Source organism: Dama dama, chromosome 3, assembly GCF_033118175.1.
Source record: "Dama dama isolate Ldn47 chromosome 3, ASM3311817v1, whole genome shotgun sequence".
NCBI lineage: Eukaryota > Metazoa > Chordata > Mammalia > Artiodactyla > Cervidae > Dama > Dama dama.
Genome location: NC_083683.1, coordinates 57522827 through 57932720, shown reverse-complemented (window position 1 = coordinate 57932720; position 409894 = coordinate 57522827). Strand labels below are relative to the sequence as shown.

The following is a 409894-nucleotide window of genomic DNA, read 5'->3' as shown; positions in this document are numbered from 1 at the left end:
CCCAGGACAACCATAGCCAGCTGTGACCGGACCCAGCCCACTCACCAGCAGGCCAACACAAGCTTCAGGATGCCTGTTCTTCACCCATCAGCAGCTTGACACCAGCCACAGGACCCACAGGCCCTCAGCTAGACCCTTTCTGCCAGTGGGCCAGCACAAGCCCCAGAACCTGGTGTCACCACCTGGACCCTGACTCATCTCACCTGTGAGCCAGCACTAGCCCCGGAGGCCCCCTGTGATTCTGCAGCCACTTTCTCAGGACCTCCGCCTCCGACCAGAATCTTACAACTTCTGTGCAAGGCAGGGCCTGGCAACCAATTGGATGGGAGGGCCAGCCACAGCTGTCAGACCGCCCATAATATTCAGCCTGTGAATACTATCACAGGACCAATGCAGCCCTCAGGGGGAACACAGAGCAGACAGCTCTGGCCACAAGAGGGGAGTGTGCTTCTTGGACATGTAGGGTGTCTCACACGCGGGCCACTTGTCCAAGTTCAGGAAACTGAACCAAACATCACAGACATAAAGTGCAGCAATTTAGGCAACATGAGGAGACAGAGGAATGTGTTCCAAATGAAGAAATCAGTTCTTCTTCTTCTTAGAAGTGATGTGAAGACAGGGAATCTACCTGAGGATGATGATCATAAAGCTGACTGAAGAACTAAGGAGAAGAATGGATTAACTGAGTAAGAAGACAGAAGTTTTAAACAGTTAGAAAATATTCAAAACCCACCAGAGGTGAAGAATATAACTAAAATAAATCCAGTAGAGGACATCAACAGATTGAAGCAGAGGAATGGATCAGTGAACAGTTGGTTTTAGAAAGCAGTTCTCATAAGACAAGAAGTATTATGCCAAAATATAATGGGTTTAGTATATTTTAATGGTTACTACAAGTGAAAACCAAGACAAGCATAGACACAGCCCAGCAAATCTCAGCCCCACACTCTCCTCTGTGAAGTCAGGAGGCAACCGGTCTGACAGCAGACATGTGAGGATGCTGCCCAACCGGATGCATGGAAGCTGCCCCTCCATCCTTGAATCCCATTCTTGTCTACCCTCCAATGCTTGTCAGGACAGTAGAAGATCCAGACAAGAGGGATTCATTCTTGCCTTGGACTTGGACGTGGGGGTGAGGTCAGGCTCACCTCCCACTCTGGGGGTGACAGCCAGGAGCAGGGTGGGGTCACCAACAGGAAGTCGATGAGAGGAAATAGCAGGTGTGGGGGTGTCTGTTGGGCTCCTGTAACAACAGAACCATGAGCTGAGTCCTCAGAGTCTGGAGGACAGATGTCCAGGATCAACGCGCCACAGACTTGATGTCTGGTGAGACCCCTTCCCAGTTCACACATGGTGCCATCTCCCGTGTCCACAAGTGGCCGAAGGGCTGGGGGCACTCTGATCCTGTTCATGGGGGCCTCCACCCTCATGACCTCATCACTCCTCTCCTCTCCCCAAGGCCAACACCATCACCCTGGGCATTTGGGTTCAACCTGAGTTTTGGGGAGAAACACCCTCAGACTGTAACAGAAAGACCCCACTAAACCGACGTACAGGATTCATGCTGAGGGCAGTCAGGGGATCAGACCTCATTAATGGGGGAAGGTGGACGAGCAGTGTGGTCAGTGTTGAGGCTGGGGAGCTCTGGCTAATTTGACTCAACAGGAATCTTGCTAAAATTGGACAATAAAGAGACAGACCCCGAAGCCTGAGGAGTCAGGACCTCACTGGGAGCCGCTCAGAGGAGCCCGACTAGAGTCTGGTCCACGAGAGACGGTGACCCCCCTGTGCCCCAGCCCACTTGTCACTGTCACACTGGCTCAGACTGTCCGTTCTCCACAGCGCAGGGGGCTCCACAGTGTGCCTGAACCCCTAGTCCTGCTCGCAGAACTCCACAGGCTCCCCCTGAGGCGACTGACAGGCAAACATGGGGGAGACCTTGGGTTCACGTCTATCACCAGCACTTGATCACACAATGTGAGTCGTGTGACCTTGCTGGTGTCCAGCGCGTATAAACTTGCTGACACTACATTTCAGTCTGTTACGTGTGTAGACTTCTGTCTGAACAGTGTACACACAGTAGTACCTCACTGCTCAAAACTGCTAACCGGCACCCGAGCTTTCCAGGTCAGAACAATAAGATCACTGATCACAAATCAAACAATGAAAGTCTGAAATACCCCAAGATGTAACTAAAATATGACAAAGTGAGCAAATGCTGTTGGGAAACTGGCCCCATATTTGCTCAATGCAGGCTTGCCACAAACCTTCATTTAGTAAGAAACAGCATGTGTAGAGCACAGAGCAGATGGTGTCTATGTCCATGGGAAGCCCCCTGTGTGGGCAGCAGCTGCCCGGGAGAGACATTTGCTCACTGACCCAGGGTCCCCCGAGGAGCATCCACTCTCACTGCAGGACAACCCTTCACCCCTGAGCCCCTCAAATGCTGTGGGCATTTCCCACAGTGGTCAGAGGACTTGGCCCTTGTCCTTCCAGTTCAGATCCCACCATCTCTGTACAGCTGGGTCTGGAACAGCACTACTGAGGCCTGTCCACACCCCCTGGATCCTGGACACAGAATTCTTGCTGCCTCGGGCTTCCCTGACCTTCCACCCCCACTCAGGAAGTGATCCAGTCAGGAGGGAAGACAGACCTGCCTCCAAGTTCTGAACAACTGGAAGACTAGCCACTTCTGATAATGAGCTACATGGTCTTCAGGACCGATTGGCAAGGCCTGGTGTCTGAGGATGCTGAACCCAGCTGCACCGGGTTGCCCATCAGAGGCTTTCTGGGGATGGAGCATGCAGGTTCCCTCCTAGACAACATATCACAAGTGAAGTACTGTCACTGTTAGTAGACTAGGTGTATTCTTCCTGGTGCACAGCCAGCCAAGACGCTGAGATGCCAAGGGCATCAGCAAAGAGGGCTTATTCATGAGGCAGCCAAGCGAGGAGATTGGAGAACAAATCTCAGGTCTGCCTCCCAGAAGGCACGGGGCTGGGGTATTGATGGGACAGTGATGGGACAGGGCCCCATGGGCACCGTGATTAAAAAGGTGCCTAACCATCCTTGTGTACAGGCATGAGTAGGCTCCAGGCCTCTGCATGTTCACAAGGTCACCAGCACACATGCAGATCCTGGTGAGGCGCTGGTGGTCCTATGCCATCTTAACCAGCTCAGCCCAAACTCCACAGAGCCACCTCCAAGTTCCTACAGGACAACTCAGGTAAACAGCTTATTGATTAGACTCCAAACTGCTTGGAGGACATGCAAGCCTTCACAACCTTGATTAGGGATGGCAGGTAGAATGGGTTCAGTCTCACCCCCTCATCTTGTGCCACAGTCTGGGGGAGAGGGGTGAGGACAGCTCTGGCTACTTTCTGCTGTAAGGGGAGTAGACCCAACAAGGGCTTGAAGAGTCAAACTGCTCAGCACTCTCCTGAGTGTATTTTCTTACTTCTGGTTTCATGTTAAAATTGACCCCAACAAACAAATACTTCCTGTGCATCAGCTGTCAAGGAAGCCACAGACCCAAAGCTGGTAACTGAAACTGCAAAGACATGCCCTCAAGGGGCACACAGGATGCCAGCCATGGCTAGTGTTCAGGATGTTTAGGGGTTTAATCCAGGGAAAGGAGGAAACAGGTGATCAGACCAACTGATAGGTTACATCTGAAGTCAGTGAGGTTAGCTGTGGTCAGAAAGTTGACCAGCACAACCAAGTGGTCACCACAGTCTGGTCTAGAAACGGGTTTTAGAAGACAGAACCATTGCCAGAGAGATTAACCTCTTCTACCAAAGTAGCAGAAATCCTCATCATTCCCTATTTCTACCAAAGCAGGACCAAGTCTGGGAGGTTAGAAACAAAGGACTCCCAAAATAACACATCCTTCTCATAACCTAGCAAGTCATTATGTTGCCATCCAAAGGGTCTGACTTGAACAAAGCACCACTGCAGCAAACCCACTGGCTTCAGTTTCTTTCTCTCAGCCTTTTTTTTTTCCCCCTCTTGTAGCTTCTGAAAAGCAGCTGGAGATCTGTCAGAGCTGCTCTGCCCTAGGAGCAGCCAATGTCAGGGGCGGGGCTGGAACCAGCAAGGTCTGAGCGACCTTGGTCAAGATTCTCCTTCTGCAGCGTGGTTTCTTTTTCCCATTCCAGTTCTCCTGAGGGCCCAGCAGGGATGCAGCCAGTTTTCTGGATGGTCCATCTTCCAAGATTCCAGCCTAGAGGTTCCCTGTCTACTCCTTTAAAAGCATCACTAGCAGGGTTTTCTGTGAATCCAAAGTTGGGGGTCCAGATGTGGTAGAGCCCGGTCACTCCCAGGACCCCCACAGTATCTCCTGGTGGCAACTGCAATCCTGGTTAGAACTCCACCTCCCCGGTCAGTGGGCAGCTCTCTGTCCTTGAGTTCAAAACCCCAAATATTTAATAAGGACTGAGAATCTGCCTTCTTCCTAGACACCTTACAGCCTCATTCAGCCATGAAGTCTGAAGTCAAACCTGTACCCTGGTCTCAGGTGTCCTCTGTATCACTGGTGATCACAGCATTGTCCGCGTCCTGGAGCAGGGCCTCCCTGTTTAGTTCAAGGTCTCCTGAGTCTGGCCAGGACTTCTTCAAGTATCGTGAATGTGTAAGTCCCCAAGGAAGCACTGTCCAGCAGTAATGTAGTCTAACTGCTTTATCTCCATCTTCCCACTCAAAAGCAGACTTGGGATTCAAAACTCGAGAGCGTGCAGAAAAGGCCTCCTTCAAGTCCAAAACAGTCACCCTACAGGAGACCCTGGACAAAGTCGTGAGCAGAGAACTGGTTAGGGACAGTAAAATATTCCTATAACCTCTTGAGTGTTCTTCAGTCAAGTACAGACACTCAGCTGTGGACCAGCCAATCACAAAGTGACCAGCAGGAGCATATGGGTCATACCGAAGGAGGGCTGTTAGGAGTCCACCCCCAGCTTTGCTTCCTCCTTTTCATGGACACTGCATAAAATCTGGATGCCTGCCCCCTGCAGAGCCTGACCAGTACAGCTGTGGTCGTTTCCCGTCTTCCCAGTACTCCCATTCACCCATCCCCCAGACTCACCGTCTGGGGTTTCTCTCCCAGAACTGCTGCGGTAGAGCCTGCAACTCGCAGGACTTCTCTGGTGGTGCTTTAACATCCACTCAGCATCCAGGTGCAGAGGCTACCCTGGCACTTAGTTCAGTCAGCCTCATCTCAGAGGGGAAGTGAGGCCATCAGGCATAGAGAGAAAGCCATCAAGTCCTCTTCCCCGACTGGAGAAAAGCTTTTCCCTGGGGTCCTCTGACAGCCCTTGCTACTAACAGTCTCAAAAGAAAGTTTAGAAAGCCGGGTATTTAAAATCAAGTTCCCCGACTCCCAAGTAGTGATTTCCCTCTGCTAAGTCACCCAGGGCTCGATGTGGGAAACAGTGATGACTAGGCAGCATCACCCTTGGTCACTGTCATTGTCAGTTACCTGGGGCACTGGATATGCTGCCTGCTTGCTTTCTTTAAGAGTCTCAGTGTTGGACACAATTCCAGGGTCCCTCCTGCTTGCAGTATACACATTAGTGTGGTCCCACTATTGGGTGCCCCATTCGAGTTGGGGTTTGAGGCTTCTTACCTTTTGCCAAGTCCCTCGTTGGGGCCTCGATTTGGTCTACTCTTCCCTGGGTTCAGGCAGCCACCAGCACAATGGCCTGTTTTATCCACCATGGTTTCCTTTTCTCCTGAAACTGGTCCCTGCAATTACAAACTTAGGGCCATTCCAACAAGTCGGGACATCGACATCCTTAAAAATCCTCCCATCTTTCACAGCTTCTTCTGTTTGTCGGAGTTGTTCTGACCAATGAGAATCATAGAGACCATTTAAAATTCTCTGGGTCCTCATTGTATCTGTACTGCCAGTAGGCTTTACAGACCCTGCCCAGAAGTTCTGAAGGGTCCTCATTTGGTTTCTGTTTTACTGTCTGTACTTCATTAAGGCTTTTTTGTTTTGCCCCTCTTCACATTCCTGCAAGAATGCAATCTCTATAATGTTCACATTTCAGGCTGTCCCCAGTATTCATATCCCAACTGGGATCTGCTGTTAACACAGCTATGCTTGCTGCAGCCTAAGCTGGGTCACCAGGCATTTCTGTAAGAAGCCCATCTGCCCCTTTTGAGCTTCATCCTGCACTATTCTACATTCTTCTGAAGTGAGAAAGGTGTTTAATACACTTTGAACAACTGCCCAGGTCAGGTTGCAGGTTGCAAGAGGAAAAAAAGATTGAAAAAAATGTTTTCTATCCCCTTGGGGTCATCTCTGTAAGCTGACATACTGTTCTTCCAAATAAATCCAAAGTTGCAGAAGTGTGGACTCAGATCCATCCCATCCACCTCACATTCACACCCCCAAAAGGAACCTGCTTTAACAGATGTTGCTCCACCTGAGTTTGGGTAGCTTTCTGGCCCAGCTGGGTGCCCAGGTGGGTTTGACTGACAGCAAGTCATTCTCTTTTTCATTAGGACCAAGCAAAATAGGTTTCTTTCCTTTCCTGTGGGACTTTACATCTTGGCACAGGTTTATTCTGATATAACATAGGAGACTGTAAAAAAGCATTTCACTTTCCCGTTTACAACATAAATCTGGTTGAAAAGTTGCACTGTAACTTAAGAATCCATTTCCAGGCTGTTGGAGTCTAAAGGATGGGGTGTGTGTGTGTGTGTGTGTATGTGTGTGTGTTGGAGTCTAAAGGATGACTCTGTGTGTGTGTGTGTGTGTGTGTGTGTGTGTGTTGGAATCTAAAGGATGGTGTGTGTGTGTGTGTTGGAGTCTAAAGGATGGTGTGTGTGTGTGTGTGTGTGTGTGTGTGTGTGTGTGTGTGTGTATAAGGGAATCACAAGGGGGAACCTTGCAAAGCTTTGTTTCCAGTGGTCACAGCAATGAAATGTAAGGGTCCTTGCAGTAGTCACCAAGAAGCTCAGTCCCCAATATCAAATCTTGTTTTTCTTACAGAAGCTTTACTTATTATAACACAAAACAGGAAACAATGCAGATGCCATTCATCAGGTAAATAAACTGTCATACATCCATACAATGATACACTACTTGGCAATGAAAACGAAAAGACTAATGAAGCCCTCAATCTGTATGAATCTCCAAAGAATTATGCTTAGTGAAAAAAGCCAAAGGTTACATACCTTATGATTGCCTTTAAACAGCATCTGTGAAATGCGGAAATTACAGAAATGGAGATAAGGATGAATGAGGTAGCATGAGGAACAGGAGGAAAGCAAGTGTAGCAGTTAAAAGGCAAGCAAGAAACAAGGTATTTGTGGGCACTGAAATGTTCTCTCTGTGACTGTATGGTAGCGCTAGTGGTAAAGAACCTGCCTGCCAATGCAGGAGACATAAAAGACACAGGTTCGATCCCTGTGTCAGGAAGATCTGCAGAAGTGCATGGCAACCCACTCCAGTATTCTTGCCTGGAGATCCCCACGGACAGAGGAGCCTGGCAGACCGCAGTCCATGGGGTCACAAAGAGTCGGACCTGACTGAAGCAATAGCATGTGACTGTGTCAGGGTCAATATGCTAGTTACTATGTTTAACTACAGATTTTCACAGGTGTTATTATGAGGGAAATTGGGTAAAGGGCATACAGGATCTCTGTATTATTTCAGCTGTTCAGTTTCAACAGTTATCCACAAATACAAAGAAAAAATCTCCACATCAGCCCTTTCATCCACACACTTACACACATCCATACTCTAGACAACCTCACCCAAATTAAAGTATATTTTCTTAATTTGTATAATTTTCTTAGACTTGATGGCTTAAAGTGTTTGGTGCCACCAAGATTCATGGTCTTCGAAGGAGAAGGTTTAACACTGGGACCAAAGTCTGGTCTCAGTCACTCAGAGCTTTGTGCCGATTTTTATTTAAAGTGAAAGCGACAGAAAAAGCTTATGACATAGACATCAGAAGTGGGTAGGAGAGTATCCACCCTCACTAGTTAAGCAGGGCATTATATACTTCTCAACTGGCTGCTGAGAATATATAAAAAGAATACCTCAAGGCTGTAAGAGTTCCACCAGACCCTTTCCCAAGATACACATCCTGAGATAACTTTGGCACAACATTAGCCAGGGAGAACAGGTTCTGAGCAACGTCTCTGGGCAAGATATACTGTTGTGTAATCATGGGTACAAGTCCTGAGAAAGATATTCCTAGGCAAGATTTGTTACAATTATAATTATTAATATAGAGCCTAAGAAAAGCATTTCCATGAGTAAGATATTGAGCTGTGTGATCACTAGCTCCTAAAGAAAGGCCAGTTCTCCGGCAAGATCCATAGGTACACAAGGCTTAAGGAAAGCATAAGCCAGAATGTTCATCTCCGCCTTATAGGGCCTTGGACTGCCTGACTAAGCTTTAACTCCTTCAGAGTTGAGGGGCATATTCAGTTTATTACCATTTTGGATAACTGTTTCTTGCACAGAACCAGTATCTGGGGCCATTTTTTTTTTTATCACCAATAACCCAAGCAGCCAATACTCAACAGTTAAGACAATCAGACATAGTTGTGAACACAGGAGACCAAACACCAGTGCTTTGGGCCTCCAGCCCCGGTGCCTCAGCAGCGGTGTGCTGGCTCAGTCGTGTCCGGCTCTTCGCGACCCCATGGACTATAGCCCGCCAGGCTCTTCTGTCCATGGGGATTCTCCAGGCAAGGATACTGGAGTGAGTTGCCGTTTCCTTCTCCAGGGGATCTTCCCGACCCAGGGATCGAACCTGGGTCTCTTGCCTCTCCTTCACTGGCAGACAGTTTCTTTACCCTTGAGCCACCCCGGAAGCCCCTCAGCCGCCGGACTTTTCCCAGTTGTCTACAACCCCCTCCAGGCGGCCTCCAGCTCCGCCTCTGTCAGGACCATCCGACCAATTGGCACAGGAACATCTCTTTAACTAGGCTACACACCCAGAAGATGTCTTCCTACCCGAACCCCAAAACTGCTTTTCTGCCACAAAACGAAAACGAGCACAGGAGGTCATGGTACCGGGTAGGGATCTGGGAGGCGGCCCTGGAGCAGAGAGACCCAAGGCTCAGGCTAGGCCTCTCGGTCCCCGTGAGGGGCCAAGTCCTCGGCCGAGGTCCCCTGTACCCTCTCCTTCTCAGCCCGCTTCCAAATTCATCACCAAGTTAGGTTTGTTCGTGAAGCAACAAAACAAACAGGCGAAGCACAGAAAGGGGCTATTCACAGCTATTCACGAAAAAGGAGGACAAGCTTCCAAAACACCTCAGCGAAGCCCAACGACTGACCGGAAACAGATGGCTGATAGCTGACAATCGCTGTGTGGACGTGGGAACGCAGGGCACGGGGGGCGTGGATGTGAGAACCCAGGGCGTGTGGGGGGGAGTGGCCCAGGGGACGCAGGGCGTCGGGGGCGTGGCCCGGGGGACGCAGGGCGTCGGGGGCGTGGCCCGGGGGACGCAGGGCGTCGGGGGCGTGGATGCAGAAACGCTGGGCACGGGGATGTGGACATGGAAACGCAGCATGTGGGGGCATAGACACAGGGACGGCAGGGCGTGAGGGGGCATGTATGTGGGAAGGCAGGGCTCTCAGGTACAAAAGTGGCCTTAAAACTCATACAAGCAAAGTTTAAAAGGTTTTTTAGAGTGTCACATAAGTAAGCATCCTGACTCAAAGTAGTTTAGAGGAAGAAGAAACCGCCAGGCTGTGGGGGCTACAAAGCAGATAAGACTTAAGTCTGGAGTTAGATGGGAGCCCTGAGGGCACAGGTCTGGCCTGTACGGATGTGCAGATTGTTGACTATACAAGGAACTTGTGGCAGCTGAAATCCAAGAGCTCCACTCACCAAGCCCTGTACTTCCACTTTGTGGACTGCAAGAAGGACAGTGATGAACCTTGTATAGGGGAGAGACTCCGTAAGTGTGGATTTAGGGAGAAGGACTGTACGTTGTAGAAACTGAGGCTTCATGGAGGGAGAAGGGAGCAGACTGGAGAAGTGGACTGGAGGCCAGTTTCAGCAGAAATGAAACAGGAATCTGCTTCGCTTTGCTGCAGTGTCTGGCAAAACGGAATCTCTCAGCAAGTCGTGGGTGAAAATAATAGTGCTACAAGCAATAAATAGTGATACAAGTAATAAATAGTAGTACAAATAAAGGAAAGAAATGTTTCAGAGAGTTTAGAAAGTGGTACCATTTCCCCATCTCAAATTAGTGTGTTTATTTTATTCATCTTCTTCAACACAGTGGTCTTGTCCCAAGTTTCATTTGGGAAGGAAACAAGAAGACAACAATACAGTGAGCACACACTGAATCATAGCTTTTCCACAAATGCTTTCAAATCTTGGCTGGAGTTGACCCACTAGGGGCCAGGAGCTAGAAATGGCGGGGCTCTTTGTTTTTGAGAATAGATTCTTTGTTGTCTGATTATTGAATAGTTCAGTCAGATTAAATATGGGGATAATTAAGTGAAATCCAAAAAGGTAAAAAATGATAAACACTAATTAAAGTCTGATTTTGGATGTAGGAGGAAAACTGAATCTATTGCTACTGAGCTTGCCAGAGGACTGGCACCTTGTGGGGAAGAATCTGATAGACTGAGTGTCCCTAACCTGAGAGTGGCTCCTGACACAGAACTTCACATCCCAAGCCTTAGATGAAGTTAATATCTATGACAGTATTGCTCTGATTGTTGCCTTCTACCCAGGAAAGCTCACAAAACCTAACAAAGCTATAACATCATGCATTTAGAACTATAATGTGAAACACACTGTTTCTATACACACAAGTAAACCAAAGTGAAAATAATTGAAAATAGTAGAACTGTCACGCGAGTGTATTCTCCTCGGTTCTGTCTCATCACAACAAAGATTTGGAGTGATGGACATTAAAGCCCTGGGTGTGTCACAGCTCTCGGGTCTTGGACAGACCGTGTTACAGCTCTTAGACAGATCAGTGTTACAGGTCCATGTTACAGCTCTATTTTATTTAGATAACAACAGGTAAATCCATCCTCAAGGCCTGAGGGCATGCTGATCCAAAGATGCGAACAGAAGAGCTTCCCAGAGCGTGGGGGAGAGAGAGAGCTTTGGCTCCTCTTTTTATATGTTTTCCTCTCCCTGGGCCTGTCCTGTGTAAATTGGGCCAGCCAGGAGTGCTGTTTGTTTTACCTGAGGTCCTCACTCTGGTTCTCGGAGCTTCCTTTGTTCTATTTTCGAGGGCTTTTCCCTTCCAGGTCTTTTAGCCCCCGCCATTTTGAACTCCTTTTCCCTATTTTAACTACCTATCAGAACTAAACATGAAATTATTTAAATTTTATATTAAATTTCGCTGCCCCCACAAGTAAGTTTGATTAAAGAAGACAGAAGGAAAGCCTTGAGAGTCTGAAAGAACCCAAAGGAATGATAGACTTGAACATTCACAGTATTTTTTGATCACGTCAAAACTTACCTCAAATTCTGCTTCTTTACTTTGATATCCAACTCCCTCAGGGGGAAAAACACTCTCTTGAGGGAAAATACTACTTTGAGTCAGGTTGCTTACTTATGTGACACTCTAAAAAACATTTTAAACTTTGCTTGTATGAGATTTAAGGCCACTTTTGTACCATGGATGTGCCTTCCCACATCCATGCCCCCGCACACCCAGCCGTCCCCGTGTCTATGCCCCCACGTGCTGTGTTCCCATGTCCACATCCCCATCATCTTATGGGGCAACTGAAGGCCATGGGTTACCCAGATTGAACATTCTTTCAATATGCTTCCAGAGGAGATTGGTGTTTGAGTTGGTGGACTTGGTGAACCTCCGTCACCCCTTGTGGGTGGGGAAGGTCCAATCAATTGAGGGCTTGACTATAACAAGATGGAAGACGGAGGATTCCCGCCTCTGATGAGCTGGGTCATCTCACGTCATCTTTTGTTCTCAGACTGGGATTTACATCATCGGCTCCTATAGTTCCCTGGCTCTCCAGAATCAGATGGCACATCATGGTGCTTCTAAGTCTTCATACCTGTGTGAGTCAATTCCTCATAATCAGTCTATCCTGGCTTCTCTCTCCAAATATGCATATAATATCCCACTGGTCAAAGGCAGAATTGCAGTGGAAATTCTCATCTTTCATCCTCATCCACATAAGGCTTACAGAAGATGGTGATGTGTCTGAAGAATACTGATATAAACCAGACAGGACTGGAGGCCTCAGTCAGAGTTCTTTCTGCCCAAGAAACCCACCCCACCCTCTTTGGCATGCTTTTCCTAGGGCCCTGAGCGTAGGGGCTCAATATGGCCAATGTGGAACTGGGGCGCTCCACTCTGTGCTTCTAGTTATGGCACTGCTACTGTATTGATCCCATTGGTCCGAAATAACATGATTTCTGAGTGAAAAGTAAAAATGATGACAAAGGCAGCCTCTGGAACTTCCTTAAGTTTTTAAAAATGAACGTGTGAGCCATCTATTAGAAATAGTGGTTCAATATGTTTTCTTGCTCCTAAAAAAAAAAAAAAAAGCAGAATCCAAATTATATTATGACTTAGTGGGCATCTGGGGCTTCCCAGCTGGTGATAGTGGTAAAGAAACTTGCCTGCCAATGCCAGAGACTTAAGAAACACATGTTCAATCCCTGGGTCAGGAAGCTTCCCTGGAGTAAGGGATGGCTACCCACTCCAGTATTCTTGCCTGGACAACTCCATGGACGGAGGAGCCTGGCGGCTTACAGCCCGTAGGGCTGCAGAGTCGGGCATGACTGGAGCAATTTAGCACTAGCATTAGTGAGCATATACTCTTCCCGGACAGCGCAGTGTGGTTTCTGGGTAGTTCTCCCTTTCAAATGTCTTATCTATGATGTAGACACTATTAATCACATTTTCTAGAGGGTGAGGTGGAAGCTCAGAGACTTGTGTAATTAACGCAGGATTTTACTAGTGTTACAAGCCAAAATGCTCTGCTGTGTGCTCAGTAGTGGGATCCAGGAATCTTCACGACTCAGGGATTGAAACCATATTTCTTGTCTCCTGTTTGGGCAAATGGGTTCTTTACCACTTGCGCCACCTGGGAAATCCCAAAATAATACCTTACCTACTGTTATTTCCCCCCATCATTGTATTCTTTATATGGTAGCTATGATTTACATGAGCTACAATTTGCAGAGATTTATGAGATCTCATGACTTACTAAAAGCTTAGATATGAACCAGGTATTACAATATTGATATAAACTTACTAGTTAACAAAGAGTTGAAATACCTTCAAGTTGCTTGTTGAGATGGTTAGGACTTACTGTCAGGTTTGGCTGAGGGAACATTCTCAGCAGTTTTGATTTAAAACTGCCATTTTTTTCTTGGTTTCCCAGATCTTGCCTGCTTAATTTGGCTTAGTCTCAGCTCCTAGAGGCTTGTATTCATATTCTGGCTTACATACTTGCAAGACAAAGACAGTTTAGTTTTTCAAAGAACACTTCTGTCACCTAAAGTTATTAAAATCAGTGGCAAGATTTTTAATAAAAGTGAAATTTAATTTATGAAATTCTGTTTCATAACTTAAGAGTTTTAATTTATCATGTCTTCAAAGGTTTGTATAAGACTTTTCTGAGTTTATAAATTAAACCAAAGCAAAAACAATATTTTTTTTATTAACCCTTGCATGTTAATTCCCAGTTTACTTATTCTGTGTGACTCAGGGAACTATTGGTATCCTCAGCACCTTTAGTTAATATTTCCTTAGTGGCAATCTATATGCCTTGTCTTTCCCAAAATATAATTAATTAAGAGCTGTCATCACCTTATATAAAGCCTATTTAAATATACCAATTTATACACTTCTATCTAAATTCCACCAAATTCTTTACCTTTAGCTTTAGTTTTCATAAGGATCCAATCAACAAGCTTTGATTGGAAATAGGAGATAGGAGAGAGTTTAGAAGGCTGTGTTGATGTTCCCTGTCTATTTTACCTACTTTTATGTAGAAGGATATCCTATCCCCAGAGTCAGGTAAAGAACCGGAAGTCAGGCCCTTTGGCCTCACTGTCGCAAAATAATTGGCCAGATATCTCAGTGTAAAGTTTTCTAGTCCCTTAAATAGATGAAACTGGGGTAAATAAAACAAATTTGTTTAGCTTTTAATGTTAGAGGCCAGTGAGTGAGTGAAGTGAAGTCGCTTAGTCGTGTCTGACTCTTTGCGACCCCATGGACACCAGGCTCCTCCATCCATGGGATTTTCTAGGTAAGAGTACTGGAGTGGGTTGCCATTTCCTTCTCCAGGGAATCTTCCCAACCCAGGGATCGAACCCAGGTCTCCCGCATTTTAGACAGATGCTTTACTGTCTGAGCCAGCAGGAAAGTCCAGGCCAATAGGGGGTCCCTAACGGCTCATTGTCTTTCCTGGTGGCTCAGAGGGTAAAGCTTTTGCCTACAATGCGGGAGACCTAGGTTCGGTCCCTGGGTCAGGAAGATCCCCTGGAGAAGGAAATGGCAACCCACTCCAGTATTCTTGCCTGGAGAATCCCATGAATGGAGAAGCCTGGTAGTCTGCAGTCCATGGGGTCGCAAAGAGTCGGACACGACTGAGCGACTTCACTTCACTTCACTTCATGGCTCATTCACTTTGTCGCTGCTGTGCAATCAGTCATGACTGACTCTTGGCAACCCCATGGACTACAGCACACTAGGCTTCCCTTTCCTTCACTATCTCCCAGAGTTTGCTCAAACTCATATCTATTGAATGGGTGATGCCATCCAACCATCTCATCCTCTGTCGTCCCCTTCTCCTCCTGCCTTCAATCTTTACCAGCATCAGGATCTTTTCTAATGAGTCAGTCCTTTGCATCAGGTGACCACAGTATTGGAGCTTCAACTTCAGCATCAGTCCTTCCAATGAATATTCAGGACTGATTTCCTTTAGGAACAGCTGGCTTGATCTCCTTGCAGTTCAAGGGACTCTCAAGAGTCTTCAACACTACAGTTCAAAAGCATCAGTTCTTCAGCACCCAGCTTTCTTTATGGCCCAACTCTCACATCCATACGTGACTACTGGAAAGACCATAGCTTTGACTAGACAGACCTTTGTTGGCAAAGTAATGTCTCTGCTTTTTAACATGGTGTTGAGGTTTGTCATAGCTTTTCTTCCAAGGAGCAAGCGTCTGTTAGTATCATGGCTGCAGTCACCATCTGCGGTGATTTTGGAGCCCAAGAAAAAAAAGTCTCATCCAATCAGCAAATGACCCGCAAGATCCCTGTCCCCCTCCTGTACCCTGGGTATAAAAGTGGACTAAGGGCCCTATTCAACGTCAGTTCTCCCTTGAGCAGGCCTGTTGTTCTAATAGCGTCTCCCACTCTAATAAACTTTATTCATCTTTCATTCTGTCTCATGTCTGGAAATTCTTTTCCAACCCATGCCTGGCCACGACAGAAACAATTGAGGAACCCTGGCCAGGGTTACTCTCTGCTGTGTTCTAAAGGCCCACAGCCCACTGCAGGGGATGTCCTGGCATGCTGCAGTCCGTGGGGTCCCAAAGGGTGACTGAGTGACTAACTGAGCTGAGGGAAGCCGTGGTGGTTAAATTGTGGTTACAGGAAATGTCCACAAGTCGGCAGCAATTCTTCACAACCAGCTTTGGTTACTGGGGCAACCAGAGCCTTAGGGAAAGCCAGCTTCCTAGTTGCAAAATAGAGTGGAATGTGCCTGGGCTTGTGTCTTACTATTTCTTCCCCCTAAAGTTTCACACCTTATTTGCAGGCTTATTCCAACCGGGGCCACAGCACCCAACTGAGGGTGCTCAGGTGCCTAGGAGGATGCACTGGCAGGAAGGAGGCTTGAGCTGGGAACTCAGGATAGGTGACTTTCCCCCAAGGTCCTTAAGGCCAGAGGGTCGGGGCGCCATCAGGTACTCTGGTCCCAGAGAGGTAATCAAACAGTACAGGTTTCAGAGGGAGCTCAACTAAGTGCACCTAGCCTGACATGTTGACATCCCCCAAGTGCAGACATGTGACCCAAGCCTGCCCAGTCTCCAGGAATGGGAGAGCAGCCCGTCAGGGAGGTTGGAGATAATAGAGTAGGGACCGCTCTTCTGTCCTTAACATTATGCCGATGCTATGTTGGAATACAGTTGATCTGCAATATAGTGCTCAGTGTACAGCCACCCAATTCAGGTATCATTTATCCATGGGATAGCCTTTTTCTGGACTTTTTGCCATAGAAGGTTGAATAGAGTGCTAAACATCAAGTCCTTGTGAATTATTTATCTCAGATACACTTTTCTGTGTATACAATGGAGAGAGGAACAAAACAATTGTAGATTATCTCTTAGAGATACAGATTTCTGTGTATAGGTAGCGATACAGATTTTTGTGTATATGTAGAAGGAAGGAAGAAAGGAAGAGGATAATTCTTATGGGCTATCTATTACAGATACAGGTTTCTATGTTTATGTTAGGCTGGAGATCCTAATTCATTCTAGGCCCTTCATTTTTTGGAGGGGGGGAACCATTTGTTTGAGTTTGAATTTTTGGAATCTCTTTTTGGATGGTAAATTTGTTGCCTTGTATGTCTATTTTTACTTTGCCTGGAAGGTACCTCACATACTATAGTCTTCATCTGCCTGCCTGACTATGCTTAGTGTAGTCATCCCTACAAGGTCCATCCCTGTGGCTACCAGTGTCATAATTCCCTAATTTCAGTGGCAGCTTTTCATGAGTGAGAAATAGCTCACTGTATACATGTACCATATCTTGTTTGAGCTTTAATCTCTCGGTGGAGATTTTGCTTGATGTGTGTCTTGGCTATTGGATATAGTGTTGTAGTAGTGTTCCTTGGGGTTCATGTGCCTTTTCGTTGATGGTTTTATATAGGCCCCACTGTGGGAATGCAAATCCTAGGCTTTTCTCCCCTTGATGGTTTTTTTTCTTTCTTTCAGGCATTCAGAGACTGTCTATTACACTGGCTGTTGCCACAGACGGCTTAGGGGTTCTTTTCCTCCAGGCCCTCTCTCACCTATTTTGTTTGTAGACTTGTGAGTATGTCCGTTGTGACTGGTGGGTTTTGATATCTCATTGTCATTTTGTTGACATTCCTACAGCAATTAGGGACGCTGAGCATCTTGTCCTGTGCTGAATGTTCGAGTTTTTCTTTTTTCCTTAAAGGGTTTGAAGAAAACTTACCTTTGGCAATTGGCTTCCTGAAAGTCAGTTGTATCTGGAATATATTTCTGCAGTTCCCATCCCAGGACATTGCCTGAGAGTAATTTCATTAACACAATTCTAGGCATTGTGAGTTAGAGGTGGCAGTGAGCCCTGGTCTTCATGTTGTAGTTACAGAGAATGGCCACAAGAGGGAAGTATTTTTATGCCCACCTCTTTGCTGGGGCAACCAGTTCATTTCATTTCAGTCGCTGAGTACTGTCCGACTCTGCAACCTCACCATCTGCAGGACGCCAGGCCCTCTGTCCATCACCAACTCCCGAGGTTTACTCAAACTCATGCCCATTGAGTCGGTGATGCCATCCAACCATCTCATCCTCTGTCGTCCTCTTCTCCTCCTGCCTTCAATCTTTCCTAGCATCAGGGTCTTTTCCAATGAGCCTGTTCTTCGCATCAGGTGGCCAAAGTATTGGAGTTTCAGCTTCAGCATCAGTCCTTCCAATGAATATTCAAGATTGATCTCCTTTAGGATGGACTGGTTGGATCTCCTTGCAGTCCAAAGGACTCTCAAGAGTCTTCTCCAACACCACAATTCAAAAGCATCAACTCTTTGGCATTCAGCTTTCTTTATGGTCCAACTCTCACATCCATACATGACTGCTGGAAAGATCATAGCTTTGACTAGATGAACGTTTGTTGGCAAAGTAATGTCTCTGCTTTTTAATATGCTGTCTAGGTTGGTCATAACTTTTCTTCCAAGGAGCAAGAGTCTTTTAATTTCATGGCTTTGCGATTTTGGAGCCCTCCAAATAAAGTCTGTCACTCAGGTTGCCCTAAGGCAACCAGAACCTTAGGGAAAGTATGCTTCCCATCGCTGTGAAATAGAGTGGAACATGCCTGAGCAAACACTTAACGGCTTCAGTCTCACAAGTTTTTCCCCCTAAAGTGTCACAGAGACACCCTATCCAGACTAATCCCTTCCAGATCCACTGCACCCTGATGAGTGTGCTTAGGTGCTAGGAGGCTGCACTCTCAGGTAAGAGGCTTGAGCTGGGAACCCCAGCACCAGTAGAGGTCGAAGCTAGAGAATCTTGCCTTCAAATTCCTCCAGGCTTTGATGCCACATGGGACTCCAGCTGCAACCAGAACATAGCAGACAGTGGACCTTTAAAAAGGGTCAATGAAAGGCACTGTGCCAGGCTGTGTCAACCCCACCCCATTCCAGCAGTACTGGGAACCTGCTCAGCTTCCAGGCATGGGATAGAGTCCAAAGTCAGAAATTTCAGCAATAATAAAGTAGGCACTGCTTTTCTTTCCTTTTCTTTAACATCATGCAGTATAGTTGAAACACAATGTAGTGATTGTTGTCTGAGTACAGCCACCTAATTGGGGTGTCACGTATCTAGGGGGTATCTTTACTCTTTTCTTTTTTTTTTTTTTTTGCCATAGATTTTCGATTAGAGTGCTGAGCATCTGCTTTCTGTGTAAACTAGGAAGTTCAGTTCAGTTCAGTCCCTCAGTCATGTCCGACTCTTTGTAACCCCATGGACTGTAGCATTCCAGGCTTCCCTGTCCACCACCAAATCCCAGAGCATGCTCAAATTCATGTCGATCACCAACTGATACTATCTGACCATCTCATCCTCTGTCTTCCCCACCTCCTCCTGCCTTCAATCTTTCTCAGCATCAGTCTTTCCCAATAAGTTGGTTTTTCTCATCAGGTGGCCAAACTATTGGATCCTCAGTATATGAGGAAGGAAGGAGATAAACATTGTGGATTATCTGTGTATATATGGCAAGCAGTCAGGCAGGAAGAAATAAAGGAAGCAGATAATCCTTTGTTGTTGCTGTTAGTCACTCAGTTGCATCTGACCCTTTGTGACCCCACGGACTGCAGCATGCCAGCTTTCCCTGTCCTTCCCTGTACCAGAAACACCGATTCTTTTCTAACAAAATATTAAAAAGAAAAAAAAAAAAAAAAACGAATTTGTTGTCTTGGAAGAATAGAACAAGTTTCTTTGCAAACAATAGGCCAAACAACAATAAGATGGTTGAGTGCACTTATCTTTTCCTTCAAGAACTCCAAAATTGCAATGCGCTACTCAACAGCCATCAACAGGAGAATGTTGGATCCCACCAAAAAAAGATACTCCACATCCAAGGGCAAAGGAGAAGCCCCAACAAGATGGTAGGAGGGGTGAAATCGCATTTAGAATCAAAACTCCATACCTGTCAGAGATACTCATCTGAGGGCTATGTGTTCATGCTCATCAAGTAGTTAAATTCCTCCATTTGCTGGGGGTTTTAGCATCTGTGAAGCAACTCAAGGAGTGTGCATCATGTACTGTTACCTCCATGCTTCAGAGAGGAGCTACAGCAGAGGATACAGGACGGGGTCTGTCCTAGGAAGACCCCATGGGCTCCTGCTTGGTTACACCCGGAGTCTAAACTCAGCAACCGGGGAATGTGGGGCTGCCTCCTGGGCGTGGGGAACAACAGGATCACAGTCCTCCAAGGGGCCTGTTAGCCCCCAAGGTGAGATGGGGAGGCAGTGGATGGACAGATGCTTCTGGCCTGGGGAAGGGATCCAGGATGGAAATGTCACTGGAATCATCACTGGGAGGAAGACGAAAGGCCAGGGGGTGCGGGTGGGTGGGTGGGCAGGTGAGTCACAGCCAACCCCATGCAGGTGATGATGGTCCCGTTGGAAGCAACTCGGAGCCGGAAAGACTGGCCTTCAGGAGCACAGCTTCATCCTCTTGTTCTTTTGTGAAACACTGTCAGAGTTTGAGACGCCATCAGGAGACTTCTGAGCCCAGTGCTGCTGTGGCTTCATCCAAGGGGCTCAGGCCCTGCCCACGTCCCTACTGGGGATGCAGCCCATCAGGGTAGCGGGGTCCACAGACTTCAGGGAACCCCTGCCCTCAGGACTGGTCTCCCTTCTTCCAACCAGCTGCTGCTCAGAGGCCCACATTCTCCCATCCTGATTCCACCCCCAGAGCCTGAGGAGTCGTCCAGTGTATAGATGGACCACTCAGACTTCATGTTCCCGTTGCTTGATGTTTTGGTGGACTCCATGTCTTGGCTATTGTAAATAGTGCTTCCTTGAAAATGGGTGCATGTGTTATTTCAAATTGTGGTGTTCTCCAAGTCTGAACCCAGAAGTGGGGTTGCCAGATGCCATGGCTCCCCTGTGTTTACTTTTTCAGGAACCTCCATGCTGTTTTCCACCGTGGCTACACCCTTGTGCATCCTCACTCAGAGTGTAGGAGGATTCCATTTTCCCCACATCCTCTGCAGCATTTATTCTTTGGAGGTCTTTCTGATGATGGCCATTCTGACCGGTGGGAGGGGATTCCCCAGTGTAGATTTGATTTACATTGATTTAATAATGAGTGGGTCTTTCCTGGTGTGGCTGAGCAGTAAAGAATCTCCCTGCAATGCAGGAGATGTGAGCAATATAGATTGGATTCCTGAGTTGAGAAGATCCTCTGGAGAAGGAAATTGCAACCCACTCCAGTATTCTTTCCTGGAAAATTCCATGAACAGAGGAGGCTGGCAGGCTATAGACCATGAGGTTGCAGAGTTGGACACCATTGAGCAACTGAGCACAGTAATGAGTGGGGGGGGGGGGGTGTCTTTTGCTTGATTCATGTGTAGATAGACATATATCTGTTCTTTTTCAGGTTCTGTTCCCATATAAGTTATTATGGAGTGTTGAGGAGGGTTCCTTGTTTTAGGCAGTGGGTCCTTGTGGATGACTTTGTAAAGAGTAGTGTGTGTGTGTGTTAACCTGAACCAGCTCATTTCTCCCTGCCCTCCTTTTTTCCTCCTTGGGAACCATAAGTCTGTGAGGCCATTTCTTTTTTGTAAAGAAGTTCATCTGTCTCCATTTTTAGATTCCACCTAGAAGTGATACCATATGATTCTTGTCTTGCTCTGTCTCCCCTACTTCACTTAGAATGATCACCTCTGCTTTACTCCCTGTCGTTGGAAATGTCATTATCTGATCCTTTTTAATGGCTGAGTAGGGCTTCTCTGGTGGCTCAGAGGTTAAAGCATCTGCCTCCAATGTGGGAGACCCGAGTTCGATCCCTGGGTTCGATCCCTGGGTCCAGAAGATCCCCTGGAAAAGGAAATGGCAACCCACTCCAGTATTCTTGCCTGGAGAAACCCATGGACGGAGGAGCCTGGTAGGCTAGAGTCCATGGGGTTGCAAAGAGTCAGACACAACTGAGTGACTTCACTTTCACTTTCAATACTGTATTATGGCTAGCTACCCCGTCTTCCTTATCCGTTCATCTGTGTTCTGGACTTAAATGGCTTCTGCGTCTTGTTTATGGTCCCAGTGTAGCTGTGATCACAGGGGTGCAGGCGTCTTAAAATTCTGGTTTTCTCTGTATCTACACCCAAGTGTGGGATTGCCAGATCCTATGGCACTTCTATGTTTGGTTTTTTAAAAGAAATTTCATACTCTTCGCCTGGTGGATGTACCAATTTACATTCCCACCAAGAGTGCAGGGGACATCCCTTCTCTCCGCATCCTCTGCAACATGTATTGTTGGAGATTCTCTGAGATGGCCATTATGACTGGTGTGAGGTGACAGCTCATTGTACTTTTGATTCACCTTCCTCTAATAATTAGTGAGGTTAAGCATCTTTTTAAGTGCTAAATGGCCATGTGTATGCCTTCTTCATGATAGGTCCATTGAGATCTTTGGCCCATTTCCTAGTGGGTATTTTTGTTTTATTTTTGATATTGAGCTGTTTGTGACTTTTGGAGATGAATTCTTTGCGGGGATCTTTGTTTTGAAATACTTTTTTTTTCCTTTTCTGTGTGTTTTTTTCTTTCATTTAGGGTTTCCTTTGCTGTAAAAATGCTGCTAAGGTTAATTATGTCCCTTTGGCTTTTTTTTTTTTTTTCTTTTTCATGCTTTCTCTTTATGGTTTATTATAAGGTATTGAATAGAGTTCCCTGTGCTATGTAGTAGTATGTTTATGTCAATTCTAAACTCTTAATTTATTCCTCCCTCCCCCCTTTCCCTTTTGGTAACCACAAAGTTTGTTCTCCATGTCTGTGAGCCTATTTCTGTAAAAGTTCATTTGTATCATCTCTTAAAGACTCCACACATAAGCAGTTCCATATGATACTTGTATTTCTTTATCTGATTCATTTTACTTAGTATAAAAATCTCTAGGCCCATCCATGTTGCTGCAAATACTTCATCCTTTTTATGGCTGAGTAATATTCTACTATATATATATGTATCCACAGTACCCATTCATTACACGTTACATTCTGTTGATGGAATGTAGGTTGCTTCCATGTCTTGCCTATTGTGAATAGTACTGGTATGAACATTGGGATCCATGTATCTTTTCAAATGAATGTTTTCATCTTTTCCAGATGTGTGCCCAGGAATGGGACCTCAGGACCCTATGGTAGTTCCACGTTTAGTTTTTTAAGGCACCTCCATCCCGTTCTCCACCATGGTTGCACCAGCTCACCTTCCCACCATCAGTGTGTGAGGGCTGTCTTTTCTCCGCGCCGCTCCAGCAGTTATTATCTGTAGCCTTTTTGATGATGAAGTTGTGTTCTTTCTGAAGTGCCCTGGCCTCCCGGAAATATGCAGTAGGTAAAAAAGGCTGGTGCAGGAAAGCATGTAGCACATGCCACTCCTTGTGATAAAATGTATAAAGCTGCTGTGGACTGAAAGTATGTGCCAGTATGTCTCCCTGAAACATGTGTGTTTATTGGCACCCCAACCCCCCAGTGCAGCTGCATCTGCAGGCGACCCCAGAGCACACAGTCAAGGTTAAATGAGGTCAAAAGGGTGTGGCCCTGATAAAATTTGATGGCATTTTGAGTGCAGCACTTTCACAGCATCATATTTTAGGATTTGAAATAGCTCAGCTGGAATTTCATCACCTCCACTAACTTTGTTCATAGTGATGCTTCTTCCTAAGACCAACTTGACTTTACCCCTTATGATGTCTGGCTCTAGGTGAGTGATCACACCATTGTGGTTATCTGGGTCATTAAGATCTTTTTTGTTTTGTTCTTCTGTGTATTCTTGCCACCTCTTTTTAATGCCTTCTGCTTCTGTTAGCTCCATACCATTTCTGTCCTTTATTGTGCCCATCTTTGCATGAAATGTTCACTTGATATCTCTAATTTTCTTGAAGAGATCTCCAGTCTTTCCCATTCTATTGTTTTCTTCTATTTCTTTGCATTGATCACTTAGGAAGGCTTTCTTTTCTCTCCTTGTTATTCTTTGGAATTTTGCATTCAGATAAGTGTATCTTTCCCTTTCTTCTTTGACTTTCTCTTCTCTTCTTTTCTTAGCTATTTGTAAGGCCTCCTCAGGCAATTGCAAACATTTTGCCTTTTTGCACTTCTTTTCTTTGGAACTCTGCATTCAAACAGGTATATCTTTCTTTTTCTCCTTTGCCTTTCACTTGTCTTCTTTTCATAGTTGTTTGTAAGGCCTCCTCAGACAACATTTTTACATTTCTTTTTCTTGGGGATGGTCTTGATCACCACCTACTGTACAATGTCATGAATCTCTGTCCATGGTTGTTTATACACTCTGTCTGTCAGATCTAATCCCTTGAAGGTATTTGTCATTTCCAGTGTTTAATCATAAGTGGTTTGATTTAGGTCATGTCTGAATGGCCTAGTGGTTTTCCCACTAGATATCAACTATTTTATTTATCTTCTCAAAGAAGCAGCTTTTAGTTTTGTTGATCTTTGCTCTTTTGTTTCTTTTTCACTTATTTCTACACTGATTTTTATGATTTCTTTCCTTCTACTAACTTTGAGGTTTTTCTGTTCTTCCTTCTCTGGTTGCTTTAGGTGTAAAGTTGGGTTGGTCATTTAATGTTTCTTGAGGTAGGCTTGTATTGCTATAAAGCTCTCTCTTAGTATTGCTTTTACTGAATCCCATGGGTTTTGGGTTACTGTGTTTTCATTTTCACTTGTTTCTATGCATATTTTTATTTCCTTTTTGATTTCTTCTGTGATCTGTTGGTTATTCAGCAGCATGTTGTTTAGTCTCCAAATGTATGTGTTTTTTTTTACAGTTTCTCCCCTGTAGTTGATATCTAATCTTACTGCACTGTGATCAGAAAAGATGCTTGAAAAGATTTCAAATTTTTTTTTTTTTTAATTTACTAGGGCTAGATTTGTGGCCCAGGATGGATCTATCCTGGAGAATGTTCTGTGTGCATTTGAGAAAAAGGAGAAATCCATTGTTTTTGGCTGAAATCCCCTGTAGATATAAATTAGGTCTAACTGGTCCACTGTACTAATTAAAGCTTGTGTTTCTTTGCTAATTTTCTGTTCGGTTGATCTATCCATTGGTGTGAGTGTGGTATTAAAGTCCCCCACTATTATTGTGTTAGTTAATTTCCCCTTTCATACTTGTTAGCATTTGCGTTACATTGGGCTTCCCTTGTGGCTCAGCTGGTAAAGAACCTGCCTGCAATGAGGGAGACCTGGGTTCAGTCCTTGGGTTGGGAAGATCCTCTGGAGAAGGAAAAGGCTGCCTACTCCAGTACTCTGGCCTAGAGAATTACATTGACTGTATAGTCCATGGGGTCACAGAGAGTCAGGCATGACTAAGCCACTTTCATTTCACTGCATATTGGGGTGCTCCTATGTTGGGCGCATATATATTGTTAATTGTTACATGTTCTTCTTTGATTCCTTGATTATTATGTGGTGTCCTACTTTGTCTCTTATCATGGTCATTTCAAAGTCTATTTTATCTTATATGAATATTGCTACTTCCGCTTTCTTTTTGTCTCTATTTGCATGAAACATCCTTTTTCAGCCCCTCCCTTTCAGTCTGTATATGTCCCTAGGTTTGAGGTGGGTCGCTTGTAGAGAGCATATATAGGGGTCTTTTTTTGTATCCATTTGGTCAGAATTTGTCTTTTGGTTAGAGCATTTAACCCATTTATACTTAAGGTAATTATTGATTAGTATGAACCCATTACCACTTACTTTGTTGCTTTGGATTCATTTTTATAACCCTTTTCTGTGTTTCCTGTCTAAAGAAGATCCTTTAGCATTTGTTGAAGAGCTGGTTTGATAGTGCTGAATTCTCTCAGCTTTTGCTTGTCTGTAAAGCTTTTGATTTTTCCTCCATATCTGAATGAGATCCTTGCTAGTTACAGTAATCTTGGTTTTAGGTTTTCCTCTTTCATCACTTCATGTATATCTTGCTATTCCCTTCTGGCTTGAAGAATTTCTGTTGAAAGATCAGCTGTTATCCTTATGGGGATCCCCTTGTGCATTGTTTGTTACTTTTCCCTTGTTGCTTTTAATAATTGCTGTTTGTGTTTAACTTTTGTTACTTTGATTAATATGTGTCTTGGGGTGTTTCACCTTGGGTGTATCCTGTTTGGGATTCTTTTGGTTTATTGGACTTGGGTGGCTATTTCCTTCCCCATTTTCGGGAAGTTTTTGATTATTATCTCCTCCAGTATTTTCTTATGCCCTTTCTTTTTGTCTTCTTTTTCTTCTGGGACACCTATGTTTCAAATGGTGGGGCATTTAAAATTGTCCCAGAGTTCTGTGAGATTGTCTTCATTTCTTTTATTCTTTTTTCTTCTCTGCTTTATTTCCACCATTCTATCTCCCACCTCACTTATCCTCTCTTTTGCCTCAGTTATTCTACTGTTGGTTCCCTCCAGAGTGTTTTTAATCTCAGTTATTTCACTGTTCATTGTTGACTGAGTCTTCTTTACTTCTTCTAGGTCCTTGCATCTTCTCAATCTTTGTCTCTAGTCTATTTATCTATAACTCCATTTCATTTTCAGGACTTTGGGTCATCTTTACTATCATAATTCTGAATTATTTTTCAGGTGGACTCCCTATCCCCTCCTCTTTGGTTTGGTGGGTTTGAACTGTGAACTTCCAGATGTTCAAGCTGGCTTTAGAAAAGGCAGAGGAACCAGAGATCAAACTGTCAACATTTGCTGGATCATCAAAAAAGCAAGAGAGTTCCAGAAAAACATCTATTTCTGCTTTATTGACTATGCCAAAGCCTTTGACTGAGCGGATCACAATGAACTGTGGAAAATTCTGAAAGAGATGGGCATACCAGACTACCTGACCTGCCTCTTGAGAAACCTGTATGCAGGTCAGGAAAGCAACAGTTAGAACTGGACATGGAACAACAGACTGGTTCCAAAGAGGAAAAGGAGTACGTCAAGGCTGTATACTGTCACGCTGTTTATTTAACTTATATGCAGAGTACATCATGAGAAATGCTGGGCTGGAAGAAGCACAAGCTGGAATCAAGATTGCCAGGAGAAATATCAATAACCTCAGATATGCAGATGACACCACCCTTATGGCAGAAAGTGAAGAGGAACTAAAGAGCCTCTTGATAAAAGTGAAGGAGGAGAGTAAAAAGTTGGCTTAAAGGTCAACATTCAGAAAACTAAGATCATGGCATCCAGTCCCATCACTTCATGCCAAATAGATGAGGAAACAGTGGACACAGTGGCTGACTTTATTTTTCTAGGTTCTAAAATCACTGCAGATGGCGATAACAGTCATGAAATTAAAAGATGCTTACTCCTTGGAAGGAAAGTTATGACCAACCTAGACAGCATATTAAAAAGCAGAGACATTACTTTGTCAACAAAGGTCCATCTAGTCAAGCCTATTGTTTTTCCAGTAGCCATGTATGGATGTGAGAGTTGGACTATAAAGCTGAGCACTGAAGAATTGATGCTTTTGAACTGTTTTGTTGGAGAAGATTCTTGAGATTCCTTAGGACTGCAAGAAGATCCAACCAGTCCATCCTAAAGGAAATCAGTCCTGGGTGTTCATTGGAAGGACTGATGTTGAAGCTGAAACTCCAGTATTTTGGCCACCTGATGTGAAGAGCTGACTCATTTGAAAAGACCCTGATGTTGGGAAAGATTGAAGGCAGGAGAAGGGGATGACATAGGATGAGATGGTTGGATGGCATCACTGACTCAAGGGACATGAGTTTGGGTAAACTCCAGGAGTTGGTGATGGACAGGGAGGCCTAGTGTGCTGCAGTTCATGGGATTGCATAGAGTTGGACATGACTGAGCAACCAAATTGAACTGAACTATCATGTTCCTTCAACTGTTGGATATTTCTCTGCTTTTTCATTTTGATTAGATTGCTGTGTTTGGAGTGTACTTTCTGCAGGCTAGAAGGCTGTGGTTCCTCTTAATAGTGGAGTCTTCCTCTTGTGGGTGGGGTTGGACCAGTGGCTTCTCAAGGTTTCCTGGTTGGGGGAACTTGTGCCTGTGTTCTTGTGGGTGGAGCTGGATCTCTTCTCCTTGGAGTGCAGTGAAGTGTCCAGTAGTGACTTTGGTTGTATATGGGTTTGGTATGGCTTTGGGCAGCCTGTCTTTTAATGTTCAGGGTTGTGTGCCTGTTTTACTGGAGAATTAGTATAGTGTGTCTTTCACTGGAACTTGCTGTCTCTTGGGAGTAGCTTGGTTTCAGTGAGGTATGGAGACTTTTGGGTGGGCTCTTGTCTATTAATGCTCCCTAGAGACAGGAGTTCTCTGATGTTCTAAAGTTTTGGAGTTGAGCCTCTTGCCTCTGGGCTTTGGTCCTCCTCTTACAGTAGCCTCGAGACTTCTCCATCCATACAGCACTGAAGATAAAACCCCTGGATTAATGGTGAAAGAACTCTTCACAGCCAGGATCACCCAGAGGGATTCATAGAGAAGAGAAGAGGGAGGGGGGAGACAGAGGTGACCAAGAAGAGAAAACGGAGTGTCAAAAGGGAAGAGAACAATCAAGTCAGTAATCAAATCCCTATGTGAAAATGGATGCTGAAGATTAGATTCTTAAAGGTACAAAATTGATAACAAATATCAAAAAGCAAAGATTAGAAACCAAGAATAGAGGTTAGACTCTCAAAAATACAATATAAAAATACAAAACAAAATTGGTCACAAAGATTAATAAAAATATATGGAATTTAAAAAAAGTTTATTTTTTAAGAAAGGTAATCAGTTCCATTCAGTCACTCAGTTGTGTCCGACTCTTTGCAACCTCATGGATTGCAGCACGCTAGGCTTCCCTGCCCACCACCAACTCCTGGAGCTTACTCAAACTCAGGTCCATCAAGTCAGTGATGCCATCCAACCATCTCATCCTCTGTTGTCCCCTTCTGCTCCCGCCTTCAATATTTCCCAGCATCAGGGTCTTTTCAAATGAGTCAGTTCTTCACATCAGGTGGCCAAAGGATTGGAGTTTCAGCTTCAGCATCAGTCCTTTTAATGAATATTCAGGACTGATTTCCTATAGGATAGACTGGTTGGATCTCCTTGCAATAGTAGGCTACAAACATGAAAGTTAAAGGAGGGATAAAGCATTAAAATTTTTTAAAAATTAAAAAGTGACAATAGTAGAAATATATCTGGGAATTTCTCTGGAGCTGTTGTGGGAAGTGTGGGGTGGGTACAATGGCAGATAGTCCCTTGTCTGGCTTGTACTTGTTCTAAAGTTCTATAGTTGCCCCTTAAATGCATAGTCTCAGCATTAACTGCAGGGTTTTAATCTGTTGCACCTGTCACTTCCAGGGCGGTTCGCCCTTCTTTGTTTATTTTGGATTCCTCTGTTTGCAAGTATCTTCAGTATCTAATTTCTGCCCTGACAAGAGAGGGCTAAAGTGGCCACTTATTTAGGCTCACTTGTTCAGTTGTGCTGTGGAGATGGACTCTGCAAACAAATACCGCTGGTATGTGTGGGGAGTGGTCACACTGGATGGACCACAGTGGGTTTGCCACAGCCCAAGCTGGTGTGTACTTCCCAGGTCCAAGCTGCTCAGGTGGGCTGTGAAGTCTTATGCACCTCCCAATTCCTGGCTGCTCAGTTTTCAGGGTGTGCCATGGGGGCACAGCCCCAGGTGTCCCATCTGTCCCCTCTGAGGAGCTGATCTAAGGCTGTGATATTCTTGGCAGATGTGAACCTTCCAGGATCCCAGGAAGACGTGCTTAGTAACTGGCAGCCTGCTCAGTTTGGTGGAAAATGCAGTCTCTGGGGCTGAGATCGGAGCAGCCCCTTGCCTCTGGCTCTGGCTGCTGCACCTCTGCCTCTCGGGAGAGAGGGCCCTGAATGGTAGCTGGCTTGCTCTCCTTTGGAATTTGCTAGCACACAAGTCTTTGTTCTGTGAGCATGCCAGGGGTCACCATGTGGTGTTAGAGCCTTTTGCCAGAAAGGTCCTTTTTCTTTTTTTGTCTCTCTGGTGATCCTATGGTTTGGGTTGTTATGTCACATTAGTCCCATCAGATTGTCTTTAGGGCATTCGAGCCTGATCCTTACCCTAAAGACCAATGATGCAGCCCGCGCCTCTCTGCCCAGCCCCCACTCACTGATGGTGGATGCGAGTGTCTGAGCTGCTTCTCCACTGGTAGTTGCAGTTAGGCACATACTCTGTGCTTTTTTATTTTATTTTTCCAGTTATGTAGCCCTCTGAGATTTCAAATCTCCCCACTGACATGCCTGTGAGAGGGTTTCCTATTGCATGGAAACTTCTCCTTTATGACTCCCTCCCCAGGATAAGCCCTCTATCCCTAAATCCTTTGTCTCTGTTTTCATCTTTTATATTTTGTCCTACATCCTTTCAAGGCAACTGGGCTGCCTTTCTGGGTGCCTGGTGTCCTCTGACAGTGTTCAGAAGTTGTTTTATGGAAGTTGCTCTGAATTCAAATGATTTTTTGATGAACTTGTAAGGGAGAAAGTGTCTCCCTGTCCTATTCCTTCGCCATTATGGGATTGCCCTCCATCAGGGTCTTTTCTAATCAATCAGCCCTATGCATCAGGTGACTAAAGTATTGGAGCTTCAGCTTCAGTATCATTCCTTCCAATGACATTCAGGATTGATTGCCTTTTGGATTGACTGATTTCTTGCAGTCCAAGAGACTCTCTAGAGTTTTCCCTAACACCACAGATCAAAAGCATCTATTCTTTCGTACTAAGTCTTCTTTATTGTCCAACTCTCACATCCTTACATAACTACTGGGAAAACCATAGATTTGATTATATGGACTTTTGTTGGCAAAGTAATGTGTCTGCTTTTTAATACACTGTCTAGGTTGGTCATAGTTTTTCTTTCAAGGAGCAAGCGTCTTTTAATTTCATGACGGCAGTCACCATCTACAGTGATTTTGGAGCACAAGAAAATAGTCACTGTTTCCACTGTTTCCCCATCTATTTGCCATGAAGTGATGGGACTGGATGCCATGATCTTCATTTTTTGAATGTTGAGTTTTAAGCCAGCTTTTTCACTCTCCTCTTTCACCTTCATCAAGAGGCTCTTTAGTTCCTCTTTGCTTTCTGCCATAAGGGTGGTGTCATCTGCATATCTGAGGTTATTGATATTTCTCCCAGCAATCTTGATTCCAGCTGTGCTTTATCCAGCCCAGCATTTCACATGATGTACTCCACATATAAGTTAAATAAGTAGGGTGACAATATACAGCCTTGATGTACTCCTTTCTCAATTTGGAACTAGTCCATTTTCCCATGTCTGGTTCTAACTGTTGCTTCTTGATCTGCATACAGGTTTCTCAGGAGTCAGGTAAAGTGGTCTGGTATTCCTATCTCTTTAAGAATTTTCCACAGTTTGCTGTGATCCACACAGTCAAGGTTTTTGCATAGTTAATGAAGCAGAAGGAGATGTTTTTCTTGAATTCTCTTGCTTTTTCTATGGTCCAATGGATGTTGACAATTTGATCTCTGGTTCCTCTGCCTTTCCTATATCCAGCTTGAACATCTGGAACATCTTGAGTATTGTTATTTCACATACTGTTGAAGTCTAGCTTGGAGAATTTTGAGCATTACTTTGCTAGCATGTGAAATGAATGCAATTGTGCAATAGTTTGAACATTCTTTGGCATTGCCTTTCTTTGGGATTGGAATGAAAACTGACCTTTCCAGTCCTATAGCCACTGCTGAGTTTTCCATATTTGCTGGTATACTGAGTGCAGCACTTTCACAGTATCATCTTTTAGGATTTGAAATAGCTCAACTGGAATTCCATCACCTCCACTAGCTTTGTTTGTAGTGACACTAAGGCCCAATTGACTTTGCACTCCAAGATGCCTGGTTCTAGGTGAGTGATCACACCATAGTGGTTATTCAGGTCATTAAGATATTTTTGTGTAATTCTTCAGTGTATTCTTGCCACATTTTCTTAATGTCTTCTGCTTCTGTTAGGTCCATACTGTTTCTACTTTTTATTTTGCCCATCTTTGCATGAAATGTTTCCTTGGTATCTCTAATTTTCTTGAAGAGATCTCTAGGCTTCCTCATTCTATTTTTACAGAGTTTTAGATAAATCACCTAACTCTTTCAGTCCTGGTTTCTTCACTTATGCAACAAAGACACAAGTCTAGGTATTTTCTAATCTTACGTTTGTTACTAATATCACATACATTTCTGACTATTATTCTCAACCATGCAAAGGATAAAGCTTGTAACTGAGGCTGTTTCTTAACCCTGTGCCCCCTCAAGATTTGGGCACACTAATATTTAGACAAAGAAGCACACATCTTTCATTTTTCTCTGATCAATTAAAAAAAAAACTGATGTTTTACAAGAGGGGAAGAATACTGATTTTATTTATTTTTATTTTTGAACTGAAGAATGAAGGCAAATAATAATAAAATTGCAGTGTAATAAACTATGCTGGCATAAACATTTAGGACCAGTAAAGGAAATCATCAGATTCTATGTCATTTATACATAAAATTTAGAGAGCAAACAGTTATCCTTTCAAAGATTTTAATTTATACTCCAAAATGAACAATTAAAGATTGCATAATTATATAACATTGATATTGTTATATGTGTGAATATATATATATATTTGTCTTTTTTGTAAAATAATTTCATGCTTATAAAAGTCACCCTTAGTCAACTTGGGACAAAGAGAACAACACATAGTAGATATAAACCAAGTAATAAATAGGATATAAGTAAGGAAAATATTATAAAACAGGTATACTATTGACACAAAAGAAAAAAAAACATACTTTTCTATTACGTAAAGGAAATTCACAATCATTTCCAGGAATTCTTTAAGAATTTAAGGCCATTTGTTCTAGAGAAGTGCTTTAATTTAGACACAACTGTCATTTTGTCACAAAACTGTAATCCTCATAAAAATTGTACATGCAAAACTCTTTACATAAAATTTTAAATTGTGGACTATCAGATCAGAACATAGGAGCAGGTTTTTTTCACAAATGTGTTGAATATTAAGTCACACAGTTGTATATATTTAATTGGGAATTTCACAGAAAACTTCTCGCCTGTACATGCTGTGTGGTAACTTGGAAAGGAATCCAAATCAAAAGAGTCAGTATCCCTTTGAATTAAAATAATATCTAAGCAAGGTATAATGAAAAAAAGTGTTTAAAACATCTGCTGCACAGTTAAATATTCTGAATTTTAGTCTTTCTACATAGTTTTGTAATATAAAGATGTTATTTTTTACACAAAGTATATTCTGTGCATTTACAGTATACAATGCTTGACTTTTTATTATTTCTACTTATCATTATAAAACATAAACAAACTGCAGTTTAAATTTAGAACCCAAACTTGATAAAAAAAAAAGTGCATGTTCTTTCAGGGTACACATCTGCTAAGTGTAAATTCCCATACTTGACAAATAGCATAGAGAAACTTTACTAAAAAGACGCAGCTTCATAAGACAACTCACTGAGGAATGTGAACTTATTTTTACTTTCCCTTCTTTGCAATTGCATTTGATCAGACAGTCATTCAAAGAGATATTGCTCTTGTGATTATAGCTATTGCAATTTAGAAGACAAAGGATTCAATATTCAAAACTTGTATTCTTAAGAATAGTTATAAAAGTATTGTAATTTAAAAAGTAGTAACATGTAAACATTGATTCAGAGAGACTGCTTTCCTATACACATAGCAGTCTAAGACAACATCTGAGTTAAAAACATAGGTTGTGCTTTTCCCCAACAATTCACTGGAAATTAGCTGTTTCTGTCCAAAAACTTTTAAAGATTCATACAAGACATCATATTTTGCATCAAGCATATAAACAACTTTTCTGTTGCTCATGCAACAAATGTATTTACAGTTTTGGTTTAGGAAGATAATAAATTTTGGATACAAAACAGCATACTAACCAATTCTGCTGAAACCAAACTGAGATGAATATTTTATTCCCTGGTTCATTATAGAGCACCAGGAGAAAAGCATGGACTCAGCAGTTCTAACCAAAGTGTAGTTACGTTAGCATTTCAGAGCAGAGTTATATTTGAGTCTGTAACACATGTGTAGATGGGGTGTATGGGGGAGGCGCAGGTGATGGCTTGATTCCTCTGGCCCTCATGTAGGAGAGGAACTGCTCCGGGATCTCCGCTAGGACATCTTTAGCTAATCTAGCCATGCTCAGAATGTGATTTCCACTTCTGTCAATATAATCTCTGAATGGCACAAACTAAAACAGAGTTGAAAGTAAGTTATTTAGCAGAGCTTACCATGCTATTTAAAGAAATAAAAAAAATAGACACAAAACCAACATATATAAACATTTGGTTGTAGGAGAATCAGAGAAACTGGAGTAATGGCAAGAAGCATAATAATTACTATGATTTTAAAGAGATTTGGTTCATTATCAATAGTTCTAACAGTGACCACACCTTTCTTATAATTTTTCTAAAATGAGATGGAATTGTTATTTATGTTTTTTCCCCACAATAACTCTTGTCTCCTGGTCCTGCTGCCCCCATCATGCTGCTACATGCATTATACAGTTCCGCGTTCTACACCTAACCTGACTCCCTTTGAATGGAGCACTATCTTCTTCAGGGTTCAGCTTCTCACATGAAGTTAATGCATGCTTAACTCAGCTTTCAGTGTAGAAATATCACTCAATTCAGGGTTAAAAAATAGTGTACATTGCTAAAGATTCCTGAATACATGTTAAATATTTTAAATTATATTACCAGACCATCAAATCACATGGACAATGAATAAAAAATTTATACAGTTCACATTAGTATGAACCTGAAATATGCTTGATTTTTATATGTTATTTGGAAAGGCAAACAATAAACAATTGGAAATCTTCAACATAGATTTTGGTATACTTCTTATTGATGTATACCAAATATCAAATATCGACATTATTTTTACAATACATAAAAATGATTGCTCTATCTTTATATAAACAATCATGTGAGAATCTGTATCACTGAATCCTCTGACAATAGACTGCTTGATTCTGTTCTCTGTTATAAAGGTTACTTAATAAAACAATGTGCTGTTTGAGAGCAGTAATTCAATTTGCCCTTAGAGACATGATGATTCTTGAAAGCAACTTGAGAACTGGTAACGTGATAGTTTGGGCATGCAGTAATTTTAGGTTTTGGAGAAAAGGCACAGTGAAGACATTTCAGGAGGTTGAACAACTTTTAAATATAATGTTTTGAAGTTTAAATTAAATCTTTTTTTTTCCCCAAGAGAATCATGGAGTGAGCACACTTTCATCTCATACATAACTACTTTAAGTTTATTTTGAGAAATTTACTTTTGATTTAAGCAGTTACTCAAGATGTGCTTTCAGAAAACAACTGTTATTAGGAAGCACACTTTAAACCAGCCAGATACTTGTGATAGACAAAACAAGTTAAAATGTTAAATTAAATAGCAAATGTAATACAATTTATATGGTGAAAGCAGTATCTTTTAAGGAAGATCAGAAAAGTACTTCTTTCTTTTTAATATAAGGCATACTACAGACAGAAGCATACTTATGTGATCATAATTTTACCCTGTTACGATACCAAGAGGAAAACAGCACAACTTTAAAAAATGTGATAGAAGGTGACAAATCTTTCTCTTATCTTAAAGGTAGCTAAGTAAAGATAAGAAAAACACTGACAGAGTGAATATAATCTTCAGTGGAGAAAAGAAATAGGCATATATGAATGTTTGTGAAGTTATTATATAACTTGGACAAGATGACATTTTTAACAAAAAAGCAAAGAGGTGCAAACAAAGTTAGATTTATTTTCTCTCTGACACTATAAGGTGAACACAGTGAAGGACTGATGAGAAAAAATATCTAATTTCTGCTATAGTTTATTGCATTCTTATTTTAAAAGGCATATTATTTTAAAAATAAACATTTAGTAATGGTTTGGTTGCCTGTGTGCATGCTAAGTCACTTCAGTTGTGTCTGACCCTTTGCAATCCTATGGACTGTAGCCCACCAGGCTTCTCTGCCCATGGGATTCTCCAGGCAAGAATACTGGAGTGGATTTCTATGACCTCTTCTAGGGCATCTTCTTGACTTAGGGATCTAACCCGTGTCTCTTATATCTCCTACACTGGCAGGCAGGTTCTTTACCACTAGCACCACCTGGGAAGCATATATATATATATATATATATTTTATAGGAGATCAGTTTTTGAACAATCTATAGCTAATCCCTGTATTTCAGGGAAATGGCAACACTCTGGCAAATAGTTGATACTTCTCTAGGGAAGAGGGAGACCTTACCTGCTGTATCTTTCCTTTACCTCAACTTTGCTCTTATATTTAGTTTTATTTTGGTTTTGACTTTTTTCCTAGACCATGGAAGCTAAATTTAGTTATCTGTTTATTCTCTCAACTCATAAACTCTGGAATTAGACTTCCCAGGTTCAGAGGCTGGTCCTGCTGCTTATTAGCTGCGTTATCTTGGACAAGTTATTTTCTAGTGTAACTCAGTTTCCTCTTCTATAAAATGAAGATAATAATAATAATACATTCTTCATTTGGTTATTATATTAAAAAACCAACAAATAAGTGCTTAAAACAGATTTAAACTCATAACATGTATGATAGTCATTATTATTGCTCTTCATTAATTTATACATTTATATATGCAATACAAATATTGGACTATTTTCTTACTAGTCTTTTGTTTACACTCACATCAAACTTTACAAGAAATATATTTTTATCAAGTTTTTATCTCTTTCAAATTTAGGTACTAGTACCGTAATCTAAAAAATGTAATTCCTGACCTATTTGTTATTTTAAAACATCTGTTTTTTCCACTTTTCCAGCAAATGCTGTAAGATGTGTTAAATTTTTATTGAAGTAAATATAAATTTATTTTTAACAATGTTATGACACTCTGGAATGTCAAAACTAAGATTCAAAATCATTGTTCTCACAATACATACAGTTCTACTTATCCTTAAAACATGTTAATAAATAATGGGTAAGAAAGAAATCTTAGTTTTCAACCAAGCAGGGAGGTACATATCTCATTTAATTTATGTTTACTAAATGTGGGCACAGATTCCGATATGTCCCTTGAGTATGGACCTTGCCCCTGAGTTAAGAGTACCTGAGTTAACAGTACCTGTGATATTATCAACAGGAGTATGCCTCATCCCATGTGTGTGTTGGGAGCGGAGAAAAAGATGTCTGAGAATGTTCTACTCACTAAGCTAAATTATCTCATCTTTTCCAAAGGAACATTCAACTCTTCAGTAAGTCAAGAAGCACTTCCCGAAGTGAGACATGAAAATGACAAGTGACTCTCTTTCCTTTACCTCTTACCAGTGTTGAACCTCACACTATTCATGACAAAATTATACTCTTTTCTTCTCGGGCTATTGTTCATATCCTTCTACAGTAATAATTTTCCACTCAACTTATCAGACCCTTCTGTTCATTGTCCCCTTTAATCACTTATTTCTGATCACTGTACCGAGGGACCGCCTGTTCAAAATAACACCCACACATCTATGAATGTATGTTGGTCACTGACTAAGACCATAAATCAACTTGGACCCTTAAACTGTTCAGGTTAGAGGAACAAATCAATTTTTACTTTGAACTAATTTATCACATTCATATGAAGAATACCAATAAATGCATTCTGTTCAGTGGGAAGATATCATATCCTTGACACTCTGCATCTTTATTTTATACTTATGTCCAGTATAAGGAAAATGTTCTACAGAGTTGCTCTAACAGTTAGCTTTGCCTATTTGTGAAAAAAGTTTGAATCAGTATGGGCAAATGAGCTTTTAGTTGCAGTTCTGTTCAATTTATTTGTTCCTACTTTGCAGAGCTCCATTAGTGCTTTTCATGTCTAAGCCTTCAAGGTTATTATTCACCTTTTAATGGAAGATATGATTTAAATATATTTTTTAAGGCAATGATAGGCTGGATAGCAGCTGAATGAAGCCAGGATAAATGATACTGCATTATATTCAATGGCTAATCCATAGCATAACCAAGTAAACAAATAAATGGAAAACCTTTACATATATTGATTTAGAAAATAACTCACTTAAGTTTTACAACAACAATAGAATCTCATCCTGCATGCTGTTTATACTATAGCCATACGAGAGTGAATCTTGAGACAATGAATATAATCACACATAAGACTGACTACAATGTCATATGTCAAGGTACAGCTGCTAGGAAACAATGATATAAAAATGCCTTCCCACTGGACTATGCTAATATACTGTCAATAATAACTGATACTGATATTAATTTTTTGAGCAACTGGCAGTTGGGAGGCTTTCTGCTGAGTGATTTAGCACAGTATCTATTTAGTTTTTATAAGCTTATTATGAACTTACAAAGAAGAAAATAAAAACTTTAAGTTTAATTAACTTACCCCAAGATCAGATAGTCGTATGTACCAGAGATATTAATTAAATTCAAATTGATCTCTTATACGTTAACTACTACAGTGATATGAAAAGCGGAATAGATCTTCCTAATCTTAATTATAATTTGGCCTTTTAGGAGAGTGGATGCATTATAACAGAAAAGATTTTGGAATCAGAACTGTTGGTTTTTTGGAGCTACAGACTTGTGATCTAAATAACTTCTCACAAGTTTGTTAACATTCCATCTTGGGCTTCAGTGTCCTTATTTATAAACATTAAAAGGCAAAGTGGCCAGTACTTTGAAGAAGATATAAAGTAATATGTTAATAAAGTGAAAGAATGGGGAAATTTATTCAAGTGTTCAGGGGGAGAGCTTTGTAAAAGGCTGTGTACACTGGGAAATTTCAAAATGCAGGGTTTTAATCAGCCCAATGAGGGGGAAGAGTATTCCAGGTAAAACAACAAGAGAAAATAAGAGCAGAACTACAGAAATGGGTGATGCAAAGACAATTAATTGTCATATTTGCCTGGGCAAAGTGGGCATGTGTGTTGGCTTGTGTTTGTGTATAGCTAAAAAGGAAGATTAGAGTCAGGCCATGTATTCTCTTAAATGCTATTTTAGGTTTTAGAATCAAAGATATACAAAATACTTGTTAATATTTTAGAATAAGAAATTTCAAGATTACACTGTGACTCTACTTCTTACTGGGCTTTCCAGGTGACTCAGATGGTAACAAATTTGCCTACAATGCAGAGAACTGTGTTTAATCTCTGGGTTGGGAAGATCTGCTGATGAAGGGAATGGCTACCCACTCCAGTATCCCTGCATGGGCAGAGGAGCCTGGGGGGCTGGAGTCAATGGTGTCGCAGAGTTGGGCACAACTGAGCGACTAACACTTTCATTTCACTACTTCTTACTAGCTATGTGAATATGGACAAGAGAGATAAAACTTCATTTTTTCTTTTATAAAATATGGTAATCAAAGTACTTGTCTCATAAAGTCAAGGTGAAGTAACGTTATAGCTTTTAGCCGGCCTAGCATATGAAGGACTTAATAAATGATTAAGTATTATTATTATATGAAGAAGATGGATGCCACTTAAGATTTGACATAAAGGAAAAGGTCAGTTTTTGTTCTGATCGCAAAGAAGGGCAATGCAACGCAAAAAAATGTTCCAACTACCACACAATTGCATTCATTTCACATAGTAGGAAGGTAATGCTCAAGATCCTTCAAGCTAGGCTTCAAACTGTATGTGAACTGAGAATTCCAGATGTACAAGCTGAATTTAAAAAAGACAGAGGCAACCCACTCCAGTATCCTTGCCTGGAGAATTCCATGGACAGAGGAGCCTGGTGGGCTACAGTCCATGGGGTCGCAAAAAAAAAAAAATAAATAAATAAATAAAAAAGACAGAGGAACCAGAGATTGAATTGCCAACATCTGCTGGATCATAGAAAGAGTAAGGGAATTCCAGAAAAACATCTATTTCTGCTTCATTAACTTGCTAAAGCCTCTGACTGTGTGAATCACAAAAAAACTGGAAAATTCTTAAATTTGGGAATACTAGACCACCTTATCTGCCTCCTGAGAAACCTGTATGCAGGTCAAGAAGCAACAGTTAGAACTGGACATGGAACAACAGACTGGTTCCAAATTGGGAAAGGAATACATCAAGGTTGTATAATGTCACCCTGCTTATTTAACTTACATGCAGAGTACATCATACAGAATGCCAGGTTGGATAAATCACAAGCTGGAATCAAGGTTGATGTGAGAAATATCAATAACCTCAGATATACACATGACACCACCCTTATGGCCGAAAATGAAGAGGAATGAAAAGAGCCTCTTGATGAAGGTGAAAGAGAGTTAAAAAGCTGGCTTAAAACTCAACATTCAGAAAACTAAGATCATGGCATCTGGTCCCATCATTTCATGGCAAATAGATGGGGAAAAAGTGGAGACAATGACTGATTTTATTTTCTTGGGCTCCAATATCACTGTGGATGGTGACTATAACCATGAAATTTAAAGACGCTTGGTCCTTGGAAGAAAAGTTACGACAAACCAAGGCTGTATATTAAAAAAGCAGAAACATGCTTTGCCAACAAAGTTCTATATAGTCAAAGCTATGGTTTTTCCAGTAGTCATGCATGGATGTGAGAGTTGGACCATAAGGAAGGCTGAGCACCGAAGAACTGATCCTTTCAAACAGTCGTGATAGAGAAGACTCTTGAAAGTATCTTGGCTAACAAGGAGATCAAGTCAGTCAATCCTGAAGGAAATCCACCCTGAATATTCATTGGAAGGACTTATGCTGAAGCTCCAATGCATTGGCCACCTGAATCAAAGAGCCAATCATTGGAAAAGACCCTGATGCTGGGAAAGATAGGAGGCAGAAGGAGAAGGCGATGACAGAGGATGAGATGTTGGATGGCATCATCCATTTAACTGACATGAGTTTGAGCAGTCTCTGGGAGAGAGTGAAGAACAGGGAAGCCTGGTGTACTGCAGTCCATGGGGTTGCAAAAAGTCTGATATGACTGAGTGACTAAACAGTGACAACAGTGGAGAAGTTGGATGCCACTTAATATTTGACATAATAATAAAAATCCCACTTACCACTCCCGACTTTCTGTGGAACTCAGCTACCTTCTACTATTTACAGTTAGGCTTTTGTTTGTCCACTTAAGAAATTTGGGATATCATTTGGAGTGTGTTAACTTGATTAGCAATGTGTAAGAAATCAAAAGTAGCAAAAAGTTAAGATAGCCTAAATAGATCTTATTTTCCAACATTATTTTAACCACCAGTGTTTACAGCATTGATTATGATGACTTAGATATTTTCTGATGGTAGGAAGATTGACAGTATTATTCTTGGTGTGTCTTAGCAACCTCAATATTATAAATATTCAAGAATATTTCTATTCTTAAAAATAACTCATTTAAAAATGTTTTAGTGAATGGTAGAACCAGGAAACCTGTAATTGTGCAATGTTATGAGATTTTAATGAAGATGAGAGAAAAATGCTAATTCTTCTTGAATACAATGTGATATGTAAATGATTACCCTGCAAACTATTTTTAAAAGACAATCAGCATTTAGGAACTTTTCCATGAGATTAGAAAAGGATTCATCAAATATCTTTAAATAAATATGGACATGTAAGTCAAGATGCCATTGTCATTCAGGAGGCTACTAATTCTCTGGGAAGATCCTGTTCAGTATCTGTAACATCTCGTGACTTTTTCAGTTCAGCTTTATATGGTAGAATAGCTTGAGTCAATTCCTTGAGTCTTTAGCTATATATCATCAGGTGTCTTCAAAAGCTTTAGTGACCTCAGTGTCACTTTATGATGATAGATTAGTCTCAAGATTCTGACTTTTAATCAGAATATATATATATATATGTATTTAAAGTCCTTAAAATGTGTTATGTTGCTGTTGTAATGCATTTATGCATTTTATATATATATATATATATATATATGGAGATGGAGTCTGTAGTTAATGAAAGAAAGGCTCAAGGGAAATTTATTGACTTGTTCAAGATCAGAATGACAACATTATAATTTCATAGACCTGAGTCCTATCTCAATATTCTGTCCAATGTAGCAAATCCAATTAGAGATGAAAGACTTTCATGATCAAGGGAACTTTTGTTTCATAAATAAAATAACTAAAAAACTTGGTTGTCACTAACGTAACATATTAGTCATCTTAAAGGAAACCTTAGTGATAACGAGCAGTCTTAACCACCCTCTAACGTGTGTGCGTGCTCCGTTGTGTCTGACGCTTTGCAACCCCATGGACTGTAGCCTGCAGGCTCTTCTGTCCATGGAATTTTCCAGGCAAGAATACTGGAGTGGGTTGCCATTTCCTCCCCCAGGGTATCGTCCCCACCCAGGGATCGAACCTACATCTCTTGTGTCTCCTGTGTTGGCAGGCAGATGCTTTACCACTAATGCCAGCTTGGAAGCAGCTACCTTCTAAGGGAGAGAGTAGTGCCAATTTCCTTTAAGCATCATTTAGAGTATACTACGAAAGATGAAGTTGCCTCTTTTAACTTTGTAAAGATGCATTAAAACAGCAAAATAACACGTTTATACTTCAAATTTATACTTCCTTGCAGTAATTTGATTTTAAGGAAATTGTGAACCAAATATTATGGAGAGACTTTTAGAAAAAAGTGCAATTACCTGGATCTATAATTATGCTAACCAGATTAAGGTGAATAAAGCGTATAATTATAAAAACAAAACACTGTTTTGTTCTTAAATAGATTCTTAAATAGATGACCACATCACCATGTTCCCTTTGTCAGATGTTTTTAAACAAATTATTCATGTGTGTGTGCTTTTTACTCTACCAAGAACATTAGGTTAAAAGTTTAAATCATATTTAATTGTCTCCTTAAAAAATTGTTATACAGATGTCTTCGATCTTAAAACAATTTTGCTGACTGATAAAGAACAATGCATTTGTATTTGTCAAGATTCATCTTTTTTTATTATATTTATGAATTATTTTATATTATTTTCCCTCTCTAATTTTAAAAATTATTTTTGTTGCATTTTATTGAGTGTTATTTAAGTAATGTATTTTACATACATTAATGATCAAATCCTTACAACAATGCCAGAACACTGAAATTTAGAAAGCTTGTCCAAGTTATCACAGAGGACAATCCAGGATTTGAACCAAATGCTGTTAGATTCCAAATAGATTCTCTTAGTGACTATACTATGGGTGAATATATGTTATTATTTAGGAGATAATATTGAATTCCACTATTTGCACTTTCAAAACTTTTAAATCATGTGCTCAAATTCCAATGGGGACTTCCATTTCCTATTTAAAAGGTGTACTTCACAGTCATTTTTGTTTCTGACATCCTAAAAGATATAAACACTCTAAAGTATGCAAAAATTTAATTGATTTAACTCCGTTGCTTCAATCATAAACTTACTGTATTGGTTAAAATTTGGTTAAACTGATTCTTTTCTTTCTATTCTCTCCCAGAATAGTAGACTTTAAGTATTTTTCTTAATTCTAACAGAATTATGATCATATGTGTGTATATATATATATAAACATATAATCTACTATTATGCTATATTTTATTATGTTATACAAATTATTGTTATTATATATTGCTATACTAACACATGCCCTTTATAGAATTTTTATATTTACATATAATTCTAAGATCTATTTTTCTACTTTTCTAGCAATAATCTATGAGAAAAATAAAAAAATTTACATTTTTGGTTTGTTTCTACTAAGTTTAGTTATGCTGAATATGTATCAGCTATCTTAAAATATTTTTAATCTTTATTGAGGACTAAATAATAAATAAATAAGCATCATTAAAAGTCTGTTGTGTTTCTGAATTTTAATTTTACTAAAGACCTCAATGGTATTTTCTGTTAATAATAACATAAGAAAAGATACTTATTAACAATTCTGTTTTATATGTGGTGAACATGAAGTACAGGGGTAAGTAATTGGGTGCTTATTTTAGGCCCTGTTACTTAACATGCATCTCATAATCATCTGCCTAAATTAAACAGAACCTGAGACTTGATTTAAATTTAAGCTGTTCTTTTACAAATCAGAACTGACATGAACTTTTAACAGTGAACAAAATAAATAATTTTCATCAAATTTCTTACCTGCACAATGTCTCTTTCAGCATATTTTCCTCTGGAGGAAACTCTTATATCATCTCCATCCAATTCAACCATTGCTTGAAAATAAAATAGGATAATTTATCCAATGCATTTTAGCCATATACTCTAACAATGTAGACAATAAGGAAATCAAGATGTATGAAGTAACAATATGTCCTGTGTAAAGGCAGAAAGCTTGCTGATCCTTTCATCTCCGCAGTGATTTCTTCCACAAAACTTAACTGAATGCCAATTTTACAAATGAAGAAAGTAAACGAAGACCTCATGTGATGCTTTGAAAAGTGAGGAGAGCCTATACAGTGTAGAAGTCTTTAGGTACATCTCCCATCCTAAAAATTCTCAAATCTGAGCTACATGCTTACATGATGGATTCATTCAGTTCTTTTTCTAACTTAAGAAACTTGGTACTAATCATTATAGAATTCCCAATAACAATTTGAACTTTATTCTCTTTGAAATTACAACAAACTATGCAATCATATTGTCTGTAATCTTTTTGTGAATAGATTTTAAAACAAAAAGGTGTCTTTTAGTGACTGGATAAATCATGATATTTCTGAGGTATGATTTTTTTCATTGGTTAAAAATAATTTTGACATTACATAGGTCAGCTGTTATTTGGGAATTCTATAATATAACAGAATTGTGGTATATAGTAGTGTTATGCTGCAATTGAGAACATTTTCCAGAGTTTAATGTTTTTTGGTGAGAATTCTGTAAATAACTGATTACATGAGGAATGCTAATTTGTACTTAAAGTATAATTCTCTTACTAATAACTCATTTTGTACACACATGATATTCACCGACTCCAGAGAGCCATTTGCAATCGTCTGCTTTTTGCCCTCTAAAAACACTAGAATACAGTCTTTACCTTTTCACTGTTTTCTTCAGTGCTTGGATAATGCATTTCAGTTAACGGTATTTTACTGTTTTTCCTATTTTTTTTTAATTGAGGTATAACTGAAAAATGACATTATATTATTTTTAGCAGTAAAATGTAATGACTCACTATTTGTGTATACTGTGAAATGATCACCATAATGAGTCTAATTGACCATACATGATTACAAATTCTTTTTCTTTTGATAAAATCTTTAAGGTCTATTCTCTTGGCAGCCTTCATATATGCAACATGATATTAACTATACTCACCACACTGTACATTACATCTCCATGACTTACTTATTTTATAACTAGAAGTTTGTGCCTTTTGACGTCCTTCACCCATTTCACATACCTCCAACCCTGGCAAGCCTCTAGCAACCATCAAACTGTTCTTTATATCCTTAAGTATTTTTTTTTTTTTAAATAACATGTTTTTTAAGTTTTACTTTTCTACATATTTTCAGGAATAAATATCTGGGGTGAAACATTGCAAGTACACATAATTGATAGTGAACCATCATCCAGTAATCTGCTTAGATATATATGTCAATATTTAGTAAATTATATAAATTTCCAATAACAAGGCAACTAAATTATTCAAAATACAAAAGAAGTATTTTTTTCTCTCCTATTTATTAGGGATCTAAATAGGAAAATTCAATATACTTAAATATTTTCAATAATTAATTTTTTTCTTCTAGGTTTGTTTTCAAAATTTTCATATTACTTTGAGATGTAAATGAACATTTATGGTGACATGTCAGTGATCAGAGAATTTTTTCCTATATTGTCTAATATGCTAATAACTCATAATGATTACCCTATACTCACTCAAAAATAGAAAACAAAAATTAGATGATGTTCTGGGCCTCACCTTCCACGGTCCTCTACAATCTCCATTGGTCTTTGTGAGTGTTTCATTTCAGTTAAAGAAAATGGCAGTTATTCAGGCAATAATGTATTAGAATGAGATGCTATAAAAATATCACCCACTTTTCAGTATGTCCTTTGTGTTAAAAGGCTGCAGGTAGCAGAATTGGAAACTACACATTTGAGAGCAAAAAGAAAAGAAATGGCATGTAAGTGGTGAAAGGGAAATGTTCACCCTTCAATTTTTCAGATCATCTGGTCCTCAAGAAGCCTGAAATTGTAAGCCCCAGTTCCCCACCTGATCCCCTCTCTGGAAAAAAGATGTATAAGAAGCAGATCTGTATTTATTTCTAGCCTTGTGAGACAAAATGATATTAGAACCCCTTATATTTTCCCTTCTTTCCTAAACTTGGATCAAGGCAATTAAATGGATACTATATTGACTTGTTGCATTTTAAGGATAAAGAAATTCTTCTTGGAAAAATTATACATAAAGTTTTAAATTATTCTCATTGAAATTCAGAAATAAGACATTTAAGTACTCATTAATCTAACAGTTAATTTATATTTCCTCTACTTTCAAAGAATGGATGGCAATATGTTGTATTTCTTGCCTATGTAAACCTCTTGGTTGAAATACATGTAGATGTTGGATTTATGTAGCTAACTGAGAAAACATGCAAGTTTTACTTCAGTCTTTTCCTACTAATTTATATGCATACTATATAAACTTATGGTAGATTTGGAAGTGCCTAGAAAAAGGCTCCTCTGATAAGATAGTACCAACTTGAATGTAACTCAGAAATTTTCTTCCATCAGGGTGAAAACAAAAATCAGGTGTTTCAGGACCCTAATTCCCTGTTTATAGGCGTGCCAGAGGAAAATTTCACTTTAATTCCAGGACAGAATTCTATGGGAAGGCAACTTCCCTATGTCTATAATCTTCGCTCATTCTTCCTCATGAGAAGAGTGATTCATAGGATAACTAAGATTGGGAGATGGAACTGACCTTGAATCTCTTTTTAGAGTACTCTATCCTCAGGTTGAAGGCAATTTCTCCCTGTGGTATGATAAATAGGCAAGGCTCTGCTCCTGTCCAGAGGAGGCCTTGAGATAAAGGTGAGGTCATTTAATTTTGGGGCAGAAAAGAAACAAGAAGTCTGAGTTTGTGCACAGGGTAACTCAGATTCTCCAATTCTGAACTACTATTAATTAAACTTACATTTTGATTTCTATTTGAGTGACTCTTGCGTATTTTTTTTAAGTTAGTTCAAGAAGTCAGGGGGGAAATAATGAATTTTCATACCTCAAAACTCTGATAAATAATTCATTGGGAACAAAAGAATTGAAGAAAATAAATAAGTGTGGCTATTGTATGAGGGTAGTACCCAAATAGCTGCACCTGCTGCTTTGAATAGAAATATATGACCAGAAATGTTCTCCAGGAAATGTCAGTTGCTCTGTATTCACACATTATGTGTGGGAGGTTGAGGAACAAGTGACTGGGGTCTTACACCTAACAATGGCCTTCCATAAGACTCTGGGGGACCTGGGATGTACCCGACGAAAAGTGCATACTTGAGAGGCAAAAGCAAATTAGTAACTGAAAAGGAAATCATGAATTACTTTAACCCAGCAACTGGTAAAGTTTGTGAATTGTGGCCTATCACTGCTCAGTGCAGATGATCAAGTACACAAAGTATTAACAAGAAAGATGTGTCTTAGTTTTTCTGACTCCAGAGAGGTAGCTCAGATTCATGCCTGATGGACAATGAAAGCAGATGTAAATATTCAAAGACAGAGAAAATATTAGCAGCAGCAACAGCAGGCAGGGCTAAACTGATATTGCTTTAGAAACTGGAAGATTTCAATGATGCAAACTGTGACCAGCAAAATATGGAATCAAAGGAAAGAATCTCCAAGATCAGCAATATAACTGCTGTGTTGTTTTACCTGAGACTGACAGATCTTTACTGTCTGTATTGAGGAGGCACTGGTGGTTAAGCAAGAATCATCTTAGTGATGATCATATTATGATTAGACACCTATGTGCCTCAATTAACCTGTAACATACCAAAAGTTGTTTCAAATATTTTAAAATTATTCTAATTTCTAAAGTTCCAAGCTAAATACTCTCATTGTCAATGTAAAATCACATGAATCAGGTGAATATTATGTGGTTATGCAGTTGCAATCTAGCATAGAGTTCTCTTAAAGGAATCCATCAGGTGACAAGAAGCAGACTCAGTTTAGAGTTTACCCAGATTACTAGTTACATGAACACCCATCACTAATTGGCATTTGAAGATGGCTTGAGCCAACAGAAACAGAAAATACCCAATAAATGAATTTAGCATAATTATATAGTCTTATTAAGTTTCAGATGGTCAGATCCACTTTCATTTTACTTTGCTCTCTCACAGGACAGAACATAAATAGTTATAAAGATAATGTCTATCAACTAGCCAGGTCTGAAAATCCATTATTATGCTTCACAACATAGTGGTTTATTAATTTAATGCTCACCCTTAAAAGTTTTTAGGGAACCCACAGTCTGTTTTGCCTTAGGAACAAAAACTCAATTTATCACTCAATATTAAGAAATACTTTGAGGAACAATTCATCTTTAATAAAACAGAAAGCTACATGTTGAATTAACCTATACTAGAGAGATAATGAACTACTCAGAAGACATTCTTTTAATTTGCTCACTTCAATAGACTCCATTATGTGATATCTATGTATGTACATGGACATAGTATACAAATCCACATGCACACTCATATTCCTATATGCAAAAAAAAAGGAGTGATAGATATGTAAGTACATGATGACTTACAGTTAATAAATTCCCAATGAATGCTATTGAAATTTTATTACTCACCATCAAATTCTGCTGGTCCAACACCTACTATAATTATTGACATTGGAAGTTTTGAAGCCTTCAAAGAGAATACACAATTTGTACACAATTAAGAAACTGAATTAGGAAAACAACTAAGAATTAGGAAGAAAATAATATCCTAAGTATTGACACTTTTTCACAGAAGTTCACTAAAATTCTTTTGGACATATTTAATATTAACACAGAATAATATACTTGACTCCACTCTTATCCTTTCTGAACTCTGTACATACGCTAATTCACTTGGATTTTCTTCAGGAGTGACCAGTCTTGGATAATATTTTTTTTAAAAAAGTACTGAGCATTTGCTTACACTTGCTATTCTCAGACAAAATCTTCCTAAGCTGACTGTGGGTATCTTTAGTCTCTTTTTTCATTTTCTCTCTCTATTTGAAGATCTTTTTGTTACTGAAAGGTGAAAAAAGATACCGTATTTGTGAAAAAGTAGCACGTGCATGCATGCTAAGTCGCTTCAATTGTATTTGACTCTGTGCAACCCTATGGACGGTAGCCTGCCTCCTCCTCTGTCCGTGGGATCCTGCAGGCAAGAATACTGGAGTGGGTTGCCAGCGCCCTCCTCCAGGGGATCTTCCCAACTTAGGGATCGAACCCATGCCACTCTTGCATTGGCATTCAGGTTCTTTACCAATAGGGTCACTTGGGAAGAAAAAGTAGTACTCTTATCTCATTTATAGTTATGGTTAGGAAAAGCAATTTTTATAGTAAATGTGTGACTACAAATGATAATTATAGAAAGTTATTATCAGTATGATTAAATAATTTTATGGTAAGACTATGAGATCCACCAACAGAAAGGTGGAACAATATAGCAACCACATTATCAGGTCATTGAAATATGAATAACTGTTTTTCAGTACATGACCGATTATTTTTTAAGTTTGTTTTTTTTTTAATTTTAATATTGGCCACCATAACACGTGTGAAGTGATATCTAACTGGGGTTTGGATTTGCATTTTCCAAATATTAGTGATGTTGAGGATGTTTTAGCTTGTTGATCATTTGTGTATCTTCTTTGGAGAAACACCTTTCAAGTTTTTTTTTTACCTTTTTATTTTGTATAGAAGTGAAAGCGAAAGTGTTAGTTGCTCAGTCTTGTCTTACTCTTTGCGACCCCATGGACTGTAGACCGCCAGGCTCTTCTGTCCATGGGATTCTCCAGGCAAAAATACTGGAGTGGATTGCCATTGTCTTCTCCAGGGGATCTTCCTGACCCAGGGATCAAACCAAGATCTCTTGCATTGTCGGTAGATTCTTTACCATCTGAGCCACCAGGGAAGCCCAATATAGCCAATTAACAATGGGCTAGTTTCAGCTGAACAGTGAAGGGACTCAGCCATACATACACATATATCCATTCTTTCCCAGACTTCCCTTCGATCCAGGCTCCCACAGACTATGCAAGAGAGTGTGCCACATAATGTGCAAGCTTTTACCTCTCTTTCATTTTGTGTTTGGTTTTGCTGAGTATATGTCTATAAATATTCGATTTTTTTCCCACATGTAACTAGTTTTTCTCACACAAACAGCTAATTATATGCTATTAATAATTATGTCATTAATATGCCATTAACAATTATGAAATATGATAACTAATCTTTCACACAGCCATTTTTACTAATGTCTACTTTGTGTCAAATACTGCTCAACCTGAATATAGAAAGGTAAGTAAAACCAGATATAATTTTATAGATTGCAATCTAGTAAATATTGATTTTATAGACTATAGTCTAATAAAGAAGACAATCAATTAATCATAAATGTAGCATATAATTAGAAACTAGTCCCCATCCAGTTCTATAAACATAGAAATTAGCACAGTTTTCCTGTAACTGAAATGCAAATATTAAGAAATATTCTGTATAAATTGTAAGACTATATACATCAAACTAACAAACACACTCATGCACATGAAGTTGATGTTATTTATTTTTATTTTAAATTTTTTGAAATAATTTTGTTAAAACACAATTATTCACACTTCTTAGCTTCGTCCTCATGGATGAATGGTGCAAATGTGTGTGAGTTGTCTAGATAATGCACTGGCTGCAAAGGCATGGGCATTTTATTTCACTGTTAAGTCAACTAAGAAGACTTCAGTTAGTTAACCTAAGTAGCACCATGCTTTCATTTAGCCAGCCCAAGACAGAATGACTCCTACTTACGTTAACTATGGACTCCTTAGTTTGAGCCATATCTGAGATAACACCATCTGTCACAATCAGGAGCACAAAATACTGGGAGCCATCCTTTACGGAAGCAGCATATCTGAAAGGCAAATAAAAGGTAAACAATACCCAAAATAAAACAGTTTCTCTCACATGATAGCTGCTAAATATAATTAGGAATAGTCAACACATCTGTTAATCTCAAGAAAATATTTAAACATTTCTTAGGAGCCTATATTGTGCAAATTCTCAAATATACAATTTTTTTCTCTGAAACAGCACAGTAGAATAACAGCATGCTGCTAGAATAACAGCAGACAAGATATTAGACTAGAATAACAGCATACTGCATGCTGGCACATAGAAATGCTGGGAAGCCTTAGAAATTCATTCACTAATAAAAGGTGAGCTGGAAGGTATGTTACCACAGAGGGATGGCTACGGCTTTTAGAAATAGACATCTTGTCTAAGCAACACATAATGTGTATTATCTTCTGCATAAATTACATAAGCTATCTGAACTTTATTTTCTTATTTTTAAAATCAAGATAATACAACTTTCTATTGTTAATAAGGAAATTTCATGTATGGTAGTAAATATTTATACTATTATACACTGGTAGATTTTTACATATGTTAAATTCTATAAATGATTATTATTCTTGTTTTGGAACTAGATAGCAGTGATGATTGCATAACATTGTGAAAATGCTGAATGTCATTGAACTGTAAACTTTAAAATGGTTGGCTTTATGTCATGTGAGTTTCATCTTAGTTAAAAAAAATGCAACGGAAGACAAAGACTATATACTTTTTGACAAAGATTTAGTTCTAGGTCTTTAATACATGTTAAATTGGTAAAAAATGAGAAGGAAAATATAAAAAACAAAGACAAAAATTAGGCATGTAATGAGAACATATTTTAGTACTTATCTTCTGTACTCTGCTGCAGAATTTTCACCAAATAATAGTAGAAATATAGAGGAGAATTTCATTACCATATTTTCTCTCCATTTTTCCATTGTGTTCTACCATTCTGAGTATCTTGATGATATTCTCAACAGAATATGTTTTGTGACTTTCAGTACATAACTAGTATAATGGTCATATCTAGTAATGAGGAAGCATTATGGTGCTCATAGAGGACAGTTTATAAAAAATTATCAAGTAAATCACAGAAAAATTATCTCAAGAAAATATCTATTGATTATCAATGAAAATCAGTACCTGATGGATCCTATAATAATAAAGTCTGAATACATTGTGGACAAACCAATGGCCTAATAGATCAGGGCAAAATTTATTTCTTGTAAAGCAGAATTAATAACTATATGAACAAGAAATATTACAACTTTGCCACAGACAAGAGAAACTAATAATTACACATCTGTTAATAAAATATATGGTAATTTTATAGACTTATGAAGAGAATACAGTCTAAGTGACAGCTTCATACACTATGGAACCAGTTCTACAACATATAATCAAAAATGCTCCCACAATGTTGAACAACTGATCTTGGCACTAAGACATTTGTATTAATGTGATAGTAACATAAGCAATGGAAAATCCAAAGTATGAACCTACTCTCCCATTTTACATTAAAATTTTTTTTTCTTAAGCAGTAGGATAATGTCCCTCAGGAGTTAATTAAAAAAAAAATTTAAGTACTCATTATTTTTAAAAAGCATTTTTTACTGACTATTCCTCAAAAACATAAGGTTTGTATTTCATGTGATTAACAGGAGGAAGCTCTATACAGTAGCAAAAACAAGAACGGGAGCTGACTATGGCTCAGATCATGAACTCCTTACTGCAAAACTCAGGCATTTAAATTGAAGAAAGTAGGGAAAGCCACTAGGCCATTCAGGAATGACCTAACTCAAATCCCTTATGATTATACGGTAGAGGTGACAAATAGATACAAAGGATTAGCTCTGGTAGAGAGAATGCTGAGAAACTATGGACGGAGGTTCATAACATTGTAGAGGAGGTGGTGACCAAAAGCACTGAAAAGAAAAAGAAATGCAAGAAGGCAAAGTGGTTGTCTGAGGAGGCCTTCTTTATAAATAGCTGAGAGAAGAAGAGAAGCAAAAGGCAAATGAGAAAGGGAAAGATACCCACCTGAATGCAGAGTTCCAGAGAATAGCAAGGAGAGATAAGAAAGCCTTCTTACATGAACAGTGCAGAGAAATAGAAGAAAACAACACAATGGGAAAGACTAGAGATCTCTTCAAGGAAATTGGTGATATCAAGGGGATATTTCATGCAAGGGTGGGCATGATAAAGGACAGAAACAGTAATCACCTAACAGAAGCAGAAGAGATTAAGAAGATTTGGAAAGAATACACAGAACTACACAAGAAAGGTCTTAATGACCTTTAAGATCATCATGGTTATCTGGTGATATCTGGTGATATCAGATATCATGGTTATCACCAGAAAACGATGATGGTGTGGTCACTCACCTAGAGTCAGACATCCTGAAGTGTGAAGTCAAGTGGGCCTTAGGAAGCATTACTGCAAATAAAGCTAGTGGAGATGATGGAATTCCAGCTGAACTATTTCAAATCCTAAAAGGTGATGCTGTTAAAGTGCTGCACTCAATATGTCAGTAAATTGGAAAACTCAGCAGTGGCCAAAGGATTGGAAAAGGTCAGTTTTCATTCCAATTCCAAAGAAGGGCAATGACAAAAAATGTTCAAACTACCATACTACTGTGTTCATTTCACATACTAGCAAGGTAATGCTCAAAATCTTTCAGGCAGGCTTCAATAGTATGTGAACCAAGAACTTCCAGGTATACAAGTTTGACTTAGAAAAGGCAGAGGAAACAGAGATCAAATTGTCAACTCCCACTGGATCATAAAGAAACCAAGAGAATTTCAGAAAAACATCTGCATCTGCTTCGTTGACTGTGCTAAAGCCTTTGACTGTGTGGATCACAAAAAATTGTGGAAAATTCTTAAAGAGATGAGAATACCAGACCACTTTACCTGTGTCCTGAGAAACCTGTGTGCAGGTCAAGAAGCAACAGTCAGAACCAAACATGGAACAATGGACTGATTTAAAATTAGAAAAGAAAAAAAAACAAACAACAACAACAAAATTAGAAAAGAAGTACAATAAACCTGTATATTGTCATCCTGCTTATTTAACTTATATGCAGTGTACATCATGAAAAATTCAGGGCTAGATGAAGTATAAGCTGGAATCAAGATTGCAGGGAGAAATATCAACAACCTCAGATGTGCAGATGATACCACTCTAATGCAGAAGGTGAAAAGGAATTAAAGAGACTCTTGATGAGGGTGAAAGTTGAAAGTGAAAAGGCTGGCTTAAAAATCAACATTCAAAAAGGAAAGATCACAACATTTGATCCCATTACTTCATTGTAAATAGAAGGGGAAAAAGTGGAAACAATGACATATTTTCTTTTCTTGGGCTCTAAAATTACCGTGGGCAGTGACTGCAGTCATGAAATTAAAAGATACTACTTGGAAGAAAAGCTATCACAAACCTAGACAACATATTGAAAAGCAGAGACATCATTGCCAACAATGGTCCGTATAGTTAAAGGTGTGGGTTTTCCAGTAATCATGTACAGATATGAGAGTTGGGCCATAAAGAAGGCCAAGTGCTGAAAATTGATAGTTTTGAATTGTGGTGCTGGATAAGACTCTTGAGAGTCCCTTGGACTGCAAGGAAATCAAACCAGTCAATCCTAAAGGAAATCAACTCAGAACATTTATTAGAAGGACTGATGCTGAAGCTGAAGTTCCAATTCTTTGGCCACTCGATGCTAAGAGCTGACTCACTGAAAAACACCCTGATGCTGGCAGGAGGAGGAGGGTCAAAGGATGAGATGGTTGGATAGCATCACTGACTAAAAGGGCGAGTCTGAGCAAACTCTGGGAGATAGTGAAGGATAGGGAAGCCTGGCGCCCTGCAGTCTATGGGGGTCTCAAAGAGTGGGACATGAGTTAGTGACTGAACAAAACTAACAAGTATAAATGGTAGTGAGAAAAGCTTCTATGAGTTCAACAGTATGGCTTTTATGATTTTCATACCAAATTATGCTTTAAAATGGCAAGATGGATTCCGACTCTTTGCAACCCCATGGACTGTAGCCCACGAGGCTCCTCCATCCATGGGATTCTCCAGGCAAGAATGCTGGAGTGGGTTGCTATTTCCTTCTCCAGGGGATCTTCCTGACCCAGGGATCGAACCCAGGTTTCCCGCATTGCGGACAGACGCTTTAACCTCTCAGCTATCAAGGAAGCCCAATAGAAAATTGAGTATTATGTAATATAAATATCACTTTAGGTGGCTTAATTGATCTCTTTTCGGTGGGGGGGGGATTGTTTACCTTTTGATAATTAATATTCACTGGAGTGTAGTTGATTTACAAGGTTGCGTTAGTTTCTTTCTGCTGTATAGCAAGATGTATACATGTATACATATATATTATACATATATTCACTATTTTGTAGATTATTTCCCCATGTAAGACACTGAAGAGCATGGAGTAGCGTTCCCTGTGCTATACAGTAGGTTATTATTAGTTATCTACCTTATATATAGTAGGATGTAGGTATTAATCCGGATATCCCAATTTATCCCTCCCTCACCTTTCCCCTTGACAAACATAAATGTGTTTTCTACATCTGTGACTATTTCTATTTTTTTTTAAATAAGTCCATTTGTACCATTTTTTATTTCTAGATTCCACATATAAGCAATTTCATACAATATCTATCTTTCTCTGTCTGACTTACTTCACTCTGTGTGTCCATCTCTAGGTCCATCCATGTTGCTGCAAATGGCCTTATTTCATTCTTTTTTGTGACTAATATCCCATTATACATACGTGCCAAGTCTTCCTTATCCATTTCTCCATCAATTGATATTTTGGTTCCTACCACGTCCTGGCTACAATGAACACTGGGATGCATTTATTTTTTTGAACTGTAGTTCAAAATTTTCTTGGATTTTATGCTCCTGAGTGTGATTGCTGGATCACATTGGTGATGGACAGGGAAGCCTGGCATGCTGCAGTCCATGGGGTCACAGAGTCGGATATGACTGAGTGACAGAACTGATAACTGACTATTTTCAGGTTTTTTGAGGAACCTCTATACTGTTCTGCATAGTAGCTATACCAATTTACATTCCTACCAACAGGGTAGGAGGGTTCCCTTTTCTCCACACTCTCTTTAGCATTTATTGTTTGTAGATTTTTTTGTTTTTGATGATGACATTCTGACTGATGTGAGGTGATACCTCATTGTAGTTTGACTTGCATTTATCTAATAATTACAGATGTTGAACATCTTTTCATGTGCTTTTTGGTCATCTGTAGGACTTCTTTGGAGAAATGTCTATTTAGATCTTTTGCTCAATTTTTAATTTTTTTTTTAATCAAGCTGCATGAGTTGTTTATATATTTTGGAGATTAATCCTCGGTCAGTTTTTTCTTTTGCAAATATTTAATCCATTCTGTGGGGTTGTCTTTTCATTTTGTTTAAGATTTCCTTCACTGTGCAAAAACTTTTAAGTTTAACTAGGTCCTATTTGTTTATTTTGGTTTTTATTTTCATTATTCTGGGAGGTGGATCAAAAAATCTTTCTGCAACATGTCAAAGAGTGTTCTGCCTATGTTTTCCTCTAAGGGTTTTATAATATCCAGTCTTATATTTAGGTCTTTAATCCATTTTGAATTTCTTTTCTCATATAGTGGTAGAGAATGTTCTAATTTCATTGTTTTGCATGTAGCTGTCCAGTTTTCCATTGAATAGCACCACTTATTGAAGAGACTGTCTTCTCCATTGTATTTTCTTGCCTCCTTTGTCATAGATTAGTTGACCATAGGTGCATGGGTTTATCTATGGACTTTCTATTCTGTTTCACTGATCTATATTTCTGTTTTTGTGCTAGTACCATATGTCTTGATTATTGTAGCTTTCTAGTTTAATCTGAAGTTAAGAAGCCTGATTCCTTCAGCTCCATCTTTTGCAATATTGCTTTGTCTTTTAGGGATACTTTGTGTTCCCAAACAATCGTAAATGCTTTTCTTCTAATCCTGTGAAAAAATGCAATTGGTAATTAGGCAGGAATTGAATCTATAGATTACTCTGGGGTAATATAGTCATTTTGACAACACTGATTCTTCCAATCCAAGTACGTAGTATAGCTCTCCATCTGTTTGTATCACTTTTTAATTTCTTTCATCAGTATTTTATAGTTTTCTGAGCACAGGTCTTTCAGTAGGTTTATTCCGAGGTATTTTATTCTTTTTGATGTGATGATAAATAGGATTGTTTCCTTAATTTCTCTTTCTGATCTTTCATTGCTGCTGCTGCTGTTACGTCTCTTCAGTCGTGTCCGACCCTGTGTGATCCCATAGATGGCAGCCCACCAGGCTCCTCCATCCCTGGGATTCTCCAGGCAAGAATACTGGAGTGGGTTGCCATTGCCTTCTCCATCTTTTATTGCTAGCATATAGAAATACAAGGCATTTCCATGAATAAATTCTGTATCCTGCAACTGTACCAAATTCATTGATGAGCTTTGATAGCTTTTTGATAGTATCTTTAGAATTTTCTGTGTATAGTATCATGTCATCTGCAAACAGTGACAGTTTTAATTCTTATTTTCCAATTTGGATTTCTTTTATTTCTTTTTCTTATATGATTGTCTTGGCTAGGACTTCCAAAACTATGTTTAATAAAAGTGGCAAGATGGACATCCTTGTCTTATTCCTGATCTTAGAGGAAATGCTTTCCATTTGTCACTGTTGAGAATGATGTTTGTTGTGGGTTTGTCATACATGGCCTTTATTATGTTGAGATATGTTCCCTATGGTTTTCCCAGTGATCAAGTACAGTTGTGACAGAAGGAGCATAAGGAAGGTGGAGTGCCAAAGAACTGATGCCTTTGAACTGTGGTGCTGGAGAAGACTCCTGAGAGCCCCTTGGACAGCAAGGAGATCAAACCAGTCAGTCTTAAGGGAAATCATCCCTGAATACTTGTTGGAAGGACTGATGCTGAAGCTGAAATGCCAGTATTTTGGTCATCTGATGCAAACTCACTGGAAACTCAGCTGGCTCACTGGAAAAGTTCCTGATGTGGGGAAAGATAAGAGCAGAAGGAGGAGAGGGTGTCAGAGGATGAGACGGCTGGATGGCACTGATGAAATGGACATGAACTTGGGCAAACTTTGGGAGATGGTGAGAGACAGAGAGGCCTAGTGTGGTACAGCGCATGGGGTTGCAGAGTCAGACATGACTGGGTGACTAAACAGCAGTGAAAACTTGTTCCCTGTATGCTCACTTTCTGGAGAGTTTTTAAAAAAAAAACTAGTGTTGAATTTTGTTAATTTTTTTCGGAGTATCTACTGAGATGATCATATGGATTTGATTCTTCATTTTGTTCATGTGGTGTATCACACTGATTTGTGCATATTGAAGAATTCTTGCATCTCTGGAGAAATTCCACTTGATCATGGTGAATGATCCTTTTAATGTGTTGTTGGATTTGGTTTGCTAGTATTTTGTTGAATATTTCCGCATCTATGTTCATCAGTGATACTGTCCTATAATTTTCTTTTTTGTAATATTTTGGTCTGGTTTTGGTATTAGGGAGATGGTGACTATACAACTTAGGAGTGTTCCTTCCTCTGCAATTTTTTGGGAAAAGATTGAGAAGGATAGGTGTTAATGCTTCTCCAAATATGTAATATTAATAGAATTTGACTGTGAAGCCATCTGTTCCTAGACTTGTGTTTGTTGCAAGTTTTCTAAGCACAGTTTCATTTTCAGTATTTGTGACTGGTAAGTTTATATTTTCTGTTTCTGCTTGGTTTAATCTTGGAAGGTTGTAACTTTGTCCATTTCTTATATGTTGTCCATTTTATTGGCATATAGTTACTTGTAGCAGTTTCTTATGATTTCTTTGTATTTCTGTGGTATTGGTTATAGTCCTTTTTCAGTTCTAAGTGTTTTGATTTGAGTTCTCTTCCTCTTTCCTTGATTAGTCTGGCTGAAGTTTGTCAAATTTTATCTTTTCAAAGAACCAGTTTTTAGTTTCACTGATCTTTGCTGTTGTTTCTTCTGCCTCTATTTTGGTTCTTTATTATTTCTTTCCTTCTTCTAACTTTAGGTTTTGGTTTTCCTTCTTTTTTAGTTGTTTTATGTGTAAGGTTAAAACTGGACAGCTACAGGTAAAAGAATGAAATTAGAATACTTCTTACCACCATACACAAAGATAAACTCAAAATGGACTAAAAACCTAAATGTAAGACTGGAAGCTATAAAACTTTTAGGGGAAAACAGTGGCAGAACAATTGACATAAATCAAAGCAAGATCCTTTATGATCTACCTCCTAGAGTAATGGAAATAAAAACAAAAATAAACAAGTGGGACCTAATTAAATTTAAAAGCTTTTGAACAGCAAAGGAAACTGCAAACAAGGTGAAAAGACAATACCCAGAATGGGAGAAAACAGTAGCAAAGGAAACAACTGACAAATAATTAATTTCCAAAATATACAAGCAGCTCATATGACTCAAATACCAGAAAAGCAAAGAACCCAATCAAAAAGTATGAATAAAACCCAAAGAGACATTTCTCCAAAGAAGGCATGCAAATGGCTAACAGACACATGAAAAGATGTTCAACATCGCTCATTATTAGAGAAATGCAAATCAAAACTACAATGAGATGCCACTTCACTCCAGTTAGAATGGCCATCATCAAAAAGTCTACAGACGATAAATGCTGGAAAGGGTGTGGAGAAAAGGGAACTCTCTTGCATTGCTGGTGGGAATGTAAACTGATACAGCCACTATGGAAGATGGTATGGAGATTCCTTAAAAAACTAGGAATAAAATCACCCTATGACCCAGCAAACCCTACACATATACCCTCAGGAAACCAAAATTGAAAAAGATACATGTACCCCAATGTTTATTGCAGCACTATTTACAATAGCTAGAACATGGAAGCAACCTAGATGTCCATCAACAGATGAATGGATAAAGAGGCTGTGGTACGTATATAAAAGTGTTAGTTGCTCAGTTGTGCCCAACTCTTTGTGACCCCATGGGCTGTAGCCCAGCAGACTCCTCTGTCCATGGGATTTTCCAGGCAAGGATACTGGAGTGCTTTGCCATTTCCTTCTCCAGGGGATCTTCCCAATCCAGGGATCGAATCTGGGTCTTGTGCACTTCAGGCAGATTATTTATCAACTGGGCTACCAGGGAAGTCCAGTACATATATATAATGGAATACTACTCTTCCATAAAAAGGAACACATTTGAGTCAGTTCTAATGAGGTGGATGCATCTAGAGCTTATTATACAGAGTGAAGTAAGTCAGAAAGAGACATATAACTATCATATATGAATACACATATACGGAATCTAGAAAAATGGTACTGATGAATTTATTTGCAGGGCAGCAATGGAAAATCAGACATTGAGAACAGACTTATGGACTTGGGTGGAGGGGTGGAGGGAGAGGTTGAGATGTATGGAGACAGTAACATGGAAACTTACAAACCATATGTAAAATAGATAGCCAATGGGAATTTGCTGCATGACTCAGGGAATGAAATCAGGGGCTCTGTAACAATCTAGAAAGATGGGATGGGGAGGGAGATGGGAGGAAGATTCAGGAGGGAGGGGACATGGGGGGCACCTATGGCTGATTCTTGTCGATGTTTGAAAGAAAACAACAAAATTCTGTAAAGCAATTATGCTTCAATTAAAAAATAAATAAAATTTAAAAATCTAGCATTCTATTCATGCCAAGTCAAACAAGTGGAATCAAAATGTCACAATCATTTTAGTTAGGCAAAAATTCATGTTTTCTAAAATCTATGTATTATGCATATTTATATATATGTATACAAAAGCTTTTCTACTACACTTGATAAAGGCTTGAGAAAGAACCTAAAAAAAAAGAGATGGAGAAATTGGAGAACATAAAGTAAATGAAATGGGAGCACTGAATATGAAAGAGAAAAACTGAAACAAACTAGATTAAAGTAAATGACCATCATATAGTCCAGTTGTTTTTAAGCGTAGTTGCTCATTAGGAACATATCTGGACCTCTAGAAAAAAAAAGTAATATCTGAGCATTTGCATTTTTCAAAAAATTTCAAGATAATTCTGATATGCATCTGGATTTTTTAAAGTGATTACATGTTTTTCTATTAAATCCTAGTTTTGGCAATATAGAGTTACATTATTTTTCTGTTGACCAATCATGATACAATGGTATTAAGTCAGTAATAGCTGCATAATCACAATAGTAAAAGATGTTTCTCAGTTTTCACAATCAATAGCCAGACAAAAAAGAAAAGCTAATTACAACTGCAAACCATAATGGGAACATGATTAACTTAACAATATAAAATAATTACATACAATTTGAGGGGGTTAAGCAGAGTGATGTGGTAAGCTGAAGTGCATACATGCATATGTTTTCATCCACCCAGCCAGTCCATGTCTTTTTGTTGGTGCATTTAATACATTTACATTTAAGGTAACTATCGACGTGTATTAATATGTCATGCAAAATGCCAGGCTAAATAAAACACAAGCTGGAATCAAGATTGCCAGGAGAAATACCATAACCTCACATATGCAGATAACACCACCCTTGTGGCAGAAAGTGAAGAGGAACTAAAGAGCCTCTTGATAAAGGTGAAAGAGGAGGGTGAAAAAGCTGGCATAAAACTCAACATTCAGAAAACAAAGATCATCCAGTCCCATCACTTCATGGCAAATAGATGGGGAAACAATGGAAACAGTGAGAGACTTTACTTTTTTGGGTTCCAAAATCACTGCAGATGGTGATTTGCAGCCATGAAATTAAAAGCTTATTCCTTGGAAGAAAAGCTATAATCAAGTGAGTGAAAGTTGCTCAGTCATGTCTGACTCTTTGCAACCCCATGGACTATATATAGTCCATTGAATTCTCCAGGCCAGGATCCTGGAGTGGGTAGCGTTCCCTTCTCCAGGGGATCTTACCAACCTACATACTTTATATCTTCTCATTGGTGAACTTAATCCACTTATATTTTGATTTTTTTTTATTCAACATAAAATATATGTAAGAGAAGGGAAGAACATAGTCATACTATCAAGACAGTTAAAGACAGAGCCCAAAGCAGGTATAAAATTTGAAATAGCATCGTTTGTTGTTTTATCTTAAAAATTCATAGAAATTTTGCAGTCTACTTTACAACAAAGATGTATCTGTATTAATGCAATATGTCTTAACTTGGAGGAAAATCAATGTTGCATAAAAAATAGGAAGTTGATTGTGTGGCTCTCACTACTGCTATGTACACTAATTTGAAAAAAAGCTACATTTTACCTAAGAACTATTAATCCATTTTAGTCTTGTCACCATCAGCAGCATAAATTAGTCCTTTAATACATTTATTTCTATGGTATTTGCTCTGTACATTGACATATTTTTGCACTTTTCAGGGAAATCTAAATTTCAAACAAAATAATATTTTGTACTAAGATTTCTTTTAACTTAGCCTTTTAAAAAGTGTTATATGCTTATTTATGATAAAATAATTAAACTACTGAAATGTAGTAAATAGAAAATAGAGGCTGATCAACATCATAATTGTTCTTCAAGGAGGTAACATTGATATATAGACCTACAGAATCAAATTATATTTTAAAGATGTTAAAGAAAGTTGCTTCTCCTATCTTTTTTTCAAATTAGGGAATCTATAATTTATATTTTAATATCACTATGACAAATTTTAGGGAGGGGTCAACTTTGCCAGGGTTTCAGAATTCAAACACATTTTTGTGGAGTCTCTGTCAGGTCAAGTTCTGGGATTATTTTTTACAAAAGTTCATAAACGGTTAGTTCAGATTTTTTGAATATTCTTTCAGCTCAGTATTAAATAATTTGTACGAATAGAGAGGGCAACAAGAAAAGAAAAACTGACTCAGAAATGTTTTAAATAAATTTTGATCTACACTATGAATTAATTCTTAAAATGGCATACATTTAAATATTTCAATACAAAGTAACACAGCAATTTTTATGTTTCTCAGTTGTTACCCAAACTACCTTTGGTAGTGTACTGAAGAGACCAACAGTATTCACAATAATAGGTCACTTTGTTGCACTTTCTGTTGTAAGTTTTTACCTCTGTAGCAGAGATAAAATGCATGCAAGATACAACACAGTGAATTCGAATCAGACTATTTTGTTTGAAATTTTAGCTCCACCACAAATAGGGCTTCCCTGATAGTTGGTTAAGAATCCACCTGCAATGTGGGAGACCTAGGTTCAATCCCTGGGTTGGGAAGATTCTCTGGAGAAGGGAACGGCTACCCACTCTATCTGGAGAAGGAAACGGCAACCCACCCCAGTATTCTTGCCTGGGGAATCCCATGGACAGAGAAGCCTGGTGGGCTGCAATCCATGGGGCTGCAAAGAGTTGGACACAACCGAGTGATTTTCACTGATGGTATGGTCACTGTAAGTATCCCTCTTGTCATCAGTAAAATATCAATAATGATGATATTGTCACCTCCTAAGTGTAATAATCCACATTATAGCATTGAATATATTACCTTAAAGGAATTATGAATTCAATAATGATTGTTTTGATTTTATTACTTTATTATTGATCATATGGATGAAAGAGATAAAACAATACACTCTTTAGAGTGATTTGAAAATGTTATGAAAATTCCCAAACAAATATTATTTCTTGAAAAGTGAAAACTAATTTTAGCTGTTTATCTGGATCCTGGAAATAACGCTCGAAAAAAGAAAAGAAAAAATACAATAATCTAGCTAACAGTTAGGCTTTCCCAGTGGCTTAGTGGGTAAAGAATCTGCCTGCAATGTAGAGACAAGGGTTCAGTCCCTGGGTTGGAAAGATCCCCTGAAGGAGGAAAATGGCAACCCACTCCAGTATTCTTGAGCCTGAAAAATTCCATGGACAGAGGAGCCTGGTGGGCTACAGTCCAAACAGTTGCAAAGAACTGGACACAGCTGAGTGACTAAAGCATGCACAGCTAATAGAAATTTATATATATCTTTCTTAAGAATTGAAGTGTAACAGCCTCAAGACAAGTGACTGGTTAGGCATCAGAAACATGAATAATTACTGGGAAACAATGAATATCATTATCAGGTGAATAAAACAGTGAAACATTCTTTTCTTCAGTGTGGAAAAGATCTACATGTAACAATGGAATAGGATCAAATTAGTCAGTGCTGTGATAAAAGTATGCATGGAATGACATCACAGACCAGAAGTAGTGATTTGGAGAATGTGGAGGGAATTGAGATAGGATGGATGGTGGTAGCCGGACACTGGAAGTTCTTGAATACCAAACTAGAGTGCTGAAACTTAAATTTGTGACAAGGCATGAATGGCTGTTGAGCAGGACTTTTACATCATTTGAAATGCTGTTCTCTGGATAGCTCTATGAAATGAGAACTGGGAAGACAGGAAATTAGAGTGAAGGGTTGGAAAACCTCAGAACAGCCTATAAAGACTTCAAATTTTGTAAAGTTGATGCCTTGGGTCTTGACTATTTCAAAATATCAGTAATCTCAATATTATTTCAAAAGTCTTATCAAATAGATACTAGTTAAATGAGCATGTGCTTTAAATGATTATTCTTAAAAAGAATAACAATAAGCATTCTTAATATTTATAGAAAACTACAACAAATAACTAAGCTTTTACCAATATCAAAAACATAGGTTTTAAGAGGAAAATTCAAGGAAATAGAAAAAATATGGGTATATATTTACTTTTGACTTTACAAAAATAATTTTTATAGACAAATATCCAGAGTTCTAGATACCTGTTGAGTACATGTTGAAGCATCTTTGGACTGTATGTAAGAGTGACAAAATTTAAAGCACAAGGAGCTTTAAATAAACAAAGGCCATATACATGGGCATAATGGCACCATCTTCTAATTTAGAAACAGACAGTTGTCTTGAACTATTTGTTCTAAAGTGATTTATTCTTGAAAGTAGTTTGTCTTTTAGTTGACAAATTTTCTAAATGATAATTTGCTAGGACAGAAATTGTCTGTCTTAATAAAAGATTAAAAATAAAATTAAACACAACTCTCAAAAGATAAGAAAAACAGGAGAAAGGTATTTCTTAGATAGATTGATAGTAAGAGATAGATAGCTTCCTTGGTGGCTCAGATGGTAAAGTGTTTGCCTGCAATGCAGGAGACCTGGGTTTGATCCCTGGGTTGGGAAGATCCCCTGGAGAAGGAAATGGTAACCCACTGCAGTATGCTTGCCTGGAAAATTCCATGGACGGAGGAGCCTGGTAGGTGACAGTCCATGGGGTTGCAAAGAGTCAGACACGACTGAGCCACTTCACTTCACTTCAAGAGATACATACATGCAATTTCAAATTGCATTGTAAGGAAAAGATGATTCCCCGGAAGTCATATCTTTTTATATTTCTTATTTTATTATTAATAAAAATAATAATAAAGAATTATTAGATCCCAGATTATTTTCAAAGATTCTTAAAGTATTAAGTGGCAACTACCTCTATAGTTGGAGAATTTTTTAAATGCTGGACAAAATATGAAAAAATGGCAATATTACATCATCGGCCTGTAGTTTTAGGTGGTATATAAAAATGCACCTAGGAATTTTATATCTAAAGTTTAAGTTTTACAGTAAAGATATACCAGCACAAAATCTATGAAATTAATTGGTAAACACTGATAATAAGTTATTACAAATGCAATTTATAATAAATAGCATGAGTTCACACAAAAGAGGTTATATCATTTTTCTTATCTTTTCATAAAAGAATGATGGGTATGGTAGTGTATAAGAGAGTGAGAATCAACTATAATTTATCTTGAATTAATATAATTTTTCATTCTGCTTTATTTGATAGCTATCAAAGACTTAGGAAAAGAAAGTATAGATAATATAACTTATCTATGCTAACACAATGAGCTAGGAAGTATTTTTCAAATTACAAGTAAATACTCAGTGAATTTTGAAATCAGTTTCGCAGGTCAAGATCTGCATTACAAAAGTAATAGAAAAGAATAGGAAATCATAGTAATAAAAAAAGAGAAAATATGAGCTAAGACTAAGTATTATTTCATATTGTTTTATTTTAATTATGTATGCCCAGAGTTGAGATATAAAGTTCATTGTTGTTGTTCAGTTGCTAAGTCATGTCGGACTTTTTGTGACTCCATGGACTGTAAGCCTGCCTCGCTCCTCTGTCGATGGGATTTCCCAGGCAAGAATACTGTAGTGGGTTGCTATTTCCTTCCCCAGGGGATCTTCCTGACCCAGGGATTAAGCCCACAATGCAGGCAGATTCTTTACCACTGAACGACCAGGAAAGCTCATAAAATTGATAAGAATACAAATTGTAGCTGAAAATGCTTGAAAAACCTGATCTAAACGGTCACACTCAGAAAAAATGTCAATGTATCACTGTAAACCTGAGATGGAATTCCACAGGAGCGTCCACTGGGTTCAACCCTGGGTGCAGGGATATTGTATTACCTTGTCTATGTCTCAGGTAATGAAAAGTAGAACATATTTAAGTTGCTGATCATGTCTAATGCACTCGTGTGTGCTCCATCCCGTCTAACTCTGCAAACCTATGGACTGTACCCCACCAAGACTCCTCTATCCAAGGGATTCTCAGGCAAGAATACTGGAGTGGGTTGCCATTTCCTCCTCTAGGGGATTATACTGATGCAGGTGTTGAAACTGCATCTCCTGCATTGGCAGGCAGAGTCTTTTACCACTGAACCACTAGGGAAGCCTGATCATATCTAACAGGGAGCTGGTAAAGTATCAGAACCTTCAAATAGAGAACTTCAGTAATTCAAATGCAGTACTTTTTTTAGTTTTGGTTACATATTGGGAAAGCCATGAGAGCTGTTCCTTTTTGATCACCTAAAAATTAGGCAGGGTTTCAGAGGATTTAAAATTGTGTCAGTAAAAATTTTTTAGGGATTTAAAAGTAGTGTCTACTTTACTAATGCATTAGTAAAAATGCTAAGCAAATGTATATAAAATTTTGTATTAAAAATTTTTCAGAACATGTATTTGGAATCATAAGCAATTATATTCTAATCTCAATATCATATACTATATATTAATATCAGGGAGGTTAAAATAGTGTGTCCTATATATCACTGAAAGGCTTTAGTTGTCTTCATAGCATATGTGCTGCTGAAGCGAGCACTTTAGTTGTCTTCATAGAATTCAATCTCTTATTACTTCTAAGTTGCTATGGAATATAATCTTAGATATGAGTGATTTCACAATTGAGATTGTGATCGATATTGCTCTCATGGATGCTTATTAAAATAAATTTTTTTTCCTTGGTTGAACAAATATAGGTCCTAACATAAGCCAGTGTATAGTTTTCATTTGATATTTTGATATAAAGTTCTTATCATGATACCAAGGAGTATCATGATAGCTCAGTGGAGATTCTTTTTACTGTATATCTTTTCCTTCACTTTCTTGGAGGAAAACAACTTTCATTTGTGGAGCCATGCCAACAATAAAATTATGATTTCATTCTGGTCCAGCACACTAAAATAAACAAATTATTTACTCCCACTCACCTTGCTACATGATTAATTACAGGAGCAAAATTGGTTGGCCCATACAGTTGCACAGATTTCAGACTCCTATAATAAGCTTCCATGACACCATCAATGCCGGCACAGTAGGGGTTTTGGGGGTTCCCATTCTGCAGAAAGTTACAGCAAAAACAGCAAAGAATGAATAATGTCTATAAAAATAAACTAAAAAAGAGAACAATACATGTTGATATCCATAAAGGTTTTGTTAAAGAAAACTCAGTTATATATTTATAATAGCAAATAATAATAATAAATTGAGTAATCAACAATAGATTATAATATATCAATATTAAATAGATTGTGATATGCAGTAATGTGCAATCATTAAAAATGGATACTTTTCAACTAACGGGCAGAAGAAAATTCTAAATAATCTTGAGAAGTTGAATATCACAACATTTTATGATTAATACTGTCTTATACACAGATCTATGAACATATAGAGATGAACATATAAAAATCTGAAAAGAAGGAAACAAAATATTAATAGAGTGACTACCTCTGAGTTGTTAAATAATTGTCAATTTTTATTTCATTGTTTAGATTATTCTATATTTTCCAAGGTTTCTGAAGTGATGTGTATCAAAATTAGGAAAAATACTATCAATTCAAATAGTTTTACTTTATGGGAGTTCAGTTCAGTTCAGTCGCTCAGTCGTGTCTGACTCTTTGCGACCCCATGAACCGCAGCACGCCAGGCCTCCCTGTCCATCACCAACTCCCGGAGTCCACCCAAACCCATGTCCATCGAGTCAGTGATGCCATCCAACCATCTCATCCTCTGTTGTCCCCTTCTCCTCCCGCCTTCAATCTTTCCTAGCATCAGGGTTTTTTCCAGTGAGTCAGCTCTTTGCATTATGGAAGTAAAAACGTAAAATATCTGCCACTTTCACATTTTCAGGTCAAAATTGGTAACCCCAAATAAAGAAGGGATCAAAGGGAATGTAATTTGGTGTGAGTAGCATCAAGACAAGGTAAAGTGAGAGGAATTAGAGAAACTTGTTCATATTGTTCAATGGAATTGGAGCTTGCCACAGGAGTTCTTGGGCTTCCTAGGTGGTCAGAGGTAAAGAATCCTTCTGCAATGCAGGAGATGTAAGAGACGCAGGTTGATCTCTGGATCCGGAAGATCCCCTGGAGGAGGGCATGGCAACCCGCTCCAGTATTCTTGCCTGAAGAATCCCATAGACAGAGGATCCTGGCGGGCTACAGCCCATGGGGTTGCAAAGAGTGGGACATGGCTGACGTGACAGCAAAGCACAGGAGTTCTTATTGGGCAGATAGAATCTAGAAGGGCAACTGGAGGCTTAGTCCAGCGTTCTCGTACTCTGAATGCTCTGTTATTAAGGTTTAATTCTCTGAGTCCAGATTCCACAAATAACACAAATAAGGCTCTGTTATCTACTGCTATTTAGCAAACCATTCCAAAAGGCAGTGGCTTAAAACAGCAGGCATTTATTATCCCATATATTTTTTAGCCAGGTGATTTTTACTCTGGATCTCTCAAGAGCTTACAGTCAAGAAGCTAACCTTGGCTGCAGTCATTTGAAAGCATGACCAGAGTTGGATAATCTGCCTCTAAGAAGGCTCACCTGTATGGTTTGCTGGCAATGAGCTAAAGGAACTTTGCATAGGGCTGCTTGAGTATTCCAACAACATGGTGGCTAACTTCTCCAAAATGAGAGCAAGGAGGAAGCTCCAATAAGCCCCAAAACTAATCTTATAAGTTGCAGAGCATTACTTTTAGTTTCATCTACTTTTTAGAAATGAGTCACTAAGTGTAGCCTACATTCAACAGAGGAGGAATTAGGCTCCACCTCTGGAAGGGGGGTAATATAAAAAAAAAAATTGTAGTTATGATTTTAAAACACTAGAGACAGTAACCATGCTTAAGCATGTAAGTGAAAGTCACTCAGCCATGTCTGACTCTTTGCGACCCTATGGAATATACAGTCCATGGAATTCTCTAGGCCAGAATACTGATGTGGATAACCTTTCCCTTCTCTAGGGGATCTTTTCAACCCAGGTATTGAACCCAGGTCTCCCACATTGCAGGAGGATTCTTTACCAACTGAGCTATCAGGGAAGCCCAACTAAACATAATCACTATGCTTAAACATAATGAGCATGTATATTTTTTATCTGAATAATCAAAGTGTGAAAGTGTTAGCTGCTCAGTCATGTCTGACTCTTTGCGACCCCATGGACTGTAGCTTCTGTCCATGAAATTCTCCAGGCAAGAATGCTGGAGTGGGTTGCCATTTCCTTCTCAAGAGCATCTTTCCAAGCCTGTGGGGCTGAATACAGGTTTTCTGCATTGCAGGCAAATTTTTACCATCTGAGCCACCAGGAAACCACCACTATGTAACGATATTACAAAATCCTAAGCATTTGAAAGACTGAGGATCTTAGTGAACTAAGCCAAATGTTACCAGTGACTTCAACATTGTCACCTGTGAAAGAATAATTTATATCCATCTTGTTCTTTAAATTTTGTCTTCTCCTTCAAAATTTATTAATTAACCCTCATGTAACTTTTAAAACATAAAAGTAATAAAATAACTATTTATATTATAAAGTTGACTATACAAATTGAAATTAAAACATGAAAGTATAATATTTAGCACAAAATAGTAATTGGTTGGTTTTGATGTTAATCTGAGCTGACCTTTAATTAACCTTCCTTTAAATATAAGTTTAGGTTGTTCTTTTGCTTGATAAGGTATAAAGCTAGTTAAAATTAAAAGTCATTACTGATTTTGGGCGTATAAAATGTATTATATATCTGCCTTAAGGGAACAATTACAAACCAGGATAGTTCTGATAGTTCTGATCAGCATTTGAACATTTTGACTGGGATGGGATTTATATTCCTATAAAACTATGTATTTCCTTTATTCCTCTGGAAATAACAAGGTACCATTTTCCCCATCATTTTATTTATGTTGATAGAATGATTTCCTAAATCTTTAAAAAAATTTATTTCTTAAAATAGTCACACGGGGAATTGTTTTTTGCTTGTTAAGACAAATAAAAATAAGCTTATGTGAGTCTCTAACACAAAAGTAAAATGCAGATTGTTTTTGAAAACAAATACACTTAATTTTGTTGTTTACTAAGGAAGAGGGCAGAAGATTTTCTTTTAAAGTCTGTGGCCATGTGCTTATTAGAAATATTTCCTCCTAATATCTCCTTTACACTACTGTATCTCAAGTTTAGTTCAGTTCAGTCACTCAGTCCTGCCTGACTCTCTGCGACCCCATGGACTGCAGCTTGCCAGGCTTTCCTGTTCATCATCAACTCCAGGAGCTTACTCAAACTCATGTCCATTGAGTCGGTGATGCCATCCAACCATCTCATCCTCTGTTGTACCCTTCTCTTTCAGCCCCCAATCCCTCCCAGCATCAGGGTCTTTTCCAATGAATCAGTTCTTTGCATCAGGTGGCCAAAGGATTGGAGTTTCAGCATCAGCATCAGTCCTTCCAATGAATATTCAGAACTGATTTCCTTGAGAATTGACTGCTTGGATCTCCTTGCAGTCCAAGGGACTCTCAAGAGTCTTCTTAACACCACAGTTCAAAAGCATCAATTCTTCAGCACTCAGCTTTCTTTATAGTCCAACTCACACATCCATACATGACTACTGGAAAAACCATAGCTTTGACTAGATGGACCTTTGCTGGCAAAGTAATGTCTCTGCTTTTCAATATGCTGTCTAGGTTGGTCAAAGCTTTCCTTCCAAGGAGTAAGTGTCTTTTAATTGCAGTCACCATCTGCAGTGATTATGGAGCCCAAAAACATAAAGTCTCAATGATCACTGTTTTTATTGGTTCCCCATCTATTTGCCATGAAGTGATGGAACCAGATGCCATGATCTTAGTTTCTGAATGTTGAGCTTAAAACCAACTTTTTCACTCTCCTCTTTCACTTTCATGAAGAGGCTCTTTAGTTCTTTGCTTTCTGCCTTAAGGGTGGTGTTATCTGCATATCTGAGGTTATTGATATTTCTCCCAGCAATCTCGATTCTAACTTGTGCTTCTTCTAGCCCAGCATTTCTCATGATGTACTCTGCATATAAGTTAAATAAGCAGGGTGACAATATATAGTATTCATGTACTCCTTTCCTGATTTGGAACCAGTCTGTTGTTCCACATCCAGTTCTAACTGTTTCTTCCTAACCTGCATACAGGTTTCTCAGGAGACAGGTCAGGTGGTCTGGTATTCCCATCTCTTTAAGAATTTTCCAGTTTGTTGTGACCCACACAGTCAAAGACTTTGGCATAGTCAATAAAGCAGAAGTAGATGTTTTTTCTGGAACTCTCTTGCTTTTTTGATGATCCACGGATGTTGGCAATTTGATCTCTGGTTCCTCTGCCTTTTCTAAATCCAGCTTGAACATCTGGATGTTCCTGCTTCACATACTGTTGAAAATTTCAGTGTCTTCAGGTACAGTTTAATGAGTAATTGTGTCTTCAGATACAGTGTAATGAGTCATTACAATCAAGTATCATTGTGAGCCATGACATTCCACAATCAAAACTGCTAAAGTGGTAATATGGGGATATTTTCCCTGTCTTTTTCCACAATACCTATTCCTACACATATTTCAAATAAAAAGCTGGGGTTTATCTTAGATCCTTTTGATTAAAACTCAACTTCAACATTTGTGCCAGCCTCAAACTCACCAATTAGGGATTTAAAATTTTTGTTAAAGAGCTCTTGTAGGGAAAGAGCAATTGGCCATTTTGACAATGGCCAGGTTCTCTTGCCCCCAGGACCTCTTGCTTTTGCTTCATGTTTCATAAACAATGACTTTCCATGGTTATGTAACATCTGAGATCATTTATAGCACTGTGCCTGTGTGTCATGATGTACTCATTTGGTCATGGGCCACTTTTTTTTTTCCCCCTGTAAAACTATATCAGTTCAGTTCAGTTCAGTCACTCAGTCGTGTCTGACTCTTTGCGACTCCATGAATCGCAGCATGCCAGGCCTCCCTGTCCATCACCAACTCCCAGAGTTTACTGAAACTCATGCCCATCAAGTTGGTGATGCCATCCAGCCATCTCATCCTCTGTCGTCCCCTTTTCCTCCTGCCCCCAATCCGTCCCATCATCAGGGTCTTTTCCAACGAGTCAACTCTTCACATGAGGTGGCCAAAGTATTGGAGTTTCAGCTTCAGCATCAGTCCTTCCAATGAACACCCAGGACTGATCTCCTTTAGGATGGACTGGTTGGATCTCCTTGCAGTCTGAGGGACTCTCAAGAGTCTTCTCCAATACCACAGTTCAAAAGCATCAATTTTTTGGCGCTCAGTTTTCTTCACAGTCCAACTCTCACATCCATACATGACCACTGGAAAAACCATAGCCTTGACTAGATGGACCTTTGTTGGCAAAGTAATGTCTCTGCTTTTTAATATGCTGTCTAGGTTGGTCATAACTTTCCTTCAAGGAGTAAGCGTCTTTTAATTTCGTGGTTGCAGTCACCATCCGCAGTGATTTTGGAGCCCCCAAAAATAAAGTCTGACACTGTTTCCACTGTCTCCCCATCTATTTCCCATGAAGTGATGGGACCAGATGCCATGATCTTAGTTTTCTGAATGTTAAGCTTTAAGCCAACTTTTTCACTCTCCTCTTTCACTTTCATCAAGAGGCTTTTCAGTTCCTCTTCACTTTCTGCCATAAGGGTGGTGTCATCTGCATATCTGAGGTTATTGATATTTCTCCCAGCAATCTTGATTCCAGCTTGTGCTTCATACAGCCCAGCATTTCTCATGATGTACTCTGCATATAAGTTAAATAAGCAGGGTGACAATATATAGCTTTGATGTACTCCTTTTCCTATTTGGAACCAGTCTTTTGTTCCATGTCCAGTTCTAACTGTTGCTTCCTGACCTGCATATGGGTTTCTCAAGAGGCAGGTCAGGTGGTCTGGTATTCCCATCTCTTTCAGAATTTTGTACAGTTTGTTGTGACCCACACAAAGTCAAAGGCTTTGGCATAGTCAATAAAGCAGAAATAGATGTTTTTCTGGAACTCTCTTGCTTTTTCGATGATCCAGCAGATGTTGGCAATTTGATCTCTGGTTCCTTGGCCTTTTCTAAAACCAGCTTGAACATCTGGAAGTTCTCAGTTCACGTATTGCTGAAGCCTGGCTTGGAGAATTGTGAGCATTACTTTACTAGCGTGTGAGATGAGTGCACTTGTGTGGTAGTTTGAGCTATATAAGCTTCACCTGAAAAGCCCCTGCAGCTGTGTTAGGGCTGTGTCTGCTGGGTCAGTCATCAGGGAATACAGCATGGCTGCACTATGGCTGCCGTACCAGCATCAGAGAATACACACGTCTGCAGTTCCTACGGCTCCTTGAATCTTCTTCCAGCTTCCTCAGTTGCACCTTACCTACCCCGGGTTCAGTGAGCCGTGTGAATAGTGAGACACCTCCCTTGCTATCTGAAGATTATTTGAATTCAGTGCGATAAATATATTAATGATTGTTAATATATATATATCACAAATTTTTACCATGGAAATATGAGGGTTTGTTAACATTAGGTAGTACACTAATTGCCAGATTGACATGGACTGAAGTTTTTCTATTTGCCATTTTCAGCATCTACAGTTATATATTGCAGTTATTTAGGAAGAAGTTAACACAAAAATTAAATGGAGTATTATCTCTCTGAAGACCTACTTAACCTTTGTCTTATTCAAGAAAGAAGTGCTTTGAAAAAAGTTAAAGTCATATAATTATTAAGTAAAATTAAAGATGAGGCATTATCACCATCACTTTCACCAATTTTAGAAACTATTTTTTCATAGAGTGCGACCTTCTATAAATATTTGAGTTTGGTTCAAAGAATCATTTAAGATGCAAATAATAAAAAGTCTCTCCTTTGCATAGGTTTGGTTGTAAGGAATGAATATAGAGGCAGGAAAAGCAGAAAAGGAGAGAATTAGAGAACAAATGGAAAAAATCATACACAAAGGTGAGTAAAAACTTGTGGAAGGAAAATTAATTAAGGAAAATTAATATCATTTAGTTTAGCATAATTATTTTTTTTATTATTCCTTTCTTAAGCTTTAAAATAGTTAGGACCTTTTTCCTGAGGCACACAAGACATAGGATCACATGAGTGATTTTCATGGTCTTATAAGTTTCTGGGAAAATTTAATTCTCTAGGACACAACAAAATCCCAACAGATATTCATTTTTTATATGACATTGGGGGTGGTAGCATATGGGCTATATTACAGAAGAAAATTAAAACCTGCAATAACCTTTCCCAAAATGGGGATGATGGAACAGAAAAATCAAGAATACATATGGGAAAAAAAATTAAAATACAACTCTTAAAATATATTAAAGAAGATAAAGTCTAATCATATAGAAGCTTCTGGAAGTCTGTGTGCACGTGTGTGTGTGTACATAATGGGGTTCATAAAGGACAAATCTAAGAGGTGGTATTATTATAGATGCTTTTATAAAATGTGGTTTAGTGGTGGTTAAGAACAAAGATTCTATAATAAGACTGACCTGGGTTCAAGTCCTGTCTTCTGTAAACCTGATTAAATTCTGTGACTCTGGGCTAGATTATACAACTCCTGGGGGCACTCTTTTCACTGTATTTAATATGAGTGGCTCTTGATAGTAGTATGATGTGTCACTCATCTCATGACATACCTATCAGACAAGAATTTTATGAAGATTGTACAAGAAATGAGCATAAAGTACCTGGTTTGATACTCAGTAATTAGTAAATAATTGAATTATTTGTGTATTCTTCTTGTAGAACCAAAAAAAAAAAATTCCCACATGTTATTTTTGTAACAAGAACAAAAACAACAAAAAATACCTACAAAGATATTGGGCACAGAAGACTTTAATTTCACAAAATATAGGGTAAAGCAGGGAGGCATTTCTATTAGGAAAATTTTAATTTTTTCTAAAATGATGTCTAACCATTCCCACATAGTTTTTCCCATTATTTTTATCAAAAAATGCAAGTGAGAATAAGGCTGATTGGGCCTAAAGCACTATCTGTGTGAAGTTTATTTTAAAGGTAGAATACAGTACATTGCTTATTTGTAATCATACAAGAGGAGTGGATTTATGTAAATTAAACATTAAATAGATAAATATTTGAGTCACATCTACTCCATTATATTGAAACCATAATTAATTATACCTATAATTATTGCTTTACATTTGAAAAATAATAATTCTACCAATAACTTATCCTTTATATTTGAAAAGAAATGACATTTTGGAAGATGGAAGAATAAGGATAGCTACTCATTCTTTGATACCCTTCCCCTTGAGAGGTGAAGGTTACTTCCACTACCTTGAAACTGGGCTGAACTTAGTGACTTGCTTGACAAAAAAGGATGTAGGAGAAATAACTTTCTGAGACTTATAAGTCCTTGAAGTTTCTTCCCCAGCCTTTTAGAATATTGCTGTGTAAGAAATATGACTTCCTTGAGACCACTGCACTGTGATGGAAGCCCACAAAACCACATGGACAAACTGTATGTAGAAAGAAGGAAAGATGCCTAGAGAATCCAGGTAGTTCAGCCATCCTAGCTGTAAGCACTAGTCATCAGCAAATGAGACATCTTAGTGGATGTACTAGCTCCAGGAGATATGACATGAAGAAAACTGAGGAATCCAACCAACAGTCAGAATGGAACAGATATATGGCTCCAGTAGAACAATTCCAGCCATCTGTAGCCAATCAAGGCATCCCAGGTATGACCCCAGCTATCTTGAACAAACGTACCATTCTCCTTGTATCATGCTCAAATTCTTGACCCACAAATCATGAATATAATGGAAGGTGTTATGCAGCAACAGAAAACCAGAATAGGTTTTAAATCATGTGCACTTTAGGTAGATTTGTTACTAATCTGTCTTTTTTCCCATTAATATCATATCTCTAAATCAATCATTCACTAAAACTGAGCTGATTGTATAGTCATAAGAAGTTGCTATATGAGTAATTAAAGCATAAGCAGGGAACCTATGAAAAGATCCAAAATATTATTTTTTTAAAAAATATCAATTATTTCCATGTATTCTTACCAAAGCAAACTCATGAGATATCCTTCCATCTGGAGGCAGTTTTGCACCAAAACCTAAAGCGGGGAACATTTTATCACTGTCATAATCTTGAACGATTTCTCCCACTGCCTTCAGTGCCATACCATAGGCATTCAGTTGATAAGGATTCATGTAGTGGAGAGAAGTGGGCTGGGCAGGGTTGCCTATGACAGAAAAAAAAATTAAAACATGAGAGATCAAGCTAGAGGTATAATTTTTAGACATTTTTCTAGATATGTATTTCAGATTGAAATATCAATAATATGTTTTTCTGCCTATATTCATAATGTGTTAAATATTGGGTTTTGGCCAAAAAGTTCATTCAGGTTTTTACATAACATTTTATGGAAAAATCCCAGCAGACCTTTGGCCAACCCAATAGTTTCTTTGGACACACAATGACATAGAGATATTTATTAAATTAGATCAGACATGTAGAAAATTTCCCAAAGATATTCAGAGTTTGTTCAAAAATTATTTCTCATTGTCAGTGCCATAGGCTATTCTTGAGTTTTAGCCCCAGAAGCATAAAAATAATTTTGTTGATCATATATTACTGTAATCTTTATTTAAAACAAACAAACTATGTGCCTTTAGCTTGACTCCTTATGCCTATAATCAAAGGACCCAACTGATATTAATAGGCTTTGACAATTATGAGCCTCCTTAAAGTTGTATCACAAACATAGATTGAATATGTGAGACCTATCCCAATTTAATCACTTGAAAAGAGAAGAACATGGTGATTTTCAAATTTATGCTGAAAATTTGAATCTGAAAAATTATTCAGTTTCTAACTAGACAGTAAGTTAGGAGTAAAAAGGCCCAAAGTCAAGTCTTTCCATCTGTAGGACAACTAACTATAAAATTCCTGTTAGAAATCCTACTACAGTGTTTACTGAGAAGGCAAACTAAGATTATATGTGTGAAAGTGATTAAAAATGATAAAGCACCATAGAAATGTAAGAGAAGGAAATGGCAACCCATTCCAGGATTCTTGCCTGGAAAATTCCATGGACAGAGAAGCCTGGTGGGCTATAGCACATGGGGTCTCAAAGAGTCAGACAGGACTTCGTGACTAAACAAATAGAAATGTAAACTTTAACTACTGCTGTTATTATTGTCTGAGTCACCCACAAATGTAGATGTCCCACTTGAATAAAGATGAACTTGACAAAGAAAGCAATATATGCACCATGGCTCAAACACACAGATTCAGATTCAGTTGCCCTAATTACCAGCACAAAGGCAGCCTGAAGGTCCCTTTAGTTTCTTAAGTGAAAATGGAAATTAAATAGGACTTGTAGCAGTTCATAAAGCTCACTTCTACATTAAAACATTGCCCAAAGAAGGAAACCCGCAAAGCATAGTTCTTTTTTGTTAAGGAAAAAGTAATAATAAGCACTTGGGTTCCAGAGAGAATCAAAGTAAAGATCTCCCTTTAGTTTATAATGCATATAACAATACCCAGAGCATTTTTGGTTTAAAGATAATACATCGTGTAAATGCATATATATTTACAAGGATTATCAGCATTCAAGGGCCACATGATAAAATTTTTTTTTAAAAAGGGTGTTATGATCAAGATGGGCCCTAATGTTTCCTTCAGCTTGACTAACTTTAGAACGGTTTCTCCTGATTATAGGCCCTTGACCTCTTATTTCTTAGAGCAGTTACTTTAGAAAACTTGAAATTGTGAATTCTTTCTGTGTTCCTTTGAAGTAGAAATCTTCTACAATTCAGGAATGTCTTTCTCAGGGACCTGGGAGTCATTCCTTTGAAATGTAATAATCAAGAAAAATATCACCTCTGTTGCTCAGCCTCTATGGGACGGTAGGAACCTAACTTCAATAGCTGCCAATTAATAAACACTGAAGGCTTCCCCATGGCTTTGTGGTAAGGAATCTGCCTGCAACACAAGAAACCAGGAGACGGGTTTGATCCCTGGATCCTTGGGTCAGAAAAATCCCCTGGAGGAGAATATGGCAACCGATTCCAGAATTCTTGCCTGAAAAATCCCATGGACAGAGAACCTGGCAGACTACAGTCCAAACGGTCGCAAAGAGCTGGTTGTGACTGAGCATGCAGTAAACACAAATGGCCTAATCACACAGACCAATTTCACCTCCAGTATCTCTCGATACCTTTCCACTAGCTCTCAACAACACTTATAAACTCTTTCATCTTTTGTTTTGTAGGAGAAGAGTTCATTTCTTTCTTCCATTGCTGTAACTTTGGTCTCTATTGCAAAAATCCTCAACAGTCTTCCTTGTCTGTTTAACTTACCTGGTGCAAATTTTGACAGCTCTTTCTATTTTTTTTTTGTTGTTGTTGTTATTGTTGAACTCCATCATTTAATAGATGAGTAAATGAACTTGAGCACTAAAATTGATTTAGGGCTTTATTCAGTGATTTTCTTTTATTTTTTTTCTTTTATTTTTTTTCCATTTATTTTTATTAGTTGGAGGCTAATTACTTTACAATATTGTAGTGGTTTTTGCCATACATTGATATGAATCAGCCATGGATTTACATGTATTCCCCATCCCGATCCCCCCTCCAACCTCCCTCTCTGACAGCTCTTTCTAAAGCAGAGATTTTTGTTTCTTGTTCAAAGACCTACTGGAACCACAGATAAATAATGCCTCTACTTGCCTAAGGGATTATTTAACCCAACTCTCAAATATAAGAGTTGTTACCCAACAGTTGCAATACACAACTAATTCTATTTCTCTAAGAGAACCACAACTTAAAAGCATTACTAGTACCCCAGCATATCTAAACACTTTGGCCTATCATGCCTGGCAGAGTCCAACTGTACCCATTCAAAGATGTTCCCTATCTCTTTCTAGCATCTTCACCCAGACCAATCTCTTCACTATATCACTAATACTATCTTTCTTTCCATCTCTACCACTCAGTTTGCCACCCAATCCTGATTCACTTTCTCCTCCTACAGTTTTTGTCTCACATGCATGAGATGACCTTCCTTATTTATTCCAGCCTTTATTGTCTTTCCTCTTACACTCTTATGCTTTTGCGTTCTGCACCACAGAATTTGGCAACTTCTTAAAACTGGGACCATAGTTGTACCACCTCCATATCAGCAGCAATGCACATGGAAATGCAGACTTGTAGTAAGTTAATAACATTGAGTTATCAGCTAATAACAATAATAAGAATAGCATAGAACATGACATACATGCTATTATAACATGTATGAACTTACTTCATGTTTTACTTAGTCCCTTTCAACAAGTCTACTACACTTGTTTTTCATATCAAATAACTTTCAGATTAAGTAACTTGCCTGAATTACACTGTAATAATTGGTCAAACTAGAAGAATCTAGGTATATTTCATAGCTCTTACTGTTAGTTATAACTCTTTGTTTAAACTTTTGTAATAGTTTAAACCATGAATATTATGAAACATATATGATTTTGTTTTAGAGGTCACTATGCCTTCATAAAAAAATAACACTTGAATAAGCTCTTTTAACTGGAGAAGGAAATAGCAACCCACTCCAGTATTCTTGCCTGGAGAATCCCATGGACAGGGGAGCCTAGCAGGCTACTGTCCGTGGGGTGACAAGAGTTGGACATGACTTAGTGACTAAACAACCACCAAGCTCTTTTAAAAATTTATTTAGATATAATTTACATAGCTTATAATTAATCCATTTAGAATGCACAATTCAATGATTTTAAGTATATTTACAAATATGCACAAGCATCAACAGTCAATTTTAGAGCATGTTCATCACCTCAAAAAAATGTACCTATTTACTATTGTTCCCTTATTATTCTATCCAGCCCAGAATTAAACAATGACTAATCTACTTTCTGTCTCTTTAATTTACCTATTCTGGACATTTTCTATGAACAGAATCACATAACATGTGGTCTTTTGCAGCTAGGTTTCACTTAGTACAGTGATTTCAAGGTTCATCTGCGTTGTAACATGTTTTAGTGCGCCATATTTCTTTCCTGTTTATTGCTGAATAGTATGAATGGAATAGTATAAATTCCATTGTATAAATATACCACATTTTCAAACTCATTTATCAGTTTATGGACATCTGGGTTGTTTCCACATTTTGGCTATTATGCTGCTATAAACCTAGATAGCATATTTAAAAGCAGAGATATTACTTTGCCAACAAAGGTCCATCTGGTCAAGGCTATGGTTTTTCAAGTAGTCATGTATGGATGTGAGAGTTGGACTGTGAAGAAAGCTGAGCGCCGAAGAAGTGATGCTTTTGAACTGTGGTGTTGGAGAAGACTCTTGAGAGTCCCTCAGACTGCAAGGAGATCCAACCAGTCCATCCTAAAGGAGATCAGTCCTGGGTGCTCATTGGAGGGACTGATGCTGAAGCTGAAACTCCAATACTTTGGCCACCTCATGCGAAGAGGTGACTCACTGGAAAAGACCCTAATGCTGGGAGGGATTGGGGGCGGGAGGAGAAGGGGATGACAGAGGATGAGATGGCTGGATGGCATCACTGACTCAATGGACATGGGCTTGGGTGGACTCTGGAAGTTGGTGATGGACAGGGAGGCCTGGCGTGCTGTGATTCATGGGGTCGCAAAGAGTCGGACATGACTGAGTGACTGAACTGACTGACTGAAACATTCATGTGTGAATTTTTGTGTGGACTTATGTTTCATCTCACTTGTATATATATAGAAGAGTGGAATTGCTAGTTCATATGGTAACTACGTGTAACAACTTGGAGAACTGCCACAGAGTTTTCCAAAGTGTCTGCACTATTTTACATTCTCATCAGCAGTATGTGAGGGTGGGTTCCGATTGCTTCACATATTTGCCAACACTTGCTGTTTTCTGACTTTTGGATTATAGTCATCCTAGTGGGTATGAAATATTAGGTTGGCCAGAAAGTTTCTTCAGTTTTTCTAAGTAAAAATAAAATACAAAGAATAACATGGAAACTTACATTACCATATGTAAAATAGATAGCCAATGGGAATTTGCTGTCTGGCTCAGGAAACTCAAACAGGGGCTCTGTATCAACCTAGAGGGTTGGGATGGGGAGGGAGATGGGAGGGAGGTTCAGAAGGGAGGGGCTATATGTATACATATGCCTGATTCATGTTGAGGTTTCACAGAAAACAGCAAAATTCTGTAAAGCAATTATCCTTCAACTAAAAAATAAATAAATCACAAAAAATAAAATAAAATACACATCTTTCATTTTCACCAGGAACTTTATTGAGAAACATATTCCTTGTTTTGTTCCACGACCTTATGTCATTTTCCAGACAACTTCATAATTTCATCTTCTCCCAATTTTTTTTTTTTTTTATCATTTAAGCAAAGAGCTGTTTCAGGTGCCTTTTACAGTCTTCCAGGAAATTGACATTTCTTCCATGAAGGTAATTTTATAAAGACTGAAATAAATGGATAATGGGAAGTGAAATGTCTGGTGAATATGGGGGATGAATCAGCACTTCCCAGCCAAACTGTAACAGTTTTGGTCTGGTCATCAAAGAGACAGGTGGTCTTGCAGTATCCTGATTGAAGTTGTGTTTTCTGTTGACTAATTCTGGATGCTTTTCATTAAGTGCTGCTATCAGTTGCTCTAATTGCGAGCGATACTTTTGCAATTAACCCAGCGAGTTAATTAATTTGGCTTTCCAGAAGATGTTCATAATAGCGGGCTCCCTATGGTATACCCCACCATATACACATTACTTTCTTTGGATTAAGGCCAGCCTTTGATGTGGTTGATGGTGCTTCACTTAACTTTTCCCATGATTTCTTCCATTTCACATTATTCTAGCATGTCCACTTTTCATCACCTGTCACAATTTGGTCTAAAAGTGGAATGCTTTCATGATATTTAAGTAGAGAATCACATGCAGAAATATGATCAAGAAGGTTTTGTTTTTGCATAACTTATATGGAACTCAAAGATCAAAGTGATGAACATAACCAAACCGGTACAAATGATTTTCAAAGCTTGGTTTGGAAATGTTGAGTATGTTGGCTATCTTCGATGTGGTATAACATTGATTGTTCTCAATTAAAGTTTTTATCTCATTGTCATCAATTTCAACTAGTCTACCAGACTGTGGAGTATCGTCCAGTAAGAAATCTCCAGCATGAAACTTTGCAAACCACTTTTGACATGTTTGTTCAATCACAGCACATTTTTTATAAATTGTACAAATCTGTCTTATTTTTGTGTTTCAGTTGCATTTTTACCTTTCTTGAAACATTAATAATAAAGCAGGATATGCTGAAAATATTGCTTTTTTCTTCCATCTTCAGTTCAAATGGCACACAAAAATCCACCAATCTTGATTTCTTAAAAATGCACACTGATATGACAGCTGCTACAATTCAATCTAACAAAATTGTTTCAAATGAAGTTAAAGACAACTAAACTCTATTAGAGCCATCTAACAGGAAAAACAAAACAAAAAAAAAAGAATGAACATTTTGGCCAACCCAATTGTATCTCATTATGCTTTTGATTTGCATTTCCTGATACATAAGCTGCCAAGTACCATTTCATGGGCTTACTGGTCATTTATATAGCTCTTTTGAATACCTGGAATATCATTTTTAATTGCATTATTTGTCTTTTTTTATTTATCAGAGTTCTTTATATTTTCTAGACACAAATCCTCTATGAGATATCTGATTTGCTAACATTTTATTTCATTCTGGGGTTTGTCTTTTGACTTTGCTAATTATGCTTCATGGAGCATAAAATAGTTTTAGCTTTGATGGAGCTCAATTTATTTATTTTTTTCTCTGTTGCTCGTGTGTTTGGTGTCATGTCTAAGAATCAATTGTCAAATCCAAGATCATGACAATATATCTCTGTTTTCTTTTAATAGCTTTAAATTTTTAAACTTTACATTTAGATTCTTGATCTATTTTCTATTAGTGTTGTATATGATGCTAGGGTCCAACCTCTTTTTTTTTTTTTGCATATGGGCATTCAGTTGTGCCAGTACCATTTGCTGAAGACAATATTCTTCCTCCCATTGAATTGTCTTGGTACTCTTCTCAAAATCAGTTAACTTAATATGCATGGGTTTATTTTTGGAATCTCAATTCTATTTCATTGATCTATGTATCTATTAATATTTTTATGCCAGCTCCACACTGTCTTGAAATTACTATTGTAAGTTTTGAAAGTGAGGAGTATGAATCTTCCTGCTTTATTCTTTTTTATTCCTTCCAAATCTGCTTTGGTTCTTCTGAATCTCTTTAAATTCCATATGAATTTCTGGGTCAGTTATCCACTTCTTTTAAAAATTTGAAGAATCTTTCAGATTCTGATAGAGATTACAGTGAATCTGATAATCTCTGTGGAAAATATTGCCATCTTAACAATGTTGAATTTCCTAATCAATGAAGATGGCATGTTTTTCAGCTTATTTTCATGCTTAATTTCTTTCAAAGTTTTTCAGCATATAATTTCAGGGTATAAATTTTGCATTCACTATCCTGGTAACTCAGACGGTAAAGAATCTTCTGTTAAATTTATTTCTAAGTACTGTATTCCTTTTGATATTATTAAAAAATGGAATTGTTTTCTTAATTTCATTTTCAGATTGTTCATTAGAAGTATATAGAAAAAGAACTGATTTTTTAATATTGATCATTCATCCTTCAATCTTGCTAAACTCATTTATTCTAATTGATTTTTAGTGGATTCCTTAGGATTTTGTATGTGTTACATACAAGATTATGTCATCTGCAAATAAAAGTAATTTTACTTCTTCCTTTCTGATCCGGATATCTTTTATTTTTTTTCTTGCCTAATTGCCCTGGCCTCCAGTACAATGTAAAATAGAAGAAGAGAGAGCTCACATCCTTGTTCTTTTCCTCATCTTAAGGTGAAAGCATCCAGATTTCACTCTTAAGAATGATGTTTGCTATAGATTTTTCATATTTTCCCTTCATAAGGTTAACAAGTCACTTTCTATCTCAGTTTATATGTTTTTATTTGGCACAGCACTTAAGAATCCATCTGCCAATGCAGTAGATGCAAGAGGCATGGGTTCAATCTCCAGGTCGGGAAGATCCCCTGGAGCAGGAAATGGCAACCAGTTTCAGTATTCTTGCCTGAAAAATTCCATGGACAGAGGAGCCTTGCGGGTTATTGTCCATGGGGTTGCAAAGAGTCAGACATGACTGAGCAACTGAGCACACACACACACATACATGCACACATACACACACATTATAAAAGTATGTCAAACTTTGAGGTGGCCATGTGCGCTTTACATTATCTTTGATTGGTATGGTGTGTTACATTATTTGACTTTTGAATATTAAGCCAACCTTGCATTACTGAGATAAATTTTAATTGGTCATGATATATAATTATTTTTGCATACTGCTGGATTCAGTTTACTAGTATACTGCTGAGAATGGTTATATCCATAAAAGGTATTGTTTTCTGATTTTTCTTATGTTTTTATCTGGTTTTGGTACCAAGGTAATGCCTCTTGGATTGAATTAGGAATATTCCTTCCTCTTCTATTTTTTAGAAGAATTTGTGAAGAATTTGTATTGATTCCTCTTTAAATAGAGTTCATCAGTGAAGCTATCTAAACCTGGGCCCACAAAAACTTTGTGGATAGTTTTTAAATTACCAATTCAATCTCGATTATAGGTTTTTCAGATTGTCTATTTTCTTAGGACAGTTTCAGTAGCTTGTATTGCTCCATTGAATACAATCTTGTTCTTCTAGCTGTTGTGCTAATGTTCACTGGTAAACAAAAGCTAGCATTTTAATCCAGTTGGACTTTAGGTATATATGTTTCATATTTTACTGAATAAAACACATGTGTAAAAATCATCAACTTGAAGCCACAATGTTGAAGAATAAATTTACCATGTAGTCAAAGGCTATATTAGAGTTTGGTTTTCACACCTCTGCTAATAAGACAGAGAATTTATTAGTAAAAGATTTTCTAGATCTGAATATCCTTCTTTGTACATGAGGGTGATGGTGGTAGTAGTCATTAAGTCATGTCCAACTCTTGAGACCCCATGGACTGTAGCCTGCCAAGTTCCTCTGTCCATTGGGTTTCCCAGGCAAGAACACTGAAGTGGGTTGCCATTTCCTTCCCCAGGGGATCTTCCCAACCGAGGGATAGAACCTGGGTCTCCTTCATTGCAGGTGGTCTCTTGCACTGGGGGCAGATTCTTTACTGAATGAATCACCAGAGAAGCCCTAAGAGAATGATGGCTGTAGTAATTGACCTCTAAGATGTTTTCTTACTTAAAAATTCAATTATTTTGTGAAACGTGAGTGAATGTGAGAGAAATGTGAAGAAAAGGGCATTTAATGTGAGAGTTACAGCATAATAACCGATTTGAAAAAAACGAGATAAATATATAAACTGATGGCAACTTTTGGTAAAAGTTAAATAATGATATTCTCTTTTTATGATACATAATAACTGTTGAAATAAAGTCACTTTGAAATAAGATTGAAAGTTCACTCACTGTCTTTCCTTTCTTACAATGTTTGATATACAAATTATCCATGTTGTTGTTCAGTCACCCAGTCGTGTCCAACTCTTTGTGACCCCACGGACTGCAGCAGGCCAGGCATCCCCGTCCCTCACCTTCTCCCAGAGTTTGCCCAAGTTCATGTTCATTTCATCAGTGATGCTGTCCAGCCATCTCATTCTCTGACACTCTCTTCTCTTTCTGCCATCAATCTTCCCAGCATCAGAGACTTTTCCAACAAGTCCTCTGTTCCCATCAGATGACCAAAATACTGGAGCTTCAGCATCAGCATCAGTGAATATTTAGAGTTGATCTCCCTTTAGATTGACTGGTTTGATCTCCTTGCTGTCTAAGGGACTTTCAGGAGTCTTCTCTAGCACCATATTTTGAAGGCATCAATTCTTTGGCATTCTTCCTTCTTTGTGGTCCAGCTCTCACAACTGTATGTGACCACTGGGAAGACCATAGCCTTGACTATATGAACCTTTGTTGGCAGAGTAATGTCTCTGCTTTTCAACACACTGTGTAGGCTTGTTATTGCTTTCTTGCTGAGAAAAAATCATCTCATTTTGTGGCTGTAGTCAACCATTTGCAGTGATTTTGGCACCCAAGAAGAGGAAATCTGTTACTACTTCCACCTTTTGTCCTTCTATTTGCCATGGAGTAATGGGGGCGGATGCCATGATCTTAGTTTTTAAGCTATTTAGTCTTAAGTCAGTTCTTTCACTCTCCTCCTTCACCCTCATCAAGCAGCTCTTTAGTTCCTCTTCACTTTCTACCATTACAGTGGTGTCATCCATATGTCTGAGGTTGTTGATGTTTCTCCCACCTATCTTGATTCCAGCTTGTAACTCATCCAGCCCACATTTCTCATGATATGCTCAGCATATAGGTTAAATAAACAGGGTGACAGCAGACAGCCCTGTTATACATCTTTCTTGATCTTGAACCCATCAGTTTTTCCATATGGGGTTCTAACTCTTGCTTCTTGACCCACATACAGGTTTCTCAGGAGACAGGTAAGATGGTCTGGTATTCCCATCTCTCTAAGAACTTTCCAATATGTCATTATCTATAAAGTCAAAGGCTTTAGCATAGTCAATGAAACAGAGATAGATGTTTTCCTGAAACTCCCTTGCTTTCTCTATAATCCAGTGAATATTGGCAATTTTATCTCTAGTTTCTCTTTCTTTTCTACACTCAGCATGGGATTTAGTTGATGATCCCTCTGAATCAATTAAATATAAATGTGCTAGCATGAGTAATTATTAAAAACAGTTGAATAAAAGAAAAGCAAGGTTCATGTACTTGAATTACATTTATATAAATTAATGTACAAAAAAGTACTATAAAAATGAGGATTATAGTTAGACATGCTTCAGAATTACAGCTATGTATGGAGAAAAAGGGAAGGATACACAATGAGTTTAACTAAATTTAAAGTTTTCCTTTTAAAAATGTGTAAAACAAAAGAGACAGTATTTCAAAGTTAATAAATTTGAATGGGACTATTATGCACTTTTGTTGTATTTCTTTTTTTTTTCTTTATGTTGTATTTCTTATAGTCTTAACCTATTTATAACATTAAAAAAAGAAAAATTATCTGAATTTTTTATGAAGCACTTCAGAAGTATGTATATGTGGAAAGAAAACATCTAAACCTCATGAAAATATTTATTTTTAATGTAATAGATGATAATTCTTATTATAAGATAGTCATAATACTCACCATTTGATGCAGTAAAATCAATAGCCACTGTGAAATTGATTTGTGTGCTAAAATATAAATAAATAAGAGTCATTAATAATTGAATAACCTCATAAAAAGGAGTTTGATTTCTATTTTGGCTATATTTTTAATATCATTAATTTTCTTAAATAGTATAATTACAACTATGTTACAGCACACACTGAATAGTATGCTAGGCAGTTTTATAAGCTAAGAGCTTGGCAAAATACTTTTACAATCATGCAACTATAACATACAAAATAAAGCATCAGGAATAAATATAGATCCTGTTTGAGAGCACAATAATTAAGTGAGGAGCTCATAATGAAGTCAAACTAAACAATAATTTGCCAGTATCCAATGTCAACATTTATTATTAATTTACTTTCAAGACTATTCTTTAGTCAATGTGAAATTATTATACCCTTAAAAGTATGGCATTGCTAAAATCATGTCTAATAATATTTTTCCTTAAACTAATTCTTTCCAACAGTCCTGAAAAACAGGATTTTCTTTTGCTTTTTTCATAACTCAGTGTTTCAAATACTGATCTATCCCTCAGTGCTCACAGTTTTCTTGTGTTTATGTGTGTATTTATAGATTATATAAATATCTACATAGATGAGATTGGTTATATATACTTAAAATTTTCAGTACATGGTAATTACCCAAAACTACTTTGCTGGATTAGAACCAAGGAACTGGCATTCACAGTAAAAATTCACCTTTTTGGATATACCTCTGACTCTTCCTATATGTAATTCCACTTCTTTCTGACCAAAGAAGGCATAAAGCACAAATAAATGACAATAATATGGGAAAACCTGCCATCAAATATAATTTACAAAATAACTTTTAATTTAAAAAGTAAATAATTTGAAAATATGAGTATGTAGTCTATGTTTGTGTGCTTTAACAGCAAGATACTTTTGATACACTGTACAATTTATTTAACAGATCAAAGTTGGAGCTGTTGTTTAAACGGTGGTGGTGATGATAATGATGATGGTGATGATGACGGGTGTGACAATATAGAGTTCCTTGTAGTTTTGTTAGTATAAAGTATAGTATACTATTTCCTTCTTTCTATAACAATTCAGCCTGAAAAATCCTTAGTATTGTTCAGTTGTTGAAAAAAGTTCACTTCTTCTCCCTAGGGAATAAATAAGTTTGTGCTTTACATTAACGAAAACTAATATGGATCCTCTTTATAGCTAGATGGTAATTTTTTTCTCAGAGTAGAAATTAGGTTTATAGGCTAAGAATATAGGCTAATTTGGAGCATAACAGTTTAAGACACATAAAACATTTAAAAAAGAATCAGTGAAACATTTGGGAGAATATTTTTAGATAATAAATCCCTTTGAGGAATTGGAAAGAACAGTCACCATCAGCACGTTGCCTTGTCATTCTGCTGCTACAGAGAAAGTAACTATAATATAGAGTATAGTATGGTGTATTAGAAAGGGTTTATTAGATTTCAAGTCTGAATGAACTGGGTTTGAATTTCAACAACCCAGTTGCTGACATTAGCCAAGTTTAAAAACTCTCAGAGGGCAGGTGCTTGGCAAGTAACAATAAAGCAAGGACTGACAGAAAAACTACATGAAATATTATCTGTCTGTCTGTCTCTTCTTTTTACAGATGAGGAAATTAATCATTATAACACTTAACTTTCCACATAAGTTATAAATGCAAGCTCTGGAATTCAAATTCACATGTAACCTCCAAGACCATATTCATAAACTTCAAAGAAAAGACAGGCTACTAACTAAAGAACTATACTGTACATAAGGATAAAAAAAAGAGAGGAAAGTATTTACTGAAAAGTTTAGCTATGTAAACAAACTAAATTATAAAACCAAGTAGATTAGGTACAACAAAAAATGGAAAAAAAGGAGAGAAAATTTAAAAAGAAATGAAAAGAAAGGAAGGAAAGAAAGAAGGAGGGGAGAGGAGGAGGGAGGAAGGGAGAGAGAGGGAGGAAGGAAGGTAAAAGAAAGGAAGAGAAAAAGGGGGGAGAAGGGGAGCCAGGCTGTACCAAGAGTACTTATGAAACTTTGAAGGGTGGGGCATTCCAAGACAATATAAAAGATAAGTGCATTTAGCACTAAATGATAACTAAGACCATTTGATAATAATGGTGCCACAGAGGAAGTCAACAAGTAAAAAGAATCATTTGGTGTTTAGTTGATTTCAAGATCCAATTACTTCCTTGCCTCATTCTGTGTATCAGGAAGAATCTCACTCCTTTATTGTTTTGAATCAGCAGTATTCTAATCAGAAAGGAAAATATGATGGCTCATAAATCATTTCATAGTTGTGATGATCCTTTAACTTATTATCACACCATTTGGATTTTTCCATCCAAAAATCTACAATTATTTATTCAGCATCTTCTGATTGTCAAGGACTGTGCTAAGTGAAAAAGAGAAAATGGGAGCAAAGCAACTACCCTCGAACTCATAGAGTTCCACTTCAACTTTCTACAATTAAAAACAACAACAAAACAGCACAGCAGTTTATCATCTTGACAAAGGCAGACGCATACCAACTAGCTGTTGAAATCTAGAACCCATAAATAAAGTTGAGATGCCCACACACCTCTAGTATATTCATTCTTGCCATGCCAGTACCAAGACTATGCTTCTGCCTTGATTTACTGATAGGCACTGTAGTTCACTCTTGGGTTCTGGGACCTGCCCTGAACTCAGGTTCACTTCCTCAGGAACTATTATCCGGCCTAACCCTTCTTGTGCCTAGCTCACCATGGCCTAAACTTTGAACTTTTCTGTCTTACCTTTTCCCTCTTCCTTAAAAGCAGGTTGACAACCTGAATGACAACTACCTGAATAACAAATATAGTGCTGTCTGGTTGGGACGATTCCCTGGAGAAGGGAAAGGCTACCCACTCCAGTATTCTTTTTTTTTTTTCCTGCTTTTATTTATTTATTTCATTTATTTTATTAGTTGGAGGCTAATTACTTTACAATATTGTAGTGGTTTTTGCCATACATTGACATGAATCAGCCCTGGATTTACATGTGTTTCCCATCCTGAACCCCCCTCCCACCTCCCTCCCCATCCCATCCCTCATTCCACGGACAGTCCATGGGGTCGCAAAGAGTCAGACACGAATGTGTGACTTTCACTTTCAAAATTCCTGCTTCCTGGGCCCACTAAAATACTGACAGGATTATTTGCCCTTGACAAGTTAGATCTGCTAGAATAAGATCATGCTTTGAGAGACAAAATGCAACTTAAAATATAAATACTTTCACCTACTTGAAATACGATCTTAGAAAAGCTGTTTAACCTCCCTACACCTCCTTTGTAATAAGATCTTTGTAACAAAAAATCTTTGTAACAAAATCTTTCTTGGATTGTTGCTGTAAGGACAAGAAAAGTACCTGTTCTTTATAGCAGGCACTTAAGAATTGTTATGGTTATTATCACCTTATTGAAGTTAGCTTTTTAGAATCCAAGTTTAGCATATTTCTTTGAAAACTGAAGTGTGTGCAGTTTATCAAATTTCTGGATCTACCAGAATTTCAGGTTTTTTCTAGAACCTGATCCTCCCATGTCAGATTTCCTTTTCTTCACACTGATCCTCCCATGTCAGATTTCCTTTTCTTCACACTGGCTTCTAAGGTCCTGATCTACTCAACCCAAAACAGAACTATAAATGATCTAATTTTGTTAGAAGATGTCATCTGGGTACTTCTTTAAACAAAATTGACCTCCAGGAAGTAATTATAAGCTTTTATTATGACTTTATTTTCCTTCTTAAAATTTTGGATTTCTGTGGGATCAATGAAATGTCAAAAGTAAGAATAAAAAGAAACTGGAGACAAGTGATATGATTCCTGAACTGCTTATGCTAATATTTTTGTCCTTATTAAATTTACCTTTCATAAATTAACAAACTTTTGTACACTCTCCAGACTTTGAAGCTTGATTTCAGTGTTATTTTTAACAAAAATAAAGTGTTCCAAAATACAACTTTGCAAGCAGATAAACTCATAATCCTGTAGTTCAAGAACTCTTTATCAAAGAAGATATGTAAGATGGCCAACCTTTTCTCAAATCGAGTTTAGAAAAGAGATTTGGGGAAAAGAGTGGAAGTCAGGCTTAAAGTGGCTTTCTAATTAATCTGTATTAATCAGGGTCTACTGTATGTTCTGCTCTATAAAAATATTTTTAGATTGCCAGTCTCTTTATGGAAAAAAGACTTCCCTGGTGGCTCAGATGGTAAAGAATCTGACTGCAATGCAGAAGAACTTGGTTGAATCCCTGGGTTGGTAAGATCCCCTGGAGAAAGGAATGGCAACTTGCTCCAGTATTTTTGCCCGGAGAAACCCATGGATAGAGGAGCCTGGCTGAGCACAGTCCACAGGGTCACAGAGAGTTGGACACAACTAAGTGACATTTAAGGAGAAAAGTGATACAAATGAAAAACTAAAATGACGCTCAGAGAAACTAGCAACCCCTGTATATAAGCGATTGTGAGGTTCATTTGGGACCAAGTAGATGACATTTTGGGCTTTAATCACAGGAAGTAAATGACAGTCTGTAGGCCTGCAAGATTCAAATACACTGAATTTTCTGATAAAAATGTAGACTAGGGTTTCAAATTGACATGATGGTTGCTTAGGAGTACTCAGTTCATGAGAACTTGAGATCTGTTTTCCCCATTCATCTGCCCGTCAAAGAAATGTGAAAACCTTAGTCATGTTAGTGGTAGAGTGGAGTTTCATGAAGACCTGAGAGACACAGATGACAGAAAGGCAGATAAAACAAAGTTGAAATTTATGATGCTGTCTTCAGCTACTTATATTGTGAGCTATTATTGTCTGTAGAGGTCAATAAACCCACTTCACAAATAAAAATTATTATTACAAAAATGGTGATGTTACCTTAAAGGAGTATTTAGATTTCAGAACTGTCTCTGATTTTAAATGAATTTGACATTGTTCTTACCAATGATAATTGGGATATTCAGTGTCATACATTAAGTATTACTAAGTAAACATCTTTGGTTGCCAATTATACCAGACTTTTGGAATTAAAATTATTTTTAATAAGAAATAAAATAATCACAGGGAAAAACATAGAGTATGATTAAAAATAATAACCACAAGGTCAACAACCCAGAAGAAGAAATTATTTTTCTTCCTTTATTTTTTTTTTTACTCTACAGTAAGGTCTCCTTTGTGGATATTATTCTATTTAGAAAATAAAACTCTTTACTAACACAAGTCATGAATTCCATCTAATTGTATCTTATGCTCCAGGGAAAGCATGATGCTGCTTAGGAAAAAAAAAAAGGAAACAAACAAAAAGCTAAAGGAAAAAAGGGCTAAAAATTAAGTTTTTATTTCACATAATGTTTCCATAAAAATTGGACTTTGACTAATTGAGAATGCATTTGTCTCATCTGCTCACTATATACTTCCAACCATCTACCTGTCTACTGCAGGTAAACAAAAGGTGTTAGGAACTGAAATAATGAATGAAAAGTAACATGCTAACAACATGATTTCACAATCAATCTATATCTATATCTATACATATATAGATATATATATCTATAGGTACATATCTATATCAATAATTACTAAAGTAATGGAAACCTAGAGTATCCAATATTAAGAATTAGACCTGTAAAGGAGTTCCTTTGAAGGGGAAGATATTAAAGGATTATGAAAACAATTTTGTTTAATATTTAAATGTGTTCCTTCTTAATTACGCATAATTTCTACCTGGATTCATGCAAAAAAAGTATTCTCACAATTTTCTATTCAATTATTTTTTGTGAGATGAAAAACAGAGATTACATTTTAAAGTGCAATTCGAGAATTTCCTTCTGAGAGTTTTATCACAATCTGTTAGTCCTACATGTTCCACACCAGTCACCTGTTTTGCCCTCTTTGTCTATTCTTATGCTCCTACATGTTGTCCAGGGTAAGGAAAATAGTTTATACTAAATTCATGTAGAGAACAAAAGGAAAACAGGAAAACCTAAACTAATGTTATTTTGAATAAGCCACAGCTAGTCAGAGTACCAATTTAATTGTAGTTACTCATATTTTATATGATGATTTTTCACCTTTTTTGAAGACCTCTAGTTTTATTTGTCAAGATTTAGCACAAGCAAAACATAACAATAGTTTCTCCTGAACTAGAGTAGGGTGAGTAATTTTCTGAATTGATGCCAAGCAGATTAGCATAATGATGCTTACCTAAGTTAGCAACAAAAAAATCCACAAATACCAGTAGCAAATGCTGATATCTTGATATTTTAAGTTAAAAGTAAGTAGTTACTATAATCTTTTATAAAAACAAAACTGAATTCAACACTTGATTCCAATCACTTCTGAAAAGTCATACTTATTCAGAAATATAGTTCAAAAGAACTAACCTTGATAACTCCACAAATCTGCCAATAGCTTCGATCTCTAAAATAATCCTTTGGATCGCTTCATCGATTGCAACCCAAAATGAAGTTAATTTTATTGCTCTTCTTCAATGTAATCACAGGGCAAAAGGCAAGGCCAGATTAAGAAGAGTCTCTTTAGATGTGTGTGGAAGAGAAGTGGTGTCAAACACTAAGATGTGAGTTTCGGGGAAGTTTAGCTGAGTGTTAGCTGCAGGGAAGTATGTAGCTCCTAGCTAAATTTGGTCTTAAATCCTTAGCTGAAAACCCTCAATCTCTTTTGGTTGGACTAGGGGAGATGGAGCAGAGGAAAAGCAAAAACAAAAGGTTTTGAAACCTGTGTTTCCAAAGATACATCTGGTTAAACATGGACTTTTACAAAGAACATCACAATGGGTAAAAAAGAGGTTCCACAGATTAAAAACTGACAGTGACTTATAATATTTATCTATTAAATTAGCAAAGTTTAAAAGTAGTAAAGCTATTCAGTAAGGGTAAGTTACAAGCTGGAATCAAGATTGTTGGAAGAAATCACAACAACCTCAGATATGCAAATGATTCCACTTTAATGGCAAAAAGTGAAGAGGAACCAAAGAACCTCTTGATGAGAGTGAAGGAGGAGAGTGAAAAAAGCCGCCTTAAGATTCAATATTAAAAATAAGATCATGGCCTCTGATCCGATCACTTCATGGTAAACAGAAGGAGAAAAGGTAGAAGCAGGGACAGATTTCCTCCTCTTGGGCTTTAAAATCACTGCATATGGTGACTGCAGTCATGAAATTAAGAAGATGATTGCTTCTTGGCAGGAAGGCTATGACAAACCTAGACATTGTATTTAAAAGCAAGAGACATCACCTTGTCAATAAACGTCTGCATAGTCAAAGCTATGGCTTTTCCAATAGTCACACACTAATGTGAGTGTTGGTCTATAAAGAAGGCTGAGTGCTGAAGAACTGATGCTCTCAAATTGTGATGCCGGAAGATGCTTGAGAGTCTCTTGGACTGCAAGGAGACCAAACCAGTCAATACTAAAGGAAATCAACTCTGAACGTTCATTGGAAGGACTATTGTTGAAGTTGGATCTCCAATACTTTGGCCACCTGATGCTAAGAGATGAAAAATACCTGATGTTGGGAAAGATTGAAGGCAAAAGTAGCAGGGGGTGGCAGAAGATGTGATGGTTGGATGACATAATCAATTCAATGAATGTGAATTTGTGCAAACTCCAGGTAATAATGGAAGACAAAAGATCCTGCCATGCTAAAGTCCAGAGGGTTGCAAGGAGTCAAACATAGTGTAACTATTGAAAAACAACAATCTAGCAGAAGGAGAATATGAATACCCAATAAAATTGATTTATTCATAACAGATTCTGAAAATATCTTTAAGGATAGATTCACATGAAAATATTACTAAATTTGTACTGCTGAAAATACATATTGGGTATTTCTTTCTCTCTCACACACACACTCACTTAAAAGACTCACAAAGCAAAGCCAAGAAAACAAACTTGAAAGGAATTTTAATTTTAAAAATTCAAATTATCATTTCAACATGCAAATTATAGCCAGATCTATAAAGTGCTTTTTTTTTTTAAAGTTTACAAAGAGCATGCTAAGAGAGTTCATCTTTTCTATCTTTTTACCTACAGCTACCAAGGAGTTTATTTACATAGGAATATATTTTTTTATGACAAATTCAACTTTCTATTTTCCCATCTTCAAAAGACAAAAATATTCAGATATTGGGATACTAAGGAGAGTTGGCAAGGATTTTTCCTTCTTAGTATGTTTTCCTTTGACTTTATTGAAACAATCACCCCGTTGTCTCAGTCTATGTCCAAGTGGCAGGTTTCAAGATGCCCATATATAGCAAAGATTGCCTAGTATATTGGGCTAGTATAGCTTTTGTTTTGTTTTCTTAACAAACAGCAATAGGGGTTAAGCTCTCTGTTTTGGGAGAAACTGTGTTTGTTCTTTTGGCCCCACTTCTTTGGCTTGATAGCACTCTAGTAATAAATCAGTATTGGCAAAAACAAACAAAAAAGAACAACAAAACCCTCTTAATCATCATTTGGAAGATGTTTACAGAAGTGATGTCTCTGACCGCTGTTGTCATGGTTTCTAAACACATTCAAACTTGGCTCTCAGCATTGCTTAAGCAATGAAACAATTTCAGAAAATGACTTACCCTCCCTTAATATAGTCAAGGAATGAAACTTCTGTTTCTACCAAGAAAGACAGCAAGGTGACCTGAAGAAAGAAAACAAAAGAAAACAAAAACAAGAGAATTATATACCAGTACTAATTGCAACCCCAACTGGACTTTTTTCTAAGTGTTAGAGAGAAAATTATATTTCCTAGCATTTTGTAAATCAATAAAGGTATTCTATTTAAACTTTGCTAGGACTGATTGTTCTTACATTTAAAATTATCAGAAGAAAAGGGGCTAAAAATTAGGTAACTCCTTTCTATGACCAATTTACTTACTTTGAAGAACATGCAAATTATCTATAAGGACACAGGGTTACTTCACTTTTTCAGGTCTGCTTGACTTTCTCGTGTGATTTCACTAAATGAAGAATTCATAATAAAACTTCTTCTTCCCTCAGACACAATTCAACCCCTTTACAACTTGCAGGAAGCTGGGTTGCTCTGTCCTATGAGGTGTTCTCTATTACAATCATTCCCATAGAAAGTTATTTTTTTATTATATACCTTCATATTAAAACCCTAATGAAAGAGTTCAGTTTTTAGTTGCTTCATTTTTTAAATTCATCTATTTGAATCCTTAATAAATAACATGAAATTTGACTTACTGTTCCTGAATTAGTATATTTCTTCTTTTTTCCTTTCTTTTTGGGATTTATCACCTTAAAGAGCAGATAAAACAATTACAATGTTAGAATTTATACTGAAATATTTTAAAAATGTGTAGTCCAACCTTGTATCTTCACATCTTATGGATTTATTTACTTACTAATGTCTTTAGTACAACTCCTTGATAGTCTATCAGCCAAAACATCTCTGCAAAATTACTAGTGATTATCTTCCTTAAAAAAATCTTTTTTTTCAGTAATATTCTCAATTACCTTATGCATTGATTACCATACCCATTTACATCTTCCTGCTGTGAGGTCTCAAATATTAGTGATTGATTTGTAGAAAAACTATAGATTTCTCAAATAAACAAAATATACTTAAGACATAACAGTTTTAATTTGATTATATACACTAATGACAAATCATTCAAATATTTGACTCTTTAAGGTCTCTGTGCATGCGTACTAAGTTACTTCAATTGTGTCTGACTCTTTTTGACCCTATGGAGCATAACACTCCAGACTCCTTTGTCCACGGAATTCTCCAGGCAAGAATACTAGAGTGGGTTGCCATGCCTTCCTCCAGGGGATCTTCCCAACCCAGGGATCGAACTCACATCTCTTATGCCTCCTGCACTGGCAGGCGGGTTCTTTACCACTAGCATCACCTGGTGGTCATGGTGATGTTGGTAGTATAGTCATTAAATCATGTCTAACTCTTGCGACTCCATGGACAGAGGCTCCTGCCAGGCTCCTCTGTCCATGCAATTCTCCAGGCAAGAATACTGGAGTGGGTTACCATTTCCTCCTCCAGGGGATGTTCCTGACCCAGGGATCGAAACCAGGTCTCCTGCATTGCAGGCAGATTCTTTACCAACTGAGCTAGGAGGGAAGCCCCTCGTAGCATCACCTGGGAAGGCATGTAAGGGCTCTACTTATTGCTTAATAATGATAGTAATTTCCATCAGACACATAATAATGTGTAAAAGTTTGGAGTCCTGGTGGGAGTGCTGGTGGGAGTCACACGGATTCACAAACCTAGAAATAGGCTGACCGACTGAGGTCTCAACTGCGCACTCTGAAAAGGAACCTTGGCCCAGGACCACCCTACTGAACAAAGTACTGGAGCCAGTCTCATCCACCCAGCAGCAAACCTAACCCACACTCACCTGAGCCCCTAGTAACAAGCATACCATCAGTAGATCCTACTGTATACCTAGCAATTGCTTCAATGCCAGCTCTAAACCACCACAACTGCAGTTTTGAAGGTAGCCCCATAAGCCTGGAGAACCACCAGAAGGTCTTTACCTGACAAAACAAGTCTATAAACCAGCAGGCAGCATTTATTTATTTACTTATTTATTTTCATTTTAGGAATTTTATTTAGTTCTCAGTTGGGTCTTAAATGATATGATCTATGGGCTTTTCCATTGTCCCATTTAATTCTGCCTGGCTGAGAATCATACCCTACAAGGTAGGCAAGATAAGAAGCCATCCATAGGGACCTATTCCTCTTTGTCTTATCTTCTTATTGGTAGTTATAGACTCTTAACAAGAATATAAGAGAAAAGGAATCTGTGCGATTTATGAGTTTTTTTTTCTACACAGCCTTTAAAAGAATAAATGTAGAAAAAGATTTTAACCATGATTGGAGTCAAAAACAACAACCCAAACACCTGATTAAATGCCAGCTTGTAGAGTTGCTAATTGTTTGAATGTGTTCCTAATGCTCCTGCTGCTTGAGCTGTTTCTGATTTTTTTCTAACATTTTGTTTTGCTTTATATTTAAAATTTTTTCTTTTTAGTTTTTATATTTTTTATTGAAGTATAGTTGATTTACAATGTAGTGCCATTCTCTGTTGGACAGCAAAGTGACTCAGTTTTATACATATACAAATACAATCTTTTAAAATATTCTTCTCCATTACGGTTTATCCCAGGACATTGGATATAGTTCCCTGTGCCAAACAGTAGGACCTTGTTGTGTATCTACTCGAAATGTATAGTTTGCATTTACCAACCCTAAATCCTAGTCACCCTTCCTCTTGGCAACCACAAGTTTGATCTCTATGTTTGTGAGTCTGTTTCTATTTTGTAGATAGGTTCATTTGTGCCATATTTTAGATTCCACATATAAGTGGTATCACACGGTATTTGTCTTTCTCTTTCTGACTTACTTCACTTGGTATAATAATCTCTAGTTGCATCCATGATGCTGCAAATGGCATTATTTTTTTATGACTGAGTAGTATTCCATTGTATATTTGTAGCACCTATTTTTTATCTATTCATCTGTCATAGACATTTAGGTTGCTTCCATATTTTGACTACTGCGAACAGTGCTGTTATGAACATAGGTGTCTGTATACCTTTTGAATTACAGTTTTGTCTGGGTATATGCCCAGGAATAGGATTGCTGGATCATATGGTGATTTTATATTTAATTTTCTAAGGAACCTCCATACTGTTTTCCATAGTGACTGCACCAACTTACATTGCCACCAATGCTGTAGGAGGATTCCCTTTTCTCCATACCCTATCTAGCATGTGTCATTTGTGGACTTTTTAATGATGACCATTCTGACTGGTGTGAAATGCTACTTCATTACAGTTTTAACTTGCATTTGCCTACTAATTAGCGATGTTGAGCATCTTTTCATGTGCCTACTGGCCAGATGTCTTTAAAGAAATGTATATTAAGGGCTTCTGCCCATTTTCTGAAGGGGTTGTTGTGGTATTTTTTGTTGTTGAGTTGTATGACCTGTTTGTATATTTTGGAGATTAAGCCCTTGTCAGTTGCATCATTTGCAAATATTTTCTCCCCTTCTGTAGGTTGCCTTTTCATTTTTTTTTTTAATGGTTTCCTTTACTATGCAAAAGCTTGTTAAGTTTGATTAGGTGCAACTTATTTTCGATTTTATTTCTATTGCTTTGGGAGACTGACCTAAGAAAACATTTGTTTGATTTATGTTAGAGAATGTTTCGCCTATACTCTCTTCTAGGAGTTTTATGGGGCCCTGTCTTATGTTGAAGTCTTTAGGTCATTTTGTTTCATTTTGTGCATGGTGTGAGGGTGTGTGCTAACTTCATTGGTTTACATGCACCTGTCCTGCTTTCCCTGCACCACTTGATGAAGAGACTCTCCTTTTCTCATTTTATATTCTTGTCTCCTTTATCAAAGATTTATTGATCATAGGTGTGTGGATTTATTTCTGGACTCCCTATTCTGTTCCATTGATCTGTATGTCTACTTTTGAACAAATATCACAATTTTGATAAGTGGAGCTTTGTAGTACTGTCTGAAGTCTGGGAGGGTTACACTTCTGCTTTGTTTTTGTTCCTCAGAACTGCTCTATGCTCTGAAGCCCGCCAGGCTCCCGTGTCCATGGGATTCTCCAGGCAAGAATACTGGAGGGGGTTGCCATCCCCTTATCTAAGGGATCTTCCTAACCCAGGGATCAAACCCAGGTCCCCCTCATTGCAGGCAGATTCTTTACCGTCAGAGCCATCATCTCTGTTACAGCATGTGTTCAGATTTCCTTCCTTTTGGGTTTCTCAGGTGGCACAGTGGCAAAGATTCTGCCTGCTCATGCAGGAGACACAAGAGACATGGGTTTAATCCCTGGGTCGGGAAGATAACCTGGAATAAGAAATGGCAACCCACTCTAGTTTATTGACAGAAAATCTCATGGATAGAGGAGCTTGGTGGGCTACAGTCCATGGGGGTCATAAAGAATTGGATAGTACTAAGCGATTGAATACACATAATACACATAGATATTTTTGATTCCATATTTATTTTTGGGTTATCTAGTCTAGTTTTATGAAAATGTAATGGGCAGTTTGATAGGGATCACATTAAATCTGCAGACTGCTTTGGGTAGTTTTAACATTTTAACAATATTAATTCTTCTAATTCAAGAGCATGGGATATCTTTCCATTTCTTTGAATCTTCTTTAATTTCCTCAATTAATGTTTTATAGTTCTCAGCATATAAGTCTTTCACCTCATTGGTCAGGTTTTTGTAGGTATTTTATTTTTATGCAATTTTGAAAGTTATCTATATCTGTATCTATATATATCTATATAACATTACCTTTCTGTTACTACATTGTTAGTGCAAAGAAATGCAATTGATTTCTAGAAGTTAATCTCATTTTTTTTTAAAGCAGCAATTTCAAGTAGCATTTCATCAGTAAAATATTTTCCTATGGTCTAATTAGTGTTAACATACAAAGCAACTGATTCTCACTGAGTCTGTTGAGATGGACATACACATATTAAGCCAGAAGTTGCAGATAAAACTTATTTCTGCATTGGGTAAACCCATGTCTCACAGAGACATAGCGGTGAAGAGTAGGTATTTTTTTTTTTTTTTAAAGGGCTCCACTCCCCTCTAAGTTATATGAAGATGGCAGGAGAATCCTATGTTAGTTATCTCCAACACCTTAAAAACTGCTATTCAATGTGTAATTTAAAATTACAGTTATAAATGGAATTTGAAGCTAGGTAACATATGCAAAACTATCAAAGCCCTCCTTGAAACGTTGGTTTGAAAAATGGCTGAATGAGATCAGTCAGGTCATGTCCAGCTCAAAAGCCTCTGCTTCTAAGGTTGTTTTTTTCTGTCTGCAATTCAATTGGCGGGGGTTGGAGGAGGAAGGAATAGCACCTTGAAGGTTTGGACTCTTGCTATCCTTATATCAAAAGCTCTAGAAGCATGTGGACGCTTTTAGAATGCTGCAAGCAAATAAGAAAAAGCCACTTAAGTGGAGCAGAAACAGTTGGACTGTTGAACTTGTACAAGACAGCGATGGGTCCAAAAGCACGGCAGATTGACATTGGCAGCTTTTTCCATCTGCTTCCAAGATAAGGTTTTTTTTTTTCTTTTAAATTAATTAATTAATCTTAATTGGAGGATAGTTGTTTTATAATATTGTGATGGTTTTGTGCCATACATCAACATGAATTGGCCACAGGTATACATGTGTCCCCCCATCCTGAACACCCCTCCCATCTCCCTCCCTATGCTATCCCTCTGGATTGTCCCAAAGCAACAGCTTTGGTTACCCTGGTTCATGTATCTAACTTGCACTGGTCATCTATTTTACATATGGTAATAAACATGTCTCAGTGCTGTTCTCTTAAATTACCCCACCCTTGCCTTCTCCCATAGAGTCCAAAAAATCTGTTCTGTACATCTGTGTCTCCTTTGCTGCCGCATGGTAGGATCGTCTGTACTATCTTTCTAAATTCCATATATATATATATATATATACACATATATATGTGTGTGTGTGTGTGTTAATATACAGTATAGGTCTTCCTGTTTCTGACTTCACTCTGTATAATAGGTTCCAGGTTCAACCACCTCATTAGAATTGACTCAAATGCATTTCATTTTAGTGACAGTCACTCAGTTGTGTCAGACTCTGCGACCCCATAGACTATACAGTCCATGGAATTCTCCAGGCCAGAATACTGGAGTGGGTAGCCTTTCTCTTCTCCAGTGGACCTTCTTGACCCAGGAATCAAACAGGGTCTCCTGCATTGCAGGCAGATTCTTTACCAACTGAGCTATAAGAGAAGCCCATTCCTTTTAATAGCTGAGTAATATTCCATTATGTATATGTACCTCAACTTCCTTATCCATTCACCTGCTGCTGGACATCTAGGTTGCTTCCATTTCCTAGCTAATAGTGCTTCAATCAACAATGGGGTACATGCATCTCTTTCAGTTCTGGTTTCCTTGGGGTGTATGTCCAGCAGTGGGAGAGATGGGTAGTATGACAGTTCTATTACCAGTTTTTTAAGGGATCGCCACACTGTTCTCTATAGTGGCTGTACCAGTTTGCATTCCCACTAATAGTGTGAGAGGGTTCCCTTTTCTCCATACCCTCTCCAGCATTTATTGTTTGTAGACTTTTTGATGATGGCCATTCTGACCAGTATGAGCTGGTACCTCATTGTGGTTTTGATTTGCATTTCTCTAATAATGAATGACATTGAGCATCTTATCTAGTGTTTATTAACCATCTGTATGTCCTCTTTGGAGAAAGGTCTGTTTAGGTCTTTTGCCCACTTTTTGACTGTTCATTTTTCTGGTATTGAGCTGCATGAGTTGCGTGTATATTTTGGAGATTAATTCTTTGTCAGTTGCTTCATTTGCTATTATTTTCTTCCATTCTGATGGTTGTCTTTTTACCTTGCTTACAGTTTCCTTTGTTGTGCAAAACCACGGGAACAAAATAAAGTTCAGAGATAAATCCATGTACCTATGGACACCTTATCTTTGACAAAGGAGGCAAAAATTTGCAATGGAGAAAAGACAGTCTCTTCAACAAGTGGTGCTGAGAAAAACTGATCAACTATGTGTAAAAGACTGAAACTAGAACACTTTATAACACCATACACAAAAATAAACTCAAAAATGGATTAAAGACCCAAATGTAAGACCAGAAACTATAAAACTTGTAGAGGAAAATATAGGCAGAACACTCTCCAAATAAATCACAGCGAGATCCTCTATGACCCACCTCCAAGAGTAATGCAAATAAAAACAAAAATAAACAGAAGTGACCTAATTAAACTTAAAAGCTTTTGCACAATGATGGAAACTATAAGCAAGGTGAAAAGACAGCTCTCAGACTGAGAGAAAATAATAGCACCAAAACAACTGGATGTTAATCTTATATTGTGCTACTTTGCTGAATTCATGTTTTAGATCTAGCAATTTTTGTATGGAGTCCTTGTGTGCCATATTCTCAGTCATTCAGTTGTGTCTGACTCTTTGCAACCCACTGGCCTATAGCATTCCAGGCTCCTCTGTCCATGGAATTTTCCAGGCAAGTAGAGTGGACTAGGTTGCGGTTTCCTACTCCAGAAGATCTTCCTGATACAGGGATCAAACCTACGTCTTCTCTGTTGGCAGGTAGATTATTGACCACAGGGCCAGCTGGGAAGTCTTTTATATACATTATCATGTCATCTGCACACAGTGACAATTTTAACTCTTCCTTCCCACTTGGTCATGGTATAGGAACTTTTTCTATGTGTTGTTGGATTCGATTTGCTAATATTTTGTTGAAAATTTTTGAATCTATGTTCATAAAAGATACTGACCTGTAATTTGCTTTATTGGTGGTATCTTATCTGGTACAGGGTGATTGTGGCTTCACAGAATGTCTTGGGAGTGTTCACTCCTCTCTTTTGGAAGAGTTTGAAGAGAAACAGTTTTTCTTTGTATGTGTGATCATATTTGCCTGTGAAACCATCTGGTCCTGGACTTTTGTTTACAGGGTGCTTTTTAAAGGTAGTTTTCTTTTTTAAAAAATTACAGATTCTATTTCACTTCAAGTGATGGGTCTGTTCAATTATCTATTTCTGCTTGATTCAATTTTGGTGGGCTATAACTTTCTAGAAAGTTGTTCATTTCTTCTAGGTTGTCAAATTTGTTGGCATATATTGTTCATAGTATTCTTTTTATTTTTTTTTTTTTTGGTTTTCTGCAGTATCAGATTTCTGATACTCCCCTTTTTTAATTTCTTATTTTATTTGTATTCTTTTACTTTTCTTTTTGGTGAGCCTGGCCAGAGGCATTCAATTTTCTTTATACTTTCAAAGTACTAGATCTTGGTTTTACTGAATTTTTGTTTTGTTTTTTAGTCTGCTTTATTTATTTCCTCCCTGATCTTTAATATTCCCTTCCTTCTCCTGACTTTAGGTTTTGCTAGTTCTTTTTTTTCTAATTCTTTTAGGTGATAGGTTAGGTTGCTTGAAATTTTTCTTGATTTTTGATAAAGACCTGTATTGCTATGAGCTTCTCTTCAAGAACTGCTTTTGCAGTGCCTCATAGATTTTGTTGACTGTGTTTTGTCATTTGTTGCAAGGTATTTTTAAATTTCCTTTTGATTTCCTCTTTGATCCATTCATTTTTTTAGTAGCTTGTCCTTTAGTCTCCATGTAATCATGTTTTTTTTTTTTTAAGTCTTTTCCTGTGGTTGATTTCTAGTTTTATGCTGTTGTGGTCAGAGAATGTGCTTGAAATAACTTTTATACTCTTAAATTTGTTGAGGTTTGTTGTGCCCAGTATGTGGTCCATCCTAGAGAATGTTTGATGTGCACTTGACAATAATGTGTATTATGATATTTTTTATGTAATGTCTTGAAAATACCAATTAAGTCTAACTACTCCATTGCATCATTCAGGATCTCTGTTGCTTACTGATTTTCTGTCCAGAAGATCTTTCCATTGATGTGAGCGGGGTGTTAAAGTCTCCTACTATTACTACAATCCTGTTGATTTCTCCATTTATGCTTGTTAGTATTTATTTTATGTATTTGGGTGCTTCTATATTAGATGCATATATGCTGATGACTGTAAAATCCTCTTTGTGTATTGACTCTTTTTTCATTAAGTATCTTCTATTTATACCTTCTTCTATATACATTTTTACCTTCTTTATATAGTCTTTGCTTTACAGTCTATTGTATCTGCTATGAGTATTGTAATTCCCACTTTCTTTTCATTTCCATTTGTATAAAATATTTTTCCAGCCCCTCACTTTTTACTTTTAATTGGAGGATAACTGCTTTATAATGCTGTGTTGGTTTCTGCTGTACAAAAACACAAATCAGCCGTGAGTATATATATTCACTCCCTCTTGAGCCTCCCTCTCACCCCCTCATCTGATCCCTCTAGATTGTCACAGAGTTACAGAGCAGCTTCCCATTACTTGTTCTACACATGGTGGTGTGTACATGTCAATGGTACTATCTCAATTCATCTCACCCTCTCCTTCCCCCTCTGTGTCCACAAGATTGTCTTCTACATCTTTGTCTCTAGAAATGCCCGGCAAATAGGTTCATCAGCACCATTTTTCTAGATTCCATATAGTTGCATTAGCATATAATATCTGTTTTCTCTTTCTGACTTATTTCATTGTATATCAGACTCGAAGTTCATCAACCTCATTTCAACTGACTCAAATTCATTTATTTTTATGGCTGAGTAATATTCCATTGTATATATGTGTCACAACTTCTTTATCAATTCACCTGTCAATGGATATCTAGATTGCTTCCATATCCTGGTGATTGTAACAGTGAAAAATGAACATTGGAGCACATAGGTCTTTTTGAATTATGGTTTTCTCAGGATATATGCCCAGAAATGGGATTGCTGGGTCATACAGTAGTTTTATTCCTAGTTTCTGAAGGAATTTCCATGCTGTTTTCTATAGTGGTTGTATCAGTGTACATTATCACCAACAGTGAAAGAGGACTCCATTTTCTCCACACTTTCTTCAGCATTTATAGTTTGTAGATTTTTTAAATGATGGCCATTCTGACCAGTGTGAAGTGACAACTCATTGTAGTTTTGACTTGCATTTATCTAATAGTGAGCAATACTGAGCATCTTTTCATATGTTTGGTGGCCATCTGTATGTCTTCTTTGCAGAAATGTCTGTTTAGGTCTTCTGTGCATTTTCTGATTGTTTTTTTTTCCTGAAATTGAGTTGCATAAGCTGCAACAAAAAGAATAAAATAACTAGGGATAAACCTACTTAAAGAGAGAAAAAGATCTGTTGCAGAAAACTGTAAGATGCTGATGAAAGAAATCAAAGATGACACAGATAGATGAAGAGATATAGCCTGTTCTAGGATCACAAGAATCAATACTGTGAAAATAACTATACTACCCAAAGCAATCTACAGATTCAATGCAAGCCTCATCAAATTACCAACAGCATTCTTCACAGAACTAGAACAAAAATTATATAGTTTGTGCAGAAATACAAAAGACCCTGAACTGACAAAGAATTCTTGAGAAAGAAAAATGAAGCTGGATCAATCAAACTTTCTGATTTCATACTATACTACAAAGCTATCGTCAAGAGTGTATGTACTGGCACAAAAACAGAAATATAGACAAAAGGAAAAACATGGAAAGCCCAAAGATAAACCTGTGCATCAATTGGCATCTTTGACAAAGGAGGTGAGAATATACATTAGAGAAAAGATAGCCTCTTCAATAAGTGGTGCTGGGTATACTGGACAGCTACATGTATAAGAATAAGATACAGCATAAAAAGAAACTCAAAATGGAATAAGTAAGGTCAGAAACTATGAAACTTTTAGAGGAAAATATAAATAGAACACGCTATGACATAAATCACAGCAAAATCTTTCTTGACCTACTTCCGAGAGTAATGGAAATGAAAACAAAAGTAAACAAATGGATCATAATTAAATTTAAAAGCTTTTGCACAGCAAAGGAAATTATGCAGAAGGTGGAAAGACAACCCTCAGAATGGGAGAAAATAACTGCAAAGGAAGCAACTGATAAATGATTAATCTCCAAAATATACAAGCATTCCATCCCCTGACCTTCAATCTATGTGTGTCTTTTTCCCTTAAGCGGGTCTTTTATAGACAGCATATTGTAATCTCATTGTAATCTCATTGTGCCTAACTCTTTTGTGACCTCATGCACTATAGCTTACCAGGTTCCTCTGCCCATGGGATTGCCCAGGCAAGAATTCTCAAGTGGGTTGCCATTTTCTTCTCCAGAGGATCTTCCTGACCCAAGGATTGGAACTGTCCCTCCTTCCTTGCAAGGAGATTCTTTACTGCTGAGCCACCAGGGAAGTCCATAATGGGATATTACTCAAACTTAAAAAGGAATGAAAGAGTGTCTTTTGCAGAGACATGGATGCAGCTAGAGGTTGTCATACAGAGTGTGTAGTAAGCCAAAAGAGAAAAACAAATATCGCATGATATGGCTTATATGTGGAATCTCAAAAAAAAATGGTAGAGATGAACTTATTTGCAAAGCAAAAATAGAGTTACAGATGTAGAGATCAAAGATATGGTTACCAAGGGAGGAAAAGGGGATGGATGAATTGGGAAACTGGGGCTGAAATATCTACACTACTATGTATAAAATAGACTAATGAGAATTTCCTGTTTAGCACAGGGATCTCTACTCATTGTTCTATTGTGATTTAAATCAGAAGGAAATCTAAAAGAGTGGAGAAATGTATTTGTATGATTGATTTACTTTGTTTTATAGCAAGAAACTAACATTTGAAAGGAACTATGGTTGGATGGCATAACTGACTCGATGGACATGAGTTTGAGTAAGCTCTGGGAGTTGGTGTGATGAACAAGGAAGACTGCCACAGTCCATGGGGTCACAAAGAGTCAGACACGACTGAGAGACTGAACTGATACATCAATAAATATTAATAAAAACAAAACATTTTATTGAGACTGTGAATAAGAAGGGAGTCTACTCAGTGGTAAAGAATCTGCCTGCAATGCAGGAGATATGGTTTCTATCCTTGGGTTGGGAAGATCTCCTGGAGAAAGACATGGCAACCAACTCAAAAATTTTGTCTGGGAAACCACATGGACAGAGGCATGTGGCAGGCTACAGTCCATGGGGTGGCAAAGAGTTCATCATGACTTAGTAACTAAACAACAACAATAATATTACTTTGCCCATTTATTGATAAGCAAATATTTATTGACATATTAAACCTTGTTTTCTGATTGTTTGTTTTTTCCTTGTTTCTTTCTTTTTGTGGGTTGATGACTTATTTTATGCTTGTGTTCTCTTGATTTTTTGTGAATCTATTGTATGTTTTTGATTTGTGGTTTCCCTATTTTTCAAGTATGTTAACACCTTCCTATATCTGACAGCAATATAGGCTCAAACACACTGTAAAAAAAAAGAATCTGCATTTTCTTACTCCTTCCTTATATTTTATGATTTTGATGTCATTTTTCACCCCTTCATCTTTATCCTTTTGCTGTTCCTTGTGTTTATCATTGATTTCAAAAATATATATTTTTCCCCCTCTATCTCTGATCTGTGTACTGGTTAATTTAAGTGATTTAGTTTCAAATTATGATTTTCTTCTTCCTATATCTTCTTGCTTCTTTTCCACTTAGAGGAGATGTTTCAATATTTATTGTAGGATAGATTTAGTGTTGCCATATTTTTTTTAGCTTTTACTTGTCTGAGAAATTCTTTGTTTCTCTGCCTTTTCTAAATGACAAACTTTTGGATAGAGTATTCTAGGTTGCAGATTTTCCCTTTCAAGACTTTTAAATATATTCTGCCACTCCCTTCTGGTCTGCGGTGTTTCTGTAGAGAAATCAGCTGATAGCCTTCTGGGAATTTCCTTGTAATGAACTCCTTGTTCTTCTCTTGTTGCCCTTAGAATCTTCTCTTTAATGTTTGCCATTTTAACATGTCTTGGTGTAGGTCTGTTTGGGTTCGTCTTGTTTAGAACCCTCTGTGCTTCCTGTATCTGAATATATGTTTCCATGATTACACTTGTAAAGTTTTCAGCCACAATTTTTTCAAATACATTTTCAGTCCTCCTTTCTCTTTCTTCTCCTTCTAGAACCCTGATTATGTGTAGAGTGGCACACTTTATATTTTCCCATAGGTCTCTTATATTGCTTTCAATTTTTTTTACCCCAATTTGGCTTTCTGTCTGCTATTCTGATTGGTTACTGACCATTATTCTATCTTTCATATCACTTATTCTTTCTTCTGCATTATTCATTTTGCTTTCAGCTCAGTTTTCATTTCAGCAAATAAATTTTCTGACTTTTCTTGGCTCCTCCTTATAGTTTCTAGTCCTTTTTTACTGTAATCTGCATTTCTGTCCATATCCTTTCTTAATTTCTTCAGTATTTTCATTACCTCCATTTGGAACTAAGTGTCTATTAGATTCAAATGGTCTGTTTCACTGTTTGTTCCTTTGGGGGAATTCTCTTGGTCTATTAACTGAGAGTGGTTCCTCTACTTTGTCATTTTGCTTATATTTCTCTTGTGAGTTTAGCAGAAACAATCATCTACTGTAGTCTTAAAGGGCTATTTATATGCAGATGATTCTCTATGTAGCTTGAATGGTTTAATATTTTTTTGGTATGAAGGCTATTTTGGTTTGGAGGCTTGCTATGTCTTTGCTTAGCATGTGCTGGCCATTATCCCCTTGATAAGGGGTGTGCAGGTAGACAGCTCAAGCAGGCTCCCAGAAAAACAGAAGCAGTGGTTGGCTCCTGGTCACAGAGCCTCACCAGCAGTCTGATACTTCCTCTGGAATCTGAGATGATAGCAGTGGCTTGTACCTACCCCTGGAGCTTATTTTGGCGGTGCCTTGCCACCTCAGAGTGAGTGCAGAGAAAGAAGCTCCTGTGCTGGGCCCACCCCTCTCCTCCCACCCCCGCCCAACAATATTGCCCTCCCTCCCTGCTGGGCCCAGGCCTCCTCTCACACCACACCCTAGCCCCCTCAGGCTATCTCCATGCAGCCAACCCCAGTCCTCTTCCTTGGGTCTGACCTCCAAAGCTCAAGCCCCTCACTACCTCAGTGATGAGTACCTCAAGCTTGGGAGTGCTGGGCAGCACGGACTGTGCAAGTCTCTCTGCTTTGGCCTCAGTGAACCAGTTACTATGCTCTCCTCTGAGGCTCCAAAGCTCTCTCTGTCCCTGTGGACCTGCCTGCCAGTGAACGGACTTCCCTTCATGCAGAAAAATTTTTCTTTCACAGCTCCCTCCCAAGGACACAGGTCCCATCCTTATTCCTTTCTCCCCCTCTTTTTTTTTTTTAAACTTTTTTCTTTTGCCCTGCCCAGAGATTTTCTTGCCTTTTTGGAAGTCAGAGGTCTTCTGCTCATGTTAAATAGATGTTCTAGGAGAACTCTTCCATTTGCAGGTTATTTTTTATGTATTTACAGGAGAAAATGAGCTCCATATCCTACTCTCCCACCATCTTGATCCAGTGTCAAATAGGAGGGCTTTTAAAAGCTCAGGCATATTACTGGGGATCTAGAAGGCCACGTGCTTCTGTAGAACTGTGTGAATGGCCAAGGAAGACCTTGAGGAAACCATAATTCATCATCTATGGCTGACTCTGAGTCTCTGTTTAAGCATCAAGTGAAAGCCAAGGCAGAATACTACACTTGGAACATATAAGAAGTGCACCAACATACACAAATCTTGGTCAAATTACGTGCTGACCACTAGTTAACAAGGCACAGACTGCGGTGACCCACACAGAAAAGAAAAGGAACCTCTACAGAATTATTTTAAGAAAGTCACTAAGCCCATAAACAGCAACAATAGCAAACCCTGGATAAAGCAGAGGATCTGAATTCCAGTGTAACTATATTATATTTTTTAAAATTTCCAGCATTCAACAACAACCAAAATTATAAGATATGCAAAGAAACAAGAAAGTATGCTCCATACATAGAAAAAAGCAATCAATAGACTATATCCTTGGTAACTTATAGATAAGGAATTTATTTAATAAATTTTTCAAATCAGTCACTATTAATATATTTACAAAATAAAGAAGAAATAAAGTGTGAAATAAACTATGAAATAACGTTTCACCATATAGAAAAATCAGTAAGATCAAAACTATTAAAAAGAACCAAATAGAAATTCTCAACTTTAAAAGTATAGTAACAAATGAAAAATTTGCTAGAGAGGCTTAATAGAACATTTGAGTTGGCAAAAGAAACAGTGAGTAATCTTGAAGTCAATTGAGATTTTTCTAGTGCAAGAAACAAAAATAAAAAATAAGAACAAATCATATGAGACGTGTGGGATATGATCAAACATAAAATCATATGTAGATAGGTAGATACATAGATAGATAGAAAGTACTGGGAGTACCAGAAGGAAAAGGGAGAAAGGGGCAAAAGAATATTTGAGAGAATAATGATTGAAAATTTCTCTAGTTGCCTCACCAAAACTGAATCTCCTTACATGTGTGCAAAAAATGAAGTTTCCAATGTATATAGGACCAAGATCTATATATATGTTATATATAACATACAAAGTTCTTTCAGATATTCTTCAGACTAATCTCTTCTATTGATAACATAAGGAATAAGAACACATTGTTATCTGAAATTATGGCACAAATATTCATGCAGGGTATTTAATAAGGAACAATTGTTACTAAGCTTCTTTATCATTAGATGTGACACCAATCTCATTAAGCAAACTTTGTTGGATCAACGAGATCCAAAGAGAACACATTTTAAAGATAAGGAAATTCAATGTAATTGATCTCTGGAGCATTATTACTGAACACAGGCAGTACCTGTGTTCTAAGTACAAAAGGACTAATATGCTTGTGTTGTTCCTCTTCAACCTTAAGGATATGCAGAAAGAACAGATATCTATATAAGTACAACCTGTCATACTAATTTCACTATCTATTTTAAGCCTTAATATGGGTTTCTGAAAGATGCAGATAGAAAAATTGCTCCATTACTCCAACTTTGTCTTTGCCTGGGAAGGTTTCTTGGGATAAATTTGCTGCACTCCCCTCTAGATATCTCATTGTCTGCTAGCTATATATAGCACCTATCAAGGTAATATAAACATATTTTATGTGTTTGTTTCTCCTATTAGACAATGAAGTTTTCATTTATCTCTCCATCCTTTTGGTCTAATATAGAGTGCAGAATATAGAAGCCATGTGATAAATATCTTATTCATAAACTAATAAATGAATGAATGTGTGAAATACAACTGCTTTAGCCTAGCAAGGCAACAGGAGGAGATTTCTCCACTTAAAGGAGGTCAATTTTAGTTTAGTGTCAGGTTGGAGGAAAATAGTTATCATTATTGACTAAGTACTGAGATATTCTCCTTTACTATTGATGTATATTAAATTTAAATTATTACAGAAAATGTAACAGATGACAAACTTCAAGGATTAATAGTGCTAGAACATATCTTATGCTCAACAAATATGTGGTGCTTAACTGGCAAGGTAGGTTTAAGTCAGAAATAACTAATGTGTTTGCTTTGATAACTTGGATTTCTTTAATGACTGAATCATACTTTTTCATTTCCTTCAGTCTTCATCTAAACAACAGTTAAGATGTTCAAACACACTAAGCAAAAAAACCAACTTATTACGTAACACCATGCTGACACAAGTAAAATGCATATTTTTCTCTTTTTATTAAAAAAGGGTTGAGGAGAGTGAGAACAAGATGGAGGAGGAGTAGGTGGATGTGGAGTACATCTCTCTCCATGGATGCATCAGGAATACACCTTCAGACACAGAAGTGCATGCAGAATACCAGCTGAGAGGGGACAGGAGTACCTGACAGTGGAAAAGAATATACAGAACCATGCAAAATCCAGTAGAATGAAGAGACTAGGGGAAAAAAAGGAGTGTTAATAGAACTGGACCTGTCCTCGGTGGGTGGGAGTACTGAAGCAGGGGTCCGATCCTCACATCAAGGCAATTGTCTGAGTCAGAGGAGAAACATTCAAGGCTGAGAGTGAAACAGCTGATCTGTGGCAGCCTAAGTGGGAGGAGACTCAGACAGTCCTTGCCGCAGCCATACGTACCCCGGACAGGGATGCTGGTCCCCTGGAAGGCGCAGGGGCTGGGAGCTGGAGTTTAGGGATTGTGGCTCAATCCCAAGGAAAGGGCGGCTGTTGACTGTGGAGAGACTGTGAGGGGATGTGAGGGAGGAGATTGTCATGGGAAATGCCAGTGGAGGAATGCCAACAGCCATGGAAGCAAGGCGATACTGCTGAGTCATGTGTAGGGGGTGGAGCCATCACCATGGCCTCTCTCTCCCCACACACCAGCATCAGTAGCTGAATCATAGAGGGGCTGGCCCATCAAACACCTGATGCACTGAACTACAGCGTAGGACCCCACCCGGGATGCTCCTTTAAGTGATCGATATGCAAACTACAGCGTAGGACCCCACCCAGGGTGCCCTTTAAGTGCCTCTCGTGCTGATCTACAGGGTAGGACACCGGGGGGAGAGGGGGCGGGTCCCTCTATGTACCTGATGCACCAAACAACAGAGAAGGACCCCAGGCAAGGGAGCCCTCTAAGTGCCTGAATGGGCAGAGCTATGGAGAAAGACTGGCCAAAGAGGCCTTCTAATCGCCAACTACAAGAGGCTCATAAAAAAAGACTCTGATAGGGCCATGACTCCAGCGGCAGAGGCAGCCCATGTCCCTGCACACTTGGCACCACCAGGGTCCCCGCAAGCCAAGCAGCTGCAAAAAAAAGTCTTGTGTCTATGCACACAGGGTTGCTTCGGTCATGTCCGACGCTTTGCAACCCTGTAGACTGTGTCCTGCCAGCCTTCTCCATCAGGGAGGCAGTTCTCCAGGCAAGAATCCTGGAATTGTATTTGCCAATACTGGTTGCCATACCCCTCTAGAGCACTATATTTCCCACTGCCCTAGCCACCAACTCCCCTGAGTACCTGGTGCTGCCAGGACCCCTGAAACCCAAGCAGCTGCACCACCTCCACACCTGGCCCTCACAGGGGCAAACCGAAGCGCTCCAGGGCAGCCTCAGGAGCAAATCCCAGTAGATGACCTACATGTAGAAGTGGAAATAAAACCACAAATGAAAGCCAGGGGCAGTGTGGCTAAGGAAGAAGGCCCAAAACCTTCCCACCAGATGTACAAACTGCAGATTAAATCCACACGATCAACCAGGAATCAATAGCAGAATATCTGAAGCAGAAGAACAAATCAGTGAGCTGGAAGATAAAACAGTGGCAATAACTTCTGAAGAGCAGAATAAAGTAAAAAGAATGAAAAGAACTGAGGACAGTCTCAGAGACCTATGGGACAATATCAAATGCACCAACATTCAAATTATAGGGTTGCAAAAGAAGAAGAGGAAAAGAAAGGGTATGAGAAAATTTTTGAAGAAATTATAGTTGAAAATTTCCTCAACATGGAAAAGGAAATAATCAATCAAGCCCAAGAGGCACAAATAGTCCCATATAGGATAAACCTAAGAAGAAACATGCCAAGACACACAGTAATAAAAAAAAAACCAAAGACTAAACACAAAGAAAGAATATTAAAAGCAGGAAGGGAGAAACAACAAGTGACATACAAGGGAAACCCTATACGCTTAACAGCTGATCTTTCAGCAGAAACTCTGCAGGCCAGAAGTGAATGGCAGGATATATTTAAAGTACTGAAAGGAAAAAATCTACAGCCAAGGTTACTGTACCTGGCAAGGATCTTATTCAAAACTGATGGAGAACTAAAAAGCTTTTCAGATAAGCAAAAGTTAAGTGAATTCAGTGCCACCAAACCAGCTTTACAAGAAATGTTAAAGAGACTTATACAGTCAAGAAATACAAGAGAAGGAAAAAGATCTACAAAATCAACCCCAAACAATTAAGAAAATGGCAATAGGAACATACATATCAATCATTACTTTAAATGTAAATGGATTAAATGTTTCAACCAAAAGACACAGACTGGCTGAATGGATACAAAAACAAGACCCACATATATGCTGTCTACAAGAAACTCACTTCAGACCTAAGATGCTCAACATTGCTCATTATTAGAGAAATACGAATCAAAAGTACAATGAGATATCACCTCCCCCTGGTCAGAATGGCCATCATCAAAAAGAATTGAAACAACAAATGCTGGAGAGGGTGTGGAGAAAAGGTAATGCTCTTAGGGGAATGTAAATTGATATAACCACTGAGGAAGATAGTATGGAGATTCCTTAAAAAGCTAGGAATAAAGCCACCATTCAGTTCAGTTCAGTTTAGTCGCTCAGTCGTGTCCGACTCTTTGCGACCCCATGAATCACAGCATGCCAGGCCTCCCTGTCCATCACCAACACCTGGAGTTTACTCAAACTCAAACTCAAAACCACCATAGCACCCAGCAATCCCACTCCTAAGCATATACTCTAAGGAAACCAAAATTGAAGAAGACACATGTATCCCATTGTTCATTGCAGCACTATTTACAATAGCTAGAACATGGAAGCAACCTAGATATCCATCGACAGACGAATGGATAAAGAAGTTGTGATACACATACACAATGGAATATTACTCAGCCATAAAAAGGAACCCATTTGAGTCAGTTCTAATGAGGTGGATGAGCCTAGAACCTATTACATAGAGTGAAGTAAGTCAGAAATAGAAAGATAAATATTGTGTTCTAACGCATATATATGGAGTCTAGAAAAATCATACTGAAGAATTTATTTACAGGGCAACAATGGAGAAAGAGACATAGAGAATAGACTTATGGACATGGGGAGAGGGGAGGAGAGGGTGAGATATATGGAAAGAGTTACATGGTAACTTATATTACCACATGTAAAATAGTCAACCAAGGGGGAATTTGCTGTCTAGCTCAGGAAACTCAAACAGGGGCTCTGTATCAACCTAGAGGGGTGGGATGGGGAGGGAGAGGGGAGGGAGGTTCAAAAGGGAGGGGATACATGTATACCTATGGCTGCTTCATGTTGAGGTTTGACAGAAAACAACAAAGTTCTGTAAAGCAATTATCTTTCAATAAAAAATTAATTAAAAATAAGGATTGAGCAGAATGTTAGTAGGAAGGCAAAACATAAAGGCTGAAGCTCAAGGAAAAATAAACTTATATCCATATTGGATGTTTTTTAAATAAAATGTTTCATAGGCAAGAATTTTAAATCAACAAAATAGATTCAAATGACCATATGATTTGAACAGAAATATTATTTAATCTCAAAAACCAATCTTCTCAATAAGTTTAAAAATTCTTATATATATTGGTAACATTTGACAATTATCTTTTGTAAAAATCTATATTTTAAAAGCATAAATGTACTTATTCCAGAAAAACATAGAGTAAAATTCCTCTTACCTCATATACATTGAACTGTGATTGCCCTCTAGAAAGTTCCCTATAGCTTGTCGTAAATTCTCCAATGAAATCATGACTATAATTTAGGAGAAAAATACATATAGTATTAGCTTTCAGACATTTGTTAATTACATATTAAAACTTTAAATATATTTTCTTATCATGAAAAAATCCTTTATATTACTATGAAAATAATAATATAATTTAAAACACACTGACACTTTGTTATGTATACTCCCAATTACATTTTGTTAGTATTCAAAAATATTTCATTTATCCCACCAACGTTAATATTTCAAATAGGTTTACTAGTGTCAATAACTCATATTTCAAAAGCATTTCATCTATGCTATCCTAATGATTAACTATTAACTAGGATGAAATTTTAAGACAGACAAAATTTATTACTCTACATATCAGAATCACAAATATACAAAATCTTCAAACCTTCCAATGACCAGTATGTAATAGATCACTATTTTTAAAAGGGAATCCCACGTTGACATGGAATGTTAGGTAGTTAGAATAGGAAAAATGAGTCCAGAATGGTGGTGGCTAAAAGACAAGGAAGGGAAAAGCCCGTGAAAATAGAACAAAGGAAGGTCCGAGGACCAGAGTGAGGAGCTCAGGTAAAACAAACAGGACTCCTGGCTAGCCCAATTTACATAGGGCAGGCTAGGGGAAGAAGAAAAAACATATAAAAAGAGAAGCCGAAATTAGGCTGGGCGCCTCTTTCATCTTTTGGGTTGACTTGTCCTCACACCTTGAGGATGTATTTTCTTTTACTTTCTAAATAAAACTGAGCTGTAACACTGGTCCATCACTTCAAGTTTTTGTCGTGACGAGACAGAACCGAGGAAATTACACACTATCCTGACAAAAATTAGTCACTAAGCTTTATACTAATAATTCTAAAGTACATTGATAATACCAAACATGGTTATTCTGAACTTTACCATAAAGCAATCGTCACTACCTTCTCAGAAAGTAAACTTCTACAAGTGCCTTCTCAATTTAGACATGGAAGGGTAAAGATTGAGAAAGCATATGTTTGTTTTCACTATAAAATACTTAACAATGTAATTATTGAGCTTGATTTATGCAACTGTAAAACAAGTATTATGCATTCAGCAGATTAGAGAGGATTTGTAAGGTTGCAAAGAGTCAGACACAACTGAGCAACTAACACACACACACTAATTTTATGGTCAAAACTAGGTTGAACACACACAGAACACATACTGAGACATAAACATAAAATGCTGGTATTTGGTGCAATGCTGAAATGTAATACATTAGAGGAGGAAGATCAAAGATTGTAGGAGCTGGATTAGTATAACAAAAAAGGGTATTGCTGTTGTTTTTTGTATGATAGAATTTAAGCTCGGCCCATTTGCTTGCAAATATGAGGTGTTACCATAAAAACAGATATTTCCCCCAAACTCCAGGCAGATTTATGCTTAACTCTGAGTCACTAAAATCCATAGATCTGATAACCAGTAACATGCAATAAGCAAATTGTAGCTAGCCAACCACAATTGATTTCTAAAGTTGGGATTTCAAAGAAAAAAACTAGTGGTCATTAAGTAGTGTTTTTGCAATAAATTTTTAAAAATTAAGATGTAAGATACAACTCATTTAGATATCCAGTTTCCCAGTTCTGCCATATTTTAAAGATCTTGTACATTTATGACAATAATCTATATAGGGCATTTCTCTTTATCCCAGTATCACCTTGACCTCTTCTACAGTTAAGTTTTAAAAGCAGATATACACACATGAAATTAGTAAATGAAAAGAGGATTGAAGGCCGTAATTAAAATATATTTGTATTTGTGAATCCAAAACCCCCAGCATTCGCTCTTTCAATTTATATGGGGGAAATTACAAAACTGTAATTTCATGCTACGTATTTCTTATAAATAAAATAAATCTCTTTGACTTTCAGAAGTGCAAGCTTATAACCATGATATCTTTATAGAAATCTCTGAGACTCTGCTTAGAATCTATTCTGTTCATTGCTATGTCTGTTTTGATATCTTAAATAATGGTCACCAAGAAAAGGTTCTATTAAAGCACTTCAAACACAATACTTTTATATTGGTTAAGTGTGGACAAGCTTCATATACCAGAGCTCACCACACTAGTCATAAACACAAGGGAGTGAGTGGTGATAGCAATATAATAGCCAGGCGTAGACATAAGGTGATTTGTCTCAAAAATACATCTCAAGAATCTAGGTGCATAAGTGAATAATTCTCAGGTCAGTTTTGTTACATATCTCTTGAAATGAATGAGAATATTTAGTTTCCTTTGTGAACTTCTATAATTCAAATACTTTATATTAAATCATAAATAAGTACTTTAAAGAAAGTATTGAAGGTGCTCTTCACTGATTTATTCTTATTTTTTCCCCTATCGTCAACTATTACTAGATTTTATTAAGATTAAAAGTATTTTAATATTTTATCTGTTAACAGTTGTCAATACAAAAATATTGAAACAATTCTCACTACACAGAGGAATATGATGAAAAGTACTCTGATAATAAGTTACAACCAACAATTTCCTTGAGATTCGATAATACTGCTATGATATCTCTTGTTAGTTTGGTTCTAACTAAAATAATTATTCTGGGTTATAAGTCTCAAAGCTCTCTGCATTTACAAAATAAAGTTTCCTCCACGGTGGTTGATCTGATTTGTGTCCATTTACATTTCTAGCTTTTTTTTTCAAATTTTTTTATAATTGAAATATATTATTTAAAATCTGAAAAAATAAACAGATATTGAGAACAAATTGATTGATATTAAAGGTAGTAAGTCAGCTCTCAAAATGCCTAGAGTAAACTGATTGAATTTTTGAATAAAATTTGAATATTATAAGTATTTCTATACTCTATTAATAGTGGAAAGGAGTATTGTGCATATTTATATTTACATCTGAAACCTGTAAGACAGTCCCTACAAAGTGCCCATCTTTCCCATTTTTGACATCTTCTTTCACTTACCTTTTACACTACTGCTTAACTATGATCTCCTCTAAGATATCTCTCCTCCTTTATGTGCCTTCTCTTTGTTTTTAAAAACAATTCTATCATCACACTTCCTATATTGTATAATAGCTGTTGTTCATATATCTCCCCTTTTAGTTTTTATGACATACTCAAAGTTAAGAAAGCTGAGTGACTTTCCCTGGTGGTCTTGTAGCTAAGAATTTCTGTTCCCAGTGTAGGAGGCCCTGGCTCGATCCCTGGGTGGGGAACTAGATCACACATGCCACAAAGATTCCAGTGTCACAACTAAAGATCTCACATGTTGCAACTAAAAAAAAGATCCAAGATGCCACAATGAAGATCAAAGATCCCAACACAGCCAAATAAATAAAAAGAAAAAGAAAGATGTTAATTTCATCTCCATATTCTCAGCATCTACTTCAGTGTCTGGTAACCAAAGGGCATTATTGAATGTTGCAAATATATTCAAGTCAATGTCACAATCATGCTGTAATCTTACCTTACCAGTAATATTAACAATTTTGCTTCACATGAATTACCTTTAGTACAAAAGAATGGGACAAGTGTTGAGCATATTAGCCACTCCTACTCTACTCCTTTGAAACAATTCTCTCTGAGGGTAATGCTGATAACTGTTATTTTCCCATAAAAATGCACCCACATTATCACACAAAAGATATAAAGAAAGAGACAGAATATTGCCTTTTCTAGGCATTTCCAATGGTTTTCCTGAAGGTCATCCTGCTTTAGGCACAATGGATGATGACTATTTTCCTTGCAATCATTAAATTAATATTGCATATATGTACAAACAGCAAATACATACTGAATCTATCTTATTCTTTTCTCTATCATCATGTTGTCTTGAGTAAGTCACTTTGGGATCTTCATGTATTCATTTAAAAATTGGAGGCAATGCCTATTTACTGTTCTGAAAATAAACCTAGATGATTCATTTGAATTTTTTCTGTGAAAGGCATATAATTCCTATACAGTCATTATTAAAATACATTTTTTTCTGATTTTTAAGTAATATGACTCCAGATACCTATGTCTTAAAGAAGCTTTAGTCAAAATAATATCCGAAGATGTAACAGGCTTATGAATTGATATTTGGAAGCCAGTGTTATAAGATCTCTATTTATATCTTCAGTTATTGAGGTACACATTTTTAAGAGTGCTCTTTTTTAAAAATTTCCTCAGGAAATATTTATTAAGCATCTACTATGTATCTACCATGTAGTAGATGTTGAGATGTGTTAGATGACAAGATGAAGCATAAGACAGATCCAGACTGACAACATGTTTGCTATCTAAATGGGGGATAAGGTTCCTTCTTTTTTCTTTAATAAGGTTCCTTGTTAATTAAGCAAAAGTGCACCACAATTTCTCAATAGCTACATTTAAGAATAATTTATATTATTTTTACTGTAGGAGAAGACCAGCAGTGTTTTTTCTTCCAGAGGTGACTGAAGTCAAGACATTAATTCCATAATTGTAGGTAAAATGCATCATGAGAATTTTGATTTCCCAAGATCATCACAAAAGTCCAGCTAACAATGTACCAGCTGTCCTTGATTTTGCTTTTATTTCTTTACTTTTCTTCCAGAAAAAACTTTTGACTTTAACATAACTTTTCAGCATTTAGGAATGTTTTTACTCATGCCATAACACTACCCTTGCTTTATTCTTAAAATTTCAATAAAATCAAGTCTTTTTTATCCTTGTAATTTCCTTAAGTCCTGACAGAAAAGTTAGTTTCCTTTAGAAAGTCCAGAAATATGCTTTTAAATATGATTCAACTATGAGTTGGTCTAAATTTAAATTTATAGAACTATCATGGTTCTTATACTGCCCCAGTAAACAGAGATTGTAAGCACATTCTGAAAAACTAATTTTTTTTCCCCCTGTTTTGCTTTTACTGGTAGAAATTATCATATATAACATATAAATGAATGTGTTTAATGTAGAAGTTATCATTTATCTCTATTTTTACTGAAATTTTAAGTAATTTCAAAAAGTTTACATTTTCTTTGCCCCTCTGTAGATTACAACTACATTTCTGAGCCTCCAAGAAAGAAAGTGATATAATTACTCTCAAATGTTAACAATTTACAGGAGAAATAGGCTAATTTTATCAGTCTGATTCACACCTGTTCCTTGATCCATTTCTAATACAGACAGAATTTTTAAAAGATATAAATACTATATATATATATACACATACATTTAAGACATAAGCCAAAAAAAGTGTTTAGTCAGTAGAAAACTATGAATTATTGATGCAGTTTTTAATAAATATGTTTATATAATTCAGATAATTCAAATCTGATAGTAGTAATCCAAATTGTCTAGAATATTTATCTCAAATAAAACCAAGCAATTTACAAAATTTACTTTTATTTTGTGCTGTATAGGTCAGGCATTGTCAGCAAAAAACAATGTACATGTTATAAATTAAAAAAATTATCATCCCAGTTTGATGAAATCTCACACTTCAAACTGACAGAGTTTACTGTAATCCTTAACACAGATCTCATATGGCAGCTCAGAACTTGCACATTTGAAAGAGTTTCAGCTTCAGAAAGTCATGTACTTATTTTTATATATATATTATTTTCTTGCACAACATACAGAGAAACAAACTAGCTATTTTAGGAGACTTTAATAATTCTTTATATGTTTGGAGCAGTGTCATTTTATGATAATGGTTTTAACAGTGTAAATATCTTCAAAATATTCAAATATGGAAATGACATATCTCATAAAAATTCTTTGGCTAGATGCTTGAATAAGTTAATATATATTTAACCATATAAGGCTCCAGAAGACTATGAAGCAAAATATCAGAATATTTGGGTTTTCAAGAAATACAGATCTAAGATATTGAGCCGCATAAAAAGTACCAAGTGTACTTATGCTCACATCTATTATCCATTTATAGAAGCCCTTCTTCTTTAGCAATAAGCACAGTAGGAACCTTGTCCTTGGAACCTATCCTAAAAATCTGTGAATTTCTTAGTGGAAAGCAAAGAACTATCCATGGAACTAAAAAAGAATAGTGTTTGCCTTGGACTGCAAGGAGATCCAACCAGTCCATCCTAAAGGAGATCAGTCCTGGATGTTCATTGGAAGGACTGATGCTGAAGTTGAAACTCCAATCCTTTGGCCACCTCATGCGAAGAGTTGACTCATTGGAAAAGACCCTGATGCTGGGAGGGATTGGGGGCAGGAGGAGAAGGGTAAAACAGAGGAGGAAATGGCTGGATGGCATCATTGACTCGATGGACATGAGTTTGAGTAAACTCCGGGAGTTGGTGATGGACAGGGAGGCCTGGTGTGCTGCGATTCATGGGATCGCAAAGAGTGGGACACGACTGAGTGACTGAACTGAACTGAAAACAAACAAAAAAAAAAAATCTTAAAATTTGTATGGATACACAAAAGATTTTGGATAGCAAAAGCAATCTTGAAAAGCGGCATTGAAGGAATCAGGTTCCATGACTTCACTCTATATATTTTAAGGCTACAGTCATGAAAACACTATGGCACAAAATGGCACAAAAACAGAATATATAGATTAATGAAACAGGATACAAAGCCCAGAAATAAACTCAGTCACCTATGGTGAATTATTCTATGAGAAAGAAGGCAAAGCTATACAATAGAGGAAAGTCTCTTCAACCAGTGATGTTGGGAAAACCATATGTGAAAGTGAAGTTGCTCAGTCGTGTCCGACTCTTCACGACCCCATGGACTGTAGCCTACCAGGCTCCTCCGTTCATGGGATTTTCCAGGCAAGGGTACTTGGAGTGGGTTGCCATTTCCTTCTCCAGGGGATCTTCCCGACCCAGGAATCAAACCCAGCCTCCCTCATTGTGGGCAGGCACTTTACCCTCTAAGCCACCAGGGAAAACTATATAGCTACATGTAAAAAAGAAGAAACTAGAACACACCATAACATCATACACAAAAACACACTCAAAATGGATTAAGGATCTAAATGTATAAAATTGGATATTGTGAAACTGTTAAGAGGAAAACATACATAGAACACTCTTTGATATAAATCATAGCAATACCTTTTTGGATCCATCCCCTACAGTAATGAGACTAGAAACAAAAATAAGCAAATAATTAAACTCAGAAGTTTTTCCACTGCTAAGGAAACCATAGAGAAAATGAAAAGACAGCCCTTAGTATGGGAGAAAATATTTGCAAATGAAGCAAATGACAAAGGATCAGTCTCCAAAATTTACAAATACAGTTCATGCAGGTCAATATAAAACAACACCAAAAAGAACAACAACAATAACAAAAAATGGACAGAAGAATTAAATAGACATTTATCCAAAGAAGACTTATCAATAGCTAAGAGGCATATAAGAATATCACTAATTATTAGAGAAATGAAAATCTACAATGAGATATTACCTCACACTGGTCAGAATGGCCATCATCAAAAAATCTACAAACAATAAATGGCAGAGTGGGTATGAAGAAAAGGGAACCATCTTACACTGTTGCTGGGGATATAAATTGGTACAGCTACAATGGAGAACAATATATAGGTTCCTCAAAAAATAGAAATAAAGCTACCATATGATTTAGCAATTCCACTGCTGGGCATATATCCAGCAAAAAACATGGTTTTAAAGGAACATGCACACCAATGTTCATTGAAGTGCTGTTTAAAATAGACAAGACATGGAAACAATCTAAATGTTCATAGACAGATGAATGGATAAAGAAGATGTGGTAGATAAATACAATAAAATATTACTCAGCCATTAAAAAGGATGAAATAATGCCATCTGCAGCAACAGGTATGAACCTTGGGATTATCATACTAAGCAAACTAGGTCAGACAAAAAGACAAATATCACATGATATCTCTTATATGTGGAATCTGAAAAAAAAGATACAAATAAACTTATTTACTATACTTTTTTTTTTTCAGCCAAATCATGTTACATGTGGAATCCTAATCCCCCAATCAGAGATCTAGTCTGTACTTGCTGCATTGGAAGGCAGATTCTTAATCACTGTACTGTCACGGATGGCCCTACAAATGAACTTATTTAAAAAACAGAAACACAGACTTAGAGAAAGAACATATGGTTACCAGAAGAGAAGGGTGTCAGGAAGAGAAAGAAAGATTGGGAGTTTGGGATTGACGAGTACATACTGCTATATTTAAAACAGGTAATAGGGAACTCTGTGGGATATTCTGTAATAAAATGGGAAAAGAATTTGAAAAAGAATAGATACATGTATTTGTATAATGAAATCACTTTACTATACAACTGAAACTAACACAACATTGTTAATCAACACTATACCAATACAAAATAATTTTTTTAATGAGAAAAAGTTAAAGATAAGGAGAGAATCTTAGAAACAGCAACAGGAAAGCTACTAGTTGCATAAAAGGGAATTCCGTAAAAATATCAATTAACTCTTCAGCAGAAACTTGGCAGACCAGAAGGGAGTGGAATGATATATATAAAGTGATAAAAGGAAGAAAATTACAATCAAATATATTCTGTCTGGCAAGGCTCAGTTCAGATTTCAAGGAGAGAATTTTACAGGCAATTGAAGCTGAAAGTTCATCACATCAAAAGTGATTTTACAAAAAAAAATGTTAAATGGAAAATAAAAGACCACAACTAGAAATATGAAAATTATGAAAGGAAAATTTCATTGGTAACAGCATATATATACACTAAAGGTAGTTAGATCAAGTGCTACCTAAACTCGTTAGGAAGATTAAAAGACAAAAGTAGTGAAATCAACTAAACCCAAAACAAGCACTGAAGAGACAGATACGAAACAAAATGATATAAAGTATAACGTCAAGATCTTAAACAAGGCGGGGGGAGGAGTAAAATGAATGTATATGGTTGTCAGAATGCATTTGAACTTAAAACTATCATTTAAAAATAACAATTTACATATGAATATATACATAGTCACATACCAAAAAATTATCATTACAAACACACAAAAATCCAAATATAACACAACATAGCCATCAAATCACAAGATGGCAAAATAAAAGAAACAAAAAAGAACAACAAAACTAAATAGAGAACAATGAACAAAATGACAGTAAGTATATACCTACAAATGATTTTACTTTTTCTTTCTTCCATTTTTTCTTTCCTTTCTCTCTCTCTCTTTCTCATCCTTCCCTCCTTTCGCTTGCTTGCTTTCTTTGATTCTGTTTAAACTGGTATTTGAGTGTTTTATAATATTTTGTTAGTTCCTGCTGTACAATGAGGTGAATCAGCTATATGTACACACGTATCTCTGGCTCTTAGTCCTTCCTCCTCCCTTGCCCCATCCCACCCATCTAGGTCAACACAGAACCCCGAGCTGAGCTTCCTGTGCTTTGTCGCAGGTTCCAACTAGCTACCCATTTTATTAATACAAATGGTACTGTATATATGAAAATCCTAATCTCCCAATTTGTCCTACCTTCCCATTCACTTCTGTATCCACATTTCCATTCTCCACATCTGTATCTCTATTCCTGCCCTAGAAATATGTTCATCTGTATCATTTTTCTAGATTCCACATACATGTGTTAATATACAATATTTGTTCCTCTCTCTCTATGACTTACCTAACTCTACCTGATAAACTTTAGGTTTATTCCACATCTCTACAAAGGACCCTATTTCATTCCTTTTAGTGGCTGACTAATATTTCACTGTATACATGTACCACATCTTTAGGGCTTCTTAGGTAGCTCAGTGGTAAAGAATCTGTCTGACAATGCAGGGGATACAGATGTGGCTTGATTCCCTGGTCAGGAAAATCTCCTGGTGGAGTAAATGGCAACTCCAGTATTCTTCCCTGAAAATCCCATGGACAGATGAGCCTGGTGGCTTACATTCTATAAGTTTCGTAAAGAATTGGACACGACTGAGTGAGCACACACAAACATTTTATTCCAGTCATCTGTCATTGTACATTTGGGTTGTTTCCATGTCCTGGGTAATGTAAATTGTGCTTCAATGAACACTGGGGTGCATGTGACCTTTTGAATTATATTTTTCTCAGGTGTATGTCCAGTAGAGGGATTTCCAGGTCATATGGTAGTTTTAGTTTTTTAAGGGAACTCCATATTGTTCTCCACAGTGGCTATATCAATTTATAATCCCTCCAACAGTACAAGAAGGTACTCTTTACTCCACATTCTCTCCAGCATTTACTGTTTGTAGATTTTATGATGATGGTCTTTCTCACCAGTGTAAGGGGATACTTCATTGTAGACTTTATTTGCATTTCTCTAATAATTAGTGAGCCCGAGTATGTTTTCATGTACCTCTTTGGCATCTGTATGTCTTCTTTGGAGAGACATTTAGTTCTTCTTTCCAGTTTTAGATTGGATTGCTTGGTTTTTTGATATTGAGTTCCATGAGCTATTTGTGTATTTTGAAGTTTAATCTTTTGTCTGTTGCTTCATTTGCAAGTATCTTCTCCTATCCTGGGGGTTGTCTTTTCATCTTGTTTATGGTTTCCTTTCCTGTACAAACCTTTTAAGTTTAATTATGTTACATTTGTTTATTTGTGTTTTTAATTTCATTACTCTAAAAGGTAAGTCTAAAGATATCTTGATGTGGTTTAGGTCAACGAGTGTTTTTCTTATGTTTTCCTCTAAGGGTTTTACTGTGTCTGGTCTTACATTTAGCTAATTAATCCATTTTGAATTTATGCTTGTGTATGGTCTTAGGTAAAGTTCTAATATCATTCTTTCACATGTGGCTGTCCAACTTTTCCAACACCACATGCTGAAGAGACTGTCTTTTCTCCATTGTATATTCTTGCCTCCTTTGTCAAAGATAAGGTGTCCATAGGTGCATTCATTTATCTCTGGGCTTTCTATCCTTGTACCATTAACCTATATTTCTGTTTTTGTGCCAATACTATGCTGTCTTGATTATTGTTGCTTTGCAGTGTAGGTTGAAGTCAAGGAGCATGGTTTCTTCAGTTCTGTTTTTCTTTCTCAAGATTGCTTTGGCTTTTTGGGGTCTTTTGTGTTTCCAAACAAATCAATTTTTTTTTTTTTTTTTTTTTTTGCTGTTCTAGCTCTGGGAAGAATGCCACTGGTAATTTGATAGGGATTGCATTGAATCTGCTTTGAGCAGTATATTCATTTTCACAATATTTATTCTTCCAATTGAAGACTGTGGTATATTTATTCATCTGTTTTCATCATTGTGTGATACCTTTTTACCCACTTTCTGGAGAGTTTGTTTTGTAAATGGAAGTTGAAGTATGGCAGAAGTTTTTCTGCACCTATTGAGAAAGGGATATGGCTTTTATTCAATTTTTTAATGTGGTGTGTCACACTTATTGCTTGGCGGATATTGAGAAATCCATGGGATATATTCTATTAATCATGCTTTATGGTCATTTTCTTGTATTGCTCGATTTGGCTGCTAATATTTTGTTGAGGATGTGTATATTTATTTTAATCCCTGATATAGGCCCTCAATTTTCTCTTTTTCAGTGTTATCTTCTCTGAATTTGGTATCAGGGTGAAACTGACCTTACAGAAGAGTTGAGAAGCATTCCATTCACTGAAATTTTGTGAAAAGTTTGAGAAGGATAGGTGTTAACTTTTCTCAAAATTTTTGCTAGAATTCAGCTGTGAAGTAATCTGGTCCTAGACTTAGTTTGTTGGGAGTGTTTTGATTACTGATCCAGTTTCATACTGGTCGGGATCAATGGTCTGTTTATATTTTCCACTTTTTTTCCTGGTTCGATATTGGGAGAAAGCAGATTCTAAGAAGTTGTCTATTTCTTCTAGGTTGTCCATTTTGTTGGCATATAGTTGTTCATATTAAATGCATTATATGGTGAACTCACAGCTAACATCATATTACACAATGAAAAGATGAAATCATTCCCTCTTTGATCAGAAACAAAAGGATTCCCACTGTCACCACATTTATTCAACATAGTTTTGTAAGTCCTGGCCACAGCAATCAGACAAGAACATGAATAACATGAATCCTAATTGCAAATGATAAAGTACATGTTTCACTGTTTGCAGATAATATATTATGCATAAAAAGTTGTAAATATACCATCAGAAAACTATTAGAGTGCAGCAACGAATTTGGTAACATTGCAGGATATAAAGTTAATATAAAGAAATTTGTTGCTTTTCTATACAATAACAACAAACTATCGAAAAGAGAAATTAAAGAAACTACCTCATTTCCAATGGCATGAGAAAGAATAAACTACAAAGGAATAAATCTACTTAAGGAGGCAAAAGACTCCTACTTGGAAATCTATAAGACACTGAAGAAACTAACTTAAGATGACACCAGCAGATGGAAAAGATTTACTGCATTCAGGATTTGGAAGAATTAATATTGTTTAAATGACAATAATGCCAAAGGCAATCTAAAGATTTAAAGTGAATCCAAAGGTATTTTTCACAAAGTAGAACAAGTAATTTTAAAATTTGTATGGAGACACAAAAGACTGCAAATCTTGTGAAATCTTGTGAAAGAAGAGTAGAGTTGGAGGAATAACATTCAACTTTTTTTTCTCCCCCCAATTATTTTTATTAGTTGGAGGCTAATTACTTTACAATATTGTAGTGGTTTTTGCTATACATTTACATGAATCAGCCATGGATTTACATGTGTTCCCCATCCTGAACCCCGCTCCCACTTCCCTCTCCATTCCATCCCTCTGGGTCATCCCAGTGCATCAGCCCTGAGCACTTGTCTCATGCATCCAACCTGGACTGGCAATCTTTTCACCCTTGATGATATACATGTTTTGATGCTGTTCTCTCAGATCATCCCACCCTCGCCTTCTCCCATAGAGTCCCAAAGTCTGTTCTATACATCTGTGTCTCTTTCTCTGTCTTGCATATAGGGTTATCATTACCATCTTTCTAAATTCCATATATATGCATTAGTATACTGTATTGGTCTTTATCTTTCTGGCTTACTTCACTCTGTATAATGGGCTCCAGTTTTATCCATCTCATTAGAACTGGTTCAAATGTATTCTTTTTAATGGCTGAGTAATATTCCATTGTGTATATGTACCACAGCTTTTTTATCCATTCGTCTGCTGATGGGCATCTAGGTTGCTTCCATGTCCTGGCTATTATAAACAGTGCTGCGATGAACATTGGGGTGCACGTGTCTCTTTCAGATCTGGTTTCCTTGGTGTGTATGCCCAGGAGTGGGATTGCTGGGTCATATGCCAGTTCTATTTCCAGTTTATTAAGGAATCTCCACACTGTTCTCCATAGTGGCTGTACTAGTTTGCATTCTCACCAACAGGACATAAATGAAAGACTGAAAAACCTTAAATCTTCTAGAAGAAAACATGGACAGAACACCCGTTAACAAAAATCATAGCAATATTTTCTGGATTTGTCTCTGAAAGGAAAGGAAATAAAAGCAAAAATAAACAAATGGGACTTAGACTTAAAAAATTTTGCAAAGAAAACCATTGACAAAATGAAAAGACAAAATATTAGAGAAAGTATTTTCTAACATAAGGGCTTAATATCCAAAATATATAAAGAGCTCATATAAATCAACATCAAAAAGACTCAACCAATTAAAAAATGGACCAAAAAACTATACAGACATTTTTTTCTGAAGAATATAGACAGATTGCCAACAAGTACATGAAAAGATGCTCAATATCATTATTCATTAGAGAAATACAAATTAAAACCAGAGTTAGATACCACTTCACATTGTCCAAATGGGTATCATGAAAAAGAGCACAAATAACAAATGTTGGTGGTTCGATGTTGAGAAAAAGGAATCCTCTTGTACTATTGGTGAGAATGTAAGTTGGTGCACACCATGTGAAAAATAGTATGGTGCTCTCAAAAAAGGAAAAATAGAACTATTATATGATTCAGCAATTCCACTCATGCATATATAATGAAAAACAAAATCACTAATGTGAAAAGATGCATGAGCTCCAATGTTCATAGCAGTATTATTTACAATTGCCAAGATATGGAAGCAAGCTGAGTGTCTTTCAATAGATGAATGGATAAAAAATGTAACATCTATCTATAATGCAATACTGCACAGCCCCCAAAAACAATGAAATGTTGCCATTGTGACAACATAGATGGACTCAGAGTGCATTATGCTAAGTGAAATAAATCAGACAAAGAAAGACAAATAATGTATGATATCACTTATGTGTAGAATCTTAAAAAATAAGTAGGGAATTCAACAAAAAGGAAACAGACTCACAGATCCAGAGATCAAACTAGTGGTTATCAGTGGGGGAGGTCAGCACAGAGGCAGTGAATTATGAGGTAGAAACAATGACATATAAAATCAATAAGCTAAAAGGATATAGTCTACAACACTGTAAGTATAGTCAGTATTTTATAACTGTAAATAGAGTATAACCTTTAAAAATCATGAATTACTCTGTTGTACATCTGTAACTTATATAATATTGTACAACTATACCTCAAAAAAGATGCAAACTGATAACTAACTTCAATTAAAAAGATATAGAGTGGATCAATGAATTAAATTACAAGACTCATATGTTATGTGGCCTGCAAGAGACTCATTTGAGATTTAAAGAGACAGTCTGAAAGTTGATAGGATGGAAAGCAGTATTTTATGTGAAGAAAAACAAGACACACAAAAAAGGCTAGGGTATCAATACATATATCAAACAAAAGATATACAAAAAAATAAAACAAAATTATAAAATGAGACAAAGAAGCATAATACATAATTTTAGGGGCTGATCCAATAAGAAGATATAACAATTGTAAATACATATTCTCCCAGTTGACAAGTTCCTAAGATAAAGCAAATATTTACAAAAATTAGCCTCCAATTAAAATAAATAAATTAATTTAAAAAATCATCAAGTTGTGCACCTTAAACATACACAATGTTGTATGTCAATTATATCTAAATAAAGTTGGGAAAAAAAATAATGGGAGCAGTTGAGAGTAACATAATAATAAAGGAATTTACATTCCACTTATATCAACAGACAGATGCAGAAAAACTATGAGAATACCCTGAACTTTAGAGCAGATGGACTAATAGATACAAATTGAACACTACATCTAGATGCAGTAGGATATATGCTCTTTTCAAGAGCTCATGGAATGTTCTCCATGAGAAGAACTTCTTCTCATGAGAACTTCTCCATGAGAAGTGTAGATCACATGCTAGACCACAAAACAAATCTCAGTAAATTTAAGACAATAATAATAATAATATCAAGTATCTTTTCTAGTCACAAAAGAATGAGGTTAGAAATCAACCATGAAAGAAAGAAAGGAAGGAAGACAGAAAGAAGGGAGGAAGCTAGGAAGAGGGAGAAAGGGAACAAGAGAGAGAAGGAGGAAGGAAGGCAGGCAGGCAGGGAGGGAGGAAGGCAGGAAGGAAAGAAGATGAAAAAATGCAAACATGTGGCACCTAAAAAATGTGCCAGAAACACTATGAACCATTATGGCAGTGGTACCAATTGGAGGCTTCCCTGTCCTCCCCCATCTCTTGGAGCTTGTTCAAACTCAAGTCCACTGAGTTGGTGATGCCATCCAACCATCTCATCTTCTGTTGTTCCCTTCTCCTCCTGCCTTCAATCTTTCACAGCATCAGGATATTTTCCAATGAGCTGGCTCTTTGCATCAGGTGGCCAAAGTATTGGAACTTTAGCTTCACATCAGTTCTTCCAATGAATATTCAGGGTTGATTTCCTTTAGCATTTACTGGTTCAGTTGCCTTACTGTCCAATGGACTCACATGACTCTTTTCCAGCACCACAGTTTGAAAGCATCAATTTTTTAATGCTCAATTCAGTTCAGTTGCTCAGTTGTGTCCAACTTTGCAACTCCATGGACTGCAGCATGCCAGGCCTCCCTGTCCATCACCAATGCCCAGAGCTTGCTCAAACTCATGTCCATTGAGTTGGTGATGCCATCTAACCATCTCATCCTCTGTTGTACCCTTCTCCTCCAGCCTTGAATCTTCCCCAGCATCAGGGACTTTTCAAATGAATCAGCTCTTCGATTCAGGTGGCCAAAGCATTGGAGTTTCAGCTTCAGCATTAGTGCTTCCAGTGACTATTCAGGACTGATTTCCTTTAGGACTGACTGTTTGGATCTCTTTGCAGTCCAGGGGATTCTCAAGAGTCTTCAACACCACAGTTCAAAAGCATAAATTCTTCAGCACTCAGCTTTATTTATAGTCCAACTCTCACATCCATACATAACTACTGGAAAAGCCATAGCCTTGACTAGATGGACCTTTGTTGGCAAAATAATGTCTCTGCTTTTTAATATGTTGTCTAGGTTGGCCATAGCTTTTCTTCTAGGGAGCAAGTGTTTTTTAATTTCATGGCTGCAAATCCATCTGCAGTGATTTTGGAGCCCAAGAAAATAAAGTTTCTCACTGTTTCCATTGTTTTGCAATCTATTTGCCATGAAGTGATGGGATTGGATGCCATGATCTTTGTTTTTTGAATGCTGAGTTTTAAGCCAGCTTTTTCACTCTCCTCTTTCACTTTCATCAAGAGGCTCTTTAGTTCTTTGCTTTCTGCCGTAAAGTTGGTGTCATCTGCATATCTGAGGTTATTGATATTTCTCCTGGCAATCTTGATTCCAGCTTCTGATTCATCTAGCCTGGCATTTCTCATGACTTACTCTTCATATAAGTTAAATAAGCAGGGTGACAACATACAGTCTTGATGTACTCCTTTCCTGATTTGGAACCAGTCTTTATTAGAATCATATTTCCCAAAATCTATCTTGCATATACCTTTTAGTTAAGCACCAATGTGAAATGTTTATATAATTTTCTTTAAAATCTTATTGAAAATTAAAAAAACCTTTTTTCCCTTGAAATACACATCTGAGAGAATATAAAATCAAAGTGAGTGAAAGAATATGAAAATATGAAAAATTAAAATATTGTTGTATAAAGACTGGAGTGTTTTGTTAAATCAATCACACAGTAAGCTGTTTGGCACACAATAATAATTTATTCTAAAATTAATAGAATTAATTGGGTCATAAATAAGTAAAAACAATTAGCATTTTTAAAAGTTTCAAATAAGTGATAGGTAATGGAATAAGAAAAGATACTGATCCTATCATTAAATATGTGTTTAGGGCACTAAAGATTAATTGCAGGCAAATGGAGGGCTACTGCTAGAAAAAGACTAATCAGAATATGTGAGAAGATTAAAATAAATCAGAAAAATATAAAGGTATACGTAAAAGGCTCCTTGTAAATGAGTCATAATGACTCAGGAAACTTATTGATTATAATGACTCAGAAAACTTAAAATTCTTGAGTGAAGCACTGAACCAGGAATCACTATTATTTCATACCATGATGACCTATAATTATGAATACAAAACATCAAATACATTTGACAAATATTACTTTCAAAAGTGACATACAAGAGAATGATAGCATTTGGATAGCATTTTACAGATTTATTTATTTATAAGTATTATCACTTTTTAAAATGACTACATTTGATAAAATGTACAGTAATAAAAATGAAATTTTTGCTCTCTGTTCAAAGGACACTACAAGCCAGGATTTTATGACTGGAAGTTCACAAATTCAACTGTTTCATCAAATCATTTTCTGGGAGACAGCAAATTACTCAGTGGGCCTTTTACAATCAGTCCTACATTTTAACCACATGGTTTTAAGGCAGAGCTGTTCCACTAATGCACCCTGAATTTTAAATTAAGCTACTAACTCAGCTGAAGCAACTGGAAGAATTTGAATCATTTTAAGGATACTACCACTGATTGCTCTGCAACCTAGACAAGTCAGTTTCTCAGCATTTCAGCTTTTCAATTGTTAAAATGAGGCTTAAATATTCTTCCCTCACATGACTTGAAGATATGGTAGGAACTATGGGAATGATTTTAGAAAAGTGATATAACTTGTTGAAATTAAGTACATAAGTACACTTAAAATAATCTTTCATACCAAGGTGATGCAATGTCTCTGCATTCACAGGTCATTGTTAATGTGTTTACACTTTAAAAACCAGTATACATGACTATAATTCTTTTATTTTAAGGAGCTCAGGATGCCCATTTTAATGTCAGATGGCTGCTTGCTCAACAGCATTATCACATTTTTGTATGCTTCATAGATGCACAAGATATTTGCTACAGAATTAATTTCAAGTATATGTATTCAGACAAATACAGCATCAGATTTCTAAATTAAAGATCACACAAATTTCTGAAGTTCTTAATCAGTGAATATTATTGTTGCTGTTAATCAGTCACCAAGTAGTGTCTGACTCTTTGCAATCTCATGGACTACAGCATGTCAGGCTTCCCAAAAGTCTGTTCTGTATTTCTGTGTCTCTTTTTCTGTTCTGCATATAGGGTTATCGTTATCACCTTTCTAAATTCCATATACATGTGTCAGTATGCTGTAATGTTCTTTATCTTTCTGGCTTACTTCACTCTGTATAAGGGGCTCCAGCTTCATCCATCTCATTAGGACTGGTTCAAATGAATTCTTTTTAATGGCTGAGTAATATTCCATGGTGTATATGTACCACAGCTTCCTTATCCATTCATCTGCTGATGGGCATCTAGGTTGCTTCCATGTCCTGGCTATTATAAACAGTGCTGCGATGAACATTGGGGTGCACGTGTCTCTTTCAGATCTGGTTTCCTAGTGTGTATGCCCAGAAGTGGGATTGCTGGGTCATATGGCAGTTCTATTTCCAGTTTTTTAAGAAATCTCCACACTGTTCTCCATAGCGGCTGTACTAGTTTGCATTCCCACCAAGAGGGTGGTGGGTTCCCTTTTCTCCACACCCTCTCCAGCATTTATTGCTTGTAGCCTTTTGGATAGCAGCCATCCTGACTGGCATGTAATGGTACCTCATTGTGGTTTTTATTTGCATTTCTCTAATAATGAGTGATGTTGAGCATCTTTTCATGTGTTTGTTAGCCATCTGTATGTCTTCTTTGGAGAAATGTCTGTTTAGTTCTTTGGCCCATTTTTTGATTGGGTCATTTATTTGTCTGGAATTGAGCTGCAGGAGTTGCTTGTATATTTTTGAGATTAATCCTTTGTCTGTACAAAGACAGAAATATAGATCAATGGAACAGAATAGAAAGCCCAGAGATAAATCCACGAACCTATGGACACCTTATCTTTGACAAAGGAGGCAAGGATATACAATGGAAAAAAGACAACCTCTTTAACAAGTGGTGCTGGGAAAACTGGTCAACCACTTGTAAAAGAATGAAACTAGAACACTTTCTAACACCATACACAAAAATAAACTCAAAATGGATTAAAGATCTAAATGTAAGACCAGAAACTATAAAACTCCTAGAGAACATAGGCAAAACACTCTCCGACATAAATCACAGCAAGATCCTCTATGACCCACCTCCCAGAATATTGGAAATAAAAGCAAAACTAAACAAATGGGACCTAATGAAACTTAAAAGCTTTTGCACTACAAAGGAAACTATAAGTAAGGTGAAAAGACAGCCCTCAGATTGGGAGAAAATAATAGCAAATGAAGCAACAGACAAAGGATTAATCTCCAGGTTCTCTTGACTTTCTACTTCTGCATTCCAATCCTCTATGATGAAAAGGACATTTTTTTTTTTAAGTTCTAGAAGGTCTCGTAGGTCTTCATAGAACTGTCTGACTTCCGCTTCTTCGGTGTTAGTGATTGGGGCACAGACTTGGATTACTCTGATGTTGAATGGTTTGCATTGGAAATGAACCAAGATCATTCTGTAGTTTTTGAGGCTGCACCCAAGTACCACATTTTGGATTCTTTTGTTGACTCCATTTCTTCTAAAAGATTCTTACAGTAGTTGATAAAATGGTCAAATTAATTAAATTTTCCCATCCCCTTCCATTTTAGTTCACTGATTCCTAAGATGTTGATGTTCACTCTTCCCATCTCCTGCTTGACCACGTCCAATTTACCTTGATTCATGGACCTAACCTTCCAGGTTCCTACACAATATTAGAGCCTATAGGCTTTATGGTAGGTCTAAAAGCAATCTTCAAAGAGACTTATGGCAACACGCACCTCCCAGGACTGCAGCTGTCAGTCCCCTTGTCCCTGATGCAGGACACTGCTGATACATGCCCCTGCAGGAGACCTCCAAACACTCACAGGAAGGAGAAGAAGAGTCCATGTCCTTCTACTCTGTCATCTCCAGAAGAAGCAAGAACTACAATCCCATAGCCTCCAGAATGAAAACCACAATCACAGGAAAGTAACCAAAATGATCTCATGGATCACTGCCTTGTGCAAATCAATGAAACTATGAGCCACGCCCTGCAGGATCACTCAAGATGGATGGGTCATAGTGTAGAGTTTTGACAAAATGTGGTCCACTGGTGAAGGGAACTGGAAATCACTCCAGTATTCTTTCCTCAAGAACCCCATGAACACTATGAAAAGGCAAAAGTTATGACAGTGGAAGATGAGCTCCCCTGGTTGGTAGGTGTCCAATATGCTACTGGGGAAGAGCAGGATAGTACCTCCAGAAAGAATGAAGAGGCTGGGCCAAAGAGGAAGTGATGTTCAGGTGTGGTTTTGTCTCATGGTGAAAGTAAAGTCTGATGCTATATAGAACAATCAGCAAATATTATTAACACTTCAGTTATATAATTTACCTTAGCAAATATAACAATATAAGCATGGAACACTATCACACATTTTTCACTTCAATTTTTGACTGAAACACTCTCTGGATTGAGACATCAAATTGCTTTATTCGCTTCCTATGGTTAAACTTATTGATAAAATAATACATATGTCTGACCAGTTTTTCTCCACTTTATAAGGGGAAAACGCTCAACTTGTATCAAATGCAGAAAAATTAAACTGATTTAAGAATAAGACAATTGATGTAAAGTTAGTTATATCACTGTATGTGGACTTTATAAAACCAGAAGCCTCAAATAAATATAGCAAGGAGAACAACAGGGGCAGCTCTCCCACCCTGCAACAATAGAAGAGCCCCAATAGTATAAGAGCTTCCGAGGTGAGGTGGCTCAGTGATAAGGAATCTGCCTGCCAATGCAGGAGTTGTAGGAGATGCGGGTTGGATCTCTTGGTCAGGAAGGTCCCCTGGAGGAGGAACGAGCAACCCACTCCAGTATTCTTGCCAGGAGAATCTCATGGAGAGAGGAACCTGGTGGACGACAGCCCATGGGGTAGCACAGTTGGACTTGAATGAAGCAACTGAGCATGCACACAAATGCAAAGCAGAAGAAACTTCCTCTTCCTTCTTGGCAAGGACTCAGACAATCAAAAGCCACAGACTCTTTGTTATGGCCCTCCTAACTCCCTTTTCTCTATGAATCAGCACCTTCACCTGCCTGCAGGGACTTGCACATGACTTGTCCTGGTCACAGCCTCTGAATTGAGAATCTCTACTAATCATAGATAAAGCCTTCTTTGGTCAAGGAATATTTGGCAGCTTATTTGTTTCAGGTCAATAATTTTATTACACTCTACAGAGTGCTATCCAATATGACAACTGACAACCAGATGTTGTTATAGGGCACTTGAATTGTAGCCAGTGTCAATTGAGATGTACCGTAAGCATGAAATACATATCAGATTTCAAAGACTTAGTATAAAATTTAAATTTTTCTCTGTAATGATTAATGATTGCATAATTAAAAACATTTTGCATATATAAAATTAAATATATTATTACATCAGTTTCACTGGTTGAGTTTTACTTATTAATGCTGCCACTAGAAAATTAATATGTACATCAGTTTCACTGGTTTAGTTTTACTTCTGTGCAAGGGAGTTATTTCCTGCCATATCAATAAACAAGGATATCACAGCCATCAGGGATTTCCACCCTCCAAATGTGAATTTCTAAGCCCAGGAAGAACAATACCTGCTATCTGGTAGCCATCAGCCAACTCCCATGGTGAGTACTGGGCCCAGATTGCTGAGATGCATATGAAAGGAATGATTTCAGTAAGCCTAGACTCTTGCGTCTTCCCAAACATAGAAAAGTGCTAAGTTCCTTGAGATGTCTGGTTTTCCTTAATTAACAATAATCTCTTGATGTTCAAACTATCTGCCCCTTGTCATAAGCATAAACTTACTCCTCTTCCTCCACCTCCTTGAAGCAGTTATCTCAGGGTTACTTGAGATGATGTTTCTCAGGCTTGAAGTCCTAAAAATTCCCACCAAGTAAAACATAACTCCCAACTTCTAAACTGTAACTATTTTTTTTACACTGACACTTGTTAATGCTGCCACTAGAAAATCTGAAATACATATGTGACTAACATTGTATTTCCAGCGATCAAAACTAAATCGAGCTGTCAAAAAGGAAAAAAAAAAAAAATGATAGAATCCACCAAGCAAATACTCTTCCTTAAAAACAGGAATCAAAAGCACTCAGATATATACTTAGATATACAATTTAAATAATGATACACATATAGTATTTATGACAAATATTAAAAATGACAGGAATACCTAGCAAGATGGGGGAGGAGCACGGAGATGTGGAATGCATCTCTCTCCACTGATGCATCAGGAATACATCTACAGATCCAACATGGAACACTGGCTGAAGACAGATAGGAGTCACTGACCAGAAAGAATTATATGGACCCACACATAACCAGGTAAAATGAAAGAAAGAAGGGAGAAGGAGGAGGAGAGCAAGAGGGCATGGACCTGCAGCTAGGGGTGGAGGAGCTAAAAGCAGGGGAGAAATTCCCACATTCCAAGAAATCAGTTGCAACATAAGGGAAGCATTTGAGGCTGTCTGCGGTGAAGCAGGTGATCTGTAATGGCCTGAATGGAGAGAACTACACGGATAATCTGTGCCTCAGCGGTAGGTAGCCCAGAACAGGGCGAGTGTCCTACCAGTGAGCAGGGTGGCTGGGAGCTGGCCCATGGGGATCAGAGAGCAATCCAGGGTCAGGGACTGCAGTTGACCGTGAGGAGATGGCCTGAGGGAAAGTGGGGTGGAATCCACAGCAAGAAATGCCTTCGGAGGAAAACCGGGTGACCACGGAGGCAGGATACTACCGCTGAGTCACGTGAAGGGGTGGAGCCGCCAGCATAGCCTCTCTCCCTGCGAATGTCAGCACTGGCAGCCAGCCGAGCGATAGAGAGGGACTCCAGTGAAGGCTGCTGTCTGAACACCCGATGCACCAAGCAATAAGGAACGATCAGCCAGGGAGGCCCTGTGAACGCCAGCAGCTAGAGGCTAGAAAAGACTCCTAATAAAACCCTATCTGTGCCTGTGGCCACCAGCTTTCCTACAGAACTGGCACTGCAAGGGACTCTATGATCCAACAAGCCACATCGCCTCCATGCCCCATCCTCACTGGGGCAGTCCAAAGTACTCAAGGCAGGCCCAGGAGCAGACTCCTGTGAATGGCACACAAGCATAGGTAGGGATAAAATCGCAATTGAGCTCCGGGGGTAGAGAGACTAAGGAAGAGGATGGGAAACTTTTCCAACAGCTACACAAGCTTCAGAATAAATCCACATGCTCAACGAGGCAGACTCGGTGTCTATGGAATATATAAAAGGACAGTGAGTGTTCCCACAGAAGAAAATGCTCTAGCTCTGGAAGCTGTGGGCATGGAGGCAAGCACGCATGGCAGTAGGGCCAAATTCCAGTGTGAGCTGTCCCCACCGCTGGTCCAGAGAGCAGCCCTGCCCACCACTGGAGAACCTCCCAGGGAGGCAGAGGTGGGCCGTGGTTCACAGCAGGGGCAAGAATGCTGACAGCCGAGAATCTATTTTTATGTTTTTTACCTTTAGTTTTAGTATTTCGTTTCTTTTCATATTTCATTGTTGTGGTTGTTATTATTTCTATTTAGGCACATGAGATTTTTTTTTTTTTTTTCATACTTTTAGTTTCTTTCATATATTTCTACTTCCACTTTTCCTTTCTGCTGTTTTGTGTTTTGTTGTTGTTTTGTTTTCTTTTTGGTTCTGCTTTCTTCTTGTTTTTCTTGAATACATATGGATTTTTATTTACATACTTCTATTTAACTTTGCTTTTATATACATATTTTAACATTTTTGTTTGTTTGTTTTTTTGCCTTATTCTATAGTTGGCACTCTGGTTTTATTTTCTGTTTTGTGTTTTAGATAGTTTTGTTTTTAATTAGTTGGTTTTATTTTCAGTTTCATTGTTTCTAGGGTCACGTTCCTGTGCTGTTTTCTTTGCTATATTTGGGTTCTTTTTGAGTATATGTATGTATGTGTGTGAGTGTGTGTGTATGTGTTTGTGTGTGTAAGTTCTGTTGTTTTTGTTTCTATTTGTTATAATTGCTTTTACCATTTGTCTTGCTTTCATTTCCTGTTTTTTTTTTTCTGGGGGGGTTGCTGTTTAAACCTCTTTATCTGTATACAGAAAGTTATAAGACACTGATAAAAGAAATCAAACAGAACATAAACAGATGGAGAGACAGTCCATGTTGCTTAGTTGGAAAAATCAATATTGTGAAAATGACTATACAACCAAATGAAATCTCCAGATTCATTGTGATTCCTATCAAATTACTATTGGCATTTTTCACAGAACTAGAACAAAAAAAATCTCACAATTCATATGGAAACACAGAAGACCCTGAATAGCCAAAGCAATCCAGACTATAATACAAAGCTACACTCATCAACATAGTATGGCACTGTTACAAAACGAGAAATAGTGGCTAATGGGACAAGATAGAATACCCAGAGAAAACCCCATGCAACTATGGGTACCCTTTTTAACAAAGGAGCAAGAATATAAAATGGGGCAAAGATAGTCTCCTCAATAAGTGCTGCTGGGTGAACAGCTATGTGTAAAAGAATAAATTAGAACACTTCCTAATGCCATACACAAAGATAAACTCAAAATGGATTAATGGCCTAAATGCAAGACCAGAAACTATACAACTCTTAGGGGAAGACATAGGATAAACATTCTGTGACATAAATGACAGCAAGATCCTCTATGATCCACCTCCTAAAGTAATGGAAATAAAAACAAAAATAAACAAATAGGAACTAATTAAACTTAAAAGCTTTTGCACAGCAAAGGAAATGATAAACAAGATGAAAAGACAACTCTCATAGTCTGAGAAAATAATAGGAAATGAAAAATTGACCAAGGATTAATCTCCAAACATACAAGCAGCTCATACAACTCAATACCAGAAAAACAAACAGCCTAATCAAAATTGGGAAAAAGACCTAAACAGACATTTCTCTGAATACACACAGACGGTTAATAAACACATGAAAAGATGCTCAACATTGCTCATTATTAGAGACATGCAAATCCAAACTACAAGGAGATATCCCCTGACACTGGTCAGAATGGCCATCATCAAAAAATTCACAAACACTAAATGCTAGAGAGGATGTGGAGAAAAGGGAACCCTCTTGCACTGTTGGTGGGAATGCAAGTTGATACAGGCACTATGAAAGACAGTATGGAGGTATGGAGTATTCCTTTAAAAATTAGGACTAAAACCACCATGTGACCCAGCAAACCACTCCTAGGTATATACCCTGAGGAAACCAAAATTGAAAAAGACACATGCAACCCAATGTTCATTGTATCCCATATAATTTTATGGAATGTGGAAGCTATGATTTTATGAAATGTACTATTTCTTAAGTAACAGGAATCGAAAGTCAAACTTACTCCTTGAGCCATGGTTTGCAGAATTAGTGTATTAGTAAGCATGAAAATAACATCAAACTCATACATCTCCATCAGAACTCTTGTGTGGCCAGGTGCACTGTAAATAAGAAGTATTATTTTGAAAGGAACTTTCTTTTTTTTTCTCTCTGAGCAATAGGTCACAACAGTGGGCTTAAGTGTGCTGTCACTTCAGTCAGGTCTGACTCTGTGTGACCCTACGAACTGTAGCCTGCCAGGCTCCTCTGTCCACGGGATTCTCCAGGCAAGAATACTGGGGGTTGCCATGGACTTCAGGGGATCTTCCCAACCCAGGGATCGAACCTGGATCTCTTATGTCTCCTGCATTGTCAGGCAGGTTCGTTACCACTAGCACCACCTGGGAAGCCTGTGGGCTTAAATACTCTGCATTCAAAAAGGAACGCATTTGAGTCAGTTCTAATGAGGTGGATGAACCTCGAGCCTATCATACAGAGTGAAAAAGCCAGAAAGACAAAACAAATATTGTATATTAATGAATATATATGGAATCTAGGAAGACAGTACTGATGAACCTGTATGCAGAGCAGTAATGGAGGCCCAAAGATAGAGAACGGATTTATGGACACAGGGCTGGGGTGTGGAAGGAGAGGATGGGATGTAAGGAGAGAGTAACATGGAAACATACACATTACTATATGTAAAGTAGATAGCCAACGGGAATTTGCTATATGACTCGGGGAACTGAAACCAGGGCTTTGTAACAGAGAGGTGGGATGGAGAGGGAGACGGGAGGAAGATTCAAGGGACATAGGTTTAGCTATGGCCGATTCAGATTGATATTTGGCAGAAACCAACACAATATTGTAAAGCAATTATCCTTCAGTTAAAAATAAATAAATTAAAAAAAAAACCCACCTCAATATCAGTCTTACTTAAAACATTAGAAATAGTGAGAAAATATCTAAAGATAAAAAAGTAGTGTGTTCCTCTCTTTTACTTATTAACATGTTGTGCTATGCAGAGGGAAACCATAATTTCAGAACTCTGCTTATCTATTTTTATTGGCAATTAGCAGACATAATTCTAGAGTTTTGTTTTATTGTTTGTTTGTGAGGTATGTGCTCCTTTTTTGTGGAAGGGGAGCTCAGATGTGTTCCCATGGATGATGTGGGGCAGAAAGGTTATAGAAATCTTCAGAGAGATTATGAGATGCAGAAGTTTGAGAATCACAACTCTACAGCTATAAAACTAGATGTTCATAAATTGTACATAATGAGAAATCAAGTCCAAGTTGAAAATCTCTACTGTATTACTAGCAATTTTAGTAGTTTCTAAAATTACTATATTTTTTATTACTATTAAAAATAGAGGAAGACCTCTATTTTATTTTGCAGATGGAATACACTCATTCTTAAAATCTTTAGTGAACATTTTAGTAACAGAAAAACAAGACAAAAATATGCAATTCAAAATTTAAACTGTGAAAATGTGGTCATGTCAGTATATTTGCTTCTTAAAGCATATTAACTTGTAAAAGCAAAAACAAAAAACAATGTCTTACCTTCCATCTCGATTCCAGTCATACACCTCTACTTTAACTGTTCTGTCCATGGTGAAAACATACACACAGGGTAAAGTTACTTAACATATGATTGAAAGTTAAAAAATTAGTTATAGATTTTCTTAGATAAAATATTGTATACTTTCAAGCTTTACAAAATAAAGTTGATTTTCTAATTTTAATACTAGTCTTCAAGTTTTACTTTAAAATAGGTTTTTAAAATCACATAGATTTTTAAATTCTTTAAACAGAGAAGGAAATTATACAAGAAAACCATTTATAGTTTGACACAACTCTTCAATGAGGAGCATAGAGCTACTTTTCCACTCTTCAAAACCATTGTCTTTGTATTTTGACATTTAGTTTGTATTTCTCAAATTCAGCATAGATCAGAATCACATGGAAGGCTTGTAAAAATGTGAATTACTCGACCTCATGCCCAAGTGTTTCTGGTTCAGTAGTTCCAGGGTGGGCCCAAGAACTTGAATTTTTACAAGTTTCATCAGGTGATGCTGATGCTGCTAACTATATTATGCAATATAGTTAGAATTGTATTATACAAATCACGGTCTTAGAAAGAATGAGCCCAATTAAATAAAGTTGTGACATTATTAAATGAATAAGGTGACAGGCAAGTAGCATAACACATTTTAAGTACATCTAATGTCACATTGGTAATGGATAGTTTTTCCTATGGTTTTAGTTAATAGAATAAATTCTCATTTTTCTAGTATACAAGTAGTAAGATAAAATATGTTTTGGGGTGAGAAGGGGTTTTTATATAGTAATCTTACAATCCATCATCATAAGAAAAAGAAAAAACTTTGATATTAATAAATCTTCAGATATATTTTGGGAAGATCTTTAGGGCCACATCACCTACTTATTTGTAAAACACCAGAATCTCCCTGTTCTAGATCTATAGAACTTTTATAATTCAGTGACCATGAGAAAGATAATGTCAAATAGGATTCTCAGGAGTAAACAGGGTTGATAACATACAAAATCATAATTTTACATCTTCTGTATATTTACTTATTCCTTTCTAGAAAAATAATACCAAATGAAAACCTTGAAGCTATAAAAATTATGGGATACTTTTGAATATGTTAAAATAAACAAATATTCAATATATTTTTAGCACTTTGCACATTTTTGTTTTCGAAAATTCAGTTAAATCAAATTTTAATTAGTCAAATTATTCCTCTTGCCCATATCATTGTGGGTAAAAAATGCTACTTAAAAAATTCTTAATAAGTCAACTATGCTTTTGTAAATACACATTTATGTTGGCAAAGAAGCCATCTTAATTTTAAAAATTCAACTTAGATTATTGGATACGAAATCTACAGTGAGTATTTAAAACTCTCAGACAAGTTGACACTTATTTTACCTGTCATAATCGCCATTACATAAAGCTCTTACTGAGATCTTGAATGCTTGCCATACAGGATTTAGAGTGTTTTTGACAACTTCTGTTTTATGACAGATTGTAAAACTGTAAAAAAAAAAAAAAAAAAAAGTTTTCCAGTTATTTTCATGATTTAGTTCTAATATATGCCTTAGTAATCATTTCTTTCTTTATATTTTGTGCAGAATATAGGTTGCCTGTCCCTCTGTTACCATTATATCAGTCAATAAAAAGAGATTTGCTGTTTCAGAACTTTAAAGATTAGCTCATTGTATATGGCAACTCACTCCAGTGTTCTTGCCTGGAGAATACCAGGGACAGAAGAGCCTGGTGAGCTGCCATCTATGGGGTCACACAGAGTCAGACACGACTGAAGTGACTTAGCAGCAGCAGCAGCATCATAACATAAAGCAATGAAGGACTTCCCTGGTGGCTCAGTGGTTAAGAATCCGTCTTGCAATGAAGGGGACACCTGTTCTATCCCTGGTCGGGGAAGATCCCACATGGCCATGCGCCAACTAAGCCCAGGCATCACAGCTACTGGCCTGCACTCCGGAGCCTGTGAACTATTAACTGCTGGGCCCTGAGCAGCAACTACCGAAGCCCGCACACCCTAGAGCCCAGGCTCCACAAGAGAAGCCACCTCAATGAGAAGCCTGTACACCACACCTGGAGAATAGCCCCTGGTCTCCGCAACTAGAAAACGCCCACAATGCAGCAACAAAGACCCCGCACAGCCAAAAATAAATGAATATAAAAAAATTTTTTTAATGTAATTTTGTAACGAGTTTACTAAAAATGACTGAACATTCAATACATCCTAAAACTGCCTTGTAAATAATCTCTATAAAAATTGTGACATATTGTTACAGTGAAAAGTATCTATTGGTCACTAAACATGAAGGTTATCAGTAATTTTGAGAAGTTTTGTTGGAATGCTGGGCACAAAAAATCTGGTTAGAATGAGTCTAAGAAAGAGAAGAGAAACAGGCAGAATGTGTAAACATTTTTGAGCAGTTTAGCTATAATAAGAAAAAAGAGAACTTGAGGATAACTTAAAGGGGAAAGATTAGTCAAGTGAAAGGTGTGTTTTTAGTCACTTTTTAATTTTTTTTTCAAGATGAAATTAAGAACATCAAAGGTGTATGCTAAAGGAAAAATATATTAGAGAAAAGACTATTTGTGATGTATGAGAGAAAGGGGAAGAAGGCTAGAGTAATGTCCTGAAGTAGATGGAAGTGGGTGGGATAGAGGGCATCAATATGGAGTAGTAGGCCTTGGAAGCACTTGGATAGTCATTTTGCAGAGCATTTGGGAAGGCCAAACACAGGGGTAGATATTGTGATGGGATCTTAAGGAATTTCTCCATTTGCTTCCCTTGTCTTATTAAATAGGAGACAATATAAACAGTAAATAAGAAAGAGGCGGAAAGTGCCTAAGTATCTGGGAGAGGGGAACATTGATGGATTAAGAAAAAGGAATGATTTCTGAGGAGGGTCAAAGGCTTATTTAAGATTAACATAATGGATTTATAGTAGAGATCATTCAACATGTGGTTCTTTTATTATCTAAGCTGTTGATTACTCCTAGAGGGAAGAAAGATAGCAATTAAAGAATATATAATAAGGGGTAGAATCCATGAAACCTTAAACTAGTTTTCTGATTCAAATTCCAGTATTGTTTCCACTGAGCCATTTAATCTCTGGACATCAATCGGGTCCTGGTAATATTTTTCCCTAATGCAAATTTATGCAACAGTTCATGAACTATAAAATGTTTTAAATGATCTTGGTTAGAACAATACCTAAATTCCACTTTCACTAAACCCTTATCATGTAGTGTTCTAAATGCAGGGGTCCCTCTTATAGTCATGAACGTGAGAGTATTATATAAGTACACCATGGTGAACATATTGCAACTAAACCCTATAAGAAAATAATTCCATTTTGAAATGGCAGAGTCCATTTTCCTCTTCACAGTCAAGAAAGGGTCTCTCTTCATTAAGAGATCAAAAAGAAACTTAATATGAATGGATCATGTATTCATTTTAAGATTTATGGCATTTAGCACTACACTCTTCCTGGTAGTAGCCTCACCTATTTAAAGAAACTCATGTTACTAAATTGACAGAGCTCAAGAGAATATGTGTTTGTATAATGTGGTCAAATGCTCTCAAAGTTGAATCACCCAAAGCAATATAGGAATCACCCAGGGCAAAAAACATTAAAAGAAAAACATAAATGATAGAGAAAACTCTAAAAGATCAATCAAAATTACTTTGAAACTTCTCTTAATAAACTACTCACCTTCTTCATGAGCTACTTATAAACTAGGGAGTCATCTGTCATTCTCATTTGTAAAGCACTTAACGACAGAAAGTGAAGAAGAACCAAAGAACCTCTTGATGAAAGTGAAAGAGGAGAGTGAAAAAATTGGCTTAAAGCTCAATATTTAGAAAACTAAGATCATGCCATCTGGTCCAGTCACTTCATAGCAAATAGATGGGGAAACAGTGGAAACAGTGGCTGACTATTTTTTTGGGGCTCCAGAATGATTGTAGATGGTGATTGCAGCCATGAAATTAAAAAATGCTTACTCCCTGGAAGGAAAGTTATGACCAACCTAGACAGCATATTAAAAAGCAAAGACATTACTTTGTCAACAAAGGTCCGTCTAGTCAAGACTATGGTTTTTCCAGTAGTCATGTATGGATGTGAGAGTCGGACTATAAAGAAAGCTGAGCGCTGAAGAATTGATGCTTTTGAACTGTGGTGTTGGAGAAGACTCTTGAGAGTCCCTTGGACTGCAAGGAGATCCAACCAGTCCATCCTAAAGGAGATCAGTCCTGGGTGTTCAGCAGGAGGAGAAGGGGAAGACAGAAGACGAGATGGTTGGATGGCATCACCGACTCAATGGACATGGGTTTGGGTGGACTCCGGGAGTTGGTGATGGACAGGGAGGCCTGGAGTGCTGCGGTTCATGGGGTTGCAAGGAGTCGGACATGACTGAGCAACTGAACTGAACTAAACTGATATGCTATATAGACAGCAAAAACTCACTAATAATTCTAGCACTAGTGTCACTAGTGAAAACTCTGACAGGAGTCTGCTGCAGTGCTAATATTCAGCTATATATGCTATATACATATAAGTATCTGTATATATTTATTACAAATAGTGTTATAAGAAAAATATTTTTATTGAATAACCTGTATTAAAATACATTGAGTTGTTTTTAAATGATTTTAGATTTTTAGATTAGTTGCACTCAATATTCATATTTTATTTAATAAATAAGTTAATGACATTTTTACAAGCATAATAAAATTTTGTAATATTCTTTTACCATTGGCATTATATGTGTGGTGGACTGAAACTCTATAATTGTGCAAATAATCTTTGTAAGTAAAGAAGGAAGAATAAAAGAGAAAATTCAGGAAGTAGGTTGTTCAGACAGGAGTAACATGAACTTTGTTATTCAAGAAATTTTGAATGATTTTTTAGTTTTTTATTTTTAACTCTGAAAAAAAACTGAAAAATATGATTATTTTCTTCACTGTCCAATATTTTTCAAATGGGTAAAATTAGTGTTCAGATGTAAATGCTACTCTAACATTTTTACCACTGAAATACAAAAGAGGTATGCAAAATCTAACAGTATGATACCATAACAAAAATAATCAATAGTTGCCCAGTGACTGCATCAACAAAAATTCTACACTATGTAAAGCATCATTTTATATTTCTGTATATTCACTTTAAATAGCAAACTTTCTATTTTTATGTACTATTTTATACTTATTATATAACATTAACATGTATAATTTCATTTACAAGTATAGAAGGTTACCTTTTTTTTAAAACAGCCAATTCCTCTCATTTTAATCTCCCAATGACATTTTCTTTTTAGCTACTACTTTATTATGCATAGTTATAGAAAACAGGAAACATTATACCATAAGATAATAAAATAATAATAACAGCTAACATAATTCTTATGTTAAGTAAGCTCTAAATGATTTTTGGGTAGTAATACATTTAATACTCTCAACAGCCCTGGGACGTAACTATGATTATTAACCCATTTTACACATGAGGAAAGGGAGCCCCACATGAGATTTAAAACGTGCCTATGGTCCCATAGCTATTAAGCAGCAGGATCACAGTTTACACCTAGGCAGTAGGACCTTTTTTAGCTCATAATTTTAACAATTAAACTTTCTCATTAATATTGAAAATACAGTAAGAATCACAGAAACTAATAAAAATGTATTTCATGGTAAAGTCATATGTATTAAATTATACTCTGTAAAACAGAATACTACTCAGTCATGAAAAGAGAAATAAAACTTTGCCTTTTGTAACAACATAGATAGACTTGGAGGGTATTATGCTAAGTGAAGTAAGTCAGACAGAAAAAGACAAATACTATATGATGTCACTTATATGGGGAATTTAAAAAATACAACAAACTAGTGAACATAACAAAAAGAAGCACAGATACAGATACAAAATATCTCACAGATACAGAGAACAAACTAGTGGTTATCAGTGAGGAGATAGGAGATAGGACATAGGAGGAGAAATACTGGAAGGGATTAACAGGTACAAATTATTTCATGTACAATAAGCTACAAGGATATGTTGTACAATGCAGGGAATACAGCCAATATTTTATAATAATCATAAATGAAGTGTAACCTTTAGAAATTGTGAATCATTATATTGTACACCTGTAACATAATGTTACATATCAATAATACTGCAATAAAAAATTAAAATAAAATATACTCTATAATATATTTTCAAATCACATAGAAACCAGTCTAATCATATCTGGCAAAATATTCAAATTACTAGAATATAATGAAAAATTTTCTTGAATGCCATATATTATTGAAAAAACCATGTAGTATAAAAAGCCACCAATAAAAATCCATGTTCCTCTCCAAGAAATCTGATTAAGAGTTCAGTTCTATTAACAAAATACATTAGTTTCAGCATTTCGGATTTCTACAAAATAATAAAGCTTCCATACTATTAATGCAATAGAAGAGGAAATACTTCTATGAAGCTGAAAATCATTCATTATAAATATCAAACAAAACATATAATATGCTTATAAAGTTATACATTCTTATTGAAATGAAGTAGTGCTATCAATTTTGTGAATACCAAAATACTGTACTGTTTATCAATTTAATAAGCTTCTCTAGAAAAAATGATAATTTAAATAGCATACTTATCATAGACTTAAAATGCATAAAAGATAAATCTACCTGCCATCTTCATTACTTCGATAAAATACAAGAAAAGGATCTGATTTTCCAAAGAAGTCCTTCTTGTCCAATTTATTTGCACAAAATTGCATTAGAACAGCATCCTACAAACAAAATTAATATAAAAGCTCAAAACCTGGGTTATAAGTAACTCGAAACTGCAGATCACAAGCAAGACCTGACAAGAAAACAATTTTTCCATTTTCATACAAATGGCCAAATGTGGGAAAATTCCAGACAACATCAAATTAAGTTTTAAGGGACTCTGAGACTAAAAAATTGACTCTTTGAAGTTCTTGTTCTAGTCACAGAATTATTATTTATTAAAACTCTTTAACCTTTCCTGCCCTGGAAAATTGATAGTAAGCTAGATAACTGTGTAGCCAATATTATAAGATCTCTATTCACATCTTCAGTTATTCAGGTACACATTTTTAGGAGTTTTTTTTTTTTAAATTTCCTCAGAAAATATTTGTTAAGCATCTACTAGGTATCTACCATGTATTAGATATTGAGATGTATCAGATGATTACATGAAGCATAAGACAGATCCAGACTGACAACATAGTTTGCTATCTAAATGGGGGATAAGGTTCCTTCTTAATTAAACAAAAGTGCACCACAATTTCTCAATAGCTACATTTAAAAATAATTTGTGTTATATTGGGCTTGAAGTGAAGAACTGTCATTTTCACTCCCAATTTAAATCACTTATTTGTATGCTAATTAGTATATCAAACCAATTATTTTTTATCAATTTATATACTCAAGCACTCATACTCCTCATAACTAACTTAAACAAAATGAGGTGTCATAAATCAAGGAAGTTAAACATCATTCAATGATGATCAGCTCAGTTCAGTTCAGTTCAGTTGCTCAGTTGTGTCCGACTCTTTGCGACCCCATGAATCGCAGCATGCCAGGCCTCCCTGTCCATCACCAACTCCCGGAGTTTAATGATGATAAACATATTTAAAAGGTACAAATTATATAGTAATTTAAAAATTAAAATTGGTTTCTGGATTTATTTTTCTTTAACAGAAAGCAGATGTTAATTTTTGAAGATAGAAGAGTCAAAGTAATTCATATTAAATTAAGAGGTCACATTTTTAATTACTGCTTGGTGAAAATGTTGACAAAGATTAAAAAGACACTCTCTCATTCACTGCTTCAATTTGCAGAGTTCAGCAAAAATTACTAAGCATCCACCTAATTCTTCTCTTTTTTCAATAATTCCAGAAATCCATTCAAGAGGTGATGCTATCTCTTTTTCATTAATTCATTCATATACTTACTCAGCAAACACTTCTCAAGGAATACTTAGGCTAGAATCTGGGAATGCAGAGATGGTTTCAGAGAAGTTTATAACTCCAGATCTCTGGATTTCAAAATCATTGGGGGGGGGGATTATTTTACTCTGTTATTTAACATATAGAAGTCATAACTTTACCAGTTGGACACCCATAATAGAGCAGGAAATATATGCCTAAGCTGGCATAGTAACAATAAATATTTTAAAGAAAACTGAAAGAACAGAGAAACTAAAAATATGGATATCACCATCACTCAAACTTTGCAACCATGATCAATTTGAGGTTAAAAAATCAAAAATTTCTTTTAAGGAAGTAGTGACAGAGTCACCCTGAAAATAAAACAATAAAATCAAGGCAAATTGAAAAGGAAGGACTGGTTTTACTTTTCTGTTTCTTTTCTTTCCATTTCATCTTCACATGTATTAAAATGCCCTTAGGAGAAAGTGGTTTTCCAAAAACATGGGACAAAGACATTAGTCTTGCCACAGAAATAAGTGACTCCACTAAGACATTCTTCCAAAGCACCTAAAACAAAACATAAATTACCAAAAAAAAAAAAAAAATTCTGATGCACTTAAAATACACAGTAGAATTCTGAACTGTGTATATTTCAAATGGATGGTGAATTACACTTTAAAGAGTAAAGTGAATTTTCATATGATTACTGTTAATGTGTGCATGTGTGTGTTAAGTCACTTCAGTCATGTCCAACTCTTTGCAACCCCATAGACCGTAGACCACGAGGCTCCTCTGTCCATGGGATTCTCCAGGCAAGAATATTGGAGTGGGTTGTCATTTCCTTCTCCAGGTGATCTTCCCAACCAAGGAATCCAACCCACGTCTCTTATATCTCTTGCATTGGCAGGCAGTTTCCTTACCATTAGCACCACCTGGGAAGCCCGATCATTGGTAAATGTAATACCAAGTTGTAGTTTTTCAAATTATATTTCATAAGCCTTGGAAAATGAATAACTCAAAATAGAATATTACTTTAAATGCACCAAATTATATAAACTTGTGGAAAATATTTTTGTAATTACTGAGGATAATAACAGGAGAGATTCCATCTATATCAAACACAAAAGAAATTTAATTTCTGGGGAAAATCCAAGCATTCACTTACTTTTAGAAATACAAGGACATCATTACATTTTTAAAACTCTTATGCTTAAAGCACGCTGAGAGAATTTTAAGACTTTCTTTAATACTCCACACTAATGTAACAAACTTCCTAATGAAGAAATGCACTTAAATGTTTCACATTTCTAACAAGTTCTAAGAAAATCAAACCAAACTTGTTCTGTAATTTTTCCAGATTCAATGAGTGATTTGTTATCCACACAAAGTGCTCAGGGAAGTTGTCCTTGACTATTCCCTTTCCTGACCTCTTACCTAGTTCATCTCCAAGTTGCAAGATGCTATCTCTAAAACATTTCTCAGATCTTCAATCACCTGAATATGCACAGTGGCATTTGTTCTCTTCTCCCTCTTCTGCCCTTGGACCTAGCCAATCGATTCTCCATTCAGCAGGGAGGGTAATAGACTTAAAACATCAAATAAATAACTTTGTTCATAACTTAAAATTATTCAAGCCTTTCCTTTTGGATAAACACAGAATCTTTAATATAGTCTACAGAAGCTCAACACCAAAAAAACTCTGAGCAACCTTTTCCATATTCATCTGACAAAGTTTTATTTCAGTCATTCCCCAACTCCCATCCCCTTGCTGACACACCAGATACACATTTCCCTCTTGGGCCCCATATAAACTGTGCATCCTGCTGGAAATCTTAATCATTACTTGGGGCTAAGCTAAAAAGGAATTTTCTCAAAGAGTCCTGGTTACCTCCACCCAATATAAATTAGATTCTCCATGGAAGAATCAATATTTGCCTATAGAATCATCTGATTAATGTATATTGTTTTCAAAAAATACATGTGCATTGAATAAAAGGACAGAGGTTGCTTGTTGTTATTTTTCTCACAATTCTATTCCAAGCTTCCTTACCAAGGAATAGCACATTATACATTTTGTGAATATTGTTAAATCAATCAAAATGAAAAATATTATTTGTGGACAATTTGAAGCTATTTAAAAATACTGAGTGAGGAAACATTTCCAATATGACTTCAAAATTAATTTCTATCCTAGAATTTGATAAGATATATCACAAAAGTTGCATTTGAAATAAACTATGGAATACTAACTTGAGATAATTAGGATTACCACATTACAAATAAACATTTGTATAAATTTATAAATTATCCATTTCTCTAATATGCCCCCCCTTTTTAATACAGTAGGACATTTTGGCTATCCATTTCTAATATAGTAGCGTGTACATGTTGATCTCCAACTCTCTAACTATTGCTTCCTCCATCCTTCTTCCCTTAGCAACCATAAGTTGGTTCTCTAAGTCTGTGAGTCCGCTTCTGTGTTGTAAAGTTCATTAGTATCATTTTCTTTTTAGATTCCACAACTAAGGGGTGTAATCCAATATTTCTCCTTCACTGTCTGACTGACTTCACTCAGTATGTCACTCTTTAGATCCATCCATGTTGCTGTAAATGGCATTATTTCATTTTTATTAATGGTAGAGTGATATTTCATTATTTATATGTACCGAATCTTTTCTATCCATTTCTCCATTGATGGCCATTTAGGTTGCTTCCTTGTCTTGGCTATTATAAACATTTTGAGATGAACATTGGAGTGTATGTACCTTTTCAGATCATGTTTTTCTGTGGACATATGCCCAGGAATGGAATTGCAGGGTTATATGGTAGCTCTATATTTAGTTTTTTAAGGAATCTGCATACTGTTATCCATAATGGCTGTAGCAATTTACATTTCCACCAACTGTGTAGGAGGGTTCCCTTCTTGAAACACCCTCTCTAGCACTTACTGTTGGTGGATTTTTTTAAAGATAACCATTTTGATTCTAGGTTTGAGTTACACCTCTCCAATAATTAGCAAGGCTGAACATCTGTTCATTTGCCTGTTGGCTATCTAGGTCTCCTGTGCGTTTTTTTACTTGGGTTCTTTGTTTAGATGATGTCAAGCCTCATGTGCTATTTGTAAATCTTAGAGACTAATCTCTTGTGGGTCATTTCATTTGCAAATATTTTTTCCCAATCTGTGGGTTATATTTTCATTTTGTTTACTGTCTTCTTTGCTGTGTAAAAGCATTTGAGTGTAAGTAGGTCCCATCTGTTTATCTTTGTTTTTTTCCCCATTACTCTGGGAGACAGACAAAGATATTGCTGCAATTTATGTCAGTGAATGTTCTGCCTATGTTTTCCTCTAGGAGTTTTATAGTGTTTGGTCTCACATTTAGGTCTTTGACCCATTTTGAGCTTATTTTTGTGTATGGAATGATCTAATTTCATTTTTTTACATGTAGGTGTCCAGTTTTCCCAGCACCATTTGTTGAAGAGATTGTCTTTCCAATATGGCATAGTCTTGCCTCCTTTATTATACATTAATTGGGCACAGGTGTGTGGGTTTGGCTCTGAGTTTTCCATCCTCATCCATTGATCTATATGTCTATTTCTGTCCCAGTACCATACTGTTTTGATGATACAGCTTTGTAGCATAGTCTGAAGTTGGGGCATCTGATTCCTCCAGCTCTTTTCCTCTCTCAAGAAAGAAATACAGTCCCTTTTTAATTCTGCAAAGAACCACCTGGGGGAGATACATACACATGTCGAAGATATTGTGGACTCTGTTCCAGATCACCACAATAAAGTGACTATCACAATAAAGCAAGTCACATCAATTTTTTGGTTTCCCAGTGCACATAAAAGTTATTGCTCACACTACTTTGTCTACTAAATGTTCAGTAGCATATGTCTAAGGAAACAATGTACATACCTTGAGTTAAAAATACTTAATTGCTAAAAATGCTAACTATCATCTGATTCTTCAGCAAGTCACAATCTTTTTGCTGGTGGAGGGCCTTGACTTGATGTTGACAGATGCTGACTGATCAGGGTGATGGTTGTTGAAGTTTGGGGTGACTGTGGCGATTTCTTAGAATAAGACAACAGTGAAATTTGCCCCATCAATTGACTCTTCCTTTCAGGATTGATTTCTCCATAGCCTGCATTGCTATTTGCTGGCATTTTCCCCATAGTTGGAACTTCTTTCAAAACCAAAGTCAATCCACACAAATCATGCTGCTGCTTTGTCAACTAAGTACATATAATATTCTACAAACTTTGTTGTCCTTTCAATAAACTTCACAGCATCTTTACCAACAGATTCCATCTGAAGAACCCATTTCATTGATCATCCATAAGATGCAACTTGTCATCCATTCAAGTCTTATCATGAGATTACAGCAATTTAGTCATATCTTCAGGCTCTACTTTCTATTCTAATTCTCTTGCCATTTTCACAATATCATCAGTTACTTCCTCCACTGAAGTTTAAATCCCTCAAAGTGATCCTCTTGTGAGGGTTGGAATCAACTTCTTCCAAACTCCTGTTAATGTTGATATCTAGGCCTCTCCCCATGAATTATGAATGTTCTAATGGCATCTAGAATGGTGAATCCTTTTCAGAAGATTTTCAATTGACTTTGCCCATATTAGAGGAATCACTATGACTTTATGAAATGTATTATTTCATATAACTTTACGGAATGTGGATGCTATGACTTTACGAAATGTATTTTTTCTTAAGTAATAGGAATTGAAAGTCAAACTTACTCCTTGAGCCATGGTTTGCAGAATTAGTGTGTTAGTAAGCATGAAAATAACATCAAACTCATATATCTCCATCAGAACTCTTGTGTGGCCAGGTGCAATGTAAATAAGCAGTATTATTTTGAAAGGAACCTTTTTTTTTTTCTGCAATAGGTCACAACAGTGGGCTTAAATGTGCAGTGCTAAGTCACTTCAGTCATGTCCAACTCTGTGTGACCCAATGAACTGTAGCCTGCCAGGCTCCTCTGTCCACAGGATTCTCCAGGCAAGAATACTGGAGTGGGTTGCCATGGACTTCTCCGGGGATCTTCCCAACCCAGGGATCGAACCTGGATCTCTTATGTCTCCCACATTGTCAGGCGGGTTCTTTATCACTAGCACCACCTGGGAAGCTCATGGGCTTAAATACCCAGCTATAAATAGGAATGCATTTGAGTTAGTTCTAATGAGGTGGATGAAACTGGAGCCTATTATACAGAGTGAAGAAAGTCAGAAAGAAAAAGACAAATACTGTGTATTAGCACATATATATGGAATTTAGAAGTTTGGTAGTGATGACCCAACATGCAGGGCAGCAAAAGAGACACAGATGTAAAGAACAGACTTTTTGACTCTGTGGGAAAAGGGGAGGGTAGGATGATTTGAGAGAATAGCATTGAAACATTTATATTACCATATGTAAAATAGATGACCAGTGCAAGTTTGATGCGTGAAGCAGGGCACCCAGAACCAATGATCTGAGACAACCCAGAGGGATAGGGGTGGGGAGGGAGGTTGGTGAAGGATTCAGGATGGGGAGACAAATGTATACCCATGGCTGAAACTGGTATGTTTGGCAGAAACTGTCATAATATTGTAAAGTTAATTATCCTCCAATTAAAATTAATTAATTAATTTAAAAAATTCAGTAAACCACGTTGTAAACAGATATGCTGTCAGTCAGGCCTTATTGTTTCATTAATAGAGCATAAGCAGAGCAAATTGAGCATATTTCTTAAGGGCCCAAGAATTGTCTAAATGACGTGCCGCATGTATGCTCAGTCGCTAAGTCATGTCTGACTCTTTACGACCCCACAGACTATAGTCCACCAGGCTCCTCTGTCCATAGGATTTTCCAGGCAAGAATACTGAAGAGGGTTGCCACTTCCTCCTCCATGGGATCTTCCTGATCCAGAGATCAAACCTGCATCTTCTGTCTCCTTCACCGGCAGACAGATTCTTTACCACTGAGTCACACGAGAAGCACCTTTCTAAATGGAAGTCACCCTATAGTAACCATCTGCAAGACAAGAGAGTCAGTCTGTCCTCTGAAGCTTGGAAACCAGGCACCTATTTCTCTTCTCTAGCTATGAAAGTCCTAAATTGCAGCTTCTTCCAATGTAAGGTTGTTTCATCTACACTGAAAATCTTTTATTTAGTGTAGCAACCATCATTCGGAGAAGGCAATGGCACCCCACGCCAGTACTCTAGCCTGGAAAATCCCACAGATGGAGGAGCCTGGTAGGCTGCAGTCCATGGGATCACGAAAAGTCGAACATGACTGAGCGACTTCACTTTCACTTTTCACTTTCATGCATTGGAGAAGGAAATGGCAACCCACTCCAGTGTTCTCGCCTGGAGAATCCCAGGGACAGGGGAGCCTGCTGGGCTGCTGTCTATGGGGTTACACAGAGTTGGACATGACTGAAGTGACTTAGCAGCAGCAGCATCAGCAACCATCATTAATTATCCTAGCTAGAACATCTGGATATTTTGTTGAGCTTCACCTGTACTTTTATCTTATGGACGGAATTTCTTTCCTTAAACCCCAAGAACCAACCTCTGCTAGCTTCAAACTTTTCTTCTGCAGCTTTCTCACCTCTCTTAGCCTTCACAGAATTTAAAGGCACTAGGACCTTCCTCTGGATTAGACTTTGGCTTTTAAGGAAATGTTGTGGCTGGCTTGATCTTCTATCCAGACCACTACCACTTTCCCCATATCAGCAGTAAGAATGTTCTGCTTTCTTACCACACATATATTCACTGGAGTAGCACATGAAATCGCCTTCAAGAACTTTTCCTGGGGTCATTTGGCCCAAAAAGACTAGCTTTCAGCCTATCTCAGCTTGGCTTTGGACAGCCATTCCTCAGTAAGCTAAATCATTTCTAGCTTTTGATTTAAAATGAGAGATGTGTGAATCTCCCTTTCACTTCAACACTTAGCAGCCATTATAGGGATATTTACTGTCCTAATTAGTATATTGTTGTATCTGAAAGAATAAGGATGCCTGGCAAGAGGGAGAGAGATGGGGGAATGGCCAGTTCATGAAGTAGGCAGCACACACACTTTTGTTAATTCCTCGGTGCCCAAAAAGAATTACAATAGTAACATCAAAGACCGCTGATCACAGATCACTATAACAAATGTAATAATAATGAGAAATTTTGATATTTTGGAAAAACCAGTAAAATGTGACACAGAGACTAGAGTGAGCAATACTACTGGAAAAATGGTGCCAAAGACTTTTTCCCCACAGGTCTATGACAAGCCTTCAATTTGCAAAAAATACAATATATGCACTACGCAATAAAGTGAAGCACAATAAATTGAAGTGCACCTGTATGAAGACTTTTAGCAGTTTACAAATGTAGAAATTAAAGCTCCAAAACTTTTCATTCAGCCAAATAGTGAAAGAGACATACTGAAATTTAGGTGTCCTGGTTCCACATTGTATGCTCAAGCTAACAACTGGCAATGTGTTTTCAAGAAACTACTTGTCAATTTGATAATTTCTAATATGAAACAAAATTATTTCATGACAAATTCTAAGTGATAATGCCTGATATTTTTAAAGTACCATAAAAATACACACTTAAAACTTGGATGAATTTAGAAACGGTCATGCTGAGTGAACTAAGTCAGACAGAGATGGTGAAACATTCTATGACATCCCTTATATGTGGAATCTAAAAGGAAATGATACAAATGAACCTATCTGCAAAATAGAAACAGACTCACAGACTTAACTTATGGTTGCTAGGGGAATGGGTGGGGGGAAGGGACACTTAGGAATTTTGGGATCAATAGGTACCCACTGCTATATTTAAAATAGAAAATCAACAAGGTCCAACTATGTAGCACAGGGAACTCTGCTCAATGTTATGTGGCAGCATGAATGCCAGGGGAGTCTGGAGGGGAATGGCGACATTTACACACGAGGCTGAGTCCCTTTGCTGTCCACTAAATCGGCTGTACTTCAATATAAAATCGGCTGTTAATCGGCTATACTTCAATATAAAATAAAAAGTTAAAAAAATAAATAAAACACATTCTCACTTCTGAAGTTAACTATCATCACTGCTTTGAACACACTTGTTTCGTCTACTAGCACAGTCATATTATTTCAGTGATGCTAATTATCAACGTCTTTAGCTAAGAATCAGAATGTAGGATGCATACATGAAGTTAGGTCAAGATTCCTAAAAATTTAAAAATTCTAGATCTATAATTTCTAAGTATGGGAAATACATAAAGAATAATCAGTATTATTAATAAATATATTAAAAGGAAATTTCAGAAGTTTTAAAAGCTTTATTTTTATAAACAGTGATGAAAATGCCTCTAGATCACTAAATAACATATTCCATTTCATTTGCATGGAAGCTTTATAATTTTCTGTTCCTCCAAATTAAACTACAGAATTGAAAGCAAAATATGTTTAAGAGGCAGAGTGGCAATACTCTCAATCTATGCCCTTGATATGTTACATCTATTTCAAAACAGAACTTAAAATAGTTTGTTCATTAGCACAGTTATACAAAATAATATCAAGATTTTGTCAAAGTAGCATTTTAATGTCACAATAAAGAATATGTATCCTCCATCAAATAAACATAGACTACATATACAAATTCAGAGACAAGAAGTATGAAAGCTGATTAGGTCCACAAATCACAACTAAAACTAGTCATTTTCTAAGATTAATAAATATATGCTCTATGTCATTACACTCAGTTGGAGTGGTAGCTGGTTGTTTCTATAAATGTGGGTTTCCCAAGCTAAGAAAATATGGCACCATATGTAAATACTGAATTAATTTAGTCAGAAATACAGAAAAGTTTGTTACACAAAATGGTTACAGACAAGTGACTAGAAATATTTCTTCAGGATCACATATAAAATCTTCAAATTTTTACAAAAATTTAACTAATACAATTGACAATTCCTCATATTAATGCCACCCCAAAATGATATTAGGTTTTATCTTAACAATTTCTATTCATTAAAAAGACTGTTAAAACTGGACTATAGAATGTAGCCTCCCTAGCTAAAGTACTACCTAAAATAATATTTTTATGAATCATAGAATTATATAATTTAGTTTTAATTATTTTTGCTAAAATTACTCAAGAAAAATCATTTAAATATAGTTTGAGAAATACCAATTCAAAGAAGTTTTGGAACTACTGTCTAATCCAAAGAAATATTTACTTACTCTGCAACAGCTTAATTCCTCTGCTGTAAGTATGATTGTACCACACTTCTTCCCTGGAATTCCTCTAAAACAACAAAAAGCATATTTAAACACAATGATATTTCTACTAATATTATATAACAAATAAATTAATTTTAAATATACATGCTATTTTTATATAACCAAAAAAAGCATACTACTAATAACTGTGCTCTAATAAAATATATCCCCAGTTTCAAACTTGAGTTTATCCTGCTGCTGCTGCTGCTAAGTCACTTCAGTCGTGTCCAACTCTGTGCGACCCCATAGACGGCAGCCCACCAGGCTTCCCCGTCCCTGGGATTCTCCAGGCAAGAACACTGGAGTGGGTTGCCATTTCCTTCTCCAATGCATGAAAGTGAAAAGTGAAAGTGAAATCGCTCAGTCGTGTCTGACTCTTCGAGACCCCATGGACTGCAGCCTACCAGGCTCCTCCGTCCATGGGATTTTCCAGGCAAGAGTACTGGAGTGGGGTGCCATTGCCTTCTCCAGGAGTTTATCCTACTTACTAATAAATCCACACTTACTAATAGATCCACACTTACTAATAAATCTTTTCAACATGTCAGTACTTTGCCCAAGAATCTCCAATAGCTTCACACTGTTTATAATAGATAATTAATACAATATAATGCAATATCTATAATATGAGAAATATTGTCCCATGACTTCTAAGATATCTATTATGTAATTACAATGTATTCCTAATTTGGTTTTCAATATTTCTTTCTTCTTTCAATACGGTTATTTATTTGGGCTTATTTTTTCTTTGTGCAGGAATTCTACACCTTAGTATACTGCAGTGTTAAAACTCTTCCCTGTTGTTGTTGTTCAGTCACCTAGTCATGTCTGACTCTTTGCGACTCCATGGACTGTAACACTCCAGGCCTCCCTGTCCCCCACCATCTCCCGAAGTTTGCCCAAGTTCGTGTCTATTGCTTCAGTGATGCCATCCAGCCACCTCATCCTCTGACACCCTCTTCTTCTGCCCTCAATCTTTCCCAGCATCAAGGACTTTTCCAGTGAGTCAGCTGTTTTAGTCAGATGACCAAAATATTGGAGCTTCAGCCCCTGCGTCAGTCCTTCCTACTAGTATTCAGGGTTTATTTCCCTTAAGACTGACTGGTTTGATCTTGTTGTCCAGGGACTCTGAAGTATCTTCTCCAGCACCACAGTTTGAAGGCATTAATTCTTCTGTGCTTCACTTTCTTTACTGTCCAGCTCTCACAACCATACATGACCCCTGGGAAGATTATAGCTTTGACTATACAGACCTTTGTTGGCAGAGTAATGCCGCTGCTTTTCAACACACTGTCTAGGTTTGTCATCGCTTTCCTGCCAAGAAGCAGATATCTTCTGATTTCATGGCTGTAGTCACCATCTGCAGTGATTTCAGAGCCCAAGAAGAGGAAATCTGTCACTACTTCCACATTTTCCCCCTTTATTTGCCATGAAGTAATGGGGCTGGATGCTTATGAACTTAGTGTTTTTAATATTCAGTTTTAAACTGACTGTTTCACCCTCATCAAGAGGCTCTTTAGTTCCTCTTCGCTTTCTGCCATTAGAGTGGTATCATCTGCATATCTGAGGATGTTGTTTCTCCTGCCTATCTTGATTCCAGCTTGTAACTCATTCAGCCTGGCATTTCTCATGATGTGCTCAGCATGTAGATTAAACGAACAGGGTGACAGCAGACAGCCCTGTCATACTCCTTTCTCAATCTTGAACCAGCTGTTCCATACCGGGATTCTAACTGTTGCTAAGATATGACACCAAAAGATGAGTCCCCAGGTCTTAAGGTGTCTAATATGCTACTGGAGAAGAGCAGAAGAGAATTACAAATAGCCCCAGAAAGAACGAAGTGGCTGGGCCAAAGCAGAAACAACTCCCAGTTGTGGACGTGTCTGGAGATGAAAGTAAAATCTGAAGCTACAAAGAACAGTATAGCATAGGGACCTGGAATGTTAGGTCCATGAATCAAAGTAAATTGAATGTGGTCATGCAGAAGATGGTAAGAATAAACTCCCTATTTTGCCTCAAATTCCATACATCTCCAGATGAAGTTTTACTTGTTCCAGGAAACTTTATCCCAGTCAACCTCACACAAAACTTGGCCTTCTCTGCATTTCTATTGCACTTAAAACCAGTTCCGTAAGTTTAGCATTTAATTTTTCCTAAATTATTACAATCCCATATTTTTAACCCTCTTTCCTCAAGTTGATTATAAACTCTATAAGAGCAAAATTCATCCTATAAATTCCTTGTAAACCAACAGATTTAAATATCTGTTAACAACAGATAAACAATAACATTGTTTTAGGAAAATATATAATACATAAGCAAAATTACGCAAAGCAACACTTCCACACAATTTTATCTCTACATGTCTATGGCATATAATATTTATGCTCAAAAACTTCTTGCTGACACCAAAAGCAAAGTGCACTAGGAGAATGCAAGGTATGTTCATAGTTCCCTGCTTTACTTGAGGGAATCTTGCAAAGACTAATCCTAATGATCTAAAGGTATACTTCATGCTTCTTTTTTCCTATCGCAAATCATAGTCCAGACTCTTCTGCTTTTCTAGAGAACTACAGGTTATTGAATTAGAATAAAATGAGTGTTTTTGTCTTAAAAAATATGAATCATCTCCAATAATCTAATGCCAGTTTGTATGTGACATTTTCTCCAGATCTTTATGACTAAAAGATAAGTTACTTTATCCTTGCACTTTTTTTCTTAGAATAATAAAAACATCATTTTTAGTATCCTTCCGACATCAGTAATCAGTTAATTTTTGTAATACCACTGAATTTTTTTTTAAAATAAATTCCTTTCTCTGTGAATCACAAGATTTATACTTTCAATATTATGGCAAACTAAAGCATCTTGACTGAACATCTACCTGAAAATAATTTAAAATGCTGAATAAAAATTGCAAATAGTATTTGTAAATGCTCTGAAAACCTATCAAAATAAGTAAGGACCAATCAGAAACTGAAGATGTAAAGCCAGAAAGATGAACAGAAGTAAACCCTAGAGTGTTTACTCTTAAGCTTGTTTTTTATGGTTACTTAGGGCATAAAAATGAGATCCCTCCTCCCTGCCAAAAGGTGAGGAAGGACTCACAAAGTGGGAAATTCAATAAATAAACAATTTCACAGCATAAAGCTTGGGTCACAATGACTGTAGTGCCTGATTGTAGCATGAATTAGACATAAACATTCTCCTTGACAGGATCTACAAAATAAATCCATGCCTTAAAATGCGGTGATTAATGAAATAGAAAAAAATGTCTCCTAAGAATTCAGACCTCAATCAGGCTTGCTATCTTAATTTTCACTACTAGAGTAGTGACAATTCAAGTGATCACAGTTACTTGGTAAATGAAAAACTGAGAATTCAGCTTAATTCAAGTGATCACAGTTACTTGGTAAATGAAAAATCTCTGTGGAAGGGTTTGCGTTCAAACTACATCTCAAAATACTATCACATTAAAGTGTAAAAATATATGTGAACTCATTTAAAAATATCTCAAAACCCTAAAGAAAAAATGTTCCATATTCTAGAGTCTCCAGAGAAAGCAGACTTAAACGCTAAAAATACTATGCATGATATACATGACATTCAGTCCTGTCAGACTCTGTGACCCCATGGACTGTAGCCTGCCAGGCTCCTCTGTCCATGGGATTCTCTAGGCAAGAATACTTGAGTGGGTTGCCAGGCCCTCCTCCAGGGGATCTTCCCAACCCAGGGATGGAACCTGGGCCTCTTATGCCTCCTGCATTGGCAGGCAGGTTCTTTACCACTAGCACCACCTGGGAAGCTTGTAAGTATGTATACTATACCTAAAACGTAAAGAGAAGAATGGAAATATGAGGAACTAGCAAAGAACTATAAAAATAATCAAGAATATATGGAGAAAAAATAGGACTACTAGAGCTGACTACTGAGAAGAAGCATTGGAAGATAAAAGAAAATTGAAAAAGTTTCTTGAATGCTTTCAAAAGAAAATAACTGTTACCCTAGGACTGTATATATCTCTTTTAAGAACAAGTATGAACTTCAGCTATTTTTAAACAAAATAGAATTCAGTGAATTTACAGCCAAGAATGGGCTTCTGTGGTGGTTCAGTGGTAAAGAATCCGCCTCACTATGCAGAAGATCTTAGTTCAGTCCCTGGGTTGGGAAGATCCCTTGGAGAAGGAAATGGCAACCCACTCTAGAACTCTTGCCTAGGATATCCCACGGACAGAGGAATCTGGAGGGCAACAGACCATGGGGTCACAAAAGAGTCAGACACAACTTAGCAACTAAAAACCAACAAAAACATAGGCAAGCACATTTGTTCAGGAATTTCTGAAAGATGAAGGAGAATAACCAAACATGAGATGAATGAAGAAATAATAAGGGAAGTTGTAAATATGTAAAAATTTAATAAATATTTACTTAATATCTTAATGTTATCAATAAGTCAATAATAGTAATATTAAAAAACTTAAATAACAAATGCAAATGATGATAGCATTGATCAGGAAGCTGAGAATTTAGGTTAAAGTCCCCTGATGTACTTTTATTATTCAGGAAGAAAGTACAAGATGCTTTAAAGCAAATAGAATTTGATAAGTTACATAAAAATATTTACAAATTCCTAGGAAACTAAAATACTTAAGGACTTTATATCTAAAAGATAAGGAAGATTGTGGAATGATGTTTTAAAAATATAAGCAATTCTAAAGACACTAAAGAAAAAACAGTGGAGCATGTGAGAAGCACTAAATAAGTGATCAAATTAAATCCAGAGCAACAATTAGAAAAATACACATTAATAAACTAAATGTTGCTGTCATTGCTATTGTTTAGCTGCTAAGTCATGTCTGACTCTTTTGTGACTGCCAGGCTCCTCTGTTCATAGGACTGTAGCCCGCCAGCCTCCTCTGTTGATGGGACTTCCCAGGCAGGAATACTTGAGTGAGATGCCATTTCCTTCTTCATGGGATCTTCCTGACAAGATGATCCCGACAGGTATCAAACTCACAACTCCTGCATTGCAGGTGGATTCTTTACCACTGAGCCACCAGGGAAGCTGGTGAACTAAATGCTGCAGATTAAAAACAAGCTGTCATTCTGTATAAAGAATAAAACTCATACATAGCTATTTAAAAGACATTACAATTTAAAAATTTAGAAAATTCAAAAAATGGAAAGTTACACTAAAGGAAACAAAAATAACTAATGCAAACCAGTGTATCTACATTATTGGTAAACATATCTGAAAGTCATCACTGTACAATAATAAAAGGTTCAACTGATTAGGAAGATACAATAATCTCAGTATTGCATGCATCTATGCAAAATACATTAAGAACTGATCGTACAAACAAAAGGACAGATACACCATTATGTTGAGCAATTTTACCCTGGTATGCACCACACTGGTCAGTGATCAGTGCTGACAATCACCAGCGATAAGCCACGTTGATATCATGTAACACTGATATGATGTAATAAGAAGGGCATTACACCACTGTAATCTTGCCCTTCAAGTTTATAACCACAATCTAGACATATTGAAAATATTAGACAATCCCAATTTGAAAAACATTCTACAAAATACCTGACTAATACTCCTCAAACTGCCAAAGATATCCAAATCATGGAAAGACTAAGAAATTGTCACATAACAGAGAATAGTAGAGGACGACTACATGGAAAAAGGAATCCTGAAGTGAATTCTGATATAGAAAAATGACATTCACAGAAAAACAAGTGAAACTCTCATAAAGTCTGTAGGTTGGCTTAGTCACTAAGTCACAGCCAACTCTTGCAACCCCATGGACTATAGACTGCCAGGCTCCTCTGTCCATGGGATTCTCCAGGCAAAAATACTGGAGTGGGTTGCCATTTCCTTCTCCAGAGGATGTTCCTGACCCAAGAATGGAACCCCAGTCTCCTGCATTGCAGGCAGATTCTTTACCAACTTAGCTATGAGGGAGGTGTAGCAACACTGGTATATTGTGACAGACATACCACAGTAATGTAAAATAGGGAGTTCCCTGGTGGTTCAGAGGGTAAAGAAATTGCCTGCAATGCAGGAGACCTGGGTTTGATTCCTAGGTTGGGAAGATTCCCCTAGAGATGGTAACGGTTACCCACTCCAGTATTCTCACATGGAGAATTCCATGGACACAGGAGCCTGGTTTGTAACAAGTCTATGGGGTTGCAAAGAATCGGACACGACTAAGCTAGGAACACACACACACAATGCAAAATATGAATATTAAAGAAAAGTGGGTGAGGAGTATGCAAAACTCACTGCAGTATTTTCTCAACATTTTTGTAAAGCTAAAATTCTTATTCAAAACAAGGCAAGGTAAAAAAAGAAAACCAGGCTGAGTATTCTAGGTTAAAAGTGACAAAAATTAGGACAACTAAACTCAATGTACAATTTTTGACTAAAATTCTAGATTAGAGAATGATAGCTATAAAAATTGGGACAACTGGTGTAATTTGAATATAGAATGTGGAGTATATAACTTCATTATTTTCTTGCAAAGTTTCCTGATTTTGATTATTGAACTATGATTCTATAAAAGAACATGCTTATAAGAAAGATACATTCATTTTGTTTGCTGTTTCCTTTGAGGTTCAAAAGCCTTTAAATTTAATTAGGTCCCATTTTTAAATTTTTATTATCATTATTCTAGGAGGTAGATCAAAAAATAAAATAAAATATATGCAAACAAAGTGACTGACAAGGCATTAATCTCCAAAATACACAAATAGCTCAAACAACTCAGTATCAAATAAGTAAACAACCCAAACAAAATAGGGCAAAGGATCTAAATAGATATTTCTCCAACACATAGAGATAGTCAAAAATAACATGAAAAGATGCTCAACATCACTAATTATTCAAAGTGAAAGTGAAGTCGCTCAGTCATGTCTGACTTTGCAACCCCATAGCCTACCAGGCTCTTCCCTCTGTCCATGGGATTTTCCAGGCAAGAGCACTGGAGTGGGTTGCCATTTCCTTCTCCATTTCTTTATCCACTAATTATAAGATTTCCTTATCCACTAATTATTAGATAAACACAAATCAAAATTACAATGAGGTATTACCTCACATCAATCAGAACACTGTTCTGTCACTAAGTCATGTCTGACTCTTTGTGACCCCATGGACTGCCGCCACTACGCTTCCCTATCTTTCACTATCTCCAAGAATTTCCTCAGATTCATGCCCATTGAGTTGATGATGCTATCTAAACATCTCAACTTCTGCTGGTCCCTTCTCCTTTTGCTTTCAATCTCTCCCAGCATCAGAGTCTTTTCCAGTGAGTTGGCTCTTGATATCAGGTGGCCGAAGAATGGGAAATTCAGCTTCAGCATCAGTCACTCCAATAAATATTCAGGGTTGATTTCCTTTAGGATTGACTGGTGTGATCTCCTTGTAGTGCAAAGGAATCTCAAGAGTCTTCTCTAGCACAAAAATTTGAAAGCATCAATTCTTCAATGCTTAGCCTTCTTTATGGTCTAACTCTCAAATTTGTACATGACTACTGAACCATAGCTTTGACTATACAGAACTTTGTCAGTAAAAAAAATGTCTCTGCTTTTTAATATGCTGTCTAGGTTTGTCATAGCTTTCTTTCCAAGTAGCAAGTGACTTTTAACTTCATGACTGCAGACACTATCTGCAGTGATTTTAGAGCCCGAGAAAATAAAATCGGCCACTGTTTCCACTTTTCCCCCTTCTATTTGCCTTGAAGTGATGGGACCAGATACCATGATCTTAGTTTCCTTAATGTTGAGTTTTAAGCCACCTTTTTCACTCTCCTCTTTCACCCTGATCAAAAGGCTCTTTAGTTCCTCTTTACGTTCTGCCATATAGTGCCATTATAGCATCATATACCACTATAATGCAACCTCATCTGCATATCTGAGGTTATTGATACTTCTCCCAGAAATCTTGATTTCAGCATATGATATATCTAGCTCAGCATTTCACATGATGTACTCTGCATAGAAGTTAAATAACCAGGATGATAATATATTAGCCTTGACATTCTCCTTTCCCAATTTTAAACTAGTCAGTTATTCCATGTCTGGATGTAGCTGACTCACAGAAGTTTCTCAGGAGACAGGTATGGTGGTCTGGTATTCCCATTTCTTTAAGATTTTTCAGTTTTTTTGTGATCCACACAGTCAAAGTCTTTAACATAGTCAATTAGGCAGAAGTAGATGATTTTCTAGAACTCTCTTGTTTCTCTATGATATGATGAATGTTGGCAATTTGATCTCCAGTTCTTCTACCTCTTCTAAAGCCAGATTGTACATCTCAAAGTTCTCAGTTCATGTATTGCTAAAGCCTTGCTTAGAAAACTTTGAGCATGGCCTTACTAGCATATGAAATGAGTATAATTGAATGATACTTTGAACATCTTTGGCATTGCCCTTCTTTGGGACTAGAATGAATACTGAGCTTTTCCAGGGCGGCACTTTAGCAGCATCACTTCTTAGGATTTTAAATAGCTCAGATGGAATTCCATCACCTCAACTAGCTTTGTTTGAAGTAATCTTCTTAAGGTGTCAGTTAACTTCACACTTCAGGATGCCTGGTTATCCAGGTCATTAAGATCTTTTCTGTATAGTTCTCCTGTGTATTCTTTTCACCTTTTCTTAATCTCTTCTGCTTCTGTTAAGTCTTGAGTTCAAAGTGAAAGATGAAAACTTGTCCTTTAATTATACATGTATTAGTTAATGGAGTTTGTACCATTTAATTTGATCACCTATAGGCCTGAGAAAAATTACTTGTAAGTTTTTCTTATTACAAGCCAGTTTCAGGTCAATCAGGTTTGCAGGTACCCTATTTAAATATGAATTGTTAATAGAGGGCTTTTGATTGATATCTTTGAAAATATTAATGCTGTTGATAAGTTGAACATAGTTTATTCACTAAATTTAGGAATTTATTTTGTACTCCAATGGCAAATCCAAGTACAAATCACTTTGCACTCCAAGGCCAAACTTCCCTGTTACTCCAGGTATCACTTGACTACCTACTTTTGCATTCCAATCCCCTATAATGAAAAGAACATCTTTTCTTTTTCTTTTCTGATGATAGTTCTAGAAGGTCTTGTAGGTCTTCCTATAACTCGTCAATCTCGGCTTGTTCAGCATTAGTGGTTGGGGCACAGACTTAGAGTACTGTGATGCTGAATGGATTGCCTTGGATACAAACCAAGATCATTATATCGTTACTGAGACTGCACGGAAGTGCTGCATTTTGGACTCCTCTGTTCACTATGAGGGTTACTCCATTTCTACTAAGGGATTCTTGCCCACAGTGGTAGATATAATGGTCATCTGAATTAAACTCACCAATTCCTGTCCATTTTAGTTCACTGATTCCTAAGATGTTAATCAACTACAAAAAGAAAGAAAGAAACACAAACACATGGAGTCTAAACATGTGACTAAACAATCAGTGGTTGACTGAAGAAATAAAAAGTTCATCAAAAAATAGCTGGAGATGAATATAAATGGAAACACAATACTCCAAAATCTATTGACACAATAAAAGCAGTTGTAAGAAGGAAGTTTATATTGATACAAACCTATCTTGTAAAACAAGAAAAAAACCTTAAGTAAAGAATGTAACTTTACATGTAAAGCAACTATAAAATAAAGAACAAACAAAACCCAGAGATAACAGAAGGGAAAAAAATAATCAGACAAGAAAACAAATAAAGGAATCCAAATTGGGATGGAACAATAAAAACTGTTCCTCTTTGTAGATGACATGATACTGTGTATAAAAAATCCTAGGGGAGACTTTCTATTTTTTTCTTTTTAATATTGTTCTCATGTTGTTCTTTATTATTCTTTCCATTTTTATTTTTCATAACCTACTTTTTCCATTTTTAAAGTATCTTACTTTTAAATAAGTTCACTTTATGTTTTCTTCTATTTCTACAGTACTATTTAGTTATACTGCATTTTTTTCATGTTTTTGATTTTGCATTTTGCTAGTCTTAGTTTTTAGTATTCATTTTCACTTAGGGGTTCATTTTTTGGATTGAATGCTTTCTTCCTTTTTGCCTGTGGTTTTAATCCTTCTTTTCTTTTTCTCTTCTTTTCTATTTGTGTGGGAGTCTCTTTGGGCATTCTTGGCTGTTGAGTGTTGCTCTCACCATTATCTTGGGGATGTGTCTACTGTGCTGTGTGGCCTGTGAAGTCTTGGTAATACTATAAGGGATCAAGCCGGAACTTCTGAGGTGGGCCTGAGCCCAGGACTTTGGACCACCAGAGAACTCTTGACCCCATGGAACATGCTGATGCTGAAGGTCCAATGTTTTGGCCACCTGATACATACAGCCGACTCATTGGAAAATACCCTGATGCTGGGAAAGATTGAATGCAAAAGGAGAAAAGAGCAACAGAGGATGAGATGGTTGGATGGTATCACTGATTCAAACACATAGGACGTGTGTTTGAGCAAACTCCAGGATATAGTGAATGGCAGGGAAGCCTGGCATGTTGCAGTTCATGAGGTAGCAAAGAATTTATGTGACTTAGTGACTGAACAACAACAAGAACAACAACAACACGGAGCATTAATTGGTGAGAGTTTTCTCAAAGTCCTTGATATCAAAACTAACACCAAGTCCCACCAAAAGGCCAGAAAGCTCCAATACCAGATGCCTTACACCAAACCTTTAGCCAAAGAGGAACACAATGTTACCAATTAGCAGATAGTCTGCATAAAGCCATGCCATCCCATAGACCCCCAAAACTCATTACTGGATGACACAATGACCTTCAGAGAGACAAGATCCAGATCCATCCACCAGAACACAGGCATAAGTCCCCCCAACCAGGAAACCTTCACAAGGCCCTGGTCCAAACCCACACACAGGGAGCAGATTCCACAAATAAGAGGAATTATGATCTTCTGGCCTGCAAAAGAAGACCTCAAACACAGTAAGTTAAACAAAATGAAAAGACAGAGAAACTTGCAGCAGATGAAGGAACATGGTAGAAATGCATAAGCCTAAATAAATGAAGAGGAAATAAGCAACCTACCTTAAAAATAATTCAGAGTAATGATAGTAAAGATCATCCACAATCTCAGAAATAAGTGGAGAGACAGATAAGTAGAATGAGTAAATGAGGTGGAAGACAGAACGGTGGAAATAAGTGAAGCAGTGCAGAATAAAGAAAATAGAATGAAAAGAAATAATGACACTTTCAGAGACATCTGTGACAATATTAAGCACAGCAACATTACAATTAAAGTGGTCCTAGAAGAAGAAGAAAAATAGTAAGGTGTGAGAAAATACTTGAGGAGATTATAGTAGAAATCTTCCCTAACATGAAAAAGGAAAATAACCACTCAAATCAGAAAAGCCCAGAGTCCCATAAGGATAAACACAAGAGGAAACATGCCAAGACACATATTTATCAAACTAATAAAATTAAACACAAACAACAAGTATTAAAAACAGCAAGGGAAAAGCCACAAATAACATACAGGGGATCCTCATAAGACTAATAGCTGATCTTTCAACAGAAACTGCAGGCCAGAAGGGAGTGTCAGGATATACTTAAAGTGAAAGGAAAAATGTTTACAATCAAGAATACTCTATCCAGCAAGGATATCATTAAGATTCGAAGGAGAAATAAAAAAATTTTACAGACAAGAAAAACTTAAGACAATTCAGCACCACCAACCACTTTATAACAAATGCAAAAGGAACTTCTCTAGATAGAAAAAATGAGAGAAAGTCTTACAGAATGAAACCCAAATCAATAAAGTAAATGGTAATTGGATTATACATATCAATAATTACCTTAAATGAAAATGGACTAAATGGTCCAAGCAAAAGACACAGATTGGCTGAATGGATAAAAAAAAAAAACAAGATCCCTATATATGCTGTCTACAAGAGACCCACATCACATGTAGGGACACATAAAAACTGAAAGCGAGAGTTTGGAAAAAGACATTCTATGCAAACGTGAATCAAAGGAAAGCAAGAGTAGCAATACTCATAAGATAATATAGACTTTAAAATAAAGACTAATATAAGAGACAAGGAAGGATACTATATAATGATCAAGGGAGCAACCCAAGAAGAAGATATAACAATTATAAATATATATGCACCAAACATAGAAGCACCTCAATACCTAAGGCAAATGCTAATAACTATTAGAGGGAAAATCAACATTAATACAATAATGCTGGAGGACTTCAATACACCACTCACACCAATGGACATATCATCAAGACAAAATTAATAAGGAAACACAAACATTAAATTATATATTGGAGCATTCAGAACTAACTGGTACCTACAAGGCATTTCATCCAATTCACTTTTTTCTCAAGTGCATATGGAACATTCTCCAGTACATATGACATCTTGGGTCACAAATCAAGCCTTGGCAACATTTTAAAAATTAAATAATTTCAAGTATCTTTTCTGACCACAATGTTATAAGATTAGACATCAACTACCAGGAAAAACTAAAACTAAGAAAAACACAAACACCTGGAGGCTAAACACTATGCCTCTGAATAATCAAGAGGTCACTGAAGAAATTAAATAGGAAATCAGAGATACCTAGAAACAATGAGAAGGAGAACATGACAAATCAAAACCAAAGGGATGTAGTAAAAGGAGAGCTAAGAGAGAAGTTTACAGCAATACAAGCCTACCTCATGAAAAAAGAGAAAAATCAAATAAACACCCTAAAGCAACTAGAAAAAAGTTGGAAAAAAAAACAAAAACAAACAGAAAAAGAACAAAATAAAACCTCAAAGTTAGTAGGAGGGAAGAAATTACAATGATCAGAGAGAATTAATAATATGTGAAAAAAGAAATGAAGGAGACAATAGCAAAAATGAATTAAAACCTGACACTTTGAGAAGATAAACAAAACTGACAGACTCAACAAGAAAAAAAGGGAGAAGACACAAATCAATAAAATTAGAAATGAAAAAGGAGAAGTTACAACTGACAGCATGAGAATCATGAGAGACTACTATGAGCAAATAAATGCCAACAAAATGGACAACCTGGTAGAAATGATAGAGTTCTTAGAAATGTATAACTTTCCAAAACTGAATCAGGAAGAAATAGAAAATACAATCAGACCAATCATGAGCATGGAAAATGGAAATGCAATCAAATTTTTCCAACAAACAAAAGCCCAGGGCCAGATGGATTCACAGGCAAATTCTACCAAAAGTTTAGAGAAGAGATAACACCTATCTTTCTCAAAGTCTTCCAGAAAACTGAAGAGGAAAGAAAACTCACAAACCCATTCCACGAGGTCACCATCACCCTGATACAAAACTAGATGTGAATGCCACAAAAAAAAAAAAAAAAAAAAAAGAGCCAATTAAATGATGAACATAGATGTAAAAATTTTGAACAATTTCTAGCAAACAAAATCCAAAAACACATTTAAGTTACCCTACATCATGGTCAAGTGGGGATTTATCTCAGGGATGCAAAGATTCTTGAATATGTGCAAATCAATGTGATACCCCATATTAACAAACTGAAGGATAAAAACTATAGATCCCATCCTGATAGATGCAGAGAAATCTTTCAAGAAAAGTCCAACACCCACTTAGGATAGAAACATAGAAGAAGCGTACTTCAAAATAGTAAAGGTCATACACAACAAGCCTCCGGAAACATTTTTCTAAAATGGTGAAAAACTGAAAGCATTTCCTCTGATCAGGAGCAAGACAAGGATACCCAATCTTACCACTATTATTCAACACACTTCTGGAAGTTCTAGTCACAGCAATCAGAGAAGAAAAAGAAATAAAAGGAATCCAGATTAGAAAAGAAGTAAAATTCTTACTATTTGCAGATGACATGATACTATACACAGAAAAGCTTAATGATGTCACAAGAAAAATATTAGAGCTAATAAAACAGTATAGTAGAGCTAAAAGATATAAAATTAATACACAGAAATCCCTAGCATTCCTCTACACTAACAAAGACAAATCAGAAACAGCAATTAAGGGAAAATTCCCATTCAAAAATGCAACTAAAATAATAAAATACCTAGCAATAAACCTACCTAAAGAGACCAATCCTGAAGGAAATCAATCTTGATTATTTGTTGGAAGGACTGATGCTGAAGATGAAGCTCCAAAAGTCTGGCCACCTGATGCAAAGAGCCAACTCGTTGGAGAGGACCCTGATGCTGGCAAAGATTAAGGGCAACAGAAGAAGGGGGCGACAGAGGATGAGATGATTGGATGGCATCACTGACTCAATGGACATGAGTTTGAGCAAACTCAGGGAGATAGTGAAGGACAGGGAAGCCTGGCATGCTTCAGTTCATGGGGTCTCAAAGAGTTGGACACAACTTAGCAACTGAATAACAAACAACAACAAAGAGACCAAAGACCTGTATGCAAAAAACTATAAGACACTGATGAAAGAAATGAAAGATGACACAAACAGATGGATAAATATACCATGTCCCTGGATTGGAAGAATCAATATTGTGAAAACGACTATACTGCCAAAAGCAACCTACAGATTCAGTACAATCCATATCAAACTATCTATGGTGTTTTTCACAGAAGTAGAACAAAAAGTTTCACAATTTTTATGGAAACACAAACGATCCTGAATAGACAAAGCAATCCCCTGAGAAAGAAAAATGGAGGAATCATCCTTCTTGACATAAGACTATACTAAAAAGCTAGACATGATCAAGACAGTATGGTACTGGGACAGAAACAGATATGTAGATCAATAGACAAAGATAGAAAGCCCAGAGACAAACCTACGTACCTATGGACAACTTATCTTTGACAAAGACGGTTTGGGATGGAAGTGACACATGTATGCCTATGGCCAATTAATGTCGATATGTGGCAAAAACCATCATGATATTATAAAGTAATTATCCGCCAATGAAAAAAAATTTTTAAATATGCAACTAAATTATTAAATAAAGCACAATTCTGCTCTTGTTTCCATCCTTCCTTGAGTTTGGGCAATGCATTTAACTTTCCTAAGCCTCACTTTTCTCATCTACAAAATATAACCAATAATTTCTATTTTGATAGGCTGAGGAAAGATTAAATGCAACAACATGTGTAAAGCTCTTATTGCAGTCTGATAGAGTGTTACATAATGAATATAGTAACTAATGTTTATGGTATTCTATGAGAATAAAAGGTAAAGTTGTAAAAGACTGGGAGTGAAGAGAGAAAAGGGTTACTTGAAGAAGGTTACTTAAAAACTTCTGAAAAACTGCTGAAGAGAAATGAAAAATGTGCCCATGAGGGTCACAGAACATCAAAGATGGAACTGGTGCTGGAGAGCAGGAGTCAGGGGTGTTACCAGACCATTTGGTTCTGTACTATGACCTTGTGATTCTCAGACCACATGGGTGTAGATTCAGAGAAGGTAAATAGCTGGGGCTGATGACATAGATATTCAATATTTCTTGTTAAACAAAGAAAAATCAAAGCTACGTAAAGTTTTCAATAATTGAAAGCTCTAACACAAACATTCAAGTAGAGAGAATGTTACTTTTATTATGTTAGTTTTCTTTTGAGATCTGATTACTAATTCTGAATGAGGAAATCATGTCACTTCCAAAAAAAAAAAAAGACTCATGCAAGTATTTTACATATCTAATGATTCACTTATTTTAAATTTGATGTGTATATCTTCCTGTTTTATCTCTAAAATGTTGACAAAAATATGTTTTATCTTTAAGTATTGGTAAAATATTATTTCTAAGATTTTTATTAAATCAGTTATCACAAAAGGAAACTCATTGTGTTCACTGTTAAAATACATCATATGCCAAAAAACTGCAACCACAAATTTTGTTTATAATTTGAAACACTGTATTGAAGAAACTCATCTGTTATCCTGTAATTTTTAATGACATTTACTTAAATGCGATCTTGTTTTGTAGTTAAAATGTAAATTGTTGTTCAGTTGCTAGGTCATGTCCAACTCTTTGTGACCCCATAAACTGCAGCAGGCCAGGCTTCCCTGCCCTTCACTATCTCCCTGACCTTGCTCAAACTCATGTCCATTGAGACAGTAAACATTAGCATTAAAAGAAAATCAAGATGGTTTTTATTACAGTACAATCAATGATTTAATACACATTTTCTAGTAATAGAAACAAAGTAAACTGCTTAAAATCTCAGGATATTGAGATTTTCTTCAGAAGTAGTTAATTATTGACAGGAATGGTGCAATCCTAACTCTTAATATCAAACACAGGAAAAGAATCTAAAAAGCATGGGTATATGTACGTGTATAACTGATTCACGTTGCTATACACCTGAAACCTCTAGGACATTGTAAATCAACTGTACTGCAATTAAAAAAAAACTTTCAAATAAATAAAAAATTAAAAAATCACATTTGTCAAAAAATTTTTTAAAAATTTGCTTGTGATAAACTAGATCTATCTATCTACCTACATAACCATTAGGTTGCTAATACTGCTAAAAGTATACTTTGCATTTGTAATACAGTAAAACACCATATGTAGAAACAATATAATCTAAAAATTCCAAGTCCTAGGAAGCAAAGTTGGAAGTGTGCAAAATAGATATTTAGTGAACTTAACAAAAAAGAAGCATAATAATGTGACTGTTTTTCTGGAAAATTCAGTCCAACATTTATTGAATTCTGCTATTTACAAGGTACAACTGATCTCTACCATACAGAGGGTACAATGGCTTATTTTAAAGTCTTTTCACAACTGTTATATGAAGAAATGGATGGGAGAGGGAAGTAGTCAGCCTCTTGATTGAATTGTAGAAGGTTGTTCAGGTGCTTTGCACCAGCATGCTGAAGAACCCGCATGTATCATGGTTCTTAATATCTTCTGCTTCTGTTAGGTCCATACCGTTTCTGTCCTGTATTGTGCCCATCTTTGTATGAAATGTCTCCTTGGTATCTCTAATTTTCTTGAAGAGATCTCTTGTCTTTTGCATTCTATTGTTTTCCTGTATTTCTTTGCTTTGTTTTCTTAGGAATGCTTTCTTATATCTCCTAGATGTTTTTTGGAACTCTGCATTCAGGTGGGTGTATCAGATGAGCATATTCAACCTTTATTTGTATATTAGTTTCACCAGAGTCCTTGTTTCAGTGCATCCTCTGATGAACCTCATAATGGTGCTATAACAGAAATTACTGTATGTATAAGCTGGAAGAATAACTAATAACTAAATAAGAATACCCTTTTCCACACCTGTGGCCACTGCTGAGTTTTCCAAATTTGCTGGCATATTGAGTGCAGCACTTTCACAGCATCATCTTTCAGGATTTGAAATAGCTCAACTGGAATTCCATCACCTCCACTAGCTTTGTTCATAGTGATGCTTCCTAAGGCCCACTGGACTTCACATTCCAGGATGTCTGGCTCTAGGTGAGTGATCACACCATCATGATTAACCGGGTCGTGAAGATCTTTTTTGTACAGTTCTGTGTATTCTTGCCACCTCTTCTTAATATCTTCTGCTTCTCTTAGGTCCAAACCATTTCTGTCCTATATCGAGCCCATCTTTACAAGAAATGTTCCCTTGCTATCTCTAATTTTCTTGAAGAGATCTCTAGTCTTTCCCTTTCTGTTGTTTTCCTCTATTTCTTTGCATTGATCGCTGAGGAAGGCTTTCTTATCTCTCCTTGCTATTCTTTGCAACTCTGCATTCAAATGGGAATATCTTTCCTTTTCTCCTTTGCTTTTCGCTTTTCTTCTTTTCACAGCTATTTGTAAGGCCTCCCCAGACAGCCATTTTGCTTTTTTGCATTTCTTTTCCTTGGGGATGGTCTTATCCCTGTCTCCTGTACAATGTCATGAACCTCCATAGTTCTTCAGGCACTCTGTCTATCAGATCTAATCCTTTGAATCTGTGTCACTTCCACTGTATAATCATAAGGGATTTGATTTAGATCATACCTGAATGGTCTAGTGGTTTTCCCTACTTTCTTCAATTTAAGTCTGAATTTGGCAATAAGGAGTTCATGATCTGAGCCACAGTCAGCTCCCAGTCTTGTTTTTGCTGACTGTATTTTGCTGACTGAGTTTCTCCATTTTTGGCTGCAAAGAATATAATCAATCTGATTTTGGTGTTGACCATCTGGTGATGTCCATGTGTAGAGTCTTCTCTTGTGTGATTGGAAGAGGGTGTTTGCTATGACCAGTGCGTTCTCTTGCCAAAACTCTATTAGTCTTTGCCCTGATTCATTCCGTACTCCAAGGTCAAATTTGCCTGTTACTCTAGGTGTTTCTTGACTTCCTACTTTTGCATTCCAGCCCCTATAATGAAAAGGACATCTATTTTGGGTGTCAGTTCTAAAAGGTCTTGTAGGTCTTCATAGAACCGTTTAACTTCGGCTTCTTCAGGGTTACTGGTTGGGTCATAGGCTTGGATTACCGTGATACTGAATGGTTTGCCTTGGAAACGAACAGAGATTATTCTGGCATTTTTGAGATTGCATCCAAGTACTGCATTTCGGACTCTTTTGTTGACCATGACGGCTACTCCATTTCTTCTAATGGATTCCTGCCCACAGTTGTAGATATAATTCTGAGTTAAATTCTCCCATTCCAGTCCATTTTAGTTCGCTGATTCCTAGAATGTCGATATTCACTCTTACCATCTCCTGCTTGACCACTTCCAATTTGCCTTGATTCATGGACCTAACATTCCAGGTTCCTATGCAATATTGCTCTTTACAGCATCAGACCTTGCTTCTATCACCAGTCACATCAACAACTGGGTATTGCTTTGCTTTGGCTCCATCCCTTCATTCTTTCTGGAGTTATTTTTCCACTGATCTCCAGGAGCATACTCAGCACCTACCGTCCTGGGGAGTTCCTCTTTCAGTATCCTATCATTTTGCCTTTTCATACTGTTCATGGGGTTCTCAAGGCAAGAATACTGTAGTGGTTTGCCATTCCCTTCTCCAAGGGACCACATTCTGTCAGAGACATTACTTTGCCAACAAAGGTCCATATAGTCAAGGTTATGGTTTTTCCAGTGGTCATGTACAGATGTGAGAGTTGGACTGTGAAGAAAGCTGAGTGCCAAAGAATTGATGCTTTTGAACTGTGGTGTTGGAGAAGACTATTGAGAGTCCCTTGGACTGCAAGGCGATCCAACCAGTCCATCCTAAAGGCGATCAGTCCTGGGTGTTTATTGGAAGGACTGATGCTGAAGCTGAAACTCCAATACTTTGGCCACCTCATGTGACGAGTTGACTCATTGGAAAAGACCCTGATGCTGGAAGGGATTGGGGGCAGGAGGAGAAGGGGATGACAGGATGAGATGGCTGGATGGCATCACCGACTCGATGGACATGAGTCTGATTGATCTCCGGGTGTTGGTGATGTACAGGGAGGCCTGGCGTGCTGTGATTCATGGGGTCGCAAAGAGTCGGACACGACTGAGTGACTGAACTGAACTGAACTGATACTCTAGGTGAACACAAGCATCTACAACAGAAGACTGAAATGACCCATCACTCCTAAAGCTTACTGATCAGTGATAAACCTGGAAATGAATGATTTTCTTTTTGTCAGAATATGGTACACCCATCCATTCAACCTGGGAATGGATGATCATTTCTTTGTAAGAATATGGTACATCCATCCACTCAGTTACTTGTATAAGAAATCTGAAAGTCATCCTTGAAATCTTCCTCTTCAACCAAGACTATCAACTTATCAACAATCAAGGCTATGATGATATAATGAGTAATCAATGGAGAACTCAAATAACACTTACAAAAACAATAGCTCAGACCTGGTCAGAATACAGTCACAAATTACTTTTGTGGAAAAGCCTTATGCCATTCTCATTTTTCACAATTTGAAAAATAGTTTTTCACCACAATAAAAAAAAGTTGCAAAAAATGTTCTTTGGAATGGATAAATCTCCAATATTTAACTTTTCATACATGACATTCTTTCCATCATTTTTTCAGAAACAGAAAGTTAAAGTGAAAGTGAAGTTGCTAAGTCGTGTCCGACTCTTTGCTACCCCGTGGACTGTAGGCCACCAAGCTCCTCTGTCCGTGGGATTCTCCAGGCAAGAATACTGGAGTGGGTTGCCATTTCCTTCTCCAGGGGATCTTCCCAACCCAGGGATCGAACCCAGGTCTCCTGCATTGCAGGCAGATGCTTTAACCTCTGAGCCACCAGGGAAGCCCTCAGAAACAGAGCCCATTCTTAAAAACAACCTGCATGATCAAAAAAGAAAAAAATCACCCTCCAAAGTATGTTTTTAATCTGTTCATTTCTCCTTATCTTCTTAGTCTGAAGTACTTGTCCCCTCCAAACTAGATTATTTCATCAATAATTAAATAGCTGATAATTTTCTTAACTACCCACAACCTTTTTCCACAAAGAAGTGAATGAACATCTTTGCATAAAAGTCATGAATTTTTCAACTGCATCTATGATAAAATTCAAATTATTAAAAAAAGCCTATTTTTTAGTCTGTACCCTAATTTTCATAGCTTAAGTGCATGCTATAGCCTTTCAGTCATGTCTCACTCTTTGTGACCCCATAGACTGAAAGCCCATCAGGTTCCTCTGTTCATGGAATTCTCCAGGCAAGAATACTGGAATGGGTTGCCATGCCCTTCTCCATTTCATAGTTTATATCAATATGTAATTATGTTATTTGTCATTATTCTTTAATGACTAAATGGCAAACTCCATGAGGGAGCAAGGAAGGAAGAATTATTGAGTGAGTCAATTTAAAAGACTTTTCTTAAAAGATATTGTCTATATTTAATAATGACAAAAACATTAATAATAAGCACTATTAAGTGTTTATTAAATTCCAGTGTTCTCCATGACAAATGTATAATATTAAGTATTGCTACTTCTTACAACAATCCTTTTGAAAGTGTATTATTCATATGTTTCAGATGAGGAAACTGGAGTTCAGGAATTTTAAGTGATTTGCTCAAATTATATACCTAATAAATTATGAAACCCAGGTCTGATAGCCCCCAAAGTTTATGTATTATCAACTTCACTATGGTGGCTATTTACTTATCTATAGACTAAATTCTTCATATTAAATATGTGACACATATATATATATATGTGTGTATGTGTGTGTGTGTGTATATATATATATATATCAGTTCAGTTCAGTTGCTCAGTCGTGTCTGACTCTTTGCGACCCCATGAATCGCAGGATGCCAGGCCTCCCTGTACATCACCAACTGTCGGAGTTTACTCAAACTCATGCCCATCGAGTTGGTGATGCCATCCAGCCATCTCATCCTCTGTCGTCCCCTTCTCCTCCTGCCCCCAATCCCTCCCAGCATCAGAGTCTTTTCCAATGAGTCAACTCTTCACATGAGGTGGCCAAATATTGGAGTTTCAGCTTCAGTATCAGTCCTTCCAATGAACACCCAGGACTGATCTCCTTTAGGATGGACTGGTTGGATCTCTTGCAGTCGACGGGACTCTCAATAGTCTTCTCCAACACCACAGTTCAAAAGCATCAATTCTTTGGCACTCAGCTTTCTTCACAGTCTAACTCTCACATACATACATGACCACTGGAAAAACCATAGCCTTGACTAGACAGACCTTTGTTGGCAAAGTAATGTCTCTGCTTTTTATTATGCTATCTAGGTTGGTCATAACTTTCCATATATATATATATATATATGTATATATGTATACACATATATATATACAAGCGCACATATATAAAACACAGATGTATCAATTTTGTAATATTACATAGAAAGTAGCAGAGTTGGGACTTAAAGCATCATCTGATTCCCAGGCCCATATTCTTTCTAACAAAATAAGCCAAACAGAGTAACTGTATCAGTCTAATTTTTAGAGAACTTAATAAAGTCAAGAAGACTTTGAAACAAAATTTCACCCCAAGTTGACTACATTTTCACATGCAAAATTGCACCAAAAAAAGAAAAAAATTACTCAAACGTGAGTTTGAGTAATTTGTATGTGGCTCACCTTTAAGACTAACCATTCTTCTATCTTTCTTTGTACTACCCTTCTTCCTCATGTTGATTCTTGATCTTTACATACCCTCATGGCCTCAGCATAGCATTCAGGGCAAGGCTACATTTGAGACAGATCTCTAAGTCAACGCTTTAAGGTTCTGAGGTCTCCCTCAAGCCCTATTCTTTTATTTGAATCTTCTGCCTTACTTCCAAGCTCTCCTTCTGGTTTACTCCTCTTCCCAGATTTCTCCTGTTGAACTTAAGCATACAATGGGCTCTAACTTTGAACTCTGTGTTAGAACTGAGATTCCAATATGAATCGAGGACTAAAAGCTACTCTTCCAATCATCACCTGCCTTCAAGTTCCTATCTCTCTACTCTTCACACCTCTTAGGATACTCATGAATCCTTCTTGGATTCCTCCTTTATTTTCTACTCATTGCCAGATCACAAGCTGCTATAGTCAGCCTACAAAGAACATAACCTTTCCCTGTAGCCAAAAGATGATTCCATAACCCCTGGAATTTCCAGTCTTCCCCAGAGTAAGAATCTTCTTTCTAACCACAACTCGTCCCTATCTTTTTACTTGATTCTTTTACTTGGAATCAGTCAAGTCTGGATGTGAGTAACAGGAATAAACAGGTATATTACATTATGAATATAGTAAATGCTTTCCTTCCAGAGGAGACAATGGCAATCATTATTAAACTGGTGCTGATTCTAGTATTTTGGAAGGTTTTGCAGTACCATGAATGAGATATCTAAAGATAGAGACTCTCTGACAGATTTCTCTGAAGAAAACTGGCTATAATCTCACAGCATGAGAAAACACACTGCTGAGTGGGTTTAATGGTACATAATAAAGGGATGACGTAAAGAGAGAAGTTGATGAGTCATAGGAAGACACAGTAAATGTTGCAGATAAATTAAGCAGCACAAGACTCACTTCAGGAGTTCACAGAAAAGATTAAAGTGTAGGATGGAATATAAAAAAAGGTAAAAAATGTGTTTGCTCAGACATGAATCCAACAGAAAACACTGTTGGAAATTATGAAAATCATGAGATACTATGAATTCCTCAACATCAATTTTTAAAAATTCCACATAAAATTTCTTATAAAATCCTAAAAATTAATTTTATTCTCATTAAAAATGAGAAAAATCTACTTTTAAAAGTGGCAGCAGTAACTAAAGCACAGAAAATGAATAGATAAGTTTATATTCAAATTCTGATTATTTAATAGGTTATCAAGCTATGTCCAAGAAACCATTTTTCCTTTGTAGTCAACATAACAATTTTCAAAGTCTTGATTAATAATAAATAATTTAAAGCTCTAGCATTGTTCAGTCACTCAGTCATGTCCCACTCTTAGCCACCCCACGGACTGCACCATGCCAGGCTTTCCTGTCCTTTGCCATCTCCCAGAGCTTGCTCAAAACTCATGTCCACTGAGTCAATGATGCCATCCAACCATCTCATCCTTTGTCAACCTCTTCTCCTCCTGCCTTCAATCTTTCCCAGCATCAGGGTCTTTTCTAATGAGTCAGCTCTTCACATCAGTGGCCAAAGTACTGGAGTTTCAGCTTCAGTGTTAGTCCTTCTAACGAATAATCAGGATTGACTGGTTTGAGCTCTTTGTTGTACAAGGGACTCTCAAGAGTCTTCTCCAAAACTGCCAGTCAAAAGCATCAATTTTCCAGCGCTCAGTCTTCTTTATGGTCCAACTCTATATGGACCTTTGTCAACAAAGGATGTCTTTGCTTTTTAATATTCTGCCAAGGCTGGTCTTAGCTTTTATTCCAAGGAGCAGGCATCTTTTAATTTTGTGGCTGCAGTCACCAACTGCAGTGATTTTGGAACCCAAGAAAATAAAGTCTGTCACTGTTTTCATTGTTTCCCCGTCTATTTGACATGAAGTGCTGGGACAAGATAACATGATCTTCATTTTTTTAATGTTGAGTTGTAAGCCAGCTTTTTCACTCTCTTCTTTCACTTTCTTCAAGAGGCTCTTTGGCTCCTCTTCACTTTCTGCAATAAGGGTGGTGTTATCTGCATATCTGAGGTTACTGGTATTTCTCCCAGGAACCCTGATTTCAGCTTGTGCTTCATAAAGCCTGGCATTTCACATGATGTACTCTTCATATAAGTTAAATAAGCAGGATAACAATATGCAGCCTAGACGTACTCCTTTTCCAATTTGGAACCAGTCCATTGTTTCTTGTCCAGTTCTAACTATTGCTTCTTGACCTGCATACAGGTTTCTCAGGAGGCAGGTCAGGAGGTATGGTATGCCCATCTCTTTAGAATTTTCCACAGTTTGTTGTCATCCACACAGTCAAAGAATTTCGAGTAGTCAATGAAGAAGCAGCATGTGTTTTTCTGGAATTCACTTGCTTTTTCTATGATCCAACAGACATTGGCAATTTGATTCTGGTTTCTCTGCGTTTTCTAAATCCAGCTTAAACATCTGGAAGTTCTTCATTCATGTACTTTTGAAGCCTGGCTTCATGAATTTTGAGCATTACTTTGCTAGCATGTGAAATGAGTGTAATTGTGTGGTAGTTTGAACATTATTTGGCATTGCCCTTCTTTGGGACTGGAATGAATACTGAGGTTTTCCAGTCCTGTGGCCACTGCTGAGTTTTCCAGATTTGCTGGCATATTGAGTGCAGCACTTTAACAGCACAATCTTTTCGCATTTGAAATAAGTCAGTTGGAATTCCATCACCTCTACTACCTTTGTTCATGGTAATGCTTCCTAAGGCCCACTTGACTTCACACTCCAAGATGTCTGGCTCTAGGTGAGTGATCACACCATCGTGGTTATTTGTGTCATGAAGATCTTTTTTGTATAGTTTTTCTGTGTATTCTTGCCATCTCTTCTTAATATCTTCTGTTTCTGTTAGGTCCAAACCGTGTCTGTCCTTTATTGTGCCCATCTTTGCATGAAATGTTCCCTTGGTATCTCTTGAAGAGATCTCTAGTCTTTCCCATTCTATTATTTTCCTCTATTTCTTTGCATTGTTCCCTTAGAAAGGCTTTCTTATCTCTCCTTGCTACTCTTTGGAACTCTGCATTCAGATGGGTATATCTTTCCTTTTCTCATTTGCCTTTAACTTCTTTTCTCAGCCATTTGTAAAGTCATCTGAGACAGGCATTTTGCCTTTTTGTATTTCTTTTTCTTCTGGATGGTTTTGACCACTGCCTCCTGTAAAATGCCCTGAACCTCCCTCCATATTTCTTCAGGCACTATACCAGATCTAATCCCTTGAATCTGTTTGTTACTTCCATTGTATAATTATAAGGGATTTGACTGAGGTAATACTGATTGGACTAGTGATTTTCCCTACTGAATTCAATTTAAGTGTGAATTTTGCCTTAAGGAGTTCATGATCTGAGCCACGGTCAGCTCCTGGTCCTGTTTTGGCTGACTGTATAGAGCTTCTCCATCTTCAGCTGCAAAGAGTATAGTCAATCTGATTTCAGCATTAAGCCTCTGGTGATGCCCATGTGTAGAGTCTTCTCTTGTGTTGTTGGAAGAGGATGTTTGCTATGACCAGTGTGTTCCCTTGGCAATTTGGCAGTCCCTTGGCACTGGTCATACTAAAATTCCAGATTTCATATTTAACATCATTTTTAAAAAGGCCATCTCTGAGGGTATATTATAACACAATTGCAACTAAGAAGCGACAGACATTCTTCTCAATATCTTAGCCAAAAATAATTTAAACTAGGCCATTAATAGAGAAGAAAACAAGGGAATATTTTTAATAACTTATAAATGAGATACTATTTGGAAAACACAACTCTAATCTAAAACACTAAATCATTTGGATGATGTTATTTAAGATAAGTAATATATGGGACACAAGACTTTTAAAGTTCACAAGGAGCCATTTGTATTAATCCCAGGTAGATTATCTGTCTCAGGAGCAGTCCTCTGCTACTATTCTTAAGCCTATACCTAACCACACAGAAAAAAAATGCCTAACTCTTGAACTAAATTGCCAAAGGTAATAGCTGCAGGAGAGTTTACAAATTCTCTATCTCCAGCTGTGAGAAATAGACCATGCAAACATCTTTAATGACAATCCTACAATATTATCTTTGCCCTAGATAGCTAAGTCTGGCTAGAGCTGTTCACAATGGAGATGAAAGATGGGAGAAAGCAAAATGGACTATGAGAAATAGATGTAAGATCTGCATGCTAAATATATACTATACTATTTGTCCAATATGAACTTCATCATTTCTACCAGGCTTTCATTTATTCCACTATTTTTATATATCATGTGATAAAACAAGAAATCTTTAGAAGTTGTCAGGGAAAACACTTCCCTGACTTCACATCAACTCCAGTACCCAACCTGGCTCTATCCTTTCTTCCAAAGCCATTCCCTTCTCCACTGAAATGCCGTATCTTCCAATAGTCCCATCTCTCCCTACCATCTGTCCATTAGATTTGTTCAAAATAGTCAAATCCATGGAAAAAAGGTGGCACTGACCAGGAGATAGCAGGAATAAGTGTGGAATCTGAACACATCCATGGAGTGCACCAGCTGCTATGAAGCCTTACTTAGACACTATGAGCAATACAGATTCCAGGCAAACAATATTTCACTTTTGTCCTCAACCAAACCATGCTCCTTCAAACAAAAACCATGAATAGTTTAGACTGCTTTTCATTTGAAGTTGAGGTAAAGAGGTGGCACACCATTTGAATAGAAGCTGTATCTTTTCTCAAAGCACTTGAACTTCCAAGACCCCAAGACAGAATGCTTAGCCAGTGGACCTGGTTCTTTAATTCACATGTTCCCCTTTCTCTAGACAAATACCTTTCTCATAGCTAGAGTTTTTAAAGCTTCGCAGGTGGCACAGTGGAAAAGAATCCACCTGCCAATGCAGGAGCCACAAGAGACATGGGTTTGATTCCTGTCAGGAAGATCCCCTGAAGTAGGAAATGGCAACTTATTCCAGTATTCTTGCCTGGAAAATTCCACAGACAGAGGAGCCTGGTGTGTTATACTCCATAGGGTGACAAAGAGTCATACATAACTGAGCACAGATACACACACAGAGAGATTTTAATATAAGCCAGTATTTTCTCAAGCAAGAGGGTAGGTGACTACAAAATATTTTTTTGTGTGTTTTATCTAATCCAGTATCCACCTGAGTTGGAGTAACTGCTCAGGTGAGAGAACATGTTACCTGATGCTTTGATGAATAAGTCCAAAATATCCTTCTACTAGCAAGCTAAATGCATTCATTTGTACTGTTGTACTGTCCTACTTCTGATTAATCTCCTCAGAACCCTCTCATCTATTTCCTTTGTTCTCTTTATCTCAAGTATCTAATTTAATTCCTTCATGTAATAGGCCACCATTCTACAATTCTTACAGTTTCTTCTTTGGTTTTTTTGGTAGCCAATTTATTTGCTATACTCAAACTCTACACTTCATTACCCATTTAGTACTAACACTTGCCTAGCTAAACTTACTTAGAAAATTAAAACATCTTCCACAATTTTAACAATAAGCCCACCTTTAAGCCCTTTCCTTAATGTGAATGTATCTGGTAAGGTTGCCCAATAAAGCCAAAGGTTAGTTACACATACTTAAAAAATGAATGAATTATATCTTTTTCAATAAGGCATAATGTTAACACTTATGATAAACTTGCCTAAATTATAAAAATATCCGATAGATGAAACAAAACATGTAGTTATAATGATCCATGTTGTCTGAAAAGGTTTCCAAGGTTTTTCCTCATTTGTGCTACCCCAGCCTCAGCAGAAACTTAGAAAAACCTAAAGAGTATTTTATCCTTTCTGATTATTTAAAATCATTATGACTCAATTGTGGGCAAGTAATCCTTACAATTGGCATATTCTGCCAATCATTACTCTAGGAATCTTTACTCCATAGCATGAATTTGCTTCTGTTGGTCTTGTGTAGTAGAACTTACTGAATTAGTTGAATAAGGACCACATCTTACACTACATTCTATTTAACACATACCCCAGTCAATATAATAACAACTTTTTGCACATTTCAAGACTAATATTTTTAATTATTTATCTTTCAAGACTAATATTTTGCATGTTTCCATCTAGTCAAAGCTATGGTTGTTCCAGTAGTCATGTATGGATGTGAGAGTTGGATTATAAAGAAAGTTGAGAGCTGAAGAATTGATGCTTTTGAACTGTGGTGTTGAAGACTCGAGAGTCCCTTGGACTGCAAGGAAATCAAACCAATCAATCCTAATGGAAATCATGCCTGAATATTCATTGGAAGGATTGATGCTGAAGCTGAAACTCCAGTACAATGGCCATCTAATGTGAAGAAATGACTCACTGGAAAAGACCCTGATGCTGGGAAAAATTGAAGGCAGGAGGAAAAGGGGATGACAGAGGATAAGTTGGTTGGATGGCATCACCAGCTCGATGAAGATGAGTTTGAGCAAGCTCTGAGAGTTGATGGACAGGAAAGCCTGGCGTGCTGCAGTCTATGGGGTCACAAAGAGTTGGACACGACTGAGCAACTGAACTGAACTGTACTGAAGACTAATATAAAGCTGATTTTTCACTGGGAAAAATTCTATGGTATTTAAGAGTTTTCTGAAATGAGTTATGACTTCCTTTTATGGAAAAATGAAATAAAACTGTTAATAAAATTAGCAATTTAAAAATATGAGTGAAATTTTCTTAAAAATCCCTGTTCTGTTACTCTGAAATAAAATTTCTACATTTTTACTTCTTTGGTTTTCTCTCAAAGAATATAAAAGGCATAGTTAAGGTGGCATTGAATAGATAATGCTGATTATTTTTTTTAGCAAATGAAAGGGTGTTTTGTAATTTTCTAAGAATGCTTATGGGCCTACCTCACTAACCTAGACAATGCAATAGGAATTACATATGCTTAATAAAAATATTTATATTTTCTTTGGAGATTATTTATCATTGGTTTATTTAAGTGAGCATAAATATATTTGAACCAAATCCTATAATCCTTCCAAATCCTAAAATGATATAAAAACAAATTACATGTGAAAAGAATGTTTAAAAGTCAGTTGGTATGCAAAAGCTTTCCTACTGATAGTCCACAATAATTTTCTAAGAAAATCAAGTTAAATAAAAGAAGCTAGAATTTGTAGACTTCTTATTAACCTAAGAAAAACACATTAAGTATAAAGTTTCATTATATACAGGGAATATGAGAATGACACTTTAATCATTTCAATTTTTGATGTCAAAGGTGAATAGATTTGAGAGGTGTTGACATCATTATATTATGAATTTGAGATTCTTAAAAGATTGGTGAAAATAGAGACTTCAAAACTCCCCAAATCTTTAGACACTGTGGTTCAGTCTGCAGTTGCCTTAGATCTTCCTAGATCTTTTGATGTTTAAAAACAGCTAACTGAATCCAAAACATCAAAATTTAAGGATGGGAGAAGAAGGATGAAGAGGAGAGGAAAAGATTAGGGAGAAGGTCTATAGTTTGTTTACTGTCTTATTTGGAACTAGAGAAAATAGATCAGGCTATGCAATTAATCTGGAAATTAAACATTATTTCTATAACTGAAGGTGAATATGAAAAATATAATTCTTAGTGAACACCTTTTCTTAACATTTATACACTGCCTTCTTTTCAGACAATTTTTTTAGTAAAAATTATTATTAAAATCTCAGTCACTAAACATGCATTTATTAAACATAAAAGGTGGTACTACATATACTCGCTGGCCCAAACAAGTAAAATCTCTTCTTCAAAAAGTGCTGTATCTAAGAAATAATATTAAAACCAAAAGGAAGACAACATATTTTCTTGCTTAAATTTTCTCATTTCATTTTGTGAACAGTCTGTAGCATGGTATATGACAGTTGAAATACAAATTATCCTTTACAAAAATGTCAAAATGATTTGTTGAAAATAAAAAAACTCAAGATTTTAAAACACACATTAAAAAATGAAAAGTTAACATTTCATTGTCTAAAATTAAAAAAAAAAATACTTACACTATGGACTTTTCCAGGCGACTTCCCTGTGAACCAACAATCTCCCCCAATGTACAAAACACTTGTCCCAGAAAGTCCTAAAATAGATAGAAAGATTAAGGCTCTTACGTTCCCAAACTGTGTTTACATATTTTGTACATCATATCTGCGTTGTTTTCATAGTTAAGATATTGAGTTCTCTAACTTCCAATAATAAACAAAATAAGCTCAAAATGCATGAATTTTAGCATATGATTGTCCCCTAAGTTTGCACAGTCTTCTGTTCTTTTAATCACTAAGTTGGTTTGTTATTATGATTGTTCAGACACTGTATTTGCTTTCTTTCTCTTTTTTAAATTAAAATGAAAATGGAAAACAAGTTCCAGGATTTGAATTCACAATTGATTTGACTTGAGAGGTCCCTGAAATTACTAAACTTTTGTCTGAGAGGGCAAATCATAAACGTATAGAGCAGTGGTAGCTAATACCAACAGTGCTACTTACAGAAAAGCCGTGTAATGGCACGGCCACAACTAGGATCCAGAGTCATATGCCAGATGTCTATGCCAGCACAACCACTGACCATTTATGAAATGGCAGTTATTATGCTGTCCAGTTTCCTCAAACACGTAGTTGCCCCCTTATAGAGCTATTATGAGAGAGTTATTATTGCATGAGATAATATTTGTAGATACTAAGAGTTATTACTGCATGAGATAATATTTGTAGTTACTAAGTGCCCCCAAGTGGGTTAAGTATAATATTAAGTCTTATTTTCAAGACTCAGAATAACCCTGCAAAATGAGAGTTTTGTTACTAACACTATTAATAAATTTCACGTATAAAGAGATAATTCATCTAAGAGGTTTTCCTTCATGTTTTAAGCAATGAATAGCAGAGATAAAACTAACCCAGATATTTTGATTCAAGATTGAAATACTACCTAAATATTTAAATATCATAAATACAATGCAACTCCCCATGTTAATAAAATAAGGGTTCCAACGCCATCCAGAAATGTGCGTCAAGAGAACATAGAGGTGGATCAGGGAGAGGCACATCGTAGCCTGTGTATGATCCCAAGCTGCCTTAAAGGAGAAAGCGGCAGATCTGCCTCAACTGTACTGTGAACTGGCCCAGGAAAATTCTTAAGAAAGAATGATAGCAAACAAAATGCTGTTTTAAGTTTTACTACATAAAAAATTTAAATACCTAGCAAGCCACAAAAGTAAAAACTGTGTTATTCTCAGGAAGCTGCCCTAAATCTCATGAGAGAAAAAAAGGCCACTGTAGACTAGGACAGTCAAGGGAGTATTTTTCCAAAGTACGTAAGCCTTGAGATCCATGTAGGAATCAGACTACAAATAGGAGAGAGTTGAAGCATTGCAGTCCTAGAGAATAAATCAGAATAACAGACAAGAGTACAATGAAAAAAAAGAGCAGACCTTAAATAAAGGGTAGAAACAGAGATGAAGAACCAACACTGGAGAGCCCCCAACCAACACTGGAGAGCCCCCTTGGCCAAGCCAAAAAGAAAAAAAAAAAAAGCCTTAGAATCAGAAGCAACTGGCAGCCTTTCAGCAACCTTTCAGCAAAGCAGGGACACCATTAGAACAATGGATTCATAAGATTACTCAGCTACCAATTGCAGAAAGGACTGAGGAGTGAAGAAAAATCTGAAAGTCAGATCAATTAAAAGGCTACAGCAGTTAATAAGAAGCAAAGTGTTAAGTCTCAAGCTAAAGTTGTAGGAAACACTGGAAAGTGTGCCAAAAAATGTCAGGACTTGGTGTAAACTGTACTTGCACATGGGACTTCCTAAGTGGCAACAGGGGTAAAGAACCTGCCTGTCAATGCAGTGAGACATAAGAAATGTGGATTTGATCCCTGGGTTGGCAAGATTCCCTGGAGAAGGGGATGAGAACCCACTTCAGTATTCTGGCCTGGAGAATCCCATGGACAGAGGAGCCTGGAGGGCTATAGTCTAGCAGGTTGTAAAGACTCAGACACGACTGAAGTGACTTAGCACACCGATGCTTGCACATAGTGGGGGTGTGGCGATGAAGAGAGGGAGAGAAAGAAAATAAATCTGGATTTGGATCTTGATTGCTGACAGAATAGCAACTCTTTCATTAAACTGCAAATCATTTTAAATTTTGCTTTCAAGTAAGTAAAATGTACTTCACATAAAGGCTTGACACATTTAAATGAAATATCCTTAAAAATAACATGTCTTTGCCAACTTCATAACAGACTTTACAAATGTGTCTATGGATTTTTAAAAACAAACATAACTTTTTCTAAGTCACACTGTGCATGAGAGTTTGATACTAAAGATTTGAAATATGTCATTGGTCTTCTAAGTCAGCAGCAAAATATACATGGGGATTCTAGAACTGTTTTCTAAGGATACTAATACTGATGGGCAGCTTCTCATTCTGCATATTAAATGGATTTGGTCAATAAAAGAACAAGTCTCACTAAAAGCTGTTCACTGCTGTAATAACTCAAGAAAACAGAACAGATATATTGAACATTCCATATTAGAGTCCACATATATTAGCATAGAACACACACCTATCATCATAACTGAACTAAAAGGAAATAAAAATAATAAAATCAAGAAAATGAGCACCAAAAAGATGTAGTGTGCATTGAAACATTTTATTGCTACTGCAATAAAGTAGCTACTGCTACTGCAATCTCTGCCCCTAAATATTATGGTACTTGTGTAATTGTTTTACATTTGCCTATGTTTGTGTAGTCATGATGTGCATACAATCCATGTGCTATTTATAATGCAAAATTCAGCACATAATATTTAATATTTGTCAACTACTCCTTGTGTTGGAAAAGCTCTACTGAATCCGTTTTTCAGTCAGTGTCAGGGAATGTTTAATTTTAAGGAGCCCTGTATGTTGTTTTCTGTTTCTGTTCCTTATCAGTTCCTGGAAAACAGGAATGAGCAGAGCTGCACGCAGTTCTCAGGACTGAGGTCAGAACGCATACGTGGATTCCTTTCAGTAACTTTTTACTTTTCTGTAAAACTACTTAATTATGTTCCTATTTCTCAAGATGTGGATTGTCTTCTGGCCCTGTAACAATTGTTATTCTCCTAGTTACTGTTGTTATGGCCCTGTGACGATTGTTATTCCCCTAGTTACTGTTGTTATGGCCCTGTGAGGATTGTTATTCTCTTAGTCACTGTAGTTATGCATCTAGTTTCGGTGTTTTTTCTCAACTTTAATTTTTGCCTAAAGCTTCCTTGTATAACAATATATAAGCACACGCTGCCATGAATAAAGCACCCTTGTTTCACTTGAGACTTGGGTCCCCCGCGTCCTTCTTTTCATCACTTTCTTTTCCTTTACTCCAGTCCCCAGGTCCTGGTCTGTAAAGACCATAACAAGTCAGCTCAATGGTCTACACTTCCTATGCATTTTACGCAATACTAGTAATTCATTCAGGCAGTTCAGTTTAGTGTCACAGTTGTGTTTGACTCTTTGCAACCCCATCAATAAAACCAGAGCTTGTTCAAATTCATATTCATCGACTCGGTGATGCCATCCAACCATCTTATCCTCTGTTGACCCCTTTTCCCCCTGCCTTCAATCTTTTCCAGCATCAGGGTCTCTCCCAGTGAGTCAATTCTTCGCGTCAGGTGGCCAAAGTATTGGAGTTTCAACTTCAACATCTGTCTTTCCAATGAATATTTAGAAATGATGTCCTTTAGGATGGACTGCTTGGATCTCCTTGCAGTCCAAGGAACTCTCAATAAGAGTCTGCCAACACTACAGTTCAGATCAATCAAATATTACACACTCAGATTTCTTTAGAGTCCAATTCTCACATCCATACATAGCTACTGGAAAAATCATAGCCTTGACTAGACGGGCTTTTGTCAGCAAAGTAATGTCTCTGCTTTTTAATGTGCTCTCTGGTTGGTCATAGCTTTTCTTACAGGAAGCAAATGTTTTTTAATTTCATGGCTGCAGTCACCATCTGAGGTGATTTTGGAGCCCCCCCCCCCCCAAAAAAAAAAAGTCTCTTACTGTTTCCATTGTTTTCTAATCTGTTTGTCATGAAATGATGGGACCAGATGCCATGATCTTCATTTTTGAATGTTTCATCTTAAGCCAAAATTTTCACTCACCTCTTTCACTTTCATGAACAGGCTCTTTAGTTCTTCTTTGCTTTCTGCCATAGGGGTGGTGTCATTGCATATCTGAGGTTATTGATACTTCTCTTGGCCATCTTGACTCCAGCCTGTAATTCATATAGCCCCACATTTCACATGATGTACTCTGCATGTAAGTTAAATAAACAGGGTGAAAATGTACAGCCTTGACGTATTCCTTTCCCCATTTGAAACCAGTCCGTTGTTCCATATCCGGTTCTAACTGTTGCTTCTTGAACCGCATACAGATTTCTCAGGAGGCAGATAAGGTGGCCTGGTATTCCCATCTCCTGAAGAATTTTTCACAGTTTGCTGTGATCCTCAGTCAAAGGCTTTGGTGCAGTCAATAAAGCAGAAGTAGATATTTTTCTGGAACGCTCTTGCTTTTTTGATGATCCAGTGGATGTTGGCAATTTGATCTCTGGTTCCTCTGCCTTTTCTAAATCCAGCTTGAACCTCTGGAAGTTCACAGTTCACATACTGCTGAAGTCTGGCTTGGAGAATTTTGAGCATTACTTTGCTAGCCTGTGAGATGAGTGCAATTATGTGGTAGTTTGAACATTCTTTGGCATTGCCTTTCTTTGAGACTAGAATAAAAACTGACCTTTCCAGTCCTGTGGTCACTGATGAATCTTCCAAATTTGCTGGCATATTGAGTGCAGCACTTTCACAGCATCACCGTTTAGGATTTGAAATAGCTCAACTGGAATTCCATCACCTCCACTAGCTTTGTTCCTAGTGATGCTTTCTAATTCCAACTTGACTTTGCATTCTAGGATGTCTGGCTCTAGGTGAGTGATCACACCATTGTGGTATCTGGGTCAAGAGAATCTTTTTTGTATAGTTCTTCTGTGTATTCTTGCCACCTCTTCTTAATATTTGTTCCTTCTGTTAGGTCCATACCATTTCTGTCCTTTATTGTGCTCATCTTTGCATGAAATGTTCCCTTGGTATCTCTAATTTTCTTGAAGAGATCTCTAGTCTTTCCCATTCTATTGTTTTCCTCTATTTCTTTTCACTGATCACTAAGGAAGGCTTTCTTATCTCTCCTTGCTATTCTTTGGAACTCTGCATTCAGATGGGTATATCTTTCCTTTTCTCCTTTGCCTTTTGCTTCTCTTCTTTTCTCAGCTATTTGTAAGGCCTCCTCAGACAATCGTTTTGCCTTTTTGCATTTCTTTTTCTTGGGGATCGTCTGGCTCACTGCCACCTGTACAATGTCACAAACCTCTGTCTATAATTCTTCAGGCACTGTCTATCAAATCTAATCTCTTGAATCTGTTTGTCACTTTCACTGTATAATCGTAGGGTTGGATTTAGGTCATACCTGAATGGTCTAATGGTTTTCCCTACTTTCTTCAATTTAAATCTGAATTTGGCAAAAAAGAGTTCATGATCTGAGCCACAGTCAGATCCTGGTCTTGTTTTTGCTGAATGTATAGCACTTCTTCATCTTTGGCTGCCAAGAATATATTCAGTCTAATATAGGTACTGACGATCTGGTGATGTCCATGTGTAGAGTCTTTTCTTGTGTTATTGGAAGAGGATCTTTGCTATGACCGGTGTGTTCTCTTGGTAAAACTCTGTTAGCCTTTGCCCTGCTTCATTTTGTACTCCAAGGACAAATTTGCCTGTTACTCCAGGCATCTCTTGACTTCCTTCTTTTGCATTCCATTCCCTATGATGAAAAGGACAACTTTTTTTGGGTGTAAGTTCTAGAAGGTCTTTTAAGTCTTCATATAACTCTTCAACTTCAACTTCTTCAGCATTAGTGGTTGGGCCATATTCTTGGATTACTGTGATAGTGAACGGTTTGCCTTGGAAACAGAGATCATTCTGTCATTCTTGAGATTGCACCCAAGTTCTGCATTTCAGACTTTTGTTGACTCTGAGGGCTACTCCATTTCTTCTAAGGATTCCTGCCCACAGTAGTAGATATAAGGAGCTCTAAGTAAGTAGTGGTACATTAATGTCCCTTAATGGATATTTTTACATATTTGCTCTGTATTTAGAGAGATAAAGACTAGCTAAAATAGAAACTGCTTTATTGTTTCTTATTATAGTTTTGCATTTCAGTTGATGAGCCACTATAATTAGATCATAATAGAATTTCCAGTAATAAATCCAAGTACTTCACTAGAACTCGAACAAACACATAGACCAAATCCACTTTAGAGTGGCTAGCAATTGAGAATGCATCAAATAATTTCATCATATTAACTACAGGGCTTTTGAAAAACTGACCAGGAGGTCAACAAATACCTGTTGAATGTATTCACCATTATTTTACAGTCTAAATAATATACAGATAGAACTTAAGTTTTGAAGTCTGTTGAAATGTCTATAAACCATATTGAACAAACCTAGACCACCTGTGTTTGTATTTTGACTGAAAGATTTACTAAAGCCTTTACCTTCAGTATTCTAATCTATAAAATAAACTTCATAAATAATACTTACAAATTAAATTGTTGGGAGATCTAAGTTAGATAACATATTCAAAACACTTAGAATAAATGCCTGGAACATGGTAAGTGTTTAATGAAAATATGCCTCCTCTCTCTTCCCTTATTTTCCTGGAATTAAAGAATACTATATACTCAAAACTTTCTGCTAGCCACTAGATTATAGTACTGGAGATACTATAAATATCTGGATAAAATAATATATTTTCTTTTCCAAACTGCTTTACATTCTTGGTCAGTATAAATGCTCATTTTGAGCGTCATTATAAAATCCAGAAGTATCTTATCTTACATGTTAAAGAAATGAGGATAGCCTCAGAGGCCTCTGAGACAACACTAAGAGCTCCAACATTCAAATCATAGGAGTCCCAGAAAAAGAAGACAAAAGGAAAGGGCATGAGAAAATATGTGAGGAGATTATAGTAGAAAACTTCCCTAAAATGGGAGGGAAATAGCCACCCAAGTTCAGGAAGCCCAGAGAGTCCCATCCATGATGATCCCAAGAAGAAATATGCCAAAAAACATATTAATGGAACTAACAAAAATTAAACACAAAGAACAAATATTAAAAGTAACAAGGAGAAACAACAAATGACATATAAGGGGATTTCCGTAATGCTAACAGCTGATCTTTCAACAAAAATTCTGCAGGCAGGAAGGGAATGGCAGGATATATTTAAAGTGACGAAAGAAAAAAATGTACAACCATGATTACTCTATTGAGCAAGGATCTCATTCAGATTTGGAAGAGAAATCAGAAGTTTTACAGACAATCAAAATCTAAGAAAACTCAACACCACCATACCAGCTCTTTAACAAATGCTAAAGGAATGTCTCTAGACAAGAAAGACAGAAAAGGCCTATAAAAGCAAACTGATAACAATAAGTATGATCACAGGATCATACTAATCAATAATTACCTTAAATGTAAATGGCCTAGATGCTCCAACCCAAAGACATAGATTGGCTGAATGGTACAAAAGGGTATATACGCTGTCTTCAAGAGAAACACCTCAAACCTAAGGACACATATAGCCTGAAAGTGAGAAGCTGGAAAGATACTCCATGCAAACAGAGATCAAAAGAAAACAGGAGTAGCAATATTCATATTAGATAAAATAGACTTTAAAACAAAGATTGTTACAGAGACAAGGACACTATATAAAGATCAACGGATCATTCCAAGAAGACATAAAAATTATAAGTATACATGCACCCAACATAGGAGCAGCTCAATATGTAAGGCATATGCTAACAACTATTAAAGAGGAAATTGAGAGTAACACAATAATAGTGGGAGACTTTAATACCATAGTCACATCAATGGACAAATCATGCAGACAGAAAATTAGTAAAGAAACACAATCTATAAGTGATACATAGGACAAGTTGGACCTAATTGATATCAATTGGCATTTCAACCCCCAAAATAGATTTCACTGTTTTCTCAGATGCACATGTAATATTCTCTAGGATAGGACACATCCTGAGCCACAAATCAGGCCTTGGTAAATTTCTAAAAACGGAAATAATCTCAGGTATCTTTGCTGATCACAGCTTTGTAAGATTAGATAGCAAATATAGGGGGAAAAAAACCTATGAAAAACACAAGCACATGGAGGCTAAACAATGCACTTACAAAGAACCAACAGATCACTGAAGAATCAAAAAGGAAATCAAAATATGGCTAAAAACAAATGACAACAAAAACATGAAAACTTAAAATCTATGGGACGCAGGAAAAGTAGTGCTAAGAGGGAAGTTTATAGCAATACAATTCTATATCAAGAAGCAAGAGACATCAAACATATATGTAACACTAAACCTAAAGCAACTAGAAAAAGACAAACAACAGCAAAACAAACACAAAACACAAAAACAACAACAAAAACCCGAAGTTAGTAGAAGGAAAGAAATCATAAAGATCACAGCAAAAGAAATGCGAAAGAAATGAAGCAGACCATAGCAAAGATCATAAAACTAAAAGCTGGTTCTTCAAGAAGATAAACAAAATTATAAAACCATTAGCTAGACTCATCAAGAAAAAAAGGAAGAAGACACAAACCAATAAAATTACAAATGAAAAAGAAGTTACAACAGGCAACACAGAAATACAACGGCTCATGAGGCTACCATGAGCAACTATATGCCAATAAAATTGAACAACCTGGAAGAAATGGACAAATTCTTAGAAATATATAATCTTTCAAAATTGAACCAGGAAGAAATAGAAAATATGAACAGACCAATCACAAGCACAGAAATCAAAACTATAATAAAAAAAATCTTCCAACAAACAAAGCCCAGGGCTAAATGGCTACATGGGCTTCCCAGGTGGCACTAGTGGTCAAGAATCTGCCTGCCAATGTAGAGATATAAGAGACACGGGTTTGACCCCTGGGTCAGGAAGATCCCCTGGAGGACAGCATGGTGACTCACTCAAGTATTCTAGCCTAGAGAATCTGATGGACAGAGGAGCCTGGCAGGCTTCAGAGTCCATGTGGTTGCAAAGAGTTGGACATGACTGAAACAACTTGGCAGGCTTGCAGCTGACTACATAGGCAAATTCTACCAAAAGCTCAGAGGAGAGTTAACACCTATCCTAGTCAAACTCTTCCAGGAAATCACAGACGAGGGAAAACTCATGAACACACTCTATACACTGGTATCATAATAATACCAAAACCAGACAAAGATGCCACAAAATAAGAAAATTACAGGCTAATATCACTGATGAACATAGATGCAAAAATTCTCAACAAAATTCTAGCAAACAGAATCCAACAACACATTAAAAAGATCATACATCACGATCAAGTGGACGTTATACCAGGGATACAAGGATTCTTCAATAACCACAAATCAATCAATGTGATACACCATACTAACAGATTCAAAGATAAAACCATATGATCATCTCAATAAATGCAGAGAAAGACTTTGACAAAATTCAGTATCATTTATGATAAAAACAATTCAGAAAGTAGGCAAAGAAGAAACATACCTCAACATAGTAAAGGCCATACACAACAAACCCACAGAAAACATTATACTCAATGGTGAAAAACCGAAAACATTTCCTCTAAAATCAGGAACAAGACAAGGGTGCCCATTCTCGCCACTATTATACAAAATAGTTTTGGAAGTCCAAGCCACAACAGTCATAGAAGAAAAAGAAATAAAATGAATCAAGATTGAAAAAGAAGAAGTAAAACTCTGCAGAAAACATGAATGTCTACAAAGAAAACCCTAAAGATGTCACCAGAAAAATACTAGAGTTAATCAATGAATATAGTAAAGTTGCAGTATATAATATTAATATACAGAAATCCTTCTGCATTCCTACACACTAACAATGAAAAATCAGAAAGAGAAATTAAGAAAGCCAGCCTATTCACCACAGCAACAAAAAGATAAAATACTTAGGTATAAATTTATTTAAACAGACAAAACACCTGTACGCAAAAAACTGTAAGCTGCTGATGGAAGAAATCAGAAATGTCACAAACAGAAGGAGATGTTCTTGGACTGGAGGAATCAATATAGTGGAAACAACTATACTTTCAAAAGCAATCCGCAGATACAATGCAATCCCTATCAAACTACCAAAGATATTTTTTGCAAAACTAGAACAAATAACTTCACAATTTGTATGAAAACACAAAAGATACTGAAGAGCCAAGGCAATCTTGAGAAAGAAGAATGAAACTGGAGGAATCAGCCTTCCTGACTTAAGACTATACTACAAAGCTACAGTCCTCAAGACAGTATAGTACTGGCACAAAAATAGAAGTATAGGCTAATAGAGCAAGATAGAAAGCCCAGAGATAAACCCATGCACTTATGCACACTTTATCTTTAAAAAAGGAGGGGAAAAGTACATAATGGAGAAAACATACTCTCTTTAGCAAGCGGTGCTGGGAAAACTAGTCAGCTACTTGTAAAGGAATGAAGTTAAAACACTTCCTAAGACCATACACAAAAATATAGTCAAAATGCATTAAAGACGCAAATAGAAGACAAGAAAATATAAAACTCTTAGAGGAAAACAGGCAGAACACTCTCTGATATAAATCACAAGATCTTCTATAATCCACCTCCTAGAGTAATGGAAATAAATAAAAAAACAAACAAATGGGACCTAATTAAATCTAAGAGCTTTAAACTATACGTAAAGTGAAAAGACAACATTTGAGTGGGAGAAAATAAGAAACAAAATAAATGACAAAGCAGTTCAGCAGCTCAGTATCAGAAAAACAAACAACCTAATCAAAAAGTGGACAGAAGACATAAACAGACATTTCTCCAAAAGAGACATGCAGATGGCTAATAAACACATGAAAAGATGCTAAATATTGCTTATTATTAGAAAAATACAAATCAAAGCTATAATGAGGAAACATCTCACATGGGTCACAATGGCCATCATCAAAAAGTCTACAAATAATAAATGCTGGAGAGGTTGTGGAGAAAAGGGAATCCTTTTATGCCATTGGTGGGAATAAAAACTGATATGGCCACTATGTAGAATATCATAGATATTTCATTAAAAACCTAGGAATAAAACTACCATATGACCCAGCAATCTCACTCCTCAGCATATATCTGGAGGAGACCATAAATGAAAAAGACACATGCACCCCAATGTTCATTGCAGCACTATTTACAATAACTAGAACTTGGAAGCAAGCTAGATGTGCAATAGACAAATGAATGGATAAGGAAGTTATGGTATATACACAATGGAATATTACTCAGCTATAGAAAGAATGCATTTAAGTCAGTTCTAATGAAGTGAATGAACCTAGAGGCTATTATACAGAGAAAAGTAAGTTAGAAAAAGAAAGACAAATATCAAATATTAACACATGTATGAGGAATCTAGAAAGACAGTACTGAAAATCTTACTGCAGAACACAAAAGAGACACAGACATTTTGGACACAGTGAGGGATGGAGAGGGTGGCATGATATATGAGAATAGCACTGAAATATATATATTACCATATGTAAAATAGATAGCCAACGAGAGTTCGTTGTATGGGAGAGGGAACCCAAAGCCAGTGCTCTGTGACCTTAGGGACGGAATGGGGAGAGAAGTGGGAGGGGGTGTTGAATTAGGAGGGAATATATGCATACTTAATGCTGATTCATGGTGATGTATGGCAAAAACCACCATAATACTGCAAAGTTACTACACTCTAATTCAAAAATGAAATGTAAATAAAATGTTATCTATTTTCAATGTAATTATTAGGTAAGTTGTGGACATACAACTTTAGTATGAATCAATTAACAAAAATACCAGTGAAATCATGATACGCTAATTTAATTTTTAATCACCTTAAAAAACATAAAGATGTGAACTTACATGTTTGGACAAGTTGGGACTCTTTGAATCAACATCATACCTAAAAAATTAAAATATACACTTTAAATTATTTCCACAAGTGAAGTTAGAGAAAAACATTAGTATTTCCCCCAAAATACAAATGATATAAAAAATGAATCAAAAGTATATGACAGGGAGAAAAACTCAGCAAATTTAGAAATTTCTTATAAACTCTGGCCTACATACTAAGGGCAGGATTCATAAACCCTGGGTCCGTTTATTTCTACCACCTAAGTAGAAGCCTTAATTTTAATAATTTCACAGTCATCAGCTCTTCTTTTTGATAAGAAAATTTTAAAATTTCCCTTTTCTGTGAATCAATAGATTCATAATCCTCCCTAAAAACTGAAATTTCTCTTTTAAAAAAGTGCTGATAACAGGCTGTCATTTGTATATATAATAATTCTTATTTAATATCATAAATACTCTTATTAACTTTGAAATTGGCAAAAGTAACGAGAGAGTAATTTTCTCCAATCATAGGATTTAGGGAAAACATGTATTTTATAGAAAGAAAATGTATTTATATAGGACTACTATATTCCTATTTTTGATCAGTTGGTACTGGAAGCAAATGATTTTTTGAAGAAATCCTGGGAAAATATCACTCACTATCACTTAGTCCCTTGTTTTAATTTTTTTTTTTCAAAAGCAGAATGGTTGCTAACATTTAAAACAAGCTCAATTTGCTGAATTCTTGAAGAGGAAAATATTGGTACTGGCTCCAGTCTTTCTCCCAAATCATATTCTTTTCACATTCCTGTGCATAGCTACCTACGAAAAAATAACTTTTTTTTTTAATGGCTCATTAAAATCTTCCCTCTCACATAACAAGAATGTTTTCCCAGAGGAAGAAAAGTATCTCAGTCAAAAAAGCATAGAAACAGAGTTCACTGTGTATACTGATTCTTGGCGTAGGTACACCTACTCCCTAGTAAAGAATGTTTGCCACAAACTGGCTTAAAATTTGTGTGATGCAAATGACCGTCTCAGAAGAGTTACAAATTACTTTCCTTCCTATCAGGGCAGTTTGATCACTCTCAACAGCTGTAAACTAGAGTTCTGAATCAGCAAATTGCCAACATCTACTAAAGGCCTACAAACATTAGTAAAAAAAAAATATTTCGTATTCAAGACAATTTTTGAGAGTAAGAATAAAATTAGCAACTGTAGCAATATCATAGCTAAAGTGTAATTCTCCTGACTCCTTCTCAAGTGTCATTCCTGGAAACTGTTTTCTATAAAGGGTTTAGTGTGGGCTGGGGAGAGATAATATGGTATATTCTCCAAACAGCTTCAACAGTACATGAACTGTGAACTTCAGGATGTTCAAGCTGGTTTTAGAAAAGGCAGAGGAATCAGAGATCAAATCGCCAACATCGATTGGATCGTTGAAAAAGTAAGAGAGTTCCATAAAAACATCTATTTCTGTTATATTGACTATGCCAAACCCTTTGACTGTGTGGATCACCACAAACTGTGGAAAATTCTGAAAGAGATGGGAATACCAGACCACCTGACCTGCCTCTTGAGAAATCTGTATGCAGGTGAGGAAGCAACTGTTGGAACTGGACATGGAACAGACTGGTTCCAAATCGGGAAAGGAGTACATCAAGGTTGTATACTGTCACCGTGCTTATTTAAATTATATGCAGAGTACATCATGAGAAATGCAGGGCTGGATGAAGCACAAGCTGGAATCAAGATTGCCAGGAGAAATATCAATAACCTCAGATATGCAGATGACAACTCCCTTATGGCAGAAAGTAAAGAAGAACTAAAGAGCCTCTTGATGAAAGTGAAAGAGGGGAGTGAAAAAGTTGACATAAAGCTCAACATTCAGAAAACTAAGATCATGGCATCTGGTCTATTTACTTCATGGCAAATAGATGGGGAAACAGTGGAAACAGTGAGAAACTTTATTTTGGGGGGCTCCAAAATCACTGCACATGGTGACAGCAGCCATGAAATTAAAAGACGCTTCCTCCTTGGAAGAAAAGTTATGACCAACCTAGACAGCATATTAAAAAGCAGAGACATTACTTTGCCAACAAAAACCATCTAGTCAAGGCTAGTTTTTCCAGTGGTCATGTATGGATGTGAGAGTTGGACTGTGAAGAAAGCTGAGTACCGAAAAATTGATGCTTTTGAACTGTGGTGTTGGAGAAGACTCTTGAGAGTCCCTTGGACTGCAAGGAGATTCAACCAGTCCATCCTAAAGGAGATCAGTACTGAATATTCATTGGAAGGACTGATGCTGAAGCTGAAACTCCAATACTTTGGCCTCTAATGAGAAGAACTGACTCATTGGAAAAGACCCTGATGCTGGGAAAGATTGAAGATGAGAGGAGAAGGGGATGACAGAGGATGAGATGGTTGGATGGCATCACTGACTCAATGGACATGAGTTTGAGTAAACTCAAGAGTTGGTGACGGACAGGGAGGCCTGGCGTGCTGCAGTCCACGGGGTCTTAAAGAGTCGGACACGACTGAGTGACTGTACTGAACGAGAACATACTGTATATCCCAGGGAGCTCTATTCAATGCTCTGTGGGGAACCTAAAGGGAAAAGGAAATCTGAAAAAGGGGCAGTCTGAACAACTGAACTGAACAGAACTGATCATGATATATTCAGTTCAATTCAATAAGCAAAAGTGAAGTGTTTGTGTTTTCATCACAAGGAATTTAGGTATCTTCAAATACAACCCTCCTTAATTGCCTTTAACAAAGCTTTTTGATGCTATTATCTCAAAAATAGGTAATTTACAGCAAACCTCCTAAAGCATTAGATAATACAAAACCTCCCAAGGCTTTAGATAAACCTCCCAAGGCTTTAAATAATATGATGTATTACAATGCTTTCAAAATTACCATGATTTTTCTTTTATGGGAGTTTTCCTTCTAACTTTCTAAAAATATCACTGGCTTTAATTCTCATTAGTTAGAACATAAACACTACATTCTAAATGGTAAAAATATATCTGTGTGCATGGGGCTGCAGACCGTGAGTGTGCGTGTGTGTCTAGGTTTATGAATGCCATAATCCCCTTAATTCCCCTGAAATTCCAACTAAGGCCCAAAGCTGAAAACAAGAGATACTAAGTTTTTCCTTACGCTTAGCTCAGAGCTGCCAGTAAGTCACTCTCATTAGGGTCAAACCCTTCTCTAGAAAGCTTACTCATGAAGTGACAGACTATTCACTATCTCTGAAGGGGTAGGAGGAGGTTCCATTCCCCAAAGCAAGGTGAAGGGGAGCTCCAAAATCTAGGATGATTGTGTGAAGGGGAGAATAGCATCTAGTCCTCTGTCATGGAGTTGCAAAGAGTTGGACATGACTTAGCAACTGAACAACAACAACAATAGGCCCTTTCTTGGCTGCTAGTGGAAGAGAATGTTAGCTGACAATGCTGGGAAGTGCTGGGAAGATCTCCTGGAGAAGGAAATGGCAACCCACTCCAGTACTCTAGCCTGGAAAATCCCATGGACGGAGAAGCCTGGTAGGCTACAGTCCATGGGGTCACAAAGAGGCGGACACGACTTCACGACTTCACTTTCACTTTTCACTTAAGTCAAATTTAGACCTGTAACTCCCTTGTTGGTGTACCCAAATGGAAAAATTAGAGCATAAGTAGTTATATATGATTTCTCATATTCTTCAGAAAATACTACATACTGAAACAGCTACCCACCCTTCTTGCTCAGTGACAACTGTTCTACCAATAATAAAGTTTTCAATTATGACAACAAAGAGAATTATAAAGTATCTATACTATTATATGTGTAACAATTATAACAAAATTAATGAATGCTAAAGTTTATGATTATATCTGTGATAAAGCATAGTGCTGTGATAAAACATAGCATAATAATAGAAACCATGTCTCTTGAATGATACATCAAATTGTCAAACAGGCAGGAGAATTTTACAACTCATAACTGACAAACTAACCTTAAAATATCTCAACCAAATGACCATAATAATAATTTTGGATTAATCAGAACTTACAGGAATTTAGGCCAGTGCTGCCAGAAATATATATTCATTCATTTTTTTCTCTCTCTCTCTGATAACAATTTTCCATCAGCATTGAAAGTTAAATAAAAAAACCTCCTGAAAGCCATTTGCAAACCTTCCATAATATGCAATTGAAAAGCTTCTTTTCAATTAAAAAAAAATAGAAATTTGTAAAATTAATATAAAGGTTAACTAAATAAAAAACAATTCTGAAAGCCACTTACATCTATGTTGGCCAATTTAGACTACTGTATTATTCAACAATGTTGTTCCTTCAGAAGGCCATGCTACTGTAAGTATGTTAGGGTATTTCCATTAGTACTCTGAGTGACGTAGGGTGAGACTGTTGTTGCTTTTGCTGTTTAGTTGCTAAGTCATGTCCGACTCTTTGTGACACCATGGATTGTAGCCTACTAGGGTCCTCTGTCCATGAATACTGGGAGTAGGTTGCCATTTCCATCTCCAGGGCATCTTCCCAACCCAGGGATCGACCCTCCGTCTCCTGCATTGGCTGGTGGATTCTTTACCACTGAGCCACTAGGGAAGCCCCAGGTTGGGATTACAGGTAATTTTATTGACTACTTTATCCTTTTCTCATTTTCCACTTTTTCTGCAATGAATATTTTTTCCTAGAAGCAACACACTGCTAAGACAAAATTTAAAAACTAATCAGTTAGGAACAATGGATAAATAGGTACTCATAACTAGAGAAAGATTACACTACTTCTCACATTTATTTAGATAGATATGGTAGAAAAATCACCATAGATTGGTAGATATGGTAGAAAAAAAGTGTTAAAAAAAAGAAAGAAAGTCTGCTCTCACAGGTTGTATAAGATTCTTATATAAATGGATAATTAGAAGAAATTGTTAGTTCAGTTCAGTTCAGTCGCTCAGTCGTGTCCAACTCTTTGTGAACCCATAGACTGCAGCACGCCAGGCCTCCCTGTCCATCACCAACTCCTGGAGTCCACCCAAACCCATATCCATTGAGTCGGTGATGCCATCCAACCATCTCATTCTCTGTCGTCCCCTTCTTCTCCTGCCCTCAATCTTTCCCAGCATCAGGGTTTTTTTTTTTCAAATGATTCAGCTCTTTGCATCAGGTGGCCAAAGTATTGGAGTTTCAGCTTCAACATCAGTTCTACCAGTGAACACCCAGGACTGGTCTCCTTTAGGATGGACTGGTTGGATCTCCTTAAAGTCCAAGGAACTCTCAAGAATCTTCTCTAACACCACAGTTCAAAAGCATCAATTCTTCAGTGTGCTCAGCCTTCTTTATAGTCCAACTCTCACATCCATACATGACTACTAGAAAAACCATAGCCTTGACTAGATGGACCTTTGTTGGTAAAGTAATGTCTTTAGTTTTTAATATGCTATCTAGGTTGGTCATAACTTTCCTTCCAACTTAAAGTGATGTCAAAAATAGTGCATAAACTAAGAAAATATATTTGTTACTTTTCTTGACAATCTTCTCCAGGTATCCCTTAATCAGGTCCTAATTTTCTGAATGTTTTAGAGATCATATAAAATTCAAATAATATTACTTGACTTAAATTTCTGAAATTAACCAACTACATTCAAAAGTTTATATGATGCTTGCATGTCGAGTCACTCAGTTGTGTACAACTTTTTGTGACTCCATGGACTGTAACCCACCAGGCTTCTCTGTCCATGGGATTATCCTGGCAAGTATACTGGAGTGGGGTTGTCATTACCTCCTCTAACTGATGCTTATTTAATTACATTTTACAACATGCTCTCACATTTCAAACATTATAAAATTTCTATGAGAAATACTATATTTTTTTCGGAAAAAAGAAAAAATTGAAGAAGTTAAAATCTATCATGTACACTGCTTTGGTACTTTCTTTCTTCTTGTTACACTATCATAAAATAATACAACAGTGTCCATTCTAATCAAACATACTACTTTGCTATATATTCCTACTTTTGCATAGTTAAATATATTCTATTATTATATTCAGAGTAAAGTAGAACACTTCAAACATAATACTTTAATTAGTTTTAGATAACCAAGAGAAAAATTAAAATTACATAGTTCAGGCATTATTTACTCTCCATAAAGTTTTAGAAATTCAGGTTTTGTACCATTAAATTATAAACTATTTCAGGCATGGGCTTCGCAGGTGGTCCAATGGTTAAGAATCCGTCTGCCAATGCAGAGAACATGAATTTGACTCCTGATCGGAGAAGATCCCACGTGCCATGGAGCAACTATGCCCGTGCACAAAAATTTCTGAGTGTGTGCTCTAGGGCCTGCATGCCCCATAGCCACCAAGCTCACATGCCTAGAGCACGACAGGAAGAGAAGCCACCGCAACGAGAGGGCCCTGCACGCAACAAGGGGTATCCCCACTCACCACGACTCACGAAAACCCTCATGCAGCAAAAAAGACCCAGGACAGCCAAAAGTTAATAAGAAAGACCGTTGGTTCGGCCAATTTACAAAGAAGATAAAAAAATATTAACTATTTTTATGCAAAATTTGACTCTATGTTAGAGTGCTCAGACCCTTGAGCATGTCAAGTTAAACCCCCATCCAGGCCTTGGTATTCTCTTTTATAGCAATCGGATAACTGCCTCAGAAATATATTGGGTTGGTTAAATCTATTTACATATATTAATGATTCTACTACAAACTGTAAATAATATCGGTAGTATTACTATCACGCACCACATCTTTTTGTCTGGTACTTACAGAACTTACATACTAACCCTCAAACTACATGAGTTTTTATAATTATTTTAGCTTAAAAATAACTGGAAGATATTAGTAACAAATATATTAATCCATCCAATCATTGTTCTCTTCTATATTTCCATCAGTGAGTGTGTTGAAGTTTTGTTTTCTTTTTTTTAAAAATTCCCTGAATCATGTACAGTCGAGTTAAATGATATTACTGATTTATGACAAAATACTAGAGATGTATATTAAGTTCTACCAATGCCCTGACTTCCTTCCTACCTTTAAGACTTCCCTGTCCATGCTAAGGATACCTAGGTAGGCCTGACAATCATGGTACAAGTATCTGGTGCTTCCTAAACCTAATACATTCTCATTTGAGTCATTGATTTATGAAATTAGCCCTTGAAATGATATTTAGCAAAACAGACATAATATTTGAATGACTAACCAACACCGAATTCAGTGAAATTTATTTTCTTACTGGAAACTCCTTAAAATCCATTAGCTTCCTTCATCTCAGGTTCAGTAGAGATGAGCATGTGATTACCATCTGTGTTCAGGTAAATCATTCTTTACCTACTTCTTTCTAGAATGACCTGCCCAGCTCTTAAATTTTGCTCTCTAGTTACTGACTTGCATTTGATTGCTATCATCCTTTTGAGACCAACATTTTCCTTCTTTTCATTCTACTTGTACAATTCTATAATAGCCACAATTATGAATGTCAAATGACATGAACTTAAGAAACCAATAAAAGGAGGGGCAAAATGAGACACTGTGGAAAAATGAGTAGAGTCCCCTAGCCGCAACTACTCATGATGATGACCGGGGCCTGGTGACAGACAGTAACCAAAAGAAAACAGAAGGATCATTCTAAAAATCAGAGCAAATATCTAGACAAGGAGTTTAGAGAACCAACAAAGCACATATGATCTTTAAGATTGTCTCAAAGGTTAGAAGCAGTCTTGGCCATATCATTTCATCTTAAAATATGACTGAGTAATATATATTCTGAAAAGGCAAGAAAACAGCAAAATGTTTCTGTAAAAAATACTTACTGCAGGATTACATGTAACAGTGAAAATAGAACCAGCCAAAATGTTCATCAGTAAATGTCTGGATAAGTAAACTGCATTTCTTTGAATAATTAAAATTATGCAACCATTAAAATTAATGAAAGAATATCTATATATTTAATGGCATAGAAAGATATCTAAATAATACAAGTAACTAGATAGTATTTGAGATATTCAAAATATTGATATTCCATATACAGATATATATTTAAAGAAAAGGGATCTGCAAATGCATTTACAGTTTTGGTTGTTTGTGCGATGTGTGTGTTTTGGTGCTGGGGTAACAGGGAACTTTCACTTTATAAATTCCTGTATTATTTAAAATTTATAATAAGAATGTATTTCTCTTAAATGCAAGAAAACAATACAGATAATTAAGAAAGAGAATAGTAGAGAAAGGAAAATAAAGAATGAGAATAAAGAATCATGAAATACTGACTAACTTATAATAAAGTTAGATATGAAAGTAACCGGTAAAAATTAAGAGAGTACCATGCTGAGAAAGAAGGAAATTTCTTAAAAACGATTCCTATGCAGGCCTTGAACAATGGAAGAATGAAACCACATTCTGTATGCTTTATATGTCTGTTTTCAAATAGTAACACTGTATGTAATCACCATGATAAACATGGTCAGGGAATCATTACATTCTACTTTACAGTTTTTTCTCAGGCAGGAACCTCATTTTTATTATTTGGAAAAGTGTTTCAAGGAAATAAAAACCAAATGGGGCATAAAAAATTTTGTTTGATAAAATAATAAATACTTAGAACTCCTTTAGCTCATGAGGAAAGGGAGTGGTTTAAGATTCTCCTTTTTTAAACAGAAACACTACAAGTTATTTTATTGTACACATCTTAGAGGAAAATGAGAAAGACTACAAACAGCAAAGAACTTTTGTTTTTCATTAGGAGGAAAATTATAGCATTTTCAAATAAGACACTGATAGCTTTTGTTATCAAAAATATCTATAAACTGTTACAGCATGTATACTGTATTGTTTTCAGCTACTTAAGACATTTTTCTTTTTAAATACTTGTGATGTTCATAAAGTCTCTGGTTACTTTTATATAGAAAAAACATACTATAATACATGTTATAGTTTTCGCTTTCAATAGATTTCCTTCAACAATCACCACAGTTCACCTCTGGGGAACAAAAGTGTAATAACTCAGTTATAGACTGACTCTGGATTCTCTGTGGACAGGGAGTTGAATTTAAAGGTAATATTTTAATATGCCTGATTCAGTATCAAAATAACAAGAATATTAAAAATTTTAGCTTTGGCAGCCTAAACTTAGAAATATGAGCCCATGAACAAATAAAGGGAGCCATAATTAGGTAAAGATCCACGTAATATGGGGTTTCCCAGGTGGCTCAGTTGTAAAGAATCCACCTGCCAATGCAGGAGATGTAGGAGATGCAGGTTCAATCCCTAGGTTGGGAAGATCCCCTGGAGGAGGAAATGTCAACCTGCTCCAGTATTATTGACTGGGAAATCTGATGGAGAAAGGAGCCTGGCAGGCTACAGTCCATGGGGTTGCAAATAGTCAAGACACGACTGAGCATGCACACACAAATGTACACACACATACCATGTACTATACAAAGAAACAACTGAGAGAAATCTAAAAATCTGAGAAAGTCAGCCATGGAAATATATGAGGATCCCACTAGAGTATATGAGGAATTTGTAAGACATCTATTCCACAGCAGGATTTGAAAGAATGCCCATATACTCCACCCAGCATTTCAACAAGGTAAAGTAATTACTTTATATATTTTTAATAAATGGCAAATAATCTATAATATGCAAAGCAGTGCTGGGGACAGTGCTCAGGCCACACTCTAAACAGATTTAATCTGATTCCCTGCTAATATCTATTTAGTACAACCGGAGCACCCAGCATCATGTTATGAATGTAGTCTTTAAAAATCTTGTTTTTTTTTTCAAATACAAGTTTTGCTGGAACTTACAAATCAAAACGAAGATTCTCTCTTTCTTCAAAAAAGTAGTCCAGAATAAATTTTCTTACAAAATCAGGATTTAAAGTATTATCAATTACTTCAGTCCTTCCAAACTGTTGAGAAAAAAAAAAAACAAAGGGAGAGGTTAAAATCAAGCTTTGCATGGTTACTTATTGCAGTATAGAACTTATTATTAATATATTTCCTTGAAAACACAATAAATATTCAAATGCTTGATAAAGCCCTTCAGAAAAGGTTTTAAAGATCAAATCATCCCTCTTCAACACTCAGGGAATTCAAACAAATTCAAACTCAGGGAGTTCATACAAATTCATTAGAAAAGCAGCTTCTGACAATTCACATAACAACTGTAATACTTCCTCCACTTTTCTCCCCGCTTGAAAGCCATATCCTTTTCCATTCAAAAGAAGTTATTTCTACCTTTAGTTTATCACAAATATTCTTAACCTAGCGCATAACTAAGCCAACCAATGCATATTCTTATAACTGGAGGGCACAGTTATAAGAATATGTGCTCATATTCAGTTCATAATCAAGCTGTCCTCTACATAGGATAGTTTCTTAGCTATGTTCTGGGAAGAACTTTCTTATATTACACACTTCAGTCATTTTTTGTTTGTTTCCTTCTCTTTTAATTCTTAAAGTATCTAGACAGTCAAAATGAGACCTATGATTCTTGCATGTTTTTAAGCTACTGTATTATTTTTGCTTAAAAAAAATAAGCTTTTCCATCTTAGGGGAAGTGGAAACCAATAAACAAAACTCCATATCTAGTACTCTTTCCTTGCAATGTGAAGGAAGGTCATCTGCACTGCTTTCAAAGATGATCAAAAATACAAATCTCATATCTCTTTTTTTGTATTTGGCTTTCCTTCTTCCCCTTCTACTGACATGGAATTCTAAAGAGGGAATCTTAACCTTTAGTTCTGAACAATATTATCAGTTCACTTCAGTTCAGTTAAGTGGCTCAGTCATGTCCGAAACTTTGCGACCCCATGGACTGCAGCACACGAGACTTCCCTGTCCATCATCAATTCCCGAAGCTTGCTCAAAGTCATATCCATCCAGTCAGTGATGCCATCCAACCATCTCATCCTCTGTCATCCCCTTCTCCTCCTGCCTTCAATCTTTCCCAGCAACAGGGTCTTTCCCAATGAGTCATTTATTCTCGTCTTGAGAACCCCATGAAAACACTATGCATGCTCTCTTATCAGGCAACTAACTTACTAAAGTTCAAAGAAAAACTTTTTATTAGGGAGAAGACTGAATCCCAGATTCAATCCCCTGAAGAAGAAAATGGCAACCCACTCCAGTAAAACACTGTCTGGGAAATCCCATGGATGGAAGACCCTGGTAGGCTACAGTCCATAGGATCACAAGAGAATCCAGCACAACTTAGTGGCTAAACAGCAAGAAAATTATTAACCCACCATAAAGTAAAGGTCATGAGTTTATCACATAAATTGTGATAATAAAACTGTGATAGAAAATATTGATAATGAAGATTCATTATGGCTATTACTAACTATCCAAAAAAGAACTAGATTGCAGAAGCTTACACATTGGGCAATGTTTTATATCTTGGACCAAAATCATAAAGGCAAATCATAACCCCGGTAACTAATTCAACATTTCAAAAATATTACACATTTATCTGAACAATAATAGTAATTACAGTCACCACTTACTGAGTACTTTACTTTGTTCTTCCCTGGCGGCTCAGACGGTAATCTGCCTACCAGGGTGAGAGATGTAAGAGACGTGGGTTCGATCCCTGGTTTGGGAAGATCCCCTGGATACTGGAATGGCAAGTGCATTGCTAATGCTACTCACGGTGCCAACTGTCTTGCTGTTCACACTGTCTGTACTGTTTGCTAAGGCCATGGCAGGCAAGGCACGAAATAAAAGGCTGGAAGAAGCCTTGAGGAGAGGTAGGAACTGCAGACACATTTATTCTCTCCTGGCTGACACAGCAGACAAAGCAGCAGCCATAGCACAACCTGACACAACGCAAACCTCTCTCCTGGCTGGCGCAGAGGCCGTAACAGTGCTCACTCCTGGCTGATGCAGCAGCTGTAGCAGTAGACACGCTATATTCTCTCTTCTCGTGGCTGACCCAACGGACACAGCTGTGATGATGCAGCAGTAGTGCCCGCTGCTTTCTAGGTGGAGCTCTTCTATCCCTACTGCACAAAGTAGCCTCTGACCAAGCCAGTACCCCATGTTGCCCATGTGCGGTGCTACAAACGACCTCAGCTCTTACATGGTATTTACAAAAGGTGAGGTGGGTGAGCCTGAACAGCCATCTGGGCTAATTTGCTCTCTCCACACAGCAACCCCTTCCAGTTTTCTTGCCTGGAATTCCCATTGACAGACTATGGTCCATGGGGTCACAAAGAGTCAGACACAGTTGAGAAACTAACACTTTCACTTACCTTGTTCTAAGCACTTTTCATGCATTACTTTAAATCTTTATCATAACTCCACAAGGTAGGTATTAGTATTCTTGTTTAAAGATGAGACAATTGATGTATAGTGTCCCAACCTAACTCACTTTGGTTACAAAATCTACTTTCATTCTTTCTAGGACTCTTCTCTATTTCAGCATAGAATATATTAGGCCCTGGGAAGTTTCAAAAATAAGCCTATCCTTGGTCTTTAATTTTAAATAAATGGGAATAAGGACATGTAGCAAATAACCCAGGGCAACCCAACAAAAGCAGTGCAGAGATCAAGAAGTAAAAATCTGAATCAGAGAGAATCAGAGCCCTCCCAGCCTTTGTCCTGCCAGGAGGCAAAATGGTTCTCAGACCAAAGCAAAACGTATCAAATGAGCAAATGTAAACACTCTCAAAGAGAAACTCGCCCAGTGCCCATATTCCTCAGCACTCCAATCCCTCTTGTGGATTTTAACGCAAACCCTCACTCAGAAGGAAGAAGATAGAGTGGAATTCTCATGGTAAGGTTTACTGAATTGCATGTAAGCCAGCAACTAGGGCCTCAGTTCAGTTCAGTCACTCAGTTGTGCCTGACTCTTTCTGACCCATTGACCACAGCACGCCAGGCTATTCTGTCCATCATCAACTCCCAGAGTTTACTCAAACTCATGTCCATCAAGTTGGTAATGCCATCCAACCATCTCTTCCTCTGTCATCCCCTTCTCCCCCCGCCTTCAATCTTTCCCAGCATCAGGGTCTTTTCCAATGAGACAGTTCTTTGCATCAGGTGGCGAAAGTATTGGAGCTTCAATTTCAGCATCAGTCCTTCCAATGAATATTCAGAACTGGTTTCCTTTAGGATTGACTGGTTTCATCTGCTTGCAGTCCAAGGGATTCTCGTGTCTTCTTCAACACCACAGTTCAAAACCATCAATTCTTCAGCGCTCAGCTTTCTTTATGGTCCAACTCTCACATCCATACGTGACTGCTGGAAAAACCATAGCTTGGACTAGACAGACTTTTGTTGCCAAAGTCAAGTCTCTGCTTCTGCTTTTTAATATCCTGTCTAAGTTGGTCATAGCTTTTCTTCCACAGAACAATCATCTTTTAATTTCATGGCTGCAGTCACCTTCTGCAGTGATTTTGAAGCCCAAGAAAATAAAGTCTGTCACTGTTTCCATTGTTTCCCCATCTATTCGCCATGAAGTGATGAGACAGATGCCATGATCTTAGGTTTTCGAATGTTCAGTTTTAAGCCAAATTTTTCACTCTCTTTCACTTTCATCAAGAGCTCTTCAGTTTCTCTTCGCTTTCTGCCATTAGGGTGGTATCATCTGCATATCTGAGGTTATTGATATTTCTCCCAGCAATCTTGATTCCAGTTTGTGCTACATCCAGCCCAGCATTTCACATGATGAAAGTTAAGTTATATAAGTTAAACTTATATAAGTTTATGCATATAAGTTACATAAAAAGGGTGACAATATACAGCCTTGACATAGTCCTTTCCCAATTTGGAACCAGTCTGTTGCTCTATGTCTGGTTCTAACTGTTGCTCTTGACCTGCATACAAATTTCTCAGGAGGCAGGTAAGGTGGTGTGGTATGCCCATCTCTTTCAGAATTTTCCACAGTTTGTTGTGATCCACACAGTCAAAAGCTTTGGCGTAGTCAATAAAGCAGAAATTTTCCTGGGACTCTCTTGCTTTTTTCGATGATCCAATGGATGTTGGCAATTTGATCTCTGGTTCCTGTGCCTTTTCTAAATTCAGCTTGAATACCTGGAAGAAGGGCCTCTGAGCCACTAAAACAAGTTTGTCTTAAGGGACAATGACTTTTCAGCAGTATGGGTGGCGGAATATACTCTGCTATCTCAACAGAAGATTAACATGAAGCCATTAAAATTTATCTAAGCATCTATTAAATATGAATATCTAATATGCCTCCTGACACATAGCCCTGATATTGCTTTTAACAATGTCACCAGTGACCTTCATATTGCTAAATTAAGTGTTACATTTCAGCTTTCATTATATCAGACTACTCAGTAGCATTGAACAGAATTGCCCATTTCCTCCTTTTTGAAGCAGCCTCTTCTGATTTTTTGACACCACATTTCCCCATTTTTCTCTTCTTAGATTCTCAGATATGCAATCTCTTTCTTCATCTGTTTATCTTTACTCTTCTATTAGATTATTTAATCTGTTCTTTGGCTTTAAATCTCATCTACATGATGATAAATTCCAAATGTATATCATCACCTCAGATTTGCCTCTAAGTAAAGACGGATGCGTTATAGCAGGGAGTTCTGACAAAATGTGATCCATTGAAGGAGGGAATGGCAAACCACCCCAGTATACTAACCATGAGAACTTCATGAACTGTATAAAAGGGCAAAAAGATATGACACTGAAAGATGAGTCCCCCAGGTTGGAAGGTCTCCAATATGCTGCTGGGAAAGAGTGGAGAACAACAACTAATAGTTCCAGAAAGAATGAAGTGGCAAGGCCAAAGCAGAAATGACCCTCAGTTGTCGATGTGCTTAGTGATGAAAGTAAAATCCAATGCTGAAAAGAAGAATATTCCATAGGAACTTGGAATGTTAGGATCATGAATCAAGGTAAATTGGACGTGGTTAAGCAGGAGATGGCAAGAGTGAATAAACATCGATATATCAGGAATCAGTGAACTAAAATAGATGGGAATAGGTGAATTTAATTCAGATGACTATTATATCTACTATTGTGGGCAAGAATACCTTAGAAGAAATGGATTAGCCCTCATAATCAACTAAAGAGTCTGAAATGCAGTACTTGCATGCAACCTTAAAAATGACAATGATCTCAGTTCGTTTCCAGAGCAACCCATTCAACATCACAGTAATGCAACTCTATGCTCCAACCATGGATTTAGAAGCTGAAGTTGATAAGTTCTATGAAGACCTAGAAGATCTCCTAGAACTAATAGCAAAAAAAAACCATGTCCTATTCATCATAGGGGATTGGAAGGCAAAAGTAGGAAGTCAAGATATTCCTGGAGTAACAGGCAAGTTTGGACTCAAAGTACAACATGAACCTGGGCAAAAGCTAACAGAATTCTGCCACAAGAACATGCTGGTCATAGCAAACATTATTTTTCAACAATACAAGAGATGACTTTACACATGGATTTCACCAAATGGCCACACCGAAATCAGATTGATTACATTCTTTGTAGACAAAGGTGGAGAAGCTGTATACAGTCAGCAGAAACAAGACCTGGAGCTGACTGTGGGTCAGATCATCATCACAGCAAAAATCAGGCTTAAACTAAAGAAAGCAAGGAAAACCACTAGGCCAGTCAGATATGACTTAAATAAAACCCCCCATAAATATACAGTGGAGGTGATGAATAGAATCAAGGGATTAGATCCAGTAAACAGAGTGCCTGAAGAACTAAGGACAGAGGTCCATCATATTGTAGAGGAGGCAGCGAACAACACCATCCCAAAGAAAAAGAAATGCAAGAAGACAAAGTGGTTGTCTGACAAAGAAGGCAAACTAGTTGTCTTTACAAAGAGTGGAAGAAAGAAGAGAAGCAAAAAGCAAGGGAGAAAGGGAAAGGTACACTCACTAAATGAGGAGTTCCACAGAATAGCAAGGGGAGACAATGCCTTCTTCAATGAACTATGCAAAGAAACAGAGAAAATCTAAAGAAACTGTAAGACTAGTAATATCTTCAAGCAAATTGGAAAAATCAAAGGAATATTTCATGCAAAGATGGGCACAATAAAAGACAGAAACAGTAAAGACCTCATAGAAGCAGAAGAAATCAAGAAGGGATGGAAAGGTTACACAGAAGAACTGTACAAAAAGGATCTTAATGACCCGGATAACCACAATGGTGCTCCCTCACTCAGAGCCAGACATTCTGGAGTGTAAAGTCAAGTGGGTGTGAGGAAGCACTGCTGCCAATAAAGCTGGTGGAGGTGATGGAACTCCAGCTGAGCTATTTAAAATTTTAAAAGATGATGCTATCAAAGCACTGCAATCAATATGTTAGCAAATTTGGAAAACTCCACAGTGACCACGGGAGTGGAAAAGTTCAATCTTCATCCCAATTCCCAAGAAGGGCAGTACTAAAGAATGTCCAAACCACTGGACAATTGTATTCATCTCCAAGGCTACTAAGGTTATGCTCAAAATCCTCCAAGCTAGGCTTCAGCATTACATGAACTGAGAACTTCCAGATGTTCAAGCTGGGTTTAGAAAAAGCAGAGAAACTAGAGAGCAAATTGCTAACATTTTCTGGATCATACAAAGCAAGGGAACTCCAGAAAAATATCTACCTCTGATTCACTGACTACACTAAAGCCTTTGACCGTGTGGATCATGACAAACTGTGGAAAACTCTTAAAGAGATGGGAATATCAGACGATCTCACCTCTCTTCCTGAGAAACTTGTATGCCATTAAATAAGCAACAGTTAGAACCCTGTGTGGAACTACTGACCGGCTCAGGACTAAGACAGGAGCATGACAAGGCTGTTTATTGTCACTTTGTTTCTATAACTTATATGCAGAGCACATCATACAAAAATGCCAGGCTGGATGAAGCAGAAGCTGGAATCAAGATTGTAGGGAGAAATATCAACAACCTCAGACCTGCAGATGATACCACTCTAAAGGCAGAAAGCAAAGAGGAACTAAAGAACCTCTTTAAAAAGATGAAGAAGAAGAGTGAAAAAGCTGGCTTAGGTGGTAACGATAACCGTATATGCAAAAGAGAAAAAGAGACACAGATGTACAGAACAGACTTTGGGACTCTGTGGGAGAAGGCGAAGGTGGGATGTTCGGAGAGAATAGCATTGAAACAAGTATACTATCAAGGGTGAAACAGATCACCAGCCCAGGTTGGATGCATGAGACAAGTGCTCAGGGCTGGTGCACTGGGAAGACCCAGAGGGATCGGGTGGAGAGGGAGGTGGGAGGGGGGATCGGGATGGGGAATACAAGTAAATCCATGGCTGAGGCATGTCAATGTATGGCAAAAACCACTACAATTAAAAAAAAAAAAACTCAATATTAAAAAAAAAAAAAACAACTAAGATCATGTCATCTGGTCCCATCACTTCATGGCAAAAAGAAGGGGAAATAGTGGAAGCAGTGACCAATTTCCTCTTTCTGGGCTTTAAAATCAATGTGGATGGTGACTTGCAGCCAGGAAATTAGAAGACTGCTTCTTGGCAGGAAAACTTTGACAAGCCTAGACACTGTGTTTAAAAGCAGAGACATCACTTTGCTGATGAAGGTCCATATAGTCAAATCTATGGTCTTTCCAATAGTCATGTACAGATGTGACAGCTGGAAAATAAAGAAGGCAGTGAAGTGAAAGTCACTCAGGCATGTCCAATTCTTCGTGACCCCATGTACTATATAATAGTCCCTGGAATTCTCCAGGCCAGAATACTGGAGTGGATAGCCTTTCCCTTCTCCAGGGGATCTTCCCAACCCAGGGATCAAACCCAGGTTTCCCTCAGTACAAGCAGATTTTTTACCAGCTGAGTCACAAGGGAAGGACAAGAATACTGGAGTGGGTAGCCTATCCCTTCTCCAGTGGATCCTCTCAACCCAGTAATCAAACTGGGGTCTCCTGCATTGCAGGTGGATTCTTTACCAACTGCACTATCAGGGAAGCCAAAGAAGGCAGAGCACTGAAGAACTGATGCTTTCGAACTGTGATTCTGGAAAAGACTTGAGAATCTCTTGGAAAGCAAGGAGATCAAACCAGTTAATCCTAAAGGAAAGCAACCCTGAATACTCTTTCTTAGAACTGATGTTGAAGCTGAAGCTCCAATACTTTGGCCACCTTATGTGAACAACAGACTCATTAGAAAAGACTGTGATGCTGGGAAAGATTGAAGGCAGAAAGAGAAGAGGGTGACAGAGGGTGAGATGGTTGGATGGAATCACAGATTCACGGGACATGAACTTGGGCAAGCTCCAAGAGGTGGTGAAGGACAGGGAAGCCTGGCATGCTGCAGTCCACGGGGTCACAAAGAGTCAGACACGGCATGGTGGCTGAACAACAACAACAAAGACTCATGCATAAACTCTCTTGTTGACTTATACATGTTGTATTCTTATGGGGTCCTCACAAGTAACATTTAAACTGAAATATTTATTTTATAACACAGCAACCATCCCAGTGCTTTCTGACATAGGGTGGTGTCATTGGCATATCTTAGGTTACCGGTATTTGTCCTGGGATTCTTGATTCCAGCTTGTGCTTCATCCAGCCCAGCATTTTGCATGATGTACTCTGCATATAAGTTAAATAAGCAGGGTGACAATACACAGCCTTGACATACTCCTTTCTCAATTTGGAACCAGTCCATTGTTCTATGTGCTGTTCTAACTGTTGCTTCTTGAGCTTCATACAGATTTCTCAGGAAGAAGAAAGGTAGTCTGGTATTCCCATGTCTTGAAGAATTTTCCAATACAATCCCAAAGAAAGGCAATGCCAAAAGAATGCTCAAACTACTGCACAATTGCACTCATCTCACATGCTAGCACAGTAATGCTTAAAATTCTTCAAGCCAGGCTTCAACAGTTCATGAACCATGAACTTCAGATGTTCAATCTGGATTTTAAAAAGGCAGAGGAACTAGATACCAAAATGCCAATATCCGTTGCATCATCAAAAAAGCAAGAGAGTTCCAAGAAAACATCTACTTCTCCTTTATTGAGTATGCCAAAGACTTTGACTGTGTGGATCACAGCAAACTGTGGAAAATTATGACACCACCCTTATGGCACAAGCGAAGAAGAGCTAAAGAGCATCTTGATGAAAGTGAAAGAGGAAAGTGAAAAAACTGGCTTAAAACTCAACATTCAGAAAACTAAGATCATGGCATTCGGTCCCATCACTTCATGGCAAATAGATGGGGGAATAGTGGAAATAGTGACAGACTTTATTTGGGGGGCTCCATAATCACTGCAAATGGTGACTGCAACCATAAAATTAAAAGACAATTGCTCATTGGAAGAAAAGTTATGACCAATCTATACAGCATAGTAAGAAGAAAAGACATTACTTAACCAACAAAGGTCCATCTAGTCAAGGCAATGGTTTTTCCAGTAGTTATGCATGGATGGGATAGTTGGACTATAAAGAAAGCTGAGTGCCAAAGAGTTCATGCATTTGAACTGTTATGTTGGAAAGGATTCTTGAGAGTTCCTTGGACTGCAAGAAGATCCAACCAGTCCACCCTAAAGGAAATCAGTACTCAATATTCATTGGAAGAACTGATTCTAAGGCTGAAACTCCAATACTTTGGCCACCTGATGCAAAAAACTGACTCATTGGAAAAGACCCTGCTGCTGGGAGAGATTGCAGATGGGAGGGGAAGGGGATGACAGAGAAAGAGATGGTTGGATGGCATTACTGACTCGATGGATATGAATATGAGCACGCTCCGGGAGTTGATGATGGAAGGGAAGCTGGCGTGCTTCAGTCTTCGGGGGTCGCAAAGAGTCAGACACGACTGAGTGACTGAACTGAACTGAAGAATTTTCCAGTTTGCTGTGACCGCACAGTCTGAGGCTTTTGTGTAGTCAATAAAGCAGAAATAGATGGTTTTTTTTTTTTTTTTTTTAATTCTCTTGCTTTTTCTATGATCTAATGTATGTTGGCAATTTGATCTCTGGTTTCTCTGCCTTTTCTAAATCCAGCTTAAACATCTGGAAGTTCTCAGTTCACATACTGTTGAAGCCAGCTTAGAGAATTTTGAGCATTACTTTGATAGTGTGTGAGATGAGTGCAACTGTGCAGTAGTTTGAACATTCTTTGGGATTGGAATGAAAACTGAATTTTTACAGTCCTGTGGCCAATGCGGAGTTTTCCACATTTGCCGGCATATTGAGTGCAGCAATCTCAGATCATATTTTTTTAGGATTAGAAATAGTTCAGGTGGAATATCATCATCTCCACTAGATTTGTTCATGGTGATGCTTCCTAAGGCCCACTTGACCTCACATTCCAGGATGTCTGGCTCTAATTGAGTGATCACCCAATCATGGTTATCTGGGTCATTATGATCTTTTTTGTATAGTTCTGTGTATTCTTGCCACCTCTTCTTATTATCTTCTGCTTCTGTTAGATCCATAACATTTCTATCCTTTATTGTGCCTGTCTTTGCATGAAATTTTTCCTTGGTATCTCTAATTTTCTTGAAGAGATCTCTAGTCTTTCCCATTCTGTTGTTTCCTCTATTTCATTGCATTGTTTACTTAGCAAGGCTTTCTTTACTTTCCTTTCTATTCTTCAGAATTCCTCATCAGATGTATAAATCTCTCCTTTTTCTCCCTTGCCTTTCACTTCTCTTCTTTTCTCAGCTATTTGTAAGGCCTCCTCAGACAACCATTTTGCCTTTTTGCATTTTTTCTTCTTGGGGATGGTTTTGATCACCACCTCCTGTACAATGTCATGAACTTCTGTCCATAGTTCTTCAGGTAATCTGTCTATCAGATCTAATCCCATGCATCTGTTTGTCACTTTCACTGTATAATTGTAAGGGATTTGATTTAGGTCATACCTGAATGGCCTAGTGGTTTTCCCTGTTTTCTTCAATTTAGGTCTGAATTTGGCAATAAGGAGTTCGTAATCTGAACCACAGTCAGATCCTGGTCTTGTTTTTGCTGAATGTATAGAGCTTTTCCATTTTTGGCTGCAAAGAATATAATCAATCTGATTTTATATTGACCATCCGGTGATGTCCATGTGTAGAGTCTTCTCTTGTGTTTTTGAAAACAGGATTTGCTATGACTATGTGTTCTCTTGGCAAAACTCTGTTAGCCTTTGCCCTGCTTCATTCTATACTCTATGGCCAAATTTGCCTGTTACTCCAGGTATCTTTTGACTACCTACTTTTGCATTCCAGTCTCTGCTGATGAAAAGAACATTATTTTTTTTTTTTTATGTTAGATCTAGAAGATATTATAGGTTATCATGGAACCATTTGACTTCAGCTTCTTTGGCATTAGTAGTTGGGGCATAGACGTGGATTACTGTGGTATTGAATGGTTTGCCTTGGAAACAAACAGAGATCATTCTGTCATTTTTGAGGCTGCACCCAAGTACTGGATTTTGAACTCTTTTGTTTACTATGAGTGCTACTCCTTCTCTTCTAAATGATTCTTGTCCACAGTAGTGGATGTAATGGTCATCCAAATTAAATTCACCCAATCCAGTCCATTTTAATTCACTGATTCCTAAAATGTCAATGTTCACTCTTGCCATCTCCTGTCTGACCACTTCCAATTTACCTTGATCCATGGACCTAACATTCCATTTTCCTATGCAGTATTGTTCTTTACCACATCGGACTTTACTTCCATCTCCAATCACATCCACAACTGGGCATTGTTTTCACTTTGGTTCTATCTCTTCATTCTTTCTGGAATTATTTCTCCACTCTTTCCCAGTATATACTGGGCACCTACCAACCTGGGGAATTCATCTTTCAGGGTGATATCTTTCTGCCTTTTCATACTGTTCATGGGGGAAGAATACTGAAGTGGTTTGCCATTCCCTTCTCAAGTGGACCGCATTTTGTCAGAACTCTCCAGCCTGACCCATCCGTCTTGGGTGGCCCTACATGGCATAGCTCATAGTTTCATTTGAATTAGACATGGCTGTGATCCATGCGATCAGTTTGGTTAGTTTTCTGTGATTATGGTTTTCATTCTCTCTGCCCTCTAAGGAATAAGGATAAGAGGTTTACAGAAGCTTCCTCATAAAAAGTGCAAACTGGCATAATAAGAAACTTATAGATAAATTACGACAGTTCATCTCACAGAAAAAATGTTAATTTTTACCCAGAGCGTGGAATTATTAACTATCAACCAAGTGATTAATCTTCTTGACTTAAATAAAATTTGTGTTGTTGTTGTTGTTTTTGTCTAGTTGCTAAGTCATGTCTGACTCTTTGCAACCCCTATGGACCACAGCATACCAGGCTTCCCTGTCCTTCACTATCTCTTGAAGTCTGCTCAAACTCAAGTTTAGATCTTAGCTGATACCTTAAATCACAAAACAAAATTTTTCTAATTTGTTGGAAAATGCACAGTTGCATATTATTCTGTGCAGGCCACAAAAAGTTACAATTTTGAGGAAAGAGAATTATTAATATTTATTAATTGTATATACCCAGAAATAACTACTTTTAAAAAAATTGCAACCAGTATCCTAAAACCTCTTTTTCTGAATATCAACAATACTGAATTTTTAGAAGTACCTACACACCTGATTACAATAATCTCTGGCATAAGGAACATATATAAATACGTGGACAGGAGAATGTTTTAACATAATTATATAGCATTAAATTTCCTTATCTCATAAATAGAAAACTGTTAGAAAAAAAAGTTTTTTTCTCCACAAATGTGAAAGTTTTAAGTTATTTGAAAAAGTATGTAAACTGTTAATTTTACTAGAAATCAAAACACTTTGTTGTAAAACTTTACACAAAAAAATAAAATACAATTCACAATCATGTCATTGAAGTTTTCCTTTGTTTTATACTTGAGCTAATTGGATAAATACCTGTTTTTTCCATGTAGGAACAAATCTTGCTGAAAATAACAGAATGGAAATAGTCCTGATTTTTAAATCAACTAATTGTTAAACCGCTCCACAAGAGCTATACTTGAAAGAACATTCATCTATTGATTGCACCAAGCAAATGAACTCTGTTATGAGAAAAATGTTCATGAAGATTTACTATATGGTGGAAGGCAGAACAATCATTCTATCTCACATCATTTCATTTGTCTAAATGAAAGCCATGGAGAAAAAGAGCTCGTGTGGACTACAGCACATTCTTTATATCAGTTATTAAATTAGAACTAAACCTGAGTAGCCATGATATACAGAGGACAGTCTCCAGAGATTAGACAAGAAGATTAGACAAACTGAATATTGCAGACATAATATTAAGATAAACTTAGGTTAAAAAAAAAGTTTCAGTTTAGGAAGATACATATTTAACCTGCATAAAGGATGCCAAGTGTAAGTATGGGCAAGTGCATTGGCTCGCACATGCACATGCTCACATACACACACACACACAAACAACCAAAATTACAGATTTACATTGGTAAAAAACTCCTACTGGGAGTTAAACAATGGGATTACCATAGAATCCATGGATCTTTTCATCTGAGGGTAAAAGATAACAGTACTGTCATATAACTCATTATATAAGATTTATTTTTTCCAAATCAATGATTTCAAATTCACTTAGTTATAAGACACATAGAAAATTTGAAGATTTTGTCTAGATCTTATATCATTATATATGAATGAGATGGTTATAGATGTACTCACAAACACACACACCACAAAGAGAAGTAAATTGACTTCCAATATTCTTGGTTAAGACAGAGTAGTTCATATAAGGGGATTTCATTCATTTTGGGGGGGATCCTTTATTTTTAGGATGAACATAAATCCATTACCATAAAAAAAACACCTTGATTATATTTCTGTAATTAACACACATAAAATATAGACAAGACTAAACTCTGTCAATTTTAAAAATTAGATTACAGTCATTTTACACCTTAATTAAAACATTTAATATTAAATCATAATTACAAAAATAACAATAATTTAAGGAACTACTTTAACCATGTCATTGCTGGCTATTAATTCTGTGATTAGTGACAAGTTTTATCATGTGAAGATTAAAAAAAAAAGGACTAAATTTATTCAGGAAGACTTTATTGGGAAATATGGGTTGATATCCGTGACATTTTCCTTTATGTGAGACAAATATTAACTTTCTTTTTAACTGGAGAAAAACCACTTTAAAATGTTGTGTTGGTTTCTGCCATACAACAATACATATCAGTCATAATTATATATAAATCCCCTCCTCCCTGAGCTTCCCCTCTCTCAAATCCCTTCCATCTAGGTCATCACAAGAGTACCAGATTAGGCTCCCTGTATTACATAGCAGCTTCCTACTAGCTATCTATGATACACATAACAGTGTATATATGTCAATGCTACTTTCTCAATTCATCCCACCTCCTCCTGCTGCTGTGTCCACAAGTCTGTTCTCTGTGTCTGAGTCTCCATCCCTTCTCAACAAAATCAGTACCATTTTCCTAGATCCCATATACATGTGTTAATATGCAATATTTTCTATTATCTTTCTCACTTACTTCACTCTGTATAGTAGGCTCTAGGTTCATCCACCTCACTAGCAACCGACTCAAATTCATTCCTATTATGGTTGAGAAGTATTCCCTTGCATATATGTAAAATCTTTATCCATTCAACTGCTGATGGATATCTAGGTTGCTTCAATGTCCTGGCTATTGAAAATAAAGTTGTTCTGAATATTGGCTATATATGTCTTTTTGAATTGTGGTTTTCTCAGGTTATATGTAGAATAGTGGGATTGTTGGGGTATATGGTAGATTTATTCCTAGATTTTAAAGAATCTCCATACTGTTCTCTATAAATACTCTTTCACTGTATCAATTTACATTCCCACTAACAGTGCAAGGGGAATCCCTTTTTCCCCCACATCCTCTTCAGCATTTATTGTTTGTACATTTTTTGATGATGGCCATTCTGACCTCAATATAGTTTTGATTTGCATATCTCTAGTAATGAGCAATGTTGAGCATCTTTTCACGTGTTTATTGGACATCTCTATGTCTTCTTTAGATAAAGGTATGCTCAGGTCTTATGCCCATTTTTTGATTGAGATGTTTGTTTTCTGATATTGAGTTGTATATGAGTTGCTTTTTTTTTTTTTTATTAATCTGGTAATGGTTTCTCAGTTTTGTCTTCACAAAGAACCAGTTTTTAGTTTTAGTGACTGTTGCTATTGTTTCCTTCATTTTTTTTTTTCATTTATTTCTGCTCTGATCTTTATGATAACTTTCCTTCTAGTAACTTTGTTTTTTGTTGCTGTTCTTTTTTAGTTGTTTTATGTATAAGATTAGGTTTTTTGTTTGAGATTTTTCTCATTTCTTTGAGGTGGACTTGTATTGCCATAACCTTCCCTCTTTGCATTGTTTTTACTGCATCCCACATGTTTTGAGTTGTGTTTTGCTGTCATTCATTTCTAGGTATTTTTTAATTTCCTCTTTGATTTTTTTATAATTTCTTGGTTATTTAGAAGCATATGGTTTAGCCTGCAGTTGTCTGTGTTTTTTACAGTTTTCTTTCATGTAGTTGATATCTAATCTTATGTCACTGTGGTCAGAAAAGGTACTTGATACAATTTTGGTATTCTTAAATTTATCAAGATATGATTTATAATCCAAGATCTGTTCTATCCTGGCGAATCTTCCCTGTGCATTTGAGGGAAAAAAAATGTATATTTCTACTGCTTTTGGATGGAACGTCCCATAGATATCAATTAGGTCCATCTGCTGCAATATGTAATTTAAGGCTACTGTTTACTTGTTAACTTTCTGTCCACATGATCTGTCTTTTGGTGGAAAGTGATGTTAAATTCCCCCACTATTACTGTGTCACTCCATATTTCACCTTTTATAACTGTTAGCATTTGCCATATGTATTGAGGTGCTCCTATGTTGAGTGTATATATATTTATAACTTTTATGTCTTCTTCTTGGAATGATCCCTTGATCATTATTTAATGTTCCTCTTTGTCTCTTTGCCTTTATTTTAAAGTCTATTTTGTCTGATATGAATATTGCTACTCCTGCTTTCTTTTGATCTCATGCTCAGCATGAGAAGACAGCATTTCCAGCTCAAGAAGAGTTCAAAATTCAAAGTTCTAAGTAACAGTTTCTACTGGATACAGAATAACATTGGTGTAAAAAATCATAAAATCATAAGTCAAATCATTCTAAGTACAATTAGTGGTGAGAATTACTTACAGAACTAAGGTTTAATTAGGTTTAAATGAGAGTATGCAATGGCAATATGATTTGACAATGTTGATATAAAACAGGATAATTCCAACTAGCAAGTGAAAATTCCTGATTATTTAGGTAATAAACATCAAAGGATACTAAGAGCAAAAAAAAGTGCCTCCTAATGAACGTTCACACCACCAACAACAGATTTGCTAGAAGAACTGAGCCTGTGTCTGATCACCCTTTTGAGTCAGTTTGTCAAATTGAAGATATACAAAGAACAGAAAAACATGATGCACTGAACCATAAGCATATGGTCAGTAAGATCCTGACTATGATACTACAGGTAAAATGGTCTGAACTCTCTAAAAGAAAAACTGCAAGGAAAACTAAAGGATAGAAGGAAAGCCATAGGTTAAAACAAAAAGAAAATGCATGCCAATTCCTTTTAAGCATGCAAAACTAAATTATAATGTCAAAGGGTACACACTTGGATGATAAAGCAATAAAGGTGCATGCATGAACACACATGTCATTATCCTTTGAAAACTGAGTGCTCTGATTAGGAGGGGCACATGGAAGGAAATTCTGGGTGGCTGGTAAAGGTGCATTTTTGACCTTGCTAATGGTTACAAAGACGTTTGCCTTATGATAGTCCATTGTGTTTTCTATTTTTGGTCTTGTTTTCTCTATTTTTAACACTGAAAAAGAGAAAAAAAAAAAACAACAAAATAATGATTTCATCACTTAAAAACAATTAAGAAAATTCACTGATAGTCTACCTGCAAAATTGTACAAACAGATATTTTAAGGGTATTTCTTCATACAGGATGAAAAATGGTCCTTGAAGGAAACATACAAATAAATGAAGAAATGAAGCGTACCTGATAGGAAACACAGGGAAATATATGTAAAATCTTAAAATCTATCAATGATAAAAAAAAATACTAAAATGCCTTGTGTGTTCATATTATGTACAAAACTAACAATGATAAGAGAATAGGAGTTGAGATAATGAGTTAAAACATTTTGAGGACCAAGAACTTTCTGAGAATTTGTTACAAAACTAGTTTATAACAGATTTTAAAATATCCATTATGTATGTTGAAATCTTTAGGGCAGCTATTAAGATAATAGTTAAAGAAAGTAAAACTAACAATGTAATAATGGGAAATATATAGAGATAGATAGATAGATACGAAGAAAGGAGGACAGATGATATAATATTCAAATCCACAGGAGGAAAGAAAAGAAAGATAAAGAATTTAAGATATGTGAATAAAATAAAAAATAAATAGTAAAATGATGGTTTAGCAGATATAATTATAAATGATCTAAACACTCCCAGTAAATGACAAAGATTACGAATTTAAATTTATATTTAAGCCAAACTATCTACTGTTTTTGAGATACATGCCAAATATAAAACATGAGAAAGTCAAAAGCAAATCCATGAGGTAAGATAAATGATATAAACATTACACAAATGCAAACAGTTTTAATTATTCACTTAATAAGCAAAGTAGAATTTAAGGCAAGAAGCATTTCCAGAAAAGAATAAAAACCCTGAACATCTTTTCTCAGGAAATAAGGACAAGCTAAAAGAATGACAGGGTAACTTTTAACAGACACCAAAGCTAGCTTTAAGGTGTTCCCACTGGGCAAATTTGGAATAATTTAAGACCCAATGTTGTCTGAAGAGGTCTTACAAATAGCTGAGAAAAGACTAGACACTAAAGGCAAAGATATACCCAACTGAATGCAGAGTTCCAAAGAATAGCAAGGAGACGTAAGAAAGCCTACCTCAGTGATCAATGCAAAGAAATAGAGGGAAAAAAGTAGAATGGGAAAGACTAGAGATCTCTTCAAGAAAATTAGAGATACCAAGGGAATATTTCATGCAAAGATGTGTCCATAAAGGACAAATCAGAATGGACCTAACAGAAGCAGAAGATATTAAGAAGAGGTGGCAAGAATACACAGAAGGACTATACAAAAAAGAACATAATGACCCAGATAACCATGATGTTGCGTTCACTCATCTAGAGCCAGACATCCTGAAGTCTGAAGTCAGGTGGGCCTTAGGAAGCATCACTACAAACGAAGCTAGTGGAGGTGATGGAGTTCCAGCTGAGCTATTTCAAGTTCTAGAAGATGGTGCTGTTAAAGTGCTGCACTCAATATGTCAGCAAATTTGGAAAATTCAGCAGTGGCCATAGGACTGGAAAATGTTAGTCTTCACTCCAATACATCATGAATCTGTTGGACTATTCCTGAAATATATTTGTTTTAATACTGAAAATGAGGCATGTAATTAACTACTTTTACAAACTAAAGAAAAATCATATGAACATCTCATAGATGCAAATATATGAAAATTTTACCCTTAGTGTCAGGAACAAGACAAGAATGAATCCTACCTCTGCTTTAATTCAACACTGTGCAGAGGTAGTTGTCAGTACAATAAACATCATGATTAGAAAGGAAAAAAATAAGACATTAGGTATAGATTACAAGAGTGTATGAATAAAATTTTTTTAATTCACAAATTACTATTAGCAAGTTAAGCAAGGTGACCTCAATTATTCAAAAAATCAAATAATATTTTACATGCCACAATAATAAACAAAAATAAGAAATGACAAGTTACTTAAGCATCAAAAATATCTGATCACTAGAAACAAATACAATATACAATAAAGATGTACAAGACCCTCCCACAAAAACTATAAAATATTATTCAGAAAAACTAAAGAAAATTTAAATAAATAAAGCAATACCATATTCATGAGTTACAAGGCATGCTATTTTACATACTTCAGTTCTCTGAAATTATTAATAATCTATAATACAAACTCAAATCTCAAGCTTGTGTGTGTGTACACCCATGTGTGTATATGCGTTTATGCATGTGCGTGTATAAACTGACAAATTCTAAAACTTTTATGGTGATGGAAAAAGCCAAGAATATCTTATGTGTTCAGAAAACCATTTTCCTGTAAGTCAAATCTGGCCTTCCACCCATTTGTAAATTAAGGTTCATTGGGGCATAGCCCTAATTAACCATTCATATATTGTCTATGGTACATTTATGCTACAATAGCCCCAGAGAACATAGGGGAAACCTAGTCTAAAATATTTACCCCGGTCCCTATTTGTATCTTGTTCCTTATATCTTGACCTCTGACCTAGAAAATCCTGAAAAAAACAAAACAGAAAATAACTACAAAATACATACAACTACTTCTTAAGATAGCATAGGACAAACATAAACAGAATCCTAAACAATGTCCTCACATATTTAGTCACTTCATTAATGTCAAAGGACATAAGCTTGTGCAATAAAGAAAGAAAATATCTTCAACAAATGCCCCTGAATCAAAGTAAATCTTACCTCAAATCATACACAAAAATTAATCCCAGAGGAATCATAGATCTAAGTATAAAAGTTAAAACAATAAAACTTATAGAATATAACACTGGAAACATCATCATGGGCTTCAAGTAACAAATATTCCTCAAACAGAACAAAAGAGATCAGAAAAGAATAAATTACTATTACCACCTAAATTAAAGTTACGAACCTCTGTTCAACAAAATATATAGTCCAAAGAGTAAAAAAGTCATGCTACTACAGAGGAAAAGATATTTGCAAGACATAATAAGGAAAGAAGCAAGAAAATAAGGAAAACACCTGAACATACACTTCATAAGGGGGTAACCAAATGGCTATTAGGGCTACCAAAGTGTGCTCAGAATTATCAGGAAGTTAATATCCAAATGGAAATATATTTTTTTAATTAACAATACAAAGTACCAACAAAGACATAGTACAGTGAGAATGGTGTGTGAAAAATTCTGGAAAACAATTAATCAGTATTTACTGAAGATGAAAATACACATACCCTGTGGCTCAAAAATTTTACTCCTACATGTACAGACAATACCAAATTACAATGATAAGATCTAAAACACATGTATTGTAATATTCCAATCATAATCATAATATAATATTATCATAATCATAATATTCAGCAACTGGTGACAATCCAAAAATCTGTCCAGAGTAGAATGGATAAATAAATTGGGATATATTCAAAAAATAGAAAATCATACAGCCACAAACATAAAAAACTTTGCCACATGCATGGATAGATTCCATAGACATAATTCTGAGAGACACAAACTAGACATGAATAAATATATAAATACATGATTTTATTTACTTGAGGCTTAAAAATATGCAAAACTATTTTACAGTGCTAGAAGTTAGGATTCAGGTTTAATCTGGGAGGAAGGAAGGGCACAGTCAGAATTCCTGAATGCTAGTGATATTCTACTCTTCATATGAGGGTGGTTACGTGATGTATTTGCATCTAACAAATTCAGGGTGCTATCTGATATATCCTGGAGAAGGAAATGGTAACCCACTCCAGTACTCTTCCCTGGAAAATTCCGTGGACAGAGGAGCCTGGTAGGCTACAGTCTGTGGGGTCGCAAAGAGTCGGACACGACTGAGCTACTTTACTTTTACTTTGCTTTATATGATGTATACCCTTCACCTGGGTGTTTTATTTCAATTAAAATATATACTAAAATTAGAACAGGAATACAGCCATTAAAAAGTAGGAAATTATGCTATTTGCAACAATGTGGATAAATCTTGAGGGTATTAGGCCAGTGAAAAAAGACGAACAGAGGGAAAAATTGTATGATCTCACTTATATGTGGAATCTAAGAAAATCAAAGTCACAGAAACAACTGATTGATGGATGCCAGGGATCAGCAGGTAGGAGAAATGAGTGAAGCTGGTCAAAGGGTAAAATCTTCCAGTTATAATACAAATATAAATAAGTTCCTGGGATGTAATATACATCATAGTGATGATACAATACCATGCTGTATTTCTGAAAGTTGCTAAGAGAGTAGATTTTTAAAGTTCTCATCAAACACAAAAAAGAATATATATGCATATATATAAAATCATTACACCTTAAACTCACACACTGTTCTATATCAATTACTTCTCAACAAAGCTGGAAAGATAAAAAATAAAAGGTGGTCAAAAAGAAATAGTTCAAGAGAAGAAAATTATTCTAGATTTGATTTTCAGCTAACAATCAGAAAAGTTCAGTTGAAAGCATGATTCTTGTTCAGTTGGATATAAAATACTGATAGAGCTGTGCTGTCTTAGTCACTCAATCATGTCTGATTCTTTGGGTCCCCATGGACTGCAGCCCACCAGGCTCTTCTGTCCGTGGGGACTCCTCCAGGCAAGAATACTGAGGTGGGTTGCCATGCCCTCCTCCAAGGGAGCGTACCAGCCCAGAGATGGAACCCAGGTCTCCCCTAGTGCAGGCAGATTCTTTACCGTCTGAGCCACCACCAGGGAAGCCCAAGAATGCTGGAGTGTGTAGTCTATCCCTTCCCCAGGGATCTTCCTGACCCAGGAATCAAACCAGGATCTCCTGTATTGCAGGTGGATTTTTTACCAGCTGATCTACCAGAGCTAACAAACTTCAAATTCATTTCCTAAACATGAAAAAATTACATTAAGATGAAACTTCTGATTCTTTCTAACCAGAAATATTTGTAAAAACAACTTTGCGTCCCTTTCGAAGCAGAAAAATTTCAAGACTAATCTGCATTTCTGTTTGCAAAACTGGTACAGCTGATGTTAGGAATTCAAAGGAGTATAATATGGTATTTTTTTTAGGTACACACATTGCTAAAACAATTGTTGCTGTCGTTCGTCACTCAGTCATGTACGACTCCTTTGTCACCCCATGGACTGCAGCATGCCAGGCTTCCTGTCCACTATTTCCTGGAGTTTGTTTAACTCATGTCCATTGAGTCAGTGATGCCATCCAACCATCTTGTCCTCTGCCATCCACTTCAATCTTTCCTAGAATTAGGGTCTTTTCCAATGAGTTGGCTCTTGGTATCAGGTGGCTAAAGTATTGGAGCTTCACCTTCAGCATCAGCCCTTCCAATGACTATTTAGAGTTGATTTGCTTTAGGATTGACTGGTTTGATCTCCTTGCAGTCCAAGGGACTCTCAAGAGTCTTCTCCAGTACTGCAGTTCCAAGGCATCAATTATTTGGCACTCATCCTTTTTCACTGTCCAGCTCTCACATCTGTACATGACTACTAGAAAGCTGATAGCTTTGACTATATGGACCACTGTCAGCAAAGGAATGTCTCTGCTTTTTAATACACTGTCTAGGTTTCTCAAAGTTTTTCTTCCAAGTAGCAAGTATCTTTTGACTATATAGCTGCAATCACCATCTGCAGTGATTTTGGAGCTGAAGAAAATAAAGTGTGCCACTGTTTCCATTTTTTCCCCATCTGGTTACCATGAAGTGATGGGGCCAGATACCATGAACTTAGTTGTTTGAATGCTGAATTTTAAGCCAGCTTTTTCACTCTCCTCTTTCCCTTTTATTAAGATGTTCTTTAGTTTCTCTTCGCTTTTTGCCATTAGGGTGGTGTCATCTGCATATCTGAGGTTATTGATATTCCTCCTGGTAATCTTGATTCCAGCCTGTGCTTCAATCAGCCCACCATTTACATGATGTACTCTGCATATAAGTTAAATAAGCAGGGTCACAATATACAGGCTTGACATATTCCTTTCCCAATTTGTAACCAGTCTGTTGCTCTACACCGGACTAACTATTGCTCGTTCTAACTGTTGTTTCTTGATCAGTACACAGGTTTCAAAGGAGGAAGGTAAGGTGGTCTGGTATGACCACCACTTTAAGAATTTTCCAGTTTGTTGTGATCCACACAGTCAAAGCCTTTAGCCTAGTCAATAAAGCAGAAGCAGATGTTTTTCTGAAATTCTCTTGCTTTTTCTATGATCCAATAGATGTTAGCAATTTGATCACAGGTTCCTCTGCCTTTTCTAAATCCAGCTTGTACATCTAGAAGTTCTTCGTTCACATAATACTGATGCCAAGCTTGAGAGATTTTGAGCATTACTTTGCTAACATATGAAATTAGTGCAGTTGTGCAGTAGTTTTAACATTGTTTGGCATTACCCTTCTTTGGGACTGGAATGAAAATTGACCTTTTCCAGTCCTGTGGCCACTGCTGAGTTTGCCAAATTTGCTGGCATATTAAGTGCAGCACTTTAATAGCATCATCTTTTAAGATTTGAAACAGCTCACCTGGAAGTCTATCACCTACACTAGCTTTGTTCATTAATAGTGCTTTTTAAGGCCCACTTGATTTCACAATCTATGATGTCTGACTCCAAGTGAATGATCACACCATTGTGGTTATCTGGGTCATTATGACCTTTTTTGCATAGTTTTTCTGTGTATTCTTGCCACCTCTTCTTAATCTCTTCTGCTTCTGTAAGGTCCATACCATTTCTGTCCTTTATTGTACCCATCTTTGCATGAAATGTTCCCTTGGTATTTCTAATTTTATTCAAGAAATCTCTGGTCATTACCATTCTATTGTTTTCCTCTATTTCTTTGCATTGATCACTTAGGAAAATCTTTTTCATCTCTCCTTGCTATTGTTTGGAACCCTACATTCAGATGGGTATATCTTTCCTTTTCTCCTTTGTCTTTCACTTCTCTTATTTTCTCAGCTATCTGTAAGGCCTTTTCAGACAACCGTTTTGCCTTTTTGCGTTTCCTTTTCTTGGGGAAAAAGAAGCTAAAACAGTAATGCCTTAAAATTGACTATACCTTCCATAGAAAATTGTTTTTATGAAATTCTTTCAACCACATGCCACACAACTTCTCATCAATTCTCTTCTGTTAAGACCCCCTCAATCACAGTAAGAGAGACATGATACATACATTAAGAAACCTTCAAATATCTACTACAGGAATATAGTATCAATAGACTGAATGCTCTGCAGTATATTGTAATTAAAATCTCTTTTATGAATCAGAAAGTAAAAGCAAACAAAACAAAAATATTCAGTTGCTCTACAGCATGAATCCAATAGTGAAGACAGTGTCAGTAAAGATGCAGGACCCTCAACAGTTTAGCAACACGTGATTGCCTAAAGACTGTGGGGAATTTCCTCTTTCCTATATCAATAACTTCAGATGATTCCCTCTATAATTTTCATAGAATAAAAAGATAGAATGAAATGAGGTTTCAAGCCTAAGCTTTAAGATGTAAAAAGCATGTTTTTCAATAGATGCTATAATTCAAATTCCTGAATATGTAGTTATGACAAAAAGCATCAGAATAAGCACTGGGCTCTTATAACATATTTAGCATGCGACATAAATGTTCTCACCTGACAAATGTAACACTGGTACAAAATTATCTACAGACGATTCTTGCAACTCATAATTTCTGAAAGGACAGTTGTTAAGTGTTAGCCCATATTTGAAGGTATCCTCAAATTCATCCTTTTAACAAATCTTAACTGAGCATCTTCTAAGAACAAAAACTGTATCCTAAATGCTGTAGCAGAGAAGCTTGACCTTTAAACAGTGCTGAATTAAGAAGTGAAGTGAAGACATAAGGGAAAATAAGTTCAAAAGAAGTCTTTGATATTTGTTGAATGATATAAAGTAGAAGGTGACAAGGACCAAAAGGAAGTTATTTAAGTTATGGTATTTCATAAAGGTGAAAGGATGAAATTCTAGTTGTGAAGGTTAGAAAAGACTAATGGGTAAAGTAACACTTAAGGTGAGCTATGAATAAGTTTCTAATCCTATCTGAACATGTGTGTGCTTACATATTATACATATATTATTCAGCATGGACATGAATAAATATTAAAACAGCTCAATGTCAACAGAATGGTGCAGAACAGAGGCAATGTCAAAATTCAGTAATTAGCATTTGGCAGTAGATTTTGCCTCTAAAGTACACTCACAAAGTGTGTTATAAACAACTTCAGGTTGCTTCATTACACACTAACCTAGGGAATTGGGAACCAACTCTATAATTTTAAATGTTTAAAAGAATTCACAAAATACATGACCTATAGATGACTCAAATTTAACTCAAAGAAGTTAATCCTAACATTTTCAGAAACTCTCAAAACCAAATATGTGTGCATCTTTAGAGATATTATTTTGCTATTTCCATTCGCCACTAAGAGTTTCCATATTTTTAAAATCTATGTCACTTCATCATTTCTAGCTCCAAAATTATTATTCACTGAAATAACATTTTAGTTTTAATAGATCAATTACTTGAATAACTCATAATCATTAGAATTTATTGAAGATATGCAGGTAATTGCAATAGTGTAAGATATAATTTTTAATTTGCAGATTTCAACTACAGATTAATTTTAAGTAATTTTACAACTTTATTTGAAGCATTTGTCTCCACATATTTTAAGATCATTTTTTCTTTTTTTCTCCTTATTATATAAAAGTAATTCATCACAGAAAATAAAATCATGTGGCTAGTTAATACATAATTTTCCAGGATACATCTAAATTCAAATCAAAACATGACCACTATATTACTGACATAGTATTGATACCTATGGAGAAGGCAATGGCAACCCACTCCAGTACTCTTGCCTGGAGAATCCCTTGGACAGAGGAGCCTGGTAGACTGCAGTCCATGGGGTTGCAAAGAGTCGGACACGACCGAGTGACTTCACTTTCACTTTTCACTTTCATGCCTTGGGAGAAGGAAATGGCAACCCACTCCAGTGTTCTTGCCTGGAGAATCCCAGGGACGGGGGAGGCTGGTGGGCTGCCGTCTATGGGGTCGCACAGAGTCAGACACGACTGAAGTGACTTAGCAGCAGCAGCAACATTGATACCTAAATCAGTAAATGGATGCTACAGACATACTGAAATTGCTGGTAAAGCTCTTCAAATATACTATATGCTCTTGAGATAAAAATGCTATCTATTTAAATTTCTTTCCAACACAACAGCTGTATAATAGGCACAAAACAGAAACAAGTCAAATTGATAAATGGATATTTTAAATTATTTAACCAAGTATCTACAATATTATTTTACTTGTCTAATTTCAAATATACTGAGAGTAATTATTAGAATAATAATAAGTATTAATTATTACAAAAAAGATCTTCATGACCCAGATAATCACGATGGTATGATCACTCACCTAGAGCCAGACATCCTGGAATGTGAAGTCAGGTGGGCCTTAGGAAGCATCACTACGAACAAAGCTAGTGGAGGTGATGGAATTCCAGTTGAGCTATTTCAAATCCTGAAAGATGATGCTGTGAAAGTGCTACACTCAATATGCCAGCAAATTTGGAAAACTCAGCAGTGGCCACAGGACTGGAAAAGGTCAGTTTTCATTCCAATCCCAAAGAAAGGCAATGCCAAAGAATGCTCAAACTACCACACAGTTGCACTCATCTCACACGCTAGTAAAGTGATGCTTAAAATTCTCCAAGCCAGGCTTCAGCAATACGTGAACGGTGAATTTCTAAATGTTCAAGCTGGTTTTAGAAAAGGCAGAGGAACCAGAAATCAAATTTCCAACATCCACTGGATTATGAAAAAAGCAAGAGTTCCAGAAAAACATCTATTTCTGCTTTGTTGACTATACCAAAGCCTTTGACTGTGTGGATCACAATAAACTGTGGAAAATTCTTCAAGTTATGGGACTACCAGACCACTTGACCTGCCTCTTCAGAAACCTGTATGCAGGTCGGGAAGCAACAGTTAGAGCTGGACATGGAACAACAGACTGGTTCCAAATAGGAAAATGAGTACGTCAAGGCTGTATGTTGTCACCCTGCTTATTTAACTTCTATGCAGAGTACATCATGAGGAATGATGGGCTGGATGAAGCACAAGCTGGAATCAGATTGCTGGGAGAAATATCAATAACTTCAGATATGCAGATGACACCACCCTTATGGCAGAAAGTGAAGAAGAACTATAGAGTCTCCCTCTTGATGAAAGTGAGAGAGGAGAGTGAAAATTTGGCTTAAAGCTCAACATTCAGAAAACTAAGATCATGGCATCGGGTCCTATCAACTTCATGGCAAATAGATGGAGAAACAGTGGAAATGGTGGCTGGTTTTATTTTTCTGGGCTCCAAAATCCCTGCAGATGGTGATTGCAGCCATGAAATTAAAAGATGCTTACTCCTTGGAAGGAAAGTTATGACCAACCTAGACAGCATATTAAAAAGCAGAGACATTACTTTGCCAACAAAGGTCCGTCTAGTCAAGGCTATGGTTTTTCCAGTGGTCATGTATGGATGTGAGAGTTGGACTATAAAGAAAGCTGAGTGCAGAAGAATTGATGCTTTTGAGCTGTAGTGTTGGAGAAGACTCTTGAGAGTCCCTTGTACTGCAAGAGTATCCATCCGGTCCATCCTAAAAGAGATCAGTCCTGGCTGTTCACTGGAAGGACTGATGTTGAAGCTGAAACTCCAATACTTTGGCCACCTGATGCGAAGAGTTGACTCATTGGAAAAGACCCTGATTTTGGGAAAGATTGAAGGCAGGATGAAAAGGGGACGACAGAGAATGAGATGGTTGGATGGCATCACGGACTCAACGGACATGAGTTTGAGTGACCTGCGGGAGTTGGTGATGGACAGGGAGGCCTGGTGTGTTGCAGTTCATGGGGTTACAAAGAGTCGGACATGACTGAGCGACTGAACTGAACTGAATTATTAGAGTGGTTTTTTATGTGATTAATTCTCCATAAGCAACCTTGAATAAATGGATTTCTTCATTTATGGTAGCAGCTGTTCGAAATGGTCTTAACATGTAATGGATTTTGTAACGCATGTTGAACTCTTCCTGTGACACATAAGAAGGAAGTCACTGATGGATGCAGAAAGTCCTCTGGCTCAGATGTGAGAAAATTTTTGAAGTAGAAGAACATCTACAGTTATTTCACTCCTTTGTTCAACTTTATCCCCTCTAAATTCTAGCTCTTTACTTTGTGTTTTAAATAATTCCTTCATGAGAGAAATAAACGTTTTAAGATCAAAATGGGACCTCTTAGGAGGCACTAGTGGTAAAGAACCAGCCTCCCAATGCAGGAGACAAGAGACATAGGTTCAGTCCCTGGGTTGGGAAGATTCCCCTGGAGGAGGGCATGGCAACCCACTCCAGTATTTTTGCCTGGAGAATCCCATGGCCAGAGTAGCCTGACAGTCTACAGTCCATAGGGTCACAAAGAGTCAAACACTAACTGAAGGGACTTAGCACAAACACGAGATCAGGAAAGGATGGTTCTTGCTATTATTCTGTAAAATAATGTTCAATACTTAAAAGATAATGAGAAAATTGATAATAAGAATACAAAATTATGACTTCTATAGCATCATAATATCAGACTTGCAAGTAAATAGAACTAAACAAGTTCAATTGTTTTTTCCTGATGAGTTAGTCCAACCCCAGATTGAACACAGGGCACTCACTATAGTTCTAGCTCCAGAATCCTGCTCAAGGAAATCCATTCTACCATGATACCCTAAATGTTACAAATGTCTTCCCTGCAGTGAACAAAATAATGCCTCTCTGTCTCTTCATCCTTTGAGCCTATATTTTATTTTCTGCTTTCTTGTCTCAACACCAAATAACTGTTCCCCCATGTCTAGAGCAAAATGCTTTATGAATTTGAAGACAGTTATTTTGACTATGCGGAGACTTTTCATTTTTTAGGTTAAACATTCCTTCATTCATGTGATATAGCATCTATCACTTTATTCAAGATGGTAGTCCTCCTCAAATATATAGTTGGCATTCAATAATCTCAAATGGAGAAATGAAAACAAACACTCCAGATTTGCTTCTACCAGAGCAAAATACAAGAGTATTTAATTGAAATCACACTAAATTGCAAACACTCAACAATTTTTGAGCTACAGTAATGACAGTTTCCTACAGTTCAACATAACAGCATTATCTTCCTTAATGTCAGTATTGCATATTCATCAATAAATTCTCCAATTCCATTAGCTTTTTTAATAGCTATGTAATACCACAGCATCATATTAGGTTTGAAGCCAAATAAATCCCACTGGTAATTTTCCCATCTACAGTTGGTCTTCTGCAATAAACTTTACAGAATATTATAATGTAGCAGTTTACTTACCAACCACTTACCAGTTTTTTACTCTTAAAAAGGTATTTTGATCTCTTAGAGAACCACTGTAGCCTTAATCATATAGTGTCTTACTATATGTCAGTCATATAGTAAGTGGAAGATAAGTAAATTCAATTTGATTATACTGTGGAAGTGACAAATAGATTCAAGGGATTAGATCTGATAGATAGAGTATCTGAAGAACTATGGAGAGAGGTTCGTAACATCGTACAGGAAGCGATGATCAAAACAATCCCCAAAGAGAAGAAATGCAAAAAGACAAAATGGTTGTCAGAGGAGGCCTTGCAAATAGCTAAGAAAAGAAGACAAGTGAAAGGCAAATGAGAAAAAGAAAGATATATGCATCTGAATGCAGAATTCCAAAGAATAGCAAAGAGATATAAGAAAGCCTTCCTAAGTGATCAATGCAAACAAATAAAGGAAAACAACAGAATGGGAAAGACTAGAGATCTCTTCAAGAAAATTAGAGATACTAAGGAAAAATTTCATGTAAAGATAGGCGTAATAATGGATAGATATGGTATAGATCTAATGGATCTAACAGAAGCAGAAGATATTAAGAAGAGGTGGCAAGAATACACAGAAGAAATATACAAAAAAGATCTTAATGACCCAGATTACCACAATGGTACGATCACACATCTAGATCCAGAAAACCTGAAGTGTGAAATCAAGTGGGCTTTTGAAAGCATCACTACGAACAAAGCTAGTGGAGGTGACGGAATTCCAGCTGAGCTATTTCAAATCCTAAAAGATAATGCAGTGGAAGTGCTGCACTCAATATGCCAGCAAATTTAGAAAATGCAGCAGTGGCCAAAGACTGGAAAAGGGTAGTCTTCATTCCAATCCAAAAGAAAGACAATGCCAAAGAATTGTGGTTCAAGGTACCACAATTGCATTCGTCTGACACGCTAGCAAAGTAATGCTCAAAATTCTGCAAGCTAGGCTTCAACAGTATGTGAACTGAGAACTTCCAGATGTTCAAGATGGATTTAGAAAAGGCAAGGGAACCAGAGACCAAATTGCCAACATCTGTTGGATCATAAAAAAAAGGAAGAGAATTCCAGAAAAACGCCTACTTCTACTTTATTTACTACGCCAACGCCTTTGACTGTATATTGTCTCCCTGCTTATTTAACTTACATGCAGAGTACATTATGTGAAATGCTGGGCTGGATGAAGCACAAGCTGGAATAAAGATTGCCAGAAGAAAAATCAATAACATCACAAATGCAGGTGACACTGCCATTATGGCAGGAAGTTAAGAGGAACTAAAGAGCCTCTTGAAAGTCAAAGAAGAGAGTGAAAAAGCTGGTTTAAAACTCAACATTCAAAAACAAAGATCATGGCATCTGGTTGCATCAGTTCAGTTTGGTCGCTCAGTCATGTCCAACTCTTTGCAACCCCATGGACTGCAGCACATCAGGCTTCCCTGTCCATCAACAACTCTTGGAGCTCACTCAAACTCATGTCCATCGAGCGGGTGATGCCATCCAACCATCTCATCCTCTGTCATCCCCTTCTCCTCCTGCCTTCAATCTTTCCCAGCATCAGGGGCTTTTCCAATGAGTCAGTTCTTCACATCAGGTGGCCAGAGTATAGGAGTTTCAGCTTCAGCATCAGTCTTTCCAATGAATACTCAGGATTGATCTCCTTTAGGATGGACCGGTTGGATCTCCTTGCAGTCCAAGGAACTCTCAAGAGTCTTCTCCAACACCACAGTTCAAAAGCATCAATTCTTCAGAGCTCAACATTCTTTATAGTCCAACTCTCACATCAAAACATGACTACTGGAAAAATCACTTCATGGTAAACAGATGGGGAGACCCTGGAAACAGTGTCAGACTTTATTTTCTTGGGCTCCAAAATCACTGCAGATGGTGACTGCAGCCATGAAAGTAAAAGATGCTTGCTCCTTGGAAGAAAAGCTATGACCAACCTAGACAGCTTATTAAAAAGCAGAGACATTACTTTGCCAACAAAGGTCCATCTAGTCAAAGTTATATTTTTTCCAGGAATTGTGTATGGATGTCAGAGTTGGACCATAAAGAAAGTTGAGTGCTGGAGAACTGATTCTTTTGAACTGCTGTGTTAGAGAAGACCCTTGAGAGTCCCTTGGACTACAAGGAGATCAAATCAGTCAATCCTAAAGGAAACAGTGCTGAATATTTATTGGAATGACCGATGCTGAAGCTGAATCTCCAGTACTTTGGCCACCTGATGCAAAGAACTGACTCATTAGAAAAGACCCTGATGCTGGGAAAGATTTAAGGCAGGAGAAGGGGATGACAGAGGGTGAGTTGTTTTGATGGCATCACCAACTTGATGAATGTGAGTTTCAACAAGCTCCAGGAATTGTTGACGGATAGGGAAGCATGGAGTGCTGCAGTCCATGGGGTCACACACAGTCAGTTAACCAAAAAAAAGATGCACATAGCTCTCTTAGAGGAAACCCCTAAAGCAAACATGTTGGATGACAAAAAAGGAATGTGCTGCTGGGGCAAAGATGACATCTGCTACTTAAGGCCTAAAATATGATCCAGTTAAAATATTACATTGAATATGTCAGCAAATTCAGAAAACTCAGTGGTGGCCACAGGAAAAGGTGTTTTCATCCCAGTCTAAAGAAGGGCAATGCCAAAGAATGTTCAAACTATTGTGCAATTGTGCTCATTTCACATGCTGGCAATGTAATGCTCAAAACCCTTCAAGTTAAGCTTCAGCAACACATTAAACAAGAATTTCCAGATGTACAAGCTGGGTTTAGAAAAGGCAGAGGAAGCAGGGATCAAACTGCTAACATCTGGTGCATTATTGAGAAAACTAAGCAGTTTCAGAGAAACACCTACTTCTGTTCATTGACTACATTAAACACTTTTACTGTGTGGATCACAACAAACTGAAAATCTCCTAAAAAGATAGGACCTTCAAGATGGTAGACCTCCTTACCTGTCTCCTGAGCAAGCTGTATGCAGTCAAGAAGCAAGAGTTAAGCCAGACATTGAACAATGGACTGGTTCAAAACTGGGAAAGGAATACAAAAAAAGGCTGTATGTTGTCACCCTCTTATTTAACTTATATGCAGAGTACATCATGTAAAATGCTGGGCTGGATGAATCCCAAGGCAGAATCAAGATTGCTGGGAGAAATATCAACAACCTCAGATATGCAGATGATACCACTCTAATGGCAGAAATTGAAGAGGAACTAAAAGCCTCTTGATGAGGTGCAAGAAGAGTAGGGAAAAAAGCTGGTTTAAATCTCAATATTACAAAACCTAAGATCATGGCCTCCAGTCCCATCACTTCATGGGAAATAGAAGTGGCAAAAGTGGAAACAGGGACAGATTTTATTTTCTTGGGCTCCAAAATCAATGCAGATGGTGACTGCAGCCACAAAATTAAAGGACGCTTGCTCCTTGGAAGAAAAGCTATGACAAACCTAGACAGTGTATTAAAAAGCAGAGACATTACTCTGGTGACAAAGGTCTATATAGTCAAACCTATGGTTTTTCTAGTAGTTATGTATAGATGTCAGAGCTAGACTATAAAAAAGACAGAGTGCCAACGAACTGACACTTTCAAAGTGTGGTACTGGAGAAGACTCTTGAGAGCCCCTTGGACAGCAAGGAGATCAAACCAGTCAGTCTTAAAGGAAATCAACCCTGACTATTCATTGGAAGAACTGATGCTGAAGCTGAAGCTCCAATACTCAGGCCACTTGATGTGAACAGCCAACTCATTGGAAAAGTCCGTCATGCTGGTAAAGATTGAGGACAGGAGGAGAAGGGGGCCACAGAGGTTGAGATAGTTGGATAGCATTACTGACTCAATGGACATGAACTTGAGCAAACTCCAGGAGACAGTGAAGGACAGGGGAGCCTGGAGTGCTGCACTCCATGGGGTCACAAAGAGCTGGACATGACTTAGCAACTGAACAACAACAACAACAACAACAGCAACATAAGGCCTCTTCTCTAAGGTCAGGAAACACAACAGAACTTTAAGAACATGAAAATACAAATAGCTCCTTAGGAAAACTGAGCAATAGAGGAATATGTATGAGATGAAGGAGCAAAAGTAAAGCTAAAACTCCAAAAGAACTAAGTGAGATGGAGATAGGCAATCTACTCAAGAAAGAGTTCAGGTAGTAATGGTAAAGATGGTCACAGAATTCAGAAGAATAATGAGAAATTGGAACCTTTCAACAAAGAGTTAGTAATACTTAGTAAAATAGACTATAAAATAATCACTGGTACAAAAGACAAAGAGAGACACTACATAATGATGAAGCAATAGATCCAAGAGGATATAACAACTTTAAGTATATATAAACAGACAATAACAGCAAATAAGTATATAGGTATAACAGCAAATAAGTATATATGCTGAACCTATTAATAAATTACATAAGGCAAATGTTAACAGACACAGAAGAGGAAGTTGACAGCAGTAACACAACAGTAAAGGGACTTTAAACTCCATTTATATCAGTGGACAGATCATCCATATGTAAAATCAATAAGGAAACACTTGCCTTAAATGACACATTAGACCACATGAATTATATATATATATATATATATATATATATACACACACATATATTTATATATATGATATTCCACCTGAAAGCAATAGAATATACATTCTTTTTAAGTGCATATGGAGTATTCTCTCAGACAGATCACATAGTAGGCCACAAAGCAAACCATATGAAATTTAAGAAAATTGAAATAATATCAAAAATCTTTCCAACCACACTGATTGAGACTAGAAATCAGCTACAAGAAAAAAACTGCAAAAAACCACAAAAACATGAATGCTAAATAATATGCCACTAAACAACCAACAGATCACAGAAGTAGTCAAAGAGGAAACAAAAAAAAAAAACACCTAGAGACAAATGAACACAAAAACACAATGATCCAAAACCTATAGGACACAGTAAAAGCAGTTCTAAGAGAGAAGTCTATAGCAATACAAGCTTACATCAGGATTTAACAATAAGTTCAAATAAACAATTTAAACTTGCACCTAAAGAACTTGGAGTAAGAACAAATAAAACTCAAAACTATTAAGAGAGAAAGCATAGATCAAAGCAGAAACAAATGACATAAAGTATAAAAAAAAAAACATAGAAAAAAATCAGTTAAACTAAAAGTCAGTTCTTTGGGAAAATGAACAAAATTGGTAAACCTTCAGCCTGACCTAACAAGAAAAGGGGGGAGAGGAATAAAATCACTACAATCAGATATAATAAAGGAGACGTTACAACTGATACCAGAGAAATGTTACTAAAAAATATCTCAAGAAGACTACTACAAACAGCTAAACACCAATAAAATAGAAACTTAGAAAAAACAGACAAATACTTAAAAACATATAATCTCCCAAGACTGAACCAAGAAGAAATAGAAAATATGAGCAGAACAATTACCAGTACTGAAATTGAATCAGTAATTAAAACACTCCCAGTGAGCAAAAGTCCAAGGGAACATGACATCAGAGGTGTATTCTACCAAACATTTACAGAAGAGTTAACACCTATTCTTCTAAAAATATATCTAAAAATTCCAAAGAAAGGAACATTTCTAAAATCATTCTATGAACCTAGCATCACCCTTATACCAATATTAGATAAAAAAAGGAAAGAAAGAAAATACAGGCCAATATCACTGATAAACAGATTCAAAAATCTTCAACAGAATACTAGCAAACTGACTCCAATGATAAATGAAAGGATAATACACCATGACCAATGAGATTTATGACAAGAATGCAAGGATTTTTCATTATCCACAAATCAATCATGTGATACACCACATTAATAAATTGAAGATTAAAAACCATATGATCATCTCAATAAATGCAGAAAAAAGCTTTTGACAAAATTCAATATCCATTAATTATAAGAACTTTTTAGAAAGTGACCATAGAGGAAATATACCACAACATAATAAAGGCCATATGTGAAAAACCAACAGCTAATATCATACTCAACAGTATAAATTTGAAATAATTACCTCTAAGATCAGGGACAAGAAAATGTTGCCCACTCTTACCAGTTTTGCTCAACACAGTATTGGAAATCTTAACCACAGCAATTAAACAGGAAAAAAATAATAAAAAATCTAAATTGGTAAGGAAGAAGAAGTAAGATTGTCATTGTTTGTAGTTGAAATGATACTATCCACAGAAAACTATAAGATGCTGATGAAAGAAACTGAAGATGAAACAGATGGAAAAATACACCATGTTTTTGAACTGGAAGACATGATATATATAGATATATCTATATCTGTATCGCTCTCTCTCTCTCTCTCTCTCTCTATATATATATATATATATATATATATATATACACACACACACACATATAATGGCATATTAACGATATAAAAATGATGAAATTTTACATTTGCAACAACATGAATGAACTTGGAGAATATTTTGCTAAGTGAAATAAGCTACTTTATATGTGGAATATAAAAAATACAACAAACTAGTGAGTATAACAAAAAGAAAAGATTCACAGACAGAAAGAAGAAACTAGCAGTGACCAATGGGGAGAGAGAGAAAGTGGGAGGGGCAATTCAGGGGTAGAGGACCAAGACTAAGGTGAAAGGTCCTTAAGACTAAGGACTAAGGTAAAAACCTTTATGTATGAAGTAAGCTATAAAGATATTCTATATAACATAGAGAATTTAGTCAATACTTTATAATAAGTACAAACGGAGTACAACCTTTAAAATATGCAAATCAATATATTATACACCTGTAACTTATATAATATCACACATCAACTATAATGAAATAAAAATAATAAAATCATTAACCATGAAAAAGTATAATTCTGCCTCCTTGCTTTTACTCCATTAAACAAAGTATTTGTATTTAGGTTGGTGAAAATGTAATTATGCTTTCGGGCTGTGAATTTTAAATCATTATTAACTAGGCTCAAACATACCTTTATTAATCAAAACAGGAACCATTACAATCAACACATTTTTGCCAATGAGAAATAAGTTTGCTTATTCCTGTAGCATAAAAATCCATGTTTTGGGATTTGACAAATTCTTGGAAAGAATTTTCCATATCCTGCTGGTTGTGGAAGTGTTTTCCCTGCAAAATGTTATAGAGATGCTTGAAGAAGTGGTGGTTGGTGAGAGGTCAGGCAAATATGGTGGATGAGGGAAAATTTTGTATCCGAATTTGTTCAACTTTTGAAGCTTTGGTTGTGCAACATGCCGTCAGGTGTTGTCATGGAGAAGAATTGGATATTTTCTGTTGACCAGTGCCAGTTGCAGGCGTTATAGTTTTTAATGCATTTCATCAATTTGCTTAGCATACTTCTTAGATGTAATGATTTCACTGGGATTCAGAAAGCTGTAGTGGATGAGACCAGCAGCAGATGATGAGCTTTTTTTGGTATAAGTTCGGTTTTGGAAAGTGCTTTAGAATTTCTTCTCTGTCCAACCACTGAGCTGGTCATTGCCAGTCATCATAAAAATATCCACTTTTTGTCACATATCACAATCCAGTTTAAAAATGCCTCATTATTATTGTGTAGAATAAGACATCACTTCAAAAATGCTTGTTTTGATTTCTGGTCAGCTCATGAGGCATGATAAACACATCAAGCTTTTTCACCTTTCCAATTTGCTTCAAATGCCAAATGACCATAGAATGGTTGATGGTAAGTTCTTGGGCAACTTCTCATTTAGTTGTAAGAGGATCTTCTTCGATGATGGCTCTCAATTGGTTGTTCTCAACTTCTGATGGCCAGTGATTACACTTCTCAACTTCAAGACTCTTGCCTCCTTTGCAAAACTTCTTGAACCACCACTGCACTGTACATTTAACAATTCCCAGGCCAAATGCATTGTTGATGTTGTGAGCTGCTTTACAACCTATTTTGTACTCAAATAAGAAAACTGCCCAAATTTGCAATTTGTCTAACATCATTTACATAGTCTAAAATAAATATAAAATAAACAAGTAATAATATTACACCAAGCAATGTCATTAGCAAAAAGAAAATAAAGAGAGAAATGCCCGTTAAAATGATGTATGACATAACCTTTTTTATTTTGAATGTATTCCAATATCAAATGGCCAGTTTCAACAATACAAAACTGCAATTACTTTTGCACCAACCTAATAATAGGAAACTGAGTTTCTACTTTATTTTCAAATAACAAGTTACTACCTCTCAAAAAGCAGATAATTGATATCAATCACCACACTTAAAATCTTTGAAAGCAATATTTTATAAAATCAGCAGTTGACCTCAAAAAGTGAGACTGAATACACACTTCAACTGTGTAAGAACGGGATCTACTAAATTTATGTAAGACTGAAGAAAACACAAATCAAGGCTAGATTATTTCACAGAAAGATCATAAATGAGCTAAACATTGAAGACTATTAAAAACAAAACACAAAAATTGCTTCCATCAAATTAAAATGAAATAAAATTAGAAAGAAATTCAATCTTTGGGTTGAAGATGACTGAAAATAACTAAAAACAGGAAAGTATCATCTTGATTACATTGTAACTTATACCATGTCTTGCAGCATAAAAATCATATTTTAAAAATTCCAATTCTTACCTCTCTCCATTCTTTATTTCCAACTCCTTGTATATATAAGACACAAACTACAAAAAGATGAAAAAAAATAAATATATCTAAACATCTTTTATAAATATCAAGTGAACAAACCCAATTTATTTTTCAGCTGTCCAAAAGGTATGTTAAAATTAGTTCTTAATACCTCACCTTACTCTGGCAGGAAAATTGCTAATAAATTATCACATGATTAAAATTTTTATAAATAAGCAAAAAAACTATAACAGGTCTTTAGACCTTAACATGTATAGGTCTTAGCACAAAAATATAATAGTTATTTGCTAACGTCTACAATTACATTACGCTACAAATGTAGATGATTTTTTTTTAAACTAAGGTTAAATAGTTCTGTGAATTCTCTAGGGGCTCAGCTGGTAAGGAATCTGTCTGCAGTGCAGGAGACCAGGGTTCAGTTCCTAGGTTAGGAAAATCCCCTATTGAAGGGAATGGCAACCCACTCCAGTTCTCTGGCCTGGAAAATTCCATGGATGGAGGAGCCTGGTGGTCTATAGTCCATGGGGTCTCAAAGAGTCAGATACAACTGAGCAACTAACACACACACAAACAGTTTTGAAGTATTTCAGTATGTTACCAGTCATAGGTTATGCTCTTCCAAGGATAGTTATAATCCTCAGAAGCATCATAGGAAGGACAATCTGCACCAAATCAAATGTTAAATATAATATCTGCAACTCCTATCCTCAATGTTTGTAAACAAGAAATCCTGTCAACCACAAATGAAGGTCCAAAAAAGGTAGATTAAGAGTCTAGAGTAAAGATTAAGGGATAAAAATATCCCATTCACTTACTGATGAGTCCTGGGAACTTTTAATACCCACAAATTGCAATGCCTTTTCTCCAGTGACGATCTCAAGAATTCTTTCATCAACTGAAAAAACCTCTCTCCCATCATTAAACCACACAGTTTCATACATTTGAAGAGATGGAGAGCAACTGGATATCAACTTCTTTTTTTGATTTATACATTATTTCTATTGTTTTCTAATTAAAATTGGCTTTCATTGTACAATTTATGTCCAGCTTTCAATGTATACATAATTAGTAATCAAAATATTCAGCTCATTCAAGATGCTATATAATTCACTTGGTTATACATGATTTTATATACTTCCTTTATTCACAAAAAAAGGAAACTTGTTACTCTGAGACTTGATCACTTAGAATTATGGCCCATTACAGCTGTCTTTCAAATATAATTTCTATCATATGGCTTTACAGTGAGGTTTTAATTTCAAAATGAATAGTCCTTCATTGGAGTCATTTGTATTTTCTTCTTAGTCTCAAAATGCTAAGCAATTTCCTCTTTTTAGCCAGAGTACTGCCCAGGTAGATAAGAATGCAGGGCCTGAGATCGTATTCCCCCTTGCTTTCTAGTCTTTAAGACAATATTTAAGTAAAAATTATAATTTTCATACAACTTTCTACAAAATCAAGTAAGTAAAATAAGTTGTTGCTGTTGTTCAGTTGCTAAGTCATGTCCAATTCTCTGTGACTCCATGAACCACAGCACACCAAGCTTCCTGTTTTTTTCACTATCACCCAGAGTTTGCTCAAACTCATGTCCATTATGTCAGTGATGCCATTGCACCATCGCATCCTCTGTTGCCCCTTTCTCCTCCTGAATAAACTATTTCAAAAAGCAAGTTAAATACTTACTTGGATCAGATTTAGAAAACGTGTCTCGGTCAAGAAGATTTCTGTTGAAGAAAAAAGGAAATGCTAGATAAATGTAATACCAAAATATCTATATAAATGTATAAACATATAAATGTAATGTAATATATAAATTAAATTAATAATGACTTAGAAGTTCTAAAATTTAAATTTGTGCTGCATATTCATCCTCCACTAACTGGTAATAATTTATAAAAGCTACATTACATTTTTATATTTAATACTTACAATAAAAATCTCACATTTACCCTGTCTTATTTTTCTCCCGAGTACCACCCATGTGCATTTATCAGTACTGTGCTTAATATTTGATATGCTTTTTGTATCAACTTGATACATTTTCATATTCCAGGTTCTTAAAAATTACTCTTTCCATGGAATCATGATACACTGAGAAAATACAAATATAGTCAACAGAACAGCACACACCAAAAAAAGAAAAAGAAAATCAGACATTTTCAAATATTCCCCCCCAAAAAAAGAAACTATCAGACATGTTTATATTTGGAACTGTCAAAGACTACTAGTCAGAAATCAAATGAAAATACTCCATTTGTCCCTTAAGCAGACACGATGGCTCCAGCAATGATCGAAAAACCAGTAAAATTTTAAAACATTTCCATTTGAGAATATACTGTGTTATATATTTATAAAGGAAGTGCTCTATTTAAGTGGAAATTTTCAGTTTTCCCTGTGTCTAGTTTTGCTCATTAAGTGTCCTTTAAAAATGTAATTCAGCTCTTTCTTTCAGAGTTCATAAAAATCAAGGAGAGACAATACAAATATTGCAGTGTGCTTGGAACTCAAAAACTGTGTTATACACATATAAATGAAAATGATGTGATTCTAGTACCTTACTTATCTTAAAAAAAAAAAAAAATACAATCTTTAATGACAAACAGAAAATAATGGATTTCTAACAACAATAAAGATAAATGTTCTTAATCATAGACTTTATTTGAACATTATTTCTTCTAGCCATTAGGATCCATAACATATAGTGGTAAGGTCAAAAACAAAAAATTTAGATCCTTTATAATAGGAGAAAAAAACTCCATAAACTCTTCATGACTTAGTCCCTAAACTTTGCAATTTAAATTTCTCATTGCTGCTGCTGCTGCTAAGTCGCTTCAGTCGTGTCCGACTCTGTGTGATGCCATAGACGGCAGCCCACCAGGCTCCCCTGTCCCTGGGATTCTCCAGGCAAGAACACTGGAGTGGGTTGCCATTTCCTTCTCCAATGCAGGAAAGTGAAAAGTGAAAGTGAAGTCACTCAGTCCTGTCCGACTCTTAGCGACCCCATGGAGGAGACTACCAGGCTCCTCCGTCCATGGGATTTTCTAGGCAAGGATACTGGAGTGGGTTGCCATTGCCTTCTCCGATACCCAATAGAGGAGTGTCTAAATATATAAACCAATACTGACAGACATAAAGGGAGAAATCAACAATAATGCAATAAAAGCAGGAGACTTCAACATCCTACTGACATCAGTGGAGAGATCATCAAGATAAAAATCAGCTAGGCATCTTCTCCTGCCAGAGCACCAAAATCACAATTAGCTGTTGAACAACCATCAACAGGAAGACAGTCAGTTCAGTTCAATCACTCAGTCGTGTCTGACTCTTTGCGACCCCATGGACTGCAGCACGCTAGGCCTCCCTGTCTATCACCAACTCCCAGAGTTCACCCAAACCCATATCCACTGAGTTGGTGATGCCATCCAACCATCTCATCCTCTGTCATCCCCTTCTCTTCCTGCCCTCAATCTTCCCCAGTATCAAGGTCTTTTCAAATAAGTCAGTTATTCACATCAAGTGGCCAAAGTATTGGAGTTTCAGCTTCAACATTGGTCCTTTCAATGAACACACAGGGCTGATCTCCTTTAGGATGGATGGACTGGTTGGATCTCCCTGCAGTCCAAGGGACTCTCAAGAGTCTTCTCCAACACCACAGCTCAAAAGCATCAATTCTTCAGCGCTCAGCTTTCTTTATAGTCCAACTCTCACATCCATACATGACTATTGGAAAAACCATAGCCTTGACTAGACAGACCTTTGTTGACAAAGTAATGTCTTTGCTTTTTAATATGCTGTCTAGGTTGGTCATAACTTTCCTTCCAAAGAGTAAGCGTCTTTTAATTTCATAGCTGCAATCACCATCTGCAGTGATTGTGGAGTGCCCCCCGCCCCCGCCAAAAAAAAAGTCATCCACTGTTTCCACTGTTTCCCCATCTATTTGCCATGAAGTGATGGGACCAGATGCCATGATTTTAGTGTTCTGAATGTTGAGCTTTAAGCCAACTTTTTCACTCTCCTCTTTCACTTTCATCAAGAGGCTCTTTAGTTCTTCTTCACTTTCTGCCATAAGGGGGGTGCCATCTGCATATCTGAGGTTATTGATATTTCTCCCAGCACAGTGGAACCCATAAGAAAAAAAAAAAAAAAAAAGATATTCCAAATCAAGGAAAGAGGAGAAGCCACAACAAAATGGTAGGAAGGACACAAATGATAAAATCAAATCCGATACCTGCCAGATGGGTGACCAACAAACTGGAGAACAATAATGCCAAAGAAGTTCTTTCACTGTTGTGAAGGTTCTAGGCCCCACATCACGCTCCCCAGCCTAGGGATCCAGCCAATGGACTGGGAATCCCCAAGGGATCTGACTTTGAAGGCCAGTGGGATTTGATTATATGACTTCCTCAGTACTGGAGGAAAAAGAGACTCCAGTCTAGAAGGGCACAAACAAAATCTTATGTGCACTAGGACCAAGGGAAAAGGAACAGTGACCCCACAAAAGACTGAACCAGACCTACCTATGAGTGTTTGAAGGTCTCCTGCAAAGGCATGGATTGACAGTGACCCACCATGGAGACAGGGGCACTGGCAGCAACAGTCCTGGGAGGTACCTATCAGGCTTAAGTCCTCTGGGACTTAGCAACTCCAGGATTGGGTTGCCTCAGGGCAAACACAGCCCTGCCCATCAGCAGACAATTGGGTTAAAGTTTTACTGAGCATAGCCTTGCCCACAAGTTTCCCCACCAAGTGCCTCCCATCAGGAAGCCTGCACAAGCCACTTATCCTCATCCAGAGATGGCAGAAGAAACAAGAATTACAGTCCAAGAAGCCTCCAGCAGTAATAACACAATCACAGAAACCTAATAGAAATGAAAAGAAAAAAGATTTTGTTCCAGATGAAGGAGCAAGATAAATTCTCAGAAAACCAATTAAATGAAGTGGAGATAGGCAACCTTCCAGGAAAAGAAGTCAGAATAATGATAATGAAGATGATCCAGGACGGAGAAGATGTCAAAAATGTTTACAGAAATGTTTACTAAAGATCTAGTAGAACTAAAGAACATACAAACAGAAATGAATAATACACTAGAAGGAATCAATAGCAGAATAACTGAGGCAAAAAAATGGATAAGTGACCTAGAAGACAGAATGGAGGAAGCATCTGCTGCAAAACTGAATATAGAAAAAAAAAGTGAAAAGAAATGAAGACAGCCTAAGAGACCTCTCGGATGACATTAAATGCACATTCTCAGTATAGAGGTTCCAGAGGGAGAAGACAGAAAGGACCCAAGAAAATATCTGAAGAGATAATAGCTGAACACTTCCCCAGTATAGGAAAGGAAATAGCCAACTAAGTCTAGAAAGGCAAAGTTCAAAGCAGGATAAAATCAAGGAGGGACAAACCCAGACACAGTAGTCAAACTGAACAACATAAAATATTAAAACCAACAAGAGACAAAAAGACAACATACAAGGGAAACACCATAAGGTAATCAGACAATTTCTCAACAGAAACCTACAAGCCAGAAGCGGATGGCAGGATATACTCCAAGCGATGAAAGGGAAGAACCTACAACCAAGAATTCTCTATCTAATAAGACTCTTGTTCAGATTTCATGTAGAAATTAAACACTTTCAAGACTAGCAAAAGTTAAAAGAATTCAGCACCACTAAACTGGCTTTTCAACAAACACTAAAGGAACTTCTATAGGCAGGAAACACAAGAGAAGGAAAAAAATCTACAAAAACAAATCCAAAACAATTAACGGAATTGCAATAGGTTCATACATATTGATAATTATCTTAAATGTAAATGGATTAAATGTATGAACCAAAAGTCATAGGCTGGATGGGTGGATACAAAAACAAGACCCACACATATATTGTATACAATAGACCCACCTCAGGCCTGTGGACACTTACAGACTAAAAGTAAGGGGATGGGAGAAGGTACTTTATTCAAATGGTAAACATAAGAAAGCTGGAGTAACAATACTCATATCAGACAAAATATACTTTAAAACAAAGACTGTTATAAAAGACAAAGAAGGACATTACATAATGATCAAGGGTCCAATCTAAGAAGAAGATATAACAATTATAAATCCAAATTCACCCAATATAGGAGCACCTCAATATGTAAGGTAAATACTAGTAAACATAAAGGACAAAATTGACAATAACACAATAATAGTGGGAGGCTTTACTACTTTCATCAATGGACAGATAATTCAGAAAGAAAATCAATAAGGAAACACAGGCCTTAAATGACACTCTAGATGAGCTGGACTTAACTGATATTTATAGAGCATTCCACCCAAAAGCAGCAGAGTAAACAGTCTTCTCAAGTGATCATGGAGAATTCTCCAAGACTGACCACAAGCTGGGCCACAGGGCAAGCTTTGGTAAATTAAAAAAAAATCAAAATCATATCAAGCATGTTTTCTGATCACAATTTTATGAGATTAGAAATAAATAACAAGAAAAAAACTCTAAGAAACACAAACATGTAGCAGCTACACAATATGATACTAAACAACCACTAAATCACTGAAGAAATAGAAATAGAAATAAAAAAAATTACCTAGAGACACACGAAATGAAAGCACAACAGTCCAAAATTTATGGGATGCAGCAAAAGCAGTTCTAATCAGGCTCCCTGACTTCAGACTATACTATAGAGCCACAGTCATCACAACAGTATGATACTGACACAAAAACAGAAATATAGATCAATGGAAAAGGATAGAAAACCCAGAAATAAGCCATGCACGTATGGTCAATTAAGCTATGACAAAGGAGGCAAGATAATGTTGGAAAAACAGTCTTTTTAACATATAGTGCAGGGGAAAAAATATAGTGCACATGTTAAAAAAATGAAATCAAATCATCCCTTAACTCCACACACAAAAATAAGCTCAAAATGGACTAAAGACCTAAATGTAAGACTGAACACTACAAAATTCCAAGAGGAAAACAGAGGCAGAACAACCTCTGACATAAATCACAACAATATCTTTTTTGATCCATCTCCCATAATAATGGGAATGAAAGCAAAAATTTAAGAAAAAGGATCTACTTAAACTCAAAAACTTTTGCACAGCAAAGGAAACATAAACAAAAGGAAATGACAACCCATAGATTGGGACAAAATATTTGCAAATGATGTGACCAATAAGGGATTAGTCTTGGTTGTAAGTTGATTTACAAACAATTTATGATGATAGCATCAAAACAAACAACCCACTCAAAAATTGGGCAGAAGACCAGAATAAACATTTCTCCAATGAGGACAAACAGATGGCCAACAGGCACATGAAAAGATGTTTAACATCACTAGTTATTACAGAAATGTAAGTCAAAACTACAATGATTTTCAACTCACATTGGTGAAAATGGCCATCATCAAAAAATCCACAAATAATAAATGCTATAGAGGATGTGGATGGACAGGAACTCTCTTGCACTGTTGGTGGGAATGTAAACTGGTACAGCCACTATGGAGAAAAGTATGTAAATTCCTTAAAAAACTAAATATATAGGTACCTTATGACCCTGCAATCCCACTTCTGGGCATATATCTATAGAAAAACATGGCCCAAAATATACATGCACCCCAGTGTTCATTTCAGTACTGTTTACAAAAGCCAAAACATGGAAGCAACATAGATGTACATGGACAGAAGATGTGGTATATAATTACAATGGAACATTACTCAGCCATTTGCAGCAACATGGATGGGCCTAGAGAGTGTCATACTGAGTGAAGTAAATCAGACAGAGGCAAAATATCATATGACATGCCTTATATGAGGAAACCTAAAGAAAATGATACAAATGAACTTACTTACAAAAGGGAAAGTGACTTTCAGACTTAGAAAACAAACGTATGGTTGCCTGGGGGAAAGGTATAGTTAGCAACTTCGGGAAGGTCAATACACACTGCTATATACAAACAGGTAAACAACAAAGACCTACAGTATAGGACATGGAACTCTGCTCAAATTTATGTGCTAGCCTGGATGGGAAGGGGATTTGGGAGAGAATGAATATATGCATATGTATGCCTGAGTCCCTTTGGGTGGATCACCACAAACTGTGGAAAATTCTTCAAGAGATGGGAATACCAGACCACCTGACCTGCCTCTTGAGAAACCTGTATGCAGGTCAGGAAGCAATAGTTAGACCTGGACATGGAACAACAGACTGGTTCCAAATAGGGGAAAGGAGTATGTCAAGGCTGTATATTGTCACCGTGCTTATTTAACTTAGATGCAGAGTACATCATGAGAATATGCCGGGCTGGATGAAGCACAAGCTGGAATCAAGATTGCCGGGAGAAATATCAATAACCACAGATATGCAGATGATACCACCCTTAGGGCATAAAGTGAAGAGGAACTAAAAAGCCTCTTGATGAAAGTGAAGGAGAGTGAAAAAGTTGGCTTAAAACTCAACATTCAGAAAACTAAGATCATGGCATCTGGTCCCATCATTTCATGGCAAACAGATAGGGAAACAATGGAAACAGTGGCAGACTTTATTTTCTTGGGTTCCCAAGTCACTGCAGATGGTGCCTGCAGCCATGAAATAAAAAGCTGCTTGCTTCTTGGAAGAAAAGCTATGACCAACCTAGACAGGGTATTAAAAAGCAGAGATATTACTTTGCCAGATATTACTTTGCTAGATAATACTAGAGGAACAAAGGTCCGTCTAGTCAAAGCTATGGTTTTTCCAGCAGTCATGTATGGATGTGAGAGTTGGACTGTAAAGAAAGCTGAGCACCGAAGAATTGATGCTTTTGAACTGTGGTGTTGGAGACGACTCTTGAGAATCCCTTGGACTGCAAGCCCCAACCAGTGAATCCTAAAGGAAATCAGTCCTGAATATTCATTGGAAGGACTGATGCTGAAGCTGAAACTCCAATACTTTGGTCACCTGATGCAAAGAACTGTCTCATTGGAAAAGACCCTGATGCTGTGAAAGATTGAAGGCAGGAGGAGAAGGGGACGACAGAGGATGAGATGGTTCGATGGCAGCATTGATGCAATGGACATGAGTTTGAGTGGGCTCTGGGAGTTGATAACAGACAGGGAACCGTGGCGTGCTGCAGTCCATGGGGTCTCAAATAGTCGGATACAGCTGAGTGACTGAACTGAACTCATAAGAAATGTAGTGTAAGAACTCAAAGAAAGAAAATTATTTCCAGTTTCAGAAATCCAGTAAACCATCATGAGTTAACCTTGATAAGCAAGGATAGGTACAGAAACTGCCAGGGAGAAGGTGAAGTCTCACCCCAAAGGAAAGTACCAACAATAGTGGGAAGGTAGAGAACACACAAGAGATTTGACATCTAGCAAATACTCCACTTTTGCTACACCTCATGTCTGAGACATGACTGGAAGGGGATATGTGGTCAGGATGAGGAAAGATTTTGGACAGCATGTTAAGGTGCTTGGATCCCGTTCTGTAAGCAAAGGGGAAACACTCAAAAGTTTCTGTAAAGAAAAATCACACAATTCAATGTTTGCTTGAGAAGCTAATTACACAACATGTGAAAAATAGATCAAAGACATGAATTCTGTTGTCACAGAGAATAATTCAGAAAACATTTTAATAGTCTGGGGTAAGGTGACAACCTCCTGAACAAGAATGGTGGCAGCAGAAATAGAAAGGGAAGCAACAGATACTCTGAACTGCTGAATAGGCGAGTTTCAGTGACTGATGAGTCAGTAAATCAAAGGTTAACAATCAAAAGGAATAGTTTACAAGCCACATTTACTTTACTTCAAATGTCAACTACTACATTTTTTTACCACAAAGCCCAGATACTCCCTCAAAAGCCCTTCTAGGTGCAACTTCAGGGAGCCAGCATTTACTAACAACTAACCAGTTAACACAAGATTGAATCCATTTGCCTTCTCCACCATAAGCCCTAGATTTGCCACAGAGGTATAAATGGTGAGGGGAGAGAAAAATGGTAACATATTACAGAAGTAAATTGCAAAAAGGTACAGATGTCTATTAATATCAAACATTCATTTTCAGGATGAAGCAAGCTAGCTGTAGATCCCTATTGAGAGGAAAAACTAGAACAGGAACAACAGAACTTGGCATCCCTGAGGGAGAATATTAAGTAAAATGAGGGCTCTGAAGTAGAAAGTAGTTAACATTATTCTAAATCTACCAAAACATTCCTCTGAAAACTCAGACACTAGAATTAGAGCCTAAGTTTTCAAATGTTCATTGACAATCACATTTCCTTAGAACAGAACATGTTTACACTTAATTTCAAGGTTCTCTTCTGGTTGATGGCCCCAGGTGGCTTACACTGTAAAGAATCCACCTGCAATGCAGGAGACCTGGGTTCAATCCCTGGATAGGGAAGATACCTTGGAGGAGTGAAAGGCTACCCACTCCAGTATTCTGGCCTGGAGAATTCCATGGACAGAGTAGCCTGGTGAGCTACAGTCCATGGGATCACAAAGAGTCAGACAGGACTGAGTGACTAAAACACACCATGTCCCACATCTAAAATCACATATGCTATTATTACTAAGCATATGATATTATTATTAATAATTATTAAGTTTCAGGTGACATATCAAATCAACTAGAAAAAGAATTCAACCTCCCATAGGAACAAATGCCCAAGAAGTGGTGAGATTGTCAAAGGTCATAAAACCAGTGTCAGAAACATAATGAAAACTCAGGAATTTCCACTGTACTTGCTGACATATTCTGTGAGGAAACAAAGTCATATAAAGGACATTAAAACAGCAAAATGACTTAAGTGAAACAAATAAACTGAAACCATTTAATTTAAATTATGAGGCAAATTTTGTGGTTGCTGTTAAGTTGTTCAGTCGCTTAGTTGTGTCCGACTATTTGTGACCCCATGGACTGCAGCATGCAGTCCTTCCTTGTCCTTCACCATCTCCTGGAGCTTGCTCAAACTCATATCCATTGAGTCAGTGATGCCATCAAACTATCTTGTCCTCTGTCGTCCCCTTCTCCTCCTTCCTTCAATCTTTCCCAGCATCAGGGTCTTTAAAATAAGTCAGCTCTTCACATGAGGTGGTCCACTGATGCTGAAGAGTGGACTTCAGCATCAGTCCTCCTAATGAATATTCTTGACTGATTCGACTGGTTTGACCTCCTTGCAGTCCAAGGGACTCTCAAGAGTCTTCTGCAACACCACAATTCAAAAGCATCAATTGTTCAGCACTCAGCCTTATTTATGGTCCAACTCTCACATTCATACATGACTACTGGAAAAACCACAGTTTTGACTAGGCAGATGTTTGTTGGCAAAGTGACGTCTCTGCTTTTTAATCAGCTTTCTAGGTTGGTCATGGCTTTTCTTCCAAGGAGCAAGCATCTTAATTTCACAGCTGCAGTAATTTTTTGAGCCCAGTAAAATAAAGTCTCTCACTGTTTCCATTGTTTCCCCATCTATTTGCCATGAAGTGATGGGACCAGATGCCATGATCTTGTTTCTTTTTTTAATCTTGAGTTTTATGCCAGCTTTTTCACTCTCCTCTTTCCCCTTCATCAAGAGGCTCTTTAGTTCCTCTTTGCTTTCTGCCGTAAGGGTGGTGTCATCTGATATCTGAGGTTATTGATGTTTCTCCCAGCAGTCTTGATTCCAGCTTGTGCTTCATCCAGCCTGGCATTTTGCATGATGTATTCTGCATACAAGCTAAATAAGCAGGGTCACAATATACAGCCTTGATGTACTCCTTTCCCAATTAGAAGGGAATGGTAAACCACTTCAGCATCCTTGCCTTGAGAACCCCATGATGCAAATATCAAGTTGAAAATCAATCTTTTAGCTAAAAGCATATTTCAAGCTTCACTACAAAATATATTCTTATTTTTAAAAATATATTGTGTGACTTTGTACTTTATTTAGTTAACTTTTGGCCATGCTGTGAGGTCTATTGGATCTTAGCTCCTTGACCAGGGGTTGATCCAATGCCCACTGCATTGGGAGGGCAGAGTCCTAACCACTGGTAAACCAGAGAAGTTCCCAAATATATTTTTCAATTTATTAACTGAACTTACCATTGAGAAAAGCTTTCGCTAATAACTTATGATGTATCGTCTCCCAATGCCTACCAAAACCCATTAGATGAAACCACCAGCATAAAAATCAATCGCAATCAATTTTCTTAATATTTCTGCTTTCACAATTAATTTGAAAGTTGAGATATCAAGGAAAGTCAGAAAATAAGCTACGTCCAAAATAGCTGTAGGTCATTGAGAAGTGCTTAGCAAATAAATGTATTATTCTGATACCATTCTGAAGTATCAGTCTCGGTAGCTCTCACTCGACTAGCTCTCTCTCTGGCTTTTATATTCTTTGCTTTATAGCAGAGAAATGTGAAAACTGACAGAAGACATTAAAGAGTAACAATTGAGCTTTCAATTGCCCAGAAAACCATAAATAATATGATACTCCCTTTATGGGACCCAGCAATCCCACTTTTGGGCATACACACTGACGAAACCAGACTGAAAGAGACACGTGAACCCCAATGTTCATCGCAGCACTGTTTATAATAGCCAGGACATGGAAGCAACCTAGATGCCCATCAGCAGACGAATGGATAAGGAAGCTGTGGTACATATACACCAAGGAATATTACTCAGCCGTTAAAAAGAATTCATTTGAATCAGTTCTAATGAGATGGATGAAACTGGAGCCCATTATACAGAGTGAAGTAAGCCAGAAAGATAAAGAACATTACAGCATACTAACACATATATATGGAATTTAGAAAGATGGTAACGATAACCCTATATGCAAAACAGAAAAAGAGACACAGATGTACAGAACAGACCTTTGAACTCTGTGGGAGAAGGCGAGGGTGGGATGTTTTGAAAGAACAGCATGTATATTATCTAGGGTGAAACAGATCACCAGCCCAGGTGGGATGCATGAGACAAGTGCTCGGGCCTGGTGCACTGGGAAGACCCAGAGGAATCGGGTGGAGAGGGAGGTGGGAGGGGGGATCGGGATGGGGAATACGTGTAAATCTATGGCTGATTCATGTCAATGTATGACAAAACCCACTGAAATGTTGTGAAGTAATTAGCCTCCAACTAATAAAAAAAAAAAAAAAAGATTAAAAAAAAAAGTTTGTAAGAATGCTCATAGAGTAACACACATTGAGGAACAAATTTCTCAAAATGATTCTAAAATCACTATTATGCTAAGGCTGAGAAATGTGTTGTTTTTAACCAGTTATGAAAATTATAAACATATCTGGTTCATTACATTCTCTAATAATGTTTAATATCATTCTTAATAAAACTGGAGAAGAAAATGGAAACCCACTGCAGTATTCTTGCCTGATAAGTCCCATGGACAGAGGAGTCTGGTGGGCTACAGTCCATGGGGTCACAAGAGTTGGATATGACTGAGCAACTAAACCACCACCACCACCTTAACAAAACTAATTCATCACTTCTTATTTATTATATATGTTATTGTGTTTAATCTTTCAGTCGTGTCTGACTCTTTGTGACCCTATGGCCTGGAGCACACCACACTTCCCTGTCCTTCACTATCTCCCAGAGTTTGCTCAAACTCATGTCCATTAAGTCAATGATGCCATCCAACCACCTCATTCTCTGTTGCCTCCTTCTCTTCCTGCCCTCAATCTTTCCCAGCATCAGGGTCTTTTCCAAGGAGTCAGCTATGCATCAGGTGGACAAAGTATGGGGGCTTCAGCATCAGTCCTCCCAATAAATATTCAGGACTGATTTCCTTTAGGATTGACTGATTTTATCTCTTTGCAGTCCAAAGGACTCTAAAGAGTCTTCTCCAGAGCCGTAGTATAAATGCATCAATAGTTCGGCGCTTAGCCTTCTTTAGGGTCCAACTCTCACATCCATACATGACTACTGGAAAAATCATAGATTTGACTAGACGGACCTTTGTTGGCAAAGTGATGTCTCCGCTTTCCAATACACTAAGTTTCTTAATAGCTTTTCTTCCAAGGAGCAAACATCTTTTAATTTCATGGCTGCAATCACCATCCAAAGTTATTTTTGAGCCCAAGAAAATAAAATCTGTACTTATTATATACATATTATAAATATATATATATATTGTGTATGTGTATATATATGTATACACACATATATAGACACAAAGAGAGCTTCTAATTAGCAAAGTAGAAAATACTGACTTTATAAACTCATGTCACAACTCAGTCGTAATACTGTAGTGACATTTTCAAAATCTAAGTAATTATTTTATTTACATTGAATTCTGAAGAATAATTCAATTAATATTACTACACTTTTCATTTGCCCATGCCATCACCTTTCTCTAGGCATTAGCTTTCATCTCACCCTGCCTTTTGGCTTCTAGTTAAATGGTCCCCTCCTTACCTAGTTTCTCACATCTTCCTTTAGGTAACTCAGCAGTGAAAAAATGTAAGAATCAATACTTGGAAAATAAAACTCAAATTGTCAAAATTTGTCACTCATTTGAATTGTTCTCCCCATAGTCTCACCAAGTGATGATGGAAAAAATACAAAAGAATTCCATACACTCCTTTGTGATAGTATTGATAATCATCTACTATAATGATTTTTCCCAGCTTTGTGATTTCTCTTCAGTCACCAACACCTAAATTCTGATAGGAAGCACCTCCACCCTTAAATCCTAAAATAAAGATATTATAGACAAACTTTTTAAATGAAAAATCAAGCTAAAATCAAAGGGGAGAGTGACCAAGAGAGTGAAGTAGAAAGACCCTGAGTTCAATCTCTCACAAGCACACCAAAATCACAACTATCTATAAAACAGATATTGATTTTAAAAAAGAGGAAAAAAAGACTGGAGCCTAGCAGAAAAGATTTTCTAGAGCTAAAGACATAAAGAAGGAACTACAGGGAGATAGGTATGAGGGGCAGACTTGTGATATAATCAAATGCTGTACCCCATGGGTGCACAGTCCACAAAGTGGAGAATAATTACATTGCAGGGGGTCTCGCAAAGGAGGGAGAGTTCTGAGCAGCTAGTGTGGGGCTCCAGCACTAGGAAAATGAGCTCCCAGTGCATTCGTCTATGGAGGTCAGTAGGGTTTTTATTTCATTAGTCCCGTGGGAATGGAAGAACAGCGATCTCACTTTTAAAGCGCAAACACAAAATCTCACTTGCACTGGGACCCATATAAGAGTATAAGCAGTATCTTGATAAGACACTGCACCAGACCTACCTGCTGGTCTTGAGGAGTCTCCTGGAGAGGCAGTGGGCAGCTGTGGCTAAATGGGAGACAGACACGGGTGACACACATATTGGGGAACATTCAACCAGATGGATACTTCTGGAGGCTGACCTATTAGACCATTAGCAAGATGACCTGGCCTCAACCAAGAGCTTATAGGCTCCAGTGCAGAGACACCTCAGGTGAAACAACTAATTGGGTAGGAACATAGCCCCACCCATCAACAGACAGGATATCTAAAGGCTTCCTGAACCCACAGCTGCCTACAGACATGCCCCTAGATACCACCCTGCCTACATGAGGGCCAAGACCCAGCTCCACCCACTGATGTGCAGGCACTGTCCCTCTTTCAAGAAAACCTCAACAAGCCTCTAGACCAGCCTCACTCACCAAGGGGCAGATGCAAGAATCAAGAAAATTATGATCCCATAACACAAGCCAGACCCTACCCTAGAACCAGCTGGTCCCTGACCCTACCCAACAGCAGACACCCAAGACCACATACCCAGCTGTGTTAAGAACTGATCCTCCCCAACCAATGACCTGAAATGAGCTCTGGGATTCCTGGGCCCTGAAGTCAGACTCCAGGAAGTGGCCCTGCCTGCTAGCACTAACCCCATAATCTGGCTTCACCTGCCAGTGGTGGGCCCCAGGGTTTGTGGGACCATGACTCTGCCCATCAGTGAGCCAGCAGTAGCCCTAGGACCTCTTAGGGTTCTGCAACCCAGTCACTCTATGACCACAGCAGCCAGCAGCACCTGCACAAGGCAGGATCTGGCAACCAATCAGACTAGGGACCAACCAAGCCTACCAGGCTACCCACATAGCCTATGTTCTCTCCAAAGTTTTATTAACTTTCATCTCAGGTTCAAAGGATCTGTTAAGAAAATAAACCACTTGTTATATACAAATAAACAATTCTAATATTTAATAGAGAATTATCTAACTTACTTTCAATAAACAATCACTAAAAGGAAAGAGAAATAGAACAATAGATAACATCACCAAATTGTATTTTGACCAACATCTAGAGCTCAAACAGCACTGGGAAATCCCTGTGTCACAGCAATCTGGAATTCTAATTGGGAAAAGGTGCTGGGCAGCACATCCACTCCACAGGTGAGACCTCAAAATTGCAGTTTGAGGATTCTCATTTATGATCTCAGGCCTCAAAATGATATCCTCATTAACTTGTGAGCAAATTGCAGCTCTGGTTTCATGTTAATACTGTTTGCTTTGCTTTGTAAATCTTGCAGTGTTGTTAAGCCTCTTGAATGGTTGGCCAGACCCCCTCCAGAGTCCCAACAATCTCAAGATCCTTCCCCTATCTTCTCTATGGTGCCATGTCGCTTGTACTCACATTAGGCACTCAAGTCAAGGCAGTATCCAGGCAGGTCAGAAGCAAGGTCAGAGGCCTGCTCTGCTTTCTTTGTTTTTGAAGTCTGAACAAGACCACCTCCAACTAATTTCCCTAATAGCCTGCCATAACAGAAGAACCTATGCAGCATTCTCCCTAGAACATATAACTTGGGCAATAAGAGAGTAGATCATTGGGATACATTGGATGTCTCCTAGAGAGGGCCACTTCTTCAAGGTCAAGAAACAAAACTAACATACCACAGATAAAAAAATAAAAATAACAACTTAGACAAAATGGGCAGCAGAGGGGGAAAGTCCAAGAAACAAGATAAAGACGAACAAACAAGACGAAGAAACAAGATAAAATTTCAGAATAATAACTAAATGAAGTGGAAATAAGTCAATCTACCTGAGAAAGAGTTCAGAGTAATGATCATAAAAATGTTTGCAAAACTTGAGAGTAGAGGCATAGAGCAAGAAGTTAGAGATTTTCAACAAAGAATTAGAAAATACAAAAGACAACCAGAGATAAAGAATGCAATAACTGAAATGAAAAATACACTAGTGAAAGTCACTCAGTTGTGCCTGACTCTTTTCAACCCCATGGACTGTAGCTTGCCAGGTTCCTCTGTCGATGAAATTCTCCAGGCAAGAATACTGGAGTGGGTGGCCATTCCCTTCTCTAGGGGATCTTCCTGACCCAGGGATTAAACCCAGATCTCCCACATTGCAGGCAGATTCTTTACTGTCTGAGCCACTAGGGAAGCCCTATTGCCTGTATGCCACATGGCAATATATTGAAAAGAAACTGAGATAAGACTAAGTTATTGAGTTCCTTTTAGTGACTATAAAGTGCTAGGCATTTTATAGACTTTATTTCATTTACTTCCCCAATAATCCTACTAATTTGGTTTTTAAGCATTTCAATTTTACTGATTAGGAAATAAGATTCCAGAAGTTGAAATGTTATCCAAAATAACATTACAAAAAGTGATAAAAATGAGATTTAAAGACACCTTCTGACCCCTAAATCCATTTTCTTGCTGTTTCACTCTGCTGCCCCAAATTCTCATTAATCTTTAAGTGCAACTTACTCATGGGAATGAAAGCATTTAGAAAGGTACAGCAAGAAGTTTATACTTCGTTCTCTTTATTTAAAGAGGAACAGGGAGAAATAACCAAAATAAGCTATTAAAATCCCTCTGAGAAGATAGCTTATCAATAACTTCAGCTCTAGAAAATTATTCCCTAGAAAAAAAGAATGTACTCATGTGTTTATAACTAAGAATGCTCATCTGAAGAATATTTTGAACAGTAACTTTTGGAAAATAAGAGGTAAGTTAAATAAATATGGTATACCCAAATAACAGACTACAGCACAGGTATATATAGAGGGTTGTATTTGCAAAAAAACTAATAACATCTTCATGACATAAAATTAATAGAAAAGTGCAAAAGATAAATTATATAGAATTATAGTATAATCCCACTATACAATGTGTGTGAACATACACATAATTACACATACAGAGGGAGAGAGTAGAAATGTGATACTATAAATGATAGTATGTGGTTGAACCACACCGGCTACATTTTGACAGCCTCATCTTAAGCCCCTAGGCCTACTCCCTTCCCTTCCATCCACTGAACTTTATGGAGTTGCCTGCTTTGTTTTTTGGTCTCAAAGTTTCTTCTCATTTTGGGAAATATTATTCGATATCTCAGCCTCCCAACAATTGGCAAGCCAGCCAGAGACCAAAACTGAAACAGGCATGGGTAAAGAAACTCTTTTGAGGGAAAGTCCATTGTCAGTGGTGGAAATCCCGGGATGGTCAACCTCTTCCATGTAGGGAGATCTTGCAAGTTTGGAATGCTCCAGATAGGCACATGAGTTTGAGGACACCCTGAAATCACCAAAAGAGTTACTAGACATTCTAACCAAAACAAAAGGGACAAAGAAACTAAGGTGTGAAAGTAGGTATGTTATGCCCTCTGCTTTGGGTCCTGAGACTGATAGAGAAAATGAGCTCCAGCTCAGGTAGGAACTAGAAAAATCTAAAGAAGCTCTGGCATGAGAATAAGATCTACAAGTGGCTTATTCCTCTAGTTGGGATCTACTAGCCAAAAAGGTATAACAAGAACACCTGGAAGCCATGCTAAAAATGCAAGGGTAGCACCTGTATTTGGGCTTCCCTGGTGGCTCAGATGGTAAAGAATCCTCCTGAAATGCAGGAGACCCAGATTCAACCCCTGGGTCAGGAAGATCCCCTGGAGAAGGGAATGGTTACCCACTCCAGTATTCTTGCCTGGAGAATCCCAGGGACAGAGGAGCCTGGCAGGCTACAGTCCATAGGGTCACCAAGAGTCAGACACCACTGAGCAACTAAGCACATATACAGCACCTGTATTCACCAAGAAAGTGAACACAGGAAGACCAGAATCCCAAATAGTGGATCCAAGGTATAATGATTCCTCTGAGTAGGAAGACAAAATTGTTAATGAAAAAAATGACCTACGGGTCCACTCCCTCATTTAAACAAAGACTAAGGTAACTTGTGAATCAAGAAGAGATAATAACCAGCCAAAAGATAACTATGAGGAAATACTCCTCTGCAGAAATAGCTGAGTTGACATTAGGTTCAAAGAGAGACCAGGTAAGGAGCAGCTGCATGGAAACTGCCTACGGGACAAGGATGGAGACAATATCATACTAAATGACCTAGAGATGTCCAAATAGCCTCAGTGAAAAAATAGCCAGTCCTGAGATAAAGGTCATATGCTGCTGGAATGAGACAAACCGAGGATGGGTAGCTGAATTGGTACTTGAATTAGGACTCAGGAAAAACCCCAACAGAAGAATTATGACTTCATTAGAGAATCAGGAATGAGACATGCTATATATGCAGAAAACTTTAGGGGCCTGATAAATAGCTATCTATAGCAGGTATGAAGGATTTCAGGCTTCTTTGGTAGCTCAGCTGGTAAAGAATCCACCAGCAATGCAGGAAACCCTGGTTCGATTCCTGGGTCAGGAAGATCCCCTGGAGAAGGATAGGCTACCCATTCCAATATTCTTGTGCTTCCTTGGTGGCTCAGATGATAATTCCACCAGCAAGGCAGGAAACCCTGGTTCAATTCCTGGGTCAGGAAGATCCCCTGGAGAAGGAATAGGCTACCCATTCCAATATTCTTGGGCTTCCTTGGTGGCTCATATGATAAAGAATCTGCCTGCAATGCAAGAGACCTGGGTTCGATACCTGGGTTGGGAAGATCCCCTGGAGGAGGGCATGGAAACTCAGTCCAGTATTCTTGCCTGGAGAATCCCTATGGTAAGAGGAGCCTGGTGGGCTACAGTCCATGGGGTCGCAAAGAGTCAGACATGACTGAGCGACTAAGCACACACACATGAAAGACTGCAACTTACAGTCTTGCTCCTGGTGTTTGGTATGGCACCTTATTATCAGCGCCAGTGGTTAGTAAAGCAGCAGCTCTGATAGCTGCAATTATAGCAGATTTCAGTGAAACAGAGAGAGTCCACCGTCAGGGAAACAAAATCAAACAAAGAAATAAAGGTGAAACAAGCAAAGGATGGAGAAAAAACAGAGAAAGGACCAATGCAGCTGACATGGAAACAAATTCGGTAGGATTATTAGGAGCAAGGACTCCAAAGAAGACACTGATAAACCACATATTCAGTCCTGTTATCTTTGCAGAAAGCCCTAACAAAAGACAGTTCACTCCTGTGTCTACTGACCATAAATGTGCGGCAACGTGTCCCAGGGTCCCCTCACTGGACGTAGAACCCCAGAGCACATGCCCTACATGCAGAGTAACCAGGACTTGGGACAATGTTGCCCTCTACTTTGCGTGGTGGGAAGTGACTGGAGGCTCCAAGTGGAATTGATGATTTACTGATTGATTTACTGAGCAGAAACAAAAAACCTGAGCGCTGTAGACACCACAGCTGAGTATACCTTCAGTTCAGTTCAGTTCAGTCACTCAGTCGTGTCCCACTCTTTGCAACCCCATGGACTGCAGCACGGCAGGCCTCACTGTCCATCACCAACTCCCAGAGCTTGCTCAAACTCATGTCAGTGATGCCATCCAACCACCTCATCCTCTGTCATCCCCTTCTCCTCCTACCCTCAATCTTTCCCAGCATCAGGGTCTTTTCCAATGAGACAGTTCTTCGTATCAGGTGGCCAAAGTATTGGAGCTTCAGCTTCAGCATCAGTCCGTTCAAAGGCTATTCAGAGTTGACCTCCTTTAAGAGTGACTGATTTGATCTCTTCTTTTTCCAAGGGACTCTCAAGAGTCTTCTTCAGCACCACAGTTCAAAAGCATCAATTCTTCAGTGCTCTGCCTTCTTTATTGTCCAGCTCTCACATCTGTACATGACCACTGGAAAGACCACAACCTTGACCATCTGGCCCTTTGTCAACAAAGTGATGTCTCTGCTTTTTAACACACTGTCTTGGTTTGTCATAGCTTTCCAGCCAAGAAGTAATCATCTGATTTCATGGCTGCCGTCACCACCCGCAGTGATTTTAGAGCCCAAGGAGAGGAAATCTATCGATGCCGCCACATTTTCCCCTTTTATTTGCCATGAAGTGATGGGACCAGAAGCCATGATCTTGGTTTAATATTGAGCTTTCAGTCAGCTTTTTCACTCTTCTCCTTCACCCTCAGCAAGAGGCTCTTTAGTTCCTCCTTGATTTCTGCCTTAGAGTGGTATCATACACATACCTGAGCTTGTTGATATTTCTCCTGGCAATCTTGATTCCAGCTTCTAACTCTTCCAGCCTGGCATTTCACATGATGTACTCTGCACATAAGTTAAATAAACAGGGTGACAATAAACAGCCTTCTTGTACTCCTTTCTCAATCCTGAACCTGTTCCATACAGGGTTCTAACTGCTGATTCTTGACCAGGGTTGTTTCATTCATGTGGAGGTCTCCAATATTGCTGCTGTCTTAAAAACAGCTCTTCCCTGCACTGAAAACTTGCCATTGTGTGCTTGACCTGTGTAATCCCTTTTTTCAACATTCCTTTGGGTGCTAGCTTTCAAGATCAATTTGTCTTTATCTGGGAGAGGAGGCAATGAACCTTTCAGGCGTTGCCTCAGGGTTATTTACAGTCGTGTCATTTGTTATAGTTTGCTCAGTCAGGACCTAGAAATGTGGTGAATGTCCCACCCTGCATTGGAATTATTTCATTAGATTGATGACACTATGTTAACCTGTGATGACTTGTCCCTTCTCTCCCAAACTGCTGCCTCTTTATAGACACATTTACAGAACCAAAGATGGGAAGTAAACACTGACAAGATCCAGGGACCCAGGTAGTAAGTAAAGCTTTAGGGAGTTATTTGGTCAAAGACAAAAATTATCCCAACCTCGGTTATAAATAAAATCCAAGCCTTAGCCACACCAGCCAGTCAAGGGATTACAGTCCTTTCTGGGATCATTGGAATGTGATCCTTTCATACTGTATTTGGCACAAATAATTTGGCTCCCCCAGTAATCTCTGGGTTCCCTGATAGCTCAGTTGGTAAAGAATCTGCCTGAAATGCAGGAGACTATGGCTCAATTCCTGGGTCAGGAAGATCCACTGGAGTAAGGATAGGCTACCCACTCCAGTATTCTTGAGCGTCCCTCGTGGCTCAGAAAGAATCCACTTGCATTGCGGGAGACCTAGGTTCGATCCCTGGGTTGGGAAGATCCCCTGGAGAAAGGAAAGGCTACCCACTCCAGTATTCTGGCCTGGAAAATTCCATGGTCTGTATAGTCCATGGGGTCGCAAATAGCCGGGCACAACTGAGCGACATTCTCTTCACATAGTACTCTCTGGTTAGAAAGGAACAAAAATGGGGTTAGGGCATCCACCACCAGGTAGCCTTTGAAAAGGCCAAAATTGTAGTAAAACAAGTTCAAGCTCTGGGCATATGTGTATGGAATGCTGCCTGAGAATTAGATGTAAACTTGTACCTAGAAGGTTTTGGCTAGGGTCTGTGGGAAAGGCAGGAATGGAAATGCATACCACCAGGATTTTAGTCTCAGTTGTGGAAGGGACCCCAAGTGAAGTAAAATGCTATTGGAAAACAGCTCCTGATAGCTGTCCTGGCTCTGCAGCAAACAGGCCTCACCATTGACTTATTAGTGTATGTTCATACTTTACTGCCAGTAAGTAAATGGATTAAGAACATGCTTCTTAAACTAAAAAGCAACTGTGCCTGAGTAAGCACACTGCAAAGGTGCCACCCATATCTGCAAAAAGGTAATGTGCACCGTTCAAGTCTGCCGTCTGCGGAGTTACATTCTGTCTTTGGGCCAGTGTCTTACATGCACCCTGATATGGCCCCTCCAACACCACCCATCTCTCCTCTTCTCTGTCAAGTCAAAAAGAGAATTAGGACTCCCTCCATCCTGAGACGTGTTTCACAATGTCAGCAGTCACGGTAATACCTGCACATGGCCCACGTCAGCAGTTCTCCTGGATTTCAATGTCAATGGGCTAAACTGAGTAAGGACTGTGGTAACTCACGAAACTATGCCCTTCTACCCAACCACAGACAGGTGGGCTGTGTGAAGGGGGTGGCCATGTGGATGCCACAACGCATCAGAAAAGTTAGACAATCTTGGGACAGCCCCCTGTGGGGAGCTGCCCTATGGAGGGACATATGGGATGTGTGCACACACCCCGCTGCTGCCATCAAGGTAAGACACACCTTTGTATATTCTCCAACTACACTGCCTGGGAACCACAAGGCAGACACCTTAGCCAGGGCAGGAGCTGTTCTGCTGGAAGACTTAAAGACTTCCTTGGATATGGCACGTGGCTTCACTGAAAACCAACAGACACCAAGGCCCCAAAACCACCTGGGAGATAGCCAAGAGGTTACACTTCTACATCAAATACACTGACGGGCAGGTATTTGACAGGGACTGTCGCACTGTAGCTTGTGGTAACAACCCTTGAGACATATTCCTGGTCACATCAGATTAGCCACTAGACCAGCGACCAGATGATAAGTGGACTATATCAACCCCTTGCCTTTATCAGAAGGACACAAGTGTGACTGATCTGGGCAGGTATAGAGACCTGACTGATACAAGCAGTTCCCAGTAAAAGAGCAAATCAAAAAGCCACTATTAGGGGCTTGACCAAGTTAGAAAGTATGTACTGGGTCCCCATTTATATAGATAGCAACCAAGGGACCCATATCACTGTGCATGACATAAAGGAATGGGCTGAAGCCCATGAGGTTTTATAGACCTTCCACCTGCCATATAACCCAACAGATGCAGGGTTGGTAGAAAGAACTGAAAGAGACATTGAAGAAGCTTTCTCCAGATGAGTCTTTAAGAGGCTATCTTGACTACTATTAGAGGCCATCTGGCTGTTAAACACCGAACCACAACAGGCCACATGTCCGCTTCTGAGAGGCTGACTGTACCTATTCTACCAACTAGATCCTTAAAATTTCAAGTGTTAGAAGAAGGAATGAGACCTGTCCCCTGGGATGCAGGTCTTATCCTAGGAGTGCCATAGAACCTCCTGCCTGGGGAGATTATTTTAGATTGGAGACGTAATGGTATACCCCTCACAGGGGTTTGGCATCCTTTTACCTTGGGGACAAGGGCTAGGCTAGGCCCTGACATAGTAATTTGTCAATCTTTCTATCTAAGTGAAGGCCCAAAATAACCAAGGTGATCTCCCACACAGAAATCAAATGGGAGACTGAAATAGGGCTTTTTTATGGGCCCCTACTAAAGTCCCACATATAATATCTCCCTGCCTGGTTCTAATGTAAAGGAACGAAATGTCTGGTATTGTCCTGTGGGAAAAGCGCCAAAGCCCAGGCTGATCCTGGCTCATGGAGAACAAACTACAGTATAATTTCTGAATGAAGATTTGTCTTTCTTGCTACCTTTAAAAGGGCTTCCCCAGTGGCTCAGACAATAAAGAATCTGACTGCAATGCAGAAGACCCAGGTTCTGGGTCAGGAAGATCCCCTGGAGAAGCGAATGACTATCTACTCCAGTATTTTTGCCTGGAGAATCCCATGAATAAAGGAACCTAGTGGGGTCACAGAGTCAGACATGGTTGAACAATTAAGGCAAGCACAACCTTTAAAACACTTATTATCTTTAGCGTTTTCCTTCTAGGATTAGGGTCACATGCCTCCACTATTGCATTCCTGTCCAGGGCCACCACCTATGCTGACATCCACAACTGCTCTGACTTACAGGTGTATAGATTGCTGCCAATGTCCTTTGCTGGAGTAATGTCAGGGGTCATTGTCCTTCAACCTTATAACATGGGGACAATGTGTGGGGACGGCAGGTAAACTCCTACCTGGCTCTAGAGTATTCTTGGAAGAATGGTGGATAAAGATAGTGTGGGCCATATAGATGGTGGGGGTGGAGTGTGTAGCTGAACCATACTGGCTCCACCTTGTCAGCTCCATCTTAGGTCTGCAGTCCTTTCCACCTGACTGAGATTTAGCCTAACTCACAAACTAATGCACTCAAGCCAAACTGAGTTCCCTTTTACCCTTGCCTTCATTTAAAATGAAAGCTGGAAGAGTGCCTTTTGCTGAGATGGTTAAGCTGGGTGGGTGCCCCCAGTTCTAGACTATGGATATGCTTCTCACTCAGTAGTCAGATTCTGTTTTTACCTTTGGCCCCTTTAGAATCCCCTGTATCCCTTTTGGCAGTGCAGAGTGCAGTGGTCAATGCCTCTGGATCTTCTGTCCACCCCATCTTTCCTGCCTATACGTTACCCACAGTAAACTTCATAACAGAAACTTCATTTGCTTGCTCCTTTTTTCACTCTCAAAATTCCTTCTCAGTTCGGAGGCTATTACTCAATATCTTCACCTCCTAACAGAGAGAAATGAACTAAACGGATATAGCTTGATGAAATACTGGGTGATTTTTATTTTGTGCTTACATCTATTTGCAATTACATGAGAAACATTATTTTAATCATGAAGCTTTATTAGCTTATGTAACCCTCAAAATGAATATAAGAGGCAGGGACTATTGCTATCTCCACTCTACAAATGAAGAAACAGAAACAAAGAGGCTCATGTGGTCTAGTTCCACACCTATCTCCTCAAGAGTGCACAAACTGGCTCTTGTTATAAAGCAGGCTAACAAATGAATAAAACCTCTTTGAGAGGAACTGTTTTTCTTCTCTGACTTGAATAAAATCAAGTAAGGAATTCAGGTTTCTGACTGTTAAGCCACAAACAGCATACCTAAAAAAGCACAGCTTTAGCACCCTCTCTCATGGGGCCCTGCTTTGTGAATTGCTTCTAGATCCACACTCTCGACATCACAAGGCTGTTGTATATTAATGCTAATATATATATATAGCATATATATTAGCATTAATATAAATATAAATAAACATATATATATGTATACATACACACGTACATACATACATGCAGGGTGGACCAAACTACTGACAGGACATGAGCAAAGTTTTTCTCTGCTAAGATATACCTAGGCAACTCCCACATTGTGACTTATTTTTCTAGCTCATGATTACTTTATAATTTATCACCATCATTTGAAACACTACTTACTTGCTAACATCAAACATTTCGTCTGACAAAAGAATGGTAAAGTGTGTCTAAGAAATAAACCAATGTGGACTGGGGTGGAGCTGCCAATTGTGTTTGAGCACTTTGATTCTCTTTCACCAAAGATTTCAAAACAGCATCAGTATCTGTTTCAAACTAGACCATTTCTCACTGTACCAATCAAATTCTGTCTCTTCAAATCTCAACTTGCTTCCCCCAGTGGTCAATGAATCACTAAATGAGTTGGAACTATAACATATAAATTTGCAAAGTACATTCCACTAGTAGATGGAGAAACAAAAACTTCAAAGTAAAGAAGAATAAGGATATAGAAAGGGCCACATGAAAAGGAGAAGAAAGGAAAAAGTATACAAAATTTCAATCATCTTCTTATTTCACTCACAATATACTTGCAGGCTGCCAAAATTTTTATAGATTATAAAAGACCACACAACCCCACTTATAGTAAAGAGTAAAACCAGAGACAGAGCCAAACTTGATACCACCATCTCTAATAGTGACAATCTAACAACAGCAATAATTTTCCCTTTTAATGCTGTATCTTTTATAAAAGGCCTATAAACAGTGATGTGCAAATATATTTAACCACAGGTTTTCCCCCAAAAAGCTAAATGCATGTATGTGCTGTGTGTACATAATTTACATAAATTTTATTGATATAAAGTATGTGTAGATGAGCACACAATTTACAAATAATAATATATATAATACTTTTCTTAAAAATTCTGTAGAACCAATTAATTCCCACAGAAGGTCTTATGTGTAGACAACAACAAAACAATAAATCAAACTCTGATTTGCAGTGTTTGTCACTTTCCATAATATAAATATTCCCACTATGGTCAATTTCAAGCTACCAAATGTGATGTCACTGAACATGGATTGAAATGAGATGAGCAGTAACACATGAATGCATAATATTCTCAACCCACAGATTAAAAAATAGAGCACAGATGATAGCAAAGAGTCTAGATGTCTAACAAAATGTTACTAAAATAGAAAGTAATAACTTTTGAGTATGCCTTAACTTTGTTTTACTGTAATCTAACTTTATGCTTATATAACTTACATTTTTACAGTCATTTTGTTCAACTAGCAGCACATAAATTCCTATTTCAATCCCATTTAAGCCAGTTGCAGCATGCCATTGAAAAGTATATTTCTAACACCTTATTGAGGAAGGTATTGCTAACTAAAAACATATGGGCAACCTAAAAGTTGAGAGTTAAGTTTTATTCAGTGGGAATGTTAGAACTCAAGCCTGGGAGACAGGGAATTGGCTCTTGAATTCATAATTCTCACCTAAAAAGGGCTTCTGCATGAGACTGGTATATAAACAGAACTGCTGACTTTCAAACTCACCTTAAAGCAGTGCTCTGATAACAGGGAAAGACCAACGCCAGGACAAGAAGATGACATCAGAAGTAGACAACTGAATCGAGATCCTGGACCTGACCTGTATGATTGTTCATAATGTTTTCTTCTTGTTCTCTTGGACTCTTGCATGTAAATCAAATGCTTTTTTTCCTATCATTGGCACAATCTTATGCAAATTTTAGAAATCAATCAAATTGTTGGGTTGTGGTCAATTCGTGCATCCACTACCCTCTGGTTTACCTCGGTGGGTTTCTCCCCACCAAAGTTCTGATTGGATGGCTCTTAGAAAGTTTATTTTAGAAAGGAATTGCAGTTTTCTGTTTGGGCTACCATCACTAGATGGGAATCACTTACTTGCCCAGTCAAACACACTTATTCTAACCCTGGCCATAAATATGAATTTTCCCTTAAGGTTATTCTAGTTCAGTCAGAACAACAGGCTAAATTCTACTTAAAAAAAATGTAAACTCTAGACTTTTAGGAGGGACACTTCCTCAGTTACGGGATGGCTTTATCTGCTATCAGTAGGCTATGGTTATCTAAGCCTAAAGGCCCCCCTATGCTTAGAACAATTAAATCTTACCAAAGAAAATCAACTTAATAAAGCTAGAAAATTAGGCTGGGTATCAGGAAAACTGCCAGTGTACCATGTCTTTCAAGACAGTGATTGATATGGAACAGATTGGGTTAGAAGACTAGTAATAAACGGGCTGGCAACTAATGGGACTCAATGGCTTTGTGGGTCAAATTTATGACCCTGGCTTCTGCCAAGAGGGCTAGAAGGGTATACATTAGGATTCCCTTAGGCTCAAGGCCATTTATATACAAACTCTAACTCCAGCAATTTACCATCAATATGAGCCTGAAAAACCAAGAGATCTGTATTTCACTGGTATGATCACTTAGCAGCTACTTTTGCACCTTCTTTACAATGTGAGAAAATATTATTTCTCACATTGATGCCTTAACAGAATTCACTCAGTTCAGTTCAGTCGCTCAGTCGTGTCCGACTCTTTGCGACTCCATGAATCGCAGCACGCCAGGCCTCCCTGTCCATCACCAACTCCCGGGGTTTACTCAAACTCATGCCCATCAAGTCAGTGATGCCATCCAGCCATTTCATCCTCTGTCATTCCCTTCTCCTCCTGCCCCCAATCTCTCCCAGCATCAGGTTCTTTTCCAATGAGTCAACTCTTTGCATGAGGTGGCCAAAGTATTGGAGTTTCAGCTTCAGCATCAGTCCTTCCAATGAACACCCAGGGCTGATCTACTTTAGGATGGACTGGTTGAAACTCCTTGCAGTCCAAGGGACTGCCAAGAGTCTTCTCCAACACAACAGTTCAAAAGCATCAATTCTTTGGCACTCAGCTTTCTTCATAGTCCAACTGTCACATCGATACATGACCACTGGAAAAACCATAGCCATGACCAGATGGACCTTTGTTGGCAAAGTTATATCTCTGCTTTTTAATATGCTATCTAGGTTTGTCATAACTTTCCTTCCAAGGAGTCTTTTAATTTCATGGCTGCAATCACCCTCTGTAGTGATTCTGGAGCCCAGAAAAATAAAGTCAGCCACTGTTTCCACTGTTTCCCCATCTATTTGCCATGAAGTGATGGGACCAGATGCCATGATCTTAGTTTTCTGAATGTTGAGCTTTAAACCAATTTTTTCATGCTCCTCTTTCACTTTCATCAAGAGGCTTTATAGTTCTTCTTCACTTTCTGCCATAAGGGTGGTGTCATCTGCATATCTGTGGTTATTTATATTTCTCCGGGCAATCTTGATTCCAGCTTATGCTTCTTCCAGCCCAGCGTTTCTCATGATGTACTCTGCATATAAGTTAAATAAGCAGGGTGACAATATACAGCCTTGACGTACTCATTTTCCTATCTGGAACCAGTCTGTTGTTCCATGTCCAGTTCTATCTGCTGCTTCCTGACCTGCATATAGGTTTCTCAAGAGGCAGGCCAGGTGGTCTGGTATTCCCATCTCTTTCAGAATTTTCCACAGTTTATTGTTATCCACACAGTCAAAGGCTTTGACATAGTCCATAAAGCAGAAATAGATGTTTTTCTGGAACTCTCTTGCTTTTTTGATGATCCAGCAGATGTTGGCAATTTGATCTCTGGTTCCTCTGCCTTTTCTAAAACCAGCTTGAATATCTGGAAGTTCACAGTTCATGTATTGATGAAGCCTGGCTTGGAGAATTTTGAGCTTACTTTGCTAGTGTGTGAGATGAGTGCAATTATGTGGTAGTTTGAGAAATCTTTGGCATTGCCTTTCTTTGGGATTGGAATGAAAACTGACCTTTTCCAGTCCTGTGTCTATTGCTGAATTTTCCAAATTTGCTGCCATGTTGAGTGCAACACTTTCACAGCATCATCTTTTAGGATTTGAAATAGCTCAACTGGAATTCCATCACCTCCACTAGCTTTGTTCATAGTGATGCTTTCTAAGGCCCACTAACTTCACATTCCAGGATGTCTGTCTCTAGGTGAGTGATCACACCATCATGATTATCTAGGTCATGAAGATCTTTTTGTACAGTTCTTCTGTATATTCTTGCCACCTCCTCTTAATATCTTCTGCTTCTCTTAGGTCCATACCATTTCTGTCCTTTATTGAGCCCATATTTGCATGAAATGTTCCCTTGGTATCTCTAATTTTCTTGAAGAGATCTCTAGTCTTTCCCATTCTGTTGTTTTCCTCTATTTCTTTGCATTGATCCCTGAGGAAGGCTTTCTTATCTCTCCTTGTTTTTCTTGGCAACTCTGCATTCAAATGGGAATATCTTTCCTTTTCTCCTTCGCTTTTCACTTCTTTTCTTTTCACAGCTATTTGTAAGGCCTCCTCAGACAGCCATTTTGCTTTTTTGCATTTCTTTTCCATGGGGATGGTCTTGATCTCTGTCTCCTGTACAGTGTCATGAACCTCCGTCCATAGTTCATCAGGCACTCTGTCTATCAGACCTAGTCCCTTAAATCTATTTCTCACTTCCACTGTACAATCATAAGGGATTTGATTTAGGTCATACGTGAATGATCTAGTGGTTTCCCCTACTTTCTTCAATTTAAGTCTGAATTTGGCAATAAGGAGTTCATGATCTGAGCCACAGTCAGCTCCCGGTCTTGTTTTTGCAGGTAGTATAGAGTTTCTCCATCTTTGGCTGCACAGAATATAATCAATCTGATTTCGGTGTTGTCCATCTGGTGATGTCCATGTGAAGAGTCTTCTCTTGTGTTGTTGGAAGAGGGTGTTTGCTATGACCAATGCATTCTCTTGGCAAAACTCTATTAGCCTTTGCTCTGCTTCATTCCGTACTACAAGGCCAAATTTGCCTGTTACTCCAGGTGTTTCTTGACTTCCTACTTTTGCATTCCAGTCCCCTATAATGAAAAGGACATCTTTATGGGGTGTTAGTTCTAAAAGGTCGTCTAGGTCTTCAAAGAACCCGTTCAACTTCAGCTTCTTTAGCGTTACTGGTTGGGGCATAGGCTTAGATTACCATGATATTGAACGGTTTGCCTTGGAGACCAACAGAGATCTTTCTGTCGTTTTTGAGATTGCCTCCGAGTACTGCATTTCGGACTCTTTTGACCATGATGGCTACTCCATTTCTTCTGAGGGATTCTGGCCCACAGTAGTAGGTACCACACAGAAGCGCGGCCTAGAGGAGCAACCCCACGTCCAAGGAGCGGCTGCTGAGCAGGTACAGGAGGGCTGAGAGAAGCTACTCCATGTTCAAGGTCAGGAGGGGTGGCCATGAGGAGATACCCCTCCTCCAAGGTAAGGAGCAGCGGCTGCACTTTGCTGGAGCAGCCATGAGGAGATACCCCACGTCCAAGGTAAGAGTAACCCAAGTAAGATGGTAGGTGTTGTGAGAGGGCATCAGAGGGCACACACACTAAAGCCATAATCACAGAAAACTAGCCAGTCTGATCACAGGATCACAGTCATGTCTAACTCAATGAAACTGTGCCATGCCGTGTGGAGCCACCCAAGACGGATTGGTCATGGTGGCGAGGTCTGACCGAATGTGGTCCGCTGGAGAAGGGAATGGAAAACCACTTCAGTATTCTTGCCTCAAGAACCCCATGAACAGAATTTACTCAAAAGGCCTTATATGATAGCAGCCAGGCTATTAGCCTACTAAATTCTGAGTCTCTATGTGGAGAAACGGAGAAGGCAATGGCACCCCACTCCAGTACTCTTGCCTGGAAAATCCCGTGGATGGAGGAGCCTGGTAGGCTGCAGTCCATGGGGTCGCTAAGAGTCAGACATGACTAAGCGACTTCTTTCACTTTTCACTTTAACTCATTGGAGAAGGAAATGGCAAACCACTCCAGTGTTCTTGCCTGGAGAATCCCAGGGATGCGGGAGCCTGGTGGGCTGCTGTCTATGGGGTCGCACAGAGTTGGACACACCTGAAGTGACTTAGCAGCATGTGGAGAAAAGCTGTATTACAAAATCGTATGGCCCTTGATATCCTTAGCATATCTCAAGGGGGCAATGGTGCTATAAATCAAACTAAATGCTATGTTTTCATACCAGATGAATACTCTAATATAACACATTTAATGACTCACAGCAAGAATTATATTGCTGCCTTAGATGATCCACTTCCTGGCCTTGGTGATCTTTTAGGAAGACAGTTTCATTTCAGAAGCTCATGGTTTGAATCCCTACTTGTAACTTTAACAAGTTATTAGCTATATTGCTTGCAATCTGTTTATTTCATAAGATTGTTGTCTCTTGTATTAGATGATGTATAACCAGGCCCCAGCCAAATTAATGACAGCTAAACAACTTGAAGAAACAGATCACATTTATAATGTAGAATAATTGTAATAGCGTGACTCTAGGTGTAGGAAGAAACAACAAGGGAAATATCTCCTGGATTCTATTAGGTTAGAAGATAGAGGATTCAGAGAATCTTTTTATTATCCATCAGTGGGCCTAATCCAGAAATTAACATGCAGAATGACTTACCAACAAAAAATTTCCACCTGACCTAGGCTCAGTCTCCCAGCACCATGGGACAAAATGAAGCAATGATTATGAAATATCTCCCAATATGGTCGAATTTCCAACCATGGGGAGAGACTATGAAATGAAATGTTTTCTCCTCTATGCTCTACCAGTAAACAAGTCTTTTCCAAATGAAAATTTCTGAGCTCAGGTGCAAGAAAGCCAGTTATTTGAAAGCCATCAGCTACTTCCTCCCCAGTGAGCACAGAGGAGCTAGAGGGAAGTGAGAGGTAGGTGACCATCTGCCACATTCACCATCATTTACAGTATACAAGGAACTAGTATGTGAATAATAAAGAAAGCAGAATTGGCCCCAGAGAGATAGATACATATGAATGAAATGATTTCACAAGCCTGGATGCTTGCAGCTTCCCATATGTAGAAGATCACTAAATCTCTTTATTTAGAAGATCTCTAAATCTCTTCCCATACATAGAAGATCACTAAAACTCTTTAGATTTAACCTCTAAAACTCTTGAGAGATTTAACTTTCTCTTAATTAGCAGTAATCTTTTAATGTTCAGATTACCTGCCCCTCCTACAAACATGTATATACTTGGCTCCCCCCCTGCTTCCTCTGAGTCAGTGACTCTCAGGGTCACCTGAGATATATCTCCCAGTCCTAGCATTCTCACCGAATAAAACCTGACCCTCAAGTTTTAGGTTGCATGTGTTTTGTTTTTTTTTTAATTGACAGTATTGTTAATCCAAACCAAGTAACTATAGTCACAGAGACATAAACTCATCAAACTAGTAAACTAAAACTTCTGGTGTATAGAAAAATGGTAAAAAAAAAAAAAAAAGTCTGGTAAAAAAGTTCCCAAAGACAATGCATAAGCCTTATGTAATATGAGGTGTCTGACAAAGAAGACATACAGATGACTGACAAATAGATGAAAATATGCTCAACATCACATATTAGAGAAATGCAAATCAAAATTACGACGAGATATCACCTCTTACCAGTCAGAATGGCCATCCTTAAAAAATCTACAAACAGTAAATGCTGGAGAGGATGAAGAAAAGGGAATCCTTCTGCACTGCTGGTAGGAAGGTAAACTGATATAGCCACTATTGAGTACAATATGGATTTCTTAAAAAACTAGGAATAAAACTACCATATGACCCAGCAATCCCACTCCTGAGCATATTCCCTGAGAAAACCATAATTCAAAAAGATACATGTACCCCAATGTTCATAGCAGCATTATTTACAATAGCCAGGACATGGAAGCAACCTATATATCCATCAACAGATGAATGAATAAAAAAGTTGTGGTACATCTACACAATGGAATATCACACAGCCATTAGAGGAACAAATCTGAGTCAGCAGTAGTGAGGTGGATGAACCTACAGCCTGTTGTACAGAGTGAAGTAAATCAGGAACAGAAAAACAAATATACATTAACACATATATGTGGAATCCAGAAAAATGGTACTGATGAACCTATTGCATGGCAGGAATAGAAACACAGATGTAAAGGGCAGACTTGTGGACACAGTGGGGAAAGGAGAGAGTGGGGTGAACTGAGAGAACAGCACTGACAAATATACTGCCGTGTGTAAAACAGACTGTTAGAGGGAAGCAGCTGTATAATATAGGGAACTAAGTTCCATGCTCTCTGGTGATTCACATTGTTGTATAACAGAAACCAACATAGCATTGTAAAACAATTATCCTCCAATTAAAACATATATATATATATATGAGGTGTCTGAGAAGACTGCAGTGCCAAGAGAGCCTGACATCTTGTCAGCTTGCTGGGGTGGGTGTACAAGTTGAGAATGAATCACTAATGACACTATACAAGGCAAATGGAAATTTCTGACTACTAGGTTCAGTGTTGATTTATTCACAGATGTGTTCATTCCATCAATATTTTTTTTTTAGTTTAATGTGTGTAACCAGCACATGGTAAACATACTAAAGGTACAGATTCCTGGGCCTTAGTTCCAGACATTTTCATTCAGTAGATCTAATTTGGAATCTAAGAGTCTATATTTTAACAAGCAAACCTCTATCCCATGCCAGATGATTCATTGAGAGAATTACAGCTTCTAGCATTTATTGACTACTTATTCTGTGCCAAGTTCAGAATGCATAAACATGAAGGAGACAAAACTTGCCCTCAAGAAGACTACAGAGACCTGCCAGGCTCCTCTGCCTATGAGATTTCCCAGGCAAGAATACTGGAGTAGTCTGCCATTTCCAGCTGCTCTGAGACTATAGCAAAATATAGCTTGGGAGAGGATCATGATAGAAAATTATGTTATATCTGAAGTCTGGAAGAAGGAGACAATGCTAATCAAGAAAAGAAGGGAATGGAGGAAGGGACATTCAGGGCAGAGAAAATCACGTGCACAGCCACACATGCAAAGAAAGTTTGTTTCAACAGGATAACAAAACATGCTTTGAGACTGTACCTCTTAGTACTGTTCTGTGGTCAACTTTTATCTGGTGCCAACTTTTGTGTATACTAAGCATATAGTTGTTAGGCTATTGTGAAATGGAGTATTTCCTGCTTTATCAACTAATAAGGATATCACAGCAATCTGTGATTTCTGAGCCCAGAGGGCACCCAAGAAAAACAATCCGGCAGCCATCAGCCAGTCCCCCTGGTGAGTAACTTGTCCCAGATTAGCTGGGATGCATATGAAAGGAATAATTTCAGTAAGCCCAGACTCTTGCGTCTTCCCATACACAGAAAAGCGCTAAATTCCTTAACTTGAGATATCTGGTTTTCCGTAATTAACAATAAGCTTTTGATGTTCAAACTACCTTCCCCTAGTTGCAAACTTCCATATAACCTGACTCCTCCCTGTGCCTCCGAGGAGCAGTTTTCTCAAAGTCACTTGAGAAGCTGTCTCCTGGGCTTGAAGTCCTAAAAATTCCTACCAAATAAAACATAACTCTCAACTTGCAGGTTGTGACTGTTTTTTAAGTCGACACAATGTTCAGTCATAGAGTTTATGTGTGAGGAGTAGTGGGAGAGTAGGCAAGAAAGGTAAAAGCCAGGTCAGGAAGTGCTTTTTAGAACTCCTAGAACAAAATAAGCACTCATTACTTTCCACTTTGTATTCTTCCTTCCACACTAGATTTTAAAATTAATTTTATTACCATTATAGGATTATTGCTTCAATAAGATTCACTTGTGATATCTAATCTACAAAGTCTAGAAATATAGACTGCTATCCCTGCTTTTGGAGAAGGCGATGGCACCCCACCCCAGTACTCTTGCCTGGAAAATCCCATGGACGGAGGAGCCTGGTAGGCTGCAGTCCATGGGGTCACTAAGAGTTGGACACGACTGAGCGACTTCACCTTCACTTTTCACTGTCATACATTGGAGAAGGAAATGGCAACCCACTCCAGCATTCTTGCCTGGAGAATCCCAGGGACAGAGGAGCCTAGTGGGCTGCCATCTATGGGGTCGCACAGAGTCGGACACGACTGAAGTGACTTAGCAGCAGCAGCGGCAGCATCCCTGTTTTTATACTTGATAAGCTAGTTTCTCATTGTTTTATCAAAATGATATGCCAATAACAAAATCATCAAAATAATGTGTGAGAAACACTGCAACAAACCAAGGTCTCCAAGAAAACAGTTAATTACTGCCTATTACTTCTCCCATTGTTTTTACCTTCATTTTATAATTATCTGTTTTCAGAATAAAACAGGAATGTTATTTTATGTTTCTAAGGTTGTGTCATTTCATCTATAGTCATTTTAATTGGGTAACCCAATAATTTGAAAATCTTAAAAACTTACAAATTAACAAATTTTTTAAATGAATGCAAGAAGAGCTGAATAATGAGTAGAAGTAAGAGCTTTATCTCTGCATAAATATAGCTAGAAAACATGTGTCACTTTAACACACCAACTTTGTAGCTACTACAGAAACTCCACCGCTCTTTGTCTCACACTAACCATGCCAATCTGTCTTGTCTCACTCATGCCCCATCTCCTCTTTGTAGCACATTCCAAGTACTCTGTTCCACAATGACCTCTTCCATTCCTCTTCATGAACCTCATCTTTGGATTTAGTCCTATGTTATTATGTGTTATACAATATTATATTTATCTCCCAACAAGATTTTACTTTTTTAGAGAACTTATGCATTTCTCATGGAACATGGCATAGTGCTAAACATAAAATACACTCAAACACTTCCTTAGTGAATAGACCAAATGATTTCCATGAATTATATTTAACTTCAAGCTTCAATTGTTGATTTTCTCACCTCACTCAAAATGAAGATGCAAATATCATAAAGCTTTTAAAAAAATCTTAAACTGGGCACAATGAAAGGAGGTTATCAAAAGGGTCATCAGGAAATCATCAGAAGTCTTCAGTATGAAACAGCAAGGTGATTCCTTGCTCTGCTTGCCTATAATAAGGCTAAGGGACCTACAATTGTGCCTTGCTGCTAGATAAAATCCCCACAGACAATCTAGGAAATATACTCTGCCTCTATCCCTGTCTTCTTTAACCAATTTGTTGAAGTTCAAAAGAGAAGTACTATTTCCAGAATTCCATAGCTGAACCAAATGCAATACACTGATTCAATAAATACTATTTCCAATATCATAATAATAGCTACTATTTTTAACACTGTAACATTTTCAAGTCTACACTGTGTCAGTATTTTTCAGATATCATTTTATTAAACTCTGATAATACGTGATAATACCCTATATAAGATAAATGCCAAAATTATCTTCATTTTAGACATCAGAATATATATAAAGCCAGAATGTATAACCAGATCTCTTATGCCAAAGGCCCAGGGACACCATCATCTATCATCACAAGATTCAATTATCAACAATATAAGTACTACCAGTACTTTGGTTCTCTTCCAGAACTGTTCTTTTTGAACATTAAAAGTTAAAAACAATACATGAAATCAATGGTATAAAAAAAAAGGGGGTGAAACAAGGGGATCTCCAGTTTCAGAGATAGCAAGCTGAAGGAAACTGGATTAAAGCCAATTGACCAGGCTTCCCAGCACCACACCCACAGCAAAAAATCATGGGGGGTGGGGTGGGATGGGTTAAATATGGACCTTATTGGCAGGAAGACTAGCTATTTTCCCCACAACCCCTAAAAAGTTTATGGGAAATTTAGAGTTAACATTTATCTTCATTCCTCATACAGGCCACATGCCACTCAGATTTACAGGATTTCAGGAGAAAATAAGAACTTTAGAAAATGCTGTTATTGTAGGACTTCAGGCTATGCATTACCTGTTAAATACTGATAACCTCCCTCTAGCATCCAAAGCCAGCTTCAGAAAAGAGAAAAAGATCTAGAAATTAATGTTTAAGAAGAATTTTCCATACAGTTTCACTTGTTCAACTGACAGAAATCTCAGGCATCATTTAGCTATCACTATCAGCATTAGTGTTTAATGGTCTGAAGTCAGCCTTCAATCATTCTTCTGATTGTCGGGTTTAGTCTTGTGACAATGCAAAATTAAATATCACTAAATTGATAGTATTTTAAGCCTAGGGGCTTATTTACATCGAGACTTAACCATGTTTATTAGATTTCTTCAAGATTTCTTCCTTTTTTTTCCCTTTAAAAAAGGAAGGAAAGGATTTGAGGGCTTTAAAAACAAGAAAGTGTACAGGTTGTTTTCCACTGAGAAAGAGCAAAGTCTGCAAACATGGGAGTGGGCTCCAGTCAGTGTTGTCATCTTAAAATCATCTGCGATATAGCAATCACGCTCCTTTATTTACAAGGAAAGTGACCCAAAGAACGTCCGCCAAAGGAGTTTGAAATGTACAGCAGAGTGTAGGTTTTTACGGGGACTCAAATGGATCCACTTGCAGACAGAAAGTCGCGACTTCCCACAGTTTGGGTAAGGCTGCGGTGGAAATCTCTACGTAGCAGGTCAAAGGCAAAAAGGCTCCCCCGGGGGCGGTGGGGGCGAGGAGGCGGGGAAGCAAGCTGGATGGCTCCGGGAAGTGGGTGGGGAGGAAGCCGCCTGGTTTGGAGCCAACTGTGCCAACCTCGGGTTTGCAGAGCCTAGCGGAGGGAGTCCCGGGCCGCTGCGCGCATTGGTCACCAGCGCTTTTGGCAATGCTGTGCCCTTCCTGTCATCATCCAACCCCGCGGCTCGAGTTTGGGACGTGAAAAAGGGCTCGTCAAGTGGGCGGCGGCCAGGGGTTCCCGCCGCTGAGTCACAGCCCGGCCAACTTTTACAACATTTCCCCCCAAAATATGAAGCCTCAGTCCCACAGCCCACCACTCGCTCCTGGCTCTGGCTCTTCGCTCTGCCACTCGATCCGGCGGTGACTCGAGACCCACAACGGGGCTATTTCCCACTCAGGGCGCAACTTCTCACCCTCGCGGAGCCTCGGCGTACCCTGCGCGCTCGCCAAACGCTACCGACCCAGTAGATGCGAGGACAAAGGACGGAGGGGAAGGGCTGCGTCCTCACCTGCAAGACACGGACACCTCCACTCGCGTGGCCGGGATGGCCGCGCTCAGCTGGTTTAAATCCCCGAGGCCCGCGGAGCTGGTGCAGCGGCTGTCCATCTTGAGAGGCGCCGTGGAATCGTCTGGCACCCACATCCAGAGCTCCGGCCGACCCAGGGCACCTAGCCCAGCTCTAGACAAACAGGGCTGGGGATTGAGGGTGGAGGCAGAGGAAGGAGGCGGAGGCAGTTCGCGGAAAGGGGGAGGCAGAGAAGAGGCGGATCTCAGTGCGGAGCCGCGAGGGAACAGGCCCGCAGACGCTGAGGCTGCTGAAGTGGCGCACCCGGCTTTCGGCTTCCCTGCCCCCTCAGCCCGAGCCGAGCACACTCCGCGATCCTTCACTCGCTCTAGGCTTTGGGCTCGGCGGAGCCACTGGGCAGCCTAGCGGGCTTGGGGGCATCAGACACAGACCCCAGCCGTCTAGTAGAACAAACCGCTGGCCGGCTTGGCCAGCGGTTTGTGTTTTCTCTCCGCCTTTTCACACCCACGCCTGTTCCTAAATCCCGCGTCATAAGCCCACCCCTTTCCCGTTTACTGGTGATCCTCATCTCGCCCTCCGAGTCCGCGGAGGTCCCCCCCTACACTGTGCCCGACAGCAGATGAGCCGAATCCTCGCTTCTGGACTGCCCACTCTCGGCCGCTTAAGGGTTGGGGGCAGTGAGACGGACTTCGGGACGATCTGCAACCTTCTCTAGGCAGTGGTAAAGTAACAGATCAATATATGGAGCAAGGCGAGAGCAGCGGAAACCTAAGGTGGAGCGGGGGACGGGGAGATATATTGGGGATTTAAGGGAGCAATCTGGTTTCCCTCTTCCCTCATTTCTTCAGAATAACGGCGGGGAGGAGGGCGGCGCGGGGGTGCTGATGTCTACAATCCTTTTACCGTCTGGACTCTCCTGCGCCTCCTCGCTTCCAAATGCGTGGAAGTTACGCCCTAAAACCTGAAAGTCACAACAAAATAGGACTCCCAACCGGTAAGACCTGAATAAAGCTGGACAGATGAAAACAGAACTAAGCTGGAGTGAGCGCCACGTTTGGGAAACTGTTTCCTGGGAAGGCCAGACTTGTACTAGTACGCAGAAGCTGCAAAAGCCAGAGGAGGTTCCCGCCGCCCGGCTCCTTGGCCGCGATCATTATTACAGGCATGTTCCCTCCTGCCTTGCCAGGTTGCCTGCTTGTCCCTAAACGGTTGCCACCAGGGGGAGACAGAGATCAGCACTCGGAGTATTGCAAAAACAAGAAAGGGGCCAGGGCTGGAGGAGGGACGATGAGTGAGGACAGAGCCATCTTTCTTTACAGCACCAATAACTGAGTTGCCAGCTGGCAAGACTGACTCAGGGGGCAAACCGTTTTTGTGGTTGAGGACCTGCCCTAAGTTGTAATATTTTAATAAACTGGGAGCCACCTGTCTAGAGAATCTATAGAGTTGCAGATGAGGGTGTGTGGGTGCAGTCTTGAGGCTTCATGCTGCCAAGAATCCTTCCCATGTTTCATTCTTGGTTTCCTTTCCTTAGCCGCCCCACCCACCGCTTGTCACCCTTTAGAGTTCTCTGTTCCTCCTTCCCTTTTCCTGTTTGGAGATGCTCCAAAACTCTAGACATTTCCATTATGCTAACCAAAATCAGTTTTGAGGAAGAGGCTTAGGTGTATTTTTTAAGCTAACCGTACTTCTATAGACTTCCCTGGTGGCTCAGACGGTAAAGCATCTGCCTACAATGCGGGAGACCCGGGTTCAATCCCTGGGTCGGGAAGATCTCCTGGAGAAGGAAATGGTAATCCACTCCAGTATTCTTACCTGGAAAATGCCATGGACGGAGAAGCCTGGTAGGCTACAGTCCATGGGGTCTCAAAGAGTCAGACACGACTGAGTGACTTCACTTTCACTTTCATAGAAGCCTATTGAAGAAATAAAAGACCTATTCTGTGTTTAGTAATCATGAAAATATGTTCTTGTAAAATTCTTAATAAAAGCATCTTTTAAAAACATTTTAAGTATTTCAAGAAATGTAGAGTTTATTCTGTGAAGGTTCTTAAAGTTGGCTAGTTATCACTATATAATCATATTCAGATGAACATCTATAATTCTAGAAGAAATGTAAACTGTCATTTTTCTTGTTAGATAAAAGAATCATAGAATTTCATCTTTGATTCTTCTCTATGCATAAAGTTGTCCTGTCAGATTAGTTATTTAAGAACAATACAAAGGTATTTATTGGACACGTATAGGCCATAAGGGATGATTGGAATTTGACTAAGTAATGATGGAGCCAAAGATGGAGAAGCTCTATACAGTCAGCAAAAACGAGACCGGGAGCTGACTGTGGCTCAGATCATGAACTCCTTTTTGCCAAATTCAGACTTAAATTGAAGAAAGTGGGGAAAACTGCTAGACCATTCAGGTATGACCTAAATCAAATCCCTTAGGATTATAGAGTGGAAGTGAGAAATAGATTCAAGGGATTAGATCTGATAGAGTGCCTGATGAACTATGGATAGAGGTTCGTGACATTGTACAGGAGACAGGGATCAAGACCATCCCCAAGAAAAAGAAATGCAAAAAAGCAAAATGGCTGTCTGAGGGGGCCTTACAAATAGCTGTGATAAGAAGAGACGCAAAAGGCAAAGGAGAAAAGGAAAGATATACCCATTTGAATGCAGAGGTGCAAAGAATAGCAAGGAGAGATAAGAAAGACTTCCTCAGTGATGAGTGCAAAGAAAGAGAGGAAAATAATAGAATGGGAAAGACTAGAGATCTCTTCAAGAATATTAGAGATACCAAGGGAACATTTCATGCAAAGATGGCCTCAATAAAGGACAGGAATGGTATGGACCTAAGAGAAGCAGAAGATATTAAGAAGAGGTGGCAAGAATACATGGAAGAACTGTACAAAAAAGATCTTCACGACCCAGATAATCATGATGGTGTGATCACTAACCTAGAGCAAGACATCCTGGAAAGTGAAGTCAAGGGGGCCTTAGGAAGCATCACTACGAACAAAGCTAGTGGAGGTGATGGAATTCCAATTGAGCTATTTCAAATCCTAAAAGATGATGCTGTGAAAGTGGTGCACTCAATATGCCAGCAAATTTGGAAAACTCAGCAGCGGCCACAGGACTGGAAAAAGTCAATTTTCATTACAATCCCAAAAAAAGGCAATGCCAAAGAATGCTCAGACTACTGCACAATTGCACTCATCTCACACGCTAGTAAAGTAATGCTCAAAATTCTCCAAGCCAGACTTCAACAGTACATGAACTGTGAAATTCCAGATGTTCAAGCTGGTTTTAGAAAAGGCAGAGGAACCAGAGATCAAATTGCCAACATCCACTGAATCATTGAAAAAGCAAGAGAGTTCCAGAAAAACATCTACTTCTGCTTCATTGATTACACCAAAACCTTTAACTGTGTGGATCACAATAAACTGTGGAAAATTCTGAAAGAGATGGGAATACCAGACCACCTCATCTGCCTCTTGAGAAATCTGTATGCAGGTCAGGAAGCAGCAGTTAAAACTGGACATGGAACAACAGACTGGTTCCAAATCGGAGAAGGAGTATGTCAAGGCTGTATATTGTCACTGTGATTATTTAACTTATATGCAGAGTATATCACGAGAAACGCTGGGCTGGAGGAAGCACAAGCTGGAATCAAGATTGCCGGGAGAAATAAATAACCTCAGATATGCAGATGATACTACCCTTATGGCAGAAAGTGAAGAGGAGCTAAAAAGCCTCTTGATGAACATGAAAGAGGAGTGTGAAAAAGTTGGCTTAAAGCTCAACATTCAGAAAACTAAGATCATGGCACCCAGTCCCATCACTTCATGGCAAATAGATGGGGAAACAGTGGAAACAGTGGCAGACTTTATTTTGGGGGGTTTCAAAATCACTGCAGATGGTGACTGCAGCCATGAAATTAAAAGATGCTTACTCCTTGGAAGGAAAGTTATGACCAACCTGGATAGCATGTTAAAAAGCAGAGACATTATTTTGCCAACAAAGGTTTGTCTCGTCAAGGCTATGGTTTTTCCAGTAGTCATGTATGGATGTGAGAGTTGGACTATAAAGAAAGCTGAATGCTGAAGAATTGATGCTTTTGAACTGTGGTGTTGGAGAAGACTCTTGAGAGTCCCTTGGATTGCAAGGAGATCCAACCAGTCCATCTTAAAGGAGATCAGTCCTGTGTGTTCATTGGAAGGACTGATGCTGAAGTTGAAGCTCCAATACTTTGGCCACCTGATGCGAAGAGCTGACTCATTTGAAAAGACCCTGTTGCTGGGAAAAATTGAGGGCAGGAGGAAAAGGGGATGACAGAGGATGAGATGGTTGGATGGCATCGCTGACTCGATGGACTTGAGTTTGGGTAAACTCCAGGAGTTGGTGATGGACAGGGAGGCCTGGTGTGCTGCAGTTCATGGGGTCGCAAAAAGTTGGACACGACTGAGTGATTGAACTGAACTGAATGATGGAGTTAAGAAGATGTGATTCAGGTGCTGTGTGGCCAGCAACTGTTGAATGTGTCAAAATTGCTTTGATACATTGAGTTCAAGTGAGAGCTGAACACTCAGGTGGAAAGTACAAGAGTCTTTTGAAGCTATGGTGAAGAAATAGGATTGCTGAGGTTGGAGTCAATGGCTTAGAGTTGAATCCAAGGATATGGATGAACACTCCAGGGAAAAAGGAGAATGAAATGTAAAAATAAGAATCAAGTAGAATGAGTATCTGCCCTGGATGAAAGACAAAGAAGGATCCCACCCAAAAAATGGATAGGGAAGAAGCACTTGAACAAACAGGAAAGAAAAAAGAAAACAAGATAAAGGTACTAAGGAACAGGAAGAAGAGGCTTTCAAGGGAAAAAGACCAACAGGATCATTATAGCAGATCCTGCAGAGGTCACATTACTACCTTGTTTTTTTCTGATGCTGCACTTTCCTCATTCTCTTACTTGGACACTTACCAATATTACAGAATACTAAATATTTTCCGTTATTATTCTAAGTCTATTTTTCAGATTCTTCTGCTGAAATGCTTGCCTTGAGCATGAAGCCCACCCTATTCCAGAAGTCATTAGTCCCAAAACTAAGTATAGAGTAAGGACCTCATTGCTGAGGACCTCACACAGAAGTAAGCTCTCTGGCATTTTATGGCCATAATGTGTAAAGAACTAATGCCTAATTTTCAAACCTTATTTAGACCTTTTTTAGAGCAGGGCAGATAAGCATTAATTAGTATATAGTCAGAGTATACTCTGGTTTCTTACCTGCTTGGACAATTAGAAGGTGCATTAAAATGAATATTTTATTGGAAACTAGAGAAGCATACGAGATAAGTATACAAAACTTAGATATTTAATAATTTAGTAAAATTAACACTTAGCACTTTTTTGGATCTATTTTAAAATAGTTATTTCAATGGAACTTTCCCTAACTGCCTAAGAGGTTTGGGCAAAGTTCTGTAATTCACAAAACTGTTTCATACCTTAACAATTGCTGTTAAATTTACCATGATTTGTCACAGTAAATGGGGTATTTTCTATTCAAATTCAAATAATTAAATCACTGTGTTTCTCAAGTAAGTCTCTTATAATGTTGTAAGTTAATAGAAATAAACATGGGTTTCAGTTTTTAGATACTCAGGAAAAGTTCACATAGACACTGAGGATGATGATTTTGTTTTAAAAAGAGATGATGATTTTGTTTTAAAAAAGAGTTATTTATTCTATGAAAATGTGTTGCGGTTTAGTTTCTGCTTTAATGAAAGATAATTTATGGCATTTTTTAAGCTCCTCTTTAGTTAAAATTCATCCATCAACAGCTATCCAAGGAATCTTAACATTTTAACACTGTAACATATTCCTGTTTTTGCCTATGGATGTTGAGGGACCAAAGCCCCATAAATATATTTGCCAAATAATATTGATGCTGTTAAAGAGATTCATAGTAGGAAATCAGTCCACTGAGACCCACGCATCTTATTGACTGGTGTCAAGCTTTTTTATTTTGAGGGCTTGTTTTGCAAATATAGACAGTAAAATAAAGTAAAGCAATAGCCCATTTAAGTCAAAGCAGCTTATTTAGATGACCTCACAGTGTCCTTGGACTTTTCAAATGCTGCTCTGATCAGTCCATATTACTGAAAATTATCTTGGTGAATGAAGAGATCTGAATCTTACAAAGTCCTACATTTAACTCAGCAATAGTTTTCTAATGAAACAGTTTGAGATGCCCTTTAGAAACACTATTTTAGAGTGTTAAAAGTTCAAATACTTTTTACAAACTCCGTGTTCATGTGTTATACTCTGGAAGTTATTTTATTTTTACAAAAGCAATCAAATAGAATTCAACATTTTAAATTAATTTCCTAAAACAGAAAAAAAATGACCAACATCCCAATAGAAAATAATGAGCAGAGGACAGAAATAATTAGTTCACAGAAAGGAAATAAAATAGCTTAAAAATATATAAAATGATACTTAACCTCACAATTTTAAAAAGGAATTCAACAATAGATGAAGATACTACTCTTTCGTAGTATACAAGTATTGTCAGACTGAGAGACACCCTCATACATTTTTGTTAGAAGTTTAAGTTGTATGACCTTTAAAGAGAACAATGTGATAATAGTTATCCAAGTTAAAAATGGTTTAGTTGGATATCTATTTGATACAATAATGAACTTTAATCCATAACTTATACCATATACAAAAATTACCCAAAATGTATCATATATCTCAATTTAAACCTAATAATTATAAAATTTCTAGAAAAAGACATAAGAGAAAAATTTTACAAGCTTGAGTTACACAAAGATTTCATAGATATAATACAAAATCCTGATCCATAAAAGAACACACTATTACAATGAACTTCAAATTTAAATTTTCCTTTTCTTTGAAAGATATTATGAAGGAAATAAAAAGACAAAGTACCCACTGGGGGAACATTTTACAAAATGTATATATGATCAATAACATACACCCAGAATATATAAGAAACACTCAATATCTATAAGAACTAACAACTTCACCAAAGATTACAAATAGCAAATACGAACATGAAAAAATGCTAAACATTATTGATTAGAAAACTATAAATTAAAACCGCAGTGAGATATCACTACACATTTGTTGAAATGTTGAAGTTAGAGATTTACCATACATAACATTGACAAGGGTCTAGAACACCTGGAACTCTCATATACCGCTGGTGGGAACATAAAATGATATAACAACTTTGGAAAACAGTTTGGTAGTTCCTTAAAAGTTCAACATAGAGAAGTTGATCAAGATGGTAGTGTAGAAGTACATAGAACTCAATTACCTCCGTAAACACATGAAAAATATATCTATGTGTAGAATAAATGTCACTGAAAACTAACTGGAAACTGGCAGAAAGACTCCTTTATAACCAAAGCTGTAAGAAATACCCACACAGAATTGAATAGTAACGGAATAAATGTGATCAGGTTGGGACTTTTTTCCTTGGGAGAGGACTCAGAGTGAAGGGGAAACTATACTTGTGGAGATCTGCCCTTGGGAGTGAGCTATAAGCCACAATAGGATGAGGAGCCCCCGTGGTTTGTTGGAAAGCACCTTAGCAGGAGGGCTTTGGGAATCCTGAACTCTGCTCACGAGGAGCATATGAGCCCTGGCTTGCCACTGAGGCAGAGCAGAGAGGGCAGAATGAGGGCTGTTCCAGTGACTGCCTAGTTTCCCGTGACTTCCCTATGTGTGCCTAAAATTAAACTGAGAGTTCGACTATGGGACACAGAGGGGAATTGGACTGGGGTAGTATCTGAACACCCTGCAGGTGGCCATTGCAGTTGCTTGCACAGATGGAGGTTATAGATGGTCCCAAACTTTGACAGCATCCAGACAGCCAGGGCCCATTCCACATACATTCTGAGAGCCCACACAGGCCCTGCATGCCCTAGAGGACAACGCCCCAAAGGAGTGGCAGCAGTGGAAACTGGGGTCAACTGCTGTGAGATATAAAGGAGACAGGTACAGTGGGTCTGACGTTGCTGGTGGTTGCACAGACTGCACAAGAGAGGCAGACCAAAGCTCTGGCTGAGGCCAGCCCATCACAGCCCATGCCCCGTCACAAGCCAGAAGCCCACATGGACCTCTCTTCCTGCAGCGTCGCTACCCTCTGGTGCAAGGATACTTGGAATCCAAACCTGCCCTTAAGAGGGTGGTAATGATCACTGAACAGACTGGAAGCCTCAATTACATCTGACTGGACCTAGGCCCTTCATTTCCAGGCCCACCACCTACAAAGATGATAGCTGCAAATGTACCCTGAGGAAAGACATGACTCCTATTCATATCAACTCTGGCTCGCATATCAAAAAGATATGAGTACAAGGTGACTGATAAGGATACTCAAATATAAGTACATGCTTAGAAAACACAATTGATAACTGTTTCACTTATATTCAAAGAGACAGAGTTTTGAGTAAAATGAAAAGACTGAGAAGAACTGGTCTCACTTGAAAAAGCAAGAGAAAATCCCAGAAAAAAAATTAAAAAAGAAAATTAATAATGAATGAAACAAAAGTAGAGAATTTACCAGATAAATAATTCAAAGCATTAGAAATGAAAGTTTGTAGTTGCAAGCTGTGTTCTATGCCGGAATTTGTGACCTCTGGAGGAGAGGATTTCGATCTGAGGCCAAAGACCAGGCTTGACCACCCAGAGCTTTTTGTGTAACAGAATTTTATCAAAGTGTAAAAGAGATAGGGAAAGCTTCTGACATAGACATCAGAAGAGGGCAGAAAGAATGTCTGCTTGCTAAATTTTAGCAAGGTGTTTTATGTCTGTTCAGTTCAGTTCAGTCGCTCACTCATATCTGAATCTTTGCGACCCCATGGACCGCAGCACGCCAGGCCTCCCTGTCCATCAGCAACTCCCAAAGTCCACCCAAACCCATGTCCACTGAGTCAGTGATGCCATCCAACTATCTCATCCTCTGCCATCCCCCTCTCCTCCTGCCCTCAATCCTTCCCAGCATCTGGGTCTTTTCAAATGAGTCAGCCCTTCTCATCAGGTGGCCAAAGTATTGGAGTTTCAGCTTCAACATCAGTCCTTCCAATGAACACTTAGGATGGATCTCCTTTCGGATGAACTGGTTGGATCTGCTTGCAGTCTAAGGGACTCTCAAGAGTCTTCTCCAACACCACAGTTCAAAAGCATCAATTCTTCAGCATTCAGCTTTCTTTGTAGTCCAACTCTCACATCCATACATGACCACTGGAAAAACCATAGCTTTGACTAGATGGACTTTTGTTGGCAAAGTAATGTCTCTACTTCCCAATATGTTGTTGTCTAGGTTGTCTATGTGGTTCATAACTTTTCTTCCAAGGAGCAAGAGTCTTTTAATTTCATGGCTGCAGTCACCATCTGCAGTGATTTTGGAGCCCAAAAAACTAAAGTCTCACTGTTTCCAGTGCTTCCCCATATATCTGCCATGAAGTGATGGGACCAGATGCCATGATCTTAGTTTTCTGACTGTTGAGTTTTAAGGCAACGTTTTCACTCTCCTCTTTCACTTTCATCAAGAGCTCTTTAGTTCTTCTTCATTTTCTGCCACAAGGGTGGTGTCATCTACATATCTGAGGTTGTAGATACTTCTCCTGGCAATCTTTATTCCAGCTTGTGCTTCATCCAGTCCAGCATTTCTCATGATGTACTCTGCATATAAGTTATAAGCAGGGTGACAATATACGGCCTTGACATACTCCTTTCCTAATTTGGAACCAGTCTGTTGTTCCATGTCCAGTTCTAACTGCTGCTTCTGGCCTGCATACAGATTTCTCAGGAGGCAGGTTAAGTGGTCTGGTATTCCCATCTCTTTCAGAATTTTCCACAATTTCTTGTGCTCCATACAGTCAAAGGTTTTGGAGTAGTCGATAAAGCAGAAGTAGATATTTTGCTGGAACTCTCTTACTTTTTCAATAATTCAGTGGATGTTGGCAAATTGATCTCTGGTTCCTCTGCCTTTTCTAAATCCAGCTTGAGCGTCTGGAAATTCACGGTTCATGTACTGTTGAAGTCTGACTTGAAGAATTTTGAGCATTACTTTACTAGTGTGTGAGACGAGTGCAATTATGTGGTAGTCTGAGCATTCTTTGGCATTGCCTTTCTTTGGGACTGGAATGAAAATTGACTTTTTCCAGTACTGTGGCCACTGATGAGTTTTCCAGATTTGCTGGCATAGTGAGTGCAGCACTTTCACAGCATCATCTTTCAGGATTTGAAATAGCTCAACTGGAGTTTCATCACCTCCACTAGCTTTGTTTGTAGTGCTGCTTCCTAAGGCCCCCTTGACTTTGCATTCCAGGACTTCTGGCTCTAGGTGAGTGATCATACCATCGTGATTATCTGGGTCATAAAGATCGTTTTTGTATAGCTCATTAACATAGCTTAAGCAAAATGCTTTCATAAGAAAAACTTATTGGTTAGCTCAAGGTTTGAGAAAAGTTAAGTTCATATAGAACCAGATGTTCTGAACCAATAGAGAAGGAAAAAAGAAAAAGTCTGCCACTTGCAGTTTATTTCCTTCTGCTGCTTGGCGACCTCTGGCCTTCCCTACCTGTTAACCCTCTCAGAAACAGGAATGCTAACTGAATTTTGGAAAAGAATAGATAAACACAGTGAGAATTTTAACAAGGAGGTAAAAAAATATATAAAGAATGAGTCAAAATTGAAGAATACAGTAAGTAAAATGGAAAACAGAGTAGAAGGAATAAACAGCAGAGTATATAGAACAGCAGGTGATATAGAACAATACACAAATGATTTGAAATTTAGAATAATGGAAATCACCCAATCAGAATAGTACTAACAAAAGTAACTTTATAAAATGATAGCAGTTTAAATGATGTTTGAGATAACAGGAAACGAACCAACATTTTCATTATAGTGGTTCTAGAAGGCAAGAGAAAGAGAAGGGAGTTGAAAATGAATTTAATGAAATTATGGCTGAAAAATTCTCAACCTGAAGAAGGAAAGAAATATCCAGGTTTAAGAAGCACAGAGGGTCCCAGATAAGATGAACTGAGACAGACTCATGCTAATATATATAATTGAAATGGCAAAGGATAAATATAAAGAGAGATTCTAACAGGCAGCAAGAGAAAAACAAAGAGTTGTATCCAAGGGAGTCCCCATGAGGCTATCAGCTGACTTTTCCACAGAAAATCTGAAGGCTAGAAATGAGTGGCATAATATATTTAAAGTGCCAAAAGGGAAAAATCTACAACTTAGGATACTCTACTGTGACCCCATGGACTGGTTGCCATTTCCTTCTCCAGAGGATCTTCCCAACCCAGGGATCAAACGCGGGTCTCCTGCCTTGTAAGCAGACTATTTACCATCTGAGCCACCAGGGAAGACAGCTATAATTGAAAGAGAGAGAAACAGCTCATCAAACAAGGAAAAACTAAGAGCTCATAAATACTAAATTAACCCTAAAATTGACTCCCCGTGTGGCTCAGTGGTAAAGAATCCACCTGCAATGCAGGAGACTTAGGAGATGTGGGTTCAGTCCCTGGGTCAGAAAGATCCTCTGGAGGAGGGCATGGGAAACAACTCCAGTATTCTTGTCTGGAAAATCCCATGGACAGAGGAGCCTGGCAGGCTATGGTTCATAGGGTCATAAAGAGTTGGTCATGACTGAAGTGACATCATGCACAGAGCACTAAAAGAAATACTAAGTGCTGTTCTCAAAGTGGAAAATAAAAAGCTATAATAAGAGTTAAATATCTATTGAAAAGGCAAAATTTCTCCATGAAAGGCAAATATATAATAAAGGCTGAAGATTGATCACTTAAATAAGATAGTATGAAGTTTAAAGATAAATGCAAAATAAAGTATATCTACAATAATCAGTAAAGGGATAAACATTATAATGTAAAATCAAAACACAAAATGTAGGAGAAGGGGGTAAAAAATGTAGCTTTTTTGGAATATGCTTGAATTTAAAGGAATACCTGTTTGAAACAAATAGACCTAGTTACAGATCCACATAATGAACCCCATAGTAATCACAAATCAAAACCCTACAATAGATAATGCAAAATGAAAAAGAAAGGTGCACAAGAATACAACCAAAGAAAATCATCAAACCACAAGGAAGAAACATAATGATGAAGAAATGAACAGAGAAGAACTACAAAACAAACTGAAAATAAGTAACAAAATGGCAGGTATTGAGAACATACCTATCAATAATTTCTTTAAAAGGCAATGGACTAAATGCTCCAAGCAAAAGATAGAGGATGGTTGATTGAATGAAAAACAAGATCCATCTATATATTGCTCACAGGAGACTCACCTGAGAACTAAAGATTCACAGAGCCTGAGAGTGAGAGCATGGAAAAAGTCATTAGATGGAAATGGAAATAACAAGAAAGTGGGATTAGCAATACTAATAACAGGCAACGTAGACTTTAAAACAAAATCTTTAACAAAAGACAAAGAAGAGTATTATGCTACAGTGAAAGGATCAATACCAAAATAGGATATTACACTGGTTAATATAAATGGACCCAATAAGGAGTACCTAAATATATAAAGCAAATATTGACAGACATTAAGGGGAAAATTGACAACAATACATTAAGAGAAGGGTACTTTAATGACCCACTTAGCTCAATCTACATGTCACCCAGACAGAAAACCAATAAGGCAAATAACAAAATAGATAACAAATAACAAAATAGACCAGTGGACTTAATAGATATCTATAAGACATTTGATCCAAACCAGAAGAATACATATTCTTTTCAAGTGCACAAGGAACATTCTACAGAATAGATCATATGTTATCCCACAAAACGCATCTCAACAAATTTGAGCGGACAGAAATTATATCAAGCATTTTTTTCTGACCACAATGAGTGAAACCAGAAATCAATCACAGGAAAGAAAATGGGAAGAGTACAAATGCCCGTAGACTAAACACTGTAGCACTAGAAAACCAAAGGGCAATGAGGAAGCAAAGAGGAAACCATAAAATACCACAAGACAAATGAAAAGGGAATGCAGCAAAAGTGGTTCAAAAAGGGAAGTTTTAGAATAGCGACTGCAGGCCTACCTCAAAAAAGAAAAAATCCGCTATACAAACCTAACCTTCCAACTAAAGGAATTAGGAAAAGAAAAACAATGAAAGCCCAAAGTCAGCAAGAGAAGGGGAAAAATAAAGATCAGAGAGGAATAAATAAAATAGAAACTAAAATACAACAGAAAATATCAAAGAAACTGAGAGCTCTTCTTAGAAAATATAAACAAATTTGATAAACCATATCCAGGCTCATCAAGAAGGAAAGAGAAGGGACCTGAACAAATAAAACAAGAAATAAAAGAGGGGAAATCACAACCAATACCATAGAGATTTAAAAAAAAAAAAGGGGGAACTATGATTTAACGTAGTTATGCCAATAACTTTTTTTGCAATAAGAATTTTTTAAAGTTATATATCAATAAAATGTACAACCAAAGAGAAACTGGCAGTTTCTTGAAACATACAAGCTGAATCAGGAGGAAATAGACAATCTGAACAAACTGATCACTAGTAGTGGAATTGAATTTGTAGCAAAAATCTTACAAACAAAAGTTCAAAACCACAGACTTCCCTGGTGGTACAGTGGTTAAGAGTCTGCCTTCCAATGCAAGTATTCAAGTTTGATCCCTGGTCAGGGAACTAAGATCCCACATGCCATGGGGCAACAAAGCCCACACATCTCAACTACTGAGCCCATTCACTCAGGAGCCCATGTACCACAACTAGAGAAAGCCCATGTGCATTGACAAAGAGCCTGTGCTTTGCAATAAAAACATAGTGCAGACAAAAGTTTTTTTAAAAAGTTCAATGCCAGATGTCTTCACACGGGAATTCAACTGAACATATAAAGAAGATTTAATACCTATTGCCTACCTATTCAGAAACACTCATTCTTTCTGTAAGGCCACCATTACAATATTTTCTTGGATCTATCTCCTAAGGCAAAATAAGTAAAAGCAAAAATGAGCAAGTGAAACCAGCTTAAATTTAGAAAGTTTGTATGTCAAAGGAAACCATTAATAAAATGAAAAGGCAACCAACTGAATGGGAGAAATTATTTGCAAATCATATAACCAAGTGATTAATATTCAACACATATTAACAGCTCATACATCAAAACCATAAAGAACCTCATTAAGAAATAAGAAGTAGACATTTATTCAAAGAATATATACAGATGGCTAAAAGGTACATGAAAAAAAAGTAAAACCACTAATCATCAGAGATACACAGATTAAAAAAAAAAAAACAGTGAGTTATCACTTCATACCTATACATATGGCTATCACCAAGAAGTCTACAAATAACTAATATTGGTGAAAATGTGGACAAAATGGGACCCTAGTGCATTGTTGGTGGGATTATAAATTACTGCAGCCACTATGGAACACACGAAGATAAGTTAAAGGAGATTTACCACATGATCTAACATTTCCACTGCTGGGAACATATCCAAAGAAAATGAAAATGCTATTTCAAAAAGATGCATGCATCCAAATACTCATAACAGCACTAGTTACAATAGCCAAGATATGTAAGCAATCTAAATACCCATCAAAAGATAAAGAAAAATGTCACACACACACACACACATAATGGAATGTTAATTAGCCATTAAAAAGAATGAAATCCTGCCATTTGCAACAGTGTGGATGGACCTAGATATTATTATGCTTAGTGAGATAAGTCAGAGAAAGACAATACTGTATGTTATCACTTGTGTGTGGAATCTAAAAAATAAAATAAATGAATGCATATAACAAAACAGAAACAGACTCACAAATATAGAAAATAAACTGGTAGATGCCAGTGGGGATGGGAAGCAGGAGCAAGACAGAGACATGGGATTCAAAGATACAAACTATTGTTTGTAAAATAGATAAGCAACAAGGATACACTGTATAGCACAGGGAAATATAGCCATTATCTTGCAATAATTTTAAGAGGAGTATAATCTATATTATTTAATCAGTATGCTGAACACCTGAAACTAATATTATTATGTGAATCAATTGTGTTTCAGTTTAAATATATTAATAAGATAGGAAAATACAGACAAAATCATTTGACCATCTATTTTAAAAAAGTTAAACATTTTAAAAAATCACTGCTTATATTGACTGCAAGCATGAAATTAAAAGACGTTTACTTCTTGGAAGGGAAACTATGACAAACCTAGACACACATTGAAAAGCAGAATCATCACTTTGCTGACAAAAGTCTGTATAGTCAAAGTTATATTTTTCCCAGTAGTCTGGACCATAAAGAAGGCTGGGCACTGAAGAATCGATGTTTTGTATTGTGATACTAGAGAAGACTCTTGGAGTCCCACGGTCTTCAAGGAGATCAAACCAGTCGATCCGAAAGGAAATCAACCTCTAATATTCATTGGAAGGACTGATGTTGAAGCTGAAGCTTCAATACTTTGGCCACTAGATGCGAAGAGCCAACTCACTGGAAAAGACTGATGCTTGGAAAGACTGAAGGAAAAATAAGAGGGGTCAGCAGAGGATGAGATGGTTAGATAGCATCAAACACTCAATGGACTTGAATTTGAACAAACTCCTGGAGATAGTGAAGGAGAGGGAAGCCTGACATGCTTCGGTCCATGGGGTCACAAAGAGTCAGACAAGGCATCAATTCTTGGCCCTCTGCCTTCTTTATGGTCCAGCTCTCACAGCTGTATGTGATCACTGGGAAGACCATAGCCTTGACTATATGGACCTTTGTCAGCAGAGTAATGTCTCTGCTTTTCAACACAACTGTCTAGGTTTGTCATAGCTTTCCTTCAAGAAACAATCATCTCCTGATTTCACGGCTGAAGTCACCATCTGCAGTGATTTTAGAGCCAAGGAAGAGAAAATCTGTCACTACTTCCAATTTTTCTCCTTCTATTTGCAATGAAGTGATGGGACCAGATTCCATGATCTTAGTTTTTTTAATATTTACTTTTAAGCCAGATTTCTCATTTTCCTTCTTCACCCTCATCAAGAGGCTCTTTTCATTTCTCTTCACTTTCTGCCATTCTGCCATTAAAGGTTGTTGATGTTTTTCCCACCTATCTTGATTCTAGTTTGTAACTCATTCACCCCAGCATTTCTTATGATGTGCTCAGCATGTAGGTTAACAAACAGGGTGACAGCAGACTGCCCTGTTGTACTCCTTGCTCAATCCTGAACTAGTCAGATGTTTCATACAGGGTTCTAACTGTTGCTTCTTGACCCACATACAGGTTTCTCAGGAGACAGGTAAGATGGTCTGATATTCTCATTTCTGTAAGAGCTTTCCATAGTTTGTTATGATCCACACAGTCAAAGGCTTTAGCTTAGTAGATGAAACACAGGTAGATGTTTTTCTGGAATTCTCTTGCTTTCTTATGATGCAGTGAATGTTGGTAATTTGATCTCTGGTTCCTTTGCCTTTCCTAAACTCAGCGTGGATGTCTGGAAGTTCTTGATTTGAACAATGTTGAAGCTTAGCATGTAAGATTTTAAGTGTGATCTTACTAGCATGGGAGATGAGTGCAATTGTCTGATGGTTTGAACAGTCTTTAGGACTACCCTTCTTGGGAACTGGAAAGAGGATTGATCTTTTCCAGTCCTGTGCCAGTGCTGGATCTTCCAGATTTGCTGACAGGCACACAATAAAAACAATGGCTTATTGATAGAGGCAACAACTCAAATAAATTTCAAAATAATTATTCCAATGAACTCCAAACAAAAGATTACATACTGCATAATTCTGATTGCATAAAATTTTATAAAATGTAAACTAGCCCACAGTGAAATATAGCTGATCAGCAGTTGCCTAAGAACCAGAAGGTGTTGGGCAAAAGGACAGACTAGGACAGAATACAAAGGGGCGTGAATATATTTTGGCAGGAGATGGATATGTTCATAACCTTGATTATGATCATGGCTTCATGGTTGTACATATACATCAAAATTTATTAAATTGAACACTTTAATCATGTATAGTCTATTTTATGTCAATAAAACCTCAATAAAGCTAAATGCATATACCATTTGACCTTGAAACTGCAATTCAGAAAACTGTTCTCCAAAATATAAGTATTTACAAGTGTGTGAAATTATATTTTCCCATGATAAATTATTATACCATAGTTAATAATACCAAAAGAATGTTCACCAGTAAGGATCTTGATAAATAAATCATGTTTCACAACTGAATATCAGGTAGGCATGATAAAGAATAAGTACATTGTCTGCTAGTATAAAATCAGTTCAGTTCACTTCAGTCGCTCAGTCGTGTCTGACTCTGCGACCCCATGGACCACAGCACCTCAGGCCTCCCTGTCCATCAACTCCCGGAGTTTACCCAAACTCATGTCCATTGAGTCGGTAATGTCATCCAACCATCTCATCCTCAGTCCCCTTCTCCTCCTGCCCTCAATCTTTCCCAGCATCAGGGTCTTGTCAAATGAGTCATCTCTTTGCATCAGGTGTCCTTCCAATGAATACTCAGGACTGATCTCCTTTAGGATGGACTGGTTGGACCTCCTTGCCGACCAAGGGGCTCTCAAGAGTCTTCTCCAACACCACAGTTCAAAAGCATCAATTCTTTGGCACTCAGCTTTTTTCATAGTCCAAACTTCACATCCATACATAACTACTAGAAAAACCATAGCCTTGACTAGACGGACCTTTCTTGGCAAAATAATGTCTCTGCTTTTTAATATGCTGTATAGGTGGGTCATAACTTTCCTTCCAAGGAGTATGCGTCTTTTAATTTCATGGCTGCAGTCACCATCTGCAGTGATTTTGGAGCCCCCCAAAATAGTCAGCCACTGTTTCCACTGTTTCCCCAACTATTTGCCTGGTCCCATGAAGTGATGGGAACGGATGCCATCATTTTCTGAATGTTGAGGTTTAAGCCAATTTTTTCACTCTCCTCTTTCACTTTCCTCAAGAGGATCTTTAGTTCTTCTTCATTTTCTTCCATAAGGGTGGTGTCACCTGCATATCTGAGGTTATTGATATTCCTCCCAGCAATCTTGATTCCAGCTTGTGCTTCCTCCAGCCCAGCGTTTCTCATGATGTGTTCTGCATATAAGTTAAATAAGCAGGGTAACAATATAGAGTCTCGATGTACTACTTTCCCCGATTTGGAACCAGCCTGTCGTTCCATGTCCAGTTCTAACTGTTGCTTCCTGACCTACATACAGATTTCTCAAGAGGCAGGTCAGGTGGTCTGGTATTCCCATCTCTTGAAGAATTTTCCACAGTTTTTTGTGATCCACACTGTCAAAGGCTTTGGCATAGTCCATAAAGCAGAAATAGATGTTTTTCTGAAACTCTCTTGCTTTTTCGATGATCCAGCGGATCTTGGCAATTTGATCTCTGGTTCCTCTGCCTTTTCTAAAACCAGCTTGAACCTCTGGAAGTTCACAGTTCATGTATTGCTGAAGCCTGGCTTGGAGAATTTTGGTCATTACTTTACTAGCGTGTGAGATGAATGCAATTGTGCGGCAGTTTGAGCATTCTTTGGCATTGCCTTTCTTCGGGAAAGAAAGTCCCAAAACCACCAGGGAAGTCCCTAGTATAGAATAATCTCTAATATATCAAGTAATAGAAAACAGATGCAAAACAGTGTGTATATTATGCTAACCTTTGTATTTAAAAAGTTAAAAATATATTTGCAAGTACATATACATGTATTTGGAGAAGGAAATGGCAGCCCACTCCAGTAGTCTTGCCTGGAGAATTCCGTGGATGGAGCAGCCTGGTGGGCTGCTATCCATGGGGTCGCACAGAGTCGAACATGACTGAAGGACTTAGCATGCGTGCATACATGCATTTATGATTTAAAAACATCTATGGAATGGTCCACATAAAATTGATACTAATCATTTGTCCCCATCTACATCTGCCCTGAATGTAGATGATTTGGAGACAAAAACATGAGATAGACTATTTACCATATACCCTCTGGGCTTTCTTTGAATTTTGCTCTTTTTTTTTTTTTTTTTTTTTTTTAGCCACTTTGGTATAATGCCTAGCCAAGTCATTACACTTTATCCCCTTTGAAATTATTTTACTTCTGTTTTATTGCATACCATTATTAAAATGCAAAGACTCAATATTAGCAGAACTTTGATTAGCATTTCTTTAAAAGTTCTTTGCAATACTTTTCCTGCACACTTTCACTTAAGTAAGCAAATCTTTTGATGTGCATCAGTTCATTTCAGTCACCCAGTTGTGTCTGACTCTTCACAACCCCATGGTCCACAGCACCCTAGGCTCCCCTGTCCATCACCAACTCCTGGAATCTACTCAAATTCATCTCCATGGAGCTGGTGATGCCATTCAACCATCTCATCCTCTTTCGGCCCCTTCTCCTCCTGCCCTCAATCTTTCCCAGCATCAGGGTTTTGTCAAATGAGTCAGCTCTTCGCATGAGGTGGCCAAAGTATTGGAGTTTCAGCTTCAGCATCAGTCCTTCCAATGAACGCTCAGGACTGATCTCCTTTAGGATGGACTGGTTGGATCTCCTTGCAGTCCAAGGGACTCTGAAGAGTCTTCTCCAACACCACAGTTCAAAAGCATCAGTTCTTCAGTGCTCAGCCTTCTTTATAGTCCAACTCTCACATCCATACATGACTACTGGAAAAACCATAGCCTTGACTAGACGGACCTTTGTTGGCAAAGTAATGTCTCTGCTTTTTAATATGCTATCTATGTTGGTAATAACTTTCCTTCCAAGGAGTAAGTGTCTTTTAATTTCATGGCTGCAGTCACCATTCGCAGTGATTTTGGAGCCCCCCAAAATAAAGTCTGCCACTGTTTCCACTGTTTCCCCATCTATTTGCCATGAAGTGATGGGACCAGATGCCATGATCTTAGTTTTCTGAATGTTGAGCTTTAAGCCAACTTTTTCACTCTCCTCTTTCACTTTCATCTTGTAGATAGACTTTAGCTAAATAACGTACTAGTAAACCCAAGAGAACAAATGACATCATCAATAACAGAGAGATAACAGGTAAATTTAGGTCTCTTAAGTGGAGGAATATTTCATGGCATCAGATAATTATATCCTCCAACCTTTAAGTATAATGACTATCATTAGACCATAGTCAATTAAAGGAAGACAACTTTTCATCCCATATCGATGTTATGATATACACAGTTAGCTGAAACTTTTACCTCTTTAAATATTTAATAAATGTTTCTTAGATCTTTGGGAAAATATTCAGCCAGTTCAACTGTACCAACTATTATTGATTTTGCACTCTTGGCTGGCCTCCTTTCCAACTCCACTGACCACAAAAGCAAGTTGCTTGAAGGTGTGTGTTCTCTAACTTCCCGTCTAGCCATTCCTGCCTTTATGTCACCTTCTGTTTCCTTTTCATAAATTATTAGTGTCATATTATACTACAGGAATTTAAACAGCCCATGAGATACTGTTATTTGTAGTAGCTTTCCATAGGATAGGAGTAGTGACTCTAAGATTCTTATTTAGTCTATCTTGTACGTATAGGGTTACAAAGTCATATATCTCTGTGCTGTGTTTAGTTGTTCAGTGGTGTCTGACTCTGCAACCACATGGACCATTCATAGCCCTCCAGGCTCCTCTCTCCATGGGGATTCTCCAGGCAAGAACACTGGAGTGGGCGGGGGGCGGTCTGAAGATGGCAGATGAATAGGACGGGGAGACCACTTTCTCCCCCACAAATTCATCAAAGAACATTTGAACACTGAGCAAATTCCACAAAACAACTTCTGAGCCCTGGAAGAGGACATCAGGCACCCAGAAAAGTAGCCCATTGTCTTCAAAAGGAAGTAGGACAAAATATAAAAGATAAAAAGAGAGACAAAAGAGTTAGGGACAGAGATCCATCCTGGGAAGGGAGTCTTAAAAGAGGAGAAGTTTCCAAACACCAGGAAACCCTGTCACTGGCGGGTCTGTGGGGAGTTTTGGAATCTCAGAGGGCAACATAACCGGGAGAAAAAATAAATAAATAAATAAATAAAACCCACAGGTTACGTGCCTAATGGCAACTCCCAGCAGAGAAGTACCCCAGATGCTCGCATCCGCCACCAGCAAGCGGGGCCTCAACAGGGAGAAGCGGGCTGCATTGCTTAGGGTAAGGACTGGGCCTGAATGCCCTGAGGGCAATATGAGGGAGCTAATGTGAGATAGCAACCTAAACTGTGGGGTGGCCAGAGAGAGAGAGGGGAAAAAGAGAGAGAGAGAGAGAGAGAACTATCCCGGGAAAAGCCCTGACCTAAGGCACTGCTGGGCCGCTCACAGAACAAAAGACTGAGCGAATACCAGAGGAGAGCTAGCAGGCTGTGAACCGGCCCATCTCCTGCCAGAGGCAGGGGGCAGGCGGGGCCCAACCAGAGCCAGAAAGGGACAAACTTGGCCCCAGAGACGGCATCCCCTACCAAACTGCAAACAGGCTTCCAGTTTCTAACCAAGACTTCCTGGGATTCTGGACAGTTGACAACCACCGGGAGGGTCACAGCCAGAGATCAGCTCCCCAGAAGAGACACATGGCACACCAGAGATGGGCATGCCTGCTGCCACCCAGGGAACCAAGAGGCCAAGACCAGGGAGGTGATAAGATGCACTGGCTGCCTGAGAAGACTGCACTTGCCAAGCACCTGGTTGCCTGAGCTGCTCAGACCTGGGAAGGGCACAAAAATGCAGGCCCAACTGAGTCTGCGCCTTTGTGGGCTGCCCGAGAACCTGAACCTGAGTGGCTTAGACCCGGGAAGTGCACGCAATGCAGGGCCCGCTCCCTGCAGAGCAACCTGGAGCCTGAGCAGTGTAGACCGGGAAAGCACACACGCCGTGAGCGGGGGCAAACCCAGGGTGGCCGAGACACTGTGAGCACTCCCCACACACGCCAGTGATATTTGTCTGCAGCGCCCCTCCCTCCCCGCAGCACGACTGAACAAGTGAGCCTAAACAAGAGACCACCTCCATCCCCTTGTGTCAGGGTGGAAATTAGACACTGAAGAGACCTGCAAACAGAAGCCAAATAAACAGTGGGAACTGCTTTAGAAGTGACAGGTGCAACTGATTAAAATCCCTGTCGTTAACACCGACTACATTGGAAAGGGCCTATAGATCTTGAGAAGTATAAGCTGGAACAAGGAACTCTCCGAATCTGAACTGACCCCACACTGCCCGCAACAGCTCCAGAGAAATTCCTAGATGTATTTTTACTATTATCATTTATTTTTTCTTTTTTTCTTCTTTTTAAAGTCCTTTATTACTCCTTTAATTTTCATTTTTATAACCTACTATTAACTTGCAAAAAAAGACCCTATTTTTAAAGCAAACTTCATATATATTTCTTATACTTTTTGTGATTTTGTTTGGCTTTCTTTAATATCGTATTTTTGAGAGTCTAACCTCTATTCTAGATTTTTAATCTTTGCTTTTTGGTATTTGTAATCAATTTTGTACCTTTAAGAATCCAATCTTCAGTACCCATTTTTATTTAGGAGTGTGATTACTGGCTTGATTATTCTATCCCCTTTTGACTCTCCTTTTTCTCCCCCAGGTCACCTGTATCTCCTCCATCTCCCCTCTCTTCTCTACCCAACTCTGTGAATCTCTGTGTGTTCCAGGCTGTTGAGAACACTTAGGGAACAGAGTACTGCCTAGATCTATCTCTCTCCTTTTGATTCCCCCTTCTATCCTCCTGCTCACCTCAATCCCCTTCCTCCCTCTTTTCTTCCCTGTGTAACTCTGTGAACCTCTCTGAGGGTTCCAGACTGTGGAGAGCACATAGGAAATTGTTTACTGGCTAGATTGCTCTCTCATCTTTTGATTCCCCCTCTTCTCATCCTGGTCACCTCTATCTCCCTCCTCCCTCTTCTCTTTGCCATGTAGCTCTGTGAACCTCTCTGGGTGTCCCTCACTGTGGAGAATCTTTTCACCATTAACCTAGAAGTTTTATCATCAGTGCTGTATGGATGGAGAAGTCTTGAGGCTACTGTAAGAACAAGACTGAAAACCAGAGGCAAGAGCCTTAAGCCCAAAACCTGAGAACACCAGACAACTCCTGGCTCCAGGGAACATTAATCAATAAGAGATCATCCAAAAACCTCCATACCTGCACTGAAACCAAGCACCATCCAAGGGCCTACAAGCTCCAGAGCAAGACACACCAGGCAAATTCTCCAGCAACACAGGAACATAGCCCTGAGCTTCAATATACAGGCTGCACAAAGTCACACCAAACACCTATAGACCCATCTCAAAACTCACTACTGGACACTTCATTGCACTCCAGAGAGAAGAAATTCAGCTCCACCCACCAGAACACTTATGCAAGCTTCCCTAACCAGGAAACCTTGACAAGCCACTCGTCCAACCCCAAGCACAGGGAGGAATCTCTGCAATAAAGAGGAACCACAGACTGCAAGAATACAGAAAGGCCACCCCAAACACAGCAATCCAAACAAGATGAAAAGGCAGAGAAATACTCAGCAGGTAAAGGAACATGGTAAATGCCCACCAAACCAAACAAAAGAGGAGAAGATAGGGAGTCTACCTGAAAAAGAATTCAGAATAATGATACTAAAAGCGTTCCAAAATCTTGAAAACAAAATGGAGTTACAGATAAATAGCCTGGAGACAAGGATTGAGAAGATGCAAGAAATGTTAAACAAGGACCTAGAAGAAATAAAAAAGAGTCAATCAATAATGAATAATGCAATAAATGAGATCAAAAACACTCTGGAGGGAACCAACAGTAGAATAACGGAGACAGAAGATAGAATAAGTGAGGTAGAAGATAGAATGGTAGAAATAAAGGAAGCAGAGAGGAAAAGAGAAAAAAGAATTAAAAGAAACGAGGACAACTTCAGGGACCTCTGGGACAATGTGAAACGCCCCAACATTCGAATCATAGGAGTCCCAGAAGAAGAAGACAAAAAGAAACCCCATGAGAAGATACTCAAGGAGATAATAGTTGAAAGTTCAGTTCAGTCACTCAGTCGTGTCCAACTCTTTGCGACCCCATGAATCGCAGCACGCCAGCCTTCCCTGTCCACCGCAAACTCCTGGAGTCTACTCAAACTCATGCCCATCGAGTCGGTGATGCCATCCAGCCATCTCATCCTCTGTCGTCCCCTTCTCCTCCTGCCCCCAATCCCTCCCAGCATCAGGGTCTTTTCCAATGAGTCAACTCTTCACATGAGGTAGCCAAAGTATTGGAGTTTCCGCTTTAGCATCAGTCCTTCCAATGAACACCCAGGACTTATCTCCTTCAGGATGGACTGGTTGGATCTCCTTGCAGTCCAAGGGACTCTCAAGAGTCTTCTCCAACACCACAGTTCAAAAGCATCCATTTTTCAGCGCTCAGCTTTCTTCACAGTCCAACTCTCACATCCATACATGACCACTGGAAAAACCATAGCCTTGACCAGACAGACCTTTGTTGGCAAAGTAATGTCTCTGCTTTTTAATGTGCTATCTAGGTTGGTCATAACTTTCCTTCCAAGGAGTAAATGTCTTTTAATTTCATGGCTGCAGTCACCATCTGCAGTGATTTTGGAGCCCAAAAACTTCCCTATAAATGGGGAAGGAAATAGTCACTCAAGTCCAAGAAACCCAGAGAGTCCCAAACAGGATAAACCCAAGGCAAAACACCCCAAGACACATATTAATCAAATTAACAAAGATCAAGCACGAACAAATACTAAAAGCACCAAGGGAAAAACAACAAATAACACACAAGGGGATCCCCATAAGGATAACAGCTGATCTTTCAACAGAAACTCTTCAGGCCAGAGGGGAATGGCAGGACATACTTAGTGATGAAAGAGAAAAACCTACAACCCAGATTACGGTACCCAATCAGTATCTCATTCAAATATGAAGGAGCAATTGAAAGCTTTACAGACAAGCAAAAGCTCAGACTACAGCACCACCAAACCAGCTCTTCAGCAAATGCTAAAGGATCTTTAGACAGGAAACACAGAAAGGGTGTACCCCAAACAACAAAGTAAATGGCAAAGTGATCATACTTATCAATAATTACCTTAAATGTAAATGGGTTGAATGCCCCAACCAAAAGACAAAGACTGGTTGAATGGATACAAAAACAAGACCCCTATATATGCTATCTACAAGAGACCCACCTCAAAACAAGAGACACATCCAAACTGAAAGTGAAGGGCTGGAAAAAGATATTTCATGCAAATGGAGACCAAAAAAAAAAAAAAAGCAGGAGTAGCAATACTCATGTCAGATAAAATAGGCTTTAAAATAAAGGCTCTGAAAAGAGACAAAGAAGGGCACTACATAATGATCAAAGGATCAATCCAAGAAGAAGATATAACAATTATAAATATATATGCACCCACATAGGAGCACCACAATATGAAAGGCAGATGTTAACAAGTATGAAAGGGGAAATTAACAATAACACAATAATAGTGGGAGGCTTTAATACCCCACTCACAGCTATGGATAGATCAACTAAACAGAAAAGTAACAAGGAAACACAAACTTTAAATGACACAATGGCATCTTTGTCTGGTTTTGGTATTAGGGTGATGGTGGCCTCATAAAATGAGTTCAGAAGTTTACCTTCTTCTGCAATTTTCTGGAAGAGTATGAGTAAAATAGGTGTTAGCTCTTCTCTAAATTTTTGGTAGAATTCATCTGTGAAGCCGTCTGGTCCTGGGCTTTTGTTTGCTGGAAGATTTCTGATTACAGTTTCGATTTCTGTGCTTGTGATGGGTCTGTTAAGATCTTCTATTTCTTCCTGATTCAGTTTTGGAAAGTTATACTTTTCTAAGAATTTGTCCATTTCTTCCAAGTTGTCCATTTTGTTGGCATATAGGTGCTGGTAGTAGTCTCTTATGATCCTTTGTATTTCAGTGTTGTCTGTTGTGATCTCTCCATTTTCATTTCCAATTTTGTTAATTTGGTTCTTCTCCCTTTGTTTCTTGATGAGTCTGGCTAACGGTTTGTCAATTTTATTTACCTTTTCAAGAAACCAGCTTTTAGCTATGTTGATTTTTGCTATGATCTCTTTTGGGTTTGTTTTTTTTTTTTTTTTTTTTTTTTGTATTTATTTAGGTATAGAGTTAGGTTATTTATTTGACTTTTTTCTTGTTTCTTGAGGTAAGCCTGTAATGCTATGAATCTTCCCCTTAGCACTGCTTTTACAGTGTCCCATAGGTTTTGGGTTGTTGTGTTTTCATTTTCATTCATTTCTATGCATATTTTGATTTCTTTTTTGATTTCTTCTATGATTTGTTGGTTATTCATAAGCGTGTTATTTAGCCTCCATATGTTTGCATTTTTAATAGTTTTTTTTCCTGTAATTGAGATTTAATCTTACTGCATTGTGGTCAGAAAAGATGACTGGAAGGATTTCAATTTTTTGAAATTTACCACCACAAAGACATATTAGTTACTATAACCTGTTTCAAGATCCTCTATAGAGGATGCTCATGGCTTTTCTTATTCCAACATAATTTTGTCTCAATAATCTTTAAAGTGGAGCTTCCCAGGTTGCATTAATGGTACTGAATTCACCTGCCAATGCAAGAGTCACAAGTGACATGGGTTCTATCCTTGAGTGGGGAAGAGCCCCTGGAGAAGAAAATGGCAATCAATCCAGTGTTCTTGCCTGGGGAATCCCATGGACAGACGAGCCTGGTGAGCCTCAGTCCATGGGATCACAGAGTTGGACACAACTGAGCTGAGTGACTAATGCTTCACAACCTCACAGGAATTTGACTCCTAACTGTTCCTGAGTTTTCTACTCTTTTATAAGACAAACAGCTTCTCAGTGGTAGTGAAAGTGAAACTTGTTCAGTTGTACCTGGCTCTTTGTGACCCCATGGAGTATACAGTCCATGGAATTCTCCAGGCCAGAATACAGGAGTGGCTAGCCTTCTCCAGGAGATCTTCCCAACTCAGGGATTGAACCCAGGTCTCTGGCCTTGCAGGTGGATTCTTTACCAGCTGAGCCACCAGGGAAGCCCAGGAATACTGGAATGGGTAGCCTATTCCTTCTCCAGTGGATCTTCCCTACCCAGGAATCAAACCCAGGTCTCCTGCATTGCAGGCACATTCTTTACCAGCTGAGCTACCAGGGAAACCCTCTCAATGTTAGGGCATATGGTAAACCCAGGAAAACCCATGCAAATCAGCTCATTGTATCACAAATATGTATCTCATGAATACTGATTGACTGAATAACCTCAAAAAGCAAGATAAAAATCATCTGCCCAGCTGGTAGACACAGCTCTAATTCAACAGAACCATTACTGTGTGGACTAGTTGAAAGCATTCTGCATTATGTGCTCATACAATCACTGTCATGGCATGCATATAGCATACTTCTATCCAAGGAATGTATCTTCATTATTATGAAGTAGAGGCCAGAACACAGGGACAGGAATCAAGCATGAGGGAATTCAAACTTTTGTATCTCCACCTTATACTCTCATGATGCTATGTGAGCCTCAAGAAAATTAAATGCTTACCAAGGGAGAGAGGACAGGAGAATACCAAACATTGATTGAGTTTACCTAAAGAGTAAACTCAAGAACAGGCTTCCACTACTGATTAGAATAGGGACTTAAGATTGTGCGTAACCTCAGTTTGAGGGGGATATGAGTCTCAAAGAATGAGAAATCTGTTCTTTCTCCACATTAGAGATTTAGCATGGTATTTTCTTAATAAACTTCCTCCAATTATGCTCTTCTATTTTTAGTCAGTTGCAAATGCCAAATTTTAATTTAAATGATCAACAATTTAAAATCCCCCCATACATGTAAGGGCATTATTAAACTCTCACTAGCCTGTACTGATTTCTGGAAGCCAGGAGCCATGTCTTATTCATGTCTCTATTTTTTCTCGGCAACTTTGATAGTAATTTTGGCATAGGAATAAATACTCAAAAGTGCTTAATGATTGAGTAAATAAATTAAGGAAGAACCACATTAGCAGATTGATTCTGTTAGTTGTGCAATGTCAACAGTAATGAACTGATCCATTTCCTCCATTATTTTATATGCATACCCATAGTAAAAATTAAGCTGACTGCTTCCCTGGTGGCTCAGAGGTTAAAATGTCTGCCTGCAATGCAGGAGATCTGGGTTCGATCCCTGGGTCAGGAAGATCCCCTGGAGAAGGAAATGGCAACCCACTCCAGTATTCTTGCCTGGAGAATCCCATGCAGGGAGGAGCCTGCTAGGCTACAGTCCACGGTGTCGCAAAGAGTCAGACACGACTGAGTGACTTCACTTTCACAATTAAAAACATTTCTAAAATTAAACTAGAAGTTAGTAGGCATGCTTTCTCCTCAGTTTCTAAGCTACTCATTCTAAGTCTGCAATTTAGACCAGAAAATGCAACCCTATGTGCCACTTGGCAGAAAAAGCTAATACCACAAAACCTGCATCCTGAAATGTTACCCAAGTGACCCATAAATGCTGACACCAGGGACCACTTATGTCATGTTTTCCTTACTTCCTACTTTGATTTTTGGTATTAAATAGCACTGTGTTACTATACTTAAAATTTGATTTGTTCCAAGACTTGCTTTTCTTGTGAGATGGTGACTTGAAAAGTTTTATTCATTGTGCGCTTTTATACAGTTCCTACCAATAATTGTAGGAAACAATACAAGTCATTTTCTCTAGCTGAAAAGTAGGAAACGTTAACACAAAACGGTTTACATGGAGAATTCATCTTTAGAAAAATATACTTCCTATTATATTTCACATTATGACACTTGTTCCAAAGGATTCCATGCATTTGACTCAAGGAATGTAACAAGTAAGTAGGAAATTGAGCTAAAGCTTCATTTTTAAGTTAAAAGAGATATTTTTACATGAACACGTGTTTCTATAGTAACACAGTAAACAGAAGTTAGAGGACTGTTGTGTAAATGCCATAGCAGTGGTCCTTGATGATGAGGTGTCATAAAAAATAATAGACACCAAATAATGAGCTCTCACCTAGCTTAAAACACAAAGACCTTCCCCCCTAGAGCCTGTAAATAACCCACAATTCTCCAGAATAAGTAGGCATAGAACACTTAAGAATGCAAAAAACTGGTCTTTAAAGTATTGCATTGTTCTAGGTTTCAATGGTATAATTGAACTGAAGTACCACAGGATGTAAATATCAATCACTCCTCCACAATCTCCTTCTCTGTTTCCATTGGAAGTCACTAATTAACACATCTTGGAGATCTTTCATGACTCAGAATCTAAGGAGAGTTCTAAAAACTGTTATTTAGTTGAAGGGCTAGGAAAATTTAACAATTGTCATAGCAAGAAGGATTAGTAATCCATCCATTTATGGAAAAACTCTAAACAAGTAATAAATTTAAGTCTTGCTGTTACAGCATTATAAATTCATAATAAAAATCAGTCTACAATATTAGCAGAAAATTATTACTTCTTTAATTATGAAATTGTCAAATTTCAAAAGGTATTTCTAAGGTATTATAGGTAAATTCAAATATCTGCATGAAACCAGAAACTCTAACCTTTGTCTTTGCAACAGGATGTTGATGTTGCCAGTGAATTTAAGGTTCTTCATCACGAAAGAATTCAGAGAAGAAACAGAGAAGTTAAGAAAGTAAAGTAAAATTTACCTAAGGGAGGATATGCTGTGTGCTCTCTGAGGGAGAGCAGGCCGACTGGTGAGAAGCTGCTGCTCTAGGCTTCTTTGGCAAGCTCGTTATGAGGAAAGTATAAATGAAGGGGCAGAATATTCACTAAGGAAGGAGGAGTTTGGGGGTCATCTTCCCAGGATTCTCATCCCAACTCCAATTTCCTGAGGGAAGGTGGGATTTTTGTCCTTATTTAGCTTAGATCAGAAAGTGTCATGATGTCGGTGCATGATGGGTACTTCTTATCTGTAAGGATATTTCTATTGTAACGAGAACATTATAAAGCAGAGAAAAAGAGCAAGCCGGGCAGTCAGGCAGAGAAGGGTTTATTATAGGAAGAGAGGAAGTGACTGGCTTTAGTGAACCAGTGCTCTCCCTTTACAGACACACTTCTTATGCCCTATTGATGGGAAACTGTGCCCCAAAGGGAGGGGGCCTTAGTTTATCTTTAGCCCTCAGCTGGGGTCTTATGATCACGTAGTCAGAGGGGTCTCATAGTTGGGTGGTCACGTCGTCTTGAGAAACTGGCACCAGCAGGGAAAAACAGGATGTCACCTTAAGGAGAAAACAGAATGCCACCAGGGCCATGTCACTTCATCCCTTGTTTCTCAGGTCACCACAACGGGCCATTTTTAATCAATACACTATGAGCCACTTACGGACCCTAAAAAACAGTGATGAACAATTTACATTTGGATGCAGCAGATTCCTGCCCTTTGCCACCATTCTCTGTCTGCTACCTAGACCCTTATCACCCAAAATGTGTGGTTTCTTGTTAGTGTGGAGGTTCTTGCTTTCCTTTGTCTGCCTATGGGCCCCAGCTGTTTGCAAGATGTTTAATTTCCTGCCATCTGGCCCCTGCCCCCATTTTTCTCCCCATACCTAGCTACCATACCCTGCTATAACATAGGGAGAGAAATCAAAGTTGGAGAGCTATATTTAAGAATCTTCAACTTAAAATTTGTAAGCAATTTACAAAGATTAGCTATTAGATTGCCTTTGGTGCAAGTTCAATATCTACCTCTACTTTCCTTTGAAAATGAAAGCAAAAGTCAAAGTGTTAGTTGCTCAGTCATGTCCCACTGTTTGTGAACCAATTGACTGTAGCCCGCCAGATTCCTCTGTCCATGGAATTCTCCAGGGAAGAAGCTGCAGTGGGTAGCCATGCCCTTCTCCAGGGGATCTTCCCGATCCGGGGGTTGAACCCTGGTCTCCTGCATTGCAGATGATCCTTTACCATCTGAGCTGCCTGCTGTCCTTTGGCTTATATCATTTCCTTCACCTGAATTGCCTATGTTCATCTATCAAAATTTTATCATAGTTTTGTTAGGTAGTTAGAATAGGAAACAGGAGTCCAAAATGGCGGTGGCTAAAAGACAAGGAAGGGAAAAGCCTGTGAAAATAGAACAAAGGACGGTCCAAGGACCAGAGTGAGGACCTCAGGTAGAACAAACAGCACTCCTGGCTAGCTCAGTTTACATAGGGCAGGACCAGGGGGAGGAGAAAACATATAAAAAGAGGAGCCAAAGGGCCAGGGCTCTCTCTTTTCTTTGTGTCTTTGGGTTGGCATTCCCTCACACCCCAAGGATGTATTTTCCTGCTATTTTAAAAATAAAACTGAGCTGTAACACGGAGCTATAACACTGATCTAAGAGCTATAACATGGTCTGTCCAAGAGCTGTGATGCACCAAGGGCTCTAATGTCCGTGACTTCAAATCTTTGTTGTGATGAGACAGAACCAAGATTACACTGGCCTGACAGTTTTATCTCCCATCTCAAATACAACCACCTCCACATCTTCCCCAGTGTTGAAAACAGAACTAAACACAAAACATCTTTAAAATGTACACTCAGCTCTGAGACATGAAGTATTTCCTGCCATATCAGTAAACAAGGATGTTACAGTCATCAACAATTCCAGCTCTCTGGGGCACTCAGGAATGAGAGAAATACCCGCTATCTAACAGCCATCAGATTGCAGCCACTCCCTCTGTTGAACCCAAGAAACTCAGGATGTGAAAAACACAAGATACTGGCTCCAGGATAGTTGAGATGCATGCAAAAGGAATGATTTCAGTGCGTCCAGACTCTTGCATATTTCTGTACATAGAAAAGCACTAAATTCCTTTATGCAGCATATCTGGTTTTCCTTAATTAACAATAATCTTTTGATGTTCTGACTACCTGCCCTTTGCTGTAAGATTTCTAGGTAACCTGGCTCCTTCCCTTGCCTCCTTGGAACAGTCCTGTCAGGGCTACTTGAGATGCTGCCACCCGGACTTAAGTTCTAAAAATTTCCACAGAATAAAACATAACTCTCAACTTTTAGGTTGTGACTGTTTTTTAAGTCATCAGCTCGTCTATCACTTTATTTTTATATCTCTCATAATTATCATGTGTGACATGAAGTACTTCCTGCTATATCAATAAACAAGGATGTCACAGCAATCAGCAATTCTGGCCCTGCAATGTGAATCTCTGTGCCCAAGAAGAGCAATACTGAACATCCAGCAGCCATCAGGGATGTGAAAAAGCTCAGGCAGCACCATTAGCCACTCCTCATGGCGAGAACTGGCCCCAGAAAGCTGAGATGCATATGACAGGAATGATTTCAACAAGCCCAGACTCTTGCCTCTTATGAGTGCTTCTGCATAGTAAAGCACTAAAGTCCTTAACTTGGGATATATGGTTTTCCTTAATTAACAATAATCTTTTGATGTTCAGACAACCTGCACCTTGCTGCAAACTTCTATATAACCTGATTCCTTTCCCCACCTCTTCAGAACACTTCGCTCAGAGTCAGTTGAGATGCTGTCTCCGGGCTTGCAGTCCTAAAAGTTCTCACCAAATAAAACATATCTCTCAACTTTCAGGTTTTGACTATTTTTTAAAGTCAACACCTACATTCTTTCTTCTAGTAACTTGAATGTCTTAAAGCCATATTTCAGATCAGGGACTATCAAAGTTTATGGTACAGGTTAAATTTTATCTTAGTCACTTGTGAAAGATTCAAGTTATCACTTAAATTCTCAATCAGAAGGTCTATGCTGGGGCTTTGGAGTCTTCCCTTTCAACATGTTTACTAAGTTCTAAGCTTTACTCCCTTCAGTTCAGTTCAGTCACACAGTCCTGTCCGACTCTTTGCGACCCCATGAATTGCATCACGCCAGGCCTCCCTGCCCATTACCAACTCCCGGAGTCTACTCACACTCATGTCCATCGAGTCGGTGATGCCATCCAGCCATCTCATTCTCTGTCGTCCCCTTCTCCTCCTCCTTGTTCCAGAGCTAGAATAAGCATGAAAATTATCTAAAAGCTCTGGGAATAAAACTATTGAATTGGATTGAATAGTATAAAAGAAGCTTCAACTAAATAGATGTATTTTACTTTTGTCAATAAATTAAAGCAAAATTTATGAAATTACTGTATAATTCAATGCAATTATGGTAATATAGCAGCAGGAATTTGGGATGCTAAAGTTTAAGATTGAATTCCAGTTGAGCTATTTCAAATCCTAAAAGATGATGTTGTTAAAGTGCTCCACTCAATACATAAGCAAATTTGGAAAACTCAGCAGTGGCCACAGGACTGGAAAAGGTCAGTTTTCATCCCAATCCCAAAGAAAGGCAATGCCAAAGGACGCTCAAACTACTTCACAATTGCACTCAACTCACATGCTAGCAAAGTAATTCTCAAAATTCTCCAAGCCACACTTCAATAGTACGTGAATCACGAACTTCCAGATGTTCAAGCTGGATGGAGAAAAGGCAAAGGAACCAGAGATCAAATTGCCAACGTTCGTTGGATCATCGAAAAAGCAAGAGAGTTCCAGAAAAACATTTACTTCTGCTTTATTGACTATTGCCAAAGCCTTTGACTGTGTGGATCACAACAAATTGTGGAAAATTCTTCAAGAGATGGGAATATCAGACCACGTGACCTGCCTCCTAAAAAATCTGTATGAAGGTTAAGAAGCAACAGTTAGAACCAGATATGGAACAACAGCCTGGCTCCAAACTGGGAAAGGAGTACATCAGGGCTGTATATTATCACTCTGCTTATTTAACTTACATGCAGAGTACATCATGAGAAATGCCTGGCTGTATGAAGCAGAATTTGGAATCGAGGTTGCTGGGAGAAATATCAATAAACTCAGATACAATAAACTCAGATGACACCACCCTTATAGCAAAAAGCAAAGAACTAAAGAGTCTCTGGTTGAAAGTGCAAGAGGAGAGTGGAAAAGTTGACTTAAAGCTCAACATTCAGAAAACTAGGATCATGTCATCCAGTTCCATCACTTCATGGCAAGTAGATGGGGAAACAATGGAAACAGTGACAGACTTTATTTTGGGGGGCTCCAAAATCACTGCAGATGGTGACTGCAGCCATGAAATTAAAAGACACTTGCTCCTTGGAAGAAAAGCTATGACCAACTTAGACATCATATTAAAAAGCAGAGACATTACTTTGCCAACAAATGTCCGTCTAGTCAAAGCTATGGTTTTTCCAGTAGTCATGTATGGATGTGAGAGTTGGACTGTGAAGAAGGCTGAGCAGCAAAGAATTGATGCTTTTGAACTGTGGTATTGGAGAAGACTCTTCAGAGTCCCTTGGTCTGCATGGAGATCAAACCAGTCAATCCTAAAGAAAATAGTCCTGAATACTCATTGGAAGGACTGATGCTGAAGCTGAAGCTCCAATACTTTGGCCAACTAGTGCAAAGAACTGACTCATTGGAAAAGACCCTGATGCTGGGAAAGATTGAAGGCAGTAGGAGAAGGGGCTGACAGAGGATGAGACGGTTGAATGGCATCACTGACTCAATGGACATCAGTTTGGGCAAGCCCTGGGAGTTGGTGGTGGACAGGGAAGCCTGGCATGCTGCAGTCCATGCAGTCACAAAGAGTTGGACATGACTGAGTGACTGGACTGAACTGAAATTTTAAGAGAATAGGAAATGTGTATTAAGAGTAAAATCTTTTGAAAATTGTTTATAAACTGTGTATTATTCACATAAATGTATCATATATTACAAATTATGTTCATTAGATAAGTACTAAAGTGCAAAAAGTGAAAGTGTTAGTCGCTCAGTCCGGTCTGATGCTTTGCGACCCCATGGACTGTAGTTCACAGGACTCCTCTGTCCATGGAGTTCTCTAGGCAAGAATACTGGAATTGTTGTTCCCTTCTCCAGGAGCTCTTCCTGACCAAGGGGTTGAACCTGGGTCTTCCGCATTGTGGACAGATTCCTTACCATCTGAACCACCAGGGAAACCTCAATATGCACCATTAGTATATGTTAAAATACATAGAGTAAGTGATTGCTAGTCAGTCAGTTGTGTCAGGCTCTTTGAGACCCCATGGACTGTAGCCTGAAAGGCTCTTCTGTCCTTGAAATTCTCTAGGCATGAATACTGAAGTGGTTGTCATTTATGCCAAAATACATAGAAGTCTCTGCTAATTAAAACAAATAAAAATACCACTGTTTTGAGAGAAGAATTGATAAAAAAGAAAAAATGTTTTAATGGAAATGTGATAAAGCTGACAATTCAAATAAATGGGAAAAGCAAGAAAGTGAAAATATTAGCTATTCAGTCATGTCTGACTCTTTGTGACCTCATGGTCTGTCCGTGGAATTCTCTAGCAACCCACCCTGAGTGGGTTGACATTCCCTTCTCCAGGGGACCTTCCTAGCTTAGGAATCAAACCAGGGCCTCCAGCATTGCAGGTAGATTCTATACTGTCTGAGCTACCAAAAGCATAATTTATTTAATTTATCTATTAAATCCCATTAAGGGAATTAGCAATAAAGTTGGAAAAAATAATCCCTACCTCACTCCCCATTCAAAAAATATCCAGTGGATTATAAGTCAAAATTTATAGTACAAGCTTGTAACACTACTGAAAAATACATTTTAAAAATCAACGTATACAACTATATTTTTTGAATGTTGATGTTCAGGGAGGGCTTTCCTAGCAAGAAACAATATTATATTTGCTAGAAAGTTACACAAAAATCAAAACTTCTCTATGTCAATGGATTGTATAATCAAAATTAAAGACAAAGAGCTGTAAGTTAATATCTGAAATTGATATATAGAGAAAATAATAGCAGTTGTATGGAAAGAGTGTCCACACATTTTTTTCTTTTAAACACAAAAGAATAGAGAGAAAAAATTACTTAAAAAATAGATATGGTCCATAAATCTGTAAATGATATGTAAACTGTTTAGGAGTTAGAAATATAAATGAGTTACTACTTTTATACATAAAATTGAATTAAATTCAGTGAGTTGATAATAACTATTATTATCATGGATATGGGGAAATAGGCCCTGAAAATCCCTGCTCATGAGGAAGTAACTTGTATAGCCTTTCAAGGGAAACTTATGGGTCCTGAATGCAACTTTAAAGAAAATTATTGACTGAGTAATTTCACAATTAATCCTACCAATATAAGCAAGTATCCTTCATGCAACTTCATACAAATTACAAGTACAGCATATGTACCACAGTACTGTTTGTAATATGGACACTGGAAACAACTTAGTATCTAACAGTAAGGGACTAGCATCATAGTGCATTCATACTATTTATTTTAAAAAGTGATTAAGTAAAACAAGAAGATCTATACTTGCTTGCCCAGAATTATATCCTGATGATTATTGTTAAGGAGAAAGAGCAAATCACAGGAAAAATATATACAATGTTTCCATTTAAGTATTTTTTAAATGTATATTTGTTCTAACAGACATATAGATATAAACCCATAGAAAAAATTGAATGGATACACACTAAACTGTATAAAGTAGATACTTTCAAGAAGAATATTTTGTAGAGAAGTAGAATTTCTTTTTTAGTTCTTTATACTTACTGAGTTTTGGGGTTTTTTTTCCCCACATGTAATATGCATCTTGAGTAATCAGAAGAAAAAGAAACTTATTTCTTCATGGTAAAATTGTTTTCATATGAAGTTTTTAATTATTTTATAGTTTCAGTTTGGTCAGGACTAAAGGTAGAAGAAGGTCGATGCTTTATGTTTTATAGTTAATCACTTTATAGTTAATTTATCTGAATTAAATTAATAAATAACTTATATTAATAAATTAAAAAATAAATTAATAAAATAATAAATAAATAAATAATAAAAGTTTAAAATTAACTTTTATAGTTAATTTATCTGAATGCACAAAATTAATTATTTACTGAAAATTAAAAAGTAATATACATGAAGTCTAAGTTCTATGATCTTCTAAAATTCTGCACACTGCACTCATATTTACTCTCAAAGAGATCTGCATCTATATCAGATTCTTTTGAGAGTCCAAAGAAAGGAAAAGGTCTCCCTCCCTTTCAGGGAGAAAAATACAAAAGGACACACATACACACAAATATTTCTTGTAGGGATATGAGTTTAATGATCTCCATTTTAGAAATTGTTAAGACATTTTGGAAATTACTATGACTTAGAAAAGTTACTCAATTTCTCCTACCTTCCATTTTCTCAACGGTAAGAGAAACAAAGATTGGAAGGGAGATAAAAGGAAGAGAAGCAGGAGGAGGAAGAGGTGGGAAAAGGAGAGGAAGAAGAAAAAGAATTGCTTTTTTTCCTTAGAGACTTTTTGACTTTATTATGAAATTTTAAAATATGAAAATACATAAAGAATAGTATAATAAAACCTCATGTACCCATTACCTCTTTTATGTATTTACCTACTCAAAGCCAATTTTGTTTCATTTTTATCTAATTCCTTTCCACCCTTCCTCTAAATTATTTTGAAGCAGATTCTAGACATTATATCACTGCATCTTTAAATACTTCAACATGTAGTTTTAAATGATAAGGATTCAAGTCTTAAAATATAATTATAAAACCAACATATTACTTAAAAAGTTAATCACAGCTGCTCATTATTATTAAATATTCAATCAGAATTCATATTTCCCTGACAAATATGTTTTTCACATTTTTTATGTTATTTGATTGAATCAGATCAAAATAAAGACTACACATTTTTGGTATATGCATCAAATTTGCTTTAATATAGGATTTCCTTCCCCCAATCATTCTCCTCCCACCTTTGAAATTTATTTATGGTAGAAACTCTGCTGTCTTGTAAGTTTCAGTTCAGTTCAGTTCAGTCGCTCAGGCTTGTCTGACTCTTTGCGACCCCATGAACCACAGCACATCAGGCCTCTCTGTCCATCACCAACTCCCAGAGTCCACCCAAACCCACGTCCATTGAGTGGGTGATGCCATCCAACCATCTCATCCTCTATCATCCCCTTTTCCTCCTGCCCTCAATCTTTCCCAGCATCAGGGTCTTTTCCAATGAGTCAGCTCTTCGCATCAGGTGGCCAAAGTATTGGAGTTTCAGCTTCAACATCAGTCCTTCCAATGAACACCCAGGACTGATCTTCAGGATGGACTGGTTGGATCTCCTTACAGTCCAAGGCACTCTGAAGAGTCTTCTCCAATAAAACAGTTCAAAAGCATCAATTCTTTGCTGCTCAGCCTTCTTCACAGTCCAACTCTCACATCCATACATGACTACTGGAAAGACCATAGCCTTGACTTGATCTTTGTTGGCAAAGTAATGTCTCTGCTTTTTAATATGCTGTCTAGGTTGGTCATAACTTTCCTTCCAAGGAGTAAGTGTCTTTTAATTTCATGGCTGCAATCACCATCTGCAGTGATTTTGGAGCCCCCCAAAATAAAGTGAACCACTGTTTCCCCATCTATGTGCCATGAAGTGATGGGACCAGATGCCATAACCTTAGTTTTCTGAATGTTGAGCTTTAAGCCAACTTTTTCACTCTCCCCTTTGACTTTCACCAAGAAGCCCTTTTGTTCTTCTTCACTTTCTGCTATATGGGTGGTGTCATCTGCATATCTGAGGTTATTGATATTTCTCCCAGCAATCTTTATTCCAGCTTGTGCTTCATACAGCCCAGTGTTTTTCTCATGATGTACTCTGCATATAAGTTAAATAAGCAGGGTGACAATATACAGCCTTGATGTACTCCGTTTCCTATTTGGAATCATTCTGTTGTTCCATATCCAGTTCTAACTGCTGCTTCCTGACCTGCATACAGGTTTCTCAAGAGGCAGGTCAGGTGGTCTGGTATTCCCATCTCTTTCAGAATTTTCCACGGTTTATTGTGATCCACACAGTCAAAGGCTTTGGCACAGTCAATAAAGCAGAGTAGATGTTTTTCTGGAACTCTGATGCTTTTTTGATGATCCAGCAGATGTTGGCAATTTGATCTCTGGTTCCTCTGCCTTTTCTAAACTCAGCTTGAACGTCTGGAAGTTCACGGTTCATGTATTGCTGAAGCCTGACTTGGAGAATTTTGAGCATTACTTTGCTAGCATGTGAAATGAGTGCAATTGTTGGTAGTTTGAACATTCTTTGGGATTGGAATGAAAACTGACCTTTTCCAGTCCTGTGGCCACTGCTGAGTTTTCCAAATTTGCTGGCATATTGAGTGCAGCACTTTCACAGCTTCACCTTTCAGGATTTGAAATAGCTCAACTGGAAGCCATCACCTCCACTAGCTTTGTTCGTAGTGATGCTTTCTAAGGCCCACTTGACTTCACTTTCCAGGATGTCTGGCTCTAGGTGAGTGTGAGTGATCATACCATCATGATTATCTGGCTCATGAAGATCTTTTTTGTACAGTTCTTCTGTATATTCTTGCCACCTCTTCTTAATATCTTCTGCTTCTGTTAGGTCCATACCATTTCTGTCCTTTATTGAGCCCATCTTTGCATGAAATGTTCCCTTGGTATCTCTAATTTTCTTTTTCATTCTACTCTTTTCCTCTATTTCTTTGCATTGATCACTGAGAAAGGCTTTTTTATCTCTCCTTGCTATTCTTTGGAACTCTGCATTCAAATGGGTATATCTTTCCTTTTCTCATTTGCTTTTTGCTTCTCTTCTTTTCACAGCTATTTGTAAGGCCTCCTCAGACAGCCATTTTGCTTTTTTGCATTTCTTTTTCTTGGGGACAGTCTTGATTCCTGTATCCTGTACAGTGTGTTTATCACAGCTTAAATGTTATTTTATTGATTGCATATCTGTCATATCAATTATCAAGCTTCTCTGATTCCTTTATTTCTGATACATTGATGGTTAGATCCAAAGGCTTGAGGAGACTCAAATTCAATTGCTTGGAAAAAATATTCAATACATGGTTATTTGCTGCTATTAGGAGCTTCATAGTTTCTTGTTGTCTGCCTTGTGATTTGGGTCACCATTCAGATTAACTGCCTAGACTCTTAGAGATGTACAGTCTTGAAAAGAGTTTAAGCTTTTATGTTGTAAATTTTATTCTCATAGGTTGACAGGCTTAGTACTAGTCTCTAAATTAAAACTAAGGAAACAGCTATGACTCAGATGTGTGAATAGTAGAGCCAAGATGAGCCTAAAGAGCTTCATCCATCTCATTAAAATGCCAAAAATATTGTTATCTCACTCCCACTATATTCCTCCATACACACTTATTTTTCTTCTTAGAAAAAATTTTTTTGCATTTATTTAGGTATAAGGAATTTTACACCTTATCTCCAAACTAATCTGCTGGTGGAGTGGTGGTAGTAGGAGAGAAGACAGCGATATTCTGTCCTGTATGGAAGAAAGATGCACAGGTAATTTCTATATTACACATGTGTGTGTTTGTTCTTACATCCCTCATGCCATGTTTATCAATCACAACAATAAATGCAAGTAGATAAAAGGAAGAAAAATTCTACAACTGTGTCTATTTCAGTGTGGCTTCAATGAAGAACAGGCAAAGTTATAGATTCTCCAAAGATCAATAACAAATATTCAGGGTGTACTAGTTTAAAAAAAAAATTTTTTTTTCCAATTAAATTATGTTGTAATTAACACATAGACAGAGCCTCAGATCTACCATTTGTCAGAACAGAGTGACAAGTATGATTACTCTCTTTTCACCTTTGCTTTAAATTTTAATTTATTGATTCAGTAATTTACCCACCAAAATGTATTGGGTATATACTACCGTGATAAATATTTACAGGATATTTACATAAAATAAGCAAAAATTAATAATCTAGAAAGTAAAACAATCGGATAACAACAGAGCCACAGATGATATTATAAAAACATATATAATAGGGGAACTTGACCTGGACTGATCCTAGAGGATCAGAGACTGTTTTCCTGGATAAGAGAGAAGCTGAACCGGCAGAGTTTGTACAATGAGTGGAAAATGAGGAAAAATAAGCATTTCTTTTCAAAAGTTTCCTGTAAATGGGAGGGGAAAGTAAAGTCTGAGTTGAAGGATGGATGATGTGTTGAAGAGATAATATGGTAAGGGACAGAAAGAAATGTATTCCAGTGAGCATAAAAACACTGGACAAAAGCCTTAGATCAGCAAAGAGGAATCATGTGATGGTGACTGGAGTATTTTAAAATAATGGATATGGAATATGAGAGGAGACTGAATAATCTGAGAGCAACTGGGTCAGTCAGATATTATACTGTCTGGCTATATAGCCTAGTTATCACTGATTATTCCAGGTTTAGGTAAGCTGTTCTAAGATATCTATTACTAGTTCTCCCTTTCACTTTCAAAAGTGTCCCATTTTAAACACTTATTAGCTATATAGTCCCACTATTTGTAGGTCATCCTACAAAATTTATCCCAAGAACAACTGTTTGAAAATGTTTAACCAAAAAAGTAGCATGATCAGACTTGATGATTAAAAAAAATATCACTGTGGCCTCAACAATTGGACTGTTTTATTTGTGGTACAAGATTTTGGAGGGCTAGATAGAGGTTTTTGAAGAAGTTCAAGCAAGAGTTAAAAATGACTTTGACAAAAGTGATGCCTTACCTGAAGAAGTGGATTGAGTTAAGGGGTATTAAGAATATTAGATGAAGAGATGATGATATATTGAAAATGGATATCAGAGATAAAGAAGAGGAAGTATTATTAACGATTCATACCACATTTTTTTCTGTGTGTTGGGTGATATTACAAAATTGTGGTACAAAAATAGACAAAGCAGGAGTATGACCAAGATGGTAGAATGGGAAGTTGCTGAGCCCAACTTCTCTCATAGGAACATCAAAATTATGACTACTTACAGTGAAACTCATTAGAATTACATGAAGGCTAGCAGAAAATATTTTCCACAAGTAATGATACAAAGAAGAAATCAGAAAAAGATGGGTAGGAGGAGCAGAGATATGATAAATCAAAACTCACACCTCTGGGTAGAGGACCTATAAAAAGGAGGATAATCACAATTGCAGTGGTTCTCACCAAGGAGCAAGGGGTTCAAACTCCACATTGGGATCCTGTATCAGGAAGAGGAACTCCTAGGAAGTCTGACTTTGAAAGATGGTAGAGCTTGCATACCAGAAAACTGATGACTGTACAAAACATAGGCTCTGCTTTTTAAAGATGCTCACAAAATTTTATACATTCCTAGTCCCAGTCCAGGGGCAATGATTTGACAAGAGTCTGAGTCATACCCATTTGCATATTTTAGGGAGATTTCTAAAGAGTCAGGTGGAAACTGGGACTCTTCCTTAGGACCCAGATGCTGGCAGCATTTATTTTGGGGAATTTATTTCACCAGGAAAACACTGAAACTGGCAAGTACCACTTAGAAGTCCACCATGTAGCCATTTAGACAAAGTCTTTATCTTTCCACCAGCAGGCTGGCACCAGGCCTGGGAATCACTGGGTCCCAAGGTCAGCCACACTGGGATCTAGCCTCTCTACCACCAGGTAGGCACCAGCTCCATTGCCCCCTGACTATACAGCCAGCCATGCTAGGACCAGGTCCCCAAATGCTAGTGGACTAGCAGCTACTTCACAAAGCAAGGCCTGGTAGCCAACTGTGTTAGGAGCCTTCCCCACCTACCAGCAGTCATCTCACCACAACAGAAAGGCCCATGTACCCCCCATGGAGGGGGCAGCTCTAGAGCATATAGCTCTGGTGACTAGAGCTATGTAGTTATATAGCTGCTAGCTTCACAGGACACCTCCTACATCAGATCACTTCTCCAAGACCTATAAACATAACTGACCTAACAATTACATAGACCTAACAATTACACAGATAATTAGGCAAAATGAAGAGACAAAAAATTTGATCCAAATGAAAGAATAAGACAAAATTTCAGAAAAAAAAAAAAAGACTAAGCAAAATGGAGATTAACAATCTACTGGGTAAAGAGTTCAAGGTAATGATCACAAAAATACTGAACAAAATTTGGAGCAGAATGATGGGCCCAAGGAGAAGTTTAACAGAGTTAGAAAATATAAAGAAAAAAAAAACCACACATACATGGAGAGGAATCAACAGTAGATTAGATGATGTAGAGAAATATATCAGTGAACTGTAAGATAGAGTAGTGAAAATCACCAACTGAACAACAACAACAAAAAAGAATTTTAAAAAGATAAGTTTGGAGACTTCTGGGATGAAGACATAACAAATGTAAATATTTATGCACCCAATATGGGAGCATCTCAATACATAAGGCAAACACAAACAGACATAAAAGGAGAAATAGACAGTAACACAATAATAGTAGGGAACTTTAACACCCCATTTATACCAATGGACAGATCATCAAAACAGAAGATTAATAAGGAAACACAAGCTTTAAATGACACAATAGACCAGATGAACCTAATTGATATCATTAGGACATTTGATCCAAATGCAAAAGAATACACTTTCTCTTAAAGTGCACATGGAACATTCTCCAAGAGAGACATCTTGGGTCACAAATCAAGCCTCAGTAATTTAAGAAAATTGATAATCATCTTTTCTGACCACAACTATGAGATTATGTATCAATTACAGGAAAAGAAAAACTGTAAAAACCAAAAACACATGGTGATTAAACAATATAGTTCTAAATAACAAGCAGGTTACTGAAGAAATAAAAAGGGGAATCAAAATATTCCTAGGAAAAAATGAAAATATGATGACCCAAAACATAGGGGATGCAACAAAGCTGTTTTAAGAGGGAAATTTATAGCAATACAATCCTACCTCATGAAACCAAAAATACATCAAATAGGCAGCCTAACTTTACACCTAAAACAACTGGAAAAAGAACAAAAAACCCTAAAATTAGTAAGAAGGAAAGAACTCATAAAGATCAGAGAATAAATAAATGAAAAAAGAAATGAAGAAAACAATATTGATTAATTAAATTGAAAGGTGGTTCTTTGAGAAGATGAACAAAATTAACAAACCATTAGCCAGACTCATCAAGAAAAAAGGGAGAATAATCAAATCAACAAAATTAGGAATGAAAAAGGAGTGGTTACAACAGACAATGCAGAAATACAAAGGATCATAAGAGACTATTATGAGCAGTTATATGCCAATAAAATGGACAACCTGGAACAAATGGACAGATTCTTAGTAAAGTTCAACCTTCCAAGACTGAAAAAGGAAGAAATAGAAACTATGAACAAGTCATTCATAAGCACTGAAATCAAAACTGTAATAAAGAAAAGTCAAAAAACAAAAGCCCAGGGCCAGATGACCTCAAAGTTGAATTCTATCAAATATTTAGAGAAGAATTAATGTATATCCTTCTGAAACTCTTCCAAAAATTTGCAGGGGAAGGAAGACTTCCAAACTCATTCTACCAGGCCATTAACACCTTGTTACCAAAACCAGATAAAGGTATCACACACAAAAAAAATAATAAATAAAAAGAAAGTTACAGGCCAATATCATGATGAACATAAATGTAAAGATTCTCAACAAAATTCTAGCAAACAGAAGCCAACAAAACATTGAAAAGATCACACACCATGATCAAATTGGTTTTATCCCAGGCATGTAAAGATTCTTCAATATTGGAATACAATTATGTGATATGAAAATAATGAGGAGGAATTTATTGTACCATAAAAATGGCATTGGGTCTATGGCAGAGAGGCTACAACATGGGGCCACACCTTTCTTTTTCTTCTTTTCATTTGGGAATATTACCAGAGAATTCTGATAATAGTTCCTATATGGTGAATCCTGATTATGCTGGCATCTCTTTTCTCCTGTCTCTATTTAGCTCCAATTGATTTCCTCTCCCCCTAAATGTCTCATGACTTTTCCCAGTACAGATAAGAATCTTTACATAGGGCCTAGGACATCTGGCATTTTTGTATATATGTGTGGAATCTGGTTTATATAAATGACCTGTTATTCAAGGAAAAACATAACCTTGCAATTTTGCTCCAACTTGTAAATTTGTTTCCCTCAAATAGATTCAATATTATTAGGCTTTGCAAGAAGCGAAAGTCGCACAGTAGTGTCTGACTCTTTGCGACCCCGTGGACTATACAGTCCATGGAATTCTCCAGGCCAGAATACTGGAGTGGGTAGCCTTTCCCTTCTCCAGGGGATCTTCCAAACCCAGAGATCAAACCCAGGTCTCCCACACTGCAGGCAGATTCTTTACCGGCTGAGCTGCAAGGGAAGCCCAAAAATTGTCCAAAAATTCCTTCCCACCAATTTGATCCCAAGAAAGACTATGGAGATATGTGATTAATTGCTTAACCACAGTATTCAGTCTTAAACATTATCAACTGCTCCCATTGAAGAGGTCATTTATTTAAATGCAAAAAAAGGATAAGAAGTATATATGACAGTTTGTCTTTGTAGGAGAGGGACAAGAAATAGTTCACCTGCAAATGTTTCTTACTCTCTCTCTGCTCTATCAGTACTGCTCAGATCTGTCTTAGCCCACTTATCTTCCCCTCCATTAAAAGGGAATTTTAAGAGATACTAGCTGTTGGGATTTTGTACTGTAAAATATGGAGAAAGGGTAAGGAAAATCTAGAGGGGTGGGTGACGGGAGAGGAGAGGGAGGGAACAGGAGAGCAAAAGCTAGGATCACTCTTGCCTCTTGCTGAAGTTTGAAGAGTTGAAGAGAGTGAAGAATTTAACAAATTATAACCCCCATTCAGCTGCAGATTATGACACAGTTGAATTTTAAGATAAACTATTATGGATTGGAAATTGTACCATTTAAGAGCATTTGAAAGATATGGGTATTTTAGAATTTGGTTCAATTCAGTTGCTCAGTCATGTCCCACTGTTTGAGACCCCATGGACTGCAGAAGGTCAAGTTTCCCTTTCCATCACCAACTCCCAGAACTTTTTCTAACTCATGTCCAGCAAGTCGGGATTGCCATCCAGCCTTTTCATCCTCTGTCATCCTCTTCTCATCCTGCATTCAATCCTTCCCAGCTTCATGGTCTTTTCCAATGAGTCAGTTCTTCCAATCAGGTGGTCAAGGTATTGGAGCTTCAGCTTCAGCATCAATCCTTCCAATGAATATTCAGGATTGATTGCCTTTAAGACTGAATGGGCTCAACTCCGTGCTGTCCATAGGACTCTCAAAACTCTTTCCCAACAGCACAGTTCAAAAGCATCAATTCTTCAGTGCTCAGTTTTCTTCATGGTTCAATTTTCACATTCATACATGACTACTGGAAAAACCACAACTTTGACTATACAAAGCTTTGTCAGTAAAGTAATGTCTCTGCTTTTTAATAAGCTGTCTAGGTTTGTCATAGCTTTTCTTCCAAGGAACAAGCATCTTTTAATTTCATGGCTACAGTCACCATCTGTAGTGAGTTTGGAGCCCAAGCAAATAAAGTCTGTCCCTGTGTCCATTGTTTCCCTACCTATTTGCCATGAAATGATGGGACGGGATGCCGTAATACTGGTTTTTTTGAAAGTTGAGTTTTAAGCCAGCTTTTTCACTCTTTTCTTTCACCTTCATCAAGAGGCTCTTTAGTTCCTCTTTGCTTTCTGCCATAAGGGTGGTGTCATCTGCATATTTGAGGCTATTGATATTCCTCCCATCATCTTGATTCCAGCTTGTACTTCATCCAGCCTGGCATTTCAATGATGTACTCTGCATATAAGTTAAATAAGCAAGGTGACAATTACAGCCTTCACATCCTCCTTTCCAAATTTGGAACCAGTCTGTTGCTCCATGTCCAGTTCTAATTATTGCTTTTTGACCATCATACAGATTTCTCAGGAGGCAGGTCAGGTGGTCTGGTATTCCCATCTCTTAAAAAATTTTCCACAGTTTCTTGTGATCCACACAGTCAAAGGCTTTGGCATAGTCAATGAAGCAGAAGTAAATGTTTTTCTGGACTTCCCTTGCTTTTTCTATGATCTGATGTATGTTGGCAATTTGATCTCTGGTTCCTCTGCCTTTTCTAAATCCAGCTTGAACATCTGGAAATTCATGGATCATGTACTGTTGAAGCATGGCTTGAAGAATTTTGAGCATTACTTTGCTAGCGTGTGAGATGAGTGCAATTGTGTGGTAGTTTGAGCATTCTTTGACATTGCATTTCTTTGAGATTGGGATGAAAGCTGAATTTTTCCAGCCCTGTGGCCACTGCTGAGTTTATCAAATTTGCTGACATATTGAGTGCAACACTTTCACAGCATCATCTTTTAGGATTTGAAATAGCCCAACTGGAATTCCATCACCTCCACTAGCTTTGTTTGTAGTGATGCTTCCTAAGGCCCACATGACTTCACATTCCAGGATATCTGGGTCTAGGTGAGTGATCACACCATCGTGGTTATCTGGGTCATTAAGATCTTTTTTGTACAGTTCTTCTGTGTATTCTTGCCACCTCCTCTTAATATCTTCTGCTTCTATTAGGTACATACCGTTTCTGTCCTTTACTGTGCCCATTTTTGCATGAAATGTTTCCTTGGTATCTCTAATTTTCTTGAAGAGATCTCTAGTCTTTCCCATTCTATTATTTTCCTCTATTTCTTTGCCTTGATCACTTAGGAAGGCTTTCCATCTCTCCTTGCTCTTATTTGGAATTCTTCACTCAGATGGATATATCCTTCATTTCCCCCTTTGCCTTTTGCTTCTCTTTTCTCAACTTTTAAAAGGCCTCCTTAGGCAACCATTTTTCCTTTTTACATTTCTTTTTCTTGAGGATGATCTTGATCACTGCCTCCTGTACAATGTCATGAACCTCCATCCATAATTCTTCAGGCACTCTATATATCAGATATAATCCCTTGAACTTTTTGTCACTTCCACTGTAATGGATTTGTTAGGTCATACCTGAATATCTAGTGGGTTTCCCTACTTTCTTCAACTTAAGTCTGAATTTTGCAATAAAGAGTTCATGATCTGAGCCATAGTCAGCTCCCGGTCTTGTTTTGCTGACTCTGTAGAACTTTCCATCTTCGGTTGCAATGAATATAATCAATTTGATTTCAGTATTGACCATCTGGTGATGCCCATGTGTAGAGTAGTCTCTTGTGTTGTTGGAAGAGGGTGTTTGCTATGACCAGTGCATCCTCTTGGCAAAACTCTGTTATCCTTTGCCCTGCTTCATTTTCTACTCCAAGGCCAAACTTGCCTGTTTCTCCAGGTGTTTCTTGACTTCCTACTTTTGCATTCCAGTCCCCTATGATGAAAAGGACATTTTGTTGTTGTTGTTGTTGTTGTTGTTAGCTCTAGAAGGTCTTTTAGCTATTATAGAACCATTCAACTTCAGCTTCTTTGGCATTAGAGGTTGGGGCATAGACTTGGATTACAGGAATATTGAATGGTTTGCTTGGAAGTGAACAGAGATCATTCTGTCATTTTTGAGGTAGTATCCAAGTACTGCATTTCAAGCTCTTTTGTTGACTGTGAGGGCTACTCCATTTCTTCTAAGGGATTCTTTCTCACAGTAGTACATGTAATGGTCATCTGAATTAAATTCACCCATTCTGTTCCTTTTTAGTTCACTGATTCTGAAAATGTCAATGTTCACTCTTGCCATCTCCTGTTTGACCACTTCCAATTTACCTTGATTCATGGGCCTACATTCCAGGTTCCTATGCAATATTATTCTTTACAGCATTGGACTTTACTTCCATTACCGCTTACATCACATCTGTATGTTTTTTTTTCACTTTGGCTTCATCTCTTCATTCTTTCTGGAGTTATTTCTCCGCCATTCTCCAATAGCATATTGGGCACCTACTGACCTGGAGAGTTTATCTTTCAGTGTCACGTATTTTTGCCTTTTCATATTTTTCGTGGGATTCTCAAGGCAAGAATATTGAAGTGGTTTTCCATTCCCTTCTCAAGTGGACCATATGCTGTCAGAACTCTCCACCATGACCATCCTTATTGGGTGGCCCTACACAGCATGGCTTATAATTTCATTGAGTTTGACAAGGCTGTGATCCATGTGATCAATTTGGTTAGTTTTCTGTGACTGTGGTTTTCATTCTGTCTGCCCTCTGAGGGATAAGGATAAGAAGCTTGTGGAAACTCCCTGATGGGAGGGATTGGGTGTGGAGGAATATGGGTCTTGCTCTCATGGGAGAGGCCATGCTCAGTAAATCTTTAATCTAATTTTCTGTTGGTTGGTGGGGCTGTGTTCCCTGCCTGTAGGTTGGCCTGAGATCAAATTATGGTAGGTCCTTCAAAAGGACTTATGCCAGGACTGTTTCACTTTCATTAGTGTATTAGATTTTTAGATTAATAGGTTAGAACTCAATTTAAAAAATGATATTTGATTTCTTTGACAATCTTAGACTCCTTTCATGGAAGTATAAAGCAGCTCTCTCCTCTCTGGTTCTCTGCCCTACAAATTCTAACTGCCTCGGCATCTGGGTTCCAAACTCTGTCTCCTGAGTTGGGCAGTCATCTGTGCTGTGTCTGAGGTCCTTCTGTGAGCCGTGGCCTGGAAACTCTGCCCTGGCAGGAGCTGATGTTAACTACAAACTGGCATTTACCACTGGCACTTGCATATACCTCTACAAGGATTAAAACAAGTACTGCTGCAGCTGCCCATTTTCAACACTCCTTGAAAGGAGTTCAAGGTGAAGAGCAGAATGAGGCACTCTGTGCTTGGAGGAAAACCTCAGGACAGGTCTTCAGATAGTTATATATTTTCAACAGATGATGTTATGAGTCCAACTCTTATGTCTCTTTATTTCCTTTATGGTGACAACTGTTCCTTGCGACTAGAAGAAAGTTTCATAAAACTAGTAGAAACCTTCTGGAATATGTGCTGTGATTGGATGTATTCTTCCTTCATCAAAATCACATATATACTGTCCTCCCTCCCATCACTTTAGAGCAGTTTCTCAGAACTATCTGAGTTGCTATCTCCCAGGCTACAGTTCCCATTTTACCCCAAATAAAACTTAACTCGCAACTTTCAAGTTGTGCATTTTTTAAGTCAACTCTGGAGTACTCCTAAATCTTACCTCCTTTGTTTCCTGTCTCAAGGATTACTGTCCTGAACCACCTGCTTTCCACTGCCAGCAAAATGTTTCGTATATTTTGTTTTTTTCAGTTATTAAAGATGGGAGAGCAAAGCCACTTATGTCCAAAAGCACACAGTCTTATTTTTATTTCACTTTCAACAGAGAGGAATGCCTTCAGCGCAATTGTAATCTGATTTAAAATGAACTTCTCAGAGGCGACATTGTAAGCTACTTTCCATCCTTTTAGAAAGCTTTGCAACATTCTCTACTTTGAAAGTGCTTTCTGTCTTATACTTTATGATCCCCCCAATTTCCTTCCTTAGGTCCAATAAGATCACTTTAAAAAATTCATTTGAAACCTGAATTCTTTCTCATGTACAAAAATTTTAGCAATCAGAGAAGCCAGTTACTTTATCTTAATGCCATCATGCTTACTTAAAAAAACTAGCTTGTACTATGCTTCTATGCAATATGAGTATTTAATCATATGTATATGTATTTAATTATACACATATATGTATATATATATTTAATTATACATATATACGTATATATATATACATATATATATATGAGTATTTAATCAGAAATACTTCAGTTATATCAGGCTTTGGGAGATGGTGAAGGACAGGGAGACCTGGTGTGCTGCAGTCCATGGGGTTGCAAAAAGTCTAACACAACTGAGCAACTGAACAAGAGCAACATTTAATCGTATACATGTATGTTCTGTATTTGGAATCCTTTCTCTTGTATGTCTGTAAGTTGCCCACAAATCCACCTACAAAATATCTGAGAATGCAGGATGTGCTACTGACATTATTTTGTGTCCACCTAGCTCTGAATACTACCACATATAAGAAAACATTTAAGGATAAAACTGTAAAACCCTTGATGATGCCAATCTATTCACATTTGGGTCTTCTCTTATACATAATTAACAACTCAACAAGTGATCTATTTTAACATGTACAGAATTCTCTGAGGAAAAAAAAATGAGAGAATGGAGAATGAAAGTGGAAAAATATGACAACACAATGAACACATCATGTGTTTTAAATAATTTACACAAATCTGTTTCAATTTGTGAGCCAGAATAAAAATAGTACCATTTGGTAAATAAAAGTTAAAACTTTGTGGGAAATTATACGCCTGATTTATATACCGTATTGTAAGACTTGCCTTTATTAAGCATACCATCACGGCAGTAATCTAAGCATAAACATGCCCTCTTTCACAGCTGCACAATTGTCTTAATTGCTATCAATTTCCTTCCAATTGCAGTATCGTTTGTTTTCCTTGGTGTGGAAAAGCAGAGGGAGTTTGCCTTCTGTGTCAATTCACTGAGGAAAACAAGCAGAGAGCTCTGTTTTGCTAGCAAATAAAGAAATTTGATTCATAATCAATATGTGAATTACGCTTTGTGATTCAGCCTCCACCTTCCTCATCCCATGTGATAACATGTTCTGGGGTTGAAATTGGACTTAGGTAATATTATTTTGATATGTGCTATTAAAACAATACAGACTGTAATTAGTAATAATAAATAAATAAATAAATAATCAGATTATTGATTTTACCCAAAGTCAATTAGATGTACTTATAGAGGTTAAAGAAATCAGTTCTGAGAAGCAGGAAGAATTAATTTGCTTTTCATATATCAACAAATGTATTTTCAAGTTGATGCTTCTCTGAATAGTTGTTCATTGAGGTGGGGAAGTTTCTTTTCCTATAATTTGATTTGATAACAATGAAAAAGTTTTGATTGTCTTTTCCCATTTGTGTTTGTACTTCAAAGGAAACCTATATTTTACAGCGGGAAGCTGTAAAATTCAGTTGCATCTCCACTGATCAACATTTCCATAGTAGTCAAATAGACTTTGTCAGGAAATAAAGTATTCAAACAGGCAAAATTCTTGCATTTCTTAGCTTGCTTGTAGAAAGGCACATGAAGCAGTAAAGAATTTAGATAGACCCCATGAAGTAGTGGAGTAGTGGAAAAGGCATTTCTCTGTGCTGAAGACCTGCATACTGACTCCAGCTCCGTACTCAGGGCCAGCTGTGTAACTTTAAGCAAGCTCATTTCTCTCTCCAGAGCTCCATCTTCTCATTTAGTCAGTAAAGGGGCTGAATAGGAGTCTCTTCTTTCCTCTATGACTGGCTACAGAAAGCCTCATACCAACTGTGTATAGACTTTGGAAACGAAGTGCAAAACTCAAAAGCTGAGTAAGTGGTTTTCACTTGTTTAGCTTGATAAGCTTCAGGAAGGATTGTATGTATGGATTTACTCTGAAGTTTCCTTTGAAATTCAAGGACTTCAAATGAGTTACATAACTCATGACTCAAGATGTTATGATGTGTGCTAAGTCACTTCAGTTGTGTCCAGTTCTTTGCAACTCTATAGACTATAGCCCCTCAGGCTCCTCTGTCCATGGGATTCTCCAGGCAAGAATACTGCAGTGGATTGCTATTTCCTCCTTCAGAGGATGTTCCTGATCCAGGGATTGAACCTGCCTCTCTTATATCTCCTGTATTGGCTGGCAAGTTCTTTACCACTAGCGCCACTGGGGAAGCTGCTGTTATGATATTCGCCTAAATGTTTTCTTAGTAACAAATGTAGGAGGGAGCTATAAAAAGCTAATTAGGAGAAATGTTTTAAAATTAGCTACAGTAATGGTTTTGGTTAGTCACAGGAAACCAAAATTATAGAGAAGCTTGATGCAACACTACACATTTGTTAGAACTGGACAGAGCAGATAACACAAGGCTGATTGCTTTCTCACCATATAATGTAAACTATAGCTTCACAAGTTCAAACTGCTAAAGTCAAACCAAAAGAGGATCAGAATTCGGGTAGAAGACAAAAAATAAGTTTGCAATTTCCTCTGAGCCAGAAAACTGTCTATAAAAAATATCATATGCAAATAATCAAGATTTTTCAAACTAAAATATGATGTAACCAAAGAACTCAACCCCTACCAATATCAGAATTTTATTACTAAATATTTCCCAACTCTGTGAAGCTTATGGAATCAACTGATAAATGATGGAAGACATTTGGATTAGGGGATCAATTTCTCACAAACATCTATATTCAGTTTCAGCTAAAGTAACTAACAGATCAACCAGCTTATGCTGCAAAGGAAAACAGCTTGTCTGACACAGAATTAACACACTTTTAGCTGTCAAGTTTTAAGGCAAAAGCATAAAATTATTATTATTATTGTCTCATATTCAGTGGTATCCCAGTGCTTTCCAGAAGATTTTTAAATTTATTTTCTTAGGAGTTGCTCCAGAAAGTTGTGACTAGGCAGGCCTGGTATCATTATCCCTGTTTGCATATGGGAAGTCTAAACCCAACAAGGATTAAGAGACAGAGCCAAGTTCCTGCTACCAGTAAAAGGCAGAGGTGGGACTCCAGCCCATTCCCTCTGAGTAAATTCCCCAGAGTGATTTGATGAAAATATATCTTTTAACATCCACTCATAGAGGAATCTTACTTTATGTCTTTGTATGGACTGAATGATTAATCATATCTAAGTTTTAATTATCTTGCTTAATTTTAGAAAATGATTAAATAGTGACCAAAAATACAAAGTCCTTCTGGATGGCTCTCTCCACTTTGGGTAGCATCATTTTCCCATCCATTCACAAAAGGTATTACTATATATAGTATGTGATGCTGCACTGTTAAACTCAGTGGTAACTTTTGTTGAGAGAAAGAATAGTAAAAATATATCTTTGCAACCCCATGGACTATAACCTGCCAGACTCCACTGACCAAGGAGTTCTCCAGGCAAGAATACTGGAGTGGGTAGCCATTCCCTTCTCCAGGGGATCACCCCAACCCAGGGATGGAACCCAGGTCTCTTGCATTGTGGGTGGATTCTTTACTGTCTGAGTCACCAGGGAAACTCTTTGGTTCAGAGAAAGAATAATAAAAATATATCTTCCAACAGCTGGGTAAGAAGACACTATTAAATCACCTCCCTGGCAACTCACCTGGAAAAATTGAAACAAGAGGTATTCTTCCTGCTTTAGCCCTGAATGTTCTCTAAGCCGGATTTTCCCATTGCCATACACTTGGTTGTTCTGCAGTGTCTGTGTCTGATTAATGATATGATCATTTTAAAGGATTTAGTTTAGTTTCACGGGGCAAACTTCCCAGTCTAGATAACAAAATTAAATTATTGATTAGCTTCACAGGTTTGTGTACTGCCTGTTCACTGAAGCAGGAGACAAAAAAATAAAGCCACTGAAGTTGCCCTGACTATGTCACAGGCAGCTTATTTCCTAGGAAACTCCCAGGCAAGAAAGGAAGCAGCTTATTAGAGATGGGCAAAGGCGTGTTGCTAAATTAGAGTTTTCTAATCCTTCCCTCTTCTCCCACTTTGAATTTCAAAAACACTGGCAAGCTCTGATTATAAAATGTCACTGGCACTTTGCTGCTAATCTATTCAATAATGTCTATTTGGGGCTCCCACTTTAGCATTTCAGGGTAGGGGCACTACTTTTAAAAATATTTTTACTTAAAATCTGCTTTGAAAGGCAAATTTAAAAAGCAGGCTAATTAATAGATCCAGTTGGTAGCAAGCTAAGCTTTGGTTTGCTTGCCCAAATCACTGCAGATGGTGACTGCAGCCACGAAATTAAAAGACAATTGCTCCTTGGAAGAAAAGCTATGACAAACTTAGACAACATTTTAAAAAGCAGAGACATTACTACGCTGACAAAGGTCCATCTAGTCAAAGCTATGATTTTTCCAGTAGTCATGTATGGATGTGAGAGTTGGGCTATAAAGAAAACTGAGCACTGAAGAATTGGTGCTTTTAAACTGTGGTGTTGGAGAAGACTCTTGAGAGTCCCTTGGACTGCAAGGAGATCCAACCAATCAATCCTAAAGGAAATCAGTCCTGAATATTCATTGAAAAGACTGATGCTGAAGCTGAAACTCCAATACTTTGGCCACCTGATTCGAAGAACTGACTCCTTGGAAAAGACTCTGATGCTGGGAAAGATTGAAGGTAGGAGGAAAAGGGGACGACAGAGGATGAGATGGCTGGGTGGCATCAGCAACTCAATGGACGAGAGCAAGCTCCGGGAGATGGTGAAGGACAGGGAAGCACAGAGTCAGACCCAAGTGAGCGACTGAACAACAACAACAAATAATGAATGATGTCGAGCATCTTTTCATGTTTCTTATCCATCTGTTTGTCATCTTGGTAGTAATTTCTGTTTAAGTCTTCTGCTCACTTTTTAATGGGCTATTTGTTTTTCAAAGGACAAATGAGAACAATCCTTTGTCATCTGTTTTATTCACTAGTATTTTCTCCCATTCTGAGGGTTCTTTTTAATCTTGTTTATTGTTTATTTTACTGTGCAATTAAGTTTAATTAAGTCCCATTGGTTTATATTTGTTTTCATTTCCATTACTCTAGGAGAAGGGTCAAAGAGAATCTTGCTGTGATGTATGTCAAAGAGTGTACTGCTTATGTTTTCTGCTAAGAGGTTTATAGTTTCCAAACTTACATTTAGGTCTTTAATCCATTTTGAGTTTATTTTTGTGTATGGTGTTAGGAAGTGTTCTAGTTTCATGCTTTTAAATGTAGCTGTCCAGTTTTCTCAGCACCCCATGTTGAAGACCCCATCTTTTCTCCATTGTATATTATTCTTGCCTCCTTTGTCAAAGATAAGGTAATCATAAGTATGTGGATTTATCTCTGGGCTTTCTATCTTGTTCCATTGGTCTATATTTCTGTTTTTGTGTCAGTACCATACTGTCTTCAGGACTGTAGCTTTGTAGTATGGTCTGAAGTCAGTAATTTTTCCATTCTCAAAATTACTTTGGCTATTCTGGGTTTTTTGTGTTTCCACAGAAATTGCAAAAAATTGTGGCCTAGTACTGAAAAAAATACCATTGGTAGTTTGATAGGGATTACATTGAATCTGTAGATTACTTTGGGTAATATGCTTTTTTCCCCACAATATTGATTCTCCAAATCCAAGAACATGTATATCTCTCCATCTATTTTTTTTTTTTTTTTTTTTTTAGTGAAAAAATGAACTTTATTTTTTTTTTCTCTTTTTTTTTTTAAGTTTTCAAGTAACTTTATTTTTTTTTTTTCTTTTTTAATTTTTATTATTATTATTATTTTTTCCCAGTGGGTTTTGTCATACATTGATATGAATCAGCCATGGATTTACATGTATTCCCAATCCCGATCCCCCCTCCCACCTCCCTCTCCACCCGATTCCTCTGGGTCTTCCCAGTGCACCAGGCCCGAGCACTTGTCTCGTGCATCCCACCTGGGCTGGTGATCTGTTTCACCATAGATAGTATACATGCTGTTCTTTTCAAATATCCCACCCTCACATTCTCCCACAAAGTTCAAAAGTCTGTTCTGTGTTTCTGTGTCTCTTTTTCTGTTCTGCATATAGGGTTATCGTTATCACCTTTCTAAATTCCATATACATGTGTCAGTATGCTGTAATGTTCTTTATCTTTCTGGCTTACTTCACTCTGTATAATGGGCTCCAGCTTCATCCATCTCATTAGGACTGGTTCAAATGAATTCTTTTTAATGGCTGAGTAATATTCCATGGTGTATATGTACCACAGCTTCCTTATCCATTCATCTGCTGATGGGCATCTAGGTTGCTTCCATGTCCTGGCTATTATAAACAGTGCTGCGATGAACATTGGGGTGCACGTGTCTCTTTCAGATCTGGTTTCCTCAGTGTGTATGCCCAGAAGTGGGATTGCTGGGTCATATGGCAGTTCTATTTCCAGTTTTTTAAGGGACTCTCCATCTATTTTTTATCATCTTTGATTTCTTTCATCAGTGTCTTATAGTTTTCAGCATGCAGATCTTTTGTCCCTTTATTTAGGAGGATGCCTAGGTATTTTATCATTTTTACTGCAGTGGTAAATGGGATTGTTTCCTTAAATTCTCTTTCTGATTTTTCATTGTTAGTGTATAGGAATGCAAGGGATTTCTGTGTATTAATTTTATATCCTGCATCTTTATTAAATTCATTGATTAACTCTAGTAGTCCTGGAGGAATCTTCAGGGTTTTCTATGTATAGTAATATATCATCTGCAAACAGTGAGAGTTTTACTTCATTTCTAATCTCAGTTCAGTTCAGTTCAGTCGCTCAGTCGTGTCTGACTCTTTGAGACACCAGGAACTGCAGCAAGCTAGGCTTCCCTTCCCATCACCAGCTCTCGAGCTCGCTCAGACTCATGTCCATCAAGTCCGTGATGCCATCCAACCATCTCATCTTCTGTCGTCCCCTTGTCCTCATGAAATCTGGGGGGGGGTGGTGGTGAAATATAAATTGGAGAGTGAAAGAAGAGGATTAAAATTCAACATTCAAAAAACTACAGAGTCTAACAAATCTTTATCCATGCTTCTAAACCAGTGATTATTGTTTTCTATCTGTAGTCTTCATTGCTGATTTATCAAACAAGCTGAATTTTGTTAAATGTCAATTATAATTTTCTATCTCCAAGTGATTAAGGTTTTCATCTTTTAAAACTGCCTCATTAGTATCTCGCACTTCTTTTATTATGTTTCACTTGTTCATGTAAATTTATTTAAATATTTTCATAAATTATAGAAAGATTTCCTCTAACAAAACATGTGAGATTCTGAACTGACTTTGTTGCCTCAAAACAGAAGATAATGGCATCTTTTATTAAAATTTATTTAATAAAATTCTGATAATAACCATAATTAACTCATAGCATTTATTATACACTATGTACTACTCTAAATTTTTACATATATTTATATTGTATATGTATGGAATATCCCTAAGACCATATAAGGTAAGTAGTTTCACTATCCTCATTTTACAACCTCTAGGAATCAGGTTAAGAAACTAGTCCAGATTTGAAAAGCTAACAAAGGTCAGAGCTAGGATTCAAATTCGGATAGTTTGTTTCACAGTCTTGTACTTATTCGGTACACTTGATAAGAAAGACTTCCTATCTTACATTAATACTGGAAGTCTAAATATCTTATTAACTAAATTTTAAATAGTCTATTCAGAAATATTTTAAAGAGGTTGGCAGTTATTTGATAGTAACTTAATGGCCACATGAAGTAAAACCCTGTTTAACATGTAAGCTTATTATCACTTTATCTGGCAACTTTATGATTAAGTTTTGGAGAAGCTCTATTGGACATAAGGGAATTGCTCTATTTACCTATCATTGTAATAGAATTTCCCAGATATCAGCAAGACAGCAGAATAGAAACTCTCAGCCTTTGTTTCCTCCTGAAACCACTGATTTACCAAAGATAGACCTGCCAAAATATCTTATGAGATCTCTAGACTCCAGTTAAAAAGTTGTAATATCCCACAGGAGCAAAAATCTAGAACACTCAGATTATGGGTAAGAAGAGGAATTGCACTTCACCGATACCAGCCTATGTTGCTGATCCTGTTCATGACACCAACTTTCTCGCTGTTCATCCTGCTCAGAGCTCCAATTGTCTTGCTGTTCACACTGTCCGCATTGTTCACTGAACCCAGGGTAGACAAGGCTCCAGCTAAGAGGCTAGAAGAAGATGCAAGGAGCCATAGGAACTGCAGACACATTTATTCTCTCCTTGCTGGTGCAACAGCGTAGCAGCAGACATAACATAACACATCATTACTGCACACAACCCCTCAGGGCTTCTCCAGGTGAAGCTTATACAGGTAAACCACACACAAACCTATGATCAAGCAAGTACCTCATGATGTTCATGCACAGTGCTATAAATGCTTTCAGCTGTTACATAGTCATTATTTACAAAACATGGAGCAAGAGAGCCTGAACACACTGTCTTGGCTAATTTCCTCTCTCCCCACACTCCACCCCTTCATGGTCTCTCACCTCACATTCTGCATAGTCCATCTTCTATGATATTCCCTTGGCAAGTAGCACTGACCCTTGGATTTATGTTTTGCAACAGCAGTCGCTACAACAGCAAACAGTCACAACCCCAAAACATAGCGAAGCCCAATGCCAGGTATCACCTGGAACTCATGTTGTACTCCTTGCCCTTATGGGGCTAGAAGAGTCACCCACTGCACGTGGAGTACCTTTATCTTCCATGGTCAAGCCCAGTCTACCATCTGTCCTTGTGAAATTGCAGGAAAGCCTCCAGAGAGGCAACTCCTCCCCCGTGGAGTTTTTTATTAAGAACCTTGCAAAACCCCCCACAGGTGCCGGGCTCACCCCTTCAAGGAGGGGATTTTTGTGGCATTTGCAGCCCACCCACAAGATTCCAAATGCTTTCACACTGTTCTAAATCTGCAAGAGAATCAGAAGTTAGTAGCACATCATAGGACACAGCCTTTATATGCTGTTCTTCTAAACCTGCATCACAGGACATAGCCTTTACAGTATACTGTCCTAAACCTACATCACAGGACACAGGCTTTACAGTATACTGTTCTATTAAATCTATATCACAGAACACAGCCTTACAGTACTATGTTCAATATAGGACACAGTCTTTGCAGAATACCTTCACACAAATCAGCCCATATTTGCATCTGCATAACCCGGATGGGACCCCTGCCAGCTTAGGTCCCCTTTGGGGTCTTAATACTTTGAAAGTGGTGCCTCACATGCCATCCCTCTGCTTCTCTCAGTAAGGACCTGCAAAACCCCCACAGATGCTGGGCCCAACACTGTGTCCCAGAGTCACAAAAGTCAAGCTGCCAAAGTTTCCCCTTGCATTGGCTGAAACTGCTTACTCAAGTCAACCAACTCCTCCTGAGTATATGGTTGATACACCGTGAACTCAGTCACATTGGGGGCTCCTTGAGGATGCCCCCAACCCCTGCCATAGGCTACTCATTTTTCACTTTCTTCTGTACGATGGGCCTTGCTGCCAAGCAGGTAGACACAGTCTCATAATGTTCATCTTCACCGTCACTTACCACCTCACTGTGAGATGCTGGCTTCTTCAGGGCCATGGGGTTCTTGCTCTAATGTCAATATTCATTGCTCTAGTTCTTCCAAGCGTCTCTGCACATTACACGCTGGTGTGGCATCATGGAGAGCACTATCCATATTTGCCTTCAGGGCAGTCAGGAAAATCCACCCCATGGTGCCAGCAGCAGTCTATGCCACCTTGTTCAGCAAATGGGAACTCACCACCTATAACAGCTTTTCAATGCTATCTGGTGACCTGTCCACTGCCTTCCAGTCTTCCACTGGAGCCCACCCTGAGAGGACTGTGGCCATATGGTACCACCAGGCTGTATGGTGGCCACTGACTTTCTCCATCCAATGGATCCTCAGGCTTTTCTACCTGCTGGGTACCCTGCCGACTATGCCAATTATATTGCCGATCCTGTTTGTGATGCCAGTTGTCTCACTATATCTCACTGTGTGTGCTGGTCACTGAACCCAGAGCAGGCGAGGCTTGAGCTGAGGGGCTGGGAGAAGATGGGAGGAGCCATAGGAACGGCAGGCACATTTATTCGCTCATGGCTGGCATGGCAGTTGTTGCAGCAGACATAACATAACACGACATAATCGCATACAACCCTCCAGGGCTTTTCCAGGTGAAGCTGACACAGGTGTGCGGTGCTCAGTTGCCCAGTCTTGACCTACTCTGAGACCCCATGGACTGTAGCCCACCAGCCTCTTTTGTCCATGAGCGTTTCCATGCCAGAATACTGGAGTGGGTTGCCATTTCTTCCTCCAGGGGATCTTCCCAACCCAGGGATCGAACCCACATCTCCCACGTCTCTTGCATTGCAAGCAGACTCTACTGCTGAGCCACCGTGGAAGCCCATTTATACAAGTGTACCACACACAAACCTGTGATCAAGAGAGAACCGTGTGATGCGCATGTGCAGTGCTATAAATGATCTCAGCTGTTACATGGTCATTATTTACAAAACGTGGAGCAAGAGAGCCTGAACACCCTATCTTGGCTAATTTCCTCTATCCCCATACAGACCTTTCCCAAAGCTGCCATAGCTTAGCACCAGGAGAGAATCCCCCCACTTCTTACTCAGAGGGGAAAATAAAAGGAGGAGCTTACATCCAATATTTTAGCTTTTTGACAGGCTACCTAAGGGCCTTGTTTCTTTCTGCCTCACATAACACTAGCATTGTTTGGAAACCTCGGGACCATTAAGAACTAACATGAGTTGGGGGCAGCTTGCTATAGCCAGAAGAGCTATACAATGAAGAAATAATATTCTCTTCAATAAATGATACTCAGAAAACTAGACATCCATAGGCAAAAGAATGAAATTGGACCCCTGTCTTATACTACTCAAGATAGATTAAAGGCTTAAACACTAGACCTGAAACTGCAAGACTAGGAGAAGAAAAATACTGAAAGAGCTATATCTGGGCAACAATTTCTTGGATACCACCAAGAGCACTGGAAACAAAAGCAAAAATAGATAAGTGGGAGGATACCAAATTAAATGCTTGTACACAGCAAAGGAAAAATAAACAGAGTAAAAAGCAGCCTATGGGATGGGAGAAAATTATTGTAAACCATCTATCTTCAGAAAAGATCTACAAATAAAGACATAAAGAAGGAAATACAACTACCAATAGAGGTAGGAGGGGCAGACTAGTAATATAATCAAGTCCCATACCCCCTAGTGGGTGACCCACAAACTAGAAAATAATTATATTGCAGAGGTTCTGCCACAGGAGAGTTCTGACCCTCATGTCAGTCTCCTCAGCCTGGGGTCCTGCCCAGGGAAGATAAACCTCAAAAGCATTTGGCTTTGAAGGCCAGCAAGGCTTAATTTGGGGGAATTCCAAAGGACTGGGTAAAATACAAACTTCACTCTTAAAGGACGCACACAAAATCTCATGAGCACCAAGACCCAGCAAAAGCAGTAATTCAATAGGAGCCTGGGTCATACCTACCTGCTAGTCTTGGTGCTTCTCCAGCAGAGTCAGAGGCAGCTGCAGCTCTCTCTAGGGACATGGACACTGGCAGCAGCTATATTTGGGAGGTTTCTCCTGAATGGGCTCTTCCGTGGACAGATGCCATCATGGGGCCCATCCTCAAGCTCACTGTCACTAAGGCTTGACCTTACCCAAACCTATAGGCACCAGTACTATGACACCTCAAGCCAAACAACTAATGGGGCAGGGATAAAGCCTCACCCATCAGTAGACAGGTTACCTAAAGATTTCCTGTGCCCACAGCTGCCTCTAGACATGGCCTTGCCCAGCAGAGGGCCAGGACCCAGCTCCACCTGCTAGTAGGCAGGGACTAGCCTTGCCTTCCAGGAAGCCTGCACAGCCTCTAGACTAATCTCCCCAACCACAGTCCAGGTACTCAAGGCAAGAAAATCACAATTTCAAAACCTGTGGACCCAGCCCACCTATAGCAGGCCTGACCCTACCCTGGGACTAGTGGGCCCCAGAACTTCCCCCTTAGCAGCCCAACATAATCTTCAGAACCCTCCAAACTCCATACCCAACTATGTAAAAAACTGCCTTCCCCCACCAGCAATCTGACATCAGTTTTTGGATCCCTAGGCCCAGCAACCAGACTCTAAGACCCAGCTCTGCCTGCCAGTATTCCAGCACTACCCACAAGACTTGGCTTCACCTACCAGTGGATGGGCAACATCTTCAGCATCTTCTGGATCCTGACTCTACCCACCATTGAGACAGGGACCCCTGGGGTTCTGCAGTTAGCCATCTCGACACCAGGCCCCACTAACCAGCAGCCACCCAAGGAGGGTTTGGCAATGAACAGGCTAGGGAGCAACGAAGTCTAGCAGACTGCCCCCACAGTATGCCTGTCACAACAGAAGGATCCACACAACCTTATTAGGGGGTACCATTAGAGCTTATAGCTTAGGTCATGAGAGGAGACTGTACTGCTGGGATGCATAAGAGGTCTGCTACATAAAGCCTTCAAGGTTGAGAAGCATGACTAACCTACTACATACATAAAAATATAAATAAAAATTAAGACAAAGTGAGGTAGCAGAAAAATATGTTCCAGACAAAAAGTAGTAAAAAACATTCTCTACCTAAACAGTTAAAGGGTGTACAGAACAATTAGATGTAAAATATGATAATGAAAGCAGTAATCATAAGGAAAAGAGAGTACAAATGCAGGGTTTTAAAAATGCATTTGAAATGAAGAGATCAGCAGCTTAAAACAATCATGTAGATAAATAGATATAGAGAAATAGATATATATTGCTGTATAGAAATCTCAAGGTAACCATAAACCAAAAATCTATAATAGATACACATTCACACAAAGTAAACCAAACATAACCCTGAAGATAGTCATCAAATCACAAGAGAAGGGGACAAAAGATATATACAAGGATATATTATACAACACAGGAAATATAGCCAATATTTTATAATAACTATAAATGGAGTACAACCTTTTAAAGTTGTGAATTACTATATTGCATACCTATAACTTAAATAATATTGTACATCAACAATACTTCAATAAAATAACTTTAAAAGCTAAAAAATAACCTGATTACAAATAGGCAAGGATAGTGTCTTGAGTCCACTTACATAAGGTTTATAAAATGGTGGAACCCACAGAAGAAAATAGAATTTCAAGTGGTTGCTTGAAGGATGACAAGTTGCTATTCTGTGGACATAGAGTTTCAGTCATTCAAACTGAAAAAGTTCTAAAGCTCTCCTGTATGACACTGTGATTATAGTTAATAATATTGTTAAGAGGGTGGATTTCATTATGTGTTTACTACAATTTTTAAAAATATAGGCAAGTTTACCTGAAAAAGTGTTGCACAAAACCAGCTACAGTTGTTGCAGCTCCATCTTTAACTTCTTGATATTTCCCTTGACAAAAAGCACACGAAGTCATCTCCAAGTTTAAAGTATTCAGCAAATAATGACACAGCAGAGACACCAGAGGGTGCAGCTGATTCTCGTGACAAATATGATAATGCCATATTAGCTGGTGATCCCTGGGTCAGAAAGATTACCTGGAGGAGGAAATGGCAAACTGCTCCAGTATTCTTGCCTGAAAAATCCCGTGAACAGAAGAGCCTGGTAAGCTACAATCCAAAGGGTCACAGAGTCGATACAACTAAGTGACCGAGCACACACCCACTCTCCAGGCTGCTGCGTGAATATATACAGCAACACAAATTGGAATAAAATGGAACTTGTCCCTTGTTGGCAGAGTTACCCAAAGACATGGGGTCAATAATCATCAAATCTGGTACCATACAGAATTGTTTCAAAACAAACTCATTAAAGAAGCCAAATAAAAGCATCTGTTGTTGCTGTTGTTCAGTCGCTAAGTCATGTCCAACTTTTTGTGATACCGTGGACCGCAATACAACAGGCTCCGCTATCCTCCACTATCTCCCAGACTTTGCTCAAATTTATGTCCATGCACATTATCTTTGACTAAGGAGGCAAAAATATACAATGGAGAAAAGACAGTCTCTTCAACAAGTGATGCTGAGAAACCTGACCAACCACACACAAAAGAATGAAATTAGAACACTTTCTAACATCATACACAAAAATAAACTCAAAATGAATTAAAGATCTAAATGTAAGCTATAAAACTCTTAGAGGAAAACATAGGCAAAACACTCTCTGACATAAATCATGGCAAGATCCTCTATGACCCACCTCCCAGAGTAATGGAACTAAAACCAAAAATAAACAAATGGGGCCTAATTAAACTTAAATAATTTTGCACAATGAAGGAAACTATAAACAAGGTGAAAAGACAACCTTCAGAATAGGAGAAAATAATAACAAATGAAACAACTGAAAAGGGTTAATCTCCAAAATATACAACCAGCACATAGAGCTCAATACCAGAAAAATGAACAACCCCATCAAAAAGTGGGCAAAAGAACTAAATAGACATTTCTCCAGAGAAGACATACAGATGGCTAATAAACACATGAGAAGATATTCAACACCACTCATTACTAGAGAAATGTGAATCAAAACCACAATGAGGTGTCTTCTCATGCTGGTCAGAATGGCCATCATCAAATAGTCTACAAACAATAATGTTGGAGAGGGTGTGAAGAAAAGGGAGCCCTCTTACACTGTTGGTGGGAATGCAAACTAGTGCAGCCACTATAGAGAACAGTGTGGAGACTCCTTAAAACACTGGGAATAGAACAGCCATACTACCCAGCAATACCATTGCTGTGCATACACCCTGAGGAAACCAGAATTTAAAGGGACACATGACCCCAATGTCCATTGCAGGGCTATTTACAAAAGCTAGGGCATGGAAGAAAACTAGATGTCCACCAGCAGATGAATGGATAAGGAAGTTGTGGTACATATACACAATGGCATATTATTCAGCTATAAAAAGAAGCACATTTAAGTCAGTTCTAAGGAGGTGGATGAAACTGGAGCCTATTACACAGAGTGAAGTAAGTCAGAAAGAGAAACACAAATACTATATATTAACACATATATATGGGACTTAGAATGACAGTAATGACGATCCTATATGCGGGGCAGCAAAAGAGACACAGATGTGAAGAACAGACTTTTGGACTCTGTGAGAGAAGGCAAGGGTGGGATGATTTTAGAGAATAGCATTGAAACATGTATATCACCATATGTAAAATAGATGACCAATGCAAGTTTGATGCATGAAGCATTCCACCCAAAGCCAGTGCTGTGGGACAGCCCAGAGGGATATGGTGAGGAGGGAGGTGGGAGGGAGTTCAGAATGGGGAGACACAAGTTTACCTGTGGCTGATTCATGTCTATGTATGGCAAAAATCATCACAATATTATAAAGTAATTATCCTCCAATTAAAATAATAATTTTTAAAAGCTCATGTCTGTTGAGTCAGTGATCCTATCTAACCACCTTATCCTCTGCTGTCTGCTCTCCTCTTGCCCTCAATCTTTCCAACATTAGGGTCTTTTCCAATGAGTCAGTTCTTCACATCAGATGGTCAAAGTATTGGAATTTCAGCTTCAGTACTTGTCCTTCCAATGAATATTCAGGGTTGATTTTCTTTAGGATTGATTGATTTGATCTCCTTCCTCTCCAAGCAACTCTCAAGAGTCGTCTGCATCGCCACAATTTGAAAGCAACAATTCTTCAGCACTCAGCCTTCCCTATTGTCTAACACTCACATCGGTACATGACTAATGGAAAAACCACAGCTTTGACTGTACAGACTTTTGTCGGCAAAGTGATGTCTCTGCTTTTTAATGTGCTGTCTAGATTGTCACACCTTTCCTTCCAAGCAGCAAGCATCTTTTAATGTCATGGCTGCTGTCACCACCACAATGATTTTGGAGCCCAAAAATATAAAATCTGTCACTGCTTCCACTTTTTCCCCTTCTAATTGCCATAAAATGATGGCATCAGATGCTATGATCTTAGTTTTTTAAGTGTTGAGTTTTAAGCCAGCTTTTTCATTCTCATCTTTCACCCTTATCAAGAGGCTCTTGAGCTCCTCTTCACTTTTCCAGCTTGGATTCATTTAACATGGCATTTTGCATTCTGTACTCTACATAAAAGTTAAGTAAGCATGGTGACAATATACAGCCTTGATGGACTCCTTTTTCAATTTTGAACCAGTCCATTGTTCATGTTAGGTTCTAACTGCTGCTTGTTGACCCTCATAGTGGTTTCTCAGGAGACATACATGTTTCTCAGGAAGGTACCTGAGACAGGTAACAGGTAATAAAAGCACTATATTTCTATTAAAATACGGCACTATTGAATAAAATGCATTAAAATACTTTTTAAAACATAAGAAGGAATGCTTTATCAGAAAAAAACATTAAATTTAAATAAAAAACTGGGTTGTAACAAGTGGCTTCTATCAGGTAATTTAACCTCTCTAAATTTAGTTCCTCAAATCAGCCAATTTGACATCCCCCCCCCCGCCCCCGCCCCCGCCGCCCCGCCCCACTCCGAGCCTCAGTGTTCAGAGCCTCTGGCTCTCCTCAGCATCTTGACCTGAATGCCCTTAACCCCTCTCCGTGGTCAGAAACCTGCTCAGTCATTAAGATTTGTCACTAGGAAAGATTTCCTCCTCCCCAAGGCAGAACTGGCCAACAATCTCAGATTTCATCCACATCCATTTTCTGTTCAGAGGTTTGGTCACATCTGTATGATTTCATTAAAATTAAGGGAAAACTCTACACTAGAATTAAAAGGGCCTCCTCTCACAATTTGCCTTAGGAAAGGTCAGCCTCTTCTTAAAATAGATTAAATGCCTCTTAGGTTTAATCTATGAAATTAAACATGATTTATATACTCATCATAGCTAAAATTACTCTAATAGAACTCACTGAAATAGTGATTAGGATCCAAAAAAAAAAAAAAACCCAAACAAACAAAACAAAATCAAGAATCAGATACTAAACAGGAATATAATTTGGTTTGACCAAATAGGTGGTTGATGATTTTCACTCTCACTTCTTACTGGGGCTTAGGGTAGAGATCAATAAACTGAGATAGAATTGCAGGATAAGATGTGGGAATAGGCTTTCTCCATTTCAGAAAAAATCCAATGACAATCAAGAGGCTAATCTATAAAGGACGAGACATTTGGTTGATGTGTGTCCATACTGGACAGACATCACAGCTAAGGCCCTATTCATGGCAATCCCAGTTAAACTCCACTGGGAAGTGGTTCAGTCTTTTGTTGATTTTCCTGTTGTACTCCTATCTCTTATTGATACTCAGTAAATATTGGTTCAATAAATGAACAGAGAATTTGCAGATAAGATTTGAATATTTGTTATTAATAGGTGTATTCCTTTGATTAATTGCTTAATCTCTGGAATCTTTATTCCTATGTTCTTGAAAGGGAAATGATTATATACTTTTCAGACACATGAGAGGTTAAGATAAGAAACCTAAGTATCTGACAGAATGCGTGGCATATAGGAATTGTTAAATAAAATTGATTTATTTACCTTTTCTCCCTTAATTGATTTATTTAATAATTGCAACTATTATATAAAGTAATGTTATGAATTTTTTTGAAAAAGCAGAGACCATATTTTTTTATGGTAATTTGCATAGAGCAGTGAAAAGTCTTCCAAATTCTGTCCATATGAAATGAATTTCAGTTGTGGGAAATTTGAAATTATTAATTTACTTATCTTTTAAAAGAAAAATAAAGTACATTATTTCCAGATAAACATTTTTTTCTTTTGCTTAATTCTTCAGCATTATTTTTTTATCCTTTGAATTCCTTATAAAATCTTCATGGGCATTCCTAGGCTAAGTCTGTTACCAAGGGTTTCTTCTGACCAATGATATATGTATAAGATTCTGGAATTACAACCATCATTCTCAAATGAACTTAAATTTATCTATATCTGCATATCTCTAAGTCACCTACAAATTTATCCTTGCCAGTCGCAAACATAATCTAATCCAAGATTATTGACAATTGTCTGTGAGGCAGCTAACCCTGTAAGTGTGCACTTATAAAGTAATACATGGAAGTTTCAATAACAATGATGAATTCACAGCTGTGTGTTCTTTTGTACATAATTAGAGCCTCAAGAAATGATCTATCTTAACATGAACAAGATTCTCTTTGCAAAAAGAGATGGAGCCAAAAAAGGCAAATAAGGATATTGTGATTTGACAATGATCATTTCGACGTATATTATAAAAAAGCTTATACCAACTTTCCCAGTTTTGAATGCAAAGGAGAAAAGCTACATGTACCCCATTAAAAATTAAACCTCCACATTTTCAACAAAAAATTAGTCATCATATTTTAAAATAGTTTTATTCAAGCTATTAATAAACATAATCTAAGAATAGACATCCTCAATTTAAATAGGACTACTCTGCCAATTGAAGTGTCTCAGGTGACTCAGTGGGAAAGAATCTGCCTGCTAATGCAGGAGATGCAGATTCAACCCCTGGGTCAGGAAGATCCCCTGGAGAAGAAAATGGCAATCCACTTCAGTATTCTTGCCTGGGAAATCCCATGGATAGAGCAGCCTGGTAGTCTACAGTCCATGGGTCACAAAAGAGAGGGACACAACTTAGCAACTAAATAACAACAGTCTGCCAGTTATGGTATTGTCTACCCAATGCAATTGAATCTCTTGCACAGATTATAATATAACCCTCCTGATGGGCTACAATCCATGGAGTCACATAGAGTCAGACACGACTGAGCAACTGACACACACACATCTCTTGCATAAGTGAACATACATGCGTTGAGGTTAAATGTTGCATCTTTTTTTTTTAACAGTAGTGATTGGCTCAAGCATGTTGCTAACAATTTGGTCAAGTTGGAGATAACCTATGGCTTTTTTCTATGTGGAAATAGTAGGGATTCAGATGTGATATATCCTGGCTATAATAATCCCATTGATGAAATGGCACAAATGGAGGACAAAATATGGAGAATCCTGGAGGCCAACTCTGATGTCGAAATCCTGAGGTTTTCACTATTGTCATGTTCCAGTGATTCTTCCTTCAACTTTATAAGAAATCTTGGTATTCTAACACATTTTCCACTTTTGCTAAAATTAATTTGATTTGGACTTCAGTGATTTCCAATGAAAGAGTGTATACTGCACTGCTCTAGATGTGCCCTTGCTCTTGGCATCAATTATTCTCAAATTAAATCAGTTCCGTTCAGTCCCTCAGTCGTGTCTGACTCTTTGTGACCCTGTGGACTACAGCACACCAAGTCTCCCTGTCCAGACCCAATTCCCGGAGCTTGCTCAGACTCACATCCATCGAGTCAGTCATTCCATCCAACCATCTCATCCTCTGTTGTCCCCTTCTCCTCCCACCTTCAATTTTCCCAAGCATCAGGGTCTTTTCCAGTGAGTCAGTTCTTCACATCAGGTGGCCAAAGTATTGGAGCTTCAGCTTCAGCATCAGTCCTTCCAGTGAATATTCAGGATTGATTTCCTTTAGAATTGACATATTGGATCTCCTTGCAGTCCAAGGGACTCTCAAGAGTCTTCTCCAACACTACAGTTCAAAAGCATCAATTCTTTGGCGCTCAACTTTATTTATGGCCCAACTCTCACATCCATACATGACTACTGGAAAAACCATAGCTGTGACTAAAGGGACATTTGCCGACAAAGTAATGTCTCTGTTTATTAACATGCTGTTTAGGTTTGTCATAGTTTTTCTTCCAAGAAGGAAGCGTCTTTTAATTTCATGGCTGCAGTCACCATCTGCAGTCATTTTGGAGCCCCCCAAAATAAAGTGTGTCACTGTTTCATTGTTTCCCCATTTATTTGCCTTGAAGTGATGGGACTGGATGCCATGATATTTTTTTTTTTGAATGTTGAGTTTTAGACCAAGTTTTTCACTCTCTTCTTTCACTTTCATCAAGAAGCCCTTTAGTTCCTCTTCGCTTTCTGCCATAAGGGTGGTGTCATCTGATTATCTGAGGTTACTGATATTTCTCCTGGAAATCTTGATTCCAGCTTGTGCTTCATCCAGCCTGGCATTTCTCAAGATGTACTCTGCATATAGGTTTTATAAACAGGGTGACAATATACAGCCTTGACATACTTCTTTCCCAATGTGGAACCAGTCTGTTGTTTCATGTCCGGTTCTAACTATTGTTTCTTGACCTGCATATAGGTTTCTCAGGAGGCAGGTAAGGTGCTCTGGTATTCCCATGTCTTTGAGAATATTCCATGGTTTATTGTGATCCACATAGTCAAAGGCTTTGGCATAGTCAATAAATGAGAAGTAGATGTTTTTCTGGAACTCTCTTGCTTTTTCTATGATCCAATGGAGGTTGGCAATTTGATCTCAGGTTCCTCTGCCTTTTCTAAATCCAGCTTGCACATCTGGAAGTTCTCAGTTTGTATATTGTTGAAGCCTAGCTTGGAGAATTTTGAGCATTACTTTGCTAGCATGTGAAATGAGTGCAATTGTGTGATAGTTTTAACATTCTTTGGTGTTGCCTTTCTTTGGGATTGGAACTAGTTTGTACTATTTATAAGCTAGCAAGACTGCCACTATGAAGATGTCTTTTTATACCTTCTTTTTCCCTTGGAACTTGGAACACATCCTCACAAGTTCATTTTCCTTAACATTAGTCATAAATGTTCTCCAGTACAAAGTGATGTTCTAAAGTTTCAGGAAGCACTTGTATGGCTGTATCTTTGAGATGAATGATTTAACCTTTCAGGAACTTAAAAACTTCACTTAGAATCAGGCTCTTCATCTGAGAACTTATAAAAGATTCTTTGTCTTTGACACAAAGCATTCAGTCTTCTCTATTTTTTCTGCTTTATTTCACTTAAACAACTGAACCAAAACTCTCAAAGGATAAAACCATAACTTGATTACAATTCTATCTTCAAATTTTAGGAATACTTTATATATTCTTGAGTAAAGAGAGGTGTGTTTATTCATCATTGGCTCTAGGAATTATTCTCTGTGCTACTTAAAGTAAGAGATGGACATATCGAGATGGAAAGAGAAGGATCATAATTTATTTTGTAGAATGAATTATGGACAGAAAACTTTAGATAGGGTTATTTATCTGAAAAACCTGATTGCCTTCTTGAGACGTTTGAAATATTATCATTTGTTTTGACCTTTTCTCCCTTATTAACTGCAGCCTGTGCTGTAAAAGTACTGGGTTCAAAGCACAATAAGGAATTTGAATACTGAGCTTTCTCTACACTGTGATATGTACATCCTTGGCTCAAATAATTCAATCCTAGAAGCAATCTGGATTTCAGTAAGCTTCATTGAAATTATTAAAACAGCTAGAAGCTCTTGAAATTCAATAGATGATAATATTTTACAAGTGTTTCATACTGTCTGTTGGAGAAGGAAATGGCAACCCATTCCAGTATTCTTGCCCGGAGAATCCCAAGGACAAAGGAGCCTTGTGAGCTACTGTCCATGGGGTCACAAAGAGTCTGACACCACTGAGTAACTAGCACTTTCATACTGTCTATAGGCTTAGATTTAACCAATCTCTTTGTTATATGTACCATACTTTTGTCATATATACTTTGGAGAAGGTTGTGATGAGTGGGAAACTGAATTGGTGATGACACAAGGAGATAATTTAATAATATGTCTGCTGAGAAGACAATGCCAAAAGTCAGAGGAAATGTAAATTGGTACAACCATTATGGAAACAGTATGGAAGTTACTTAAATAACTAAAAATAAAGCCGCCATATGATCCAGCAATTCCACTCCTCAGCACATATTTAGAGAAAAACATAATTTGAAATACATACATATATATATATATATATATATATATATATATACACCCTAGTGTTCATTAGAATACTATTTATAATTGACAGGACATGGAAGCAATCTAAATGTCCATCAATGGAGGAATATATGTATATGTCTATATAGATGTATATACATATATATTGGACATAGGATATTACTCAGCCATAAAAAGAATGAAGTAATGATCAATCCAAGAGGAATACATAACAATTGTGAATATAGTGCACCTGACTTAAGAGTATCTCAATATAAAAGGTAAATGCTAGCAGCCATAAAAGGAGAAGGCAGTCTACACTTTCAATAACCTTCAATAATCTTTTTGTTTTTCATTTTTCTTCCAAGTGTGGAGCCAGTACATATATTTACTTTTCATATTTATAGTCACTGGTCTAGAGCAAGGGTCCCCAAACCTAGGCCATAGACATGACCCAGTCCATAGCCTGTTAGGAACTGGGCCACACTGGAGGAGGTGAGTGATGGGCGAGTAAGTAAAGTTTCATCTCTATTTACAACCACTCCCCATCACTTGCATTACCACCTGAGCTTTGCCTTCAGTCAGATCAGTGGCAATATTAGATTCTTATAGGAGTGCAAGCTTTACTGTGAACTGCACATGTGAGGGATCTAGGTTGCATGTTCCTTATGAGAATCTCATGCCTGATGATCTGAGGTGGAGCTGAGGCAGTGATGCTACCACTGGGGAGTTACTAAAAATACAGATTATCAATAGTCGAGAAGTTTGACCCCACAGAGACTATACTAAATGGATTGCTTGCAGGCTCATATCAAAACCCTATCAGTGAGTGGCAAATTAGGAGTTGCATCTGGTCGCAGGCTTTATAGTGGCAAGTGAGTTGATGTACTTCAATTGTACAGCTGCATGTTGTGGCAGGTTTAAAAAATAGACATTATTTTTGTCTATATATGATCTGCCCATTATTTTATTTACCAGTTCCATCTGTGCCTCTTTCCCACACTGTGCACTTATCTCAGTTAAAGTTTTGGCAAGCCCACAGTTAATACTAGCCAAAAAGACTAAAAACCAAACATCACTGGAGAGCTTCTTAGAAAAGGGGGAAAGATGCAATGATGAGATGACAGAAGGCTCTATTATACTGCAAGCAAAGAGAAAGCTGCATTTGAGAGAAAATGCTGAGTCCCTTAAATAAACCCAATAAACATTATGGGTTTATTGGAACAGGAGATTGACATTCTCCAAGCCTGGCTTGTATAATATGTGGCAACTGGCTATCCAACAAAGCCACAAAACCTTCAAAACTGCTCTTCCACATAGGAACCAAGCTCCCAACATTAAAAGACAAGTCTTTGGAGTTTTTCAAAAGAAAAAAATAATAAACATGAAGAACAGAAGCAATTACTGAAGGTCACCACTTTACTAAATACGTCTGCATTAACAGTATCATTCTTAGTAGCTAACTGCATTGCTAAAGCTAAAAAGTCCTTTACTATTGGTAAAAAGTTGATCCTGCCTGCTGCTAAGGACATTTGTTGTGACCTTCCAACTTTTCCCCTTCTATTTGCCATGCAGTAATGGGGCCGGATGCCATGATCTTAGCTTTTTAAAATATTTAGCCTCAAGCCGGCTCTTTCACTCTCCTCCTTCACCCCCATCAAGAGGCTCTTTTGTTCCTCTTCACTTTCTGCCGTCAGAATGATATCATCCATATATCTGAGGTTGTTGATGTTTCTCCCGCCTATCTTGATTCCAGCCCTATGGACTGCAAGGAGATCAAATCAGTCAATTCTAAAGGAAATCAACCCTGAATATTCTTTGGAAGAACTGATGTTGAAGCTGAAGCTTCAATACTTTGGCCACTAGACGCAGAAGAGCCAACTCACTGGAAAAGACTGTGATGCTTGGAAAGACTGTAGGAAAAAGAAGAAGGGACAGCAGGGGATGAGATGGTTAGATAGCATCACCCACTCAGTGGACTTGAATTTGAACAAACTCCCAGAGACAGTGAAGGAGAGGGAAGTCTGGCATGCTTCGGTCCATGGGGTTACAAAGAGTCAGATAAGGCATCAATTCTTGGTGCTCTACCTTCTTTATGGTCCAGCTCTCACAACCGTACATAACCACTGGGAAGACCATAGCCTTGACTATATGGACCTTTGTCAGCAGAGTAATGTCTCTGCTTTTCAACATAACTGTCTAGGTTTGTCATAGTTTCCCTGCAAGAAGAAATCATCTTCTGATTTCATGGCTGAAGTCACCATCTGCAGTGATTTTAGAGCCAAAGAAGAGGAAACCTGTCACTACTTCCACCTTTCCCCCTTCTATTTGCCATGAAGTGATGGGACCAGATGTCATGATCTTAGTTTATTTTTTAATATTTAGCTTTAAGCCAGATCTCTCATTCTCCTCCTTTACCATCATCAAGAGTTTCCTTTGTTCCTCTTCACTTTCTGCCATTCTGCCATTAGAGGTTGTTGATGTTTCTCCCACTTACCTTGATTCTAGCTTGTAACTCATTCACCCCGGTATTTCTCATGATGTGCTCAGTGTATCATTTAAACAAACAGAGTGACAGCAGACAGCCCTGTCATACTCCTTTCTCGATCTTGAACCAATCAGTTCTTTCGTAAAGGGTTCTAACTGTTGCTTCTTGACCCGCATACAGGTTTCTCAGGAGACATTAAGATGATCTGATATTCCCATCTCTCTAAGAGCTTTCCATAGTTTGTCATGATCTACACCATCAACAGTTTAGTGTAGTCAATGAAACAGAGATATAGGTTTTTCTGAAATTCACTTGCTTTTTCTATAATCCAGCCAATGTTGGCAATTTGATCTCTAGTTCCTCTTCCTTTCCTAATACCAGGTTGGAGTTCTGGAATTTCTTGGCTCACATAATGCTGAAGTCTAGCATGCAAGATTTTAGGCATGACCTCACCAACATGTGAGATGAGTGCAATTGTCTGATGATTAGGATATTCTTTGGTACTACCCTTCTTGGGAATTGGGATGAAGATTGACCCTTTCCGGTCCTGTGGCCACTGCTCGGTCTTCCAGATTTGCTGACATAATGAATGCAAAACCTTGATGGCATCCTCCTACAGGGATTTGAATAGTTCTGCTGCAATTTCAATGCAGCCACTAACTTTATTGACAGCAGTGCTTCCTTTTAGGCCCACTTGACTTCGCATTCCAGAATGTCTGGCTCTGCGTGACTAACCACACCATCGTAGTAATCTGGTTCATTAAGATCTTTTTTTATACAGTTCTTCCATGTATTCTTTCCGTCTCATCTTGATCTCTTCAGCATCTACTAGGTTTCTACCATTTTTATCTTTTATTGTTCCCATCTTTGAGTGGAAAATTCCTTAATGTTTTGGATTTTCCTGAAGCAATTTCTAGTCTTTCCCCTTTAAACATTGTTCATTAAATAAGGCCTTTTTGTTTTTCCTAGCTATTCTTTGAAACTCTGCATTTAATTGGATGTACCTTTCCCTCTATTCCTGGCTTTTCTCTTCTCTTCATTCTTCTGCTATTGGTAAAGCCTCCTCAGATAACCACTTTGCCTTCCTGCTTTTCTTTTTCTTTGTGATGGTTTTGTTTGCCTCAACATAATAATGACCATATATGACAAACCCTCAGCACACATTATTCTCAATGGTGAAAAATGAAATCATTTCCTCTAAGATCAGGAACAAGACAAGGGTGCCCATTTTTGCCACTATTATTCCATATAGTTTCCGAAGTCCTAGCCTGCTGATGACATGATACTGTACATAGAAAACCCTAAATATGCCACCAGAAAATTACTAGAGCTAATCAGTGACTTTAGTAAAATTGCAGGATAAAAAATTTATACAAGAAATCCCTTGCATTCCTATACACTAACAGTGAAAAATCAGAAGGAGAAATTAGGGAAACAATCCCATTCACCACTGCAACAAAAAGAATAAAATATGTAGGAATAAACCTACCTAAAGAGACAAAAACCCATGCACATAAAACTATAAGACACTAATGGGAGAAATCAAAGATGACACAAACAGATGGAGAGATATATATCATGTTCTTGGATTGGAAAAATCAATATTTCAAAAATGACTGTACTGCCCTAAGCATTCTACAGATTCAGTGAAATCCCTATTAAACTAGAAATAGTATTTTTCACGGAATTAGAACAAAATTTTACAATGTGTATGGAAACACAAAAGACCCAGAATAACTAGCAATCATGAGAAAGAGAAAGGGAACTGGAGAAATAAACCTTTCTAACTTCAGACTACACTATAAAGCTACAGTCATTAGGACAGTATGGTACTGGCACAAAAACAGAAATATAGACCAATGGAACAAGATAGAAAGCCCAGAGATAAATTCATGCTCCTACGGGTACCTTATCTTTGACAAAAAAAAAAAAAAAAGGCAAGAATATACAACAGAGAAAAGACAGCCTCTTCAATAGGTGGTTCTGGGAAAACTGGACAGCTTCATGTAAAAGAATGAAACTAGAACACTTCATAACACCACACACAAAGATAAACTCAAAATGGATTAAAGACCAGAATGTAATGTAATGTAAATGTAAGACCAGAATCTACAAAGCTCTGAGGGGAAAACAGCAGAAAACTCTTTGACATAAATCACAGCAAGATCCTCTTTGACCCACCTCCTAGAATAATGGAAATATAAACAAATGGGACTGAACTGAACTTAAATGATTTTGAACAGCAAAGAAACTATAAATAAGATGAAAGGACAACACCAGGAATGGGAGAAAATAATTTCAAACAAAGCAACTGACAAAGGATTAATCTCCAAAATATATAAGCAGTTCATATACCTCAATATCAGATAACCCAACAATCAAATAAAAAAAAATGGGAAGGTGACCTAAACAGACACTTCACCAAAGAAGAGACCTACAGATGGCAAATAAACAGATGAAAAGATGCCCAGCATTGCTTATTATTAGAGAAATGTAAATCAAAGCTCTAATGAGTATCACGTCACACCAGTGTCCTTGCCTGGAGAATCCCAGGGACGGCAGAGCCTAGTGGGTTGCACAGAGTCGGACACAACTGAAGTGACTTAAGCAGCAACAGCACACCAGTCAGAATGGCCATTATCAAAAAAATCTAGAAACAATAAATGCTGGAAAAGAAGTAGAAAAAAGGGAATATATTCCCACTCTCCTGCACTCTTGCTGGGAATATAAATTGATACAGACTCTCTGGAGCACAGTATGGAGATTCCTTAAAAAAAAAACAAACAACTAGGAATGAAACTACCCAGCTGGGATACGACCCAGCAATCCCACTACTGGGCATTTACACTGAGAAAAATGACAAACCAAAAAGACACGTAGCCAGAATATAGAAGCAACCTAGATGTCCACTGGCAGATAAATATATAAAGAATTTGTGGTACATATATACAATAGAATATTATTCAACCATGAAAAGAAATAAATTTGAGTCAGTTGTAGTAAGGTGGAGGAACATAAAGCATGTTACATAGAGTGAAGTAAGTCAGAAAGAGAAAAAAAATATATATAGTATATTAAAGCATATACATGGGATTGGATAAATGATACTGATTAACCTATTTGCATGGAAGAAATGGAGACAGAGATGTAAAGAATGGACTTGTGGAGACAGTGTGGGAAGGAGACAGTCAGACTTATTGAGAAATCAGCATTGACATATATACACTACAATGTGTAAACTAAATAGCTAGTGGGAAGCTGCTATATAACACAGGGAGCCAGCCTGGTGCTCTTTGATGACCTTGATGGATGGGATGTGGTGGGGATGGGAGTGAGGCTCAAGAGGGAGGGTAAAACAGTTACGAAACAGTTATGTCTGCTTCATTATGTGGTACAGTAGAGAGCGCCACAACATTATAAAGCAATTATCCTCCAGTGAAAATAAATTAATAGAAAATTTCAACTCCATTCTTGTAAAAGAAATACAAAGAAATACTTTCAGCAGAGATCTTTTTAAAAGAAGCTAAGACTCAGTTCCGGAAATTCATCCTAAATCCTAAGACAGCAAGGTAGCAGGCATAGCGGGGCCACTGATTAAGATTGGCATGAAATGGTAAATTACTTACAAAGGGTGTTTTCAGGCAAAAAATTAAGTGTAGTACATCATACAATTTACAGAATAAAAATGATTGCAGACATGGAGACCTTATTAATTAGATAATAGGCAATTGGAAATTTCACCATCAGGAACATGCTGAACAGCCATGAGAAAACTGGTTCAAGAACAAGGCAAACAAAAGTATCATTTTATGCATGGGAAAAGTATAAGAAGGAAGAATCTCTTTGACTTGTTAGAAATTGGGTCAGTAGTAAAAGAAGTATAACACTGATGCACTGCTTAGGACAGTGAATGATATTTACATAATCCTTAATAATGAAAAAGACATTTGCAAGATGTCAACTTTTCAAGTCAATCAATTGACAAGGCATCTCAATTGGAGTAGCAAACACAATGTAAATGTTAAATGTTTTAGACAATGTTTGACACCTCCACTAAAAATGAGCTAATCTCCAAATACTGAGGAAGAGTAAAGATATAATAGAAGTAATACACTACTTTATTTTTTTTTTCCAGTGGAGGAGTCAAACATTGTCTAAAATTCTAAAAAAAAGAAGTACATATAGTAAAGAAAGTAGTCATTAGAAATTTTTAAAAATGGAGGTCTTTTTGAAATGTTCACTGTGGCATTGGAATGGACATGAAGAGTGGTCAAGAAATTGTAACTGATAACCATAAGGTTTCTGAATTAATTGATTTTTATAATGTGTAGGTATTTATTTTTTAAAATTCAGAGAATATATAATTAAAATCACAGATGTGTCTTCAACTTAAAAAGAAAAACAACTATTCTGATGTAAAGATAAGCTTTTAAGCTATATATTTATCTGAGGTTGACTCCTCATTGATTGATTTTAAAAGGTTTCTGATTAACCAGAACTTAATTTACTCTTTAGGACTACAGCATTCATGGAGTAGACTCCTAGAGTGACTTCATAAAGAAAAAAATATAATAGAATTCACTATCAGAATCCTTTCACAGGCATCAGCCTCAAAGAATGGGGCTTTTGGCCAATCTACTCCCAACAAACCCTTTAAAAAGTTACAATGCCAGAGAAAATGAGTAATGAATAAAAGACAGAATTAAGATGAATACTCAAGTATACATAAAAATTTTAGCTCACAACTGTAAACGTGTTTCTGCACTGATTTGTTTTAAACAGCTTTTTTTAAGAGTAGTTGCCTGCTTCTGAGAAACAGGTACACAAGTCCAAAATATTTCTGACCACTTTCTAATCTAAAAAAGAAAAGTGAGAAAATAAATTCACAAATATAATATAGCCTTGAACAAAGTTTAATCTCAAAAAATATTTAACTTATATTACTACCATCAGATATTATCCATCTGAAAATTCTTATCCATATGTTTACATGACACACACAGTCTAACACTTGTATGTGCAGTATAATATTAAGGTTTGGAAAATCAGAACATTCCCATTAAATGTATTTCTTTGATAACACTTTTTTCAAAAATTCAAAGGTATTTTTTTCCTGTATGGTTTATCAAATTCCCTCTCTTTTATCTTACTTGGTGTCTAATGCACATATATGTAAACACAAACTTTCAATGCAAATTTTCCAAAGAAGATCTGTCTTTAAAATAACTAGAGTCTGAAGTCAGGCAAGTTGATTCCTCCAGTTCTATTCTTCTTTCTCAAGATTACTTTGGCTATTCGAGGTTTTTTGTATTTCCAACTGGAAATAGAACTGCCATATGACCCAGCAATCCCACTTCTGGGCATACACACTGAGGAAACCAGATCTGAAAGAGACACGTGCACCCCAATGTTCATCGCAGCACTGTTTATAATAGCCAGGACATGGAAGCAACCTAGATGCCCATCAGCAGACGAATGGATAAGGAAGCTGTGGTACATATACACCATGGAATATTACTCAGCCGTTAAAAAGAATTCATTTGAATCAGTTCTAATGAGATGGATGAAACTGGAGCCCATTATACAGAGTGAAGTAAGCCAGAAAGATAAAGAACATTACAGCATACTAACACATATATATGGAATTTAGAAAGATGGTAACGATAACCCTATATGCAAAACAGAAAAAGAGGCACAGAAGTACAGAACAGACTTTTGAACTCTGTGGGAGAAGGTAAGGGTGGGATGTTTCAAAAGAACAGCTTGTATATTATCTATGGTGAAACAGATCACCAGCCCAGGTGGGATGCATGAGACAAGTGCTCGGGCCTGGTGCACTGGGAAGACCCAGAGGAATCGGGTGGAGAGGGAGGTGGGAGGGGGGATCGGGATGGGGAATACGTGTAAATCTATGGCTGATTCATATCAATGTATGACAAAACCCACTGCAATGTTGTGAAGTAACTAGCCTCCAACTAATAAAAAAAATAAATAAATAAATTGAAAAAAAAAAAAAAAACTAAACTCCTTGTTTATAAGAGATCCTTGAGTAGTAAAGTAGGCACCAGCCTGAAAATGAAAAGGATTCTTTACTACGTTCAACCACCAGTCATATAATATATTTACATCATTTAAATTTTCTTAGTTGCAGTTCCAACTAGAAAAAATAAGTAACATCTTTCTATCTCCTGAAATTCTTTTCAAGAGAAAATGAAGCAATGTTAACCAAAGTTCTTTGAAAATAATAAAATTTTGTGTAAATTGCATTATGTGTTGTTATGATATCTAAGAACTTACTTAGCATACACACACACACACACACACACACACACACACACACACACATATATATGCTTTTTTCCATCAAATGAGGGACAAACCATTTAAAAGAGAAAAGTTTGAAGAAGTAATTACTCAAAGTTCCTTGCTATAGCAATGATTAAAAGAGGCATTTAAGAAATCCATTACAAAAAAATGAACACTTGCATATCCTAGATAAGTTTCATTAAGATATTAAAGAGAATCAACTTTTCATCACACAGGAGATAACAGAAAACCAGTTTGTATTCCCAAAGGTTATGCTCTTCCTATTCTCTCCTGCCAAGTGATGCAGGAACTAAGTCCTGTGAAAATAAGGCTGTGAGAGAAGCAGTGATAAACGTGATATTTACTCACCTTTAACTTTCTCTAATCAGTATGTTCAGTGAAAATCATCTGTATCACAGATAGTATTGTTTATTTTTTCATGTCTCAGTCAATTCTTCATAAATTCAACAAGTATCTGCATTATGTCTCACCAAATGAAGTAATGCAATTAATAATCTAATTATTAAAAAACCATGCTGTATATAAGAAGTATTAAAGTAAGCGCTATAAACAAGACCAAGTGATTCTACTTTGGTGACATGTTATTAAATTAGGGTGAACTTATGACCCAAAGGCAATCTAACCATGGGCAAACTATAATTTATGCAACCTGGGAGAAAGAAAAAACTGATTTTGGTAAATCAGGTTATCCTTTCTTTTCAGTAATTTAAAATCAGAAACATGAGTGTCTTATAGCTCAGGCTGCTATAATAAAATGCTAGACTAAGTAGCTTAAAAACAATAGAAATTTATTTCTCACAGTTCATGAAGCTGAGAAATCTAAGAGCAAGGCTCTGGCAGATTCAGTGTCTGATGACAACCTGTTTCCTGATTCATAGACAGCCACTTTTTGCTATAACCTCTCACACAATGGAAGAGGCGAAAAGACCTCTTTGGGGCTACAGTTAAAAGAGCCATAATCCCTCTCGACGTTCATCACCTCCCAAAGGCCCAACTCCTAATATCAGCACCTTGGGGAGTTATGATTTCAATATTTGAAATTCGAGGAACACAAATATTTAGTCCATTAGTGAGGAATACAAGGAAAAAAAATTTTTTTCCCCAGTAATTCCACTGGCTAAAGTGGGGGTGGAGAAATGGTGAAGGAAAACATGCCAGTAGGAAGAATGCAGATCAGAGAGACTATAATAAAACAAAGTCATCGACATCCAGCTCATAGGAAAATACTAATAGAAGTAAAGCCATAATGTATAGGCCAGAAAAGTTAACAGAAAAAATTAGAATAAAGATTCACAAATTATTGCCATTGAATTCTTTGTAGCTAGCTTGAATTCAAAACTATCTTCTATCACCAGTCTTCATGGGCTGCTGTCATTCCTTTTGTCCATGTGATTTTTTAAAAACAACAAATCTTCTATTTAAATTAGTTTGAACAAGTCTGTCTATATACCCAATGCAATCAAGCACTCATCACAAGAGTCTACTTTGTAAACTAAAATGCCTTCTAGGCTCTACTAAAAAGAAGCATCAACATCAAATAATTATTTATACATAGTAAGTAATGCTTACATCAGTCAATCAGTTCAGTGGCTCAGTCATGTCTGACCTTTGTGACCGCATGGACTGAGGCATGCCAGGCTTCCCTGTCCATCACCAACTCCAGGAGCTGGCATAGTTGTTAGAAAATTAGATCATATGAAATTTCTGATATTTGATTTTTTCATTTTTTTTTTTTAACCCACAAACATGAGTGTTCTACATAATAACATGAAAGCCTTGAGAGCCAACTTGCATCTGTTTTGTTTCCTGTTCTATCTCCAGGATCCAGAAAGCTTCTTGTTACATAATAGTCTCTCAATATATATTTGATAAATAAGTGAATCAATTATTAATGGGCCAACTGTACTCTGTGGCTATTGCTAGTCTAGTACCCTTCTTCCTTAATAACTGTGCCTACATTTAGGGAGGGAAGCTGAGGACAGAAATATGCACAGCAAAATATACTGATGGTACTTAAGCATATGGTGAATGGTGCTGCAAGATTTATGGTCTCTGAAGGAGAAGATTTAATTCGAGGACCAAAGACAGTTTCAGTTTCAGAGCTTGGTGTAGATTTTTAAAAATTTTTTTAAAGTTTAATAAAACAATTTCTTATTCTCTAGTTTTCTTAGAATGGAGCCCAAACATCTTAACGAGATTTTCAAGTGCTTATGTGATCCAAGCTCAGCCATCTCTCCATCCTGTCTCTTTACCCACTCCTTTTGCCCTCATTTAATTGAAAAGCATTCACTTTCCTTGGTAGACATTTCACAGGGGAGAAACTTTGGTATCATTCCCTGCTTTGCTTTATCTCTGTTCTGGGAACCACACTGACCTGTAACTCAACTGGCATGAAATCTTCAAAGCACCAAACCTCATTTCTTAAGAGTCTATCATCTTATACATCTAATTTGGATTACTTTCCCAAAGCACATTCAACTGTCAAAGAACTTCTAATACATCTCTGTTTATTTATGTCTTCACAGCTCACCTTGCCATCTTATTTAAAGTGAAAGTGACAGAAAAACTTCTGACCTAGACATCAGAAGGGGGCAGGGCAGTACCCACCCTCACTAGTTCAGTAATATACTTCTCAACTGGTGGCTGAGAATAGATAAGAATGACTCAAGGTTTGTAAAAGTTCCACCAGATCCTTTCCCAAGGCACATATCCTCAGATAACTATGGCACAAGAATAGCCAGGGAGAATGGGTTCTGGGCAACAGTCTCTGGGCAAGATATACTGTTGCTGTGTAATCAGCCTTACAAGTCTTGAGAAACAGGTTACCAGGCAAGATTTGTTGCAATTATAATCATTAACATAGAGCCTAAGAAAAGCACTTCCATGAGTAATACATTGTGCTGTGTAGTCATTAGTTGGGACCTAAAGAAAGGCCAGTTCTCCAGCAAGATACATCGTTACACATGGCTTAAGGAAAGCATGAGCAAGAATGTTCACCTCCTTTTTAAAGGCCTTTGGCCTGCCTGCCTAAGCTTTAACTCTTTCATTCCCCTCTTTTTCTTTCAGGAAAATGTGGCTGTCCAGAAAAGGGGGAGCACTCTGATTCTGTAACTGCTTCTCAGATAGCTCTGAGAACCCGCTCCAAAGAAGGCATGGGGGGAAGTCAATATATATGATTTGGTGAAGGGGGAGTTCAGTGAAATCAAGCATTTATTTCACAATAAGTTTTCTGCTAGTCATGAGGAGCTAATGTCACCATTAAGGGATTTAGTGCTTTTCTAGATATGAGGAGATGCAAGAATTGGACTCATGAAATCAGTCCTGAAAATGTCTAAGTATCTAAAGACCTGCTCCACCAGTTTCCCTGGAGTACAGAGCGCCTCGTTCTTCACCTCAAACTCCTTTCAGAGTACATTGGAGGGCACCAGCTGCAGCAGCACAGGATTCAGTCTCCACAGGGGCAGATGGCAAATGCCTTTGGCAAGTGCCAACTTGTAGTTGACATCACGAAAGGATTCAGAGGCAAAGCAGAGAGGTTGAGAAAGTAAAACAGAAGTTTATTTAGCAACGATTTGCCCTCAAAGGGAGAGGGGGCAGGCAGGTGAGGAACTGCCACAGGGTTTCTTTGAAAAGCCAGTTGTGAGGGTGTCAAATGGAAAAAATATGCACAACATAAAAGCTGAGAGTTAGGTTTCCTTTGGTGAGAATGTTAGGACTGGCACCCAGGAGGCAGCGTCTCTGGCGATCATGAGAGAGCTGGCTCCAAAGAGGTAGGGGAGGACCTGGGCTATATACACGTTTTGTAAAGAGGGGCAAGTAATCTGAATATTAAAAGGCTGCTGTTAAAAGCTAAATTTCTCACATGGAAAGACACAGTGATCATCTATGTATCTGAAGATGCAAGTGCTTGGGCTTGTTGAAATCATTTTTTTTTTTTTTTTTTCATATACATCTAGTTATCTGGGGCCAATTCTGCTTTCCTAATTGTTAAATTCCTAATTCCTTGTTTACTGTAAGGAATGGTGGATTTGATGGATGTCCATCTCTCACATCACCCCAGCTCTTCAGTGGTCAGTTCAGTTCAGTCGCTCAGTCATGTCCAACTCTTTGTGACCCCATGGACTGCAGCACACCAGACCTCCCTGTCCATCACCAACTCCCAGAGCTTGCTCAAACTCATGTCCATCAAGTCAGTTATGCCATCCAACCATCTCATCCTCAGTCATCCCCTTCTCCTCCTGCCTTCAATCTTTTCCAGCATCAGGGTCTTTTCCAATGAATCAGTTTTTTGCATCAGGTGGTCAAACTATTGGAGCTTCAACTTCAGCATAAGTCCCAGGGTTCAATCCCTGGGTTGGGAAGAGCCTCTGGAGAAGGGAAAGGCTACCCACTCTAGTATTTTGGCCTGGAGAATTCCATGGACTATATAGTCCATTGAGTCACACAGAGTCGGACACGACTGAGCGACTTTCACTTTCCTCAGTGCTACCAGGGAGGAAGTAGTTGATGGCTTCCAAATAGCTTCCAATGAATATTCAGGACTGATTTCCTTTAGGATTGACCGGTTGGATCTCCTTGCAGTCCAAGGGACTCTCAAGAGTCTTCTCCAACAGCACAGTTCAAAAGCATCAATTCTTCAGTGCTCAGCTTTCTTCATGGTCCAACTCTCACATCCATACATGATTACTGGAAAAACCATAGCTTTGACTAGACAGATCTTTGTCGGCAAAGGTCCTGGGTCTTCCCTGATAGCTCAATTGGTAAAGAATCCACCTGCAATTCAGGAGACCCCAGTTCAATTCCTGAGTCAGGAAGATCTACTGGAGGAGGGATAGGCTATCCACGCCAGTATTCTTGGGCTTCCTTTGTGCCTCAGCTGGTAAAGAATATGCCTGTAATGCAGGAGACCTGGGTTCAATCCCTGGGTTGGGAAGAGCCTCTGGAGAAGGGAAAGGCTACCCACTCTAGTATTTTGGCCTGGAGAATTCCATGGACTATATAGTCCATTGAGTCACACAGAGTCGGACACGACTGAGCGACTTTCACTTTCCTCAGTGCTACCAGGGAGGAAGTAGTTGATGGCTTCCAAATAGCTGGCTTTGTTTCACCTGGGCTCAGATATTTGCATTTGGAAGAGGCTTGTTTCCTGGTAAAAAGTAGAGCAGAAAATATTTCATCTTACAGTCCCTTCCCTTGGGAAATTCAACCATATTGAGAGACATTTTATGACCACTATTTCCTTTTGTCTCAAGTTGCTGGGAGGCTCAACCCACATCAGGTGAAAGCTTTTTGTTGATATGTCACTACAGGTGTTACTTTCCAGATTAGGCCCATTGGTAGATAATAAAAGATTTTCTGCATCTTCTATCTTCTAACCTCGTAAGATCAAGGAGATATTCCCCTTGTTGCTTCTTCCCATACCTAGAATCACACTAGCACAATTATTCTATGTTATAAATACAATCTATTTCTTTAAGATGTTTAGCTATCATTAATTTGGCCAGAGGCCTGGTAATGCAAAAGACAGCAATCTTATAAAATAAACAGATTACAAATAATACAGCTAATAATGTTGTTAAAGTTACAAGTAGAGATTTAAGCCATGAACTTCCAGAACCAAACCAACTTCCTGAAAGATCACCAAGGCTAGGTAGCGGCTCATCTAAGGCAACAGTCTGATTTTTCATGTGAGTCATCAAATGTGTTATATTAAAGGATTCATCTGGTATGTAAATACAACCTTTAGTTTGAATCACGGCACAGGTGCCCATTGAGATGTTGTAAGGATATTAAGGACCATATGATTTTGTAAGACAGTTTTTCTCATCATAAAGACTTCAGAATTTAGTAGGCTGAGAGCCTGGTTGCTATCATTTAAGGCCTTTTGAGTGAATTTTGTTAAAGTTTCAGTGTGAGAAATAATAATTTCCAATCCTACTGAAGGCACAAAAATAGCTGCCAAGTGATCATACCAATGAAATACAGATCTCTTGGTCCATCAGGCTTGAGTTGATGGTAAATTTGTTGGAGTCACATCTAAGCTTGCATGAAAGTGACCTTGAGCCCAAGGGAAACCTAACTTACACTCCCCAAGTCATCCTGGCAGAAGCTAGGGCCATAAATTGGACCTACAAAGCCATTGAATTCCTCTAGGTGCTAGCCAGTGTAGCCCTGTGGCATCACAGCCCATGTATATAACCGTTCGTTCCAAGTGAAGGCAAAAAGACTTTGGTCATCAGGATGAACAAGGATACTAAAGAATGCACTGCAGATATCTGTCACTGAAAAGAAGTCACTATTTTCAGGGATATAGGACAGTAAGGTGTGGGGTTGGGTACCACCGAGTAGTGAGGAATACAATGGCATTTATAGATCTCAGATCTTGTACAAATCTCCAACCTTTGCCATTAGGTTTTTTAACTAGTAGAATGGGAGTGTCACAAGGGCTAGTACATGGTATGATAAGCCCTTTATTAATGTATGCTGATATCAGAGGTTTTATTCCCTCTATAGCTTTCTGCCATAATGGAAATTGGTGAATATTAGGCAGGAGTTTATTTTGGTCTATGGTAATTTTAATATAGAATATATTCTCCCTATGTCAGTAGAATCACATGCCTATAAATTTTGGGGGACTATGTCTATCAATTTTTCCCTTATTGCATTATCTTTATCATAAGTCTAATCAAGGCTGTGGTTTTTCCAGTAGCCATGTATGGATGTGAGAGTTGGACCATAAAGAAAGCGCCCAAGTGACTGAAGAATTAATGCTTTTGAGCTGTGGTGTTGGAGAAGACTCCTGAGGGTCCCTTGGACTGCAAGGAGATCCAACCAGTCCATCCTAAAGGAGATCAGTCCTGAGTGTTCATTGGAAGGACTAATGTTGAAGCTGAAACTCCAATACTCTGGCCACCTGATGCAAAGAACTGACTCATTGGAAAATACCCTGATGCTGGAAAAGAATGAAGGTAGGAGAAGGGGATAACAGAGGATGAGATGGTTGGATGGCATCACCGACTCAAAGGATATGAGTTTGGGTAAGACCCAGGAGCTGGTGATGGACTGGGAAGCCTGGTGTGATGCAGTCCATGGGGTCACAAAGAGTCAGACACAAATGAGTGACTGAAGTGAACTGAACTATTTCCCATCTTAAGTTGAATTTGTCAAGAATAAAACTTACTAGTAAGTTGTGTGACGGACCTCTTGTGAGCTTAACTCCACCAGGAGTCACCCCAGAATCATTTCATCTTATCTTAGGTGCATCGGATTCTCCCTCCAGCAGCCTAAGACTGCTATGGGTGTTCAGATCACTGAATGGCCAGTCCTTATATGTAATCTTTCATGGCCGGGAGTAATTTTGTACCTTTTCTTCAGAGCAAGACTCTTATACAAATATTTGTAGCTTCACTTTTATCCCAACAATTTCTATCAATGCAGCTGAATTGAGGAAGAGTCAGATGAGACTCTTATCTAACTATCTAGCACAAACCACTCAGTGTTCTGCATCAAGTAACTTCGGTTTCTTCCAACTGAACTCTGGGTGTCATTAACTGACTCCCTCCCCCTACTAGTGTCTTTCATTTTGGTGGGAATTCCCCTCAGTATCTTCCAACTGAGCCCCACCCAGTATCTAGATCCCAGGTGGGTATTTCCTGGTGTCTTCCCACCAGGTGACCCCCTACAGTACCAGTATGGTTGATGGCCTTACCTAGCTTAGATTCAAAGATCCAAAGACCAGGAAAGACTTATTCAATTCATCCCAACTAGGGAGGAGACAGGTGCAAGAGGCCTCTACTGGTACCAGGGCTCCAGCTCCTCCAGAGTTCAGGTGAAAAAAAGGAAGTCTGCTCTGGGTCCCTTAGTAGTCACCAAATTGTTGGCTGGAAAAAATATGCACAACCTAAAAGCTGAGAGTTAGGTTTTATTTGTTGCAAATGTTAGGATGTGAGCCCAGGAGGCAGCATCTCTGGCAACCCTGAGAGAGCTGACTCCCAGGAGGCAGGGGAGAAGCCAGGCTCTATACAAGTTTTGCAAAGAGGAGCAGGTAATTTGACTATTAAAAGACTGCTGTTAAAAGCTAAACTTCTTACATGAAAAAATATAGTTGTGAAGATACAAACATCTGGGCTTGCCCCCACTTCTCTGCTCATACTGAGCTACATGCCTGCTCTAACTAGGATTTCCACAACAGCCCTTATGATTACAGTCTCCCCTGCCTCCCAGCACCTGTATACCTTGTGCTCTCCTTAGATAAGACCTCTGTGGGTTTATCAAAGCCTTGTTATTTTAGTTTTAATAGATCAGTTCAACCCTAGCCCAGGAACACTGAAGCAGTCTCCCTGTGATAAAGGAAATGCTCCAGGTCTTGGGTCTCTCTGTACTCTCTCTCTGTACCCTCCTGTGCTTTCTTGCATGCTTCTGAGCTCCTCAGCACTCCGCTGGGCAGCACTAAATGGGGAAGTGGCTGATGGCTGCTGGAATCCCTGGTGACATCCTTGTGACCTCTGTGTTTACAAATATGGCAGGAAATATTCCATTTCACACTATACTGATAAGCTGATGCCCTCCAGGCATGCTGTGTATGTCCTCCAGGACCCATGAGTAATAAATTTCTCTATTTGAATTTCTATTGCCAGTTGTTGAGCCATGGTTCACCACCTGGCATCCTGTGTTCCACTTAACAAATGTTAATTTAACAAAGTTATAACAAACCCCAGGACACACTTACAGCAATGAGTTGAATGTATGTTATTCAGTGGTTCTTCCAGAAAAAAATATTTTAAGAACATCAACTTATCAGTGTGGTGTAAAATGAAATATTTCCTGCCATATTGGTAAACACGGATATCACAAGGATGTCATCAGGGATTCCAGCCTTTTAAATGTAAATTTCTGGGCCAAGAAAATAATAATGGCTATCCAGAAGCCATCAGTCACTTTCCCAGTAAGTGCTCCCCAGGTGAGGAGCTCAGAGGCATGTAAGAAAGCACAAGAGGCAGTCATCCACCACATTCAACACTCCCTATAATAAATGAGGAATTAAAGATGTAAAGCAGGATGTGGCCCCAGAGAGCTGAGATGCCCATAAAAGGAATTAATTCAGTGAGTCCAGATAACAGCACTAAATCCCTTGAGACATCTGATTTTTCTTAATTAATAATAATCTGCTGCTCATGTTGCCGAGTCCAAACTCACTCTACTCACCACACGATAGGCCAATGAATCTGAGAGACAAGGTGTTGAGGCTGGGAAGACAGAGAAGATGGCAGGCAGGCACTTCAAATAACCATCTTGCTAGGGTCTGGATGCAAGGTTCTTTAATAGATCAGAGAGAAAGAAGCAATGAGGAACTAAATTCAAAAGGCTGTATAGAGAGGGAGATGCAGTGGGGAAGTAAAGTGAAAGGGTCTTCCGTCTTGTAAAACGTCTCCAAGGGAATGTCCAGCCTTCAGAAGGGGTGTTTTCATCTCTTCAATTCACAGGTGAGCAGGGACAAACTATCTCTCCAGGAGCTGAACAAGGGCACTTCAGTTTACAGTCAAGCAAAGGGCAGGGTCTTCCAGGCAAGCCATTGAGTATGATTACAGTAATAAAAACAAGTCAAAGAAACAGTTTCCAATGTGGAGTCAGAATTGACTTCTACCCTGCAACAATTCTCCACTGTCAAAGTCCATTCCACAATCTTGTGGTAAAAGGGAGTGATGACCTTTCTGCTTAGTCAGATGGATCTTTTTGGGAGTGTCCACTGCTGGGAGCCAACACACGAGATCCCACCCATGACAAGGTCATGAGGGAGAAAACCTGACAGGCAAGGTAGATCAGGTTTTCAGGGATTCCAAACAGCCTTCCCCAGCGCTCACCTTAAATATGATATCTGTCTTTCTGATGCTTGCTTTAATAGACTACTCCCTAATTTCTGTGACACAGGCAGAAGGCATTTCCTGATCTCTTTCCAAATAAGAATCAATTTAGAACTTTAATCAATAAGTTTCCCGGGTGGTGGTATTTTATGAGATTATCCAGGGTGAAAGGAGTGTTTCAATTTAAACTCCTTTGCTGGTATTTTAGTTTGTTTGGCAAATGAGTCTATGCCCTTGGTACTAATATGCATGATTGCTTATAATACCCTAATCATAAAACAGCATAAAGAACCTGATCATATAAAGGCCCTAATAGACATAGAGCCCTTCGGGGAGTGAGGAAGCCCTATTAGAAAACACAAGAAAAATTATTCTAAAAGTGGTTATTGGGTTAACATTTGCTTGCTGTGTTTTTACTCTTAATGTACTAAGGCTGTGCAGTGGAAACCATTGTTAATATAGTTATAGATCTAGAAAAATAAGAGCTTAGCCCTAATGTGGTAACAATGAGACAGTTGTTAACTGTTAGCCAGGAGTGCTAGGCAGAGGCTGCCTCACTGAAGCTGCAGAGTCTGTGTGGGGTAAACCTCTTAGATAAATTCAACTGACAACTTCTGCAGAAGAATTGACTTTTATGTTAACAAGGTTATACTTCTACTATGTTGTGACATGCTGTACTGTTGCCCTATGAGACTGCAACTTTTCTGTTAAGATCACCACAGAAACAGAAAATAGGTTTACATTCACCTGACTTGCATAAAATGTTAATAGGCCCCAAGGCCAGAAGATAATGTACAAGACCCTCATAAACAAAGAAGTATGCAGAAAACACCCTGGTTTCATGAAGGACAAGCTGATGTAATATTAAACTATCTTCCCTTAGAAATGTATTAACTTAGGGTGTAAAAGCTAAGGTAAAAAATAAAGCATGGCCAGACTCTGCTGCACACCCCAGTCTGGTCTCTCTGTCTCTCTCTCTCTCTCTGACGCCGTTCATCCTGAGGGTACCCCTGGATCCTGCCGAGGCTGGACCCCGGCAGTCCACCATCTTTGCCAGTGTTTCAAGCATTGAGATTTGTCTTCTTTTTGTTCCTCTTTTGGAAAGTGTCTATTTTACACCTGTAGACTTAGGAACACTGAACTCCAAATCCATGAGACAAAATCTCAAGTTAAGAAATTTAGCACTTTTCTACATATGGGAAGATGCAAGAGTCAGAGTTCACTAAAATTTAATTTCCTTGGTGTGAATCTCAGCCATCTGGGGCCTGTAATCCTGCATTCTGAGTTTCCTCAGGGTTCACCATAGGGAGTGGCTGGAGTGGGATGACTGCCAGTTGGCAGGTATTCCCCTTCCTCGGGGCTGACATTGAAGGGCTGCAATCACTGATTCCATTCCTCAGGTCTTCCCTTTTTGGCTATGAATGGCCATTATCTGGGAGACATTTCATGATCAACTTTTGTCAGCAGTGCTGAAAGGCTCATCCCATTTCAGTCAAACATTCTTGATATGGCATTCCAAGTGTTAAGTTTTGGACCAGGCCCCGTCGATAATTAAAATTCTCTGTATTTTAACTAAAATCCAGAAGACATTTTCCCTTGTTGCTCTTCCCATACTCAGAATCACACTACACAATTATTTTATGTTACAAATGCAGTTTTCTCAAAACATTTAGTAATAGAAGTTTTGTTGGAGGCCTGATAACACATTAGCTATTGCAAGAGACCAAAATCTTATTTATAAATTAAACAGGATATAAGTGATGCAGACAATGACAGAGTGCAGCAGGGGGACACAAAGCCCAATTTGAAAACAAAGAACAAATTTAAACAATGATTAGTATAACTAGTTGTAATCTAGTTGAAAATTATTTTAGTCTTGGTAAATCCTGACCAATCATGTACAAAATCCTTTTGGTGGTCCATTTTCCACAAACCTTTCAGCACAACTTATTTCAGCACAATTTTAACTATAAAGCTGTAGAATATCTGGAGTTTTCTTTACATTGAATTGGGACAGCATCTACTTGTGGGTGCATCACTTAGCTTACTGATTTGTTGTAGCCCCACGTTCTGGGAAACAAACTCACTCAGAAGGGCAATACAGATGGTGGAGTGCAGTTTATTACACCGGCGGGCCCAAGGCAGAGTCTCCTCTTAGCCAAAGACCCCGACCAGTTTTTGTGGAAACCTTATATACCCTAAGTGTATAAGGTTCCCTGAAACTAGTCTGAACAAAGGAAAAAGAAAGATACAATCAAAATAACCCAAGATCATATGCCTTAAGCCTGGGTAGTTAACAGTGGACAATTATCAATAGGCCTGTGGTCATACCCCAATAAGCATAATTGAAATGTATGATTCTATTTGGTTACACAGCTAATTAGGGTATTCTTTTAGGTGATGGAGAGCCCAGGGGCTCTTCCTTCTGGGGTTTGGTTTTCCAGTTGGTATATCATTTCCATAGATACTGGGCATATAGCTCAAAGTCCACAGTCTGGCCCAAGATGGAGTCCCACCCTCAAGAGAGAGCCTATTCTGTTTCTTCCTTCATTCCCCCTCTTGATGTTCTTGACTCATAGTATGAGTATCATTCATAAGGATATATTGCATCCTGGCTCTCTGACTGCCAATTTGGCAGAACGACACCAACCTTTGGGTTACAAAGTTCATAATACATTGCAAAATGCAGGGTCCACAGAGAAGAACTATCAAGGCAACTATAACAATGATAAATATAGTTTTCCACCAATCACCCTTCACCCAAGCTAGTACCCAAGTCCAGAAAGGAGTGTTTTCATTTGACATTGCTTTTACCTGGTTTTTCATGACATCTAAAGCAGCTGATACATTGTCAGATAAATCAGGAATATATACACAACATTCAACCTTAATTACAGGTCCCTCTTTGAGCAGCTGTATGTCCAAAGCCATTCTATTATGGATTACCACTTTTGTTACTTCTATGAAACTGGTGTCTACATAATATGTAACCCCATGACCCGAGTCTATTGACTGTAGGTCTGGCTTACACCAAGAGAGCAGGGAAAGATTATGATTGACAAGAGAAAGGAAAGTCTCTTTTTGTTGTTCCAGAAAAGAGCAGAGTGATTTAAAATCTCCTTGGCAGAGCAGTGACACTTGCCAGGAAAGTCCATCCATCACAGACAGAGGCACAGCCCCACGTAACCAACAGTTGGAGGTGTTGTGGAAGTTGGCATAGGAATGTGCATGTCGATGAGGTTAAGCAGCAGGAGTTCATTGTGTGGCTTCATCCTGAAGGGCCTTGTCAGGGATCTTCTTTTCCTTCTTCTTAAGGATGATCTTAGTCTCTTGGCGGTCAGTGGGGTCCCTCTGTGCAGTCCACTCAGCGTTTTCTGGGTCTGCATGGTATGCTCTCTTCACCCTCATATGATGGATCTAAGGGGCAATACCTGCAACTTTAACTGCAGTAGGGGTAGTTAGAATAACAGTATAAGGGCCCTTCCACCAAGGGGCTAGTGAATCATGTTTCCAATCTTTGACCCATACTTGGTCACCAGGCGTAAACTCATTAATCTGATCCCCAAGGGAGAATGACACCCTTTCTTGTACAAACTTAGTTACCTGGTTTATTACCTTACCCAGTTCCATCTGCTGCAAAATCCTACCTCCCCTTTCCTGAGGCAAATTTGTTGACACCTGTTTTATTATGGGAGGGGGCCTCCCATGCACAATTTCGTATGGAGAATAGCCTTGGGGCCATGGGGTCATCCTGAGTCTTAACAGAGCCGTCAGAAGTAAGTCACCCAGGAGCAGTCAGTCTCTATGAGCCACTTGGAGAGAGTCTCTTTAAGTGTCTGGTTGGTTTGTTCCACCATCCCAGAACTCTGGGGCCTATATGCAACACGCAGTTTCCATTTGATGTTTAAACAGTAGTGTCGGTGAGGTTTCATTTCAGTGAAGTCCACTTCCACGTGTTTAAAGGGCAGCATGCTTTTCAGCTGAATCTCCAGAGCTTTTTGTCTGTGCTGAGAGGTAGCATTAACCTGTGAGCAGGCAGTGCAGTTCTGAGAGTCTGTCCTGCGTAGGGAAGAGAGGCGGGGAACTAAGAAATATTTTCAAATTAGCTCTTCTAGTTTATCATGGCCTAGGTGGTCACTTGGTGTGTTTGGCTTACCAGAGTGGGTGCCAGCTCCTCCAGTACCAATAATTTGCCACTTGGCAATTCCCACCATCCTTTTTTAGTCTTGATGCCCCCTTCCACTTTGGCTAGTTGGTTTTGGGCTTCAATGTATTTTGGAGACTCCAGTGTTAGCTAAGGCAGCTCCGCCAAAATGAGAGCTTTAATAGGGGCTTCACTTGCCACCCCCAAGCCCTCAGCTGCTTGTTTAGCGGTCTTATCTGCCAGTCTGTTTCCCCAAGCCTGGGGGATATCCTTTTTTTGATGTCCTTAGCAGTGTATGATTGCAACCCTTTCTGGTTCCTAGACAGCATCTAATAGAGTCAGAATTTCTTCTTTATTTTTAATATCTTTTCCTTTGGCTGCCAGAAGACCTCTCTCTTTATAAGTCCCGTGTACATGTAAAGTAGCAAAAGCATACCTGGAGTCTTTGTAAATGTTTGTCTTCTTACCTTTTGACAGCTGGAGGGCCTGGATTAGAGCATATAGTTTGACCTGTTGAGCAGACCAGTGTGATGGCAGAGAGCTAGCTTCAACAATGGTTTCTTCCATGACTACTGTATGCCGACAGTCGTTGTCCTTCTTTCACCAGGCTGGTGCCATTGGTGTACGGGACCCAATCTGGGTCTGGGATTGGCTGGTCTCTCAAGTCAGGTCTGCTGGCATAAACTTCTTCTAGGATTTCCTTGCAATCATGTGAGGGCCCACCTTCTCCCTCAGGAAGGAGAGTGGCCAGATTCAGGGCCTGACAAGGCTCAAGAGTAACATGGGCGTTCTCACATAACAGTCCTTAGTATTGAGAAATCTGGGATGTCGACAGCCGTTTATGGGGGTCCTCTTACAGGAGAGTGTTGACCTCATGCAGGACTTTTATGATCAAATCTTGGCCCAAAGTCAGCTTGCTTGCCTCCCAGTCCAGTAAGGTAATCATAGCAACTGCCCATAAGCATCCCAGCCACCCAGTGGCAACACTGTCCAGCCATTTCGGGAGATAAGTCACCAGTCTGTCCCATGTCCCCATAGTCTGGAACAACACTCCCATAGCCACCTTATCCTTTTCAGTCACGTAAAGAGTAAACAGTTTAGCAAGGTCTGGCAGGCCCAAGGCAGGTGCTGACATAATTGTACAGGGTTTGAGTTCTATTACCACTGGGACTAGTTTTGCAAGCCTGGAAGGGTTGTCTTCCGCCCACACCTCAGGGAATTGTTGAATTAACTCTCTCTCTTTCTCTCTCTTTTTCTCTCTCTACTCTTTAGCCTGTCCAGTTTCCCTTCCCGGAGATTGTGCAACCTCCTCATCTTGAGGGGTTACTGAGAGGAAGAGTAAATAAGTGGTTGAGCCCACTCAAAAAGTGGTCTTTCATAGGGGGGAAATGTCACTTGTGCCCCCAATTTAGACAGCAAGTGTCTTCCCAACAAAGGTACTGGGCATTCAGGGATGTATAAGAATTCATGAGTCACTTGGTGTCCCCCCATCTGACATTTTGAAACACATAGGCTGCATTTATCACCATCTGAGACCCAGCAGCCTCTGGATCTATTGGCGTATAAAATATACAGGCTTCGCGCAGTCTTTTGTAGAACTCAAAGAGTGATTCGCTTTCCCTTTGAATAACTTCGGAGGGTTTTGCCCTACGTATAGGTTTTCCGGGCCTCGCTCTTGAGACCTTGCTAAACAGCTGCCCGATATCTCTCCAGGCGGCCCCTCTCTTCCTCCCAGTTACAGTCCCAGCTGGGTCTCTCATCGGGGGTGGCTGGTTCTGCCCACCGGTCAGGTCTGCAGTACCCTCAGGTGCCATTTCTCTTAACCATTTTCAGGCCTCGGTGCTGAAGAGGGAGACTAGAAGTTGGATTATGTCATCCCACGTAGGGCAGTGGGTTCGAAAAATAGTCTCCATTAGCCTAATCTGATAATAATAGGCTATGGTGGGGGGGAGGGCCCTGATGGTAGTGGCCATCTGCCCCCTGAACCTGAGGCTGCTGTAACTCTGAGGGGCATTTGTAGTGGGGCCCTTTTCTCTGGCTCCTTAGCGGAGAACAGTCTGTTTGATTCTGGTGTCTCCTTTCCCCTTAGTACTCACTGGGAGAGGCGGGTATAGCTTGGGCAGTTCAGCTGGAGCCAGATCCTGGAAGTGTTGGCCAGAGGCTTCTGCCACTGGGATCGGAGCCTGCTGAGGTGACGGCTCTACGACCTCCGGGAGAGCTGGCAGAGGAGCATCATCGGCTGCTGCAGGAACTTCACCTGGCCCTGGATCGGGCATTAAGGCAGCCTCCGGTCCTGGTGGAGCACTGGGCGGCAGGTGCATCATCATCTAGTATGGGGGAGGGGCAGGTCATTCTTGTCCAAATCCTTGTCAGATCCCAGAGGGAGAAGGGGAATCGGCGTGTCTTCACCTGCGGGTCAGTACAGCCGAACCAGAACACCACGTGGTCCAAGACAGTTTCTCCCTTAAAGTCCGTTCTGCCTTGGTGAGCTTGATCAGGTGCGGATGAAAACACAGATGGGTTAAATATCCCACGTCCCAGACCATCTCCGGAAAAGCCAATTCATACTTACTTATGTATCCCCCTCCTTCTAGCCTGACAATTCCAAGGGGGTCAAGAATTTCACAGCAGATGAGACACCTCCTAGGGGAGGGTAGAATATGAGCACACGAAGACCAAGTTTCCTAAGAATCCCCTGCTGATTGCTTGGTAATAATTTTCCCCAAGACGGCATGGACACACCTCCTAAATGACCCTCACAAATTTCCTTCCTAAGCCCTAACACGCTTGTCGACCTGTGTACCAAGCAATCGCCACCACCTGCCTATTCTAAAATCCCCTGGCGATTGCTTGGTAATAATTTTTCCCAAGAGGGCGTGGACACACCTCCTAAATGACTTTCACAGATTTCCTTCCTAAGCCCTAACACACTCGTCGACCTGTGTACCGATCAATCACTGCCCCCTGCCTATTCCAGGCTCCTGGGGGTCCATGCCCTTTCTAGTTCCTCCCAGGGGGGTCATCAGACCCCCTCTTCCACCCTGCCGGGTGGGTTCCTCCTCACCTGAGCGCTCAGTTCCCCTGCTGCTGTCCACTACCTGGTAATGTGAAAGGTCTGGGAGTTGAGAAGCACAATACTTCCAGAAGGGTGAGGTGCCTTCCCCCGTCTAGAAGATTCAAGCCGCAAGGCCTCATAGTCCCAAATGGGACTTGTCACCTCAAAGTGAGGAGTTTCCTGGTCAATGCACCAAATGTTGTCGCCACGTGTTCCTGGAAACAAACTCACTCGGAAGGACAATGCAGATAGTGGAGTGCAGTTTATTACACCTGCGGGCCCAAGGCAGAGTCTCCTCTTAGCCAAGGACCCCGACCAGTTTTTATGAAAACCTTATATACCCTAAGAGTATAAAGTTCCCTGAAATTAGTCTGAACAAAGGAAAAAGAAAGATACAATCAAAGTTAATCGAGATCATATGCCTTAAGCCTAGGTAGTTAACAGTGGACAATTATCAATAGGCCTGTGGTCATACCCCAATAAGCATAATTGAAATGTATGATTCTATTTGGTTACACAGATAATTAGGGTATTCTTTTGGGTGATGGTGAGCCCTGGGACTCTTCCTTCGGGGGCCTGATATGTCATATGTTGGTATGTCGTTTCCATAGATACTGGGCATATAGCTCAAAGTCCACAGTCCGGCCGGAGATGGAGTCCTGCCCTCAAGAGAGAGCCTGTTCTGTGTCCTCCTTCAGTGTTACAAAGAGCATATACTGAGGCTCAAGGGCTAGTGGAAGTTACCACTGCACTATCTTGGCTCACATAGCCATGATTTTTATGTGGAACTGCTGAAATTGCTTTCATAGCCTTCCTGTAAATTTCCTTGATAGTGAAGCCCTTTCTGTAATAGCATGACAGTGCAAAAGTATCTACAAATGACAAAAAACTTATATGTCACGGCAAAGCATTTAATAAATTGATAAAGACATTTGGACAATACTACTCTTTAATCAAAGTAACAAGAGATCTCAAAAACAAATATAAATCACTTAAAAAAAGAAAACTTTTTTCTCAACAGAGGAAAAAGCCAAATCCAAGTCTTAGGAAATCGTGATCATGCATAACTATTTTCAGTATTTCTTTTTCTTCACATCTTTTTCTACTAAAAGCACATCTTAGTTTTCCTGAAGATTTTTCCACAAGGCAGTACATTTCTTGTTGCAAATTTGTAAAATATGTAATAACCTATTTATGTTAAACTTAGGCACAACGGAAGTATATACTTAATATTATATTTGATATGTTGATAACTCAAAATAAGTCTTTATTATTATAATTAGACCAACAAACTTAAACATTAATACCAGGTACTAATTTAATATTAAATATTTCCCAGTTCATGTGAACCTGAAGCTCACTTAATTTTTTTGTATTTAGAATTGTTCGGTTTGTAAGTGTTTATTATTGTTACATAAGCCAATTAAATAGAGCTCTTTTTACAAGTCAACCAAGGCAGTGTTATTCAAATATATATATATGTACACACAGAGACACACTAACACACACACAAATGGTGAGGCCTCAGTTCTTACTTCAAGATTTCAGTTCTGACTCAGGTACAGCAAACCCATCTGTTTACAAAAGAGGTTGGATTAAAATTGGGGTTCTCACAGATGAAACAAGTCAGGCTCACTTGGCTAGATGGCTGAATATTCTCTTTGCAGAAAAAGCAATTTCTGATTACCTTGGACAAGCCAATTTCTAAAAGACTTTACCCTCTCTCTAAAATTTGCATTTCAAAAAGACAGCAGAGATAAGGTCCAAGAATGACCAGAGAGGATATTTTCATCTCAAAGATACAGGCAAGCTTTTCCTAGGATGGCTTTGTTTCCCCTTTGCTTAGTATTTACAAGCTTCAAAAGATGAACAGAGGTTTTGGGAGTGGTGAAAGGATTTTTGGAACCACCCTTCTGGTTCTGAAAAGGCTACATTTGTAAGCCAAGGGCACTCTTATTTTCCTTTCCCCAAAGAATTGGGTGGCTGCCCCAACAAGGACTGACACATCTATTCATCCATGTTGGAAAGCTTTGCCTCTCTTCCTGTAGCCTAAGAGAGAAGGCCTCTCTGGAAGGCCCAGAGGCAACACCCAGCCTCCCACAAAAAAGAGGCAAATGTAACAGGAAAGATAAGGAAGACTGAGGAATCTGCCCTATGATCCGCTGGCCTAGTCCTCAGAAAAGAGCCAAAAGGATAGACCCTCACCCATTTGGGCAGTAGCTACTGGGGCCCAGTGAGCTTTGGGGCCTTTGGAATATGCCAGAGGGTGATTCTGGCCAGAATTCCTCAGTTGTTTCCACAGTCACTGACCTGTTCCCAGAGGGTTTGAGGAGAAAGAAACAAGGAGAAAACCATAGAGAAAGCCTTAGAGGAAGCAGTACCACATGTCTGCGCATCACCAAAGTGATCAGAATAAACCAAAACCCAACCAGCTGGAAAGTCTCATTAACATGGGTTCCCAGTCCCATGAGACTGCTGACCTTTCTCCAAAGTGCCTTATAAAGGGAGCTTAGCTTCACAGGGAGAACACCCCAAACTGGAGCCAAAGCAGCCCAGGTGGGAGCCAAAGCTCCCTAAGTCGGACAAGGTCAAACAGGCCACTGTGGGACCCTGATGTCAGGCTATTCTGGGCAAAAGATTATTTGAACATTTAATTTACAAAGGAGAGTAGTGTCTTTGTAGTCAGCTTGTTCCCACTGTCAAAATTACCTGGGGCTCCTGTAGGGAAAATTAAAATTGGATGTCTCAAGTCCAAGGGAGCCCCCCTGGGCAAGTTTGTTAGGAGCGCTTTGTAATGCACTCTTTGACTGCCAGATTGTTTCATTGTCAGCCATTCAGGGGCCATTGTTCTGATCTTAACAAGTCTGTTGTGTTCCCCGAAGATCTTTCCTTAAAAATAGATAAAATATTTCCCATTTTTATAAGCTGTATAACACCAAACACAAAAGATGCAGACAAATTCCTACACAAACCATACAGATTCTAGCATTGATGCATCCAGACAAACCGATTCCCAGATAGGGTAAATAAATTTACTGTATAAAACAAATGAACTAATTCCAACTAGGCTACCCACCCTCACAAGACCTTGCCCCCAAATGAACTGGCTCCAACTGTACCAGTTCCCAAATCTGGTAAATAAATTTACCTTACAAATGAGATAATTCCAGTTAGGGTGAGCTCACCCCATGAGGACTAGTTCCCAATGAACCAGAGTAGAGTCCAACAACACCCCCCCTCTGCAAATGGGTACCTAACCAAATTGGCTAATCCTGTAGAGGAAAAGCTCAGACTGAGGGGAAAACACATTCCTGGTATGCACACCGGAACGACTTACCCTCCAAAGTCAAGCTCATCGGCTCTTAATACCAAAGGACACACAAAACAAGTGAACTGGCTGAACCAGCTGTCGAATTGGGTAGACTTACCCGACAAACAAAATTGAGCCTGTCAACTGTGGAAGTTTGTCGGTTCCTCGTCTCAACAGCCAAGCACTGGGGGCAGCAGGTGCCACTTCAGTGAATCTTGAAGGAATGAACCTCAGGACAACAAATGGTCCCAGCAGCTGCTAAGGTCTTGCCCCAATATTCCATGATTGGGGCTGGTTAGCCACAGGTAGCAAGGCTCCTGTTACCAAACTGTTACCAAGTCCAAGTTCTCTCCACTCGCCACATGATAGGCCAATGAATCCAAGAAATGAGGTGCCAAGGCAAGGAAGAGACTTTAATCGGGGAGCTAGCAGGCCGAGATGGCAGGTTAGCACCTCAAAATAACCGTCTTATTGGGGCCCGGATGTCAGTTTCTTTTACAGATCAGAGAGAAAGAAGCGATGAGGAACTAAAGTCAAAAGGCTGAATAGAGAGGGAGATGCAGTGGGGAAGTAAAGTGAAAGGGTCGTCAGTCTTGTAAAACATCTCCAGGGGAATGCCCAGCTTTCAGAAGGGGTGTGTTCATCTCTTGTATCCACAGGTAGGCAGGGACAAACTATCTCTCCATGAGCTGAACAAAGGCACTTTAGTTTACAGTCAAGCAGAGGGCAGGGTCCTCAAGGCAAGTATGATTATAATAGTAAAAGCAAGTCAAAGAAAGAGTTTCCAACATGGAGTCTGAATTGTATTCCTGAATGCAACATTCAGACTGCCTGACACCTTTATTGCCAGCTTCTATATGTTCTGACTTCTTCCTCTGCCTCCTCGGAGCAGTTTTACCTGAGATGATGCCTCCTGGGCTTGAAGTTCTAAGAATTCCCACCAAATAAAATACTATTTACTCTCAGGTTATGACTATTTTTTAGTTGACAGTTTTAGTTCCCCAGGCAAGTTGCTTGACCATCCTGCAATGAAGCCCACTTATAGATCATAGATCTTTCATTGTCCTTTCTGGAACTTCGCTTTTAAGGAGAAAAGGGAACCTAAAGGATAGATAGAGTGCTTGAAGAAATATGAATGGAGGTTTGTAACATCGTACAGGAGGCAGTCATCAAAACCATCATCCCCAAGAAGAAGAAAGGTAAAAAAGGAAAAATGGCTCTCTGAGGAAGCCTTACAAAGAGCTGAGAAAAGACAAGAAGCAAAAGGCAAAGGAGAAAAGGAAAGATATACCAATCTGAATACAGAGTTCCAAAGAATACCTAGGAGAGATAAGAAAGACTTCCTAAGCGGTCATTGCAAAGAAATAGAGGAAAACAAGAGAATGGAAAAACTAGAGATCTCTTCAAGAAAATTAGAGATACCAAGGGAACATTTCATGTAAAAATGAGCACAATAAAGGACAGAAATAGTTTGGACCTAACAGAAGCAGAAGATATTAAGAAGAGGTGACAAGAATACACAGAACTATACAAAAAAGATCTTAACGACCCAGATAACCATGATGGTGTGACCACTCACCTAGAGCCAGACATTCTGGAGTGTGAAGCCAAGTGGGCCTAAGGAAGCATCACTATGAAGAAAGCTAATGGAGGTGATGCAATTCCAGCTGAGTTATTTCAAATCCTAAAAGATGATGCTGTGAAAGTGCTGCAATCAATATGCCGGAAAATTTGTAAAACTTAGCAGAGGCCACAGGACTGGAAAAGATCAGTTTTCATTCAATCCCAAAGAAAGGCAATGCCAAAGAATGTTCAAACTACCGCACAATTCAACTCATCTCACACACTGGCAAAATAATGCTCAAAATTCTCCAAGCTAGGCTTCAGCAGTATGTGAACTGAGAATTTCCAGATGTTCAAGCTGGATTTTAGAAAAGGCAGAAGAGCCAGGGATCAAATTGCCAACATCCATTGGATTATATAAAAAGCAAGAGAATTCCGGAAAAGTATCTACTTCTGCTTCATTGACTATGTTAAATCTTTGACTGTGTGGATCACAACAAACTGTGGAAAATTCTTAAAGAGATGGAATATCAGATCACCTTACCTGTCTCCTGGGAAATCTGCATGCAAGTTAAGAAGCAACACTTAGAGAACTTGACATGGAACAACAGGCTGTTTCCAAATTGGGAAAAGAATATGTCAAGGCTGTATAACGTCACCTTCCTTATTTAACTTTTATGCAGAGTACATCATGCCTATAAGTGACACATGAAATGCTATATGAATATAAAATACTATATGAAATACTACAATGAAATACTGTCATGATCTGAGGAAGTATCAGTATAATCTATATTAGTGAGTTTCAGAGGGGTTTTTTTTCCTATAGATTTTCTTTTTCTTAAATAAAATTCTACTCTGGGCTTCCCTAGTGGCTCAGATGGTAAAGAATCTGCCTGCCATGCAGAAGACCCAGGTTCGATCCCTAGGTGGGGAAGATCGCCTGGGGAAGGGAATGGCAACCTACAAATACAAATGGTATTCTTGCCTGGAGAATTCCATGGACAGAAGCCTGGCAGACCACAGTCCATGGGTTTACAAAAAGTTGGATATGACTAAACAACTAACACACATAGTCTGAAGAATATTCACATAGACCTCAATGCTTTCCTCACTAACAAGGACATGATTATGAAGGCTGATATAACCAAAATCATTCTGTCTACATTAGACTTAATAGGTCCCAGAATTTTGTAACTTATCTACTCTGTGTTTATTGATGACGATATATACTCTAGTCACCACCATGGAAAGTACCAATATATGATTTAGTGTTTGACACAAAGCTAAAATAGTCACTGAAATGCTCAAGATCTGAAGAGTAGTAAGTTACTGACTGATTACTATAAAGACAATCTTCCTATAAGTTGGCTCCTTGAGTTACCACAAAAATAATTATTTAAGAAAACTTTTTATCATTTTTCTTTCAACTTCAGAGATGTGTCATTGTTTTTTGAAAATTTCCCTTTTCTATGCCTGAAGTTATATTATACCTAGTCCTAAGCCAAGTGCACCATGTTTACCATGTGTTATATGACTAGGATAAATGTGTCTGTCATTTATTTTTTCTGAAATATTTGAGTGAAAGGATAATATTAAAAAGAAGTTTTTAATTTGTCGGGGGAAAATATATTTGTGTGTTAAATAGAAGATAGGCATACTCTAATTATATAGAGTTGTCTGCCCATATTTGTTGGATTTTACAACACCCACAGTTTGCTGAGAGTACAACACAAATTCCAGCTACGGATCCTGTCTCCTCTCCCCTCTTAGAGTTCTAGATACTGAGTTGACACATATTTTGACTGTAGGATGTGTGACGTACTCTGGACTCAGACTTGGATTTAAATCTAAGCTTTGCCATGAAGAATTTATGGGGCCTTATTCTTTATATTTTACTTCTCATGCTTAAGATGGAGTTTAAGAGGTCCTTTTCAATATGAATAATGAGAGTGTTTGATGGTACAATAAATATAAAGCACTGAGCATGATGCCTGGTAAGGTCGACAAAGAGATGAATTTTCCTGCCCAATTTATACTGTGAATGCCAGGCTCAGCCATCTATTAGGGCTCTGGCTTTGTCCTTCAGTTTGCCTGACACCCTGGATCCTGCCCACTCACATCTCAAAGCAAAGGTGGTGATCGCATTTAGTTAGAAAAATGTCAAGACCTACTATTGAGAGAAAAGCGATTTAGAAAAACATAAACTACACGGTGTGCTGGTATATCCGTGAGGTAGAATCCCAAGTTAGGTAATCATTCTGTTTTTGAAGGAATAATTTGAAGAAATACTTTATCAAAATGATGGGACCCTAGATGGCAATAGTCAGAGTTCGTTGTAATTGGTTAAAGCAAAATGGGCACATAGCAGAAGAAAAGAAGTCATACGGTTTTAGGATTAATTTTTTTTTTTTTTTTTCTTTTTGAGATGAAATGTTTTAAGCCCTCTGTCAAGCCCAACGTAAAAGATAGACATGCCATCTCTGCCCTTCTCTGAATAGAGTTGTTACCACAGCGCAGGGAAAAATACCTTCTCCATATACATTATAACTCTTCTAACACATTTATTATAACATGTGGCACTTATTTGCTGTTTAATCATTTTGATAAGCTCCTTGAGAATGCAGAGTCAGATGCCTCTTCTTTCCTTTCCACTTCCTGAACTTATTACAGTGGCAAACACTCAAAATAAAAGATACTTACCAAGTTGAACATGGAGTTATTTAAATTCAGACATGAATTATGTTTCACTGTGGATTTTATACATAGATAATAATACCTACTAATCCTGAAATAAAAACCTACCAAAGCCTTTTGTGGATGGGTATGGAGAAGGAATTGGCAACCCACTCCAGTACTCTTGCCTGGAAAATCCCATGGACAGAGGAGCCTGGTAGGCTACAGTCCATGGGGTCGCAAACAGTCAGACAAGACTGAGCAACTTTATTTACTTACTTATAAAATCTGAATTGTGAAGTAGGAGGAAATACACCAGGGAAGATAATATATTATAATCAGACACATATAAGTCCAGAAATCTTTATGTAGTAGAAGAACAGAAATGGTCAAACACAGAAATGTTATTTCCAGGTTTATTTTGACTCTTTCATTGATCAAAGTTCACACCCAGTGCCAATTCCACAGCTGTCAAAACGATGCTGATTCTGGGAAGCTGTGAGACTGGTTTATCATGCTGATGCTTTAGGAAAGTCATCAAAATTCCAAATTACACACATATGCAGATCAAATCATTTTCCTCAGCACTTAGGAACTTGATATGCCAACTCCTCTTTAAAATAGATTTTTTTAAAGAATCTAATTAGTAACTGGAATTTATGCATTCCCACAGGTTCTTTTTTATCTGTCTCTTTTGTCCTCTCTAAACGAGTGGTTCTCACTTCTGGCTGCATATTAGCAATTTCCTGGGAAACTTTTAAAATACCAGTATGAGAGTGTAAACCCAGGAGATGGCCTGAGTTAATTGGTCTAGGATAGGATCTAAGCTTCAGAATTTTTTTAAACTCCCTAAGTTACTCTAATGTGCAATTAAGTGTAGAGGAATACTCATCCAGCCAATCTCATTCATACCTAGAGCTTCAGTTACTATTTATACTGAGTCCAAAATTAGATCTTTGGTCCAGCCTTGCCTTTAATCTCCTGATCTAAAATTAGTTGACATCTCTTTTGTCCTGCTAGACTATAGATTTTATGAGGATGAGAAGCATGTTGTTTTTGTACTCTTCATTTTATCCCAATATCATTCATAATTCCTGCCACATAAGAAAAATTGTTTATTTTTTAAAATTACTTAATTTACCATTTTGGCCATCTTGCAGAATCAAGGCAGTTAATACCTTTCAGGGGAAAAAAAATATCTCATTTTTAGTTGTACCAATAGCCTTCACTAGCAGGAGGGCAATATAACTCGAGATATCTATGGCATCTAAGTCTAGTCTAGAATCTGCTGCCAGGGTAAATTTTCTCTCTTTTATTATATATATTCAAACTTGAGATGATGATGGCATTTCCCTAGGTGGAGTCTAAGTAAATTTTGAAGGTAAATCATCCCATTTATGCAAAATTCCTCTGAACTACTTAGAAAAGCAGGAATAAAGTGAAAAAAAAAAAACATTAATTCTACTTGATTATTTATGAAGAAAATGAGCTACTCTAAGATTTTTAGAAGTTAATTCTGAAAAATTTAAATTTGACCTATTGTCAGTTAGTTTTCAAAATTGTCCTCTCAAAAAAAAATAAAAACAAAATATAATGAAATGGTTAAAATTTTATGTATTAAACAACTCTTTAACACATTACCATATATATCTTCTTGACTAAAATTTTCATCTGGTCATGAAATCTTCAACTCAACTTAAAACCACTTGAAGGATGTGCATAGAAATGGAAAATAATGGCAGAGTAATCTGGACATTTTGTATTAATGTTCTACCCCCTGCAAAAAATGTAATTGACCTTGTCATTTTTGTGACAGTGAAAAATAGCATGAGAATCTGGAAAACTTCTATTGTTTCCCTGAGTTTTTATTCTCAGCATGTCAGCATGAAAAGCCTTTTGAAAAGTGTATTCTACCTTAAAAACCTGACAAGTGACTGAGACAAAAACCCAATCCAAGTATGTTTGTCTCCAAAACCTGTGCTTTTTCCCTTATTCCACATTCAGTTTAGTTCAGTTCAGTTAAGTCACTCAGTCACGTTTGACTCTTTGCTATGCCAGGCCTCCCTGTCCATCACCAACTCCTGGAGTTTACTCAAACTCATGTCCATCGAGTCGGTGATGCCATCCAGCCATCTCATCCTCTGTCGTCCCCTTCTCCTCCTGCCCCCAATCCCTCCCAGCATCAGGGTCTTTTCCAACGAGCCAACTCTGCACATGAGGTGGCCAAAGTATTGGAGTTTCAGCTTTAGCATCAGTCCTTCCAATTTACACCCAGGACTGATCTCCTTTAGGATGGACTGGTTGGATCTCCTTGCAGTCCAAGGGACTCTCAAGAGTCTTCTCCAACACCACAGTTCAAAAGCATCAATTTTTCGGCGCTCAGCTTTTTTCACAGTCCAACTCTCACATCCATACATGACCACTGGAAAAACCATAGCCTTGACCAGACGGACCTTTGTTGGCAAAGTAATGTCTCTGCTTTTTAATGTGTTATCTAGGTTGGTCATAACTTTCCTTCCAAGAAGTAAGCGTCTTTTAATTTCATGGCTGCAATCACCATCTGCAGTGATATGGGAGCCCAGAAAAATAAAGTCTGACACTGTTTCCACTCTTTCCCCACCTATTTGCCATGAAGTGATGGGACCAGATGCCATGATCTTAATTTTCTGAATGTTGAGCTTTAAAGCCAACATTTTCACTCTCCTCTTTCACTTTCATCAAGAGACTTTTTAGTTCCTCTTCTCTTTCTGCCATAAGGATGGTGTCATCTGCATATCTGAGGTTATCGATATTTCTCCCGGCAATCTTGATTCCAGCTTGTGCTTCTTCCAGCCCAGTGTTTCTCATGAGGTACTCTGCATATAAGTTAAATAAGCAGGGTGACAATATACAGCCTTGACGTACTCCTTTTCCTATTTGGAACCAGTCTGTTGTTCCATATCCAGTTAAATATCATCTTGATGGCATCAAGAGCCTGCTTTCCACCCTCTTACTAGAATTTCCCACTTAGAAGAATGATTGGAGATCACTGGTGAGTGATCTGGTGAATCTTCTTCAGCTCCCAGCTCCCAGGAGCTTTAAGCACATTGCTTTGGATGGCTAAGCTGACTTCCATCTCTCTTGGTCCTCACTTCCTGTGTTCAGTACTCTATTGAGGAAAGCACAGGGTAGCTCTCATATCCCATTTCCTGTTTCTTTGTATCATCTGACGAGGAGAGATGAAGATCCTTTTATCTTCAAAAGCCTGAGAAAAATATGGTAACATCATTTTTAAGAATTTTAGTTTTGTTCTTTCAGTTTTGCTTTCCTTTTTATCATGATTCAGTGGGGACTGAATCACAGCTCTTGTGAATTTCTGTAATTGCTTAGGAAACGTAAGCAAAAAGCTATAATCAATCAAAAGAAATAGTGAAAAACAGTTTCACAAGGAGAAACCTTTATTTGCATAAAAATGCTTATTATTCTATTTGATGATCACAGCTTTTTATATATTAGAGTAACTATCATTGAATTTGATTAGTTATTAAAAAAAAAAAAGCAAAATTTGGAGAAATAAGAAGCTTAAGAGGCCTAATAGCTAATCAAGAATGCTTAATAATCTCAGAGTCATCTGTAACATATCCTCTATCCTCTTAGAAGCAGATTCTCAGGACTTGCTGAATCAGAAACTCTGAAGATGAGCCTATCATTCTGTTTTTTTTTTAATAACAAGCAGTACACTTAATGCTGAAGCACCCAAAATTTGAAAATCACTGTGATAGAATAGTCTGTGGCTCATCCAGGTGTAGATTTTTAGAATTCATTGGAAATATTAATAAAGGTTTACAGTTCTGGGCTAGGTGTTGGTTGGCCTTGTCTTATTCACCTCTCTAAAAATAAAATAATTCCTTAGCTGAAAGATATGTATGGGGGCATGCCCACCATGAATAAACCAAATGAAGTACAAATAAAGCATTTGGAATTTTTTTCTTGAAAAATTAGCAAATAATGGCTATAACTTCAAGATTGGAGTTACACCACTCTAAATTATAGCAGCAACTTGTTTGCATAGGACCTAGAATGCAAGGCTAGGGCCTCTCATGGTAAGCAATCAGGCCAATGATTCAGAGGAAATGGACTCTAACTGTGAAAAAGCTTTAGGAATACCAATTTATTTCATTCATGTTTTCCATTTCTGTTGCACAATATAATGTATGACCAAAAAAGTCTAAATAAGCCTAGAAAATATAATTTCAATATGTACAAAGTGCTACTTCTAATAAATAAGAAGGCATTGTGATAAGGTTTAATTGACACATTTGTTTTGCCATTAATGGTACATAAAAATAAAGATGCATGTTACAATTGATGAAATTTTAATTCTGATGAAACATGATTATCAGAGGGTTTACCTCCTAGAATTGTGCTAAGAATAAAAATAAATGTTGTGAAACCAATGAACTTATAAATATTTAGATGGGAAAAAATCACAGAGTTCTTCACTTTATTTTTTTTTTTTTCATTTAAACAGTACACCTTTCAGATTTCTCCATTTTTAACCTCATTATTTTAAATAGCTCCAAAATAGGATATTTTTTGAATTGATGCATTTCTATTGAATTGATGCATTTCAATTTAGTCTATTTTACCTGAATCTGTGCTACTCAAAGTGCACTCAGGAACTAGTGACATCAGTAACACCTGGAAATTTGTTAGAAATGCAGAATCTGCGTTTTAATAAGATTCTGAGATGATTCCTATGAAAATTAAGGTTTGAGAAGAACTGATGTAAATAACAATAGAACATGCTCAGTGATCTCACTTTAAATAATCTAAAATACTTACATTGCATACAATTATAGAAACTTATAAATTTATTTTTTAAACTAAAATATTTTTCTACGTGACTAGAAAAAGCTACTAAAGTATAATAAGCATATCTCATAATTAGAGATTAAACACAAGAGGAGTAGTAAATGATTAAGAGATAATTAGCAGATGTTTTCACAGTTGTCTTATTCTCTACTTAGTCTATTTGCTGGCTTAGCAGTTTCAGAAAAGTAATAAATAATAGTTTAGCTTCAGGAGGCTTTCAAACACTATCATAAAGGCAAAACAAACCAACAAAACTGGGCTTTAAAAGTAACAGTTCAGTTCAGTTGCTCAGTCTTGTCCAACTCTTTGTGACCCCATGGACTGCAGCACGCCAGGCTTCCCTGTCCATCACCAACTCCCAGAGCTTGCTCAAACTCATGTCCATCAAGTCTGTGATGCCATCCAACCACCTCATCCTCTGATATGCCCTTCTCCTCCTGCCTTCAGTCTTTCCCAGCATCAGGATCTTTCCAGTGAGTCAGTTTTTCGCATCAGGTAGCCAAAGTGTTGGAACTTCAGACTCAGCATCAGTCCTTCCAATGAATATTCAGGACTGATTTCCTTTAGGATTGACCATTTGGATCTCCTTGCAGCTCAAGGGACTCTCAAGAGTCTTCTCCAACACCACAGTTCAAAAGCATCAATTCTTCGTTGTCAGTTTTATTTATAGTCCAACTCTAACATCTATAAATACTACTAGAAAAACCATAGCTTTGACTAGATAGCTTTGACTTTACCAACTAGTTCTGTTGGTAAAGTATTGTCTCTGCTTTTTAATATGCTGTCTAGGTTGGTGATAGCTTTTCTTCCAAGAAGCAAGCATCTTTTAATTTCATGGCTGCAGTCACCATCTGCAGTGATTTTGGAACCCCCAAAAAATAGTCTGTCATTGTTTCCATTGCTTCCCCATCTATCTGCCATGAAGTGATGGGACTGGATGCTGAGATCTTCGTTTTTTGAATGTTGAGTTTTAGGCCAGTTTTTTCACTCTCCTCTTTAGTTCTTCGCTTTCTGCTGTAAGGGTAGTGTCATCTGTGTATCTGAGATTATTAATATTTCTCCTGACAATCTTGATTCCAGCATGTGCTTTATCCAGCACAGCATTTCACATGATGTACTCTACATGTAAGTTAAATAACCAGGGTGATGATATAAAGCCTTGACATATTCCTTTCCCAATTTGGAATCAGTCTGTTGTCCCATATCCAATTCTAACTGTTCCTTCCTGACCTGCATAAAGGTTTCTTAGGAGGCAGGTAAGGTGGTCTCGTATTCCCATCTTTTTAAGAATTTTCCACAGTTTGTTGTGACCCACACAGTCAAAGGCTTTGACATAGTCAGTAAATGAGAAGTAGATGTTTTTCTGGAATTCTCTTGCTTTTTCTATGATCCAATGGATGTTGGCAATTTGATCTCTGGTTCTTCCGTCTTTCCTAAATCCAGCTTGAACATCTGGAAGTTCACAGTTCAGGTACTGTTGAAGCCTGGCTTGGAGAATTTTGAGCATTACTTTGCTAGTGTATGAGATGAGTATAAATGTGAAGTAGTTTGAACACTGTTTGGCATTGCCTTTCTTTGGGATTGGAATGAATACTGACCTTTCCCAGTCCTGTGGCCACTGCTGAGTTTTCCAAAATTGCTGGCATATTGAGTGCAACACTTTCACAGCACCATCTTTTAGGATTTGAAATAACTCAACTGGAATTCCATCATCTCCACTAGCTTTGTTCATAGTGAGGCACTTGACTTCACATTCCAGGATGTCTGGCTCTAGGTGAATACCACCATGGTTATCTGTGTCATGAAGATCTTTTTTGTATTGTTCTTCTGTGTATTCTTCCACCTCTTCTTAATATCTTCTGCTCTGTTAGGTCCATACCACTTCTGTCCTTTGTTGTGCCTATCTTTGCACGAAATGTTGAAAAGTATACCCAACATAAAATAAGCTGTTTATCATGTGGGCAAAAGCCAATGAAATGAACATCTAGAAGTTTTCCTTCTCCCCATACCAACATCATGTACTTCTCATGCCTAATTTTCCATAATGGAAAAAACTTTTCATACAGATATGTTCCCTTTGTTACTACTGTATTTCTAGTTTTCTAGATTCTATAGGACAGGAGGTGAGGCTCCAATCAAATCAGGGGAGCTAAACTCCAAATGAAACCAGATAGAAAGTTTGGATGTTGTTGTTCAACACTCGTAGAGATACATATAAAACTAATCTCACCTTCATCTCCCCTTAACTGCTGTTGTTGTAGAGTGGTACTTGGTATCTGGTATTGGTATCCTGGTATCAAACTCTTTTCATCCTAAACATAACTCTATGTATCTGTAGACAATCTCATATAGCTCTATGGCTTCAGCTACAAACCATGGGCTAGTCTGTCCAAAATCTCTCAGCCAAGGCTTACTCCAGAACTCTATACATTCATTTCCAATGAATTATCAAAAATCTACAACTAGAAGAGCCATAGATTATTCTGTCACATGATTTTCAAATTTAGTTGCCTCAGCATCACCTGGACTGCTAGGACTGCTAGTTAAAACAGAATGGTGGGCTCATCTATAGAATTTGTGATTCATTAGATTCTGAGAATCTGCTTCTAAAAATTGGAAGTGGATTAAAAATTTAAATGCAAAACTTAGAACTGTAAAATTCCTAGAAGAAAACACAGAGAAAATGCAAATACCTAGAAGTAGGCATAGAGAAAATGCTCACTGACATTCATCTTGGCAAGGATTTTTCTGGAAAAAATACTGGAAGCAAAAAATAAATAAACAAACATGAGATGACATCAAACTAAAAAGCTTATACATAGCAAAGAATAAAATGAAAAAGAAACCCACGGGATGGGAGAAAATAACAGTTAATATTCAAAATACATAGGAAACTCATACAACTCAAGAACATGAAAGAAGTAATCTAATTTTTAAATGGCCAAAGCCCTGAATAGGTCTAAACAGTTATTTTTCATAGAAAACATGCACATGGCCAATAGGTACATGAAAAGTTGTTCACATCATTAATCATCAGGGAAATGCAAATCAAAACCACAATGCAATATCACCTAATACTGAAGAAATTGTAAAGAAAAAGGGAATCCTGCAGCACTATTAGTAAGATGGACATTTTTACAGCCACTATGCAAAATATTAAGAAGGTTCCTCAAAAAATTAAAAATAGAATTACCATATGTTACAGCCATTCCAGTTGTGAATATAAAGCCAAAGAAAATTATATCAAGATTATGAAGAGGGAGGTGTGGCCAAGATGGCAGAGTAGAAAGATCCCAAGCTCACTTCCTCCCATAGACACAGCAAATTTACAACTATATAAGAGCAACTATCAGTGATAACAACCTAAAGACTAGCAGAAAAGATTTTTCACAGCTAACAATATAAAGAATGGACTACAATGAGATATGTAGAAGAGGCAGAGTTGTGGTAGAGTGTAGACCCACACTCCTGTATAGGTGACTCATCAGTGAGAACAGAATCACAATTGCAGAGGTTCCCCTAAAGAGCAAGGCGTCTGAGGCCCACATTAAGATTCCCAGCTAGGGATCCTATACTGGGAAGATGAGTCCTGAAATCTGGCTTTGAAGGCCAGCACAGTTTGTGAACAGAAAAGCCAGAGGACTGTAGAAAATAAAGACTCCATTTTAAAAGGCACTTGCAAAAATCTCACAGGCTCTGAGTCTCTAAAAGAAGCCAGGGTTAGACTTACTGGTCTTGGAGAACATCCCAGAGAGGCAGAAGAGAGCATGGGCTCCCCCTAGGAACACTCACAGTCAATTTTAGAAACATGTTTAACTATGATGACATGAAGGCTGACAAGTGCCACTTGGAAATCCTTCCTCTATACTGTTAGTGCCAAAGACTTACAGGCCATCGATGAGCTAGCACAGGTCCTGGGACTCCTTAGGCTGAGCACACAGCTGCCACAAGACCTGGCCCCACCTATCAGCAGGTCAACCAGCCACCAGATGAGGCAAGGCTTGACAACCAGTGAGGCCAGGGGCAGCCCCACCTACCTGTATGCCCACTATAGTTGGTTCCACTACAAAAGAAGGGTCCACATAGCCCACAAAAGTGCTATCATAGAGCATATAGCTCTGATGGTGCTAATGGGCCTATTGAATGTCTCCTAATAAGGCCATGTTTCAAGATCAAGGATATAACCAACCTATCTAACACATGAAAATAAACACAGAGAATTTGGCAAGATGAAGAGACAGAAGAAAAGAACAAGATAAATCACAGAAGAACTAAGTGAAGTAAAGATAAGTAATCAAGGGACTTTCCTGGAGAGCTAGTGGTTAAGAAAGCATACTTTCACTGCAAGGGACACTGGTTCAACCCCTAGTCAGGGAACTAATATCCTGCATGCCCCAAAGTGCAGCCAAAAAAGAAAAAACATAATCTAAACAATTATGGTTTCAAGGTAATGATCATAAAGCTGCACAACAAAATCAAGAGAGGAATGGGTAAACATAGTGAGAAGTTGAAAAAAAACCAATCAGAGCTGAAGAATAAAATAACTAAATAAAAAGTACAACAAATGAAGAGATGATGTAAGGGAATGGGTCAGTGAATTAGAAGGCAGAGTAGTGAAAATCACCCTAGCTGAAGTGGAAAAAAAATTTGAAGTGAAAAAAGTTGAAAAGACTAACATTCACATGATAAAGCTTGAAGAAGAAGAGAGAAAGAAAGAGACAGAGAACTTATTTGAAGAAATAATAATAAAATAATAACAATATTAATATTATATTCATTATGTTCTATATTATAATATATATAATATTATATATTTAATATAATAATAATAACAGAAACTTTCCTAATCTGGGAAAAGAAATCTACAAGCAGATTCAGAAAACACAGAGTCCAAAAGAAGATAAATTCAAAGAGATCCACACCAAAAAACATTACAGTTAATAGAGCAAAAATTAAAAATTAAAGACAGAACCTTAGAAAGCGGTAAGAGAAGAGCAACTAATTACAGACAAGGGAACTCCTATTAAACTATCAGCTGACTTTTCAGCAGAAAACTTGCAGGCCAGAGAGAGTGGCACAATATATTCTAAGTGCTGAAAGAAACAAGCCCATAGCTAAGAATATTCTATTCAGAAAGTCTATAACTCAGACTTGAAGGAAAGTTAAAGAGTTTTACAGATAAGCAAAAGCTAAAATAGTTTTCAGCACCACTAAGTCAGCTTTAAAAGAAATGTTAAAGGAACTCTTTAAATGAAAAAAAAAATCAGAACTAGGAGTATGAAAATTATAAAAAAGCTATCATGGTTAAAGGCAAGCATACAGTAAAGATAACAGATCAACCACTTACACAGCTAGTAGGAAGAATAAAAGACAAAGGTAGTAAAATGAGCTATATAAAAAGTAGTAAAGTGAATGACAACAGTTAGAAAAGGGATGCACAAAACCAAAAAGAAAAATAGTAATATGAAAAACATTAAACATGGGAGTAGGGGAGTAAAAATGAAGTGTTGTTAGAAGGTATTAGAACTTAAGAGATCACCAACTTAAAATAATCAAACATTATATATATATTTATGTGTGTGTGTATAATATATATATACACACATATATTATATGAACTATGATAGCCATAATCCAAAAACCTATAACATACGTAATACAGAAAAATAGAAAAAAAAATCCAAACATAACACTAAAGATAGTTATTCAATTACAAGGAAAGAAAAAGATAGGAAACAAACTATAAAAACAACTGGAAAACAAGTAACAAAACAGCAATAAGAATTGTTCAGTTGCTCAGTCAAGTCCAATAGCATGCGACCCCATGGACAGCAGCATGCCAGGCTTCACTTTCCTTCACCATCTCACAGAGTTTTCTCAAACTCATGTCTTTTGAATCAATGATGCCATCCAACCATCTTATCCTCTGCCATCCCCCTCTCCTCCTGCCTTCATCTTTCCCACTATCAGGGGCTTTTCTAATGAGTTGGCTCTTCGCATCAGGTGGCCAAAGTATTGGAGCTTCAGCTTCAGCATCAGCCCTTCCAAAGAATATTCAGGATTGATTGCCTTTAGGATTGACTGGTTTCATCTCCTTGCAGTCCAAGGGACTCGAGAGTCTTCTCCAACACCACAGTTCAAAAGCATCAGTTCTTCAGCACTCAGCCTTCTTTATGGTCGAACTCTCACATCCATACAGGACTACTGGAAAAACCATAGTTTTGACTATACAGACCTTTGTGGGCAAAGTAATGCTTCTGCTTTTTAATATGCTGTCTAGGTTGGTGATAGCTTTTCTTCCAAAGCAAGTGTCTTTTTTTTTTTTTTACTTATTTATTTTTTATTAGTTGGAGGCTAATTTCTTCACAACATTTCAGTGGGTTTTTGTCATACATTGATATGAATCAGCCATGGATTTACACGTATTCCCCATCCCGATCCCCCCTCCCACCTCCCTCTCCACCCGATTCCTCTGGGTCTTCCCAGTGCACCAGGCCCGAGCACTTGTCTCATGCATCCCACCTGGGCTGGTGATCTGTTTCACCATAGATAGTATACAAGCTGTTCTTTTGAAACATCCCACCCTCACATTCTCCCACAGAGTTCAAAAGTCTGTTCTGTATTTCTGTGTCTCTTTTTCTGTTTTGCATATAGGGTTATCGTTACCATCTTTCTAAATTCCATATATATGTGTTAGTATGCTGTAATGTTCTTTATCTTTCTGGCTTACTTCACTCTGTATAATGGGCTCCAGTTTCATCCATCTCATTAGGACTGATTCGAATGAATTCTTTTTAACGGCTGAGTAATATTCCATGGTGTATATGTACCACAGCTTCCTTATCCATTCATCTGCTGATGGGCATCTAGGTTGCTTCCATGTCCTGGCTATTATAAACAGTGCTGCGATGAACACTGGGGTGCACATGTCTCTTTCAGATCTGGTTTCGTCAGTGTGTATGCCCAGAAGTGGGATTGCTGGGTCATATGGCAGTTCTATTTCCAGTTTTTTAAGAAATCTCCACACTGTTTTCCATAGCGGCTGTACTAGTTTGCATTCCCACCAACAGTGTAAGAGGGTTCCCTTTTCTCCACACCCTCTCCAGCATTTATTGCTTGTAGACTTTTGGATAGCAGCCATCCTGACTGGCGTGTAATGGTACCTCATTGTGGTTTTGATTTGCATTTCTCTAATAATGAGTGATGTTGAGCATCTTTTCATGTGTTTCCTAGCCATCTGTATGTCTTCTTTGGAGAAATGTCTGTTTAGTTCTTTGGCCCATTTTTTGATTGGGTCATTTATTTTTCTGGAATTGAGCTGCAGGAGTTGCTTGTATATTTTTGAGATTAATCCTTTGTCTGTTGCTTCATTTGCTATTATTTTCTCCCAATCTGAGGGCTGTCTTTTCACCTTACTTATAGTTTCCTTTGTAGTGCAAAAGCTTTTAAGTTTCATTAGGTCCCATTTGTTTAGTTTTGCTTTTATTTCCAATATTCTGGGAGGTGGGTCATAGAGGATCTTGCTGTGATTTATGTCAGAGAGTGTTTTGCCTATGTTCTCCTCTAGGAGTTTTATAGTTTCTGGTCTTACATTTAGATCTTTAATCCATTTTGAGTTTATTTTTGTGTATGGTGTTAGAAAGTGTTCTAGTTTCATTCTTTTACAAGTGGTTGACCAGTTTTCCCAGCACCACTTGTTAAAGAGGTTGTCTTTTTTCCATTGTATATCCTTGCCTCCTTTGTCAAAGATAAGGTGTCCAAAGGTTCGTGGATTTATCTCTGGGCTTTCTATTCTGTTCCATTGATCTATATTTCTGTCTTTGTGCCAGTACCATACTGTCTTGATGACTGTGGCTTTGTAGTAGAGTCTGAAGTCAGGCAGGTTGATTCCTCCAGTTCCATTCTTCTTTCTCAAGATGACTTTGGCTATTCGAGGTTTTTTGTATTTCCATACAAATTGTGAAATTCTTTGGTCTAGTTCTGTGAAAAATACCGTTGGTAGCTTGATAGGGATTGCATTGAATCCATAGATTGCTTTGGGTAGAATAGCCAATTTCATGGTTGCAGTCACCATCTGCAGTGATCTTGGAGCCAAAGAAAATAAAGTCTGTCACTATTTCCATTGTTTCCCCATCTATTTGCCATGAAGTGATGGGATGAGATGCCATGATCTTCATTTTTTGAATGTTGGGTTTTAGGCCAGGTTTTCCACTCTCCTCTTTCACCTTCAAAAGAGCCTCTTTAGTCCCTCTTAACTTTCTGCCGTAAAGGTGGTGTCATCTGCATAGCTCAGGTCATTTATATTTCCCCTGACAATCTTGATTCCAGCATGTGCTTTATCCAGCACAGCATTTCACATGATGTACTCTACATGTAAGTTAAATAATCAGGGTGATGATATAAAGCCTTGACATATTCCTTTCCCAATTTGGAATCAGTCTGTTGTCCCATGTCCAATTCTAACTGTTCCTTCCTGACCTGCATAAAGGTTTCTCAGGAGGCAGGTAAGGTGGTCTGGTATTCCCATCTCTACGAATTTTCCACAGTTTGTTGTGATCCACAAAGTCAAAGGCTTTAGCATAGTCAATGAAGCAATAAGAATATACATATGAAGAATCACTTTAAATACAAATGGACTAAATGCTTCCATTAAAGGCATAAAGTGGTGATGATGGTATAGTGATAAAAGTAGAAATACCAGCCAGCCAATAAGGAAGTTTTTGTGGTATGTGGTTAAAAAAAAAGAGAAAAGGTCAATGGAGATAGTGCTGAGGCTTTGGAAAATGTTTATATGACATTATTGCTCCACAAGTTTAAGATTTCAATTTTATCACTAATAAAAAAAATCTTAATAAAAAAGATGGGCTGGAAAAACCAAAAAATAAGACTCATCTGCATACTGCCTACAAGACTCACTTCAGATCCAAAAACACACAGAGACTGAAAGTGAGGGTACAGAAAAAGGTGTTTCATCAAAAAGGTGGAAAAAAAAAAAAAAAAAAGCCAGGGTAACAATATTTTTCAGGAAAAATAAGCTTTAAAATAAAGACTGGAAAAAGAGACTAAGAAGGACATTATATAAAGATCAAGGAAACAATCCAACAAAAATATATAATAATTGTAAATATATGTGTCTCCAGCATAAGATCCCCTGAATACATACAGCAAATATTAACATAAATAAAGGGAGAAATTTACAATAATCCAATAATAGCAGGGCTTTCCCTAGTGGCTCAGATGGTAAAGAATCTGCCTTCAGTGCAGGAGATGCAGGATCAACCCCTGGGTTGGGAAGATACCCTGGAGAAGGGGAGGGTAACCCACTCCAGTATTCTTGCCTGGAAAATAGCATGGACAGAGGAGCCTGTCAGGTTATAATCCATGGGATTGCAAAGTATCATCAATGACTGAGTGACTAACAGTTTCACACGTTTGATAAGAGTAGCAAATTTTAACACTCCACTTACATTGGTCTCCAGTGACATATTAGACCAGATGAACTTCATAGCTTTATATAAAACACTACATCCAAAAGTAACAGAATACACATTCTTTAAAATACATGAAAAATGAGACTTCCCTGACAGTCTGGTGGTTAAGAATCCACACTCCCACAGCAGGAAGCATGGGTTTAATTCTTGGTTGGTGAACTAAGAC

The 409894-nt window shown here is 38.0% G+C and overlaps 1 protein-coding gene across 1 annotated transcript; it reads right to left on the bottom strand.

Annotated features, from left to right (window-relative positions):
• Positions 1–31759: 31759 nt before the first annotated feature.
• Positions 31760–290248, bottom strand: CPNE8 (copine 8). Its single transcript, XM_061129923.1, has 20 exons — positions 289746–290248; positions 252349–252389; positions 250654–250700; positions 212647–212750; positions 202845–202884; positions 190854–190930; positions 160793–160856; positions 150295–150398; positions 144999–145103; positions 143606–143647; positions 116339–116414; positions 96631–96684; positions 96003–96064; positions 87377–87423; positions 76126–76307; positions 67024–67151; positions 50371–50473; positions 48166–48223; positions 43506–43579; positions 31760–33629 (listed from the first exon to the last, which is right to left on the bottom strand). The coding sequence occupies exons 1-20, from the start codon at positions 289877–289879 to the stop codon at positions 33441–33443; spliced, it is 1731 nt and encodes a 576-aa protein (XP_060985906.1). The 5' UTR covers positions 289880–290248; the 3' UTR covers positions 31760–33440.
• Between the last annotated feature and the right edge of the window lie 119646 nt (positions 290249–409894).

Excerpts from the sequence above, each read along its gene's own strand:
- CPNE8 (XM_061129923.1), bottom strand. The coding sequence starts at position 289,879 with ATGTGGGTGCCAGACGATTCCACGGCGCCTCTCAAGATGGACAGCCGC. Across the intron at positions 202,885-212,646 it reads GAGAATCTTCGTTTTGATTT|GTATGATGTTGATTCAAAGA; the intron begins GTAAGTTCCAGC and ends TTAATTTTTTAG. Across the intron at positions 190,931-202,844 it reads GTCCCAACTTGTCCAAACAT|GACTTTCTGGGACAAGTGTT; the intron begins GTAAGTTCACAT and ends TATCTATTTTAG.